We start from the raw sequence: 576,716 nt of genomic DNA, 5'->3' as shown, positions 1-576,716 counted from the left end.
AGTGGGTCTAGGCTAGAACGCCTAGCTATATCAAAGGGGCAAAGTGCAAGTAGGTCAAGACCCCAACAGAGCATAACAGCAATGTAACACCCGTGAGGCATGGGGTGTGGTAGAGGGGTGTTTGGAGCCACACAATTGAGCCATAAGGCCAGAGGTGTCTCATGCAGCACCGTACTGAAGAGAGGCCTGGCAAAGGGCCTACAGATCAGAGAGCTTGAGTAAGGTTCAGTGAACCAGGACTAAGCGTGGGCAGCCTCCTGAGTTATTTTTCCATCACAGACATGGCAGGCGAGATAAGAGGCACTTTTAGGGTGAGCTTGCATGGTCACAGAGCCTCCAGGGGCATCACAGTCATCTCTGGGGATCTCGCACTGTGACAGAAATGACTGCCCTTAAATGGGGCAGGCTGTCCCTGTGACTACAACAGGAAGCAAGTTTTATCCATGCTTAGAATCATGCACCCAGGCTCAGTTGGCAGGAAGAGCAGGAAGGCTCCTGTGTGTTCTCTTCAGGGGAAATACTCTTTCATTTTAACATGCTGCAGTGTTTTAGTTTCTGTCCTCTCTCAGAGGAAGAGGAGCTTGTTCAAATACTTCCACTGTGCTGGAATACTGCAAGCAGACAGGGTGTCATTGCTGGCTGTAGTCAACTGCAAACCCAGCAGCTGTAGGAAAGGGTGTCTGGCTGTCTGATAGAGCCCCATTCATATAAATGCTCTGGCTTGACACTTACATGCATTTTTCTTTCATGTTCTTAAGTTCCGCTTTATCATGTTGGAGTCACCGTTTTTTTCAGCTTGGCAGTACTGATGCATTTTAGATTTTGAGCATGTTACCAAACTTCTTGTTGCACAGGGCACTGAGTGTCTTGGCAGGGATGAGGGTATGTTGTCATGCGTTGGCCAGTTCTTGTCTATGTAGCAGGTTTTCCTGGATTTTACATTTTTCATTTGTGTGATGCTTTGAAGCAAAAGCAACCTGGAGGGGAAAAATATATATCTGATAAGCTATCTCTCTTAACAGCTGGTTGCCAATGTTATTAAGGCAGAAGTAAGTACTTTTAAAGCAGATTTAGTATTTGGATGTGGTGAGAAGCTCAGAATTAATTGCCCCAAACTGCATGGTTGCTGATCTGCATCAGGTCACATTTGCACACATTATTTCCTATCTTGGGGCTGCATCAATTTTCTTTTTGGACTGTGCAAGAAAGTAGAGGCTCTGGGAGCAGAGACTGCTGCTTTCCAGTCAGTTTAACTAAGAAGATATTCAGTGAGGTAGTGGATTTAAACCTTTGCATCTTTCTTGCATTTTTAAGGTAAACAGGCAACCTTATGGTGTGTAGCCAGTTGAGCTTATAGTCTGGCAAGACACAGTGGCTGGTGGCCAATAGCTGATGTATAGCAAGGAGAACATGACATAATGTAGCAAGCAAGGCTACTAGAAGTAAAAATGCAGTGATTAATTTATTGAGTTCCCGTTGTCATTATTTTTGAAGGCTGTTAATTATCATGGGTGAAATTCTGGCTTTACTGAAGTAGAGGGGAATTTGTCATTGTGTTCAGGGGACCAAGCGTTTCACTCAGTAAGAATGAGCTAAAATCTGTAATACTTGTTCAGGTCTTGCTTCCTGCTGGGGGTTTTGTCTAAGCAAACTGTATAAGTGGAATTAATTCCTAATGCTTCAGAGAAGTCTTGCTGAGCTCTCCCAGATGTCCTGGGTGGAGCAGCTGACTCTCTGCACTTTCTATCCTAGAGTTTGGACAACAATAAGTCTGCCCTAGGATAATGCTACTTATCCAAAGTCTGTTCAGTGCTATACAGATCTGATGCTGCAGGCAATATTTAATTAATGATTGTATTGTAGTTCATTAAAAAACACCTTTGCAGTAGATTTCATTATGCTCATTTTCTAGACTAGAAAAACTGAAAAACAAAAAGGATGAGCAACTTGTCCAACACTGAATCAGAAGTAGAGCAGGAAACAAAACCTGGAATCCTCCCTCCTAGACTGCTAACCCCTGCCAGCACATTTTCCCCTTCAGGACTGAACCCCAATCTTTATAAGAAAGGACATATAAAGAGAGAAGGAAGGAGATGGAATCCAAACAGAGAAATGGGAGCTTGCAGGACATCAACAGTGTCAGCAAAGGAAATGTGCACATTTACATTAGGCTGAATTGCAGTGCTTTTATAGCAAGCTCAGCCCAGCCTCAGAACCCAGGCCACCTAGTAATTACTTGGGAGTATGAGGAAATGCCCCCCATGGCCTACTGTGCTATAAATGTCTACATGCTTTTCCTGTGTCTTCCATTGAAGCTTTTAACAGTAGCTGTTGTCAGAAATGCCAGTGTTCCCATCTGCAGTGGCAGTTCCCTAGGGTAGGGTGACCATATTATTTTGGAGGAAATCTGAGATGGGGGAGGGTGGACTACATGCACTCCTTCTCCCCCCCCCACACACCAGCCACCCACGTGCACCCTAAACATCCCCACCCCCACCAGCCACACGGACACTGCAAGGAGAGGTAGGGATCCTGAAGTGCTGTGCAAGCTGTGCCTGCAGGAAAGAGCTGCCAGTGACGCAGGAGCAAGGTGGGTGGGGGCTGAGCCCTAGGGAAGCCCCCAAGGGCAATAGGCTGTGCCTGGAAGAGAGTGTGTGCTGCAGTGATCTGTGGGGACTTCCCCGGTGGTGCTGGGGCAGGGTGTGGGGCACTCAACCCAAGGCAGTTGGCGAGCGGCAGCAGAGCAGGGCTGGGGATAGGTAGTGTGGGTAGCCAGGTGGGAGCTCCAGGGGGATCGAGCTCGGGGTAGCCCTCATGGGGCACAGCTGTCCCAGGCTGTTTGCAGCCCCGCTCACGGGAGCATGTGCCTGCAGCTGCTGCTTTGGGGGGAAGGGGAAGGGGAGCTAGCAACTTCACTTGGATTTGATTGCTGTCAGTGGACCTGCCCAGGACCCAGCCCTAGCGGCCTGTCCTGGCTCTGGGCTATTGCAGAGCTGTGGGATCTTCCCCTGGGAAAGTTGTGCACAGCCCAGGGCCAGCTGGGCCAGGGTTGCCCTGGGACATGCTGCATAGGGACAGCAAGGACTAGCGCCTGTGGGCTTGAGGGCCCTAATTTTGGAGGGCTAGTTTGACAGGGGAAAGATATGCATGGTATGGGAGTAAATATGGTATTTATCAAATGCATAGGGATGCATATGATTTATTCTTTTCAAACAAGACTGTCCTAGTCAAATTTGTGACAATCATTCCAGATATTTTCGGGGTTGGAAAGTCCTATTCCTTATGAGGGCAGGGAAGGCTCTTTGAGTAGATGTGATATCTTTTATTAGACCAACTGAGTAGTTGGAAAAAGATTTCTTGGCAAGCTTTCTAGCGCAGTCACCCCTCTTCAGGCCTGGGGAGTCTCTGCTGTTCTGAGTCTCCAAGAAATGAAAGAAGCTAAAAGTGTGGCAGGATGTCAGTGAAAATGTAACTATGACTGTTTTGGTGTTACCTATCTTTACCCAGGTGACCCAAATTCAGTCACCGTCCATCTATGATATGTAGGGACCATAAATAAAGCCATGGTTAGTGACAATACATGGCTGAGGCTTTTTAGACAGCATAATGGAAGCTGGACAAAGCAGTATGTGAATGGATCTGGAAAAAGCTGAGAACATGTAATCACATCTGTACCCTCATTCCTTGCCAACATTCAAATCTCATGTCAGTGGTCCTAGTATTCTTTTCAGTTTTTTAAAACTCACCTTGGTACACTAACAGAAATGTTTCATGTACAATAAAACAGCGGCTATGTTATGTACTTGATTGATGACTTAGGTTTTAAGTACAGTATAGCATATGAGTGCACATATTTCCACAGTGTATCATCTCAGATATATCAAGAATATGATGTTCCAGCAATGCTTTAGTTACATTCATTCACCTACTGCATTTACTGTCTTCTTTTGCAGTAATTTTCAGACTTATAATCAATGCAGTATATCAGGCTTCCTATAAACCTTGCGAGATCTTTGCATCTGTTTTTCTCTTTGCATCAGCCCTTTATAGACTAACTGTCTCATGGCATTGGGTGAAAGATGTGAGTGATTAACCTTTTCCTTCACCTTAGGACTTTGTGTGAGATTCTATATAATTGTGTGATACATTGTTTATATTTGGCTTCAGTTTTGAGTCATTCCTTCAAGATTTGTAATAGTACATTTGTATTTGGCGTGTAAACAATTAGGTTACTGTTCATTACTGGTTACTGGCCATTAGCCAAAGGTATAGCCATAGTTTCACTATCTGCTTTCGTAACAAGTAAAGCCTATAGGCTTTGTGGTGCTACTTTTGTGATGCTAGAAGCTTTTGTCCCTGGATTGGATGGTTGATGTCTGGCAACAATGTGAGTACCTAAGAATATATGGGTCTTATCTGCTTGCTTCTCCTAAATGGATTTCAGCAATAGTCTTCTTTTATGAATTACTTGGCCATGTTAGGGTTTGATTCATTAGGGAATGTCACATTCATTTAGCCTTAAGGGCAAGAAGAAATTAGTACCTGTTGTATTGATTTTTACCAAAAAACTCCCCAAAAATCCACCTTATGTGGGCATTTGCACAGACGAGGTATAGTATGGATGCAATACTGCTTGCTGGTGTCATTCTGATGTACTTACTTTTAATGGTGTTTATTTCAGGATTAATATTGTATAATCTTGGTTTGACACTTGAGAAAAATATTGATAAGAAATTATTTACTACTAAGAAGCTCACAGTCTTGATGCAGATAGTCTGTTCCTGTAGTTTATAAGATTGCATTATAATTATAGAAGGGGCTTTTGTACTTTCTGCTCGCAAGCTTTGGAAAAACAAATTGGTGTCCATACTACTACTATGCTCTATACTGTTAAAGTGCAGCATGTTATCTTGTTAACAACAATGTGGTAATTGATATTGAGGGCCCTGTTTTGAATTTTTCAATACATGTACCTAACTTTATCTAGCCTATGGATCTTTTCTTTGGCTGACAAATTGTGCACTTCAGTGTTTCCCAACAAGTGTGCCATGGCACAAAATGTGCCGTCAGAAATGAACAGGTGTGCCGCAGAATTTTGCCATGGCAATGAGCTACAATAGGTATGAGGATGGGGAATGCCTTAACAGATGTGTCGCGGGAAATTTTTATTAATGCAAGTGTGCCTTGGGCTGGAAAAGGTTAGGAAACACTGGTGTACTTAATGATGCCCTGTCTTCTACGGTCAGAAATCTGAAGGTGCTGTGATAAGATAATGGTGGGAAGAACTGTATGGTCAAGGAGATTTCCTTTATTTCATAACCAGTTAGAAACTTCTGATCAGGTTATATTTCTGCAATTTATTCCCTGTGCCACCAAGGAAAGTACTCCTGAGCAATGATTGTCCTGTTTCTTGTACTTTATATCCTTTCGCTCTGATAATTTGTTTAAGGATATATTATGTTGTGGGTATTTAAGATATATTTAATGATAACTAGAACTGTTTTGGGGAGTTGGTGAGGAGGGTGAGTAATGATACAAGGAGAATATAACAGGTGAAGTTGCCTGGAAGCGAATCTCTTCCTAAGATCAATATTGAGGCTACTGATAGGAACGTGCCTGATCTTGATTCTTTTAAATCTGTTCCAGTATCCCTGAAGAGATACAGGAAACAATTCAGTAATCTGGGGTCCTATCTTGCAGTCCTTTATAATATGAAACATGGCAGTTGACTTAAACAGAAGACTCAGCTCAGCTCTGCAGGGCCAGTGATTGGGTGCAAGAAGCTGTAGATGACAGGTAGTTGAATAGCTGGTTGAATGGATGATGGGTGACTGTGGCACAAACTCATTTTTAAGTGAATATAGATGCAGGACAGGCATCTCTTTGAAAGTCTTGCAACTTGAAGTCCATTTTATCTTCAAAGTATGATGTGAGCAGAAAGGGGTGAGCTACTTGGCTTTCCTATTCTACCAGCTCAGTTCTTGTTATTGGGCGAGATAATTGTTACCATGCCAAGTTGTCTCTATACCCATTTAGCCTCTGACAGCTCTTCCTCAGCTGCCAGTACCATACTCTTAGTAACAAAAGATATTGCAGATATTGAATAAGTATTAAAAACCAATGTTTATAAGTGCATGCACACTTCACATTAACATCACTTCTTTGTTTTGATTTATTTAGACATAAGTCAGAGGAATAGGTTGTAGATAGACAACCCAAGTAGTAGACAGGTAGATTTTGACTACAATACTTACATCAAATTTTGTACCCTTCACGCAAGAACAGGTCTTTTCTCATCCTGTTTAATTACAGTGTGACAAGAATTCCTGTTGTTACCTAGGGCTGTATCATTCAACAATCAAGGAAGTTATGAAATCATTAGAATGCTAAGCCTGTAGGGTTTCCATTACATTTTAGCAGCTGCTGAAGGTTCATGCCGGCTCAACGTGATATATTCCAAATCAGAGTTTTCTTCTATAAATTTGATTCAGTGATTTGGAGAAGCAGTTTTTGCAGCCAGCTTCTGATGTTGGTAATGGAAAAATGAATGCAGAGTAAATAGAATTTCATAGTGAGAGCTGCTAGAAAAATAATTTTTAATACATTAAGAACAACATATATCAGAAATAGCAGGTTATTTGCAAAATGAAAAAAATGGGTTTTTTGTTCATCTTATTGCTAAAGTGACCTAGGTTATTTCTTCAGACTGCCATGCCCATTGCCATACATGGCTGCCATAGGGCTTGGAGAATGGAAAGAGTGGGTGGATTAGCTGGTTCAGTTCCCTCCAGTGTAGGTATTGTTTGCTAGTGTGCGTTTTCATAGACTTACATGCCAGAAGAACATCATGATGATCTGTTCTGACCACCTAACGAATACAGGCCAAAGAAGTTTACCTGATTTCTGCCTGATGTGTAAAGCTGGTGGGGATATAGATATATAGATATATATATGTTTACAATTTTTTGTTTTAAATTTAAAAAAACAGATGATCAAAATGGGAACTTTTGCAGGTGTGTAACATTTTAATTGGAAGGACTTGTTCAAATTCAAGGTGGCATTTCTTGTCAGCACTGGAGACAGGTTCCTGAATCATAATAGCCAAGAGCTTTGTGGTTAGTGCCCCCACCTGTGATGTGAGCGCCCCATGTTCAAGCCTCTGCGTCACCATTCTTCTACAACCCAGACAAATTACCTATCCATAAGACTGTGGACTATTTGGGGTCCAGTCTCTTCTGTCGGAGCTGTTTCACTTTGTATACAAAGCTGAAAATCAATTGGGCATGGCCCTGAGCCTGGTTCTCCTATATCTAATGTGGATCACTGGGCCGAAGTGCCTGTCTTTTCTTTCTGGTCCTATTTATTTATACAAGGAAGAACAGCTTCAGAGGGAAATATTGATGAGCTTCAAAAGAGCCAGTAGCCCCTTTCAGTTGTGGTTCTCACCTGGAATGTGTTTCACTTTGTATACAAAGCTGAAAATCAATTGGACATGACCCTGGACTCCAAGTGATGGAGAAACTACCAGACAGTTTTCAGTGGTTTTGAGTGGTTTTCAGTGTCCCTACCAATAGGATTTTCATCACTTCTTTGAATGGCTGTTCCACAACCCATGGAATTTCACTGTTGGGGAAATACTTTATTTTTTAAAATTATTATTCAGCCTAAATTCCCTTTTTGAATTTTCTCTTCCTTAGTCACAGTTGTAGCTTTAAAGCTTGGGACAATATCTATCTGTGAATTTGCACCTCTTTCATATGTGCCTAAATTCCAACCTGTGTCTAGGCCGGCAGCAGCCTATGTAATTCATGCCAAATGAGGGAGCTCAAGTAGCCTGCGCTTTCAGGCAGTGCTCAAATTGAATGGTTAAGAGAAAAGCGGCGGCAGCAGACGCAGTCCATTGAGCAGAAGAGTGCTGCTCATGTATTTCCTCCTTTCTTCCAGTCTTGAGTCTGTAACAGTCACTCAGGCCCGGTTATTTATAGGTTTGTTTCCACGTGCAGCCCATCAGAATTACGTAGCTCCCATGATTGAATAGATGTCTTGGGGAGCTGGGCGCAGTGCATTACCGAAGAGGGCGTGCAGTGCGTTCAGCCAAGCTGCTTGACAATGGATTCGGTGTGTAACAAATGAACAGAACCATTTGGCTTGAAACCTGCTTGGCTAGAGAAATGACAGTTAAGCCCTATGATGTGGCAGCACAATCTCCACTACCCATTTCATGGATGAGAAATTTTTAGGTATGTAGAGACAGCGAATGGCATATAATAATATGGTTGGATTTAGGAGAGAGAGAGGAGGGAGAATACTTTTTAATAACCTTGGCTAGTGGTGGGCAGTTACATTTGTGGTTATACAATCTAAGATAACTGCAGTCAGATTTTATCCAGTAACTTTAGGTTGATCTCTGTAGGAGTTGGAAAGGACTACTCAGCCGTGGCACTGCTCAACTGGCTAATAGCAATACGGGGATTGTGGCTTTCCTCTGAAGCCCTTGGCTATTGGTTGTGCCAGCTGCAGCGTACAATGACACTTGACAGACCCAACAGTGTGGTCAGATAAGGCAAATCTTCTGTGCCTGTGAGTGAACTCATTTTGAACTAAATGGGAGACGAGCCGTGCATCACCCACTCTTCCTGGCACGCTACATAGGAAACTGTGCCCCAGCAAAAATACTGAAAGGGCTAACAGCAAAACTCTGTGGAAACATCCTGGTTTAATGTAGCTATGGTAAAACCAAGGTGTGAAATGTCTGGATTGATGTAGAGTTTAGAAAGTGATCCCCATAAGTGACTTCTCACAACCTTTTTGCTTTTTTGGAAAGCAGCTGAGGCTTCTTTTTGGTTTCACGCACTTTTTATTTTTTACTGTCTTCTTATTCTCACTTGCTCTAATGGGTTTAAAAGTGTAATTTGGTGCTTGCAGAAATGACACTTCATGAAGAGTTACTTTAGGTATAGGAATAATAATAGTAATAATACTTTGCTTTAAATAGCACCTTCCATCTGTAGGCTGTAAAATGCCTTAAAGACAATGGAAGTGCTTTGAGAAGTAGGTAACTATTAGTATTTGTACTTCAGAGAGAAATTAAGTAAGGCATATAGCAGTTAAGCAACTTGTGTAAGATCACAAAGAAAACTAGTGACACAGTGAAGAATAAAATGAGGGGCAGTGTGAAGGGAAATTTTTCAGATGAAACTTTTATTCACGCCGCTATACAAATCTTAGCTGATGGAAACATCTCATTGGGAATGCCCCCACGAATTCTGAAAAACAAATATTACTGACATTTTTCTAAATGAAGTTTTCCAATTTAATTTAGGCTTTTTTTTAAAAAAGAAAGCCCCCTAAATATTTCAATGTTCAACTTGCTAAAGAAATCCAGAATACATTTGATTTGATATGAAACCTTTTCTTCTCCTTTTCTTTTTTTTTTTTGGCTACATATCAATACTGCAAGCAAAACAAATAATTGGTGGTTAACAGTTCGACGGAGGAGGCCTTACTCACATCCTTGCTCCAGTTACTAGATCAATGATATCCAGTTGTTTTTAATTTTTTTGTCAATCCCTCTCATGGATCATCTCTTCTGCCAAGTCATCTATAATTCTCTTCTTGGCTCTCAAAAAAATTAAGCTCCATTAGGTTCAACACAGCAGGGATTTTTAATGTCTGAAAATTATTCATGTCTCCCAGCACTCACAATAGTCCTTTTTCTTCTATTTAAATTGTAAAGAAGAAAAAAAATCCCCTTTACCTGCTAATTACTGTGAAGTCTTTTGTATTCAAAAAAGATTTTCAGTTGATCTCTCAGGCCGTGTGTAGATGAAACAAGAGGTGTGTGTGCATGACACTTTAAAGCGGGCTAAATGCTTTTGCACCGCTTTAATGGTGTCGGAGTTTGCACACCTTGGCGGCATATCGCGCAGTAATTCCAGCCGCTGTAGGAAATATGACGGTGTAATGCACCTTAAATGACTTGGGGCACAGCAAACTAAAACTCCTTCGAGGAGTTTTAGTTTGCTGTCCTACCGCCGCCTAGTGAAGCACCGGGCTCCGTGCAGCTCCACAGCTCCGCAGGAAGCCCATGCAGGCAGCCTGGCAGCAGCCTGAGAAGGCAGGCTCCATCCAAGTAAAGCAGCGAGCCTGATCTCCTCCCTCCCCCCACCCTGGTCCCCGGGGCCTGCCTGAGCTGTGCGAGGGCCCAGTGCTTCCCTCCGCGGCTCTCATAACGTACTATTTCGTGACAGGCTGTGGATCAACCTTTAGGATTGAGAAATCTCATTTGAAAAAAAAAATGAAGGAAATAGGTTGTCTTAAGCATCAGAAAAATAGATAATGCCAGTGTACCCCTCAGTTTTCTTGTGCACAGTAGAAAATACCCATCTTTACTTGACTTTGAGCAGCTTACCATCTGAGGGTATCTGTACTTCACTCTGCTGTGACTAAAGTATAGTGTAGACACACCCAAATTCACTTTAAACTAGTGAGCTGAGGTGCCATAGCTGTCTGGAGATGGTAGCACCGAGTGTGGTTCTGACTGCAAAAACATCTCTAGAAACACATTAAATACCACGAGTGTCACTTTGGACTCGGCTCTGTATTGCTGCAGCTAGACTAATACTAGTCCTCAGGCTAACTAGCTCTACCGGCACTACATTACGGTGGCTGCGGCATAGATGTATCCTTAGACATTTTGTTTATCTCCCAGCCGCCGTTATATTCTCTAGTTGAGTGCAGCTGGGTTTGAACTTGATGCCTACACTTATGCCATGCTGAGTTAAGGGAACAGATGCAAATGAATAAATAATAGCTTTCCCAAGTGAGAATGGGATTCTGTATCTTTCAAGGTTTATTCCCCCATCACTGGTTAGCATTATAACACCTTCTCTTAATTAAGAGACTTGTTAATAAAAGGTACTTGCTTTTCTCTTGGGGGAAGAAAGAAAAAAACCCATTACTTCATGCTGCTAGGCCTTTGGAACTCAGGTTTATTTCCTGGTTCTGATTTTATTTTTCTTGACAGTTGTCGACTGGTAAATAAGAGACCATTCTGGAATTTTAAGTGCTCTGTATAGAGAGCTTCTCCAAGCATTTGAATAGTTCTCAAATTTTACACTCTCTCCATGCCACGATGCCTGGAAATCAGTTCTGGGCCGTATAAGCCATCTCTCGAAGTACTGTACTCTATCTCATAATGTATGAACAAAGAAGCACTTTGTGAAATTAAGAGGCTGAAAAGGTGGCATGTGAGGACACTGGGAAGCTGAGAGGGCACTAAGGATTCTGTGGACCGGCAAAGCTGAAGCCTAACACTCCTCTGGCTGTGCGGCCAAGGCAGCTCATGTCTTTCCCGTTCCAGCTGCCGTGAGTCGCACATCGTGATTATATTGCCAGTGACAAGACTTTTTCTAAGCAGCTCTGAGCCACCAGGGTACCAGTGTCACTTTTTTTTCCTTTCCCGTAGTTCTGATCTTTCAGAAACATCTTCAAAGGGAAATTAAATTAGAAGGAGGTCACAGGAATGCCACAGAGGGCTCCATTTGTGAAAGGGAATAAATGCTTGAAAAAGGAGAGGGCTGGGGAATCCATGGCACAGACCAGCTTTCTCTCCCGCAAGGTGAGTTGATGCCCATGCCTATCCACTGTAAAACCCTCATGCCATTCCCAAGGTACTGGCCACAGAAGACTGAAGGAGCTTTCTCTGGATGGGGTAGGAAACAAACAAGGGGAAATCCACACTTGGAAAACAGTATTTTATAAATATATTCTAAAAGCAGGCAGTTTAGGGCAAGGTAGAAAAATACTAATCCTAAGTGCTTTAGAATAAATATTACAGGAAGAATGTATTTCTAATTACCTAGTTAGTACTAGCAGTAGCTTGGACAGAACTGTCCAATAGGGCTGTGCGGAGCTTTGGATGCTGATTCAATTTGGAGGAGATTTGGCCTGATTCGGCAGCCGAATCTCCAAATCCTAATTGAATCAGGAGACCCATTAATCTGTCCGAATTGGATCAGAAGCTTCCAATTTGATATGGAGAGATTCGACGATTCAGCCATAGACACAGCTTTATATGTTCCTTTTTTTTTCTACATACAGGTAGTCAAGGTATGTAGAAAAAACATATAAAGGTGTGTCTACGGCCGAATTACTGATTCTCCAAATCGGAATCAAATCTTCAAATTCAGATTTGGCTGAATTGAATTGGGAGAGTGATCTGAATTGGTGAATCGAATTACTGTCTCCTGAATTGGGCCAAATCCGAATCAAATGCTGCCCGCTTCGCACACCCCTACTGTCTAACTCCTAATTGGCTGTGGGCCACAGAGTCTGCATGCGCTGGGGGACTACAACAGTGTGAGCCACAAGCTGTAGCCTCCCCTCCATGAATATAGTCAGTCCCCCCTCCAAACTGCTGCCCCATATGCGCTGCCGTGCTCCCACCTCAGCTCCGCAGCTGCAGACTCCCTTCCTGCACTCTGCTCCAGGCCTCCCAATGCTGTGGGCTGTGCCCCTCTGCTTCCTGGGATAGAATCAGGAAGAAAAAGTCAGGGAAGAGAGGGGGAGCCTAGAGAATCTGACTGCCGCAACAGCTGGAGTGAAAGGGGGAGTGGTGGACAGGTGGCAGCTCTGGGGACCCCACGTAAGTCCCCATGGGCCACCAGTGGGATAGCCCTGAGTTAAGACATGGTGAATCTTCATTGTATAGAATACTGTTTCTCAGCTGATTAATAGTAATGCCTCTGCCTTTCGAAGAATCTGAAGTAGGTTTGCTATGCTGATCTTTATTGTTTTTCATCCCTTCCTCCCTCTCTCTGAGTGGTGGGCCTGGTACCCAGCTGTCTTCCCCAAAAGCAGCGGTGGGATCTACTTTGAGATGCTGTCTGGGAAGGCACTATACATGTGGACAGTCAAAATGGGTCATGCGTGTGTCCTCACCACCTGCCCTGGTATGAACTGAAGGCAATGCCTGAGACCTGCCAGGTGAAGGTGGAGGAGACTTTTTTTTTCCATGCCTTCCTGCTCCTCCCTGCCCTCAGTGCCCTCTTTGGCACCCTGGACTTAGATTTCTCCAAGATCGTGTACATCTGCTGTATCCCGTACTGAGCAGCTGACAGGGTGTGATCTGTCTGGTCAGTTTTCTGCTGATCCAGGACAAGTTGGAGACTGAAAAGTCACAGAAACCAGCTCTCAGGGGAGCGCTCCAACATCACCTTCCATGTCTTCTGCTTCTTGGTTTGGGCATGTGTCACATTTGAGCTTGGACACTTCACCTTGCAACAAAATATGGACCAGTTTCTGTTGAGTTGGGCCATAAAGGGAGCGTTCTGCAAGATGGAAGATGCACAGCTGATCCTAAATATGTAACCCAGTGAAGGGTACTGCAGAGGAGGGGGATCCGGTCTCTGATGATAGTGCTTTTGTTTCTGACAAGTGTTTCATAGCTGCTTGAAGGGCTATGCTATTTTTTTGCACTTTAACCCTTTGTTTTTAGTATTTTTATAAGAGAGGGTTAAAAAGTCAAATCTCTCTCTCTTCTACCCTCTTCCCTCCCTCCACCCCCCCCCTTTTTATTTTTAATTTTTATCTAATGGCCTCCTTTCTGTGAAAGGTGATTTTGGTAGGTACTCATTTTTTAAAGTTGCCTGTGAAATCATCTTATATCCTCTTAGAGAGGGAAGACAATGCTGTGGAAATGAAAAATGAGTTTGTGTAAAAAGTTATCTTCCCTAGAAGATACTACGGAAATAGTGTTTCACAGCAGGGTTTATTACTTTTTCCCTAAGATATATAGACGTGCGTTATCAGTTTAGTGCAGCTATTGGGCTCATACAGCAATAACATTACTTCCAAAGTTGCAGATAGTATTTAGCAGATCTTCTTAGAAGACAGAGAGTCAGACAACTATAATGCTGTAGCTCAACTTGGAGTTCATATTATTGATGTCTCAAGGCTCCTCAAGAGCTTTTGTGTAATTATCTTACTACCTCCAATTTTCTGTTCACAAAAGTATAACTAATACATGCAATACTTTTCTGTAATCAAATTTTCTCTCCAGTGAAAAACTAAATGATCTGAGTGAAAATGGTAAAGAGAAGAACTAAGAAAGATCTCATCAGGTATTTTAAGTATCTATGCTAGCCATATATTTTGTGGGCACTTGTTTAAGTCAGGCATAGCATTTCTTCAGGTGGAAAGCAGATAATATTTTTCTTCAACGAAGAGCTTTCATGCATTGAAAGATAAGGTTGAACAGTTTCATAGAAAGAACTTGCCTTAAGGAATTACAGGATGTGAAACTTCAGTTTGATCCTGTCCCATCCCATGCCAGGATTACATAAAACGGTGTTGCCCTTTACTCTCAGAATGAGTGTGACAAAGAACCAGCCCCCTGTTTCTTTCCTTGTCCTTGATATTAGCATCTCTTCATTATAGGTAATGAATGTTTCCTTCCTGGTTGTAATCATTTCTGTAACTGAGAGAGAAAGTGTAATCTTCAAAAAGACCAAGAAACCGAAAGAGAGAAGATAATTACAAGAAATATTGCTATCAAGATATATTGAGAGGCATGCAATCTCCCCTTGATGTGCTCAGTATAGGCATAATGGGAGTTAGATACATAAATTCCCACATGTCCAAATAGAGCAAGAATAAAATCTATTGTTGGAAGTATTGAGGGGTATGTGTGGGGGTGGAGGAGATATTAAGTCTTTTCTGCTCCTGTAGTCTCCATGGCCCTGCACTGTTATAAAACTGCCTCTGTTAAAATCCATAAATCCATTCCTTACATTTTGATTTGAATGCAGTGAATCGTAAATGTTGACTTCCAAAAAACATCAGAGGTAAATTGAGCATCTCATTTGTAACTGTGCAGAAGAACACGACTGTTTAAATATGCGAATTGATAAACATGAAAACAATCTTTTTATATATACCTTGAAATTGCTAATCTGCTACTGCTAGGCTGGTGCCTTTGAAAGGTGTAAATGATTAGAGCACTAACGTTTATCTGGATCACCCTATATTTAGCAGCACAAGTCTTGTGGGCATTCAACCACTTGGCTGAGTGCAAACTGTGAATTCATGGAAATATGAGTGTACAGTGCACCAAGCCGGTCAAAATGCAGTTTATCCACTTTCTGACCATAATGTAAATACTCTTCTGCACCAGCTCAAGGAGACTGCTGGAAGGTATTAGTTGTAAAAATAAAATCATTGTCAAACATGCCTTACAGGGCTATGACAAGATCGGTTACTTCTCAGCACTAATAGGAGGTGGGACAGCTATTAGTCCACAAATCTTCAGTGAGACGTGAGATGGCAAATGCTCATTTTAAACCTTGACCTTTTTAGAGCTCATCATTGCTGCAGGGCAGGAGTTACCATTGCCCTCCTGGAGTCTGATCTGTCAGTTATTCCATGCCTGTGAGTCCTGAATTGAGGCGGTGCCTATGACATAACAAAGAAATGTGATGGGTGTCATTAAATGAAACCGTGGCCAAAATTGGTAATGATTATTCTAATGATGGGAAAACTCATAATGGACAGATCAACTTTGTACTCGCTTTGCCTCAGGCTGAATAATGAAATTAGATTGAGGCCAGTCAACTCAAATGGTTAGCACATCCCTTATGGAAAAATCCTATAGAATTTAATAAATGTTCAATGATGGCAAAAGGCTCTCATTGTCTGTGACATTCTGTAGGGCTCCTTAGAATAGTTTCTTTAGATACCTATTGAGTTCTATAGGGCTTTTTCATAAGATGCACAATATTGGTCCAATATTTTTACTGACTAAGCAAAACAACATTCATACTCTTTCTACAAATGTCACTGACTGTCACTATGCTTTGACTTCTGTTGAAATAGCACAGAGTTAATAAAATCATCATGGACAGGACTAACATCTTCAGTTCAGCCTGGGCCGGGAGTAGTTTATAGGTACACTGCCTTGGTAACAAAGCAATACACTACCATTTCCTGAATGTCTCAAGTTGGATGTCCCAAATCCAAAGCATGTCTGAAAATTGGACCAAATGTATACATTTCATATCTCATCAGCCATTCAGTTTCCTTTGTAGTTTTGTCATAAAGATACAAACAGACATATCCATTTTTGCTAATAACTGTTTCATCTTAAATCTTTGCACCTACTGGGAATAAAACTCTGTTTTTGTACAGCTCTGGTTTAACTGGACAAGAAATTGAACTTAGGGAGGTAATTTTTATCCACACACTCCCTTTCCCTGGATTCTTGGTAGAATATTTCACATTAGGAAGCATAGTCTGCAGCCTCTGTTGATTTTTATGAGGTTGTTGCAAGTCTGCATTAAATCCTAGTTATTCAAATTATTGTTGTTATAAACCTATTCCAAAAAATTTGCAGGAAAAAACTTGCATCTCTTAATTAAACTCTTGGCGACAATGGACATATGAAAAGTCCTTTATTAACAAATGTACAATATGATTCATAGATATTAGGGTCGGAAGGGAATTAGCTTCTCTGATAATTCCTAATTTATATTCCAACTTAAATTCTAAGTTTTTTTTTTATTCATTTCTGAAGACTTCACTTGTTTCTGTGTAACCTGGGTGGTACGTGGAGTGTACCCCCTCTCCAACTGAAGGGATGTCAGCGGGTGCGGGAATGCTGCGGGAGCGTGGCAGTTTAGCTGCAGGCCAGCTCACCTCCTTTCCCTACAGAACCAAAGCTGAGACCAGAACACCCAGTAATACTTAACTATTTACAGGTTTAATGCAGCTACCTCCTGTCAGCTCTCCACTAGCCCCATGCGCTACTCTGTGCACAGAAGGGGCTGGGCTCCTACCTTGTGCAAGGTTGGAGACCCATGCTGCTTCGTGCAGCCACCAGGGTCCTGTCTGCTCCCAGGCCCTCCATGCACCGATCTGTGCATCGTCATTTCTGCCTTGTGCAGGGTTGGAGATCCATGCTGCCTTGTGCATCTGCCAGGGTCCCGTCTGCTCTTGGACCCTCCATGCACCAACCCATGCACTGATGCCATGACTCCCTCCACAGCGGTGTCTGGGACGCAGCTGCTTGCTGCTTCCCTGGTTGGCAGAGGTATTTTCTGGGCTCTTCTGAGACAACTGGCCTGCCCCATTGGTCAGCTTAACCAGCCTCTTCTGCAGCCCTCTGCATCATCCCTCACTGAACTTGCCCATGTGCTCCGCCCCAGATTTGAAATGGACCAGTCATAAAGCTTGAGGGGTTAGTTCCCTTTCAGGTCCTCTTTCTCCCCCTGACCCTGGGTCAGGGCGGGGCTGCCTTTTTTCTACCTTCCCATGATTGGTGGTGAAGGGAAAACTGCCTCTACCCATGGGAGCCCAAGCCCTTTGGGATCAAGCTAACAATATGGGCTGCCGGTGAGCCCACCGGGCAGCCTGCAACATCTGAATAGCTCATCTTTGTTTTCTTTCTGTGGAAGAATAACTCGATTCTTTCAAAAAGGAATCCTAAAACCCACTGAGTTTACTAACAACCCTATTTCCAGAGAAGATGTAAAACCACCACTGGTTTCTTCAAGAGATGCAGTGGCTGTCATAGTAAAGCGTGCTAATTGGCATCTTCATGTTGACACTTTGTCAACTCACTATTTCACCAAGGATTCAAAATGAAACGTTAACTTTGCTGTAGCTTCAAGAACATACTTTCTTCTCCAACTAGCAGCCTTTTAGAAAGCTGCATGTGGTCTAAATGTCCAATGCGTTATCAAAATGCTTGGAGGCTAAGCTATATAGAAATTCCCCTGGTATAAAAGGAAAGAAAATGCTTTCTGACTTGTTTATGGAAAAGCAGGCTGGTATGATATATACATCTGAAAAATGACTAGCTTAGATTTCCCACCATTACAACTCTACGTTTCTTGGAAATTTAGTTATAGAGGGAATTGTAAATCTCCTGAGAGTTCCTAGTAGCGGTCCTCATTAATACCAGTTGGAGTGAGGCTTTGTGTGGCACCTGGACACTTGTCTGGTAGGGACAGGGCTGAGGCCACCATGCTGACTTTGTCAGGGCCATGTTACATACGTCGGGCAACAGCACCTTTTGGCCACTATTGAATTAGGCTCTACTAAACAAAGACAATGTAAGGTGGAAGGCCCTTTTGTTTTCCTTGTAAGCATTGCCTGGGGCAATGTAATTGGTTAGAAAAATTGGAAGACTGCTGTTGATTCAACGAATTTCAGAAGTTGTACTTTCATCAGGAGTGTGCTTTGTTTCTTCCCCCAGTACAAGAAATGAGTAATTGTATATGTTTTTATGTGTGCATTTGTATGCATGTGTGCACATGTGACACAGCTTACAGCAGTAATAGGTGGAAGTCTGTTTTAATAGAATCATAGAGAAGTAGGACTGGAAGGGACCTCCAGAGGCCATGTAGTCCAACACCCTGCCTGCAGCAGGATTATCCCTATCCAAACCATCCCATGCAAACCTCTGTCCCCTGCGGGAGGGACTCACCAACCACCACCACTCTTCTCTTCCTTCTTGGTGCAATGGTCCTGGATCCCCTCTCCTTGGGGCCTTGTGCTTCCTGCTGTCTAGGCTGCTGCCTCCTCACTAAAACCTCAAAGGTTAAACCTCAATTTCATTTCTTTGCATTTTATCTGAATACATACCAGTTCCATTTCACAAGCTTACATTGATTACAGTTTTATTGCAGAGGTAGCAGACAGACTAAAGATGCTAACCTTCAGCCAGGCATCTTTGCAGGTCATTTGCTGTACTGAATCTTGAAAAGTAGGGAGAACAAGGTTGGTTTCATGTGTAAATAATGAGAAAAACTAAGACCAGCCTTTTCAGAAAAATTCACCACCTTTGTGTGCCTCAACCTTTGATGCCCTCTTGGAGGTAACACTTTATGTCTGACTTTTAGAGCCAACAGAGGCCTGTAGATCCTGAAGGCACGAAGTGTTGTCTCCAGATGCCCCAATGCCCACTTGGCTGAGTTTTTTGTAGCACAATGGGGAAGTTGAGGAAAAGATAGTAGCTTTATGCTGGTTCAGCAAGGGTTTTCTGTTTATACAGGGAGGCATGGAATAAAATCAGATGTCTATCTATGAAATGCAGTGTAGAGAAGCCAAGACATGCGAGTAAAGATAGTGATAGAAGACCCCCACCAAACAGTGGATGCTCATCCTGTTGTATGTCCTACTTAAAGCATTCAAATACCATGGCAATTGTGGAAGAATCTGGGTAAAAGGGTCTAATTTGTAAAGAACCTTGGCCTTGTTTTGGACTTTTTTGATGAAGTGGTGACTGAAATAGTAAGTGCTTTTGGTCATGATTTTCTCACTGTGGCTGTAAGGAGTGAAAAGGGGGCCACAGGGGTGCCTGCTAGGTTGCGAGCCCTTCTAGGTTGCAAGCCCTTCCAGGGACAGGGCCACAAGGCAGAGGAAGGATGAGGCTGAGAGGGCCAGAGCCTGAGCCTAGAGGGGGCAATGCAGGTGGCAAAGGGCCAATGAGATGCTGAGACTAAAAGGTCAGGCCATGGCCAGTGGGCCTAGGTTACCATCAACAGCCAGAGTAACTTGTAGGCTAAAGCTAAGAAGGCTGAGCCTATACAAGGGAGTAACTGGCAACAGAGTGACAGCTGCGATGCATGGGCATGGCTGTAAGAGAAGGAGGAGGCCATGAATTTAGCTCTTAAGGCAATTTGAGCCAGCGGGGTTGGAAGTCCCAAGGCTAAGAGACTGTGCACCAAAGCAGGAGAGTCAGAATCCAGAATTTAGATGGGCCAAGTTGGGCCCAAGAGAAGGACCGAGCACAGAGAGAAGTACCAAGCACATCTTGGGCTCACTAGCCTCTGAGGGCAGCCTACCCTCGTCACCTTTAACACCAAGGTGTAGCACATGAGGTGGCAGGGTGAGGCTCTGAGAGGCTGCAGTGGGAGCTGGGCAGGATCAAGCCAGCTACTAGGGGCATCATGGTGGCCCTCGAGCACCATCCCATTGCATATGGGAAATGCTTTTCTTGTCATCTCTATTTTGCGATACGACGAGCACAAGTCAGCACTCACGGGATTCTATGGAAAGGCCCCTTATTTTGGTAATAGGTCAGAAATATTTTCCTTGTTAGGAAATACACTGCACTTAGTAAATGGATCAGTTTTCTTCACTTACTGCAATGGTTCACTAACGTTTTTGTATTTGCTAGAGTATTGTGAACCCTATGATTCTGTGTTATGGGCAATATTAAGTAACACTTTATTTCACTATAAGCACCTTGTAACCTCTCCAACAACCTAAGTATTATCATTGAATTGTTCTTTTAAAAAATGTTTCCTTCCTATTCTTTCATTATATATCCTTTCCCCCTACTTCTGCTTTCCATATTTTCTTCTTGCATGCCCTCTTGAAGTGCACTTCATATCCCCAGGATATGTGTTATCCCAGTTTCATTCACTGAAACCAGCAGCTGTATCAGGGGAAAGAGCTTGAAGTCTGGGTGGGAGAACTTCAGTACTTCCTTTTACTTACATATCTTGGCATCCCATTTTTTTTTCCTTTTAACTCCATAGAGGTTATTCAAGTCATACCAAGGATGAATTCGCCTCTTTATGTTTTACTGTCACTGAAAATAATGCAGTCCCCACAGAGCCATCCTCATTCTCTTCTTGTGTCTCTCCTTTTATTTCTCCTCCCATGCTCCCCTCCTCTGCAAATTCTCCTCCCCGTGGTCACTTTTTTTCCCACAGTTTCCAAATTGTTCCATTTATCAATGTCACCTTCTCCTTCTGTTGTAAACTCCTTCAACTTATCTATTGCTTCAGATAAATGGTTCTAATTTAATATTTTAAATGTTCCCTTTGTTTCTGAGGTTCTCCTCAGACATTTTTGTTCATCTCCTTTAGCCCTCTTTATGAATACTAAGATATAAACATTGATTAGGTTGTTTTTTCCTTAAACTTTTCTCTTAAGTAAAAGTTTCTGTGTAGAGCTGTTTTGCATCCTCCTCCACATTTTTGTGTGCTAAATCTCATGTAAGCAGCCATGTTCAAAATAAGGAGAGAGGTTCTGTGAGGACAGGAAAAAGAGTCTTGGAGCAAATTTAAGAAAAATGCACTAAGTAGCAAAATTTGCCATTTTGGTTTATTCAGTGGTAGGAAAAGATTTTAGATTGGGATGAGCTAGGGAAAGAAGGGTTGGGCTATGCTTCCACGCACAGTCTAGATGGTAAACTTTTCCTCTAAAATGAGTATTAGTGAGAAACAGGAAAGCACAAAAGTAAAGGCTCCATGATACACATATCCGCTTTGCAACAGACTGCAGCAACACCTAGAATGGTATCGGTGGAGGGGAACGATTTACAGTAACATGGATACAGGCCACATAAATTAATGGTTTTCTTGGGGTCTGGGAAGAGAAAAAGTGCCAGATTTCAATGAAGATGCACAGATTTGCACCATCCAAGTTTCTGGCCCCAAATCTTCAAAGGAAGATTTTTTTTAAAGAAAAAAGGAAAACGATCCAAAAGCATCTGTGGTCTAACAGACTTGTCCCATTGTGTTTACAACAGACTTGGAAGGGTAAAGTGACACAACTTTGGATGAGTTAAACATCAAAAAAGGAGAGATGTGTATAGTATGTAGTCACTAGCAGCGCTCTACAGTTATGCAAGGTGCTGTTTATATGCTTTAATGTGGCTTTACAAAAAAAATATTACTTCTTTATGAAAAAATCGTGCAAAATGTTGTGGTTTCACTCAAAAATGGTCCACAAGGCTGCCATAATGGATACCACATGAAACCTTAAGATATATAAAGATAAAAAAGCTCGATGGGTAGAGGATGTTAAGCTTTTGTATTGGTTTTGAAGAATAAAATACAGAACTTTTCAGTCCCGTCACACCCATTATACAATGCTTAGGAAAATTCAGTCAAATATTTGGCATTAGGCTGAGAAGAAGCTTTCCAAGCTCTCTCCTGGTACATACTGCCTCCTCCTATGAAGGTGTGTGTACCTCATTCTTTCTTTCTTCCTGTTTTGAAGTCTGTATTTTACAGGCTTTCTTTCAGTCCCTTTCTGATGTATTTGCAATGCAGTCACCACACTCAAATAACATATTTTTTTATGGGACCAGTGGAGGCAAGGAACAAGTTTTGTGAGCTTCAGTGATGTGTTTTCAGAGACAGCTGGATTGTTTCATACGATGGCTATGTAGAGGAGGAAAAATTCTTAACATGCTTTAAAAAAAATATTATCATATGCTTTTGCTTTCTTAATATTTGATCATGTCACTCTCCTATTTGTGTCTCTCCACTGTCCCTACTTGCAGTTGCCCAAGAGCTAAACTTCCCATCGCTTCTCTCAAGGAGCTATATTAATGCCACTCCTCTTGTTGGATCTCCTTTGCCAAGCTTCTCCGTGTGCTTTCAGCCTCCTCCACTGTGTCAAGGTACCCAGCCTTACCGGCTTCTCTGTCACCTTCTTGCACTATCCCCTCTTGGCCTTCTTTCATATGTCCTCACTGAGCACATCCCTAGGGTCCCTATAATGTCTGCATCCAGGTGCGTCTGAAAAACATTAGTCCACTGTGCTGAAGTGAATCAAGTTGATCTGTATATAAGTTCCCTGTTACTCCTTTCTCCCTTGCTTCCTTCTACATGTTTGTTTGTAGAGGATGAATTCAGCAGGCCAGGGGCCATCTCTCTTTCCTACTGGAAATCAGCTGTCACCATCATGAGTACTACCACAAAAGAAACAATAATAATTCTGAATTTAACTACCTTTGCATACATCAGGTTTTTGAGTCACAGCTTGTCATGCAGCAATTCAAATGCTCTTTTCTTCATCTGGAAAGAACAATTAAAGCCACATATAGTTTTCTGTTGAGTGAACAGACTAGGAATTTTGGGGAAGATGTTCAGCTGTCGCACCGGGACGTGAGCTGCCCAGGTCCTGGGATCAAGGTGCCGGCTACAGTCAGGAGGGCCAAGTGGAATCCAGGGACAAGCCGGGAGGTCAGTCTGAGAGCGGGGTCTAGCAGTTGTCCAAGTTGGGATAAGAGAGTGAAGTGCAGGAACAATCCAGGTCAAGAAGCGGGGAGGTCAAGCCAGAGGGCAACGCCGAGGAACAAGTTGGAGGGAACAGCAAAGCAGTCTTGGGTCAGGTTGAGTCTTATTGTCTGAACACTTCCTGTTCCTGTGCAGGGGTTTATATGAGGGGAGGTGGAGGGTCAGTTGACACTCCAGTGACAGGGAGCGGGCAGAGGGCGAGGACCTGCTGGGGCCGTGTTGGCCAGGCTGAGGCCCCAGGTTCGGTCAGGGCTGTGGTCTGACATGGGATGAGATACAGATATATTTAAAATACCACAGTCAGTTACTATGCCATTAAGAAAGACCCTGGAAAATGCCGTGTAGAATGTTATTAACAGCTCACAGGCTATTGCTGGCGAACTAAAACAGCATTGTGCATTTAGCGTTTCAGCTGAACGCTTCCATTTAGTAAGTGACTTTGATGCTGCTTCCTGAGCGGGGAGGAAAAAAAAAAAATCTTTGGAGTGAAATTGTTGGAAATCTGATTTTTTTTTCCCTTTGCCACTGCACAAAGTCATATTTGGATACATTCTTTAATTGCTACATTTCCCTCAAAGGACCCAAAGCGGAATCTTTAATTTACTGCCTTCATAACCATGGACAGTGTGGGGATTTTAGATTTCCACTTTTGTGACTGTGGCTTTATTAAATATGAATGTACTGTTACCACATAAGGGAAAACAACTAAATCAGATGAAAATTGTTGCACTTTACATAATTATGCATTGAGAACAATGATTAATTAATAAAGTCATCTTAGATGCAGGAGATGGAACAGTGGCATCACTTGGAATCTAAAATCTGACTTTCAGTGGAGGACTATATTGCAAGAAAAAGAATAAAAAGTATTGGTAAGTGCTGCCTTAATAAATAAAACCAGTCAATGAAAAGTTCCTCTATTCAGCCAGAAAAAAGAAAACTCTTCTCAACTTAAATGAATCTTATATATAAAAAAAAAATAAATCCAAAGAAATGTCTATCCTGCTTCTTCCCCTCAAAAAACCCAGAACTTTTAAAACTTCAAATTCTGCTGCTTTTGCTGCCTTTTAGTTTAAAAGCAAACTCTGTCACCACTGGATTAAAGGCCAAGTAAGGTTTTTTGCAGCAGTGTTTTTAATGTTCTTGAGAAAAGTGCCTTTGGCCGTTTTGTAATAATAAGGCAGGAAGAATCTACCTAAGGACTGATGAGGAAGACAGGAACATGTCAGAATTTGTGAAATTTAATTTATTGCTTTATATTAAATCTTTGTTACAGGTCAGAGAAGGAGAAAATGGACACTGTTAATCCTTCACTTTAGGCTTCCTTGCTTTACGCTCAGTAATTTTAAAGTTGCTTAGAAGGTTTAGAGTTATGGGCTAAAATTTTGCCCAAAGCCACAACCAAACAACAGAAGATATATCTGAGCTGTGAGGTATCTAAACTGGCAATGAATTCAAGTTCTGCCTAATCTTTTCCTCCTCCTCAACCTTCATCTTGAAAGACCTGCAGAAGGGAGTGGTTAGGGCCATTAAAATATATGCACATGTATGCATGTACCAGTATGTTGGGCCTAAATTTCCCTCTTAGTTGATACAACGTTAGAGACCTACACTTGTTCTACCATTTTGAGGACCCAGAATCTGCTTCTCCAGGTTTTTTGTTTGGTTCTCTTAAGTATTTCTTGTTTCCATTTCTGTTTCAAATGCATTAGGTACTAATGATCTTGGTCTACTATATTCTAGGTCTACTGTCTCTGTGCTGACATCAGCAGTAGTGATGCTACGGCTTGGGGAATAGTGTTTGTTTGCCAGCTGATGCTATATATTCAGGGAGACAGAGGTGCCCAAAATGGTGGCTTTTTTAAAAAATAGCTTGCTAACTGTGGAATATTTTTACATTTTAATTATTATGAATTTGAAGGAATTTCCCACCGTTTCACTAAGCGGAGCGAATTCAGCGCTCTTGAAAATTAAGAGAGTAAAAGCTTCTTTGTCATCCTCATAGGGGAACCATCCACCAAAGAAGAAAAGTCTACTACAACTATCTGCTAATGAAGTTCACAGCTAATAGGCATCACGGCAGGGAGCAAACCAGGAAAGCCAAGGCTGCAGCAGAACTCCAACTAGCTACAAGTATCAAGGACAATAAAACGTCCTTTGCTGGATATGCGGGGAGCCAGAGGAAAAGCAAGGGCAACGCTGGACCCCTGCTGAACCATATGGGACAACTGACAGCCAACGCCCAGGAAAAAGCCAACTTGCTAAATGGGTACTTTGCGTCGGTTTTTCACCAGTCCCTTGGGACGCCCCTGCCCATTATGGGACAGGGAGGCCTGGGTGAGGGAGATCCCTTACCCTCCATCAGTGCTGACCTCGTGAAGGAGCACCGGGAGAGGCTGTGTGGCAGAGCACTGTGGGTGCCTGCCACTTTAAGGGCTGAAGCTAGCAGCCAGTAGGTGCCTGATGAGGGCAGCCATTTTGGATCTAGCACTGCCCATATAAGCAGGGCATTTTGCTGCTGGAGGAGCAGGCAACAGCATCGTGTGGCTGGAGGGCGCTGGTATCATCCTGGAGGTAAGGGAGGAGCTGTAGGGGATGGTCAGGAGGAGGCTCCTGGTCCTGGGCATGACCTAAAACTGCACCCTGCCGGTGCTAAAAAGCACCACAGCTTCTCAGGGTGTAGAACTGACATGGTTTTCTTTCCTGGGAAGAACTGGATTAACTCAGAAGAAAAGAAAAGTCTGCAACTCACAAAAAATAACTAGCCTGGATTCTGGTAAATGTATACCCCAATTAGGACTGGTCAAAAAACAAATAAAAATCGGCCAGGGTTGTTTTGGATACGAACCTGATGTGCAAAGTCCCATTTACCACCTCTGGTGTTCAATGCGGCTTGCTCTGTGGTAGCAAAGCAACCATTTCAAAACTCAGAATAATGAATAAAAGGAACACACCCAGACAGCACATCAAGCCTCCCAAATCTCACCTGTGGTTTTTGGTTGAGGTTCATTTAAATGCAGGAGACCCAGTAGGTCATCGCACAATAATCTAATCAGGATCCATGTAGAAATTCCTTTGACAACATAGAGTGCTGGGTCTTGCATAATAATAAAACTGGCATCACCTGGATAGCTCAGCAGCAAAGCTGCAATGATTTCTGATAGCCAGACAAATAGAGAAAGGTAACTGAAATTCTGTCAATGTAAAGCTGAGCAATGGCTTTTTAATTTCCAGTGAGTTAGACACAATTTTACCACAACTCAATGAGGTCCTTGTTGCGCATGTTTATTCCCAGAAAAAAATATTGTATTTATTATAAGAACCAACGTTTGGACATTAAAGTCGGACAAATCTGAATTAGAAATAGGTTGGGCAGTTTTAACAGTAAGGGTGCAAAACCACTGGAAAAAAACTAGCAAGGGAAATGATGCATTTGTTATTTCTTGATCAAGATGCTATGACTTTCTGGAAGATGCACTTTACTCGGACTCTGTTTTTTGGACTCAGTGCAAGAGTTAATTGGATGTAATTCTATAACCTATCTAACATAGAGGGCCACACTAGCTGAGGGTCCCTTCTGCCTTAAGATTATGTATGAACATATTTAAATATAAAAAATAAAATATATAATATTAGGACTCATATCAATCCCAAATAGATTCTTCCTTGATTTCAGGATAAATTAAATCCATTCCAATCCCCAGGGATAGGATGAAGCAATACAAGACTTTTTATAGATCAAAATTATTTTCTTGAATGACATCTGGAAAAGAATTTTAAGACAGAGGAGACTTGGGAGAATCAGTGTAATGATTCTCATGACTCTATTAAGTAAGCAGGCAGCTACTTTTGATATGAACTCTAGCTTTTCAGTAGCCTTTGAATATGTAATGTGTTATTAAAGTATAAAGTAATAAGATCTTGTACTCATCTGAGAACCTTGACACCAAGCAAAAAACAAATTAATATGAAAATATTAACAAGTTGCTAATAACCTGGTGGATTAGACAATACTCAAATGATCTTCTATTAGTGGTAGCACTTATCACCATGGCATCTGCCTTAAGGCAGGGTTAGACATTAACTCCAGATAGTAAACACTACAGAATGAGAAATAAAATGAACTCAAGTTATATTTCAAGCACGTTTCAGCTATTTTTGCCAAACCTTCCGGGAAAAAAGTGCCTTTGAATTCTTACTGCTTCTTTGCCTTGTGACCTTATTTGGCTATATTCCTTTGATTTTGTTTTCTCTGGATTAAAATTAATATTTCAAACCCTTATGGAGCACAAGATGTTTAGCTGGATATTTAACATTACTCAAACTAGTCCTGACCCTTACGTCTGCTCCAAAGATTCTCATTGATTAATCTGTGAGTGAATGCACTAGTGCATTCAAGACTAGCTTCTGGCCTGTGATGACAAAAAATTACATCTTCTTATACAATAATAGCATCTGACCAGTGCCGGGGAGCGTGTGGTTCTGGGATTTATGCTGGTGAGGAATGCCAGACCACCTGCTGTCTCTGAAGATATGTTCAAGAACAACCAATGAATAATTACTCTCTGTCCTATGGCAGCCAGTTCCTCAGCTAGGGGAGAATACATTTACCTGCTTTATTGCCTCATTTGGTTTTCTTTCCTCTCTATTCTCAGGGATCTGTCATGGTACTAGGTAGGCTGACCATCTCATTGGGATTACAAAAGCTTTCTTCATGCTCACCGAGAGATTCAATTCCAGGCCACTGTCACGGATACAAGACACTGCCAATATTCAATTTTTCTGCTTTAGGAACTAAGTGTTTCCCATTGAGGTTGATGGAAGTTACGTATGTCTTGCTGTGCCTGGGGGAAGGACCTTTTTGGTTACCACCACCTTTTCCAGAGATTCCTCCAAAGCTTAGAGAAGCAAGCGGAAAACCCCCACTGGGCTTTGGGTCAGGTTGTCGGCTGGTAACCTCCAAATTCATAAATGTTTCTTTATTGCTGCAGTTTGCAGACACCCAGGTTTTTCTAGCTCTGAATGCAATTCAGTAATGCTACAGACTGTGTGAGCTGGACTGCGCCTTTTCCACTGGCTGGGGTGGGCTAGCGCTCTGCTATTGTGCTAGAATGTACAGGTCATGTAAAATTTACTTAAAGGAAAGGACTATGTGAACAGTAGTGTGTGAGTGGGGAGCTAATAATGTGGGATGGGAGCCAGAGATCAGGGTAGTTGGTCAGAACCAATCCAGTGCTGAGCGTGGTCCAAGTTGCTGCAAGCTGCCACTCAGGATACAAAGAGAAGTTTGGGCAGCCTGTCGGGGAGGCACTCTGACTCCAGGAGCTGTACACAAAAGTGCCATAGTTAGAGTGCCATTGAACCCAACAGGCATTGGGTGGGGTGGGCTTGGAGTCTGCCTGCACTGGCCCAGGCCAGCAGGCAGGTGTGCTCCAGCAGCCTCCCAGCAGTTTGCTGGACTGCCCCTCTCCCTAGCTCTGCCCCCCTGCCAGCGGGCAGCTGGTAGCCATCTAATGACCCCAGCCCCCTCTCTACAATTTATCACTACAGTCCATCACCAGGTCACCATTCTCCCTCCTCCCCCCTCACCTATTGTCTCTCACCCTCTCTGATGCACTCTCAAGCATTTGTGTTTTCATTGACCTGTATTCTGCATACTGGCTTTTATCCCATCTAGGAGAGCACAATACAACTGTAGACTCTCCCATGCCGGAAGAAGGGTGTTTGTACCCAAAAGCTTGCAAAGAACAATTTTTCCAACTATTTAGCTGGTATAATAAAAGATATCACATTTACCCAAAGAACTTTGTCTGCCTGTGTCCTTAGACCAACACGGCTACAACTAGCATACCCAAAGCAAGTTTTTATGGCTGACTTCAAATTTCTTCTCTCAAGAAGAAGAGAGTTTGCATAGTATCCATGTATTATTTGGGTCCTATTTAAGCGATCCAAAGTGATTCACACGCAGCACATTTCACTGTCAGTATGTGCCTGTTCACTAAAGCTGAAGTTCTTCACAGTGCTATACCATGTCACAAAACCACTGCCCTCTGTTTTTCGTATTTAGAGATAATTTAGTGATTCATTTGGGATAATCTGATTAGTGATTCTGTTTTATTAAACTAAATTGAATAAAAGTTACTTTAGCAAGGAAAAAAACCTGATAGCCACTAGAAAAAAAATGGATAGGCAAAAATATGACCACTTAAAAAAAAAATGACATATGAAAATAGCTGGAGAAATGTTTTTCTACATCCAGGAAATACAAAGTTAGCAGTTAAAAATCTGTCCTTGATCCATTCACTCCATTTTGCCTCTAGGTGTTTTGCTAAATAGAGAAGACCAGCTTGTTTTAGATTGTAAGCTCTTTGAGGCAAAGACTGTCTTTATGTCCTATCTGTTCAGAGTCTAGCACAATGGAGTTCTAAGACTGGGAGGCCTGTAGCGACACAGATATATCAAATTTTGAGAGACTGTTGGAAAATCTTGGCCTGGTTATACAAACTAGGATAATATCGCAGCCTTAATTCTGTGACATCTCTGAGTGGTCAGCAGGGATTGAACTGGGCACCATCAGTGACAAAAGCACAGGCTAGTACTACAAGGGCTATTATAGCAATTTTAGCAGTAGTAGGTTCTTTCTTTGGCATGCACTGGCCAAGCCATTTTGATGCAGTTAATCAGAAAGCTATAGCCTCATCTGGTAGTTGATGGTGGAGTGAGAAGAGAGAGAAAATACTATTCTAATGTTCATTTTTTACATTAAAATTAACAGGGACACTACAAGTGAAAAATGGCAATATTGATGTACTCTAGGGATTAAAGGCTCCTACAGGCCAGCAGCCTCCATGTCAATAGGCTTAAAGGGAAGTAATAAAATTCTTCAAGGCATGAGTGCATGGGCCAGTGTGCCAATGGAGATTCTGGGGTATCTTGCCCTCATTTTTTGCATACGCATGTTCCAAATAAAAAAGTATCACCAATCATTAATGGGGTATTGACACTTACTAGCATCACTCAATCATCCTTATTACTGTAAAAAATTACTGCCTTAATAAAAGTGCAGTCAAGTTTAATTCACAAGTTTATTGTATAGGCCACCACATCATAAAAATCCTTTCAAGTTTGTACTTCACACACATGGTAAAAAGGAGCAAAACAAAAAAAAGATGAAAGTACGAAAACAACCACCTGAACAGTCATTCATTGTCCTGTTTTCTTGAGCCAGTCTATTTCAAAAGAAAATCTTGTTTCAAAAGTCATTTGGTTAAACAGTGGGGTACCCCAGGGCTCAGTCCTCGGGCCAGCACTGTTTAACATCTTCATCAGTGACTTGGACGAGGAGGTGGAAAGCACGCTGTCCAAGTTTGCTGATGACACTAAGATGTGGGACGAGGTGGACACACTTGAAGGGAGAGAGAGGCTGCAACTAGATTTAGACAGACTACAAAAGTGGGCAGATGAGAATAGGATGGGGTTCAAAGTAGACAAATGCAGGGTGCTGCACCTGGGGAGAAGGAATCCACAGCACACATACAGGCTGGGGAGTTCCTCTCTTGAAAGCACAGAGGTGAAAAGGGATCTTGGAGTCATTATTGACTCCAAGATGAACATGAGCTGCCAATGCCAGACCGCAGCCAGCAAGGCCAGCCATACCTTGTCATGCATCCCAAGGTGCATCTCAAGCCGGTCCAGAGAGGTGATACTCCTCCTCTATGCAACCTTGGTCAGGCCGCAGTTGGAGTACTGCATCCAGTACTGGGCACCGCACTTCAAAAGGGATGCGGCTAGGCTGGAGAGGGTTCAGAGGAGGGCCACCCGCTTGGTGAGAGGGCAGCAGGACAGGCCCTATGAGGAGAGACTGAAGGGCCTAAACCTGTTCAGCCTCAGCAAGAGGAGGCTGAGGGGGGATCTGGTGGCTGCCTACAAGCTCATCAGGGGAGATCAACAGCAAATAGGTAGAGCCCTTTTCTCCCCAGCACCACCTGGGGTGATGGGGAACAATGATAATAAGCTGATGGAGAATAGGTTTAGGTTAGAGATCAGAAGACAATATTTTACATTTTGGGTGGCCAAAATCTGGAACCAACTTCCCAGGGAAGTGGTTCTCGTCCCTGCCTTGGGCAAATTCAAGGGGAGGTTGGATGATCACCAGTCTGGGGTCTTGTGAACCCAGCATTCATTCCTGCCTGTGGCAGGGGGTCAGGCTAGATGACCTGTTCAGGTCCCTCCTGACCCTAGCTACTATGAAACTATGAAACCAAATGTCTTGTTTGGATGGAAAAGGAAAGAATGCCAATCACATGTTGGATTTTGGCTAAGCAGTCCTTTTCATTAAGCTTATTTTTTGTGCAACAGTAAACATGGGGAAGCTGCACTGAAGAGAAACAGAAAATAAAAAGTAAATATTTCTTCCTTCCATTTACACATTAGATGCAACCATGGGCAGATCCAGGATTTATTAAAGGAGGTATGTGGCACCCCACCTTTCCAACTATTTGGGGGTGGGGGTAAGATGTAGTTGGGGCTCCCAGGGCACCTGGAGAAACTGGGCAGGTAGGCAGTGGCAAGCAGTGAAAGGAAGAACGTGCATGTCCCCACTGCTGTCTCCTGCTGACCCCAGCTCCCTGCCCAGCTGGGGGTCAGCCAGGAGCAGCAGAGGTAAGGGCAGTGTGTCCACACTACTACTCCCTCCTGGATCCATTCCTGGATGCAATATATGAGCCAGTTCATGAATATCTTATTTTAATCTCAACAAGGTCTGCGAAAATCATTTTCCCATGTTATCCTGCATATTCTTGCAACCCTATGCTTCTTTCTCATGTGTAGAGTCAAGCATCTTGTCTTCTTTTCATCCCCTTCATCTGGGAAGGACCTTGAAAGAACCTTTGAAATGAAAATGCTGTAGATAGCAGCTAGTGCTGCACTGGTTAGAGTAGACTACATTAACCAGCAGAAGATTTAGGAACTTCTGTTACAGGTTTTAGGTCAATTCATTTATAAATTTAGAACACCTTGAAAAAAAATGCCAAGATAAGTTGCATTTTGATTCTTTTAAGCTTGAGTTTATCCCATATTTAATTAGGGACTACAAATTGTAAGTAGGGGAAAGAGAAAGGAAGGGGGAAGGACCACATATTGGGAAGGCAGCATTTGCGAGCTATCTTGGAGTAAATGAGCCTTTTTTTATTGATTTGGATTTAATTATCTGTCCCGCTCCAGGAAGCAAAAATATCTGATTGCAACTGTTCACAAAAGCTAAATTAAAACTCTCTGGGGAAATTCAAGTTGTTTTCCAAAAACTTCCTTTCATAATTCAATGAAGAAACTCTAGGTGAAATTCTAGCGGGTTGAAATTTTTGTCTCCTCTGGTAGGAGTCCCACAGTGTGCCGGTCCTCTTGGCTTGTGAGGAATGTGGCATTATCTTATTTTGAAGCCAACAGTAAGTGAAGCTAGAGGTCCCCTCTGGCCCTTATAAAGTCAGCTATTGAATATGAGAGGTTAAATGGGTGAGTACCTGCAATAATGTGGATCCCTATCAGTTTCCACCCTCTGAATGATGGCAGCAGATGAAGTGAGGGATAAAGCAGGATGGGTTGTGAAAGAGAGAAGACCTACTGTTCCTGGTTTAATATAGCAGCATGTGTGGAAGTCCCCCAGAAAGTTCACACTTTCTTAGAAATGAAGGATTTAATCATCGCAACCTCCTCCTAATATTAAGGTATTTTTTTCAGAGGCTGTTTGGAAGTGTAGCTAAGGTGTCTTCTATCACTTCCCTTGAAGCACTGTTTGGCAGCATTTAAAAATGTTACATAGATCAGTGTGATATCTTACAAGAAGTTGAAGCCCATTCTTGCTGAGACCATAAGCAGTATCAGTCGACTGCAATAAGGAAGAGGCTCTTTGGGGTTCACAGTTAATCTGTATCCAGTTTATCTGTCCCTGTTTTGAGTTCTTAATTAAAACTTACCATAGCAATTAGACGGTGAATAAGTTTTCTAATGATAAGGTATTTGTCATTCTAGGGAGCAGCTCCATACTTTATTTCATAATCTATGTCCTTGTATATTTTCATCTGCTATATGAAAAAGAAAGAATGAAACCTTGTGTTACAAAAAGAATCTTTTGAGACTAGGCTTTCCAAAAGAGGCTAAAAGTATTAGATGCCTAACACAGGTGTGACAGCAAATGGATCTGGTACCTCTGACTTCCTTGCGCATTTTTTACTGTCTCTTTAATATATGAGGGCCATCACACTCTAGAGTTGGCGCTCTAGAGTTGTGTAGTTTGCTCCCCCTGGTGGTACTGGATTTATGAGCCAGACACCTTGTTCTGGGAGGACTTAAAAACCCTCAGGCCTACCATGACCTCTCCATTCGATAACAAGCAAATTGTATTGATACACAGTGATAGCAGATAAAAATAATGCAAGCAATTCTATATCTACCAGTCCCAGCGTTCACAGAGTCAAGGGACGTCTGGCCAATACACGAGCTTAACTCTGAGGTTCTCTCTTGAATGTCAGATGTCAACAGCCTGGAGGTTGGAGGCCAAAGCCCACCCCTCCCCCAGTGGAGTGGTGTGCCCTCTGTCCATGGTGGCCTCGGGTTCCCTTCTTGGGGATCCTTTCCTGCTCTAAAATCCTTCCTTCCTCCTTTCCTGTATTCTTTCTCTCCTCTGATGACTTCATCTTTGGACATTATTGATTGGTCTCTCAGTGGTAGTCATACTGTCCACGTTCTGTCCTGTTAGCATATTTCCTTGTTTCAAGGAAACCCATCACATGCACACATCCTAATTTAGATCTTTCCGGTGTTCTCCTAATTTAATCTGTTCCCCAAAACCAGAAATCCCAAGGGCTTTGCAGCTGGGCACTGTGACCTGATGCCACCTTATCTCATGTTATGGAACACAGTGGTACATGACTTCAATTTCCCAGCCTGTGTGTCTGCTTGCTGCTTGCCTGTATCAGACACAGTGGGCCTTGAGGAAACTTTGTCACAAACAGGTTTTTAGAAATCACTTAACCCTTGCCATTGCCCTAAACCATTCTTCTAATGCATAACTACTTTACCTACAAGCCAGTTCCCAAAAGCAAACCTCTAATTACCATTTTCTATCCATCACCCCTGTATGTAATGGTGGCTGCTTCAGGGGCTGACAGGTAAAAGGAGCTATGTATGCTCCGAGCATGTCTTCAGGATGAGCCACACAGACAAACTGGATGTTCATCTGCCCTGTTTGAGAAGTCCTCTTAGGTGTCGCTGGGGTGTTGGCTTAAGCCCAGGTTCCAGCAGTTCAATAACTGTGAGACACATTAATGATTAGATGCCTTTGCAGATACCAGGTGGCGGTGACATAAGCGCCTAGGAAACTTAGGTGCCTATGGGCTTAAATGGCAGTTGAGTGGCAAATTTGAAAATGTCAGTGATGCTTCAATGGTGGATTTAGGGGGCTAAAGAGGCGTATTAGGATCTGGGCCTTGTATTCTTTTGAAAGGTCCACTCTCCACATTTCACACTCTTTTGCCTGTTCCTGAGATCTAGCAGTCTCTGCTGCTTCTGATATGCTAATTGTTATACAGCTTGCAAAGCAAAATGACTGGACACTGCTGAATAGGAACTAATGAGCTGGGAAGAGATGCACTTATGAAGATGCAGATAGTATGGACAAATGTTGGATGGGTGTGCAACTCTTGCTGAATCAGTCATCATCTTCATGCAATGCAGTGCTGTCTGGGTGACTGAAAAATGATTTGGTTTCGCTAAGACACAAGATAAATAAAAACCACCCAAGAGTTGTCTGAAAATCTGGATGTAAAATAGGAAGATCAAAAGGATTGCAGATTAATCAAACTGTGACTTTTTGCTCCTGCATATTTTTACAGCTGTCACCTATGTGTGTGGAGAGTCTGCCTCAGGCCATTTTTAAGGTAGTATGACCACATTTTATAATGCCTGTCAAAATCAAAAGACACCATCACTCCCCATCTATCTTAAAATATTATTACACCTTCCCTCTCCTGACAGCTTTACTATGATATATGGTTCTGAAAAAGCTTTCCCAAATATTTCCAGCCTAAACTTATATGTTACAGAACACTGAACAATTTGGTTAGCTTTACACGCCTACTTTCCTTCACTCCTATTTTTCCATGCAATCACATTACCTATATTTCCATATCATGTCTCTTGAGGCTGGAAGCTGAAGTGTTAACATACAAATTGACACAAACGAAAAGCAACAATTTGAACACATCCACTTTCTGATGTAGTCCATATTCTAAATAGGTATTTGCCACTTGGGCTCATCTCTAACATAATACCTAGAATACCATTTGCAGCCCATCTGGATCCAAGAGACACTGGAATGCCTAATGAGTCTCAGGAGACAGGTTCAAAATAAGCAAAAGGAAGCAGTTTTTTACATACCGCATAATTTGCTTGTGGCCCTCATTGCCATGGGAGGTTGTAGAGGCAGACAGTACAGCCAGGTTAAAAGAAGGACTAAACAAATTGATAGAAGATAGATCCATTAAACAAAACAGTCAGGGATGTATCCTCTGACATCCCTAAACCAATGATGACTGATGTCAAGGAGGACATGACAAGGGGATGGATTACACTAGGGCTACAAACAGATGTTGCATTAGTCCTGGGGTAAGCCCTTTTATCTCGGGACAAAGTACAATCTTTCAAACATCCATGCCCGTTCTCCCAGAATAAATCCTAAAAAGGTTCCTGGGATTAGAAGTACTAACAGTTTATCCTGAGACATTACAAAGTGCATTTGGACAGTTACCCAAAATTGCTTCATTGAAACAACGGCAGAAAAGTGTCAGTGCATTCAGCCATTCACTAAGCATGAATTGGAAGGGTGGTGTGGGTACAAACCAACCGTAGGATATTTCTAGTCCAGGACAAATGCAGGCACAACTTGCCCAAGGACAAAGGCAACATTTATTCCTAGCCTACATATGCCCTGTACATATACACTCCTTCTAAAGCATCTACCACGTGCCAAGGTTAGAGACAGGATACGAGGTTAGGTAGATCATTGGTTTAATACAGTATGACACTTATGTTATTATGCCCTATTGCCACAAGCTTTCTAGTGCTGTTTGGAGAGCTAGGAGCTTGGATAAGTTCTGCAGTGAACCTCACAACCTTTTTAGTTTCAGCCTTGGCATATGCTTTCCTGTTCTCATTCTCTAATATAGATGCAACTGAATCGCTGCTGTCAAAAAGATGTTTCTGTTTGTTATGATGTGATATAGGACAAGAAAAGTGTAGATTCCATTAGAATTTGTTGTTTAAGTGGTTTTCATTTGATTAAGGATGTAATGGTTTATTTGGCAAATGCAGCATTTTGATTACTTTCCTCCTGGCAATTGCACTCCTGTCTAATTTGCTAGGCTTGTTTTTTTCATAAGAGAATGGAATAAGGCAAAACTGTCTCAGTGCTGAAAGATTGCTCTGCTGACACTACTTCACTTAAATGTGAAGGGAAACAAAGTGTGATAGAAAGGTGATGCACTTTAAAGATGCTGCATTGGCATTGGAAGGAATATATTAGGATTTGTTTTCATCTAGCCTGAATGAGGTTGAAGGCTGGATTCCTGAGAGAAGGTGACAGAGGGAGCTGGGTTTTGTAGTTCCACGGGTCTTGCACGCAAATCAGGACATAGGCCTCATAGGCAAATACAAACTGTGTGTAAGCAAAACTTAGTTAAGCGTAAAGGCTTGCATTCAATTGGGAAGCCACAAACGTTTTGCAGGGTTAGCAGAAGGATGCTAGGGAGTGATATGACCTTACCAAACAGCAAGAAAAGAACTCCATTCTTTGCAGTGCTGGAATTCTACAAAACCACTGCATCTAGTTCTCTGAATGTCAAGGAGAACCATTAACCATTTCCTATACGGTCACTAGAGAGATTAAACCAGAAAAAAGACAGAATTAAGCATCTAGGAAAGAAGGGATGTTCAGTGCTTATCCAGGAGTGATCCTTCCATTTAAGGCACTGGTCTGGGACTAAGGTGATTTGGCACTGTGTTCTTTACTGTGCTGTGGGCTGTCTGCGTAACCTTAGTCAAGTCACTTAAGCTCTACTTGACTAAGGTCTGGAAACTTCTTATAAAGATGTGATAATAGAAAATAGCAGGCTAGAAAAATGGCTTGCCTGTGAGTTGTAGTTTGACTGAATGGGGCACATATTCTTGGTAAAGCATGAAAGAAAAAGAATGAATTATGACCAAGTTTTACATGCAAGTAATTTCTCTGCGAGCAATTACATGGACTTGCAGGAAAGCTCTTTGTAATACGGAGACAATCATACAATGTAGCGTTGCAGTATATGGGACACTTTAATATTTTGCCTTGTGATAGTATTAAATTCTGGCTGATATTTGGTTTCCTAATCATTTACAAAGCTTTGCTCAATTCTTCTGTCAAATAAAATGACGCCCCAGAAAACAATGAAATAATCTCCTAGTTCAGTTAAAAAAAATCCCAGATAGTCAAACATGTAGCCAGCAACTCATCTAACCCCAGTAGGAAAGCAAGCTTGCTTTGGACAAGTTTTTAAATATAGATGCCCATGGTTTTGGTTGTATTTTGAGGCAAAAACCCAGGTTAAGGTGAAATCAATGTTCCTAGGGCACCATTTAAGAATAAAAAGACATGAGTGGGTTTTATATTATTCCCAAACTAAGGGGCTAAGGACATTCAGATTTAAGGTTACATTAAAAGAAATTCCAATATTTGAAGGTGTTGAAATACAGTCAAATGATCTGAACTACTGCAGTGTTGTATCAGTGTTAGCCAGTAATAATACTTTCATGATTAAGGCATGTTGTGTTTGTGACATCAGATTAGATTAAGTTAATGATTAACATGAGACATACAGGGGTTTTTCGCGTGCCCTCCCTTTATTGTCTCCATGAATAGCGCCTAGTTTGGGGAGAATTACAGCTTCCCTGTCGTTACTTTGTCTTATTGTTGAACACCTGTACCCAGAACCTAGGTATGTCCCTAGATAGACTTTTTTTTGGAATTACCTTTGTTTCTTAAAATTATTAAAAAATCCCAGAGGGCCCTAAATGAGGAGATGTGATTATTTTAGCTGATTTGAAGAAACATCCCATCTACTTCAAACCATTTAAAAAATGCACTTTCAAGGAAAGATTAATTGGTAGACTACAACATAAGTCAGCCAAAAGTCATGGAGCAGTTATCGGAGTATATCGGTGTTGTTCATTACCAGAGCAGGACGGAGAGGTACTGGGGAATCTAAACCCTAGTTTGCTCATAATGACCTGTTATTTCAGAGGGCTGCATTACAGAAACCAGCAGTAAGTGACCGTTAGGAAGGTGTGGGTGCTTTTATCCTAATATAGCAATGCTTTAACACAGTGATTCACAACCAGTGTGCCTTGGCACCCAGCGGTGCCTTGAGATCCTTCCAAGGGTGCCCTGGGGCTCTAAGAAATGTTAGCGCTGCTAGATGTGCAAACACAATTCACACGATAAATCCAGAGCTTTCAATAGGAATCCAGAGTGTTACAAACTTTCTGACCTGTTGCTGTCCTTCTGAGCTCTTTGCAACAGGAGATTGCTTTATTATTTTTCTATAGTCAAAAAACAAGTGAAGACTAAGAGCCGTTTTTTCCAAGAGGTACCTTGGATCTATCCAGGGCTGCCTTGAGTCTAAAAAGTGAGGATTGCTGCTTTAATGACTCCCACTATGGCCATGTCTCAGTTCTCTCAGCAGCTTTGTCTTGGTGCAAAGCAGAGCTAAGACACCAGTCCCACAAACATCCTTTGAGGTTATGATGCCCCAGCTGGTGTGCAACCTTCACAGAGCAATGATAATTAGGCTAAACTGCCAGCTGGGGTACATGACTGCTATATACCCTTGCCCCAACACAAACAAATGAATGGTGGCATGCGAATTAACTCGGTGGTGTACAGAGTTATAACAGTTAGTGACAACAGTGAATAATAACTCAGCTTAACTAAAACCAGACCATTTGAAGTACAATGCCTACGCAGTATTCTAATGAATTATATAACTCTGTGGAAAATGGGAAGACTTTGTTATTCAGTTAGTATCATTTGAAACAAGGAAAAGATGACAACAGGCTAATTTTTTAAAAGACTTGCGTTAATTTTAATTCTTAGTGGCTTGTCTTATAAATCATCAGAAACTTCATTCCAGACACGCAAAGTAAGTGGGGTATCACACCTGTGATTGTCATGGCACAAGAAATCCCTGCTTTAAAGGATAAAATAGAGCTATGGGGATTAGGCTGGTGCTGACATAAGGTAGGCAGGCTAGCAGTGCATTTCTGAGGCTTCTGCAAGACAAGTTGCTTCACATTTTGAAGATCAGTCCAGTTTTCCAGCCCCAAATTACTGAGCTGTCTTCTTTTTTTTGCCCCCTTCAACATTTCAGGGCTGTAAAATAAACGTATTTTGTATCATGGCAATTATTGTGAACTAAGCAGCTTCAATTTATAAGGTCCCCTGAGTCCTGTATTCAAACAAGAATGGACAGAAACAGCAGGTGAGTGTTTTCCTAAACTTGGAAATAATTGCTTGTCTTTCTGCGCCTAATTTGTGACAGGGGAATGGTGACTAGATGACAATTAAAATTTTGCCTGGAATGAGAATTTTCAGTGTTTCTCATTTGCATTATTCAACAGAATGAAGAATACTTCCTCTTCCTCTGTCCCCCAAAGCAAAACACAACACAACTGGGTATGGGGAAAGACAGACAGACACCTCCTGGGTAGGTTAGGTGAATGCAAGCCGGTCACACCTGTGTTCAATTTACAGCGTGGTTCACCAGTTGGCACCAAAGCTTATAGTTTAGGTACAGGGTAACCACAGGACTGATCGACTCTCTGATCCACCTTTTGGCCTATGCTCAAAAAGCAGGAGAACTTCCTTAACGGCCGGCCGGCCGGCCAGCATCATCTCCTGCAAAGGTACAAGTAAACACAACCTTGACTTCTATTTGGAAGAGCGTGGAAGATCCACCTTTTTGCCTGAGCTCCACTTCAGGTACATACTAACCTTTGTGCTTATGTCAGTCAGATCTCAGTGGGACTTAACTATTTGTCTGTAGGCAGTCAGAAGCACCCCCAGCAGTATTGCCTGCTCCAGTATTCAAAACTCTTACCTCTGGAAAATCAGAAAAGTGGCCTAAAATATAATGGGATTTTAAAAATAATACATGTTGTTTACTTTTTTTATTTGCTTTTCATCTTGGAGGGTTTGGTTTCATAGGATCCACCTTTTTCCTCCCAGCCACGAGGGAGAAAACTGTAAATTCTTTAAAAATGGTGAAAAGTTTGAGTGCTTGATAACACCTTGAGTGCTAAAATAATACCTCCCCTGTACCCCCCCCGATTATGGCAAGTCTCAACCATTGTTTGATGCAGAGACCTTTATAACATGCTCTGAATATAGCAGCCTGGCTTGAATGAATTGGAAGATTCAGACACTTTAAAAAAAGAGCGATGTTGAGGTGGAAGGCTGCTCCCAACACACTGTTCTTTTCTACTGTCTGCATTATTGTAGGATATATCACTTTTGAAAAACTTCCATTACAGCACATATGTCAGGGGAAAGCCAATAAAGATAAACTAACTTTTTCTTATATTTAACATATAAATTTTTTATTATATAAAAGTACTTAAAGCGTGCTCACTTCATCCTATCTGCAGTGGAAAAAACAGGGGAAAGAAAATCAGTGCATTCTAGGAAGCAGAAAATTTTTTAATTAAAAATGCCAGGCTAATTTGTTTCACACTCTGAGCCACTGATATTTTGCCGTTGGGCTGTTGTGTAGACTTGTCTGCCATTTGTCTGAATATAAATAACTATAATTTTCACGCTTGTCTTTTCCTGCAGTTTGTTAAAATGGTTGGCTATAGCATCAAATTAATTTCATATCTAGCGAGCAGGTTTTAAGACGGAGGCTCTTCAACAGAAATTATTTTATCTTTTATAAAAAACAAACACACAAAATAGCTTTACATAAAGCTCCCATACTCGATAGATGATATTTGATAGGGAGCTCAAAAATACTCTTAAGGAAGATGATTGTTCTCCAGCAGATCCACTTGAAGCAGCATTGTGCTGCTGGGGGAGGCTGAACTGGTACAGGTACAGAAGTTATACTTATTGCACAGTTTTCTTCTTCTCCTGTCTCTACACTACATTTGAACATGTTGTTACAAATGCTTGTGCTCATTTATTTGTTTATTAACCAAGAGTTCTAGTTTTTTGTATGTCTTTTTGTGCTCATTTATTGTACTTTGCAGGATCTTCCATTGTAGGTGTGCCTTCAAGCAGCAGGCACTGCAGCAGGTGTTGCATAGTTTGCGGCTGTGTGCCACAGTCACAAGTGGCTGAAGCCCCACTTCTCTGTTAGTTCCTTGGAATATCCGACTCTGGTATGTAGGTGGTTGAGACATCACCACTTTTGCCATGGTTTGTCAGTCCCTGGTGGTAAGGACTCGGCTGCTGGAATGTGCATTTTTTCCTGTCAGGTATTTTGCTGCGGTAGGCAAGAAGAAAGCTCTCTACAGATGGTCAGGGCCTATAGGCTGATGTAAAAATGGTGGACCCTGCTCTAAGATAACCCTGGATGGATGTAGGATCAGATTTCCACCCTGTAGATTAGAGTGCCGTCACAGATATCTGTACCAGATCCCATCATAACTCATGGCAGGCTGCATCCTACTGATGTCCGGTGGAACACTGCGGCATCCTGCTCAGCTACCACCTCACGGGGTGGCGGTCTAGCCTAGGACAGGGCTTGTGTGGTCTGCCTGAGTGCCAGGCCACCCCCACCCCGGGGCTGTCGCTGACAAGAAGCTCCTGTTTCCAACCGCCCACCCCTTGTACCCCCCGGTCAGCTATGACCCGCTGCCTGGTATGACTGATCAGTGTGCGGATTCCATCTACCCCAGCTGGGCACTTGTAAAGTTTGCAGCTTTTGATTAAGTGCCATGTGGATTGTGGATGCTGCATTCACACAAGGTGCTGTCCAAGATGTTCATTCTGTACAGTGTTCTTTGTGAAGCATCCGTATCCAGATCTCAATCTGCTCAGCTGAGGAGGCTGCAGGGGAGGGCAGCAGGGCAGGGAGCCCGAGTCCACAGCAGGCAGGGTACACCCGCCCCACACACAGATCTGGGATGCATGGGTCCCCCATACCTTCCTAGAGATGCACGCAGCGGCAGGGAACTAGCTGGCCCCCCAAATGAGCCACCTGTGTCCCTGCCATGCACCCTGCTGGGGTCCTGCGGCCATGCATTGCAGCCCTGGGCACCATGCACTGGCTGGGCAGCAGCTCCAGCCTCAGCCCTGCCCTGCCCAACTCCCTCCCTCTCTATGGGGGTCTCAATCCCCCCTCACCCCTCAGACTTACCTGCGGTAGCTGCTCTCCAGTACATGGCACTCCCTGCCTGACCGCCCTCCTCCTGCTCCCCCCAGCCCCTTGCAGGCTGGACCTCGGCCAGCCTGCAGATTGCGCTTCGCAAAACTGCAACATCTGCATGTTTCTCTGTTTAAAATGAGAAATCCGCATCTTTCTCATGTAACAGGGGAAATCTGCATTTTTTTTTTTCCTCCGTTTTCCCATGAGAAATGGAAAACCCAGATCCCTGGTGATGATACTGATATATTGATGCTCCTCGCTCACCTTGTGCCTTTCAGACAATGCCCCCTAACCCCTGAGCCACTAGCTTGCAATGAAGCAGAGGAGCTGGCATCAGTCCCTCCTACTGTTGTAACACAGACTGATAAGCCCCCAACACTGAGTTAGGGTTACCATATGTCTGGGTTTTCCTGGACATGTCCTGCTTTTGGGTCTTCTGATCTCCGTCTAGGTGTTTTTTTTAAATATGAACAAATGTCCGGGATTTTGCTCTGCTCTGCTCTGCTGGTGGGAGCTCGGGGAGGGCAATTAGAGGCAGCAGATGATTTCTAGGCCTGCAAAACTGAGAATAAGCTTTCTCAAAGGATTCCTGCTAACTCCCAGGGAAGAAATATCATGGGAACACTTTGCCTCATGGTATTTGTGATGCTGTGCTTAAAGACTAGGACCTGAGTGCACAGCTGCTTAAAATTGGAAGTGGGGAACGAAAGCTAATCAGGCTTCTGTGGATCTTGGGAAAAGGTTACTATGAGAAGGTGGTGACAACCTCTTGTGGGAATAGGTGCCTTATATCCAAATCGGTATATACATCCCCATTTCTCCTTCCCTTAGAAATTTCTTGAGCACTCAAAATGCTGTTTTGACTTTACCAGTCCTGTATTCTTTGTATATCCAAAGTGGTATAACCTTGTTATTGGGTTAAGTCAACTTTGTGAGAGAACTTGTCATAGGTTTTGTGAGTCACTGACTCAGGGACACACTGATTAGTTAATAAGGTCACTGAAATTGTAAGAAATCTGTTGCAGCAGCTGAAATCAGAGGGTTTTGTACCAGTGGCAACTCTGAGTTGCATCTGCTCTGTGTATTAATATGGTCGGTGAGTAGCTGATTTGTGATAAAATTGGACACAGGTGTAAAGCTATTCATGCATGTAACAAGAAAAGGCTTGTGCCATTGCATCAGGTGCCTGGAGTCTTTCAGTGTAATGGGCCAAACTTGGTGATGTTGAAAAGTGTTATTTTATTTTATTTTTTTTTTTGTAAATCAGTCCCATGGAAGAAAAAGTCTTCAGTGAGGGTCTGTGCTATATTCTCCTTCCTCTGCACTGGGTATCACTAAAAGGCCAGTGCAGTTACATGATAGATTTGCATTTGTCAAAAGTATGGGTGGCAATAGTGGAGCATGGGTTATAGTGCTCTGGGAGCAGTAGCAATCTGATCTTCTAGCCACCCATCTTAAATACAAGCAGAAAATGACACTAGTGTATACAAAAAGTGTGTAAGTGTTGGGGAGCACCTTGGAGAAATACAGCTCCTCCATCTCCCCCAGGCAAAATTATTATTAGCCTGTCAGATGGTACAACTGGCCTGTGAGAGATTTGAAAAGGCAAAAACCAAACCAAAGAAAAAAATAGTAGTATTCATGTTAATACATGAATAATCCCTGAGATGCTGTGTGCAAGACCCTGAGGAGAGAAAGGATTCATCTTATTATCAGCAGAGTAGGTGGGTAGGCTGCTGGCTTTCCACCCTTAGCAGAAGGCAAGGAGGTTTTTTACCCAGCAACCTTGAAGAGGGACACTTTCATAGATAGACCCAGAGTTATGTTTCATGCAGTGCTCTGAGGATGGAGCCACTGAAATCACAGGTGTGCAAGTTAATGAGGTGTTAATTGGCTAGCAGGAGAATATAAACAGGAAGTTCTCCTGTGTATTGCTGAAGTAAGTACCTTTGATAAGCTTTGAAATACAAGCAAGTCTGTTGTTGGGCTAAATGCTGCTTTTAGAAATCCTTAATGCCCTGGACTACATTTGAGAAGCTTGATAAATAAGTGAGTGGTCTCCTCCTTAACCATTATGCTTTGCTAATTAGTCTCTGATTTTAAGGAAATTTGGGATCTGCCTTAACTGACTGAGAACTTGTTTGTGCGTTCTCACAGATGTGTAAATTTAGCTGTCCAGAATTTCTTTAATAGGCAAGAGTGTAGGAAACATGATTACTATTGATGGACAAATCTGCTGTTCTGACAGCTATCCTGTTTATTGTGGCTGGTTCTGTGTTGAAAGCTATAGGCAAAATATTGCTGCCCTGCCTTTCTGTTAGGGTAGTTAACTTCTGACTTGTTTTTATGCCTTTATTGACAGGTTTTCTTTTTGGGATAATACCTTTCTTGCATCCTTTTTTCCTATTCTCCATCCACAAAGGCTCTCGGGAACCTTTGGTCCAACTTCATTGTCCTTTTACTGCATGTACATGCACACGGCTGCTAAGCAGCCTGGAGAGCAGCTCCCTTGGTAAGTGGGGAGGGGGGATTGAGGACCCCATAGGGAGGCAGGGAGTTGGGCAGGACTGGGGCTGCTGTCCAGCTGGATGGTACGTGGGGCTTGGGGTCTGGGGCCACAATACGTGACTGCAGGGCACCAGCAGGGAATGGGATGGGGCTGCTGGCAGCTGGTCCAGGGAGCAGGGGGTGGGGCCAGCTCCCCCCCCACTTTGTACACTCCCAGGGTCCGGGGATCCAGGCCCTGCAGATCTGTGTGTGGGGCGGACATGGGCATGGGCGGTGGGCTTGGGTTCCTGCCCTGCTGCCCTCCCCCAGGGCCTCCACAGCCCAGTGGGTGCGACCTGGCACAGCGGGGCCACGCGGGGATCTTCTTGCCGCCGTGAGCTCCGCACTGCCCTGGTGAAGCGTCCCCTGCATGTGCAGCAGCAGTGAAGGGCACAACCCCGTGCCACCATGCCTGCTGCTGCCAGACATGCAGGGGACACATCACTAGGGCAGCGTGGAGCTCGCAGCGCCAAGGAGATCCCTCTGGCTTCATTGTTCCCTGCAGGGCCAGGTCACACCTGCCAGCCTGGGGGAGGGCAGCACGGTGGGAGCCTGAGCCTGAAGTGGGCAGTTCACTCTATCCCTGCCTGGTGCACAAATTTGGGGGGCGTGGATCGCTCCTGCCCCACACAGGAGTGTGCTCAGTGGCGGGGTGCTGGCTCCTCTTCCTGCTCAAGCCCACAGCAGGTGGAGGTGAGAAGGAGAGGACTGGGCTCCCTTCTGCTGCAGCCTCCACCTCCTGCCAGGGGCAGGGGGCTGTGGACCCAGGACCCTGGCTCCATAGCCCTGGCAGCATGGGGCCTCATCTGGCAGGGCTGTTGCTGGGGGAGTGAGGGGCACTAGCAGGGCCAGGGGGCTATGGGAGGCTGGGGGGAAGTGAGTGGCATCAGTGGGGCTGTGTGGGGGCGGGAGGGGCCTTTCATTTTAATTATGGATTTTGGGGGTTTTATCAAAGAATTTGTGATTGGTGTGTTTTTTGTTTTTTTTTTTTATCAGGGAAAAACAGGATCCCTGATTTACTACCTATCATTAGTGATATTCTCCCTTGTGATGTGTTTTGAAATAGTTTTGGATGAAAAGTACTGTAGAAGAGCACTTGTGCAGTGATGTAGTGCTATATGCATCTCAACACGGGGTAAATCTGGAATACGGGTCAGAAAGAGGATCACCTATCCTATCTGCAAACACTTGGGAGCTCTTGAGGAACGATGCTTTGCAGGTTGTCTTTGGAGTCCACAAACTATGCCACTTGAATTGCCCAGGAACAGTCAAGGTTTGCTGACCCCAGGGGCCAGAGAACCCTGGCAGAGTTTTCAAAGGACTCTGAGGAGAGCAAAGACAAAATTAGGTTCTGGCATGGGTACTGCTGAGGCTGTCTGAACAAGCAAGGTCTACCTAGGTCACCAAAGTGGGGTGGAAGGAAGTTGGGTAAGAGAAATCTGTCCAGAAATGGTTATATTGAAATCCTCTTTCTCTAGAGCTCTCTCCTGCTGCTCTGAGGCAAGGAACCTCAGGTAACTGCATCTAGGTAGGTTTGTAGACTAAAGCAGTTGTTTGCTCAGATGGAGTAGTACACCCCACACTCAGTCTCTGAATGTGAACATTGCAAGCTTCATCCTGAGCCAGGGCACAAAGTCCAGCGCTTTGCAACAACCCCATTTTACAGATGAGGAAACTGAGGCCCAGGGTGTGGAAGGGACTGGCTCACAGCCATCTCGCAGGGTAGTGGCCGTTCCAGTGATTGAACTCAAGTTTTCTGAGTCCTAGCTCTATCCATTAGGCTGTGATGCTTCAACACCACCCCAGTACTCAGACCAGTATGCAGCATTTGTAAATAGATGAGTATCCTCAAAACCCTCAGTGTGTGTTTCACTAGATCTTGGATATTGCTGTTGCTTCACAGCTCTGGCTTGGCCATCCTAAAGTGGGTAGCAGGTATAGCGCAGGCCTGCTCTTTGGGAGCGGTGTGGTGTTGCCTATGTGTAGAGTAGAACTGTCTTCACTCCCAGGGAAGGAGTGGGAGCTCCCTGGGTGACAACATTCATTTCAACAGCATTGGCTAAGTTCCCCGTGGGATCCCAGATGGATTAGTTTTAGGTCCATTTGAGGTTTGGATTGTGATGATAAAACTCAGCTCTCGTAGGCTTATGCAGCACTTCAGGGATATAAAGTGCTATAGATGTGTGCACGCTCTGTGCTCTGAGGCAGCTGCTTTTCAGTGTTCAGCAGTGCATAAACCTACACACTCGGGAGACCTGTGAGTGTGATGTGCTTTAAATGTGGAGTCACTGCTGCAGCCTGAAGAAATAAGGAATAATGAATGGGTGCCTCCAAATTCACCTTGATGGCTGCTGTCAGCACTGCTACTATCCAGCTGTTTGTTCTCCCTGAACTCGGCAAGGCAGGAGCGAAAGCCAAATGAGGTTGGGGGCCGAGCAGGAGACAATGGGTGCTGCTCTTGCTGGTTCCCTTTCCTCCAGTGAAGTGGGATAAAGGGTGTAGCCTAATTTTGACTGTCTGGTTAATTTTTAAATTGTGATCCAATGTCTTGGTCTAGGATCCCAGCATGTTGTAATGACTTGGTGTAAGTATATGGCCAATTTTCTAGGATCAGATGCCTGTCCTGGGGTTCCCTGTCGTTCTGCTTAGCAGAGCTGCTGCTTGACATAAGAATATTTGTTTCTGCTGTTTGTCCATTCCTGTATTCTTCAATCGCACCCAACCAATTAGTTGGATTGCCGTTATCCCTGAACTGCATGGAGCAGGCAGGCAAAATTATTCATTTGTAGCAACCAGATAATTGTTTCCAACGGATTAAATTTGAATAGGTTTTCACTATTTGAAAAATGACCAAAGACATCGGTGTTTACTAAAAAACACTTGCAATTTATCTCTGAAGTAACCATTTGGAGTCTATTATAAATATCTCAACATATAGTAGAATGGATGTTTTGTAGTCCTACTTTCTGTGGCAGAGTATATAAAAATTCATAACCTTTTTGTTCTTATTTAGCTGTAAGTCACATTTTCTCCAAACCTACCAAGATACTGACTGTATCACTTTTTCATTAATACAATGACTTCCTATTATAAATCAGAAGTGTCCTTGGCTCATGCTCTTTTTATTTTCCATCCATCTAAACAACCTGCAGCTATTACTTGATAAGCATCTGAATGTTCTTCTTGTCAAATATGTATTATCACTTTTTTTTTTTTTTGGTTCAACGTAGTGTCTTTCTAGTGCCTTTCACTTTCTGATAGGACCATATAACTTTATAGAATAAAGCTTGGGAAAACCCCCTTAAAACCTCGCTAATTTATTTTCTTAACTGAACAAAAATTAATGTAACACAGAAATATTGTAAATACTGTATAGGATATGCCCCTGTCGGACTGCCATGGGAACAGGGTGATGTAACAGTTGTGAGAAGGTAGTTCATGCACCCCTTTAGTAGTTGACATCCTTACTGGTAGCGTTACAGAATAACCCAAGGATTATACAGGAAGGGATACACTCTCTTGCTATGGTAGAAAGAACAGGACTAAAATCTTGGAAGGTTTCTGTTGACATCAGGTTTTGTAAATGCTTGTTATAAAACGTGAAGTTTGGGTATTATTCAACCTGGCAGTATGCATATAACTTTTCTCCTTCTGCAGCTGTCAAAAGATCCTCTCTATTTATTAGCGCCTACACCATAGCTGTTTCTGCACTTGCAGTAGATTTAAAACATTAAAACATGATCTTTAGAAGTGGCAAGGAATATAACGCTGTGTGTCAGCAACACATCCATCGTTTCAAAACCCTTTTTAAAAGAAGAAGAAAGATGAAATGTTACACTAGTGATATTTGCATGTCTCCTTTTTTTATACTTTGTTTCTATTGTTGTTCAGTGTCTATCCAGAACACAGGCTTTTGTAAGTAAATGTAGGCCTTCCGTACAAACGTTATGCCAGTTGTAAGCACCTCTGGAGAATGGTATCTTGTTGCCATGGGAAATTTTTGGGTTTTCCTTTGTCAAGAATGGCTGGTTGATTTAAAAAAAAAAAAAAAAAAAATGTGAAGGGAGTTGAGGGGAGAGGCACCTAAGTCTCTCAAACAATGTGAATCCTCTTTCCACATCACAAAAAAAAAAAAAAATCACTTAAACTGTAGTGTAGGAATGAAAAGGGGAAATCTTTGTTTAAAACTATATCATGCATCTTATTAAAAGTCTTTTCCTCTGTTGACATAATACCAGGGCACAGAGCTGGGTTTATCTATTTCACTTTGGACTTAAACTCTTTCTCAGAACAGCTCTCTTATGAGTCATTATTTTATTTTTCCAGCTCAAGTTGATCTCCGATTCTCCCTTTCTGCCTTATCCTTCATCCAACTCTCAAAGATTCAGGATAAAAAGGATCACAGAGTTCTTTTTCTTTTCTGCCAGGGATATGTACATTACTAGAGGGCAGTTCCTTCACAGAGAAATGAATTATAAGTAACGTGCTTTTATTTACTTGCCCTGTAGCATAAGGAGTATAGACAAACCAAGCTTTTACTCTTAAAGTTGAACATCTATAGCTCATGAGGACTTAAATTGTTGAGGGCCCTAGCGCACACTGTATTTCTAACACGATTAACGCCACCAGGTGGGCATTCATCTGGGCACGAAGCTGAATGCCTGAAGCAGGCATGAAGATGGGACTCCCAGTTGCATGCCTGCTTTGTAAAAGTCCAGTGCCCTGTGAGCTTGATGTTGGAAAGAGGCTCCCAGATGTTGGGCCAACTGTGCCCTGGCCTGCAGTTGGGAGCCCCAGTTTCGTGCCTGCTTTTTTATGCTCCTGGGTACCCAAGGAAGAAGTACCTGGTGAGAGGGGAGCTCCTGGCTCCCCAGCTGTTGCTTCCATGGGCCTGGTTGTTATAGCTGGGGAGCAGAGAGCTTTTTCTCTGCGTAGCTGGGGTTTGAGGAATATTCCCAGGTCTGGCATGGCAGGCCATGTGATTTGGTAAAATCTCTCAGCCCCCAGTTGTGTGACTGCCTTAATGCCTGCTGGCAGCCTAAGAGCCATTGATGCCCAAAGCCTGTCGAAGTGAATGGAGTCACGGACTTCAGTAAGACCCAAGATTTCTTTCATAAAGGGTGATGCAATGCCACTGAATCCATGTTAATACAGAAGCATCTTTTTCAAGTGCCTTCTTAACATCTACTTGTGTTGATTCTCCTGGGCATGTTCTCATTCCTCTTGTGGGCTCATTTGCCTCTCATTTCATCTCTTGTGGCTGGAGATTGCATTCTTAAACTGATCTCTGCTTAATTGTTATAACACAATTCCTTTCCCAACGGGAGATTGAGGTGCAAATGGAAGAGAGGAACAGATCATGACAGCATCACTTCTTTTTTTTTTTTTTTCCTAAGAATTTCTGTGCAAGAGGTTTTGGAGTCAAGGTCTCAAGGGTGCTTTGTTCATACTTAATCAGACCCGAGTGGTCAGATGTTGGGAAGGGGATAAATGGTCTATGCTGTAGCTTTAGTATAGGTTTGAGTGCCCTTCGGGGGAATCGGTAGTTCTGAAGAAGGAATACTAGAAATATTGGAGAGAAGACTTTATCTAAATGGTATTTTACTATTGTTTTAAAGCCAAAACCCAGGGAGGGGATGAAGTGCAATTCTTAGAGTCCATAGACTTGTATTGAGACAGGCACCTACTTCCAGACTACTTAATACTGCTCTAAGAAACCCTATTTTGTGTGTTTGCAGCTCCTTGTTTGAGAACCTCTCTGCTGTTTTGATTTTGAAGGAACACGATCTGGTGCACATGGTTGGATTGCGTTTACATCAGTAATAATGATCACCCCAATCCCATTAACCTCTTCAAACATCTTTTGTAGGGCGCCTAATGTGGCACGTTTAACTTCCTTGTGTGTAAGACTTGCAATTATTTCTGAATTGTAAAGGCTTGCACGCAGCTCTGCCACCCAAGACACTGCAGCCTGATTCATTTGGAATGCTAGTCACGTGAACCTGATCTGAAGTTGTCTTGTGATTCAATTTTCTGTCTGTGTGTCCTGCTGTGTTTTCTGCTCGCTCCCCCTCTCTCTTGTTGGGCTGCGAGGATGGCATCTAATGCTGCGTTAGTGTGGTTTTTTTATTGAGCATTAGTGGTAACACATTGCTGGGAGAAATGCTTGTATGTTTAAGGACCTGCTTTCTTGAGGCTTCTGGGAGGGGAAAGCACCCTTTGTTCTGAGCCTGCCGGTCTCCCCTACTGGCTGGTGGCTGGGCAAATTCATGATCCCATCTCTTTCCAGCCCTAGTATGGTCAAGTTATGCCTCGGAGAATGTGAGTAATTGCAGTGAGGATACTTTTTGCTACAGTGGGTTTCCTTGAATACCCCATTCAATGACCACTGAAGCTCTTGTCCAGAATACATGTGCTTTGACTGAGTTTCTGGCCCTTTTGGCCCTTAGTTCTCAAGAAAGATTCTAGACGGCCAGCTTGCTGGCAAGATTTGCTCCTGGGAATAGCAAACTTTAAGTGAATATGGCAGAATAGTTGCAGATGGTGACTGTTAATTCTGTGCTGAAAACCTGGCTCTAATCATCCCAGGCTTTCAGCCTGGGGAGGAGAATGTACTTTGTTGCTTGTAGGTTCCATCAAAACACCTCGACTGCTGAAGTCTTGAATTGATACTAATCTTGCTGCAAGCCCAGTTAGCAGGCAGTGGACAGGCTGGATATGTAGGCATAGAACAAACAGTCTGTTGAATCATTTTGAGCAAATGATGATGTGCTCGTGGAACAACTGGAGACAGGAAATAAAGGGCTAAATTCCATCATTACTCTTGGATCTAAGGCAAACCACTTACATCAGTCAACAAAAGCAAAGTGCTTCAAGCTGAGAAACTCACGCATTTCTCTTATGTCCGGTTGAGGATTCTTCTCTCCTTTGAGTGCAAACCCGGCTGTGGTGCTACTTGGGTATTCACATTGTACACTCTCAATTCCTCCTTCTGGTTGTGCAGATTCTAGCGTAGTCTCTTCTGTCTCTAACAAAGGTTGTGCGGTCTTGATGCTGGTTTGGCCTGCTCTTTTTCTTGCTTTGCATGGTATCTTGAGTGTTGAGCGTATGACAATGAAATGTAGACTTCAGCCTTTAGATGCCTGCTCGTAGGGCTGCACTCGCACATTGCAATGTGCCCCAATGCTACCAGAGCTGACGTGTGCAATTTTTCTTTCACGAGCAGTAATTCTTTGAATCAAGTGAGGCTGCATACTTGAGTCTTTGCAGGATGAGAGAGTTGGGTAGCTTCCTTTCATGCTTTCTCCATACAGATATTTAAAGTAGTTTATGAGAGAAGTCTCTTACCTTGCCTATACAAATAGCAAGGTTTCTGCACCATGGTGAAGCTGCTGAGACATAGTAATTTCCACTTGAATGACCATGTCCGTGTTTAACACCCAATTTCTCTTCTGGCTCATGCTCTCCCATATTTTTTAATTATTTTTAGCAAAACAAAATACCACCCCGCACCCCATATTGTTTTAGCTTTCTTTAACAAAAAGCAATGTTTGATGTTTAACAGACAGAAACATGAATAGCTCTGGATGGCTTAACCTTCCCTAGTCTACTTGTCTTCTGTTACCAGGTCAGTAAATCTGGCTTTGTCACAGGCAGTAGAATGGGATTAAGTTCATGCAGTTTGACTTTCAGCCCCAGTGGGAGTTAAGAGGAGTTATAGGTGCCTGGGACCTCTGAAAATCAGGCAGGTGCTGCCTGTTTATATAAATACAATTTGAGAACAATGTGGTGGGTGCTAAGCAGCTCAGTAAAAAGCAAAATGTGATGACAAAAGTATTAACAAAAACCCCAAATCTCTGTTGTTTGGCATATGAGGAACTCCTCAGAAGTGCATCCTTTTCTTTTGTGTAAGGAAGAAACATGTATTAAAAATAGTGGATACTTCACAGCTTGAATACTAAAATGTCAGAGTCTGAGGCTCGTTCTTCTAACCAGAATGGTTGCAGCTCTGCATTAGCGCTTATCCTTTGTAATTAATTATTGTCACAACTGTACTATACACAGACCAGCTCTTTTTTGTGGGAGGTTTTTTACATGTGGGGAAATGAAAGGGAGAATCTGATGGAGAAACAGCCTTTCCTAGTAGGTCTCTCCAGTTACCTATCTGAAATATTATTGCTTTTAAAATTGCTCTGAAACTGGCATGCATGATCACACTTTTTATTTGGCTCCAAGTCTGAGCTTTGAAAGGATAGATTTGGAATATGTGTAACTATTAAGTAGCGGATTCCCTCTCCCCAGTAATCGTGAGTGTTTTATTTCTCTCCCCCTTCCATATAAATATGTTTGAAACTGCTCTGTCCTTTGACTTATTTCTTAAACGACAAGCAGTTTCCTTTTATTGTTGATTTCCATAGCTTCAAAATGATGAGAGAATTCTGACACCAGCTAAAAACTGGTTCTTTCTGTACTAGCGCGTGCCATTTCTTCCCTGATGTTTGCATTTTATCTATGCCCAAAATGTTCTCTTCTGGGCATATCATCTGCCAGAGGGCCTGAAACGATCATTTTGTCATTAGCACATTGTCCTTTTTAAATGGGTCCTTTTGAATCTTTCAGTAATCAGTCAGCCAATTGGAATTTCTTTTCTGATGTCTACCAATGACATGCTGACTTTTGTCAATACAAATGCACAGCTCGTGATGATTATCTCCTATCTCAGTTTAACCTTTCCTCTCTTTTTCTTTTCTTTTCTTTTCTTTTACAGGAAACTGCTTTATAATAATGGCTGCCTCTGCTATTTCTGTTATCTTGAGGGAAAGGGGATCTGGAGCACATAAGGGGGCCATGCTGAAATTTAAGAGAGAAGAGACTGGAAATATTCAGTGGCTTCAACACTGTCGCTGGGGAGTAAAGCATATGTTACACTTCTGATCCTTGCCCCGAGGAGATCTTTCAGTCCAATCCTAGACTAAAATGTGTGCAGGCTGACCTTGGTGTTTATCCAGACTCCCATGACTTTATTGGGATACCGGCTACAAACCTTTTGCTACAGGAGCGAGGCCTTGGCTTCAATGATCTGTGCAGATCCCAGCTGGTATTTCTATGCGGTAGCTAGTTCCCTTTTTATAATGACTACATTTGAATAACAGCCCTTAATGACTGTGATGCAAAACCATTGTTGAGGAAATAGGAATCTCCCACCTTGAAGTTGATGTACTTGTTATATTTAAATCTTGCATCCTGTGCTCAGAAATAGCAATTTAGAAATGACAGTTCAAGCAGAAGGAAATTCAGTAACCAGCACAGTGTTTTCCAGTAATATGGACACTTGGGAGGTCCGGGTTTAAATAGCCTGCCACATCACAGACTTCTTGTTTGATGCTTGGCAACATGTTTCGACCAGACTTCCCAAGGCAGGCAGCAGCACGTTTAGGCGTGCCACGCTGCTCTGCACACGCTCCCTCCCAACTCCTGCAATGATGCAACCAGGCTGCTGGGCTCTGTGGGACAGGGTCCATTAGCCTGCCTGTCTACCCACAGCACAACCATGGCTACACTGCTTCTGCTGTGAGAGTTGCACATGGAAAACCATGTGGTGGGTTCAACTAAACCACTATCCCACACATCAAATCTGCAGTAGCAGAGATGGATTTAGGGCATATCTGTGCTTCAGTGCCATATCTGTAAAATGGTAGTAATTGTGTACCTCATGGCAGCTCTGGAGACATGCTAGACTGCGAGATGCTCGGCTGCATTCAATGGCAGCAGGAGAAGCAGCCATCTTAACGAGATGGCCAGTAGTCCTTATGCGCACGCTCACAGACTTGACTGATGGAGTTTGACTAGTCCTTTAAATTCTTAAAAAATTTAAAGCCCTTTCCTAAACTCTTTCTCTTCCTATTTGTTTCCATTTATTCTGAAGTTTTCCCCTACCACCCACCTTACTGCTTCTGTAAATCTCTGGGGAATGATCTGCCGCATTTCAGTTGTTCTGCACTTTTTCCCTGAGGCTGGCCACTGATGTATTTGCTAGTTGCTGCCACAGACTTTGCAGTACTTAATAACCTTGCTTTTTTTTTCTCCTTTGGGCCATGCTGCATTTCTGACTTTGCAGGTTTATACAATTCACAAGAGTCTGAATTGCAGATTTGTTTTGCTCACTTGTCTTAATTTGGATGGTCAAATTCAATTGTTTTCTCTCCTTCCTTTCCTTGCCCTCCAGCCTATATCCTATGCTGTGCATTATGAACCAAACTCTGTCTCTCTGCCTCACACCCCCCTTTTATTTTCTGCAATGGAGTTGCAAGGTGATACCACAAAATTTGGCTTTCTGTGTGCACTGGGCTACTTCAGCAACCTCAGAAGCTTTATATAGAAGATCTTAATCATTTTTGATGGAAAAGATTAAATCTAGTCATGTGAAGAATGCAACATATAGCCTATTTTTTGTAATTCCTGGTATTGGCTATCATAAATTGAAACTTTAAAAGAACTTATTTTACAGTAGGAACAAATGGATATTTGTATTTCTTATGGAGAGCCAGGTCCTGAAAGAGTAAGTGAGGTGTGCTCTGAACAGGCCTTGCAGCTGAGGTGCCTCAGAGGATATAGCTGGAAGATCACCCAATTATGAACCATGGCTGAATTTAGGTATGAGATGGACATTGAGCTGCTCAAACTGACAACGTGAAGGCACTTCTGGGCATGCCCAGAAGCTGACCTTTAGGGTACTTGACTGGCAAAACTTGGCTTCAGTGGGGTTTTCAGTCTTGCAATTTTGGATTTAGGGCACCTGTATATTCTACCTAACAGTTGGATCCAAAAGGGGTACCTGAGGTGCCACTATGCACAACACCTAACATTAACTGCCTGGCACAAAATTCAAAACCCTGCTCCTTAAATTGTGCATTGGGAGAGCTAGACAAGAGAACTACCAGCATGGTGAGCAACGTACCATTCAGAGGGAATCAATAGAAACCCTGAAGGTAGGAGAATGTCTTCAGCCCTGGAAAAGGGCAGAATGTAAACTGTCTTGCTCAACGCTGCAGGGAGATGGAAAGCCTGCAACACTGTCTTTAAGGTAGGTGTATGTGTCCTTCCTTTTTCAAGGGTGAGCATAGCTCATGTTTTGTCTTAACTTCCCTTTCTACACCCCCAGGCACGAGCTCTTTTGTGCAGAGCAGAACAACTTCAATAGATGAGTCTCCAGTGTCCGAGGGAGCAGTCAGTCCACTAATTTTTGCATAGTCCAGAGGAACCGTGACCCTCTCCTAGGGGGTCCAACATATAAGCTGGTGATGATGTCATTTTTTTCATGGGAATGGCAGAGGTAGGCTTGAAACCCCTCAGGCTTCAAGCATTCGGGTACCTACTGAGTTCAGCTTTGAGGGTGAGGAAGGTTCTTAGCAAGGATTTCCAGCATCACAGTTGGATGTACAGGCTGCAGTTCAAATCGGGTCCTTCTGGCCCTAAATCCTGGTATGGATCTGGGCCTTAAACTACAGCAATGGGTGTCAACACATCACTTTAGGTTAGGTGGAAGAGACTAAGAGGAAGTTTAAAAGTAAAACACTTTCAAAGGGAATTTCTTTTAAAAATATTTTCAATATCACTGCTTGGAGAGCTGTTTAATTTGGTCTGTAACTTTATTTGGGTTAACTCTTCCTAGAAATATAACAACTGTTAAAAATGTGGCGAGGTGTGTATGTTTGGTTCAGACCCATCCTAGGAGTTAGGAAGTAATTGGATTTGTCTAGGCAGTTGTTAATAAAGTGCCCACCTATAAACACCGGGGACCAGTTGTATTTAATTGGGCTACAGCTGGTGCTGCTAGTGTCTCTCTTTCCCTTTGCTGGGCTAGTCTGGAGGAGGCTGAAGCTTGCTAACTGATTAGCTGTCTTGGCTCAGGTTGTGTTCCAGTTAATCATCTTTCATTTCCAGCCATTTCTTTGTGCTGGTAGAACTGTGAAGGAACGGCATAAAATTACGTTTTTGTGTACTGGAGAGAGGAACTGAGGTCTGAGCATCCAACCTGGGTGGTTTTGTCACGTGGCCAAACAGACTGGCCAGTGATAAGGACCTTGAAATCAACTTCCAGTCTAGGAAACCTTTCTCATGACAAGCTGTAAATCTGAAGAGAGATTATGATAGAGTTGCTGATGTGACCTCACTATATCAGCCTGAATGGAACTGCCAAAATATAATTAAAGATGCAGTTTATCTGTCTTCCAGACAGACCCCGGTTGTTCATGTCACTATCTTACGTTCTGCTTTCTCGGTGACAACTGATTTAATACCCCACTTGGGAAAAGCATTCACTTGTTATGTCCATGCTGAATTGGTGTTTGTTAGTGCCAAACTGATGAACAATAAAATGGTACCTGCATGTCATATAGTATTTGGTCAGTGTTCTATACGTTTGTCCCTAAATATTATTGGATGGGCCAGGAAATTGCTATTTATTAGCAAGAGGTGTTAATATAAGCATGTGTGGTATTCTTTTTGTTCAGACCTGTTGTGTTACCACAGCCTGACTAATGTAAGGCAAAAACATTGGTTCAAAGTTTGAGGTGCTTTATAAAGGCTGGATTTTGCTACTATTACTTGAATTGTACATATTTCTACACACTGGATGCATGAGTTTTAGCCAGTTCTGGAGTTATTGGCAGGCTAGACAAATACTTGAGACCAAAATTCAGAGGCAAGCTAAACACAACTGGGGATAGTGTGACACACAACTTCTTTCAGGTCCTTTCTTCGCTCTGGACCCTTACATTTACTTCCTGTACAAAGTTATAAAGTTTTTGCCACCTCTTGATTTGTTCCTTAAATTGTACTGATGGGGTTTGTTGTTAAGGCAATTGGAATACCATATTAAAGACGAAATTAATGAAAATGATTTGGGCAAAGGTGTTCCTTCCTTCTCTGGCAAGTAGTTTTTTAGATAAATTACCCATTTTAATCCTACTCTAAAGGTGTTCCTTTAAGTTGCAGTTCATTATATACTTGGTTGTCATACCAAATGCATGTTTTGCTGCAACTGTTTGGTGGACAGTTAAGATATGATCTGATGTTTGACAGGAGTTGTAACTTTGGCAGATAAATCATTCATATCATAACACGAGGTGGCACCCAGTGCCAGTAAAACCACTTTTGCTGTAGGCTCCACTGGCTGTTTGCACACGCTTTGCCTACTCAGCATGCAAGGAGTGGTTGACAAGGTTTTCTTCATCTTTGATGTAGGCTGAGAAGTGCCAGCCTATGCACTGGTACATTGATCGGCCCTAACCTCGCTGGCTGCTCCTCGCATCCTGTCATGTACTGTTCCCTCCCTATATAACTCCCAGTAAAGATGTCATACTTATTCTCTCTTTTGTTTTTTTACCTTGTCAAAAAATGATGCCTAGTTTTTAATTCAGTACCGCTATGTTCCAATTCTATCCATGTGGATGCCGGAGTTTTAATAAGCCAGTAGGGGGGAGAAGTTCAAGCAGCTTTTTGAACTTGCGTGAGGGTGAAAACTATTTTTGAATGTAATGTAATGAGACAAAAAGTACAAAATGTATAACTGCTTATTTATCAATGCTGACTTGCCCAACAGGATTCCAGAGCTGAGAATCTGTAGGGGAGAAGGTCCCCCCCCTTGGAGAACAATGTTGTCACTGCCTTAGGGCGTCCCCATCTCCAGTACTGTTATGATCGGTGTGCACACAAAGGGAAAGATAGTCTTTGATAGCATCCCCACCTCCCTTGCCACCCAACTTTTGTGTGAAGTCCCTCTCTAGCTGAGCCTGGTATAAAATACAGTTGGCTAATGTTAATATTTGCTATAGCAATGTGTGTAGTTCACCCCAGATATCTGAGTACTACTTGTCTTCTGCTGATGCATAATGACTGAGAACATAGATTGCATAATCCACTTTGTGCCCATAACTCCAATTAGATACAAAAGAAATTTGTATCCCTAAAGCAGTGGTTCTCAGGCTTTTCAGACTCAAAGCACCCCTTGATAGACTTGAGGCACCCTTTGAAAAATGCTAGCTCTTAATGTTCATTTTTTTTTTTTTTACTACACACAAATAATAGAGCAAGTATTCTGTTGCAAAGAACTCAGAAATATTAAAACTCAGGGTTTTTAGCACCTTGGGTCCCTATTTGAAAACTCTGGGTTTATCTTGTGCTAACTTTGTATGATATCCTGTGGCACCCTTGAAAGGCATGGCACCCTGGTTGAGAATTGCTATCCTAAATGCTTAAGATCGCAATTGAAACCAGGTACTGTGGGCAACGAAAAGCCAACCCTCTTAATAAAATAGCTGACCTTCTTCAGAAAGAGCCATAGTAAAAAACCTTGTAACAATGGGCTATAGAAGGTTCTTCCAGTAAATAGACTTTTATTGGCCCTGTCAAGCAATATGATTGATTATAGCATGTATACAGATTATGGCATGCTTTGGACGGGTGTCTATCTGCAGTCTTGTGAAATACCTTAAGGTTTTTTCCCCTTGGAAAGGTACTTGTAACATATTGGGGTCCCAGGGATGGCCGTGGTGCTCCCTGGTGGCTCTGTGACCGTGCCCATGCCCTGCTCTGCCCCTAGGGCACCCCCTCTGTCTCGTCTGCCATGCTTTGATGGTACTTATTAATATGGGGAGGTTGCCCATAGGCCTTTACTAGGCCTCAGCTCCACTGGTCCCAGGCCCCTGGCTGGGCTTCGGCAGCCAACTGTGTCTGGCAGGGCACCCCAAAGCCTTAAGGGGTGATTTTTATATGGCTCCAAATCCTTCCCTTTACCATGCCCCATACCTCAAAGGAGTTACAAGTATGTTGTCCCTCTGTTGGGGCTTCAGCCTCCTCTGCCTTTGCCCCTTTAATTTAGCTAGGCCTTCTAGCCTTGGCTCACTGAATTGGACCTGGCGTAGTGGCACTAGCTTTGTTTGTCCCTTCCAGTCACCAGGCTCCTGGTCCCTCTGTGGCTGCACCTGCCCCCGGCAGGGCTTAAGGCAGTCAAGTGCCTCCTGCACACTAATGAGGCCTCCGTGTCCCCTACAGCCTCATTCCAAGCCACTGGTCAAAACAACAACACGAGCCCCTGGGCTGTAACAAGTGACAACAGAGAAAGCAGTTTTCTGTCCCTTTAAGAAGGCAAATCTTTCTCCCCTTGTGTCAGTGTAGCATGGGCTCCTTGCGAGCTCCCCAAGCCTTGGCATTCCTACAGGCTGCAAGCCTGGTGGCTCTCCTGGACAGGAGCTCCCTCCCCTGTAGCAGCCAGGGAGAGACTCCCCTGCCTGGCCTAGCCTTGAGCTTGTATGCTCCCAGGCCCCTGCCTACATCCCGTCAGATGACTGCCTGGGCTGGCTGCTAATTGCATCATTGGCCCAGTTGCCCTGGCAACTGGCAGCTTGCCCCCTGCCTAGCCTGGCTGGGCTGCTTTTCCTCTTAAAGGAGAAGAGAGCCCCTCAGGCTCCCTGTTACAGTATTGTACTGGTTTTTGAAGCCAGTGTGGTTTGGAAATACAAAGTCATTGTACAGAATGGAAGGAAAAAATAGCCTCAAGAATGAGCATTTAACTTTTTAAGAAAAGTGAAAGTAATACTACTGAGCTGCTGTGTCTGAATCCTTACATGCTTCAGCAATGCAGGGTTTTTATAGGACATCAAGTGGATAAGCATGAAGTTATCGGTACAATTTGGCACATGGTGCTTTTTCATGAAACAAGAGAACAATTACTATTACAAGTGGGCATTTTGTATAAACCATTATTTTCTTGAAGACTCATCACCTATGGAAAAAAATACATGTATGGTTATAAAGTTGTCTGAGAGAGTTCTCCATAGAAGCCCTGATTAGCGGGCTAAAACACTTCTGTAAACTCTATCTGATAAAACCTTACTTCCAAATTCCCTGAAGTCTTTGGGGGGTTTCCATTGACTTCAGTGACCTTTAAATTAATCCACTCTAGTCTGAATTAAATCAATAAAAAAGAAGCCTTGGTTTAAAATGACCAATTCCAATCTTATTCTTTTATTTTACTTAAGCTCTCTTCCTAAAGTGGGGTTGATTCTCATTGGCCAATTAGTCATTAAGATGTATTAATTTGCCTTTACACTAAATTCAGTGCTACTTTCAGTAACCAGGAAGATAGATTGTCCCTCCACCCCCATTTAAATAGTTATATAGCTGAATTCTTAATTTTTCCATTTTATTATGCTGGAAAACAATAAATGATACTAGACTTTTTTTAACTCCATGTTTTCTGTCAAACTGCTTTTGGATGGAAATTGAAATTCAATTAAGAATGCAGAAAAACAGCAGTTTTAAAACTGATTAGTTAAATATGCTGGATATATATAAGAAACTTTCTTTTTGCATATATGACTGATTTATTTTATTATTATTTTTTTTGTGTGTGGATCAAAATATGGAAGTACTATCCAAAGTCTATGAATAAACTAATTGTTGCTGGACATGACTCAGTTTTAGAACTAGCCAATTCTAAATCTGGTTCATTTTTTGGAAAGGGTAAACAAGGTTTCTTGCATTTTCAGCTCCCAGTGGGTTTCTTCCATTTGAACAAACTACTTAGCAAAAGGAATTAAACTGAAGTAAGCAAAAACCTTTTCTACACCTATTGAGGAGGCTATAGCTGTCAGCATTTCTTTCATCACTTCAATAAACAGACTTTGGTTCCAGGTGTTTATGATCAGCACTCAGTCCAGTGGTTTGATGCTTTTTGGGGTTTTTTTAAGCTTTGAATGTTTGCATTTCACTTAAATGAACCTTTAAATAGATGCCTATAATTTTAATCCTTACTAAATCTTTAATTATGATCTACTCTAGTTCAGGCCTTAAAGCAACACATTTGACCTCTGATTTGTCGCCCTCCAGTGGCCAGGAGTATATAAGTAATTCCACTATCTTTGGGGCGTCTGTCCCTTTGTCTTACGTGCTTAAAGATGAGCAACTGCTCAAATGTGTTGTGTTGGGATAGTGATGGTTCCTATGTGAAACCACTTTTCTGGAAGTTGTCTTTAGGACACGTTGCAAGAGCAAAGAGTGTAGCACTACTTTTCTATGCATCCTCGAACTCGTGATGGCTAATTCTCTTGTGGGTCACTTGCAGAAACCTGGGATGAAAGAAACCTGAATAATTACAACTCTTCCCCCCCCCCTTTCTGTGTGTTTTGTAATTAAAACCTGTTGTTGTAACTCTTCTCTTCCTCCTCTTTTATTTCTATTATGGTGAAACTTCTGATGGAAGAAGGTGAAATCAACGGGGAATTTTCTGATTTACTTTTGAGAAGCTGGCAAACTACCTCAAAGGACACTTTCCCCCTCAGAAGGCTAAGGATAGAAGTTAATGCTTAATTCATTCTAACTTGGAGGACAGCCAGCTGAGCAGGGGGGTTCCATCAACATTTGCTATTCACTGTTCTCTAATTCAAGCTTCCCATTCCCTCTTATACCTTTCTTGGTCTCTTTAATGCCCAGTCAGGAAATCCTGAATTTTCTCGGTTTGCAGGTTGTTGTAAGGGAGGCAAATTGAGATTCCTATTCACTTTGGGCAGCTCTGGATTAAGATGCACCTCCATCCATACTTTTTTGTCCGTATGAAGGCAGCTTCACTCTGTCCCTGTCCTCCACTCTGCCCGCACACCTTCTTGGGCTTTAGCGCCAGTTCCTCAATGCCGAGCTACCCACGACAGCAACTTGCATATTCTAAATGTATATTTAGAGAGCCCATGAGCAGTAATGTTAATCTATGAAGATCCATATGAATTATGCACTCTATAATGGCAAGTAGAGAAAAATTGTATGTAAAAAGTAAATACCCATATCAATTGCATTATTCTCAGTAATGTGTCTTTAAGCCAGGTTTCCTTCCTGAAAAAGTCTGCATTGCCAATTATTTCTAGTTGTGCTGAAAACACTAAGTTGAGGCAGACTGTCAACAGTTAGAACATTTCCCATTTGGGCATCTTTCCTTAGCTCTGTCTTTGGATGCAGATACTTTTATGAATAGTTATTCATTCATATGCCGGAGGCCTACTCAATATTCATTTGTACGAACACAACACAATAAGCTAGTCCTTGCCCCAGAAAGCCTCCAGTTTCAATCTGGCGAAAAGCAAGATGTGAACACTGAGAGAACAAGACATCTTAACATAACTTGACAGGTTGGAAAATGACTTCCCGTAGTTTTAAGATGGAGTGCATGGGCTTGGAGGTGGGAGGGGGTTATATTCATTCTTTTGTCTTGTGCAGAATCCACGTTTGATCTTTCATTTGAGTACAGTATCTCCTGGAAGAGAAAGTGTCTCATTAAAACCAAAAATGATATATAGCATCTATTAATCAATGGGATGGAAATGCTTAACACCCTGAACCCAGTGTTTAAATGTGTCTCTTAGGGATCAATATTGTTTCCAAGTAACTAAAGCAAAATCAATACCAGACATAGACTTCATTTTGGTTACAAATCATTAGGTTCCAGTGTTTCTGAACTTTTAGAGTTTTTGTTTGTAGCTAAAATTGCCTTTTAAAGAGTAAACTTTACCCAAACAACCCCTCTAAATTATGCGGTTTAGATAAAGTGTGTGTTTCTCGCAAGGCTTCATTCATTAGAGTTACTCCTGTGGTTCTGCTGTGAAACGCTGCTCTGAATAAGGTGCCTGAAGCTTTCTGCCCCCAGCCTGCTCCTAAGACTATGTAAACACGAGCTCTAGCCCATGTACTTTGCTGGGCTTCTAGGTGAGGAGGGCAAAGGAGCGTAGCAGTAACTTTTCTGCCAGATGAGCACCAGAGGAACAGCTCTTTGTAGAGTGCCACAAGGATGTCCACTGGATGGGTGCTCCATTAGGGCATCCAGCTCTCTGCCTAGCTTATCTGGTGCAGAGAGCAGATGAAATCTGCAGCTGCTCTGTTTTTATTTTTACAGAAGCTAATAAGTATTAGGGAATGTGCACATATTGTTGCAATGGCACTGAAAAGCCATCCTGCCTTCTTCGTGGGATTCGGGGCAGCCATCAGAAGACAGCAAGAAATGCTGTCCTAGGCAGGGGCTTATCAGGAGAACTGAGACTGCCAGTCAAAGTGAGCAGTTACTTGCAGCACCACTGATGATGCCCTTATGCTTCCCATCCCCATGCTAACCTTTACTGTTGTGCAGATTGTCACATGGATAGCTCAGACCCCTCGTGGACCTGATGTTTGTCCCCTGACCTGATGGAGGCACCTCAGTTCCCTGAAGGAGAGGAGGAAAATCGGTGTGAAAGGTAAGGAAGAGACAAGCTGGAAGCAGTGATACGTTTTAATATCTCCTTCTGGCCACCTCTGATATCTCTGAACTGTTCAATTTTCCCTCCCCACTTTGGCTACATGACTATATCAGGGCTGTCTTCTGCGGGCTTGAGTAACACTGTGGGCCAGGGGTCAGGGAAAAGTCTTTGTGCATGTGCGAGTGCATATGAAGTGTGATCAGTGACCTGTATTCAGTCATCCCTCTCTGAAGTTACCTACATTTTGTGTGAATACTCTGGCCGGTGCTAGTGCACTCCTGATATTCTGCAACTTGGAATAGTTATTTCATTCAAAGCTGTTCTTTCTGTTCCAGCTGGTGGTATAAAAACAAAAAAGGACTGCTGGTCCTTGACTTTCACTGCTGTTGCATCTCAAAATATCCCCCACTGTACAAGCAAAGCCCTAGGTGGGTGGATAAGATCCTAAAATGGTAATGCAGAAAGTCAACATGCATTGTGTTATCCTGGAGTCCTGCATTCTTAGAATGTAATACAGAACTCTTCATGGGCTAGATGCATAGCAGCCTGACATGGAAGTAAAAGGGGGAAGGAGTTAAGGATGAGCCATACTTGCTCTTTTACAAATTCAAAAAGGAGAATTTTTCTAGCATAGCTGAAACTATACACACTTGTCTCATGCAGGCCAAGAAGAAAGAAGTAGTGCTTTTGTGGGTCATCTGTGCTATGTTGAAACATCACCCATTCATAGTCCTTTGTTAATTCTTCCACTCAGTCATTGCCCTAGAGTGCTAGCAACCATTCTTTAAAGAATCCCACATCTTGAACATTTGACCTGGATTGCGGATGCACACAAAATAATAGGTCCATTGCAAAACTGTATCATCATTAGCTATGACCTGTATGACATTCTTCCTACTTACTTTTAATAATTGCTCTTGGTTTTTTTTCCCCCATTAGCTGATACACACATAACTAAAGGCACTGCCATTTCATTTTATCCTGGCTAATTTTTCTTAAGTTGCCTTTTTGGTGGGTCACTTATTGTGTTTTGTCCAATTGGCTGTTCCCAAGGTAAAGAAAAACTGAAAATTCTGAAGCCAATATTTTAGGTTTTTTTTTCTTCAAAATTCAGTAGTGTCTGATGCAGACTCATACCATAAGTTGCAGATGAATCCTACAAGCTCTGCTTATAAATTTCTATCAGCTTTACATTTGAGTAGTGCATTGCCCTGGGACTGCAATGGTTTGCTTTGTACTGGGCGCATCGACATGTGCAATTAAGGCACGTGGATAAACTCCGGAGCTCATGAACTGGAGTTTATTGCTCCCGAGCACCACATCTTCACATGTGCTTGGGACTGCAGCATGTTGAGCTGTGTCGGAGTAGCCCAGGGGGTCAGCCTGCCAACCTGGGGTTGCTCCCCGTGGCTCAGAATGCTGTGGATGGGCTAGCTGAAGCACCCTCATGCTCCAGCCAACTGAAACTGTGTCTACACATGTGCTGTTGTGGAATTTTTTTACTTGTACGTACAATGCTCTATCCTGCTGCAGAGTAAATTTAGTGTAGTTTACTCCAGCCTAATAGGGGCACGCCTATAGATGCACAACGTTTAGTGTGCAACTAATTCAACTACTGTGCAGTAAAGTCTTGTTCGGATGTGCCCAGTCTGGATTAGATTTCTTTTAGTAGACCTCTGAGCAATCCAGAAGACCCCACAGCTGTCACCATGCTGATCTGTTAAGTGGGCTGATGTATTACATGTGCAATTAAAATGCTAGAGCAAAGCCAGACGTAGTCCTGTCAAAGTAAAAGGGACTTTCAGCTCTGAATGGAATGGAACTTTGACAAATCTGCTGAAAGTTACGAAGAGGAAGAGAGTCTGCAGGAAGAAAGAGACGAGCCAAATAGGCTGTGATTGGAGCTGAATGAATATAGATATAAAGTATTTGAGGATGTTCTTGCAAATAAAACCTGCTGATTTGATTTGCTGATATCTCATACCATTTTAATCACTTTTTTGTGAACATCTGGTTGAGCTAATTCTTATTCACCAGAACAAAACACAGAAGACAAAAGCTTCATGAGTACTTGCATATATTTCACACCAGAAGTACTCTTCCAGCCCTTCTGAAAAGGTCTTTTTATTTCCTTGGCACAAAAGATCATCAAACAATTATCCACAGCAAGCTTTAAAATCACAACCTGTTTGTAGATAATTCACAAGAGGGGGAAAAAATGAATTCCAGCATTCAAAATGCCACTTATCCAAAGAAGGAATAGAAATAATAACATACAATATAGTGAACTAAGTCATATGAGATAAAAGGGTGAATGCTTCTGGCAACCAATATGTGAAACCAAACTATGGCCTAAGTAAGATGATGATTTTCCATATAACTATTTAACTTAATTATATTTGTAAATGTTGTATAAGAACCTGAGGGAGAGATTCTGAACATAAAAAGAGGTAATATGATCCAATAAGATGTAACAAATTTGACTAAGTAAAACAATGTGTGGAATGTAAGGAAGCAGGACACCAGCTTGTTAAGATTCAGATAATTCTTTGGTCAGCTGTTCCTCCAGATTTTTTTACTTTGTTTCTTTCTTTTTTCACACTCCTCCATTGAAGGGAGTAGAAGTTACCCATGATAGTCTGAAGTTGGGTGGAAAACAGGCCAGGTAGTACCTCATAGACCAAGTTAGTCTACAAGGCGCCACCCTGCCCTGCCTTTGTCCATTAAATAAGTATTGCAGAAAGTCAAGTAACAAGCTGATGCCTTATTCTAATTTAGCATCACAGTCAATGTCAATTTTAGTCACTAATCAACTTTGTCGCCTCCATATAATTTGCTAAGAACTATTTACACTCAAATCCCCTGACATACTAAATTGAATCATTGGCTGCCACTAAATGAAAATAGAGATAACTCTGTTTTTTCTCTCACAAAATAATGAAAGTGCTTTTTCTTTTATGAACCATTGTTCCTCAGATCAAAGGCAGCCTAGGTTTTTTGCAGGCGGCTACTTCTAACTCTTTCAAGTCCTTCTTTTTATCACATTTAATGAGTGAAATGACATAAAGTCATTTCTTTTAATATGAACCAGTTGAGCTGCTACTGGACTAATAGTTAGAAATGACCTAAAGAAGGATCAGCTGGGGGGAAAATATACCTTGTGTGGCTTTTCAATATATGGAGTATACCAGCATTTGGTATATGACTATTTATGAAGCCCCTTTCATGTTCAATGGGTTCTAAAGATTTTGTATGGCATATGGGCCTGGGCAACTGGTGCCTCCTTAGTCAGGTCCTTTCCCCCCCCCCCCCCCCCCCCCCCCAACAAGTCAGTGACTGGCCGCTGGGGGACCCCACCCTCAATCTCACTGATGGGGAGGAGGATCCCCCTGCAGCCAATCTGTGAAGCGGCCGCGGTGCTCCCGGAAGCAGCCGTGGCACTCCCACTCCCTGTCCAGTGCTTGCGGGGGGGTACTGATGCACCCAACTACCCCCGCTGCCCCTCACCTAAGCTGCAAGCACAGCTTGTCAGGGGGTGCGCTGGTGCTCTCAGAGGTTCACATACACCACATATGCGTCGCCACTGCATATGGGTAAGGCAGTGCAAGATTCTCTTGCTTTTCTACCTGAATGGTTGGCAGACACAGCTTGAAGAGGCAAAGTCTGTCACTCAGGCCCCTGAGATGATATTTCCATCAAGCAACAGGTATAATTGCTTGATGAACACTGTTGCAACAAGTGATCTGTTTTATGTTCACAGGGAAAGCTATCCATCAGGAAAAAAGTACCCTTGCTCTGCTAGCACTTCTCAGCAAGGGGAGCTGGAGAGCTGCTTGGTAGGGGCTGTCATCCTCCCCTTGCCTTCAACTATGCTACTAATGAGAAATGAACTCTAAGCTCACCATGAGCTCTCCCTGGGTGAAGGAGCTTGTCCTCTGCCCCTTTTGCAGACTAGGAAAAACCTGTGGGAATGGTGGGGGGGTCGGAGACTCCTATCATGTGCAGGCCAGTCAAGTGAAGCTGCTGAACAGCTCCTGAAAGCTGGTTGGCGGAAGGAGGTGCTCTCATGACATCTTCTGCTGAGGCACCCTGGGGTGCAGAGTTCAGCGTAAGTCAGAGAATCTCCTTGCAGGAAGGGGCTGGGGACAGACTGGAGCATCTGGCCAAACACTGTCACCCTGTAAATAACATGCCACACTTATAAATTAAAATATGACACAAATAAACTGCCAAGATATTATCCATTTAACAAGTAACATCCTTGATGCTGGATCACCATTTTTGTAGCTTGTTATTGGGTGATGCATTGTTTGTGTGGCAGTTTACAATTTATTGCTCCTGATGAAGAATGTTTTCTATTTGAAAGCTTGTCTAATCTTATGCCAATGACATAGTTGGTCCAATAAAAGATATCACCCTAAGAAATCCTTGTCTCTTGCTCCATTAACACATTAATTGCACTTTAAATGTAGCATCTGCTAGGGGCCTTATAGGATCAACATCTTTCATTGCACTAACCATGATGTATCCTCTCTCACTGCTAGCTCCATATCCATTTCAGAATAAGGGTAAAAGTTCTTATCCTCCCTGATTTAGTCCACCCTGAAGTTTTTCCCGCATACCTGTATGAGTTGGCAGTGTCATGTTTTTCCCTGTCTCTCACCCGAGAGCTATATCAGCAAAATCCCTTGGGCATATGCATCATCCAGGCAAAAATCCTTTGTCAAGCAGAAGTTAGGGTAATCTGCACCTTGCAGACTAACCAAAGCAAAGATGTTTAGCATAAGATTTTGTGAACCCAAGCTCCGTTTGTCAGATGCCTTTTTTTGTCAGCATAAGATGTTCCATTTGGGAACAATTTAAGCTCTTCTGGCAAAAAAAGCCTTAACTCTGCTTGGACTTGTTTGTAGCTAGATTGTCTTCAAAGGGTTTGCCAAAGCTATAGCCTTCCCTCCTGCTTCCTACCTAATCTTTGTTCTCTGCAAGCCCAATGACATTTCTTCTGTGAAAAGTCAGAAGTAATTCTGTGCTACAAGGGAAAACTTGCTGGGTGGGTGCTTTGTTGAACTGGGGCTGTTGTCTAGTACCTTGTAGGACTGAGTCCTTAGCTTTCACTGCCCACTCTTCTAATTGAAGCTCTTTTCCTGTGTCTCCATAGGCATGAATTTTTGGCGTCGTAATTCTTGTCTGTCAAACCTCTTTGCTATCTACTAGGGGTGTGCGAAGCAGGCTCTCTTTGATTCGGATTCGGTCTGAATCGGGGACAGTGATTTGATTAGTTGATTCAGCTTGCTGCCACTGATTCAATTCATCTGAATCTGAAGATTTGATACTGATTTGGAGAATCAGTGATTCAGAAATGGCTTTAAAAGTTTTTTCTACATACCTTGAGGTAGCAGTGTGGCTTGTGAACGTTGTGATGCTAGGGCGGATGGAGCATCCCGCAGGAGTCTGAGGGCCTCTTCATGTGCTTGGTGGTGAACCCAGAACTTCTGGTCCTCTTCCAGGTCAGCCAGGGAGCATGTGGGTGGGGGGGGGGCCCTCCCCCTGCCCCCCTGGCTTGGCAATTGGCCACAGGGGGACCCTGGGTACCTCCCCCTGACCCAGGAGGCACCAGTTGCTGAGCCAGGGGAGTGGTGGGGGGGAGGGGCCCAGGGCACTCCTCAGCGGACCTGGAAGTGGACCAGAAGTGCTTCGGGTCTTCTGGGTCTGCTGCTCAGCATGCTGGGGAGCCCCCCCCCCCCCCCGTGCTTTTGTGGGATGCTCCATCCACCCCAGCATTGCGGCATTCATGAGCCATCTGCTACCTAGAGGTATGTAGGAAAAAACATTTAAAGCTGTCTCTATGTATGAATCTCTGAATTGATTTGGAGGGTTCTGATTTGATTCAGAGAGATTAAAGGGTCCTCTGGTTCAATTCAGATTCAGAGATTCAACCACCAAATTGGTCTGAATCTCCGCTGAATCAAATCAAATCGGGGACCAAAGCTTCACACAGCCCTACTATCTACATATTTTCTCACACTTGCTTCCCCCCCCCAGTTCCTGTACTTTTATGCTATACTCTCTTTTTTGCTCCTTTGACCTACCTCAAACTGTGTTTAACAATACCAAGTCTTATAGAATTTTCTCCCTCTTAAAGGCTAGGGACAGACATTCAAAAAGCCTGAGCCTGAATTGATTCAATCTTTGTTAGTTAGTTTGCCTAGGATGAATGGGTTTGTAACCACACAGATATCCCCTCTGGACTGAAAAAATGCTGGCACATGTCTGCAGTGGCTCAGGTTAGAAGCTGAGGGGTGCTAGAGCAGCCCTCACTTCCTTTCCAAAGTCCTGAGCTGAAGGGGGTGTGGCCAGGCCCTGGCAGGATGCTCTGATTGGAGAGGCCCCTCCCCCCTTGATACCAGAGCATTTATCAGCTCTGTTTTCAGCATTTAGTGCCCCATCAGAAAACCAAGCCTCTGTTATTAGTTCAAGCTCTTCTTAAACAACTTGTTCCTAGGAGGGAGGGGAGGGACATTACCAGCTACCTGTTGATTAGCTCTAGAAAGACCTAAGCTGACGTTGTCCTGTCTGCCTTATACAGACACCTCTCAGCATTAGCTAGCATACCACATGCTGGCTATGGCCCATGTTATGGGAGGGAGGGAAGGGGGATCCATGCTTGAGCTGCAAGTGGCTCAGGGGGCAGAGTGGGGAGGGACAGGGGAAGCCAGGCAGACACTGCTGTGCCTGCGAGTCTCTGTTGGAGCTCCAGCAAGGGAGAAGAGGGGAGGGGCCAGCCCAGCTTTCTGGAGCAGAGAGTCCTGCCTGGCCCAGAGAACATGCTGGGATTCTGGAGGAACTTGAATTTAACTTAAGCCAGGAAAGGGGGCTGGGACAGACATTGCATAAACCAGTTTGACCCAAATCAGTTAAACTCGGTTGAATGTAGTATCAGACTTATCTCAGACTGGTTTCAGCCATTTTCAAACTGGTTTATGTGCACTGAATGTCTGTTTTGTTACAAGTTTTTAAACCAGTTTCTGATTGCACAAACTGGTTTATGTGTAATGTCTGTCCCTAGCCAAATGTCTGTCTTGTTTCTTTCAACACCCCCCCCCCCCCCCGGTTTATCGGTAATGTCCTTTTTCTTTCTTTTGCCTCGTTTGTAATGTAAATTGCATGGAACAGTGAGTGCCTTCCTCTGTCTCCTCCAGAATATCAGGAAAAGTTTAAAGCAACATAAGAGTGGGATCATGTCACCCTTGCTCACGGTGCAGGACACGAGATCCATGATACTCCAGGACTTTTGCACGTGCTTCTCTTCATGCACTGAGCATGTTCTCTACTCCATTCTGAGTACAGCTGTGTATGTGAGGATGCCTTTGTAGACCTGGGGTTTGGGTTGTAGCCGTGTTGGTCTAAGGACATAGGCAGACAAGGTTCCTTGGGTGAATTTGATATCTTTTATCTTTGTAGACTTGGGGTTTCATTTGTTTACTTTCCCATTGGGATTGCTACTAATCACCCTTGTGTGTTAATAAAGAAGTTGCAGCAGTCCAATAAAGGGTTTTTGGTGTTATTGTCACAACAAGCAACTACAGTGCGCTTTCAGGAGTTTAACTTTTTTTTTTTTTTTTTTTTAAACAATGCTAACATCTTCTGGGGCCAAGGTTGATATCATCCAGTCGATAACAATTTTTTTTTCTTTTTCTTTTCATTTCATTGTGCAGACTTAGATGTAGCTCATCAGCATGTGCACTCCTCACTGTCTAGAGATTTAGTTTTGACACTTCTTTGTACTTGTAATATTGAACATACATTGTGATTTAGCTTTGTTTAAAGGGCCAGTACAGTACACCTTGAAGTGGAATTCAAGGAATAGGTGACAAGTAGCTGACAATAAATCACTACAGATTTCATATTGCACTTCAAGCAGAAAGAAATTATTCAAAAACATTTATTCATTGTGTTGTCTTTGAGCCAAAAGGTACTTATTAACTAGGACATGCTGCAAGTTAAGAGTTCTTTTTGCTGTCAATAGCTGTCATACAAGATGCATTCATTCTCTTACAGGCAGTTATCCACAGGAATGTTAGGCCTATCACAACTCTACGCTTGCATTATTGTGTGCGAAAATAAGTCGGGGCTCCCCATAAAATAACAAGCATCATATTTAATACTTATCGGTTTCATGACCCGATGATGCAAACGCCAAATTAAAAAGTTTAAGTCGTTTTGCCTGGAATGGAAAGTAAATATCTTGTCAAAGCAGGATTCTGTCTCTCAGAATCGAATAGATGCACATGACAGAGAAAAGTTTTACCTTTTAAACCCTTCCAACATCCAGATCTAATTTACCAAAGCACCCTAGGGCTTGATTCTGGTTTTTATTTCAAAGTGGATTAAGATGAAAGCCTCGTGGAACAAGCTGTATATTATTTTTCCTTAATCATACTTTCCTGATCTGGTGAATTTTAATACTTGCAGCCATTGATCTGTGAGGTTGGAATCTGAAAGTGCCTGTGTGCGTGGTCAAATTTCAGCTGACAGGGTCTTTGCAGCTTTCGTCTGAGTTTACATTCCAGCTTTTCTGAAATCTGATATCAGCTTTGATCAGAATTGGCTGGAAGCAAGTAAGTCAAATGAAAGGTGAAAAAGGGATTAACTTCTTCCCTACTATCTCTTTTCTCTGGATGTTTCTGTATCATTTTAAGATTGGGGATTATTTTACCTTCCCCTGATACCATAGTGAGGGACAGAAAACATGCATATTTCCCTACCCCAATTGACTTTTACTTGCAATGTAGGAAAAGCCAGAGACTTACAAAAAATCAGCAGAATCTTTCCCTTTTCAGACGGTTCCTGCTAAATCAACCGAAACTGGGGATTAACCTATTTTAAAAGCACTTACCAGCAAGATAAAGGGAGGATTTAAGAAGGAAAGATCACCTTGAATCTTACAGGAAACGAGTTAGTGCCTAAAACATACATTTGAAGCAGTGGTAATGGAGCAAGTGAACGGCTGTGTCCTAAGACTGTCTGAAATGGTAGAAAGACAAGAATCTGTAAGCAGAATGTGGGAAGTGGCAGGGTTCCCTAGGGACGGGAAAGGTCCTATTGTTTCCAGCCCCTTTAAAACTTCCACTGGGAAGGACCTGAATAGGAAGTATCTCTCAGATTTCAGCATTTTATATGTTGGGCTGCCAATATCTATGACTAGGAAGAGAGTAAACTTGACTTCCTTTTAACGTTTATTTTATTGCTGCTGGTGTTAGATGGTCAGAGGTCACCTCTTCACTACTGCCTATGGCACTGTAATTGCGCTGCATCTGCTTAAGCAGCAATGCCTAGTAGGGCTGTGCAAAGCTTTGGATGGTGTTTTGATTTGGAGGAGATTTGGCCCAATTTGATGGCCGAATCTCCAAATCCGAATCGAATCAAGCGACCAGTTTAAAGGTCTGAATTGATTCAAAGCTGTCCGAATCACTGGAAAAGATTCAGAGAGCTTTGATTCAGGCAGTCTCCAGTGGCTGCAGCAGTGAGCTGCAGCCAGACTCGGAGCTGGTAAGTACTGGGGGTGGGGGAGGGGACTATGGGGGGGGACCCCTGCTAGCCTGCCCCGTGGCTGCCCCCCATCCCCAGCTCCCAGTGCCTTAAAGAAAAGCCCTGGTGCTCACCAGGTGCTGCTGGGTGTGGGGGGGGGTGATCCCTGCTACCTCCCACTGCCCCACACTGCATGGGGGGCTCTGCCACAACCCCCCCTTGCTCCCCCAGCCCCTCCCATGGGTGCCGTACCCGGGCCAGCTCTGGCTCTTCAAGAAAAAAAAAACCGAGAAAAGCCCCAGGACTCGCCGCTCCTGCAGTGGTCTTGGGGCTTCAGGGGGCTCGTGAAGAGCCCCCCATGTGGCGTGGGGCAGTGGGGGGTAGCGGGGATCGCCCCTCGTCAGCAGGAACAGAGAGTGTGGGACTTTTCTTGGTTTTTCTTTTTTCTTAAAGGGCCGGAGCTGGCCTGGGCGGGGCACCTGTCGGGGGGCTGGGGGAGTGAGGGGAGGGGCTGGGGGCTCATGCAGCGCTCCCCATGCATTGGAGGGCAGCAGGGATCACCCCCTGCCTGGCAGCACCCGGTAACCCGGGGCTTTTTTTTTTCCCCCAAAGAGCCAGGAGCTGGGGTGGGGGGGCAGCCATTGCCGGGCTCTAGGGGGAGGGGCCTGGCTGACTCGGAGATTCGGCAGCAGCCAGATCTCTGAATCGGATTCGGCCAAATCGATTCAGGACAGTGATTCAAATCACTGAATCGAATAGCTGTCTCTCGAATCGGCGAAATCTGAATCCGAAGCGAATACTAGCCGCTTTGCGCAGGCCTAATGTCTAGATTAGGGGTGGGCAAAATGTGACCCACGGGCTGGATTTAGCCTGCCAGGCCATTCTATCCAGCCCACGGGGCCCCTAAAAAATGTAGAAAATGAATATTTATCTGCCCCTGGCTGCCTGTCATGCAGCCCTCAATAGCTTGCCAAAACTCAGTAAGCAGCCCTTCGCCCAAAATAATAATTGCCCATCCCTGGTCTAGATGGTGGTGAGTACAAGCATGATGGCAAGGATCATGTGCCATCATCTCGTGGCGGAGGTCTCCCATGTCATCTTGCTGTTTGAAAGTTGTGTATTCCTGGAGGGAGTTCAGCTGAGATGTCGTGTGGTTGTTGTCCTGCCCTGTTTGCTTGGAGCGGTTCCCTGTGACTCCAGCGTCACACAGCGGGTTTGCCCTCCACGTAACTCAGCAGTTTGGCTCACCACTGCTTCTCCTACCTTCACCTTTTTGTGGCTCTGGTTTTCGGGGTTTTTAACTCCCAGGGAGCCACTCCCTCCCTTGTCTAAACAGTCAAAAGACTCTCAGACTTTGCCCACCCCTGCTTTATACTCTTTCTGCATGTCCTTTCACAGCATTTGGTAAAGTGAACTCTGATTCATGAAAGCTTGCGCTCGCTAATGTATATCTCAGTTAGTCTATAAAGGTGCAAATCTACCTTGCCACTGTAGCATGTGCTTACCTACCTGTTCTAGCCTATTCTAGTTAGCATGGATAGCAAACACTGGGAAACATGGGACTATGGCTTTAGCTTATGTTAGCAACCAGAGCCCATATTCCGGGTTCCCAGAGGGTTTGTACTCTGGTTACTAGCATATGCTAGAGTCTGTGCTAGTTAGATGATGCAGGCATATGCTACGCTTACAGCATTATTTTGCTGTGTAGACATAACCTTTAATGAAATCTGTGGGCCATAATCTTTCCAACCGTGACTTCATTCTCAGTGGGAGAACAGGAGATCCTACTGTGAGCTGAGCTGAGCAATAATATTAATTTAAATTAAAAAAAGTGTGCCTCTAAAATCCCTGTTTTTTAAATAATAATTTGAAGACTACTGTTAGGCTTAGTCAGTCTCAAAGCAATGTTTCTACAGATTGCTTTTCTGATTAGTGTGGAGGGGAGGTAAGGATGGAGACAAATCCTCCACATTCAGGTAGCCTGTTTTCTCTTTTCCTGGTGAAGTGGAGAAGATTGAAGACCAATTTGGCAGGAAGATGTTTTTTCTTGCTAAGAACAGACAAGCAAGAGAAGGGTCTGACTCTCTATCAAGCTATGGCTGCATTTCGAGCACAGCCTTTCAAACTTCAATTTTCTGTGGAATAACTCAGAGGAGACTTGAGATTCTTTGTATCTAGAAGAAATATCCTATTTAGGTGCTGCCTTCCTTCTCTTGAAGATTTAGGGAGGGCTTACTCTGCAGTCATTGCCACAGCCAGCTTTGAACTAAGCCCATCTTTGAAGTAGAGTAAATTAGCCAAGCTCTGAGCTGTTTCTGGTACCCGAACTAGCAAGGTCCATTTACACTTATGCCCTAGTTACGGTACTATTTGTCCTGTAGGCAAGGTCCTTTATTCTGTCCCAGTAAAGCTCTGCCCTCGATGGCGCCTTTCATTCAAGAGTGTCAAAACACGTCCCAAGCACTGCAATGATACAGAACCCCCACGAGGAAGGCAAATGCTTGTGTAGCAAGCAAGGGAAAAGTGACAACTGCTCTGGGCTTTTCTTGAGCTGTTAATGGAAACAAGGGGTAGAACAGAAATGGAGTGTGTGTGTGTGTGTGCATGCGTGTGAACCATTCAATTAATGTAGCTGTGATTTATAATGGTTTTGGTTTTCCATTCTGTATCTTACATCTATTGATTTTTTTTTTTTTTTTTTTTTTTCCCCTCCCCCTTGTAAATATTTGTATTACCATAACTCCTAGAGACACCGATCGAGATCCAGTCCCTCCTGTGTTAGGCAGTGCACAAATGCAAGGTGAAAGGACCTTTTCCAGAGGTTTTCAATTTGAAAAGACAAGGCAGTGGGAGGAGAGAGAGAGGCATAGAAGATTTGCCCAAACTCCCACAGCAGGTCAATGGTAATGGTTGGTACCCTGTTACCTAAATCTGTCCAGCGTCCTTCGCATTAGCTTCACCAGCTATGGCGAAGGCCAACTTTATCTACTATCATTTTGGGTTTCCACTGTATCTTTATTTATTTATTTTTAAATCACTTTCTCTTCTGCCCTCTTCTAAAGCGCTGGGACAGCTGTTCACAGCACTGTACTTTCCCTCTGCTCTCCTCTCTCTCTCATTTCTGTGGGACTGTCTTTCGCCCAGAACATTGAGAAGCTTCCCCAGCTGACAGTTTCTAGACATCTCCGGACTGAATTGTATCACGTCAGCAGCCCCATGCAGCCATGATGATGATCAATGATATAAAAGACAGAGCTATACTTCTTGCCGCAGGAATTTTAACTGTGTCCTTCCAAGAGAGACAACAAGGAAGAAGAATAACAATAGGATGGGGGGGGAAGAAACAAAATCCAGGTTTCCCTCCCCCTGATCCCTGAACACTAAGAAGTGCAGTGGGGATCATTAATGCCAAACTGCCAAGTGTGTGACTGAGGAAAGATTAGAAGTAAAAAGAGGTGTCAAGCGCAGCAGACAGGCTGCTGTGATCATTGATTTGGCCTCTTGCTATGAATGGTGTACAAGCTAAACCCAGAGGATGGTGGATGACAAAAGGATTGATGCGTTTGGTGCTGTCGCTGAATGCTGATTGCCATTGACAAGAAGAAAGATTAATGAGTGGAATACAAGAATGTGTAGGAGGGTGTTTGTTGTTAGAAAAGATTAAGAATTTAAAATTGAATGCGTTGGGTGTGCATATATAAAGGAGAACAGAGACATTTGCAGAAGAGTGTACCGCAAAGGTATTGGTGCAACGGGATCAATTTAAACGTAAAATTAGAGGTGGTGAAAAGGGAGTTTTCCTGAGGTTTAAATCTTTTGGGTCTTCAGTGGTGCAGTACCTGCCAGCTAGAGATCACAGAGCTCTTTACAGACGTTGCTGAAGCCTCATAGCCCCTTGGGAGGAATGTAAAAGGGATATAGGAATCCTTTCACTCTGAAATGCAGCCATGTAGAACAAATACTAATGCAGGATGAAGTGAATTTCTCTCCCTTTTTTTTTTTTAAACTCTAGGCTGGTCTATGGGATCAGAGTTGTTAAGTAGCTCACCAGTTGTTTTGGAGGACCACTGCCATGTTTGACCCTCCCTGCTGTACTTGAACATGACTGTTTAGACACATTTAGCTGCATTCAGTCGTGACCTAAAATGTGATAGTGCTAGAAAATTTTAAAACCAAACAAAGCAATAATTGAAATGGAACAGTTGGACATCCATTTCCCAGCATTAATACTGTCACAAATCAAATACTTTGTGACAAAGGTCTTGTCACTAGTGTTTTTTTTTTTTTTTTTTTTTTTTTACCATGTAGGAAACGCAAATAATTCAATGCGACTATGCAGTAACTTTTACAGGAGGTGTTTTAAAACAGAATAATTAGCTGTGGTTCTGAGCGTTAATGGCATTTAGTTTGTCTACCAGTAAGGGTTCATCTTCAACCACTGACATTAATTATTCTGTTGTGGCTCATTGACTTGCAAAATCATTAAATTATTCCTTTGTTGCAAGATTATAATATGCGAAGAGCGTGTTTGATGGAAACACAGCCCTAGTGATTGTCTTCTTATTTGCTACAAAAGACCATGCCGTATACCAAGATGCTGATTGACTGTAGTGTACATTCAAAAGGAAAAATTTGGAGATCAGGAATTTTTACAAATATTCTCCAAAGCTGGTATTTAGCACATTTTGCTTGGTGTTCATGCTTTCCCTATTTTACTGCAGAAGGCAGAAGTGGGTTTAAAAATTTTTTTTAATTCATAATTTCAAACTTGTAACATGAAAAAGCTGCATTTGCCCTTTCTAGCTGAGGACAGCCTGACCGTAACACGGTTATAGTTTTAAAATAAACTTTCTTTTCTTTTATATTACAACATCCATCTAGTCCATTCGCAGTCACTTCTGGGCACTTGTTAATCTTTAATGCAGTTCTCCTATGAGGTAGAAGAGCACTGTCCTCCTTAAGGGGAACTGAGTAGTGACTTGACCAAGAGTTGTGCAGGAAGTCTGTGGCAGGCTGGAGACTTAAAGTCCTGGGCCAGTGCTTTAATCAGTGGGCAGTTCTTCACTAACTGCACACGATGCAGCAACTGGTATAAGAGATAAACAATACTTGAAGGGCTCATTTTATCTTCAGCACCCTGTGTTCTTATTTAATATCATAAAATTTTGATGCAGAACCACACATGCTTGTTTTGAGCATCTAATTATCAAAGGAGTACGTTCAAGGCAAAGAAATCATCAATCAACAACAAATATGACTGGAGGGGCGGAGGAAGGTTTGAAAGACTAATACATTATATAAGATTGGGCACGTCTACATGTGCCCCTATGGTGCTGTTGTTAAAGGAAGTCCTAAATGATGGCACAGTAACAGCCTGTACTGCACCCTCTGCACAGTGCACAGTCATTTTAGCCACTGCGTCTCCACAGCAATATGCTATACCAAGGGAGTGTGTCACTACGGTGACATAGCTGCAGTGTCACGGTTTTACCCGCTGACGCTACGTCACCATAGTGCCATGTGTAGATGCGTCCATTGAGTCTGAAACGCATGCCTTAACTAGCAAAAAGGAAGGGTGTGGAATGACATGGGTAAATTCCTATTTTAAGGGTATGGGCACCTAGGAGAAAAGAGGAACTATATAGGATGAACCAAGTCCATATAAGAGGCAGTGGATGAAATTAGGAAAGGCGAAACTTCCTGGCAGTGAGACTATGAAAGTCTTCCACTAAAAATAGTGGAAGGAAGGCCCATCTTTTGAGACATACCAATGGAGTGTTGCTAAATGTATTCTTTAAAGAATAATCCTGTATTAACAGAGAGACCTGCTAGGTGAGCTAGTAAGTAAATCTTCATCTCCAGTACTTCCAATCATTTTTTGGCTTTAGGGTTCCTAGAAGAATCTTGCGATGAGATTTGGCATGCATAGGGTGAATGGCCTTGGCTCAGGGATGTCCTGCGCACCAAAATGTGATGAATGGTTTCAAGAGGCAAAGGGGAAAGATTAGAAGAACACCATGCCAGTGGGAAGGAGGGGGCTAGTAGGGGAGTTATAACTTTCTGCAGGAGCATGGGAAGGGTTGGACTTGTCATAGGAATCGAAAATGGGAGCCTTAGTGAAGGAGGGAATGGGGCAGGAAGATAAAGAGGGGAGGGAAGTAACATCTAAAGGTCTCCAGAAGATTGTAAAGTGCATGTAGACTCATAGCCAGGTTAATGCAGGTGCCACCTCTGAGTATAAGCACAGAGAGTGCCTTTTGGAGAGCTTGAGATGGAATGGCCTGGGAGCATGGGAAAATTGGAAAAAGACATTTTTTGCTAAAGAAGCAGTGTGGGTCTAAGAGAAATTACAAGAAACCCAGTGCTGGGCCTCTGCCCACCTTCATATTAAGGGGCTTCACATTTTCTTTCTTCTTTTGTTTCATATCAGAGAGTTATTAAATACATTTATTTTATGGAATGAAAATTTATCTTCAGTTCAATCCTGCAGTGCACACTACAAGGCCCATGGGATTCAACACTTGTTCTACAATCTCAGTCCCATTTTAGGACAGATGGGTCACACTTTTTACCTTGAGTCCATTGAAATCAGTGGAGCTATCTAGGTTTGCAGAAGCTGATAATGTAGCCCTGTGTATTTAAAGCATTTTAAGGAGCTTTAAAACTTTTAGGAAAAAAATATTTAAAGGAGTGCTCTGGAGTTTTAAAACCTTCTGAATACTCTCCTTGTTGCTATAGTGTTTTACAGTGTGTTCTCGTTAGGAAGGTGGTATGTGACTGGCTAGTTTGAGACCTTGGTTCTTCCCAAATTTATACCAGTGTTGTACTGGGACCATTCCAGGGACTTGTCTGAGTGAGATCAGAATGAGGCCTTTAGATTTCATCATTGTTTTTGGGAAATATATAACAGGGCTAATAAATCATGTTCCTAGCTATAAAAAAAAAAAAAAAAAAAAAAAGGCTGTTTGGTTTATAAAATTCCCAGTAATGAAATAATCATAGATCTGTTAGATTGCCTAAGGCTAAAAACATGCTTCTCTCTCTTTTAATCTGGTTTTCTCGTCTGCTTAACCAGGGGGATCAGCACACGGTACTTCACTGCAGAAACTCGACGTAACGTTTCTGTTGACTGGACGGGGTCAGATCAATGGAGGGCAAATTCTTATTAATGAGATTTTCATTCTTTGATGTTTTGAGTCAATATTTACTTGAAATGCATGAAAGGAGTGAGATGTTTGCAATTTTGTTGGCAATTGTTTCTCAAGTGGGCAATTGCAAATATTTTTGTCTGGCGGGTTTTAAATTTGGGTTGCTCAATGTTAATTGCTTTCAAGATACTATGTTTTGGATCTGTGTAATGGTGAAAGCTTTTGTTTCAACATCGTTGTTACTTGTTTACAGGTAAAGTGTCAGATGATTTTGCTGGATAATGTTGTCAGTGCCTGTAATTAAAAGCTTCCCCCTGATTTAGTTCACGGATAGTGATTGAGGAACAGATGAGCCAGCTGTGTGCGTATAAAGCAAACAAAACTTTTATTAAATACGCAGTAATAGGAAATCTGTACAACAGCTATGCCACAGCTATAGATAGCTTGCCACCATCTCATTTCAAGGGCATTGCACTTTACCTTTACTCACTAAACTTTATCTTATAATAAATTAGGATGATTAATCTTTTTTCCTTTGGGAATGTAAAAGAAAGCTTCTATGCTTCTCCCCAACCCCCAACACTTTTTACTGCTACTGTATGCAGAAATTGTGGCCTTCAAATGGTCCTGAGCATCAGAAATTTCTGCAAGGACAAGACTTTATCCAAAGCATTTGGAGGTTTTTTGTTTTGTTTTGTGTTTTTTCTTCAGTTTGTTCTGCCTTCCTTCTCTGGCTTCAGTTTGCAGAGGGAATGGCAGAAAGCAGTTTCATCAGCTCTTGCTGATGGGAACTTTCAAAAGACTGTTAAAATTTTCAAACTTGTATGACTACATGTTGGCTCCTTACTCCCATATTGAGGGCTAAAAATACTTTGGAGGCAATTGCTGCTCTCGGTGAAATAATGAATGAGCTGTGCACCCCTCTTTGTACTACAGAACAGCCCCACTATGTTTCTGTGGATGCCTAGGGAAGACCATTGTCTAAGATAAGCTGTGGCGGGGAGTACTGGGAAGGCAACAAGATAAAATCAGTGGTTCTCCCCAGGCCACACTTAGAGAGCTGTCATGGATGCGCACGTTCCTCTGTTTCAAGATCCTTCAGCTATGGACTCCATCGCTCTCTGTTTTTGTTCCACCCCAACATGTTGCTGTTTTATCGCTGAGGGTGGTTAGACCAAGCTGCCCCACATCTGCTTTTACATAGATCCTTCTTCTCAGTACATATAGCATAATCCAGGCTGGGAGATGCCACACCTGAAGCAGACTGGAGCTGGAGGGACTGTGGTAGAGAGGGAGAAGTACTGCAGAGATTCCTCCAACTTAACTCCTCGTGACTGCAAAATCCTTTGGTGGCCAGAAGGTTTGGCCACTCCAGTTTGTCCAGTGTCTTCTATGACTTCATGATGGAAGTGTCAGGAAAGTCCTTGTTGAATTTGGAATTGGTCATAGATAGGTGACCGACCGGCTTGATTGCTGTAGTGCACATGGTACTAGGATTAAAACCTCCCCTCTGTAAAGTTTGAATGGGGCAGGACAGGGCTACTGAGAACTCCTCATCTGAGTGCATTGCTACCTTCCTGGTGGATGCTGGCTCAAATTCAAGATTGAAGTCTATCCCCTCCCCTCAAGATTTCTTGTGGAACAGGACCAAGGTTCCCGGGAACTGCCTCATGTTGGGGAATGATGACCTCTGATAACAGCTATGTTCCACTAAGGACCACTGGAATGGTTATCTTCCCAGGTGAAATTTGTGTTTAGGGAAAAGGATTTTCTTGGCAGCACCTATGCATTGATTGAACTTCAAGTGATCAGATTGTCCACAAACTTCAGTGTCATCAGGATGAATGTGAAGTCTACTGCTTCAGCCTAAGCTTCCCTTAGTCAGCCCACCAGGGTCATGTATTTTAGTTGTGTACCTATGTTTTGCGTAAAGCAACATAGTTTGTGTCAGTCTGAAGTCAAGTAGAAAGCAGAGTATATTTTCACCTTAGATTAACCAAAGTAGAATCCATCTATATCCATCTATCCATCCTGAGCTTCTGCTATCTTTTTATCTAGGCTGTGTGAAATTTCACCAGGTGTTCTGTTTTGAGCTCGAAACAGTGAAATCGAAATGAAACAAAAGCCTTCAAAACAGCTTTGAAACGAAACAAGGACACTTGAAATGTTTTGAGTTTCAAAGCTGGGCTTACTTGGCTTCAGCACTAGTCCCAGCTGATAGCAGCAGCCTTCTGTCATCCAGCGCAGATCCAGGGGCTGTACCCTCTGGGAGGATTCTGGCACAGCCCCCAGCCCTCCCGGGAGTGTGGACCCCTAGATCTGCGCACCGGATGACACCATGCTGTTGCTGCCAGCTGGGGCCAGCAGCAGCACCAATCTTGCCAGTCCCAGCCAGCGGCAGCAGCCTCCTGTCATCTGGCAGGCAGATTGGGGGCCCGCCTGCACCCCCGGGAGGGTTGTGGGGATTCTGCCAGATTCCTCCCAGGGGTGTGGGCACCTGATCTGCCTGCCGGATGACAGGAGACTAGTTTTGCCACCTGTGGCCACTAATCTTCCCAGTCATCCATCAGGTAGATCAGGGGCCCACATCCCTGGGAGGAGTCTGGTACAGGCCTGCAGCCCTCCCAGGGGTGTGGGCCCCCAGATCTGCCTGCTGGATGACAGGAGGCTGCTGCTGCCAGCAAGTGACAGGAGTTTTGTTTGAGTTGTCAAAACCTTGTGGTGCAGTTTCCCAGAAACCTCTGCACCTATTTCTTGAAACATGGCAGGCTTCATACCCTCAGAAGGGGCTACCATCCCTTCAAGCTTTATCTGACTCAGGGAAGAAATGACAAAGTTTATAGGCAGCTTTGTGCTTCCCAACTACAGCCCATTTTGGCGAAACGTTGAAACAGTGAAACCATTTCGATGAAACAAAATGGAACAGTGCTTATGAAATGAAACTCGAAACAAAACACTGTTCTGTCAAAACGGAAGTCGAAGTGAAATGGTGCTGTTTTGCACAGCCCTAATCTCTCTCTCTCTCTCTCTCTCTCGCTATCGCGCTCTCTCTCTCTCTCTCTCTATCGCTATCTATTAGGGGTGTGCAAAACGGTCTGCATTTGATTTGGATTTGGATTCAACGTGAATCGGAGACAGTGATTCGATTTGTTGATTTGGATCACTGTCCCTGATTCAACTTGGCTGAAGCTGAAGATTTGCTGCTGATTTGGTGAATCAGTGATTCGGCCATAGACACAGCTTTAAATATTTTTTCTACATAGCTTGAGGTACCAGGCGCAGTTCATGAACGCTGTGATGATGGGGTGGATGGAGCATCCCACAGGAGTGTGCCCCCCCGCATGCTTGGCAGTGAACCCAGAAGTGGACCGGAAATACTTCTGGTCCACTTCTGGGTCCGATGGGGATCATGCGGCCCCCCTGCCCCTTCAGCTCAGCAATTGGTCATGGAGGAACCCTGGGTGCCCCCCCAGGCCCAGGAGGCACTAGTTGCTGAGCTGGAGGGGGCGCAGGGTTGGGGGGGGGCCTGCATGCTCCCCGGTGGGCCCAGAAAGGGATCAGAAGTGCTTCTGGTCCACTTCCAGGTCTGCTGAGAGCACTGGGGACCCCCCTGCGCTCCTGTGGGACACTCTGTCTGCCCTACCATTGCAGCATTCACGTGCCACCTGTTGCCTTGAGGTACGTAAAAAAACATTTAAAGCTGTGTCTATGTCTGAATCTCCAAATCTTTCTGAATCTCTCCAAATTGATTCGGAGGGTTCCGATTCGATTCGGAGAGACTAAAGGGTCTCCTGGTTTGATTCAGATTTGGAGATTTGGCCACTGAATTGGGTCAAATCTCCACCGAGTCAAATCAGGGACTGAAGCTTCACACAGCCCTCCTACCTATCCATCTATCAATACATGGATATCTGTATAGATATAGCATAAACCTGTTTCCATCAAAGTTCAGTAGACAAACGTATTATATTCCATGGGGGTTAGATCCGTCTGCAACTGTCATTTGTCTGAGAACCTCGAGGTTTGGTTTATCTGAGTTGCGATTTCTGCTCTTGTTGCCCTTTTAAAAAAAATCATTTTGATCCACTGGTAGCACACATGGTCATTCTTCATTGGTGTGTGGGGTCTTTTTGGGTAAAGAAAGACCACTGGTTTTAATAGCCCGTATTCAATAGTATAGACTCCTAAATAAATGTATTTGGCAAGGGCATGTAGGAGCTTATTTTTTTTGCTTAAAATCCTATTGACTAAGAAGATGAAAAGCCTAGGTTAGGCGCAATACAATTGCTTTCAATTAATTTGACAAGACTATACGGAAGGCCAAGACTTCTGAGGAAAAAACAACATTGAAAGGTTTGGTTAACTGAAGTAATGTGTATGAAAGGTCACCTGCAGATACATGGAAGAAATGTTTCAGATGCTCCCTTGGTGTACAGTCACTGAATTTCCTTGACTTGGGGACCCATTGTGTAAGTGAAAAAAAGTCAGGTTTTGTGAACTGTCTGGCTTGTCTGCTGAACAGGTATTAGTCAGCTTGCTACAGAACTGTGATCAGAAGAGAGCCAAGTAAATTGATGATGAATTACAACTTCTAACCCTGGAATGGAAAAGAAAAGATTAACCCCTCCCTCCTAAAATTGAAGCCATAATGCAATAAAATGCCTCTAATATAGGGTAATCATGTGGGTTTTTTCTGCATACATCATGATTTATGGAGTCTTAAATATATTTCTAGTTCCTGTCCTTTTAATCTTTTTATAGTCTTGGAGAATTGATCAATTGTACTTGGTGCTGTGAATAATTGAATGCAGTAAGTCTTACGTCTGCTCCCAAACAGAAACATGCTCTTTATGGAGTTAGATGAACATATTTATTAAGCTCCGTTTGCTGTTATTTTACTATGCTCTGGGATAAATAAAGGTGTCCATTTTATTTATCAAATAAATGGAATTTACTATTAAATCAAAACTAGAGACGATCAGTTTGAGATCTTGGTGACCAAAATGATAATCTCTGAGAAGGCTACATATTGCTCCACTGGTATCTTTTCAGAAATGTAATGTTGAGCTGCGATTTTTAGTCAATTATCAGCTTCTCTCTACTGTGCTTTGATCATTATAGCAAAGTTTTGTTCTTTTGCTAGTATGCATACAAAAAAGTGTAATGAGATGCCTAAATTGCTGACTGCCTTTTGTGCGCTATTGATTTGAGTCCATTGATGCTGCATTATCCCAGAATAAAATGGCATCAATTTTTTTTTCCCCCTTCCTAAAGCCTGAAGATTTGTGTTCTTTTTTTAATTGTGGAAAGAAGGTCAGCACAGAGTGTACCCTCTGGCTTTTAATCCTAGAAATGTCCTAAATGACTCGAAAACTGCATGTCAGCGAAATGAACTCTTGCTGAAAGCATTGTGTAGGCTTCTCATGTTTTGCGTTTGTGATGACATAAGCTTTGACCTTGGCATGAATCTTTTTGGAGGAATAGTAGCATTTATTCTTTTCAGCCTAAAATGCAGCACTGATGCTGAGATCTATGGACCTGCATTAACAGAAGTTTCTGATCTGCAGTTTGTGGCACTGGCCGAAAGAAGAATTTTTTTAACTGTAAATTTCTTGCTAATTTTTAAATATAACATTTCTGGCTCCATGCTTTCTATAGTCAATTGTATGCACTTATGAAAGTGCCTGCAGAGTTCCTGGCCTGGGTTTCCTATAGTAAATAAATCAGTATTCCCTGTATAAAATGTTTTGGATCTGCAATCTGTTTGGCTGATGGAGATTCCAGCTCATGGCGAGTAGTGCCTCTTCAGTCCCATGTGCAGAGAGGAATTTCTGTGCTCATGTCAAACCCACTTGGAAAGGGATGAGGAATTAGGTTTCTTAGTAATATTATCCTTCCCTACTCCACAGAGGTTCCCTTCTTGGGCTCAGGGCATGCAAAGTTGGATGGAGGGCAGGAGGAGGAAAGACTGGTCCAGGGCAGAAACATGCTAGTAAGGATGACAACCCTTGCCAACACACCACTCCTCAGTAGATTTTGCCACGATCAAACCACAGATCCTGCTTTCAGAAACATCAGTCAAATAATACTGTCCAGAGAGAAGTTGGAAGCCAGTGTAATCCTTCTGCTTGTTGTGATCGAGCTGTCACCAAACATCTATTATGGGCAGGGCAATAAGGGTAATGGTCCTGGAGAAATCAAGGCCATGAAATGGAAGAGCTATAGCTGAGGACTTATGGATTAGAACCACATTTTAAAATGTTTTAAGATTATTCCAGGACATCAAGATAAAAAGAACGGTGTTTAAATGTTGTTGTAAAACTGGGGTGGAACGCGGAGGGAATATATAGATTGCAGACTTTTATTGTCTGTCCGTAGAGCTTACCTTAAGTTATGGAAAACTCTTCCCTCGGGGTTTTGGCTCACATCTCCTTGTTGAAACAGGAGATTCACAAGTAGAAGAATACATGCCCATCTGTTAGGGAGGTGAAAGAGAAGAAATGCATCTGGTCCATTAATTTTTCTTTCGAGTCCTACATATGCTGATGAGTTATACTTGCTGCTTTTCTCCTCAAGCCCAGTGAGGACAGAAAAGTGAGCAGAAACAAACAAAAAAAAATCCATCTAACTTTATTAAAGGATGTTTGGAGCTATGATAATGTCCTTGAATACAGCTGGGGACAAAGCTGTTGGCTTTGCTCTGCAAAGACCCATGCATATGCTTTCTGTATTTTCTAGGGAGGGGTTCCCAAGCATCTGTACCTCTAATTTTGAGATTCAGGGTGAAATGGATTCATGGTTTCAGTGAGGGTCTCGTGTTATAGGGGTTCAGAGTGTTTTGCCAGCTTCATGATCTGGCAGCAGCAATAAGAAATGTGCCTACCATTTGGGGGGATGTCACTAGAAAATGCAGAACAGATATGCTAACAATTGGGAGCACGCAGGCATTCAAGCTCTCCTGAAACATGCAGCCAGGGACAGACATGGGTCAGCAGTGGTTAGGAGTCTACTGATTGTAAAACACAGGACCTAATGCCAGTCCTGGTCCATTGGAAAACCCAGTGAGACTCCTGTAGAAGTTGGGAAGGGAATCCATCCTGCTTCTATCCTGGTGTCAGGAAGGGCAGACCACCTGGGCACTGCGCTACAGAAAATGAGATATACTAGCATTTAGGGCTCCTGCTGAGGGCTTTAGCTAGAGGATTTATATGCTAAATCCTCTTGGAGTTACTGGCCTTGTCATGAACCTGCAACATCTCCACTATTGGCTTAATGGTCAGAACCAAAATTATTATGAGTCACGGTACATCCAGCAAGGGATAGGGACTGCTAATGGTTCCCCAGATTTGCCAATCCTAGTATACAGGCACAGCACACAGTGTGGGGAAAAATAAGTAGAAAATGTAATCGGCTGTCCTCAGACATCTATCACGGCCTTTCTTGCCCCTTCAGTTCCCCATGTTCTCTTCCCTAAAGTAATTTTCTTTTGTCCACGTGCCCCCAGAGCAGAGAAAAATAGATAAAAAATAAAAGAATCAAGTTCCAATTTCTGTTCAAAAGCATCTTGGACAAATTAAGAGTAAAATAATTATCAAGTAAGGGAGATATGTCAATCACCACTTCCTAACATAATGAAATATAAAAATTAAGCATGTGAGAAAAATGGATGTTAAGTTATAATGGTGCTTGGATGTATATATATGGTGACATCCTGTTTACTAGAAAAAATACCAAATTTAGTGGAAAGGCTGTGTTTAGCTGCCAGTGAACATGTCTTAATAGCTGCTAGTCAATGAGAATTAACCTTTTGTTTTGGAAAAATATGGGAAAAAATACAGTTGTGAAGACTGAAATTGATCTAAATCATGTTTTATTGCTGGGTGACTTAAATTGTGATTTAAAATTTGTAATTGTAAATGAATCCACACTGAATTCCCCCTTACTTGCTGCTTCATTCTCTCTCATCAGTTCTCACCAGGGATCCTGGTCTTCCCTGATTAAAAAAAATAATAATGAAAAAAAAAAATATTGCAAATTCTCCAATTTAAAACCCACCCCAAATCGGTGATTTAAAATGAAAGGCCCCTCCCACAGCTTCCTGGCTCTGCTGGTGCCTGTTACTTGCCCCTCGCCTCCCATCCACAGCTTATGCTCTCCCAGCCTTGCTGGTGGGGGCTGCCAGGATATGGGGCCTGGGACCTGTGTCTGCACCCCCCTGTCCCTGGCAAGAGGTGGGGCTGCTGCAATGGAGCTGAGCCTGGCTCCCTGCCTGCTGCAGGCTTGGGTGGGGGTGGGCTTCTCTTCGCTGTGGTGTGCACTTTTGGAGGCCAGGGGACCTGTGCCCCCAACATGTGTGCGTGGGGCGGGGGCTGTGCACTGTCCGCTGTGGGCTCCCTCCCTGCTGCCCTCTGCAGCCCTGTGTGCGCAACCTGGTGCTTCAAAGAACAGCGGAGCCATGCAGGAAGCTGCTTGCCACTGCAAGCTCTGCGCTGCCTGGCGAGGTATCCCCTGGCCACGTGCCTGCAGCAGAGGCACGGGGGTTGCACCCAGGGCACACAAGCAGTGCAGAGCTTGCAGTGGCAGGCAGCTTTCTGCAAGGCTCCGCTGTTCCCTGCAGTGCAGGGTCATACATGCCTGGCTGCTGAGGCCCTGGGGGAGGGTAGCAGGGCGGGGGGGCAGTGCACAGGCCCCACCCTGCACTCCAGATCTGGGGAGCACAGTTCTCCTTGCCCTCCTAGGAGTGTGTGCAGTGGTGGGGAGCCAGCCTCGCCCCCCTCCCCAGACAAGCTGCCTGTGGCCCCATCCCACTCCCCACCAGGGCCCTGTGGCCATGCATTGTGGCCCTGAGCTGCATGCCCCACGCACTGCCCAGCTGGGCAGCATCCCCAGCCCCAGCTCTGCTCAACTTTCCCCTTCCTTCTGGGGGCCTCAATCCCCCAACTTACCTGTAGGAGCTGCTCTCCAGGCTGCTTGGTGCACATGGTGCCCCTACCTGACTGCACTCCTCCTGCTCCCCGCAACCTCCTGCAGGCAGCAACTCTGCCAGCCTGTAGAGGATGCGTCACAAAACTGCAAAATCTACAGGTTCCTCCAGTAAAATGAGCAAGTCATGTTGGCTTCTAGTAAAAGGTAAAATCCATGGTTTACTCCATTTTTTCATGGGAAATGGAAAACCAGTATCCCTGGTTCTCACTGCCTCATTTCTGCACCCCCACCTTATTCCTTCCTGCCATTCTTCTCTGTTGCCTCACGCACAGGTGGGTCTGCTGGTACTAACTGGACTCCTCCTCCCAACCAGAGTTGATGTCTTCCTCCGGCAGGAGCACATCATATCCCACCCAAAGCTCTGCTCCTAATTCCTCTTCAGTAGAGAGAAATCAAGGCGGTGGAGGATGCTCATTGGCTGGCAAGGGATGGTACAAAGGGATTTACAGTTTCCATCCTTCATGTCAGACATCCAGAGGTTCAAGAGAGAGATGTCAAGAAGCTGAGGAACTGGAGACAGAAGCTGAAAGCTGGAGCTTCTGGCCGCAAGCCAGAATTTAGGTAGGCCTGCTTCTTTCCGTGCCTCCTTTCACAGCAGACATTTTGTGACATCTGTGGTCTGGTGCGCTACTGGGGCCAAGCCTCAAAGAGGGAGCATCAGCATCTGAAAAGGGGGGGGCAAAAAGTGGAAAAGCAGTTAGTTTACTGGGGAAATCCTAGTCTCCGTTCACTTTTTTTGGCTGCTGTGATTGTTTCCAAAGGGACCCATAACCCCAGGAGAAGAAACCCTACTGTTCTGTAATGTTGTTGAGGCCTTCAAGGTTGCTTATGCCAGAACAACCGAGAACGGGTCTAGAAAACGAGATATCATACACATTTATTTATAGGATACTTCAAGGCAATTAAATAAACAAATACAACTTCAGAAAGGCATCCAGGCCTCATGCCCTCAGGGCAGCACAGATGTCTCTGAGCCATGTGGAGAACAGTTTGAAACTCCCTGAATGTCCTCTGCCTTTTCCAATGCCAACTTCTTAAAAAGACACATTTCAAGGCGATTAGCAACATTTTGCTAAGCTTTCTGCATTAAGCCAAATGGGTATGTTTTCTGCTGGGGGCAGAATGAAAGACTCATATCATCTTCTCGTCTCTCACCCATGTTCGTGCTCCGGAGGAAATCTTAGGGGGAGTCATTTATCATTATACAGAAACCTGCTATCAAAGATTGCACATCGGAAGGTGTTCCCTCCTTTCGCTTTCTGAGGGTTTCCAAGTCTGGTCCAGCCATTTCAAGGGACTCTTTAGCAGCAGCAGTGGGTTGTCCCACTTTTTGGCTGTTTCTCAGTTACACTGTGACACCTGCTGGGATCACAGCCCTGATCTTATAACCTTCCTGGAACAAGGTATCAAAGTGAAGGCTCTGCAGCCCGTCCCATTCAGGGATCCCTGGACTCTGCGTATCACTCCCTATTTTTCCTCCCACCATCATCCCTCACACTTGATGCCCCTTCTGCCCATAATCAATCCACAGTTTCAGGACCCCTAGGGGTGCTAAAGACTTTGTTGGGGCCCACTGTTTTATACACAAGATTTCCTCTGCTGGGCTTCTCCTCTTCCTGGCTGCTGTTTGCAGCTCACTCCAGCAAGTCAATGTGTTGTAGAGTATTGAGACTTGGCATGTCATACTGGCCTGCTCCATCCCAGCCCTGATTTTAGTCCTTGGCTGGGAAAACTATTAGAAATGTTTCTCACAGTGGTATTGAAACAGAGACTTCTCAGCATCTGGCAGGATCGGACCCTGAGACAAATATGTTGCATGCTATGAGAGAGTCTTTCATTTACTTTCTTGCAGCGATGGTTATGGGTCAGATTGTCCCTGACTATTTTCCTCGCTCACCTGCTGTCTGGAGCTCATTTCCTTATGAAGCACCTGGGGAAGAATTGATTTCTGACAATATTTCACAGTGATGATATTATATGAGACTTTAGAAAAATAGGCAAGAAGGACTTCATAACTGATCAGCTCAGGTATCTGAAGCGCCTCTTGAAAATGTTTTCTCATTTGCACTGTATCACGTTAACTTGCCCTTGCCATCCTTGTTCCCCATACAGACTTCTGAATTTGCTGCTGCTTTCTTTGTCTCCAACACGAGAACACACATTAGCAAGTTCTTCTGTTAAGGTAAGCAATGAAAAACAGGCAACTCCTATTTATTAGGATGGTTTCTTTAACCATGATAAAGCGCTTTTGTATTTATGTTGTGAGTTTACTGATGAAAAATCAACAATGTTTGACATCTTCTCAAGCTTCCTGTTCAGATCTTCATCTGCTGTCAGTTCATGTCCTATTAGAAGAGTTATCATTTTTCCATTTGATTATTTGCTTCACTGAAACATTATGCAAACTTTCAACAGAATTTTTTAATCATCTCTCTGATCCATATTTCAAAACCTAATATTACTTTAGGCAAGCTTTTTTCACCTTAATATAGCATAGCTTTCAGATTCCATCCCCACGCAAAATCCCTTATGTAAAGATATGCATTTCAATGCCTTTTAATCACTGACTTATGGTGTTTTCCCCTACACATTAATTTTGGCTCAAAAACTAATGAACATGTTTGATGTACAGTTTAATAAACCAAAGAAAGAGTGATTGGTCTGGCATGCTGTATTTCCTTTCATTAAATATTACAAAGAGACGCTCTTTTGGTACCATTCCCAGATTCAGCATGAAAATAAACACTAATACCTAATTATTGCCCTACAAACACTTTATTCTGTGTGGCAGTAATTTAAAATTGAATAATATCAACTGTAATTTTTATAGGGTAAAAATAAAATGTTTCACCTTTGCCTATATTTGAAGTGAATTGTCAGCTGAGCGTGACAGAATTGTATGATGTCAATATGTATTCTTGTATTTCCTGGTCTCTCACAGTGAAATTTTACCTTACTTCTGAAAATCTTGTGCACAACTGGCCCTTTTATGCATTTGCTGATCTGGGGCTTGACTTCAAGCATCTATGCAGTCCCATTGATGGGTCTAATCATGTTTAAAGTTAGGTGTAAGCTTAAATACCTTACTCACTTGGGGCCTTTCTACAAGACTAGCAACATGCAGCTCAACAAGATCATGGGGTATTTTGTGGAGTGAGGTGACTTTCACACCTGAGTAATAATGTGTGCAACTTGCCAAACAGATGACACTAGGGCCCTATTTAAATCCACTCTAAAGTTTGGCTCCTAAATACACATTTAGGCTTTATTAATAAAAATGCTTTGGCTTTCAAAGGTATTGAAGTCAATGGCAGCTTCAAGAGTTCAGTACTTCTGAAAATCGTGTCAATTTATTTTTATTAAGAACCTAGCTATATGTTTTGGCCTGCACAAAGAGGAGTTGTAGGTACTCTATCAATATTTTCACAATCATGTTCTTTTGATTTGACAAACTTTCTATAATAACGTTTAAATGAGTTATAACTGGAGCTGGAGTTGGGAATGGGAGGAATGGTTTTTCTATCCTGTAAAAGTTTTGGTGATCTCAAAAATGTTTTTGCCTTTCATTGGGATGAAGCCAAGATTTTGGTGGCGGGAAGAACTACTTGCCTACGAATGGTCCTGTAAATAGCATGTGGATCAGGTGGCTATCATAGAGGACATTCTGGTTTTCTGCTACTCTGTCCTCTATTGATATGAAACCCAATGCCTTTGTCAGGTTTCATATCAACTAGACATAAAGGTGTCTGGTTTCGTATCAATAGAGGACAACCGGACTGTCCTCTGTGATGGCCACCCTAGATGTGGACCAATGACATTAGATCCCTGAGTGAACTCAGGTAGGACTTGAACCCCCCCCCCCCCCATCAAAAGCACCAAGTGTAATGATTCAACTTGCTTTAGAGTTCAGTGCATGTCTATGAACAAACATACATGGAGATCAGTGTGGTCCTGTCATTACCATATACGTAGCACTTGAATCTCAATGCTTTGTACTGCATAAGGTGCTGTGCGTTCTAAGGAACGGACTGATCTGCACATCAAACGTGTATTAAAGAGAGCAAAACAAGCATGGCAAAGAACAACTGAGTTGTCTCACGAGTGGATGATAATGAGTAGGTTTCACATTACGGAGCAGACCAACCTTGATAAAATTGTGAAGACTTCAGCATCCTTTACCATGGATGGTAATTGAAGTTAGGATAAGGGTTCCAGCCCCCTCTCCTCCCCCATCAGCACAGGGGAAAAAAGTCCTCTTCTTAGATTTGTATACAAAACTGGGGGGTGGAGGGTGGTGGTTTGGGAAGGTAGCTGCTGTGGCTCTGACTCTGGCTGTGAGCCCAGGTTGGGGCTAGAGTGAGACCCACAGCTGCCATCTACCCCCTCCTTCACTTGCATTCTGCAGTTTCTGCCCCCCCCACCTCCCTTCCCCTTTCCCTTCCCCTCAGTCACCGACAAGCACAGCTCTGACTTGGGATGGTTTCTCACCTAGGCTCGGAGCACAGGGCAACTCTGTCCCATGCCCAGCCAGTCAGCAACACCATCACTGCTGCATGGCCTGGCAATGGCCACACTTCCACGTGATGTGTTCCAGGGAGAGGTCAGGGTCCAAGCAGTGTCTGACAGTAAAGGGGGTGGGGGGAGAACAGGCAAGACAGGGAGAAGAGGGGGGAAGAGACAGACTGGAAGGAGTGGGGGAAGGGGCAGAAATTGTGGGGAGGTGGGGGCGTGGGGGCTCCGGTGACAGCGGAGCAGGGAGGCAGGGGGAAGGAGTTGGAGGGGGGGGAGAGCAAAGAGCAAGAGGGCTACGTGACCTCCCCAGCCACTTCTTTTCCTCCTGTAGCAGTAGGGGTGGGGGGGACAAATTCAAGACAACCCTCTGATAATTAGATTCTATACCTAGAAAGTTATTTAAAAACATATACATTTTCTACATATAGAATCTAATTATTGGGGGGGGTTGTCTTAAATTCAGGGTCATCTTAGATTTGAGTAAATAGGGTAGTATCATAGATACCCACATACTTTATTGTATGTTTTGGGGGTTTCAGTGGATGATACTAATGCTTTCTTGGTGGCCACTTTTATCTTGTATTGAAGTCTAAAACTGGTCACAGTTTTGTCACTGAAGGAAGTAAGTTCTGGAACTGCTGGACTTCAGCTAGCAATGATCCCAGTCTCTACTGATATTTTCCAAACTAGCCAAGCCAGTATGGCTCTGATAAGAACATTTTTATAAACATTTTATATCAGTGCAAACTGAAAATCCCAAAACATATCTTAAATCTCCCCGCTTCCCTGTGATACAAAATGGTATATCCAGAAATGGGAAGAGGAGCCATCATAAATAACTGTCCCAGGCCCTCAAGATAAGCAGTTTTCAGAGCACTGAGCCTACTGTATCTCAGTGGGTTGCTAGCGTTTCTGTTTTCTTTATGCTGCTGCTGACTGAAACTATTATGCATTTTGATTTAAGAACAGATTATGATGATGTATGCTGTCTTATGCATTTATTTCCTGTCATACACTTTTCCATAAAATACAACAAAAAATATTTAACAAAGTGCAGGGCTTGTTACAAACTTTTTTTTCCTAACTAGTAGAACTTGGATTTCATACAAAACCATCAAATGGCCTTTTTGATGCATATGATTCATAAGCAGGCAGATTTGCTACAACCTTATTAACCTATATGGGAACCAACACCAAGCTATTAAATATACTAACATATATACTACAGAGATCAGTCTGTAAACCAGAGCTGTCTCTCTTTAATATAAGCTGTATAAATCTGACGCTTTGACAACTTGTGCTAAAATACAAAATAGTATCAGAAGAGAAAGAGACATAAAACATACTTAAGTCACTGAAAACATATTTCTGCAGATGACTGCCAGAGCTGAATTAAATTTAGCAAGAAATAAAAAAGGACTATTCTGGCAAATGAACTCATGTAATACATTTAAAAAAAATACACATTTTAAACAGCTTAATTATGTTTTGTATTGAGTCTATATATTTTTTTTCACTCTTAGATATATTGGCTGCAATGCTAATGAATGGAAAGAAGGAAAAGCATAATTTCACCCATCTGAAAGTTAGGAAAAAGAGAGAAGAATATTTTCAGTTAAATTTAGTATAATAGTGATACTTTTAGTTGCTTGGTTTTGAGAACATGTAATTATCGGTAAACGGTTTCCGTGAAAGTGCTGAGTAACCAAGGGCTGTTTATTGCTTTATAAACCCACAAGTAATGGAAATTATTTTTTTTAATAACAAAGAAAAATGACAATGTATAATAAGTTGTACAAAGAAGCAAATCAGTAAAGAGTGTACAGTACTCTTTATAAATGATAGTAATGGCTTTATTCCCAAGAAAATGGCTAGGGCGAAATAGAGGGTAGTAGGGCAGACTGCAATATTTAGTCATAATTTGCCATAAAAACGATTACACTGATTTTATACCTGATCTTTTCTATTTCTCAGTGAGCTTGCAAACTAGTTTCTTTACTATAAGCACAAAGATGAAGTACTAGGTGGGGCTTAGGGCAATAAGATCCAAAAGTACCCCTGGATTTTTTTTTGTGACAATTACTTGATCTTCTACAAGGCCGTAAACTGTAACTTACCTTGTTTGTTACTTATCGCCACACCATGGACAATAGTTCAGACCCTTTTGACCTTTTTTCTTGTTGTGCATTACAAGGCAAGAGAATCGTCTAACATTTATTAGAGGCAAAAAAAGAAAAAGTGCAAAAAACAAACCAGTATTCAACGGTGATCCTAAACTGGCATAATTCAGAATCATTCAATTCACTTGAAATTGAATGACGATGCATTGTGCTAGCGGAGAATTTTGCCCTAAAAATTTCAAACCAAGTGCTGAGCTCCAAGGTGTTAGAGGAAGAAACTTGGTAGTCAGCTAATTTCTTCTCAATTAGGATTTAATCCTAATTGCTAATAATTAGGGAGTATCTTAAAACTAGAGGCACATGGTTCAATATCTCACCCAAAATAATTTTTGTTAGCATTGTTACATTTTTGGGTATTTTCATTGTTAGGGTGTAATGTAAATCCTGCTACACTCTACTTGTGCCCAGTCTTTCCAAACCCTTTCATGGCAGTCTCTTCAATGGCTCTTAATATACTTTTGAGAGAGAGAACATCTCAGAATTGGGAAACAGAAGACCTTTTACAGTGAATCCTCATGTTCCATCCTATGGTCGTGGAAGTGATGAGTACACTGAGGACGTTGCCATGTATTCGGTAGGTATTCGTAGATTCATAGATGTTAGGGTCGGAAGGGACCTCAATAGATCATCGAGTCCGACCCCCTGCATAAGCAGGAAAGAGTGCTGGGTCTAGATGACCCCAGCTAGATGCCTATCTAACCTCCTCTTGAAGACCCCCAGGGTAGGGGAGAGCACCACCTCCCTTGGGAGCCCGTTCCAGACCTTGGCCACTCGAACTGTGAAGAAGTTCTTCCTAATGTCCAGTCTAAATCTGCTCTCTGCTAGCTTGTGGCCATTGTTTCTTGTAACCCCCGGGGGCGCCTTGGTGAATAAATCCTCACCAATTCCCTTCTGTGCCCCCGTGATGAACTTAAAGGCAGCCACAAGGTCGCCTCTCAACCTTCTCTTGCGGAGGCTGAAAAGGTCCAGTTTCTCTAGTCTCTCCTCGTAGGGCTTGGTCTGCAGGCCCTTGACCATACGAGTGGCCCTTCTCTGTACCCTCTCCAGGTTATCCGCATCCTTCTTGGAGTGTGGCGCCCAGAATTGCACGCAGTACTCCAACTGCGGTCTGACCAGCGCCCGATAGAGGGGAAGTATCACCTCCTTGGACCTATTCGTCATGCATCTGCTGATGCACGATAAAGTGCCATTGGCTTTTCTGATGGCTTCGTCACACTGCCGGCTCATGTTCATCTTGGAGTCCACTAGGACTCCAAGATCTCTTTCCACCTCTGTGCCACCCAGCAGGTCATTCCCTAGGCTGTAGGTGTGCTGGACATTTTTCCTCCCTAGGTGCAGCACTTTGCATTTCTCCTTGTTGAACTGCATCCTGTTGTTTTCTGCCCACTTGTCCAACCTATCCAGGTCTGCCTGCAGCTGTTCCCTGCCCTCCGGCGTGTCCACTTCTCCCCATAGCTTTGTGTCATCTGCAAACTTGGACAGAGTACATTTGACTCCCTCGTCCAAGTCGCTGATGAAGACATTAAAGAGTATCGGTCCAAGGACTGAACCCTGCGGGACCCCACTGCCCACGCCCTTCCAGGTCGAGACCGACCCATCTACCACGACCCTTTGGGTGCGACCCTCTAGCCAATTCACCACCCACCGGACTGTGTAGTCATCCACGTCACAGCCTCTTCACTTGTTCACCAGTATGGGGTGGGATACCGTATCGAAGGCCTTCCTGAAGTCTAAGTATACAACATCCACCCCTCCTCCTGTGTCCAAGTGTTTTGTAACCTGGTCATAGAAAGAGACTAGGTTGGTCATGCACGATCTGCCCGCCACAAACCCGTGCTGGTTTCCCCTCAGCATAATTTGCCCTGCCGGGCTCTCACAAATGTGAGCCTTGATAATTTTTTCAAAGACTTTACCAAGGATGGAGGTGAGACTGACTGGCCTATAGTTGCCCGGGTCCTCCTTCCTCCCCTTTTTGAAAATGGGGACCATGTTAGCCCTTTTCCAGTCCTCCGGGACTTGGCCTGTGCCCCTCTGGGGCCTGCAACACTACTGCAGGTGCTTAGCCCATAATAGGATGCCTGGCTGGGAGGTTTGGAGCCAGCTGGAAGAGATGACCAGCCAATGAGTTTGGAGCCACAGAGAGACTTAAGACTTCTAGGAGACAAAGGCTGGGGAAAAGCCTGGACTTAAAATTGCCTCCTCTCCTAATGGCTGCAAAAAGAGAGAGTTCCAGGTGGTTTTGTTGTTCAAGGCAGCTTTACAAAGAAAGAACAGGCTTGAGAAACTGAGGATGGAGGTGATGTGCGTGTTCAAGACAGCAGGGTAAGCAGGGTACTTACAGGTAGGATTGATTATACCTGCTCAGCTGGATGCCCCTGAGAAAAACAACAGCCAAAAAAATCCTGGTAACCTGTTTTTTCCCTTTTACAATTGTATGTAGTTTTAAGGGCCACTGATATTACTTGTATGGACACTTCCTTTCATCTTAAGATGTGTCCGTTCTCTTGCTGTTGCTTCCATTCAGCAATAAGCTTATATGTAGTGCAGTCACCAATAGAAATGACCCTGTGTCACCTCTGTGCACCTTGAGCACTTGAAGACTTCAGGTAAGGGAATGGTGCATCGTATCACTTTTCTCTCTTTTGCTGAACGGCTTTACCGAGTCATCTAGACACAGGTTTTTTCAAAGGTAATTTGATGCCTGACTTCTAGATTCTTGGGCATCTGTATACGTTCAAAATCCAGGCCTTAGCCTCTCTGTAAAAGAGATTCTTCCGCTCTATCTTCCAGGACTTTAGCACTATTTGTATGATTATTTGAGATCCTCTTTGTTCTTGCCATTCCTTTATTTCTATAAGCAACAATTCTCAAAGCAGGTCAGATGTGAAACTGCAGGACATGGCATATGGCATGTAGACTGCAATTCCCGGAGGAATATTTTGCTACCTTTATTAGCTTAATCAGTCTCTCAGCTTCTGCAGAGTCATGCAGGAGGTCGTACAACAGCATCTGGGAATCTGGTTGTTACATCTAGAAAAACAGGAGGCAAAGAACTCTTGGAGATGTTAAACTTATCCTGGAAGTGCCTGAAGCAGCTCACCCTCATACCAGAGCAGAGAATGACACGGTGAAACTAAAATTTCAGCTTCATAACCAGTGGGGGAATGCAGTTTGAAAAGAGTATTACAGACATCTGCATGTATCAGTCCTTGGACTTGTCCTTTACAATCTTTACTTCAATTGCAGGGCACCATTCCTATCTGAAACTGTCTGCACATTTTACACATGCACAGCAGACTTCCACATCCTAGGTTCAGGCACACTACTATTAAGATTAGCAGGGGTGCTTCAGAAGAATCTGGTTAGCTAATAAATATAATGAAGGCAGCCACATATTCCAGGTCTCGGTGTGCATTGGGTCTGATTAGCAGAGGGCTGCTGCAGAAACAGGCAGGAAGGATTAAATGTCACACTCAGATCACTTTCTGGCCCTTCTCTTGGGCCCCAGTTTATTAATTCAAATAAGAAATCTCACAGAGGAGCATAGAAACAAAGCATTTTCCCTGGCTAGCACAGACTGCAGTGGCTCTCCTTTGCTTACTGAGACTAATCCGAGAAGCTAGGACCTTGACCTTGCTTTAACCCAATAAATGATCAGATTATGGAAAATTCCTGACCCCTGTGCAGTTCTAGGACATGACTTTGAAAATATCCCCCCCCCAACCAAACACATACTGCTTTCCAGAAACAAGGTATTCTTTTAGGGTGTGTGATATGCGAGGAACTATGGTATTGCTGGCCCACTGACTATTGGTTCAACTGCAATAGAGTACAAGGTGGAGGGTCTGAATGCCCTGGAAACTAGCTTAGGCTACCAACAAAAGGGATGAACACAAGAAAAATACATTTGACTTATGAAATTGCTTTCCTAATTTAAGGGAAAGCCTCTCCATTGTAATGCCACTGCCTTCAGCAGAGATTTGCCAAGAATTGGGGTGATTTCTAACTTCATATTGTAAGAAATGTAAAGATGTATATTAGATCTGAAATAACTTAATTACTTGGGCTTGCCATGCTAATTAATTACCGCAGGATATTTATGGTCTGCTTAGCAGAAAGAGAACTGCAATTATCTTTACTTTTTCTTTTACATGCAAACTAAGCTGGTGGTTCGGAGACATTTTCTGTTCTTTGCCCTAGCCACGTTTTTCAAGAAATATGTTCTAATGCCACTTTCAATAGAAACCATTCATTTCCAACTTTTTTGGCACGTGGGAAATAATAGTTCATTCGCTGGAAACAAAATTCTGCTCTCACATACAGCAGTGGTGGAAAAGACCTGGGTTCTGGCTTTCTCACTCTACTATTGGCCTTCTTGAACGTGCACCAATATTCTGCTACTGAGTTTGGAAGCCTTTTGGAAATGAAACTTCTACCCTCCTGTCACCATTAAAGTCAATGGAAGCTTTGCCACTGACTTCAACAAGGTCAGGATTTTACCCCATGGTGGTTTAACTCTGGCATAAGTAAGAGAGCTGAATAGTGGGAGTGGCTTTCCGCTTGGAAAATGTTTTATTGGCTTTTATACCTTGAGACATCATGGATCAGGTTTTAAACTGGAGAGTCAAATCTAGCATTTAGGAATGCAAATGGGTATATACACTGCACAGGTACCAATATATAACTTGGGAGTGTGCACATTCTCTCACAGTGGTCAATGTTATTTTTGAAAAAGGCTGTATTAAACCATAGATACCATACCAATGTCACAGTAAGCTGAAATAATTGAAAATAACTGCATTAGGCTGAATTGAGGTCCTCTTCTGCTTGACCCTAGACAAACCCTGAGATATAACATGTTTCCTAGCTCAAAGAGTCAGAGAGAGGTATGCCTGGAAGGGATTTCAAGAGGTCATCTAGTCCAATCCCGTATTTGAGGCAGGATCGTCCCTATCCAAACCATTCTATGCAAATCCATTATCAAACCTCTTGGCAAAACTACAGTCAAATATATAGCCTTGATGTAAAAGCTTAGTATAACACAAAGTGAAAGGAGAGGGAACACAGAGATAATGGTTGAGACACCAATTGCATGCCTATGATAAAAATGTGCAAGATTTGGGAGGTTTTAAATCGGTAAGAACTGTAAATAGAAATGAAAATATACAGTAGTGGTTTTTCACTGGCCTTCCCCCTAGCGTTTCTGTAGGGATGCTGGGAAACCTGTTGGCAAATATCAGTAGGATTTTCAAAGGAAAGCACTATAGATGTAGGCACCCATTTAGATGCCCAGTGAGGGCTTATTCTTAAAAGTAATCGGATTATGAATTGGCCATAGTCAATGCTTTGACCTTTGCTAACAAAGCTCACAATGGTATTCTTCCCCCACCTCCTCCCAGGCTGTCATACATTTCAGCATTCAGTGTCACCAACCTTGATTTTCTTGGGCCAAATGTATTCCAGTTGTCATTGCACTGACTTTAATGAATCAAGCCAGCAATGAATTTGGCCACATGGCCGTTAAGCCCCCTTAACAAATGATCCACATACTAATCTGGTTAGAGGCAACATTTTCCATTTACGTTCACTCATCTTTCCCATAAGTTTCTTTATTTTGATCTGTCTTCCTGGAGCCGATGGAAAAAACAAACATCAACATTGGTCTTTCTGAGAAACAGAAATGATTGCATCAAAGTGTGGTGAGTTATTTTTTAATGTTTATTATTTATATGGATTCACATTGACGAATTTCAATTTACAGCATGAATAGTTCAATTTCCAGGTAGGGTGCAATTCTTGATGCAGTATAATTACATTTAAGAAGTATCACAAAGCTGGTGAAGCATTAGGTTAACAAAACACAACAGCTATTTTGTGAAAACGTTTCAGGTTACGCCCTCCAAAATACAGAGGAGGCATGACTAATTGAGTAACAACTGCACATTGTGTTTAGGTATTTTACCATTGAAAGACATAAATTAACGTTATTTGGGGGCTTGTTCTATTGATCTTTGAAATAGCCAGCTCTAGCAGAACTAAAGCTTTTACAGGAGTTTCTGATTTTCCAGAAATGTATGTTTAACTGCTCCTAAATCAGGATTTCATCTTAATCTCTCCTTCTTTGAGCTATGTTCATTAAATGGAATATTATTCACTCTGGTCTCTGTGCTCAAATCATACATAAATTTATTCAGATGGCAGTACCTTTAAGAGAGAATTCATCTAATACTATTCATTTAATATGAGTAAAAGTCAAAGAAGCCCATTTTCTTCCTTTCTCCCCCCATTTTTCTTCTGCACAAAGTGAATATTTCATGTGGACCAGAGCTGCCTCCTTCCCAACCCCCTCCTTTTTTTTTTTTTTTTTTTTTTATAAACCAATCTTTGCTTTCAGCAAAATGTTGAGATGCTGACTCCTGTTGCCACTGTTAACTGAATTACAGGCTTTTATGAAGTCTTTGTATGGCTTGCTCATGCAAATATCGAATCATGGAAACACCACAGTGAAGAAGAAAAGAATGCTGTGTCATGGCGTGTCTCTTGCACCACGAGACAGCAACGTTAATCTGTTGGCAATAGCTATCCTCTGCACATTTGACCATTTCTTTGGTTAATTGCTGGAATTGTTCAAACAACTGTTGTCTGCATTGTTTACAGATCATTCCCAACAGAAAAAATGTAATCACTAGCCCTAAAACCCTGATTCATCAAGGTACTTAAGTACATGCCTGAACTTAAGCTCTGACTGCACTGGATCTATTCGTATCTATTATGCTGAATCAGGGCCATTATAAGAGACTGACTTGCATAACTCTGAGCAAAAGTAGGGAAGCGCAATCCTCGTCATCTTGTAAAAACTTTCCCCAGTAAATGTAGCTCCTGTTGTTAAGTCCATGATAGTAAAGTTATTGCAATACCTAGCAATTACATTGAAGCCTCTAAAATTGATATTTAGTTTGCAATAGATTGATTCAAAGCTCCCTGTGAGCCTGACAGTCTGTTAATATAGTGTCAATTTTTGTTATATAAAATAGAAAAACTGCTGCACGTGCGAATGCAAGCGGTTGGAAAGTGGGAAGGAAGCTTTTAGGTTCCACGTGCTGCATGTGAGAGTAAATAACAATGGCATTGTGGCACTTTCTTACCTTTCCTGTAGACGCCATTACATTTTTTTTCTATTTAGTATCTGGTGGCTGCCCCAAATGCTGTTGTAATTTCACCATGAAAGGAAAATAATGATGTCTTATTGCCAGGCACCCTTTGTTCTTTTGGTAGGGATTTCACTGGGAAGAAAAAAACCATGGAAACACACAAATAGCAAGCGCAGTATCAAAGAAACTCAGTGGGGGGGACTAGGCAGCAGTGACACAAAGGACAATAGAGACAAGGTCAAAGGATGAGAGGTACTGTAATGGATTTGAACCTGGCTAAGAGATGAGAAGCAGGAATAAAGTGTCCCTTTATTGTAGAAAGGTTATGAGAAGGGTGCTCAGGGTCCTGGACTAGGACTATTGTTGCTTCATATATTAATGGTCTGGAGAAAGGGCTGAGTGGCGAGGCAACAGAATTTACAGAGTCCAAATGCATCATAATGACCACTGCATTGTTCAGAGGTGCATGGGGGGGCAGTGGGGGTGGTAAGTGCTGCCTGCCGAGTGCTGCTGAAGTTGTTCCAATAAACCCTTTGATAAGCAAGTATAAAGAGGGTCAAGACTGTGAGGAGCTCCAAGGGAAACTGTAGCAAACAAGATGATTGTGACCTTTGACAAGGGAGATTTGGGCTCCAGGATATTAATGGTCTCATTTAGAAAGCGGCGGCAGCATCTAGCTCTCCGCTGATTTCCGTTGATGCGTCATGCTTATGAGTATCGGCTCCCCACACATTTCCTTTGACGGGAAGTCCATTAGCACTGATCAGGTAGTTAGGCACATCTGCGTGGTTTTTCCCCCCACTCTTTCATTTTGTGTTGTATTGTTTTGTGGCTTCTTTGTGAGAGTTTTTCTCCCCATCAAAAAAGTAAACATCCTATTGTTTGACCAAGAGCCGTTCACAACTATCTTGATTACAAAGCCGTTGAGGAACCATGTAATCAGCAAAGCATGGAAATAAATTGCTACAGATTTGTCCATTGTGGGTAAGGATACCATGGCAGCATCTAAAATATTATGGGCTAGACTTTTTCAAAGAAGGAAGTCTCTGCATGGTTACAGGTGGACATTTCCTTTGCCCATGGAGAGTTTGACTTCATCTCTTTCCTGTTAGGAAGGAAAGACTTGACTGGGTTAAAGTCCTATTAAATCTCTGCCTTTCAGATGTTTACTTGGGCTGTGTGAAGCTTCAGTCTCTGATTTGATTCAGTGGAGATTTGGCCCAATTCAGTGGCTGAATCTCTGAATCTGAATTGAATCAGAGGACCCTTTAATCTCTCTGAATTGAATCAGAACCCTCTGAGTCAATTCAGAAAGATTTGGCGATTTGGACATAGATACAACTTTAAATGTTTTTTTTCTACATACCTCTAGGTAGCAGGAGGCTCATGAGTGCTGCAATGCCGGGGCACGTGGAATGTCCCGCAGAAGCATGGGGGGCTCCCTAGTGCACTCGGCAGCAGACCCAGAAGTGGAACAGAAGCACTTTCGGTTCAGTTCTGGGTCTGCTGGGGAATGCGAGGGGGGTGGGGGGACATGACTTGTGCCCTTCTAGCTTGGTGACTTGTGCTTCCTGGATCTGGAGGGGCACCCGCGGTCTGACTGCCCCAGCATCACAGTGTTCACAAGCCACGCTGGTACCTCGAAGTATGTAGAGAAAACTTTTTTAAAGCTGTGTCTATGTCCGAATTGCTGATTCTCTGAATCAGCATCGACTCTTCAGATTCAGCCGAATTGAATCGGGGACAGAGATCCGAATCAATGAATTGAATCGCTGTCCCTGATTTGGGCCGAATCTGAATCCAAATCGAGTAGGGCCTGCTTTGTACACCTCTAATGCTTGCCATTGTCATGACTCAAAGGGTATGATTTTGTGTGCGCTTTGGCACTGCAGAATTATTTCCCGCCACATGGAGCTTTCTTTGCACGGTGCAATTCTCAGTTGCATAGAGAAAACCCCGGTGCAAAGGAGTTCCCACCACCCGTATGTAAATTTGTGTCCCACTATTCGCTGTTTCTAAATTATTCCTACGTGGCGGCTAGCGATTGGCTTGCTAGCCGTATAAGAGGCTTGAGCAGTTTCCGCCCAAGTTGGAGGAGGGGAAGGAGGACTTCACATCTCGTGAAGAACTCTAAGCGCGCTGTGGAGCTTAACGAACCCAGCGTGTGCCTTAAGGATACAGGGGCCTGATCAACCTCTAGCCTCTCCCCGTCGCCGCCTGATCCCTCGACGTACCCTTCCCTGCGCGCTTTTGTGGAGAGTCACCTTTCAGACTCTCATCGTGGTATCCAGAGCTCTTCTTGTGTTATTTCGTCCGGTTGATTCGACGGGCTCGCGGTTCTAGAGCTCTCAGCCGGCCTTGGACCAGAGTTCGCGGTTAGAACTCTTGTCTGCTCTTCTTCTTTTCTATCTGTAACTGCAACGCAAGCAAGTTTTCCTGCCTGCACCGCGACCATCTACGGTGTAAGTAAAATAATCTTTAATCAACTGCTACGCGTCCATGCCTAATTCTAGTCCACTGTGCCGAATTCCCCGACCCACGTGCCAGGGCTGCTGGCCACAGCCCGCTGTGCGCCCCCAAAAGGCTCGGACCGCTCCCGGCCCGCACAACCATAATTTGTTTGATGATAATCTGCTGATTAAGAAGATGTCTGTGGTTCTGCTGTAGAGCCACTGAAAGCAGTGCGTCAGGACCTGGACTCATGAGACCTAAACATTTGGTGAACTGTACATTGGTTTTATACACTAACCCGCCATGGGTCACTATTCCTAGAGTGTCTGCATGGTAGGGCTGCCCTTGAAAGTCTGGGCTCCCTAGCAGCGCACCAGGCAAACTGGCAGGGAAGTAAGCAGGTTTCCAGTGAAAACCAGTCTGGGTTCCAATAGAAGTTCATTAAAACCTGGAAGTTTCTGTGAACTGCTGATTTATTTTCAATATATATTTCCTTTCCAACCCCTCCACACATCCCACAGTTTCTCTAATATTTCTAACCATCTCTAGAATTAAACCTCCATTGCACGCTGGCTGTGCATAGCAGTGTAGAGATGATCCTGAATTTAGAAGGGGATCTAAGGAAGCGGCAGAGTTGGTCCCATGGCAAGATCTATTGCAAAAGGATGGAATGGTTGTTCACCTCTGATCTTTTATGCCTTTTGACAGCATGTTATCAATGGTGGGTCAAGAGTGGGGCGGGGAAGGGGTCATTATATTCAGAAGCCTGGAGAGTCAACTAAAGAACAGTAACACATCTGTGACCTGCCTCTTGACATGATAGGCAAAATATTTTTGTGAAATAATGCTTGTGTCTATTAGGCCCCACAGCATATCTGATGTAGTCAATCCACACTTTCATGGCACAGAACTAATATTGCCAGTAGGGAAATCTTGTTTGGGAAAGGGTTTGACAAGGTCGACTTCTACTTGTAAAATTTATCTAACATGCTCTGCATAATCACACTCTCACTTTTGACATCAGACATGTCTCTTTACTTTATCCTTTCTGCTTTCCTTGAATAACCAGAGGTGAATTGTCCAACAAAAGGAACATCCTACTGCAGACTTGATTTTAAAATAACCCCATATTCTGTATGCAGGTGAAGATCTTTAGTATGCACAATAGGTCATGTCCTACAGCTTGGAGTGATATCTCCAGGGCTTAATGACATCCTTCATAAATTATCTCACAGCTTGTGAACTCAAAGTAGACTGTCTTGGCAAAGTGGGGAGTGAAATGTCAAAGGGAAGAGTCCAGTTCAAGGTTGTGCCCTCTCCTCGGAGCAGAACTTGCTGAAGTTGCGTCTCCTGTGATACCTGATATGGCATCAGCAAAGTTCTCTTCAGAGACGCGGGGTCATCTCTTGTGAAGCCACATCAGAAAGGGATGACAATTAATTTTCACCAAACAGAATTTCTGTGTGCTAAATGGAGAGACGGGAGGAATATTTATTGTTATCAACAATTTCAGCAAGGAATTAATTGAAACAGGCAGAAAGTAGGACAGTCATCACTGAATGTTTATTAAATTGTTTGATAAATTCAGACACAAGCAATTTTGTGGGGGAAAGAACATAATGATTAATCCACACAGGTTTAATTGTAAAGAGCATTTGACAAATAGGGAAACTGAGGTGCGTACGTGAAATGCTTTCCATAAGGCTGTAGGCTGAGTTTGTGTAGATTTGAGAAAATAATCAAATCAGGAATCCAAACTTCCTATCGCCAGCTCTATTCAGCAAACAACAGACTCTTCACAATATGGGCTCAACAGTGCCAGGAAAAAGGACATGCATCTGGGATTAGATTGAAGTGATCATGTAGTCATTTCATTTCAGTCCGTAGTCTTATTCTTGTTTATATTAGTTGCATGGTCAGTAGGGCTTATTTTATATTTTCAGGTCTCATTTGAATCTAAACATAATGGCAAAATTAATATATTTTGAAGCAATTTCTGTTCTTGGATGGCATTAAAATAGATGCAACTTTATGACAAAGACTGCAAAGATCACTGAAATTACATCACCAGTAAATTAATTTATGTTTTTGTTGTCTTTTCTAATGATATATCTTCTTAACATTGATGTATTTAGAACGGAGAAGAAATACACAGACTGATAAGTGCAAGGACAAACCTCTTACTCTTATATTCCCCTATAAACATGGAGAAAAGAATTGATTATATTTCACTTGCTGATTGGCAAAAGGTAGATACGCTTGATGCATGTGCAACCATGCCAGACTAGAAACTGATTGTACAATAAAATGAGTTTGTAAAAACCTAGATTTACTAAATGAGACCGAAAAGGTGAAGCTGAAAGCAATCAACGCAATGCATTGACCTTTGTCAAGCTTTTGTAAATATCTATTAAATAACGGAAAGCACGAGGTATCTATTCATGAACAAAAAATATAGAACACAGACAATTTTTTCCCAAGTGTATTAGTGTAATACACAAGCACTTTTAAGAAAATGCCAAAGGCAAGAGTTTTAAATGTTTGGTTATTCCATCGATCACACTTTTTTTTTTTTTTTTTTTTTTTTTTTTTTTTTTTTTTTTTTTTACGTTGTTATTAACTTCTCTGTGTTACCTCATTTTTTATTTGTGCTGCAGTTCTAAATTTCAGTCCTCTGGGCTTGGAGCACCAGCTAGAATGGGGACTTCCAGCATTTGGCGATGCAGAATATTAGGAAGTGGATCCACTTTCTTGACATGAGAATAACAATCTCATCCTCCAGTGCAACTTGCAGAAGCGTGACCTAGGCTGTCAGGGCTCTGCTCTCTCTTATTTAGAACTAACTGAACACATCAATAGGGGAAAAATGAGGAAAGACAAGTTGCTTATTTTACAAGGATGTCCTCTATATATCACACTTGGAAGTCTAGAGCAACTGCACAAAAATAGATGCTTTTTTGTGGTATCCCGTTCTGCTTGCCAAACTTGCTGAGGTCCAACATGGACCGATCTGATGTGCTCGCACAAGGAGATGGAAAGGTAGAGCATGGACAACAAGGGGTGTTACATCCTCACTACTTCTGGGCATGGATAGTAGGGCAAAAGAGCTGCTGAAGCAGTCTGTCCGACATGGCAGAAGAAGTACATCACATCAATTGCTAGAGGGCAGATTGTCAGTCTCAGGGCCTGGACACCCAATGCCTTTACTTCGGTATAAACCCACCTATATACAGACGTGTGTTTTCTGGAAGTGCTCACCCCGCTTCTTTGTTTTTATATAATCACATGCTCGTCAACATGTGACTGTGAGCACCACTGGGAGGCTCTTGTTCAGAGGAATACAACCTCCTCTATGTTTGTGGCATGTGCTGTTCATGGGAAAGGCAGCTATGACCGATCTGAATGCGTCACAAGCAAGCTGCCATTGTCCTAGGTTCACTCTGCACCCCGCCCGTAGCTTCTGAATAGCAGTTGGGAGGTGAATAAATGATGCGTGGCAAACTGCAGGATGTGAGGCTGTGTGTTATCAGCACGGGGTTTTCCTGTCTTATGCTGCCACTGGGGCAGGACAGAGAAAAGGGCAATGATGGGTTTTCTTAAGCAAAAGGGCAGAGAGCCACTGAGATTAGAAAACCTATGGAGGCTTAGCTGAACTGAACCTCCAAGGCTCGGAGGTCTCTCTAGTTGCACAGTGTCAGCATTCATCTGCTCTGGGCAGCTTTGTCTTTCAGCGTATTGGTAAGGCTGATGGTGAGAAACCCACGGGGCACCAAAAGCAACCTTGTGAGCGCCAAGCAGCTGGAAGCATTTCCATCAGCACAGGAGTCCACCCTTCTTAAAAATACTCCTGCATTTAAATCTTGTGCATTGATTTTTTTTTTTTTTTTTTTTTTTTTCCCCTTGTCTGTGGAAACCACACGTCTGTGGTGATGACCACCTTTCCGTCTTCCAACATCAGCTCCTCGCGCAACTCGGACAGAACAGCGCCAGTGTCAACTGTGAGCCGTGCATGTAGCTCTCCAGGCCTCCAGTTCCCCCTGGTAGGAAGCACGACTGGAGTTTTTTAGCCATCTTCATTCTCCTGTTTTCCATATGCTTGGACAGATTGATGGAGGATTGCATCTGCATGATCACCAACCTGTTTTATTTGATCAGCTGTTCCAGTTGGCAGTACCAGGTGCTTTTCCCAGTTTTACTATTTTTTTTTTTTTTTTTTTTTCATTTTAGTCTTGATCTCTGCCCGCAAAACAAACGGTTCTCCTATGGCCTTCTAAATGGTTGCCTTTTTCTTATTACCATATGGTCCATCCCTCAGTGACTCGTATAACTTCCTAATATTGTCTATACAACAAGTTTCTCCGTAGTTTGTTTCCCATTGGCACATAGCTGCTTGCACCATCTGGGGATACTGCTAGAACAAATTCTGACAAGTCAACATGATTTTTGCATTATCTCCTTCCTTCACGCTAATGAGCACCCTTCGTCCACGCATAAACAATCCTTTTGCTCTTACCTTGATGTTAATGTACATCTCTCTCTGCTGTCTCAGGAAAATGGGAATAAAACACAAATGAAAGGCTGTTTTTTTTGTTTTTTTTTTCCTACTCCAGTCAAAATGTTGATCTGGTGTTTCTAGCTTCTGATGCTAGAATATGTGTACTTTTTTATTTTATTGTCTTTACATAAGGAAACTATCACTGACTTTAGTGAAAGTCTTGCCCACTTTAGGGAATGCATGTTGGTGTCTATTTTAAATTTCTAGGAGAGAGAGACAGAGACTGTTTTTGCAGTGTTTGCTTGTCTAATAAAATAGCCTCAGTCTCCATCTTGGGTTCTGATGTGCCACTGCAATAGAAATGATAATAACAGGTTTTAAATTACATCTTTAAAAAAGTTGTCTAATACTAATTTATTTATTTTTTTTTTGCTGAGGTGCATCTTTGACTGACTTGCATGCAAAATAATCTTAAGGAGTACAAGGGATCTTGACCCAACATTTGTGTTTTCTTGTTGATTTTCTAACTAGCATTTGCATTGGATTAGAATAGTAAATGTTGGCTTCCTTGTAGAAACATTTTGCATGTTGTCAATGGCACTTTAAAATGGAGTTGAATATGATTTAGCTGATATTACAGAAAACATTTCCTTTTAAAATACCATGTGAATAGAAACAGCTGTCATATTACACAACCTGAAACAAAAGCTTTGCACAGAAATTTGCTTGGCATGTAATAACCCTCGTATTAGAATATATTATGTTTTAATTTTTCCCTTTGTATATCTCGTGTGCTGGAAATAATATATTTGCATGTGAATACAGCAAGCTGAATTATATCCCTAGGTTCATGTAAAGAAGCTAATTTCTAATAGTATCTGAGGAACTTTTGATATTTATTGTCATCAAAACAAATACCCTAGTACTCCCAAACTGTTTGTCAGCTGAATTTCTAAGATAAACTAAATATTTTATAAGATACAATGAAAGGTAAAAAAAAAACCCAACAAAACTTGCTAATATCTGTCTCAGGAGTAGAAACATGAAGACAATTCTCAGTTTTCTTTGTCTTTTAAGGAGATTTACAACTTAGTGTTTTATTTCCCACTTTAAAAAAAACCCAAAACTTTCTCTGTTTTTAAGATTTATTTCATCCCATTTCTTGCTTCCCCTTCAATGTAATTTTAAACCTGAATATATAACAGAAGCTAGAGTTTTGTTTTAAACATTGTTTTAAGTAGACGATTCTAAGCTCACTAAAATCTGAGCATTTTTTATACACTGGCAAATTTTCTATATAAAAGGTTTTTATATATATATATATATATATATATATATATATATATATATATATATATATATATATATTTTTTTTTTTATAGTACATTTCTGTCCACTATGGTGCTGTAGACCTGTAAAGAGTAGTAAAGATGAGAGCTGGAGTGTGTTGAAATCAGAACAATCCGGATGCCCAGCAAACACTGAGCATTTTATGAAAAGCAGTTTCAACAGAGGGAAGGTAAGAGTGCCTGGGTAAATGCAGAGTTTTCAGATGGCAGGTAACACTGTGGAATGAAAGCATTAGGTTGATGGACAGAAAATATACGTCTCTTTTTTGAGCTGTATTATCTGTTTTCCAAATACTTGAAGCAGTAGACTGACCTTTTCAACTTTTCTGTTGGGTGTTTAGAAAGCAACGACTGTACTTAGTCAAATTGTCACTTTAGATTAATGATTTACAGAAGCAGCATAGAAGTAGAAGCAACGTGCTGGAGTGCTTTCCTGAGGTTAAAAAATAATTTATTTTTTTTTTTAAGTGTCATGGTTATAATGCAGTGGAAGTTTTAAAGCACCTTTCATTTTATACTATAAAGAGCCATCAAGAAATTTAAACTAAGTTAATCATAGTCTCCTGCCACTCTTAGCCAGCAGGTCTCTGCCTGGCTTGTAGGAAGGCTGCTTAACAGCTCTCCTGTTTGCATTAGTTTCCTGCTCTCCTAAAATACCTACTAATGACACACTGTGTGCAATGGCCATCATGCACCATTTGATTTCTTAGGCAGAACTTTTCATTGCATTCAGTGGGGGATTTCTGAATAAGAACTGATGGGAGATATAGTTCAAGGAAAGAGGGTAAAGTACCTCAGACAGCGGAAATTCGTAAGGTTATGTGCATCATCTGTCTCCGGCAATTATAGGGGGAAACAGTTTTCTAAAACAGGTGAATACTGTGGGGACCGAGGGTCAGTCTAAGGCTATGGCCAGTAGCCCAGACCGTCAGGTGGGGTTTTTCCACGACGGAGTAGAGTTAGGCATGGAAGTGTATTGGTTTTATAAAGAAGGCTTTACTTACACTGCTGATGGTCGCAGCACAGGAAGGAAACTTGCTTGAGTTACAGTTGCACACAAACAAACAAGTGAGATCTCTTCTCGCACTGAACCGAAATGAGTCGTCGATGTACGACTCCACGAGCGCTTAACATGGGGGATACGTCAAATTTCCACTCTGACGGGGAGTGGCTAGAAGCTGATCAGGCTTCAGTCCTCCTCCAAGACACACACGGAGTTTGCTAGGCTCCACAGCACGCTTGGAGTTCCCCACGAGATGGTTGTGGAGTCCTCCAATTTGGGTGGAAACCGCTCTAACCTTTTATACGGCCAGCGAGCCAATTGGTAGCTGCCACATAGGAATAATTTAGAACTGACCAATAGTGGGACACAAATTTGCATACGAATGGCAGGAACTCTTTTGCACCGGGGATTTCTCTCTGCAGCTGAGAAATCCACCGTACAAAGAAAGCTCCATGTGGCGGGAAAAATTCCAATGTGCCGAGGCACTAAAAATCATTGGGTTATGACAGATACTTTGCCCTAATGGGCTAAGTCCAGCCAGTCAGAAAGTCTGGGGCTGAATTGATTCAGTCTTTGCAGGTTATTCAAAGCTGCATAGAACCAATGAGCCACGGAATGGCTTTTGATTCTGAAAATGCAGCCACATGCCTGCCGTGCACCAGGCCAGAAGTCGGGGGGCGCTAGAGCACACCTCCCTGCTCAGCTGGAGGAGACAGCTTGGGCCAAGGCTAGCCCACATACCCTGTGAGCTGGGCTTGTGGGAGACTGAGTTGTCTTGAATCTGGAAGGGATCTGGGACAGAATTTCAAAAACTGATTTAACTTAAATCACTTAAGTCTGATACTACATCCATCCAGGTTTATTCTAAACCAATTTTGGCCATTTTTAAAGCAGTTTATATGCACTTAACTTGTGTTACAGATTTGAACTGGTTTCCGATTACTTATACTCGTTTATGTGTTATTTCTGTCCCTAGCCCTCCTGTACTTGAATACTCAAAGTCCCATAAAGCAGCCACTTGTCATTGTATGGATTTATACATCTAATGAGCGATTTGGGAATCCTTTTAAGACTCTCCCAGGGATCCCCACGATTCAATTGCTGCCTCCACAAGACCCTGTGCAGGCTCCTGGTAAAGGGTTTTTGGACAGTGGCTTAACTAGTAGCTGGAGGGCACAACCCCAATCCTGACTGTGTACCTGTGGTTCATTGCCTACCCAGTCTGCTGCTGCTGCTGTTATGACTTTTCTTGTGAAATTATGGCTGTATTATATAAGCCATGGATAACATGGATCACAAAGAAGTGTGGAGAAATCAGTGAAGAGTCCTTTTTTAATAAAGAGAACATTTTTCTTTTGAAGACAAAGTGACATAATTTCCTTTGCCTAAGATCAGGGCATGTTTCCAACACTAGAGTGATACAAGTAATGAAGATTACTTTTTCCTAGGACCTGTTTTCCTAAGTTCTTGTCCTTAACCTCTCCTCGCACCTGGATCAGACTTGAACTGTTCTGTCTGCATCCTGGACACAGATTTTATAGGTCTCTGGCTTTGTGTCTTATTGCTTTAGATAAGCAACTCTTTCACCATGGTATTTTCCTGTATTGTTTTCTTTACTTGATTTTTTTGGACTTTTTTTTAAAGTAGAGATGGAATAGGTAAGGCAGCTTTCCCTTTTTTTCATCATCCAGTCACTTGTGAAAAATGGTTCTCCTGGGGTTTTGTTAGTAGAACTGGACCCTCTGAGAACTTCGTGTAAAGTTGGTTAAAATCTTTTATAATGTTGGTTGCTGTTGGACCACTGGAAATCATCTTTGGCAGATACATTTAAGTGACCTTCCCTATTCAGAATTACTTGATTTTTATCGTGGTGTAAAACTTAGGCCAAACCAGCAAAATATTTAAAAAGAATCTGTTGTCTTGTTTAATTAATAAGCCTATTTTTGTTCTGTTGGGGTAATGGGTACAGGGTAATGCTGATCAACTACTATTTCATTTGAAATAGTACAATTCATGTGTTTCCATTAGGCCTAATGGAATCTAAGGGGAGAGTCTCTTTGTTTCCATCTCTGCACACGGAAAGCAGCTTTACTTCTTGACTTCTGGTTTTTCTAGGTATAACTGAAATCTGAACCTGACCTCTTCATATTCATGCCAAGAAGACAGTATAACCTTTCCCCCAATATCTTATTTTTTACTTGGCCCATTAAGATACAGTATGGTCCTGATTTGTCTCCCACCCTTTGTCATCATTTAAACCTGTGAAAAAGGAATGTAAGATGGGTAATCTTTTGACTTTTGTAGCATTTTATTCATTGTGCTGGTGTCTGAGTTCAGATGGCTCGGGCTAGAGGAGAATTGGTCCGTATGATATAACCTTTCTGTCATTCTATGTGTTGAGGTAGAGAGATCATAGTACATCTGCACTTGATCTCATCTACAAAGAGTATAGACTGTCATTGAGGCCTGAATACTTAATCTGCTTCAGTGTTGTAGGTGCAAGTCTGTGAATATAATTAAATGCAGGCAGGTGCAATTACTTGTACTGGCCTCTTTCAACTATTCAGATGCCTAGTTTACCTGATGTTGCTGTAGGCCTCAATATCCTGGCAGCTCTGTGAATAGCTTTGCTTATGTTAGATAGCTGGCAGTACGGCTATACAGGAAAGTGAAGCGCCTTGCCCAAAAGAGCACAGCCAGCATTAGGTTTTAATCCAGGTTTTCTTCTAATCAGTTCATTACTTAAACTGCTGTACAGCAGAGCAGAAACAACATGCAATATCTATAACCAGGCTTTTGTTGCCTATGTACAATATAAACTCATCAGACTGGCCATTGACATCTTGGATCGGCTGCTGATAATTAAGTTCCAGTAAACAACCCGGCTGAAAAACCAAACAGCATTTGTGAATGGTCCAACATTGTGGTTGGCTCTCACGGGCGATGCATTAACACGTGCTAATTGTCAGTAGACACATCCAAAAGCCCAGGCTTTGGAAATCACTATAGATCTGTTGGCAGCACGCTTCAGTCCTGTCTTTATAAAAGTTTGTTAAGTGGTCAAGAGGAGCTTCATGCTTCAGAAGGTGGCTGTGCAAATTAGTCTCCCAGGATGGGGATAAAATAGATGAATAAGTTGGAAGGTGCTCTGTGAAGCCACGTGGAAATGAGTTAAGACTTTGATTGTTTTTTCACTTGGTCCATTATGCTTTTGTATCATAGGAGGCCAAGATCAGCAGGTGATGTGGTGTAGCATGTGGCTGTAGTAGTTACAATAAGCAATAAAAAGATGAAGCCGTTCCCTCTTCATTTTCTGGTGTCTGATAGTTGAAGTTAAAACATTAGCACAGGAAATAGTTTAATTTTGTTTGCCATAGCAGGAATTGCAGTCGGACCAACTGTGGTGTTCCTGGCAAGTTAGGTGAAAAAGATGATATGGTGGCGACACTTTATTTTGCCATTTTAATGCAGTGTCCCAAAATACTGGATTCCAGTTGAGCGAAGTGTTAAAAATTTGTCTCAAGTCTCTGGTTGTGTACCTCCCTAGAACGTAAGGGGGAAATTACATGTTACACTTAGACCATACTAAGGCAGCTTAAAACGTGAGCATCTGCATGTTAAATCTTGTTAATTCATGCTAAGTGCCTTCTGAGCATTTCATAGTTACATGTCTTGAAGTACAGTTTAACTCTGGGATATGCTATCTACTTCATGTTAAGCTAGCTTCAATCTGCTCCACGGTGATAAAAGGAATAATTTGCAATCCTCCAGCATCCCAGGATACACTGCTTTCAGCTTCCCCCTTCCCCAACTTAAGCAAGGATAGAGCTCAAGGGCCTTTGTACACGTCACAAAACTGGCCTTTAAAGTGGCTTAAATGCCCTTTTTCACCACTTTAATGGCATTGCTGTTTATAAGTTCGGTGACATATTCTGCATTAATGGCGTTGCTGTTTGGACGCTCAGCAGCGCATTCCACTTTAAATGACTTTGGTACGTAGCAAGATAAAACACTTCCGACGTGATGCATGGGTCTCTGGAAGCTGACATGTTTGTGGCTTGGTGGGCCTCACGCAGCTCGGGCCGTGGCACCCAGTGGCAGCTCGTGCAGGCAGGCTGCACTGAAGAATAAAAAACAAAGTGGCGAGCCTGATCTTTTTTTCTCTTTTCTCCCTGGAGCCTGCCTGCCTGCCTGAGCTGTGCAGGGGCCTGGTGCTTCCCTCCGCAACTGTGGCACCCCCGGGACCAGCTGGGCAAGGTGCCAGTGGGCAGGTGCTGCCTGGGGGGGGGCCACACAGCTCAGGGACTGCTTGGCCCGCTGACAGCTTGTCCCCCACCGTCCCCCTGTTGCCAAAGAGGCAGGTAGGGATTGGGCCCCCACCCTTGTGTACATGCCACGCAGGCTTAGCTCGGTTTAATTCTCCCTAAATTGAAGCGATGTTTTTAAAACGCACCGTTTCAATTTAGGAAGAACTAAACCGAATTAAACCCTCGTGGTGTGTACAAACTGCCCAAGTGTCCTGTCATGTTCCTGCTTGCCAGCCCCCTAGGCCAGGTACAGACATTACACTTTTACCAGTATAAGTGATCATAAACTGGTCTATCCCTATAACAGAACAGAAGTTCGACACACACAAATGGGTTAAAAATGACAGAACCCAGTCTAAGATTTAAATGTCCCCTCTTTCCACCTCCCCGCCCCCCATACTAACCAGGGGGGGCAAATGTGTGTTGTGTTCTCTACTGCTCTAAACTATGCTGCTTATAGAAAACCTCATAACTTAGACTGATTCTGCCTTGGGCTTTTTGAATGTCTGTACCTAGCTCTAGTGGCAAGTCAGAGCGGTTTGGGAAGAAATGGAATTAATGCTTAATGTGAGATTGCTCACAGCATGTTCTCACTTTCATACGTCTTAGCATCCCACAGGTTTAGTATGGCCTAAATGTAACATGTGCCTTCACCCTTTGTCTCCATCAGGCATCTACGCTCGTTAGGATTTGGAACGCCCACACGAAAGCACAGAGGTGCAGGATTCAGGCTGAATGCCTCTTGTGACAGTATTTCTGTCGATAAAGAAAGATGGACATTTCTTTGGGATTTTCAGTTTGGGGAAAAATATTGAGATTTGAACTTTTCTGTTTTTCCCCTTTAGTGTGATATAGGAATAGATTTTAATTCTTAAATATTTTATTAGAGCAGGAAAAATAATTTCAACTGAGTTCTAGAAATTCTTAGCAGTCGTGCTGCTGGTTGGTCCCAGTATTCCAGTGTAGTGGGGAAATTATTCTGATACAGCTTTAACAATGCTTGTTGCACTGTTAAAAATGCAGAGAAAGGAGGAGTGTGAAAGGGAGAGGCAAAAGGGGGTGACTGAAGGGACTGAGACTGGTCTGTGTGAGGAATCATTGCCTTTTAAAAATGGGAAGAATAAAAGTGATGTACAAGATAAAATTAGATACGCCTGAAAATTTCCAGTCCAAAAAACTGACAGGCAAATTGGGTTTGTATCAAATTAAATCTTTATCCAGAAGCTGTCTGATTTCCTTTAAAATTTTACATTTTTATCTCTCTTCCCCCCCCCCCCCCCCAGGTTATCAGCTGTTTTTTAGTGGAAACACCAATATTTTCCTCTAACAATTTTGATTTAGATGGAAAATGTTTCATTTTCATCAATTTTCCACAGAAAAGTCCCTGTTTCCTTTTCATGAGCTACCTGGAGAAGGAATTTTTAGAAAGCTGCAGCATCAAACCTGCACTATACCTGCATTGCATAGATGATATTTTCATGATCTGCACTGATCACTTGGACTAACTTATTGGCTTCTACCACAGACTTCCACCAGGTTTAGTAACTCAAACTTTCTCTGGAATATGCCTATATTAACAACAACTTTCTAGACACTACAATTCACATATTCACATTTGGGATGGCACCCTACCATCATTTTATCATGGACAGAAAAATCCATGAACCACCATACTTATATCCAGAAGACCAGCAATCATCCCAAATGCACCATAAGAGCTATTCTCTGTAACCGGCTACAATACAACAAGAACCCCCCTGTGACCACAGATCCCTTGTGGTCTCCTACTATCCCACATTGGAACTGATGAAACAAATCATCAAACAACTATAAGCTATATGCAACAAAGATCAAACCTCAAGGGAAATGTTCCCAGCCCCTCTGCTCCTGGCTTTCAAACAATCCGTAGCCTTGCCCAACTCATCCTCAGAAGCAAACTCCCCACTGCTCAAGAGACATCATATGGGACACAGCTTGTGCCCACCCCGCTTGAACTGCCTCTGCACCTCTGCATGAGGTTACCAACCTCCTCCTGGCTCCAACTGGGGCTCCAGGTGGAGGGCATGGGTGTGTACATGCGGCCTGGAATGGACCTGGATGGGGAGGATGAGGCCATGCCACTGGGTCTTGTGCCAGGTCTCTGGACCCTTGTGTGGCTGTCTCTGTGTTGCTGGTCCTGGGTAGCTCCCAGCAGTGCCCAGCACAAGGGCATAGCATGGGACTGGGAGCTGAGGCTCCGCCCCACAGCACCTGCAGTCGCTGGGCAGGCTGCTGGTGGTGTGCAGCAGGGAGGCTGTGCTGACTCCAATGCACTCGACTGGCTGCAGGTGGCCCTGGGGGCTGGCAGGCCTGAACAGAGGCTGCAGCAAGGTGCAGCATGTGGCAAAAGGCTGCAACCAGCAGCAACAGGCTCAGCAGCACCGTTGGGGTGGTGGTAGGCAGGCACTGCAGGGCTGTGACTTGCCCAGGGGGACACACAGGGCCTGCAATGCCCTCGGGCTGCCTGTGGTGTGTGCCCCAGGGTACAAGATGCAGCCCAGCCCCGGGCCAGGAGAGGTTCCCAGCCAGCAGTCCTGGGGCTGGCTACAGGCCAGCTCCCTAGTGGCAGGACAGACATGGCAGCAAATTTGCTGCTGGGTTGCATGTACACGTGTTACTGTGCAGTTACTAATTGCATTTGCAGGTAGCAAATTTAATCACGATTAGCCATTTTTACTGCACAGTAAGGGTGCGCACATGTAGATGCTTGCGCATACTGCGCCGTAAATTGGGCAACCACACAGTAACTTGTCTTGTGTAGATGCGCCCGCCTAGTAATAATGGGGCATGTGATGCTGGAGCTAGACTGGCATTGGTGAGCTCACATCAAATCAAATCACTCTCATTAAAAAGATGTCCATTTTCATGACTGCACTGCATTGTTTGCCAGCAGCTTGGATTCCAATAAGCCTCAGTCAGAAGCATGTGTCACGCAAGGCAGGATCTCAGTCTACAAATTAAGTGACTCATGGCTTCTTTTTCTCTTTTTTGTCTTTTGTAGTAGAGTCCTTTCACACTCTTTTCCTGTCTCCCAGAAACACTCCTCCCTTCTGCTCACCCCATCCTAAAGACAGTATGGACTTTGTTTTGCTGCTTCTATACATTTCTGTAACTTGTGCTGAGGTTTTTTCTTTATTTTTACGTGTTCCAAGCCCACAACCTTTCCTGCCAGATCGGTCCAGGGCACGTTGTTTGCTGCTGAGTTGTAACAGCATCCTCTCTAAGCACATTTATCACATGCTTGCTGATGGTGCTGTAATTGTAGAAGGACTAGATGCTGCTTTTTGGGCATTGGGTAACTATGAGATTTGAAAATAGTGGACGGATTTAGGGATTACACCAAAGCAACAAAACCCAGAGCATCACAGTGGGCTATTATATCGTTTAAATTTCTCAGAGAAAGTAACAGAACTTAGTAGGAATGTGCTCCATTGCAGGAATCAAGTTCTAGCTGATTGAATGGAAATTGTTTTCTTGTTTGTTCACAAACAGACGCAACAATTAAAATACTGGTAATAGCTTCTGTTCCTGATGTGATTTTCTATAAGGATCCCCAAGTGCTTTGCTAACTATACATCAATCATAAGAATCACTTCATCTACCTTTCAGTCCTGCCACCCCTGAGGCCCGCTGCAGCAATTGTTTAGATTGCAAGATGATGGGAATCTCAGGGACGGTAGGCAAGGGTGTATTTAGAATCTGGCTGGTGCACAGGGGTTGATGATGAAAGGAGTCAGACCCGTTTTTCCTTTCCCTTTCCCTGGTTTAACTGTATTGATTTCAGTGCAATCACTCCTGTGCAAGAGGGAAGGTCAGGCCTACAGGTGCTTATGCAGCCACAAAAGACGGCGCTTACGGTTATATATCTGTTTGACAGCACTGTAAAAAGCAGACCAGCCCCAAACACCATGCTGGGCTACTGACTCAGCCCTGACTTGAGAAAAAGAGTGCTACCTACTGAAAACTTCAAAGTATGACTCTGTTTAGCTAATGAGCTCTCACAAGGTTGTGACCTAGAGTAGAATATCTACAAGACTAGAGTGTAAGAAATTTCATATCTCATTCTGTTACTTTATGTCATTCCTCTGTTGAGACTCAGATGACCAACTTAGTGAGATCTTAGTGCTTGGGAATCCTAAAATGTACTTTGGGAAAATAGGCTGCTAGGCTTTGAGAAAGTTGAATCCTCTGACCAGATTGGTAGTTTGAACTCGCACACAACACCAGGAAGGATTTTCAGAAGTTCTGCACATTGGTCTAATTCTGCTCATCTTGAAGTCAATGAGCACTTCAAAAAGTCCACCTTAAAACTCATTAGTCTACAATCCGTTCTCTTATGCTCCATTATGAAGGTTTCTTCTTCAAATCCAAATTTTTATGCTGTAGATGGGTAACCCCCCTATGTGCAAGTTGAAGAAATCCCTTCACCTCTAAGTAGCATTTTTCACTACCATAAAAATTTGTTAGCTGAACTGCATCCACCAAGATTTAACTTGTAATGAAATTCAGACTTGTTGGTGAGATACAGGAGGAAAGGTTAGTTGAGATGTTTGGTTAATATTACTTCTAAGCAGTCTTTAAAATAATTGGAAGAAGTTCTTTGGTTAATTTTAAAAAATCGGTTTCCTTGACTTTTATAAGTTCTTACTATTTTCTTTTGAAAACATTGGGAATCCCATTAAAAACTCTCTGATGTTAGACTACAAAAACATTATTTAAGCTATCTTATCCTATTGTTATGAACTAAAATGAGTGTCTTTTTACAAAAATATGCCCTATTCATGGATATAAAGATTTCAGAATCAGATACTTTTTTTTAATGAGAAGATATGAACTGAAGACTTGTTTCAGAAGAAATATCTTGCCAGAAAGATTTCTATATGCAGTAGTCAATTTGTGAGATTGTAAGTGTAACTTAGCAGCTATCTCTTTATATGCTTTTGCAATAGCTGGACTAAAATGTGGACCCCTGAGGGCTTGGCTGTGTTTGTAATCTGTGGTCAGAGTTTTCTCTCCCTCTTTGGTTCATCCCAAATCTGACACATCTTTTTTTTGGGCAAGTTAGGCCTGGCTGGTAAAACGATGGAGAATAGGATCTGTTCTCACTTACCTAGCTATAGCTCAGGAATGATTCTCCTGAATTCACTGAAATTACACCCATGCAACTAAAATCCAGCTGGTTCTCACTTTTTTTCTGCTATTTTTCCTGAAGCAGGCCTCTCAGAGAGGAAGCATAGAAGTGTTGTTGCCCACAGTAGACAAATAAGGCCAAACTCAATATGGCCATATGGCCAAATTCAAGTAGAGTGCTGCCAGTTCACACCAGCCCTTTACTTGATGCATCCAAACACCACAGCAGTGACTGTATCATAAATAATGAGGCAAGAAATTGTAGCACAGAATGTGGAAAAAACAAAGATGCCAAGGTTTAGTGTAAAGACTAATGGGCACTGTTCAAGTGGATAGATCAATACACTGTGCCTCCAAAGTTAGTACTGCATCCTCCGTATTGAAGACAGCACAATATTTGGAATCCTTTTCTTCTGTTAAAGATGAACTGAATAATTGAGCATCACAGAAAAGTCAAGAGCATCCTATGATCTATGTTATTTCACATTTTAGTTTTTCTTTCCCTGGCTGCTGCTCATGTTGGTGCTCGTATAGGCAAAAAAAATTGAAATGGAAACTTTAATGTATAAGCTAATAAATAACAGCCACCTTTAGTGCCTCTTTACTGACCTTGGCTGTGATTGTGGAGGAACATTTTCTGGGAGAGTATTTGTGAATGAATTCTGCTCCAATAAGCAGAAAGCGCTAGATGTTACCAAATTCTGGGTACCTATTTGATGAGGAAGGTGCTTCCTGTCTTGAGATTTGGTTGAGAACAACCAAGAAGCTACTTGATTTTTTTTTTCTTTTAAGCAAAGGGACCTTAAAATGGGCTGGCCACAGAACCTGAGATTTTTGCGTCCATGGGGCATGTCCACACATGCAAGCACGTGTGCTTGCAGCAGCTCAAATAGAAGCAGTACAAATTTGAGCCGGGGCTTTTTGCCTCAGCGCACGTGCTCGGACATGCACTTTGTTGTGGAGCAAATTGGGCCACTTGGGGCAAAATAACCCTGCCTGGCTCCTGCTGGATCTGCAGCCAGGGGGAGCTAGAGCCCAGGGCCAGCACCTCTGCTGTCCCCATCAGTACAAAAAGCTGCCCTGGCAAGTAGCTCAGGGCTACTCGCTCTCAGGAGCTTCTGGGGCCCAGCCAATTGGTACCTGGGGACACCACCCCTTGTGCCAGCTGGACTGCTGAAACAGCCCTGAGAGTTCCCTGCCCCCTTTACCTGTTGCAGCAGTCTGGCAGTGGGGGCTGCTGCCTGGCTGTGAGCTGCTGCCACCTGCCAGACCCGGATGGGGCATGTGCCCCTCTGGGCCAGCTGCCAGTGGGCTGTGGCTGCAGAGTCGGCCTTTGTGCAGCACTACTGCCATGTGTGCCCTCTGCCCAGCCATCTGGGCAGCTATCACCCAGAAGATGTTCCGGGTGTGGTGGCCTGCTTTGAACGGTCAAAGCATGTCCTCCTGGCCCCAATTGGCCAGGAGGTCAGCCACAGCTAGCTGAGTCCAAGGTGCAAGCTCTGAGCAGGCAGGGTCCTGCCACTGGCCTCCCTAGCAGGCATTCTGGCATTCCCTATTGGAAAACTGAAAAATCCCTGATAAAGAAGTCCCAAAGTCACTCTGTAAAATACCCCAAAATCCATGTTCCTCCAGAATTAAAACAAAAGACCACTATAAAGAGAGAGAGAGAGTAAGACGGAGAGACAGCGATCGGTTTGTCAATGTTTTATTGATATATCTACAGTGTTAAAGCAATTTGGAAAACTATCAGTGCTGCTATCATAAAACTAAAGTGAACTGTAAATACAAGTTTCATGAATAAATGAACATATATTTTGCTGCCCCTCCACAGGGCACACAGCCCCCCACAGGGGCTACCCCTGCTGCAGGGCTCCCAGGCAGTGGGGGGCAGCAGGGCCTGGGCTGGGGCTGCTGGGGCTGTCACCCTGCCCTGCACTGTGCAGGCAGGACCACAGTGACCCCGAAGGCAGCTAGAACTGCTGGTAAGTGCTGGGGTTCCCCCCACCCAATGTTGGGGTGGGGGGGCAGGGTTCAGAGGGATGGAGACGGGGAAGGGATCCAGGGGGCTGGGGAGCAGGCGGGGCCAATGGGGGTGGGCCCCCCCTCCTCCAGCTCCCCAACCCCTTATTTACAGGCAGTGCAGCCTGGGTTCATCTCCCTGATGATGGCACGCTGCCTGCCCTCAGGCAGTGTGCTTCAGCACCAGGGCAAGGGCTAACCATAGAGATGCTCTGGCAGCCATGGTTGCTTCAGGACTGTGCCCTGCTCTGCTTTTTTTCACTTCTCTTTTTTTTGGATCCCTGGATATCCAGGGGTCTAATTTTGAACATTTTATTGTTCCTGCACGTGCCTCTTGCAGCATCTCAAAGGGGTGTGAGATGCTGCAAGAATCACGTGCGGGCTCGTCTGGACGTGCCCATGAAGTCAAGCTCCATTGCTCAAGGAAATCAAAATGATGAAACTGTAGTTTGCATTGTCACAACCACAGTGCAATAAACATCTGTTTCAAAAAATGTCTGCATCAAAACGTGCATGCAGTAAATTTCACTAAATGCATTGCCAGTTTTAGACTTGCTTCTATATTGATTTGCATTACTTGTACACCTCATAAATCAGCCCTTTTTACCATAAAGATTTCAACCTGGTATTTTGAGTTCAATATTTATATTGATTCCATGCAAATGACAGGTTTACTGTTGTCATTTTGGTTACCTGCATAGCTTCGGAGAGCTTACAGCTTTTCATGCGTACTTTTGTTGGAATGCAATATGTTTTTGCAGCTGTGGCAAATTGCAATTGTGTATTGTATTGATTTTTGGTTAATAAAAACCTTGTTACTACCTTTTCTTATAATAGGTTATGAAGGCCACTGCCAAAATTTTATGATTATGTGCACAAATTTTTTAATGGGTTTCATAATGCGCAGAAAATAGCTTACCATGTTGCAGCAAAAATGTTAAAGATTTGATCGTCACTCTCTTGGGGGAGAAGAATATAGTATTAGAAATGCAAGGTCTTAAATAACCAGGTGCACAAATACCATTAAAGGTACTGTCTCCCTCTGGTAAGCGGTAGAGAAGAGATGCGTATCTCTTTCTATTGAATAAAAAAGGGTGAGTGTTGTTGTATAATGCTTTTACTCTTTTGGCTGGTCCTTTTCTCTGGAACACTGTGTACTGTTGACAGTGCTGCACTGTAAAGATGGACCTTTCTTTATTGAAATAAACTGGAGACTGGAATGATAGAATAGAACTGGACAGATTATATCGCGAACACGGCCCATTTACCTTTGGCTGTAGTGAAATGGAGGTTAAAATCTAAGAGCCAAGGAAATATGGCTCCCACTATGTTGGGAGTAGAAGGGCCTGAGCCTGGGAGTGGAACTTTATTTGCATGTGAATATAATAACACTGTCTACTCGGTGTGTCCAGTGTGTTCCCCTGTGGACCCAGTGTTGGATCCCTTGCCCAAAGACAATGTGTGTGCTTAAATCCCATTGTCCAAGTATAAGTCTCAGCTTTGCAAGGTTTCAGTGGCTTGGGGCTTGTTTGTTAACCCATTTTATCCTATTATCCCTACTGAGAGAGCACCTATGCTTTTTTCTCAGGGTGAGCAGAGCCAGGCTCATAAGATGTGTTCAGGTTCTAGACATATAACTGCCCAGAAGATAGTCCTCCATTGGCAGTCCTTCAGTCTCCTGTTCATGTATTCTGATCCTTCTGCATACTCCCTTCCCCTCCACTTTCTACCCACTGGATGATGATGGCCGCTTGTCTTAATGGACATTTAACACCTCATTTTCCTCATGGAAAATAGGAACCTGTGCTAGCAACCTGCAGTTTGCTGGCTTGGAGAGCATGCTCATGTCTTAGTGTATGTGCAGAGGGAGTATTATAAGAGCCGTGGCAGCAAGGTGGAGAGCGAGGTTTCTAGACTATTAGTGCTCCAAAAATAAAAGTCCTCAATGGCTGAGCAGGCAGATGAAGAAAGAATACATCACAATGGCTGCAAAGGCAGTTGAAGCCTGCGCTGGAGTAGAACCTTCTGGTCATCTGGGTTTTCCTTGTCATCAGGTTAAGGTTTCCTTCCTGCAGAGTATCTGCAGTGGCATGCCCATAGAGTGGTCAGGAACTAGGAGCTATGGAAATCAGCGCTTGGAAGGAATAGGATGGGGAAAGTCAACTCAAGTGCAGTTCTTCTGAGCAAGTGTTCAGATCATGATTTTGTAATTACAAGCTCCTTATTCTGTCAAAGCAACAAATGGCAGACATCATGGATGCACCCTTGCTGAAAACACTGGCCACTGACTGATTATGCCATAGTGCATGCCTGGGATGTCACAACATCCATATCACCAAAGCTATGACCAGTTCAGACAACTGCTGGACAGACGGCCTCTGATACGGTCCATCACGTCCATTTGCATTTTCCCAGAACAAAAGAAGCTATCAAGGAAGAGGTTCAATATTGGGTGTTTGAAAGCCAGAAGGGTTTATTAAAAGATCAAAAAATAAAAAGCAAACTATGCCAATCAATTAAATGCCAATTTGTGATTCCAAAGTAGCAGTCGCAGCATTTTACTTAAATTGATATTTGGCAAAGAAATCAGCCCTTAGCCAAAACTGTTCATCAGATTAATCAGGCACGAAATACCCCATAAAGATTAGCAGTTCTCTCATCCCAGGAGCTTAAAGAAAGAGTACAGCAGGAACTTCAAAAATCTGCAACATATTGGTACATATCCCCCTGTAATAAAGAATGTAGAAAACAGCACATGCAGGTGCAACACATTAAAATCACCATGTGTTGCTGGATTTGAGCGCACAACACATTCTTCATTTTTCCTGCCTCTTTTGACCCTGGGCCTGTAGTGCTGGTGGGGTGCTTTCCAATCGGGTGAGTTGGCAAAGGAGCTTATCCATGTCCAAGGTTGCTCCATCTGAAAATACTTGCCCTTAGCTTCACAGATGTTGTGCAAGGTACAGAAGGCCACAGTCAAATGGACAATGTTTGCTACGTTTCCATCCAAATGATTTTGAAGGCAACATTGTTTTCAGCCTTTCATTTATCCTTCCTTTAATCTGGGCACAAAATCCTCTATTGGAACTGATGTATATGTCAGTAAAAAGACCGAGGGCAGCATAAGGCCACGTAAGTAAATAAAAGTGAACATGCATTTGACTACCTGATGCACCCAGGCACCATAATAATTAACCCAAATAATTAGTGCATCCTGTGAAAGCCACAACTTATCACATGTACTTGTATTGTGTACCACTTAACTGTCTGGTTATGTTCATGAATGTATCCAGATCAGTAGTCCTGACTACTCTGTGAGTAACAAAAAATCATTTTTGTTGCTCGCAGAACCATATTTATTTGTGTTATATATAAATGGAGAATTTATGAGAACCACCTAATTAAATCCAACTGGCAAATACAATTTTATGCAGCTGAGCTAGGCACTAATATTTGGTTATATTTATTTTAACTTCCATTCCTCTATCTTTCCTGAACCTTTTTGAATGATAAATTTGATTGCTTTAATTAGCTATTCAGTGAAGGTAAGGACTGTCTAGGCTCCTACTAACTGTGAAGCTGTGGAGATGCTTTCTTTAATGCCTTTACATTTGGACTGAATGTGATTTATATACACAGAAGGAAAAATGAATGAATTTTTTCACCGGAGAGGAAACGTTCTTTTTTTGTATATCAATAGTAAAAGCCTTTGTTGTGTGTTTTGCAAATGTAACTAATTTCACATACACTTTCATTGATTGGATTTTGCAATTCAAAACATCTTTACTCTTACCCTTGCATGTATTAAAGTGAAACAATTTGCCTGAAATGAGATGCTTCACACTCAATTATATCTAAATTCCTCATGTAAGGCTCTTGATTTCAATCTTCAGTGTTTGAGCGACTATTGAGGATGAAACAATATGTAAAGGGAATGTTGTTATTTTCAATTTGTAGCAATTATGCTGAGAGTGGGCAGATGTGCTTTCTGAACCATGGGTTCCTCTGAATGGAGAAGTTGGAAGACTTGCGGGAAGGTTCGTTGATTTTTATTACAGCTGCCAGAACCATCCTGAATGATGTCAGTGCTGGAAATGTGGTCCCAGCAGCTGCTGCTATCATTCTGAGTCATATCAGTAGTGGAAATATGGTCCTGAAGTGAGCTGCTTTGGAAAACAATGGGCATGTCTACGCATTGCTGTACAGCAACGTTAGTACTGCGCCCTGTGTTTAGTACTTGCTTGGGGGAAGTACTAAAACATGGCACAGGAGCCACTCATGCTGTGGCATATGGGTGGCACGTGGTTAGATTTACCAGCTACATCGCTGTAGCAGTGCCCTATGGGTGGGCAGAGCGCCACTGTGGCGGCAGTGATCATGTGTAGACCCACATGATCACTATGTCGCTGTAGCGCGCCATAGGGCAACACGTAGACGCACCCCGAATAACAAAGTACTGCTCTCTTTTAGGTTCTCTTTCAGAAAGGTTCTTAAACGTGCGTACATCCATCCATATTCAGGAAAACATCCACTTTAAAGCATGTATTAAGCCCCACTTAAACCACACTTCAACAAGGACGTGCAAAACCTTGAGAGTCCAGAGAAGAGCCACCCGTATGATCAGAGACTTGCAAGGCAAGCCATACGAGGAAAGCCTGAGGGACTTGGGTCTCTTCAGCCTAAAAAAGAGATGACTGAAAGGGGACGAAATGGTGGCTTACCGCTACACTAGGGGAGTGCATCAAGGGCTCAGTGAACAACTGTTCACCAGGGCATCCTTGGGGGAAAACCAAGAGTAATGGCCACAAACTCTTGCAAGACCATTTTAGGCTTAACACTAGGAAAATGTTCTTCATGGTTAGGGTGTTTGGACTGGAATAAGCTCCCTCCAGAGGTGGTGCAATCACCTACCCTGGAAATCTTCAAGAGGAGATTGGACGGTCACCTCGCTGGGGTCACCTGACCCCGTTGTCTTTCCTGCCTAGGGCAGGGGGGCTGGACCCGACGATCTTGCGAAGTCCCTTCCATCCCCTTTCAATCTATGAACGATCTGCTCAGGACCACAGACATCTCATCTTATAAATTAAGAGAAACATTTGAAGGAAGAAGCTGCATTAGCCACTGTACACTTCATGAGAGATCCTACATTTTCAAAGCAATACACGGGAGGTCAATTTATAATGTTCTTTGACCTTTTGGAGGGGAAGGGAGAGTAACACAGAGAAATCCCAAAGAAGAGCTTTGAAAACATAGAGAACAGGGATTTATTAGGCGATGAGAATATTTTAGACAAAGTCCTTCTAGTTCTAATGCTGGGTAGATCATAAGAACTGCCGTTGACTGGGTCAGACCCTAAATGTTGCCCAGCATCCTGTGTCTCTCGGAGGCAGAGTGGAGGTTGAAAGGGAGAGTGGACAGGGCATGACCAGGGATTTTTTGCTGCTGTTTCTCTTCCTCTTGTAAGTTTCAGCATTTAGGGTCTCTCTAGGAAGTTATGATTCAAAGATCATTGGACTCTGGAGGAAAAAATATCCAGGTCCAAATTCTGTGTCTCTTGTAATGGGCCAAACCTAGTTAAACATCTGCACAGTTTTGTAGTGGTTCAAATCCTGACCTGATTTACTTGGCGTGTATAGAGTCCATAATTTACATCTGTATCTAATTCTTCACTACTTGGGGCATAATAAAGAAATACTTGAGAAATAATAGAGAGATAATTAATGTGCTTTACTTGATAGTATTCATCCTAATGCAAAATTGTTCTTCAAGTCTGCAATTTGTCCCATTTGGCCAATATATATAAATTACTTAATATAATTTCATGGATTTTATATAGTATGCAGTAAAGTTCAAAGAAACATACTCAAGCTTCTTTAGGGCATAAGTGTCTCTTTTGTTCCTTTGGCTTCTCTGTCATAGTTCCTGGGCCCAAATTCTGTGCCCCTTAACAGAAACAGGGTCCAAGAGACCAGCTGCTGTTAGTTTTCTAGACTCTCTTGTAACAAGTTGGATCGCTTTCTCATAATTCAGACTTACGAGCGTTCATTGTTTCTGTTGGACTCATTGGGGCAGGTGTCGCACATGAACTTGCAAACAGGTTTTCTCTTTACTTCACATGGAGCTACACAGACCTAGAGAGAGAGGAAGAAAAACTCAAGAAGCTTATATTCATTTTCCTGCCTGCCTGAAGTTTCCACACTTCTCTGGGTTTCTGGGGTGTCCAGGATCCCACTCAGCTCTGTGTGGCTTCTCTTCAAAACTGTGAAATATCCACCTATCTCTCGATGCTCCACGTCAGCTTGCTTATGATGTGGCTGCTGAGAGACATCTTTTTTAATAACCTCCCTCTTCTTTGCCAGATGGGCCTCCTACCCCGCTCTCGCAGGTGCTCAGAGACCCTTACCTAGTCCACTAGTTGTTTAGTTACTACCCACCTAGAGTTTAGCTTTTTTTTAGTTGCCACCCACCACCTAGAGTGCAGACTTACCCTGTGGGGCAGCCATTGCTTTGTCCAAGGGTGCTCCCTTAAAATGGACAATCATCTGCCAACCCTTTCTTAGCTCTGTGCTAATTCCTCTGAATTTTAGGCCAAAATGGAGGCAAAAAGGTAGAGGGAACAAAAAGATCAAGAGTCCCTTTGAAATGGAGGCAGCAGTCTGACGCAGACTTATCTTGAAAGTTCTGTATCTCAGGAAGAATTGGATACAGAGATTCCCCAAAGAGTCTGAACGAAGCAACCAATTTTTATTGGTCTTTTGAGTGTTCATTATATGGACAGCTTCCACTGTCTATGAATCATTTAGAGGTTACATTTCTATTTAGAATAAACAGAATATAACGTAAGTTTATTAAATTAAACAGTGTAAATTGCATCGGTAGCTATGTTTTTAGATATAATCCATATCTAGTTCAGTGGCAAGGAAATGAAGTTTCAGAGAAGTAAAGTTCTGCTGATCAGGTAGTACTGAATATAATTAAGCTGCATTCTGCTAAAAGACATTGTCAGCAACATAAAATGCAGGCTAAGGTAAAGTATATGAAAACTGCAATGCATGAACAAATTGAAAACCTTCCAGCTTACCTGCAGCTTGTTTGTTCCCCGGTAATTCTGAAGTTAGATGAGTAAAGAAAGCAGGCTCAGAGAGAAGTATATTATTTCCTGTCCTTTTGGGAAGCTCTGGCTCGTATCTGTTTGTAAAGCTAGTGCTTTTGCTTCACACTGCGTGAAAGGCAATTGTACTATCTAATCCCTGCAAAAAAGCAGAAGGAAGTCATGTTTTAAATTGCATTACAGTAATACTAATGGGGAATTTTCAGTTTCTTTAATCTGTCTCTCTATTCATAGCAAATGAAATGTTGTGAATCTGTGAATCAGTTTTGCTTTATGAATGAGGAGATGACTTGCATACAGTGACTCCCTCCCAAATTTCTGGATTTAAATATTCTTTCTATCAGGGTCAAATTCTGTTTGAAAATGAGGGATGTTTTCTACACTGTAAATTTGACCACTGTTTGTTTTATCTCTGGAAACCCAAGATTTTTTGTAGGTTAGAATTAAGAGTCATTGATTGTACGGTGTGGAAAAAAACATGAAGGCTATTCAAAACCTGTCACTTTGCTTGGCTCTAACTTTCCTGAGATCAAACCTTCCTAGAAGAATATATTAAAACAAAATTCTGGGTTTCCTACTTCTCTATATGTTGCCATATGGGACTTCATTGGGGTTAGGTTGCAGATTCTTCTCATTTATCATTTGAAAGGAATAAGAAAAAAGTAATTTGCTGGTGTGCATGAGTAGTTTTAATTTCACCCAGCCCACCAGAGATGCATATACCCATGAGTTAGATCAGGTGTGTGTGTGTGTGTATATATATATATATATATATATATATATATATATATATATATATATATGTTAGGAGTGTGTGATGCGGGCCCTATTCAATTCGGATTTGGATTCGGCCCGAATCGGGGACAGTGATTGTTGGTTCGGATCACTGTCCCTGATTCGATTCGGTTGAAACCAAATCTGAAGATTCAATGCTGATTTTGAAGAGTCAGATATTCGGACACAGGCACAGCTTTAAATGTTTTTTTTACGTACCTCAAGGCACCAGTGCGGCTTGTGAATGCTGTGATGCTGGGGTGGATGGAGCATCCCACAGGAGTGCGGGGGGTGGGCCTCCACTTGCTTGATGGCGAACCCAAAAGTGGGCTGGAAGTACTTCTGGTCCACTTCTAGGTCTGCCGGGGAGTGCGCTGCCCGCCCCCCCCTCCCCCCGGTGCTCCCCTGGCTCAGAGATTGGCTGCGGTGGGACCCTGGGTGTCCCCCCCTTGATCCAGGAGGCCCAGTCACAGAGTCAGGGCAGGAGGTGGGAGGTCTAGCACGCTCCCTGGTGGATCCGGAAGTGGACTGGAAGTGCTTCTGGTCCGCTTCCTGGTCTAGTGCCGAGCGTGCTGGGGACCCCCCCATGCTTCTGTGGGACACTCCATTCACGCCAGCATCACAGCATTCACAAGCCGCCTGCTACCTAGAGGTATGTAGAAAAAACGTTTAAAGCTGTCTCTATGTCTGAATCTCCAAATCTTTCCGATTCAATTTGGAGAGATAAAAGGGTCCTCTGATTTGATTCAGATTTGGAGATTCAACCACCAAACCAGGCTGAATCTCCGCCAAATCGAATTGGGGACTGAAGCTTTGCACATCATGTATGTGTATGTGTTCTCTACTAGAAGAAAACTATGCTAATGATAGAAACACTTCATTCCTGATTTAAAGGACAAATATATAAACTAATCAAAGGCTGTGGAAAAGGATTTTGTGTTCATGTTGTGAATAGATAAAATAGATGCACTCTGAGAGGGGAAAGACCAATCAGTGTCTCAGTAGCATATTATATTGAGAACGCACAGAGCTGATACTTGTCTTCATCTTCCACAACCCTGAACTATTCTTGAGGCATCCATTGGAGCCAGTCCTTTGAATAGCCTGTCTGAAAGCATCTGGGCTTGAATTCAAATTTCCTGATAGTTACCAGACCTATAAAGTGGGAGCCTTTTGCTTTGGTTTCTCCAAAAGAGCCGAGACACACCTGTATCAGATGAGCCTAAATACTCAAACCACGGCTCACATACAACATGTGTTAATATTCTGCTGTATACACCGGAACTAGAATGTTTCTGTATATTTTCAGAAGTGATTTTTTGAGGTCAGAGATTTGGATCTTGTTACAGAACCTCAAAGTAATATATAAAGAGGTGGTAAGGCAGAGATTTGTTGATCTTTATATCTGTGAGAATTGTTGGTTCAATAAAGGCTGAGATGTATGACAAAAATTCAGGTCTGTCTGAGCCAATTAATGACAAGTAACCAGACCATTAAAAATCTCATTTATGCTGAGCAGTCAAGTGGGTTATGTGAGGACTCTGTATATCACAGTAGACAGACTGCATAGACAGTTAAAGCTCACAGTGGTAAGATAAAAGAAGCAGGAAAAGTAAATGAATTAGTGCTAAAGTTTTAAGGGGAATTGGAAAGGTTTTCAGCACTGTCCAGAGAAACGGAAATACAGAGAGAAAAGGTCATCTGAGCAGGCATACTAATTTCACATTGGATTTGGAATGGTAGACTTTACATTTAAATAGAGTACTGATGTTTTACAAGACAAATATGGTCTGCTGATACCTAGGGGGTAACAGAGACTTTGATAATATAACTACTGGTAAAATGCAGCTAAGAGAATACTTGGAACAAATGAAGGTACACACCTCAACAGGTCTCGACAATGTGCAGCATAATGTGGGATGCTGAGAAATTGCTTAATGAACTTACAGAGCCATGGATAGTTCTCACTGAAAAATGTGAAGAACTGGAGAGGTGTTAAAGACTTGGAGAAAATCAAATATGGTGCCAATCATTAGGAAAAAGGAAGGACTGTAAAGAACATATGATTAGTGTCTGAAAGAGCTGTTTTAGTACCCAGTAAACCTGGGTGCTTATTAATACATTTGTTAGATGGATACAAAAGAGAAAGTACAACACTAGGATAAATATGTAGGCCTTGTTATGGCAAACCACTTTAGTGCCTAATTTTAAGCATGTGATTAAGTTCTATTGAAACCGTCAGGCAGAGGGATTGACTACATGAGCCTGTAGATTGCTTTACACCTCTGACATCTCGATGTGATAATGGCAAAAAGATTCTCCTGGTTTAGAGTTTTATTTTGTGATGTTGGCAGCAGCAATGTTCAGTTTAGGAGGATGGAAGAACTCCTGTTTTGCTAGACATGGTATAATTTCAGTGGAAGGAATATGTCCTGAAATAAAAGCCAGTTTATACAAAGTTATTTTTTTAATCCATACTTTTAAACTGTGGCTTTTATTTCAATTCAAACACTACTGTTTATTAGTGAGACTATAATGTGAAAGAAATAGGAAAATGCCATCTTGCAAAGTGTCATTTTTATCCTGGTAAAATTGTTTCCAATACACACAGATACTATAAAAGCAATATTCAAGAAAACCTTGGCAAATAAAGTACTGAAAATATTTGGTCTGGTTGCAAAGGAAATTGAGCTATTAATCTTTTTTTTGTCTGTCACACTGACAATCAGTCTAGCTTGCACAGTAATAGCCTTAAAGTCAGTTTTCAGCAGTGTATATGTGTGTGTCTGTGGGTGGAAAGAGGTGTGGAAGTGAAAGCCATTAAGAAAGTAGGAGAGAATGGCTAGATATAATTGAACAGGAAGAGTAACAGGAATAATTGAGGTTGTATCCATTGAGTGGCCATGGGATAGGGTTGGGGATTGAGAGTAGGAGTTTATGAAAGTCGTAAGGATAGAATGTTAGTTATTGATTCAGCTCCAAACCTCAAGCTGAACATGCTAAACCAACCGCTAGAGACAAAGGCCCATGAAGAAGCATTTCCTGTAGTGTGCATGGGTGCCTCTGTGCAAGAAGTGACATTTGTAGAATAGCATAGTGATGTTTTTATGGATTTATTAACATTTGAAAAGGTATTTGTACTTGTTCCTAGAATCATAGAGACGTAGGGCTGGAAGGGCCTCCAGAGGTCCAGTTTTGGGCTCCACAATTCAAAAAGGACGTGGAGAAGCTTGAGAGAGTGCAGAGCAGATCCACGTGCATGATCAGAGGTCAGGAAAACAGACCTTATGATGACAGGCTGAGAGCCCTGGGGCTCTTTAGCCTGGAAAAGCGCAGGCTCAGGGGTGATCTGGTGGCCACCTGTAAGTTTATCAGGGGTGCTCACCAGGATCTGGGGGAACGTCTGTTCACCAGAGTGCCTGAAGGGATGACAAGATCGAATGGTCACAAACTCCTCTGTGGCAGTTTCAGGATGGACGTAAGGAAGAACTTTACTGTCTGAGCCCCCAAGATTTGGAATAGACTGCTGCCGGAGGTGGTTCAAGCACCTACCTTGAATGCCTTCAAGAGACATTTGGATGTTTATCTTGCTGGGATCCTGTGACCCCAGCTGACGTCCTGCCCTTGGGCAGGGGGCTGGACTTGATGATCTTCCGAGGCCCCTTCCAGCCCTAATGTCTATGAATCTATGAAAAGTGGCTGCTTGGGTAATAGGGAAGAAGGTGCTTTTCAGCAATGAGGAGGGTGGTGCTTGAGGAAAAGGCACAAGATGGGAAAAACCTTTTGTGGCATTTTTAGAATGATTTTATAAAACAGTGATGTGATGTTATCACTGGCACCCCACATATCCCTTGAACCTTTTTCTAGGTGTGAGGGCTAGAACATCTTGGATAATTGGCAGTGTGGGGTTTTGTTTCTTTATTTCCTGTAGTATCATTGCACTGCCCACATCCATCAGTGAGAGCAGAGGTGTAACTTTGGCAGCCAGGTTACAATGGGGGACGGTGGGGGGGGATTGTGTTTACTACCTTGTGCAGCATATGGTGGTGGCATCATGGACTGCTGCTGCCTTGGCACAAGTTCCCTTCGCATTGGCTGTAATGATTGTATAGGGCTGCAGTCCTGGCCCCCCTCTCAATTGGCACTGGGGGCTGGTGTCCTGGTTGCCCTTCCCTTCCCCCCCCCCCCCCCCCCCCCCCGCCAAGTTATGCTTCTGGGTGAGAGCAAAGCACATTTTCCTTGAGGAAAAACATGTTCTTAATTTCTACCCAGAGCAGTGAGAGATTTGAAATACATCTCTAAAATGTCCTGTTCTTTCCCCACAACTGTTACTTTTGCCAGATTTGCTAGAGGTGAGAATTTTTTCTCATACACTTAAATAGAATGCCTTTTCATAGCTTTCTAAGAGACAACAGCTTCTTTGTAAATAAGGTGCAATACAGGGGCACATATAAATACACACAAGCACAATTACCCGTTATTAGCTGCTTCCAGTTAATGCCATCATGAAGAAAATTTAATGTGGCAAGAAAAATGGTGGCTCCGCCATTCATTGTGGAACTGAAATGCTAAGCATATTTCTTGTTTGGTCATTTCCACTGTAAGGATCAAGGATTCCCATGACAGCATGCTTTTACTTTGGCTGATGCAGTCTCTAACCAGTAAGTACTTTGCAACTTTTCTTAACTATTCCTTTTGCCACTGAGTACAGGGCCCTCCAAAATCCATTCTCCTGGTAAATTCTTGTGCAGTGTAGGAAAAAGGCAATATTGTGATCTATAGCTTGTGTGCCCCCAACTGCTGTGACTCAGTTGATTCCCCTCATTCTTGCCTCCACAGCACAATTCCTAGGGTGTGTGTAGACTAAATGAAATGTCCCATTTACATTGACGCAACTGCATTTGTGTTTGTATGACCTGGGATTTCCCGCTGCTTTAAAGTCCATTTAGCGCCTTAAACTAACACTACTCATAGGTGTTTTAAATTGTGTCGTTTTCCTGTTACGCCGCTCCAACTGTGGATTTTGTTTGTGCAGCTAACTCTTCGAGGGTCTCTTCAGCCCACTTAAGAACAACACACACACATTTCCCGAAAGCTCAGCCAACGTTTATAAAATAACAGGTGGCTCCTTGCTCCTTAGTCATCAACTGTTCTCTTAAGTCTCGTCGTTCTATGGATACCTACCACCCAGTCAGTGCACATTTAGAGTATCTGCCTTATTGTTAAAAACCTCTGCAACATTCTGGTCTTAATTTCTAAAAGAAGCCAACATTGAGTTGATTAAACTAGGTAAATCGGAACCAGAACTGAGCTATATTTTTTTTAAAACAACACATACGGTATTTGCACAGTGCACTTACTGCATGCTCAAAATACAATTGAATTAAGCAGGATAAGATGGAAAGATTGTTTGTACTTTGCAAATGGCAATGAGTCATTGATACACTGAGTATTATGTGCCGTATGTGAAAGCAGTCATTTTGGGCCTCCGTTTTTACATTAATCTGCAGGCAGGCAGCTAAGAGTAGTAGATGAGGAACAACAACAATCATTTTTTTACAAGGAAATTAAACACCAAACTTTCTTGGCTGAGCTTCTCTCCTGTTGGTGAATGTGATTCATGAAGTTTGCTCATGAAGACATTTGCTAACCTTCCTTTTGGATGGGGAGCACTACAGATGCCAGTATGCAGCTTCAGTTCTATGGCCATTCACTGTCCTTATTTCCAATTTCCTTCCATCGAGCTTTTCTCTTCTTTATTAGATTTTGACAAGTTTTATTGCTACAATTGGTCCAGAAAGACTTTTTCTCTATCAATATTCTCTAAAATCCATGCAAGTGTAATTTACAGTTATGCCTTCAAATGGCAAAAGCAAATATGCTAATGAACTTGACATATGGCATCATGTAAGACAAATTCTCACTTCTTTTGCTCTCTGCGTTAGCTGTACTGCTGTGAAAGCCCAAATTGCTCAAATTGTGCATGAATATTTGAGCACAAGTTTTGTCTGTAAATATGTGAGATGTTTATTTGTGTAATTTCAGGAATCGCGTGCACCTATCAATTCTGTATTTAATTTTATGATTAAGAGTATGGCAGAGTAAGCCCAATGTAAACAAGAGGATGCAAAGGAATACTAAATATACAAAATGCAGTAAAATACAGGGTGTCAGTAACTCAAAACTTCTGCCTTACACCCACGGCAAGTTTTAGGATGCATCTTAATGGAACAGTGGATCATAGAAAAGCTGAATGACAACAACCACAATGCTAATGATGGGATGACTATCAGAGCTGTGAAAAACATTGACGTTTCCTTGTGCAGGGACTGGTGCACATATTGTGTTTAGTATTGCTCTGTGTGCATTCCTCCCAATATACCCAAAATCTCAAAGTAAAATTGTCAAAAGAACAGATTTTCCCTCATTTAAAAAAAAAACAACCAAACCCCAGGAACCTACAAAAATCTGGTTTGGGGGCAAAACCAGGAATGAGACTGGTTTGATCAAAAGTTTGGCAACCTCTAGCTATCCCTTTGGACATGGCTTGAACTCTGGGGTTGTGGACACTTGTCTGAAGGCCTGATAGGTTTTATGTTTCTTCAGATTTTATCATGCATATCTTTCTCCAGGTACTTTGCTTGTTTGTCTTGGTCTTTGTCTAATATTCATCACTGTATAACAAGCATATTCTAGGGGTGAGCCAGTAGCTTGTGATCCCATTTAAAAGAAACTTATCCATGTTAGGTGATGGGACTGAGATTGTCCCCATGGTCTTTGCTGGGCATACAGTTGAGTCCAACATCTCTTTTGTTGGTCTTTGTAGGTTGCTAACGTTTGGGCTCAGAGATAGCATCTTCTTAGATGCCTCTCTAGTTTTTATTACATTTTGTGTCCTACTGTAATACAAATAATAAGAGATGGCCAAAGCAATTTACTGTGACGAAGAAAAACCAGATCCAGTCTCCTATTTTCCCTTTATGTTTAAGACCTGTTTCCTTTCCACCATTCTAGGATTTGTGTGACTGAGTAAATACCTGTGTATGATAGCTATTGCGGATCATCTGAGGCCACACAGGCATGGTTGTGGGGACAGAGATAGCAGCTCAGTATGAAAGGCAAAGTTTATGCTGTAATTTGCTATGACGTGTAATGGGCCCAGCCAGCGCTGAGTGCCTAATCTGGATGAGTCCAGGGCAAGGTTTGTTCATGCAATCAAACAAGACTTGTGCCAGGTGTCTGGTTTTGAGTCAGATGATTGAGATTTTTCTAAGCATCAATGTGTCATGCATGTAGCTCAGTAAGATGCACATATTGCATCAGTGACTGTCTGTGCTATATGGAGAAGTTTTGAGAAATGAAGATCTGGTCTTGCAGGTGGAGGGAACTTTGAAAAGCTTCGTAACTTCAGACATAAAAGGATGACACTAATGTGTCCAGAAATCCTTCAGAACAAGCCTGAACTATTTGCTATTCAGCTTTAATTGCAGAGTGGGCTAATTGCCCTACTTTGGTATTTAGCACTATCAATATGCCATCCAATCTGGCTTATTTTTGCCATTGACAGAACTCTTCCAGTCTTTTATTTCAGAAAAAAATCGAAACACCCAGAGACAGCTGCCTTCTAGTGCTGCTGTAATCCTTAACGTTGTTTCAATCATTGATACATTCACCTCTAGTACATTTCCCTTTCAGCCTTTTTTCCCTTTAACATCAAAGGGCACTTGAAAAATTATCTGAAACATGTACAGTGCTGCTTGTAAGCCAGGATTCTTGGCATACGAAATTAATACAAAGTTGTGTTCTTTTACTGATACCAATTCTTTTACTGTGGGTGATCTTCATTAGTGCAGCAAAATGGCTGCTATCCTTCCCATGTCTTGCAAACTTCTTATCTTATAGCCCAATGATCTGATTCCCAACTGTCATTCTTTTTGAAGGTCAGCAAGAAGACAGCTGTACGGCTCTACAGCCCCATTCCTCCTTACATTTCTATAGGTCCAGGCTTTGCTTCTTACCTAACACTTCAAAGCACTTCAAAGACCCGCAAGCCATTACCCTCCTCTTTTCTTAAATCCCTCCTCAATACCTCCTTCTGCTTTGAAGCCTAAAAGACATAGTCAGCTAATGGTAGCTTAGGCAGAGGAGCAGTCAGAGATCACTGACTATTTATTTATTTATGGAGAGCCACACTCTCCGTTCATTCGAAATCGGCACGCTGTGCAGAAAATGAGCATATCCTGTTACCCTCAGCCTCCTTTTCACATTCCCTCTGGTAATTTGTTGAACTCTGTGAGTGAGGGCTGGGCCCGGAGTTGTGCAGTGTGCATGTGGATTTCTGCATCGGCACAATCTACCTGATCACTGCACACGAAGTCCTTGACTATAAGCTGCTCAGGATAGACACTTGCTCTCCTGGGTGTCTATGTATGCATGCTTATGGCTTAACATAATAGAACTTAGCCATCAAGGAACAATGCAGTGCTAGTACTAGGCCAGGTAATTTCATGCTGGGGGGAAAAAGACTACAGATAATCAGACCTGCCATGGGTGAAAAAGTGACATTGGCTGTAATATACTGGGTAGGATATGAACATACAGTAATTTTTCAGGATGATGTCCAAAAATGAAGTGCTTAGAGTGGATGTGGAAAAGAATATATCTTTTACATCTTAGGGTAGTTTATGTAAAGGGCTCCGTTGAAAACAATGAACAGGAAAGCTTAGAAAAAAATCCACCATTGTTACAATCCAATTCTTGCAATGGTGATCACGCTGGGATTAGTGATGTTTTACTATTTCTACAGGACTGCTTGCTGCACTGAGTATAAATACCGTTCAAGTCTTTTAGCAATTAAGCAGGTATGCATCCAAAAGTAATTTCTTATCGTTTTTATTATAACACCTTTCCTGGTGTCTTAAATGATTTTAGTACCTTAAGCATTCTTTTCCAACTTCTTATAATCAATATTGGCTTTGGTATAGTATCAATTTTAGGATTAATTTTTCCTGTGTTGCATTTACATGTAATTTTATTGAATAACTTCTTGCTTTGAGAAATCTACTAATTATTTTGCCCCACAGCAGATAATTTTGCTAACATTTATATTGAAAAATACATAGTATTTACCTTTTTCAATTTTTATTAAGATGGATATTTTTTAGTGTATTAGGAGATCATTACAAATCTCAAAATAGCCTTATGAAACTGTTAATTTTCCTGTCAAGAATAGGCCACAGATGTAGTTGAAAGAGGTATACTAATGGAATGGCACTAATGCAATTTCACAAATAACTTAATGAAGCGTATAAAGCATATTTCCTCCATTAAGTACACATAGCATGGAGTCCCATCTTGCTTACTGGGTGTAAAAATACTTTTAATCAGCTTAAAGATGACGAGACTTTTCAAGGTTATGCAGATTAACTATTAAAAGCCATACAAGGAAAAGGCTTAGTGCAAAGTCCAGAAAGAAAAAGCTAACACTGTTTTTGCGGTTCTGAAACATCAGGTAATATTAGCCTGATGAAACTAGAGGGTCCTCAACACCCAGAGTGATGCAGGACAGCATAACTTGTATATGTGACAATGTCTGGGACTGAGGGGAAAAGAGGCTGCTACACATTATATTTTCAAAAGGTGTCCCTTGGCTGTAATTACATGGATGCTTGCACAATACATTAGAAGCACAAAAGCCTCCATTCTGCAGCCATGTAACTGTTTGCAGGAGCTGTATGCTTGTGAGTAATCCTGTGGGATGAAATACTGTTGGCCAACGAGGTCAAAAAGAGCCTAGAAAGGCTGGCATTTGCCCACGAGTTTCACAGGAATACTGTTGCATAGAAGGAAAGACGCATGCAATTTGTTTGATGGGTCAGGGCCTGTGTGAACAGAATTTACACACACACAGATGTACCCCTTTGCACTTCTTTGATGGAAACCATGCTTCAGGTCGTTCACAAAAGGGAGCAGGGACATCTTCCTGCACCTTGTGAATGCTGGATTTTGCCTCTCTGCACTACTAGGGAAGAACTACTGTGCATTTGTCTCTGCCACTGCTAAAACCTAAGCATTTTAGCAGCGATCTCCAGCGTCATTCAGGCAGGGGCATCCCTGAAAACTACCAAGTTGTAAAAGAGAGGAAAATGGGGTTCCATGAGTCAGAAAGTCCCCATGTGAGCTATGTGAAGGATGCCCTGAATGGCTCATGCTCAAGGTGTGTGGAGGAACAGATATCAAACCCAGCAGCACTTCCTGAGCCACCCAGCGCTGTGCTTTCCTCCACAACCCTGTGGTGAAGCTCTCTGTTCAGTTTTCAAGCTAAGCGGACGTCTTGTTAAAAATCCGTACTTTCAATTGCACGTTATTCAGTCTCTGGAGTTAATCTGGCCAGTTACACTAGTGTCACTGCCACTCATGACAAAAACAGTGTGTACCAATAAGATGTTAACCTGCAAAATTCAAATCGACACAGCTCTATCACCGTGGCATGTTTCTAAAATAGCTTGAAAGACCCTTAATCATTTCTTTCACCACTGCAATGATTTTGCTGACGCAGCACTATCTTCAGGCCAGGTACAGTTTTCCTGGTGATACTTGTTTAATTCTTTACGGGCTTCTGCATCTTTGAAAGGATTATGATGCTGTATATTATAGTAATACATGTAACCCTGTCTGATGAGGACCAGAACAAGGGACTGATTATCTGCCTTGTGCTAAGATGTGGGACACTTAATGTTTTTGTTGGGCCCTAGTTCATCAAAGCATTTAAACACCCTGCCCTATTCTGTGCTTTAAATGCTTAAGTGCTTTATTGAATAGAGCTGGTGTTTAAATTAAATACCAGAGGCCCCAGTCTATTTAGCAAAGCACTTAAGTATGTGCTTTGTTAAATAGTGATGGACTGCTGAACAGGAGGAGGTCTATGGTATTTAATTTGTGCTCAGATATTCTCATTAAAATTTGGAATAATGGATTTTTTTGGTTCATTGGTAGTTCAAAGAGGTTCTAAAAATAATGCCGGGTCCAAAAAATCCCCCAAACAACCAACCAACCCCTCTCCCAAAAAGTTTAAAAAAAATGCCAGGGGTTGAAAAATTGGAAAATAATTTGTTAAGGTTTTGTCAGAAGAAAGCTTTTGATTTTGTTGAAGTGAGGATTTTGCATGGCCCAAATGAGCAATTTTGCTCTGAGCAATTTTAAGTGTTTTCAAATGAAAGAAAATTACAAAATGAAAACTTGCTCAGACAGACAGACTAAACTCTTCCACGTGGAAAATGTTGAAATGGAAGGAACGGATTTTTGTTGGAGTATTTAAAGATCATTTTTAAATAGTTTTTTAAAATGAAAAGAATTGAACAGAAATTCATTAAATATTTTGGTGTTGCCAAATTCACGTATTGCCCTGAAAATGTTTTGGTCAAAAAAATTTCACCCAACTGTGATGAGGCCTCATGAAGCATCTCCCAAATTAGAAAAACGATAGGCTCCATTAGGACCATGATGCTGTCTGGGAGTTTACATATTTATAAGATATTGCCTCCCTTCTGAAACTTGTAGAAGTCATGTTCAAACCTGTATAGTTTTAGAGGAGATTGGTAGTGATCTTTGGCTTAGCCAATATATTTCAGGCTGTAATCCATCTGAACTCGTTGAGTAAAAGAGTTTATCCTGGAGTTTCAGTTCCATTATCAGATACAGCCACTTTTCCTTGTAAGTTGTTCTTGTCAGTTGATCATTTTGAAAAATGACATTTGGGCCTAAATTATATACCTACTAACCCACCCATCCCCGCTAACACCATCCTCCTCACCTTTCCCTCACTCTATCTCCACAAAACACGCTCAATTTGTTCATAAAGTGACGTTCCATTAGGTGAAAAACGGCCGTGTTCATCCATAAATGTGAGAACTAGTAAAAGAGAAGAATTGCGGTGGCTTTTTTCATTAAATGACAATAAACTAGGATGAAAGTTTCACCAATCTTCTTGATTTCTTATGTTACAGTTCCCTTTAGTCAGCCACAGCAACATGACCAGTCTTGACTTTATAGTGTATCATGTTAAAAAGTTTTTACAGCTAGCAAAGGATTTAACTGAAACAAGGTCAAGATCTTGCTATTATTTGTGCATTTAGCTTTTATGTTGCAGAACTATTTGGTATTTCCTGAAAGTCACTAAAAACAATCTTTTAGAGCACATAAGCCTAATAACCACTTCATTGAGAAATGGCAATTATTTGAGAAGTCATTCAATGGTTTGTCTAATGAAACCTCCGAGGGAGTTTAATTTACTGTGCCTGTGTTCATTATTAATTTCTATGCATATGTTCTGTGGGCAGAACGCCCACTAACGACGATGGGAGTGTTCTTTTGAAAGCACTAGAGGGTCAGCTGCTTAATTATTCCCACAATACATCCCCACAATACATCAAGCATGAAGTTTTGTGTATCGGTTTTTCACTGAGGTTCTTAAGTATGGGCCTGATTTCCCTCTGGCCTGCACTGGTATAAATCAGGAGCTAATGCCATTGATTTTAGTGAAGTTACACTTGCATTAAGCCAGTTTAATAGAAGTTCACTTATTCAACTCATTGCAATGAAGCGTAACCATTCCGGACATTCGACTGCAGCCTGAATAGTTTAATTTCTTCCAGTTTCTTTGTATCCGATAACGGAGAGATGCTTATAGAGCCCAAGTCGATCAGAGTCACAGACTAATGCTTTAGGAGGTGAAGAATATGATCTTTTTAAAATAAACGTGTTTGGGGTTTTATTTTTGGTTTGTTTGTCCAAATGGCAAACAAAAGTATATACCCAACAGCCGTCTAGCTGGTTTTAATATCTTTGTTAAACATCAGGGAATGGCATGGAGATCAAGGAACAGCCTCCTCCTGGACCCTGAAGTTTTCTGTGGTTGAACTGGGGTATTTTGATTTCAAACCTTGGGAGCTGACACAGCTTTTAAACCCCCAGGGAGTTTTCTCCCCTGTAGTTTTAAATGTGTATATTTTTTTTAAATGGCTATCTCAAGTTTCAGTGGAGTATTTCTAGACTGTGCCATCCTCTGCTGGGTTTTTGATCAAGAGGAACACCCAGCTTCAGAACTAGCATCTTGCTGCAAACATCTTCTATAGTACAAACCGCAAAATTGCCATAAAAGCCATAGACAGGGCACATGATTTTCACTCTTCCATTATAATGTTTGCCTTTTCACCTCCCTGCTCTTTTTTTTTTTTCTTTCTCAGTGCCTTCTAAGCAGAGGGCAAACTTTGTAAGGTTTGAATGCCTCATGAAAGACTGAAACATTATGAATGCATAAAATTGAACAATATTAATTTACTGCTCAATAAAGATAACTAACATATTTCTTTTTTAAAAAGCTACTTAGTGAGTGTCAATGGCTCTCCCGATGCATGCGTAAACCCTATTCAAAAGGGAATAAAACTAGCTTATTTATGTAAGATATGAATGTTATGGAAGTTGATGGTATATTATCTACCTTACATAAATATGGCTCCATGTGTTTTAAAGACTGAAAATACATTACAATTCATTAAGGCATTCAAGAGTGATATTACTAGTTGCATGCAAATTATAGTGTAGAAATACATAAATAAAATGTGTTCATTATTACCACTAAGTTCACAGAGATAAACAATCTGCCATTGAATTTCACCAACAGTGTCTTTGTATTATTTTTAATAACAGAATGAAATAATAACTGTGCAGTAAAGCAAGGCGGTTTGTATGCATCTGTGGATAAACCTAAATTACCATATTTTTACATTCTATTTTTCTATCCTTTTTCCCCTCCGTATTTCATAGTGAGGTATAATTGATACAATCCCTTGTCTAATAACAGATATCAATCTTCTCTTCTTTTGTATGCTTAAGTAACTGTCTTAAGATGAGAAATAACAACTTTCACAAAATTCCTTGTTGCTTAGGTGAAAGAAAAAGCCCGGTTTCATTTCTGTACATAAACTGTTCTCAATAAATATTACATATTACTTGTGTGGTAAGAGACTTCATCATAAATAATAGCATTTTTTGGTTTGGTGAGGATAATGGGTATTTGCCAAGTAAACATTTATCACAGGTGCGTTCTGACCTCTCTACATCATTAAATATTTGCAGACTTCAACTCTGAGGCTGATATGCTTTTTGGTCAACAAAGCTAATGTACCATGACATTATTATTTTTCTTACAAAAATTATTGTCTCTTGGGTCCCCTCTGCATGTTACATTTATAACATGATTAATGTAATCACTGCATAAATGGCAAGACTGTTACGCATGTATTCAATTTAAGGCATCATAAAATGGGAAAATGGTCATAAAAATATTCAACCTGTAACATATATAGCATCTTAAATTGAACATAGTGCAGGTTGGGGTCAGGGCCAGAAACCATCTGATTGATGGCCCCAGCCCTGGGACCATACAGGAGCCAGTTTGAGATCGGTGCAGTTCTGGGGCCGGAGTTGACAATCAGCTGATTGTTGGTTCCAGCTCTGGACCTGCAGGCACTCAGCTTTCAATTTGCCAGTGCATGGGGAGCCTGGGATTATGATCATATCCCATGGTACCTTTAAATGAATGTGTGCTAGTGGTCTTACACCCCTTCAGAGAGATTTCACTGGTATGAGATAGCACTGGTAGATTTTGTCCAATGCACGTTGGTAACATTTCCGTCCCCAAATCCTTCCGTCTTCTATACTTTTGCAACTTCAGTGAAATTAATATGCTTGCACAGATATACTTGAGGGCAGAATAATGACTAAAGTCACTGGATATTAGACAAGTGCATATGAATACCCTAAGTGTGGTCTCCAATTTGGGGTATATGGTTAAATGCAGTTACCAGCCCAAAGACTTACAGGCAACCCCTGCTTAGTGCTCTTAATTGGTTCCTGAAAAAACGAGTATTTAGCAAAACTGAAAGTATTTGACGACCCAAGATGGTGACCGCAATTGTTTTTAATGACTCAAGATGGTGACCATAAGCATTATAGCAAAACTCGCTGAGTGCTAAGTGAAATTGGGTATCAATTTAAAGTGAGCATTGTAGTGAAAAGGCGCTAAGCAAAACAGCGTTAAGTGGGGGTTGCCTGTAGATATAGATTTTTCCTCTGTTTTCATGTAATTAAATGCCTTCCACTTAATTAGAGATATTCCTTATCTCTAAGGCTTATTCCTTAGAGACGGTTTGGCCTTGAGTGAGATGAGTTAAAGAACTTTCATGCCTGGGCACACCCACGTTCTTGGAAACCCTGTGAAAATAAAATGATATAGATGTCACTCTTTGAATTGTTTGGTGTGTGTTTGCTCTTCAGAACTCTCTCTGGGAGGCTGACTCCTGTTGAATTTTTTGGCAGTGAGAGATGAAAGGAAGGAAATCTTCTCAATAAACAGAAAAGTTTGACTAATGTTCCTACGCAAAGTTAGCAGATGGGCCAAGTTTTATCTCATTAAAGCAAAAAGGAACATTCCAGCTATTTATTACTGTTGTGGTGGTATCTAAAACATGGAGGGGTGGGGGGACGCTTGTCTATTGTCCAAGAAGGCCAGCCTGGGACTTGGGAGACTCGGGAGCAGTTCTCTGCTCTCTTCCTTTGCAACTGTAGGCCCAGCTCTTGAAAAGCATGTAGGTGTGCCTAGTTCTTGCTGAAAATCAGTAGAACTGAGGCACTTAAATACTTTTGGGGAGCTGGGCTTTAGGGTATGGGCTTACAATGAAGTTAGGATACAGTGTCAGCTACTCTATTGTGCATATCGTTGTCCTGCAATAGGTGCAGAGGCCTAGTTTGTCAGGTCCACGTCTGGGACAGCACCAGTTGTCCTTGCCTTGCCATAACCTGCACCTGTAACCATCACCTTACAGACTCCACAGAAAATGCACAAAAATGCTCTCGTCCTCTCTCCACAGAAGACTATAACTATTCCCAAGGACCTTAGAGTCAAAGGACCCTGTTCATTCACACATCTTTTCCAGCAGAGAGATGACTTTCTCTTCTCCCTAGGTTCCTGTTGCAAACACAACAGGAGGTTCTTACTTAATCCCAAGTGAACCACAGCATGTAACCATGTCCACTATTCTGCCTGACCTAGGCAAACAAAGTCTCCCAGTCAGCAGTAACAAACAACCTCTCCTGCACAACATGTACAACCCTAATCGATTTACCATACAGCTCTACCTTACTGCAAGTCTTAGCTAACCCCTCTAGAAAGGGTCACTCTGTACCAACAAATTCCCTGATCAGCCAGATTACTGCCCTTGTGTCCCAGCGGAGTCACCAATTGTTGAGTCTGAAGTTACCACAAAAATTGCTGACACAGCATATGATAGCCCCCTCACGTTAACTTTTGTTTGTCCTTGTAGCTTCTCTTTGTCTCAGTTCCCCCTCTGTAAGATGGACTAAAAGCAGCATTCTACCTTGCAGGAGTGTCGTAAGGATTAAATATTGTGAAGTGTTCAAAGGCTGCTGTGACCAGGGCCACATAACTGTGGGGGAGTCCACCAACTCATTTGGAGGATCCTGGCTCTCCAAGGCCAATTCAGTTTATCTAGTTGATTAACAAGGCTGCCTTCCAAGCTGCAGATGTTACTAACAGTCTTTTGTAGGGGTGCACCAATAGAGATTTTTTTGGCCAATACCGATAGTTGATTATTCACCAGGCATACTGGCTAATACCGATACGATAACTGATTTACAGGAGCCTGCTGGGCAGTGTGGACAGCAGCGCCCTGTAGGTAAGTCTGTGGAGGGGAAGGGGTAGGGGAGAGGGAAGGGGCTTGGTGGGAGCAGATTGAGGCCCCCACAGTGAGGAAAGGCGTGGGGCTGGAGCTGGTGTGGGGGGGCGCTGCCTAACCAGGGTGGTGAATGGGACCTCAAGACCACGGTGCAGAGTGGGATGGAGCCATGGGCAGCTTGTCCAGGGAATCAGTGTCCCTGGCGCTTAATTTCAAGTGGTGGGAGCACTTGAACTAAAGCTTGTCTAGTGAGCTTTAGTTTAAGCTCCGCCACCACCATTTTTAAGTGTAGGATTGCTCTTAGGAGTGAAGGCAAGTTGGGTAAGGGAAGAGGTGGGCTGCCTGCTGCAGGCTCAGTGCTCTCCACTCTGCTGCCTTTGCCCTGGGAGCCACATGCTGGCTGCATCACATCCCCAGCCCATCTGGCGGTGGGAGACGTAACTCACTGCCCTGCCACTGCTGGGTGGGCAGGGAGTGTGCAGCTGGTGCAGGACTTCTGGGGCAAAAGGCATCAGGCAAACAGCCCTGAGCCTGCAGCGGGCAGCCCATCTCCACCCTACGGACAAATCCGGGGGGGCACATGCCTCCCCTGGGGGTGTGCGCAACAGTGGGGAGCCCTCTTCTTCCCCATCCTCCCCCCCTCCACCCTTCTGGACAAGCCACCTGCATCTCTGTCCTGCTTCCTGCCCTGGCCCCAGGATTCCATTCAGTGCCTTGGCTTGGCAGCGTCCCCACCCAGCTCCAGACCCTGCCCCATCCACTGCCCACTCCCACTCTCACTTTGTGGGCCTCAATCTGCCCCCACCATGCCTCTTCTCACCCCCAAGCCCCTTTCCCTCCAAAGACTTACCTGCAGCGCACTGCTTTCCATGCTGCCTGGCTGCGTTCTTGGCCTCATGCATGCTGCAGCTGTGCACATGCATGCAGCACCCCAGGGCCAGAAATCAGATTTATTGGTACATTATCAGCTACATCAGTCAAATACAGCCAATAGCTGAAAATGTTAATTTTCCTTTTATTCAATATGGCTGATCCGATATGGCACTGATATATTGGTGTACCTCTAGTGTTTTGTCTATCCAAAACAGCACATCCTAAACCAGGGACCAGCAATTATTTTGGCTGGAAAGCTGCTTAATGAGTTTTGGTGAGCTGTTGAGGGCCTCAAAGTTAGCCCCACCCCTTGACAGGTGCCCCGCCCTCTGGTCATCATCTTGGGTCTGGACATCCCAGCCCCTAACCCCTGAGCTTTGCCACCAGAAGTCCCTCTCCTCACCCCAGAAGTACTGTTTGGGAAGGGGGTTTGCCATCTTGGAACTGGAAAAAACCCACAAATTATATTACTAAAAATCAAACATCCACAATAGCATATTTTAATTTTATTTAAAAAAAATATATTTTTGTCCTGATTTGTGTCTGTTTGCATTCTGTAAATAGAGGTGATTGCATAATAGGTCAAAATGAAGTCTTACTCTTCTATATTGTCGGGGGGTAAGGGTAGGTGGGTGGACGTGGGGTTTATGGGGGGATGTGGGTGCATGTGTGTGGATGTGGGGTGTGGGGGAGGGTGTGGATGTGGGTGGGTATGAGGGGTTTGTGGGGGGTATTTGTGGGGATGTGTGGGTGAGTATGAGGTTTGGGGTGTGTAGGGGGGAAGGTGGCTGGGGGTATGTGTGGGGGCAGTGAGTGTGGGGTTTGCTTGGGGGGTATGAGTGTGGGTATGTGTGTGTGGTGGGATGTGTGCATGTAGCAGTGAGTGGAGCTCCCTCCAGGGGTGTGCAGGTGTGTATGTGGGGGATGATGTGGGTGGGTGTGGTGTTTGTGGGGTGTGTGATTGTGTGGGGGAGGGTGTGGTTGTGGGGTTTGCGGGGGAAGGTTTGTTGGTTTGGTGGGGTGTACATGGGAGGCCCCTGTGCATGCACCCGCCTGAGCTGGTCAGCACCTGTCCTTGCCCCGCAACAGCCCATATCTTGTGTGTCCTGCACCGCCTCCCCACCACCGCCAGTAGGGCGCAGCTCCAGCCTGCCCCGTGCCTGCTTTGGACTGACCTCAGCAGGAGTGGACCTGCTGGAACCCCTGCTACAGCCTCGACCTGGTGCACTGGACTCACATGCTCATGTTAAACAGTGGCAGCAGCAGCGCCAGCAGGGCAGAAGCTGTTGCTCGGTGTGGAGGAAAAGTGGCCCCTCCCCCTTGCTGCTGCCCAGCACTTCCTGCTACAGCTGCCCAGAGCCTGTGCCTGGGCTGTCTTGTGGCTCCGCTGCTGTCACCACCTCCTCCAGGTTGCCCTGCGGGGCAGTGGTGGCAGCGCAGAGGAGCCGCAGGGCAGCCCCAGTGCAGGCTTGGGGCAGCTGTAGTGGGAAGTGCCGGGCAGTGATAAGGGGGAAGGGCTGCTCTTTCCTTGCACTGAGCAAGTTTCTGCCTGGCCGGCACTGTTGTTGCTGCATGAGCAGGAGAGTCCAGAGGAGGCTCGGGGCGTGCCGGGTTGAGGCTGTGGTGTGGAACCCCACCAGTACTGCAGTACTGGTGCCAGCGGCAGTGGCACATGGAAGGAGCTGTCACCTCCTGGTATGCCTAGAAAGGCAGTCCAGCTGCAGAGCTGCCCCACACCCACTGTGTGCCTAGGGGGCAGCAGGATGTGCCACGGCTGGACAGTGCCTGGACTAGGCAGGACTCGAGCTGGAAAAAATCCCCTGCTGTGGGTGGAAAAAATCCAGCCTGTGGGCCATATTTTGCCCACCCCAGAGTTCCTGAACAAAAGGTTTTAGCTCAAACATGCAGGAACATGAGACTGGACTTGAGGATTTGATTTTAAAATGAGGTCTCCTTGTAGTTTTCCTAACAGAATAGGACATTGACAATTTTGTGCTTTGTAGGAAAGTCCTGGAAGAACTGAATAAGCATGAAAACAATGTTTTTAATAGAAACATTGTAGCATTTCATAGAAATAATTGTAGAATTTGAGGAAGCCTGCTAGGAGCTCCCTTGAGGGGCTTTTTCATCACTTTTAAGGAGAGCGATCATTCTCTCTCAAACTCTGTAAGGCTTCTGAACAATTTCTCCAGAACCCTGAACTCTAGCTCAATTGGTTTCTATAGGCCTTTTTCATATAAGGCAATAGCTAAATAACTTTCATTGTAGTGAATGACTAAAGAAATAGAGAAGAACAGGTTGGAGACTAGAGCAAAAAATATTAGGAAATTCTGATCTGTGCAAAATTTAATATAAGGACTTAAACAATGGACCTAGTTTGTGCAAATGGCTTAGGCCTGGGATCAGCAGTGTTTTGGAGTGGGGGGCCACTCTAATGGATCTTATCTCTAAGCATAGGCCACTTCCAACCCTATCTGAGCCATCATTGCCACTTCCTGTGACAGTGCCAGTGCCCCCTGGCTTTGGTGTGGGTGAATTGCCCCCCTGCAGATCTCCCCCTCTCAGACTCCCCCCCCAACACTGCAGAAGCACCTTGGCTCTGTGGGCCAGATAAAGTGGCTCAGTGGGGAGGATCTGGTGTGTGGGTCCTAGACTGCTGACCCTTGACATAGGCCATGTATTGCTGACCCAAATCAAGCAGACTTAGTGTGGGACATATCAAATTGGAGGGTGGCGCACATAAAACCTATAGCTTCGGTGCTGATTCAGCTCTTATTGAAGTGTAAAGGAGGACTTCTAGGGACTTAACAAGACTATGTATGGATCCCATTCTTTGTGTTTGTAGGGCTTAATCTTGCTGAATACCTTCTGAAATAGCAAGTGCATGTTAGAGTTGCCCTATGTTCCAGGAAACTCATCTCTTTGCATGACTAGGCACTAATTTTACCAACCCTCCTCAAAGATGAAGATAGGTTTAGATTTCTTTTCAAAATGGGCATTGCTCTTTTATTAAGGACGTGCCTTGTGAAGTTGTTGTCATAGCAACGTCAGCCAATGATGACAAATTTGCACTGCTTGCAACGGCTTTTTAAAAAAAACAACAAAAAAACCTACCACAAAACAACACAACTAGCCAAAAAGAAAACAACAAAGGAAGCAGATGGGCAGGAATAATGTTAGTGGACAGTAAATGAAAGAGACTGCACTTTACAGTATTTTTATTCTGTAACTATACATTATCTGTTAGTAAGTGCTGAAAGACATCTGCGAGGAATTCAGATCAGCAGGGACCCGATTTAGAACACACACAAATAACACTTTCGAGAGCCTCACAACCAGTATCACCCCTGACTTATTCCAGCAAGGGGAGCACGCAGGGAATCAGTTTGAGGCCAATAATATAGACAGAACAGACTGAAGATGGACAAAAGGCCAGAGCCAAAATAGGACTGAGTCACCTAAAGTTGGACTTAGGTTGGATCTAGGCACTTAAGTCCAAGCCAGTCATGGGAGAACCCTCCCCATAACTCTGGAGGTGCCCAGACTCCATAAGCACTGCAGTTCTGTGAGCTTAAAGGTCCTTTAGTTCCTCGAAGATCTGTTAAGGGCATGAAGTCCGTTCGCTTTCGCTGTGCTGAGCAATTTGGTTCTAAGATCAGGCTTAAATCCAATAGCATCCAAAAGCTCCTTCTGCGCCTATAGTAGCCTGAGGAGTTCATACCAGTTGGCATTCTTGGAGAATGCCTAGTACAAGCTGACCAGATGACGGTGCCCCAAACGTTATATTATACTGTATTTTTGTGTACATACAACACACACCTCCCCCCCCCCAATTCCATTGCATGATATTAGGGTGCACGTTATAATCACGTTACAATAGTAATAGCAGTTTCTGCCTTTGCAGGTGGAGGAGAATGGAGGCAGGGAGAAGCAAAAGTAAAGCTGGGTATACAGCATGCTAGGCTCCCTAGCTACTGGCTGTGGATACTTTTTCTTCCCCACACCCTCCTCCCCAGCAGAGCCAGTCAAGGAAAGATCTTCCTTTCTTCAGTCTGCCTTTCAAATACAAGGCTTGGGTCTTATTTGGGGGCATGTTATATATGAGAAGATATGTCTTTTGCCTGAGGGCCTAGGGAGAAGGCAAGGGCTCCTGTGTTGTACACTGCATGCAATTTTTGCTTTCTTGCTGGTGACTTGTGGCTTCTGTTGCCTTCTGTAGACAGGGTAAATGAGCTGCAGCTGGTTCACATTAGTAGGCATAGTAGCCAGCTCCTGTATAGCTGGCTCATGTCTCTATCCTAAGCCTGTATTGTAAACACACCAAAAGATAACCTCTCCCTTTTCACTGGCTGCAGAACAGTTGCCAGCAATGGCCTCAGTCTGCCCAGGCTTCCCCTTCCCCTCCCAACCTTTGACTAGTCTAATGAAAGGCTGATCTTGGAGCATCCCTGTAATGGTAGTTTTGAGCAAAGCTGCTCCTTCTCCTGGTCTGTTGTTAAATACAAACTTCTTTAGAGGTGAAAACTGGCCCGCTTATGTCTACTCTTTGCTTCCTTTCTCATTGTACTTAATCCATTACATGAATTTGTTATCTTGTGGTTAGCAACTTTCCTTAATAGCCCCAAGCTGTTACTGTTGCGTTCCCTATTCTGTTCTCCATTTCTCTAGCAAAGCCAATTGCCTCGTGGATTAAAGATAATGCAGTTCAAGCCTTTAATGCATCGGCACTATGATTACACACCGAGTGCTCTGATGTAACAGCTTTAACTTGCTCGACCTCAGAATTGCTTGGGTTGATATTCAATCTGTAATTTCACACCTAATCTTTCAAAACATTCAAAAGGGGGAACCAATTTTGTTCCATTTCAGCAACAAGGGCTGCGTCTTATGTGTAGTCAAGGTCAGACAGAATGGAATGACTGAGCTGAATCTTGGGATTAAATACTCGGGGAAAATTGGACATAATCAATTATAATTAAAAGTTTAGCAATACAATCTTAAAATTACTTAGGAGATAAATGCAAAATCTCATTATTTGTTTATAGACTGTAGTAGGCATGTTTTGTTCTTGCATGCTTATAATTATTCCCGAGTTACAGGGAATAGGTAGCATACTCAGTAGTGAGAAGAAGAAAAGAGTTTACTCCATAAACTGTTGTTAACCTGTGTAATTCAAAGGAGATAATTTATGAAGTAAAAAAAAACAACCCCTGAAACAAAACAGGGAAAATATTTGGATGAGACTTGGATGAGAATTATAGTAAGGATGAAAAATTATAAAGGCTATTCACCATGCATCAGAGCAAAAACTTAATATATTTGGAAGAAACTGAATAGATTAATGGACTGCAAGTCTAAAAGTAATTATTACAATCAGGTAGTCCGACAACATGTATAACACAGATTGTCTATTTTAACCTAATTCCTTCAGTTTGTAGGTGATGTAGTGTGGCATTTGACACAAGGCTTAGATAAACAGCGTGCTTATATTGATATAATTGCTATTTATGCTGGTTTAAACAAGTAGACGCATGATGTGCAGCCATAAACCAGTGGAAATTTGCAGAATTACCCAGCAAAAAATTAGGGGTACAACTACCAAGATTAGTTAGGTACATTGGTATAAGGGTTGTAGGTCTGCAGCTATCCTAATTTGCTACAAGCTATTGGTGATGCTCTTCAATAGTGCTGACTGCAAACAGCCACCCTGGAATAATTGATCTGTTCTGGACAGCATTGTAATTTATACTGGTGTACAAGACTGATGCAGATCGCATTGGTGTTTGTGTCTAGGTCCTTAATGCAGGGACTAGATATTTTTGTGCTTTGGATTGTGATCAAACGGGGAGTGTTTAGCCAGTCTGTGGCTATTAGATCAAATACCCCCACACTAAGAGTTCATTTAGGCTTCTGTTGGGTGATGTGATCAGAGCCTATGTACATGCAACACGTACATGGGCAAGCTTTCGTTGAACTAAGTAGTGTGCCAAAAGCAGTGGAGCTGCATGTCGGTAGCTGCGCTACCTGAGTCCACGACATCACCTTCGCTGCTAACTCGTGTATGCCTACAGGCCAAGCCAAAGCATCCAATAGCAGGATGGGCACACGTCTGAACAATTTCAGTAGTAATCACTGTGCATTAATTTGTTTCACATTTTCCAGAAGTGCTTCAGTGGTTATGTGCAGCACCAGAGTCTTTTATTGCCCACATAATTTAACCCGGGTTTATCTCACGTTTTATCTGTGGGCATTGGTGAAAGTAGAACGTGCTGCTGCGTACCATCCTGAATAATTTTTTTTCAAAAGACAGCAAAGGGATTTGGACTGAGGATGGAAGAACGCTATCAAGGTAAAATCCACATGGCAGGCATGTCTACAGCCTTCTGGGAGAAGGGCCAGGGCTAAGAAAGTGACTGACAGTCAGGAATTTTCTGGGGCAATCCAGTTTTTTAGGCATGTCTCAGAAGAGTCCCTGAGCTCAGATCTTTCTCTTGAATATGGAAAATGGGTCCCACATCAGTTGGCTTCTCCCCCTCGCAAAATTCTTGGGGCATCAGTCAGCATCCTACTCCATGTGCTGCGAGACTGCTCCCTGGCACTACATTAACGGGCTATCCTGATTAGCTCTGCTCTGCGGCACTACCCTAAAGTGGCTACCCCGATTGGCTCTGGAAGTGCTGTGGACTACCTCCTGTAGTTCGTAAAGGTCTGGAAAGAATTTGTAATCCTGAAGCTGTTTGCTTGAATTTCTAAGTATATAAAATTGAACAAGAGAATAACTCCACCAGACCAGAACGTAAAGGAAGCCACTTTCCCTTCTTCCCCCATGCATATGCTTCCCAAACCAGTAAAGTGCCAATTACTGGCAAGCTGAGTAACAATAGCAGTGGCATTGATACTGCCCACATATCCATATACATCAAGTGGCTCCAGGTTGTGCAGAGGTTTCTATTGCTGTACAAGTGCCTCCTGGGTAAAAATAACAACAAACAACCCCCCAATCATACAAATGACTGCACCGTGTGAGTCCATTCACTAAACATGCCAAAAAATAGGAAGGAGCCAGCCACTGAGCTCATTTTCATTGGAACAACAAAGAAAAACACCCCACACTGTGTCATAGATTAAAGTAAATTGTAATAGCAAGGTAAGAATAAAACTGAAGTGTGAATTCAAATGGGGAGCATTAGGAATTGTAATGCTGGCTCTCTCCTTCCCTACCCAACAGAAAATGTAACCCATTAACAGCCTGTTAAATTACTGTCTCTGTATCACAGATCCCGCTGTGATGTCAATAACTGCGTGTTTTGTGCCAGGGGGATGTTAAACTGAGGAAGGGAGTTGGTTTTGTTCCCCATCAATACAAAACTTAAACTGAAAAAAATCAATAATGGCCACATCTCTGTGTATTTACCAAGAAATGGCCTAATTCTGATTTACACTGCTGCCCAATGTAAAGGGGCTTAAGGTGGGTATAAATTGCATTTGTATTGATTTGACAGTTTCTTCAGAGCAGCATAAAGTGGCACTCGCCTTTAAAAACAGTGCACCACATACATGCCGTTGAGATATGTCTGTATATGTGCATGCATATATACAATGTATCTAGTGATCTATGTAAAAATGGTGTATTTTGTGCTGCATTTCATTTTCGTGATTGCCTCTGGGGTTTGCAGCTTTCTCTTAACTAAAGCAACCGGTTAGGAATGTGATGCAGTGTAGGGGAGAGAGACTTAATCTGGGAGGCGGATGAATTTAATTGCCATAAAAATGGTCATGTGTGTATGTCAGCATCCCACTGTTCTCGCCAATCTGTGGCTGACACTTTGGGGTTCGTTTCCCTTCAGTAACAATGAAAGAAGTGTGCCTTAGCACTTAACTCATGCAAAGGAAAGAGTGATATGGTGATAGGTTGTAACAAGCTTAGCCATGAGTAATGAAGGTTTGTGTGTATGCTAGAGTTCTCATCTGTCTTACGGTGTCACTTCAGGAGTAGCAACTTTCACGTCCTTCCAGTGAATGATGTACTTCGGCAAGGCAAGCATGGGAGAGAGGGCAAAGGAGAGAGTGTGAGAGCGGCAGTACTGAAGAATCTCAATACCTTGCAGTTACCGTTTAAGAATTGCTGATAGAAGAATGAAACAACTATCAAGATCAATGTTCTGCCTCCCATGCCACTTTACATATTTCTTATCTTTGGCCGTTAAAAATGCTGTTAGATGAGAAATAGGAACGTATCTCCCTGTCTCTTTTATCTGTATCCCCCAATCATCATACTTCTCATGCTTGTGTTGGGGAGATGGGAACAGGGGGAAGGCAGCGGTGGAAAATTAACTGGCTGGATTGTCTTTGGTCCAGTTGCATCCACTTGCACCAGCTGTGATTTTGGCCCAGTGGCTTCAAAAGCACTTCAAGTGCTGAGTGTTTGTTTGCTGCTTCTGCTGTTCATGGTTTAATAGTATTTACATGATCCTTGCCGGGCTCCGAGTATCACATCTTGCTGAAGTGAATAGTGTGCTGGGGAACAGAGGTCACGTCTTGCTGTTAGGGCTGGTACTTAACCATAGAAACTGGCAATGGAAAAAGGCCTGGTAGGACCTCCTAGTATTAGCGCAGGTGGATTTTTATTCTAGATTGTTCCCCCAACACTGGGTAAGCTGGAGAGCAGTACACAATTTATGTGATGGAGGCCATCCAGCTGAAAAGGTTAGAAATATTGCCGGGTTTTGATTTGTTTATTTAAATGGCATATGATCTGAGGGAAATGATCTAGTATCTTAGCACATCCTTTTGGTTGGATTTTTTTTTCTTGTAATTCCTTTAAAAATGGCATATTTGAATGCATAAAGGGCAAGTATTCAATCACATGGGGGATCCCATAGAGGAAAGAAGGGTTTGTGATATTTCTTATTTGAATGGTCTTTCCTCCCTTAGTATTCTTGAATGCAACTATTAGGGCCAAGTTTTGGTAGCATGTTATGCGTCACGTACAGGGATCCACGTTTTCCGTTTCCCACGGAAAAACGGACACACCTGTGGATGTTACCCTTTACTGGAGGCAAACGCAGATTTCTCAATATAGCGGAGAAACCCGTGGCTTTTGTGATGAGCCTTCTGCAGGCTGGCAGAGTTCCTGCAGGGGCTGGGAGGGAGCGGGAGGAGGGTGGTCAGGCAGGGGCGTTATGTGCATGTATATGCATATGGCCCCAGGCAGCCCGGAGAGCAGTTCCTGCAGGTAAGTTGGGGAGGGGGGGATTGAAGTCCCCATAGAGAGGGAGGGAGGGAGGGGAGTTAGGTGGGGCTGGGGCTTCTGCCCAGCCAGGTGGTGCTTGGGGCCCAGGGCCCCAGTGGGGAGCGGGATGGGGCTGCAGGCGGCTCGTCTGGGGAGCTGGGAGGGCGGCTCCCTGTCACTGTGCACACTCCTGGGGGCAGAGGGGACCTATGCCCCCCCAGATCGGTATGCAGGGCAGGCACAAGCTGCCTGCTGTGGGTTCAGGCTCCACCCTTGCTGTCCTCCCTAGGGTCACTGCAGCCGGCATTGCAGAGAACTGTGGGGCTGCATGGGGATCTCCTTCCTCCTGCGAGCTCCACGCTGCCCTGCTGCGCACAGCAGCAGCACCAGGGGCGGTGGTGCGGGGTTGTGCCCCTTGCTGCTGCACACACAGGGGATGCATTGCAAGGGCAGCATGGAGCTCACAGCAGCAAAGAGATCCCCGCACGGCCCCCCACTGTGAGTAAAAATCAGTAGGTAAAAAACACTGAATCTGTTCGGTTGCATTTTTCATGCGTTAGTACTCTTAATCCCTCTTTATTATTTGCCCTATGCAAAAATCAGAGCCGCGGTTTCAGCATTTAGAGACTGAAAGCCAGAAAATTCTGGGTAAAGGCCAAAGCATTGCCCTTATTTCACCCTTTGTGGCACTGTATCACAATAAATATGTCTGTCTACCAGAGGCTGATTCAAACGCAGTGAGATGGAAAAACATGACCTTCAGAAGAATGGTTTAGCAAGTATATTGTGGAGTATGTTCTATTAGATTCCTTCTAGCATGAAGCCACGCAGTGTATTTGTAAAGAAGTTCCTACTGAAGGAAGGTTGCCACGAACTTATTGTGACCATGCTGGAGCTTGCCCAGGAGTTGCATGCAACAATGCACCAGCCTGATTCCAGCATAGTGACATGAAAACCATTGTGGAGGATCAAAACAGCTCAATGTTCACGGCACAATCCCTGAGTTTGGAGCAGCATCCTATAGCACGCTGTCTTTTACCATGTCATTTTCTAGAAATAAAATGGCAGGTGTAGATGGCCACGTTTTACCCCACAGACAAATTCAGTGATCCATTACTATAATGTTAAGGGCCTGATCCAAAGCCCATACAAGTACGTTTAGACTTGCTGGAATCAGTAGGGTTTAGGCCAGGTCTCTGCTCCTTTATTTGCTTCAAAAGGTAAGGAAATGCCATCCCCAAATATTGGCAGGTTTTCCAACGCCCTTCATCACTTGTTCCATTTGGCTTGCAAGGTTCTGAGCACCTCTCCCCACGGTGCAGAGATGGATGCAGGCAGAACTATGGTGCTCCACTAAAAACAACTCCTACACCAGGAAGATTACTCAGAACTGGATATTGTGCGTCAGACACTTTTTTTTTTTTTTTTATTCATAGTGGTATTGATTGTGATGGTAAAGTTATTTTCAGATACAGAATGCCAAGGCTCTGAAAACTCAGACGAGAAGAGGTTATGTGCAAAGGCCACATGTAAAAGAACCTCATTTAGGAACCAAATTAAATAGCAAGTCAGCATGGGAGGGGGGTGGCTTTTGCAGGGTTTACCTTAAATAATTTGTCTAGCTGCTGAAATCAAATTCATTCACACAATAGGGTGTGATAGCTGCTAGTTCTCTCTGTGGACTCAGTTCTGCAGGCCTGGTGCATCTGAAAATCCCACAAGTTTGGAAATGAACACCAGATTGTGAACATGTCATTCATACAGGTGAAAAATCACTCAGTCCCACAGATTTCAGTGCGACTGCTCATGCATGTAACTTTTCATCAATGTGCCGCAAAGTCATTTGGGGTTTAAGTGAAGTCTATAGTAGCCAAACTGTCAGTAACTCTACTCTCATTAAATTAGCAATGTATTTGAAATGGGTTCAGTCTTCCTGCATATTTGGTTTAAAGGCAGATATAAAGGATACATTCCCTTTTAAAAGTACTGTGATATTCATAAACTCAGATTGTAAGATTTTATGATCATGGATCATCCAGTTTGACCTCATGTATAGTGCAGGCCATAGGACTTCCTTGGATGAATTCCTGTTTGATTTAGCGCATCTTGTAGAAAGAGTAATAGCCTGAAACGCTAGAGTAATAAAATTGTGAGATGCAGAACGCTGTCCTGTTCCTTTAATAAATGATAACCTGTTGGGCAGTCATAGTGGGGTTGAGGCAGCACAAAGAGAGTAATGGGATGCACACTGGACATGATTTTCATTGGTTGCATAAATTTCAAAAGGGGGACTGTTGAAGCGCTCCTATCTTGGTCAGAGGAAGTGAGAAAATGAAATTGCAGCTGGGCAGTGTTTAGTATTGAGGTAGGCTCTGTTGTTGCCCAGGATAAGCAGGATGGGAATGCTATCTCTTCACAACTTATAAAGCATCTATTACTGCACTATATTTCCCAATAAATGCTTCTGTTTTCCAGAGCACTCATGAAAAGCCTGATATTTTCAAGACCTGTTGATGGAAATGGAAAGCATGCAACTTGCCTTTGCATCTTTGCTCATTTGGGTGCATAAGGAGACTCGAAGACTTAGCTTTTGGTTCAAATTATCCCCGCAGTTTTTGAAAGAGACACATGGCTCTTCCCTATTTTGGATTTGTTGGTGACTTCAGGCATGCAGCTGTCCTGCCAATCACATTACTCTGAAGCAAGCTGCCCATTTGAAATGCCGAAATGCAGAATCCAAAAAAGGATTTGCGACTTTGCTCTCTGTCAGGTTCAATTCCATCATACACCCATTAGTCACGCTGCCCTGTAACGGTTCTGACTGACGCTGGCCATGGACATTAGAAATTACTCTTTTTTGGTTCATTATTTCATTAAAAGAGAAATTGACCTTCAGGCAATTTATAGTCTATCGTACAATTTCACAGAGCAATAATTTATTATGAGCCATGCGCTTATTTACTAGCTGACTGAAAAATGAAGATGTATCCATGAAAATAAACATAAAAGTATAAAAACAACGATAATCCTATTTAACCCCTCCGGTGACTTTGAGACTTCTTCACTAACACTTGCAATTAAAATTAGTTAATGCAAAGCAACACAAAGGCTGGTCATGGTGTTGCTTTTGGAATGGAAAATGAACAGAAATAAGCAAAACCAAATAGAGCATAAGTTGACCAACAGCCTTTCCCACTTAAAAGAACATGTACAGTCATATTTAGCATTGTCTATCTGTAGAGTGAATAAGTGTCAGATTTCATCGCAGGGCATTGTGGACATGATTGTGATTTACATTAAGAAAAAGGGTGGCACTTCATTTCACGGGTGAGAAATAATTAATTCTTAACTCCAAGCAGACATGGTAGACTTGTGTGTCATCTTTGCCGTGTTACTTCATCCCTCTGGTCAGTTTTTTTGGCGGCATATTGGGAAAATATGATCCATGTTTGTAATCTCAGATGGTTGTATGAAAAATGGCTTATAAAAGTAAAGTTATCGCATGACCCCCACCCTGAAATTTTTAATGAGGGTAAAATCATACCCCTTTCAGTGTATATCATCATTGGTAATCCCTCTCAGTCAAGGATGATCATCTTCCATGATTGTCCGATCTGTGGGTCCAAAGATGGCTGACAAGGTCAATCTGGGATGGGCAGGTTCTGTTCCCACTTGGGCACGTGTTTCTGGGCACGGTGAGGGGCTCTGGATTCTTGATTCAGTCTGTGACCTGCTGTTTCTGCCACCCCTGCTTTTCTGTTTCCTTTTGTTCTCATGAGGTTTCAAAGTATTGAGATCCTTGCAGAAGATGCTTCCTTTATTTGGGGTCACCTTGAGAGAGAGTTTCTCATCAGTTGATGTTGATCGGTGTATATAGGTAAAGAGACTCTCAACTCTGGCAGTCTGCTTAAGGGCAGTTCAGAATACAAGTCCCTGCACTTTGCTGCGGACGCTACTAAATCGTCCCTTCTCAAGAGGAATTCTCCAAAAGTTGTTTGGGAAGGATGGGGAATACGTACAAATCACATCTCTCTAATCTCTCACCCCCTCCTACCCTTAGACAATTTGCAGGCATGGGAAATACCCTGCCTTCCTTAGAGGGTTATTGCAAATTTCTTCCTCCCTTACTGTGAGACAAGGCTCTATAAAATGTTGATTTGAGGGTGATCAGTGGCAGCAATAGGTATTGGGTACAGAGCTGTGTACAGCTGTCTTTGTCTGTGGCCCTTGCAACCATTTTCTGAAGTTTGGATCCACTTTGGATGCCTTGCACCATCCCCTCTGAAGCTCTTGAACCCAGAAATTGCACATGGGTTTGTTGGAAAGAGGGTTTCCCTCAAGGGGATCTTGAAATATTTCCGGTCCTTGTGGCCAACCTGGTGGGGGTTGAGTCTGGAGTCCCAGAACAAAACCACAGGCCAAACAGTCTTAGGTTTTGCTGTAAACTTGCCATGCAGCTCTTCTACATCTCGAGGGCAGTGGTTTGGATGTGGCCAAGGATGACAGCATAATTGTTGCTGTAAGCTTCCCAGGGCTGCTTCTTCATGTTGTCTTCACCTTAACTGAAAGCAGAATGACTCGAGAGCGTTGGCTGGTAGGCAGGAATCTGTGCCAGTGCACTTCTCTTCCATTTTTGTAAACCTCTCAAGAACAGTGTCAGACTTGCCAGTTTAAATGACTATTTTTTCTCAGGGCACGGCCACCTGTGTGGTGAAACCCGATTTGGTTCTACACTGTTATTTGATGTCAAACAGCAATGGCCATCACTCATTGCTGACCTCCTGCTTTCATTTTCCATTCAGCACTGCTTTTGTTAGCAAGGGATATATGATTTTGCTGGGGCTGAATATATAATCACTCTTGTGTTTGTTTTCACAGGTGTTTCTTTTTACTACAAGCTGTAAGACCAGTGAAAAGAAAGAGAGGGGGAAAAAACCCCCCTTTAGCTGATGACTATTCTTTGGAATATATTTGCAAAATGACTGCAGAGTGTTTATCGTTGCATCCATTTAATAGGTTTTGTTCCGACTTCTTCCTGGCAGTGATGTCTTCCAAAAATGTGTGTTCCTTTCATTTCCAAATTATAGCTTGTAAAAAAACAACAACTTGTACTTGAAAAGATGACTAGTTGTTTCCAGAAGTATCAGTTACTTGTGATTCCACTGATTGAAAAATACTTCTATTGGCATGCAGGTGCCCAGTGTATAATGCCACTGAACCCACTTTGGGTTTTGTCATTGATTGGAGGGCAACTAGCCTCCTCCCCCCCCCCCCCAATTCAGTAAATGTGCTAATAATTAGAAGCATAAACCAATCTCAGAAATGAACGCTATCCAATTTACTTTTTAGAGGCAAGTCTGAACAATAATCCTGTATCTGAATCTCTCAATCCAGATGTACCTCTGAATTTCAAAGCTGAGCTTTCCTGTCTGCTAGCAAAATCAACCCTTTGAGTACAGCCAAATTACAAAATACTCAAAATCTAGATCTAAAGGCCATGGCTTTCTCCTGTTTATGCTTAGTTTACCAGTTCTGGTCTTTTGCGTTAACATCCCAGTTTATTTTCAATTGTTATCAATTTTTCTGTCTAGTGGGAGCTTATTTTTGAATGCCATATAAATGGGACAAAAATAGCCGCTCGGTTTCCTGCCCCAAAAGCCAGAGATTGAGTAGGAATATTAAGTGAACTGGTGTGCCACCTCCAAGGGTCCTCAGGGTTGAGAATTGCTTCCACACTGCTGCCCTTGTCTTCCTCGTCCTGCTGAGAAATTCCAACCTGCTTAACCCCACAGCACTCTCAAACTCAGAAGTCACGTAGACCAAATGCATTAACCATGACATTGAGGGGACCTTGTGTTATGCTCAGTTGTTTTATTTGGAGAGCTGGAATGTCATCTTGTAATTAGGGATGGGTGAACTGCTTCAAATAAAATGCAGTTCACCCATCACCCTGCCAAGCCTTTGGCCTATGGGTATTTTTAGAACTAAACTGAATCACTTTTGTGGGTCTCTTGGCCTGTTTCTACAGGCTTTCTGTTCAGTTTGTCATTTGACAACCACGAGCACTATTCTGAGTAGGGCTGTTTTAATGAGATCTTGATTCCAAATTTGAAAGCTCGGTGGGTTGAAGCTTCTCCTTAAAATGAATCCAAACCAGTTAGAATCTATTTGGAGACTGTTAAGCAGACTCTGTATCTGCTTGTCAGCCACTTCGGGTTGTTGTAAAGTTTGGTTCCAGATGCACATGAATCCCCTTTTGAGTGAGGAGTTTTGCTTCAGCCCCACTGCAGGACAGCCATTCAGATCTGCGTTACTTTTCCACAAACCTGTTTGCTTCTGACATTTGTGTTCTTTCAGCCATCTCTGTGATAAGTGTCTTGAAAGTGAAGAAGGGTAAATATGATTAATTGAAATGTAATGGCTGGCAAGATTTATGCTGGATAGCAAAGGTGCATGCTGTTGCTTATATGAACACACCATATTTCAAGTTTAATTTAATTTTGTTAAACATACTCATTTTCTCTGTCACTAGGCTCTAAGATTTATATAGTGTATTTGATATGCTGCCTAATTATTATTATTATTATTATTTTTATTATTATGGAAATACTTTTGTCTTCCATGATTTTATGTGCCAAATAATATATTCTGCTGCTGGTTGGCTGTGGGCATCTGTGTGGCAGTGACAATAAACAATCGCCCATAAAAAACCCCACAACCAACCAGTTATAATAAATCTGCATGCTTTTGGGTTTGAATCAATGTCAGTGCAGACTGACGAGACACCCCACCAAAGTGTAACAAAAACTAGGTCAGTTATATTTCCCAGTTCTTTTATTTTTTACTAAAGGGGATGTTTCACTTGCAGAGATAAAAGTGTGCCTAACACTGATGTTCTATAGTTGCTGTTCCAGCATTTGTTGCTTTACCTGTAGAAAATCTCTTAAGATCTGTCAAATTTCCAAGTGTGCAGTGCAGGTCAGCATGAGCTATATGGCAATTAGAAACTGGGCTGAGTCTTAGTTGTAGCTGCCTGAAATAGGCTTAGATAAGTTAGATTTGAGATATATGCTGTGTCATTTTCTACCTTTGGGTTTATATAAAATGCATAATATTGTTCTATGATCAATTAATAAGCACATACTTCTGTTGTCGCTTCAAGCAATCGACAAAGCATGGAGGAAAAGAACAGTGATTTTTTTTTTCTTGCTGTTTCTCCCTTTTAGAAACTGTACATTAGAAGTGTCTACCCACCAGTGTACCTAATCTTAACTTGATTATACTGTACTCATCTGCCTTGTATTTGAGCCCAGCGTGTGTTGTGCTTCGTTTCCCATTTCTGAGAATTCATTTTTATAAGCGTTATTCTTATCACTATTACAATAGCAAGATTATTTCAAAGAGACAGATCTTGCATGTGGTTTGTGGTTGTTCTTGGCCCTTGCGGAAGGAAGTGTCCCAGCCACTGAGGTGGTTTTGGCTCTTGTAGCTGATGCTGGACTGCTGCAGTTCTATCATGAAAGACTCATGTAATATTTTTGCCTGCGATACCTGGGGTCGAACCAGTGATTTGGGAAGTCCCCCTTCCAGCTCTGTGTTCTGCTACTGCACTGGGGAGGGAGTGGGGGAGAGTATTCACACAGAGACAAAATAAAGACCTTGGGATACCTCCCAAATTTCTAGTGAACTTTCAAGGTGGTTGATCACACTCTTCCCATGAGAAGACATATGCAAATCCACCAATTTAGGTAACGAGTGTATCTCCCTAAGGGTGAATGCATACTTGTATAGAAGTATGGAAGTATAGAACTAATGCTAATTATCTGAACACTGTACTCACACAAGCTTTGTGCCACTTTCCTTTCATGGGCTTTCTTAGAAACAAGAATTAGCTCTCTGGAATATTGGCAAAAAGTGATTAAAATGGGTTGTAAATGTAGTTTTAAATTAATTTGCGGTCCCTGGTCAAACAAGTGTTTGTACATGCCTTGCAGGGCTGCACATTGTAGCTTCAGAGAACTGTGAAATAGAAGCCAAAAAAGTGCTACTTAAACCCTGATCCTGCAGCCATTATGCATGTGTAATTCTGCTCAAAATGAATTTAGTGGACAGGGTTGACCTTGGATGTTTCATATCTTCTAGTGATTGTGGACGGTGGATTTTTAAAATTATTTTTTCTCAAATACCTTGTAACAGCCAAATCCATGTTGATCAGAATGCTAAAACTTTTGACCTTTTCTTCTATTTTCTCCATTCCTACCAAACTCAAACACAGAGGTCTAAGTTGGCTTTCTTAATCGGACCCACTCATTCCAGAATATCCATATACACTGTGTCTTCTGGCTTTTTCCTTCTCTTCAACATTTACTAATGAAACTCTGTGTATAACACATTCATAATTACAGTAGGTAGAACTGTTCCCTCAAGATGTAGGCTGCCACTTACATGATTCATTGAATTCATTTTCCTCCTCTCTCTTTCAAGACATCTTCCTGTTCTCTCTTTGATGAATTTAGCCCTGAGCCTATTATTTATACAGCGTGCATACTATAGTTGAACTTCTGACACCCCTGGTGTGTCGCCATTGTTGAAATAATGCCTTGCTAATGAAACCAGGTTGCTGTTAAGGTTAAGTGAATCATTTTAGATGTGATGAGACAAAAAGACTGTACTTTAGCATAATGCACAAACCAGAATGGGTCTTCCTGCTCTTTCATTTTACACTGGGAACAAATTCTAGACATTTTAAAATAGAAATTCAGGCAATTTTAATGGAAGCATTTGTGTTGGTATAAACTGCATGTTACATATTTTTGGCTGGATGTTTTATCATATGGTGCAAAGTTCTGACATTTTTGGGGATCTGAATATATTTTGTGTGTATTTATGGATCACTATTTGTTTCCAAGGACCCAGGGTTGTGTTAAGAGAAAGACAAGATCTCTGCCTTGGACAGATACTCTGCAAAGTTTAGATGAGACTGCAGTGAATAAAGTAACAAAAAAGAGGACAGAGCCAGAAGGCTGAAGTACAAGGATCACACCAGCAGCCTCTAATGGTGACTGAGGTTAGGCGCATATTACTTGTTCATTTAGCTGGTCTAAGGTTTGATTGTGTAACGGAAATGCACCGTGATGGGCTGTGCATGTATTTGCCTTTGCAGTCTATACAAAGAAATCCTAGTGTAACGCGTATTAGAAAAAAATTACATTCACACAGAAACTTAGTTGGGCCTTTTTCTGTGTAAAATGGGCCCGCTAAAAATGTCATACATGGAATTACAAGACCACCTTTGATTACATAAGTTAAGTAGAGCAATATTGGCCTCTTGGAAAAATTGCTTGCTCCTTTGTTCTGTTATTTCTAGTTTTTTGTTTCAATTATGGGTGCCTCAGGAAAAGGAAGAAACTTTTCCCACTAATGGAAGCCCCCTGTAGTGGAACACTTGTAGAATTTAAGATTTTTGAAAACTGTTAAAACACCTATATCTTGGCAGGTGGCAAAGCATCCATTTAGTGGGCCTTTTTGCACTTTGCAAGTGCTTGTAAAGAAAACCCCTTGCTTAACTCAATATTCTAGAGCAAACCACATATGAGCTTTTGGCTCTAAGTAAAGGGCCTTTGATCATTCTGCATTGGATTTTGCTACGTTTTCAAGGTCCTTGCTACCCCTGCAGTGCCTGATTCAAAATGAGGGTGCTGCAATGTCTAAATTGGGGGCATTTGAATCCCCAGTTGTTTGTAAGTTCATCGCTCTGGTGACTGGGGATGCCACTCAGAAAAAGAAAGGACAGATTCTGGTCTGTTTAAAAAAATAAGCCCCTAGGGGCTTAAAGGTTGAGAGATGCTTTCTAATGAGACAGCAGGAGTGCACTTTGCTCATAAATCTTTGCTGAGTTGTGGGGAGAGGCCACTGTTTGCTGTCCATATGTTACAGTAGATAACATTTGTCAGTGGTTACCACACGTGGTATCTGAAATACCGCCGCCTTTCCTTGACTTAGCGTGGAGAATCAGTCAGAAAGATCCGCCATCCCCAGAAAAGTTAAAGCTCTTTCTTTCTTTTACTGTTGCTATAAATATTTATAATCAGAAGCATTTATACCATCACAAAGACACCAGCCATTAATATTGAATGCCTCTGACAGATGCAAAAATGAAGATTGGAATCTGAAAGTGCAGATAGTATTGGAAACTTTCTCCTGTACCTTGTTCATTTGTGCTGATATTGATTTTGAGTGCCAAGCATTGTTAACATGAAAAGAAATAAATTGCCGTTAATATTTGTACTATCAAAATGAGTAAGAAGAGGAGAATATATATCGTGTTGATGATTCATAAATGCTCTTGTAAGTAGAAATCATTGATGTCATTGTTCTTGTCTTCATTACAGGGGTATCAGTTTCCTGGGAACTGTTAGCAGTTGTGTCAGTTTAGTAAGAAGTAAAGGGAAAAAGTTGCTTGTGGAATGGTCACTGTTAAAATGTTATCAAGGATCATTAGAAGTAATTAACATTAAAATGGCATGCAGCTATTGCCCGAGTACCAGGAATCCATTACCTGGAATCTCAGGATAACACTGATTGCTATTACCCAGTAAATGTCAAGGACCGTTGGTTATGACTGCTTCCTCATGGACTTTTTTCTGGTTCATGACCCTGCTGGAGGCACAACCAGGCACATCAGACCTAGTCCCTGCTTGCATCAATCCTTCCCATTTTTTTAATGTCATTCTTTTAGTGGCAGTAGGATCAAGCCTGTTGTGCTTGACTGAGCTCCCAGATTTCCCTTCATGAGACCCTCCTTCAAGTTCTAGTATGAGCTGTTCTACTAGTTAGAGCAAGAACCGGAGGCTGAAAGGGACTTCTGCCCAGGGGCAAAGCCTTTTGCTCCCACCCTTACATATGAGCAGATGGAGCAGCCCCTGAAACTGGAAATGGTTGGAGAGAGTACTTCTTGCAACTCCAAGGCCAGGTACAAACATTACACACAAACCAGTATAAGCGATCAGAAACTAGTCTACACACGTAACCAAACAGACGTTCAGTGCACTTAGACTACTTTAAAGATGGCGGATGCTGGTCTAAGATAAACCTGGATTGATGTGGTCTTCGACTTAATCAATTTAGGTTACATCAGTCTATCAAACTTCTATACGAGATCCTCTACCAACTCAAGTTAGGTTGCTGCCTGCTGGCATCCCAGGCTGCTTTGCAGCTTCCGCTAACCTGCCCTCACAGGAAGGGGCACTAGCTACTGGCCTATGCTCAGCTGCTCTGGCTGAGCTCCTAGCCCGTCCTGCTCCCAGGCTCCCATAGAGCTGAGTTGGCTTCCAGGCTCCTGTAGAGCTGAAAGATCTCTACCCAGCACCACCTCCTGCCTGCGGCCAGTTGTGAGCTGCCTCCAGGCAGTGACAGGGTGGGGAAACGGAGGTTTCTGCCCCACGGACCCAGCACCGGCTCTCTCAGACCATAGTCCCTCTACCTAGCCCTGCCTCTGTCCTCCAGCCAGCTGTTAGCCGCAGGCAGGGGTGTGGAGGGAACATCTGTAGCTCAGTGTTTTTCTATCTTGATACAATGCCAAAATATGGAATAGGCTTCCAAGGGAGGTGGGGTTGTCCCCTTCCTTGGAAATATTCAAAAGGAGATTGGACAGACACCTGGCTGGGGTCATTTGACCCCAGCACTCTTTCCTGCCATGGCAGGGGGTTGGACTTGATGATCAAATAGGTTCCTTCTGACCCTACTAACTATGAAACTATGAATGTCCCTAGATGGGGGGGGGGGGGGGGCACTCCACACAAGGGAGGATCAGGGCCTGAGAGCTCTAGCAAAAGTCAGGTAGTGGCACCAGGCACCTGCCAGCCATGTACTATGTAGTAGGGAAAAAGGGTGCTCCACAGAGGAAGGATCGGGCCCCTTGGTGCTCTGGGGAATGACAGGTGGTGGCAGCAGGTGCTTGGCTTGACTGCAGGAATCACGCTGGGTGCCTATTGCTGGTGCTTGCTGTTTACTGGAGGTCCAAGTGGCCTGATCCTTCCTTCTATGGAGTGCCCCTTTCCCATGCATAGCGTGGGGCTGCCGGGTCCCTGCTGCCACCACCTGCCATTAGTTTGAGCTCCTAGGGGCTTGATCCTTCCTTCTGCAGAGCTCCCACCACCCTGCCACTGCTGGCCAGGGCTCTCCTGGAAGCCTAGGTCTGGGTGTAGGGGAGGGTATGTGATGACAGGGGTTGCTGGCATACTTGCCCGTGCCCAGCAACCAATCAGGGGTGGTTTGGCTGCTCAGCATGCTGAGAGGCATGCAGGAGCAGCCCCAACCTGCTGGCCTTGGTCAGAGCAGGCAGCCTGCATACCCCCTCACTAAAGGGAGATGGTTTATTCCGTTTGTTCCCAATATAATCTATGTTGCTTATCAAAACCTGTAATCATATAATCATAGAAAACTAGGGTTGGAAGGGACCTCAGGAGATCATGTAGTCCAACCCCCTTCTTTAAGCAGGACCCCCAACTAGATCATCCCAGCCAAATAAAATCTTAAAAAATTAGTAGATAGGTTAGATCAGTTCTGCCTCAGGCTTTTTGAATATCTATACTTAGCTGGAAATTCCTCCCAAACATGCTGTTCTACTTTTAGTTTCAAGTATTGCTTTCCTGTACCAGGGAAGTGGGGGCAAAAAAGAGAGAAAAAGTAAAAATGGCTCAAAAAACTATGGGGGCTCCATTTTCACTCTCTTAGAGAAAGCCAATTGGATGCCAGATTCAGAGCCTAAAAGGCCCAGGTCTTAAAGGTGCCTAATGCTCATTGACCATGATCTTGACCAAAGTGACTAAGTCAATTTTGAAAAGTGGGATTTAGGCTCCTAAGTCACTTGGGAACTTCTGAAATTGTTAACTTTGTTTGTTACCTGAGAGGCTTGCAGTTTGAGCCTCGATTTTTAAGCTGCTATTCAATCCGTTACAAAGAATAAGCATCATCCATAATGATTAAATCATGAGAGATTTCTGACAGGTCTTATGAACCAACCTTCAAACACTTTTTCATTTTTTCCCCCAATAATACTCTATCCTTCCTTAAAATTGATTTATTTCCCTGCGTTGTCTCAGTTTAAAATCTCAGCTGATTGATTGTCAGATCAAGTCCACACATGATTCAGGCTTTATCACCTGCAGTAGCTGAAGTTGGAAGCCAAATTGCAACCCAGCGTGCTGCAAGTAGGTGCCTTAAAAGATGGTCTCTGAACAGGGGCTACATATAAATCCTGCAATATATTGCATTCATTAGTACCTAGATAAAGGTTATTAGGCAATCAATCAAGGCCATGTCTCATTACCCTTTACTACTTGGGATGTATTCAAGGCTTTCATTAGGGAGTCAAGTTATTTTCTTCACTGCTGCTGAGCAAAGAACTTCTCCAAGTGGATTTTGTCAATGTTGGGGTACTGAAAGATTAAGACCAACCCACGTGAAAAATGCTGATAACTCGGGCAGCTTAAAAATCCTTGCCAAATGGTATACAAGTCAGACTACAGAGGAGGTATCCTTTCCAGAGAGAATAGTTGATGAGTCACTTAATGAGCAAATTATATGAAAGGAGTGGGGAAGAGAATGTGGCATAGAAGATAGAGAAGTAACTGATAGTGAAATTTCTGGCAGCAGAAATAAACCACATTTGGGAGGAACCTAGCATTGTGCTTTACCTTACTGTTAATGATGAACTTGCAAAAATAACAGAGAGATTGCCAAGCGATTTCTGTAGTACACATTCAGATCAGGAGTTAAAGGAAAGGGGTCCAATCTCTGTGCTGTATCCAGACACATCAACATAACATTTGATCCTGGATGTTTATCTAAGTGATCCAGACCTTTCATTTTCCAAGCCTGGGCTGGGCACTTTAAGAAAATTACTTTTCCAAAAAAAGCATTTCAGCACTTTCTCGTTTGTCTTGCCCCCTCCCCGAGATACAGAAAAAAAAAAGAAGAAACATCGTAAGGGTTATAAAAAAAGTTAACTGAACCTTTAAAAATGTTTGAAGGGTCTATCCTATATATGGGAAAAGGATTGAAGGTTTCTAATATTTATCTGACCCATTTCACTCATTGCTACCTTAAACCATTCATGACACCTTTACCCATATTAATTATGAGGATGTAAACCCTGAAGAACTTTTGGCTACACATCATCAAGTGCATCCTCTTTCCCGAAGACTGTGTATGGGGATGACTAATGATCTCTACAGCAGTGTGACATTTGCAGCCTGGAATCGGAGACAGCGAGAGAGAGAGAAATTTGCAAGCTTTAGGCCTCTCTCAAATTTGATGAGTTTTGCCCAAGACGTTGTTAAAACTCAGACTCCACTTTCTTAAGAGCTTGGATTCCCTCCTGATGACTCCAGCTTGTTCTGGATTCCTGTCTCTTCTACTAAATGGTTTTGCAACTTCAGGTCAGGAGCTTCTAATTTCCCATTTTTCCACCGTGTGCTTCTAGTTCAGTTAATAGAACTCTCTTTACTAAACCAGATGATAATTAAGAAAGCCAGAGAAAGTTTCTCAGGAGTATGTCCATACAGTTGTCATTGTCAGTGATTCTCTCCCGGTTGAGGATGATCATCGCTCCCACAGGTCAAGTAAAGGGTTGGAAATGAGTCTGTTGATGGCTAAGGTGGCCAGTCCTAGAGCTGCAGATGCTCTGGCAAACACCACTGGGGGTGGTTAAAGGCAGGGTCAGACCATGGATTTCTCAGTTTTGTTTCCTTTCCTTCCATTTCTGTCATTTTTCTGCCTCTGGGGCCAGAAGGTTTTCCTCAAGGTGAGATGTACCTTTTCTCACAAGGTGTTGCCACGTAGCCCTGTCCTGGGCTAGTTTTTCCCAGTTTGTGGTGTCAATGCCACACTTCTTAATGTTTGCCTTGAGGGTGTCCTTGAAGCAGTTCCTCTGGCTTCTGCATGTCCTTTGTCCTTGGGTGAGTTGGGAAGATAGGAGTTGTTTGTGTAAACGCACATCAGGCACGTGCACACAGTGTGCTGTCCACCGCGGCTAATATTGAACAATCAGTGCTTCCCTACGGGTGGTGTTGGTGTTGGTGAGGACGCTGGCATTTGTGTGATGATCCCCCCAATTTATGCCAAGGATCTTCTGGAGGTAGGGTTGGTGATGGTGTTCCAGGCTTTTCAGGTGGTCCCTGTAGGTCACCTAAGCTTCACAGCCCTATATAGAGAAGAGCTGGGATTACCACAGCATTATATAATAGGCGGTTTGTCCGAGTCCTGATGTTATGATAGTTGAACACAATGATTCGGTCTTCCAAAGACAGAGTCGGCACATCAGATCCTATACTGGATCTCCTCAACAATGTTGGCCTTCTTTGAGATATGGCTGCTGGGGCATGCAAAGTCTTCAACGTTCTCCAGCTCCTATGCCACTGCATTGCAGCTGGAAACAATTCCCCATGTTTGCTTTGCCAGTTTGTAGAGGTGAAAATAGGAGTTTTAATAGGGAAGTCATCAGGAAGATTGTGCATTTGGCCCAGCTTATAAAATATTGTCCTTTTCCCCCCCAAGATGTAGTGAGCAGGAAAGTCTAAGGCACTGTTTACCTATGGTGAACTAACTTGTATAACATGTGGCAGGTCATAATTATTGCTGGGCAAAACTCTACAATGTAGTTCAATAAAGGATTCATTAATGTAGTACTGAGCTACAGAAACAATGCAAAACTCAGTCGAAAATGTCAAGTTTTATCCTTTGGGGTAATCAGGTGTAACCAGTGAGTCTGTGTTTGTTTGCACCTGAAAATCATGAGTTAGCTGACACTCACGCAGAACTGTCCAACTAGTAAGTGGTAGAAAAATTATTTTTAATTTCTGCATGCTTTTATATGAAAGAAGATCCTTAAGTGAGCGTGTGCATGTAATGAAACTCAAGACCAAGTGAAGTTTGAGGGATTTGGGATTTCTTTACAAAAGCTGCTTCTGTTGGTGTTGCTTCAGATGCATGCTAGCGCAGAATCCAGCTTCTTTTCATGACATAAAATATGTCTATAACACAAAGACAGTTCAGAAATTGGGGTGCACTCAGGTTGCTGGTTGGTCAAAAGAACCTACTGAAAACTAGTACAGGCAGTACTTTAAGGATACTCGGGTTCCTTCAAACATCTTGAACAGGAAATGCGTATCAAAATAACTGGAATTGAATATCATGTTTTCTGGCATTTGCTTAGTGATGTATTGCTTACAACTTGAATTTTGATTGTCAGTAAATCTTTAAAAACATTAACATTTACAATTAAGGAGCATTATAATGTCATTTTGGTATATAACATGAATCTAAGGGGCATGCCACGCGTTCAATTTATGAGGCCATAGAAAGCAGCCACAAAGATATTGCATATTTTTGTGGAATATCTTTTTGTGGCTGGTTTGCCATTTTATGGTGCTGTAAATTGTCTGAATGCTGTTACAATTTATGATGTGGTTAGCATGTTTATCATGCCATAAATGTAATGTGCACCAGGGGCCTTCGAAGCTCAAGTGACATCTGTATTTCAGAATGCTAGCGTAATTCACTGCCAAGTCACAATGTATTAGCACATGTTCACTTGCTAGCATGAGTGCTAATAACAAACCAAAATAAGGATGGAAAAACAAAATACTTTGCTCGCAAAGTACAAACCTGTTTTGGTGTTGACTTGTATAAATATTTTCCCAAACACAGGAATCTGCCTCCATATTTCTTTGTTGGCTCAGAATCAGAGTGATCCACCACTGAGAAACATAATAGGAACAACCATGTGCTCATAACTAGAACAAGTTGGTTCAGATTCAGAGTACTGCCCAAGGCTATGTTCCCTCAAGCCAGTGATGGTGTTTTTGTGTAGCCTCCCCCCTGCCTTCGTGGGGGTATGGCCCCATTGATTTGCCAGATCTAATCTGGATCATCTGAAATAAGAAGCAATGAAATGATTCTAGGCTGTGCCGGATGCAAGAGCTTATTTCCTGGAGATACCAGGCTTCTGAGAGCATGTCACTTTTGCCGTGATCCCTGAACTGGCTTTGGGTCAGCTTCCAGGTCAAGGCTCTTCTTGTTTTCAGACACTCATTGGTAAGGCATCCTAATATTTCCTGTGAGCCAGGGTATACCTCCATCCTTCATCCATGACGCGGCCATGCCAGCTGCAGTTCTCTGAGAAAAAATGATGCATATAGAGCCCTGGGTGAACAACTTCTTCTTCTTTTCATGTCCTGAGATTGCTGATGACAGGTATTTAGCAGAATTTGCAGATTCGTTAGAATCTGATGGCCGTGACATGAGCACTCCTGCTATAGCCGTGACGGCAGTTGGAACTGAGTGAGAGAGAGGAAAAGCATTCATATCGAGGAGATTCAGCTGTGAAACAAGCTTCCAAAAAATGTGGATTAATCCAAACCACCCCAGACTGTCCTTAGGAAACACTGCAGAGTCCCCTTTCCTTTTATAAGGCTTCCTTCCCTATCAAGAATGATTAAAAGCATATGCAGGGCGTGATGGGATCTAGCACCTACTGCACAGGATGAATTTCACCCTTCACTGAGCAGTGGCTGGGGCAAGGGCCTTTTGTGGACATAAGTTAACTAAACAAAAAGCCAGGTCACATGTACCTTCATGTAGTATCCTTCAGTGGAAGGATTCTTCAATGCTCCAGATGTTTGTCCTTGTCTGTGGCTGACACAGGGCATGCATGAGGAGCAATGACTGGAGCAGAAAGGTCTAATAGTGGAGTATCGCTCAGGGTTGTATGCACAATGCCTCCCTCCATGTACTGGCCAAAGTATTATGGCTGGTCCACCAGCCTACAGAACCTACTTCATTTTACAGATTTGGGATCAGCAAAACATCACATTCAGCCACTCTCTACTAGGTCACTGCTGCCTTTAGATAGGAATCAGTTCAGGGAACAGACTATTTCTTTCTCTCTGTTTGTAAAGCACTACATACATCCATTGCGCCATACAGTCATAATGCCATTGCTTCCCAAGGGGGAGCTCCAGTACCTTTCCATGGGGCTCTGAGATGCTTCTTTTGATAGCAGATTGGCCCCCACTCCTCAGTACATAGCTGCAGTTCCTGAATAATGGAATGGTCTGAAAGATGATAAAACACATGCACATACGAAGAAAAGGAAAACAGATTAAGTGCTAATCTCTTTTCAACTTTAGATAGTCACCGTCTCAAAAGGCTGTATGCTGCCGTTGCCAATATCCTTATCAGTGCTCTTGATGCTGAAAGCAAGAAAGCCAAGAGCTACTCCTCCAGATATGGCGGTTGTCATATCTTGGGTGATTCATACCTCCCACAAAGTATTTCAAGCGAAGCAAAATCTAGGAACCCATGTGTTACTTATCTGTCAGTATTAAACATCTAAAAGCAAATTCTTTTTTTAATAGCATGTTTTTGCCAGTTGCGTGGAGGTGCCCACCTCGCTCACTTTAGATATAACTTTCTCAATCGGTGGGAACTGCTGGTTACATATTTGCTCAAGCCACATGTGAAGTTCAGTGGTAGGGGTTTGATCCACAGCTGCAGTTCCAGAAAGCACAGCACAGTGTCCAGGGAATGTAAAAATAGGTGTAAGACAAGAACATTAAGCACAGAGAGGCATTTGTTCACCCCCATTTCTTATGGTTATGTGCAAGGGGATATGGGGCATCAGCTGATAATTGAGCTTTACAGTCCTAGAGCATCATCTCATAGTATTGATTGAGGCACCTGCTGCTTTTGCAGGTTAAATTTGGCTTTAGGATCACTTGTGCCCTCCCCAGTGCATAAAGGATTGCGGTCTAAGAATCCATTGTACTTGCTATGACTAGTCAGAGTGGGTGTTGTGCTGCAGTTTTTATTGGGTGCAACACTTTGTTTTTCCAAATGCTGTTCAGCATGTTTTCATGATACTTGTTAGCTGCCCTGGTGCTTGTAGTTAAATGAAGAAGCAGCAGATCAAAATTAAAGAGAACATGGAGCTCAAGACTTGCACAGGCTGGTATGGGGTGGGGGACTGTACAGGCAGCAAGAGAGAACTGTTTTTCCAGGCAGTAAGTGGCTCCTTGTTTTGAGCCTGCAATTTTACCACTGCAAATAATGCAGGTGCAGTGGTTCTTCTTGGGATGTGGGCCTGGTTACATCTATACATTTTGCAGTAAGACATTTAACTGATGTCAGTGATGCTTAGTTACTTGTGCAAAATCACTAGCAGGAGGTGGCAGGCTGGGGTTGAAGCAGACCTTTTTGGAATAGAGGAGAGACGATGCTCTCTTCTATGTCCTTAGGTAGCAATAGATGCTCTTCATCAAAAGTCTCATGTGAACTCTGTGGGGTTTAGGTTCTGGGATTATGAATTTCTTTGTTGTTATCGTTTTATATTAGACCCCCAGCATTTTAACATGGCTTTTCAAGAGTTCATACGTGCACCACATTAGCATTCCTTCCTGTCTATGTGCTGACTACTCTTTCCAGACCTGCTTACCTTAGCTCATTACCTTTTACCACCTCACAACCAAATGGCACATGAGCATAACCTAGATTCTACAGCTTTGTACTTACAGGACTATAATGCACAGTCTCACTTTAAGAAAGCATATAGCTGTTCTTCTGCAGAGCTGCAGTTTTCAGTATCTGTTGTCATAATTCATTTGCATTTCATTTGTGCAGTAATAGCTCTGAAAACCCGTGTCTGTCATTGCAGCAATTTTGGTTGGCATCTGCAAACTTTAGACAAGAGAGGTTTGGTGTATTGCTTCATCAGTTCAAACCAAATAAATTGATGCCAGGCACTTTGACGCTGCAGGAGAAAAGGGTTATAAGCTATAAAAATATATCTTGGTACACCTTTCTCTAGCTCAGTTAAATGTGTTTGTAGGTAGGTATACAAGATAAAATGTTTGCCATTCATAAATGTGAAAATTATTTGAAAGGAGCAGTGTATTGGTAGCAGATTATACTGAGCAATATCACAGGCTAAGTCAGCTACTGCAGACTAAGTTATCAGATGTTTAAAGAGTTGTCTTAGCCTCCTGTCAGTTAATTGATAAATTACAGAGATTCATTTTCATTGCTGAGGCTCTATCAAACCAATAAAATACATCCACAAGGATATCTTTCAGTTGAAAACCTGCTTCCATCTCCAATGCACTGCATCAAATCAGATGTATTTCTGTCTTTGCTTTAGCTAGATCTCTTATAAAAATACTTCCAGAAAAGTGAAATTGCCATCCCTGGAACAAACAAGTCATGTATAAGTGAAAATATACATTGCTTCAGAGCTGTAAAGAGAACTTTACCTTCCATCCTACACCCAGCTGGTTTTCAGACTGACAGGTAATCCTGGTAAATTATATCCTTTTAGCCCTGGACAGTGGATGGTGGACAGGTCTGTTTGCTTATTGATCCACTCAACTGGAAGATGCTTATGGACTTCATAGACTAATCCTTCCTTTCAGACCAATCACAAAGGGTCATGCTCGACACCAGCATCACAGCATCAAGTGCACTTATTAGTGGAATTTCCAAAGACTTTATCCTGTCTTGTACAATGTTCCACAATTATGTTAAACCCATAGAATAGGTGTGCCATGTGATGCCAGCAGTACGCAGGCTGGGCCCCAGCCTCAATAAACAGCCTCACCATCTTGGGTGTTTATATATGTGCTTTGGGAGGTGCAGGGTGGGGGGAGACACTTTAATTAGTGCAGCTCCAGAGCTATGCTAATTAAAAGCACCCAGAGCATCAAGTGTATCAGAGTCTCTACCCTGAAAAATGGTGGCAGGGCGCTCTGAACTAAAGCTCATTGAATTAACTTTAGTTGAAAGCACCTCACTGCCATTTTTCAGCATGGGGACGCGGATACATGTGACGCTGGAGGCTGTGTTAATTTTCATGCTCCAGCAGACTCGATTAATCGGGTTTGCTCTGACACGCTAGAATTACGGTACGTTGGAGCAGGCTCCCTGCACGTGTATAGGAGCCCCTACTGTCTGAATGAGATTACTATCCATGTGAACTGGAGCAGCCTACTTCTAAATCTGGGCCAGCTGAAAATGGGAATGGGTGAAGAAAAATGCCCTGAAAGAATATGCCAGGCCAGAACCACACTAATCAGGGTTGTTTTGTGGTATTTCTGGGCAACTCTTTTCCGGGTCTGGAATGACAAATAACTTCAGAAATACTCTTACCATCAGCTGACTTGGAGGTTGCTATTTTTTTAATGCAATGCAGAGCTGGCCATGGTGATATTAGAGTTTGTCACCTTCCGTTTTGACTAGTGCAACATTTGTATCTGGGGTTGGGCATTCTCAGCTGCCTTCTTGCATGCATTTGGATGTTGTAGTCGTAATGCTTCACAGTAGCTTTTGCACATTGACTGCTCTGAGCAACAAGAAGAAAGGTCTCTTTGTCAGCTCCAAATGAGGTGAGTAGGAGAATGCAGCTTGTTTGCTGTTTGGGATTTTGGTGATAGGAGTGTTAGATACCAGAGTGACTCAGTGTGCAATACCCAGTCACAACACGAGTTTGTGTTTTGAGAAGGGGCCAGGGAGGATTTTTCTGTGTATAGGATTCTCAGTTAAGTCCCATGCCTAGAGACATTAGATTCACACTCTACAAGAAATTTGTCATTCTGTTGACTCATTAAATGAAAAGATTTCACTATGGTTGAAGAGTTTGTAGGACTCCTTTTAATTATTTTTGCAAGCTTCATAAATTAAGCTGTCCAACTGCACTGAAGAATTCTCACTACCACTAATGATTTCCTCTACATTTTGCATGTGAAGGATTGTCTGGAGTTAGTTATTGTTCCAGATATTTCTTCTTAAGAAGGGGTCTGTATCATTTCCTTAGTCTTGGCTTGGGTTTCAGCACCTAGGACAGAAAATATCCCAGGGTTTTTGATGCTAGGTTGGATCCAAAAGTAGAACGGGCCCAATCTGGGGATAAAGTTGGCATCTAAAGATAAGCTATTTTTGCAAAATTTCAGCCCGATTTGATGTTTGGCATAATTATTGTCCATTTTCTGACTCTAAATGCTATACTTCTTTAGGGAGGGTAATAATTCTCTGTCTCATAGACATGTTAGGAATTCTAATGGCTGCAAAGTGCTTTTAGATTTTATGATAGGAAACATTATAGCACTAATTATTATAACCATGCACTCTTATGTTATTTTGCACAGCAGTAATCCAGTTATCTTTGTTACAAGCTTTTGACTGGGAATGGCGAGGCAAATTTAGAAAAATAAGTACAGCCCCACTTTTCTGTCGCTGTCCATTGTAAGCCTCCTGCCATTACAGACTGCACTTGGTGCAGAAGAACACAATATGAGCAAAACTAGGGTGGTTTTTTGGGTTCAGGAACCAGGGCATATCATAAATTTTTCATTGGTGCCTAATTCAAAATACGTAGCAACCCCTAGCTGTACTAGAAAATCTATCTAGGCCATGTGTGTAAGTATACGCCTCTCTGTCTACTTATACGCATGTATATTATAAAATGGTGTGTGTGGGAGAGTCATTTCTTCTCTCATTTTACGAGTCCATATGAAACATTTCAGATCTGACACCTGTCAGGCTTCCCCAAGGTTTTTCCCCTTTTTCTTTGGGTGCTGACGACACATGATTTCTGTTATCAGCTGTTAGTTCTCTCTGCCCACCTCCTCCCTCTCACCTGGCAGCCACATGACCAGGTACAACGCTTCCTGTCCATCATTCCCTTTCTGCCAATGGAACGAGCTGACTCGGCACAGCGGGGTACCGAGGGAGTGGAATATAAGTGGAATGATAGGCTAGTTATCCTTTAACTGCTTTTCACGAAGCTTGGGAAAAAACGGGGAGAGGAAGAAGAGCAGACCTGGGAAAAGGAAAAGTGGGAATTGTGCCTGTAATTACAGGCTAGAGTCCCACAGCCAGAGTTACCGGAGGGATGGACTCATCCTGAGCAGACATAGCCTTCCACTGCACCAGTATGGCATGGCAGAAAAGGAGGTGACACTGTTAACCATGAGATACCCACGTGCATAAAGGCTTCTGAGCAACTACCCCACGGCTGTGGGACTCTTCAGTTGGAGATCTTCCAGAGCAAATTTTGGGAAAAAGATATAGAATCTATTTCTCCAGCAACATTACCAAAACCATGTTTAGAAACTGGCCTCTATGCCCAAATTAACACACACACACACACACACAGATTCAAAGGGCCTTTGGCACAATGCAGATTATTGCTGCTTGCAGATTACCTTCTTTATCGCACACTGTAACTCTTCCCCTTTACTAGTAAAAAGATAAAAAATAAATCTGTCAGACTACAAGATGCTATAATCAATCTAACACTTGCGTGACATATTTACAACTTTATACATGCCATTGTTGATGGATCTGGACAAGCCGCATACTAATTGCTTTTCTCCGGATCGGTGAGGAGGAGAGAAATCATTAAGGGAAAACTCTTTAGCATAATAAAGCATTTATACCTTTCTTTTTCCCCCACTGCTTTACTATATGCATACACAGATAATCATCAGATATTTTTTTCTTAACATAGTTATAATATTGAGTATAACATAATATTGAGATGAAGTAAAAGGGTGAGAAGGAGAGATGGCAGTCTGAGAAGGGCAAGGAATATTGGGATTAAGATACAAAACAGGTTATATTTATTTGGAAGTTCCTCTGTCATCCTGTAGAACTTCTTTAATTTGTTTCTCTCTCTCTCTGTCTCTCTCTAAAATTTCATATTGAATTTAATTAAGCTCACCACAGATTTATGAGATGGACCAATCTGAACTTTTCTTTAGCAAGCTTATCTCTGTCTTGGATGAATTTTCCCAAAAATGCTGTAATTATATGCCTGGATTACTGCTGGCACAGCAGAAAGTTCAGTCATAGAAGGCAAGTGAAGGTAGACAAGGCAAATGTCATAGGCTCAGTGAAATCTGACAGCTCGTATGGCTGGTCAGCCAAACCCGTCTGTGTTAATCACTTGAGAAATCACTGTTGATAATGAGCGCTGCAAAGGCGCATCATCAATGCTTTTAAACCACAATAACTATGTAAGTTGGGCATGGAGCATCCAACAGCTCTACCATATTAAAATGTGACCTCTTTTATTAGGTTCATATAATTATAGCCTAGGAGTACCTAAAATTAATCTAGATTTCTTTCTACATTTTAAAACAATAGGTTCGCTTTCCCTTGAGGGAACTGATAAATATTAGGCCAAAACTTCTGAGGGAGTAAATTGAGTTTCCTTGACTTCAGGAGAGTTTCACCCATATGCAATCGGCAAAACGTTCGATTTGGTAAATTCAACACAGTACAAAGGGGAGTAGGTAGTCCACTGAAGAAAAGATGGACAGTTCTTGACTCCTTTCCATGGACAGCCTTTCAGGTAGGAAGTGCATTAAAGTTAATGAGGTGGCTAATCACTCCTTGCTGTTGATGGATCTGAAATCATTAATTTGTGAAATCTCAGATTATTTCTCTAAATCGAGTGCTAATAGGGGAACTGGGTAAGTCTGTTTCTGTGTCTAACTCAGCTGCCAGGTGAGTTGTCAATTCTGTGAAAAACTGGCAGGCTATTAGTGTACTATGTAGGAACATGCACCAAACCCATTGCTCTCAAATGTACCTATATAACCGAGCAAGCGGGAATCTGATCCAGCTGCACCACCTTCCATAGGAGTGCTCCAACTGGGTTGCAGTGGGTATCACTCTCTCTTGTATGCCTCTCTATTCCTTCATTATGTTGATAGGTGAAATAATTACTGTTTGCCGCTCACAAAGACTAATGTAACACAAAGCTATATATAGCAAGGTATTACTCTTTACCGCTGATGACTTTTGTGGTTATCCCATCTTGCACGGTCAGTTTTTTAATGTAACATTTTGCGTAAGACGCATAAGATGCAACAATATTTAATAAACAACAAAAGGGTGATGGGGGTTGACACTAAGAAATGTAATGACCTGTGGCTAAAGGATGAGGCCCTGGCTCTGATATAGTCCATGGTTAAATTTCCTTTGACTTCAGCAGAGTCCAGGTTTTACTCCTGGTGTCTCATTAGTTAGCTAGAAATATTAGTTTCGTATGTTAGTACCCATATTCCTGCCTAAGAGGAGTGGTTTGACTAGTTACTATGCACACCCTGGCATCAGGTTTTGTCCTTGTTAACTATTCATATTATTGCTGTGTGAAAGTTTCCTGAAAACCAGTGAAATATAGGGCAGATTTACTGAAGTTCAGTAAAATGAAGTTAAAGCGAAGTTGAGATAAGATGACAATTCAACAAAGACTCATCCAAGGTTGATTTCTTTCTTTAGTTGGAAACCACAGGAAATAGGATGGGTTTGATTCCAAGTCAAGTAAATAAGATGCTTTCAGCGAAGGGTCCCCTTGTGCTCTTGCTTTCAGTAAAGCATAGAACTCAAAGCAAAACCAAGGGACTGTGAACTTCTGTAAACTTATACTATATTAAACATTTTTGCATAGAGCTTAGCAAATTACAACCCCAAAGTCTGGCACATCACATATTATTGTATGTACTGTAGCCTCTCTTGTTATTAATTATTCCTCTTAATGTCTTGGTTTTCTTTTTAGCAACAAAAGTGGTGGGTGGATTGGAGGAAAGTTGAAGCACTAGTTCAGAGAGGACATGACTAAGAACGAATATGATAGAAGTATGCACCAATGAATGATGAGTAAATCCGGTATTGTTTTTGCCATTTATTACCATGTTTATAATATAAGAACAAAGGGAAATACACTATTTTTTATTTATGACAAAAAAGTAATAGAGTTCCAAAAAATGGTAAGATAGAAATATGGACATTTAGAATAATCACAAGTACCTTAAATGAGTTGTAAATTCTTTGCGCGAGGAACTGTAATTTTCTGTATATTGTGCAGTGCCTGGGGCAATGGGGCCCATTTGATTGGCCCCTTGGTTTTACAACAATGTAAGTGCTAAAAAATATTAAAATAACATACATCAGATATAAGCCGCCAGGCCAATGCCTGACTGATGGGGCTAGGGTGAAACCACATGTGTAATTTTCTCTGTAATTGCCCATTTTGAAGCATTTCCTGTCAAAGACAACACACCAGACTAGATGGACTTCAGGTCTGATGTAATCTGCCATTTGCTATGTATTGCTGTGCCAATAATGTCTTTCAGTAAAAGAGAAGTGTTTGAGATTCCTTCTGTGCCTGTACATGGGAGAGGACTCTCTAACCTTCATTCAGATTCATTGATTTATAAAACCAAAAGGGGCCAGTGTGATCATTTAGTCCGGCCTCCTGTCTAACACAGACCATAGGACTTCCCTGAATTAATTCATGTTTGAACTAGAGCATATCTTGCAGAAAGATATCCAATTTTCATTTAGGGACTGCAAATAATGGAGAATTTATCATGTCCTTTGATAATTTGCTCCAATGTTTAATAACTTGTACTTTAAAAAAATTGCATCATATTCCAGTACAAACGTGTCTAGTTTTAGCTTCTAGCCTCTGGATCTTGTTCTTTCATCATCTGCTAGACTGAAGAGCAAATTTGAACAAATTTCCCTTTTAGTAAACTTATTTTTAAAACATAATCATCTTATTTACCTTTTGTGTTGCAGTAGATAAATTCCCTCGTGAATGTTTTTAGTCTGAGCTGCAAGAGAGACAGTAAAAAATAAATGACAGAGAGACTGGGAATAGGCTGGTTGCATCACATTCAATGACTCTTTAGAAGCTCATCAGCAATACTGCAGGTGTTGCTTTATAATTTAGGCAAAGCAGCATCCTGGCTTAGTTCAGCTACTTTTATATATTTCCCAGACTTTTGAAAATAAAGGCGCTTTGCCCAGTCTGCATTTTTTTCATTCTATGAGCTTTGCTACTGCTTGGCTTGCTTGAGTGACCTTGCCTTTTACAATATTTATTCACACTAGCAGAATTGAATTGTGAAATACAGATTCATCAAATCTAAAATGCTTTATGGAAGCATTTTGTGTTCAGCAAAACTTTGTTGGATTTTAGGGATGGTTTGAATGGAAACCTGGGGCCCTGGAGAGCTGCTGGGTTTCCATGAGCCTGAGATGGGGCTGGGGGGTAAGGGATAAAGGAAGAGGAATCTTGAGGCTGGAGTAAGGGGAAGAGAGAGCAACTTGCACATGGGACCTGGTCAGTCCTACACGGAGGAATGCACAGTGGAGCTGGAGATCTCACTGGCTTGATTAGCCAGGACTGTGGACTGAAGGACCTGGACTCAGACTTGGAGACAGCTTCAGGCTGCTGTTTGAGCTTTCCAGGGACTAAAGCCTTGTTTGGGGACACCTCCAGAGGTATGGGAGGGAAATTAAGGTGCTGAGTATATGTTACCACTGTGTTGATGTTTCTTTACTTGTTACCTGTTCCCTCCCCTTGGCCTATTGGCTTGTGACCCTATCCCCTATAATTTTCTATATAAAAGTGGGAACTCCCCCTTGTTTCTTGTGCCAGTTTCTGGGGCTGTGGGGTTGGTACAAATTGGTGGCAGTGGTGGGATTCTGCAAGGGAGCAGTGGCAGAATGCCACCTCTGTCTCTCCTTAAAATCTCTTCTGTGACATTTTGGTTAACATGGGCCCTGCAGAGGGCAGATGTCCCATCTCTTTAGGTAACCTGAGTTGGATACATTCTTAAGGGAGGGGGGAAACCTGCTCCCTCTGCCTACATGGCTGGCATCACATACCTGGGTGAGAGACTTATGCTCCCTATTGTTCTAAGCAGTGCCAACCTGACTGGGAGGGAGCTAGAGACCCTGCCAGTCTACCCGGCAACCAGTGCTGCATTTCAAATTGGTTGGCTGGCAGCCAATGAGTGCTGGCCTTCATTGGACCAGGTAAATGAGGTCATACGGTCTATATAAGTTAAGAACTGCCCAGGAGGAGACCAGTAGCCATGATGCAAACTTGGAGAGAGAGGAGCTGGACCATCTGAAACTTGCTCTCGCTCTTGGAACTCATGATCAATGAACTGCCTGTCTCCAGAGGTAATCTCCACCTGCCTCTGGATAATACTCGTGAGTAAGCTACCTGAGATCTAACTAGATATATAGGTTTCAGTAACTCAGATGCGTGATCAAAGGCTACCCAGGCACCCTGTTTGCTTTATGGGATTTGTCTGATATTGCTTTACCCTGTACCCTCTTCCAAACCTACTCCTTGTAACCAATAAAGTTCTCCTTTGGACCTAGCATGGGAGACTTATTGAGAGAGGGGCTAGATTATGCCCCGGGGTCCCCTTGGTTCGGCTGACTAAGGGAGACCACTATTTGTGCTTCAGACTGAGGGAAGCACCCCAAGTTCTTGAAGTGGGTCAAGTACCCTCAAGGGCTGCTAGGCCTGTGTTTCCCAGGCCAGACCCTGGGTGGTGGCGGTGCTACCCCCACGCTAGCTCCAGGAAGGGGGTTGGCCAGATGTGAGGTGCCCCCAGGGAGGCACTCGGAGCCTGGAAGGTGGTAGGGTGCAGTGAGGTGGGTGGCTCAATGCAGGAGCACCCCCTACTGGCTCACCACACGAGCTGTCCTACAAGTGAGGCAAATGGGGATTACAGGCCATAAGGTGCAGGGCAAACTGTTGCAGTGAGTGTATAGATTTTGTTTGTTGTGTGGGCATTTGAATCAGGGAAGATGAGTACCACAGAGGAGGGGGTACCCCCAGTGGGAGGGGAAAATGCAAGGCCTATATTCACTCCAGCACCCTAGAGCAAGGAATAACAAGAATGGGGCAACTGGCAAGAACAATTTGAAATGGCAGCTGAGTTAAATGGGTGCAATGGGGTTGCTAAGCTAAAATTCCTGAGCCTGTTGCTCACAGGGAAGGCCAGGGAAGTCTACCATGGGCTCAGCACTGGAGCCAAACAGGATTACAAGCACATGACGGGGGCCCTCAGGAATGCTTTGGAACCAGATGCAGGTCGTGACTGGGACCATGTGGCTTCCTTTAATTGTGAGAAGACTTCAGTAGAAGTTAGCAAGATTTTGGCATTGCTCTAAGACGATTAGCTGTAAAGGCCTTCCTGTACGTCAGCCCTGAGATACAGGAACTGCTGGCCTGTGACCAGTTTGTCAGCAATGCCTTTAGTGGGGAGAAGCGGGTCCAGCTTTGGTTGGGGAAGCTCCATACCCTAGATGAGGCCATAAAGCTAGCCACTGAGATGGAAGTGGTGACAAAATTGGAGGAGCTAGCTATCCAAGGTGCTGAAGCAAAGGTGCATGTGCATGCCAGGGGAAAGTTGGGAGCACACACCCCAACTCTGGAGTCATCAGTCTTGGAATGACGATGGAGACATTGAGAGGGATCTGAGGTGAACTGGATGAACTCAAGAAGAGTATGGAAACAGTCCCAGAGCAAATGTACAAGGGGAGATGCTGACGGATGTTGGCAGTATAGCAGCTGTGATCGCTTCTGGAGGGATTGCCCAGAGAGAAGAGCAGGGAAACTGGGGTGGGCAGTGGAGAGGGGTCAATCCACTGCTAGCAGAAACAGAAGCTACCAAATGAGGTGGTGATTGCTGATGGCAATTGTGGGGAATATGAAGTAACGTGGCTTGGTTCCAAACTGAAATGAAACACATTTTGAAATACCGATGTTCTTCTGTGTCAGAGTGCCAGGCCTTGGCCAGCTATTTTCCTGTTTGTTGTTTCATTGGTTTTGCCATTGCTATCCTTGCTGCCCAATATGGCATATGATTAAAAACACACTTTAGCAGGTAAATGTTTAGCCAATGCCTCAGATATCGTTACAGCTTTCTGATGTGTATGAGATCAGTTGTGGGCCATATACTGTAGTACCCAAGCAACCACAGTGACTTCACCATGATTGTGTATGTTAAAGTAATCGAGGTCCTATTTTGATCGTGTGAAAGAAAGCACTAGATTTTGTTGATTAGCTTAAGACAGAATATTAAATTCCCTGGGCTTTCCTAGTGAAAAGATATCTGTTGATCGCTCAAATGCTCATGATGTGGGTGTTAAACACAGTGGTGCAACGTCAGATCTGGTATAAGCAAGTGCAACTCTAATGACCTTAGTGGAATATCAGATTGATAGTTCCTTGTTAGAGCTGGAAGAACAGGGATACCTATAGAAAGACACAGTAAATGCTACACTGATGCAACAAAAGTCAGGATTGTGTTCTATGTTAATAGTCTTCCTAGTAATAGGACTGAAATACAGAAAAGTATTTTCTCCTATTCTGTATTCCCTATAACATTACGAGTCAGAATATCAGCAAAGAAGGCAACAATATTGTTAATGAAAGCAGCTGATGTGTGCTTTTAAGAAATATAGTCTCTCTTTTAATGGGGTTAACAGTCTGCCCTGAATCTTGTACAGTATTTTGTCTTCAGTTGAATTGTTTCCTATGACGTGATGAGATTTGACAGAATATTTTTCACTCACATTACTCTGGTCAGGCTTCTGAAAAAAAAAGCCCAAAATTGGCTATTTCTTAAAATGGGTGGACTGAAGAACTGGAAAATAGACCTTTTTGCTGTTTATTTATAGGTAAAAATGAGCATTATCTAACAGCATGTCTCTAGTTATTACAATTGTTAGGTAACTAGGTAGTTTGGATTAAATAGGCTATTTATGAATCTTAATATAGTACCCTGCTGTTTAAATATGCTGTCTGTGAAAACGCTTCTTTTTGGATTTCATTCTGCATTTGTCTGAAATAGCACAAGAGGCAGTCATGCCATCCTGTATTCCACTTGCATGCAATGTGATGCTTGCTAAGAATAAGTGGATATCATATTGTATAAAAGTAGCATAATGGCATGTGACTGTATTTTCAATGAGGGTAGCAGTATGTGACTGCATTTTCAATGAGGCTGCTGCCTCCTTCTTTATTATGCAGTCCTGCTTTTATGAAGTCAAAATGTGCATGACTCATCAGACCCACTCAAATGTTGTCACAGTGTATCTCCACTCCACAAAATAGTATTTAAGACTCCCTAATCATATTACAAACAACTCTTATAATTCTGCATGTTGTTGATTGTGAGCAATAGGCTCCAGGATATATTTTCAAAATATCAGTTATGTAAAAGGACATAGGTATTACTTTGCCAATGAGGTACACAACAGCCCTGACCAGGAGTCTTAGAACATTGCAGATAAATGTACTTATAATGTTATCCGCGTTGTTAAACAAGGCAATTAACATAATCCATTTGACTTTAAATATGTCTCATTATAGACTATTTGATCATTAACCTTGGCAATGTCAATATGGTTTCACTATCATATTCAACTAATTTAGGGTCCCTGATAACATGTTAAAGTGTATTTCGCAAGGATACGTGGATTAATGTATATGTTCTTGTATTCACAAGGAGGATTCAGAGGGAATCTCAAAGAGGCTACCAGAAGAGAGAGAGAGAGAGAGAGAGAGAAGGAGAGGGAGAAGGTGGAAATAAGAGAATGAAACAGGAACAGGAAAACTGGCATGCTGTCATATGCAGACCTCTTATCTCTATATAAGAATATTCACTACAAGGACCAATGAACTCTCATAAGCCACAGATACACATATGGATCTGAAATGGGGGGGAGGGGTTTGAATTCTGGATGGGAGGATTTGGGAGACAGACTGGTGTAGGAAACAGGAATCTGGTGACTCTGTGCCTTTGCTTTCCCGCCCGACACTGCCTATCTCTCCAAGGTAGAACCTGTCTCCTATTCTACAAAACGCTTAGCTCATTGGACTCCCATTCTTGCTGGAGTCCTGTAGATGCTACTGTAATATAACTAATAGATAATTACAAAGATGACTGGTAGGGAAGACAGATATAGAAGTATACCAGTTAGAAGATCGAAGATATATATATGTTATTTGTCTTTTCTCCCGGACCTACTGGAATGCCCCATCTCTTGGAATGATGCACTTTCAGAGTGTTGCATGGTTGGTTCCATATTTTAGACATCTCTAATGGCACTGAGCTGTTCCAAGGTAGGAAAAGTCATTGATTTGGATATAGTCATTTTATTTGGTTGAGACTTCTAACAAATCTTTTAGGTGCCCTGAGTGTCAGGGGTTGAATAAACTCCTCTCTATATTGTAATATGGTAGGCTATGTTCTGGTCTTATTCATGTTGAAGTCAATTGAGTTGTACCCCCCCAAAAAAAGAATGCATAATTTGGTCCGATATCTGTTATAGCCCATCTTGAAATATATATACCTGAGAAGAATTATTTTGCATTGAAGGGTAGAAATTAGTTATGCTCAGAGCCGTCTAAATTATGTCGCTTTCTTTCCTATGGAAAGCCAAGACGTTTTGGTTGGCATGGCATTGTGCATCATATAAAGTAATGTTTTAAAGGTCTTGTAGATGAGTGAGTTCTTGTATGTACAGTTGCTAGGAGAAACGTCTCTTCATACTGCCATGTAATTGCTTACAGTGCTAAGATTGTAGAATAGCATTATATTAGGGGGTGTCTTTCTATGATTCTTCATGATGTGCTTAAATGTTATTATTGTTAAAAAAACTGCCCATTTTCTTATAATACTACACAAAATGAAGACTGAGTTTCCTCCATCTCAGCATCATAAAAAAATACAATCTTTGTAACTATTAACTAGCAACTATCTCTTTGGAATGGTTGAAAAAAGAAATATCTTCATTTAATTATAGTATATAGTTATTAGCTCTAGCTATAAATAGTGGGTTAAAGGTCTCTTTGTAGTAAGCTAAGGAATGGAGGTGAGCCATATATTATTTAACTTCCTTTTAAAAAAGCAATTTTGTGTGAAATTAGTGCTCATGAAAATGAAGGATTAATGGCACTTGTTAGAGCTATGTTGGTTGGCATTTTGCTAATTTTCTGATGCAGCTTTGCCAACTCATCCTGAGCTTGACTTCCAAAATTCTTGTTACTCTACACCTGGACTTTTTCTGAGCAGAAGTTGCTAGTCTTTATAAGGTACCTAATTCTGCACATCCTCAATCATCCAAAGCTCTCCTTGAAGTTAGTGGGAGATTTCTGACTCAGGACTCATAGAAATGGCTTCTATAACTATGCAGTAGTTGATGATGTGAAAAAATATTCACCCTATGCCAAAAATAGTTCCCAAAGCTATTTTGAACTTGGAAATAGGTTCCACATCGATCCTGAAAAGCCAGTGCATTTTCCTACTGGACTATTCAACTTACATTATTCTGCTACACTGTGCCCTGAAACCACCCGGGTGGTTTCAGATGGACAAATCATTCTTCCCTTCCCTTCTTTCTGTACAGTATTGCTGACCTATAATGACTGCAGCCCTGGTTGCATTTTAGTGGACGGTAAGCATTTCCCCAAGGATGCAGCCTGCTTGCTTATTTAGGCTTTATTTGTGAAGAACTGAATTGCTGTTTAAAAGTGTTTGTTTAGATCAAGCCAGTAGCTGATCTAGGTTGGGAGTTGAATGCTAGTAGAAATGGAGATTGGCAGGCAGGCTGGGGCTGTATGACATAGAAGTTAGCTATCGGTCTTCTTCTGCAACCAGCCCAAAGATATTCAAGAATTGCATTAAAAATGTTAGTATCCAGTAGATTAATTAAAACAGTCAGCCATTCTTTTCAAAATTAGACTATTGTATCATCTCCTGAGATGGGATATTATGACAAGCTGCTAGCTATGATATTTCAGTATGATGAATAAACAAGAGATTTCTCCATTCTCAATTACTTTACAAGTCATGTGTTAGGTAAGGCAAAAGGAGAATCTATAAAATTTAATTTTTCAAGAAACTTTAAGGAAAACGAACAACGTGCTGTATAAACCTAATCCTCCAATGCTTTGTGGTATGAATCATCCTTACCCAAAGAAACAGCCTCTTTGATTTCTATGAAATTTTGTGCATGGAAGAATATTCCATCTGAATAAGAGTTGCAAGGTCCAGCTTAGTGCATGCATGTATGCATGTGTGTAAATAAAATAGTGAAACAGTGTTACAAGCTATTAGTATACAGGTAAAGACATTAGTTTTGCAGAGTTTCCTGCTACAGATGATATTATTCTTAGGCATAGCATCTGCCTAGAGAAATTGGCTGACAGCGTCTTGAAAGAGAGAAATTTCAAACAAATAAGGGTCTAATTAAACATTTGTGCTTAAAAACTTAGTCACTGTATTTGACATTCAACATGATCGGTTTAAAAGCTGCATAGTTTTCAATTACTGCAGTTAGGTCTTCAAAAGTTGTTCTATCAGGATTGTTTTTTCTTTCCTTCCCCCTCTCCCCCTCCTTGGAACAAGTTTAAAAATCGTGCAGATTCAGACCTTGGTAAGATAATGAGAGTGAAGGCAATATCATGCCTATTTGAGCCCTGCATTGATCAGGACACAGAGGAGAATGGAAACACAGGGTCAGGGGTGGATTTAAAGGAGGATTTCATGATAGAAGTTATAATTCAGAGAGGCTCCCTAACAGGAGTCTAGGGGATTTTGGAAATGAGAGCTGTTCCTTCAGGTGGGAGCAGCTAGCAAGTTAGAGATAAACTCAAAACCTGCAGAAGCTGATCTGCTGCTCCACAATAAACTTGCGCAGTTCTTCTCATTCATGAGTGCCTGTATTTATTGAACCAGGTGGGCACTAAAAGGGACACAGAGTTATTGACTTTTAATCCTTAAAGAAGGGCAGGAAGGAGGAGGAGGAAGGTAGTCAATCTAGGTACTCTGTGAGTGAAGTGTTGCTTTGCAGTATCATTGCTTTCAACTTGCTAGCCTAACTCAAGTGTACTAACTTGGGTGCACTAGAAGGAGCTGGCAGGTGCAATGAATACAAATTTTTTGTTTTCTCTACCTCCAGGTTAATAAAGTCCACCAGTTATCTACCAGGCCTCAGGTTTCCTGCTGGAAGCTGGCCTCTTTTGAGCCTTGTATTCCCACTTACTACGTTACTTATTCTGGTCCTGTCTCTTTATTAACTTGGCATGGGCCCTCCAGGATGCTGTGAGAAAGGTAAAAAGACTCGTGTATATCTTGATAATCTTGCTGCAGGGAAAATGATCCTTCCTGATCCCCAGAACTGGTGGTAGGTATATTCTGGGGAGGTCTGCACTTTTAAGAGCGAGGCATGAGGCAGCTGCACCAGGTTGTTATGTTACAGTGGCTCCTGTTACATAATCCTAGTCAATCAGACCTTGGCACTGAGTGAAGCTGTCAGCGTCCTTGGATCTGGGTGATTTCTGACCAGGTCTCCAAAATCATAAGGCTACCTTAAAAAGCATTAGATTTAAAAAAGAAAAGAAAAGAAAAAAAAGGGAACTTGTTTTTTTGAGCATCTGGTTTCTGAGTCTGTTTCTCCATAATTGAGAATGGTAGAAACATAAAATGGGGAAATAAAAATGAAAACTGAGAGCTTTCTGCAGTTTCTTGATTTCAGCAGCCTTTAAAAAACCATAAGATATTGCATGTTTCATGATAAAGTCAAGAAAGGAATGACACTGAGGCCTGGAAAAATCTCTGCGACTTCATGTTTCTATGTAAAATTTGGTATACCTACTTATAGATCATATGTACAATGTCCCTTCTTGTTCCTCCTCTTCCTGTTTTCTGCATTCTTCCTTGTGGTGGATGTGAAAAGCCTTATGCTGTAGTGCAAGAAGGACCTGGGGTATGCCTGCATTGGAGATGGCAATGTACAGCAAAGAAACTTGAGTTAGCTTTAAAGCAGCCATCCCAGGTACTGGCTGCAATATGGCAAAGTGGAGTTCAGTGCTAATTTATCGGGCTTCTTGGCAGAGCAAACTAGGCTGCACTGAGCTCTGTGCTGCCATAGCTAGACTGCTGCTGGTACCCACCTTAGTTACTTAAAAGCTAGCTCAGGCATCCATATGTTATGCTAAATCCTGCAGTAGGGTGCATTTGAGGCTTGTGTCTGAGGGCCCTGACACACCCTAACATTAGGTTGCAATGGGCATGTCTACACAAGACATTTACTGCACAGTTGGCTAATTAGCTGTGCAGTAAACAACTTGGGGTCTACATGTACACCCCTTTTAGGCTGGAGTAAACTAATTTACTCTGTAAATACAGTGAATGCAAGTACTATCCTGCTGTGGAGAAAAAAAGTCCACAGCAGTGCTTGTGTGGATAGTACCCTGGCTACATGCTGGCTAGCCCTGCACTGAAGCTCCCTTGTACCCCAGCCAGCTCTGCCACAACACGTTGAGCTGGAGGGAGCAGTCCCAGGCTGGCAGGTTGACCCCTGGGGCCCTCAGCCAGCCAGGCTTGCTCTGCCTGGGCTCCATGTGCTGCGCCTGAAGAAACTGCAGAGCTTATGGCTCCAGAGTTAATTGCTCCTGGGTGCATGTTCAAATAGCATGCCTAGGAGCAATTAACTCTGGAGCTACTAGCTCTGCAATTTCTTCAGGCGCTGTAATTGCACATGTAGATGTGCCCAGTTGCATCATAAATAGTCATCTGGCCACACATTAAAGCCAATTTATGGCACAATAATATAGCACAAGCACCACCAAGATACTCCACATCAAATATTTAACATCGTTGAGGCTCATTTGTGTCATGTGTGTATAATGTCTGGTATGGCAAGGCTGACCCATGACAGATCCCAATGCACAGCTGGGCATAGGGATCCAGCATGGAGCAGCCCCAGGGTCTGGGACACAGCCATCCCCTCCTTGATGAGTGGGGCCTGACAGCCCCATCCAATGCCTGGAGGCAGATGGGGGGAGGGGGTGTGTGAGACTGATATCAAGGAGCGTCTCCCCAATCTTGGGCTCACTGTGCCTTCACCTTTGAAAAAGCAGGTGTGCAGCTGTGGGGTTTTCAAGTTCCTGGGTGCCCATGGAAAGGGGAGCTGGGAGCTTCTTGCTCCCCAGTTGCAAGCTCCACTTATGGTATGCGGCACGAGCTGCTGAGGAATCGGGCTCTGAGCTCTCCAGCTTCCTGTGCCCCACCATTCGGGCCCCCTGGGCACACAAGAAGCTTTCAAGAGCACACCTGCAGGTGGGATGCAGCCGCACTTTTTAAAGCTCCCCAGGTGCTTGGACACAGTGGGGAGAGGCTGCTCAGTCTCTGGCTCCCAGCGCCAAGGGATCTCTAAAGAGCATCCTGAGACAGCCTCCCCATTGGGGACTTTAAACCTCACAACTGGCAGCTCTGGCCAGGCTGCCAGGGCATGGGGGATGAAAGGCTCCTGGTGGGATGTAAAACACTTTGGCTCTCCTCCCTGCCAGAAACTTCTGATCCTCCACACCTGGAAGCCTGGCCAGACCTGTTGGGCACAGGATTTTGACAATCAGCTGGTTGCTGGTCCTGGTCCAGACAGCCCTGTTTTCCAACCAGGACTAGAGCTGTGCAGGCTTGGGCCTATAATCAGCTGATTGTCAGCTCCAGTCCAAGCATCATTAGAGCCAATTCAAGTCCCCAGAGCCAGTTTGAGTCAGCTGATTGATGGACCAGGCTGGACCTGTGAGGACTCCTCTTTCAACTTGCCAAAGCAAGGGGAGCCTGGGGTTATGATCCCGGGCTGCCCCTGCACTACCAAGTAGTAATGGTGCCATTGGTCTTAGATTACTGATCCCAGCAATTGTAGGATCAGGAATCAGATCCCATCATGCCATTAAATGAACACATGCCAGGGTCCTGATTCCAAGGCACCGTTCATGGCTTTTGGCTAAGAGGGCAAGGCATCTCTTTACATGGCCCCCTTCATTTGAAGCAAACCGCAACCCTGTGGCTGTATGAGCAATTTTTAATATTTTGCCTTTTGGTGGATTTATGAACAAGCTGAATCTGAATTTAGTGTCCCTACACAATGCTTTTCAGTGCCATTCCTGTTTCTTCCTCGGGCTTTGCATCAGGGATTACATTCTGCTCAGGAACCTGTTCGCTATGTAAATCTTCAAAACATTTTTGCATATATATATGGTTTGGTGCATGGGGAGGATTTCATTGTGATTTGAATGCAGTGTGGAAGCTCTTTGTTGCACTAACTTCAGGATGCTGGATAAGCTATTTTTTTTAATGAATTAGGCAAGGAAACTCATTATACTACAAAAGTCTTGTAAGGAAATATAGGTTTCTATTTTCAGAGCAGTTTCTGATGGGATTTGCAAGTCATTTGCATAGATGGTATAGCTTTGTCTGTGTTTTGCAAGATAATTTACACAGTTTGAGATGATTTCTACCAGATCTTCTTCAGATTTATCAGACAGCACTTCTAGCTCTAAAATTGTTGTTAGGTAAATTAGATGCTTATCATATTAATTGAAGTGTACTGTACAAGGATAGCGAATCCAGTGTGTAGTAGATCACATGCTTTGGTAATACTGCACCATAAGACACTGTAAGTAGAGTAGTTAAAAGTAAGAATCAAAGGTACTCTATATGGGGTTTTTTTCCCTCTTAATTTTTAATGGAGGCAATAATAGTATTAAGCTTCATGCTGATGCAGTTTAACTTTTAAGTTAGCAAGTTCAAATTTCTTTATTAATTACATAGTTGAATTCCAGGGGCATCTACTTCACTTAAGAGCTGAACATCTAAAAATCTCCTACTGTAGGATTATATCCTCTATCTACAGCCTTCTTTGATATTTTTAGCTTCATAAAACAAAGGCTAGCCAGCTAAATTGACTCTTGTATTCCTTCCCAAAGGAACATGACAAGAAAGAGAACTAGGGCTGTTAGCTTTTAGCCTTTGAAGCCTTCAGTAAAATATTTTGACTCCCTGAGAAAACCGCTACTATCAGTCTGACTAACATGATTCAGAGACGGGGTTAATTATCTAGAGGTGGAATTTAATGTACTAATGTTCTGCATTAGCAGCTGATAGGATTGGTACCTGCAGACTGGGAGTAACTATGGGTAATTTGGAGAGTATAGTATGTCTGGCTTTGTGTTAAGTATTTCTTCTACCTCATCAGTGAGCAAAATGTGTTTAAAAGTGTAACTTAGACAATACAAACAAAAAGCATTTGGTAGAATTTAAAAAGTTTATTACTTTATGTGTATTATACACATAATATCATTGGCTGGGATGATGTAGCTAGGGGCAGTCCTGCTTTGACCAGTGGGTTGGACTGGATGACCTTCGGAGGTCCCTTCCAATCCTCACTTGCTAAGATTGTATGATGTTATACCATGATTAGTTTAGCTTCAAAATCCCAAAGGTCCCACATGTATGCTTTCTTTACTTAACTGAAAACATCCACATAAGGTACAGTTGTAATGGCCTTCTCTTTACATACGTAGCTTTCTTTTTGTAAAATTTTCTAATCCTTGGAGGCTTTGTAAAAAAAGAAAAAAAAAAAAAGTTTTCTTTGTTTTTTGCAGTTATGGTAGACAATATGAGAGCTCAAGGCAGAGGATTATTGCCCTCTGGAAAGATGGTGGATCTTTTGTAGTATTTGCATAAGAGTAAATACCATGCCTTATCAATAGCTCAATTCTAATTTATGCTCAGGACAGTTAGTCAAAGAAACAGAAGTATCTGATTAACTGTAAAACGAGTGTCTGTAAAATACAAAGGTGGATACCTGGCATTATAGATTTCATAGATTTCATAGTTGTTAGGGTCAGAAGGGACCTTAGTAGATCATCAAGTCTGACCCCCTGCCCTTGGGAGGAAAGAGTGCTAGGGTCAGCCAGGTGCTTGTCCAGTCTCCTCTTAAAGACCTCCAAGGCAGGGGAGAGCACCACCTCCCTTGGAAGCCTGTTCCAGATTCTGGTGACCCTTACCGTAAAGAATTGCTTCCTGATGTCTAATCTAAATCTGCTCTTTGTCAGTTTGTGGCCATTGTTTGTATTAACTCCAAGGGGTGCCCTGGTAAACAGAGCATCTCCTATTCCTTGCTTTCCCCCCACAATGAATTTGTAGACAGCCACTAGATCCCCTCTCAGCCTTCTCTTGTGGAGGCTGAGGAGATCCAGGTCCCTCAATCTCTTCTTGTAGGACCTTACCTCCAGGCCCCTAACCATACAAGCAGCCCTCTTCTGGACCCTCTCAAGGTTTTCAACATCCCTCTTGAAGTGCGGTGCCCAAAACTGGATGCAGTACTCCAGCTGCGGCCTCACCAGTGCTGCATAGAGGGGAAGTATCACCTCCCTAGACCTGCTTGCGATGCACTTCTAATACATGATAGAGTGAGGTTAGCTTTACTGATCACTTTGTCACATTGATGACTCATGTTCATCTTGGAGTCTGCTATGACTCTGAGATCCCTTTCTGCTGCTGTGCTGCTTAGGAAGTCGTCTCCCAGTCTGTAAGTGTGTTGGTGGTTCTTTCTCCCTAGGTGCAGCACTTTGGACTTATCTTTGTTAAACTGCATCCTATTCTGGTCTGCCCACTTTTCCAGCCTGTCCAAATCCACCTGAATCCGTTCCCTGCCCACTAGTGTGTTTACTTTGCCCCATAATTTGGTGTCTTCTATGAATTTGGACAGAGTGCTTTGGTGTCTTCTATGAATTTGGACGGAGTGCTCTCCACACCCTCATCCAGGTCACTGATGAAGATATTGAACAACACTGGTCCAAGGACTGAACCTTGGGGACCCCACTGCCCACATCTTTCCAGGCCAATACTGCCCTGTCTATCACCACTCTCTGGGTGCATCCCTTAAGCCAATTCATCACCCACCTGACTGTAATCACCTACGTCACAGCGGCTTAGTTTATTTATGAGATTTGTGTTGATCTGTGTTCAGAAATACAGAAGCAAAAAACTCATTGAAGAGCTTAGCTTTGTCCCTCTTATCTGTCACCAATTGCCCAAGTCTGTCCTGTAGGGGTTCTTTGTTACCATGAGCCTTATTTTGTTCCCTATATACCTGAAGAAGAACTTTTTGTTGTCTTTAATTTTTGTTGCCAGCCTGAGCTCCATTGCTGCTTTGGCCTTTCTAACTGACTCCCTGCAAGTATGAGCCAAGTAGGTATACTCCTCCTTGCTGGCTACTCACTCCTTCTACAGTCTGTATGCCTCTTTTTTACCCTTAGGCTTTCCTGGATTTCCCTGTTCAGCCAAGAGGGTTTCTTGGCCCTTTTGCCCTTTTTATGTGCAATGAGGCTGTCCTCTTCTGTGCCCGAAGGACTGTTCCCTTGAGGAACAACCACCCTTCCTGGACTCCTATCTCACCAATGCTCTCGTCCTTCAGTGCGTCACTAGCTAATCTCCTGAGCTCATTGAAGTTAGCTTTTCTCAAGTCTAGCACTTCTGCCCTACTGGTTATCTTTCCCACCTTTGGCCAGATAGTGAATTCTAACAAATGGTGGTCACTATCCCCTAGGTTGCCCTGTATCTGCAGATCTCCCACCAGGTCATCCCCTGTAGCAAACACCAAGTCCAGTAAGGCATTTCCGCTAGTGGGACCATATACCTCCTGTATTATGTGAAGGCCCTGTATGCAGGTTAAGAACCTACGTGAATGGTCAGATCTAGGTGATTGCTCCTCCCAGCGGATGTCGGGGTAGTTTAGGTCACCCATGACAACTGTGTCCCTTGAGTGTACCGCCTCTGAGAGCTGCCTTGAGAATTCCAGGTCTAGCTCATCCTCCTGGGGTGGTGGTCTGTAGTAGACCCCCACTACCAAGTCCTTTTCCTCCTGACCCCCTAGTAATCTGACCTAAAGTACCTCAATTTGCCCCTCTGCTGATCCCATCTTGATTACGGAGGACATGTATTGTTCCTTAACATAGACAGTAATACTCCCCCACCTCCTTTTTCCCCACTTTGTCATGTCTGTATAGCCTATAGCCCTCAATGCCTACTGCCCAATCGTGAGTAAGGTCCCACCAGGTTTCAGTTAATCCAACCAGGTCAAAGTCTTTGTTTGCAACCAGCAGTGTGAGTTCCTCCTGCTTGTTCCTCATGCTCCTAGTGTTGGTATAGAGACATTTAAAAATTAGACCCCCAATAAATATGGGGTCAGTCAAAATGTGTTCATTTTTAAAAGCATCACTTTTCATGGATCTCAGGACATGCACACAAATGAGTATTGTCATGTGAACCTGGTCTGGCACCAGGAGCTGAGTAAGTATAAAATTTGGGGGAAAGATTTTCCAAGGCATCAGAGGAATTTTGGCACTCAATCCCTATTGGAAATGAGTACGAGTTGGGCACCTAATTTCAGCGTGCACCTTTCTTTTGCTTTAAGAAATCTGATTGTAACTTGTCAGAGGTGCTATTATGGTATTTCATTTCTCAGAGCTAATTTGAGGAGCACATTCTCAATCTCTGTTCTTAGGAATCCAGTAGACTTTCATTTCATGGCATTTGAGCAGACACTGATTCACCAGGAATCAAAAGAAGAAAAATTAGAAAATTCTCAAATACCCTGATCTGCTATTTTCCACAGGTCTCTCAGAACATGTACTGTTGTATTTTTATTGCGGGTGCTCATTTCCATTGCATGGTGTATACCATGGGACTTGAGGCCTGTGACAAATTTACAGGTGTCTGTACTGTTCAACTGGATTTACCTACTGGAATTCTACAGACTCGTTTGTGCGGATCCCTTCTACAGCTGTCCCACTGAACATGCTCGAGAAATAAAATCATTAGAGAATGGGGGAGAATGTTAATTGACTTTCAACATTTCCCACTTTTATCTTTTAAAATGTATTATTCAGATTTCAACTCCAGTGACATATTTTCAGACTTTCAGTCAATATGTGGAAGATTTGCTTTTGCAGTTTTCAGTAACTGCCTGGAACTTGACCTTGAAAAGCACTTTATATATTTTTATGTAAAATTCAAATGATAATTTTGTGTGGCATCAGTTTATGAATGAATAGGTGTATACACATGCATGCATGCACACTTGCTCAAGAAAGAAAAAATGCAACAGAAGTGCGGGTGCAAAGGCTTTCTCAGCCTGAATTTTGGACTTCCAGAGGTAGAAGCAAGTGCTGTACATCCCACTGGGGAGCTAGGAATCTCTCTCGTTCAGTGGCATAAGGCTTCTATCTGTCTCTGATGAGTTAAGAAAGATCAGACCTCGTGCCTGCCAGAGGTGCAGTTGTTACATAACTCTCAAGGAATTGAAGGAGGAATATGCCACAGGGAAAGAAAGAAACATTTTTGTAGGCTCTTTTTTCTTTAAGGAAGTTGCTAGAGAAGTTGTGGCTGAAGCTGAACCTTAATCTCATTTACATTGGCTAGATGTTAACTGTGTATGGGGGAAAGGGAAGACTTTGAACCATGCATATGTGTATATATTACTTCTGCCTCTGACTGTCTAATCACAGAAACATGCTATTGGGCCAGATAAGTCATCCCGTCTGCCCCTGTGTTTTCCTTTTATCATTTTTTACAAGCATTTTACTAGGCAGCTCTATATTTCTTCTCTACTGCCCAGTTGTTCTTACTCTTGGCAAAGGGTTTTCTGATAGCTATCCTTCTTTAGCTTCAGGCGATTCGTGAGGCCATACGTGCAGGTACAGTAGATAAAAAGAAAGATCATCTACTTCTCTGTCTGTGTAAACAATGTGGTAGATTAACAAGCCTGGGTGAAAACATGAGTTGCCAGAAGCAGAAAATAAGCTTCAGGGAATACTTTTGAAGTAAGAAAGAAGTGCGTTTTCCTTTAACAGTGGATATGGTATAGCTGAATACAGTTACTTGGCTTTGGAGAGCTCTCTAGCATGTGCCAATGCATCCATTCTTTCACTACATCATCAGACTAGTGTCAGGTTATGGGTATAATCCACCATTCATAAAGAGATGCATCATGCAGGGGGTGACTTTGTTCTTTGCAGGAAGGCATGACCAGAGCCCAGAGTTTTAACCAGTATTGGAAGGCTGAGAAACGTTCTCCAGGTTTTATTTCACAGAAGTTTTGACTTCTGCTATTTTGTGACAAGTTGCTAAGCAGGTCGCATTTTGCAAATACTGTGAACCCAGTAGAATGGCCCTGCTATACTTGAGAGAATTAACTTCAGAGTTTCTTATCTTCCTAACAGGTTCAGTCTGCAAATATGTTATTTGGTTCATGAAAGTTTACTCTTGCATGGGAATTTTTTGTTTACTACTAAACAGATGAAATAAAACCAAAACCCCCCCCAAAACAACCCCAAACAAATGCCAAAATGATCTCTCTCTCTCTCTCTCTCTATATATATATCTATCTATATATCTATAGATAGATATATATATATAGATATATGATATACTTGCTCTAGAATAGGTGCATCATTTCCCATTCTATGGTTGGTTTTAGTTTACTTATTTTACAATGAATGGCATTTACAAGGGAAAACCCATCCGCTCTGGTAATTATTACACTGGAACTAGAACTAATGTCAATCTCTTCCAAAGTTCTTATAGCTACAAGTGACAGGTGTTGACTTAAAAGTGCCAAATTCAGTGATATCTGTAACTTGCCCGGTGGGCTGAAGAAAGCATGATGTCCTGAATGTAAGTTCACCAGCTGTTCTAAGGACTGCATAACACCTGGATCAGATGAGAACATAATTTCAGAATGGACTCTGCATTTCCTTGCTTTTGGCGCTCATGTCAGATCCTTGATTTTCGTGTCATTGCTATATTAATGTATTGGTTAATCTCCTTCCTCAGCCCAGAGATGTCTGCTTAGCTCCTCTGAATTTAGCAGTATCCTATTCATTTATACTATTGACTCAGAAGTACATCAGTGTTGCAGGGATAAATAAATCGTCCTCTAGTTTTGCTGTCTAGAGGCTTGGTGACTTGCTCGTATCCGTTCTAAGGGGCTGATAGAGCCTGAGTATCAGTAAAGGTTCATTTAAGTTGTTCAAAATCAACCTGAGGGAAACTTCCCAATGTCATATGATGAGTTCTATTAATCAGAAAACTACTTATTGTCTCAGGCTGCTCCTATGTCAGCTAGGAAATCTTGTGTGCTAGTGTATACATTTTCTGCTTCCTAGCACTTCAGCTTAACTCTTTTGCTGAAGCACTGGCCATAATTATATTTTTTCAAGGCATTTTCAGAATATATACATGCAGAGTACAGAGTAAACTGCAGGGCTCTTGTATGTAAATCACTGATAAGTAGATGTTAAGAGTTCCCAGCCAACTTTCAAAGTGAAAAACAAAGTCAAAGGTATTTCAAATACCAGGAATAATTTTTAGACAAAAGCTATTAGACAATACGTCTGCTGGGCTTCTGGATGCGGACTGCCTCATTTTGTTACTGTTATACCTATTCAAATACAGAATTCCAACATAATCTTTACATTTCTCCACGTCAAACACAAAGTATTCTGTTCTGGTCTTCTTTTAAAGATGATTTTTCAGCTTTTGTATTGAGCACTCGATGTCACTTGAACTCTTCAGAGCTCAAGAAATGCAGCATCTCGGTTCTCCAGATCGCTGTCGGGGAAGAAACAGTTGATGATCTCCACTGCTGTCAGGATTGCAGCCTTTGGGTTTACGGAGGATTGGTCCCCAGTTCCTGGTGAAATAGAAATTTGTAGCGTGTATCCAAAATGGCATCAATACTGAATCAGTGGTATCTCTAAGCCTGCTGTTCTTTTTTTTTTTTTTGTAATAAGCTCAGTTTAGGGAAAAATTGTACAAACTGGCTTCTTCCTCAGCTCAATCCCTGTTTGGTCTTTAAGAAAGAGAGCCCCAGTCTACAGCAATTAGCTAACAGAGAAATACAATTTCGAAGACTTGGGAGTTTTTGGAGTTGACCGTTGCTCCCTTCTCAACTCTTCCTTCTGCGCTCAAGGTAGAGCATCTTGGGAATTCAGCAAGATAGCGCCAGTCTCTTCCGCCAGCTCTGCAGAGGGTTTTCTAGGGTGGGCAGTTTAACTCTTTCCTAGCAGGCTCCGTCTTAAACTTGGAAGCTTACAGAACAGATTTTAGAAGTGTTTCCCAAACAACAGGGTGCATGATGACAACAGGGAGAGGAGGCAACAAAAAGACAGTGGGACTTATACCGGGGTGGACACCAATCTCCTTTAACCTCAGCTTGGTGCTAATTGACACCTCAGAGGACTATTCTTTCCATCCAGGAAGAGCACGCACCAACTGCAGATCATTGGTGACGTGTAGGGGGTGCACGTGAGTACACACGCATGCCCTGAAATTGGCCGTGCACCCCCTGGAAGCGCCAGCTGCTTGGCAGTCGGCTGCTGGGGCACCCCCCCCCCCCCCCCCGGGTTGGCAATCAGCCTCTGGGGGAGCACACTCCCGTCGGCGATCTGGTGCCCGCCCAGACTCGGATGCAGATACTTCCTCAGCCTGATGAAGGGTATCTATACCTGAAAGCTTGCAAAGAATTTTTCTAACTATTTGAGTTGGTATAATAAAGATATCAGATTTATCCAAAGAACTTTGTCTACCTCAGAGGAAAACGCTTATTATATTCTGCTTAAAACAAGCACAGATGGAAGGACAAGGGAATGCTCTGCAAGACTTGTCCTTTCCAAGATCCTTATTGTTCTGTCAGATGGCTGTATGCAAGGAACACTGTTTTTCTCTGTAGGTACTTAAATACAAATGGAAAGTATTCACATCTCCTGAGCCTAGAATGCAACTACTCATCTGCTGATACCAATATCAAACTTATGGGTATCATTTGCATCATTGGAGTAGTAAGAAAGATTAATTTGACCCATAATATAATATCTGATGTGAATTGAAGATGGTGGTTTTCACTATTTTTCTTTGGCAACCTTGGAAAATGTTTCAGTCTAAATACTCCAAGCTGCATTTTAATCTCTCTGCAGACTGTAGGCACAGAACTTGCTTGTTTTAGGTTACTTCAGTTTCTGGAACCTGATCAAAACTTTATTGAAAAGAATTCTGTTGTGGTCAAACTTCAAGTCTGCTCCTAACACAGAAAAAGAAAGCTTTGCGCTTGGAAGGTATCTCTTCCACCAGATCTTTAAACTATTTTGCACAAGGAAATTAAATTTTAAAAAATGATCAAAACTGGAATGAATCATCATAATGTGACTCATTTTAGAAGGCTTTTGCTAAGTGATTGTCACGAGTCGCTCATCTGAATCATCTGCACCAATCTTTGTCAGGAAGGTGAAGCTGCTGGCTTTCCCATCACATACTGAATGACATTTAAGTAGTACAATGAGACATTTCTGAAAATAGCTGAAACAGGCTGACCTGTGGTTTTAGTATTTGATGATTAAATTACTGAATTAGTTAACTATTTGACTTGTACATATATTACATCCAAAAAGCTGAATTAAAAGATGCTTAGGGTTCTGATGCCGAGCAGTCAAACATTAGGGAATGCCCAAATCAAGAAGCAATTTTAATGCATAAGCACAAGGAAACCAAGGGTACAATTCACTCTTAATTAAATGATCACAAAGTAATGTTATTTTTTCCCACAGGACCCCTACCTAATACTTTGAATGGATGGATTTTCAATATTGTCTTAGCCTGCACACACTGTGTGGCCCCAGGACACAGCAACCAAACCCTTAAATTAATTTCTTTTTGTTTCCATGTTTGAGGCCCAGATGAAAGGCAGGTGGGTGTCACTTTTCTTAGCCTCATAATGCAGAAGTGATTGAAATGGCCAAATCCTATTTTCAAGGATGATTTAGGCTGTGTCTACACCATACAGGCAATGTGTTCAGCAGTGGTAACCCTCAGGTGTATGTCTCTGTAGGAGCTGCTGCTTACGCTGAGGAGCAGAGTAGCTGCAGGTGGGCTCATTAGCTTGGGAGCTGACTAATTATTAGCAATGTCACTCACTTGTGCTGATTACACTGTCCAAAGCACCTTAGGAAGGTGACTATGCTGCTTTCAGTTTAGAAGGCAGATTTTGGGGAGCAGGGAGGTGTTCGGTGCTGCTGCCAGGCATGGTAAGTTTGCTATGTGGATATAGCCTTATGCGCTTGGGCCTATTTGATGTGCTTTGGGGTCATGGGCTTAGGCTAGGGGCAGGCAAAATACAGCTTGTGTGCCAGATCCAGCCTGCCAAGCACTTTCATCCAACCTGTGGCACCTGCCAACAAATTGTGCCTAGCCCAACCCTTCTGCCCACGAGACTGGGAGTGAGGCACCCACATGTACGCCCCCACCCCAATGTACCCTATCACGCCTCGCTCCCATCCTTGTGGGCCCACATGCAAAGCCCACACCCTACCCCCACAACCCCCCCATATATACATAACCCCCTAACATACCCTATGCCCCCCCACACAGACACACCCCTTCACAACCCCCCTGCACACACCCCATCCTACCATACACAGACCCACACCCCCTGGACACCCCATCATACGCACGCACACACACCATACGCATACACACTACATGCATGCCTGCATGCCACCTCCCCAATATACAAGAGTAAGAATTTATTTTTGACTTATGCAAGTATCTCTATATACACTGCACAAACACGAATCATGACAAAAGTATTTTTTGTAATAAAATTAAAATATGTTACCGTAAGTGTTTGACTTTTATGATTTTTTTTTTGGTTCTAAGATGGCAAACTGCCCCTCCCAAAAGGAGTATTTCCAGGAGGCAAGGGGAGGGACTTCCAATGGCAAAGGTCAAAATTAGGGGTGGGACTTCCAGCCTCAAGATGGTGACCAGGGGGCAGGGCAACTGTCAAGGGATGAGGCTACCTATGCAGCTCTTGACAGTTCACTAAAATGTATTTAGTGGCCTTCTGGCCAAAATAATTGCCTGCCCTGGCTAAGGCCCATCACAAAAAACTATAAGCCTCCCTTAATAAGGGAGGCCACTGAGGACACATCAACTGATTTCTTGGGACAACTGAAAAGAAAACAGGAACAAGAGTGAGACCATAGATTAATAACAAGGGATCCAGAAGGGGAAACCTAACAGAGCATGCTGGCCAGCGCCCACTGCCCCCTGAATGAGTGGAGGAGCCTGTGGACATTGTCCAGTGAAACTACCCGGAGATGTGAGCGGATGAGTGACAGGCTTGTGCATTTGGGAGCATACATCCCATTCGTGGTCAGGTACTCCTTTCAGTGCTAAATGAAGCAATGCTTCACCCTGTAGACTTGTGAGCCAGAGGGCTGCACAGACCTCATTTTATCTTCATCCTTGTAATATTGTGTGTTGTTGTTGAAATCAGCTGGTTGTGTGCCGTGTCTAGTGCTACAGGGGCCCACACCATCTGGAAGCAGCAGTTCTAGGAAAAGTCCTGCTCAGACTCGGTATCTCTGGGCTGGAGCATGCTTAGCGCATATGGAATGACTGGAGAGCTGTGTATCTTTGGAAGATTATAACTGGATTAATTTTTGGGGGGAAGTACAGGTGGACATTAGGCCTATGTGAAGCAGCTAGTATTTGCTTTTGATTTGGATTTGGCCAATTCAGGGGAACAGTGATTCAATTCGATGATTCGAATCAGTGTCCTGATTCGATTTGGACAAATCTGATTTGGAGATTTGGCTGCTGCCGAATCTCTAAATCAACCAGGCCAGGCCCATCCCCTGCCTGCTCTCCCAGCCTGGCAATGGCTGCCCCGCCTGCCCCAGCTCCTGGCACTAAAAAAAAAAGCCCTGACTTACCAGGTGCTGCCAGGAAGGGGGGGGAGGGGTGATCCTCTCTGCCCCATGCTGCATGGGGGGCTCTGCATGAGTCCCCTGATTTTCCCCCCCCCTGCTCCCCAACCCTGCTACGGGTGCCCTGCCTGGGCCAGATCCAGCCCTTTAAAAAAAAAATAAAACAACCAAAAAAACCCCCATACTCACCATTCCTGCTGGTGGGGGGTGATCCCCACTGCCCCTCACCACATGAGAGGCTCTACATGAGCACCTGAGGCCACTGTAGGGGCGGTAAGTACCAGGGCTTTTCTTGGCTTTTTTTTTCTTAAAGGGCCAGAGCTGGCCTGGGCGGAGCACCCATGGGGGAGGGGCTCAGGGAGTGAGGGGGAGGGTTGGGGGGCTCATGCAGAGCCTCCCATGCAGTGTAGGACAGTGGGGGGCAGCGGGGATCGCTCCCACCACCTGGCAGCACCTGGTGAGCACCAGTGCATTTTTTTTTTAAGTGCTGGGACCTTGGGTCGGTGAGAGCAGTCATGGGGGGAGTCAGGGGGGCAGGGGGCCTGGGGGAGTGGTGGGGTCAGGGGGGCTGGAAGAGGTCCCCCCAAGGTCCCCTCCCTCTCCCCTGCCCCTAGTACTTATCAGCTTGGAGCTGGCTGCAGCTCCCTGACGCAGCCACTGGGGACTGCCCGAATCATCAAAGCTTTCCAAATCTTTTCTGAAGATTCAGAGAGCTTTGAATTGATTTGGACCTTTAAACTGGTCCTCTGATTCGATTCAGATTCAGAGATTTGGCCACCAAATCGGGCCAAATCTCCTCCAAATTGAATCACCACCTGAAGCTTCACACAGCCCTAGTGGACATAGGCTCACCTGGGAACTATTGGGGAAGGACAGGGAAAGGAATATCCCTGATGCCAGGTGAGATTCTCTTCCACCAACTGAAACCAAACTTTAAGCCCTTGTTTCCAAGCATGGAGTTATTCAACCTTTTCAGTTCAGTGGTTGTCTCTTAATATACTATATATTAGAATGGAGTTACTCATCTGCTGATACCAGTATCAAACTTCTGGAGATCAAAACTATATATTTTTTCTTTTGTTGCATTGTTGGAGAAGGCTGAAGGTTGAATAATTTTAAATGACACTCCTCCCCCCGACTAATTGTGCCAGAGACAGATACCCAGCATGGGACATTTCAGCCCAAGCCGTTAAAGTTTGGCAAAGTTACAATCACGTGTAGGCTGGCTCTTGTAAAGGAAAATGGCACACACCTTAACTATACATCATGTCATTGGGAAGGCAAATCATGTCATTTGGTGAGCCAAATCATGGAGCAACTGGGTCTCTGACTCTGATTTGGTAGTGGGAAGTACAGCTCCCCTGTCTGTGATAACAAGGGTCTTGTTTTGTGATGGCAAGCTGCCTTTCAAGAAGTGCAAACACCTTTCCAAAAATGTAGCTTTGCCTGTGCATTGTCACCTTGTGCCAATTCATGAAGTAGTCACCAACGCAATTCATGTGATGTCAGTGTTGGGCACAATCCCATTGACTTTTGTTGGTAAGTGATACATTTAGTCCATAGATAAACCTCATTTTGATATTGCTGTTTGTTGCAGGGCACTAAGGTGTGCCTGCTCCTTTACGAGCAGAAGCAGCTTAGCTAGAAAGCCCTGGGAGCTAGGCAGAGCTCCACAGCTGCAGGTAGCCTTGGCAGCAGGCTAATGAGGGAATTAGCTGGCACCTGCACCTGGTTAGTGGCCTGGAAGGAGACAGGGCCCTGGGCACATATAAGCCTCAGGTTTGGGGCTGGTTGGAGCTAGTTCTCTGACTGCAGTAATAGGGACGGAGCTCTTGCAGAAAAGCTACTTGGAGATGCTTGGTTGCCTTCTCTGCTGCTGGTGAGACTGGGCTCTAGGAGCTCCTAAAGTACCTGAGGACAGGAGGCACACATTGCTGAGGGAGAAGCTTGCCTTCGTAAAGGGGAAGAGTGTGACCTCCAGTGTCATTGTTGTGGTTATGTTGTAGTCCAGGGGCTTGTATTTTCATTATTGTTTGGACTGGTGGACCGGGATGAAGCTAATTGGGGAGGAGGAGGCCTCATTGGGGCACACTACCATGTAGAGCCCCAGTGCCAGAGAGGGTGCAGCAGAGACAGGGCTGCCGAGAGCCGAGCACCAGAGAGGGTACAGCTACAGGGGCCAAGGGCCCAGTGACTACAGGAGGCTGAGCTAGACTGAGGCCTCATCAAAAGGAACAATGTTTAAATACCTTCTGCGAGGCACGGGGCATGATAAAGTGAAGGTTTTGCAGCCATGGCTCTAGCCCTTAAGGCTTGGGGTGTCTTGCGAGGCATCTACTTAAAGTGGGACACAGCAAGGGGTCTGAGAGCCTACAGGGTTTAGTGGGAGCCATCAGGACTGTGACTGCCTAACAACTTGAGAGCAGCCTCCCTATCTATTATTTTAACAACAAGACACGGCAGGAAAGATTAGAAGGTGTCCACAGGGCAAAGCTGGCATGGTCACGGAGCCCTAGGGGCGTCATGGCCAGCCCTGGGGACCCCACACCATGACACTTCTGTTTACAGCATCATTTTGCAGAGACCGTCAGATGCTCCTATTTGCATGTGGAGTATCTTCTGAAAATACTCTACTTCATGTTATAAAATGTGCTAGCAGCATTGACATTTCACTATAGGAATGACTTCCCATAATGTGTTGAGGAGAAGTTCTAATATATCCCAGGTTGGCAGCTCTCTTAGCTGGCTGGACCTCTGATGCCTCCATGATATTTCTTGTTCTTGGCAGCAGGTTAGTTTTTGTTCTCTCAGTGACTGTAGTTTGCCCTTTGACTGCTCTGTGCAAACGGACCCTCAGCTCTGAAGCTCATTTCCCTCTTCTTTTCTTTTTATCTTCTCTCTCTCATCACTTTTTGCCTGTACCCCAAGGTCCTTATTACTTCCCTTTTTCTCTGTTTGCCTTCTGTACCTGTGTAAGTCATCGTCTGCTCACTTGTGTAGTTTCCCATCACCACCAGTGCTCAGGAGCATTAACTCCGTTTCAGCTATGCTATTTCTGGACCCTGCCAGCTGCCACGGTCTTGTTTGCATTTCAAACGAACTTTTCAACTCAGTTTCATATTTGGTTTGGAGGCACAGCTGCTCATGAATGTTTTGTAATCACCGTTGTGCAACACACACCTGTACGCAAATGTGCAAAGAAAATGGAATGGAAGGACTATATATTCACGGCTCGTTAGCTATTAAGCAGGTTAGGCAGGAAATGGGGACTCTGTTATCTTCACTTGTGCAGATCTTTATTTTATAAACAATATTTTCTCAAAGGAGTAATAAAGGAGGACAGAAACAGAAGAAGGATTACCAGCTTCTTCTTAGTGTGAACCTTTGCCAATAACAAGTTTATCAGGGCAGTGCATGCGCAGGGTGCTTGGCGTAGAGTTAATTTGTTGCTACTACCAAATTAACTATGCTCTATTTTGTTTTCTTTCCAATTTTACATCCCTGATTACACATTCATAAAACTGTCCTTTCTTCCAAGCATAAATACAACTGCTTTGAAAATATAATTGTGTGTGTTTATCAAGCACCTAATTTGTCTTATTTGCCAGCTACTAATTCCATATGAAATATAAATGAATGGTGGGTCATATATTCCATTTTTTTTTTTAATGCTCAAAAGAAACTTTCAAACCCACAACAATGTATTTAAGTTTCAGTATAAGGCAACTTTACTCTGGATCTATAATGTACACTGAAATTTCCACCAGCTCTAGTCAAAGAAAACAAGTCCTTAGTTCATTAAATGCGTGAGAAAAATTGAGTGATAAGTGTCTACTCAATTTAAGTGAACTGCTTGGTAATCTAGAGAGGTTTCTCTCTCTGGTTTTATACATAATCTCAGTTTATCAATGGTTTTTGGGGATTTTTTTGGAATGTAGCAAAGAAAATTAAGTGAAAAACAAACCAAGAAAGCTCTAGGATCTGGTTTTATCCTTCATATGTCTCATTTTACATCACATCCCTTTTTGAAGAGAGAGATGTAAAAATCTCTCTTGCTTTTGAGCCGAGTTATTGTACCAACTCAATCCATTCAAGGTAATAAAATGAGATATATTTGACTCTGTTAGTTAATTGTTTAGGAAACAATGAGTTTTAATTACTGTGACAACCATAGATCTAGGAATAGAAAGCAGAATTTCTCTTGCATAAATAACTATAGCAGAAATTTTGGTATCGTTCAGCGTTTCAACTTTCACCATTGTTTACATTCTAGGAAACAATATTTATGGAGCATGTTGCATCTTCAAAGCTGTCAGAAAAACATTAGCTAATTAAGATTCATAATATCTTTGTAAGGTAGCTAGGTAAATATTTACTATTTTAGCCACATAGAATTGAGAGAGAGACATGTTAGGCTGAAGCCAGGGTAGATATGCACCTTATAGAGTAACTTATCAGCAGCACTCTCTTGGTGTCGCGGATGATTGTCTTCCATGATTGAGTCCGAAGATGGCTGATAAGGCTTATCTGGGACTGATACGCTCTGTTGCAGCTTGGGCACATGTTTGCTCGTGAGGTGGGTGGCTCTGGGTTCTTGATTTGGTCTGTGACCTGCCGCTCCCGCTATTCTATCTCCTGTTTTGTTGTAAGGTTTCAAAGTACTGAGATCCTTGCAGCAGACTCTTCCTCCATTTGGGGAGGTTCTGGGCAATAGTGTCCCATGAGTTGATATTGATGCTGCAATGTTTCAAGCTGGCCTCAAGGATGTAGCACTTTGTCTGCCCTCCTCTTGAACGTATACCGTGACTGAGCTGGGAGAGTAATAATGCTCCGATTTGGATGATGTGGCCGGCTCGGTGAAATTGATGTGATATGATTATTATCTCGATGCTTGTAATGTTTGCTTGTGAGAGGATGTTAACATTGGTGCATCTGTCTTCCACTAGATTTGAGGGCTCTTCTGCAGGCAGCATTGATGGTACTTCTCTAGCAACTTGAGATGTCTCTTGTATGTTGTCCACAGCTCAGCTCCATACAGTAAGGTGGGGATTATGACTGCTTGATAAACCATGAGCTTGGTTTCAGATCTAGTATCGTGATCCTCGAACACCTGTTTCCTCAGGCATCAAAACCATCTCCTTTCACTTGCTGAAGAGCTGCTCCTAGAATCTCAATGTGGGCGTAGGGCATCAAGAGGCACAACTGACACGATCTTCATGGCTCACCGGCTACAGGAAAAATGTCGAGAACAACATAAACCTCTTTACATTATCTCTACAAAAACGTTCAACTCTGTCAGCCAAGAAGTGCTGTGGAGGATCCTTCTGAAGTACAGATGCACACTGAAATTCATCACTATTCTTTGCCTGCTCCATAATAGCATGCAAGAGGTGGTTCTCAGTAACAGATTTGTCATAGATCCCTTTGAGGTTACGATGGGAGCTAAGCAAGGCTGCATTATCGCTCCAATACTTACCGCAATCCTGCATTCGGCCACCAACTAACTTCTTCCAGCTGGAGTGGAGCTAAACTACCAAACGGATGGTAAACTGTTTAATCTCAGCCAACTCTGAGCCAAAACCAAGATGACCCTGATTTTTAGTCATTGAGCTCCAGTACACTGATTATACTGTAGTGTGTGCTCACTTGGAAGCAGACCTTCAGGCAATCGCCGATATCTTTACCGAGGCACATAAGAAAATGGGACTGGCGCTTAACATTCAGAAGACTAAGGCCCTTCATTGACAAACTGTTACTAGCAGCCCCCAGCTCCAGTAGTTCAGATTCATGTTGACACTCAGATGTGCAAGTGCATAGACTAATTCAATCAGAGATGTACAGCATAAGCTTTCATAAGCAGAGGGCTTACTTCATCAGATGCTATAAAGAGACACTTAAAATTTTACTAGGTGAGATGAAAAGCAAAGCCCTTCTTGCAGATGGATTTGGTGCAGCTTACTCTGCAGGGCACCAGAAGAAAAAGAGGTATTTTCTCTGGACTATATCATATTTCAATGTTAGAGATAGGGAGATGGAGACATAGCAGGACAAAGGCCTTATTTTTCACAATTGTTTGCCTGAAGTTGGTCTTGTCATTTTAGGTAGGTGCCTAAATACCCGGGTTTCACAACTACATCTGCCTTTGTCATGGTGTCCTTTTTAGTTTTGATTAACTTTAGGTGTATGTGTGTGTAAGTGAAAGAGGACTGTTTCTAATAAATGCTGATAGTCTGGTTCACTGCAGACTATATTTTGTAAAGAGTCAAAATGCGTATTAGAAGGATTCAAGGTTTTTCCATACAACTAGTCATGTCCATAGACCGGCAGAACTATCACTGATATTTCCCCATAAGAAAAAATGTTCTATTCTCCCAGTTTCATTTGAAAGCTTGGAGAATTTCAATTCCTTCCCAATGGTCTATCCTAGTGGCCTGTTTATGATTATCTGGCTCCATCTAATATCGGATAATCTTACCATGGAGAAGTGTACTGCCTTGACCACATGGTTATTTAAAAAAAAAATGTTGTTAAATGAATAACGTTTCTTGTTCTTATTCAAATAAGTATGCCCTGAAATGTGGAATTTTGTCAGTTTTGGGTCTCTGTGGCAGTGCACTGTGTGTGCCTGCCACTTGCAACCAGTGGGTTGCGTAGCCCCGGTGTGAGGGGGTGGTAGTGTGAGAGGCCCCAGTGTGAAGGGGGCCAGCGACGAGGAGCCCGGGAGGGGCCGTACATCAAGCCCGGTAGAAGGCCAGCACAACAATAGGCCTCGAGGGGGCAGGGTCCTGCGGTGGTCAGCCCGAAGGGGAGAGTACCCTCGACTGGCCCAAGCTGGGGCCAGGACCAGGATGGTCAAAAGGGCCAGGGGCCCACCGCGAGGGACGCCCAAGAGCCAGGGGCCTGGGGTCCCGACTGGCCTTGAGGTGGGCCAGGGCAAGAGGCCGAAGGTTCCGGGGGAACCACGCCCGAGAGGGGAAGATAGCTTCGGGAAAGGGGATAGTAGGATGGTGAGCCCAGTTAAGAGGATAGCAGTGCGTGGGGCCTAAAAGACCGGAGGCTCGAGAACATGGGGAGCCCCAGTGTGAGGAGGCCAAAGCGAGGGGGTGGCGATGAGGAGGCCCCAGTGAGGGGGCAGTGATGATTTAAGGAGGGGAGGAGTGTGGCAGAGCACAGGGTGTCTCTGCCACTTTAAGGGCCTGGAGCTGGCAGCCTCCAGGTGCCTGATTAGGGCAGCCATTTTGAGGCGTATATAAACAAGGCAGTTTGGCTGCAGGAGGGCAGGCAGTAACATCGCCTGGCCGTAGGGCTGCTGTGAACGACCCAGAGGTAAGGGGGAGATGTAAGGGGTTGGCAGGAGGCTCCTGGTCCTGGGCATGACCTGAAACTGCACCCTGCTGGGAGTGGGTGGTCTGGTGGGGCTCTCAGTGGTGCGGGAGCCCCCAGGAAATGCCAGGCCAGTGAAAGGCGGGTCGGGGCGCCTTAACCCCTAGCTCCCACCACCACTGGGTGGGTTACCCATGTGTTTATTGGAGGGGCCCAGAGGGCCAGTGTTGTGAGGGGCCCAGAGAGGGCGGACCCCGGGACTGAGAGTGATGTGGGCGTGGTGCTGCGGTTGCCCCCGGGAGGACGGGGAGTAGTGGCACGGTGAGGCCCAGTGACAGAGTGAGCGGCTAGAGAGACCCAGCCCGAAGGGGAGAGTACCCTCAACTGGCCCAAGCTGGGGCCAGGACTACGGTAGTCAAAAGGGCCAGGGGCCCACCGCGAGGGACACCCAAGAGCCGGGGGCCTGGGGTCCCGACTGGCCTGGAGGTGGGCCGGGGCAAGTGGCCGAAGGTTCCGGGGGAACCACACCCGAGAGGGGAACATAGCTTCGGGGGGGCTAGGTAGCCTGGATGACGGCGGAGTGGCCGTCTGATAGGAAGGATCAGAGAGGGGTCCTGTTAGTACGATTCTGGGGCCCAGTGTGGGGCTGGTGATTGTAGTAACACCATGATGCCATCTGCGAGGCTTGGGCTGCGGTATTAGGGGAGGTCGGAGCCACAGAGCGCCCCCTGGCATCGGGACATTACAATGGGCAGCCTGCCGCTTAATTGACATCGATATATGAATCAATCATCATCAAAGGCGTGGCGGGCAAGATAAGCAGGCGGTTGCCCAGAGACAGGTGGGCGGGCCACGAAGAGCTCGGCCCTGAGTAGGCCTGCTGTCACAGTGACAGGCGGGTGGGCCACAGAGTTCGGCCCCCGGAGGCCACAGTCTCTCATTAGAATTTTTGTCTTACAACTTCTGCCTTTTCAATAGATTCAAAGCCTATCGAAATGAGTTGAAATAGTACTATTGACTGTAGTGGGATAGCTAACAGTTTATGCACACCACTTTTCTCTCTACATTTTGGGTATTTTTAATTTCTTAGGATGTCATTTGATATTTTAGTACTTTTCCTTTTTTTTTTTTGTTATACTTTTATCTCCCTACAGACTATTATTTCCTTAAAAAAATAAAAATAAAAGCACTAAGTGACTTTTAGGAAGAGACGCTCTTGGGCAGTGGTGAAGTGTAGAAGGTGCACGGGGGTGCACGTGAACCCCCTCAGGGTGCTGGTGCACCCCCTGACAGGCCACGCTCCCTGCTTAGGTGATGGGCAGGTGGGAGTGCTGGTGCCCCCACCCTGTGAGTGCCGGCTGGGGAGTGGGAGCGCCGGATGAAGTGCTGCGACTGCTTCTGGGAGCGCTGTGACCACTTCTTGGTTGGCAAGATTGACCACGGGGGAACACCCCCCCTCCCCCCGTTGCTGACTTTTTTTTTTGGGAGAGCATATGCCCCCCTGACTAAGGTGGCACCAGTTGCCCATGCTCTTGGGTAATTGTTATTTGCTTTGTTGGTATGGATAGAGCAGCAGATATGCTACTAACAGTGAGAAAAAGGGATTCATTTGGAAACAAACCTACTAATATTCAAAACCTGAGGTAACCAAGTATCACAGTAACAAAAATGAGGAAATCAGATGTTTCCATGCATAATGGAGGATCCCATTTCATTAATAAATTACATACCACTACACCAGCTTTTAGCACATTTTGCTTAGAAATGGTATGCAGATTGAAGTGTAATAAGTTTATAAATTAGAATGGGAGAAGCAGAAGGGCTAAGTGTGAGCTTCATCTAAACTTGAAACTTCGGAGCCTATAGACTGGAGCTTGAAGCATTTTTTTGCAGTTAGGTCTTATTAAATCTTTGTGCTACATTAAGCACATGTTTTCCAGCTCCAACTTTCTTAGTTTTTTTTCTTTTTTCTTTTCTCTTCTTTTTTTACCTATTTATTCTGCTTGAGTTAGGGAATTACATTTTCGGTTGCAGTGCTTCTGAAATCCTATGATTTACTGACTTCAGGGGACTCGGTTTGGATTATATGCCAGGATAAACACAGCAGATTTTGACCCGAGTATTCAAAATGTTGGACACTTCTTATTGCTTTACTATTTTCTAATTTGGGAGGAGGAGGAGGATAATTCTAGGCTTGACTGAAGACTCAGTTTATAAGCATCATTTTTTCCTGTGGCGAGAGCAATGTAAGAAGATTGAGGTGGCTGTTGCCAGTTGTAGAAAAAGCCAGTGCTATCATCTTAAATTTCATGAAAATGCAGTAGCCTGCAGAGGGTGCGTAGCTAGGATGTTCCAGTAAACCGTGCTGTTCTCACAGCGGTTCAGCAAACCTCACAGTGACCCCGGGCTCAGAACAGAAGTGTTACTTTTGTTCCTTTTCATTTAACCCCAGCCCCCAAATCTAAAACAACTTCCCCTGTTACTCTTCCATGTGTATAAACCATCAGTTGCTCTTCAAGCCTCAAGAAGATTAGACTACAGGTTTCCCTCGCTTTATGCTGTACATGTGTTCCTGGGAAACGGCACATAACTTGAATTCACATAAAGGGAACCCACTTTACAATGTAACAAATAGGGTACGTTCCAAGACCCTCGACTGTACTGATCCCCAGACCCATTTCTACCACTTTTACAAGACAATTTTGGTACTTGCCAACAGCAGACAGTACACACAACCACAGGGCACTATCATAATGGGGATGGCAGCTATAGAAACCTCACTTGCTGTCTGCAATACATGAGCACAGATCCACACAGGAGACTATATTTTGGAGTGTGTCATTCCTACAATGCATTGCACAAGGCAGCTGACTGCGGGCTTCCACCACACTGATTGCATAAGAGTGAATTTACTTTGCATATAATTAATTTTTGGTATAAAAAGGGTCACTGAATAAGAGCAAATTTGCACATACAGAACCCACATAAAGTGAGGGAAACCTGTATTGTGTGTTACAAAGAGAGGGGAGGCAGAGGGGTCATTGGTATCAAAGGCCCTTTCATACTTGATTAGGTGAGATTTAACAAATGATCCTAGCAGGCAGTTGGGCTGTATGCTACAGAATAGTGGTTTTCAATCTTTTCTCGGCTGTGTACCCCTTTACCTGAAAAATATTGCTGCTTGTACCTCCTACACCTGCTCTGTCAGCACTGGTGCCAATGTGCAGCACCTCACTGTGCATTGATCAATTAGAAACTCTGCTGCCATTATTAAAATGTAGGGATATGTTCCTTGGGGGAGGGAAACAGTATACCCCAGTTTGAGAACCATTGAACCAGGATCATTTTCAGTCTGATGTGGGGAGGAAATTCTTTTCTTACTTCAAACTGATGATCTTTTTAATCCTGAGTATGGGAACAAGACACATCAGATAAGCATCTCAGACAGATTGTCTTCTGAACCATCTGAGAACACTGGTCCAGTGTATCTGGTGCTCTGTCTCCAGCTGTGGCTAGTCTCACATTCCCATGGCAGAAGAGATCACCATGATTATTCAGCCCAAAGGTGGATTAAAGCACAGTTGTAGTGTGACCATTAACAAGGTGTTGCTGCTTGGTCTGACCATAACCTCTCCTTGTTATTTACTACCACATCATTCTTGCTGGCATCTGCAAATTTTATCAGTAAGATTTAAAATCATCAGCCAGATCAGTGATAAAAATATTTCATGGTAATGACCAGGGCAGGGGGGCAGACTCGATCTACTAAGGTTCCTTCAGACCCTAAAAATCTATGAAATCTATGACCAAAAACCAGTCTCCAGGTGACCCTATTAGTAACAGCCCTGGTCTTGAATATCTTCCCATTTTCATTAGCAACAGGATTTTGATATCTGTCAATGAGTTGTTTTTCATTCCTCTGTTGCCTGTCCTGTTAAGTCCATCCAATGCCACTGCTTAAAAATTTAAAATGTCACATGATGCTTAGTCAAATGCTCTGGCAAAGCCAAAGCCTACTCTACCATCGTAGCTATCTTTCAATCAGATCAATGATCTTTTAAAAAAAACAAAAACAAAACTCCAAACCCCAAAAAGGTTAATTTGCTAAGACAGTGCCAGTTGCAGGGCTTTAAGAAAGGTATAATTAACCTGCAATTCTTTGCTGCTACTCAATTAACCGCTCCATTATTTTGCATGGGATTAATGTCAGACTAATTGGTCTCTAGATCCCCATTTTATCTAGTCACTTTTGCCTTTTTTTATATCACTTTATTTTTTTCTTTTCTAAATATTATGAATCCGTTGACAGGCCTTTGGAATTTTCAGAGTTTTCTGAGATTTCTTAAAAATTGACATCGGTTGAGAGGGTTCCTCAGCTCTTAGCTTACTGTAAAATATCTGAGCCTATTGATTTGGCAGTGTTTCATTTTAGCAGCAGCTGCCTCTCATCTTCCTTTGTTCCAGATATTAAATGGGATAAAAGCATCCATCCTTTTGCTTCATTTCAAATATAACAAAAATTTCTAACTTTTCTGCATCGATAGTTATGATTTTGTCGTTACTTTCCAGCACTACAGTAAGACTTGACCAGGGGATTTTTGGTCTTAATATGTTTTTAACATGCCTTCAGATTGTCTTTAACCCTACTGTCCTCCTAGACTTCATTGATTTCTTTAGCTTCCCTGTATATGCAACTTGTTTATATGTATATGCAACTTCCTTTTATTTGGAATGGCTTCTTGCCCAGCACAACTCCTCCCCCACCCCCCTTGTTGGTAGAATGTGGCTTTGGGAGCATCTAGTAAGAGAGTTTGGAAAAATTTCTAGTCTTTGTTAACACACCGCAGTCAGCAACATCAACAATTGCTTTAGGCTTTGGAAAGATGACCCTTTTAAAGTCCCAAATAACACATGTTACTAGTTGGTACTATTCTCTGTTTGCACAAAATGTATATTACTAGGTACCCATGCATTTTTTAAGACACTACCTGACTCTTCAGAATGAGATCCCATTAGTCACTCCATGTAGGGTACATCTGTCTTATGTTAAGAAACTACCATTTTTTATTTTTAAAAACTGTAGGGAAAGTCTTTATCTGCATGAGCTATCCAGCAATGTCTTCCAGGTTGAAACCTCCTATAATTTACACAAGGTTTTATCCTATACAATGTGGATAGATGCTTAAGGGAGAGTTCATCCTGCTTTCTAGTAGGATTTGGTGGTATCTAATGGATACTATTCAGTGCCTGACTTTTCCATCAGCTTTACTCATTAGACCTTTAAGCCCTAAGCATCCAAAGTCCTGTAATTCTAAGTAGGCTCTGACTGTAACTGGTGATGGTGTCTTACTTGTATATTGAAATCCTGCACTTTGTTTCCTGAATCAGGCCTGCAGTGCATATTTTGGCTTGCATAAAAGGATTGTTTAAGCTGGTTTCAATCATGATGAATATGGATTGAAAGTCTTTGGGGGCTTATCTGAGCTCAGAGTTTTCAGCTTCTGCAAAAGGCCACTGGGTTCCCTGATGTGTAATTAACACCTTAAGCAATCCACTGTATTTTACCATACTGTTCGGATGTTGTCAATTATTGCAGGAGAACTGTGGGATCCATCGGCTAAATGAACATGGAACCAATTTTCAGTAGGGGTGCCCCGATAAAGATTTTTTGGGCCAATACTGAAGGCTGATTATTAACCAGCCATAGGTCTCGGGGCGGGGAGGGAAAAGGTATGTGGGGGGGATCAAGGCCTCCACGGTGAGGGAGGGAATGGGGCAGGGGCAGGTGCTGCCCAGCTGTGGGGGAACACAGGACGGAGCTGTGGGCAACTTGTTCAGGGGTCAGGTGGCTCCCACCACTGTGTGCATCTCCAGGGGAGGCATGGGGGGCTTGTGCCACCTGGATTTGTGCGTGGTGTGAGGGCGGGCTGCCTGCTGTGAGTTGGGACCTGCTCTGGCCTATTCCTGGTGGGGGCTGGGCCACGGCTGCGCTCGGGGTGGGGGCAGGGGCAGGGCAGGGTAGGCAGTGGCAGCACTTGGAGGGGGGCTACAGGGTGGGTTACAGCCACCCAAGAATTCACCATAGCCGCTCTGTAGCCCCCACCTCTCAAGTGCCACTGCCACCCACCCTGCCTCTGCCTGCCCTGAGTGCAGCCCTGGCCCAGCTCTTGGCTCCAGCCCACATTAGGCAGCACACCATTGCCCTGCACGCAAATCCGGGGGGCACATTCCCCCCCATGTCTCCATGGGGGTGTGTGCAGCAGCAAGATCTGCCCCTCCCATGCCCTCCTGACAAGCCACCCACAGCTCCACCCCATGCCTCACCCTGCCCCACTCCTTCCTTCACTGTGGGGGCCTCGATCTGCCCTCCCACACCTATTTCCCCATCATACCCTTTCCTCCGCACAGACTTACTGACTGGATGCTACTCTCCAAGCTGCTGGGCTGCATTCCTGGCTGTACGCATGCTGAGGCTGCACACATGCAAGCAGCATTTATTGGTGACGTTATTGGCACATCAATCAAAAAAGGCAATTGCTGATAATGCCAATTTTCCTTTTATCAGTGCTGATACAAAATGGACCAATATATCAGGGCACCTCTACTTTTCAGTTATTGTTAAAAAAAACTCTAATCCTGTGTCCAGTCCTAGGTTAAAAACTAAGGACTGAGTACTAAAACCTATGCTTGTGTACATGTGTAGACTGTTGTAGTCATGTAGAACCACAGTGACTGAAATTTAAGGAGACCAAATGCCATCTACTCTAGGATCAGGACATCAATTTGTCTCCTAAGGGATTTCAATGGACTTTCAATAGGAGCTGAGCTCCTAAATCTCTTAGGTGCCTTTGAAAATCCTAGCCTAAGTCTGTGCAAACATTATGTTACAGATGGAGTATTAGATTGCAAACTGTTTATTTTATCCTTTTATCCTTCTGGAATACTATAGAGACACTTAAAAATTTCATTTTGGACCTGGAGATATTGGGAGCACTTCAACTGTATGTCCCACTTCAAGTATAGGGAATATCTCTGAAGTGTGCAGTATTTCTGTAACTAGAATGAACTTTTTAAGTGTCAAATGTAGCTTTTTTCCTTTCATCTTTAACTATACCTTATTGCCATTTAAACTGAAAAGCTGAGGGGGAGATGGAAATCACTAAAACCATGTGATGGAAGATTGGGTGCAACCTAACTTCAGTTAAGTGGTGCTTCTGTATGCTTAGAACAGCCATTCGGTTTGAACAAGAATTGAGGAGAATCAGAATTCTGTCCGAGTGTCAACAGCTTTTCCATATCCACCATATACCATAACTACATAGAATGGGATGATAGGACATAGGATGATAGTACATAGGCTGGGTTGATAATACGCCCTATATAATAATTGTAAGATCCAAGTTCCGTGTTTTGAATGATTATGTTAACACTTGGTGTTGCAAACTCCCTTATGTTTTGAATGCATAAATTCAAATGCATTTTGCCCATGCTGTACTTTGTTCCTTTTCTCCACACTGAAGTGTGTCTTCAGCTTTGTCTGGTTAAGCAGATGCACAGCTGACACTGTGCCAAACATTTATTATGTACAGAGAAGCTAACTCTCCTGTTGACTGATCTTTTCTGTTCAGAAACATTGACCATACAATTTTAATGTCGGATTGGAGGAATGGAGCCTATTTCATGGATGAAAGGAAAATATAAATCAAGATTTGACAAATCAAATTTGCAACAGGGATGATCAGAAAGGGTGAAAAGAGGCTAAATAAATAAATAAATCTAGAAGTAGGGAGGTAAAGATGCAATGACCAAGCAAGGCAGGGGTTGTCTGATTCCCATCTTGCATCAGGGTGAATCAGGAATAACCCTACTGTAGTTGCTGGCATTTGGAGTGGGATAAAACTGGAAGAAGAAAAGGTAGTGTTGGAATGCTGTTGTCATCGTGATGGTCCGGGAATTATTTGAGGGGCAAAGATTGTTGTGGATGAGATCTTCTATTGGATGAACTGCATCTTTGGGCTAGATTTAGACAAGCTTTTGAAGGTGAAGCAGTCTTCATCAGGTGGGGGGGGGAGGGGTGGAAAGCAGGTACAGCGAAGATTAAAAACGGTGTGGAAGGCTGTGAAATTGCAGAAAACAGAAATTCCCGGGTGTAACAGACAAATAATTAACAGACGAAAAGAGAGCTTGATTACTGGGAGATTAAGACCTTGTGAAAGGGAAGAGGATCATTATCACCTGTAGTGTGAAAAGCATTTTTTTCCAGCTATCTGGGAGATTATAATATGCCATGAAATCGATATCAGTGTTCAGTCCTTGGTTCTTTGCATCCAGCCAGTTTATGAATTTTTGTGCCCCGGCTCACCTTTTGAAGGGGTTTCTCTTTTTGGTTTTTTGTTTTTAATTTTCCTTCAGTACAAGGATAGTGAGGCCAGAAAAGCTGTGGCTGGTCTGTGACAAAATGTGCTCCCACTGGTGTTTGTCTGTTTTTGTCCTTTCATATTTTTTTTCCCCGGAGAGTAAGTCTGTTGCGTCTCGTAGAAAACTTGCTCTTTGAGCGATAAGTTGTTTCAGGCTAGTTTCCCTGAATCCTCTGCATCAACATATGTGCCTTTCCCAAAATGTGATATCTCTGATCCGGTGTACCAAACGGCCCCATATCGACTATGTGGATGAAACGAGACAAAAGCCATGTGCTAGAATTAACTCTCATAGAAGAAATATAAATGATGAGAGAGATCGCCGACAACCATCTTTGCCTCTCAGAGACGAAAGGGGATGTTCAAATCGACCGTTCCTGCTTATTTATCAAGAACATTGTGAGAGCGAGTGCCTCAGGGCACCTCTCTTCTACACGTTTCAGGATTTTCAAAGCCCCAGCAACTTCACTCTCGAAGGGTAGTTTCAGTACAGTGTAGCTTGCCCTATATGCAGCTCCTAAATAAATGAGAATAAGGCCTTTTTTCTGTTTTGATTTTCATCTAGACAATGTTACTGTTGGAAGAATTTATGAGACTTCATTATTGAAATGATTTCTTTTGAACACTATGATCTTTGATGCCCACTGCAATTTCCTGCAGACTCCTCAGACAAGAAAAGCGTGGCATGATTAATGCATCTTTTGCTATTAAGACCTACTCGTAAGCTGCAAACTGTTAAAATCTCAGGGTCATGCCTGCAGTGTTCAAGAAAAAATTCCATCTGATGTCGGCTTTTTTACTTAAAGACTGGATGAATGCAGATTGAGGACATGGCTCTGCTATAGGTAGCATAGGGTTTCTGCCGTAGGTATGAAGGGAAGTGTTAGACTGTAAGCCCCTACTCTTGCAGTGGTTTCTATGATGAATTGTATTCATATGGAAAGCCATTGGAGGGAATACTGGTACTGATACCCCCACAAGGAACTTGCTGTCTGGGTTGTGGCCTACGAGATTTTTTTTGCATTGAAAACATAAAAATCAGTTTTGGTTCCTGTTCTCTTCTCTGCTTTAGCCTAGGAAAGGGCTGAAATGCCCATTTGGGCTAGGGCTTTCTTGTTACCATCTGAAAAAAATGTAATGAAATGTGTGGTGCTTAAAAGGAGGAGCGCTGGAAGCAGCACTTGGGATATTAGCATTCAGCACTACTACTGGTACAGATAAGGAGAAATTGGAAACATACTGGAGGAGGAGTGAAACAGGAGCTCACATTGGAATACTTTGCAAGCCTGTTACCTGCTGTTTGCAAAACCTTTTGTTACTACCCTGTTTCTTATGGAAGATCAAACTTCCTACAATTGCTTGCCCTCCCTATGTGAGCTTTCTTTCCTGAGCCTGACTCTTTCCTAGCATCCTATCTTTTCTTGATAAATTCCTTCCTCCTTCCCATCCAAGACCCGGCATGGTCTTTCCCTCCCCTCCCAGAAATAATTTTGAAATGATTCTCAAGCCTTTGCATGTTATGAATAATCTTCACAGGCAGATGTTTTGTGGGATGCAAACACGTGAAACAAACTGTGAAAATGAATGGAGATTATTATCAATGTCTCCTTGCTGTTACATGTCCCACAAAAACAGGAAATCTTAAAGATTTGTCTCTAAAGACATTGCTGGAATTGATGGATAAACAGCACCAAAGAATTATACGGGCTGGTTTATTAGCAAAGTTTCTTATGATGACAACTATGAATAGGGGTTTATGGAATCATCTCCCAAGGTAAAAAAAAGAAAGCATTGCTGTGGATTAGTATTTATATGATGGTATTACACAGAAGCCCCAAGCACAACCAAAGCCTCATGGCTGTTGACTCAGTACAAACGCACAGGATGAGATTTGGGTCATCTTAACCATTTGCTGCCTGTCACACAGTTGACCATATACGCTTCCCTGGAAATCCTGTCCTTCCAGTGCTTCAATGACTTCTCCCTCTCTCGGTTCTGCTCCAAGCTTTTTAATCACTCCCTCCCTCCAGCTTTCCGTGAGGCTTGTAGTGGACTTGTTTTTGATTCATTTCTCTTCTCCTTTTCCACCTGATCTCCTGAGACCTCCCTGCACTGGGACACCCTTCTATTGCCTTAGGCATGGTGTGGGTAGCTGCCCAAGTAAGTACCTTGAATCCCAGTCAGTTATATCGTGGTGTCATTGCTAGCCAAGTTAGCTAGGCTGTAGCACGTTTAGGGAGGCAGCCGGCTGTAGTGCCTTCTGGCTGCAATGGTAGCCATTTAAGGATCCTAGCAGGACAGTGTGGCAAGGCCAGGAATTGGACTCGATTTTTCAAGCCCCTGTACAACATTTTCCATAAACCTGTAGCCAGTGCGTCTGAAAGCAAACAAGAAGGGGAAAGAGGGGGGAAAAAAAAAAGGAACGAGGAAGACACTGAGCAGGACAGCAGCAAAAGTTATAAATGGAAGATACAAATAACTTTGTCCTCAGCAATGATGATTTTTCAAGAATCTGCCCCTGAGCTGTTTACCCTAAAATCATTATTGGTACCATAAATCTAATACACTATGTGAAAGGCTTAAGTGGACTTGTAGCCAGAATATACCAACCAAAGCTTTTTATTTCCTTGATGATGGCAATGGAATTAAAAACTAGAATGAAAGGATTGATGTATTATTTGATTTACTTCTGGTTAAACAGTGTTTCTGTTTGGTTTTTAACTTGTTTCCCATTGATTTACAATAATACAACTAGCAATACAAATCCTCATCAACTCCCACCGTCTCTCAGAGGGAACAGAACAAAAAGTTCATGGTCACAACAATGCCAGATCCAGCTTCCCTAAAGAAGGGAGCCAATGCCTGGCTTTCTTTTGAGATATTAGGAGCCAAAGGAATTCTATTGGGAGATCAAGAGGAGGGAGGGGGACGGGGAAGGCAGGAGAGAGAGCTTCATCTCTTTCTGTGTGGGCACAACAGGGATGGTCACTTGGTAGGGGTAGTCTCTGCTAGCCTGGAGGACTCCTAGATCTGTAGGTACATGGAAGATGTGTGGAAGGTTTTTTTTGTTTTTTTTTTTTTTATTTTAATCAACATCACCAGAAGCTTGAGAGAGTTTCATGATGAGATTCTATGCTATTGGCTCTTGAGGAGAAAAACAAAACCATCCTTAAAACAAAAACTAGGCTTATTTCTCAAAAAGAGAGCCTCTGGATTCCTGGATAACAGGTGCCCAACCTTTGGGCTTAGGTATCTATTTTTATTCCTTCTTCTTTCCCGCTTTTGTCTGGCTTCAACTAGTTGTCAGAAACTCAGAAGTTAAGTGATGTATTTCTTAAAAGTCTAGGTATAGTCTCTCAAGACAAGCTGCACCTTTTCTAGGTATGGGATCATTGTGGTTTGCAAGAAGCTTGCTCTCCCAATTGCACCAGATACCTCCCTAGCTCTGCCTTTCAGCCTCGTATCTCATTTTAGGTATTATCTGTACTGAACCTCTTGGTTAATATAGAGAAGGATCTGGGAGGAGATGGCATTTTGGCCATGCCACATTGAGGGTCTTTTTCAGTTCAATGTGGAAGGAGTCTAGCTTAGCTGAGAAAACTGTAGGTGGAATTTTTCTCACAAAGAAAGTACAGATGAAAAGTGCATTAGACTTAGAAGGTGGGTGGGGAAAGGTGATGTATCTAAGAAAAGTTTAATAAGAGAACATAAGAGTATTTCAGGGCTTTTTTGGGGGGGATAGAAAGAAAGAAAAAAGCTAAAAACAAATGCCATGGAAACAGGAGAGAAACTGCTATGGAAACAATAAGATAAAGGAAAAGCAAGTCTTTCTCTAGTAATGGCTGCCACAGGACTTCTAGCAGGGAGGAAGATTTGAAATGCACCCTACTTCATTCCTCTACTGCTAAGCAACACCTTCAGGCTCTAACAATGCTGACATTGGGGGACAATGAAGAAATGGGGCGGGAGTGGCACAATTTCTCAGTAAAACAGAGGAGGAGAAGCTACAAAAGGCAACGGATTGGGAAACTACAGGAACTTGTCAGGCCAGACTCTTTCTCTCAGAAACTAGGGGAATTGTGGGTGTTGGGGAGTAGGGCTGTGAGAAGCTTCAGTCCTTGATTTAATTCAGTAGAGATTCGGCCTGATTTGGTGGCCAAATCTCCAAATCCAAATAGGATCAGAGGACCATTTAATCTCTCCAAATCTATTTGAAAAGATTCAGAGATTTGGACATAGAAGCAGCTTTAAATGTTTTCTATGCATCCCTCTAGGTAGCAGGTGGCTCATGAATGCTGTGATGCTGGGGTGCATGGAGTGTCCCACAGGAGTGCAGGGGGCTCCCCAGTGTGCTCGGCAGCAGACCTGGAAGTGGACCAGAAGCACTTCCAGTCCACTTCTGGATCCCCCAGGGAGCACGCAGGGTGCCCCCCGGCTTGGTGACTGGTGCCTCCTGGGTCTGGGGGGGCACCTGGAGCCCGCCTGTGGTTGATGGCTAATCTGGGGAGGTGCAGGGGGGCCCCCAGCGCACTCCCCAGCAGACCCGGATGTGGACTGCCAGTACTTCCAGGTTCGCCACCAAGCACGTGGAGGGCCCCCCCCACACACACTCTTCTGGGATGCTCCATGTATCCCAGCACTGCAGCATTCACGAGCCTTACCTGCTACCTCAAAGTATGTAGAAAAAACATTTAAAGCTGTCTATGTCCGAATCGCTGATTCTCCGAATCAGCATTGAATCTTCAGATTCGGATTCGGTCGAATCAAATCGGGGACAGTGATCCGAATCAACAAATCGAATCACTGTCCCTGATTTGGGCCGAATCCAAATCAAATAGGGCTCGCTTCACACACCCTTATTGGGGAGCTCACTGTGGTTTCCTGGTTCTGCCTGGCTCTCCGAACCTTGGTTCAGATTAGAGCTGCTAACTGAAAATGCAGCTAGAACATGGTATGCGCCAGCTACTCTTGTCTTTGATCTAGGCCTGAAGAATTCTCACTACACGAGTCAGATCACTGTTTACACCCTTTGCATCACGTGGTAGGAAAGCAGTGGAGTGGCTTAGAGAGTAGGGCAGAAATCGTTGGGGTTCCTACTTGCTGTTCTCCAACTGGCATATCTGCTGCTGTTTAAATACTTGTCAGCACGGCGCCTGTTAATGAGCGGATGGAAAAGCTACAGATCTAGTTGTAGGGCTCCTATACACATGCACTGGAAATCCAGCACATCAGCGCAGACTCAATTAGTCTAAGAATGAATACTGTTAATTAAAACAGTCTAAGACTATTTTTAGTTAATTAACAGTATTCATTAGGCTAATCGAGACTCGATTAGTCGAGTCTGCTGGAGCATGGAAATAAATACATTCCAGCAGACTCTGGCATCACTGGCGTCACATGCATTATCATTTGATGAGCTTAAGTTAAAGTGCCCCACCACCATTTTTCAGCGCGGGGGGTGCCGATACATGTGACTCTTGGGTGCTTTTAAAGTGCTCCCTTATTAAAGTGTCCCCTTTCCGCCCCTCCTTCCCCCCCCCCCCCCTTCTCCCGGCACACTGGTGATCTTCAAAAAATGTTTTGTCACCCATCTTGCTGGGGTCATCTGCTCCCAGCAGTTTTTCCTGCCCAAGTGCAGGGGGGCTGTGCCCGATGGTCTGTAAGGTCCCTTTCAGTCCTTAACAACTATGAAACTACCACGTGTAAAAATGCCTATAGCGCTTAAGGTTGGCATTAGACTTGTAGTGTAGATACAGATGGTTGTTAGAGCTTTGGACCCACCAGAGCTGAGTTGTCTCTTGATGCAGCCATCATCTTCCTGTAGAATGAGTTTTCAAAAGACAAAAGCTGGCATAGGTAATCATGGATACTCAGGTGTGAGTAGGGAATGTGTTTGGGATATGTGATCCTTCTTACTAATTTGGACAGAGATTCCCTGGCCCGCCAACCATTAGATATTTGGCAGCCTCTGTAATCAGCTACTGGGCAGGTCCTTGGGGTGGGAACTGGTGATATGGGTATTTGTATTCAATGCAACCAAACATCCCACCTGGTGACAATTCCCCTCAGTTGATCTGAGACCCAAGAATTGTACACGTTCTCTTGCAGGGTGCATGTCGTGGTAATTAAACTGTTCAACTTCCCTAGCAGTTCAGCAAATGACAGCACCTAAGGGGATATAATAATCCAGGAATATAAAAGCAAAATTAGAAAAAAATGATAAACTTGTTGATAGCTTGGACAGATCTTTTCTCCCCCTTCCCACCTGTTCCTGCTCTGGCTTTTATCCTGTTTGGTTATATCAAGCCAAGCCCAAGGAGTTTCTCTGCTGAATGTGCACTATCTAGTTTCAGGGAGTTCTGCTTCTTATGACCATATTCTAGGAGACCTTTTGTGTGCCCAGGAGCTCTAGATCTCTTGTTGTATCTATAGGGGACCTCATTGTTGGAGAACTTATTGATCTTCCAAGGAACCAAAGCCCAGGTTCATATATCTCTGATTTCAAGGGGAGTTAAGTGCTTAAGTACCTTTGGCACTGGACCCACTGGAGCTTCTGTCTGAGCTCAGAGTGTGAGCCACTTTTTCTCTTCTGTAAATTCAAATTGTGTTGCTGACAACTCTCTCTGGCACTTAAGGATTGATTGGTTCCTCTGTGTCTGGCCACCAGCTTGCAAGGTCTTCTGTTGACATTACTAAGGCATTGTGTTTACTGGAAAAATAGATTTGTTTGTTTTCTTATCTGCCTGTAGTAAAAACGCTAGCGAGAAAGATGACCAGTATTCATTTGAATTGACAGGTCCCTTTTAAAAAGGGTAGGCTTCCCTCGTCTTTAACTCAATTGATGTGAATGCTAATTGATGTGAATGCTACGAAGTGCCTTGACTTCTTCACTCAGATTTTATTTTGAACTAGGGATACATGTGCATGTCTGTTGGTGAAGACAAAGCCTGAGGATTAACATAAAGGGGTCTCGTTCTATGCTGGCTTGCTTTTTGCGTACTAACATCTGTGCAAAGAATGTGTACTAACGGGTCACGGTGGTAATGGAGGGGTCTAGATGTGAATGACTCTAGGAGGTTTAAGGCAGTGGAGAACCGCATGCCACAGCTACTCTGAATATGACACTTTTCTGTTTCTTGGCCGTCTACTGAAGATGTTTGGTTTTGTTCCAAATTCTCCTTGAGTTTGAATATATTCTTACCTCCCCCTCTCAAATAGAGCTGCTTTTTCATTAGATGCAGTTGGGGAAATCCAACCCTTCCAGTGGATTTTAATACCAATCAAAGTAGTCAATAAAAGGACGAGCATGTTTCCCCATTATAGTGGTAAATGCTTTGTGAGAGCAAAGCAACTCTATTCAAGCCTTTAACATAAGCCGCTTCTGACAAACTGCCTTTGAAATGCTTTAAAATGCTGGAAAATATAATGAAAGACCTTTGTGCTCTTCTAAGCCACGTGGTTTTTCTATTTAAACATTTCTCTGTTGCCTAAGATTTGGAGGGGGTTTCAAAATCAAACCCCAGTTAATCAGAATTTATTACTCTGTCAGTGAATTTTTGCAAATCAGATACACCATTGGCTTTGAGAAATCAGTGATTCAGAAGTAACATAATTAGAAGAAGCCATAAATTAGAGTATCCCTCTTCATAACTTCCCAGATTTGGAAATGAAAGGCTGCTTCACGCAGCTTGTTAGAACCCTTGTGGGGGACTTTTCTACACACACGATGCACCAGTTCTGTGCTGATCTAGGCTAAATTAACAGTATTCATTCTTAGACTATTTTGCTCATGTCCACTTGAGGCGTTTATGCTAACTTAAGTAAATTGCAGTGGATGTAGATGGTTCTTCTTAACACATCTGTACATACACAGTCCAGGTTTCATAGTCTTCAGTCCTCCACTGAACTCTTTGGATAGCCCCAGCTGTTCAGAGCACAATAATTACTCTTAGCAATATGGTACACTGTAGAAGAGAAGTGGTCCATCAGGATTGCACTGACAGAGAGACTGGCATCCCAGTTTGGCTGAGACATTAGAAAAAAATGATAAACTTGTTGATAGCTTGGACAGATCTTTTTCCCCCCCAACCTGCTGGGACAGTTCTGGATTTTGTAGCTTGGTCCCAGCTGGTTGGTGAGAAGTGCTGGAAGCAGAGGCAGGAAGGCAGGGGTTCAGGATGCATTCTACCGAGGAGCCAGCACGGCATGGTGTGCCACGCAGGCACTTTTGCTGCTGTGCAGGAGCAAGGCAGATGGATTGGAGTGGTGCCCAGCCCATCCCCCACCTTCAGTCGCTGCTCATAAAGAGCTGGTCCTGGCACACACCATGCCAGTCCACCTCCCTGCTGGAGTGCACCCCATGCCCCTGCCCACCTGCCTTGGCCTGCAGCAGTGCCACTGACTTGATGGGGGGTGGGGGGCAGTGTCCTGGATTTCTTTAAAAATAACTTTGTCAGCCTACTTATAGTTAAGAAACCGACTCTGGTTTCACGTGGTCTTGGTTCAATTGCCTGCTTTACCACAGGCTTCTCTATGCAACTTTGAACAGGTAGACTAAACTGTTTTTCATTTCAGATGCTTTCTATGAACAGGGTGCGAGGCAAAAATTCTAGTGGGTGATATATTTCTTCATTGGGCTGATTGCCCGGTTGGAATAGACACACGTAGGTTTTCAGGTGCCTTCCTTCAGGCTCCTATGAACAACATGGTTTGGTATTGTTGAAGTGATTTTGTAATTGTGGTGGTACAGAAAATATGAGAGGGGCAGGAGCTTTTGTGGGTGATTATCTTTTATTGGACCAACTGCATGGTTGGGAGAAAGTTAGATAAGCTTTCGTGTATCACAGTACCCTTCCTTGGAACAAAAATTCTGCTAGACATCCTCTGCTATAAGTCCTGCATGTTGGACACTAGGAACCTTGAACTGAACATAGACCATGACTTCAAGGTCCATTACAATCTATCGGCTACTCACTAATCTCTGCATTTCACAGGTGATAATGACCCTCCTGAATGGTCCTACTCTCCAGTCCTTGGGTTTTACTACACCTGTGTTGTCTGTTGGCTACCTGGTAACTTCTCTTGTATCTGGTTTATATTTTTCATACGGAGTTTTATACAAGCCTTTGTGCCATCTGCTGTCTAGCCCTGCTGTGCCTGCTTCTCTCCCAGACACTCAAGGATGTGTATTGTGATACCTAAAAGCTTGTCTAAATCTGACTATGCAGTTGTCCCAGTAAAAGATTGCCCACAAAAACTCTTACCTCTTTTCCATGAACAATGGAATTATCTAGTGGTGTAACAGCATGCCTCTGACTCTTTGAATGACTACACATTTGAAAATCTGGCCTTTGCAATTCATCTTTTTAATATTTTCACAAATGAGAAAGAGAAGTTGCAATGCCCATTTGTAGTGCTAGGAAATTACTCTGAGATTTATCAAGTTACAGGAATTTGGATGGAGAGAAGCTGTTACTAGTTCCAGTGGCTGAAAATAGAGTTGCTTGAGAATCTTTTATTGGAAAGATTAAAACATTTTTTTTATGGAAAATGCAGTTCTTGCCCGATCAATTTTTCTGGAAGAAAAAGTACCTGCCCCCACCCCCTCCAAAATGCTTTTGGATTTTCCATCAGGGAAATAAAAATGTAATTTTGTGGTGGGCTCGCCACTTTTGCCCAGCAAGCCTGGCTTGGAGAAGGACACTTTGGATTAGTGTAACATTTCTACCAATCAGGTAACTGCTGAGAGGGGCTTGCCATGCCCCTCCTTGGAGGTTGGGGAGGGTGGTGAGGAGCCCCTGGACCTGATTGAAGACTGTGCTTTACAGGTCTGGCAGATTTCAGGGGCGGGGCCTCCAGTGTAGATAAAAGGCCAGCATGCTCGGCATGCTGGGCAGAAGCAGTGAGGGACTCCAGAAGAGTGGAGCCAAGAAAAGCTGGGAGCTCTCCCCCAGCGGGCAGTGGGCCCAAGGCTCCTGAAATCACCACTGCAGGGGCAGCCTTGGGAGCGGTGCATGGGGATGGTGTGGGGAGACCCAGCATTGGGAGCGGTGTGAGATCGCTTGGGCCCAGCACAGCGCACGGTTCGGTACATGGAGCCCAGGCTTTGGGAGCCACAAGTGGTGGCTTAATCCTGCAACCCTGGCAGGGCCAGTGGGCTAAATGGTGCTCAGGGCAGTGCACGGGACAAGGACCTTGGCCAAAGCCAGGGCATGGGGAAATAGTAGTGCTGCAGCGTGAGGCCCAGCACCCAGAAGCCAGCAGTGGTGGTGCAGCAGCTGAGAGCAGCTGAGCCCTAGCGGGCACAGGGTGGGGAGGAGTCCAGTGGCCTGGAGAGGCGCCCCAGCAGAGGAGACCCCATTGAGTTGCACCCTGACCAACGCCACCTGAGGGAGTGTGGGTCATTGGGTCCTTGGGTCCCACAGGGGAAGACGTTTTGGAGTGGGCAAACCCAGAGAAGGGGCTGGGTGAGCAGCCCCCGGCCTAGTCAAGGCCCTAAGGGGAGGGGCCCCTGGTGCTTTCTGGATACCCCCCCCCCAAGGGACCCCATTGGAAGGAGGACTAATTCTTGCCATGGGTCAGAGACTATATTAAGGGATAGATGTTATTAAGATTGTTCATGTTTGCACCTTATATTTTGTAATTGAAATATTGTATTGTGATGTTGTACTGTTGATGCTGATGAAATTGGTTTATTGCAATGGGTAAATAGTGTTATCGTAGGACGGAGTAATTTTTTTAAAAGCACCCTGTTGGTTTCTTGGAATGCTAGGTCCCCTGACTGGGTAGGGGTCCATTAGATGTCTATCTTTCTGCATTAAAGAAAGAGGGAACTGTTCCTCTGTAGGGGTAAAATCACATTTCCACTCTTAGACTTTGACCCTTTAATTCAGTACAGGTTCCTTACTGTGGAGTGGGGAAGCTGCGGGGTTATTGTGGATACATTGTTTTCTCTGGAGGTTGTGGTTGGGAGTGATTTTCCCACAGTGTTATTTAGGGTTTGACCTTGGTTAATATTCACTGTGTAAATATACTTATATAATATTTCGTTTTATGTTTATGTATATTATAGTTCAATAAAGTAAATAGTTAAGAGCATTGGCATGGAGTTGACTCTAAAGAGGAAAGAGGGACCCATGCTCAAATCACTGGTGTCTCTCTCGCAGCGCTGTCACCTGCCTCATCTACCCCTTCCAGTTGAGGATGGGCACACCCTTGGATGTTCCTGGGTGACGATTTATTTTGGGTTGGTTCAACATGAATCGATCAGTGGGTGTATGTTGGGGGGAGGTTAGAATGGTGTACGTGCATTTTCTTAACTTCCTTTTGTGTGGTCAGCTCCAGTGTCTCTTGTAAATTGGGGCAAGGTCTGAGTACAGAGATGGACTTTGCTTTGTGCCCTGAAGAAGCATGAGCTCATGTTGTGTTTTCAGACCACAGTGGAAAGGAAATAAATTTATGGCTCTCCTTTGAATGTTGATGTGGATATAAATATGTAATGGATGCTTCATATGTGAGTGCCACACTTCTCTTTCCGTGGTCAGCAGGAGCAAATACACAGATATGAGCAAGGGCTGGTGACAAAACAAGCTGAATTGCAAAAGAAGAAAGCCAGCACAACCTTTAAGGCAAGGATTTGATGTGTTCTCTGTGACTTTTTTTATCCATAAAACAGTGTTTTAAATAACTGAGTTCAGCAGCTAAGCAAACAGTAGATAATCTCTTTTAAAAAGGACTTTTTATTGGCACATACAATAATCTCTATTTTAAAAGTTTGCTGTTGTCATTCATGATGTTATATTTCCCAAGATACCACCGCATTGTTTCATAGTGGTTTATTAAATCTTTTAATGGCAACCTCAGCAGAAAAAGAGATAAAGTGCACATGAATTGTGACATAGATATACTGTGTATGTGCACATGTAAAACCCATATTTACATAATTGATGTGCTTACATATATTTCAGTGTATAAATCTGTTATTTGTGAATGTATGTGGTAGCTGTGTTGGTCTGAGACAAAAAGAAATGCAAAAATGTAGAACTCTTGGTTCCAAAATTATACCAGCTGAGAATTGGAAAAAGTATCTCTTTCTACAAGGTTTTGGACTCCTGAACCTAATGAAGGGCGCAGGGAAAGTTCAAGATGGTAAAAAGTCCCCATAGGTAGGAAATAAACTATGCAGGAAATAAATTAAGTTTTTATTTCCTACCTACGGGGACTTTTTACCATCTTGAACTTTCCCTGAGCCTGATAAAAGGTGCATGAGTCCAAAAGCGTGCGGGGGGAAAAAAGATGATATTTTTTTTTTTTGCAATTTCTCTGTTGGTCTAATAAAAGGTATCATTTTGGAACTAAGAGTTCTACATTTTTGCATTTCTTATTTGTGAACGTATTTTTTTCAGTGTCCCAGAAGATGTTGGCTTTAAGATGGGCTGCAATGGAAAAGAAAAGCAAGATGAAGGCTAGCACAATGGAGAGCACAGAAGTTCTAGATGAGATTTCAAAATTTGGCTTTATTCCAAACTGAATGATAACCAAAAATACTGAAGTGTTATGTTATGATATTTTACGAAATTCTTTCTCCGCTCACCCCTGCCCAATTCTTTCAAGATAGTCAAAGTGTTCTGTTTTGATTTGTACCTTTTTTGTGTTTTATTATAATAACTATACATATATAAAAAGTTTTTAAAATAAACCATTGGTATGTTTTGTTTCAAAAGTCTTTGTGCTTCTAGCTTTCTTCTGCATCTAAATTCAAACACAGTAGAACTGACTTCACGAAGCATTTTGATTTTTCTGTGGGGGGAAAAACAGCTAACAAAATGTCTTTGGAAACCCCACGAGTCCACGAGTTAAGACAGAGGAAAGAGAGGAATTAAATTGATGTTTCCGTTGTAAACACTATCAGGACATGGGTAAAATCTTTGCAGGCTTTCTTTATAGAGAAACCAAAGGGATACAGGCCAGTGTCTTATTATGCTAGACCTTTCCTGAGAGTTTCTAGTTGGAGTTTTGTCTTCCCTTTTCACTTTGAGTGGCCTTTCTTCAGGTTGTGGGTGCTCAAAGCCAAAGAATAAATATTCTGGAATCCATTTGAGAACAGTCATCCCTGGCAAAGTGCCCAATAAGGTATTAAGTCACTGATTAGAATAGCTGTGCATAGACTAAAGGCCTTACAATTTCATCTCATTCAAGAGGCAATACAATATAGGAAAGATATTTCTAAATATCACCAGATTATAGATTTAATTTTTTTAATAAATAAAGGAAATTACATTGGTTTTACACCTGTCTCTGGTTGAGAACCACTGTTTTACTGTCTTGCAGTTTGTGTATTGACCATTTTGGACAGACTTGATCCTGTACCAACCACCACTGCAACCACGTGGAAGTACCCAGAGCACCTCTGTTTCCAGGATGCGGGTGCAGAAAGCAGGAACATCTGCTCCTGGCCCAGCTACTGCTCAGTCCAGCTCAGGAGGAGCTTCTGGGGCAGATCCATGTGGCCATGGTGGTTGCACCACAAATGCTGCCACACCCTTGAATGGGTCTTTTTGCACCCAGTTCAAACACTGTTGTAAAGTTATTGGCCTCTGTCTCAGGAGGTTTGGTGGAGAAGCAAGTTGGGGATGTGAAAAAACAGTCGCACCCTTGTGTTTGTAGAAGGTTAATGTGGATTAAACATGGCTTGCAGGGAAGAGAGAGGGCCAGGACAGCTGCAGGATGTGGCTGGTCACCACACCTGCTGAGGTTCTTCATCTGCAGAGTGGTTGCGGGCACGTGGCTGTAAGATAAGGCTGTTGCATTCAGAATAACAATGTGTCTGCCTAAAGCAGACTGCTGTGGGGATGTAACACCATCTCCTGCTCTGGGAGATGGCCAGAAGAATCCATAGCTTTGACTTTATTGAGAGTAAGATCAGGCCTATCTTACTTGCAACACCATCTAGGATTTTAGTGATACAACATAGATACCATGACTTAGTCATGAACTTGGGTGCATCCCCAAAGAGGGGTTTAATGAAGTAAAAGATTAACCTTTAGGGGACTTTCTTCATCAGCAGACCTTTGGCTGTTGGAAATACGAGTGGGTAGCACCTCCCCCCCCCCCCTTTTCTCCCGTAAAGGAAGCAGGGGCTAGATTGTGACACATCTTTATGGGGTGCTCCCTGTCCTGTTCCTGGGGACAGCACAGCTATGCTGTGCTCCGACTCAGCCTGAATTGCAAGATGCCAAATTCAATCTTGAAATATTGCAGTTTTAGCAATAGTGGCATCAAGTACCACTATACATCACAGCTATTACTGGGAGCTTGACTACAGCAATTTAGGAATGACAGTAATGTAGATTAAATAGGAGCTCATTTATGAAATTTCATGTAAATACCTTAACAGGAACCAGGCATCCTCAAGGGTTGTGTTTTTGTTTTTTACTTAAAATAAAATCGGTGTGGTTGTTTGTGTTTTGCTAGTTGCTACCACTTTGCTATTAGGCACTAGGACTCGTAGAAGTGGATGTCTCAGGTGATGCTGTGATAATTTGGGCAGGAAGGGGGGAGAGTCAATTTGTAGCAAAACAAAATGGCATATTTGTACTTGGAGTGTGTCTGCTGCTAGTTGTTTACAGACGTCTTCAGGAGCTGCAGCTGCCTTTTGAGTACATTTACTCTGGTATTATGGAGATGGCAAGTTGAGGAATAACTGGCTCGGGTTTAGGTGGGGGCTAGTAGGCTCTGTTCCCAAACATACCGTGTATATCAAGTAGGCCAACAGTTGACATGGTCTTGTCAGGAAGGGGACCTAATTTAGTATTTGTATTATCTGTGCCCCCTGCCGTCATGAACAATGTGGAGAAAGGGTCTGATCCAAATTCCATTAAGATCTATAGCTGTCTTTCCATTGACTTTTTAATAGGCTGTGAACCAGGATCCTGCAGTTGGGCTAATTTGTTACATCCTATTAGGATAGGGAATTCTTAAGTGACTCTTTTTAAGGGCATTTTTTTCCTGATTTAAATATAGCCTAAACTATATTGCCTCCCTCTAAGCTTACAGCACTTATGGAAGTTGGGCAAAGATTTTCCTTGCTAGCAAAGCCTCTGGTGTTTTTTAGCGGTGAAGAGTAAGTTCTAGGCTCTTCGGATGATGAGCTTCCTCCTGCCAATCCCAGTAAACTGATCTTCAGATCTTCTAAAAGTATGTGCAGTGGGACACTGGGTAGCTGGACAGCCCCCACCATGCAGGGGGTGCCTATACATGTGCTGCTTCATGTTCTAGTTAGAACGCATCAAAGTAGACTCGATTAATTGTCTGCTCCATGCTCTTATTAGACACTCCAGCGTGGCCGCCTCATCACATGTATAAGCCCATATGGACTTAAAAATGGCCTCTGGAGTGTTTTATCTAAAACTTGTTGAATGAGGTTTAGATGAAGTGTCCTGCAGCCATTTTTAAACCTGTGCGGGCTTAATACAAGTGATGGTGTGGCGTTTTGATTAGAGCGGCTCTCCGGGAACAGTTTTAATTAAAACGTGCCCCCTCTCCCCACCCTTGAGTACATGTATAAACAGCTTGGGGTGCCATCTTCTTGGGAATCTATGGAGTAGCGGCCCCTTTAAAATTAAACTCAATATTAAGAAGAATAAATAAAAGACCCCATGCAATTATTCTTTTATTTATGATTCATCTTTGAACTTGTGAGAGAGGCAAGTTCAAAGTATATTCATCATTTTGCAAGGCTAACTCACTAATTAAAATACACACAACTCTGCAGAAGACCTGCACATGAATGTAACTACCTCGGTCTGCTCCTTCCTTACCAACCTGAAAGAGAGAGAGATTAAAATGGTTGGAAAGGTTTCCCATTTAAGCAGCTGCTTGGTGCTTTCTCTTTCTTGTCTGGTTATATCTTGTGCTTTCCTTCCCTGAAAAACCTTTCCAATTTCATTGGTGTCATAAGGCTGCTGATGGATATGCAGGTGACTCCTACCCCTTGACTTCTATGTTTGTCTGCTTCTGTCTTGGCTCTCTTCTGCACAGTACCACAGGACACCCTCCCTGGCACAGGATCTGGCTTAGAGACCATTTGGCTGCTGTCACTCTCATAGTCAGGTAATCGTTTCTTTGTCTTAAGTACATGATGCTAAAATGCAGTGGAGCTGCCAGATTTTTCCACCTTACTGCATAATCTGCCTCTGCTCAGTGATTGCAGGAGAAAGGAGCCGGTTGAGCAGGCTCTGACTCAGACGGCCATTTGTTTAACCTGGGAGATTGCAATCCATTTTCATTAAGTTGACTTGTTACTTCATGTGAGTCAGTGCTTTTAACTGGGACTTGAGATTTTTAGCATTCCTAAAAGAGCACAAAACCAGTAAGTAGCCTTCAACATCCCATCTCTACAAACCGAAGTCATTTTGAGATATATCTTTTGTGAAGGATGGAGGATCCACAGTGACTCCATGGACTCCAGTGACTCATTTCAGTGCATCTCCTCCCAGCAACTGCAGGCCCACACAGTGGAAATCTAGGACAGCAGCACAACAGCAAAACCTGCTTGCCATCACACCCCTCATCTCAAATACTAAAGATGCCAGTTCAGATTTGGTGTTACAGCCTCTTTATCCTGCGCTGGTAGAAAATATCAGCTACAAAGGATGATCCTAAAATCAAATTTCAAATTGTGAATACTCAGACTTAAAATTGACTTTGTGATTATCCTCATCAGTATTTTTATGCTCCAATCTTCACGGAAAACAAACACAAAAAGGTTACAAGAATATAGTCTAATCAATACCCAGGCTGTAAATTTGAAGATGTTTAAGGAGTATTTTTTCCCCCCATTTTCTCAGGTCTGCTATGTACACTTAAGTGTCTCATAGAGGAGTAGTGCATTATTTATGACAACAAGCAGGATTATAATCAACATAAAAGCCATAGAACCAATAAGTGCTTCTTTCCAAATGTATGCTGAATACATCCTGAGGCATTAAAGAAGTCAAGTGGATCAAGGAATAGCTCCTACTCCTCAGACATCTGTGTGTTTTTTTTTTTTTTTGTTTTTTTTTAAAGTACAGAGTAATTCTGAATGTCCTCTGGCAATAATGTAGTGCTGTAGATCAAGCAATAACTAGTATGGAGAAGACATCTGCTAATTTTTGTTTTCACTGGGGAGCACGCGGTCTGACGGTAATGTCGCGCTCTCATTTGTAATTACCTGCATTGCTTTTTCAAGTGGGACTGGACAAAGCAATGTGGATAAAACGAAACTCTTTCAAATCTCCACACCCAGCTGGAAAAAAGGACTTGGTTAACTTTGTTTGGAAAAACATTATGAAATGTTTGGTTCAAGGTGGCACTCCCTGGTTGTGGCCCACTTAAGGGCCATATAGCACTGATTCCACTGCTCGGGAGGACCTCCGAGGCTGTGGTCTGGAGAATTGTTTCCACAAGTTTTGGGGCTCTCTCCCAGCCCTTCTTCTGTTGGCTGGTCCCTTTAAAAGGGTTTGCTGTGACCTGTCATGTATTGGCAGGGGGGGAGCCATCTTGAGCAGCCCCTTCTCATGGCATAATAAACCACTCTTGGCTGGAAGGATCTCACTTGGAGAGACTTCTCCCCGAGCTCACCTCCTGCTGATGGCTCGTGCTTTTTGCAACTCATTGTGTGCACCTGTGACCATCCGCGGGTCCTGTGGTGGAAATAGAAGTGGCCTCATAGTGAGGAGAACATGCTGTTCCCAGGTTACTGTTTCCAGTTTCCTTTCCTTGTTCTGCACACAGTAGATAAAAGCATATTGGCCATTATTCCCGGGGAAGTTTGGTTTGTTCTTTGTTTTGTTTTTTTTATTTTGTGATCACTAAACAGGAAAAAACAACAACCCTGTATCTCATTATTTGGCTGCAGCTGCACACAGCCTTTGCCGAGTACAAGGAGCATTTTAAATACTTTGGGAGGAGGAGGAGGAGAGTCAAGGATTGTGCTGTTGGGTAATGGCATTCTCGGTGATTAACAATGTTTGTGAAAGATTTTGGATTTTCATTGGGGAAATGTATGCTAAGTGTAAGCCCGCTTTTAGCTAATATAGATTTATCCACATTGGGATGTGAAATCCTAGTTTCTGCTCCATGCTATTTCTCCTGAATGCCACATGAGGCTTTATTTTTTTCCAGACAACCCAGCTGAAGGGCATAGTTATTTGACAACCCCTTCATCAATGAAAAAGTGGAAATGACTTGAATCTAAAGCTGTGCATAGCACAGGAGTGCTCAAAGGACTCAACTGAGCACTCCAGGAAACAATAGCAAAAGTGCCTTCTGATGTTTGGGGGCTAAATAGGAAATCAGGCTCAATCATTCACACCAGATTTAATGCCCAATCTGTGTACATATGGCTGATTTCCACCCCCCTCCTCCGATAAATACAGTGCAAATATTCTCAATTTTTAGTGAATGTACAAGAAATCCCAGATGAACTAAGTTTGAAACTGTTCATTATTTATATTATGGTAGCACTTAGAAACCTGGATCAGGGCCCAGTTGTGATTGCAAGCGCACAGTGCCAATTCAAGCACAGTTTTGGCATCAAAGGTCGTACAGTCTACACGGGTATTCCTCATCTCTCCTGTTTTCATCATTTATCAGTCTTTCAGTGGTTCTAGAGGGCCCAACCAGACTTTTCTGTTAGGCAGTGTATGACTATATAGTAAGATGTTATCAGTCCTAGAAAGCTTATAGGCTGAGAGCCTGCTTCAGCAAAATGCTTACGTATGTAAGTTGGTAGCCCTCATAGAAGATGGCAAACTACCCATGTGTTTGAAGTTACACATGTCACCACAGTGTGTTAAGACCACATGAAAAGGGCTGGCAAATGCATGAATAGGCAGGATGGGTGAAGTAAAATGAGTGTTTTCTGCATAATCTATGTTTGGGCACATGTTAGATACCATGGACACAATCCGGACTATTGAAATCAGTAGGCGTTTTGCCATTGACTATAATGGAGTCAAGATTATACCCTAACTCCTTCCTCTTCTTTGATATACTGGTAATGTAATGCAGCTGCTCCCAGCCGTTGAACTGGACGCTTGGGGTTCCGAGGGTAAGTCACACTTGGATTTCTCTGGATAGGTATAAGTGTCAGCATCTCATTAGCTGATTTATTAGTTTGCGTTTACTACAAAATGGGAGTGCAGTCTGTTTTGGAGTCCCCCAAGAGAGTCCTTACTCCCCAGTGTCCCCTGAAGCCTGTTCAGGTAAGGCTTCTCAAGTGGGTGGAAGCTCAAACTCCTTCCAACTCGGAGACCTCAACTTTTCAGTCCCCCATCCTAGCTATTTAGGAGGTCTGGGCCCATCCTTATCTGTGCCCATCCTGGGAATCTATTTTCTAGTTCAGCTTCTGAGAGAGGGACTTTACCTCTTGATAGGGAGATGAGTACACACTGAAGTTCTCACCAGCAAAGTAGATGGCTTCACTTCACTAAAGCAATAGCCAAGGCTACCCAGCCAGAGGTTCTCTGCCCCCCTCCAAAGGGTTAAGCAATCCCTGTGTTGCCAGTCCAGCTTGTACAGCCCAAAGTTAGCTCACTTCTTGTCTCTGCAGTCTGCACAAGCTCAAAGCACCCAAAGCTTCTGGGTGGGCCTATCTTCAGACTCTTCAGCTTATAGATTGCCACCCTCTTTTCTTGGCTGCTCTGTCTATTGTCGTGCTCTCTTTCCTGGACGCCTCCTGCATTTCAGCAGTAATCCTGCCTTGAAGTGGGATTCTCTGTTGGATGCATTTTTGTATGGTAGGCTGGTCCACTCTGGCTTTTCCATTTCTTAGGCCTCTTGCAGATGTTTATTTAAATGTGCCATGGGATCTTATCCTTGATCTCAAAAGTGCACCTACTATCATGACACACTTGTATGGGAAGATGCACAATTTTGGGATCGGGGCATCAGATCCCTGTTGTCCTGAACTTGCAAGTGCAGGGGGAGCCTGGGATCATGATACAGCCCAGCAGTGCCAAGTCAAAAGTTGGGACATCACAGGTCTGGGGCTAGGGACAACAATCAGCTGATTGTCAGCCGAGCAGGGACTGCACTTGGGCTTGTTCCAGACCTTGGTGTGGCCCCTTTCCTGAGTCGACAATCAGCTGATCACAGCATACATGTAATGTGTAAAGGGGTCTTAGTTGGAGAAACTAAAGCATGCAACGCTATTACAACCAGAACACATTTAAAGCAGAAATATTGCAATAAAATGCATAGTCTGCCTCACAGTCCTTACATGTACATTATCTTTACAGGTAGTGTGGAAACACCTGTTAACATTTTTACCTAGTCATCAGGGCTGGTGGGAAGAGGGAAACCAATCCCTGTCAACCTGACATACTCTTGAGTAAAAGAAAAATGTCACTGAAAGGCACTGAGTCTGAAAGTCCGCACATCTTTAACATGCAGAAAGGTGCCCCTGCTTTACCAGATATCATGAATACATTCCTTTCTATTTATAAGAGAGGCACATTTATTTATGTAAATTAACAGCACTGGCAATGGATCTGCTACTTTTAATGTTGACGACTCACCTAAGATAAGTCTGATCTAATTTCATTTCCATTAAAATGTAATATTTATGAGTTTTAATAATTTCTTCTCTGCATCTGAGACATGCATTACAGAGGTGTTAGCCAAGGAACTGTGTTAATAAATAGAGGTTTTAATTAAGCCAGATACTGGAAACAGCCCACTAGAAGGGGAAATTTTCCTTGTTTAAGGAAACATTGAGAATAAGTGACAAGAGAAATATTGCATCCCAGGACTTAATTGCTAAGTTGTTTTTGTTGGCAGATTAACTTTGCATTTATAAGAAGGACACAGGTATATTAAGATGATGTGCTCCTATATTTCATTAAAACAAATTAATTGTACTTTCCAGTGAATAAAGGAAATAGAATAATTGAACTGGTACTGTCTGAAAATTAAAGTGGAATAATCGATTTTAATACTTGATTGGATTATACTGTATTTTTACACTTATGAATGTTTCTATTTCCAATGTGTGTGAGACTTAATTTTTTTCTTCCATTCTATTGTGTGTGTCGGGGGGGAGTTTTTCATGTTTATTACTTCCTAGATTTCCATACCAACTTGCTAATTTGAGGGGAAGGTTTTCCCACACGACTCACTGCCAACCCAGGCAACTCCGTGGGATCTGAAAGTCAAGTTGGGATCTCTTTGACTCGTGTACTAATGCTAGCATTGATGGTTCTGCAATCTTAACTCTAGTAGACTACAGAACTGTATGCCTGTTGCTGGCAGGTGAGTCAGAAAAAGAATCCGGACTTCTCTGTTACAGCTCTGGTGACACTAGGTAAAAATGGTAAAAATATATTTTGTTCAGTAATTCAAGTAAGTATCATTCTGAACAAACTTGAAGAAGGAGATGCTGGCTTTACATTCGCATTTCTTATTACAGCTAGGTACTTGGCTTGGAATTGAAGGAGGACTATTCTACATTCAGAGGCATTGTTCACATAGGGTAGGAACCTAGACTCTATATTTGCTGCGTGGGGACAATGGTAAAGAATCCGTTTCTGTTTAGCAGTTGACAAGGAATGTTATTAAGAACAAGGCAAATTGCATCTTCCCTAATGTGTTTCCCTCTGCTTCACATCAAGGACTCTGTCTGCAACCTTCAGGTTTTCTGTGTGGTTTCATGCTTCAGTTTGAAAGACCGTGTATGCACAGTGGATGTAAGTCCTATGGGACAGGGGTTCTCAATCTTTTTTTTCTTCCTGAGGACCCCCCCCCCCCCCCCCCCCCAAGCATGCCATAAAAACTCCACGGCCCACCTGCCAGTGCCCTTCACTTGTGACCTGCAGCCTCCTGGCTATGCTGGTGCCCCTCGCTCCCAACCCACAGTCCCCCAATCCTGCTGATGCCCCTTACTCCTGACCTGCCGCCCCCAGCCCTCAGCCCCTCCACCCCAGTGTGTGGGCAGGGGTGTGCAGGGTTGGGCATCTGCTGCCACCAGGACCCCTGAGCCAGCCACATCCCCAGCAGCACGAGGTATGACAGATTGGGGAGGGGTAGCAAGGGCCAGTGCAGGCTGCCTCCTGTCCCCCCTGCCCCCAACCCAACAGGTGAAGTCTGTTGGGTTGGGGGCTCTAACTCATGGTACTTTATGTAAAGTGCCATGAGTTAGAGCAGGGCCCTGAACATCTGTAGGCACCCATTGACACTCAAATACCTTATTTGCAAGTGGAGCAACTGCATCACCACTAAAATACCTACAATAAATTGGATCTTACAGAAAAGACCCATTGACACTGATGCTGGAGCCAGATCCTGCCCCTCTTGCTCTGCCCTCCTGAGCCAGGTCCTGCCCCCTGAGCCATGGAGGCTGCTCCTGCCCATGCCAGTTTGGCCAGGCTGTGCTCCCATTGTGGGAACACAAATCGGGGGGGGGGGGCCATGTGCTGCCCCGCAACTCGCCCACTTCCTTGTCCCTCAGGCGCGGACCCCCAGTTGAGAACCACTGCTATAGGATATGACTACTTCACGCAAGGCAGTGCCATACTGAGAGATGCTGCAGTTGCTCCTGTACCGCTACCCCCAAACCAGAAGTAGTGTGGCTGCAATACTATGGTGTGACACATGCCAATAAGCTTTGCCCTGGTTGTCTTACCACAAAACAGCAGGGGGATATGTCTGCATAAGGCAGTAACTGTCAGAGGTACTCCAAGGCCTGGGAGTGGGGTGCAGGTGATTAGGGGGGAAACTTTTACCTAATCTCTCTTCATGTGCCAGGAGTAAGTGAGGTACATCTGTCCCCCCCAGCCTGCCCAGTCATCCCACAGCTCATTGCGGTCTTGCTGAAACAGTGAAGGCAGCTACACTGTTATGTTGCTTACACTCTATATAGTGAAGGCAGACAAAGGATGAGATGCAATAACATCCAAAAACACTCAACTAGGTAATGGTAGAGAAGGATACTCCCTAAACCCAAAAGTATGCTCACGCCCTACACCCAAAGTATGCTCATGTGCTACATGGCAGATGCCCAAGATGTCTCTGAACAAGCCCTCTGTGTTTATGGAGTGCTTCATACAGCTCAATATATACCTTGCTTCCCAGCAGGACTGGTTAGCCAGTGCTGTGTTAATGCTGGTCTGCTGTTTGTGGTACCTGAGTTTGCTTTGGGGATCTGCATTGTGCACACTACAGATGATGGCTTGCCCATGTTGAAACATGGGTTTAAAGGCTTCTGGCACTCTTCCCCCAGACTTTTAGTAAAAAGTAGGGGAGGTAAGACCTGGGCCCAAAGGCTCAGCTACCCATTCAGTCATTTTTAACGTGTCCAGATATGAAATGCCTGAAAATGTAACATAAACTAGTCTCTGGTACATCAATGGCCCCCTCTGATAATGCAAGGCTCAGTTCTAGGGTGTAATAATATAACTTCCTTTTGAACACATGCTGTAGGGCTTTATTGTTTCAAACAGCCCATGGGGAATGCTGCATTTTGCAGCAAATACAGTAATTTTAAACTGCTTGTCAGCTCAATGCTGTGAACCTATCTGTAATTCAAAAACACTTAGATGAGGTTTTGACTCTGTCTGTGCTAGTTATCACAGTGCCTAGATACCCAGCTTTGGTCCTAGGACTGATTTCTTTACCGGCAGGAAAGTGACTGCATAAAGAAATTACCCTCACATTAAGAACTGTGCTAATCTAACCTTAGTCAGGCTCTGCTCATAGTCGTCTACACCGATTTGGAGCATGGTTTTCATCTATGCAATCTCTGCCCTCTTTGGCCACTAAAACCATACTAGTCTTCTGTTAACCACTGTATTTGCAAGACTTGTAGCTCTATGATGGGATCCTAGTGAGGACAATCCTAATGCAATGGATACAAACCACTAGGAAGCATTTATCTGCAGACACTTCACCTCTGCATTTTTCATATCGGGTGATATGAATTAACCTGGTGTGATTGTCCGATGCAGCCTTATGGAACAAAACACATAGTCTATCATGTGGATAGATAAACTGGAAAAAGCAGCTGCTTTTAAGCTGGTAAATTAGGAGCAGGGAAAAAGTTTGAAAAGCATTTCTTTATAGATTGAAATTAATTCTTGTAGGTTGTGCTACCTGTGACCTTTAGATATATTCGACAGTAAAATATACCCTGTTCTCATGAAAAGGAAAATACCCCATCACAAAAGAACATCTCCTACATTATTCAAATCTTTGGCACATGTGGGTAAGTCATTTTATTCAGAAAGGTTAGTAAGATTTCAATACAAGGATGCCCTCTGCTTTAATACAATCTCCCTGACCTAAGTTCAAATCCATCACACATTGTAGCAACTGCAAATAATTCCTTTGTAAAGATTGTCAGAAGCGAAATGAGTTAAAGTCAAAACCCCACAGTTCTGCAGAATATATGACTAACATACTTGAAGCCAGTGATTGGCAATTGCCAAACGAAAGTGTCAGTTTTAAATTGTCCTTGGAAGAGTTGTCATCCTCAATCAAAGTTTCAGCTCAATGACAAGGAAATTAGGAAAGTGCCTACAGAGGCCATATATCAGCTTGAAAATGCCCAACAAGAAAGCTGAAAGCTTCTGGATGTAATTTAAGAAATACTAAAAATGTATTTCCTTTTACACTCAAATGTTCCTGACTAATACTCTGGGCTCAGACTTACAAAGTGTCTAAGGCTACAGGTAGGCACAAGGGGTGTGCGAAGCGGGTCCTATTTGATTTGGATTTGTCCTGAATCAGGGACAGCTATTTGATTCGTTTGTTCAGATCGCTGTCCCCGATTTGATTTGACCGAATCTAAATCTGAAGATTCGATGCTGATTTGGAGAACGGTGATTTGGACATAGACACAGCTTTAAAAGTTTTTCTTGAGGTAGCAGGTGCAGCTTGTGAACACTGGGCTGCTGGGGCGCATGGAGCATCCCACAGGAGTGTGGTGGGGGGGCCCTCTGTGCCCGGCGGTGACCCTGGAAGTGGACCAGAAATACTTCTGGCCCACTTCTGGGTCTGCCAAGGAGTGCGCCAGGGGACCCCCCCATGCCTTCCTGGCTTGGCTATCAGCCACAGGGAGACCCCAAGTTCCTCTCCCCACCCCTCCGACCCAGGAGTCACTGAGCCAGGGGTGGTACAGGGGGGGCCCCCTGCATGCTCCCCAGTGAACCCGGAAGTGGACCAGAAGTGCTTCTGGTCCACTTCTGGGTCTGCTGCTGAGCATGCTGGGGAGCCCCCTGCCCTTCTGTGGGACACTCCATTCGCCCCACCATTGCAGCATTCATGAGCTGCTTGGTACCTAGACGTATGTAGAAAAAACATTTAAAGCTGTCTCTGTCTGAATTTCTGAATCTTTCTGAATCTCTCCGAATCGATTCAGAGAGATTAAAGGGTCATCTGATTTGATTTGGATTTGGAGATTTGGCCGCCGAATCTCCACTGAATCTGATTGGGTCCGAAGCTTCTCACAGCCCCAGTAGGCACCTAATGGCACTCTCCAGGGCTCCTAAGCAGGTTGGGCTCTTACACCCTTTGGCAGTCTGAATTTGATGGAAAGTCAAGATCAAGTTATGTGTTACCCTTAGACTATGCTAAGGGCACATAAAACGCGAGTATCTACACATTAAATCTTGTATAAAATGCCCTTGAGCATCTCAAAGTTATGCCACTTCAGGTGAGGGTTAATTCTGGTCTGTGCTACCTATCTCAGATTATAGTAACTTTAGTCTGCTCCAAGGAGATTAAAAGAATAATTTGCAGTTCACCAGTATCCTCGGATGCACTGCTCCTAGCCCCTGTCCCCCCACCCAGAGCAGGGGCAGAGCCTAGGAGTCCTGGTTCATACCACACCCTTGCTTGTCAGCCCTATAGTGGCAAGTTAGAGCTGTGCAGGCAAGAAATGGTATTAACCCATAACATGCAGCTGCTCACAGCACACTAACTTTAAAACAATTTAGACCAGAGATAGGCAATTATTTGGGCTGGAGGGCCACTTAAGGGGTTTTGGTGAGATGTTAGTCGGGGAGTAGTGCTGCTGACCTAGCCCTGCCATGGCAGTGGGTGGGGCAGGGGGGTATTGATGCTGTCCAGCCTTGGCCCATCTGCTTCACTCTGACCACCAGTGGTGCCAGATGGAGTGGGTGGCAGGTGGGCAGGGTCTCCATGGAGACCAGCCAGGACCCCCATGGGCAGTGCACACTTGGCCAGGAGGATGGGATGGGGCCATGGGTGGACAGGGAGAGCCATCCAGGAGAGGGACAGGTGGGGCTGGGGCTGGCTTTGGGGTTGTAGGCTGGTTACAGAGTAGGACCACCAGTTCTGCAGACATGGATGAGCTGTGCCGTGAGCTCTGCTTATCATGGCTCTGCCCTGGGTCCTGCCCCAATGCTGTCACTACTCTGTGATCCTGGCTCTGCTCACCTGTCTCACTCCTGGACGCTGTTCCCCTCCTACCCATAGCCCCATCCCTTCTGCCCAGCTCTGTGCACCCTGCCCGTGGGGGTCCTGGGCCAGTCTCCATGGAGACCCTACCCACCCATTCCATCTGGCATCCCCCGTGGTGGGTGTGGAGTGGATGGGCCAGGGTGCCCAGGCATCAGGGCCAGGTCTGATGGCGGCGTTGACACTGGCAGTGGCAGCTGGAAGGAGCTGCTCCTGCTGGGGCTGCTAAGAAGCTAAGTCTGGCTGCTGCACCATATTGCCTTAGATCTGCTTTGTGCTTGGGGGCAGTGGATCCAGCTGCACACACCACAGTTCAGGCTGCCCCCTGGGCTGGGCAGGGCTGAGGGGACCTGCCGTGGGCCAGAGAGAATTCCTCAGTGGGCTGGATCTAGCCTGTATGCTGTATTTTGCCCACCCATGATTTAGAGCAGGGGTCGTCAACTGGGGGTACATGAGAAGGCCCTAGGGGATATGTGTTGGGGGCGGGGATGGAGCGCTGCCATGCACCATCTCGCGGTTGCGGGTAGGTGCTGCCCGGCCAGCTGGCCGGCCGCGTTGGGCAGGGGAAGTTCGTACACAGTGGCTGTTGCTGCTCCGCATCTGGCTGTGCGCCACCATGCTGCACCCCCTCCTCCCCCTTGCATCCAGCCACCAGTGGCACACTGCTTTGTGTCCAGCCGCCGAGGGTACACTGACCCAAAAAGGTTGAAAACCCCTGATTTAGACCATACTAAATATGTAGAATGCTAAATGTAGCATGTAATTTCACCCTCAATCTGCTTGAGTGCTGCTTAAATCTCACAAGGGTCCTAAATTTTGTTGAAAGGTGATTAATCTGCATGGGTGATTTTGGAAATCGAAGTAGATGCTCACCTGTATCTTTAAGTGTCCAAATATCTTTGAAAATCTGGCCCAAGGACATCTAAGAGAGTGCAGAGAGTATAAATTAACAAAGAACTTGGTTGTGGCCTTTCTGTAATAGTGCTACTGAGAAAATACATTCTGCGTTGTAGAGGAGTTTAGACTTAAATTGGAAGAAAAGTGTTGAAAGTCTTTGCAGTACATTGACTCTTGGTAGGAGTGCCTTGTTAGGTCAAGTAAAGCAGAAGCATTGAAGGAGACATGCTGTGTATTTAGTTTAAGTTTAAACTTTGAGTAGGCATGTGCTGTTTACGGTGCTGCATATTACACGTGCCACACATGGAAGCATTTGCTGCGCTGCTAACTTGCAGCGCAGCAGCGGGTTATTTTTTATTTTTTATTTTTTTGAAACCAGGAGATGCTAGTGTCAAAAAAAAAACTCCCGTGCCAGAAAAAAGTGGGGCAGTATATTTGGTGGCAAAGTGCACCACCCAAAACTGGAGCTTGGCCAGCTGGAGCCATGCATCAGCTGCTGGCCAGGATTTGCACATCTGGATCCCCACTGCGGGAGCCCCAGGGTCCCCCAGGACCTCAGGTGGATGTTGGGGCCAGCCCAGGTGCTGGCCTCAGCCTCCCTGACCCTACCTGGGGCAACTTGCTACATGCCAGAGCGCGTGTGCAGTGGCATTCCCCAGGGACAAGTAACAGCAGCTCAACTATATGCCGCTGCTGTTTGTGCCTGGGGAAATGCACATGTTCACTCATCTAGACTTGCCCTTGTTGTCCTTATGGAGGGCTCAAATAAAGCCTCCATCTCTGGGTCTTTCTGTACTACAAACATTTGCTATGGTTGAATGAGGATGCTACAATTACATTGTTGTAATTTCCCCATGGCAGACTGCTTTCTTTCTAAACTTGGCTCCTCCAAGTTCCTCTGTAGAGACCTGGGTCTTAACACCCTCCAAAGAATCACCTTTGCCTTCTGTTCAGGGCTGAGATAAGAAAACACACCTGGAATTGGCAGGCGTTGGTATCTCAGAGAAGGATTCCAGCACTGGTGAAGAGAACAGATTAGACTCCAAAAGAGCTTCATGAGTACAGAAGTCCTGTGTTTTGATCAGGGTATCTTAACAGTAGCAGCCACTGAGAAGGAGAAAAGGGAAATCTATGCTTAGGGAATATCAAAATGAATTAAATCCACTTTCTGCTTTTACAGTGGTGTCTCAGAAAACCTGGAATAAAGAGATCTTTTCAAATCTCATCTGCTTATGTCAGTCTTGGTAACATATTGGAGCTGCCCTCTCTGAACAGTACATTCTGCTACTTGTGTGAGCTACTGTGCGCCACATCTTTCCAAGTCAAATTTAACTTGACACCATTTTTTGGTGACCATTAAATCAGTTTGTAAGAGAGTGTAGAAGCCTTTGATATTGCAATTGCATTGGCGCAATTACGATCTGTGGTCCCGTGGCCATAGTAAAATAAAAAGGCCTGCATACTTGGCTTTCAAGTGAATCCCTTAGAGGCTCAATCAGCTAGATTTCTGAACCATGTGCTTGGCAGTGAAGCTGATTAAATGTCTGCTACTGTGCAGGCTGCGCAATCTGGGTTCGAATCCTAGGCACAGGGTTGTGTTCTTACACTTGAGGTTATTTCACCAGATGCTGCTGGGAGGGGGCGGCATTCTTTTGTTTTAAGAATAAAGGCTTTGGTAGGGGTTGCTTATTTTATTTAAAAGACCTTCAGAATTGTGAAAAGACCCGTGCAAAAGCAGATCAGCAAGACACACTAATCAAGGGCAGGAGAATAAGAGCTGGGGCAGTTAGTCACCAAAATACTTTTTCCACAGCAGTCATTAAGGCGATGGGTAATAAACTGGCTAAACAGCAGGGAAGTATCAAGGAATTCTGGATAGATCCTGGGAAAAGTGCCAGACTCTGCCAAGCATGAGACCATTAGTCAGCCATGTAAAGTTAAAAAAAACCTTTTTTTTTTTTTTAATCCAGGATCAAAAAAACCCCCATGCCAGAAAACAGTTGGGCAGTATATATACTGCTATTCTGGCTATGCTGATTCTTGTATGCTATTGCACTGGTGTATATATACTGCCCGACTTTTTTCTGGCATGGGTTTTTTTTTTTTTTTTGACACAAGTCTTTTCTTGACTCTAATCAAGTCAAGGAAAGATTAATGAGGAATAGACAAATGTGCCTCAAATACCAGGCTCCCAGGTCCTAGGGAAGTGGTCAGCCAGACCACTGAAAGCAGGTCAGGCACCAGATATGCCTATTAGCCACACCTTTTATCCTTCTCCCCATTTCCATGGAGCTGCATGGGGACACCTTCCCCTCCTCCTCAGTGGGAGAAAGTAAATTACTAGGGGTATGCAAAATGGGCTGTATTTGATTCAAATACGGCTTGAATCGGGGACAATGATTCAATTCGTTGATTTGGATCGCCGTCCCCGATTCAGTTCCACCAAATCTGAATCTGAAGGTTCGATGCTGATTTGGAGAATCAGCAATTCAGACACAGACACATCTTTAAATGTTTTTTCTACATACCTCAAGGTACCAGTCATGGCTCATTGCGATGCTGGGGCGGATGGTGTGTCCCACAGGAGTGCGGGGGTCCCTCCGCGTGCTCTGTGGCAAACCTGGAAGTGGATAGGAAGTACTTCTAGTCCACTTCTGGGTCTGCTGGGGAGGGTTCCCCTCCCCCCCCCCGCACTCCTTTGGTTCGACGATTGGCCACAGGGGGACCCCGGTTGCCCCCCAGACCCAGGAGGTACCAGTCGCCGAGCCGGGGGTGGGGGGCCCAGTGCTCTTCCTGGAAGACCTGGAAGTGGACTGGAAGTGCTTCTTGTCCTCTTCTGGGTCTGCTGCTGAGTGCACTGGGGAGCCCCCCATGCTTCTGTGGGACACTCCATGTGCCCAGCATCGCAGCATTCATGAGCCCCTGCTACCTAGAGGTATGTAGAGAAAACATTTAAAGGTGTGTCTATGTCTGAATCTCCGAATCTTTACGAATCTCTCTGAATCAATTCAGAGGGTTCCAATTCAATTCGGAGAGATTAAAGGGTCCGCTGATTTGATTTGGAGATTTGGCCACTGAATTGGGCTGAATCTCCGCTGAATTGAATCAGGGACTGAAGCTTCGCACAGCCCTATAAATTACCACAGCCCTTTTGGACAGGCAGTTTGCATAGCCCTGGCACCTAGCTTGCCGTATTGGCTGACAGCACCATGCTTTCAGCCACTCCAACTTTTCCACTTCCTCCTGGAACCAACAGCACCTTCTAGGTAATGTAAAGGTGGCCACAAAGATAAGTAAGGAGGCTGTACAGCCCCAGACTAAAGTGTAGCTTCTTGCATATATTCTATATCCTCTTCTGCTGCACTTCATCTGCCTTTGTGTATTTAGAAAATTGTCTAAACAGGGAGTGTTTAGGGACTGTCTCCTCGTGTGTGCACATATGTGTATAAAGTGTGTTGCATAATAGAGGCCCAAACCTGACTAGGGGCCTCTGGATGCTACTATAATTTAAATGGGATGTTGGCTCTATATACTGGGTTTACTATGTACTGGGAAACTCACCTTTAAAGACAGATGCTAACCCTCATCTCCTTCCTTTAGTGTAAGAAATGCAATCAACACCCCTGAACTAATCTTATGAAATTTGACCCAAGTAGCATGTTTCTGCCTTTCTTTCCAGATTGCAGTGTAAGATTGAATGCATAGTGTTTAGGAAAAGAAGTCTAACTTGACATTTAATTTTCAAGCTGAATGACAAAAAAGGCAAGAGAATTTAATCATTCATTCAGCATATGCTTCTGGGAGTATCACAAATCTTTCTGACTTTCTTATAAATGCAGATGTGTCTGGTAGTAAGTTTGCAAGCTCATCAAAAGGATTACTGAAGAATCCCTATTATAGAGGTGTCGGTCCTTGCTTCAAATGGAAGGGGAGTGCCTGCACTAGGAGCTAGAGAGGTTCTCTCTGGCTTGTATCTTTTATGGCATCAGATTCTCTAGAAATGCCCCAGATTCCAGTTATTACTATGAGTTGAATGGCTATGCCAATTCTTGTATGCTATTGCACTGGTAAATATGACAGTAAGTGACTGTCAAAAATAGTTAACAAGGCAACTTTAGAAATGAATGTTGGGGCTTGTTAAATATAACCTGCTTCTCTGGAGTCAGATTTTTTATCTCTAAGACTCCTTGCCAGTTAGAAATGTAAGTAATTCTGGGTTTTGGTTTTTTTTTCCAGAATTAGTATTTTGTTAGTCTGATATTAGTGAATGTAGCAAAACAGTGTAATGGATTTCCAATTCCTCTCTCTATCCATTGTTAGCATGGTGATTTTAATGTTTCTGATAACTTTTGACCAGAATTTGCTCTAGCAAGTTCTCATGGACATTAGATCATAATCTCTTCTTGAGACACTTGCTCAGCTGTGCAGCACTGAGGGTTGTATCCTGCTCTAGTTGCAATCAGCAGTAAAACCTCCTTCTGTCTTCCGCAGCATGAGAAGGGAGGTCGCTATCTATATGTATAGATATAGATATATAGCCATAGCAGATCAGGTTGCAAGATATAACAAGATTGGAGGTTTAAGTAGGGTTTGAACTGGTCAATATCAACAAAGGAAACAGAATGGTAATACTATATATCTATATCTATATTGATATAGATATAGATAGATATAGATATATAGTATTACCATTCTGTTTCCTTTGTTGATATTGACCAGTTCAAACCCTACTTAAACCTCCAATCTTGTTATATCTTGCAACCTGACCTACCATGGCTGCTTATTATATGCCATTGGATCACTTCCAATTCTGTTTTTTCTGATGATTTTCACTGGATTTTCACAGGAAAACTTGCATCATACTCTTAAATGTTAGTATTCATACTCCTAAGGAAGCCTGATTGTATGAGTTCTGTCCACTTAGGGCGACATGTAGACACACCCTATGGTGCAGTAACCACCTGTCCTGTGCTGTGTGCATGGTGCATAGTTACTTTTAGCCGCTACTTCATTGTAATAGCATGCTAAAATGGGAGTGTGCGCCACTACAGCAAAGTAGCTGCTGGTCACGTGTAGACTCATGTGATTGCTACATTCCCATATACATCATATGGTGACACAGAGCATTGCTACAGTGACAGGGTGATGTGTAGATGCATCCTTGGTGAATCGGAACAATACCCTGCTGCCTTTGCAAACAATCAAAAGTAAAACACATTGAGCATGTCTACATGTGCACTTACTATGCAGTAGACTAATTTGCTATGCAATAAAGCATCACTGTATACATGCGTGCTGCAATTTGGGCACAATAGATTAATTTACTCAGACATAGGATAGTCCCATCAGATGCAGGTATTAACAACGGTGGAGTAAATTACTGCAATTAAATGCATGTGTAGACAGTAATGTTGGGATTAGTTTACTTTGATTCAAATTGTGCTGGAGTTTATTCAGTTGCAATAATTTGCACATGGTAGATGAGCCCATTGAGTATCAAATAATCATGATGGATTACTCACAGATAATCTATAGAGTAAGCATTTTTTCTATAATTTCAAATGAATGGAAGAAAATTATTACTTGCTGTAATTATTAGTTGCTGTAATTGTTAGAAATAACAGGGGAAAGAAATCTCAATGTCTTTTTAAAAAATGTATTCATTCTGCATTATTTATTCAGCGTCTGGTGTTCAGAGAGAACCTTTTAAAAGAGGCTTGGGAATGGTGAGGGAAGGGCACATTGCCACTGCAGGTCCAGGCTGAGTTAACTATAGTCAAACCATTACTTTCTACTACAATTGGCATCATGCAGGTAGAAACTTCACTGGCTTTCTTTGAGCTCTGCACTGGTGATGGTTTCCACTTGTATGACTTCTTGTTTGCAGGATTGGATCCCAGCCATCATTCTTAGATACCCAAATTTATCCCTGGGTACTTGAAAACAATCTGTCCTAGAGCTTTGTATGACATAACGCCCACAAGCATCTTCTTTCACCTCAAGCCTACAGATTTTCCATTATTTTAATGCAGTTACTTTTTTCTGGTAGTAAATGTATACACCAGTTTAAGCACTGGTAAGGTATTGGAGGCTTAGGAGTGGGGGTGAGGGGGAAGGTATTGCTATAAACTGTATTGGTCTCCCAGAGGATCTGCATTTCAGAAGCTGTAAGATCTTGGATGGCTGGTGGTGGGACGGACAAGCACTTTACTGAGTTTTTGGCAAGATGTGTGCTGTCATGGGTGGGTGCATCTGAATGCTCTCGAGAGGTGCCCTTGGCATTCCCCATACTACTCTGAGGCACAGTGACAAAATGGAAAAGGTATTCTTCTAGGCACTAAGCAGATGCATGATAGAAATGGTTTCATTACACAGGCAAACAAACTACAGCCGGCAAATCTACAGCATCGCTTCAGGGAAACAAAATGAAAAGGTGGTTTCTTATATCTCTGCATATTTACTTACTAACCAAACTGCATCCTATTCAGGCACAGCCCTCCTCCAGTTCTAAGTTGCTGACTGATGCAGCTTGACCTTTTTGCTCCAAAATTTAAAAAACAAAGTGCATCTCATCACTGTGGACACAGATACAGCCCAGAAGGAATGATAAGGCGCTCTGAAATAACAGCACAGTGTACATGCAATTGTATCTAAGAGCAGGTTGATGCCACATCTTAATTCAATTTTTTGAAGGATAAAAGGCAGAGGTTTTCCATCTGACTTTCAAACACAACACTCCAGGTTGAGTTGCAAATAGTCCCCCTTTTTTTTTTTCAAAAGTGAAATTATTTAAGACAAAGGAGCAGGCAGGAATAAAATGTAAGTGGAGCTTTCTGGCTTTCATAAATAGACCTAGAGAGAGGCCACAGGATGTTGAACAGAGTTTGCTCAGTGACTGTTTACCATGTATATGGTTTGCATGTCTTTATAACCCCACCATATATCATAATTATATTATCTAATCTCTTGTGGTTTAAAGAAACTACTCATCTCTTCAGCCCTGACAGCAGGATATAGCAATGTTATCAGCCTTTAAGTGAGAGAGGGTCTAACTATCCTGCCTTGAGCAAGGGTTTGGACTAGACGATCTCCAGAGAACCCTACTAGCCCTACTCTTCTATGATTTCAATGTCTTCCTGTTCAGAATCCGGCTTACAAACTTATCCGTAAAGCAGCATGCTTACAAAAGTTGCCTTAAGACAGAGAAAAGTTGACAAATCAGGTTGTTTTCAGCATGTTTATAATTTACACCAGTAATTGCTTTAAATTATTTTCTGGCCAACCCTCATTCATGCTGAAGTCACAAAGGCCCTGTTTGGGTTGGATAATAATGCGGACCGTGACTCAGTGCAATTATAGGAACTCATTTCTGAAAGGCAGTAATGCACTTTTTAGGACTGGGAACTCATTTAAAGTCTTGTAGGCAATTTACAGACATCAGTTATGCTCACATGCTGCCCTGGGGGACACGTTTCTCATTCCGCATTATGAAGCAGACTGAAACACGAAGTTACGTGACGTGCCACGGGCCATGCAGCATCTATGTGGCAGAAGGGGGATTAGAGTTCCCATCTCAGTCCCACGCTCAGGCCATTAGACAGCACTGTCTCTCATGAACAAATTTGGGAAATGACTGCAGCCTCCACTCCATCTGTTGTGCAGATTCCTCTGGGTAGAAGTGTAAGCTTTCCATCCCCTTGTATGGTTTAGGCTCTCTGAAAAGTGAATTTAAAAAACCAGAAGAAAACAAGTAGGCTGTAGCAAATTGCGTACAAATTGCTCATTTAATATTCGGGGCTTTGTGATTTGTTGCTTTGGGTGTCAGAACTAATCAGTTATGGAGAAAGCGAAAGCTGCCTCCAAGAGAAGGAGTTTCGGGTTTTCATCAGGTTTCAAGATTTAGGCAAAATGTAGCTTTTGTTTCATAATGAAAACAGAAAACGGCTTAATTATTCCTCCCCTCCAATCACCTCTGTCACACGCCTTTTGATTCAGTGGCTTGCCAGAATTTACCCATTGGCACAACAGTTATTTTTAACCGGGTTGCTAGATTTCGACTAAAACTCACCCGTGCATACAAATTAGTCGTTTAAGCATTGATTTGAAAATAATAACATATAGTGCTCTAGCAGTGTGTCAGAAAAGCATAACACACAGTCATTCTGGAAACTGGAACTGCAAGCAACAGCCAATTGGGAGATTAATTCCATTTTGAATGGCATCAGAAAGCTGCAAGTGAAGGGAAGCAACAGTTGAATTGCTGGTTCCCTCCCCTCATCCCCCATCCTACTGGGGCTTGGGGATTTCCTCAAATTAGTGACTTGCCCACAGATGTGGGAAAGTAGGAGCTACTGTCCTGAGGGCACCCTGCTGGGCTCAAAACACAGGTTGTTGGAACATTGCTTCAAAGCTAGTCAATCTGCAGCGTATTACAGGACACGCCACCTGAGGCAGGGGCTGGGAAGGACTGGCGGTCCAGCTAGCGTGGTGCTTGTGTGTGTTTAGTAGCAAAATACACGTTCTCTCAGGCCCGGCGTTCTTGTTTGAAGCCGAATCCTGCAACTTGCTGAGAACCTAGTGAGAAGTGCTCAGAGCCCTTGATCCATGGCTGGATAGTATAAGTGACATACATTTTCATTTTCCTTCCTCTTCACTTTGATCAGGGCATCCTTCTCTTTTCATCCCTCCACAGGATCACTTTCTTCATTGCATCAAAGCCTGTTTTCAGGCTGGCTGTCAACTCTCACAAGCTCTCTAAGAGGCCAGTGATGCAGGTCTTCATAGCCTTTTTTGCTTTCTCCCTTGCTGTCCCTCACACAGGGAAGGCATCCTGTAAATGGGTGCATCTACATGTGCAATTAATGCGACTGAATACACTGCAGAGCAATTTGCATTACAGTAAACTACTCCCAGGTGCGACATCTACATGTGTGCCTGGAACAGCAGCAGATGGAGCTGGGGAGGAGCAGTTTAGGCCAGGGCTGCTCCTGCCCTGCTTTGCCTCCCTGCAGTAGCCAGGGGAAGCTCCAGCTGCAGCTGCCCAGGTGCCAGCCCCATACTGGCAGGGGACATGGAGATCAGCCCTGGGCTCCAGCTGGCAGTGTGATCTGGGGCCTGGGCAGCCCCAAGATGGCAGGAAGCATATGGGGTCAGGCCTGGACAGCAGGTGGCCGTGTCTGGTGGCAGAGGGGCTGGCTGGGCCATGACACTCCTGCAGCTGCCAAGCCATGTGGTTAGGCAGCAGGCAGGAGTGAGGCCGCCTGCTGGCTGGGCCAACTGGGTGCAATTTATGCCCAAGTCAGTATCTACACATGCATTACTGCACAGTAAAAATAAACTCCACAGAAGAACAGTATTTGCAAGTACTAGCCCGCTGCAGAATTTATTAGTTTCCTGCGGCCTAATAGCCTTGCACATGTAGAAGTGAAATGTTTACTATGGAGCTGATTGGGCAAGTCCGCAGCAAACATCTTGTGTAGATGTGCCCAATATCTATGATGATCTCCTATATAGGCAGCTGGCATGCTGAGACCACTGCCTGTCATGTTCGATGACTATAGCTATGTTACAGCCACAAGAATCAAGTGAAAGATATTTGAACTTATGGGGGATTGGTGCCTCCCGGCTCTGGGGGAGCACCAGCGGCCAATCGCCGACTGGGGGGTGAGGGGCAGGGTCCCCCAGCAGCGGATGGCAGACCCCAGAAGAGCTGCCTGCAAAACCGGAAGTTCTGCAGGCACTTTTTAGGGGGGGGAACCGGTCGGCATGGACCAATTTGGGGGGGGTGGCATGTGCCCCCCATGGCCTCCCTATGCTTTGCCTATGTTTGAACTAGCTTTTAACTAGCCAGCTCTGGTATACCCAATCAATCTAGCTTTGGGTGTGTGGAGCTCAGCATAGAATAATTGACCCTGTGCTGCTCTTTCTGCCTAGATCTACCTCTTGGTTCTCCTGATTTATATTTGTTGAGCTTTTAAGTCCTGGGTCCACCAGTTTGTCATATGTTTTCACAGAGCCTATCGGAGCGGGATCCTGATCTGCGGCTCAATCCTAGACCAGGGCTGGGAGGTGTGTGTGTGTGTGTGTTTGTGTTGGGATGGTGGGGAGTCACAAACTACTAGGTCATATGATCTGTGGGCTGCATACCTCAGAAGTGGCCCTCCTGATGTCTCGTTCCCCCCCAGTACAAGTCACTCTTCCTGCCTTGCCATGGGTCACCCGGATCCACTCCTCCTGGCTGCACGTAGAGCATGGGTAGCACAGATTCCTTCCTGACCCCTCTTCCACCACACCTCCCTACTCCCAGGAGCAGGGCAGAAAACCAGAAGAAAGAAGAGGGGCTTAGAGTCCTCAACTGCCAGAGCAGCAGGAGCAATGTGGGGAGCAATTGCCAGGGAGCCTGTGGGCCACATATTAAGCCTTCATGGGGCTAGACACTGCTGCGATTCTGTTACTAACATGTCTTTGTATATACCTTGCAGAGCGTAGCACCTGTCCCTAAGCTGGTTCCCATATAATTAGACCCCACAATAAAATAAAAGTTTTGAATTTGCCTGATATCTAACAATCATCCAGTCTCTAGGAACTATCAGATGGTGCCCGTCTGCCTATATCTTGCATGTTTCCAAAACTAACAAAACATTAAAATCTATTCTGCAGGACAGATGGTGTTTTAAAGGGTCAGGGCCATGTATGTGTGTGTTTCTGCTACCAGTAACTGGTTTGCTGACTACATTCACTGTTCAGCCTCTCATAAAAAATATAGCTCATCTCATAGATGCATATAGAAGATCAGACAGGATTTAGAAGAAGAAGTGCACATATAGTCACAAATTCACCAGTTGTAATAGGAAAGGCAGCTATATTAGGAGTAAACTTCATTAATATTACTATAATAACTACTATTATTTTTTTTTTTTGAAAAGGCTATCCAAAATTCTTAATACCTATCTTGTTTTCACATCAGTGCTCCATTTCCTATTCAGATTGATGCTTCTAATTAGTATACTGGTGGCAAAATCTCATTCTTTAAGCAATTGCTTGGTGAAACTTTTTTATCATCTCCTTCTCTGATTACTGTTGCTGATAACTTCGGAATATCAGCTCTGTTTAACACGCTGCTTATCTGAGATACAAATAGGATTTATTTTTAGTAACCCTCATTGTGCATGGAGGTGTCGCATTTATAAATTAGTAACACTGGTTATGTCTAAAAAACTGTTACCCTGGTCTGCTGCGCTTGGGGCAGCCTACTTGCAATTTCAGATCCCTGGGGTGCCAATGGCCTTGGTCTTTCTCTCAGTCCACTGAAGAAGTGGTAGCAGCTGAGCAGCAGAGTATCCCGAGTTCCCTTCCTCCAGTGCAAGACACAATACAGACAGATAGATAGTAATAAATGTTGTATCTATCTATCTATCTATCTATCTATCTATCTATCTATCTATCTATCTATCTATCTATCTATCTATCTATCTATCTATCTATCTATCTATCTAGGTAGATAAATTATAGGAACTTGGATTTATAAATGACACAAAAAGAAAAATGCACAACTAAGCTAATACCAGTTAACAATTAACAATAAACAATCCAACATTCACACATTCACTAATTTGACTACAATGTACTATACTTCACATTGGTAACACCGCATTTCAAATACATGGATACTGTGACTTAATAGCACGATGCTCAGGGTGACAATAAAATGCCTTTTGCAGTCTCTGCAGTGGACATCAGTGGGTGCAACTTGGGGTCTGCTGGGCTGAGCACACACAACCCGGTCTTCATCTGGGTTTCCAGGCAGCAGCCAGTATAGGACGCCGTGTCCTCTGGATCATCTGGTGGCTGACTCTGGCTTCTGATACCCTCAGACAGTGCTGTTCCACCCCTGGTACAACCTTAACTCAAAGGCAAACACAAAGCAAAGCAACACAAAGACCACTGCACTTTCCAACCTCTCTTGGTCTTTCTCCTCTCGCCCCTCCTAGCATTTCCCCCATCACACAGCTTCCCCGCGTGATGCTCAGTGCCCTCTTCCCTTCAGGCCATCCTGACCTCTTACAGAAAGCCAAAGACGATCCAGACTAACTCTCTCCAGTCTCGCCTTCCCTCTCACCCCGTACAGGGCTCACAGGTTCCTTGTGGATGGTGTGCCTGCGGGGAAACAGCCTGTCGTATCCTGAAGTCCCAGCTTGGTTTTTCAGGGCCGAGCGCTCCCTGGCCCTCCAGAAGTCCCCTTGTGAGCACTGGCCAGTCCAAGGAGTGGATTTGCCGCTGTATGGCTCCCTTTGCTGTCTTCCACTGCACAAACTTCTCTCTCTGTCTCCCTTCTGGGGTGGAAAAAACCTCCTCCCTTTAAGGAGCCCTCCCAGCCAGTCAGGAGGCTGGGATTTTTTGCAGGCTTGCTGGTGGATCACTTTTGTTTGCAAGCCTCTTACCGGGCCTTTCCTCTTCCAAGATGTCTCTTTTGAAGCAGGTTTTCATGTGCCCTTCACCTGGCATTCTCAGACAAAATTCACTGCTCCCTACGGTGCCTTGGAAGGGAGAAACCTCCGCTGCTGCAAGCCACGCTGCGTCCGGGCATGGAGCACTCTTCTTTGAGATAGGTGCACTTTAATGCTTGTTACAACTGACTGATGGGTGGTCTGCTGTTCGGAAATTGCTGATTTGGGAGAAGGCTTTTGCATGGAGATGCAACCGTGTAGGTGCTGTGAAAGTGTCTGCTTGCCCAAAGTGAGGAATCATTTCATTATAAATTCCCTTGGGGTTAAAGGAAACCAACTAAACAAGAAAGAACAGAAGCAAAGTGGGAGAGCAGAACATGCTCTGCCTTTGGCACGTGCTCTGTCTTTACAAAATGGCAGCTTTTCCTGGATATAGACAGATGCCTTAGAAAAGTGGATGTCTGTATAAAGCAAAAAACGAAAACTATAATTTAAGGGACCATGTATACTGTTGGTTCAGGGCTTCTCCATATCCTTCAAAGCTGGGGCCTTTTTATTTTGTAGTTCCTTTTTTCTCCTGTGAAACTCAAACTGGAAGAGCCTGACTGAGCAAGCTGATACCTGTAGTTTATTGAACTAATGGAGTGACTTAAATCTCTTCCAGTTGATTTATGCTTCTATTTTTAATCTATTAAATCAATTTTGGGTTTAGAATTGCAGTTTGAAAGCAAAGACAATCGTAATATTAGTCTAGGAAATATTTCATCAGAAAGCACGACCAAAAAAAGTATTTTTTTCAACTCATGCTCATTAAAAGATTGTATCTATGAAATAGCTTCAAATAACAGAAATGTCATGTCTTCTTAAGAACTGTGTTCATTGCCTAATTTCAGTGCTGTCAGTAATTCAGACCCAGTTGTATCAAATGAGGTTTACTAGGTTGTGAATAAAATGTTCTTGTTTCTAGACAAATTGGAGATTGGACCAAAAGAAATCTCATGAGGTTTAATGAGGACAAGTACAAAGTCCTGCACTTAGGGGCTAAGTACAGACAGTCCAAAAGGCCAAGGCTGAATCAATTCAGTCTTCACAGGTTAGTCTAAGCTACGTAGATTGAACCAATAAGCAAGTGAACAAACATTCACTTTTGATTTCAGAAATGCAGCCACATGCCTGTGGTGGCCCAGGCCAGAACCTGGGGGGGTGCTAGAGCATGTCTTTTTTGCTCAGCTGGAGTAGACAGCTTGGGCCAAGGCTAACATGCCCACCTTGAGATGGGGGAGGTAGGTCTTCAGGGGAAGTGCAAAGCATCCTGGGATGCTGGGAGACTCAAAGTTAATTTGAATCTGGAGGGGATCTGGAACACAAGGTCAATAAACTGATATGCTCTAAATCAGTTTTATTTTAAACCAGTTTTGGCCATTTTGGAAGCAGCTAATGTGCACTAAACTTGTGTTGTGTTACAGATTTGAACTGGTTTCTGATCACTTATACCTGTTTATGTGTAATTTCTGTCCCTAGCTAGGATGGAATAATGCCATGCCCTTGGACGGGCTGGGGATCAAATGACTAAGCAGCAGCTCTGCAGAAAAGGAGCTGGGGGTTATAGTGGACAGTAAGCTAATATGAGGCAACGTGTGCTCTTGTTGCTAAGAAAGCTAACAGCAAACTGGACTGCATTAGTAGGAGTGTTGCCAGCAGATCAAGAGAAGTAATTATTCTGCACTGGTGAGGCCACATCTGGAGTCCTGTGTCCAGTTTTGCCTCCCCGCTGAGAAAGAATGTAGACAAATTGGAGAGAGTCCAGTGGCGGGCAACAAAAATGGCTAGGGGGCTGGGGAACAGGACTTATGAGAACAGGCTGAGGGAATTGGGCTTATTGGGCATTTATACACATACATTTCTCTGCTCTGACGTGCCAGAGATGTGGCACATCGGAGCAGACTCGATTCATTGAGTCTGCTCCACATGTGAGCTGACGCGCCTGGCGCTGTATCACATGTATTTGTATCAATGGCGAAATACGTGTCAGTGCTGAGAAAACGCTTTTGAACAAAAACACCTTTGATATGTTTTAGTTCAAAAGTGCGCTGTCACTATTTTTTGCCACTTATAGAAATGCATGCGCTGCAGTGCCAGGTGCTTTTAAAGCGCTCAGTGCTGTAGTGCAAGCATGTGTACAGATGCCTGTTTAGTCTGGAGAAGAGAAGACAGAGAGGATTTGATAGCAGCCTTCAACTACCTGAAGGGTGGTTACAAAGAGGATGGGGCTGGACCTTTCGCAGTGATGGCAGATGATAGAACAAGGAGCAATGGGCTCAAGTTGCAGGAAGGGAAGTTTAGGTTGATATTAGGAAAAACTCTCTCACTAGGAGGGTAGTGAAGCACTGGAACAGGTTATCCAGAGATCCTGTGGAATCTATATCCTTGGCGGCTTTAAAGACCTGGCTAGACAAAGCTTTTGCTGGGATGATGTAGTTGGGGCTGGTCCTGCTTTGAGCAGGGGTTGGACTAGATGTGACCTCCTGAGTCTTTTCCAACCTTAATTTCTCTATGATTCTATGCAAATGAGGAAGGTCCCTTTTATTTCCTGAGCTTTCTAACCTAAAATTTAAGCTAAAATATACATATGACAGAGATGCATTATTTCACTTAAATTAAATTTAGGTACATAATCCAGTTATTTTGACCAGTTCATAAGCTGTATTTAAGCAGAAAAAAAACATGTTACATGGACATTGTTAAAAAGTTCTGTTAAATCTGTTATTTGGCAGCAATTATTAGAATGCCAAAAACTTAAGAGAGAACCACATCTGCAAAGTGCACTGGAGTGTTTGACTTTAATGAAGAAAACTGCCTAAGAAGATAGTGCAAAAAAATGTACTGGTGCTTTAACTACATACATTACAGGAACTTCATTAAAGTTGTGAAATGGAGCACTCATGCTAGTTTGCCTGCATATTCTTAATTCAGTCCCCCTGTGCCATATCATTTTTGATACTGTTTTTAATGACATGATCCTATACTACTCCCCCCTGCCCAGAATCCCTGCCTCATTCAGTGACGAGCATGGATAACATTAATTTAATGAACAGTTATTCAGCATTTTTTCTTGTCGGTGTTCAGCATGTGGCCATACTTTATTTACTGCATACCGTTGAAAACCTGCTCTGAAGACAGAATTCTTCAAATCCCCACGGGCTTTTTTCTGTGACACTCTTCAGTATCTTGTCTGAGTGTTTCCCAAATGTTAATGATGACTTTGCCTTTACTATAAGCCTGTGAAGTAACGGATTGTTATCCCCTTTCCCTTAGAGAACCTGAGGTACAAAGAGATTAAGGGATAAAGTTTCCATTCATTTTGGTTGCTCAATTTGGACAGCTAGGATTCAGGTTGGGTTGGAGTATTTAGCTTTATATAGCACTTCATACATTCGGGTACAGATGTTAGTCCTCAGCCCTTCTGCAAATTAGATTGCAGGTGTCATCTACCTTACTCCGGAGGCAATCCTTTCCTTTCTTGCAATCTTGTGCATCATTCACCATGCGCCTTCTGACTTCTGCAGCCAGGTTTGACTTTAGGCTTGGCACATGTTGAAGCAAGTTCTGCTGCTTGGTGGAGATGGGGTGCGTATAGACGAGCCACACAGGTGTGGTGAGAAGTCATGGCATGTGGGGACAGGAGCTTAGGATAGCTGCCAAATACTTGGCTTTACTAAGTAGATGCAAACTTTCTATGTGTCAGGGGTGGTTTTGGTATAACTAACACTAACCTGAAGCAAGGTGATGGATGAACTCTTGAGGTCCCGTCCAGTCCAGTTTTCTGAAGGGTTTTTTTTTTTTGGTTTGGTTTTGTTTTTTACCCCAGTCAGCAACTTGCCTGGATTGGACTGTGACCATTAAGTACATGTTATACATCCCGTTACTTTGGGCTGGTTTTATCAGTAGATATGTGAATTTGGGTCTTCTGATCCAGGTTGCATGTTATCATATGCGCTTGTCTGAATGAGTGAATCATTGATGACAGACCTCTTTAGATATATGGCCATGACCGTTTCAGAAAAACAAGTGAGACTTCTGCCTTGATAGAAAGTAAACCTGTTGGGTGCTTTAGTGGAGTAAGTCTGATTGATTCTCCTTGTGTTAGAAGACCCTTTGCAGGCCAGGGGATAACAGTGCAAGCTGGTTTGACACAAGAGCAGAACAGATCAGGCAGGCGAGGGGCTGCGTAGTCATTTTCTCTGTATTTTCCATTTGCCTGAATGGAGCTTTGCTAGTGAAATGATCCACGTGTCTGACACCAGCAGTTCAGACGTGGTTAACTTTTGAAAATCTGGCCTGAAATATTTGACAGAGAACTCAGGACCTAATGTATCATAGAGGGAAGTGCTAAAAATTCAGCATTTTTTTAAAACCCTAGCCTTGCTTTAGCTAGCTAGGTGGGAGCAGAGCTTTCCTGAGAATCCAGCTGGGTGCATAGCCAGACACAATGCTACAATAAGAGATATTGGTATACACTGATGCTTTTAGATTGCATTTTCAAATAAACACAAGGTGGGAAGTTACCCAAACGACATGTATGGGATTTGGGTGCCTACCATCCCTAGGCAGGTCTTACTACATAATGGCCTGTAGAAGGTGGTGGGGAAGGTGAGGAACCAGGCACCATTAATTGTTCCCCACTTAATTGTCTGCTTACTAAATTAGCTCGATGCACATAATCTTTTTGTGCCAAAGCTATTTTGTCTTTAGATGGGGGTAATATTACTAGCTAAATATATTTTATAACTAAATCCTATTGGACCCTCATAGCAGTCCTCAGTTCATGTGTAAATGATAAAGCTGGACCAAATTGGCATAGGATGTGGGGATTTTTTTTAACACAATTCATGCTGTCATACTTCACAGACACCCTTATTTTTTTTCTCAAAGCCATTTTCCAGGGATATTAAGAGAGAGATTTTTTTTCTCCCTGGCTTTATTAAATTCATGTAAAGGCAGACCTGAGTGTAATCGATGCAATCTATACATGCTGGATTGGCCTTAGCTGGGCTTGGCATGGATACTGAGCCCTGCAGCACTGGGTTCAGGGGCAGTGGCTTAAGACCTCTAGGTTAATCACTAAGGGTCATTTCTCTTCAGACTCGCTAGGCTTTAAAGCACCCTGAGTGGGGCCCTTTCCCATACATAACGTGATCAATTGGGTTTGGTTAATTCACAGCTACAAAGCAGCTATAGCGGGAACTCATAGCAATTTGCATTGCGTATGGCAAAATGCAGGTGCTCCACATACTGGATATTTCCCACAGGACTTGATGGTTTGCATTGTAGGTGGGCATTTTTGCAAGTTAAGAGCCACATCTCAGGCAAACGTCCAGTGTTTTGCTCAAGAGCTACAGGATTTGGCACATATCTGTAACTATTATGCAGGTGTGAACCAGCTTTGAGCACACAGGCAGTAGAGGTGAGGATGAGGCTCCTAGTGAATCTCTGAAGTTAGCAAATGATCTTTTTTGACAATAGGTTTGGTGTTACTAGGAATGTGATCTTTTTTTTTTTTCCCCTTGGCTGCTATTTATAACACTTATATCTTTCTCAAGATTCACTTTGGAGAAAAGAGAAGAAGCCAACTAAGAACTCTCAGTTTTGATTAGTGGAGTAAAGCTCTGGGGTGTCTCTTACCCTTCAGAAAGTGTAATATCCATGCACCTGAAAGCAATGAAGTACAGTTGCTGTATTGCTTGTACAGCCAAGAAATCAGGATGGCCTTTACTGGCTTATTGCTTATGCCTGTTCCCCGGAGGAGCTGCTATTCTATCAAATGGTATCCACAGATTCGAGTCAAGATTGCTGAGACCAGTTGCCTAACTTTAGATTCAAGAGCTAAATAATTGCCCTGATATTAAAGAGCACAGAGTGCCGAGCAACCCAGAGCCCAGTCAGTATGGAAAAGGCCGCAGGAGCACACAGTTTGTGGAGCTGTGGTCTTAGGTTGGATACTCTTCAGGGCAGAAGCTCTCTCTCTCTCTCTCTCTCTCTCTCTCTCTCTCTGACATATAACACTGCTATTTGTGCGTGTCCTACCTGCTGCCTGACTTCAGGCTAACATGGATAACCAGTCCACCCCCTACATAAAGCAGTGTGTGTGGTGTGACCCTATAAAGAGGCTAAGTAAGTCATGGGCATTGCCTGTGCTGGGTAGCTAAGTGCAGTTCTGCAGTATGTTAACAAGTGAAGGGGCAATCTTCAGTCTCGTGCGATAACTAGGCAGATGTTGCACCTGTGAATTAACCAGCTTAGGCAGATATGGATGTAGTTTTTCTTGTCCAGCAATCTCCCTCCACCCCCATCTTCACATAATGCTTAAGTTGTTCGTTAGTCCCATTTATTACGTTTTCTTAAGGCAGAAGCACAGTCCCTTGCAATCCCATCCCAGTGTTGGGATTTTCTCTTCTGTTAAAAGATTTTGGTTTTCTTGTATGGATGAATGAAGGTTTGGGGGAGGTCTTATTTTAAGCACCTCCGATGGGGCTTTTTCCTCTCTTCAAAACTGCATCACACACAAATGAAATTTATTTTTTGTTAAGCTGCAGCACTTGTACAGCCAACGTCTGGGCTAACTTTCTTTGCTTATTTTTGTCAAAAGAAGCAGTTTTTAAACTTTAATACCCAGAATGGAAATAGAGAAACCTCTCTTCTCCTCCCAAACCTCAGACATCCCTCCACCCCTCTCCCCATCCAATGATAAAATAAGAAACCTTTTAAGTGGTGCAATAAAAACCTAACAACAGTGCTGGCAGAATGAATGACTATATGTTTCTAGTGGCTGCAGGGAAGGCTAGTGTACTGTGACTCAGTAAAAATGTTGACTACTGGAATGTAATAGAGATACCCGTCTGCAGACAGCTAAAAAAAAAAATACCCCAGATTTAATTGATAGAGAAAATCAGTCCCCTCCTTCCAGAAGAATTGTAAGCACAGGCCAGAAGAATATTAAACAAGTGACATGGAGAGCTTTATGGTGGGAGCCTAAAAGTCTGGCTTATTAGGCTGCAGCATGCACAGGCAGCAGCAAGGGAGCTCTGTCGGATGATTTGGCTGTCTTCAGAACGAGGCAGAAAAGAGTTCCCGTAAAAGAGGCCATTTTCTATCAAATGTTTATGTCAGTTTTCTAGGAAAGTATATTAAAAGAGCAGACTTATAGCTTCTGTAGGACTCATATCAGGGACAGCTCTTCATGAACCTTTTAAAATAAACTGAGAAACCAATAAAAAGGTTTTCCTGCTGGGGTTGTAATGGGTTAAACATTTCCAAAGCACTTTCTTTTTTTATGAGCCGAAGAAGTTATATAAGAACAGAGGTAAAGAAGTGGCTGCTATAGAGTCCTGCTCGGAGATGTTTTGGGTGTTCAAGAGAAGTGAAATATGGCTCTAGCAATCGTGTTTACGGGAAGGCACTTGGCGTCTGATGCAGCTCCTATTGAAGTTAACGGCATAAATTGCATTGAGAGGTTGTATAGGATCAAGCCTATTGACTTGGGGTGGTATCGAAGCAAGGCAAAGAAGAAATTCATCAGTAGGTTTACAAGCTAAACAGTGGTGTGCGGGGTGGCATTCAGCGGTTGCAAGAAGAGCAATGAGAGGGCTGTATCTGAAGTGAAAGTTGGAGAAGCACCAATGCCAAGCATATGCATAGTGAGCCAGCTGCATTATGGGAAGAGCTGCGCACAGGTCAGGAAGAGTTAGCTTCTCTTAACCTTGTCTTACTGGCAGGGCATATTCTCTTTAAAGGGAACCCCCTTTTTGTGATCATCTCCGGCATCAAGCACATGCCACACATCTTTTCTGGGTATTCTGCTTAGTCACACGGCTTTATTTGTGGGTGGGTTTCCCAGCGAATACGGGAAATTTAATTCTGAGCCTGTTTGAAATTAATCATTAGATTTATTATTTGCCTCTCTCATTCTCCATCTCGCAGATAATTTTATATTGCTTGTTCAGATTACTGAGTGCCACTCCCCTTTCCAAATAGATGGTGGTGCATGCAGCAGCTTTTTTTCTATTTGTGTTGACTGCTGAGATAAATCTGACAAAATGAAGCGACTGGGAAACTGTGGGCCACGTCTCTGTGTTCTGTTCAAGAGCTGTAGATTCAGGCCGAGGGTTTACAATGCATGCCCCTAACCAACGAGGTTGGATCTTGGCATACCATTTTGAATTCAGAGGACGGGATGATTTGGCATTAAGTGGTACTTTTCTGGTGTGTCCATCACATTTTATTTTATTTTTTTTCTTTTAAAGTAAAGTCTCTGATCTTTTTGGGTATGAAGAAAATATAGCAAATGTGACATGATGCAGCTCTCTGTAGGTCAAATCCTATATGTGCAAGAGACTGGGGCATGTCACCCACTGGGTGATTCCCCAAGGCACCATTCCACACTTTCCTCCTCCCTCCTGGCTCCACGGATTATACTGCAGGCTGCTTATTCAGTAAATATCTTGTGCTGATTTTCCTCCATTTTTCTTTGTAACGTATGCTGCCCTTTCAGGGTCCAATCCTGTGAACTGCTGATCGCTTTATTGTTTTGGCTGAGCCTGGAGGAGACTTGGCACCTTGCATCGCTGATCTCTCAGAAAGCAGCAAGACCATCATTTAAAGCAAAGCTTTTGTGTTCACACCCCAGGCAGCACTGACTATATGCTTACTGCAAAGGGTCTGGCTCCAGGTTTAGGCTGGCATCAGACCATTGTTCCGCAGTAAATAATATTTATAACAAAGCGGGGACAATACATAAGCTGCATGTTTACTCAGTATTAAGGTTTCCTTTCCAAATTGCACAGCTCATTGCTGAGTGCTGTTCAGCAATATATCTTTTCAGACCACACTGCCAGCCTTCTCTGGCTCAAACACACTATCATTTTTTTTCTTTCCTCAAGACTCCAGTGAAAGCAATTAGGTACTTTCAGGTGGCAAAGTTACTCAAAGATAATGGTGTCTCAGAAACATGTGGGTAAAGCGGGTTTTCTGTAAATCCTCAGAGGAATGATGATGATGTGGTAACACTCCCTTGGGAAATGCTACTGCTCTTTAAAATATCCTTTTATCTCATCTCCTTTGTATTGCAGCGTTCCACATCCCTTCCTCTTCCACCCCCAAATTGTGGCAATTGAAGAATACCACTCTGCTCGGAGATCCATGTTAGGAAAAACGCATCAATCCAGAAGACTGATATTTTCCCCTATGCTCCCAATAAAAGAGTACTGGCCTAGCTGCACCAGTAAGAGATCCAGTTATCTTCATATTTACCTGTTAAGATGAATTGCTATTTATAAATGGACTCAGGCTTGGGGTATGCCTGAGATTAAGCACTCTAAGGTGGAGGTAGTGAAATCCCATCGTACCTTACTGCCTGCCTCTGAGCTCAGTGCTGAAGCAGGCCAGGGACTCATTTATTTGCTGACATAAACTAGAGAGGGCTCAGGACTGCACAAATTTTAACCAGCAGGTCTTGTTTCTTATGGGCTTTTCTGACAGCCCAGCTTCACCAAAGCATCTTTGAGCTCCTTAGTCTGATCCAAGGAATGATGTGAGCCAAATGTTGCCCTTGGTCGGCGTGCCCCTTTAAAGCAGGCACCCCACTTTAGGTGACTCTGCAGTGGTACAAAGAAGCAATATAGGGCTTAGCACAGGGATGCCACTGAAGATAATGCTTGGTTTTCTTTACCATTGCAACTTTTCTAGTAGCCACATCTGCCTTGGGAAAATGCTCTGCTGTGGTGGCTTGTCCTGAATTATTGACATAGGCAGAAGGCAGGGCCTGGTGGCACCTTAAAAACTAACTGGGTTAGAGAGGCATAAGCTTTTATACATAACAGCCTACTTGCCAGATACTAAGAATATTGATTCAGGATTAGCAGGGTTTTTTTGCAAACTCGAACTTGCCACTGAAAGGATGCTAGTCTGCCTGTGAAAATTTACGGGCTTTATACACAAGCTTGACAATACAGGCTATAAATAAAGGCAAGTGTTTTCTATTGTGTTCTGAATGAGATGTGCTGGAGGTAAGATTTGCACGTGACATTACCTCCATGGTATGGAGGAAAGCCTATTCAAGGTTTTCTCCATAGGAATGAAGAGCAACCTTAATGGATTCACCTGCAGTGGATTAGTTTAGCCTGTCGTAATGGGAGCAGATGCTCTATTCACAATGTGGCTTCAAGCATTTTTGGAGTGCCAAGTCTGAGCTAGCTAATTGCCCCAAATTACCATTTTTGATTTTCCTGGTGCTGAAATAATAAATGCGAAAAAGACAGACACGCTCCAAAAATATAGATCACAGCCTTCAGAGCAGTGACATTTTCAGTTTTCCAAAAAGGCAGAAATCCCTTACAAATTGAGCATCTGGGGACATTGGGGTTTGCAGATTAAACAACACAGCAAGTGTGTAGTCAGGATAGCTGCTCTCCTTAATTAGAGTTGACCTGCTTAGTGCTTTCATGTTAATAAAGTTAGGAGCTTTTTTGTATTCTTCTGTAATCTCACAGAGCATCAATATTTTCTCTGACAAATGGGTCTTGATTACCTGGTGAAGATTGATTAAAGGCCCTCAGCCTGCTGCTATGAGGTTTGTGGTACAGTTTCCCCTTTAATAATCATTCAATTTACTCAAATCTACTCTCATTTTAAACCTAGGATACCTGCGTTTCCATTCCCTGGTGAGAGTTAAATTCTTGGTGGTGTCAGCAGAGCCATTTGGGCAGTGCAGTGCAACAAGCATGATGGATGGCTTTAATTCGATATTCTTAGACTGTCTTTGATGTTGCTCTGGCTCCAGTGAGAACTTGGCATAGAATTAAATTAGCACTGCATCTGCTTTGCGTTTGTACTCCAACAGCCAGAGGGCATATAAACCTGCATTAAAAAAAAAAAAATAGAGGGAACTGAAACTGAAACTTCTCCCTGCCACAACACAGATCTTTAATAGGCATTATACAAGATCTCAACTTGCCTCTAATCTCCATGTCGGTTAGACACGCTATTTTTGCCAGGAGGTAAAATATTACAGGCCCCTCTGCTATCCCTGCTCTCCTGAGAAAATGCAAATCATCTCAGGAAAAAGTTCATTAGCTACAGCAAGGGTCCTAGAATCTAAAATGCATGATTTTATTACAAAGGCAGAATTAAAACAAAGTATAATGTTACTTGTCCGGGCCTTAGTCCTGCTCCATACTTGCAGCCTTCAGTTCAAGACATTTGGCGGAACAATTGTTCTACTTTTTTCTATCATGCAAATAGGAACCCTTTTTTTTTTAAATCTCAGACATTAGATTATACCTTTCAGTAAAGGCTACTTGTGTGAGTCATAGTTGTAGGACTGGGCCTCTATCAGCTTCTGAGGAACTTGAAAGGGCTTGCGACCCAGTGTAGTGTTCTCTACTGTGAGCAGTTCCAGTGGTTATAATACATAGGACTTGGCATGATCAAGCCACTAAATTTTAATTGTACCAAGCTTTGCTGGGGTTTGGTGTTTAGTGATAATGAGGAAGAGGTTTCACAACTGACTGTTTCTTCAGCATTTTGTACAGCAATGCCTTTCAGATTTAAGATCTTGCTTATGCTAGTGGCCACACAGTGCCATTCAGGAATATCCAGCATGAAGGGCAGTGCAGAGCCGTGACCTCCTGCCTCTTTAGAGAAGACTGCTTTTGCTTAGTCATGGTGGGCTACTCTTGCTTACCGAGCTGGTGCTCATGGATGGAGGAAGATCGGAGCTGTGGCCAGCTGCCTTCTTACCATGGGGAGTATGGAGCACTGTCCTTGCATGCAGCCACTCCAAGGACCACACAGCCCTTTTGTGGCTATCACAATGGCACTCCTCTCCTTCCTCCCACCCCCTTGCACCAGGTCAGTGCCCTTGCATAAGGATCCAGTACAGATTTAGGCCTAAAGGTTTTCAGTATTTCATAACCTGTAAGATACTTCCTTGCATCCAACAGTATTTATGGAAGTTCTTTCAAGTGCATTTCTCAGATTGTAAGCCACTTCCCTTGTTAAGAGACCTTATTTTGTTTGTCTCAGCTAGGGTGGCCATCATAGAGGACATTCTGGTTTTCTGCTACTCTGTCCTCTATTGATATGAAGCTGGACATCTTTATGTCCTCTATTTTTCTTGAAGAGAAAAATAGAGGACATAAAGGTGTCCAGCTTCGTATCAATAGAGGACAACCAGACTGTCCTCTATGGTGGTCACCTTAGTCTCAGAGATTTTTAATGGGGGTCTTACTGAGTTTATGTATCTAAACAAGCCTTCTGCTCTTGTTTAAGAACGGTGTCTATCTTTGGATTGACTGTCACAGCTTGGACACAGAGGGGAAAAAACTGTAAACTAGAAAAGAATTACAGCCATTAAGATGAAAGTGGCCAGTTTAGAATCTCATAGTAAGCATTTTCATAGCGAGAATTAAAATTAGACATTACTCAAGTCCAAAGACATGGCAAGAGACATTAGCCAGGAAACTATAGGCCAGTTAGTCTTACCTCAATCCTGGGTAAGCTTTTTGAAAGAATTATCCTGGCGCATGTCCGCGAGGGGCCAGCAGGGGAGGTTAGGCTTAGGGGCAACCAACATGGGTTCATTAGAGGCAGGTCCTGTCAGACCAACCTGGTGTCTTTCTATGACCAGGTCACAAAATCCTTAGACACAGGGGTAGCAGTGGACATAGTCTTTCTGGACTTTAGGAAGGCCTTCGACACTGTCTCTCACCTCATTCTCATTAAAAAAACTTAGGGACTGTGGAGTCAACACCTGCATAGTCAAATGGGTCACTAACTGGCTAGAGGGCCGCACCCAGAGAGTGGTGGTGGATGGGTCATTTTTGACCTGGAGGGATGTGGGCAGTGGGGTCCCCCAGGGCTCGGTCCTCGGGCCTGCACTCTTCAACATCTTCATCAGCGAGTTGGATGAGGGGGTAAAAAGCACCCTGTTCAAATTCACAGACAACACTAAGATGTGGGGGGAAGTGGGCACGCTAGAAGCCCACTTCTAGGCTGCAATCAGACCTAGACAAGTTACAGGGGTGGGTGGATGAGAACAGGATGGGTTTCAACACTGACAAGTGCAAGGTACTGCACCTGGGGAGGAGGAACCAGCAGCATACCTGCAGGCTGGGGAACTCCCTTCTTGCCAGTGTTGAGACAGAAAAGGATCTTGGAATCACTATTGATGCCAAAATGAACATGGGCCGGTAGTGTGGGGATGTGGTCAGGAAGGCCAACCACACCTTGTCATGCATCCACAGATGCATCTTGAGCAGGTCTAAGGTGATCCTCCCCCTCTATGCGGCACTGGTCAGGCCACAGTTGGAGTACTGCGTCCAGTTCTGGGTGCCGCACTTCAGGAGGGATGTGAACAACATGGAGAGGGTCCAGAGGAGGGCCACCCGCATGATCAAGGGGCAGCAGGGTAGGCCCTATGAGGAAAGGCTACGGGACCTGAACCTGTTCAGCCTCCACAAGAGAAGGCTGAGGGGGGATCTAGTGGCCTGTTACAAACTAGTCAGAGGGGACCAGCAGACATTGGGGGAGTCCCTGCTCCCCCAACCACTACCAGGAGTGACTAGAAATAATGGTCACAAGCTGGCAGGGGGTAGATTCAGACTAGACATCAGGAGGCGCTACTTCACTATCAGGGTGCTAGGATCTGGAACCAACTTCCAAGCGAAGTGGTGCTGGCTCCTACCCTGGGGGTCTTTAAGAGGAGGCTAGACGAACACCTTGCTGAGGTCGTTTGACCCCACTACTTTTTCCTGCCATGGCAGCGGGCTGGACTTGATGATCTGCTCAGGTCCCTTCCGACCCGGCCAACTATGAAACTGTAAAAATAAATACAAAAGTCTGTAACCTATTTTTGGACAACCAATAACTGTGAAGATTAAAATATGCTTACCACGTTCACTTATTTTAAGTCTAATACATTTGTATACACAGCCTCTGAAATTTAGAGCAATTCCTTACTGGTTTTTAATAAGGGTTGCAGGTGACTATTTAATACTTTAAGAATTTTTTGTGATGCATGGGAGGGGGAAAAAAAATCATATGAAGCCAATTACGGTCTGATCCAAAGCACACTCAAAGCAATGGGAGCCTACCCATTAACTTGGATGGGCTTTGGCTCGATTGCTTACTGCATGTATTATAAATATTGTAGTGAGGTTGTTAAACTAAGGAACTCGTGACAGTTCAATTTTCCATCGGCATATGCTCTTTTAAGATAGTTCTTCATATATTAACATACTCAATGACCCACATCCAGACATCACCTTGCAAAAGCCATGGCATTTTGTCAGGCTGCTCATTGCTTCCGTTAATTCCGTTTACTTGTTTGCTATGGATGGATTTCAGCCAATCCTGGAGCATCTGTAGAGCCATGTCAGTGGGAAAACAACAAGAAGCTCTATACTGTTAAGCTTACGTAGCATTTACGAGATTTAGTATGATTTTTTCCAAAGCTTAACCTTTTCTTTGAACCCTAAAAAACATTGACTGGAGTTATAACTCTGTCTAGAAAGCGTTTTTTAAAACTGTAGTATCTGTCTGGTATCGTCACTTAATGATTGTATAAGGTAAAGGGCTGGTAGGAGGAGCTGAACATTTCCTCATCTCCCATAAAATGAAAGAGTAGTTTGTTTAATGTGTGAGAGAGGCAAGTTATTGAAATAGTCGCTTGATATTTCAAGTGCATATGGTCTCCTTGACCTTGGCAGAATTACAGGGGTGTTAGACTTCTCTAAGAGGAGTAAAAAGCACAGTGATTTTGCTTCCTATGGTTCCTGAGAGCAGAGATGCCTAGAGCTTAGCTGTTAAATCCCTGTTTTATACATCTAATCAGAAGTGGCTTGATTTTTCAGAGATGCTGAGTCCCCCCAACCTTATGTCAGAGGAAAAAGATCAAAACTTGGGCTGCAATGTAGTATGCTCAGCAAATTAGGTTATGGATTCAAATATGGATTTATATGGCTCTCTCTTGGAATCCATATTTAAACATTTTGATCATTTTCTCCGTAGGTGAAACAAAGCTCTGCCAAAACTACTGAGATTCAAATGCTGCAGTTTTGAATTTTAAACCATGCAAAGGCATTGATTTCATGTGACTATAGCATAATTGATTCCAATTTTTTCTGACAGAGGATCTGATTTGCTCAGTCAGATTCTGGTGCTCAGAATATGGACAAGAACAACATAGACGTTTAAAAGGGGATGAGGACTTACTGCAAGATGGGTGTTCCAAGGTAATTGTTCCTGTGCCTGCTTTTCCCCACGAGTAGGTAGGAGCTAAACCATGGTAACTCAGGTTGGCTTGGAACCTGGCTAAGTTCATTCATGTGAATTTTCTGTGTGTGTCAACAAAATGGTGGGTGATTGGTTTGCATAATTTATTGATAGCTTCGTTTGCCAAAAAAAGCTAGTAAAAAAACAAAGTGGTCATGAATAAGATACTGAAATGGAATAAGATACTGAAAATAAAGATTTAGGAATGCAGGCTAGGGATAGAAGTTACACATAAACTGGTTTAAGTGATCAGAAACTGGTTTAAACATGTAACAGAACAGAAGCTCAGTCCACATAAACCAGTTTCAAAATGGCTGAAACTGGTTTAAGAGAAACCTGGTTGAATGTAGTACAGTATCAGACTTAACTGATTTGGGTCCATCTGGTTTATGAGATTTCTGTCCCAGACCCTGTCCTGGTTCAAGTTAAATCACAGTCCCCCAGCATCCCAGAATGCTTTACAACCCTGGGCTGTGCTGTGCTCTCTGCTCCAGAAAGCAGAGTTTGCTCTGCTCCCAAGCCAGAGCAATGAGGACTGGCTGACAAGGAGGTAGGGGACAACCCTGGCTGGGGATGCAGCCTAGTCTATGGGGGTAGGACTGCTTCCCCTCCCCCCTGCCCAGCAAACCCCAGCTGAGGTCTGGTGCCATGGAGGGGAGTTAAACACCCCTTCCCCTGCTCAAAATTACTGCTGGGTGCAACTTCGGACTACAAATCCCAGAGGCACCTGGAAGTGGGAAGAGGAAGTGATGAGCAACCCTGCAGAGTCCTGCTGCTGTAAATCTGGACTGCAAATCCCAGAGACCTCAGGGGCAGCAGGAAAAGGAAGTGAACGCAGCCAGAGCGCCATGCTCTAGCACCCTCCAGCTTCTGGTATGAGCCACTGCAGGCATGTGGTTGCATTTCCCGAAACAAAGGTAAACGTCTGTTCACTTATGTTTCAATTTAATCTGTGCAGTTAAGACTAACCTGAAAAGACTGAACTGATTCAGCCTCCAGCTTTTTGACTGTTTGTACCTAACTGCAATGTCAACTTTCACTCTTAACAAATATTAGCAATGGAGTGCTCCAAGATTTGTTTTTAGAACTCAGTTTCACAAAGGTGTCTTATGTGCCTAAATTCCTCCAAAATCACTAACTCTCTTGTTGAATCTAGCCCTAGACATTTAGGAGAAATTCACTAGTAAACTGTTCGGTCCATCATTAGCATGTCAAAAATGAACTTCAAAATAAAGAATGTTAAATGACAATAAGTGATTGAATCTTGGTAGCAGAGAGTGATACCATATTCACTCACATTGCTGCATGCATGCTTTCCCCAAAAAATCAGTCCACCAAAATTGGGGTGTATGTCTTAAATAGGGAAGCTGAGTTTTTCTTTGCTAGAATAGAAGTAGCAAGGAATAGAAGCATGGGGAAGCAGTGCTGCAAGATGGCAGCCAGCTTCTCTCTCAAACAGCAAGCAGGAAGGGGCAGCTTCTAGTCTTAAGTCTTTTGCAACCATTCTCAAATTAGCAACAGATCTGGCTGCTTAGCCAAAAAGTGTTGCAAATGTGAGAGCAGCCGTGAAAAGGTTAACACTGGATGTTGACCCTTCTGCTTGCTGCCTGCAAGAGAGGTTGTCAACCACCTTGCACCATGACTTGAGGAAAAATCTTTCCCCCCACTATATTCTGCTTTCCAAAGAAGGTGAATGCCTTATTTGAGGGCGTGTCATATGTGAGAACATATGATATTTTTTCCCTTCTATCTTGCCATGGAAGTTGTTCATTTTCAAATGAATAGATAATATCTAGTTTGTACCTAACATTCTGCAGCTGTTATCACATATAATAATCTATGAAGATGTAGTCATTAACCTAATGAAATCTAGAGCAGTATAAAAAAAGTCCCCTGGATTTTAGTTTTGTTTGAAACCTGGATGTCAGGCCAGGTTATTTAAGTTCTTTTGAAATATTAAAGCTCTTTGAAGAGAGCCTGAGCTAGCTTTGGGTTTTGCATAATAACCTAGCAAAGTTCATGGTCTCCCTTGAACCTGATGTTGACTGAGAAGAACTTGGAGGGTGTGAATCTATCAGCAGAAATAAGGTGGGGGGGAAGGAAATGTGTTGATGTATCCTTCTGTTGAAAAATGGTTACAATTTACAGCTCCAGTTTTTAGGTAAATGATGGACTTGATTGGGCAGTAAATGAGAAATGGCTGTTTCTATTCAAGTAGCAGTCTCATGATGGATTATGAGAACTACTACAGTGCAGTATGTTCCATGTTTGCATTGACTGACCTTACAAAGCAAAGCAAAACTCTGAAACACGTTCCATGGAAAATCAGTGAGCCTAGAAGTCTGTACACAGTTGCCTATTTTCTTTTTTCAAGGATTTCAGAAAGATGATGGTTTCTTTCTTTTCTGTTTCTTTTTTTTAAAACTCTGACTCTGCCCTCGAACATGTATGTCACTTTGTTCCACTCTAACAAAAATGGTAAACTAATCATTCATAAATGTATGTCCATTTGATGAATTTGGGATTTTTTAGTAAATGATTCTCAGGTGATTCAAGTCTCGGGCCTTTTAAAAATATTGATATTAATAAGCTTGTTCATATAAGAAATCCTGAGCTATAGGTATTTTGCTTGCTTTTCATTTTGAATGATTCCAGCATGTTGTGATGAATACTGCTGGAAGCCATGTGCTATTTTTTTGTTTCTTGATTGGATTACTTATGTCACAAACTAACAATGCAAAACCTCTGATTTATTGCAGTGAAAAAACATATAACATTTGCATTTAATGAATATTTCAGCTTTCACTTTTTGTGAATTTTGTACTAGTAAAGGTTAAGCACTCAAATGCCTTAGGAGAGAACATGAAATGGTTACGGATTTGTTCAAATTGAAATGTAGTTTTTAATTGAAATGAATGTTCAGTCATCTTTTCCTTTATTCACTGACCTCTTATTGGGGGCATATTGGGTTACTGTGTGATCTCCTTTCATTTGAGACTATGAATACTTGTTAGAATAGAAACATTCTTGTAACATCCAGGCAAAATAATTTAATATGGGCATTTCTTGTGATCAGGCAAGACCCTAATGTCCCTGTACCTCTGTCCTAGCCAAAAGGTGAATTAATTAAAATGATATTTTTGGGCGCATACTTGTTCCTTTAAATTAAATGATAATCTCTTGAGTGGGTAGGGGATTAAATTTAGAGAGAGCTTTTTTATTTTGGCAGCATTTATCATGTTGCATTCTTTCAGTCAGTGCATACTACTTTTACCAGCCATCTCCTATGCCAATAGACGGTCTGTTAGAACTTGCAAAGTTCTGGGGCCTCTGACAATACTCCAGCAAAGCAACAGTCAATCTCAGCTTCAGTGGTTCAGGTTCAGGGCCTATGCGAGTTGTCCCAGAAAAGGAGCACTGAGGGATTATTGCCAAGTTTCAAGGGTTCCTGTGGGCTATTCATATCCTTTTAGTAAAGCATATGCAGAGGTGCCCCCTTGGTTCGTGCTGGAATATGCTACACCTTTTGTGATGCAGTCTACTGTGAGGATGATGGAAAGAGTCTGAATGCATGCTGTTTCTCTCTTAAATAATGACAATAATTTTGGGTACCAGTAGGATGGGATCACTGCACAGAATTAATATGTGACTTTGTGTTCTTGCTGCAAGTTTTATTAAAAGAATGAAAATGCTTTTTTGTACTTTAAAATAATGTGCTCGCTACTGGAGTGTGATATGACTCACAGTATTTATTGAGTTTTGTTCTAATTTCCTCCTCCTCTTTACTGCTTCCCTTTGTCAGTTTTCATGTTCTATGTTTGTCTAATTATTCGTGAGGGTTTTGAGAAAGGACCATGACATTTGTTTGCAAGATTCTTCTCTTTCAGTTCTGCAGAGCTCCTACATTAGGTAATAGCTTGTTAACAGTCATTTACCGTATTTACCCAAATTCAAAACTACTTTGAATTTAAGATGACCCTGCAATAATTAGATTCTAGACATGGAAAACTGATAAATTTATTATAAATTTCCATGTATAGAATGTAGTTCTTGGAAGGTTGTCTTAAATGTGTCCCCCCACATCGCTGCAAAGGGGAAAGCGTTGGCAGGGGTCCAGGCAGTAGGAGGTTAGGCTGTGGGGGAGTCAGGCAGGTTGACCTCTACCCCTTGCCCCTTACCCCCTACCACCTGTCCCCACCCCTCTCCCTTCACTCAGGGTAAGAGGCAGCAGCGGGAAATGGGGTCAGTGTGAGAACCAGAGCTTCGGCATCTGTCTGCCTCCCCGCTTTACTTCCAATACACAATGAAAGTGTAACAATGGGGGACTTTTTAATCTGCAGACTTAATCCTTACCACAGTACAGCTACCCCAAGCACTGATGAGAAAGAACTGGTCTGACTTTTAGAACTACAGCTTGCACAAAGGCATGCATACTCCTACACGCACACAAGCACATGAGGGGGAGTTAAAACTATTAGCTTGTTTTCCTTTTATTCTGCTGCTGTTGTAAAGAGTGATCGCATTCAATTCTCCTCGGGCAGAACAAGAGAAGAAATAACTTGGGTGTTCTCTCTAGGAAAGAGAATGAAGTAAGTAGAAGTTATATATAAACACACCTAATGCAAACTGTCTGAGAGACAGTTCTGGTTACAGTGAGGGAAATTCATGTGCTCATGACAATAATGGACTGCTCCACAGAATTTGGTCCTTACCCCGCAGTGGGGTTTGGTTAGAACCTGAACAACACTACTGCGATGTGAAGCTGAACAGGTCCTATTTGCATAAATGCTTCATTTTATATTGCTCTATAGCTAGAATGAGGGGAAATAGGAAATAGTAAGTTAATTGGTTATAGCCTAGAGCAGGGGTGGGCAATATACGGCCCATTGGCCAGATCTGGTCTGCCAGGCCACTCGAATCTGGCCTGTGGGGCCCCTAAAAAATTTAGAAAATTAATTCTTATTTTCCCATGGCTGCTTGTCTAAGCTGACAAGGCACCAGCCATGGCAGGACCCAGGAGGAGCTGGCAGCATGACCCAGGGATAGTGCCAGCAAGGTACAACTGGCCCTGCCCTGTCCTCAGCCCCTTCCAACCTCAGCCCACAACTGGAACCCTGGCCTGGTTACCCAGGGGCTATTTCCTGCTTTCCTCCACTTGAGAGTGCAGTCAGATAAGAACAGGGGAAAGGGGAGGCCTGCTGGTGATTGCCCCAGTCCGTAGGGGCTGGGCTGGCTCCTGCTGTGTTCTGTGCTTCTGACCATGCAGGTGGGTAGGCAGGAAGGAGGAGAGAACTGATGGAAAGGTGGGGAAATGGCAGGGGCAGTGGTGGCAGGCGAGGGAGGAGAAGCAGTTAGTGGGTAGGCAGGAATGCAGTGACAGCTGGGCTAGAGCGTGGGGTGGAAGCATGGGGTCCAGGGCAGGGTGGCAGGAGCATGGAGCCTGAGCTGGACCAGCTTCAGCATGGACCCCTCCTTTCTTCCTGCCATTGACCTGGTCATGTGCAGTCCTGGGGTTCGCCAGGGCCATGCACTGCCGGGGGTCTCTGCTTCCTGCGGACCTTGAGTGCCCCGAGGCCTCGCTGCCTGCCGCTGCCACTGGTGGCAGGGGCTGTGCACAATTAGGGAAGGGTGTGTGTGTGTGTGTGTGTGCATGTGTGTGTGTGTTTGGGGAGTGTGTGTAGGGGGATGTCCCACATGCACACCCCCCCATACACATGTACCTGTTGCCTTGAGTGGTCAGGCTGACACTCAGGATCTCAATATTGCGCTGTTAGACAGGAGGGCGGGGTGTACAATTGCACATATGCAAAACACACACAAATCAATTAGGTGCATACACACACACACACTACCAGCTCAGGCACATACACATCCAAACCAACCTAGGCACATACATACTTATCACCAATTCAAGCACATACACTATACACCACAAAAGTTAGACACAGATCACTAATTCTTATATCATGCACACAATGCCATACACACACACACACACACACACACACACACACACACACACACACACACTAGCAACTCAGATACACACATGTTCAAAATAACTAGTGTAGCTTCATGCACACCTATCACCAGTTTAAGCCCATACATGCTACACACACCAAATTTAGACAGAATCAGTTACCACTTACCAACACCTGCACATTCAATACACATATGTGGATTACTAATTCATATACTACTACACACACACACACACACAATGATATCTATATATGTGTATATATATATATGTGCATTCACTAATTTACACACATACCACCCACCTACGCATACACACAAGTGAGTTCCTAAATTGGGTATTGTGATATGTATGTATGTATGTGCTTGGTGTACTTGGGATACCTGGGGAAAGGTTAAGGTAAGAAAGTAGAAGTGTAGGGAGTGAAAGTTGCTGGAAATTAAAGTCACTGGGACCGGGATTAGAACCGGTAGACTAGAGGGGCCTGGACTGAAGAACTGAGGCTTGGGGGTAACTTTAGTTTAATTGATCTTAATTGATTAAAAGACAATGCCCAAAGCCTGAAGAACAGGGAAGCATGCAGGCACAGAGTCTGGGACTGGAGCCAGAGCTACGGGGAAGCTGAAAAGGTAGATGGGGAGAAGGATGGGACTAAGGGAAAGTGTGGGTGTTAAAGAGGGGCTCTGGGTGTGGGGAGCCAGAGGATGGCTCTGGGGCAGCTAGAGAAGGTGCTAGAAGCTGGAGAAAGGCTCCAGCTGCTGGAGAAAACTGCAGGACAGGGGTCCTTGTCCAGTAGGTTTTGTCCAGAGCGGGGTCGCTGGCAGGGTCTCTGGGTGGATACGTGGTGTGGCATGGTGCTGGTCCAGATGGCTAGGGTGTCCCACTGGGTCTGTCTTCATTGCCCCTTTTTATAGGGGCGGACCTTGTGTGACCCTAGTGACAGGAGGCATGCCCAGGCAAGGGTCAGCCCCTGGTGTACTGAGCATGTGTGCTCCATGCAGGGATGTGCAGTTTCGGGTGTCTGTAATGGTGAAAGTTGCTGGTTCTGCAGGGTCTTTTGTCTTTCAAATGCTGGTCTTGTCCTTGTTCCTGGGTGAGGTCCGTGGTTCCTGGTTGAATCAATGTGAGGTGATGACCCAGTCATTACAGGCCATTCAGTAGAGGCCTGCTACCATTGTATTTCAATCATTCCCAATCACACTCATTCATCTGGGAACCAATTTACATGGGAGGGATACGTGACTCATACAGTTGTGACATGGGATGCCCAGGCAGAGGACAGAAGATGGAGGCTTGACATATAAAATGGAAACTCAACATGACTTTGGTTCACTTAGAAACACAGGCCTAAACCATACAATATCCATATGAAACAATTGATAAAAATCAATACGAAAATGATAATAATACAATATACAACAGTAAGAATCAATACAAACCTAATAATAATACAATATAAAACAGTGGGTATCCAAAACCAAAAACTTGCTACCAAAATAAAAATGTTTAAAGCTTATCCTAAGTCTGAGCTCACTTATACTTATCTATAGGGAATAGAGAGGGAGAGAAAAGGTCAGAAATGGTTGGGGAAGGGGAGGGAATGCATTTTAAAATACATACAAAAAAAAAGAAAAATCCAGGGGTTTTGCTACATACCCACACCCTGCTCTCACCACCATACGCATGCCCCTCAGCCCCCCATGCACACCTCACACCCACATGCCTTCACACACCCCAGCCACCCTCCCCCTGATGCACATAACCCCCACAAACCCCATATCCACCCACACCCCACAGATCCACATGCCCCCCCACATCGTCCTCCATGCCACATACAAGCACACACCCACAGGCCCCCCATACTCCCCGCACAATATACAAAAGTAAGACTTCATTTTAAGCTCTTATATAATCACCTCTATGTACACTGTGCAAACACATGTAAATCAGGACAAAAATATTTTTTTAAATCAAATAAATGTATGTTGTAGTAGATGTTTGATTTTTAGAGTATAATTTGGGGGTTTTTTTGGTTCCAAGATCACAACCCCCTTGCTGAGAGAAGTACTTTCGGGACAAGGTCTGCCTACACAGTCAGATGGGTTGGAAATTGGCTGGAGGGCTGCCAGAGAGTGGTGGTGGATGGATCATTTTCAGCCTGGGGGGACGTGGGCAGTGTGGTCCCTCAGGGCTCAGTCCTCGGGCCCGCACTGTTTAACATCTTCATCGGCGACTTGCACGAGGGAGTGAAAAGCACCTTGTTCAAATTTGCGGATGATGCTAAGATGTGGGTGGAAGTGGGCACGCTAGAAGGGAGGGACAGGCTACAACTAGATCTGGACAGGCTACAGGGGTGGGCAGATGAGAATAGGATGGGATTCAATACTGACAAATGCAAGGTACTGCACCTAGGGAGAAAGAACCAGCAGCACACCTTTAGGCTGGGGAATTTCCTTCTCATCAGCACAGAGGCAAAAAAGGATCTTGGAGTCATTATTGATTCCAAGATGAACATGGGCCACCAATGCGAGGACGCGGTCAGTAAGGCTAACCGCACCTTGTCATGCATCCACAGATGCATCATGAGCAGGTCCAAGGAGGTGATCCTCCCCCTCTATTGGTCAGGCTTCAGTTGGAGTACTGCATCCAGTTCTGGGCACCGTACTTCAGGAGGAATGTGGACAGCATCAAGAGAGTTCAGAGGAGGGCCACTTGCATGATCAAGGGGCAGCAGGGCAGGCCCTACAAAGAGAGGCTATGGGACCTGAACCTGTTCAGCCTCCACAAGAGAAGGCTGAGAGGGGATCTGGTGGCCATCTATAAGTTCACCAGGGGAGACCAGTGGGGAACGGGAGAGGCCCTGTTCCCCCGAGCACTACCAGGAGTAACTAGGAATAACGGCCACAAGTTGACTGAGAGTAGGTTCAGGCTAGACATCAGGAGGCACTACTTCACAGTCAGAGTGGCCAGGATCTGGAACCAGCTTCCAAGGGAAGTGGTGCTCGCTCCTACCCTGGGGGGTCTTCAAAAGGAGGCTAGATAATCAGTTAGCCGAGGTCATTTGACCCCAGCATCCTTTCCTGCCCATGGCAGGGGGTCAGACTTGATGATCTGCTAAGGTCCCTCCTGACTCTATCTACTATGAAGGGGAGGGACTTCTGGTGGCAAAGGTCAGGGGTTAGGAAGTGGGACTTCCAGTCCCAGGATGGTGACCAGGGGTTGAGCCACCTGTCAAGGGGCAGGGCTACCCATGAGGCCCTTGACAACTTGTCAAAACTTGTTAAGTGGCCCTTCAGCTGATATAATTGCCTGCCCCTGAGCCTAGAGGCCAAATATTGGAAACCAACCAATGAATTAACATTGAAAAGAGAAAGTCAGGGTTTGTGTGAGGGGTTAAATACCTATGAAGGTAGGTAGCCTTCTATTAGTAAAAAGTGGGGTGATAAAAAGGGCACATTTTTCATGTCTCTGGAACTTTGTAACAAACTTCACTGCTCCTCTAGCCTTGGTGACACAAAATGTAAAGATTTTCTAATCCTCTTATAAAAGTTTATCTGGCAGACAGCATGCTTACTCATGGTGTTGTGAGATAAGTGATATATGGTAGGGAAGTGTACAGGGGGTGCATTTGGAATCTGAACAATGCCGCTGTGATATGAAGCTCAACGGGACCTATTTGCATAAATGCTTCATTTTATGTTGCCCTATAGCGGAAAGGAGGGGAAATGGGAAATAGGGAGCTGATAGGTTACAGCCTAGAGGCCAAATATTGGAAACCAACCAGTGAATTCACACTGGAAGGGGGAAGGCTCTGGTTGGACTACTCAGTACAAAGTGATTTACTGCTCTTATCAGAAAAAAATCTGGTATAATGAATTTGCATTTATTGTCATAATGGGCTTAACAACCTGAGCCCTCTTCTCAATCTTCATTTTAAACAGGTTTATCCTCGAAATTTAAATATGTTTGTACGTAATGTTCTCAGAGGCTTTTTTTCCCCTTGCCTTTGTACTTTGCTGAAACTCGGTAGATACATTAATAGTTGGGGGCTTGCAGGGAGTGAAGTAGGCTACCAGAGTGAGAACATTTAAACTGCAGAAGGCATTGCTTCCCTTAATGTTTAACCCGAACTCACTAGGTTTCTAAAGAGACCTTTGGCCTTTGCATTCCCTCCTGGGATTGCTGTCACCTGCCCTAGGTAAAGCTTCCTTTGCTGGACACTTCCCAGGCTGCTGTCTTTGAACTTGTGTGTTCTTAATTCACTTGATCTTGAGGAGGCTTCTAGTAGCGCTGGCTTCTACTTGGCCTCTCTGGATAATGTTTTGAGCAGATCCTTTCTGTCCATTGCCCCGCCATGGAAATGGAGCCTTGCAGCCCCACTGTTCGGGGCACCTAGGGCTAGCACTGAACTTCTCATGGCTCAAGTGCACCTTCTCCTGAGCTTCAAGCACATGGGTACCCTAACATTACATCATCAGGACCACATGATACTGAAAGCTAACAGGCAAACAGGGTTTCTAAATACAACTCATCTTTAGTTAATGCAAGAGATGAACAGGCCCAAACAATAACAACAAGCCCTATATGCAATTATCTGCCTCTGTTTCCTCCGCACTCTGGAGTCTTCAGATGTTCCAGATCTCCCCTCCTTTGTGTAGCTTATCCTCCGAATAAAGGAGTCTTTCTCTTGCACAGGCAGTTTTCCTTCTTCTGCAGGTGGTCCTGTAATGAAAAAGAACATCAGATCCAGCTACACAACACTTGGGATGTGTATCTTGAAGTCCTTTTCTTCCTGTTCCCTGCCCCATATTTCCATTACTGTGAGTTCCTCTGAGTCCCTAAAGATAGCACTCACGCACAATCACTTTTCCCCTTTTGCGGGATTTTCCATTCTCCAAACTCTAGCCCTGCAAGGCAGCCTGGGCCAGACTAGTTTCCCTAAACTTTACCTTTCTCTAACCCAACATGAACGCATTTGAATGGGAATCACTGAGGTATGACTGCTTTCCATTGTCCATGCTTCAGTGATATAGCCAAGAGGAGATGTTGGGCCTCATACACAGAGGCTAGGGACAGACATTACACATACATGGGTTTAAGTGATTGGAAACTGGTTTAAACCTGTAAAAGAACAGACATTCAGTACACATAAACCCGTTTCAAAATGGCTGAAACCAGTTTGAGATAAACCTGGCTGAATGTAGTATCAGACTTAACCATGGGTGACTGGTGCCACTTTAGTTGGGGCGGGGGGCAATCACACTGACCGGGAAGTGGCTGCGGTGCTCCCCGAAGTGGCTATGATGCTTCATCTGGCACTCCCACCCCCCAGACAGCGCTCGCAGGGGGGGCACTGGCACTCCCACTTGCCCATCGCCTAAGTGGGGAGTGCGGGCTGTCAGGGGGTGCACCAGTGCTCTCCCTACTCATCTCCACCAGACTTAACTGATTTGTCTCAAACCAGTTTATGCAATGTCAGTCCCAGACCACAGTGCTACGTTGTCCAGAATGTATTTGAGGAACCTGTCGGTGTACAACTTACACTCGCAGGAGTGAAGAGAGAGCCATGGGTATTCTACAAAGTGATGTTACTGGCTTCTTTTTTAATTGCTGTCTTGAGAAGAGGTTTAATAAGCCGCAGAGTGGGCATGAGGGACCCAGTCATTTTTGGAGAAAATGAGGATTTATCTTTTTCGGAGGATGCGTGAACTCAACTTTTACTGAAGTAGCCATTCTGTCATTGGCCACCACCTCCTGGAGTGGATTCCTGTATCAGCTCCCTGCTGTCCCCCATGGAAAAGAGTCTGGTGTCTGATCCATCTGTGTATGCTCAGGACCTGGTGGCTGGACTGCCGCTGCTGATGGCAGTAGGGTGAGAAGCTCACACAGTGTGGAAATAGCTCTCTATGTGCTGAAGACCAAATATCCATGTCTCCGTTGAGGTGGAGTGATGGACCATACGTGTTGTCCCTGATGTGTGGCTACTCAGTTGACCAGATTTGTTTACCCTGATCCTTTCCCATCCCCTGGCTTCAGATACTTGTGTTGGTGTCTAGGTAAAGGCTGCTCTATTAAATATCTATGGCCAGATTTGGTGTTCCAGCTGTTCAGTATCACCCGTGTAGGATAAAACCATCAGAGCCTACCAGAGGATCTCTTCCCTGCTAAACTATGCTTTGGGAAACTTGATTGAACACTGTTTGCACAAGGTGCCTCCTTTGCTGTGCTGGAGTATTCTCCTGGAGAACCTTTTGCAAAGTGTTGTCACTTCAGATTTGAAGCCCAACATCTCAGTTTGGCTGCCTTCGACTACTACTGCAGCAATGTGTGCAGAGAACAGCCACAGACTCTCAGTGGAAACCACCAAGCAACAAAGTGGCACTGACTGAGTCCAGCATGACCATTGAAGTTCTCTTCATGTAGATTATTTTTTAGGTTACACTGACAAATTAAATCTATTCCTGGTGGAAAAACTAGCTGATTCCTGTGCTCCTCAGCCTTCCTCTTGTTTATTGATGCCAAATATACAGTCTAGACTTCTGATTTTCTGTCTAGGGCAAGGTGTATGATTTAGAAATGGCATTCGTGTAATTTCTGCCATACCGCTAATGAATGAGAGTTGCTGCGATGCTTTCCCTGCTAGCTCTTCAGTAATCTGGGAATGCTGTGAATAGGCTTTTTTGTCCATGCGTACTGTATGTGCCCTAGCACCGCACACCCACACGATTCTGGTGCCAGAGATTAGAAAAAGAAACACGTTCTTTCAGTTCTGCTGTGTATCATGTACGGAGTAACTTCTCAGTGCCGGGCAAAATAATTTTGGGCATTATGTACTTAGTGTTAAAATATTCTTGTTCCTTTTAATCTTGACTGAAGCTGAGACTCATAAAAGCAGGGCACTAATCTCTGGAGAAAGCGAGGTATGGTATGGGAAGGCGTGGAGGAATCTGTTTTCGCATTTCTATCATTGCATCTTCATTCTGACTAGAAACATCTTTGCTTTTTCAGGCCAGGGTGTCTCCTGATCAGAGACTGCCACACTGCATAGCAATTTTATGATGGGAACAATTGTCCACTAGAGGCTAGAATGAGACCAACAAATTAGTTTTCATGCCTGGAGAAGTAGATTTAAACTCGCTTCTTCAGCGGTGAAAAATGGTGCACCGAACCTCTGTTAGTGATTCCCCTGAGATGGTTTTCCCTTTTTTCTGTTGCCCAAAATGTGGCTCATCTATGTTGTATTCTGCAGCTTTCATAAGCTCTTGTTCTCAGTGGATCCTAAGCAGATGTTTGTTCATTCCTTGCCTGTGCCTGTGTGTTTCTTTGGGTTTGCAGGAGCCGGGATTGTTCAGGAGTACGACAGCGCACAAATGAGAGACCTCTGTGGAATCTGAATAGGCCGTTACATCTGCGAGAGTTTGGGATCTGCTCCATCACAGCAGAAATCAGGCCCGATAAATATATGATAAATATAATGGTAATTGAAATTAACTTTACTACTCAAATGGTAGCACTGACAGGCAGGCTCAGAGTAAAGATTTATTTGTAATGACAGATAGTACTGCAGTAGCACTTGTATATACAGCTTCTCTCTTTTGCACCAATGCAAAGCATGGGGTGAGATCTAGGAGCGAGCAGTGACCAGGCAAAGCAGTCCTCTGGGGTATCTTTCCCTAAGATACTGCTAGGGAACATCAGTCCTTTTGGTCATTAGATCCTTGTCAAAAATCCAAAGCCCTTCCTTTCTGAAAGTGGTTTTAAGAGCACAAAGTACGAGCTGTCATCTGTTTGCAAAGGGTGGCAGATCTAAGCTCTTTACCCAGGGCTCCCTGGGAACAGGGTTGTGCTCGGGGTGTGGACCCTGTGTGCAGGCTCCCCAGGCTCTGCCATCCCGGTCACCCCTTTGTGGCGCTGAACTGTACCAGGCAGCTGCAAGGGAGGTGGCAGGATTGATCCTTGCCTATGTTGCATCTTGGTCACCTGCCAATGGCATGATGAGAGAGGGGGAAATGCATCAAAGCAGAGAGGAGAATTCAAAGCAGAGCTAAACAGCGTTGTCATCCCTGCCCGATTTGAATGTAGCTTTAGGCTATTTGTGTGCCTTTTTTTGTATTTAAGAAAAGCAATATGGACTTTTGCTTTATACATAATGGAAGAGATTCACAAAAAAAGTACGTGGCTTCCATAGTCATCGGGCCAAGATTTGTACCGTTTATGCTTTAGATACACACTAGCAGCATAAAATGTAAAGATCCAATTGAAATGGCAGGCTTTTATAGAGGGAAAGAACAACTTGAGTGATCAGCACTTTTTAATGGCTCCCTTTTCTTAGCATCCATAGAGATTGCCTTTTCAATCAAATATTACCAACAGCAAAAACATTATCTCGCGCACAGACAGATGGCAGGACGATAACTGTTTTAGAGGGACAGATGGCAGTTTCTTGTACCCAGTTTCTACTTTCTGTGTTTTTAAAGCTCAGCAGTTGCAATGTGCAGCATTCAAAGGGCTATAAAATACCAGCCACTTTAAATAACTCTGAACCAGGCTTTCGAGTGATTTGTTTAAAAGGAGCCAGTCCTATTTAAAACATGATCTGCTGAGAACGCCTCGATATTTGACAAAGCAGATTGTAATTTAGAGAAATAGTGGCTGACTTGAAGCAATTGCAGAGCCTTTAGCCTCTTTTTAAGGTTAAAATAACAGGAGATGAAACTGTATATAGGAGAATATTCCTTTTTTTTTTTTTTTTTTAAATAGTCGGACTTGACACTAAGGAGAAGGTGCCATGGGAATAAAAATAATGTATGGATCTGTACGAGTCACAGCAGAAACAGTTTGTACAGACATGACTGGAATTCCAAGTTGGCTTTTCCCAAGGACTACAGAAAATGAGATTAGATCCACGGTGTTATGGATCTTCTTCTACATAAATGGTTTATAACTAGAAAACAAATATTTAGTTGCCTTGTGAATCTGAGGATTACATGACGGAGCTTTCTCTCTTACACCAGGCTTTTGCCAGCAATGTGGTCCCTGCATTGCATGAAGCATACTTCAGGCCCTGCCCCGTGAACTTTGCTCAGGGGGTTCAGCGCTGCAGGATCAAAAGGATGTGGGGGTTCAACACTGTTTTGAAAAGTACAGGAAATGCCTCGGGCTGTATTGACACTTAAAACAATGTTGGCTCTTATAAATAAGATGTTTCTGTTTGCTTCAGCATGGTTCTTGATCCAGTGAACACAGATCTGACTTCAGCGGACTGACTGGCACAAATAAGAACTGCTTGTGTCCATCTGGGTTCTGGTATTTTGTTGTATACAAACAAAAGATCATTGCCCACAGTATTGGGGGTCCTATGGGTACAGACAAGGGTGATAAAGTTTTGTCCAAGATGAAACAGACTTTCTACGAAAACTTAAAAACGTAGACCACCTTCCCAGCAGCACCCTTCTAGCCAGCCTGGATGCTACCAGCTTATATACCAACATCCCACACCAGGATGGCATCCAAGCCTGCCTTATGTATCTACAACAGCAAGATTATAACTCGGAGCACAGACCTAAAGGCATTACTGAACTACTGAACACTTCATCCTCACACACACATTAATTTAAAATAACCAACACTTCCTCCAGATCATGGGCACAGCTATGGGCACCAAAATGGCCCCACCATATGCCAACTTTTTTATGGGTCACCTGGAAGAATAATTCCTCAAGAAGTACACCATCAAACCCATGCTGTACTTAAGATATATAGATGACACGTTTATCATATGGACTGAAAACCTGCCATCTCTGATTGATTTCCATCATAAATTCAATAATCATCACCCCTCCATCAGACTCTCTCTTGAATACTCCAGCATCATTTCCTTTTTAGATACTATGATCACTATCCAGAATGGTAAAATATGAACCATCATAAAGAAGAAACCCATGGACCAACATACATATCTGCACAGAACCAGCAATCTTCCTAAACACACCAAGAAAACTGTAATATGCAGCCAAGCCCTCCGACACCACCGAATTTGCAATGAGGAGAATACCTGCGATTGTCACCTCACAAATCTCAAAAGGGCTTTTACTCAACAAGGACACACTTCCAGACAGATAGTATCTGGGTGTGATCTATGTGAAGAATTAATGTAGTACAAAAAGAAAATCTCCATGAATTGCACACCATTAGCTATGACATACCATCCCTCCCTGGAACCAAGATGGAAAATCCTCAAACAATTGCAACCCAAACTAGAAGAAGACCCAATTCTTAAAGAGATCTTCCCAGAATCACCCATCCTAGCTTTTAAAAAAAGCACCAAACCTCACCAACCTTATCACCAGAGGGAAACTTCCTATGGCCTAAAACACATTGAATGGATCCAGACCATGCCAGGATAAGAACTGTAAAACCTGCCAATGCATGTCCACCACTCCCACAATAACTACACCCTACAACAGAACCATCACCATTCCTGGATCATATACCTGCACTTCCAGAAATGTAATACATCTCATCTAGTGCACCAAATGCCCTGGTGGAAAATATGTAGGAGAAACCAAACAACAACTGAGTACCAGAATGATAGATTTTCAGTGTACATTAAAAGACAAAAATACCCGGTTACCGGTGGGTGCACATTTCTCACAAGATAACCACTCTCTCGCCAATCTCTCAGTCCTGATCCTCAAGAGAATTTACAAAACACCTTTCACAGACGAGCCTACCAACTTCACTTCATCAATATACTGGATACAAAAAAAACATGGATTAAATAGAGACATTGGATTTGTGGCACATTATAACCTGCCTGCCATCTGATTAACCCCAGGCACCTCTCTACAATTTACCAGCTACATTCCACCACCAGGTCACATTCCTCCTTCCCTCTCCACCTGTCATCTCTCACCTATTGTCTCTTACCCCCTCTGATTCCTCACTGCCATCACTGCCATGCATCTGCATTTTCACTGACCTGTATTCTGCATACTGGCTATTATGCCATCCAGGAGAGAACAATACAACTGTAGAGTCTCCCTCTGAAGAAGGGTGTTTGTACCCAAAACCTTGCAAAGAACAATTTTTCCAGCTATTTAGTTGGCCTAATAAAAGATATCACATTTACCCAAAGAACCTAGTCTGCCTATAAAGTGGGTAGAGCATTTACTCAGAGTGTAGGGGAGAACTCTGATTCCACATCTCACAGCTCAGGAGAGCACTCACCACTAGGGTATGGGGCATTTGGAGGTCCTGGCAGAAATATCTCTGTCTTTCCTGTACCTGCTTTGTATAAATAAATATTTGTTGGAGTAAGACCTAAAAAACCAGGGTACTGTTCCCCTGTTGAGACTCTTACCCACAATGATACCCAATATTCTCTTGTAGGTCTTGAATACCTCAGTAGTATATTCAATGAGCCTGAGAGAGGGATGAGAGTGTGTGTGATTTTTCTAACCTGGTGGTTGGGATACTGATGTGAGAGGTGTTTAGTCCTTCCTGCAGTGATTGTATAATTCATGCAAAGTGGAACAGCATCACCAAGACACACTGAGACTCCCCTGTACCCAGAGTAACCTCTAACCTGGTGGTTAAGGCACTTTCCCTGGAGCTGAGAGATGTGGGCTTGTACCGTCTCAGGCAGAAGAGGGAACTGACTGGGTCTCCTGCACCTGAGGTGAGGGCTCTAAGCACTGAACTTTTGGTCACAGGGGGTAATTTCTCTTTCTCCTTCAGCAGTTTTATTAATATAATCTCTCATTTCCTTTACTTTCTCACTAGTGCCCCCAAATGAAACATTTTATTTTTGGATTGAATGGGATGTTTCATATAAAATTAAATGAATTTCTTCATGTTTTCATTTATCAAGAGCAAACACATTCAAAGTCAGTTCAGTCGGAACTATTTTTCTAAAATGTTTCATTTGGTCTCAGCTGCTGAAAGGAATGCCCTATAACTATGCAGTCCAGCACTTTGTAGCCAGCAGGTCAGAGCTCTTTGACTGTCTGCATCCTATATCTTATAGGCTAAGTACAGACAGTTAAAAAGCCCAAGGCTGAATGAATTCAGTCTTTGCAGGTTAGTTTAAGATGCCATAGATTAAACTGAGAAACAACTGGACACACATTTACTTTTGATTCAAGAAATGCAGCCACATGTCTGCAGTGGCTCAGGCCAGAAGCCAAGGGGGTGCTAGGGTCCCACTATCTAGCACTTCTTCTTCCTGCTGCCTCTGAAGTATCTGGGATTTGCACTCCAGCATCACAGCAGCTGGACTCTGCAGGGTTGCTCATCACTTGCCCTTCCTGCTTCTAGGTGCCTCTGGGATTTGTCATCCACAGTCGCAACCAGCAGTAATTTTCAGTAAGTTTAGCAGCAGGGCAGCTCTGTACTCGGGGGTAGAGGGGGATTAACCAGGGGAAGTGGGGTTTATCCCACCTCCCTGGCCTCAGACCCCAACCAGGGTTTGCCTGGGGGAGGGGAGAAGTCCCTTCCTCTATTTCCCCCCTCCCCCAACCCGTCTTTGCTGAAGCAGACAGCACAGCCTAGCCCAGGACTGGAAAGCATGCTGGAAAGCTGGGGGACTGATTTAATGTGAACCAGGAAGGGGTCTGTGGCAGAAATTTCATAAACTGGTTTGACCCAAATCGGTTAAGTCTGATACTACATTCAACCAGGTTTATCTTCAACCAGTTTCTGCCATTTTCAAACTGGCTTATATGCACTGAGCTTCTGTTCTGCTACAGGCTTAAACCACTTTTAGATTACTGAAACTGGCTTACATTATGGCTAGGGACAGAAGTTACATGTATTAGATCTATCTCACTATCTCAAGACTGCACTTTTGACCCCCATCAATGCTTTCCCTACAAGAGAAAATGACATTGAAATGAGATTGACTTTGTCTTTAAGCTTGTATCCTCATGGAGACATTGCCACTGGGACACACTTACCCACTGAAGCCACTAAGGAGCCAAACAGCAGTTGGAGGAGAAAACTTGGCACCTTAAGACTTGTGGAGCCATAGCCGAGGGTCAGGTAGATTGCCACAGTTCTGTCCAGTGCACTGTAACTGGTGTTATTGGATCAAACCTTTTTGAGACTAAAGAGTTACTGCTTTCATTCTCAATCAATTATGTCCTTCCTCTTGTGTAGTGGGCGGACTGACGATGGCTGTCTTTTGTGTTTAAAATACTTCCTATTTATCTACTGCCATTTGTAAAGCTGCACAGAACTGGCCATATAAAAGGGAAGGGCTGCTAGGATTACCAGGGGGACTAAAGAATGGATCTCACCACAGGAAACCAAAAAAGCGTGGCATTTTTTGCCTAGCAAAGCAAAGGCTGAGAGGAGATTTATGTTCAGATATAATTGTCCACTAGAAATATGTTGTTGGGGTAAGCACCAAGGGCAGGAACTATTTAAGCTAAAAGACCATGTTGGTACAGTCTAAATTGGTTCTATATAAATAAAGACTGTAATTTAGAAACAGGTTTCCAACTGTCACAGAAATGTAAGGCCTTGGAGTGGCCTCCCCATGGTAGTAAGGAGGCAAGAAACCTAATGGATGTTAAGATGAAACTTGATTTGCTGTATAAATGAGATTATATGATGTAGCTGCCTGCAAAAGCAGGAGGACTGACTTGATAACACAAGAGGCCCCTTGAAATCTTATGTTCCTAATAACAGCTGCAGGAACAACAGGGAAAAGAAACAACATGAGAACAAGTCAGACCTCAGAAGAAGGGTAGGGCCAACAGCAAGGGCTGCCATTAAAGCCAGTGCCTTTTTGGCAGTTGTCATTCAGCATTAGTAGGTATGTTGCAATATTTCCATACCACTAGATTAGGACGTTATTTGAGTAGCATCTCAAATCCCTCCCCCCCACCGTGTGATTGTTGTTGAACATTCACTTGGCAGTGGTGACCACTGTATGCAGAGCAAAAAGTGAGCCAGTGCCTGGGAAGGTTTTATAATGAGGTTGGGGAGACTGGGGCTATCTGGTTGCAATAACTTTCATCCAAAGGTTGGGTGACTTTATTGGGCCATGTTCCAAGTAATTCTCAGTCATTCTAATGGGCCATATACTACTAGGGTGGGCAAGTTTTCAAGCATTTAGTGCTTCTGGAACTGAAACATCTTGTAGGAAATGCATGTTTGTGGAGGCTGTTTCTAGAAATTATCCAGAATGGATCACTGAAGGCAAACATGAACATCTAAAATGAAAACCCTATCGTATTTGAAGAAGTGTGTGTGCACGTGTGAACATGTGTGCACACACCTCGGTGGTCTCTTTGGTGTGCATGTCTTAGTTTACAATTGAAAGACTTATGTAAAAAGCAAGTTTTCATATGGTGAAAATTCATGGAAGTTGAGTTTTAATGACTGAACACAAGAATTCACATGAGAAACCTGAACTGAAGATGAACACTCATTCATTTAGTGAATAAAAACTAGGCCTGGCAACCCAGGCATCAATTTGGAACTCACATTCTCTGTGTAAGCAATTCATTGTACTTACTCAGTCTGGAGACTGAGAATTGGTTGAGGAAGATATTTTGTAACTATTTTCAAATAAGAAGTAACTTTGTGCAAATTGGCAAGTTCTCTTGGACACTTCACGGACAGGAGGAGGCTAAATTCATTGAATAAATGACTCATTATATATTGTTAGCTCAGCTTCCCTTCCTGGCTTGGTGAGATAAAGCTTCTTGCCTTCTTTTTCCAGCAGAAATCAAGATCTTTCTGCAACAAAAGTTTCTATACTGCAGCCATCTTGATTGATTCTTTAGTGTCAGAGTAAATGTGGAGGGAATAAGAACAATGCTAGAAAGAATGACCAGAAAGCAAATAAATAAATTATGCAGTGAGACCTCCTCATCTGTAGCAATATCCACATGTTGCCCCAAACTGTAAGTCTTAATCCCATTACATTTTCCCTTTTGAATTGTCTTACTGTACTGTGGTGCACACAAAACTTGTCCATTGATGTAATTTGCTGTTTAATAAATAATAGACTTATTGGCTATGCTTCTGGTTTTCTGGAGAAAACTGTTTAATTTTCATTTTTAAATGCAACTAATCCCAATATGGCAGTCTGTGTTTGTTCTGCTAGTCATGAAGCTAGGTGCCTGGGCCTCTGGTTTGGAGTAACCAGCAATGAATGAAGCTCTTTTTTCAATGGTAACCTTGCTTGACTTTAAGCCCAGTTGTATTTCTAGGATGGGAATGCAGCTATGCTGGCTTAATTCTGCTATTATTGAAGTCAGTAGAAAAGACACCCAGGGCGAAGTCCTTGTCCCATTGAAAGTCCTTGCCCTTTGTCTTTTTAGGACCTTTTGAAATGAGTACGATGCAAATGCAGACCTAATGTATGGTGCAGTCTGACTGGTGCGTTCTGTCTGGACACACCTGGATTATCCAGAAGCAGTCATATAGTCACAGCTCCATAGCCTTTATGTCCTTCATTTCAGTTACTCCACTGAATTTACTGCTTTTTTTTATCTAACTGATCCTCCTGAACTCTTTCATAATAGCAGATATACAGTCAGTATCATCTGACATATTTTTAGGCATCCCTGTTGTAAACATGTAAGTATTCATTTAATGCTTGAATTATTTTACCATCCTCTGTGGCTGTATTTCTCATTCCATTTTAAAATGGTCTTTCGTCATCGTTGACTGAGCCCCCATCTATGCTGAGAGAGGAAAAAAAAAAGTCTCTTGGTGTTTAACATCTCCAGTTACACTTTCCCCATATCTATTTCAGATTCTTCCCTGGTTTGTGTTCTCTTTTACCCTTTTCTTACTGCACCCAATGGCCTTTTATTCCTTTTTATATGTCAGGTTATAATTTTTTTTAAGTGTATTTAGTGCTTGTCAAAAATTGAGCAGTCTCCATGTCAGCTTAAAAGAGAAGATTCTGAAAAATTACAGATGATAATCTGTAATGATGTGCCTTGGCCCTTAAAGAGCAGTAGGGTAGACTATTTAAGCTTAAAGGTAGCTCGTTCTACTCTTTTCTTCCAAAAAAAAAAAAAAGCAATTAAAAAAAATAACTGTCGCAATATCCAGTGGGAAATAAGAAATTGGATCTGCTTGGTAGGTAGGCTAGAAGCAGCTGCTGGATTTGACTGGGAAGGGTGCTCGAACTCCAGACAAAGCACTTGTAGATAAGGGGATGTGTCTGTGCTTTGGCTTATTGTTGGTTTTTTTACTTGAGACAGTTTTATAATGACAGAAGCATCACTGAGACGGGGAGACATGCTGACTTGTGCTTAAAGGCCTAATACCTGGGTCCCTGGAAGAGGAGAGACTCTTCTGTTAGCTTGGAGACTCAATGAGTCTCATTGTGACTAGACATCTTGAGGTCTGTTACCCTGCCCCAATTAGTACTTTTTGGGCATGTCTCCACGTTCATTAATGTACCATCGTTTCTGCTCATTAAGTTTAGTACTTGGATAACAAAGTACTAAATCAATGCGCAGTAACTCACGCTGCTGCACAGTAGTGCCGCCTCATGGGTTTTTCGTGATGCTTACTGCACAGTAGCCTAATAACACCGCACAGTCGCTTATTAGCACAGGTTTTGCCCTGCACGCTCCTGCGCAGTAGAATTAGGCTAGAGGTTAACCAAAAATTCCTTAGAGGTTGCCTAAGCTAGTTAGCTGCCTCTCTTTGACCATAAGCACCTGTAGCCGTGCTTTGGGATCTCCCTAGAAGTTTGTGGCTGTGAGCGCCAGCCTCAGCCCCTTTGGGTTGCAGACAGCAAGCAGAGCTTTCTGAAAGATTTCCAGGTGCCTTGTATGTGCAGCTGGGCTCTACCTGTTATTAAAATATACCCCCTATCTCCCCCTCAGCTGGAGATATCAGACAAGCAACCTTATTCAACCTTGTTTAAAGTGTGGAAAAACGTTTAAAATCTTTCAAGCTTCTAAGAAGATTCAGGTTTGGGCTTGGGGAGATCTCATTTTAATGAACAGCTGTTGTTGTTATCTTCTAAATTCATTGTGGTTGGTGGTTCAGCAGGCTGTTATGCCATCCTTTGTTTTGTTAGCCTGATGCAGTAGTGCAGCGGTGTCAGTAGTATATAATTTATGGCAAGTAAGGTGCCTCGAATACTAAAACTCACTCTGGAGGGTAGAATTGGATCATTCCAGTAAATGTTTCCAGTTCTTCCATGAACCAAAATTTCATCGCTGCCAGTTTTTGCTGCACTGCATTAGTCACATATTGCTTGGCACCAAACTATTCATTAAACAGACTATTTTCATCAATTATCTGTCTGTGTTGTTCATATGTGTCATAAACTCAGTGGCTTTTTTGTTGCACACTGAGATGAAACAGGTGGCATTAAGGTAGAACTAAATCATCCCACCTGTGTTGGTGTGTGTCAAGGCATTCATTAATACCTGCAGCCTGCTGGAATGCAAGCATCAGTTGTCAATCCCTTGGCTGCAGTCAGTACAATTTCCCTCTTTCAGATTCAGGCTGTTTCCAAGTAATCTTGTGAAGGTGGACCTGATGAATTAGAAGTGCAGTTTTGCTTTGAGCCATTATTTCTTATTAAAAAAATATCTTTGTGTTCAGCCTTAAGTCTCAAATGTTAAATGAGCCCTGATGTGTGCTATCTATAAGTAGGTAGTTGCAATTTTACATCTTCAGGTTTTACACCTGCATTTACTTACCAAAGCAAATGCATAAAGGCTTTATGAACACTAAGAAGGACATTTCTTCAGTTCTAAGGTCCTGGACATGTGAATTGCAGAAGACTTCCTCAGAGGTGCTGAACCCATTCTCCGAGGAAGGACATCACTCTGTGAATCTTGCAGCATTGGACTTGAAGCCAGAGAAATGCAAATAAAAGGCGCAGAGCCGCAGTTTAGGGAAAGGGGCAAGGAAAGTAAAGGAAAAGTTACAGAGGGAGAAAGAAGGCAGATTGTGCAGGAAACGTGTTCTTGGGAGAGGTGGCTGTGTTTTCTAAGCATAAAGGGACATATTAATAGCCATTAGTTAAATACTCACTGCAAATTCTCTCTTTTCACGTGTATTTTTCAATTGCTTATGCAGCTTGATCCATTTACTCCGAAGCTCAGTGCTTTCTGTTCTTACATATACTGAACAGCGTGTACAGTGTGGTCAGCTGAACTGAATCTGAACAAAGAAATGTTTGACCCATATCAGTGCCCTTGTTTTTGGTCAGGTGTTTCACTGGGCACCCTAGTACTGCTGAATCTTTCTTTTTCTGCTTTTACACTGCTCAGCCCCTCATCCCCAAGAGTGCATTCCTCCTTAAAACAATTGCTCATCCCTTCACATTCCCATTATAAAATTACATTTGACATGTGCCAACCATTCTTGTAGCAGACTTCAAATATTTCTTCCATAAGAGAGAGATTCACACAAAAAGGTAAACTGAGATATGCTGTTCAGATGAACTGAAATGATATGGAGGCTTAAGGACTGACAGCTGCACAGACATCAGCTAGGCAGCTAGTAAACTGGCATAATAGAGCAGGAATGAAATGCCCAACTTTGCCTGGCATGTCTGGATTCTGCCAACATCCCTAAAGGGATTCTTGTAATTGGACCCTGCAAGTAGCTGAAAAAAAAGGCATATCAGAAAGTTGATACTAGAATACATTTTCAGGTAAAGAACTTAATTAAATTGGAGGTGATTTTGGGAGGATGTGTTGGGAACTCACAAGCCTGTTTCCCAAAGAAGGGAAACCCCCCCCCCCAGTAACTAAAAATGCAGAGAATTAAGTGCTATGATTATTTAAAACCATGGAAGTACACAAAAGCATAGAGCAGTACTGGGTATAGAGGAGAGAGACACTGTAGTGATGAGTACAATTGAAATGCAGGTAGTAGGATAATAACTGAAATTCTGGAACAGGACTAGGGCAGATACCTAGAGATGGGGAAGGAGCTGTCAGGATCAATGTTGAGAGACCAGTCAGCAAGGCAGAAGGGCCAGGAGCACACTATGATGTAAGTGTGTGCTCAGGTGTTTTGCTGAAATAAAGTGTTTCTAGAGCTGAAATGAAATGGTGCATGGAGGTGATGCAACCCTGGTTCTAATTAGCTCAGGGATAGTTTGATGCCTTTATATAGTATGTCTACATGGTAGATCTAAGATGTTTGTGTCAAACTATCTGATACAGCTTTAAACTATTTAGTTGGATACCAATAGTAGTTAAATTCAACTATCTCCACAACGCTTCTGTGACTCCAGTGTAATATTTTAACTGTTAATTTACATTCCTTCTGTGCTATAGTGGCATAGCACCAGATTGTAATAGGAATCTCTGCTGGTTTCTTTAGCATTTTAAAAGTTCTCATCTCTTGATCTCTATGTAGAGGATCCTTTAATCCTAAATTAGAATAGTGGAAAAAGAGAAGAAAATGTTTATGTGCTGGAACTGATTAAGAAAACAAATTTGACTGAGCATGTCTTGAACTGTTCCCTTGGAGGCTAAAAAGGACAAGTCTCAGTCGTGTTCAGCAAAGTCTGCTATGGCCTAATAGTCTTTTTTTTGAGTACACTGTAATTAGATTATATTTCTAGTAATCTGTTCAGTGTGATGTCTTCTGCCATAAGGAGTGCACATGGCTTGTTGTAGACAGTGCATTTTATCATATAAGGATTGCATCTTTCAAACACTGCATGGATCTCCTTAGCCTGACAAAGGGTTTTTGAACCCGAAAGCTTGCTTAATAACTATTCTCCAACTATTTGGACTGGTCTAATAAAAGATATCAAATTCACCCAATGAACCTTGTCTGCCTATGTCCTTAGACCAACATGGCTACAACCTACACCTCTGCAGCATGGATCTCCTTGCATTTAAAGTTATTTAACCCAGGTGTTTCTGTTTTCTACACAACAGTTATAATAAGCTGAACAAATCATATGGCTAGAGGGGGAATCCAAATAACTGTATTTGCCACTTACAGTATGCACAGCCTAACACATTGCTTCCTTAACACGGTTCTCATTGCCATTATAGGGTTATGAAACAAAGCCAGTGATAGCTACTAGAGGGTACATGAACTATGTAGATATGCAACCCATTTCTTGTGTGTAAGACCAGACTGTGGAGAAATATATACAGACCTTTAAAGAAAAGAATAACTTATGTGGAATTGGGTAGTTAAGTAAGATAGGTTCAGGTAAAATAGAAATTGACTTACAATTCCTATTGAGACGTGTGGATGGTTTGAAAAATGGTGGTGGTTGCTGTCCTTTTGGGAAGTACTCAAACACCCATAGTGTTTTTTGCAGTGGTATCAAATGTAGTTGAAAATAATGCAAAAATGGGGGAATACTGCTGGGCTTAAGTTGGCACAGTGGGTCTCCAACTTCTTAGATTCAAGGCACCCCTTGACAGACTGAGGCACCCCTCGATAGATTCAGTACACACTTCAGAAAATGCCGTCTCTTAGTTTTCATTCTTTTTTGACTACAGAAATATAATAGAGCAATTCCTCTGTTGCAAAGAACAGAGAAAGACCATAATAGGTCCATAGCTTTTAACACTACAGATTCTTATATGAAATCTGGGTTTATCTTGTGACTCACATTGGCAAACCTAACAGTGATAACTTTGTGTGGCACCCTTGAAAAGATCTCAAGGCATCCTAGAGTGCCACAGCACCCCGATTGAGAATCACTGAGTTAGCATGTGGGATGGTGTTGATGGCAAGCCAAAAGAAGAATCCATGGGGTATATGAATATGCAGAAGCTGTAAGTAGGAATATGCCATGATTCCAATATTCAATCATTTCTGTCTCTGAGATCATACAAGCATTGAATAGGTACAGTATTCCAGCTAATAAACTATGAGCAGTGACCACATAATCTACTGACTGAATTTCACCTTCTACTTCAATTGTGTGAGAGGCCAATTACCTAGTTAAAGATAATTTAGCCTTAAAGGATTTCTGGTCCCCATAGTTACCAAGGTGTTCGGCTCACTTTATAAAATTGGATTTAGTAGCAAACTAGGACAAAATGGCAGTCATACTATGGTCTGCAGAGTTTTTTGTTTCAAAAATGCCTGTTTTATACCATGTGGGTCAGTGTTCAGGCCCAGGTTTCTAAAAACCCAAGTTAGGGGGATGTTTGTATCTTGGGTTTTGGTCCAGCCCATTATGAATAATAAAAGATTAGCAAAATTTAGACTGAGATCTGGGTTTGGACCTCAAATTTGCCTTTCCCCCTATAATGGGATACCGAGACATGACCTCTAAAACATCTATGGTACTGTATGTCAGTTAACAAATATGCTTTGCTTTGCTTTCTGTTCATAGTCTGAAATGTCCAGTTCACTCCTATCAGGCTATCTTTACAATCATGCCTCTTCAGGACTTATGTCATCTGGTCTAAAGCCCCTATTTAGTACTTACCTTTTTCCATGCAACATTTTATGCCCACATATGGCAAGTGAGATGGAATCATTGAATATAACTCAATCTGTGTAATATTTTTTTTCCAACAATTAATGAATTCTGTCTCTCTAAGAGGCTATCCTCCATGGTATGTGAAACTATAGCTTCAAGATAGGCGAGGAAGCAACTTAAAAACAGCAAAACTGTCACATAAACAGTATATGTATTCATGCAAACAAAATTGTAACCATTAAAAGAAATGTGCCTAAGCCCTTGGAGCCTTGGGGCATCAGTAACTTAATCACCATCCCCTCGTGCTTTATGTATATTTTTATTTTCGAATTCATTAAAAAAGGACATTAATACCTTACAGAAGTACCATACCATATGCTGCTTCTGCTGAATGAGAACTAAAGGAAAATGAAGGAAAGTAAAGGAAAATAATTGCATCAATTAAGTGCATGATGAAAGTTGTTTGTTTGTTTTTTGCTGTTAATTTAAGAAATAGCCATTTTAGAACAATTATTAACCAAGGTTTGTAATGGTTTGAAACAGGATAGGTACCTTCCAACATGAATAAATCTGTTTTCAAAAAGGTGAAGAAAGTGCTACGCTATGCTAGCTAACATGAATGTTTGTTGGATTTTGAATTGCTGCTGAAAATGCATGCAAAAATATACCTCATTTGTTTTCCTTTTCCTTCAGAAATTCAAGCCCCACTTTAAGTCCTAACACAAATTGAAGAAGGCAGTCAGCTTCAAAATTGGTAATTCTCTCAGAAACTTTTTTTTTGCCCGCTGGCATTACACAGTGTCGATCTGACATCCAACAATGGCTACTTGGTTTCTGAATACATGACTGTAGTAGGCAGGAAAAATGGTTTGTTAATGTCATATTCTTATGTAAACTACATTTAAATATACTATTTAATAACATATGATGATGGTGATGGTTTACAAATGGGGAAACCGAGGCAAAAAATCTTGTTACAGGATCACAAGAGAGAACTGTAGACTCGCAGAGAAAAGAGGTGGGAAGGGACCTCAGGAAGTCCTCCGGTCCAGCTCCTGGTTAGGCAGTATCTCCTCTGTCCAAATGATCTTACTGTTTGTCTAACCTCTTAAAAACATACAAAGATATAGATTCTACAGTATCTCTAGGTAATCCGTTCCAATGTGTAACCACTTTAATTATGAGAATGTTTTCCCTAATATCTAACCCTAGTTCCCCATGCTGAAATTTAAGACCATTATCTTAAATTCAGACCATCCTTATCTTTTCCTCTGTGGCCATATAGAATAGTTAGTTCTCTATAACCACCCTTCAGATATTTGGAGACTGTTTTCAAGATGAGAAGCAAAATTGGCAGCAAAAATAGGGAAGGAGACAAACAATATAAGGGTAGTGGAAGGACAGATTAGGGATTATGGAAGCCATATACTTTTAATTGGCAGGGTCAGATGGGATACACCTTAAGGTACTGAAAGTATTGACTGAGATAGCTAAAGCCTTGGAAATTATCTTCTTTGAGAACTCATGGAGGTTGGGTGAGGTCCAACCGCCATGAGTGGAAAATGGCAAATATAGCGCCCATCTTTAAGAAAGGAGAAAAGGAAGATGTAGGGAATTGAAGGACACTTAGTTTGATCTTGATACTTGGACAACAAAGTAGGTCCTCAAAGAATTTGTTTTGAAGCACCTAGAGGAGAACGGAGTAATCGGGAATAGCCAACATGGATTCACTAAGAACAAGTTGTCCCGACCAACCTAATTTTCTTCTATGGTAAGGTGAAAGGGTCTGTGGATGTGGGGAGAAGAGTGGATATAATATACCTTGATTTTAACAAGGCCTTTGACATTAGCAAAGTTGGCAGTGTAATGCACCTTAAATGACTTGGGGTACAGCAAACTAAAACTCTCTGAGGAGTTTTAGTTTGCAGCCCTACAGCCATGGAGCGAAGCACCAGGCTCCGTGCAGCTCAGGGCCTCTGCAGGAAGCCCATGCAGGCAGCCTGGTTGCAGCCTGGGAAGGCAGGCTCCATCCAAGAAAAAAAAAAGCGAGACTGATCTCTTTTTTTTTTCTTCCCCCTGGAGCCTGCCTGCCTGAGCTGCGTGGGGGCCTCCACCACTGGAGTGCCCCCTGGGACCGCCTGAGCCAGGTGCCTGTGGGTGGGTGCCACATGGGGGAGGGGGGGTCACCACTGCTGTGGAGGGAGGCATCAGCCCCCCCCCCCTGCAGCCCAGGGACTGCTCTGCCTGCTGGCAGCTTGCCCTCCCCCCCCTGCCACCAGAGAGCCAGGTAAGTTTTTGGGTGTGTGCACAAGATAGGGGTTTAAAGGGCCATAAATTGAAGTGGTGTTTTTAAAAACCCTTCGCTTCAATTTAGGTCCTCTGTTTTGTCAACACATGCCCTTAGGAAACAGATTAGATGAAACTACTATAACGTACTATAATGTATTGGTTCATCATGCTCAACAAGTAATCATCAGTGACTCCATATCTAGTTAGGTGGAGTGTCGCAGGGCACCTTGGTGCTCTGCTCCTGGAGAGGAGAAACTGCCAGGGAGAGAGCCCTGGCAGTGCCTAATGAGCACAGCTGCAAGTTGCCGAGGCAACTAATCAGGAGCAGCTGGCCAGAAGGGGGCAGGGCCTGGCCTTTGTAAAGCCCAGGGCTGAAGCCAGGCTAGCAGTTCTCTGCCAGCAGCCTGGGAGGCAGGAGCTCTGGGAGTGAGGATGTGGAAAGGAGCCTAGCAGCAAGTACCATGATCATATGGAGCAATGTTGTTATGGACATAGGGCTTCGGGTTTGAGTTATAGCCAGACGGCTTGAGCTTACATTTGTGTTACAGCCTAGGGGCTTGTGAGTTTGTTTTACTTTGTTATTACACCCGGAGGCTTGGGTGAGGCTGTAGGGGTTGGAGGAGGCCTCAACTATAGGGACCCCAGAGAGTGTGGGGTGCCCTAGCGCCAAGAGGGCGCATTATCTGCATAGTGCCAGGGAAGGCGCAGCTCGCACGCCAGGGCGTGAGCAGCTGGTGGCGAGGAGCGCGGCCAGTGGGTCGTGGGCGCAACCGGTAGGTTGCAGACGGGGGACGTAGACCCCGGATCGCGTGCGGGGGGACATAGACCCCAGAGCGAGGGGCAATTTAATTGAGCAGCCCAGGGTGGGCACGGCGAGCCTCAAAGAGGGGGCGCGCCACACCGTGTTATTGAGAAGCCCCGTGGGGGCATGGCGAGCCTCAAAGAGGGGGCGCGCCACACCGTGTTATTGAGAAGCCCCGTGGGGGCACAGCGAGCCCCAAAGAGGGGGCACGGCGAGCCCCAAAGAGGGGGGAGTGCCATACTGAGGAGCCCTAGAGAGGGGCTGTTACTGAGGAGCCCTAGAGGGGCCATATTGAGGAGCCCGAGACGGGCATAGCGAGCCTGGCCGCAGGCTAGTGCGGCAACACCCCTCAGACCAAGGCAGGGTGCTGCGGTTGCCCCGAGAAGACAGGGAGTAGCAGCGCGGTGAGCCGGGGTCAGAGAGGGTACCCGTGCGGTTGGCCGGAAGGGCCGGGGCCCACTAGGGAGTCCCTGAGCGGGACCGCACCATCAGGAGAGTCCCAGTGAGAGGCTGGGTGCGAGAGAGAGAGCCCAGAGTGGGCTACACTTTAGAGGAGGCCCGGGAAGCGGGCGTACAGACCTAACAACGTCTATTACATCTGCAAGGCTTGGGGCGTGGTATTAGGGGCTGGTAGGAGCCATGCACAGCCCATAAGGCTGGGGTGCTTGAGTAGTACCCATCGTACGGGGAGACCCACGAGGGGTCCAGGAGCTTATGTGCCTGAGGAAACACAAGGCAGCCTCCCTATTACATTTTCCTTAAGAGCAAAGACGTGGCGGGCGAGAATGGAGGGTGCCCTCGGGCCGAAGTAGCGCGGTGAGAGGGCCTCAAGGAGATCACGGCCCTCCGCGAGGACCCCGCCGTGACGAGGTATCTGGTTGCGCTCCTCCAGGGTCTGTCCCAGGTCTGCAATTGTTTGACATTTTCATTAATTTTTTGGACAAATTGGTGGACTTGTAGACAGGGCAGGATTCAGAATGACCTGAATACAATAGAAAGATAGTCTGCAATCAAACAGATGAAATTCAACAAGGACATGTGCAAAGTCTTGCATTTGGGATGGAATAGTTGCATGTACAAATACAGACTGGGGAGCAATTGCCTGGGCTGCAGTACTGCAGAGAAAGAAGTAGAAGTTACAAACCAAGAAAAGTGATTCTTCTGTTCTATTTAGCACTGGTGAGACCTCACCTGGAGCACTGTGTCCAGTTTGTGGCCCCACACTTCCAGAAAGATGTGGATGGATTGGAAAGAATCCAGTGGAGCACAACAAGAAATATTAGAAGCCTGGGGATCACGACTTACAAGGATAGGCTAAATAACTATTGTTATTAAGTGTGGAGAAGAGAAGGCCAAGGGAGGGATTTTATAACTTGAAATTTCCCTGGAAAATTTCAAAAATAGGTTGGACAGACACTTAGCTGGAATGGATTACTTGGGGATAATCCTGCCTTGAGCAAGGGGCTGGCCTAGATGACCTCAAGACATCCTTCCAGCCCTGGTTTCCTATAATCAAGTTCCCTCTTCAGTCTTCTCTTCTTCAGATTAAATAATTCCAGTTCTTCCAACCTTTTCTCTCAAGTTATGTTTCCTGGCTCTCTAATAATTTTTATGATTTGTCCATGTCCTTCCTGAAGTGTGGCACTTAATACTGGACACAGTACTCCAGGTGAGGGCCTCACCAGTGCTGAATGGAGCAGAAGAACAACTTCTCTTGACCTGTAAGTGAAGTTCCCATTAATACAGTCCAGGATACTATTGCTTAGTTTAGTTTTTGTTTTTTGTTTTTCACAGCAGAAGCAAGCTGTTGCCTCACATTTGGCTTATTGTCCAGTATGACCCTCAGTACTGGTTGGTGGTAGAATTGGGAATGGATACCAGGGCTTCTGGTAACTGGTACACCCCCTGACAACGTTCTCTTCTTAAAGTATCATTAAACATTAAAATAAATGATGGTTGACATAATTTGGTTTGTAGTACCTATCTCTGAAAATGGTGGGAGTATTTCAAGGGGGGAGATTAACTATAAAAAGATGTTTTTCTGCCCCTAGACTCTAGATTGATAGGGACCGATGTATGTACATCAGCAAAGTGTAAGTGGAAAAATATTTAAGTCATTTATAGTTGAAGACTGTAGGTCTTAGTAGCAACCCCTTTTGCATTGGAATTGAGCACTTTAGCAAGAAACCTATGGCCTGAAGTCTCTCTGCACAGAAAAGAAAAGGTCTTTGCTTATGTATCATTTTGAACTCACTTCAGACATTCTAGTGAGTCTATAAATATTATAAACACAGCAAAATCGGGGAACTATTTATGTTCTTGTTGTTTTGAAAGATAGACACATAGCACTACACTACCACCTCACAAAGCATAATATCACTTTATTACAAAGTAAAGGAAAAGATATACTCTCCTTGTCTGATGTTTAAAAGTTCCCATGAGCCCCATAAGGCACCAATAGTTTGAGAAATGCAACATAACTCAACTACTGGAAGATTCTAGCAGATGTCTGAAGTACAGTATGTTTTGGGGTAGCTGCCATTTGTAAACTCAGGGCCAGAATCACAGTGGAGCTGTATTGACTTCTTCTTATAAACACAGGAACATGCCCCCAGGTGTAATACCAGCCCGGTGTTGGGAAACAGCAGGCAGTTCCTCTCCACAAAGCAGGTAGGAGAGCTGTGCACTCCAACCTCAGCCATAAAGACTAAGTACAGCATTAAAAAAGACCAAGGCAGAAGTGCTCTTAGTAGTGTGCTTTACTCAAAAGTCCCCTACATTAGTGCAGGAGCAAACAGAACTGATGTTTGCCCTGGGGGCAGTCCCTATACCTCCCAGGAGGTTGTTGGAGCAGCCTGTCTTCCCTGCTCTGCCCCCTGCCAACTGGCAGCTGGCAGCAGTGACTGGGAGGGAAAGTGGGAGGGGAAAGTGGGGGAATGGAGACCCCCTGCTTCCTGGCCTCCCCACCTTGCTGGCTTTGGTCTTGGAGGTGTAGACCAGGCCAGGCCCACATGGCAGGGGGCTCTGTTCCCTTTGCCACCCCATGCTCCCAGCCTTCTGACAGCTGAAGATTGGAGCCATGCATGTCTTTTCACTGCGCTGGGAACTGGGGGTGGAGGGTTGGAGGAATGGAGCCTACGTGGCAGGGAGGCTCTGTTCCTCCACAACTGCACCAGGCCATACATGGAGGAGATGGAGCCTTTTCTGTGTCCTCTCTGTAACAGCTGGGGGGTGGGGATGGGCCAGGGCTTGCCTGGAGCAGACGAGCCCTGGCTGATTCTAGCACACCATCCTGCAAGCGCCCCTTTGGCTGCAGTCCCCTGGCATCCTAACTTGAGTTGCAATGGGATTTGGTACAGATGTATTATAAAGTGCTCTAAACTAAAGTGCTTTAATCTGATACCACATCCAAAACTGCTGTTGTGGTTTAGCAATAGAAGCCTTGTCTGCCATGTGGGAGACTTGGGTTTGATTTCCAGATGCATGGAACCACATCCATCAAGGCACCAAATGTATGGACTCAAAATGACCTTTGGATACCATCTTAATGGTCTAAAGGGGGGATGGAAGGTCTGGGCAGCCTCCACTCCTCCACACTCCTGTCTAGGTGTATGTGTGGAAGGTCCTGGTGACCTCTCATGCATATACTGTGATCCAAGAAGGATTGACAGTTGTGTACTAGTACAACATTCAACCAGATTTAACTTAGAGTGGGATCCACCATTTTTAGAGTGCTCTACATGCCATGAACTTCTGTTTGGTTATGGCTGTAGAGAGCTCTCTGCATGTAATAAGTATAATGTCTGAACCTAGCCAAAATGTGCTGTGCTGGGTTGGTTCAGTTCTCTTCTTCAGTAGCTAGCCTCTTTTTGCTGAATGATCATAGTGTCCCTTGCAGGTACTAGACTTCCTGTCCCTAGATAGAAAAAATGAGGCAGAACAGAAGAAACACTTTCTCCCTGCCCCCGTATTCTATCCTCTGTCAGGCCACTGGGGCAGGGAGGTTTAAGTTTCACTAAACTTGGCATCAGTTATAGACAGGGCTATAGAAATATATGAATGCCTTTGCTTGGAACAAGTGTGTTTTTTCTTGACCTCAACCTCGCTTACAACTAGTTTTTGCTTCTTAACTTTCCTTTTTCTCTGTGGATCTGTCTTGACAATAGGTTAAGTTGTATAATCCCTTACTGAGTCGGGAAGGCAGTCTTGTGACAGAGATTGCAGAAAAGGCTGAAGTACTCAATGCCTTCTTTGCTTCAGTCTTCCACAAGGTCAGATCCTGGACTAGTGCACCAGCTAGCACAGTTTGGAGAGGAGGTGAGCAGCCCACAATGATGAAAGAACAGGTTAGGGGCTATTTAGAAAAGCTGGACATATACAAGTACTTGAGGCCAGATGGGATGCACCCAAGGGTGCTGAGGAAGTTGGTTGATGAGATTGCAGAGCCACTAGCCATCATCTTTGAAAACTCAGGGTGATCAGGAAAGGTACTGGCTGATTGGAAAGGGGCAAATATAGTGCTTATACTTAAGAAAGGGACAAAGGAGGATCCAGGGAACTACAGACCAGTCAGCTTCACCTCAGTCCTTGGAAAAATCATGGGGAAGATTCTTAAGGAATCCATTTCTAAGCACTTGGAGGAGAAGAAGGTGATTAGGAACAGTCAGCATGGATTTACCAAGGGCAAGTCATGCCTGACCAACCTGATTGCCTTCTATGATGAGGTGACTGGCTCTGTGGATGTGGGATGACCAGGGGATGTGGTATAACTTGATTTTAGCAAGGCTTTTGATATGGCCTCCCACAATATTCTCACATGCAAGCTAAGAAAGTATGGGTTGGATGAATGGATTGTAAGGTGGATAGAAAACTGGCTGAAGCATTAGGCTCAAGACTAGTAATCAATGGCTCAATGTCTAGTTAGTAGCTGGTATCAAGCAGAGTGTCCCAGGGGTCAGTCCTGGGGCTGGTGTTGTTCAATGTCTCCATCAATGACCTGGAAGATGGCATAGAGTGCACCCTCAGCAAGTTTGCAGATGACACCAAGCTGGGGGGAGTAGTGGATACACACTGGAGAATAGGGCTAGGATTCAGAGTGACCTAGACAGATTGGAGAATTGGGCCAAAATAAATCTCATGAAATTCAGCAAGGACAAGTTCAAAGTCCTGCACTTAGGACAGAACAATCCCATGCACCGGTACAGGCTGGGGACTGACTGCCTGGGCAGCAGCTCTGCGGAAAAGGACCTTGGGTTTACAGTGGACGATAAGCTGAACAATGAGCCAGCAGTGTGCCCTTGTTGCAAAGAAGGCTAACAGCATACTGGGCTACATTGGCAGGAGTGTTGCCAGCAGGTCAAGGGAAGTAGTTATTCCCCTGTCTTCAGCACTGGTGAGGCCACATGTGGAGTACTGTGTTCAGTTTTGTGACCCCCCCCCCCCCAACACTGCAGAAAGGATGTAGACAAATTGGAGAGGGTTCAGGAGAGGGTGACAAAAATGGTGAGGGAGCTGGGGGACATGACTTCTGAGGAAAGACTGAGGGAATTGGGCTTATTTAGTCTAGAGAAGAGAAGACCGAGGGGGGATTCAATAGCAGCCTTCAACTACCTGGAGGGAGGTTCGAAAAAGGATTCAGCTAAACTGTTCTCAGTGGTGGCAAGTGACAGAACAAGGAAAGTTGCAGCAAGGGAAGTTTAGGTTAGATATTAGGAAAAAATGTCTCACCAGGAGGGTAGTAAAGCACTGGAACAGGTTACCCAGAGAGGTGGTGGGATCTCCATGCTTGGAAGTTTTTAACATCCAGCTTGACAAAGCTTTGGCTGGGATGATCTAGTTGGGGCTGGTCCTGCTTTGAGCAGGGGGTTGGAGTAGATGACCTCCTGAGGTCCCTTCCAACCCTAACTTTCTATGATTCTAGCAAAACTAATTGTGAACCATGGTGCTATATCATGGGGTAAGAGGCTGAAGGTCAGCCTTCTTTGGACCTTTCTGAAAGAGTTGACTTCTAGGAAACCTGCATTGAAAGAACTCAGGTGCAGGCTGAAATGCCAAAACCATCTGCGGGAGTCCGCTTCTCTGGAGGAAAGCAAGAGAATAAACTGGTAGCATTTTGAACAGGCATTTTTCTCTGGTATAAATGATGATGCAAGGTGCAAGGCAGTAAGCAGTGGGAGTCTGGATTGTGTGAGGGAAAAATCTTGTTGAAAATGGTCAGGTGTCGTCAAACTTAAAGGTCACTTTTGACTAAACAGTTCAATTTTTTTTGGACAGGCATCAAGCTTGTATGACACTCAGCAGGATGGAGGGAAAAAAGGAAAATTAGAATGATTTAAAAAAAATGAATGCTGTAAAAAACAGCTTTGTTTGAGTTCAAACCCTGCAAAAAGGTAGCAATTTCAAAATGCAGACTTTTTGCTTCTGGCTGAAGCATTTCAGTATGCTGGGAAGCCACACAGGGCAAATTTTTCAGGCCTCTTTGAGGAGACTTACAGGTTTAGCTAAAAATTAAATGAGAGATGAGTTGCTAGAACTTCAGCGTATGCCTCCGCTTAACTCTCCACCAAATTATGTCATGAAGCAGAAAATTGGATAATACCTGTTCCTTAAAATATTTTCAGTTCATGTCATTCTTTCTAAGTGCGTGCCTGATGAGAGACTGTTAACATGATAATGGAGACCCTCGCAGGGTGTCATGCTTTTCCTGAATCATGGAGGGGGAGGAAAAAAGCAATGTGCTATTTAGGCCTTACCAGACATTGAAATTCCCATGATGAAATGATCAGAGAAGAAACACTGGCAATTTGCTGTTTTCACAAATCAGTTAACATATACATGAATGCTACGTGGCATATGTGAAGCTGGGAGCTATTCTTTTGGCCCCAGGGAGAGTCAGGCCTAGCAAGTGAGCTCAGTTTAAGCAAACAAGTATTCTCACAGTGAAAAATCATCTGTTCCCTGGATGTCAGAGAGGACATTTTAATTTATTGGTTACTAGGAAATTGGCTGGCCCTAGCTTTGGCACACATTGTTCTCTGCTGCAGTTGCTCACCACACAAAGTATACTCAAATCATCTTCAGTGTGGCTGGTAGCATTTTTAAAGGCAGAAGAATCTGGCTGCTTAGTGTAACCAGTATTGAGTCTCTTACTTTGCTTTTTATGTGATGAAACTGGAAAATTTCCCAGATTATGCATCTGCCTGTCTAATTTATAGTTCTCAAGATGGGCTGACCAAAGAGGCCATTAGAACAACTGTTTAGTTATGGTTGGTGGCAGGTGCTCTTTTTCTTTCTAGTTCTGTAAAATGGTTGAGGGCGATGACCCCACGCAGCTCTGACGGATTGCTGCTTTGAGCTCACGTGCAGACATACCTGCGTGATGACTTCGCGGACCCACCCTGCATGCTCTAGCCACAGAATATGTTGGCTGAGAATGTGCTGAAGAGGGTCGTGCTACTGCTTTCTGAGTCCCCAGAACTGTGAAAAAGACTTTCCCTACTTTGCCTGACTACTCGATATAGTACTCAGACTATGTTAGATATTAAAAGCTGAAACAAATTAATAATGTGTTTTTAAAAAGACAGCACTGGGTGAACCACTGATTGGCACTGTAATTTTCTTTTACAAAGAAGCTCTGGGGAGATAAGATCTGTTCAGCGAGGAGACCATCAGACTGTCACTTTTTTCGCATAATATGCCTTTGTTACAATTAGCACTGGTTGAACTGCTGAAAGGAAACATCATGGTTTCAGGAACTGTCTTTAGACCCACAGCTTTATGAAGGAGAGGCCTCTTCCTTTCACTGGGCGGGGCTATCTGCTACCCCTTTCAGGTCATTGGGTATTTTGGTAGAAAATCTAATGGCCTCCTCCTACCTAGACTTCCTGACATGTTCAGGGAAAAAGTGGCTTGTTCTTTTCTTCCTTTCCCATTTTTGGGGGCAGCTGGTGGCCCTAGTTCCTTAATCCCCTGAGCTTTTGGGCCATGATCAAAAGGTCTATTCCTCCACCTTAAATGCTGGATATTCCTGCAGTGAAGCAGGTCTTTGCCTCAGTAGCACACTCGAAGTAGTTCATGGGGCTCTACTTCTTTTTTCATAATAGTCTTAAATTTCATGTCCTAAACTACATAACAATGTTTAGTCAGTGCTGTTTATCGATTTTGCTATCTAGAAATAAAGGAGTGGGCTAGTGGAAACTGAGAAAGATCTGGAGGACCTTGGAGCAGGATTTAACTACGTTTTAAGAAACCATAGGGATCAATGTTCCATCCACGCTTACAGTTCAACACAGTAACTCTAGGGCTAAGTACAGGCAGTCAAAAAGCCCGAGGCTGAATTGATTCAGTCTTTGCAGGTTAGTCCAAGCTTCAGAGTTTGAACCAATAAGCAAATGAACACACATTCACTTTTGATTCAGGAAATGCAGCCACATGCCTGCAGTGGCTCAAGCCAGAAGCTGGGGGGTGCTTGAGTGTGGTTGCCAGCCAATCCAAGGCTTTTCTCCTGACTGTGCTGGAGCAGAGAGGGCATGGGCAGGCCCCAGCCTTGCTCTTCCTGGTGGGGAGGGGGCAGGAGGAAAGGGAAAGGTAGTAGCATTGAATTCATAACAGCTTGAACAAGAATAGTTCTTTCTCTGAAAAAACTATAAACTGACAATTATACACACAACCTGTCAAGTATGCTTGCTTACTCTTCCTGCTACCCCTGAGGTCTCTGGGATTTGCAGTCCAGCATCAGAGCAGCAGGACTCCACAGGGTTGCTTGCCACCTCTTCTTCCTGCTTTGGGATTTGCAGTCTACAGTCAAAGCCAGCACTAAGTTTTAGCAGGGCAGGGCAGCTCTGCACTCGGGGGAAAGTGAGTTTAACCCCGCAGCCTGGCCCTAGACTTCAGCCAGGGTTTGCCTGGGGGAAGATGGGAAGGGGGGCGGTGGGGGGGCAGTGAGCCGGCCAGTGAGCCAAACCTCACTGCTCCAGCTAGGGAGCAGCAGGGCAGAGCCAGCCAACCCGGCTCTCTGGAGCAGATAGCGCAGCCCAGCCCAGGGCTGAAAAGCACACTGGGATGCTGGGGGACACTGATTTAACTTGAACAAGAAAGCGTCTGGGACAGAAGTTTCATAAACCGGTTTGACCTCAAAAAGTTAAGACATTCAACCAGGTTTATCTTAAACCAGTTTCAGCCATTTTGAAACTGGTTTATGTGCACTGAACTTCTGTTCTGTTACAGGTTTAAACCAAGTTCTGATCACTTAAACTGGTTTATGTGTAACTTCTGTCCTCAGCCTCGTTGTCCGCTACTAAGATGCGTCATCAGCAGTAGTTAATTTTCTTAGGGTAGGCAGGTTATGTAGGTAAGGAGCTGGCTGTTGAGTGAAAGTCACTGATTTTACTGACAGCGACTTCAAGTTTGAGGTGAGAGTACAAAGTTAAAGAAAACTTGGAATGGTACACGCTGCTTCTACTCAGCTCTCATGATACTGGTATTGCTAATATGCTAGGGCATGTTCCTAGACTGCCCAGCTATTATAATACACTCCCCATCTCTGTAAGAGGCCAGGCAGTGAGACCCCTAAGGTCCCTTCCAGCCCTATAATTCTGTATTTCTGCCAGTTCAAATATGTGTAACAAGAAAGAAAAGATGAGCTAAAGAATCGTTTTGGGAAACAGAATGGAAGGTACACAATGCATTCATTTGCAAAGCGCACATGGCAGGTGAATCAAAGAGCAGCTTGTCTGCTCTCCCTGCCTTCCTTCACCACTTTAGAAAAGCACAACACAGCAAAGCTAGTAGTACTCTTTCAGAGAAGTTATTTCCCCAAGCCCACATTTGGTATTGGCACAAAGATCAGCAGTTACCAGAGCTCTGCAGGCATGCTAGCATGAAATCTCATTAGAATAACTCTTCACAACTGTATGATCCTGCCCTGCTTTATGTAAAATCATTATAGCTGACCTCTGCAAACCTTTCTGTTTGCACTGTTGCTAGGACCCTCAGGACACAGGTGTCTCTATCTTTCTTCATTCTCGATTCCATGAATGTAGATGCCTGACATGTTTACTAAAATGAATCTGGGTAAGGCTGCCAAAAAAAAGGCCTTCCTCACAGTGTTGTCTGTGAATGTATGAACTATGTCATCATTGTCCTTGAGGGAGAACATCTGCTGTTGTCCTATCACCAGTTATCTCCTCCTTATAGCTGTGCTTCCCTCTTGGGTATGCTATCATATCAATGCCTCATTTTCTTGTGTTCCATGTGAATACTTCCTTAGGGTTTTGAACAGACCTGTACATTCAACTGTCTGTTTTACATTGCCACATTGTCTTAACTATTAGCCCTCCTTTTTCTTCCACTGTGCTGCAGTTTCCTGTTGCTACTCTTATTTTTTTAACATCTTGCTTTCTCCTGTCTCTGATGCATCACCATCTTACTTCATGCTGCCTCATAGTTCATGTGCTGGAGTTGATGAGCTGTTTGCCACCTCTTCATTCCCCTTTCATTTCCCTCTGCTGACTTCTGCAGTTTCACTTTGTTTAATTGCTTTTGTGTTTGGCAAGGTTTTTTCGGTGCTGCTTTACTTCATCTCCCCATTCTAGCTGTCGTCTCCAGCATTTAACTGATTTGTTGTCTTGTCTTCTGAATGTGCGGGTCCGTGGCATTGAAAATAAAAACGCGTGAGCATGCTGAGCCCTGGTGCATCGTTATGCGGTGTGGATTAGTCTTTTTGACAAGGTTTATTTGGTGGTTAGTAACTAACATCCCTTGACCAGATTCTAATATCTGTTTATTCTGCTAGCTTGCTTAAACTTTTTGTGCCTCAGTATATCTATTTGAATAACTGGTATAACTTTACGTGCTCTTGAAGATGTATCAACAGCAGTTTCATCGAGTGAAAAGCATTATTTTTCTTTAGGCTATATGCTGGAGGTGCAAAGTACTTGGGATCTCTACTGAAGTTGCACTGATGCCAAGTGGTGGTATTTCAGGTGTTACCCACCGCTTAGGTTTGGCTCTTCCATTACTAGACCTACTTGCCACAGACTAACAGTGTTTTCTCTCTGGTTCCTGTAATGATTTAGGCCCCACAGTGAATAACAACAACTATGAATGAGCAAGAGAACAGACCCTTAATGATACTACAGCATGGGGTTTCTCCAGGACAGGCCATGTGGCTGCCTCCATCTCGATTTCCCCTTTCTCCTCAGGGATCATGTTCAGATTCCTCACCTGATAAAACATCCCCTTGCAAGGGACTCTCTCCAAAGCCTAACCTTTATCACTACAGTTCCTACTTCTTTTGTTTTGATATAAATGCAAGATACTCATCACTTATCCAGTGCACTAAATGCTCTGGTGGAAATATGTATGAGAAACCAAACCACAACTGTGTACCAGAATGAAAGCACACCGAAAATTCACCAAAGACAAAAATATCCAAGTCCCTGTGGGTGCCCACTTCTCACATGACAATCACTTTCTCTTTGATCTCTCAGTTCTAATCCTCAAAGGAGACTTACAAAATACCTTTCATCGACGAGCCTCTGAACTTCACTTCATAAATCTACTGGATACAAAAAATCATGGACTTAATATAGACGTTACCTCCTGTCCCGAGCCCATGGACCTCTCGGGGTGTGCTCAGAACCTTGAAGGATTCCATTCTTCTTAAGGAGCTTCTGCTAGGATTGGCACCCGGCGGTCGTCTCCACTTGTAAAGCACCACGGGTTTTCACATATCGTTGAAAAACTTTTTGGGTGGGATTTTCCAGATGTTTGCTATTTTTCTCTAAAGTAAATAGTCTATTTGCACTCCTATTGACATCTGTGGGAGCAGAATTAGGCCAACTCTGTGCTTGTTGAAACCCCTGTTTTAAATTAAATCCTTTCTAGAAAACAACTTGGCTCGCTAGAAATATACATTATAATATAGACAAAAACGTACCCTTCTTTTATACACGTAGTAACTTGCTACAGTCTAATACATGCTACATGTTTGCAGTTGACTTCTGGTATTTTCTAGGAATGCTCAGAATTACTTGTCTATAGTTTTTGGACAAGGCTATAACTTTCACAAATTTCCTTCCGACAGCGGGGAAAGCTCCAAAAATCAACCTCTGTTCTCTCAGGACAGCCAAGAGTAAAATGTTGCGAAACTGGCATCCCATCTGTTACAATTGCATCTCTTCACTTGACACACAGCCATTTGTATACTTTATTTTTCTGTGTTTTGAGGTTTTGAGCTGCCTTTTAATTTTTTCAGTAAGTCCTCCAGTACAGCCAGGGATACCATGAGCCCACAGGCACTAAAATACACCTGCCATCCCTGTTCCATTAGGCATCTTTCTTATTGTCTCTCCAAGGCATGTCTGTACAATGGGTGAAAATCTGCTTCTGCTGAAGAGAGTGAGAGCCTGTCTTTGTTTTAAATGGAAATAGGAAAAAAACCCTTGATATAGCTTGCCTTTCTTTTGAGTCCCCAGCATGTTTTCACTTTCTTAATTCTGTGTGAATATGTCGGCCACGCTCATATCAGGAAAAAGTTCCCCTTAGCAAAAAATATTCAGAAAAGCTTATATCAGTGCACACATTTCATTAAAGTTTTCTGTGGTTCACTGATGGGAGAACTGGATAACTTGCATCTAGTTCAAATTTAGAAAATGGACTATTGGGTAATAAGGAGCCTTTGCTTGGCAAATATCCAAGCCCATCAGCATTTGAATTACTGCACAACCACTTGTAATGTTTAAAAGTTTGACATTTATATGAGGAATGTTTTATAAATGAATCTTTGTCACTCATGTCACTTATTACTGCTATCTTGCTAGACCTTCTTTGCAAACAAGGGGTTTATCTTGGTTATGATAATGTTCTGTAATTGAGTTGATGAGTGTATTAATTAGCATTATAAAACTTTTAATTTTAAATGTAATAATTTAGGAACTCTCAAGGTAGAACTGTAATGGAGTTTGCTGTATTTTTCAAACATCATCCCAAACAGCTTATGGGGAAGCCTTATGGGCCACCAGTGACCAAAAAAACCCCCCAAACAAGCCCTTTTCATTGTATTTTTGTTCTGTTGACTTTAACTGTGCTAAAGGTAAAGGTGACACTGAATGGCAGGTGGGAAGTCTTTGCTATATATATCCTATATATGGCCTATATATATAGCAAAGACTTCCCACCTGCCATTCAGTGTCATCTTTACCTTTAGCACAGTTAAAGTCATATATATATTAAATCTGATTTTAAAAAAATCCAGCAGTGTGTGATTGTATTCATTAAAATGAGCATGCCTCATTGAAAGGGGCAATATGCAAGTATGCTGCCTCCATGGCAGGTCAGAAGATACCATGCCTCAGAAAAGTACAGTGTGTTTTGGGAGCTACCTCTCTTGTTTTGGGATGGGGAGTAATTTACTGGACCCACTAAAATGGTGAAGTAGACTTTCCCCTTCCTTCCTTTCCATATGCAGTTCAACTGACGTGTAGAGAAGGGATTCAGGCCCCGGGCTCTGCCTGCTTGCCCCCCAACCTATCCAGTTGGTTATTCCTACAGGTGGTGTTTGACCCGCAGTTCCTGTGTTCTGTGAAACCCCAGGCTACAGTTATGTGGGATATGCAAGGGTGGGTGGGACATTGTGTCCCGTATGATGGGGTGTATATAAGGACCCTGAGAAGAACCCCATCATAATCTATGTATAATCAGAGCAAGTATAAGAACAAGAACAACAACCACCAGCTGCATGGACTGAACTTCCACAATTTAGCTAGAGTTGAGTGGAGTCGGACCAGCTGACATCTTTCTTGTTTAAAGAACAAAGGACCTAGAATTTATGGGAAGCCTCAAGGGAGCGATTTGAAGTGTTTATGAGATCTTGGTGTAATGTGTCTTGTCTTCACCCTCCCTATTCAGCTCTCACATTTTCTGATTTGATTTGAATTTCATCAACAAGTGTCCTACAGGGACTTTAACCTTCCATGGAAATGGGTGATTTAAAAACAAAAAAATTAAGTAAGAATGAAAGAGATCCCAGATCATCTGCCAATATAATCTAGTCTGTAAAGAGAAAGCCATCATGCCGACTCTTTCTGCTGGATGTGAGGCGGCTAGATTTCTTGATAAGCTGGGAGCTGTTCCTGGAAGTAAGAGTTAAGTGGATACAATAGCTGTGGAAATCAAAAGAAAAGTGCCCACCCTAGTATTTTGTTGATTTCTGGAAATGACAATGCAAGTGGACTGTTCTAGTTTTATAACGATCACTTGATCCTAAGGTACATCTGGTCACACTGTTAGGTGCAATGGAGCACTGTGCAGTGGCAAAGCAAAATAGTTCAGCCTAGTGGATACCTAACATAAATTGCATCTGTGACTTCATGGGCATATGCACAGTGACACCGATGCTAGAGCTCAGGGCTAATATCATGCTGCTATCATGAAAAAGACGTGCATCCATTATCATGGTGGTGCAGAGGTGCTCCTGACTTGAGTTTGATACCTAATTGTATTAGGTGCTTTACAAATGTAGTGCTAGAGAGACAGTCCCCATTTCAAAAGAACTTGCAGCCAAAAGAGGAAAGACTAAAGAAGGGCAGGAGGGAAAGCAGTTGCAAAGAACTAAAGGGGTGGCAACCATGTCATAAAGTATGTCTGGGACAGAGCTGCAAACAGAACTTGGGTCCCCTGACTCCCAGGTCAGGGACCTGTTCATTTGATATGGCTTTGTATTGCACACCATTGACTGACATCCAGCTGGGATTTCTTGATGTGCACTGGTATCGCAAACAAGTTTTAGCTGATGGTGGGAGAGTGTAACAGCAATAGTTTTTTTCTTACTCATTTCAGCAGTTAATATTACTGCAAGCATCTGCCCACTCTTCCTTCTTGCACATTGCCCACACAGGAACAGCTTGCTTCAAGAACAAGGCAGTACAAGAGTTTTCTTTCCTTCGGTGAGACAATGCAACATATTCAAAAGACTTGCTGTGACTTCATTTGGATACAATCTCTTACCTTTGGTGGGCTTTCATCCTGTTACGACTGTGCCCTGCAAAAGTAGTCAATTGCCTGACCCATTGTTGCAGTGATAATAGTCACAGCAATTTAAAGTTCTTTTGTACTGGAAATATACCCCTTCAACATAATGAGTTACAAAAGGAGCCCAAAAATGATCCATAGAAATTGATTGATCAACATTTTAAATGAGCATTACTGACATTTTAAATTGGTGGTTCAGGAATAAAACACACAGTGAACCTGATGGGCTCTGTGTCCGAAGGTGTCTCAATTCTAAACACCCTTGTGAACAGTTCTCTTTTGCAGCTATCTCTATTCAAGTTTTGCATTCCCACAGGGCATGGATCTTTGCAGCGTGCCATAAGAAATAATTTCATGCACCACTGCAGTCTCTTGAAACTAATTTAACATCCTATTTTGTTGCAGCACTTCTTTGTGGTAACAGACACAGTTTACAATCCACCTCACCCAGAGGCAGCCTTCCCTGCTTTTCTCAGAGCTCAGCACTTCAACTATTTATATTAGCAGTGCCACTAATTAATGAGGTCTAGTTTAAATGCATAATGATTCCGTTTTCCCACGTGGTTAGTGGAGCCCCCCGTTAGTATTCACTAAGGACTAGTCAAGAATAAGTGTTTGTTTAAACACATGAAGTCATGCTTTAGGGTAGTCTTAAAAAGATACAAAATGCTGTATTTTGCAGCTGGTTTGTAAAGCTTTTATGAGTGGTACTAACTGGCTTGTCCCTCATATTTGTCATTTAAAATGATGATAACCTTAAATTAATAATTTGGAATATATTTTTGTCTCCGTTTCATGTTACCATATTGTTTGAGCTTACTAAAAACCCAAGCTATGTTAAACATACAGAGGAAAACTGTAAGTATTTTACTATTGCTTAGCAATCGTCCATGTATTCTCTCCCTCCAACTCTCCGTGAAGAGATAACCCTTGAGGTCCCTTCCAAACTTATGATACTAAGTATTTCAGAGACTCCTAGTGGGATACTTGAAAGTGGGACTTGTCCTTGGGGCCAGATCTGACAAAGGACTTGGGTGCCTAAAGTGCCTTATGTAGAATTAAGTCTGAAATTGCGATTCTGAAAACTACCACTTAGCTGTTGCCTAATCCTGGAGGTTCCTAAACTTCATAATCATGTCTTTTTTTTGCTGTAAAATTTCTTAGGGGCCTGGAGTTTTGCTTCTGTATATACTTAGGAGCATCTCAGGTTTGGCAGGCTGAGCAGTTCAGTCCTTCCCTAATGCTTAAAGCTGATCAGCTGCAGAAAGTATGTGTGTCCATCTCCTTCAGTCTCCCGAAGGCCTTGATTGTAGCTTTCCCAGAACGCGCCTAATGTACATGAATGCAATCTGGCTCTTCACAAATCACCTTTTATACAGCAGCTCAGTGCTGTGGCCCTTGAACCCCAAGTGGCTCTTCAGCTTCCCACTTGCAGCTGATTGCAGAATTTGTTTTGATCTGTCTGCTGCCAAGTAGTACGTGTTTGAAGTCAGTGTGTTAGCACTTGGCTGCTTATTTGCAGTTGTTGAAAACAAACAAATACATATATAATATTTGAGAAACACTGGATACTTATCACAGTCCCCATAGAAAGGTACCTATTGTGGGTATAGCTGTTTGGTAACCCTTGTTGCTCGTATGGGTCTGAGGCTCTCAGAACATGAACATCCTTGGCTCAGTGGCTCGAGCACTCATTCAAAAAGTGGGAGATAAGGATTGAAGTCCCTTCTCTGCCTGACGAACTTCAACTCCACTTCCTTGGTGGGCTCCCAGTCGTCAGGTAGTAGGCTGTTTTGAATGGAAGTACTCTACCCCTCTCATTGAAACTGTTTCATTGAGCAGGAAAGAATCCAAGATTAGAGCTAGCACGAGCGAGCATAGTTTTATCCTACCCGTAGGCACCGGGCTTGGCATTCAGGATCCTGTCCCCAATCCAGATGAGTTGCTCTAAATGCATAGCTTGTGAGTTTTGTGGCACTGAAATCCCCTTCTTTATTGAACCCTTAGATGCTTTTGAAAATCCCTTCCCTTAATTACATTTTGTACAGCAGCTTGTAATCCTTGGATAAAAGGTGCTGTGGATATGGTAAGGGCAACTGTTGTTGATATTTTAAAATAGAGGCTTGTCTAACTCTTACTTTTATGCATTAGTTACTTTACGCACACACTTTACACATCCACCTTGACCATGAGGTGAAACACAAGTGTATTTTGTTTTTCAGGGGCTACAATGTCTATCTTACTACAGAAAAATAAGTCAGCTTTATACAGTGGTGTCAGTGGGATGAGGATGTTTCTCTTGAAGTAGTCTGCAGCTTGTGTCAGTCTCTGAAGCTTTGATAGTGGTCTTGGCCTTGAGTCTGTACCAAGGCTGTTGCCGTTCAGAAGAAGCTTTGTTGTCTCAACTAATTGTCTTGTTTCAAAAGTGGCTCTGATTCCTAACCTAATACAAAAGCAGTATAAAAGCCCAGCTCCAGATGGACCTTGTTTTCAGAGGTCTTCTGAAGGCCAGTTCAGTGCCTGGCATGGGAGGTTAATGCTGTCCCAGTTTACAGCCCCCTGCCAGGCCCTGCAGGGGCTGTTATAGCAGCTGAGGATGTCTGTAGTATATAATGATTTGTTTGCCAGATGGGGGTGAGTGGGGAAACGGACAGGAAGATTAGCTAGCGGTATGCTTTTATTTTACATACCCTAAGGGTATTAATTAGGGTTGATCTTGAAGTTGCCTTCCATCAGCCATATGAGTCACCTTCTGTGCATCTATCATAAATTATAGCCCACACCGAAACCATCCATATAGTGCTTTGTCTTTCTTCAGCACGGGACTAGGATGCTAGGTTCCCTTACAGTGTCCTTCAAGGAATCTGTTATACAGGCAGTGGAGAGAGAAAATAGGGGACGACAGGGACAGGGTATTATGAGATTGCTGCTAGTAATCTTCCTAGGCTTGAGACCGACAGCGTGCGGTTAAGTTCCAGGCACCGAGGTTCACATTAGAGATGGTTGGAAGGTATAAACTTAATGGTCAACTTAAGGTTAACTCTAATTAGCAGCTGATGCATGCTGGATATTGGATAATACTGCAGAGTACCAGAATGACAAAAGGCAGTCTTGCTACAGACTTCTAAAACTCAGTTCGTCTGTTTTTGGTTGTTATAGTTCTTAGTACAGCCTGCAGTCAGTTGCTGTAGAACCACAGACCTGGAACCCACTTAATATTGCTCTTTTTACAAAGAGTTACAAGTGCCGTCATGCAGAGAGTGGACTTACGCAGCCAAACAGCATTGCTAGGGTGACAAGCTAAAGCATTTGGGTGGATGGGCGGATGATGTTGACTTTTTTTTAATAGCGATTATTGTACGCATGGCAAGAAAAGCAGAGTAAGTGAAAAAGAATAGCAGAACCCAAGAGACTATGAGGATGTTTCTCTGTTACTGCTCTGCATATGTCTCCAGGCAGACTTTCACCAGGCCGTGTCCACAGGCTCTTTGAATGTGCTCGAGGGGAAGTGGTTTTCTGCTCAGTGTCTCCCTGCCTTTGAACCCTTCTTATTAGTCTGTGACCTTCACTTCCATCCTGATTTTTTTTTTTCATTTGTTGTTCCCCAAAATCAGTTGTTATGGTTTCAACGGCCTCCCTAACAGAGGGAGACTTACAAGTTTTGTAATAATTTTAACTGAATTAACTTTAACTGAAAGTTTTCTTCCTTAAAAAATGGGGCTTTTCATTAGAAAACATCAAGTTCTTTGATGAGAAGTGCTTAGGAATAATTTTGTTAGGATGAAAAAAATACTTAAAAGAATTCTGCCAAATGGAAAATACTGACAAAAACTAAAGCCCGTTTTCCAACCAGGTCTTATTAGTGTCATGGGACTATGATTGCTTGATTTCTAGAAGTCTCACTTGTTTCTCAGTAGCTAGTTACTGATCTAATTTTAGCATCTGTTTTGAGCCCTAAATGTTGGTTGAAAGGTCAGCAATTAGAGCTGGGAAAACAGAAAAAAAGTGTGTTTGTAGCTGTTATGCAATGAGCATGGCATTCACAACCATTTTATTTTCACACAAATGTATGTACAGATGCTTTGCTAGCACAAATGTTCATAAAATAAAAAAAAGCTCATAAACACTCATGTAAATATATATTTATCAGCAGTAGCTCCTCCAAATATTATTTCCTCCTCCATTTTGTAAATTAAGGAGGAGATACAATATTATGGGATTGAAGCAGCTGGTCACTGATCATTCACCATAGAATATAAATAGTTAGCAAGCAACTCATTGGCTGAAGTATGTTGGAATAATGTCTTCTTAACATTTCAACTAAGAAAACAAATATGTGAGATTAAATACAAAACAGGTCAAATTAGGATAAATTATTCACTATTTATAGCTGGCGCAGCTTTTCTGTTAATTTAGGTCAGTTATGGAAAACCTCTTGGGTTTCTCTCAAGATGAGGAGTGAGTGTGCTGTGCTTCCTAAAGCAGTCAGAGGAGACTAAATTGCTATCATTACCTAATCTTCAAGTACTTAAATATAGGGACAGGCATTTTCATGCTCAGATTAGAGAAGGAGAATGGCCAGCAGGTAGCTTACTAATTCTATCCATCGCTGGAGGGACTTCTTTATGAAGGTTTTGCATGAGTGAGAAGGCCTTAATATTTAATAAGGTTCAAAGTGAGTGCATCTACAAGTGCGTCCAACTGCACAGTTGTTACTGCGCACTCACTTAGTACTTGCTTTAGCATTTAGTACTCATTTAGCAAGCACTGCCGTTATTGCGCAGTCCCGGTGGTGCCCAGGTTGTTTCTGACCCTACTGAGCAGTAGCAATAAGTAGATTGTTGCTACTGCACAGTAGCACTGACCTCATGGTTTGCACTTGCTGACGCTATGCTGCCGTAGTGACGAGCTACATTGCTGGAGCTCATCACTACAGCAATGTAGCATCTCATGTAGACGGGCCCAATTTTATGCATAAACTTTATTGCAGGCTTGGCATTTTACACGTAGTTAACATGCCTAAAGGTCACCTAGGTAATGCACACTATTATTTGTTTGAACTGTCTCTTCCTATAGTGTTCGACACAGATATTCATTCAACTACTGGACGCTGTCCAACGGAGAGAAACTTGTGCTCTGTGATGCATCTATTTATATTTTTGGTTCTCATTTAATCAGAGGCAGCAACTCGGATGGGAACAGCAGAGAGCCCCCAGCAAGAGAATTCAGATACAGTCAGGGTTGTGAGGGGTGACCATGAATTTCCTTCCTCCCATTGCTGCATAGACCCATTTCTTCAGGCCAACAGAGAGAGCGCTTGATGCTGCTCAGATTTCTCTCCTACAGGTGACTAAGAAGCAAGTGCATTTGCCGTGTATACTCTAGACAGCCACTTTCTCTTAGCTAGTGGCTGGAATGAAGATAGAATAAAAAATAGTGGATGCTGTGGAGAAATGTCCACGGGTGTAACAGAATCGGAGCTGTGATAGCTCCCAGAGTTTCTCTGTGTATCAGTCGCACAGTCTTCTTTTTGTTCCTCCTTTGATTTTAGATCTCACATTTCTAGACTCTAAAGTAAAATGCATGCCCACAGGAGTTTAAAATATTTTTTCAGCATCTTTAAATAATGAAGCAAAAGAGAAGGATGACAAAACAGTCATTATTATTAATGTTCTTTGTTTCATGTTGTTTGAGCAGTCATTAAATATTTCAAAATGAAAACTGGATATGTTTGATATGTCGCTGAACCACATCAGTGGTCAATTTGCCTGATTCGGGTTTGAAAGTCATGTTCATTCTCATCTGGGTTCTTGCTGAACCCGAGTCCAAGGTAACATGATTTAGCTTTTTACAGCCTTTAAACTGGGAAAAATAGAACATGTTCTGAGTAGCTCCTGATTGAAATAAAATGTAAAATGTGCCATTCATGAGAAAGGTGAGCTTGTTTCCTTTACGTTGCTTGACACATTGGTGAGTTTTAATTGAAAGTCTGGTTCTGCACTGAGTTTCATCCTTTGGGTGTTAATAAATGTAATCAGAGGAGAAATAGGACTCTTGCAGACTAATCTCTGTCCAGGACCAGGCTAAAAAGTCTACTTCTCCACTCCAAGTTGCTGAGCTGAATTTTTTCAAGCCTGTGTCCACCCTCACAGGACAGTTCAATCAACTCTTCCTATTCCTTCCTGAGGAGCCATCTGGCAGAGTGTCTTCTTCTATTGAAAATGGGTCCCTGATCCCAATTCTCATTTGTTAACCTGTCAGAGGAGGAGTTGTTAAACTTGATGACCAAATTCCAGCAATGTTCTTCTGTCAGCCGTGAGGTCAGGATGAAGTTTCAACTCCTGCTAATTTCTTTTCTCCTTTTTTTGTGCTAACAGTTGCAAAGGTTTTTTTGTTGCCTTTGGTTTTTTCAAACACTGTTCTTGTTTTGTCGTAAACATTTAAAGGGATAGTCTATAGTCGTTGTAAACTGACTTCTGGTTCACTGGAAAGCATAAAAAAATTAACAGCTTTGACAGTGTAACTCATTCGCAAAACAATCAATACAGTCAAAACTAAACTCATGATTGAAAACTTGTACCTCAGAACAAAGTTCAAAGATATGGATGCTCCCTTCCCATAAGAGATCCGTTTCACTTCTCTTGTGTGGAGTTTTTTTTGGGTTTTTTTTAATCATTGCGTATTATTGCAGTGCACCAAAACTGAACAGAAGCAGGATTTCAATGCTCTTGTTTTAATAAAATGAACTACCTTTACAGTTTGATGTAGAATGATTGACAAGTATTTTGGGCTACTTATGTCTTGCAATGTGTACTGCCCACGTGCATGCTCTTACCTTGCAGTAAATACCAAGTTCAAGTAAGTGCAGCGAAACAAATTTCTGTTTTTAAACTATGAGCTTTTCCTTTACTTGAGAAGGCCATGACTTCAATTCTTCCTTTGCTGATTCTCTAGTGGCGATGGTTAAAGAAATGATGTCAAGCTGTTTTGTAGTTTTATCCAGGGTAATTGGTGACACAGTGACTTTTGTTTCAGGTAGCATGAGTCTCACTGTTTGTATTAGGCTTCCCAGTCTGAACAATCCTCACTCTTCCCTAGCCTTCCATTAAGGTGACGGAAAGACAAACTTGTGTTTTGGCAATCTTACAACTTGCTCAGCTTTCTCATAAATTGAAAAGTTTTTTGTCTGCAGGCATGGGGATGGGGCTTATTGGAGGTATTATATGCGTTGTTGGGTCCCCCCCTCCCACCTCCCCCGAAGCTATGCTTTGAATTAAGGTGACGTTGAAGTGCAGAAGCTTTCACTGAACAGTTGCTGGTTTGTAGCAAGTGATGCACTGAGACCTTGGCTTGCTTTTTTTTTTTTTATCACCCAAAGTTAAATCCAAATGGCAGGCAACTGGGAATCATGCCTCCTAACAATCTCATACTGCCTCTTATTCATAGCAGGAAGCAATGTCTGAAATCAGTTCTTTTTTTTCACTTAGGTGCTGATTCCCACTACTGCTTGTTTCATTGACAGGTGTTTGTAGTTTTTCTGTTTCCTTCTGCAGCTATTGCTACTAAGAAATTTTTCCAGAGAGAAGGATCATAATTACATGCAGAAACACAAAACTGCCACAACCGCATGCCAACCTAAACAAGTGATGCCAGAGCCATCACGTGAGTGGGGCCAAGGTGGATAAATATTTCTGAATATGCACACACTTTTTATGGAATCAAAGCATGGGCCAGGTCTCTGGTGTAGCAGCTAGTAGTAGTCACTGAGATAAAGTGCTTGACAGCAATCATCTTCATACAGCTGCAGCTGGAGTCTAGACTTTGAATGATGTGACTTGAGCCTCTTAAAAATACAGTTCTCTGTGACAGCCCCCGGGCTATAGCCCTTAGGCATACTACTGCCCTCTGGCAGAGAAGAACTTGGCTTGCTCTCTCAACTGTTTGATAGCTTGTGGTCTTGCCTGCCATGAGTTGTTCTTTCAATGGTTACAGGCCCTTTGAAGACTGTTACCAAATCCCCACTGGCCTTCTCTTCTCCAGACTAAATAACCCTAGCTCTTTCCACCTTTCCTCCTATATCATGCTTCCCAAGCCTATAATCACTTTTGTTTCTCTGCCCGCAGCCTTCTTGAAATGTGGGCCTCAAAACTGGGCACAGTACTTCAAGTGAGGCCACCAGTGCTGGATAGAGTCAAAGAATCACTTCCCTTGATTTACAAGTGACACTCTGGGGCTAGGGACAGACATTACACATAAACCAATTTAAGGGATCAGAAACTGGTTTAAATCTGTGACAGAGCATACGTTCAGTGCACATAAACCATGTTCAAAATAGCTGAACCTATTCAGCCAGGTTAAGAAAAACCTGGCTGGATGTAGTATCAGACTTAACTGATTTGAGTCAAACCATCCCAGACCCCTTCCTGGTTTAAGTTAAACCAGGGTCTGGGCTGGGCTGGGCTGTCTGCTCCAAAGAACAGGCTGGCCCTGCCCCTCTCCTTGCTAGACAGAGCTCTGGGGGAGCCTGCAGGCATAGCAGGGTCTGCCTGGATTCCCCCCTCCCTCCTTCCCATCTCCCACAGCACAGATCCCAGACCCATGGACCCTAGCTGGCACGTGGTATGCTAGCTAATGCTGAGAGGTGTCTGTGTGTCTCCAGTTTCACTGGGACAGGCAAACAGAACAGTGTCTGCTTAGGGCTTTTTGAAGCTAATCAACAGGTCAGCTGGTAACACCCTCTGTTCCTTCCTTGGAAAAAGCTGTTTAAGAAGAGCTTGAACTAATTATAGAGGCTTTTGTTTTCTTGATGGGCTGATAACACAGTGGTTTGCTGATGGGCTGATAAACACTGTGGTTTTATCAGCTCCCTGGCTGGTTTGTAGCCCTGTCAGATTTGCAGACTTGGAGGGAGATTGAAAAGCTCAGGATCATCAACAGATGCATGCACTGCACAACTTCCCCCCCTCCCCCCTCCTTTGCTTCAGAGTGCTAGTCCCAGGCTGGGGTCTGGCAACACTCCTGCCCCTTGAGCAGCTGGAAAAAGCCTGAGACTATAGGCAGGTTGGTGGGTTTACACCATTCCCTAATCAGAGCATCTTGCTGAGGCCTGGCCACGCCCTTTCCCCCCAGCTCAGCACTTTGGCTGGGAGGCAGGGCTGCTCTAGTGTCTCCCGGCTTCTAGCCTGAGCCACTGCAGGCATGCGCCTGCATTTCTGGTATGAAAAGGGAATGTCTATGCATAGCTCCTTCCAAGTAGACATTGAGCCTTCTTTTTTTGGCCTTCACCCAAGGCCAGGGGGATTTTCTTAGAATCATGAGCTGTGATAAGTTTTCAGCTCTGTGCTGCATGTTGTTGACATCTGGAAGACACCCTCAAATACTTTTTCACTTGTCTTCTGCTACTGAAATGAGTACATGCTTTTGAACAGATAAACTGATATCCTTTTGCAGGTACCCTTTCTTTCCCTAGACCTGTTCAAATAGTATCCTTCCCCATTTGGTACTTATCCATACATCATTCTAACCCCGATCCTCCTTTAGCAGGCCTGTATACCATGAGTATTGCTTTTTTACCTTCTGCTCTCTCAGATGCTTCTTTTAGAGGTATTGGCTTTCTACTAGGCTTGGCCTTCAACTTGTGCCAAGCTACATTGTGCAAGCTATGAGCCAGACCTGATAGACTCCTCTTTATAAAAGCCTTACAGTCCAGTCTGCCACCAATCCACACAGTTACAGCCCACAATATTCTGCTAACGGCTGTGGCCAGCAAATGTTAGTTACAATTATGACTGAAAGCAGCCAGGACAATGTAGCTTAGGCATTTTTGGTAGGAACCGGAGACTGCTTTAAAAATTTATAGATTTCTTTTTTTAAAAACTAGGAATCAAAATGGAAGGTGTTACCCAGGTGATGGACCTGGCCAAGAGGCAGAATGGTGATATAGTCCACAATGATCGAGGGAGGAGGAGCTAGGGAGGCTTTGTGGGAAAGAAAGGTTAAGAGCTCTGTCTAGCCACATGGAGCTAAAGCTGATGACTAGATATATACAGAGAGACGAGCCAAAATTTTAGCTTGGCTAGGAGGAGGCAGATTGGAAGCAGTTAGATCTTGGAGTTAGCATAAAGGAAGCAGTTAAATTTGAGTTAATCCAGAGAGCATTGTTGTGGGAGAAGAGAGGAAGAACAAGGGCAGAAGATCCTACGGGAATCTCAGAGAAAGCTAATGATAAGGAAGATCCGCCAAAGGACATGCCGCGTAAACATTTGGATTTTAACAGGGGAGCTAGCAAGGGATGGAGACATGGAAGGGAGGACAGCATTTAAAGAATGTGGTTGACTGTGTTGAGGATGGATGAGTCAAGTAGAAAGAGGCAGAAGTAGTGGTTCTGAAATTTGGCTAAGAAGGGATGAGTGCAATGGACAGAAGACGCTTTGGAAAGGACTTGGGAGGGAATAGAAGCCGGCGATGGAGGAGAGGAATTCTTGACAGTGATCGCAGTGACTTCAAAGATGAAAAGGAGAAGAGGAGTTGAACTTTTCTGACTCTGGTTATTTCTCTAGCCCAGTTGTCAATGCTGTAATTTTTATGAGGCAGGAGGCTACGTTGCATTTGTATTTTCAAAAGAAAGAGTCGGGCAAGAATAAGAGGGTAAGGGGAAGAGTTAGGGAGGGGATGAGAGCGTACATGAGAGGGTCAGGAGATGGGCTGGGTTGAGGTCATGGGGCAAGTAAAGGAGACATAGGAGGAAAGCAGATGAGAATCATTAAAATCCTCTGTATTCAGGAGGGGGAGAGTGTCATATTTTCTTTGGAAAGGAAACAGTAAGGTTCTGTGGAGAGAGTAAAAAAGAGAGAGAAGTGGAGTGATGGGCACTTTGTCTGTGTGCAGCATTGTTGCTCCCTGAACAGGGATAATTGACTTGCTGACATCCCTGCTTCAGCCCTGTTCTTTGTCCTGTACTTCCTGGCTCTATTCTACCACAATACTGGCCTCTCATGCTTCTTGCATCACACTGTATTATTTTTTTCAGGTGGTTTTTACTGATATAACTGGCTGATTCTCCTGTTTCCTTTTCCTGCCCTTGTTTGATACATAAATGAAATTCCAGTGCTGCTGTTATTTGATCAAGAGAAGGAGAAAAATCTTATGCTGGTGACATTTTTGTACGTAGCAGACTTTGTCTTTTATAATGATGCATAGAAGTGTCATGCCCTAGTCTGCATTGATGAGACATGCACAAGTGAGTGCCAGAGACAGGGGCAGGGTGTCAATGAGTGTGATGAGAATTAAAATAATGCAAGATTTTCTTTCTTTTTTCCTGCTGTCATAATCCAGGCAGTGAGACGTTTAAAAAGCAAGTCAGTTTTTGGTGCAATAGCACCACTGGCTCTTTGTTTTTGCCTGGTGCAGATGAGCCATGGGCTGCCTGCTGAGGGCTCTCTTTCCGCTGTCTCTGGGGATCATTCCCATACCATCTATTGGGCCTTGTGACCTTCCCACTTATGGAGCTTTGCACCAGTGCAACTCCAACAAGTTCTTATGAGTTACTCCTGGTGTGCAGAATCAGGCCCACTGTCACTCAGGTCTGCATCCCTACTGTTGGATGGCACGCTGTCCATCATTTCTTAGTCTCCTTTCTCCCCCACTTGGCAGGGGACAACACTAGGGCAGGCTGATAAAGCTTCTATCAAATCTGTTTCTTCCAATGGGAAATTTGGGTTTCTAGTTAAACGCTCACTCTTATGAAAAGTCTGCTCGCCAAAGAAAGGGTTGGATGTTATTTTTATAAAAAATATAACATAGTGCCTGAAAGCAGACATGTTTAGGTTCAGAAATGATGTCGCTGTTCCTCAGGAGACCTGCAGTTTGGAGGTATCATGTTCTCTTTTTATGAGCTGGCCATCCCAGCTGGATTTCATCCCACTCTACAGCAGCCGGAGACTCCCAAGATTCACTGCTTTCACTAATGAAGAGGGGAGACTCCGGTGCATCTCACAGGAGATGTAGTCCTCTCTAAGAGATCTGCTTATAAAGGGAATGGGAGAATGAGACACCCAAACTACAACACCATGAAAAACACAGCATCACTTCTGAACTGTTGAACCGTACATTGCCCAAGATGCTATCCTGGGGGATTTAGTTCAATTTTGACTCTCGAAGAAGCCTTTATATATTGAGCCACACATATCACTTCCTGTAGCTCTTAGATTTTCCAGGTTTGACATTCAAGCATTTGATTCTTTTTAGCCTGTGAGCTCTGAAGCCTGAAGTTGTTTGTGGATGTATTCCAGGAAATGAAATCTATGTGTCTGTGGCAACTGCCGTGTTTTTTAAATGAATGAATGAATATAATGGTGAGAGGACATTATATCTTAACTTTTGGGAAGAGGGAAGTGGACAAGTAGCAAGAAAAGCCAGCTAAGGAGCTCAGTGTGTTAATCCTGACTTTACAATCGTAGTATCCCCGGCTAGTACAGTAACACAACAGGCTTCCAAAGCAAATCCCAGCGCTCTGCTCTTTAGATCTTGAAATGAAAAGCTTTAATTATGAACCCCAAACTGAGCTGCTTACTTAGAGCCGAACTCTGTAAACTTCAATGTGTCCTTTATGTTTGAAAGGGAATGAATTTGCATGGCAAAAAGAGTTTCTGTGTTTTAGTCTAACAAATATCTTGTTTTTCTGAGTTACAGAATCCCCAGATCAAACCTCACTTGATCTCATTTCTGCTCAAATGTGGTATTCAGGTCAAAATGGGCACAGATTTGTTGTGTCGTACTTTAACTAAACTAAATGTACACTTTGATACAGAGGTATGTGTGCTGCTATAATGCGTTGGACTAATTTAATGTCCTGGCCCCTACTGTTTATATTAAAGTATCTGAGATACTTAAATATGACCACTGGCTACTGAGTTTGATTCACTGTACATATGAAAATATGAGTAAAAAAACCCAGTCTGGCATGTAATCACATTATGAATTGATGGTCTGTGTAATTTTAAAAGAGCTCTCATGTGTGGGAAGTCCAATAGAATTAGATATTTTTTTCTTTTAAAACTGTGTAAAACTTTCAAAAGCACCCAGTTCCCATTTTTAAACAGGCTTTAGAAGCCTGATATACTTTTAATGAGAATTAAGCTCCTAAGAGTTGAGGACATGTCTACACGTGCACTTTAATGTGCATTAGCCTGTAGCTAATGTGCATTAAATAGTCGAATGTGCATTTTTCTAGTACCTCATGATAGAGGGCGCCTATATACAAGTGCCGAGGCTGTTCCAGCACTCTGGATTTTTCATTCCCCAGACTCAATTAATCAAATCTTCTGGAGTGGGGCCATTGCCATGCTCCAGCAGCCTCTGGTGTCCTGTGCAGTGTTCCCTCTAAGCTGTGTGGCGTGCGCAGCCATGCAGGTGCGCCTGGCAGTATGGCATGAGCATGCTTGGCAGCGCAGCATGAGCACACCGCACAGCTTAGAGGGAGCGCTGGTCCTGTGTATCAGCATCCCCATGCTTAAAAATGGTGGCAGGGCCCTTGAACTAAAGGTCGTTGACTGAGCTTTAGTTCAAGTACCCTGCTGCCAATTTCCAATTGGAACTTAGGGGCGTGTGTAGACAAAACAGGGGCCCTAAATTGAAGCAGTGGGTTTTCAAAAACACAGCTTCAATTTAGGGCTGATTAAACCCCTGTGTCATGCACATACCCCGCTGACTTACCTGCCTCTCGGGGGGGGGGGGGAGGGGAGGCTGGTGCTTCCCTCCATGGCAGTGGCAGCCCCCTCCAGGTGGCACCTGCCCACAGGTACCTGGCTCAGGTGGTCCTGGGGCGGGGGGGGTGCACTGCAGCTTCAGAGGGAAGCACCGGGCCCCCACGCAGCTTAGGCAGGCAGGCTCTGGGGGGGGAAAGATCAGGCTCGCCGCTTTTCTTGGGCAGAGCTGCCTTCCCGGGCTGCTGCCAGGCTGCCTGCAGGGCTCCCTGCAGAGTCGTGGAGTTGCGCAGAGCCTGGTGCTTCACTCCACAGCTGTAGAGGCAGCAAACTAAAACTCCTTGAAGGAATTTTAGTTTGCTTCGTCCCAAGTCATTTAAGGCGCATTACGCCACCGAATTTCCTACAGCAGCTGAAACTAATGTGCAACACGCCACCGAGGCATGCAAATACTGACACCATTAAAGAGGTACAAAAGCATTTAGCCTACTTCAAAGTGTCATGCACACATGCCTCTCATTTCGTCTACACACGGCCCAGGTTCCTAAGTCACTTAAATGTGTTTTTGAAAATTTTCTCCCTGAAGATTTTAGTATTCTTTGCAGAGGTTTGGCAAACTGTCCTATACAACTGTAGCAGGACTACAGCATGCATTACCTTCTTTAGGGTCCTCATCTAGTTTCTGTTAAAGCCAATGGAAAGACTCACGTTTTCTTCAACGTGAGTTGGATTGGATTTGAATCTTTATTCAGCAAAGCCCTCAATGCTGCAGCATTTTAGTGGAAATGTTCCCAAGTTCAAAAATCTCATATAACAGTTGTTATGATTTTCTTTGCAATGACATTATTAGTTGTATTCTGTGAGGTTTTCCCCAGGGAAGCTACATCCAAGGTACAGACAAGTCTGCAAAGTATCCTCAGAACCCATGTATCATCCTCCTATAAATCTCTCTTCAAAACTTTTTTCTACGAAGCCTACAAAAATCGTGACCAGAAATTGAGCAGCCGTTGTACTATAACCACTGCCTAGCATATTGACCAGTAGCGTTTCTTTGTTTCCCTCTACTTGTCTATCAGTATCCAGCTTGTACTTAGACCAGGACTTTTTGGTGAGATAAATTAACATGCACGTTGCTGCAGTGAGACTGTCTCCCGTATCCACACTAGAGAGTTTAAAGTTAGATTGGGTATCTCTACACTCTGCTGCAATCTGCAGTGCAGGGAAAACCTCCTGTGTGTAGGTTTCCAGGAGACTGTCATCATTACTTGTTAAGGAGCATGTTAAAATGCTTGATGTGAAAATACTGCCCTTTCTATTTTAACTCCTTTTGATCCGAGACAATCAATGCATGAAATTTGGGGGGGATGGGTGGAAGAAGAAACAGCTACAGGGGTATTTACTTGAGTGCCGTATCATCAAATGCTTTACGTTATGGTTCTCTAAGCAGTGCTTCAGGGCTTACATCCACTGTTTAGAAATATCTCCTTTAAATAAACAGATAAGGAGCAGCGCAAACTGTTGTAAGCTCATGCAATATTTATTCATTGCTTCTTTAGTAGTTTTTCTAGTAAATGTTTCTATCTGTAAGCAGTTTTTTGGCAGACTGCAGAGTCATGTCAGTCAATTCCCAATTCCTAATTTTAGGTATTACGGGATTTTTGTTTTTGTTTGAGAAACATCAGGGAACTTTTGTATTTATTATGGAGCTGTGTGTGAACAGTCATTAATTGCCTTAAAAAAATTGCTAATGACAGATACCTTAATAAACAGCCTCTGGGATGTTACAGTTTTATCAGCTAGCAGTAATAAATTAAGTACTGCAATGGTGCTTCTAGTTAGTTTTGTTTAAACCAGCAGGAGCAAGGAAGGAAGTATCAGGATGTGAAATGCATTAAATCATGGCAAGAAAATCCCTTTCATGTCGGGGATGGTTGCTGACTGTCAGTTGCTGAAATTAATGTTAAGAGAAACAAAGCTGGTGTTTTAAGCATAATATTATTAAAAAGGGACCATATCCAATTCATTAAATGAAAGCAGCGTGAACTCTGTGAGGGTGGCAAATAGTGCTTCAGAAGCATTTTAAAGTGATTTGGCAGGGTCTAAATCATTACAGAAACAAATTAAAATATATCCTCTAATAATGTGATCTTGTCTCCCTTACTGGTATCCCCTTGTAAGGGACACAGACAATCCTGATATTTGAAAAGGCTTCAGCTTGTCTTCTTTATGAGCCTCCAAGTGTGCACCACCAAGGACCCACCATTTAAACAGCTGCCTGAATTCTAGGTGCAGAAACGGAGACCACTTTAAAGAAAGAAACAAAAATGTGCCTCTCTCCTAACCGTAAACTTGGAACGGGGACCAAGCTTAACACCTATCTGGTCTGCTTGTGCAGAAGACTCCTCCCTTTCAGCATCTTGGTTAGCAGAGCTACCGTATGTAGATCACAGACTGGGGTCTCAATCCTGCAAGATGCTCCATGACTCAGATGGATCTTGCTCCTAAGTACAGACAATCAAAAAGCCTGAAAGTGAATCGATTCAATCCTGCTTCCGTCAATAAAAACAGAAGGAAAAATAGATCTGACATTAGAAGGCAAGGTTCTTTGGGTAGAAGTGATATCTTTTATTAGACCAACTGAGTACAGTAAAAGTTCTGTTATCTGACATTTTACAAGCTGGCATGCTCCACTAACCGGCATGCGAGCTTGTAAGATAAAGAGAAACCAGAAGTGCCCACCGCAGCACTTCCGATTTCTCTGAGGCTCCCGGGGAATGCCGGATAACAGAGCTTTTACCGTAGTTGGAAAAATGTTCTTTGCAAGCTTTTGGGTGCAATCACCCTTCTTCAGGCACAAGGAGTCTCATAAGGGAGGGGAGGAAGTGGGGGGAAGAAAAGTGTAAAAGGTCAGGTCTGGCAGGTACCTGGTGAATCGGATGTCAGACAGGCTTTTGTTTTCCTAATTTCCACCACACTTTAGCTTCTTTCATTTCTTGGAGATCTCAGAACAGTAGAAACTCCCTATACCTGAAGAAGGGTGACTATACCCATAAGTTTGCAAAGAACATTTTTCCAGCTACTTCTTTGGTCTAGTAAGAGATATCACATTTACCCAAAGAACTTTGCCTTCTAATATCAGATCTATTTTCCTTCTGTTTTTCTTGAAGGTAGCAGTAGCCAAAATGGAGGTTGGCCCTATTTATTCCCACATCAAGCTAAGTACCTATGGTCTATTCATGAACATCTATTACTTTGCATTTGCTTATTAGGCCAAAAGAGACCCTTGTGATCATTCAGTCTGATCTCCTGTACAAACACAGGCCATAGGACTTCCCTGAATTAATTTAATAGTAAGAGGCCTAAATTTCCTTTTAATGCCTATGTAATTGAGTTTAATGAATAGTCTCCCAGTCTATCAATATTTCAAGGGAAAAAACCCATAATTAACCGAGAGTCGTAAACACATTTAGACCCATATACTTGAACTAATAGATTCTAATTGGCTGTTGATGTTGACTGACAGAAACAACTAATTGGGTTTTCATGGTTTCTAAGAAAAAAAGTTGTCTAATCTTGAGCCACAAGTTTTAGACTTCAACTGGCACAAGACTGGCCGTTTGTGCCAGTTGACTGCATGAGCTACTGCATACTGCAGTGGAGTCAATGGAGCTATGAGGAGACGATCCTTAACATGCATGGTATGTCTACAATGCAAAATTCTGGGCAGCCTAGAAATACCTGAGCTAGCTCTGGACAAGCTTGCATACTAGAGGCAATATAACCTCTTTAACATGGTACTCCACCCAGACCAAGACGCCTTGCTTCTCAGAAGGGCTTGTTCCAAGCTACCTTGGGTACCAAGACACCACACTACATTGTGGTGCACAAAAATACATCTTATTACTGCAACACTCTTCATCCTGCTTGGCCAAACCTTTCACCTCTAGCCCTTAGATAGTATCAGCATACTGACTTGACTTGCATCCAAGCAATATAAAATGTGTGCTTGCATAAGAAGAGACTGACTTTGCTGCTACAAGAGGAACAAGCAGCGGGACCTGTTAAAGTGCGTTAGTGTTGTACAAAGGGCTGTAAAATAGGCCAATGGAGCTTGAGCCTCGTGAACATTTTAAATAAAAATAGCAATAATTATTGCTTGATCAGAAGAGCACTTAGGTACCAAGAGCACTTAGCAGTAGCTAAGGGATCTACACAAAAAGGGAAGACGCAGAGTAGACGATGAGCAGAAACTGCATAGTTAAATGGGAGAGTTCAGACTCAGAGCTCCAGGGGCAGCCTATGTGCTGTTTTGCTTGTATAGTGCCTTCTTCAGTGGGGCCATGATCTCTGTTTTGGGTGCAGTTGCAATAGAAATAATAATTAACAATAACAAATACCTGCAGAGAGAATGGGCGGTGATGTAGTGTGAAGTGGGAATAAGATTTACATCTCTATGTTCATGCTAATGTGCTCTGTGTCTAGCAGACTGGGACTAGAGAGTCATGTTGCTGCAGAGCAAGGGGGCCACATTGGCCCTGTATGTGCTCTGGGTTGATGTTACCCTGCTTCTCATTAATTATGAATTTCTAATTACATTTCCTCATGTGGTAATCACCAGGGTTTTGGTGCCTTATGGATGTCTCTGCTTGCAGAACTTCATTTCTGTGTGAATTATATATCATGTGAGGTAGTATGTGCAGGGCTGTGGGCTTTTTGGCTCAAAGCCTAGTCATGTCTGTGCAGGTTCCCACGCAGCATTTCCATTGAGCTTAATGAAGGTATCCTCGGCACCCTTGTGAGTTAATTATGACCAAACAAAAAAAACGAAGGCAGAAAAGGATTATGATGTGCTCGTGCCCATCCCAGCAGATCTCAGGGCTAAAGGTCAGATGTTCTCACTCTCAAGTCCATTCTGCCTCGCGTACCGTCTACCTGTTACTTGAACACTTGTCTCGAATAGTATGTTCATAAATGCATCTTGTATGATTGCCTGGTACCCAAGACTTTGTCATAAATCTTGCAAGATCTCTGAAGGTGTACACCAAAGAACTCTGTTTCTTCCTTCATTTTAAGGAATACAGTTACAAGCCTTGGCTAATAGCACGCAATTTTGATGTTACAAAATTGGCTCCCATTAAGCCTGAGTAATCCACATTTTCCGCAGAAATGGGGGAACTCAGCAGAGAGCAGAAAGAAGAATGGGAGACTCTCTCTTAAGGATGTATAATCTTGACACTGGACAAATTTGTAGCAGTGGAGTCAAACAATATGAATCATTTTTAAAACAATTGGAGAGGAGAAGCTTAGTGTTACAGAGTCTGTGCTAACTTTGAGAAGTTCCTGCAGTATTGCTGCAGCACCTGGCGAATGATGAATGAACTAAAATCCCCTTGCCCAGGGCACAGAGTGAACGTGGACAATGAGGTTCAGTCAAAGTGGTGCGATGCTATTTGTTGTGTGCTATAGACTCTGGTCAGACGCAGTAATGATCTTAAAGTTTGGTTTTCCTAACTTTGACATTTTATGTAGTTTAGATGTGGCCTTATTACTATTGAGAATAAGACTTAGATCCAGGGCTTACAATGTGAATTAAATAGTCATTGGGTACCAGCTTCTACCAAAGCTATATTTTTATATATATTTGGAGGAAACCCACTTTCACGGAGATATGGAGTATCCAATTGTCAGCCCATGTGTGGCACTGTAACTCTGCTGATCTGAAATAATTCCCATGTACAAAAACACCTGGTGCATATGAATGAGAGTTATCAGGCATAAAAAATAGAAATTAGGCAGTTTCATCTGATCAGATGTTTCTACAAGTGAAAAAATAAAAAATAATTTCCTGGTTGACTTGGCCCTTGGTCCCTATACACAACTGACTGAAATAACTGAGGGGCTGAAGCAAATAGATGTAAGTTGCTAGGTTGTATAGCGGAAAGAAACTCTTTCCAGAGTGCTGGTTATTGGTGATATGGATTGGATATTGCTTGTACTGGATGGAAGAAATGGGCAATACTAGCCATAGGAATTTGAATGTTTTTAATTATGAAAATAATTTTTAAATGCAAAGAACATGGGTGCGATTTTTGGCTTGGGCTGCAGAGTGGTGACAGCTTAAATATTGCTCCCTTCAGACTGACGGAGATGCTCCTTCCTAGGTGGAGTTTTGAAGAGGTCACAATGCAAGTATGAGTTGTTGTATAGATACACAAATAATGCAGGACTTGTGTGTATTTATACAGTCATATTTGCATTCTGACCTGGCCACCCCCAACCCCGCTCTGCTCCCTCTCCCTGTCCCATTTCCTGCTAATAACTCGTACATGCAGATGTACACAAGGAGTGAGCATTGGAGTGTAAACCAGCCTGAATATGGGTTCAAATTTACAATAATTTGCCGCCTGTGCTACTGCTCATATGCTTGGTAGCAATTATGATAGTTTCATGCTAGAAGCCCGAATTTGGCCCTATATCTCTTACCGTGACACTGAGTATAGTATTTAGGACTGTTCATGGAGAACTGCATTGGCAGGAAAAGCTATATTGTCTGCTCCTTTACTTAAAAAAAAAATCCTGGATAATATCTCATTTTGCTTTATGTTAGTCACAAAGATTAAGATAGAGAGCATTCCAATAATATTTCACCTGTAAAGGCTCCCCAAAAGAACATTTTCCCAACAATAAATGTGAGAGAGTACAAAATTACTTCTATTTCTGGGTGGAAATGCCACAAGAAAGCTTTTCCTGGCTGTATTTCACCAAGAAGCAAAATGACTGGATCCAGAATAAAGGCTCCCAGTCCTGATTCTAAACTTATTTATTTTTTTTTTCTATTGATTTCACACTTTTTTTTATGAGCGGAGGCAGGACAGATGTGTGTTTCAAACTGGGCTGTATCAGTGTAAAACTATAATGGTGTAGAAAGGAGGCTTCAAGTCTGAGCCCTTATTATGTAAAAAACTGTGTACTGGTTCTTTTGTTCTGGTAGAGGCTTTATTGTGAACTAGTCCAACTGTTATGTTCTCAGTGCATTAAATCTCTTTCATTAAATCTCTTTTTAATAATGCACATTTGTAAGATTAACAGGTGAATACATTATTTTCCAAAATGATAATTAGAGAGAAGAACTTCTTGCAGTAGACTTAACAGTTGCATGGTTTTCTTGTGACTTAAATTCATTCTTTTTTTTTTTTTATCATTACAGATAATCAGTAGAGAATGGCTGAGAACACCATAAGACTAACAGGAATTTTCCCCTATCTATTAAATCTTGCTAACAAGGATTAATGAAGAGGAGATGGGAGTTTTTGTTACAAGAACTGAGTGAGTCTTATGGACTTTATAGCAAACTATTTGTTGATTTAGTAGAAATTGTGTTTCACTAGCAGGGTAATTCATCAGCATCAGGCACTAGTACCACTGTATACAGTAAAATCAATTTTATATGAAACTCAAAACTTACTAGAAATTGTATGCTTGGAATAGCGGTGATTTTCTCTCTTGTTTCTATATATGACATAGAAGATTCAAATAATTATCCTACACCAAAATACGTAAGTAGATTTACTAAGATGCGCTGAACTAAATCAGTCATAGCTATTTAACAAAAATCCCCTTTATTTGGCCATAATTTTTTCCTGTTAAAAATAATAATTTTGTTTTGGAAAATAAATGTATAGTGAGCATTTTATCATGCAGTCAGCTTTCTGCATGCTTGAATGCCTTTATATCATATCTGGGCCATGACAGAACGTACGTACATCTTCTGACAGCAGAGGGAAAATATTTCTTATGAGTTTGTGGGTTCACTGGTGGAAATGGGTGAGTAGAATAACTGGTGTGTTCAGATTCTGGGTTCTCAGACTAACCTGGGTCTGCCTGTGTGTTACTGGGTGTTTGGAGTATATCTTGCAGCTTGCTTCCTTTCTTCTTTGGGAAAGCAAATGTTTGTGTGGCCATACTGACCATGACTTTGGTGTGGCTAAGTTTTGGGTCTCTCTTCATCTAGACAAAATGGTTCTATATTATTATGAATATGAACTAAGACAGAACCAAATCATGGACAGAAGAGACCATCAAGGAATTAAAAAAGCTTGACAGCCTCATAACTTGGGTTGCTTCCAATGCTTGTCACTTCATGTAGAATGCAAGTTCCCTCTGAGTTTGGCAGGACTGTGGATAAGGAAGAGACTTGCTGTGATGATGAAGAACGCTAGCTATCTCTCTCTCACAAATGTTCAGACCACTCAGAGGAAAACTAATTTCTGAAAGCTGTTTTCTTCATCTTAGCTGCATGTGTCTATTTATAGGGAATTTAATTTTTTCTTCTTGGGGAAAAAAATAACTTGGAGTATGTGGGTCAAGCTGTAATTGAAGCCATTTATTTGCAAATAACTGCTCAAAATTGAATGCTTGTGACATAAAACGTCTTCATGCTTGGGACCCAAATAACATCTCGCCTTAGAGACAAAACAGTAGTTTTCTGAAGTAGCCTTGGAGTCTTGCGGGTTTCTCATGATTTAAATGAACTTTTTTTATAATGAAGTTTTGAATGGGTTGCATTTTATAAAGGGGGCAGATAAGGGTATTGGAGTCAACTGGATGTCCATTGATATTGTACTGTTGACTGTCCAAACCTGAAGGATGATTTTATATTGTTGCTGAAAGCTGCAGTATGTTGATTGTGGGAATGTTATTCTGGTGGTTTTGGCTGCATCAGCTGCTGTGTATTGTACACGTGCATTAGTGCTGTCCTTCAATATAGTGAATCCTTGAACATCTGGTTGAGCTTGATGTTGGGTGAATTATTAGTCCAGAAAAAAATCCAAATTCAGCACATAAGAGTAATTTAATTTCCATTAAAAAAGTAGTATCTCCTCTATTTTTCTTGTCAGAGTTTCTACATTGCAGCTTATTATATCGAACTGATTCTTCATGTTTTATCCTCACTTGTTTATACCAGTTTCACTCCTAAAACATGTTCTCCCTAGGTTATTCAGGAGTGCTGTAATAGAGACTAGTGCCTAGCAAGTTCCACTGTTGTCATTAGCTTTTGGCTATGCTGGTGCTGCTCTCTTTGGCCATGTACAGGCATTCGGTTTCTACCAGAAGAATTGCCTCTCGGTAGAAACCACAAGATTTTTCTCACGGAGCAAAAATGGCTGTTCTGGGAGAAAGGTAATCTGACTACAGTGAGGTAGAAATTGCTTCTGGGAGAGTTTCTCCCAGGAGAATGAATGTCTGCACACTTTCTCTTGGCTTAACTCCTCCCAGGAGCAGGAGGAGAGGAACCGTGGGGAAAGGCACTCATGCCTTACAGAGATCAGGGTCATCCCAGTTTGGACAAGGCACAAGGGGCATCTGCTCCCACCCTCTCAGTTTATGGGGGGGTGGGGATGGACGGCAGCCACCGTCTGTTTCCTACCTGTTTCTCATTCCAGAGTTCCCAGTATGAGAAGCAGGCAGGGGGCTTTGCTTTGCTGATCCCTCTGCTGAGCTCCTGGACACCAGAAGCTGAGTGGAGGGAGTGGTGCTGAGAGTACCCTACCTGTTTCTCACACCAGAGTCCCCCGAGTGAGAAAAGGGCAAGGCATTTTGCCCCACTGTTGCAGCCTATCTGGCTGAAGAAGGACTGGAGAAGCTCACATTGTCCACAGGCTGGGATCACCTCTGTCTCAGGAAAGCCTATAGAGCAGGGAACAGCTGCAAGCTGAATGCCTGTACTGCTTTCTCTCTTGGGATAATTTCTAGCGATGGAAGTTTTCTACTGCTAGAATTAAACGTGTGTGTGTTACCTTAGCATGTATGGCCTGAGGCAGCTAAGCACCTGCTTTGTCAGCGGTCAAAACAGTATAGATTAATTTTCACCAGGGGACTAGGGCAGGTTATTTTATAAGATGCCACAATATGATAATCTCATTATCTACACCTGTAAGGACAAAACATATAGAGAAAGGGGAAATAATCCAGCGGCTGCTGAAATCTCTTCCTGGTACGAGTAAGTACCAACATAAAATCACAATCAAAGAACTTCAAAGACTTTCCCAAAGAAGCAAGCATTTTCTTTACTGTATATAAAACTAGAAAATCACCATTATAACCATGCCCTTTTGCCCCAGTGAATAGCTTTTGTATCAAGGACTGAATTGCCTATGTAGCCCTGTGAGAGAAGAGGTGGAGGAAATAGATGTGTGTGTGTTCTTCAGCAATTTCCTGCTGGTTTACATTAATGTGACTTTATTTTTTATGCTTCCTGCTGTTTCTTGTGGCACGAAGAAATAAAGGTAAAAATTGTGCTCGCACTTTGGGCCTAATTGGGAGGCAGTGGCTAAGGTGGGATACATTATAAGTTAGTGAACTTAGCCTCTCAGAGGCTAAATTGGCATTTGGACTGAAAGAGATTGATTCACTACTGGCACACTACAATTATGCCAGTAAAAAGGGATTATTACCTGGTTGTTTGACTGCCGGGTTTCAGGAAATATTTTTGCTCTGGGTTGTAGCTCTAGAGTCTTCGTCTTTGATTCATTTCCAGAGTTTACAGTCTTAGCCTGTGTTCACTACCAAACACGTTATGTTTTCTCCCTGCAGCTGAAATGGGATTTTCTTCTGGGAAGAGCTCCCTTGGGCTTTGATTTTCAGAGGCTTACGGTTTCCTTAATCTAGTGACCATATTTTGTCGTCTTGGCCCTGACAGCCTAATATTCGAAACAGTATTAATTCCAGCCAAGGATAAGAGATGTGCAGGGAGAAAGGAGTGGTATAGCAAAAGGCAGATGAGGGCAGCTGACACTTATATAGTTATATTTTATAAATTGTTCATATTCTGATTATTTGTGTTTCTTTCTTTTTATTCCCCTTGTACATAACTCATTATCTTTGTCTCTAAGCCCTTTGAGTTACTTCACAGATACTACAGGAGTAAAAATAGCAGTAGTATTCCTGGACTATACAGATCTTAACAGTATAGAACAATCTGAATAGCCATCACAGGGAATTCAGTCAGACCCAAATTAAGCTAGCACAGACCAGCTTTTAAAAAACCAACCTCATGCTGCTTCAGGATCTTAAATAATTCTCTCTCAGGCTATGTGTTGCACACAAAAAAAGCTCAGAATCAGATTCTGGTCTCAATTTCACTAGCAGGCAATATCCACTAGTTTTATAAGAAATCGGAAGTCAATGTGAATTCTTTTACATGCTGAATGGTATTTTGTTGGAAGGATATCAAACACTGTCTTTCTGGAATGTGTTTTTATTATATATAAGTGGTAATACCATCCACATGCGAAGGTCTTGGAGATGGAACTATTATTCTGAAATAGTACCAGGAGCCATGATCTAACTGATCTTTTTCTTTTGTGGGGTATCAGATATTCGGGCTGTGCGAAGCTTCGGGTTGTGATTTGATTCGGAGGAGATTCAGCCCGATTTGGTGGCCGAATCTCCAAATCCGTATCGAATTAGGGGACCAATTAAAAGGTCTGAATTGATTCAAAGCTGTCTGAATCTTCAGAAAAGGTGTGGAGAACTTTGATGATTCAGGCAGTCCCCAGTGGCTGCAGCAGGGAGCTGGAGCTGGACTCGGAGCTGGTAAGTACTAGGGGTGGAGGAGGGGGGCCTTGGGGAGGGGGCCACGGGGGGACCCTTCCCAGCCCCACCATGGTTGCTCCCTACCCCAGCTCGGTACTTTAAAAAAAAAGCTTTGGTGCTCACCAGATGCTGCCGGGTGGGCGATCCCCACTGCTCCCCACTGCCCCATACTGTATGGGGGGCTCTGCATGAGCCCTCCGACCCCTCCCCCCCAACTCCAGCCTCCCCACGGGTGCCCCACTTGGGCCAGCTCTGGCCCTTTAAGAACCCCCCCCCCCAAGAAAAGTCCTGGGACTCACCACTCCTGTGGTGGCCTTGAGGCTTGGTGGGGGGCGCTCCTGCAGAGCCCTCCATGCAGTGTGGGGCATTGGGGGGCAGTGGGGGTCACCCCCACTGGCAGAAACAGTGTCTGGGGTTTTTTTCATTTTTTTTTTTCTTAAAGGGTCAGAGTTGGTCTGAGCGGGGCAGCCATGGAGGGGGCTGGGGAGTAGGGAAGGGGTGGTTGGGGGGGCTCATGCAGAGCCCCCTATGCAGCATGGGGCAGTGGGGGGCAGAGCGGGGCAGCGGGGATTGCCCGGCAGCACCCACTGAGTCAGGGCTTTTTTTTAACAAGTGCAGGGAGCTGGGGCGGGCGGGACAGCCATTGCTGAGCTGGGAGGGTGGGCGAGGGATGGGCCTGGCTGATTAGGAGATTTGGCAGCGGTCGAATCTCTGATTCAGAATCACCTGAGTTGAATGGGGACAGAGATTGAAATCACCGAATCAAATCACTGTCCCCCGAATCGGCTGATTCTGAATCTGAAGCGAATACTAGCTGTTTTGCACAGGCCTAATCAGATATCAACTTCCAGATCTGGGAGGTATTATTGCTCAATGTGCAGATTCCACTGACTCCATCTCGGCATTTATAAAGATTACAGCTTTCAATTAAGCGCTGTGCTGTTTGTTGGATACCGCATTCACACGGGGGATGGTCCAAGATGTTCATTCTGTGAAGTTTTGTTTTGAAGCATCCGTATCCAGCTCTCAGTCTGTTCAGCTTGAACCCTTCTTCCCTGTGGAGGTCATGCCCAATGGGGGACTCGTTTGGTGTTGGTGTAAAACCCTGTGGGACTAGGCCTAACCTTTCCCAGCAATCAGCCCACTCTGTTCCTGCCCAGGTTTGGTTTGGCATTCCCAATCTCTTCCAGGAACCTGTGGGCTTTGTGCATGAACAATTTACAACTTTTAACTCTCTTAAACCTCCATCTGTTTGGGTCTTCGGTTAACAGTTAATGGAGCAGATAATTTTCATTGTGCCTTGCCTCTCTTGCTAGTAATGATGTTAGGGCCTGTCTTCTTATATCACTTAGTCTAATGTCCAAGAGTAGTGGAAGTACATCTGTGTGTGTATAAGTTGTGCAGCCTGTTATGAGCCTTAGTGCACTAAGTGTAGTGTCGAGCTTTTCAGTGTGACAACTTCTGGACCACATTGAAACACGATGTTCTGCTGGGGCATATACCATTATAAATGCATTGGTTCTGAGCACTTTAAAGTTGACTAAACATCTAAAGGCAGCTACTCATGCAGAGACTTTACTGTTGACCTTTTGAATGGGCTTGCAGGCTCTGTAGCCAGCAGGATCCATGGCCTTGCTACTTTCATCAGTAACAGCCTGCCATACATTATCAAGGGACATAATGTTTTCCAGAGTGCAATCAAATGGAGCACTGTCCAGGTTAATGACATAATCATTGTCAACATGTATAATCTACCCCCTGCCATGTTGTCAATCACCTCCCTGCCTATTTATGATCAGATAATCTTATATGCAGGTGAATTCAATTGTCAACATCAAGATTGGGGATATTCCAGTAGCAATAGCAACAGAGATGGAGCTTTTGGAAGATGGATTGATAGAAGTACCAAAGTCTGACCAACAGGAGAGCAAACCAATTAAAGGATCCATCAGAAACCAACAATACATTTATAAACTGCCTAATTGAAATAGTTGAACTCCGTGTACCTAGAGGCTATGGAAACCATTATGTGCCATGCTGAAAGGAGTAGTGCAAACAACTCTTTAACATCATCAAACAATGCAATGATGCTTCAGTCATAAAAGAGCTAGCTACCACATTGAACAAGATTAAAAAGGAGAGATGGTTTGCTACCATAGAAGAATTGGATATGATCCGCTCACACAGACAAGCATGGTGCACCATTTACCCAAGCAAGCAACACACAGAAATGATTAGACACCTGACTCATGAACAACTTAAATCACCCTGCACCAACCCTAACTTAATCGCTCTCATCTCTGACCATGAGTTTGAGACAGCTATTAAAGTGGTAAAGACTGGCAAAGCCACGGGACCAGATAAGATATTTCCAGAATGTGTTGCAAGGCTTGGTATCACAAGAAAGAGATGGCTTCATAAATTAATGTATAAATGTCTAGAAAGTAACAGACTTCCAAAGATCTGGAGAAAAGCTGATGTCATTGCTATCCCAAAACCCAAATAAACCACCAGAGGATCCAAAGAGCTACCGACCCATCTCACTACTCTGTTGCATACAAACTCATGGACCACATAATCCTGAACAAAATAGAGAACATCACTGATCCCCAGCTCCCAAAAGAACAAGCTGGCTTACAGAAAAAGTGGTGTACCACTGACCAAGTTACATTACTTACATCTGACATAGAAAATGGATTTGAAATAAGGGAAAAAACATACGGTCTTTATTGACCTTAAAGCTGCCTATGACACTATATGGCACCTAACAAATAAAATCACGTAACAGATTGCTTGACGGATGCCCATGCACAGTCAGACATTCAGTCATCTGCTTACAGAACAAATTATTCATACTATTTTCAGAGTCTAGGATTACTTCCAAAAGAAGTCACCAAAAAACCCTGTCGGTCTTTTGTTGTAGTTAAGTTATATACGTCCTAAACTGCATCTAGCTATAGTGAGAATTAAGAACGCTGCTCTTTTCCCTGAGCATTAAAACCTCAACAAATATTAGAGTGGAATATCGGCACCCAGAGTACAGAGAAACACGCATTATCAGCAGCTGTCATTCTGATCTGACAATACCATATTATATTCTCAATAGATACTTCTGTGAGCAAACAATGAGTGGCATAAATGACTGTGCTGGTCTGACATGGGGAATTTGACTTGTCAGCCACGGAAGAATAATGCAGAAATTTTATACATGGCCAAAATATTTAGCATAAAATCTCACATGTCAAGGAAAAGTTAAACAAGGGCAAAGGAGGGATATATTTAATGCCTGAGAAGCACCCTCTAATTTCACAGCCTCTCTAACTTTTGCTGCCTACTTGTTCTAAAGAGGAAATAAGAATGAGGTGTTAGGACTAGAAGTGACCTCCTGACTCATTAAGTTGGATCTCCTGTTATTATAGTCAACTAGATCTTACCCCTTCTGAAATGCATGCAAGACATGAGGATGCTCATTTTCTTGAGCTATTTATTTTCTGGTTGACTCCAAAGCTTGCAGTGACATAGGTGATGGGTAGGTGCTTTCAGAGTAGATCACCTTATCTCCTGTGTCCTTCATTGGCTCATGGTTTAGACAAATCCTGAAGAAGAATGCTTTGCCTTCAAAAGCTTATCTAACTTTATCTCAATTAAAGAGTTGATCCAGTAAAAGATATCACTCAAAAAAACCCCTTTGCATTTTGTATAATTTCTGGACTATCATAGTAACAATGTCATTCTAACTCAGTTTCTACCAGAAGGATTGCCTCTCTTCCAGAAGAAACCTCTCTCTAACATCCTGACACTAGCAGCTTCAGCTTCATCATGTGTCATAAAACATGCACTCCAAGCACTCAAGGATTTGATGCTATTTTAATATGGTTTTAGCAAAAATTACCAAGAATTAATTTGCAAATGTTCAGTTCTTCTTAAGTGAGTAGCAAGGGCCTTGATTATAAGGCAATTTACTGTCCTTTTATTTAAAAATGAAATAGGATCTTGTAAAATCCACCTTAGGATACTGAAGAAATCTCTCTGCAGCATGCCATGGTTATTTACAGCACAACTATTATCACCATTCAATGGAAAATTTCCCCAGATGCCTTTTGTTGCATTCTACTTGCTACTGACCTTTAAGATGAGGTGTCTCTTCCAAGTTGCTTTAGTTTTACTTGCTATATTAAAATATATTTTCTCAGTATGTTAAGCAGTTAAAGTTGTACACAGATTCTGTAGTACAGTAGTCTGTAAAGTTGATAGCCAAGAAGCATTGGTTTTTCATTTTCCTGAGATGTCAGAACTTGAGTCTACCTTATGGTTTTACATGAAATACAAAGTAGGTTTTTTTGACTGCAGTAGAAACAGTAGTTGATGTTACCAACGCAACTATAATGGGAGCAAATGAAAATGCCTCTCTCTACTTGCAAGGCATTTCTTGCCCTGCAAAAAGAATGATTTCTTGAATTATTTTATTTAGTTCATGGACACCCCAGCTCGGATCAGGACCTGCAAGAAGTATTGCACCTTTATTTAATAACTATTTGAATGGGCAAGACAGCCAAAGAGTGGTAGAAAAGAAGGATTGTCTCCAATGTATGAGGGAGGGGAAATGAGGAAGAGAGGGAGTAAATAACTTGATTAAAGCTTTGGACAAAGCCTGGAACTGAGTCACAATTCAGTGCTTTAACTAGTAACATGCTATTTTCTTTAGGGGACCAAACACTTGCTTTAAAAAGCTTTTATTAAATAAACTCCCTTTTTCAATAAAGGAAGAATTTTAAACTGTCTCTGTATTTGAAGTATGGTAATTAGCCATTTTGGAAGTAAAATACCCCTCTCCCCTGCTTCCCCTTCACGATGGACATGCTTCGGTTCTCACCCTTTCCTAAACTGTATCCTGATAACATTTCAAAGATATCCTAGCATAAAGTTGCATATGAACCATTGACTGTTTGGGGTGCTCTGATCCAAGAGCATTTCCTAGGATTAAACGTGCTTTGGCAAAACTGCTGAAATAGCTATTTAAAAGAAAATCCTCACCCCAGTCCATTTTGCACTTGTGTTGGTAGAATTAGAGTCTCCAGCAGACATAATGTTTTCCACAAGCGAAGAGAAAAATGTAAGATTGTGTCCGCAATGGATGGCTGAAAGGAAGAAAACAGCCCTGAGATAGATCATGTTAAAGGTGATTCATTTTGTAGTTCTGTCTGGGTAGCACATTCAGGTTTTAAGAAACAGCTCTGTACGAACTGGAGTGACATACATGGCATGAATGCATTTGGATGTTTTGCCAACCAGGGATATGGGACTCGATAGGAAAACCAAAGACGTTAGAAGTGGTTTTGTGAGCTACTTGCCCACTGGAATGGGCTCATTGATAGTGGGTATAGCTGCACATGCCTTTGGGGACTTGCATTGGGCATATTTAATAGAGAGAAACTGAAAAAAACCCGATTCTACCTCTAACAATGCCTTTAAATAGCCGGAGAAAAGCCTGATGTATCTTCTCAGCTAATAATAGCCATTACGTCAAAAGACCACTGGGTGACACTATTTCTCAGAAGAAATACCTCTGCAAGCACAATTTTCTTGCTGTAAATTTAGCACCTCTACTTTTTTTTAAAGAGCAGTAGCTGGAGTATTTCCCTCTATCTTGTCCTACCTGCTTTGAATCTAAAAATGCGAGTTTCTACTGTGATTACTTGATAATAAACCCAAGACGCAGCAGACAGCGTTCTGGAAATGATAGGATAATATATGCTGTGAGATGAGGAAGTAATCAGTCTGACAAGGCCAAGAAGGAGTGGTCAGTTAGAAACTGGAATTGAGTAAGGAAAAGGCAAAACTAGGCAAAAGCTTTCCACAATCAAGGAGACTACTGTCGGAGTAAAAGGCTGCCGGTACTCTATCAAACAAAAATGTGCTACAATTAATGAGGCCCTTGAAAGAAAAACCAAAGAGGAAGAGAAGAGCTAAGGAATCAATATAAGTAGCATAGTTAGTCATGGTAAAATAACGTATGGAGAAATTTGAATTTTCTGTTTCATTTCCCCAAAGGTGAAATTTCTCTGTACATTATTTTACCGCGACCAGCTACGCTACTTACATTGATTCCTTAGCTCTGCTCATCCTCTTTGGTTTTTCTTTTGTGCCCCATAATAACACACTGCAAAAAAGAATCTAATCAGTGTGTCTGCAAGCAATGTGCCAGCTAAGATTTACAGAAGGTGTCCTAAAACAATGCGCACAAGCCTGCGGTAATTTTTTTCCTTGGGCCTTTGTGTGACACTCTTCTTCCGTGAGTTCTAATTTCCCGCAGGACTTAGTTCTACGATGAGTTTTGAGTTTGACGCCAACGTCTGAAAGTGAATTTCAGTTGGAAACCTTAAATCGTATCTGATTTCAGATTATTATTATCTATTTTAATGATCTCTTTTCCCTCCCTCACTACTCATTAGCTGGTAATGTACCCTGATCCAACTGGAAGCATTGTATGTATAGTATCAAATGAAAAGAATTATAACCTTTTGGACAATGGGCACTGAGAGGGATACAAGGAACAGTAATAGAAAAGAGAACCGTAAACCTCTAACTTGCTGCTTCAGGTCCAGGCCAGTTTACTACCAACTAGAAATGAGTCTGACCCTCGAAATCTTAAACTGGGGTTCAGTTTGGCCCAGTCTCTAGCAATGAGCCAGTGCTATATCAGTCCCCTGACCCAGAAGGGGAAATGTCCAGGCAACAAGGTGCAACCTTGTACCTAAGATGCTATACCCCTGGATTATGCTGCTGCTGACCGACGGATTGTCTGGATCTTTGACCCAGCTAACCTCTTGACCTTGTATTTCTGCTTGGCCCTCTGGATAGCCAGCCTGGCTCTGGTCAGACCTCCTAGATACGTGATCTGGCTAGCCTCCTGACCTTGCACTCTGACCTTCTGGATCTCCAACTCAGCTCCCCAGGGCTCCCTTTAATTGGAAATGCAACAGCAAGTCACTTCACAACTGCGAATGCCAGCAGCTTAACCATCAGCTGGTTGCTTTTGCTCTGAGATTTCAGGACTCTGAAAGCAATTAGTATGCAACAGTTCAGACATCAGACATGGGTATTCTAATACTGAGTGTAGTGAGATACAGACAGCAGATAGTGTGCATACCCAGCACATTTAGAAAAGAACGTTTTGCACAAGGGGAGCCTTTGCAGCTTAGATCCAAGGCTCGTTCTCATTGTCCTACGTGCTTTGGGTATATTGTTAGCCTCAGTCTGTCATATTTAACATCCTTTATCAAAGAGTAGTTCTGAACTGGTGGGGGAGGAGGGGAACGGGGAGGGGGATGTTACAAACATTTTTATAATGCCCATATGTGGGTCATTCATACCACCACATTACCCTGAAGGCGGCATGCCTTTTGTCTTTGGAATAAGAGTGCTGGCAGTAAGACAATATATTAGGAGCTTAATAATTTGATCAGGAGGACTGTCTGTGGAGTCTTTTTTACAGGTGAACACGCACTACTGTCTGGCAAGAAAGAACTTTTGTTTATTCCTATACACTTGATCTTAGCCAAAAGGTCAAGAAGCAGTGCTAAAGTTAAAATAATACTTTCAATCTATGTTTATACAAAGAGACAGTGAATGGAGAGAGCAGTGTTTCTTCCTGTATAGGCTCCCTCTTATTTTGTTCCCTGAGCCTTTATAGTAAGGCCAAATGTGTTGTTATCTTAACCCTCAAGACCAGATATTCAGCTGACATAAACAACCCCAGCTGTAACACCATTAACTTAGAGCTGTGCTCATATAAATTATTTAAGAATCAACCTCTCCTGGTGCAAACCACCTTTCATTGGTCTAATCTTCTGATGCAGTGAGGAAAATGGACTTCCCAACTGATGATATCAGCAGCTTGATCATCAGCTTGATCAACTTTTGCTCTGAGAATGTGTGTTGGAGGGTTTGGAGGATGATATATAGCATTTACATATGATGCATAGCAAGAACTATAGTCTGAGTCTTGTTAACCAGTAAAGAGCAGCAGCAGAGGCCATAGGATGTTTTCTAGAAATTCCAGCAGAGGAATATACTGAGCATTCATTTATTAAACGGTCAATTGTCTGAAGTTTGTCTGAATGTTTTTTTGAATCATTGCTTGTGGATTAGGTAACCACATGTGCCAATGCAAGTAATAATCATTTCTTTCCAGTTTCCGTGAAGAGGACTGCCTTCACGTAACCCTCCCTAGTAAGGATGCTGTTAAGTCTGTGAACTAACGCTATCCAACTGGTGACTGGATGTTCTTTCTTAATTTCCCAGCTTGAATAGCAACTTTGTGTGAGAACAGGATAAAATTAATTTTGGGGTGGTATAAGTGGCCAAATAGGTCTACTCTCAACTAATAGTTGGCATCCTCCAGAACCTGTCTAGGTGTTACTGAGGGATTCTCTAAGACAGTGACTGTCAATATTTTCAGAGTCGGGGCACCCCTCCACAGCCAGTTGGAAAGTGGCGGCATCCCCAGTTGAGAACCCTTTTGTGCTCAACTTACCTGTTTCTGGGAGAAGGCCGTACCTACATCACAGCACTCCTGAGGAGGTCTTGCAGTGCCCTTGTTGAGAACCACTGCTCTAAGAGCTAGGTTAAAAACTGATCATTCCTACTGATGATCTCGCCAGAATGACTTGGTTGAAACTAGTGGGTCAGTATCTGCAAATAACTTCCAAACCGGCGGTAAGAAGGGGTATGTGGTCTGGCTCTAATTATTCCACTAGTTTTGTGTTGGTTTGTTTGTTTTTGGCGATTGGCATGTGTCATAAGAGTTCCTGCTCACCGCAGAAGATATTCAGCTTGGAATTTAGATAATCCCATCATTCAGAAATACCACCTTTGCTTGCACTCTTGCTTTGTTTCGTGTCCAGATGTCAGTAGGATTACCATACCCAATGCATTGTTTAACCAAAACAGTGTGCCTCAGTGATTCTTGGGCCTTGGAGCTGTCTACTTCCCTTACTTTACAGTAATAAAATTATGCCAGGGAAACTATCCTTAGCTTCAGTTTTTTCCATATGATAATACTGGTGATAAAATACATTAATGAAATCTTAGGTGCTGTAATAGCCAGGTTGAGCTGGGGTGTGGGGAGGAGATCAAGGAGTATTGTGACTGTGACTAAATGATAGTGCCATTTGCTGTCATGCTGCAAAAGTATTTAATGATAAAATCTGTTATTAGCTGTAATATTTCCTTTATAGACTCCTCGTTGCTAAAAACTCCTCCTGTCCTTCAAAGGCTTTTCTGTCATGCAGAGTAAAAGGCTTTCAGTAATAGAGTTTTGTTTCTAAAATAAAACCTCTCCTCGGGCTCCCAAGGGAGGTGGTGCTCTCCCCTACCCTGGGGGTCTTCAAGAGGAAGTTAGATAACCATCTAGCTGGGGTCATCTAGACCCAGCACTCTTTCCTGCCTATGCAGGGGGTCGGACTCGATGATCTATTGAAGTCCCTTCCGACCCTAACATCTATGAATCCTATGAATCTCCCTCCAGGGATTTTAAAAGCCAAGAAATATACTGTTTTCTGGACAGCTGTATTCCTTTCTAACTTGTTGTATGCAACTTAACTTTAAAGGCTTCATATGTGCTGTGCAATAGAACGCTCTTTCCTAAATTTTAAGGCATTTACAGTTCAGTTTTGTTTATGGCTATTGTCTCCAAAGCAAAAGATATACTCTAAAAGTTTGCCAAAATGCAGTCTATTAGAGAAGTCTGGACAGAGCTGAGATTGGGGTCTGTGCTATCCCTAACTTTCTGTGTCCTTACAGTTGAAATATGAATTCAGTCCCTTCTCTGTTTGGGGCTGTACGTGTTTTTGCCATATTTTTTAAAAAGCGCCATTTATAATGTCACCATATGGAATTGAAAATTAAAATTCATTTTGAAGTGGAACAACAAACCAGATCCTTAGCTGGTGTAAATCAGCGCAGGTACATTGGTTTCAAGGAGCTTTTGGGTTTTACATCGGCCAAGGATTTGGATCAATAATACAATATTCAAATGTTGAGTCAAAACTTTGAAGCTGTTGGTTACCTTCTGAATCTGAGGCCTTCGTAAGGATTTGTGTATCTTGGTATATAATAGTAATTCTCTTTCAACTAATACTGGCATTCATTAGCAAACCATATGTACGGTAACAGATGAACTGTATATTTAATGGGACAGTTGCTGCACCAACTATATAGCAATAATGGTGCATAGTAATTTTTTTTACTTTAACAACCATGTCCCTTAATAAAACATTTTGCTGTTTCAGTGCATTCTTGTTATCCCTCAGAAATATTGTCCTAATAATCTCCCACTATTATTTCAGCACACACAATTGTCCAATGACTCTAATTAAGTGTGTGATGGAGACTTCCTGGGGAGTGCTGTCAAAGTATCTTTTAACTGGTTTTAATTTTAACCCAAGTTTTAAAAGTATAGATGTCTTCCTTTTTAAGAAAATATCACTGTAACTTTCTTTTGAATCCTGTCAGATTAATTTTCAGGTGCCTGCTGAAGGACATGAAAGAAATGAAAGAGAAAATATTTCTGCCTCTTCTATCTGAGCATGCAAGGCTTAAAAATATCACCGCATGCCTGTCATTGTTCTGCCATATGCTGGTCAGGGCATAGGTCTTCTTTTTGTTAATCTTTCTTCCCTAAAATCCCTTAGTGCATTAACTATCATGACACACGAACCTGTTGTGGATAGAGTTAGGTAACAAGCTGGTGGTCTTTATATAGTAACACCCTCTGTAGGAGCCCTGGGATAGCTACAGCCATGATTAAAATGGTCAGAAATGTTTAGGGAGCAGAGGGGAAGGCTGTTGTAGATGTAGTTGCATGGCTGTGTGATTGCACTCTATATCACTTGGCATATTCAGGAGATATTTATGAAACAGTTTCATTTAGAGAGTAACGTGCTCATGGCAAACGTCCAGAATTCCTGACACCTGAAGCAGATCAGAAGGAGGAGATAATGATGCACAATTGAGCACCAGCTACTATTAGCCTTTAACTGAGCACATGGCCCTAATTGTTACATGGCCCTGGGATTTCAGAGGACTCTGAATCCTGAAGGAGGAGGGTAAATGAATATAAATCTAGTAAGGGGGATATTCAGGGGATTTTAATTAGATGAGGATTTTCTTTTCTCATTCTTTCACCCAGCCCCCAAATTCTTCACATTGGTCCCATACATTTAGCTTGTAATGGTACAAACACATGTCCCCTCTTCTACCCTCAGATTCTCATAGAGGCCCCATTATCTTAAGATCTGAGCATGTTTCATAGTAGCTAGGGCCAGGAGGGACCTGAACAGGTCATCTAGCCTGACCCCCTGCCACAGGCAGTAATGAATGCTGGGTTTGCAAGACCCCAGACAGGTGATTGTCCAACCTCCTCTTGAATTTGCCCAAGGTAGGGGTGAGGACCACTTCCCTGGGAAGTTGGTTCCAGATTTTGGCCACCCTAACTGTAAAATATTGCCTTCTGATCTCTAACCTAAACCTATTCTCCATCAGCTTATGACCATTGTTTCTCGTCACCCCAGGTGGTGCTGGGGAGAAAAGGGCTCTGCCTATTTGCTGATGATCTCCCCTGATGAGTTTGTAGGCAGTCACCAGGACCCCCTCAGCCTCCTCTTGCCGAGGCTGAACAGGTTCAGGTCCCGTAGCCTCTCATTGTGGGGCCTGTCCTGCTGCCCTCTCACCAAGCGTCTGAGACCATGTCTTGACCATGTTTTAACCTTTCACATGGTACTTCCTTAGGGCAGGAAATTGCTGTGACCTGCACTTTACAGATGGAAAAGCAAAGCACAATGGCTTAGATCCTTAGGCACCTAAGTTCTTTTCACTCTGAATTAGACATCTCAGTGTTTTTAAGGATATGGTCTAGAGAGATGTACTGACTTGTTGGAGGTCACAGAGTCCATTTTGGAGCAAACAATTAGGCCTGAGTCTGCCAACTCCCTGGTGAACTCTCTGATCACAGGACCATCCAATCTTTCTTCAGTCAAGGTCAGTCACCTTTAGGATTGCAAGTGAAGAGCTGGCATATGCAGAAATAGGTGGCTAACTTCAATGGAGCTATGCTAAATTACATCATCTCAGGATCTGACCCACTGTCTAATTACAGGAGAACATTCATGCCTAATTAAGCTGCTTGCTGAGAATAAATGGAAACCTACAGTGTAGCTCATTCCACTTAAAATGTACCACGAGTCCTTGAGATTTGAGCATTTTCAACAGGAAGGCATGACTGGATCTATTTATAATGCTATTTTAATTTATTTTAAAATGCCAACAAAGAACAGTTTTCATACAGGAGAAGTATAAACTCATTTTGTAAAGAGAGACTGCATTTGAAGAGTTTATAGATCACTGTAAATAACAGACTAGTGATCTCAAAATATTTGTTAGGATAAAATGTTATGCTATATTTGACCAGACATTCATCTTTTCTATGTGCTATGGATATGTGTTCTATGTAAATTGCTCACTAGGAAATATATAGTTGGTGTTTAAAATTATGTGACACTTCAGATAGCAATATATTCTCCTTTGAATAATAAAGATGGATGAGTCTGTGAGTCCTGGCCATTATGACTCGTCAGCGCTACCCAAAAAGTACCTTGAGGAGCGAGACGTATTGAACTCTAGAGCTACACTGTTTGCGTTCCCATCAGAGCAACTTCAGTTGAGGGGCACAGATAGTACTTCACTGCTGAACTACTATAGACCTGTTTCTGCTCCTGGTTTTGGGGGAATTTGGCAAGATACCACTGGATTTGGGGTTTGGCACTTGAAAGGCAAGATACCACTGATACAATGGTACAGTGTACCACTGTATCTTGCCTTTCAAGTGCCAAACCCCAAATCCCTCTGAATTTTGAATTCACAACCTATGTGCCCTTTCCCAACTTTTGCTTTTTTAGCATTTCTTCATTATACAGATATGTGTAGTAATCCAGCCCCTTGCATTGCCTGAATAAGCATCAGAGCACTTGGCACATTTTACCAAGGTACACAAAGATGCGCATGATAGAACCGTTCTTAGCCTTAGGAAGATTTTTAAGGCAACATCCAGTGGTGCGCTGTCCTCTCTGGTATTTTTCTGGTTGAAAAATGTCATCGGGGGAGCATCCTGTGTCCTCCATCATCTGCCTTTTTGTAAACCCCAGTCCACTCCACTCCACTAAGACTGGTGCATGCCCTTCTACCCACTCAGCCTGCGACTTCATGATGTTCTCCTTCACCCAAGTCAGTTATATTACAGCATTGTTTTACCTCCCTTCTGAGATCCACTGCTACCCATAGAGACTCACTATCTCTCTTCCCTCTCATCTTGTGATTTCCTTCTGTTCCTTTTTAAATGTGTGTGTCTTTTACAGATCCACATTTATTTGAGAAGCCTTCCTTTCTCCTATTATCTTGGCTTTAGGAGGATCTAGTCCTCTTCTGAATGCAGTGACTTTAAAAGGTCTTTCTTGATGACTTACCCTGGACTTTTCTCCTTGTTTCCTTAGACATGTGACATATATTTACAACACTTCTATGCCAGGATGCTCTCAACACGTACCAGTTCTGCCCTTTTCTTCCTTCCCTGCAATATGGCATTTGGTGAGCTAAGCGCAGCTGTTTTGTGATGAACAAGAAAATGTTGCCAGCAATGACAATGAAAATTGATTTTGGTTCAAAGCATCTGTTTCCCAAATTGGTTCTTACTCATACTTTCTTCTGTTTAATTTTCAGAGGGTGTGTCTACACATGCATTTGCTGCACACTAACTTACTGCGCAGTAAGCAGTTTTTAGGCTGCCATCTACATGTGCAGCCATTAAAGCACAGTAACGCTGTGTATGGACTGACTTGGGACTAAAGGTAGTTCCAAGTCAGTCCTCACACACAGTGTTACTGAGCAGTAAGATGTCTACATGCATGTTACTCTGCAGTAATTAATCAGGCGTAAGTTGAATACCTACATGATGCAGGTATCAAATTTACACCCAAGTCAGTGTAAGTCATCATAGTTACTGCTCGATGTGAGCATACACATGTAGATGTACACCTGCGCGGTGCAGTAGTTCTTGGTTACTGCGCAGTAAATGTGCATGTATTGATGTGCCCAGAGAGCAACTTACCTGGGATTTGACTTAACCAGCAGACCTTAATAACCATAATGTTTTTTCCTGATACTTTCCCAATATGTGGTATTAAGCCAGGCCTTGCCTGTCCTACGAGTCCTCTATTCTGGTGTGATTTCAGCTCTAGTGAGAAGGAACAGCATAGTTTATGGATTGTATGGGAGGAAAGAAAATGTGACATGCAGACATTTGTTATAATCAGAAAGTTTGAGAGGGTTGAACTTGAGGTCTGGCTTCCTTACTGATGCCTTTGGGACTGAAAATGCTGCAAAGTGGCCAGCATAGCTGCGGTTTCAATTCATAGAGGCAGGACATGCATTTAGCCCGTGCTAGAGGTCATATTCTGAGGGGTAAAATGAACTTGCTGGATTATATGCATTATATGCCTCTCTTTTAGGGGTAGAAAAATCTGAAGCTGTTTTCATTCTCTGACCTGAATGCAGAGGGTGTCTGTTCCTAGGAGCTGACATTTCTGTCATTTATACCACACAATACGGAACAAGATTTTCACTTGGCGTAAATTGTGATAAATTCACTGAAATCTATGGAGCCAGGCTGTTGTACCAGCTGATGATCTGGACTGCAATAAGTACCATTCAGCTTTCTGCTGTTACTCATGGTTTGCAGCCCTAGTGTTCCTTTGCTTGCTTCCCTCAGTGTTATTAGCATTTTTTCCTTTTGTTTTTCCTTCCTCCTGTTTCATTTGGCAATATATATAAAAAAAAAAAAAAAAAACAGCGATTACATCGGTCCCCAAGATATAAGTGTATGTTTCTAAGTACTACAGTTCACTGTTTTTCCATAAAGTAGCCACTAGGGCCATTGAGAGATGGTTTGAATAGGTCTGACTAACACACAACCAATTTCAAAAGCTCAGCCTTTAATGAAAAGAATTCCTTACATGATTTTGAAGATGCCAAAGATTTGTAAAATGCCTTCTTGACACAGAGTCGAAGGGCTGAAGAGAGCAGTCTAATCATGAAGCAACCTCTCAACCACCGCCACAGAAAGGAAGTTCAGGCATATTAGGACTTGAGAGCCAACAGGAATAATCATTTCCTTTGTAACCTCTGTACTTCAGGGCTGAAACAAAAATAATATGCTGCGACTCATATTTGAAAAGCATCTCTTAAAAACCAAACAAAACAAACCCAGGGCACCAGAAATACACATTTAAAATTAATCTTTTCATTGGGTTTGATCAATATAGAACGGTTGAGGAAATCCTTCAGAATTCCAGTTCCGAATCGTAGGGGAAAGAAATTCCTCCAAGCAAAATCCATTGATCACAAATACAAAGACATACAATCACTTCATCAGAGCCTAGCTGAACAGAGTTTTATAGTATAGTTTCCTTTTTTGAATGATGCTGCTGTTTCATTGCACACCCAATGCATCATTTTTTGCCTCCATTAATCACTTTGTTTTGGACAAAATAATTTTGAAGAGGCTAGTATATTTAGTTTTTACTTCTTTCCCTTGCCTCTCCAGATACCATGCCCATTTTTCATCATTTTCCTTCCATTGCTACATATATCCCCAAATATCAAAGCATATTTTCTTGCAAATATGATCAAACTATGTATCCCTATGATCTACTGCCCAAATCAGTGCAAAAATGAAATAAAATGAAAGATGCTTCCTTACCTTACCTAGCGAAAGTAGGGATTCTTTATAAGAGAGAATGCATCCTTTGCAAAGGGTGTTACTACAAGGTTGGAAATGAGGGAAGTCAATGAGATACTGGATCAAGTTGGTTTCAGTGACCGGAAATATGCAATAATACTTAGAGAGAAAATAACTAAATAACTACATGGGGGAACAGGCTTGTGAATGGGTCTGAATCTCCTTCCAGCATGGAGCGAGGCTGCGGGAAACCTTGACAGAATGGTAAAAAATGTATAGGGGGTTGAGGAGTGTAGAAAAAGCCTGCAAGTTTCCCTAGGTGAAGTGGGTTTCTCGGTCCACATATAATATGGCAATTACCTGTGCATCCCAATGTGTTGAGCATATTGTCACTGAGGATGCTACATATTTTGTGACCTGGTTGCAGCTACCCAGCACCCCAGCATTCCCTTTCCCACACTAGTGGTACAGTTGTTCACCCACATCGTCCCTAGCAGGTGAACAACCTTAGCAGCGATTGCCTGTTTAACGTATCTTCAGTATGGGAGCTTGCTGCTTGTTTTCTAGGAGCATAGCTGCATCTTAAAACTTGGTAAGTCACATCTACTTTCCTAAATGTGGGATGTTCTCATTTAGCATCTGTTTAGCAAAAAGTATACGTATTATGCCTAGGAATGAATCTGATCATTATAATGGCACTACTCCATTAATCTCAGTAGAGTTATTTGCAATATAAATTAGTATAATGAAGGCATGAATGAAACCCATATGTAGATTTGCTGGTTGGTATTTGGTATGAAACCAAAAAATCTTAGGCTCACAGCCTGCAACACTGCAATGAGTGTGAGCTTTTCCATGTTTTTTTTAATACATGGTTTTCATATGTGGCTCTCATACAAATACATTAATACTGAAGAATATTTTTATTTCTGTTACAATATTTTCATCAAAGGGATTCTTGATATCTCTCATTTTGTAAATTATAGTAGCCTGGCATACTTCTTTGACCTTTTCACTGTTCTGTAATTAGTTTGGCTGCTATTCCATTTCCCCCCTGTTTACAGTCTCACTAGCCTCTGGGAAAGGGACAGCATGCCCAGTTGCTCGAAATATAAAACACTGCAAAGGTCAAAGCAGAATAGCATAAAACTGCATTTCCCTGACTACATTAGGTATTTTTAGCATAGGCTGTGGAAATGTGTAGCATTCTGCTTTATAATTCTGCAGTAGACAAGGTATTGTCATGCAGATTATCTAGATTTTCTTCAAAGCGCATCGCCTTAATGCGGAAAAGTACCCAGCTAAGCCATGACATGACCAGGCATTGCAATGCACACTGCATTGTATGGTTCTCAATTAGAAGAGTCTTCAACAATATTTTACACCCCACATAGCTCCTGACAAATGGGGACCCTCTTGTAATCAGCCCACAGTATTGCCAACTTGGGAGTCTAGGGTGTGCTTCATATAGCATTTCTTTCTTTCAAAGAAGTTTGCTCTTTATACTCTAACTTCCCTGCTTACCTTGGTTGGATATTAATTCGGTGACACTCACAATAGGATCTAACTCGGAACTGTACAGTGGGCTTTTTTCACGCCATGGCAGTGAACTAGTAGCAAGAGGATTCCACTGACAATCACACGTTTATAAGTGAATTGCCCTGAGCTGTCATCTCATTAATTGAAATGGAGATGAGGTCTCGATACCTGTCACAATGCATTTGTTCTGATTGGTTGTGTGCCACCTCACCCTCTTATACTAATGAGTGGTGCTGATATCTTCTAAATCATTTCACTAGGAGCTAGAAAGGCAGATTGCTCTTCATGCCTAATGCCTGTGGTAGTTTTAATTGCAAATGCTTATGTTGCTTATACCCATTATGCTACTTGTATGAATGATTTGTGTGAAGTTTCTTCAAAACACTGCAAATGTTTTGTCATTTCAAAGCATCACCTGGAGTATTGTGTCCAGTTTTGGGCTCCACGCTTCAAGAAGGATTTGTACAGTTTGGAAAGAGTCCAGCACAGGGCAACAAAAATGATTAGAGATCTTGGAGACAAGACTTATGAGAAAAGGCTGAAAGAAGCAGGGTTATTTAGCTTGGAGAAAAGAACACTGAGCGGGATTTGATAAATCTTCAAATACACGAAGGGTGATTTTTGAAGAGGACGGAGATAGACTTTTCTCTGTAGCTGTAGGGGACAGGACTAGGAATAATGGGCTGAAGCTGCACCAGGGTAAATTTAAGATGGAAATTAGGAGGAACTTTCTGTCTATGACAGCAATGAGGCATTTGAACAGCCTATCTAGAGAAGTTGTGGCCTCTCCATGCTTGGAAACGTTCAAGATCGGGTTAGACAGACACTCGCCTGGGATAGTTTAGTCAGGGATGATCCTGCCTTGAGCAGGGGACTGGACTAGGTGACCTTGTGTGTGGTCCTTTCTAGCCCTACATTCCTGTGATCCTATGAAATATTTAAAACAGTGTGTCCAAAATTTCTGTCTGCAAAAATGAAGCTGCTCTAATTTTGGACAAAATTCACCACTTGCAATGTGCTTGCACTAGACCCATGCACTACTTTACTGTATTTTGAGTCATAAGTGGGATTACAGTATAGATGATTCTTGTGCCGTCTCCTCCATATAGATGAACTTTATCTCCTATCCATCTAAAAGGATGATAAAGCCACTGGAAGATGATGTGTGTTACCTTGTGTGAAACTCTCAACACTCAGAAAGGCTTAATGTATTGAAAAAATGGATGGAAATTGCTCAGTTTCAACCTAATGCGTTGAGAAACATCAACGCTGAATTTGAAACTCCCTAAATCAAGCACATCAAATTTGAAACCTGTCAAATTTTGGGAACGGTGAATTCAAGTTGTGTGTCTGATTTCTATTCCTTTTGGATCTGCTTCTGGGATAGAGCCAAGAACAAGGTGGAGCTTTTTTTCTAACATGACTGAATTAGTCTTCCAGTGATGGCTGATCCAGAGAGATTTCTGTGATTTGGGGCAGAAAAATTTCCTTAAGGGGTTTGTTCACTTATTGCTGCTGGACACGCAAATTTGAATACGATCCATACTATATTATTAATCCATGACAGCACTTAACTACAAGGGTTGGGAAACACTACATTTTAATGTAGATTTTTAAATAGTCCATCTCTTCCTAAATAAGTCCATAGAAAGGAAACTGTGTACTCTTTGCCTGGCTGATATTGTGGAAGTTCTATCTTGTAGAAGCATTTTGTCAGAAATTTTATCTTATCAAGCATCTAATTCATTCAACAATTAAAAAAATATTATGATTGCCTTCAGGGCATGGGATGAAGTTGCGATGAGAAACGTTATTAAATTTAAGTGCTGTTTGTTTTTAACAGAGTCTATTCGGCTAACTACCAAAAGAATGAGCCTTTTTTCTTTTCTTTTCTTTTCTTTTCTTTTCTTTTCTTTTCTTTTCTTTTCTTCCTGACAGTATTATTTTTTTATACACAGCACCTGTCCTAAATTGCGTAAGATGACATCCCTATGAAGTGCACAGTAAAATCATAAGCGCTGTTTCATACTATGTCCTGCAAAGCGTTCTAACAGTTTCTGAAAGTCTCTTGCAAAGATCTTTCTGCCACATTGTCCTTGACTCATATATAGGCATCCGAGTTATTATTTGCATCTGCAAGCATCCTCTTTATGTGAGGTCAGTGTGAAATTGCACTTGGGACCTGTAGTACTTAACATGTTCAAATACGTGACCAACTAATCCCACAAAACACAACAGGTACATACATGAACAGCATCACTCCATTTTACAGCTGTAGAAAGAGCAAAGCACACTAGCTCAAGCAGCATACCCAAGGCCACATGCCTAGCCAGTGAGAGCAAAGAAAAGAACTTAAATCTCTTGAATCCTGGTCCTGTATTCTGATTCTGATATTAATACTGTGATCTCAATAACTGCTTTTGTTACCAAATCAATTTTATCCTCCCCCCTTCTTCTCCCCATCCTATAACAGAGTGAAAAAGCCATAGAGATTAGGGAAGTTAGACATATGTGAATATGTTTTGACAGTCAGGTATATTATTTGACGTATTATACCAGAATAAATCTACTGTCTGATATGCTTGCTGCTAATATGCGGGAGTGCAGGCAGCATGAACATCGCCTGATGTCCTGCCTGTACTGGCAGACGGATGAGGCAAAACTACTGGATTAACCAGAGTAGCGACCCGACCCGCATCTGCACCTCCTGTATCCCACCTGAGGGCTCTCTCCACTGGAGTATTGGCTATCTGGATGAGAAAGGTACAGGGTCATCTTTCTCTCTCATTCTAAGGACAAGTTCCATTCCAGAGCACTCATTTTCCTGAGATGATAATGTGAATAGAATTGAGGATGTTTCTATGGAAAAAAAAAATGGTTTCAACGAGTAAGCATTTTTGACCAAAAAAAATAACAAGTAAATCGTTTCCACACAGGTGCATATCCATCCCCTTCTAATGATTGGGTTGTGTAGGGCTATGTTTCTCTGACATCTTTTAATAAAGCCAAATCTTTAAGTTCAGGTTGTAGAGTCCTATGGCTTAAGGTCTAGAAACCAAGGTTAAGTTCTCCTTCCTGATGATCAAGGGTATTGCATTACATAAAGATAGCATCCCAAAAGTCAACTGATGCAAACAATTTTTTTTGGAGAATAATTCTATCCTGTCTCCTGTCCCTGATCCCTGTTTTTCATTGTACAGGAAAATTAATTGAGCCTTCTTTGATTGTACTTCTATCCATACTGTGTTCATTTCCCATGAACACTCAGGTGAGGGGTTTTAGTTGAATAGATTGCTCTCAGAATGAATTTTAGACACCTGGAATTAGTATGGCGTGGTGTATTTTATATGGGATGGGATATGGTATTCTAATTTGATTCTGAGAGTCAATGAAATGTTAAAATATCATGGCTTACTAGCACACTAGTCCTTCTGTCCTAGAACTTTATTTTTTTTAAATCTGTATATGAAATGCAAAATGCTTAAAAGTTAATTGCCAACCTCAGCAAGAAAGCAGATATATAGTCTTTTTTTTTTTTTTGGAGGGGGGGGAGATGTTTTCTTGTCAGAATAAATAAAATGATCTTCTAAAAGCTCTTTGTGAGCGAAAACACAGACTGCTTTCAAGAAAAAAAAACCTGGTTTTCCTTTTGGAGTCTTTACTTTTTCCTTTTGAATTTGTCATGGATGGTCTATGTATTTATTTCTATCTTGATTTATTAAGAAGTCAGCAGAATTTGGGAAAACACATGTCAGAAATTATGAAAGCCATTAAAAGCAAATTATTTGAAGGAAACAATTCACTGGGAATTGTCGTATTCATAAATGAGAATCACTTTTTTAGTTTTGTTGCATCTACTAAGAATTTCTTTGTATCTGCTATGGAAAGTTCCTCAAAGTTTTATTCCCATCTCATTTGACAATAAATCATGCATAAGCACACATCTAAATGCACATTAAATGGATGCACGTTGAATTCAGCGGTCCTTTTATTTTAATCTTTTTCCATTGATACTGCTTTGTTGCTGTAGTTCTGGCAGCTGAATGGTATTTAAAGTCACATGCACTATGCAATATTTGAACTTAAGAAGTTAAATAGACCTTACTGTACCACGTTCTTATTTCTTATCTTTCCAAAACAAAGGCTTGGAGATCCTTCAATTTCTGTATCTTCAGCAAAATATGCCTTCACTAAAAAGCTAGATTGAAGTTTTTGGTGAAAAAGCACTTTGACTGGTAGGAAAATATTTCCGTTTGACGAAAACGACACATGGTGATCTTTGATGTTGGCTATATAAATGCTTTAGAAGTTGTGCTCTTCCAAGGGCACTGGGAAGCAAGAGAAATGTATTGGTTTGCACCTTTCTTGTCTTAATTGCTTTTGATTGTTGACATGGGTCAGGCTCATTTCAGTGGTCTTAAAGGTGAAATGTTCCCTTTTTGTAATATCTTTTATTGGACCAGCTGTATAATTAGGAAAGCTGTTGGCTTCAGGTGCCTTTCCTCATGTCTGATACCCAAAAGCTTATTCGATATGTCTCCCAGCTATATAGTTGGGCCAACGAAAGGTATCAATACAGGTCCTTGCTCCTCGTACATTTCCTGGACCACGATGTCTACAACAACGCTCCAACCTTATTTCTATTGTCATATATTGATTCACTCAGTCTTCTGGTTTAGGTCTACTAATAAAAAAGAACACTTTTCATTCGTAGGCCATTAAACACCCACACGCTGACTCGGTGGTTAACAACCAGAACTGAAATGTAGGCAGTGCAACTGGTGCAGCCATGCAATGTTGCTAGAGGTACGATGAGTGGAGTTAAGTAGTAGGCAGGGCTCTGCTAAAAGGCAGGGCTGTACTGAAATACACTGTGCTTGCTTCTGAGCTTGAAGCAGTGTAGCCAGTTTAGTGTGGTGATACCTGCAGACTAATTAGTGCTGCTTCTCTCAGCATCTCCCTGGAGGGGAACATAGGTAAGAACTCTCTAAAGGAGTAAAAGAGGGGAGAACTACTGGCTGAGATGCCTCCACCAGCTAGTGAGAACATTGGCTTCTATAGAAACTCCTCAGCCAGGTGCTAACTCTATCTTTAGATTCTCCAACCTTGTTATACTCTAAAAATGTAGCAATGTAGACCCTCTGATATCAAGTTGAGAAAATTTTAACTCTGTTCAGCAGAGAACAGATATGTGAGCTGCATTCTTCCAGACTCTGATTTAAGGAAGTCTAGTGTAGTGACATTGTGAGGAGCAGGCCAGGAGTGAAAAAGTTTGTGATGCCTGATCTGTGTCCATCTCATTTTATAAAGAATTCCCATCTGTATTTACTACAACAGAATCCTCCCTTATCTCAACCATATGGGACACTAGGATGTACACATCACCAGAGCAGTTTGTTCCAGTATGTTTAAGGTGCTTAATGCTGAAAAGGAGCCAGAAGAAACAGAATTGAGATAAATGGATGTTCAAACAAGTCAAGATCTGAACTGCAGACTCTAGGCATATGTCTACTAATTATGACAGAGATAGTTGCACAAAATGCTGCCTGACCCCAAGACTCAAGGCAGTAATGTTTTTCTGTTGCACGGCAGCTTTTAGCAAATTTTTCAGATACTTAAGCACCATTCTTTATTCAGTGAGACATATTTATGTTCATATTTAATTCATAACAAAGGACTTCATTATATACTAATTCTGATATGATAGTATATCCATTGCCTTGGTAGGAAATGAGATTTCTGTGCCTTTGATAACAATATTAATCAAAATCCAAGTGGAAAAACTGACCTACATGCTTATGCAGTAACCCCCCTTTTCATGATTTCTTATTAGCTATATTAACAAAAAAATCAAATATTTTTTTTCCCCAGACCATAAAAATTAAGAGACCATGTAGAAAACCTCAGTGAGCAGCAGAAGCATTTAATATATCACTAAATGTACTACATCCAGGTTTGGGCCCCACACTTCAAGAAGCTGTCCAGCAGAGAACAACTGAAATGATGAAAGGCCTGGGAAGCATGATTTATAAGGGAAGGCTGAAATAACTAGGATTATTTAGTCTGGATAATAGTCTGGAGAAGTGAGATGGTATTTGAGAACAGTCTTTAAATACCTGAAGGGTGATTATGAAAAGGATGGAGATAGACATTGTTGCTGTAGGGAGCAGGACTAGAAGCAATGGCCTCAGGCTGCAGTGGGGGAAATTTAGGCTGGAGATTATGAGGACTTTCTGATTATACATGTGGTCAAGCATTGGAACAGGCTACTTCGAGAAGTTGTGGAATCTCCATCCCTGGAAATTTTCAAGTACAGGGTAGACAGACAGTTACCATATTTCATAGTGTATAAGCTGACACGGTGTAAGATGACCCCAAATTTTTAATCAGAAGTTAGGTTTTGCATATATCCAGTGTATAACTCGATCTTTGCTTTGATCTTCATCATGAAAAAAGGGTCAGGCTCTTGTATGCTGGTGGGGTCTGGGGATGTTGGATCAGGCCCCTGGGAGCTCAGATAGTACCTAGCCCACTGGCAGCCGCCCTGGCTGGGCCGGGGGTGTGCTGCCACTGTGGAGGGAGGGCTGCCTGGCCTGCCAGCAGCTTGCCCCTCCCAGCTGCAGGGTGTGGGATGGAGGGGGAAGCTCCACCAAATGTAGGATCAGACCCCTTGCCCTTTCTGCCTTCAGCAGGCTCCTGCAGCCAGCAGGATGCCTGGTGCCACCCAGGAAGGGGCTGCCTTGCCCCATGGGCAGCATGGGGTTTTGCTCAAGGGCAGAGGGAAGGCTGGCCCTGCCCAACACCTGGCCCTGCCTGACACTTCACGCTCCCCATGGTGCAAGGCAGCCCCTTTCCGGGTGGCACCAGGCATCCTGTTGGCCACAGGAGCCTACTGAAGGCAGAAGGGGTGAGGGGTCTGATCCTGCTTTTGGCTGAGCCTGCCCACCCTCTCCCCCGCCAGTGGCTGGGGGATGAGCTGCTGGTGGGTTTGGCAGCCCCTAAGATGTAGGGGAGCCCAGTGCTTTCTTCCACAGTTGTGGCATCCTCTGGGCCCGGACAGGCAGGCTGCTAGCTGGCTGGATGCTGCCTGAGCTCCCAGGGGCCCAATCCAACTTCCCTGGAGCCCAGATATGAGGTATAAGTCAAGGTGAAAATGTAAGGGTAAATTTTTTGATTTCAAACCAAACCTTGTGGTACACAACATGAACTATGGTAGCTATCACAAGTTGGTTTAATCAGGGATGATCCTTCCTTGAGCAAAGCACCAGACTAGATTGTTTCATGAGGTCCTTTCCAACCCTTTTTTCCTATGATCCTATGATAATAATTGGTCTGAGCAAATAATTGGTACCAAGTAATATACTCACTGAATTTAGCCTCATAACAGATTCTTATTAACTTGGTTGCAGCCTTGAAATACAGTGCCCATCCTCTCATACTTCTGGAGAGCAACCAGCAGAATTTAACAGTTTAGCTATCATTCAGATTATTTCTTCTCCCCTAAAGACTTATCAGCACTCCAGGCCTTGGAATTCGTGGCACTTTAGCAAAGGATATCTTTGGATAAATGTCTGGTCAATACAATAGCAGTCCAAATTGAGGTACTTATTAGGAAATCAAAGCAGTCAGTCTGAGTTATGGGACATTGCTATGCTGTTCATAAGCACAACCGTTTACCACTTTAACTAGAAAGGAAATAAAAGCTAGGGATGTGCTGACTGACCAAGATGTGACTTGAATAGTTAGCATATGTGGCAAACTGCAGAAAGAACTGATATATCGGGGCACTCAGTACATTGTTTTCAACAGCATTTCAATTGATCAGTGATCACACCAATGTAATCTGGTTAGAAATGAGCCAAAAACAGTCTTCCCTTCTCAAACCATGGGACATGACATGGTACTCTTGAAGAACCAATAGCTTGTACTCACTTAAGATCACAATTAGATTACATTAGACCTGCATACATTTCTGCTTTAAATAACTAGAGTAAGTAGAGAACAGCCTTGATTTTTGGATGTCCCATATCTCAGGAGAGTTCCTTTAAAAAACACCTATTGGCTATTCTAGAGAGATTTTTTTTGATCTCACAGGGCTCCTATTGATGGAGCTCTGCTCTGATGCATGCTAATTAGCAAGTGTTAGAGCAGACTCAATTAATCTGCTGGAGCCTGCTAATTAGCGCACACCAGCAGCCTCTGCATCATGTGTATTCAGCATCCCTGTGCTTCAAAATGGCGGTAGGGGCGCTTTAACTAAAGATCGTCAAACGAAATTTTTTATCAAAAAAGTTGATCGAAGCTCATCAAACGAGCTTTAGTTAATGCGCCCCCACTGCCATTTTGAAGTGCGGGATGCTGAATACCCGTGACACGGTGGAGTGCTTTAATTAGAGTGACTCTTACAGCCTCTCTAATTAAAGCACACCCCACTCCCTCCCCCCTGGAGCACATGTATAGACACCCACAGGTTTCATTCTGGACTTGACAAACATTTTGCTATGAAAGTTTTGTTGAAACCAGCACAGCCTTACAAAAAAGTCTTAATTCAGAGAAATGGTTTTGCCTAAGAAAACTCTGGCTCTCCACCTAATTAAATTTCAATTGTGGTTATGTTTGAAATCTTTCATCATGTTGGAAAGTGATATAACGTGACACGACATAGCAATCTTCTTTCAAAAGATGTATGTATGTAATGTAAACTGCTAGAAATGTATTTTGGAGAGGGACTGCTTTAACTTTGTGGCAGAAAGTGAAAGGATTGGCAATATCACAGAATTTATCATCATTTATTTTTATTGCTGTGATTCCCAAAAGCTCTACCAGCCTTGGAGGCTTGTAGCAAGCACTTGCACGCGCAGGAAGACACAATATCTACCCCAAAGAACTTTAAATTGAATTTCCAGAATTGAGGGAATGGGCAGATTGTACTGTAGGGTAAAATAGAAAGGCTATTAGCATGCCTCAGTTTTTCTGCAGCATCTGCTCACATGCATCCTCTTAGTCAGCAGTGGATGAAAGCTAAATCTTTCAGTGAGGTCTAAGCTATCACCGCTTAGCTTTCATCTACCATAAGTACAAGCATGCAAACAGTTATGTTGGAGGAGCTGCACCACTATTACTAGCCTGCCACCTTTCATTGCATGGTTAATAGTTTGTCTGCCTAAGCTGTGAGCAAGGAACAATGGGAAGGCGAGAGGAGACTGAACATTGGAAATGGCAGTAAGTTGACTTGACTTACATGGGCCCTCTATCTGCACAAGTTGATTCTAGCCTGTTATTTAAGAACGATTAAGGTACACCAGTGATGGTAGTCAACAGCACATGCCTGCTAGCATCAGACATGACTGCCCTTAATTTCCCAGCTTCAATGACCAGGTGCCAACTTAGAGTTAGATGAAGTTCAGGTGGCCTGTAGCCTATGCCAAGAGGGAGGACTGAACATGTTCATTGAGATGCCTAGAAAAATGCTTTAACTGTTTTCTTGTCAGGACCCTCCAGCCAACATCAATTGGCTTAGTTTTTGTAGTCCTAGTGAATTTGAGTAGGGATTTCACAAGAAATAAATTTAGTAACAAAATCCAGTGAGTTACCAGCTGTTATGCTTAATATTTGCATATGTTTAACTTCTTATATTAATTGTTTTTCCAGGAATAATGTGCAGTCGTTCACTTAAAGTCTGGTACCAGCAATTAATACAGTGCAGTAGGAGAGAGAACACAGAATACAAATAAAGCTCTGGACCTCTGAACATTTATTATGTATATAACTTTTCTCATGTGAACAATCCCACTGAAATCAGTGGGGACTACTCACAAAGATAGAATTGAAAATGTACATGACTGTTTGCAAGGTTAGGGTGTAGGATAGAAAATAAGAACACCAGAATGAATAAGAATTAATTATCTTATTACACCACTTTATTGTATGTATGTATGTATCACAAAGCAGAAAACAGACTTTGGGTGTTCTGTATTTGGGATTTATTTGCTATAATTTTCAAGGGCCGTGTCAGGATTGCAACTATATTTTGCTGAGCCCTGTACATAATTCCTACTCCAAAGGCCTTTAAACATAATGCTAAGGTAAGACATGACAGAGTGACAAGCCATGTGGTAGAAGGGGGACAATGATCAAAGGTAACAGTAGTTGACAGAGACCTAGAAACAGAGTTTCCCAAATGCAAGGTGTATTTGGGTCTGTGATTTAGCTCCTCTGGAGAGAGGATCAAGTACGAAGTTTAACTCCTCTTCTGATTTCTATTAAGAACATAGGAACTGGCAAAATAAATCAGACTTAAAATCTCTACCTTTGAAAATGGCCAGAGGCTTCAGAAGAACCTCATAGCAGCACATGGAGTATAATCTTTCTCTCCCCTTGAGTTTTATGCTTGTTTCTGATAATTAGGGACTGGCTTGAACCCTGATGGGTGGTTCAATATTCCTTTCCTAATGTCGTTTTTTTGGTGTTAATTATTAGAAAGATGTGTTTGGTGTCCATTTAAATATGCTATTTTTTTTGGCATCAATGACTTCCTGCAGCTATGAATTCCCCAGTCTAATCATGTGCTATGTGAAAAAGTATTCGCCCCCCCCCCCCAATTATGAGTTTCCTACCTTTTAATTACATGTCCCCTCGTCCTTGCTTGTTGAGATTCATTTTGACTTCAGAAGTGGGAGATTTGGGTGTGAAAGCCCTTGGGCTGAGGAAGGCTTACAATTCAGGTTTCCCTCTTCTTAAACAAGTGCTGTACATAGGCGCCTAACTTAGGACTGCAAGTAGGCACTTGGTCTGGGGAAGAGGAGGGATTGCAAACACACTTCTCTGCTCAGCCTTTTGTATTGGGCACCCCCCTGCTCGGCGAGGGGCTTGTTGTGAACCTTATTGTCAAGCACATGCCACTGCCAAGGGAACTTGGGCAGCTAATTTTGGGTTGTGGCTTCAGTTTTGGAAGCCAGGAAGCCACAAGTTAGGACGATGATGCTAAGCGTCACCATGCCAAAGCTCCTGTGTAAATCTGGGCAGAAAGGATCATGCACAGTGCTAGCATTATTATAAAGCACAGAGCAAATGTATTTCTGACAAATTTTACTATCATCACCTAACAGGCTGGCAGGGAAATTCATCTTTTTAGAGATCATTGGGAAAACCCTTTAGAGCCATTTTTAAGACGACAGTTCACATAGTCTATTTTGACAATTCTTATAGCTGATTTTTCAGCCACAGCACATCTAAACCCTTAAGCCTAGTTTAGATTATGTGAAGATAATTTGTATTAGAATATTAATACCACATACATAAGGTTGTTGATTTATAGCTTTAGTATTAACTAATTAAATGTGACTCTGGTATCTGAGGAAATAATAAAGAGAAAAGATTTCACTGAAGTGGATCTTCTCAGTTTTACTTTGGGTTTAGTAAGGCACTTTTTAATAGAAAGAGATATATGCCCCAAATGACAGTATATGTTTAATAGCATGAATGAAATAATAGCAACAATAGGAATCCCTGAGGGATCAGGTATAAAATCATGATGCCTGAAGTGGAAAAACAAAAAACATGACAGGCTTTAATGGCTTTAACTGCAAAGTAACAAAAAAAAAAAAAAGAATATTCTCTTAAAGAGAGATGAAATTGTCTGTCTTTTTAAAGGGCACAATTATCCAAGTGACAATGCTGTATGTTGAACAAGGTTTCGTGCTGCATGAAAAAGACCTTCTCTTTCAAAAACTAGTCTCACGATTGTATGATTGGGCTGAACTTGAGAACCCTGCTCTTGTTTTGTTGAAAATCAGCCCATGTGTTTGCCCTACAATAGCCACAGGTGTATATAACCCCCAAAGAACACAGATAATAGGCTCAGATCACCTCTTGCACAGCTCGACACCTGCACACATTGGTCAGTCGTGTATTGCCGCTTTCAGTAAGTCCGGAACAGAAGAAAAGACTTCCCTCTGTCCTCCCCACTTTCCTCTCTCACACCCACTACTTTTCTGCCATTAACTAAAGAAATTGTAGCTGCATATGCAAATACAGCCCACTGACCCAAGCAGTCAGAAAACAGTCATGTTAGAGAGCCCTTCAGGATAAGGGTTGCTACCATCAGTGTTTATTCCCTGGATGTAATCTAGCATGAAAGAATATTTGCATGATCGAATGAACAACGCTCGAAAATGGGGCATAATGATGTCTTTGAACGGACTTGACATCTACTTTTAGCTGTGTGCATATATATATGTGTGTGTTCCTTTGAAATAAATGGGATTTTTCTTGCACATGTATGGAGTACTTGCAGGATCCAGCTGTGAAATCGTAAGGGTGGGTGAGCCTAAAAGTGTCAGCTTTGGAATAATCTTTTAAACTTTTCAAACTCTTCTGTTTAGCTTCTGTTCAGGTCCTCTTCAAAACAATGGAAGCACACTGTCCATGTGTAGTATAATGTACATGGAAAAAACATTTTCCATGGCATCTTCCAAGAACAGAGTAAGATTGAGTAGGAAGAGTTTCAGTAATGGTGCTGAATTGCAATGTTGTTGGAAGTCTAGATGTTCATAAGCATTTCACCCTCCATTATGTCAATGAAATGGGATTTTTAAAATACAACTTCTATTTTTCCATGGAACAAAATGAAAATTACTTAAAATCTCCATATAAGTTTTAAATTGTGCTGTCATCATAGTATAGTTAATTAACTGGCATTTTTTACCAGAAAAACTGCAGTGTACACAAAAGGAACCTTTATTAGCAAATAAATGAGCACCATTATTTTGTTGTTTTTGCCAATCTAGTTATTTTGCCTCATGGCCTATTCAATTTATGGAGGAAGAAATCTTTCCAAAGTTACTCTGACGTATTCAATGCTAGATAAATACCTATATTTAGTGCTGCAGGTGACATTGTCAGGAAGAAAAGAACACTTCTGAAACAGAGACTCGTGAGCACATGGTTTTCTTCACATTGAATACGAATCAGTTCTTATACTCTACTTGACTTCTCTTTTCAAATTGCTTCCTGACAAAGGATAACCATAATGAGGTTCAAAGAACTGAGACTGGTTTTGCAGAAGAAATAGAAATGGAGATCAAAAGTGAGCGTCATGGATGCAAAACTGACCCTGTGGCCAGTTACCTAGGAAAATGAATCTGTTGTTCTCTAGCATCTTGCCAGGTGTCCTCTCTCAATTGCCTTCCTTCACTCAGCACCGTAGCTTAGCCAGAATCCCAAGACATTCAGAAATGCATTTGTAAATAAAATGCTGCAAACTATTTATGAAACTTTTAAGACCAACATTGCACATTCATCTTTCTCCCTTTTTGTCCCCAGATTTTGGCAGACAAATTTATATTTGGTGGTGCTTCGATGTGGGTGGACCAGGCAGCGTACAATGTTCATACTTAATCATTTCTAGATCTGCTAAATTATCAGGAATTCTTTTACAGATACAGTAACTTAAAAAAAAAACAAGGTTAAAAAATACAGAAGTAGAAACAATTAATAGATTCATAGATGTTAGGGTCGGAAGGGACCTCAATAGATCATCTAGTCCGACCCCTTGCATAAGCAGGAAAGAGTGCTGGGTCTAGATGACCCCAGCTAGATACTCGTCTAACCTCCTCTTGAAGACCCCCAGGGTAGGGGAGAGCACCACCTCCCTTGGGAGCCCGTTCCAGACCCTGGCCACTCGAACTGTGAAGAAGTTCTTCCTAATGTCCAATCTAAATCTGCTCTCTGCTAGCTTGTGGCCATTATTTCTTGTAACACCCGGGAGCGCCTTGGTGAATAAATCCTCACCAATTCCCTTCTGTGCCCCCGTGATGAACTTAAAGGCAGCCACAAGGTCGCCTCTCAACCTTCTCTTGCGGAGGCTGAAAAGGTCCAGTTTCTCTAGTCTCTCCTCGTAGGGCTTGGTCTGCAGGCCCTTGACCATACGAGTTGCCCTTCTCTGTACCCACTCCAGGTTATCCGCATCCTTCTTGAAGTGTGGCGCCCAGAATTGCACGCAGTACTCCAACTGCGGTCTGACCAACGCCCAATAGAGGGGAAGTATCACCTCCCTGGACCTATTTGTCATGCATCTGCTGATGCACGATAAAGTGCCATTGGCTTTTTTGATGGCTTCGTCACACTGCCGGCTCATGTTCATCTTGGAGTCCACTAGGACTCCAAGATCCCTTTCCACCTCTGTGCCCCCCAGCAGGTCATTCCCTAGGCTGTAGGTGTGCTGGACATTCTTCCTCCCTAGCTGCAGCACTTTGCATTTCTCCTTGTTGAACTACATCCTGTTGTTTTCTGCCCACTTGTCCAACCTGTCCAGATCTGCTTGCAGCTGTTCCCTGCCCTCCAGCAGGACATTAAAAAAGGCAATGGACATTAAAAAAGGATAAAATCTGAAATACATGGTCCTACCTGTACACACATTCTCCCATTTGGTCTAGTTTTTTACAAGACAGAATGTGGCATATAGGAAGAGCTATGTAAACTGTAAGCTGGATTTTGATAGCTTCCCAGTATAAAAAAAGAGACCAAGTTCCCAGGATCCCATATAATTTAACAGGTCTGCTGTATGGGAAAGGGTATTGGTTAAGGTGACCAGAGGTTTAGATTCATAGATTCATAAATGTTTAGATGGAAGTTCACAGATTCTGTGAAGGTGAATAAGAGTTTCAATATGGCCATAAGATAAAAGTCCTTTTTCAAAAGGGATCCTTAAATCCAACCTGAACAGCATATTAAGCTCAATCTTTTTTATTACTTTTTCCATCAGACAATAGAGGTGTTACATAGGTAACTAGTGTATTGGCTTGCCAGCCTTTGTGTTTGTTGTCTGCTTTTCATTTTTCACTCAAGGCATTTCTTCTTCTTATGTTGACCTATCACATACTAAGAGCAATAAATGGCAAACAGTCAAAGTAAATAATTTGTAAAACTGTTATAATAATTACAGAAAGCAAACACATTGTTAAGCATTAGAATTATTCATGGCTGATTAATAAAATAAAAGACTGAATGCACTGGAGAATCTGCCTTGAATAATTTGACCAGTTCTAGGGAGAGTCTAGGTGAAGAAGAGAAGCAAGATTGAATTTATTCAGGCCATTAGTGTACTGAGGCCACAGCTAGTCTTCATGGTAGAGGAAGGAAGGTTTTCATTCCATGGTCAAAAATAGCTCTGCAAATAAAGGGACAGAACAAAATCACAAATAAAAGAATGGTATGAGATTACTGTACGTCCTCCATGGAGAGCAGGCTAGAAGGAGTCCCTATTCTTTTTTTTTCAGTAATTTCACAGAGTTTGGACAGTGTCAGCAGAGAAACCTTTCAAATGTTACAGCTCTGCTTTATTCAGAAGCGAAGAGGAACATTCAGGGCCAAATATGCTGGCAGGCTGCTGGTGCTTTACATTGCACTGGCAACACAAAGCAGCCGTGATGCCAGCTGTAGGCAGCCAGGGAAGGAGGGCATGCAGCAGTTTTGGGCTTCTGGAGTGAAATCTGCATAAAGTTCATTAAAACATCTCCAGATATGCTGATATACGTGGAGTGCACTGAGTGAAGGGTAAGATATTCATTCAGGTTTTGCATCTTCTCCCATATTTTTACTTGAGGAAGGTGGGCCAAGGGCAACTTCTACATCTTTTTTTCCATTCACCGTGTGATTTTTGACAGCTGAAGTAAACCTGTGTGCTTGAACTCGGTAGGTAACAGCAGCAGGGACTGAACCTGAGGTCTTCTGAGATAAGTGTGGTCTGTCTCTTGGTTGGGAATTATACACTTATTTTCTGTGATTCAAGCCCAGAAAATGATACACGTGCAATACCCTGAACAGTCTGTTACATAGGGGGACCTGGTACCATTAGAAGCGAATGATTCAAAGGTAATTTGACACTCCTACTGCAATACTGTTTTAATGTGGTTGATATTAATTGACAGAAATCCCTTGAAACATTGTCACAATAAATGTCTTCTTCAACTGTGACATCCTCCAGCATATACCAGCTTGTGAAACTCAACCATACAAAACCTTTGGGAACTGCAACAGATGGAGACTGAGTTTTATTGATTGGTACCCATGACAAAATCTGACATTGAGTCAGGCTTTCCTAGTCTGGGCTTCGTTGTAACAATGTACAGAGCTCCAGATTTGATTTATATATGGAGGGCAGTGAAAGGTTATGGGCTTTTGTATTGTTCCAGCTAAGGGCTAAAGCTGGCTGAGCCACTTAATAGCAGAGCTGACAATAAGACCTCCCTAATACATTATGTTTGTAAGGGCTATGTGAGGCTTCGGACTGCGTTTTTCGGATCTGGAGAAGATTCGGATGCTTCGGTTGCTGAAGCAGCATGTCCAGATCAGAGCGCTGGCTTCGTTAGGCTTTCCGAATCGGTTTGGAGCTTCCAAAGGGCTTCGGAGATCTGGCCATAGGGTATAATGGGGAATCAATGAAATATCTATAACTTTGTTGGTTTTTGTCTGATTTGGATGAACCTTGCAGGGATGGTAGCCTCTGCTGAGGGCATGAAGCCTGACAAGTTTCAAGAAGATGGGTGCAAGATAGGTGCAGGGGTTTGGGGGGAACTGCACCCCAAATTCTTGAAAGCAAAACTCAGGTCACGCAGATGTGTTACACCACAGGGGGGTGAAAACTTTGGAGCTGCTTTGGCCGAATCAAAGTGGGAAACCAATCTGGAGCTTTGGATCAGATCGCTGGCATATGAAGTGGCCGGATCCAAAGCCGAATCGAAAGCTGCCTATTCACACAGGCCTAATGTTTATACCATGGCGCAGTTACTTACTCCACCAAAATACACATGTAGATGGTGACAGGGGCTGGCTGGGGCACGAGGGTGCTAAAATGCTGCATGGTTATGTAGTTTAGCAGTCTCATGCCCCAGCCAGCCCCTCTGCTGCCTGGGGTTGACCCCCTTCTGTCCCCTGCCAGCCCAGGGCTGCTGCACCCTGGCTCTAACTGCTGGTGTCCCAGGCACATGTGTGGACTGCATCTGGGAGTAGTTGACTGTTGTGTAAACTGCGTTGGAGTTTATTTCTTTGCATTAATAGCATGTGTGGAATAGTGCTATTAATGACTTTAAATAAACATGGGCCAGGGGCGTGAGATCAATAACTTTGATTTTTGGTCTTTTAGAGGTGTTGTGGTTTATTGCTGGGAATGTTGGAGTGAGGAGTCTAGATCATGTGAATAAGAGGTTTAGGCTTGAAAAGTGATTGATGTTTTCTGTCTAGCAGTTTGGCTTAGTTTACCTCATTTTCTCTACCTGTAAGCCTTGTGATTCTTTGGTACAACGTGCAACAATGTTATAATGAGCAAAGGAGGTGCTTGTACACCAGATGGTGGGGCCATGTACACGTGGCAAAAAGTGATGAGAAATCATCATTTGTCTACCATATACACATGCACAATTTTTTTTGTGTAAAAATGTATTTGAGCGTGGCAACTTAAACCACCTTGGAGACTTTTTAGTTGGGTTGGGGAAAATTGTTCCATTGTGGATAAAAAAAAAAAAAAAAAATCATGCACGTGTACATCTCTGGCAGCCAAAGAAACCACGGGGTGCTGGAAGCCCAGGTGAGTTCATGAAAGCTTGAGCTTGGCGGGCTTCTAGCGCCCTGTCCACCATCCCTGCCACCTTCTCTGGCCATCAGCATACCCAGCCACCTTCCTACCACCTTCCTGCGCTACCCCAGGGGCAGGCCAGCCCATTCCTGGGCAGTTCCAGGTGGTAGGAAGGTGGCTGGGACAGTGCTTGGGGTGTTGGAAGCCCACTAAGCCTGACCTTCCCTGAGCATGCCCAGGCTTTCAGAGCCCCATGTACCATTGGATTGAGCAGGGTGCTGCCTGCGAGTTAGGGCAGCACCTGCCCAGCTAGCACCCTGCCTGGGCAGTCCACTGTGGAGGGAAGCACTGGGCCCCCTCGCAGCCCAGGCAGCATGACCCAGTAGCAGTCTGCGTGGGCAGGGTCCACCAGAAGGCGGAGGAGAAGCAGCAAATATGATTCATTTTTTTTCCCTTCACAGAGCCTGCCTGCCTCTCCTGTGGTCGGGGGCCAGCTGCTTGCTGTGGATGGCTCTGATCCTTCCGTCCTCAGGTGCAGCACCCCCTGGGGCCACCCAGGCAGGGTGCTAGCAGGCAGGTGCTGTCTAGGGGGCATCACTGCTACAAAGTGAAGGTCCAGGGCCCACCATGGCTCAGGGGCCATTGGCAGCTTGCCCCCTGGCCATGGGAGAGGTGGGCAGGCTCTGGGAGGGAGTGGGGGAGGATCAGGCTCATCACTTTTTTTTCTCCTGGCAGAGCCTGCATGTGGCGGAGGGTGGCGGAGGTGAGCTGCTGGCAGGCCGTCCCTGTTCTATCACAGTGGCAGAAGCTCCTAAATTGAAATGTTAGGTCATAATTAAAAACCCATCATTTCAGTTTTGAGGAACTAAACCCCCTGCCATGTGTACAAGCGCGCAGGGAGCATATCGCCATATGCACTAAGAAACGACTTTATGTAGACTTCAGGTTGGAAATAAATCTCACATGTTGATTTGATTTGCCTTTTGTCTCCTAATCATTCCCCTATACACATGGAGCAAGGCTGTTCTGATGTGCTGTAATTACAATGCATGGTAATTACCGCGCTCCAGCAACCTCCAACATCTTGTGTATCAGCATCCCTGCACTGAAAAATGGTAGCAGGGGTGCTTTAACTAAAGCTCATTCAAATAGCAGCTCTTGGAGTCGCTCTAATTAAAGCATCCCACCCACTCCAAGAGCACATCTATAAATGCCCTTATAGACTTAGCAATATTGACCTTTGCATTTATAGATAAGTCTATTTTAAGCTATTCTTTACTCTTGCTGCAGGGCCATTTTTGGCCAACCTCTAGGAGGGCAGGTAAGAGGCATAACTGGCCAGAACCATGCCTGGAGAAGTCCTCCCTTTCCCCTTTGCCTCTAGCTTTGAAGGTGTTGGCAGTGGGAAGCATGCAGTAGGAGCAGCTGATGTTTTCATCTGTTAAGGAACTATGACAATTAATGGGTTTTTTCCCATAGGTAAGCATATCAGGTAGGCAAAAAACCCCTCCCGATTTTGGCAGCAAAGAATCAGGCTGGAATCTCCCCCTATCAGCAGCAAACTCTGCTGCTGCTCTACAGAAGATTTCCCAGAATGCCCTTCACTCACTGACAGGCTCCTGCGCTGTTGCTGCTTCTTGCTGCTGGGCCTGGAGCCCAAGGGCGCATCCAGAAGAGCGGGAATGGGCTTTTGAGGTGCTGCAAAAGGAACACGGTGCACATGAAAAGGTTCTCTGCGCTGCATATTTGCGGTGTGGAACCAAAATGAGATACCGGGAAATCCCGGTATCTAAAAAAAATGCTTATAAAAAAAAGTGGGGTGGCACCCGTGCTTTCAGCGTGCGCTGCCCAGAACTGGAGCCTGGCCAGCCAGAGCCATGCTCCAGTTGCTAGCCAGGTGCCACACACCCAGATCACTATTTCTGCAGCCCTGGGAGGCTCCTGAACTTCAGGGAAGGCTGCTGAGGCCAGCCCAGGTGCTGACACAGCCTCCCTTGCTCCACCCAGGGCAATTTGCTGTGCTCCAGAGCGTGTGTGCAGGGGCGTTCCCTGTGGACAAGTGGCAGTGGCACAACTATGTTCTGCTGCTATTTTTCCCCGGGGAAATGCATGTGCATGCTCATGGGTGTGCGCCCAAAAAGTACAGGAGGAGGCAGAGCAGGGGACAGGAGGGTGAGGTTCCCCCCCTCCCACCCCCCACCCCCCTACTTTAGGCCTGGGAGCTGTGCCCTGCTTGCCCACCCAATCTTGTGCTACTGAGCAGATATATCCAAGTAGCACTCCCTGCTTGGAAAATTCCTTGAATCAACTCTGGTATTCAAATCACTTCCCTGCACACCTCAAAGGAAATAATAGTGTTGCAAATGCATTTAAACAAGCTGGCCAGCCCTTAGATCTTGTTTAAAACTAATGACACTTCATCAGCAGGCAAAAGCAAATTCAGCATTTCTTTCCAAGCACTCTAACCCCTAGCTGCAGTTTCACCTAAAAATTAGTGGGTTTGGGTTAATTTAATCTTGGGATTTTATTGCAGTTCCTCACCAAATTTTGATTTAAGTAGAAACACATGTCTAAATCTTTTCCCAGTTCTTTGTTGTTGTTTTTTCCGACCAGTAAATCCAGCTTAAATATCCATAATAAATCAAGTCCCAAGAGATGTAAGGCACCATCTCCATTGCTAATGGTGTTTGTAGTGGGCATGCTATTTAAAGTGGGTTAGGCTGCTCTTTGTGCAGACTCTTAACAATGAAGGGAGTGCTTAGTAAACATTCAAACTGCTGCAGACTTATGAACTAAGAATTTGAGAACAGGTTATATTGTAGTCCTAAGACGGAGACCTTGCGTACCATTAATGAGCTCTATTATTTATCAAGGCTGTAAATGCCACAACTTAGCTTTATTAAAGTTACCTTGTTTGTTCCCAAAGTTTTAAATATTTTAAACGGTCTTTAAAAATGACTTACTTGTATATAATTCCTAATATACATATATAACTAGCTCTCAGCTTTATAGTATAGCAAGCTTTATAGTATATCTGAGGCAATTTAAGGTTTTGCCAAAAAGAAAATAACAGCTGCTATTTGCCATGATGATAGTGTGTTGTCATTTGAAAACAATTCCACTCATTGGCTTGATGAACTGCTGTGGCCACCGCAAGCAATGAAATGCTCATCTTGTATTTCATCAGTGTGCAGTATTTTGCAATGTGGCATACTGCGGGTGATCGCGGTATTTGAAGTGTAAATTGTAAATGAAGAGTGCTTGAGTTTAGCTGGGATTCCTACTGCTGTTGAAATAAAATATCAGATTTGTGCACCTCTGAGTTAATTTACACAGCTGATGAGTAGAAAATATTGAGAATTTATTTTACCCTACTTCCAATTAACTCAGTGGCAAAACTTTGATCAGCTTCATTTGGAAAAGGGTGGACGACTCATCCATAATTTCTTAGATGTTTACATTAAAAAAAAAAATATTGGTGCCAGAAAATATATATGGGTAGCAGCCTGTTCAAGTTAAATGTTCAGGTTTTGAGATCATTCATGTATGTTATCACTGATGATGGAATAACCCCAACGATAAAGATTTTATGAGCCTCTCCGTTCCAGTTGTACCTTCCAGGTTACCACATTTCACCTGCTGGGAATTCCTGCATTATGTGGGAATCTACAATAGGCACAGGAGCAGTGCAGACATCAGCTTTATCATTAGGTCCTCCTCTTACAGCGGGGGAAAGAAGTCGGTGTGCTACAACGGGCTGTGTTCTAGATATCCTCAACTGGCAGAGCTTTTTGAAAGTAGCAAGGTTAGACTGTTATTGCAGCTGTGATGGTTCAGGAAATATGGGAGAAGCAAGGGGGTTTTAGTGATGCCTTTCATCCAACCAGCTCCATAGAGATGTTACACGTGCTTTCAGGCCAAGCTTGTCTAATGTCTCTTCCAAATATGCAGTTGGTCCAATAAAAGATATCAGCAACCCTCCCCTACCAAACTCTTGCTTCTTATACTTCTGGAAGTCAGAACCAGTTGTCCTTCGGGCTGCTGTAAATTCTGTGGGCTGGTGGAAAACTAGCCAGAGAACCAAGGAAGGTACGATGGCTTCCCTGACACCTCACCATGCTGTCTCCAATGAAACAAAATCTAGACCAAAAGGGAGCTAGTGTCTTCATGTGCTAAACATTTGCAAGATGACATTTTTCTTTTTATGTTTACTTCACCTTTGCTATTATTCGCTGTAGCTTTCAAAAACCCACTGGAGTTCGTGCAGTCACTGATTCCTGGGTAGAATTCCTAGAAGTTTTACAGGCCTTAAAAATTGCTTATGTTTGATGGCCACCTCTATATTGAATGAAGGACAGGGATAGAAAGGTCAAGATGGAAAATGCCATTTCTTACCTTTACTAGGATAGTTGTTGTGCTTCATGGTACCACAGGCTAATTAAACAGAGAGGTGGAATGGTGATAGAACCACAGTATATAAGATGTACTTTTATTATTACTAATTCATTGCAACATTCATAATTCAGAACTTAGTGAGAATTATTCTGCCACCTCTTGCATCATAGAACAGACACAAGAGAGCATGTAGTTAAAGAGAAAAATTAAAAACCTGTTGGTTTCCCTCAGGCATGTTTTATCTTGTTGTTCAGCTCAGTTCATTTCAGTGCTTCATTTTTAATGCTTCATTTACTTGCTCCAATTAAATTTAATGTTAATAAATTACTATCTTTGAAAAAGTTGTGTTTTGTGACTGGTAACTCAACTTAGAGCAAAGGCTTACAGGAAGGTTGGAGACCCATTAGTTTGGTTGAAGTTTTGTGAAATGGATCCAACTATTTTGTTCTCAATTCCTGATTCAAGTTCCTGATTCAACTGATTAACTTTGAGCCCATGAGCTCTTCCACAAAAGCCAACAGGAGTATTTACATCCTGAAATGCTGTGCTGAACTCTGTACCTATTGATGATATATCCATTTTTATTTTGTCTAGTGATTGGATCCCCTCTAAAGGTTCTGAATTTAGGTCCAGTCTAGAGATTTAGATGGACCCTCCTGGGGCGGTTACCCAGTATTTCCTCTTTTCTCTCCTTCCAGTGACTTAATCAAGGAAAAGAAGATAGGATCCCACTTGTTTCTAACTTTAGAAAAGATTTGAGTTGGGTTGGGTTACAGTGAGCCATAGACTTCTTATATTTAGTAAACTCAAGTAGCCATTGTGCGTTTTATCATTGAATCATAGGAAAGTATGGCTGGAATAGCCTTTTGGAGGTCATCTAGTCCAAACTCTTGCTCAAGACAGGGACATCTCTATCCAAATCAACCCATTCAAATCCATGCCTAACCCATTACTAAAACTAGAGAGTCAGCCCCCCCGCACACGTACAAGGCATAACATCCTAACCTGCCACAGGTAAAGCATGGGAACAACAGCTGCTCCAAGTGTTTTAAAACTCACTCAAGAGATCCAAGGAAGAGGGCCTCATCTCCCACTACATGGGAAGGCAAAAACACCGTATTGCATACAACTGACTATGGAGTAAAATTCCTTCTTGACCCTATATGTGGCAATCAATCTGACCCTGAGCGGACCTTTTAGCAAGGAACCTTTGAGTTTTAGTCCCAGCAGGAACATTGGCACAACCCAGTCAAAATCTCTTGTCTTGGCTACAATACAGTAAAAATGTATAGTAACAAGTCTTACCAAATGTTACACTCCATGTAGATAAGACTTAGCTTATATGGAGCAGCTTGTTGACTGCTTATTAAGAATGTGTGTGGACCACAACTTTCAACTATAGAGCTGTTCAGTTTTCGGTCGGCCCATGAAAAAAAATCATGTTCTGTTTTCTGTTCTTGATGACCAACTTTTCTCTTCCATTGCCCCCTACTATAAATTCATTGGCTATCTCAAACTCCACCCCTTATAGCAGCCTCTGAGGGATAATTGAAATACAAACCTTTAGGGACTTGTTCTCCTGAGAAATCTCCATTTGTAAAGAGGCATAAAATTGCTTAAGCACCTTTTTCTTCTAATGTACCATGACTAATGAACTGCAATAGGTTTTCTGTATTGGTGCTATTTTTACCTTTGAAATACAGAAACTTCAATCATCATGATTATAGGCAACAAGACAAGTCTACATTTAAACTGTTAAAATGTGTCCTTTTATTATAATTTCTTTTTGGGTGTATTTAGGAATTGCCATTTCTGTTGTTATGTTTCTTAAAAGACTTTAAAACTCTATTATATAGAAATGAAAACCCCATCCCTGAACTCTGTGTTCAAAGGAGGACCTGGATCAGGACTTCTCATCTCATGTGTCCGCTTATGAGATTACTGAACCTAAAACCCACTGGACCACAGGTATAGATGGCTATACCTTGTACAGGAGGGATCATGTTGCAAGGAAGGGCGGGAATGTAGCTCTCTATGTGAAGTAGCAGTACACTTCCCTACAAGCAGAGATTGGCACCCAAGGAGGGTGACTTGAGACCCTCTGGTTTAGAATATGGGGAGAATGTGGTGAAGGGGATGTAACTGTAGGAGTCTGTTACAGATCTCCTAACCAGGAGGAAGAGATTAGCCACAAATTCTCTAGGGAACTGGCAGAAGCTGCACGCTCTCAGTGCATGGTCATGGGGGACTTCAACCACCCTGACATCTCGTGGGAAGAGCATTCTGCCAAATCTGATAACAAAGCTTCCTCACTTGCACTGATGATCTCTATCTGACTCAAGAAGCCCCAGAGGCTAGCAAGAGGTAAGGTGCTGCTGGATCTCTTTCTGGCCAAAGGGGTTGATCTAGTGAGCAACCTGAGGATCAAAGGGAAGCTTGGTGGCAGTGATCATGAGTTGATCACTTTCTCTATCCATCACAGAACTGGCAAATCAATTAGCAATGCAGAAATCCTCAACTTTAGGAACTTTGACTTTCACAAGCTCAGGAGGTTGGTTGTCAAGGCCCTGAGAGGTTACTATCTGACAGGGAGGGAAGTCCATGATGAATGGTCACTCCTTAAGGGCACAATCCTAAAAGCACAAGGGAAGCCCATTCTGGCCGATAGGAAAGGTAGCAAAAGGGCTGGGAGATACCCTTGGCTCAGTAGGGAACTCATGGACCTCCTGAATCTGAAAAGAGAAGCTCATAAGGGATGGACATCGGGAAATACCACTGAGGAGGATTATGCAGCACTGGCCCACACCTGTAGGGAGTGGACCAGAAAAGCCAAGACTGAAACTGAACTCAAACTGGCTATGGGAATCAAGGACAATAAAAAGTTGTTTTCCAGATGCCTGGGAAGTCTGAAAAAAACAAGGGCTACATTGGACCCTTGCTGAACCAAATGGGGCAGCTGATACCTAGGAAAAAGCTAATCTTCTCAATGGTTACTTTGCGTTGGTTTTCCACTGGACCAAGGGGTTCATCCTGTCTGACAGGATTCAGGATTACCAGGGTAAGGGTGATCATATGCCTACAATTGGCAAAGATCTTGTGAGGGAACACTTTGAGAGGCTGGACATCCACAAGTCAGATGACCTGGATAGAATGCACCCAAGAGTGCTAAAAAAAAGTTTGCTGACATCATAGCATGACCAACGGTGACCAGCTTGCTTTGGGAGACCAGTGTAAGCCATCCACACACAGTGGCCAGCCCAGCACTAAAAGGTGGAGCACATGCAGTTATATTTAATGCTGTTGAGCTAGCATTGCTTGCAGCTGTTTGACATTTGATAATGAGAGGATGATCTCCACAGTCCATGTTGCTAGCTTTGTTGATCAAGGGAGAAAATTAATTTGGTATAAACCACTACCTTCACCTTCTACTACAAGTTAGGTCATATTTTTCTTTATCACTAAAATCTCTAACACATCTATCCCTATGTAAAGAATATAGGTTCAAACTTCCTACACAACGCTACATAGTGTTAGGCAGAAGAGGCTATGATGAAGCTTCTAATCCAATATAAATTAAGTTTAGAGGAAACATTGAATTTTGAAAAAAATGTTTTTTCTCAATGACTAAACAGGATATTGTCTTTAAATTCTAGTTTTCAAGGTCTTCAATCTGCTGAGATGACTATTCTCATTAAAAATGTTCAAACCATTGAACATTACTCTGAATTAGCAAATATAGCATGCATGGATGGTTTCAACTTTATGTACTAAATATATTATTTTTAAAATGCCCTTTGGAAACAAAACAATAATTACGTAACAGTATTTACTTTTTTAGTATTCAAAACACATTTTTTTTCTTCTATTTGGTAAAAACAAAGTAGACTTCTATTTTGGATACTGAGAAAAATAGACTTCTATTTTGGATACTGTTTTAGTTATAAGAGTTTTATTAAAAGTTAATGATTCTTACCCTGGAAAATTATTTTCCAGCTTTTATATTTTGGTGATTAAAAATACCTGACATTTATATCTTGAAGGTCAATCAACAACACCAAGCATGAGGTGTAACAAACTGCCACATATACTAGATCTGGAGACTGTGTGTTAAATATCCTCCGGTGACTTGTAAATTGGGTGATTTACTGCAATCTACAGAAAAGCTTTAAAGCTGATCTGAGAACACAGCCTGAGTTAGTCTAAACAGTGCACGGGATTGTAGAAATCACCGCGGTGAATCAGGTTATCTTTCCTTTCAGAAGAAAACATCAGATGAATCACGGTATAGCTTCAGGTAATTTGTTCTTCGTGACAGCATCAGAATCATGGCTGTCCCCTTGAACTCCTTATGGCTCTCCTCCATAATACCTCAGAAATAAATTAATGGCCTTTAGTTTTGTTTTCTTTGCAGATTAGGTCATGTAAGTATGACTATATAACCTGTATCATACATAAAGTGATATTTAGACATGTACTTAAGTCCTTCCTTCTTGGTTCTCTTTGAGTGGTATAGACTCTTTGGATGTGTTTAAATCCATCTTGTGTGTTAGAGGGGAGGCCCTTAGCGAGCAGAATAGGAAGCTCCTCCTTAGAGGGAAGCAAAATTCCTGCTGTTTACAGGAAGCACACTTCCAATGTGTGCAAGGGGCACTTTGGGAAGCTTGTGCTGAATGAATGGAAAGGCTTTCTTTATGCTGATAACACCCTTAATATATTTGTTTCATACCTACATGAGATAGTTATACTAGCAACTTTGTCAGTGCTTGGATTGGATTTGGGATGGAAACAGCTAGAGCAAGTGGTTCACAGCCTCTTAGGCACTCATGGATTGACTTGAGGCACCCCTTGGAAAATGCCAGCTCTTAGATTTTACTCCTCTTTTGCCTACAGAAAAATAATAGAGCAGTTTTTCTGTTGCAAAGAACTGAGAAAAACCCCAACTATGGATTTCTATTTGAAATCTCTGGGTTTCTTTTATGAATGATGTCTGCATACCTAACAGTGCTAACATTGCATGGCACCCTGTGGCACCCTTAAAAGGAGCTTAAGGCACCCCAGGGTACATGGCACCCTGGTTGAGAATCATGGAGTTAGAGGCTATAGATAAGATTGCATCCATCATACATTACTATCATTTCAAACTTGGGATGATTTAAATAGCAGCAGTGACCACCTCTAGGTATGCCTACACTGCAGCCAAATATTTCACTGCTGCTTGGGTACTGATAACAGCCTGGGTTTTACAGCTTTTTTTAAAGTCCAACTACACTGAAGTCCTTTCCTAAACTGTCTAGATTAAACCTGGCTCTGATGTCAGGTGATGTATCTACACCAGCTGCATACCTTCGACTGTAAGAGACTACACTCTCTCTAGTTAGCAGGCTGTGCCCCTTCTTTTCCAAAGCAAAGCTCCCCAAAGTAATCCATACCTTGGTTGGCTCCAGATCAGATCACTGCTGCCAAGGGGACATTGCTTCAAATCCAACCACACACTGAAGCTAATACAGAACTCTGCAGCATGCTTTCGAGATGGGTGCCTTACCACGAGCATGTGACACCAGGGCACTGAGACCTTATTGACTGCCATTGGGGTTCTGCATGAAGTGTAAGGCAGTGGCTCTAAAGCCTTAAAATACCTAGAAACTTGAATACTAACAGCCTCTTTCCCTGTGTGATTTTGCAATGAGTAGACACACCTAAGCTGAATTTCCCTTGCTTATGAGAAGGGACTGCTATGACGAGAAAGACTCCTTCCTCCCTTGGGCTAGAAAAACTGAAATATTTTGACCTTCTAGGCATGCGATAAGGCCCGTCTTTATCGAAAGACTGATTGGTGAGTGCAGAAGTAGTAGGAACATAAGGTTTGTTCCTGAAATACCAGGGCAGGAGGAATCATTTCTGCTGTATTTTCTCACTAGTTGGTGGTTTATGTTTATTTGGCTGTTCTGCCACTTTTATTGTTATCGATTTTATTTTTAATGTATGTAAGGACAGCTGGAGGGTGATCGATAAATCTTGGATGGTAGATAGATCAAAATAAATTAATAAAAATATGTTGGACTAGATTTTTTTTTTTTTTTTGGAGTATTCAGCAAATTAGTACCAATAGGAAATTATGAGAGCATTTGTGTTTTTGTTATTTACAACTCTTATGATATGTTATTGCTTTTGACAGGGACATGAGCTGTGCATATAACATAAATGTCCTTGGAGGAGTGTAAATTATTAATATTTTTGTGTAATAGCAGCATTTCTCTTTTCTAGTTTGCAGCATGCAGAAACCTCCTACACTTAGCCCACTGTACCGCTTAAATAAATTACAGACTGACTAATATATGTACATCAAACTTTGAAGGAAGACAAAAGAAAATTTGCTAGCAATCTGCTCGACATAATTTATCTGCCAGACAAAAATCCTTTCTATGGTACATCCCACACAAAGACTTACTCTTTTTGCTAGAATTCTGTATCTTTTGCAGGTGGAGTATTCATTAATCCTGTACCAGAATTTCAGCTATGTGTAGGTGTCATATAGGTTTGTCAGGGGTTTTGTTTCTAATCAGAGAGAAAAAATGTACTCCATGGGTTTTACTTCCCAGAAAAGCCCGCTTTCCCTCTCTTAGGCTGACATACTTCCCATGAATTGAACTGTGTTTTACTGAATTGAAATGGTTTTGCCATTTCCCACAAACATTTTTGAGATTTTCAACATTTTTCCCATATCAGGGTGAATCATAAATCATTCTTCAGGAACAGTGAAAAATGGAAAAAAGGACAGTCCACAAGAGCCCAGAATAGGTAATAGCCTGAGGGTAAGGCAGTCATCTAAGATGTGGGAGACCCCATGATCCTAAGTCATCACCACTGAACCACCAGGGTGGAGATGTTTCTTATTTATTTGATCTAGAAAGAGGTACCTGATGTACCTGTTATGAGATTATTAAACCTCAGCTGAAAGGCATAACCTGGAAGATCTGTAGTGTTTCACAGAATACTTTGAAATCTATCACCTCCTCACTCTGATGCTATGGTTTTGGACAAGCACCTAGTTGGGGTCACCTGACCCCAGCGCTCTTTCCTGCCCAGGACCCCCCTGGGCAGACTCGATAATCTGTTGAGGTTCCTTCTGACCCTAGGATCTATGAAAGATCTCACAATAACCCTCTTCCATACTTTTCTTCTATTTGTATTGTGTGGAGACCTTAAAGTAGAGCAGCTGTATGTGTTGTTTGCAGAGTTAAACTAGAGTTGGTCAACCCCACATATTTCTGGTCTGTGAGGAATTCTGACAGTTTTGAATGTTTTTCATTCTGAATTGGGCCGAAAAGTTTTTTTGTTTTTTTGGTTCTTTTTGTAAAATAAAAATAGTCTTGTTTCCAGTGGAAAATTCGTTGAGAGGGACATTATTTTTCAAGCTGTTGTTTGATCACGTTACTATTTTCTGATTGAAAAGTGTTTCAGTGAAAATGTTCTGATTACCCATAATTTAGGTGTAATAAGGCACTTCAGAAAGATACTGATCTTGGACTGAACCCACAGAACCTTCGAAGCTTCCTGAAACCCAGGTCTACTGTGGACTCCACCATTTTATTGTCTTTATAAATATAAATATATCCAGGTTGAGTTGTAAGAACTCTTTACCTCTGTATCCCATAATACATACACCGGGGTGGGCAAAATAGGGCCTGCAGGCCAGATGTGTCTGCCACACACTTTCAGCTGGCCTGCAGGTGCCCATCAATTAATTGCACCCTGCCCAGCCCTTCCACCCACGAGGGTGGGAGTGAGGGGCCCACATACGGATACACACCCCAACATACCCTTTGAGTTTCATTCCCACCCTTGTGGGTAGAAGGGCCTGGCCCAGCCAGCATGCAGCTTTTGTGTGGGGATGGGGCTGCTGCTGCAGCCACCAGGGGACTTGCTTGGCTTCCCTAGTGTCCTGCTTGCTCCAGCAATTATGAGTTATTATGCAATCATCTCTATATACTAAGGGTGCACCCCCCCCACCAAAATGAGTATTTCTGGGAGGTAAGGGGAGGGACTTCTGGTGGGAAAGGCCAGGGGTTAGGGGCAGGACTTCTGGTTCCAAGATGGTGACCAGAGGGTGGGGCAGCTATCAAGGGGCAGGGCTACTGTAACAGGGGACCTGCTCAGGGCTGATCTCACTCTGGCCTGCCCACCTGTTCCTGGGCTAGCTGCCCACGTTCTCACCTGCCATGCCTTGATGTTAATTGATTAATAGATGTAACTAAGCAGGAGGCTGCCCATTTCCTGCCCTGATGCCAGGGGGCAATATCTGCAGCTCCATTCCTCCCCTACACCACAGCCCAAGCCTCGCAGATGGCATCTAGATATTCTCATAAATCACTGGCCCCACACTGGGCCCCAGAATCCTCCTATTGAACCCCACCTGGAATCCCCTTATCAGGCAGTCTCATCTGCAACATATTAGGCATACGTTAGGCAACATAGCTCCCTGAACTGATCCCCCTTCAGGTATAATCCTCCCACCGGGACCTTCAGCTCTCTAGCCCTTGCCTACCTCCAGGCCAGTCAGAACCCCAGGCCCTCAGCTCTTGGGCATTCCTTGTGGTGGGCCCCCCCAGCCCTTCGACCCTTCCAGTCCTGGCCCCAGCATGGGCCAGTCAGGGGAAATTCAGATAGGCATTAAGTCTATGGCCCTTTTCTCTCTCCGAGGGTCCACCCTCTGGGCCCTCCAAACAAAGGGGTAACACACCCAGTTGTGGGGGCTAGGAGTTAAGGCTCCCCAACCCACCTTTCACCAGGGTGGCAACTGGCCTGGCATTTTCTGGGGGCTCCTGCACCACTGAGAGCCCCACCGGGCCACCCACTCCTGGCAGGGTGCAGGTTTAGGTCATGCCCAGGACCAGAAGCCTCCTTACCATCCCCTACAGCTCCTCCCTTACCTCCAGATGATACTAGCAGCCCTCTGGCCATGCAATGTTGTTGCCTAGCCCCCAGCATCAGAACTGCCCTGTTTATATGGGCAGCCCTGGATCTAAAATGGCTGCCTTAATCAGGCACCTGCCAGCTGCTGCCTTCTGGCCCTGAAAGTGGTAGGCACAAACAGTGCCCTGCCACAGCTACCCACGTGGCCCTTGCTAGCTCACCAAAACTCATTAAGCAGCCCTCCAATGAAAATAGTTGCCTGCCCTTGCCGTACACATTTCATATACACCATTAGGGACAGCTAAATGTAATAGTTAGATACACACATCCCTGGAATATGCTAAAACAGCTATTTGCTATAATATTTTTTCAGAAATAATATAGATAGAGAAATAATATAGATATACTTTACTTGATTTTATCAAATCACCATTATAATGACTAAAAGAAAACATCCTGCTTAATGGCCTTCACTAATATTTGTAAGTTCTTAAACTTCAAGGTACCGTGTAGAATTGGCAAACACCTAATAACACTATGCTCACATATGATACTGAACTTTAAAATAGCACGTAATACTATAATGTATGGGAATTCTCACTGCATTGATGTTAAATAATTTAATATCAATATTGCATTGGCTAGTAAATTATTAAATACACATACACATATTTGTATTCCTAGGAATTTCCAAGAGAGATGGAATACTTCTTACTGGAGACCACATCAGAATTTATTTAGATACTTTAGATTACCATCAGAAAGTAATGATGATTAGATGTAGTTCATTTATGAGTTTGAAATGTTGATCACAGGGAAATTCACAAAAGCAAAGATTTTATTTTGTAAGAATATTGACGGTAGCACGTAACATGCTTAATGAACTTCAACAGGCTCTTGAATAACAAAATCTACTCCTTGAAATTCTGTATAAGTTCTGTAACTTGGTGTTACCCCTTCTGTACAGATGTATAAATAATTACATTTACCTTCATACTTGACTCATAACTAGACTTGGTCAGATAACAAAAAGGCACTTCACAAATATTTTTAAAGATATTTTCATCTCTGCTGTTATTCAGTATTTGCAAGCATTTACTTGACTGTGTGTTACTTTTGTAAGCAAGTCTGAGTTTTAAAATTAACACGTATTTTTTCACAAAGCAAATTTTTGGAATTCATTGTTTGCCTGTGTTTTTAAAAAGTTATCCAATCAGGGAGCTGAAGCAACACTGTTTGAATTATCTAGGTACCCCATGCACCATAGATAAACTGAAATGTTCTGAATTCATGAATCAAGGAATTCTTGCAAGTAACACACAAATGAAAGGAAATTGGGATAGGGAATTGAAAAAGGGCCAGTATTTACTTTAGGAATTGTTCATGATAATACCAGCTCTATTTGTAGATTATGAAGTAAAATAATTGTCCGGATTTTGTCACATGTTTCTGTTTTCTAAGTCTAAGGACCTCATGTGCTAGAATAGCTCAGTACAAGAAGACTGAATTATAGGTGCTGCAACAACCTTTTCCCTGCATTTGCTTCCTTTTATGGGTTTGTCAGATTCAATCTTACATCCACATAGCTTTCATACTGAATCTGCTCAGCAACGTGCTTCTCATATACCTCAAAAAAAAAAATGTTCTTGACTACATTCATCTTAGTCAGCACCTGAAAGGAAATTTCCAAAGTGGACTCTGAACTTCATGTGCAAGATCAACTGACAATTTATTTTTATATTTTGTCCCTTCATATAGCTTAATGCTGAATAGGATTTTGAGCGATTTCTGCAGTTCTCTTATCTCATCCTCTAACTTCTTCATGCCCTGGTTTAAGTAAGTAGCTAACAGCTGTAGTTTGCAGGCAAACCATTTCCTCTGTAACTTGCTATTGCATTAGGGAGGATGGTCTTTCAAGCCACTACAAGGGCACGTAGGAGATCTAGGTTCATTTTGGTCTTGCTGTCAAATAGGCTCAGATCAAATATTTTTAAAATTTCTTGCAAATCAGGAGCTCCCAGGACTCTGCAGCTCCCCAAGTCCTTGGCCCCAGGGCAGATCCATTGGGATTCCAGGTTTGGTTTCACTAGAACTCTGTTTAGCATTTGGCTCAAGTTTGTTGAACCCAAGATGTCTCAAACCAGTCATTTTGGTGCCTGTAGACTAATTAATCAAGTCTGCTAGAGCGTGCTAATTAGCATGCTTCAGCAGCCCCAGCATCTAGTGTATTCAGCATCCCCATGCTTCAATATGGCAGCAGGGGCACTTTAACTAAAGCTCATTGAATTAACTTTAGTTAAAGCATCCCCACCATTATTTTGAAATATGGGATGCTGAATACATGAGATGCTGTGGGTACATTAACGCTGCATGTGGACTGACTTGGGGTGCAGGTATCAAATTTATGCTCAAGTTGGCATAAGTCATTATATTTACTGCACAGTACAGGTGTGCACGTGTAGATGTGCGCCCATACTGCACAGTAATTTTGGTTACTGCATGGTAAATGCACACATGTAGATGTGACCAGTGAGCAGCAAACTTTTCTGATTTTTTTCCCCCCTCTATATTCCATGTTTCCTGAAACTAAGGGAATGAATGGTTTGAGTAAACAGAAAAAGACATCCATGAGCAGACTGAGATCTGACTGTTTTCCTTTTGATTTTATCTCCTTTCTTCTTGAAATTACTGAATGGATAGATCATGCCAGTGTAGGGCCCTTCTTCATTACTTGTAGGATCAGAACCAGTAAGGGATGAATGATCACACTAATGGGGTTCTCATTTGAGCTGAAGTGATTGTGAAAGTGATGGCACTTACCGCCTTTTTCAGTGCAGACTTCATACTGCCTGAAATGCATGCGTGCATCATATTTGCAATAGCACTCACAGATTCTTTAATATGTTATCAGTTTCAGTGGGTTTAGCTGTTGTTTTTGTTCATCTTTCCTGGTAGCAACTGAATTTTCTCTCTTTTTCCTTTTCCCTATGTGTCCTTTACAATTTCCCCACACTTTTATGTAGTATAGTATTTAGTGTCCCCTGCTTGCATCAGCCGCTGAGGTTTGGAAGTGAAACCCCAGGTTTCCATCTTCTAAATCCATTTAAGTTCTAAGTTCTTTTCTAGTTGCTCTTAATATTTCCTCTCAGACTTCTCATCTAGTCTAAAATGCAGCTTTATTTTAGCTATGTAATTAGTGATGGTTGAATTCTAACATAATAAAAGCCTTAGTCTGTCTGTCTCTCTGTCTGTAACACTTTATTTGCACTCTGATTGGTTGTCTCGGCAGCCAATCACAATGCTGACTGAAACAGCCAGAGTGCTCCAAGAGCGTTCCAGACAGGAGGTGGCAGCGGTGGTGGCAGCAGCACCGCCATGACAATGGGGATGGAGGGAATGGAGTAGGGGGGCAAGGCCAGTGCTGCTGGCCTTGCCCCCACCCCCCTGGCCCTGGAGGCGGCGGCATGGGGTACTGGCTGAGGGGGACAGAGGGGACAGCAGGGCAAACTTCCCTCCCCCTGCTCCTGGGAGGCAGCGGTGGCATGGGGTGGGGGATGGTGGCGCTCCATCTGTGCCCGCCCCCCCCTCCTTCCCCCCCCATCATTCCTGACAGGCAATTGGCTGGCGGATAAATAAAGACTAACCGAAACTTTCATTTCAAATTCAAGCTCTTTTGCTGGGATTGAAAACAAAAGACTGTCCTTTTTGTTATAGATCTTAAGGATCTATCCATCCTGAATTCACTTTCCAGGTAGAAGGAAAAGGATTGGATTATGTCCTTTTTTCAAGTTGTCTCTATCCCAGTTGCAGTTACAAAGTACTGGATATCATACAAGAAAGCCTTATTTCAAGAGATTTCCTTTTTGAATTCCAAAGCAAACCGTTTCAGATGCATAGGTATGATTCCAGATATTTTGGTGATTGTGAACTGAATTAAATGATAATTTAAGAATTTAATCTCATTGTTCTGGATTTTGAGTCCAGAATGGAAACTCCCAGTGTATGTGTTTGGTTTTTGTCTGAATCCAATTTAGTTCTGGGCATTGTAGCTCCATATCACAACAACAAGCTTCATTTCCTCCACCAAAAATGTCATATTTCCTAAGTCCTGTTTTTTCAGGAATTCCTGTGTACATATGTACAGGCAAAGCACGCACACTCTTTTCATGGGATTGTACATGTAGGTTACAGTAATTGTGTGGATAAGTTTTTGACATGCAGCTTTTTGTACAGACTTCAGAAAATCTGACCTTAAATGTGTATGCCATGGAAATATCTACTATATTTTTAATATTCTTCAACATCATAAACACCAGACAAGAAGAAGGTCATGTGCAAGCTCTGGAACATTGCAGTAATAATTAAAAGTATTCCTGTGATTAGGGAGGTTAGGTCATTTACTGAGAATGTGACCTACTTGAAATAACGATTCCAACTCTGTGGGTTGACAGAAGCAAAATTGGAACAAAAGTAGCATTAATAACAGTCCTGTCTTTCCATCGTTGCATTTGCTAAGGTCTGACTTCTTTGAAAAACAGCCTCTCTCCTTCAAGAAACATACTGTAGCTTGTTGTTTGGGAGTCAGCCATTGCTCCTACAGCCAGGAGAAAATCTGCCACTGATGCACATAAAGATGAATGTATTGAAGCCCACTCCAAGTTACAATTACAGTTCAAAACAGGTGTTTTTTTCTTCAGCAGGCTTGTAGGCAAGCATCAGATCATTTGCTGAAAGCAGATTTTTCACCTGGCTTAAAGGACAGAACTATTTAGATACTTGTATAGCTGTGTGACTCTGGTTATTCTTACTGGTTTAGTTCTGGAGAGGGAATGTCAATGGGAGCTACCTGCATAGTTTAAGGTAGTTGTGCTTCTGTACTTTCCTAGATCAGTCACTGTGGGCTGGGCACCTTGCAGAGTTGAGCCTTACACGAGCTAAGAGTACTTCACCACTTCCATTGTGACACCCCACAGACCCCTTCCTAGATGGATGGTCCAAAGGAAAATCTTACAAGTATCTCCTTTGATTTTAGAGAGTTATTTTCTTGAGTCCAACTCAATCAATTTGGACTGACTTTTGGTGCACATTCTACTTGAGCTCTAGCAGCAGTAAATTTGAAGCTCATTCTCTCCGTTATTCCCAAAATAAATCTATCTTAATGGGATGACAGCAGAGCTCTAGGCCTAGGGACAGACATTCAAAAAGCCTGAGCCTGAATTGATTCAATCTTTGCAGGTTAGTCTAACCTGGCTAGGCTGAACTGGTTTGAAACTGGACAGACATTCTCTCTGGACTGAGGAAATTCAGGCACATGTCTGCAGTGGCTCAGGCTAGAAGCTGGGGGGTGTGGTGTTCTGTTGAGCAGCCCCAGGCTGGCCCCAGGCAAGGGAGGGGTGGGGTGCAATGCATTCATCTGTTGATGATATGGAGTTTTTCAATCTCCCTCCCTGCTTCATCATACTATCTGTAGCAAACTAACAGGAAAGCAAGCCAAATGGAGACTGATAGTGTTAACAGTCTTTATCACCCAATTAGCAAACCAATGGCCTCTCTCCATTACTTCATACTTCTTAAATAGTTTACTGGCTGACCTGTTGATTAGCTCCAAACAGCCCTAAATAGTCACTGTTCTGTCTGCCTGCCCCAGTGAAATTGGAGAGAGACACACAGACAGACACCTCTTAGCATTATTTAACATACCACATGCCTAGGGTCTGTGTGGCTGGGGTCCATGCTGTGGGAGAAGGGAGGGAGGGATGTAGGGGGAGGATTTCCTGCTTGAGCAGTGAGGGTGGAGTAGGGCAGGGGGAAGCCAGGCAGACCCTGCTGTGTCTGCAGTCACTGCTGGAGCCTTACACAGCATTAGCTAGCTAGCTAGCATACCACATGTTGTCTATGGTCCGTGTTGTGGCAGAGAAGAGGAAGGGATCCCTGCTTAAGCAGTGAGTGTTCAGGGGGTGGAAGAAGGGGCATGAGGAAGCAAGCAGACCCTGCTATGCCTGCAAGTCTGCCAGAGCTCTGGCCAGGGAGCGGAGGGGAGTGACCAGCCCAGAGAGCATGCCCCGAGAGCATGCTGGGATGCTGGGGGACTCTGATTTAACTTTCAACCAGCAAGGGGTCTGGGAGATGCGTTGCATAAACTGGTTTGTCCCAAATCAATTACATCTGATACTACATTCAACCAGGTTTATCTCAAACCGGTTTCAGCCATTTTCAAACTGGTTTATGTACACTGAATATCTGCTCTGTTACAGGTTTAAACCAGTTTTTGATCACTTAAATTGGTTTATGTCTAATGTCTGTCCTTAGCCTGGATATTCAGAAAGGTGTGGCAACATGTCATACTTATTGCCTGTGGTGTTCTGTTGGGCTAGGGACAGAAATTACACATAAACAGGTATAAGCGATCAGAAATCTGTAACACAACAGAAGTTCAGTGCACAAAAACCACTTTCAAAATGGCTGAAACCAGTTTAAGATAAACCTGGGTGGATGTAGTATCAGACTTAACTGATTTAGGTTAGATCAGTTTATTGAACTTCTGTCCCAGATCCCTTCCAGATTCAAGTTAACTCACAATCCAACAGTGTCCCAGGATGCTTCGCACCTCCCCCACACCCCTAGCTAGCTTTGGCCCAATCTATCTGCTCCAGCAGAGATGGGTAGTGTACTTTAGCCCCTCCCCCTCCTCCCCCCCAGCTTCTGGCCTGAGCCACCACAGGCATGTGGCTGCATTTCCAGAATCAAAAGTGAATGTCTCTTCACTTGCTTATTGGTTCAGTCTATGCAGCTTAGACTAACCTGCGAAGATTGAACTGATTATCTTCGGGCTTTTTGACTGTCTGTACTTAATTGTGGTGACCAAAGTGCTGGGGCCCAACATGGTAGCAATAATGCAAGTTTATGAGAGGAACATAGATGAGGGTTAAAATAACATGAGATCCCTGCGAAGGGGGTGTGGGTGAGGGAAGTTCACCAAGGGATCTGGAACCACCAGGGTAGTTGTGTTCTCTCTAAAAATTTGAAGGTTGCACACTGGGAGGCGATTGTTAATCATTCAGCCAACTAATTAATATGGGGAAAATGTTATTCTCCTCATTCATACAAGTCATCTCATTGATCTGCAGAGTATGACTCGGTTGATTAATGACTGCTGACTTGAGGCCAAGGTGCTAGTAAGGTTGGTTTATCAATATGCTGTGGTATTGTGACTATAATATTGTTCCTGGTATATTGGCAAAACAGTGAGTCAGGGGCCCTGGCTTTAAAATAGAAGATTCATAAACAACCCACTCTTTCCCAGGTTCATGTTACTTTTAAAAAATTAAAACTGAGATTCTCCAGAAGTAAGGCTCCAGCCACTGGACTCATGTTAAGAAAAAGTCTCTATGGTTGCCATTACACTTTCCAGATACAAACCCAATGCATTTGGTATAGGTTTTAGTTTAATAGTTGAACTCAGTAAAGGGACTTTTATGAGAATCTTCCTTATGAGCTCCCCTATGGGGTGGGAAATTAGGTAGCAGGGGTGCAACCTGCTTCCTCCCCTCACACCAAATCACAAACCCCACACTGCTGGTCTCCCCCCACAAAAGGCCCCTATCCCAGAATAGACCAGAACAAATTGTTTGGGTTCCTCATGAAAATGAATAGCATGCTGAGAAATTCATTACTTAAAATGGTCTACGACACATTATGACCCAACTCCTTAATTTGCCTTATAAAGACCCAAGTTTGTATCCACTTACTTTGGTAGGGAGTTTATCTAAAAAAAATATTTAAATTGCCATTGACAGCTTGGGGCATAACACAGAACAGAGGCCAAACCCTGCCATGTTCAGTCTTTGTGAGTTTTAACAGTGCGGGATTTGACCCCTGTCCTGAACAGTGTTGTTACATCCCTAAGATATCATGTTCTTGGTGTTTACTTGGTCATTTTACTCTCAGGATGAGAGCAGAAAACCTGACTGATTATAAAACATTTTACAGCCCAGCATATGCTGCAATATACTGAAGGCTTAGAAAAGTTATGCTTTGCATCAAGCTGCAAAAAACTTGCCAAAAAGTCATTTGCTTTATGATTGCTCATTAGTATGCCATGCTTATAGGGAAATGCAGCTGTATAGTTTATTAGAGCTTGGCCTCAAAATCTTGCAGTACAGTACTCGCTAACCGGCTTTATTTACGAAAACCACTGTTTCTACCCCAAATCCCTTCAGTATGCTCTCAGACTGTAGCCTTCAGATTTATTGGAAACAGTTTTTACTTCTCATGAAGTACAGAAATACCTATGGAAGATGATGGCTGACACCTACCATTTCTTGGTGAACTTTTCAAAGACTCCCTTGAATTATATTTTATACCATAGAACATAACAGCGGCATAGACATTCAAAAACTAATCAAACAGATCCCCTGAAAACTGCAATCTGGATTTCAGTTTGTGACAGACACAGCAACTGGAATGTCTACGTCTCATGTGTCACTTTTTGCTCTCAAACACACACCTCAAATTAACACAGATGATACACCTGTCTTTCTATTATGTGGCAGAAATTTATTTGCTCCGCTAGACCTAGTGCTAAAGCCATCTGTAAACTTGCCATTGGATTCCATTAGCGACTATAAATCTACTCTGCAACACTCGCTTAAGACTGCTTATCCATTCGACAATGATAATCACAAAACCTAAAAATGATGAGAGCAGGAGAAGGAGAGTTTTATGTATGGAATGATTTTGTACAGCGTTATGCAAAACGATGATGCTTTTTTACTGCCAAATTAGTACCTGCTTGTGCTATAATGTGTTCTGACGTTAACAACCACCATTTTAAACATCAGGATGGTACAGCTGGAATATTTCATAACAATAAATCTATTCAACTGGACTAGTTAAATGAAATAGCTCAGTGATTACATTGTTGAAAACGCAGTTCACAGAATGGGGAGTGATGGAGAGGGCATTCAGACAATGATTTTGTTAGTGCTGTTAATTAAAATGTGATCTCTTTGCCATTGCTGGAGTCTGTTTGTTTTATTACGTTTGTGGGAAGGTTTATCAAAGGCACCCAGAACTGGAGCTGACCAGGCATTTGTTTGTTACAGTTTTATGACAAATGTCACCTGGCGGTGCTGTCATCCATTATCTTACAGGCTTTTCTTTTCCATTTGTGGGGTAAGCAGGCATTTAGGCTTGGAAGAGATGCTGTTTGTTTTTAGTGCTGTTATGGAAGAGGCTGTGTAGAGAAAGCTGTGTGCCTAGCAGGAGACTTTGCCAGCTGCCTTGATCTCTGCTTAGTCCATTCTTGAGGCAGAGATGCTTCCTTAGCACCTCATTTTTGATGCAGGGCAATCTCTTCTTTCAGAAATCTCAGCCTTGCATCTCTGTTCCAGGACTGGTGCATAGGCCTAAATAATGCAGGTTGTATTTAAGGGATACCCAGACTCCAGGTCACTCCTCTCTACACCAGAGGGAAACCAATTGGTGAGGCCTGCTGTCTGGCACATGGGGGACACAGATGTCAGAACAGGGCTCTGATGTTGGAAAAAGGAGCACTTTTCAGCAAAAAATCAAGTGAATGAAGAAAAGTGCAAGTCCTGATATGAAACAAAGGTTAAAATGGATTCATCCACAAAATGTGTACGTATGTACTTGAGAGCAGCTGGTCTTGGACTACAAAACTCTTTTGCAAATGGATAAGAGTGTCTCTGGACTTTTTCTTTGTGACGCCCTGATTTGGCTAAGTGCTATGCACATGCTTAACTTTAAGCAAATAAATAACCTAGTTGAGTTCTCTCGGATTACTTACCTGCATAAAGGTAAGCACATGCATGTGTCTGAGAACATTTGCTCTCCCAGGAGAAATTCTTTTGGCAGTGATTTAACCTGGTTGTTCTGTTCTGGGCTAGAGGTGCTCAACCTCTGGCCCATGGGCCAAATGCAGCTGTGAGCCATTGTATCTGCCCTGTAGTGCTCCCCATGGGGTAAGAAATTTGGTAGCAGAGGAGCAACCTCCTCCCACCAAATTGCAAATCATGCATTGCTGGTCACAACTGGGCCATGCTTCCTCCCCTGCATCTGAACTGGGCCTGAGCCATGCCTCCTTTCCCATCCTGTGGGGCCAGTTTTGGGGCCAAACCATACCCCCTTTTCTTCTGTGGGCCAAGGCATGCCCCTTTTCCCCTGTGGGACCATGCCCCCTTTTCCCCTGCAAAGCCAATTCACATCCCTTTTCTGCCCATAGGTTGGGTTGTGGCTTGGCTGCTCCCCATCCCATTCTGCATGGCTGGATGGTGCCCACCACATCTGCCCAGGCACCAGATTGGGATGACTGGTGGGATCAGGCCTGCAGATGAATGAGACACTGCCCACCTGGCCTGTCAGGGAAAAATGTTGAGCACCACTATTCTAGGCAGTCTCTCTTCAACATGCTTTTTTGTCTGGGTTTTTATGGTTATAGTTCTTACATTTACATTGCACGATTCAAAAGGCCACATGGTAAAGAAGATTGCGTCTTCTACAGTAGAAATGGTATGCTTATTTTGTTCTCGATATCCCATCCCATTGTAATGGGGAAATATATTATTTAAAAAAAAATTATCACATGAGACACAATTTCTAAGTACCCAGCCAGCAAAAATATTTTGCTTTTACAAACACAAAATATATTGCTTGCCTTTTTTACAGTGCCTTACATTCCTTTTTCTTGCCCAGACTGGCTGAATTGTGCTGAAAAGCTGCTCATTTGTGCTGACTTCCATTGCATTTATCAAGGGAAAATAATTAGCTTGCTTCTAAATGTCAAAGTTTTCTTACGCTTTGAGAAATCAGATAACCTACTGACATTACAACCCCGCAAGAGGCTGGTGCCAAAGAGGGGAAGAGCTGGCAAAATAAAGGGTATCAAAAAAGCAAAGTGTGTTTCCTGAAGGAAAAAAATACTTGAAAAAAGGCCAGTGCATAAATTACAGCTGTTTATGGGCAGCTGTAACTTGCACTTTTTCTACTGAGTTTCTTATTTAATTCCTACCAGATTTATTTAACAAGAAATAATTTACCTTAGCAAACCATGCATAACATATGACCTGTTTAAGAAACGCCCACATCTCTCTGCCTTATGAGAATATTTGCAGTCTCTCAGTATCTTCAGGGAAAATGTTTATGCAGAGTGTGAACGGGAAAATAATTTGTGTTTTGTTTAAAAAAGCAACCCCCCGCAAAACAAACAAACCCTAAACCCAAACCAACCCCGCCCCCAGCATTATTATCTTATGCAACACTTGTTTGACTGGGATCATCCCAGAAGTTTACAATTACAGCAAATACCATTTTAATTTTTCTAAAAAAAAGAAACGTAGAACCCAATATCAGAGTCCTTTATGCAGACTAAATGCAAAAGAGTTCACTTGTTAAGTGAATATAGCTCAACTGGAAGGTCATCTTCGTTGCAGTTCATTTTCTCTTTGTGATGTTAGATTTTGGGATGCCCACCCTTGTCTATGAGTAAATGCATTGAAAACTACCACCTTGTTTCAAGCCATTAAAAAGGCTCCAAATGTTCATACACAACTTTGGAATCGGTGACCTTGCGATAAAAGGCTCTGTATTCTTTTCCCAGTGTCCTGATCCACCCAGAATAGTTGGTTAGCATAAAGTATGTGAAATAATTTTGCATTTAAAATGTCAAATGAAAGATATATTGCCTGTATTTCATAAAATGGCCAAATTCTTTTCTAGGGCATGTTAGTGCTTATAGCTGAAGCTTCCAAAAAAAAAAATTAGTCTGCAATATTGTAACAACACATTTATTCCACAGCAGCGGCAGTATCTCAATGGCAGCAGAAATTCTTTAAAAAAACCCAACAGAAACCCCCCCAGCATATGGTCAAAACATGACTGCTTAGGGAGCCAGAGATGCATAAGCTTTCATGAGCAAGAGCTCACCTTTGCATCTTTGATCCAGTTGCCCTATAAGGTGCATCTCTACCCTGCTCCCTGTCTGACTTCAGATTAACAATGCTAACTACCTCTCTTTGCTTATAGAGTCATTCTGTAACTGCTTCATCAGAAATTATTTAAAACTGGAGAGTGTCTAACAGTAAGTTCATTCAAATAACCAGTCTTTGTGTTTCCCAGAGCTGCCCTCAATATAAGGGTAAATAGCAGGTGAGCAGAGAGAGAAGGCAAAGCCGACAACATAGATGGAAGGAAGGAAAACGGACAAGGTCACAAATGCCTCTCCAAGGGACAGTCGCTGCAGCAGGGCAGTTTACTAGCTCTACAGCAAAGCTGCCCTTGTTTGGTAAAACAAGGTTTCCAGTTGCCAGAAATTTCCCTTTATATTCAAGAAAAAGAAATGAAAATGATCCCTGTGGAGCAAACTACAGCCACTGGTCGCATTGTGGGAGATGTTTCCTTTTATTTAGAATAAGGAATATTTTTTTCTAAATATAAATAATGGCAGTAATTTAATTAGCATGCTGTGGCTACTCCTGGTAAATGCTGACCTTTCTGCCTCCAGAATCCTAGTTGGTCTGTAAAACTCGGTGCTAGCTCCCTCCTGTACTTAATTACATTTTCTTTCTCCCTGAAGTTTCTTTCTTTCCCAGAATGAGGGGAAATCGAGTTACAGCAAGCTTATGCAAACCTCTAGTCTAGTGGGTTTGTGTTTTTTCTTTTCTTTATCCTGATCACACTTAATTCCCCTGTGGTATACAAATTTATCCAGAAGTGAGCTAGGTGGGAGGTCTTCTAGCAGCAGTTTTATCATTGCTGAAGTTGAAGGTTAGAAACACCGGGGAATAGCATGTGCCCGTTTTGATATCCTGTAAATGCTACTCTCTGAAGTCCAGCTGCAAGTAATGATTTCCCGTGCTTCTGTTGCATTTTTCTAGGTGATAAGATAAAAGGTTAGCAGCATAGCCTTTCCACATGAGGCTGTGTACATGATTCAGCAGAACAATTAATAGCTGCCAAGCACTTTGGTGAGGTGGTAGTGATACCTGAAGGTATTTCCATTTCCTGAACTTGAGTTTTCTACATGATGGCTCCTAAGGGCTAAACTGTACACCTAATAGTATAATGTGTATATAAATTTAGCTTCTCATACATGCTAAATGCTCCCCCCCCCCAGTTTTCTCCCATCTGTCAATATTAACCAGATATCATGCTGGCTACCCAGATCTGGGCAGGGAAAGGGGGTGGGTACGACCAGTCTGAAGCAACCTGACATTGCTGTAGGTAACTTGACCTTTCCTACCCATCACAAGTAACCTGTGTGATTGAGGGGAAGTGTATCTGTAGTATATTTTTGGATAAATCAGACTGAGTTGTTTGAAGAGCAAATCCTTCATTTGTGTCAAATGTGAAAAGAAGTGGGTGAGTCCGCAGCATTTGCTGCATGGGATGATCTGTTTAAATGACAGCTGTTTATTTGGTTTGAGTGAATGAGTTGAAACACCTACAAGATGGAGCTGGCAGCAGTGGGCTGTTTTGAGAAACGCTTCCTTGAAATAAATTATCCTTTTCTCCAGCTGCAAAGACAGAGGTTTCCATGCCTCCCTTGTTTCACCCCCTCGCCCCACCGCCCAAGTTGTTTAAAAATAGCTTGTAATATAATTATTTGTCGTGTGATGATGTGGTTGATACGGGGACCCATTCTGTATGAACCAGAAATTCTCCAAGCACGACTCTCCCCTGGTTTCCACACCCTGTATTGCAGCTAGTAGAAGCGCGCGTCACATATGGTCCGTGCAGAATTTAGCCTTGTCCTTTCTTTTCTCTTTATCCAGCTCTGAAATAAGAGGGAAAAGCAATGCTGCAGTGCAGGGTTGAATTGTGGTGCAGAGGCCAGAAAAGGGATATAGTAAACCTACAGAATAGGCTGTAGTGCTTCCTAAAAGCAAGGCTTGCCTTTCTATTTGTTGGGTACCGAGGGGCTATCATCAGCACTCGCATCCTTCTGCAGTCCTTCTGCTGCAAGCAGGGCCTGTGTAATTAAACGCTTCTTCCTATCAGCTATGGGTCATGGGGAGGACTGAGCAGCAAGCAGCTTCCATCCCTACTTCGCTGCCCATGGAGGAGATGGGCCATCATGACAGCGTATGAGAGAGCCAGAACATTTTCCTGCATTGTGTATATTAAGCTCTGGCACAGCCCGAAAGAAGCACTTAATTTTCACTTCCCTTATTGACTGCCTTTCCTAGAGCCCATCTTTCTGAGCCTCCCCATAAATTCTTTCTTTCTTGATACAGTATGTCTGCTTGGGGGGAGGGCGGGGAGTCTTTTATTTCGGCAAGGCAGTAAATAAGAAAAGGCAACCGCTGTGGGTCTGTTTTCTAAAGGTGCCATTGCTAAGACGCCGTTAGCCCCTGCTCACTGTGAAGGCTTTTCTTTTTTTTTGGATAATAACCATTGAGCCAGAGTCTCTGAAAAGACTGCAGTAGAAATTTTATTGTCTACTATTAAATGATGTCCTTAGGAGAGACAGAAGTTGAGACCGTATCAGGGAAGTCACGTACTTCAATAGGCATTCTGCAGAGCTGACTCCTCCAACCTGCCATCAGAGCACACAAGCCCAGCCTTAGCTTTGTGTTTGTCAAGGGGCAAGTCTGTTTTATACTGGATGATATTATTTTAAGTCTTGCCTTTCTTTTTCTTACTGTATATTTTTTGCACGCGGTCTCAGCTGGTATGAATATCACCAAAAGGGCAATTATTGTGTCCAAATGAACATAGCTTTCTTATCTATTTTTGGGAATAGGATTTAATAATGTGACAGCATGTATTCAATTATTTAGGTGTAAAGTGCCTAATTATTAATGTTAAGTCTTTAGAAATCTTGATTACAAGAATCAACAATCATTCTGTGTATAGGCATCTCAGCCGTTTAAACCGCTCTCATCTAAGACTACTCTGCATTGTTTTTCTAACTCTTCTACAGTTCAATGAACCCTACAAGCAATATCCCATAGTGCTCTAATTGCGTGGCTTCTGCAGATACCGTATCAGCTGATCAGTGTTAATGCAGCAGAAACCAAGTACCCTTGCCTCTCTACAAAGCCAATTTAAAATAGTTCCAGAATACTTTTTAGAGTTATTTTTCCCCTTCGTGTTATGTTAGATAACATTTTGATTTAAATAAAATTGCCTGAGGGGCCTTATAGTTTGATCTAAAACCACCGTATTGTTCTGTTAGCTTAATTCCTTGGTGTTGCAATATATCATTTTCTGCCTACTTTGTTTGCAGTTTTAAAGATCTTAATTTAGTTTCCGCCACCAGCCTGTCCTAACTGAAGGAGGCTGTGGTATGGAGTGGAGGGGCGGGCGAAGGGACCTTGTGGAGGAGCATTTTTCATTAACAAGGAACATTATATCAGAAAAGCATTTTAGGCGCAACATGGAATGGAGGCTTTCTGAGAAGGAGGCAACACATTTCAATTTTCTTTGAGTCTATAGGAATTGACAAAAATGTAAAATGACAATTTGAGTCTGGGTAGGAAGGAAGATTATAGAAAGTACAGTGTGTTAGGTGCATGTTTATTAGTAAAATAATGACCTGTTATATTTTGATGAAAGCTGCAGCTCCTCTATGCGAGTAACTTCAGATAAATGCTAATCTTTTGCCTGTGCCCTTGAAAGAACTCCCAGTGAAGGTTTTCTTCGGGGCTTCACTGCTCTTCATGTAGTTTTAGCTTTGAAATGGGGCACAAAATTCTTCTATGCTTGTAATTACAGAAAGCAGGCGACTGCTTTTCTTCAGTAAAACATCACATTTGCGGCACAATGATGTTCTTTTAATAGATACATGTACTGAAGAACTTAAAATATGAAGCAGGCTGAAGACACTTTTTTCCCTCCTCACCCCGTTTCTAATAGATATGCGCAGCTTTCCAATCCTGTAATTACGGCTTCTGGTTTTTGGCATACAAAAGGCAAAAATTTGGCAAGCCTTTTTCGGTGTTTTCCTTTGTGCGGTAGCTTTTAATCTAGGGCAGGTTTTTTTGGTTTTTTACATTGCAGACTATTTTGATCTCTGCACCTCTGTGGTTCAGGTTTGGCAATGTGAGGAACTGACAGGCAGCAATGAAAAAAAATTCTCCAGGAGAAAGAGGCAAGGGAAGAAGTCTTCTGGATGCATTGATTTGTTGATTTCTTCAGCGTATATCTGTTTTCAGGAAGGGGAAAAAAAAATCACAAAACGTGTGTTGTTAAAGACGGATGAAGTCAACAAACTGTTTTCTTGATTCAGGTCTTGCTCTTGCAAGCAGTAATGCGTGATTTTTTAACTTTACAAATCTGGGACAGACGTCTGATCAGAATTGAAGATCACTGCCAAAATCTTTCTCCTGAAATAGAAGTGAAAAGCATGAAAACCACACGCTAGAGGAAAAACAGTGAGAATCAAACCTCCTTAACCTTTATTCTTTTTGTTCCTGAGTTCTCCCCAGGTTACCAGTGATACAATATCTGTCATGTACAACATGTGCAATACAGTAGAGCTAGTTGAGAAACTGAGATGAAGATTTCATAGATTTTGTAGACATTAGGGCTGGAAGGGACCTTGGAAGATCATCGAGTCCAGCCCCCTGCCCAAAGGGCAGGAAGTCAGCAAAGGTCATAGGATCCCAGCAAGATATGCATCCAAATGCCTCTTGAAGACATTCAAGGTAGGTGCCTGAACTACCTCCAGCGGCAGTCTATTCCAAACCTTGGGGGCTCAGACAGTAAAGATGTTTATTACTCCCAAACGAGCAACCCTGAACCCTTTTGTTTTGGGGGATCTGGGCAACACACAGAGTTTATTTGGAAAAAAAGATCAGTTGTTGGGGGGGGGGGGGGGCACGTCTAACAGCATCATTTGGCTATTAGTTTATAATACAAAACCTTGGTGTCTACCTGGAATTTTAGACTTAGCTGCTCCACCAAACTTTCTGCCATCCACAGAGAAGTCAGATACTCCTGCTCCAAAAATGCAGGCTGTTAAGAGGAATCCATAGAGTTTAACAGTATAGGGTCTATGACATTCTAGTGATGAGTTCCATTTGGATCCATCAAAAAACAGTCCATTGAGATCATATGGCCTCTGCCTTTGTGCATGAATAAAAGAGAATTGCCAACATGTTTCGGTGGTGTCTGAGAACAGAGGAGAGCTCCCATTTTAATCTGGTATACATGGAAGTACATGCTCATTTCTTCCCCATAGCCATATTTGATTGGGAGGTCACAGTATTTCTAGACTTGCAGACTACAAGTGAAGTTGGAAAAAGCAAGACGGTAGTTTAGAAACCGTTGTGAAATGTTCATTATGCTGGATGTCAGAGGGCAGTTCAGATAGTCGCAGTTCATTTACTTAAGATATATTGATTGTGATGCTTTTCACATTAGTCATAATGTAGAATGTAGGCTATCAAATGTGCATTGGAGCCAAGGTTCATCTATCATAGTCCCAATGATAGCAGAGGCCACACTACCTCTCAGAACTAATGGAAACAAAATATAGTAAAATATATCATTCAAGTATCTGTTTAATTAAAGAGGGCAGTAATTGATTGCATATTCTATAAGCTTCATACTTAATTATTCAAGATGGGCCTCAACCAAACATTTGCATTAGTTCAGATTTATTGGAATTTGTTGGTGTCTGCATTTGTTTGTGCCTGGATTTATTGGAAGTTGTTTGTCATGCGTGGTTTTTTACCCTGCCTGGATATCTGAAAACTTCTTGAGAAGGTTTTTGCATGTGTGAGTTTTGGGGGGATTCGGTCCACATCAGTCACTGAGAGGATTTCAGACAAGATTAGCCTTTGGATTTAGGTATCTTTTTGCTTGACCTGGAAGGGGACGTTCATTATCTGGAATGTCGTTGCATAAAGTGTCTATCAATTTCCATATATGCTTCCTTTGTTGGAAAATGACTCCTTGCATTTATTACCTGGTGTTTAAATATCATTTATGTACAGCCATGCTCACTGTAAGCCAAGCATGTCCCAAGCACTAAAGAATGACCAGCTCATCTCTGAGTTTATAACCTCCACCGTTGTAACTGAGGTAGTCCCTTCATCCTGAGGGCTTTAATTCCTAAGTGCACATTGCTTAGATATTTTTACTAACTCAGCCAAATATTTAGTCCTCTGTCCTGACAGGTCTCATGCATCCAGAACTCAAGGCTTATGGATCAGATTCTTGGATGGGTATTCTCCATCCTCACCTCTTTCTTGCCTATCTAGGAAATGTAGGTTGTCCAATTTGTTTAATTCTCATTAAACAATCATTTATACAAGTCTGCATTTAAAAGTAGTTCTTGAGTTTTCAGCACAGTGTTAATGTTGGCTGCCTTAGAAATCCCTGCCTGTGTTGCAGCATGCCATCTGCCTCTCACTGGGAGGGCCTATAGGAATGAAAATGTTATAAAAATAGCCTGAATAAAAGTAGGATCTAGATTGGCTAAAGTGGTTTCTAATCTTTCCCAATATCTCCTAACAAATACATGCACTGAAACCTACACTCTTCACCAAGCTGTTTCACTGAAAGATTAATATAGTTAAACTAATACATTGTGACTTTCAAAATGAGTATCATTTCAGCTAATGCCTATATAGAAAGAAGGTATCTGAAAAGTCCAAGCATCACGTGATGCTGCCATCTACAGAAACTCCTTTCTAACGGGAAAACAGTGAGCCCATTATGATCACCTGTTGATATATAAGGGATTGAGAACAGGCCCTTAATTCACCAAGGGTGATTAGCTTGCTCCCTTGGAACACAACAAGGCCCCTTTGGCCCCTTTCTATACTGTTTATACCCTTCGTAGCACCTAATCCCTGAAACCATATTGTCATTACTGTAGATAACCTGCAATTCTGACGTGGCCGCAATGAAGCCACATGTGTTGGACCATAGGCGACTGGTAGGGGGTGCATGGGGGTGCACGTGCCCCCTCAATGGCCAACACTGATGCTGTCAGTAGGACTGGTGCCCTCCCTGACAGGGCTGCCACCATCAGCAGCTTCTGTGGGTGCCCCCCCAGATTCAGGAGGCACCAGTCACTCATTTGTTGGAAATAAAACATTATTTTTCTACATTATTTTTCCAAGACAGGAATACATTTCAGAAGAATACCATTTTGGTCATGAACGATTACTTGGTCTATTCCAGATTCGTAGAAGTTGAATTGCCTGTCTGCACTTCCATGCCATGGCCCGAGCTAGCACGGCTAATGTTCTAGTCCGGGCTGGCTGTGCCACAGTGAGTAATTTTAAATGCTCAGTGTCATTGTTGTTGCTCAAAGAGGCAAAACATCTAAGAAATTGTCATCTACATGAAAACTAATGGATGGGTGGAAAGGATGAATTTCCAAAAGAGGCAGAGCTTGAAAAATAAGAGCTATTAATATATACTGTGAGATTAATGTGACAGAACATAAATTTCATGTACCCTAGATTCCTTACCAGTGATCTGCAGGCCAAGAAGTCTTTGCTGCAGTGATTGTCAATGTTTTTACTTCTTTCTGCTGCTTTTGGGAAAAGATATTCACTGAATAGGAATTTTGTTGTGAATTATTCACTTTAGAAAAGAGATTGAGGAACAATTCAGATGTGAAAAGGATCAGCTTAGCTGCAGCAAACTTTCACCTGAAAATCAAATTGAACCAAAGCAAAAATACCTATTTTTAAAATTTCTTCTCACCTTCTTAGCCCTCTGCTCCCCCAATCTCTGGTGCTGTCAGCTGAATGAGGACCGGGGACAGAAGTGATAAAGGACCAAAAAGAAACTCGCTCTTGTAATATTTTCAGCCTAACTGCTGTAATGCATCTCTAAAATTCAGAACATAAAAGACTAGGCCTGGACTATTGCCAGGAGGAGCTGGACCTGATATTTAAATCCCCCAGTAGCTCAGAGTATTTTGACCCAAGAAATTATTGATCAAGCATATAAGAGACAGCATAAACATCACACTGTATTGATGTCCCTAAAACAAGCCATGAACTACACCACTTGTGTTTCAAGGGGAGCTCAGAGTATCTGTAATAAAAATAGTTATTTTCTGAAAATACAGGAAAGTGACTTAAGTATTTGTCAGTGAAATTATCAGCAATTCTGAATATCCATCAGTCTATGTGTAAAATTAAAGAGTGATTTTACATGAAAAGAGTGCCCTGAAAGATCCTGACCAGAAATATTGCCTGGTTTAACAGTAAGAAGCTATTTCTTTCTTGAGAAAACAGGCTCCAATTATAGATTTTATACATGACACACTCAATATGCAGAACTGTGATCAGATCAAATGCCTGTGCACTGTGCACACCACTTCAAAATTACTTTGGAACAACAGTTTGCAATCTTTATGTAAATTAGAATGTCTCTCTATCTCTATCTTTCCCTTCCAGTGTTTGGCGTAGCATGAAAAAATGCATACATCATCTTTTTTGAAGGGAAATAACTGATGCAATTTTAATAAAGGCTACTAACTGAGTGTTGTGAATCGGGTTGTATGAAATGGTAAGGGCTAGATGGTAAACAATTTTATTCTGCAACACTGCAAATTCTTTTTGGTGGTAAAAAAAAAAAAATTAACCGGTGGAATGTGACCTCTGTCAATTGTAATATTTCAGAGGGTATTAAAAAAAATGCTTATGAAACAAAATTTAAAAAAGATGAGGCTATTTTCATTAATTTTCAATAGCAAGTAAAGTAATTTTAAGAATCTTGAGCATGCTTTTTTAGCTCAGGCTTAAAATCTGTAATTTCCTTTTCATATTGTCCTTTTGGCTTGGTCTTTATAGGGCTTCATTGAGCAGCATATCTTTGAGCCAACAGACTTTCCTAGCACCCTTTGCTTTTGTTCTATTGTGTCTGTAATGAACATAATGTACCGTACTTGGACCACATCGGGCAAGAAGCAGACACTAAAAGGCCTCTTGATCATCACATTCCTGACTGCTGATGCAGTCATTTAGGGTGCTTAAAATTGGTGTTTTATTAAAGTCCACCAACTAAATAGCTTTTGACCCTTAAGGCTTAGCAATGACTGGAGAAGGAATGTTAATCTGAATAAAAGGTTAAAGGTTTGTAGAGGTACGGGTGGAAAATGAGAGCGGTATGGGAGCAGTGACCTGGGTAGGGCAAAATAAGAGGAAGGAAGATGACCTGGAAGTCCCTTGAGATGGCTTCAGTGGGAATGGGCAAAGAATGCACTTTGGTGTTTCTAGGAGGGGTTGGGACTAGATACAGAGTTCAGCTGAAGGGAAAGACCTGCAGCCTCTCGGTCTTCCTGTGACTTAGCTTCTCTTGTCCTGCAGTACTTCAGAAAGGAAAGAAAGGAACAGTAGTCAACCTCAACCACATAATGAACCACTCCAGATGTGGCTTGCTAGAAATGGGAGGCTGGTTTGCTCCCTGGTTTATGTGACCAAAACTCCATTGGCATACATAGGTTTGTGTTAGTCTTCCTGGCTGCAAACAGATGTCACCTTTGTGTCGCCATAAAAATATTTGTGGCAGCATGAAGCCCAAGCAACCAGAAGTCTGTGTCCCTCATTGCACCACAGCTACCCAAAACTGTGGCCACAACAGTCAAGGGTTAAAATGTATGTACCTTTTTTGCAGCAGATATCTTTTTGCTTTACAACAGGAGACCATGAGCAGCCTGGAGCTGCCTGCACTCTTCAGCCACCCTGGGCAGGCACTCCCTGACAAGGGGATTCCCAGGGTACCCCGGAGCAGGCATCTGAAATCCCAGAAATGCCTGCTCAGGTAGCCCCTGGTGGCTGGTGTTTCCCTGGGCGCACATATCATGCTGCTGCACCTCAACTAGGGGCACACCTCTGCATATTGGGGAACTCCAGTGTTTTCCCCATTTGCAGCTGTTCTGCAGGATTAAGCCCTGAAGCCTCAGGAGCAGACAGCATCTGACTCTGGGGGAAAATGGGCAACATCTGTCACACAGTGAATCACTTCAGGAGGGATGTGGACAGCATCGAGAGGGTCTAGAGGAGGGCCACTCACATGATTAGGGGGCAGCAGGGCAGGCTGTACGAGGAGAGGCTATGGGACCTGAACCTGTTCAGCCTCCACAAGAGAAGGCTGAGAGGGGATCTGGTGGCCACCTATAAACTGGCCAAGGGAGACCAGCAGGCAATGGGAGAGTCCCTGTTCCCCCGAGCACTACCAGGGGTAACAAGGAACAGTGGCTATAAGTTGACTGAGAGTAGATTCAGGCTAGATACCAGGAGGCACTACTTCACAGTCAGGGTGGCTAGGAGCTGGAACCAACTTCCAAGAGAAGTGGTGCTTGCCCCTACCCTGGGGGTCTTCAAAAGGAGGCTAGACAGCCACCTAGCTGGGGTCATTTGACCCCAGCATCCTTTCCTGCCCATGGCAGGGGGTCAGACTAGATGATCTGCTTAGGTCCCTTCCAACCCTACCAACTATGAAACTATGATCATCTATGCTGGAACACATCCTAGCACAGATGCTCCCACTCCAAGAGCAATGCCTGTTTATAGCCTCTGCCATTACTGGCAATAGCAGAAAACAGGAAGACACGCGCTTCCCCTCTCCCTCACCCTTCCCCAGAAGTAGCCAGGAACAATAGGGGAACAAAGGAGAGAGAGAGAAAAAAACAAACAGGGAATGAACTGGGATAAGGAAAGAAAGCTGATGCGAACTCCAAAAGAAACAGCTAATTTTAAGGTGTTTCTGGACCAGACTGTGTGCAATACTTCCGTCTTAATGACTAGGACTCTCCCAAAGATGCTTATACTTGCATCCTGTACCAGCATTGTGAGATCTTATGATATCATTTCAGCTCACACACATCCCTTCTGTTTGTGCGTCCATATCTGTGCGCAAATATATGCATGCATATGTACGTGTGTACACAAATATTTAGTCGCTTATTTTTTATTGTGGCAAATGCAATATATATGATATATTTACGCATATAACATGTATAATATACTATATGCACGCACACCATATTATACACATAAATGTATATTTGTATCATCTGAAAATGAGAGATTAACCAACCTAATCAAGAAACAGGGATATCTGCCTCTTTTGACATCTGGTACAGTAACAAATTGCCCTGAAATGTCTTTGCATCTCAGAAATTGGTTCTGTCTTCAGGGGAAGAAATATCAGTGAGCATTTTAGGATTTATGAAAATTACTTATGGAAGACATGAATTATGTGGGGACTTGTATTTGTCATGCTTGCATATGACAGAAAGGGAAAACAGTATTCCCTAAATTGTCAGATATCTGATATGGTTGTGGGCTACATAGAATTTACTGTCCAGACACTGCACCAACTAGGCTGTTAAGTATTGCAAATTTCTGGCAACACACTTATACAGATACTGCATTGGAACCACAATGCAGCTATTAGGTCTGTAGCAGATGTGAATGCTGCTACCATTTCATACAAATTGCTCTGCATATCCAGGCTAGCTAGTTTAAAGCTAGCTAGGTTATCTCTGCATACCACATGGCAGTCACTTCTCTGACAGATATATCAAGGTATAGCCTTAGACCTGGTTAAAATACAATGCATAGGTTTTACAGGGCATATCTACACGTGCACTTACTGCACATTAAATTTACTGTACAGCAACTTACTGCGCAGTAAGCAGGTTTACGCCGGTCTCTACAAATGCAGGCATTAAAACGCAGTAATGTTGTGTGTAGACCAACTTGGGACTCAAGTTAGTCCCCAGTCAGTCCACACACACAGTGTTACTATGCAATAAGGCATCTACATGTATGCTACTGCACAGTAACTAATTGGGCATGAATTTGACACCTGCATAATGCAGGTATCAAATTTATGCCCAAGTCAGCGTAAGTCACCGTATATACTGCACAGTACGGGCATGCATGTGTAGACATTGCCCATACTGTTCAGTAATTTTCAGTTACTGCAAAGTAATATTGGTTACTATGCAGTAGATATGCACGTGTAGACGTGCCCACCGAGTGCCAAACAGGGTTGTCTCTAAAGGTGCCTTACCCTTTGTGGATAATGCTGAATTTTGCAGAGAGAAGAAAGCATTGGTTTTCTCTAAAAACTATAGCCTGTGAAGACTTAAATACCTGGGATCCATGGCAAAGACCCTGACTACAGTGGTATCCTGAGAATTCTCATTTATTAGATTCATAATCTTATCCTTTTGGATTTCATTGTTTTGTTTTCAGGAGGCTTATTATTTCTTCTAATTGTAGGTATTTTCTGCAGATCAATTGCAAAGCAATTATTGCTTGAAATGCTCTTCTTTCAGGTGTTGTTTTTGAATCATCATCTCCTGCTTTCATTTTCATCTGATTTTGACCATTCATATATTGCCTTGGGAATTCAGAAATGCAGCTGAGAAAACAACATTAATAACACTTTATATAATGGCTGGGGGATAAAAAATCGTTGTTATTCTGGGGGGTTTTCTAATGCTTGTCTCATCCTGTCTGATGGATGACCCCTTTCCCTTGGGTACATGGGAGGCCACTGAAAATGGACCCTTCGAATAATAAACACCAATGATCTTATTATGCTAGTAATGTACAATTAATTGACTCCACAAGTTAATAATCAAGCACAGACAGATTCCCTTATCTATTACAGACTCATATACTGATTTCTATGTCAAGCAGAGATCTCTAAATATCTAGGATAGGCATTTTGAATGAAGACACACTCACCTGAGGGTAAACTGTTGGGGGCAGTTGGCCACTGGTTCTTCCTGGCCAACTTCGCAGTCCACACTGGCAGCTTGTCCATTCAAAGAAAATCCTTGAAGCCTCAGACATGATGGTACACATGCAGAAGCACCAGAGTAGCTAACAAGCTAAAATATGGCTTCATTTCTTTAGAGAGAAACAAATGACAAACTAATCAACTGGCATTCACAGGGAAGGCTCAGCAAGGTGGCAATCAAATATTCACTGGACCTTGCAGTTGTAATCCCAGCCCAGATGTTAGCCCTCTTGAAGTATACCTTACTTAAGGAGTTTATTATTACAGACACAGACAGAGTCTTTCACACTGGTGAACTCCATCAAAGGCACTCTACTCCTAAAACCTTCTGGTGCGGGAGTTTGAAGCACTTCTGCCTTGACAAACTGCCAGATGTTCACCTGGTCTCTGACCCCTCTTACCAGTGGAGTCTGCTGTTGGGGACCTACCTGATTTGTGCTGTGCTGGAGGAAGAAAGCTGGCTTTTAGATGCCAGTAGTGTTAACCATATTAACAGCATCAACACTGAACCCCACTCTTCGTTCTTAGACAGTTCCACTCAATGCATCAAAATGACCAATCTTTGGATTTAAAACTTCTGTCTACCAAGTCTTTAAATACAGCCTTAGGCAGGGGCTGGTAACCTATAGCCCATGGGCTGGATCTGGCCCCTGATGAGATTAGATCTAGCCTGCAATCTGGTTTGCCTGTTGCTAAAGGTGCACTGATCCTGTTACAGCTTAGCCATTGGATCCATCCTGGATTCGCACTCTGGATTTCATTTGAGGCTGGCTAATCCCCTTTCTGCCAACTCCAATGGGGATCTCTGTAAAATGCATGTGATACCAGCTCTCTGCAGAACTCCCTTTCAACAATGCAGGCTCTGCTCACTTAATCAGCAACTCTAAACTGTCCATCACTCCATCTTTCAGTGGAGGCTGCATCGATGGGGGCAGGGAGAGCTCAGCCCCTCCACACCGAGCAGGAATAATGGGGTACAGTATTCTGCAACACTGCAGATTCTTGTTGGTGCTAAACAGCGGCTCACAGCACTGTCAGGGTTGTAAGGAATGGCCTGTGGTTGGTAAAAAAGTTACCAAACTCTTGCTGTAGTTGCCAAACCAACAAAAGGAGCTGGGAAAATATTACTCTCACTATTTTCTATTTCTTCTATCAGTTCCTTGCCTTATTCTTTGCTCTTCCTCTCAACTGTTTCTCTTCCACTATGTTGATCAGGAGTGAATACTGTATGGTTAGCTCTACAGCGAGGCCTGTGGCTCACAACATGAGACCAAACAGAAACCTTCTTTGCTTTGTAAATAAAGGAAACTTCTGTGCTACTTATGTTACAGAAGCTACGGTGGATTCACCTTTATTTCCAATTTTAGAGCTGCATGATGGTTCTTCATTGTTGCTCTAACACCTACCCCTGTGCTGGAGACAGCTGATCCATAAGAGAGCCCTCTTTAAAAGCCTCAGTGGCAACATGAATTCCCACATAAGTGAAATGCTTGCTTTGTAAACTGCAATCAACTGCAAAATCTTATCTTTAGTAAGATAATAAAAATCAATAATGAGCCAGCTAATGTAGAAAGGACAGAAAGAAGTAGATATTTAAATTGGTTTAAAAGTAATCAGAAAGGGAACAGACAGACTAAATAGCATCTGTAATTAAACAAGCTAAAGACAGCTCTAACTTGAATGTGTGGCCTTTATGGTGTGTGGGAAGTGGGAACAAATAGATATACTAAGCTAAATTTAAAGATTCCCTGGCAGTAACATAGTCATTAGCCAATGAGTTAGTTCTGTTGACATTGATATGAATATTGAAGCAATTTAGAGATGAGACTCTTTCATAGCACAGTGAGTGACCACTGCAAATATTTCAGTATGAGAGCCAGAGAGATTTTTGCATGAGTGATAAACAGAGAGCAAGGAATATGTGAATTCACTCTTTGCCAAGTTTTTCCTCTTTCCCTGCCTGTCAATTACCAGCAAACAGATTCTGACTTTCTCAAATACGATTTTTCTCAAATGTGTTTCTTCTCCCTCACTTCGGACTGGATTCTGAGTAGACTGCAGTGGGCGAGGAAATAACAAACAAGAATCCCACCTGACTTCCCATCTAACGTTATTCAGACCTTGGGTTTGGCTATTCATCTGCTTATGTCTTCCTTGGAAAAAGTGTGTGCAACCTTAGCCTCCCCCGTTGCACTCACCAACTCACTGAGCCTTTATAGAGGCACAAGCTAGCAGAAAACTTTTGTTTCCTAGCAGCCATAAGCATGTAGGAAAGTCTGATGCAAAACTTCACCCCTAAAACCCACTAACTGCCAGAGCTACCCCTATGTTGTAGGTTATGTACCATTGTTTGCTTAGAACGGTGCCTAAGCTTCACCATAAAGGTCATTGTTGTACAAGCAGTATGCAGAGAGCAATTGGATCAGCATCGGCCATTATGGCTCATTAATAATTGGCCATTGGCATTGGCCCAAAAAATCTTTATCAGTGCACCCCTAATAGATTTACAATTTGGAAGCCTACCGGTGCCTTAATCATTAGAAAATACATTTTAAATACCTATATAATTTGACATTTGAGTTTGGTTTTATCATCATGGAAAATCAGAGCTCCCCCTTTTCCCCTTTGCTCACCAGGATGCAGGTCCTGCTGCAGCTGTCCCACCTTGAGCAGCCCTGATATGCCAGTGCCCTCCCCAGCCCTGCCAGAGTGGGCTCCCAGCTGCTAGGGCTGTGGGACCTGGTGGCTGCATGCTGCCCGCTTCCTGCTTCATGGGCACCAGCTGCAGCCAGCCAGCAGTGCCCGAGCTCCAGCTGCTGCAGCCAGAGCAGAGTGCAGAGCTTTGTTTCCCCCACTACCCCCATGGGTGGCATGACCAGAGCAGAGCCAATGGTGTGGGGCAGATGTGGGCTGTCCACTGCAGGCTCAGGGCTCCTTGCCTTGCAGCCCTACCCCTAGGGGCCTCCACAGCCCAGCAGGCGGGACCCAGCACAGGAGGGCAGAGTGGAGCAGTGAGACTCAGTGCTGCCACTGCCACCACAAGAAGCCCCACACCAACCCTGCCATCATGGCAAGGCACTCCCTGCCCACTCAGCAGCAGTGGGGGCATCATGGAGTTGTGCCCCCCACTGCTGCCAGACGGGAGGGGGGCATCTCACCTTGGTGGCATGGAAGGTGTGGGGCTTCTGGGGGAGGGTATCAGTCCTGCCACCCCACTTCGCCCTCCGAAGCCAGGTCCTGCCTGTTGGGCCACAGGGGCCCACAGCGGGGAGGGCAGCCCCAACCCCACAGCAGGCAACCTGCATCCTCCCCCACCCCGCACACAAATCTGTAGGGGCACATGCCCCCTCCATGCCCTCCTCCCTAGGAGTGCTTGCAAAAGTGGGGAGCCAGCTGTCCCACTGCCCTCTGAACAAACCACCCATGGCTCCATCCTGCCCCAGCCCCAGGCACTGGGCACTGCACCAGCCCCATCCTCAGCCGTCAACCCTCCCCTACTCTCTCCCTCACCATGGCCACCTCAGTCTGCACCCCCCACATTGCCTACACTTCCCTCACCTCCCTATACATCACCTATGCCCCCCTCCCCCCATAGACTTACCTGCAGGCAGCTGGGGGAGCTGTTCTCCACTGGTGTCTGGTTGTATTGCTGGCCATGAGCATGTGTGCATGCACATGCATGCATGTCGCACCCCCTGTGTCCTTCTCCCCTTGGTCCCAAGCATCCTGTAAGGGGAAACCCATGGTTTTCTGTGTTTTTCTCCTTTAAAGGAGAAAATCCATGTTTTCCTTGGCAGATGGAAAACCCAGATCCCTGCTGATGAAGAGCAGGAAAAAGTACCCAGGTATTATTTCTCATAAAAAATAAAACTGGTCTTACAGTCCTATAGCAAAATACTCCTTTAGGTTCCAAAATGTATGTGAATATTTTGGTTATATCAACTTTCAGATGAGTACTAAAGTACTTATTTGTAACTGGAGAGCCCTGGGTGATTATATTTGAGAATTCATGGTTCCAGAAGTTTGGGAAAGGGCAAATATAGTGCCTATCCCTAAAAAGGAAAGATGAAGGGAATTACAGGCTCACTTCAATGCTTGGAAGAAAGGTTGAATTAAACAGATTATTTAGTCTGGGAAGGAGAATGCTGAGGGGATAATGGTTTTGGAATTTAAACAGACTATGGCAATCAATTGCTCGCTCTGTCCACAGGGGACAGAACAAGAAATAATGGGCTAAATTGCAACAAGGGAGATTTTTGTCAGATATTAGGAAGTACTTTCTAACTAGGAACATGGCTTAGTACTGGTATAGATTATTTAGAGAGACTGCGAATTGTCTGTCATTGGAGATTAAGTAGAGAATAGATAAATACTTGCCTAGGATGGTTTAGACAAGGATGTTCCTGCCTAGGTGACCCCATAAAATCTCTTCCAGCCCAATTTTTCATGACGCTACATCCTTCATCAGTAGTGTTTTGCTAAAATATAGATCAAATGTTAAATAAGCCAAGAGTAATACAAAGTCTGATCTCCAAGTATTTGGATATATTATGGAACAGAAATACAGTGACCCCATGTCCCAGTTTTTATATCTGGTCTCAATATCAGACATTCTCTGGGACACCTAAAATGCTTTGTCTTTTCAGTTCATCACTCAGATTTTATTCATGTGGGTGTTTTTCCTGCCTCCAATAATTACAAATTGTTTATGACAAATTACTGTACTGACTAAAACTTGCTCCGTGTTTACCAACAACAACAAGTCCAATGAAATGAGTGTTCAGTGTTTGGAATGGAGAGAAAAGTTGAATGAGAGTTGACACTCTCAAAGCTGTTCTTGTACTCAAAGCGAATGCTAATGACACTTGTGTAGCGTTTCTGAGAAATCCTCCGCTGCTCAACATTCACATGCCACTGAGTCACAGGCAGACACCACTAATACCCGCACACCGTTTTTTTGTGAATTGGTACCTTTCTCTCTTCAACGTGGATGTCGTAACACCAAAAACATTTCTCACAAGCATGTCCCGTGAACAAATGGTCACGTTGAATGAAGGCACAGCCTTCCCTTTCAGAAGTCTTTGGGCTACACTCTTGCTGCTTCTCGCATAAGCTGCTAGCTCTGCTTTGGAAGGGATGAAAATGAGATGAAAGCAAACTCATGCTAAGCATATGGTGGTGGGCTAGGAGAGGATTGTGTGGGGAACGCAGGAAGTGAGTCTGCTATTGCTCATTTCCTCCTGCTAAGGCGGAGTTTAGGGCAGCACCAGGGCCACGATGCCTATCAGCCAGTGATCAAGTATGGAAGAGCTGGCGATGAAAGCCTAATCCCTGGGGCAATGGGCTTGTTTTGAGTTAAGAGCTGGATTCACAGCACTCTGGAGACTCCACAAAAGCCTTACAATGCAATATAGTGTTAAGCTTCAGTGCGGCTAACTACTGGATGGACATTGTACATTGCCTGGTCCAGGGCATCTGACAAAAATTGCTTCTAGAAATACCAGTTCACTGCACAGCAGTTTCTCACGTTGTGGATTTGCATCTCACAGTGTCATACCTCCTCTTCCCCCATGTTCACAATGCTGCCCACCTTTGGGATATCTTTGCCAATAATATGATTTTGGTCAGGCCAAGAACCAGTCCAGTAATGAAGAGAGAACCTCTAGTCCTGGCATAGATTTTGGACCTGTCTGGTGGACACCTTGTTCTGGTTGGCTGCTTTCTCCATTTTTCTGATTCCTGGAAATGAGCACCCGAAAAGGATTGTGACAGGAGGCAGGCACAGCTCTGCCTCCTGGGAACCGGAGGACTTTTTTGAGTGGAGTAATTATGTTATTGCTAATTTTACTGCATCACTTTGGTGAAAGCTGTAAATAAAATACTACTGCTGAATGGATCCGAACACCATTGTCCCAAGGAGGGAGAGGGAAAAGAAAGCAGGAGAAGCCCAGTAATTTAGGGCAGCTCTGTTCCCATCTGCCTCCACTCTGTGAAGACTAAGGCAGTCTGCTTTCTGCTCCTACCCATCCCTTCCTGCAGCTCCCAGGACGTTGAAGGCAGATAGGGAGTGAAAAACCCTGGGAACAGCCGGAGAAGCAGAGATGAGACTGGGAAACAGGGGGGAGGCAAAACTGGTTATTTGGCTGAAGAATGAGCAGATGTCAGGTTGGATTGGGGTGGACACAGAATTAATGAATGGGAATTTGGGGAGAAATTTTGGAATTGGGGAATTTTGGGTTGGGGCAGCCAGGGAGAGCTCCTGCTGCAAGTGCCAGACCGTCTCCATTGGTCCATCAATACAGGAGTATTGACAACACAAATGGACACACACATACTGGACCTGGGCAGAGACAGTTGAAAGATCAAAACAGATGGCAATACGTGCAGAGTTTGTAAATAAATAAATAAATAAACCTCATGCATGTTGGTGCGCAGCTCTGGATTATGGGATTTCTGAAAGTTGGCAATGGTTGTTGAGGCTGTTACAGCCTTTCTTTCATGTTTAATTGTTAATGTTGAGTAAAGACCTCTAGTTTCTCTATGTAGCTCATTTGAGTTCAATGACATAGTTGAAAGGCACTGCCTAGGACAGGCATGTTGCACTACGACTTGTTCAGTTTACTCTTTATATATGGGTCTAAGTCATCAGTTTGTGAATGCTTATGCATATAGATACATCACTGAAAACTAGGTTCAGCTGTAGTAGATTGTTTAGACTGATTGGTTTCTGTTTTAAGTATCAGCGATGCCAAAATTTGATTTTATTTTGTGTGTATTTAGGTCTGTTTAAGCTCGTTCTCAGGATTTGCTTTAATGCTATAAAATAGCTATATAAATATTAATACTCTTCTGCTTACTTTTCAATAAGTATTAAAAAAAACTTCTTTTCAGTGGTACATTTTACATTTTGTATTTTTATGATATTATAAATTAAGGTTATATCTAGCTATAAAAATATATATACAGAACCTTGTAGTGGTATCTATTGCCATTTTATATACTGCACTAAGTTGACTACAACACATTTTATAAGAAACAGCTTGGTTAAAAGGTATTTGTAGGTGACAATGGATATTAAAAACCTGGCCATTTCTTTTTTTTAATGGGGTTGGTATGATTTCTGAGGGCTAGATTCTCCTTCCTGCATATTCTCTCTCAATGGTAACTTATTCTGAGAGGAGTCCCAGTATAAATAGAGGAGGCAGAAAAGGACTGCCAGTAAACTAGGCAGAATTTATTTTAAAATGTTTAAAATCTTCTCATTTAAAACAACCATTAAAAAAATGGGGGAAAAAAATTCACATTGTGGGGGTTGCAGCATATTTATAAACATAGCTACTTTTGTTACTAGGGAACCTGTCTGAGTCAGCGAAGCTTAGCATTTCAGCAGCTTGTTCTTTCCTTTTGCTGCTGTTGTTCTCCATCTGATTTGAAGCACCTAATGACCTAACGTACTTTATTGAAACAGGAACAGTTTGTCATGGTTCTCTTCAAGTTTTGATAATTGGAGAAAATATTTCCATCTCGTGTACTTCATACTGTGTTTAATTCTCTACGAAAACAAAAGGAGAAGCTTGTTCAAATGGTCCTTTAATAACCTGGCAAACAGGAGGATTTTTGTGTTAATGAGAATTATCTGGTCAAGTTTCAACAAATTGGGAAGTAAGTCTAGCTTGATGGCAGTCCAGGTTGAGAAAATATAGCCTTTTCAGATCTTTTCACAGTAAATATGGAGCACCTGTAAGTTCAGCTTGTGTCCCCCCCTCCCCATATGCACACACTTCCCTTCATAATCAAGCTGGTTCCCTGAACAAAGCTATAACAATAGGAATTTTTGCCTAGACACATATGGCCTTGCCTACAAGGCAGCAGCTCAGCAGGGATGGAGGTCCTGGTCTTCCCTTGCGAAACAAGGCTCCACCAACTGAACAGAAAGATCATTTCCATTAGCTATAGCAATGTTACAATGTTTATTTTTTACCCATCGAATACCTTCCATAGGATCAGTTTAGATTTGACCATTGCAGGTGCTGTCATTTAGAAAAGACCAATGAATATGGCCTCCAACTACAACAGGCCATGTGTTACCTGGATATCAGGGCAAGCATGGTCTTTGCTGACTATGACAAAAATAGGAAGGATTTTGAATGAGAGGGGCACCCAGAGAAACCAGAACATGGATTTGCTTTCCCAGTGTTAAGACAACAATCCATTAAACTAAATGGGCCAGAATCTTCTTTCAGCATCTTAAATCATGATTAATAAATTTAATTCAGCAAGTGGAGTTTCATTGCTAAAAAGCTGGAGAACGTACAAAAATGAGTCTAGGAGAAACTTCTCAAACCTAGAATTTGATTATGTGCTATTAAAAGACAATGGAACTGTGATTTCTGTGGACACCTTAGGGTAGAGTGGAGGTAAGATTTTATGGTGTCTTCACTGACCAGATCATGGGTATTGATCTGGTTTTAAAACAACACATTACTTTTCTGTAACCCTAATGTTCATAGAATCATAGAAGTCGGGTCGGGAGGGACCTTGTAGATCTTCAAGTCTGACCCCCTGCCTGGGCAGGAGGAAAACTGGGCTCAATTGACCCCAGTCAGGTAGGCATCGAGCAGCTTCTTAAAGACCCCCAGGGTAGGAGCCAGCACCACTTCCCTTGGAAGTCGGTTCCAGATCCTAGCTGCCCTGACTGTGAAGTAGTTCTTACGGATGTCTAATCTAAACCTACTCTCCAACAACTTGTGGCCGTTATTCCTTGTTATCCCGGGGGGCACTAGGGGAAACAAGGTCTTCCCCAAACCCTTCTGGTCCCCCCTAGTGAGTTTATAGACGGTCACTAGGTCCCCCCTCAGCCTTCTCTTGTGAAGTCTGAACAGGTTCAGGTCCCGTAGCCTCTCATTGTAGGGTCTGCCCTGCTGTCCCCGGATCATGCGGGTTGGTGGATGAATTACTGTGGATCATTGGCGACGCATAGGGTGTGCAAATGGGTGCGCCCCCTGTGATTGGCCACTGCTGAAGCTGCTGGTGGCACCTGTGGGCGGTCACCACTCATGCCCCCTGCTCCCACCGCTGACACCGCTGGTGGGGGTTGGGACCTGGCAGGGCAGCAATTGGGTGGCTGGCATGGGGCATGTGGGCCCTGCAGGGGAGTGGTGGACCCTGCAGGGGCCGTTTGGCCCCTGTTGGGGGGGGCTGTTACCCCTAGTGGCGGGGTATAGCTCCTGGTGGGGGGGGGGGGGCCATAGCCCCTGAGGAGGGGCTGTAGCCCCTGTGGGGGGTGGGCAGCAAAATATATATTCATGTATTTATGAATTCATGAAACTTGTATTTAGAGTTCAGTTTATTATGATGATAGAGACACTGGTAGTCTTCCAATTTGCATTAACACTGTAGATATATCAATAAAACATTGCCCAACTGATTGCTGTCTATGTCTCTCTCTCTATATATAGTGGTCTTTTTGTTTTAATTCTGGAGGAACATGGACTTGGGGGTATTTTACAGAGTGACTTTGGGATTTCTTTATCAGGGATTTTTCAGTTTTCCAATAGGGAATGCCAGAATGCCTGCTAGGGAGGCCAGTGGCAGGACCCTGCCTGCTCAGAGCTTGCACCTTGGACTCAGCTACCTGTGGCTGACCTCCTGGCCAATTGGGGCCAGGAGGACATGCTTTGACCGTTCAAAGCAGGCCACCACACCCGGAACATCTTCTGGGTGATAGCTGCCCAGATGGCTGGGCAGAGGGCACATACGGCAGTAGTGCTGCACAAAGGCCGACTCTGCAGCCACAGCCCACTGGCAGCTGGCCCAGAGGGGCACATGCCTCATCCGGGTCTGGCAGGTGGCAGCAGTTCACAGCCAGGCAGCAGCCCCCACTGCCAGACTGCTGCAACAGGTAAAGGGGGCAGGGAACTCTCAGGGCTGTTTCAGCAGTCCAGCTGGCACAAGGGGTGGTGTCCCCAGGTACCAATTGGCTGGGCCCCAGAAGCTCCTGAGAGCGAGTAGCCCTGAGCTACTTGCCAGGGCAGCTTTTTGTACTGATGGGGACAGCACAGGTGCTGGCCCTGGGCTCTAGCTCCCCCTGGCTGCAGATTCGGGAGGAGTCAGGCAGGGTTATTTTGCCCCAAGTGGCCCAATTTGCTCCACAACAAAGTGCATGTCTGAGCACGTGCGCTGAGGCAAAAAGCTCCGGCTCAAATTTGCACCGCTTCTATTTGAGCTGCTGCAAGTGCACGTGCTTGCATGTGTGAACGCACCCCATGCCATCTTCCAGATTGATAATGAATCCATTGAACAAAACTGGCCCCAGGACTGACACCTAGACATTGAGTCACTACCCATTGAGCCTGACAATGCAGCCAGCTTTCTATCCACCTTACAGTCCATCCATCCAACCTGTACTTCCTCAGCTTGCTTGCTTGCTTGCTCTCTAAAAGCTTCCTGGATTGCCTGTGCACTGCTTTATTGCCCTCCCAGCAGATGTCAGGGTGATTTAAATCGTCCATGAGCCTGCCTGCCTGCTGCCTTCCTTGCTTCCTGTGTTTAGTGCAAAAGGATTCCAGATTTAAAAATGTCCTTGTGCATTTTTTCATATTGTGTCTTACAGATATTGTAGTTATTGAAACATTAAAAATAAATATATAGAATTATAAAAATGCAGCATGATGGTTCAGAAATGTAGCATACGGCTGATACTTGCAGAAAATAAGTGGTATGCACTGTCAGTGTGAGTCTGTATAGTGCTGTCAGTCTTACAACAATCCTTTAATTTTGTGGAAAATATTTCAAGTGGTAAACAGTATGACCTAGAGTAATGGCTTTTGTGATTGGGAGATGGTTTTTTCCAGTAACAGTGACTGAAATTGGAGGTTAACCTTCAAAATTACAGCTCAGACAAATGACACGTTTTCTACTGACATGTTTCCTGCATTGGCAGATTATGTCAATCACACCGGGCATTGTCACATTAAGTGGGACACAGTGCACAGGAACTAGAGATGTTAGAAAGGTGATAAGAAATGTAGTCTTTATCAAACTATGATTTTTTTGATACACTTATAACCCATAAATGCCAGAAGGCATTAGCACTTCAGAGACAGCTCCAGACTGCTGGTGCAAAGGATACATATCCAATAATCTGTACTGGCTATCCACACCATGGAAGTTTTCACCTGAACATTTAGGAAATAAATGTTGTTTTGTTTGGGGAATAAGTAGATATTGGGGTCTTGGTGCTCTGTTGTCCTGTACATTAGGATGATCTGTATCTCTAAGGCACAAATGAGCACATAATAGTAGAAACTAAAATTCACTTGTTGTAAAAGCAAAAGGAATGGAAAGTAGCAAGTTATATTAAGAGAGACTGTCCATAAAACCAAATGTGGGTGTTTAGCTACCCTTCCTAGCAGGATTAAAAGAGCCCCTTGTTTACTGTAGTAATTGCCTGCAGTAATTAAAATGAGGAAAGGTCTCGCTATTTCACAGGACTCAACGTTTTAGCTTTCTGTGATACAAACATTTGAATGATATAAAATGTATAAGAACTTCCTTGAAACAGGAAAAGCGAGAATTTTTGTATGCTTCAACAGCTGTGGTGGCCAGAAATAACTAATGATGCCTGTGAAGCAGGGAAGATCAACCAGAGTGGAGTATTGCCTCTCCCCATACCCAAGCCAGCTCATTTAGAAATAGAGATTAGAAAAAAAAAAGTAGATATTGAGAACGGCTGTAATTATATCGAGGTCTGAGGGAGAAAGATAAAGCAACTACATTTTGGTAACTTATGTATAGGCCTACCAATAGATCTTATAGATCCATCCAATAGATACTATAGGTGCAACAGTCTGATTTTTCACTATGGCCTCTCATTAAAATAATTCACTAGAACCACTCTGCTTTTAAGAAAATGGATACTAGCAATCTCAGGTTTTACCATAGAAAAGATCACAATGTTGTTGTTAAAATTCAGAATACCTAAAAAAAGGCTACAGGACAAGGGTTGGCAACATTTTTGGGAAGAGTGTCAAACACCCACAACATTGACTTGTAAGATGTTGGCATGCCAAGGGCAGATGGTAGGGGAACTATGACAGGCCTGATCCTTGTGGCAGTGCAGCTCTGGCCCCTTCCCCTCTGTCCAGAGGTGTGCATGCCAAGCAAAATGCCCTTGCATGCCATGCTCTGGCACCCATGCCAGGAGTTACCTACTCCTGCTATAGGACATAGGCCATGTTTGTTAATTATCAAGGACATAGCTACTTCATCTCTGCCCCCCACACACTAAAAACATTTCAGGTACATACCCACATTCTTTCTTTATGTGCACTCTTTTTTTTCTCTTCCTCTACTTGGCTCTTCTTTCTTTATCCAACTCTTGACTTTGAGGTTAACACTTACGAAAAGAGTTAATGGTGTGGCATAAAATAATCTTGCTTGTTGATTAATGTCTAGTCTCTTGTCAAGAATTCTTTACCGTTCTACTATGTTAAGAATAGGGCATAGGGCACTTTTATTTGTATATTGTAATGTATTGGAACCACACATTTGTTCATTTACTTATTAATTCTTAAAATAAAGCAGGAGGAGAACCCCTTATTAGACAGTGTAGGCATGTAATATTACCACCTCCATTATAGAGACAGGAAACAATGAAAACTCTTATCCACACACCTAAGGTCACAAAAGGAGGAAATATCACAGAGTCTGTATTTGAACCTGGAACGTCCAGGCTCCTATGACACGAGATATAGGGAGGAATTCAAAAGAAAGGCATCCCACGTATTTGACTACTTGGCAGGTCTTATCCTCCTATCTTGCCACCCATTGTGTGGCTGAGGAGGCAGCAGTCAGTTGAGGCTGGGTTTTTTGTCTTTTAATTATCTATAAACCAAGCTTTAACGTGGAAAATTAATTGTTTTTCTCTTTTAACATGCTCTAGTCCAGATGTGGTGTCTTCATTAGACAGATCAGTAAAAAGAATGAACTTTATATATGACATTAATTTCCTCAGAAATTTTCTGACATTGATAGCTAGAATTAAGTGAGATCCAAACACCAGTGTTTAAACCGTGCACTCACTTTTAAACCTTTACGTCTAATTAGCAGTCATTGTAGCATAAGAAACCCTCCAAGCTTACCGTCTGAGTCACAGAGCATGGCCATGGTTGGGAATGCTGAAAATTAAATGTCTCCAATAAACGCTTAATTTAGATTTAGTAATTGATATGGAATGTTTAGAGAGGTTAAAACATAAATTGGAGGAGGAAAAAGCTATTAACTAAACCATGCAGTTGGTTTGGCAGAAATTAAGAACCTGAAAATGTGTCAAATGAAGATTTACGTTCTAAATGTATCCTAAAACAATTAGGTAACTATTTAAAAAGGTTGAAGCCAAATCACTTGTGAAGGGTAGTAAGGTTTTCTTAAGAGTAGGGGGAGATATTAGAATAGAGTAGGGCGTTGCTTTGTTAGCTCGTAACCCAGCAGTGCTTGTAGGTACAAAACTCTGCTTCCATATTCCTGTGGGTATTTTAGCTGGCTTGCCAATTCCAAAGGTGGAGAGAGAATATTGTAGAGTTTGAACCACATCCCCAAACCTGGCAGTTCATCTGTCCAAATTGAAATCTGTGTTTGAATTTTGTAAATTGTTTGAATAGACTAGAACTGAGATCCTGATGTTAGCTAGTCCACATGCTATGCTAAAAAAAGGGTGGGGGGAAGATATGCGAAAAGTCATAACGAGCTTAGAGAGGAAGGAGAGAAGTCCAGTTTCAGATTCCATTTGATGATGTGGACTGGAGAGAGTAGGAAGAGTTTTTCAGATGAGAAGAGGTACTGAGAAGATGGTTCTTGCCTCAGAGGGAAAAGGAAGAGAGAGAACTTTCTACAGGAAGGAGAACAGGGACCAAAAGCTATTGACTTTATTTGGGTGGATTCTGATTTAAATTAGCTTTGGTGAGAGAAATATCTCTCTGTATTTGCCCAGGTTAGCAAGCAGCTATCCACGTAAATAACTTGTACAATTGAACTATTAATGTAAAGTTTGCAGGGTCTGTTCCTTGGTTCCAGGTCAGAGAGACATTAAGTTTAAATTCTTCCTTAAACTATATTTCACTAACGTGTGTGGCATTGGAAAGAATCAGATGCTAACTAGTAACTCTTGTTCCCCACAGTCACTGGTATCTAGGCACTTGGATCTGTAAGGTTTGCTCTTGGGCTGTGTACAATGCAATAAACTGGAAGCTGTTTTAATTTCCAAGGAATAAGAAAAAGAAAACCAGAAGAAAGAGCCTATTTATTTTTATACAATTTAGATTTATAGTCAAGCTGTCAGATAACTGGATGAAATATTTTTAACAGGCCTTGTACCCACTGACAGTGATATTTATTTAAGCAGCAGAGTATTCTCATATGGCCAAGCAAACACTAGACTGAAGAAAATAATAATTTTCTGATTATTGGCATCTTTTGCCCAGGGTCTCTACCCCAGACTCTAGGTACACACCTCACTAGGCCTTCTGATGACTATAACATTTGGAAGTTGTGACCCTGTCCCTTCATTGAGTCACTTATGCAATGCAACCTGCGCTGGTGGGGACTCGGCAGCGTTCTTGACTGGGCTTTTACTATTGCTGGACCGACCACCAGATCCTAAATTATGGCAGACCAGAATGTACTCTGGAGGAAAGATTTGTTCAGCCAACCCGAGGACTCTGTTCATGGGTATTGTGCTCCTTCAGCATTGACGTAGGGACTTGAAGAATGTGATGAAAACAAGGGCCCCTTCCTCCCACCTTTGTGGGGTGCTGAGTATTGGCAGAAGCCCCTCAGCGTGTTCGGTGTGCTGTGAGTTCATAGTTGGATATATCCATGTAAATAAGCCTTTGAAGGTGCTGGTACCAGGTTGGCCTTTAATGAATAATAGGTGGTGCTGTGGGGCTTCTTATCCAGGTGCCGCATGGGCCGCAGTAACACTATAACCCACTAGCCAATGTGTTCCCTATACAGCCTACTTTACAGAGGACACTAATCGGTTATAGCTAAATTGGAAGGCATGCCTCTTCAAACCCAAGTGTAGAGACTCACGCTCTTCTCTTGAGATGTCCCCGGTTAAATCCGATTCTGTCTTCTATCTCTGTCTGTCTCTGGCATCTGTCTCCACATTATTTTTCTACAAAGACAAACTTGCAAGATTTCAAAGGTGCCCAGTTATGCACTGTTTTACTTGAATTTATCTTGACCCAACCCTATAAAAGAAATGAAATAAACAAATCTTTGTCTTAATTGGTTATAAAATATAATTTAACACAGTTCCATAATGGAGTAAGAAGGTCTCATCAAAAAAGAGAGGAGATACTACTTAGCTAATAAGTAGTTCAAGAATACTGGAGGTGGGAGCTTTTTTATTTAATTGCTTATACATTTACAGGGCAGTAACTGCAATAGTGCAATCAATACTTTCTGCAAAGGTAGGTAAAATGCATTGTAGTGTTAATTGATACAGATGGTAAACACTTTGAGAACATGTTAAGTAAAACACGTCTGGGGTGAAATATTCTCCCTTTCCTATTGGTAGAAGTAAGAACCTGTTTCTGAATCTGAATTCTTTGTCTAGCTGAATTAGCAGCTGGGTGAGACAGGCAGAAATGCAGATTCTGCCAATTCTAAGATACCTTCTTACACAAGAGGAGGGCAGATGTTTTCCTAATGATCTGAGTAACTTTGTCCCAACTTGAATCTTTTTAAAGTAGCTATTTTAGGTTTGAATACTGTCAAATAACTTGCCTAAAAAGGCCTAAGTTTTCCCAAAGCACTGAGAAAATATGATGGAATTAAGAATTGAGAAATTACGGTTGCATTGAACAGTTGTAAATACACTGTAACTACTAGGTGCGGTACTTATTGAGTTGCGTAAATGTATACTGCAATTTAAACTTCTTGCAGTTGCACAAAATCAACTTTGCCAAGCTTTTGCTCCAAAAAGAAAACATACTTTTAAGGCATTTTCTATTCATCCACCAATCCTAGGGGTAATCCTAGATGAAAATGGTATCCATCACAAGTGAGAGCTGACATTGGCTTCCTAGTGTGCAGTCTTTTTACCAGAACATCTTGGTGCTGGCCAAGAACACCTGTGTACTGATGGAAGTATCAGCTCTCTGTTCAAGGCAACATAAATCCCCTTCACACCACCCTAGATGTCCAAAGCAGAGTTAACCAGCTTTGAGCATCTGCCTCAATAAAAGCCATACAGTTGCACGTTCCTGCTTCTGTTGACCCTACATTAGTGACTAGAGTGCACTTACCTTGTTTGCTCATATAATCACGTAAGTGTAAGGGGATGTAACTACTCACAATGTTAAATTTGCTCGTGTTGCTTTCCCTCTTAATGATACACCGTGGCTTCTGTACCTGTTTTGTAGGTTAGGAATCTCAGTGTTTTTCCTCTCAGTTGTCTGTGGAAATGCCTGTTCCTCCACTCTGAATACCTCATACATCCAGTGCCAACTTCTGACCTTCTGAAATTTGGCAAGGACTGTTTTTTGAAGTAATAGGCTACTCTCTATATAAGCTTATGCACCAAAGCTAATTTTGCAAGCTGTGTGGGGATGCATGCCACATATTGGGAGGCAGGAATGAACAGTTGTAGACGATGTAGACCTAGAGGGCTATTCTCCTAGAGGGTTTCCTAGAGGGTCTTTTTTCCAAGACAATGTAGACATAGAGGGCTGTTTTCCTAGACGGACTCTTAGAGGGTCTTTTTTCCTAGCCAATGTAGACGTAGAGGGCTATTCTCCTAGAGGGTCTTTTTTCCTAGACAATGTAGATCTAGAAGGCTTTTCTCTTGATGTGTGGGGCAGCAATGGGAATAAATCCCCACTAATCAGAGTTAAGTTTGTACATCTCTGCTATGTTGACAAGAGAATTGATTTGTTAGTTCCTCACTTCTTTTTGGTTGATGAAGACCTCTGGATTGCCTGTAGCTATCTCTTGTTAACTTTTGAACTATCCTTTCTGTAGCAGGGAGCTAAGTGCTCCTGCTATTTTAAGAGAAGGAAGGCTGCAGATGAGACGCAGGTAGCAATGAAAAGAGACATCTGACCAGAATGGGGCCAGGCTTGACGACTATAAGGCCAGGGCCTGAGCTGGGCAGGCAGTCTGACCTGGGAGTCATGGAGAGAGGTGCTTTTTAGCAGAAGGGCTATAGCAAGGCTCCTGACTAATACATGGCCCGTGGTAGGCAAGACTGGTGGTTTAGGGACTGAGACCATAGGGGTGGTGAAGGTCTCAACTAGCCTGGGAGCAGGGCTAGGGGTCAAGGCCAAAGAGCAGGGCCATAGCCACAGGGTGGTGAGAGCAGGCAGGGTCAGGGACCTGCAGCCCGTGAGGGGCAAGAACAAGCAGGTCTGGGGGTCCGTAGCCCGGGGGGGGTGGAGTCATAGGGGGACAGTCCGGCTGTCCTCTGTCCTCTATTGATACGAAACCGGACACCTTGATGTCCTCTGATTTTCTCTTGAACATCATGGCTACCCCTGGGGCTGGACCTGTTACATTTTCCTGTCATCAAATGACTCCTGGGAAATATTCTGACTTTATTGCACAGGCCTTTACATGGGCAAAATCAGAGTCTTTTAACTCCTGATTTCTGCATGCCAGATTTGTTTGCATCTACTGTAGTTAAGCACGACTCTGTGCTCAGCCTGAGGGGAGATAACACTGCTACCCAGAACAGGACTGGAGAGCCGTGCGCCAAACACTTTTTCAGAGGTTTATCCCCACCTCTTCCGTCACATCCCCACCACTCACCTGTTCAAGGTTTCATGGTCTATGACCACAAATTACATTGCTTTGCTAGTCCCTCTCTACTTGGAAATCGATCTCTCTTGTCTGCATTTATTCCAAGTGTTTCTTGCCATTCTTCTCTGTATTGACTTCCCTCCTGAGCTGCGTCTCAGCAGTGTATTTCATTTTCATCAGTTTACCGTTTAATTCTTCCAGATCTGATGTATGAAGCAAACAAAATCTATCCTCTAGCTAATTAGAGTTGTATGAAACTCCCTGTTTTCTTTTCATAGTTTCTAGTGGCAAATGGCTAACCAAAGATCACACACTTTAGCTTCGAGTGAATTCCTCGTTAGCCGTGCTCAGAGAAATAGCTATATTTTTGTATCTTTGTGTCATTCTCACACAGATTTGACACCAGCTGACAGGGATATAGGCCTTATACTTGAAAACTCAACCCCCCACCACAAAAAACCCAAAAGCTTCTTACTCCTTGAACTGTAATTTCAACACCCTTGCCCCTTATTCCCTTTTCTGTAGTCTCCATCTTTCTGCAGAGTTGGTTGAGGGTGTTAAGAGCTGGGCCATATGTTTTAAAAGATGTAGGTCTTTAGCGCCATCCTTTGCCTAGCCCTTTATTGATATTTTAAGTGTTTCTCGACTTTATCCTCCATTAGCATTTCCTCTTGGTGAGCATAGGCATTTTCTGGTCCATTGTGCCCAACTATTTTCTGGTCCACCGTGTCTTAAGGTAATTATTTTAGGTGCCCAGTAAGCCACTACCCTGTGAGATAAGCATTATCTCAGCAACTCTGTAGCTTGAACTGCTTAGGAGGCAGGGCACCATCTTTGTTTGGATGCTTTTGGGGCCCCTAAAGTTCCTGCCATTAGTTTATCTCCGCCAACTGGAGTGCCTTGCTTAGCCTTTCCTCTTCTAGCATGGAGCTGACCAGGTGGGGATGGTGAAGGCACACTGCTCCTTCCTGCAAAGCTTGCTTACTCTGGACACCACAGTATTGTGGAAGTTATTCCAATGGGGAATCCAGAACACCAAAAAACCCATCTTGTACCATTATGGTAGGGGTGGCTGTGACAAATCAGGGACAAATAATTGGAGGCATGACAGATGCTTCCAGGGTACACTGGCACCCATAGAGGGCATGCCCAAGAAGAGTACACTCCATAACGTCACCTCCTCCATGGCTTGGTGCTGTGATGGGGCAGGAGGCTGAAAGATCTGTGCCTTCTGATTCTCACCTCTCCTTCAATTTGCAGAGCCGAAAGAAAATGGATGTAATTTTTTGCAGATGCAAATTGAACCTGTAAAATAAATGAGCCACCTCTGTCAGCATGTCTCCTTTCCATTTAAGCAAGGTACTGAGAAAAGAAGCAACACTGAAGCGCAAAAAAAAAAATAAAAAAATCAATTTCAGCATTCAGTATTGCAAGCTGAGCCCATTGTCATTTAAATGGCCATTGCTGAGCTGATTAAGCTGCTCTGATAATAATGACCCCAAAGCTGAATATTTACAATGGTCTAAAACTATTTGCAGTTTTCCTGGGGCTCCTCTTTTTCCTGGAGGACGAGCAATAAGCCGTCTGCTTTCATTCATGCTGCACTGCAGTCTCATTGTTCAGAAAGTAATGGCATTTGTGACATTGTGCTATGATGATGCAACCTGAAATGGCAGCCTGCAAAACCATCAAAGATGTGTGCAACACCAGCTTCCCTTGCTGGTATAATAACTCCATAAGAAGAGTTTCCAGAAACCTTCAAAGAATCACATTTGCATATTTTTATCCCTTGTATCTGTGTTTCTTGGGCTTATTTACATTTTGTACAATATCCCTTACTTTATTTTCACCTTATCACAGTGTTCCTTAAACACAGTCACTTCATGGTTAGATGAAAGGACTGGAACAAATTTCCCACTGCTGTTCCTTGTCAGTGTTTGTGTTTGTAGTTTGGAGCCCGCGCTACATACCTGCTTCCAGCGGTGTTGACTGACTCAATTTCCAAGCTTCCTTTTTCCCGTCTATGAACCATGGCACCAGAGAGCAGAAGGTCAATGCAGTAAAGCAAAGAGCATTAGTAGTGAGTCACAATACTGCTCGCTGCAGCCAGCCTCTAAATGACAAGAATGCTTTTAATCCATGATTCCACAGCAAAGCAGAAGCTGTGTTTTCTCTAAATTATATCAACCAGAAGACCACTTTATTCTGCAAGCAGGCATTAAATGCTAATCGCAGATGACTCTGGGGGGAAAAAAATGAAGCCAAATTAAAAGTCTTCCAGTGGCTTCTAATTATGAATGAGTAGATCCGTATTTTGGTAGTGGGGGTTGTAAATACTCCTCCCTGATCTATGTTTTTGATATCAAGTTTATGTGAACATAAAAGATGACAAACCCAAATGAAACTTTGCACGCTTCAAAACTGTGCGTCCAGAAGGAAGAAGAGGGAGCGTCTTCTCTGAACTACAGCCATGAATCACTAGAGAAGGTGAAGAAAGAAAGATGCATTGTGTTTAGCATTTCCAATAAAACTAAACACAACCGTCTTGAAAGAATAATTCAAAGCAGTTCCAATTCTGTGCTGGTAGGTTTTCAGAGGCACTACAAAGCTCTTTGTGAACCTTTTTTTTTTTTTTTAAGAAAAAATAGTAGAAAGGGCTCTAATCTATTCTTTCTGAAATACCTTAGTAATTGATTTAAAAAAAAAATACTTTTTAAGGGAACTGAATATAAAAAAAACAACTGAATATGGTGGTAGTTTACTGACAAATACAAGAAGTTGCATACAAGTTTCCTCCAGGGATGTTTCAAAGTATTAATCCTGATATCTAATCCAAGAAACTCTGCTATACAATTTCTGTGTTTTGAAATGTAAATGGATTCAGTGAATTATTTAACTTTACTTTATCTGATGATTAATATTATAATAAGGGATTTAAGAATATTGAGAATTAAATTTCTTCACAGTTCTCTTTCAGAATAGCAATGTGTTCATTTAAAATTCCCTAACTATCAACAGTCATAAATGGACTGTCCCTGTGTATTACAAACTTCTTTAATTTAACTTAATTTGTGGACAGGATTTAGCTTTGCAGGGAAAAACAAGGGTCCTGTTGCACATAATTGATTTAAAGAAAAAAATGCTTCTATTGCTGTCCCACCTGTTGTTTCATCTTGCTTATCTACATAGTTTTTTAATCTTAGCAGACCTATCTATTTACTACTGTAGCAAGAATACATGTCCCAGTAGCTTAGGGTGCATTTCTGTCCTTTTCTCCCTGCCTTGTAGCTTTTGTCCTTTTTACATTTTCCGTCTCTTTTCTTGTATATGGTGTATTATTTGTGTAGTGAAACAGAGCACAGCCTTGTGATGAAAGAGCTCTTCTTTCACTAGGAACTAATACCATCCACGGTTTCTCCAACCTTCACATTTAGAGATAATGAACACTTCACTTTTGTTTATAAATAGAGATGATAAATCTTAATTTTACATTCAGGTCCTTATGTCTGTATCCAGCTTGATTGGGATAGACGTTCCGTTTTTTTTTAACCCAAAATTGTATTTCTCATGATCTGAGACTACCTTACATTTGCATGGACATGTCAAGTGCTATTCTGGAAACTTGTCCTGCTAACTTCTTAGGAATTCCTCAGTCATGATACCATATTGGATCTATGCAGGCTTATATTTTCCTTTTATGCCTAGCCTATTCCGAGTCAATTTCCAAAGATAACATGTAAGTGTTGGACGTGAAATTTTATAATCCTCCTGTATTTCTTTCTTCGTGAATTTGTAGCACGCTCTGAAAAGGTGAGCTAGTTAAAAATGATTTCATATTTTAGTCAGGCTTTTTTTTTCCGTGGATCTCAGTAAGTGTTCAGAAACACGTTCTTAAGCTTGTAGCTGAAAACAATTTATAAAAAGAAAGATAGCAAGATTTTTTGTTTTGTTTTGTTTCTTTTTTATGCCTCCATGGCAACGTTGCTTCCTATGAAAAGGATTCCTTTGAGAGTTGAATTTCTGTAACAAGAACTCCAAGAAAAATGGTATTAAGCCAAAATAAATAAGCCTAATGTTACATTTGAGGGATTAATTAGATTCATACACAGAGGAGGAAGAACTGATGCTGCAGATAAAACTTTTCCACAGCTCCTTTGTGACGGGGGAAGAGGATACCAATGCCTCACAACTCACAAGGAGACCTCCTTGATCCTGTAGTGAGACATAAAGGCAGAAATAGAAGTTGGGACCCTTGAGAATCCAGGTAGGTGTTTGAGGCCAGACTTCACACAGCATTGTATCAAATAGCAACGGCATGACACAAGCAACGGCTGTTGCTGCTCTGAGGAGGTCAGCACTCCACACATGGAGGGAATTCCATCAGGAGCATTGATTGCACTTTAAATTTTGGTTTGGTTTGTGAACTTTGTCAAAGAGTCATGAGCTGACACATAGACCAAGCATAACCTGACCTGGTTAAGTAAGGAAAGAAATCAGCTATTTCCCTCTGTGCAAAGAGATTCTTTTCTTTGCATTTAAAAATAGTCTGTCCAGTTCAGTCAGAAGGGCTTTTTGAGGAAGGCTGTCCCACAGCATCCTATTGTTTCTGTAAGCCCAAGTGACATAGGCTGCGTGGTCCTGAGAACCGAGCGTGTGCATCGCAAAGGGAGTTACCCATGCACATACAGGACTGGCCACAGTGGACTCACTTAAGAAGAGCAGGGCTTTAGAGCGTCATGCTTGTATGGGCTTAAGTACTATTTTAGTGTTACTTTCACAGATTTACTCATACGTTTTCTATTTTTATATTAGCTGTAAATAAGAAATTCTCCCATGGAAGCTCTTGAAAACTGATGCAGTGAATCACATATTCACATACATAGAACCAATAATAAATAATAATGGATGTTGTGATAACCACTGCTGACAAATCATGCAATATACATCAACATTGCTGAAATGGCAAATAATCCTTTCGAAGTGCAGTATTTTTTAGGGCTGCGCAAAGCTTCGGTCCCTGATTCAATTTGGTGGAGATTCGGCCTGATTCAGTGGCCAAATCTCTGAATTGAATCAGGAGACCCTTTAATCTCTCCGAATCGAATTGAATTTGGAGCGGTTCGGTGATTCGACCCTCTGAATTGATTCGGAGAGATTCGGCGATTCGGCTGTAGACACAGCTTTAAATGTTTTTCCTATATACCTCAAGGTACCAGGCAGCTTGTGAATGCTGAGATGGTGGGGCGGATGGAGCCGCCCCTATTTTTAGTAGGATCTCAAAGCCTCTTGCACTGAACAAGTAATGAGACTCACTTGCACAAAGGTCTTACTAAAATATATTTCCTTTCTTATAGTCCCAAATGTTGACAGTCACAAAAAATACCTTCCCCTGCAGTAAAATTTGGAGTGATTTGCAAAATGGTGAAGTGTTAGACTAACTCTATTAGATAAGATTCCCAGTGATTTCAACCAGAGTAAAGTGAATACTGAACGCCTTGGGAATCCTCACCTTCTGGTGTTGACCAGTTTGCTTAATTAACAGGTGTTTGAAAATGATCCATTGCTTTTTTACAGATTTTTTTCCTTTGTAATTATTTGCTAAAATATATTCCATTGCATTCTTTCTACAAGGTAGTTCTTGCTCTCTTTTTTTAAGTAAATTTATGATCAGAGTTTAATTGTGGCTGGCCAGCAACAAATAACTATTCCTGGATAAAGGCCAAAAACCAACTCTGAGCAGCAGGGCTTAACTTCATTCACAGACTTCTCACATCTGGAAGAATGTAATTTGGAGATTGCGACTGACAGTGAAGAAATCTCAAAGAAAAGGTGTCTGAGCCTGCACAGGTGGCCTGACGGTCTAATGAGAAATAACTGATTTTATAGGATGACTTTTGTGGTATCTTAAAACATTTTTAGTATCCTTTCTTCTTGCTTTGATTGTAAAATATTTTACAGAAGAAGCTAAGAAATTATTCTTCCCAGTTTCTAGGAGGGACTGCTAAAACAGAGAGAGGTTACATGGATTGTGCAAAGCATCAGTATGAGTCAGTGCTGGAATAGGGCCAGAACTCAGGAGTTTTGTATCCTAGGGATGGACCATGATACCTTGAAAACCTGCAGAGAGTCTTTCCCATCCATCAGCTCTGATCATTTTTCATTCTTTTCCCTACCTGCCCCTCAGGCCTGTCTCAGTCTTGTCTCTATTTATCCTTCCCCTGCCTTCAGCATTATGGCTTCCCTTATGCGACCTTTCTCTGGGGAGAGTTCCCTGCTGCTACTTACCTCCAGCCTTCATAAAACCTTCTTCCATGATCTATTCCTACATTAGCCTCTTTGCCAATGACTGCTCTACACCCACCTTTACTCTGTTTATATCTTGCTGGCACTAGATAGCATAAGATTTTGGGACAGAAGCCATAATTTATTCTGTGTTTTTGTGAATTTTTAGATACATTTATGGGACTCTGTCAGTCTACTAAAAATCTGATGATGATTAGTATTACTCCTACTCAGACCAGATGAAACAGCAAAAGCAACTTTTTCTGAGGCATTATGGTACTTTTTGCTTTTGGCCCCAAGAGAGGCAATGAGCTCGAAAGGATCAAGGTAATGAAATATGTTTAAATTAAAAATATTTTAGAAAAGTTATTGTTATACATTCATTTACTTCTTGGTTCAATATGTGTTTTAGGCTCAATTTTGATTCTGACTGGACTGGTTCAAATATCTCACTTACGCTTATTATGTTGCAAGATCATTTGGGGCTGTACTTCATTTCAAAGCCAAGGAGAGGGAAGGGAAAAAGTGGAAATAGAAAAGTTACATAATGATGGATAGTAACTTGGGTCTGGGATGTTGCCTTTAGGATTCTTGGGTGGAAATGATTACTGTGTAAGGGCCGGCACAAGTCCTAAGCATTGACTTAATTCCCACTTCCCACAGTCTCAGAAGACTGGAAAAGGGCCAATGTGGTGCCAATCTTTAAGAGGGGGAGGAGGGAGGATCTGGGAAACTATAGGCCTTTGATATTGTCTCCCATGACACTCTTATAAAAAAAAACTGGGGGATTGTGGGCTAGCAGAGTCCATGGTCGGGTGAGTTGGGAACTGGCTAAGGGGGAACCCAGAAAGTGTTAGAGGACAGGTCTCTATAATCTTGGAGAGAGGTGGCTAGTGGTGTTCCTCAGGGTTTGGTTCTTGGCCCCGTGCTGTTCAACATCTTTATCAAAGATTTAGATGAGGATGTGGAAAACCTGCTGGCCAAGTTTGTGGATGATACTAAGTTATGGGGAAAAGCAGTCATGCTAGGGGATAGGATGTGGATCCAAGTGGACCTGGACAGGCTGGAAAGGTGGGTAGAGTGGAACTGCATGTAGTTCAATAAGGATAAATGCAGAGTGCTTCATCTGGGGAGAAATAACTGGTGCCATGAATATAGGGTAGGAGGAGATGTCCTGGCCAGCATAATGACTGAAAGGGACCTCAGGCTTATGGTTGAACATGAGCTGCCAGTGTGACATTGTAGTCTACAGAGCTAATAGCATACTGGGATGCATTAGCTGATACATCACCAGCAGGGCTAAGGAAATGATACTTCCTCTCTAATCGGCCTGGGTGAGACCCCAGCTGGAGTACTGTGTCCAGTTCTGGGTGCCACACTTCAAAAAAGATGTGGAGAATCTTGAAAGGGTCCAGAGAAGGGTCACAAGAACGATTAAGGGCCTAGAGGACAACCCTTATGAGGAAAGGCTAAGAGATCTGGAACTGTTCAGCCTGGGGAACAGAAGATTGAGAGGGTCTTGGTGGCCATCTATAAGCATGTAAGGGGTGAATATTGGGAGCTGGGAGAAAAACTGCTCACTAGGGTGACCCAGGGGAGGACAAGGAGTAATGGCCATAAATTGTTAGAGGACGGTTTCAGGTTCGATGCTAGGAAGAACTTCTTTACGGTAAGGGTGACCAGAATCTGGAATAGATTTGGAGGTGGTGCAGTCTCCAACCTTGGAAATCTTCAAGAGGAGACTGGACAGACCACTTGCTGGGATCATTTGATCTCAGCAGTATTCCTGCCCAGAGCAAGGGGGGTAGGACTTGATGATCTTTCAAGGTCCCTTCCAAACCTTAAGTTCTGTGATTTAGGAACTGGTTTGGTTCATCTCTGCTGGCAGAGCACCTATTTGTTTGGCAACAAAGATGGTTTACCATTTTCACCTGCTTGGCATGTGTATCTCAGCTGAGAGTTGCAGGAGTCCTAGCCCAATCTGTCAGTGCCATTTCAAAAGAAAGATTCTGCAGTGCTGAATAGAGGTTGTGGGCTGCAACAACACGTCCCAAAGAATTGGCCTTCTGTACTGGATTCATTCGCCTGTCTCCTGCATCAAAGCAAGTGCTGCTGAGGCTTCCCATGCAAACATTGCAGAGTGGGAGTTTAACTTGCTGAGCTCAGAATAGCAGCTCAAAATAAAAGACTCAGTCATTGCCAGTCTGATGGAGTTCCACTCCATTTAACAAATCACTAAAGTGCCAGTCGGCAGACATGAGTGTATATTCCTGTTAAGGACAAATGACTTACTCGGGACCACATCATGCCCTTAGGATCCAGGCTTCTCAACACTTATCTCCCTTTTGAACAGGACAGTCTGCTGCCTCTGCAGTACAATTTCCTCTTCCTCAGCAGGTCTGGGGCTCCACTAGTCTGAGGGAGGGCAGCTCAGGGATGTGTTGATATCTAGAAAATAAATGCAGCCTGAGCCTGCACTTAATTCCCTGTAGGAAAATTATAGAGGGTTTCATTGGCTATAGACACCAGCTGGGAGCCAAAGAAGAGCATGAAGGCAGCTAAGGATGTTTGTGAAACAACAGAGCCACGTAGATGACTCTTTTATCCCAAAAATCCTTGGCGACTGTGGTTGAGACCACAGGAGAAGGCTGAGAGTACAATTGGCCTATGAAGTCCCATTTTTGGAAGATTTTAAGACAATATAAATTGGATGTCTGCAGTGAAAGGCAGCTCTACAAGTTTCCTAACTTCTGTGTTGGTATGTCCACGGTGGGGTACGACACAGCCTTTTGTTTTTTACTCGGTGTTTACACAAACTCCTACTGATTGTGAATGAAGGCTGAGTAAGGATCTTCATGTTTGGTTTGGAGATGGTTGGGGACCTAGCCACTCCAGTGTTAGGCATATAACGCATTGAATTAGATTAGTTCATTCCTTGGTATTTCCTACTGTGAGTGTCTCAGATGCGTTTCATTTCATTAGGTGTAGCTGCGGGCAGGCTACGATCCAGCTCTGCTGCTGACTTTATTCCACTACTGCTGAAGGCCAAATAATCATAATCATTTCGAGTTGATAGCACACTATATTTCCTCAGGGAGTGCTATTCAAATTAAATCAGTCATACTAACAATGAGTTTATAATTATACAAAAGGAGCTATCTATTCTGGATATTTAAAAAAAATGTATCCTATCAAATGATTTGGCTAATTCCCTCAGCAATCCCTGACCTCTTCACATTTCTTCGCCACAAATGAAAGCACTTTTTATATGTTCCATTTTTTTTTTTTGGAAAAATTCGTCATTCTGATAATGACCATATTTGATATTAAAATAAAGATTAATATGAATTGCAGAATCTGTTTACAATGTCAGGGGTATGGTCAGCACTTACCCACATTAGATACTATTCTGTTGGCAATGGCAATAGGCCAAAATAAAAGTGCAGCTCCTCAATCTAACTCATGGCACTTCAGAGAAAGTGCCATGAGTTAGACTGATCCTTCTGATCCAACAGACATTAGCTGTTGGGTCAGGGGGGTGCGGGGTGGAGCTCCAATTTGGATCCTGTGTTTCTGCACCCTCTTCCCCTATCTCACCTCTCAGCCCCCCACCTTGGGTGGTGGAGGGAGGCTCCAATCTACCTGCCTCCAGTGCTGGCTGGGCCACCCTCAGAATGAATTCCCTCTCTCCCTTCCCCCACTTCACATACCTGAAAACAGCGCTGGGTGCAGAGCCGGGCTGTGTCAGCCAAGCTCTGCTCCCAGTGTGTGCAGACACAAGTTACTGAAGGCTCTCCACTTTGGAGCACTTTCATCTGAACCCTCATGTAATGAGTTTTCAGATTGTTGCAGGATTGTGCTCTTTTAAAGCCCTCTGCAGCCATGCACTAGTGTTAGGTCATGGCTGTAGACTGCTTTCAGGGGCCAGATTGGGCCAAAATTGTCACTTCTGTCTGTGCCCAATGTGTGTTAGCATACATTTAAATGCATCATGCTTTCCAGAGGGTGTGATTACGTTGAGATCTACCTTGCTGTGCAGAAAGTTCAAGTGGTCGCAGGTACTAAATAGAAAGCAAGATACTGCCGAGTGTAAGCAAGCAAAATTTGCCCCTGTGAAATGGCTAAGAATTATTATTATTGCTCCTCTCAAAACCACAACCCCTGTGTTTCAGCACAGTGCCTAATTTAAGGCCTAGGAGTAACTCCACAGGAATGGTGACATGCTAACGTTAAAAAGGTAAGAACTTAGCTGAACAGAAACCACTTGAATTGGGACATAGCAAGGCCTGTCTTCAGCATAAGCATGGACTGGTATTTTCTGTTTGTGTATGTGAAACACCAGAGAAATGCGACTGGTATTTGTGTAATGTTTATTCCTCAGTAATGGAATTAGTGGCACACAATTATATTTTATCTTCCTTCTCCTGAGTCTTGCAAATTGCTGGACATTTATGATTCTCTCACTGAGGTATACAACTGCTGTCATTAAAGGGCAAAGGATTTCTTTTTAGAATAGGTCCCAGGGATTGCTGGGGGAATTAGTCAGAATTGTTCTGCCATTTTAATAGTGTGATTTATATCTTATTTATGATCAGGAGCTAATGTTCCACTTCTTACATTCTCTGTAGAAATAAAAAGGAACAAAAACTATGCGCTAATGCAGACACCTTTAAAATAAAGTTTGAAGCAGACGCACATTCGTGAGCAAATGAGTTAACGATTGCTGACTTTCTGGCCACATACCAAAATAATACATTTAAAATTTCATTTTTATGTATGTGGTTTTATTCCATTGCTAAGCAGTAATTAAAACCCAATCACAGTGATAGTGTAGCCTTTCACTGGATTAACTCTGAATCACTGGCTCACACACTTTGATGACATGCTGGTGAATGCTGTGGGCACACTTTTCAGTCCCTCTTTTTTCTGTCTTCTGGGCTACTCAAATGCATGATGCAATGATTGATTTCTTTTCAGGTGGTCATAAAAGTTTTCTCAAGGCATAAAATGTATGTGAGAGGACTCTTTGTGGCAGAATGTAAATCTGAATTAAATTTTTCACTGAAATGGGACTTGTGGATATTGTACTTTTGCAGTCAATTTAATCTGCTTATCTCCTTCCTTCCCTTTCTTCCATCATTTCGTCCTCCTGGATATCAGCGGGGAGCAAAAGTGAAGGGATTGAATTTATGTGCTCTCTAGTGGGCAGCAAAATGAGAAGTGAACTTTTTGTTCCAAGTGCCACAGCCTGAGTCTTTTGCCCTATCTTTGGAAGAACCTTGAAATAAAATGTCTCATACTGACACTTCTGTTGTCTGAGAAAAATAACACTGATTTAAACTCTACATGGATCTGTGGGTACTGATATTCTGTTACTAACTTTGCCACTGACCTGAGTTTTTGTTTTAGATGACTTGACCCAAGATCAGCGAGTTCCTCTCCATCATTCATCCCAAGGTTCTTTGCAAACTGAAACCGAGTCAGACCATATCTTCAGCGTTAGTGAATTGGAAATGAGACCACTAGTTCCTAGAAACTAGTTAGCAGAAATGCACAGTTCCCTTTTGTTCTCCATTTCAATCCCTTATTCTCCTCCAGTCCTAAAATCTTGGACTGTAGTAATATGCTGGGATAGTTCTGCAAACTCACCTATAGAGGCGGTTCTACCATGTTGCTATCCAATGCTCTAAAGCTGTGCAATATATCACTGCCTTCCCTGACAGTACATGGAGAGTCATATGATGAAAAAAAGAAAATGGGAAGGGGCCAGATCCTGGCCCCTGCTGTGGCTGCTTTATACGAACTCACTATTGCTCTTCCAACTCTTGACTTTCAAACAACCCCCTGATCTTGCTCAGCTCATCATCAGAAGCAAATTCCCCACTGTTCCACAAACATCAAATGGCCTTGCCGTAGTAACAGATGTCTTACCTGTCAACACATCCACCTCTCCCACAATGAACCCATTAGAATCCATGGATCCTACACATGCCTTTCCCAAAATATGATATATTTGATCCACTGCACCAAATGCCCTCATAGTAACTATGTGGCTGAAACTAAATAGCAGCTATGCACCAGAATGAACTCTCACCATAGAAGTATAAAGGACAGACGCACACATACATCACTAGGAGCACATATTTCACAAAATAACCACTCCCTACTGACATCACTATCCTTGTGCTCAAGGGAAGTCTACCAAACACCTTTAAAAGATGAGTTTGGGAACAAAAATTCATAAGCTGGTTGGACACTAGGAATGAAGGACTGAACAACCAATATTGGTTTTATGGCCCACTATAATCTACCCAATTCCTGAAACTTCCTAGAGATCAGCATATAATAATGGCTCTCCTCCGTTTTGATAGGTCTTGATCTCCCAGTAATAAAGCTTCCTTTCGTCTGCTGATTGTCTACTACTCCCAGAATCCCCCCCTACCCCTGCCCCCCACAGCTCTATTCTCTGTTCTCTGTCAACTGTTGCTGTGCTTGCTTCCCTCCCCAGACCTGGTGAAGAAAGCCTCAGGTTTGAAAGCTTGTCCAGATTTATACATCTAACTTAAATTCATCCTCTGAGTTGGTCCAATAAAAGATATCACCTCAAAAATCCTTGCCTCTCACTTGTTAACTGAATAATTTTTCTAAAGATTCGTCCCTCAATGGCCGGTCTATGCATCCTTTGCTATAACAATATAACATAAAAGTCACCGAGCTTGAATGGGCCATGGTTTGAGACAAATATTGTTTTTCTGTTCTGTGATGTACAGTGCCTACATAGGGCTCCTGACTGTAACAGGGGCTCTTAGATACTTCCAGACTATACATAATATAGTTATTGACTTTTCAAATAAGATCTGAAACATAGGTGTTACTCATCCAAACTTTTTGTGTCAAAGGTTCACTGTATGCCTATCGGACATCAATGCAGCAGTGGCCAATTGGCATGCTCATGTGCGGAGATCTCCTACACCAAGAAAACTGCTTGAAACGTGGCTATTTTTTATTTATCAGTTGGTAATTGCAAACCTGTCTTGTTATCCACCAAATGTGTTAATTAAGCATTCTCTTAATTACAGTGATTACAGTTTACTTGGTTTAGCGACATATTCCTAAGATTCTAACTGACTGTGGAATCAGTTCATTGCTTTCTTTTCACCAAGCAGTCAGAATACTTCTTTCCAAGTTGGGGATTCTCTCTAGATATGTGTTTTTTCCTAAGTCTCTTGAGTGCCTGGGTAAGTTGGTAGCAGCATCGAGTTGAGCAAGTTCAATTTAGTTAACATCTGCAATGTATCATTACTTCAGCGTAGCATCAGGGTAAGGGATAGTTGTTATAGTTCAGAAACATGAGAGAGGCAAAGATTTTTGGTCCAATAAAACCTATCAGCCACAAAAATCTTTGCCTCTCTCATGTTTCTGCACTATAACAACTATCCGTTACCCTGATGCTCTGCTGTGTCTGCTTCTCTCCCAGAAACAGTTGGGAGGGACACAGGCAAGCTTTTGGGTACCACTGTTTCTGGGAGAGAAGCAGACACAGCAGAGCTAAACTTGCAGGTAGAAGAAGGGCTGAAAAATAGTACAGTTGTACCCAAAAGTTTGTCTGTGATCGTCTTGACTATACAATTGGCCCAATAAAAGATCATTAGTCCTATAACCCAAGTAGGTAGCTAAAACTGCAGGGTCTTATGGATTATTCCACAATAGAGGAGAAACTTGTGATGGAGCCAGATGCAGTGCATTTTTATTGGGATCACATTTATTTGATAAGAATGTATAAAGTTTTGTTTCCCAAAACACCAAACCAAACAGACAACTAGAGATGATGTCTTTGCTTACAGTTCAAAGCCTATTTCAGCCAGCACTCAGGTCAAAAAGCTCTTTCTAGGTTTTTGTTTTTCAGAACCATGCTCCCAGTTTTTGTCTTGACTGCATCCATGGTGTTTTTCTATCCCCAAATCTCTCTGTTGTGTTTCTTTCTTTGTCTCTCTCAAGCCCACCTTTACTCAAAACTTACCCCTCCCTGGATGTAGCTGGAATTTCTGAACAGCCTCATATGCGCCAGATACCTGTATTTTTAGCAATGATATGTGCCTGAGGGATTTTTTTATTTGTTTTTATATTTTGTTGTTGCTGTTCACACATTTCCAAAGGGTCTGCTTTGTGAATACTGCTGGGTTCTGCTAGGAAATCTTTTGAAATGATTTGTACATCTTTATAAATATAGGTTGAAAGGCAGTTTCATTATGAATTATCCTTAGTGCCAGAGGACCTCTGATGATGCCAACAAATGAAAACAAATATGAAAAATATTTTCTTCTGCCTCTTGTTCCTTTAGCGTGTGCACACCCAAGCACAAACACAAGGGTACATGACATTTTAAACCCTTCCACCAAGTCAGTGATATTTGTACCATAAAAAAAAATGGCAGCTAGGCCTCTAAGTTGTGTTGCCTAAAATACTTGCTGGAACCTCTACTTGTCCTTTTTTCACATAGTTATTTTTTTAATTATTTGCACTTACTTTGTCTTGATTACCATATTTGAACATGAAGAACTAAAGAAATGAGGCAAGCTCAGCCTCTACCAAATGAAATCACCATACCCATCACTTAGGCAACCTAAACCTATGGATAATGTGAGGAACTGAGTACAGACAGTACCATAAAACCTCATTCTCTGCCTCAATTCTGTTTCCCATCCCCATCAATTGTCTCATTAATATCCTCTTCACTGAAAGCAGTACTTAACGAAAGGCTGAATTAAAGAATGTCTGAGGTGATGGAAGGGGAATCCTAGAGCAAGAAGTTTAGATTGGAGTTTGGCCAGAGCGTCTAATGGCTTTATAGTGGTGGGAGATGCTACCATGGAAGCAGTTCAGGGATGTGATTATGCCACCTCTATTTCTGTCATCACTGCCCCAGCTGCAGGCTTTGCCTCTGGCTGTTTAAAGCTGCTCTTTTGGGTTCCTGGCTCTTTGGAAATGAATACTTCTCACTTTTCAAACGGATCGTTTATTTTATTAAGATGTGCTTATTAGGACTGTGCAAAGCTTAGGTCCCTGATTTGATTCGGCCCGATTCGGTGGCTGAATCTCTGAATCTGAATTGAATCAAGAAACCCTTTAATCTCTCTGAATTGAATTGGAACCCTCTGAATTAATTCAGAAAGATTCAGCAATTCAGACATAGAAACAGCTTTAAATGTTTTTTCTACATACCTCAACGTACCAGGTGACTCGTCAGTGCTGCAGCACTGGGGCAGACAGAACGTCCCACAGGAGCATGGGGGGCTCCCCAGTGTGCTTGGCAATAGACCTGGAAGTGGACCAGAAGCACATCTCACTTACGTATGACAAGTTCATGATTGTGATGAGTCCCATGAAAGACCATTGACAACTCACATGAACAACTGTTTACCAATTATCCTTTTGACTCATATGGTCTTCATCCAGGAAAGTAGTTCTCTTGAAGTCAGTGGCTGGTAGAGGCTAACCACATAAATTAAAATAGATTTAATAGATTTCATAGATTTTAGAGTTGGAAGGGACCTATTAGATCATTGAGTCCAACCCCCTGCCTGGGCAGGAAAGAGTGCTGGGGTTAGATGACCCCAGCCAGGTGTTTGTCCAGTCTTGTCTTAAATACCTCCAAGGAAGGGGGTATCACCACCTCCCTTGGAAGTATATTCCATATTTTGGCCACCTTCAATGTAAAGAATTTTTTTCTGATGTTCAATCTATATTTGCTCTCCTTCAGTTTGTGGCCATTGTTTCTAGTTACCCTGATGGGCTCCCTGGTAAGCATCATATCTCCTATTTCCTGCTGTCCCCCCCGATGAGTTTGTAGAAGGCCACAAGATCACCTCTCAGCCTCCTGTTGCGGAGGCTGAAGAGATTCAGGTCCCTCAATCGGTCCTCATAGGGTTTTTTCTGTAGGCCCTTAACCAGATGGCTGAAGCCTTTCCAGGTTATCTACATCCCTTCTGAAGTGCGGTGCCCAAAACTGGATGTAGTTCTCCAGCTGCAGCCTCACCAGTGCCACATAGAGGGAAAGTATCACCTCTCTAGACCTGTTTGTGATGCACCTACTTATACAAGAAAGAACACGGTTAGCTTTACTTATTACCTCATTACAGTAGAGGCTAAGCACATGAATAGTAGCTTAGATAGTAAAACATTGGACTATGTGGCAATAATTAGTGCTGTGATCCCTATAGACACAATTTTGGTTTTTAGAAAAGCTTAAACTACTTTCTGTTTTTGTGCTAATAAATAATTTGAGACACTGTTGTACAGACACAGTATATCTGAGGCATTGTCAGGAACATATTCTAATTCTATTGTAATCAAAATGGTACAGAATGCTATAACTGCCACCTGCAAAATTACAAGTGCAAAAGAGAAAAACTTTTTTAAAATATGGAATATAGTGTAGATATATTGTAGCTGATTTTTTTTTGTGTCAAGAATTTAGTCAAGATTTACATTTTCAATATAAATGTTAATTTTGATAAAATGTTTATGATTTGCCTTCTGTCAACTAATTGAAAATGAAATATTTTCTTTCATTCTAACACTTTGGAATGTGAGGCTCAGAACATATCAAAATTAAACATTTCCCCTGAAACAGTAGGAATTTTTCACTTTGACTTAATTTTTTTGAACTTTTTGTTTCATAGAAATTTTTGCTATCTTGACTTTTCATCCCTTGTTGAGACTAGAACATATATCAAAATATGAAGATTTCCTGTAGGATGGAAATTCAATTTTCCAGAAATGTCTAGTGGATACTTTGAAAAGAGTTTCACTTCCCTTGGCATTAAAGGTGGTATTGAATCATAAGATTGTATTACAATTGATTATTATTATGGAATTTAGGAATTATGAACATTCAGAATTGCTGAGGTTGCCAGTGGGCTTCTCTGCAGCTGGTCATTTAATGTGGATTAGCCCAATTTAAGCCACATTGGGGTGCATGTTTACATGTGTGCACCCTTAAAGCAGCTTAAAACTGGCAATCATAGGCTATGTGAGCTTAAATTTGATACCTGCCCAAACCAAGCATCAAATTTAAGTGGGATTAGTTAATGTAGATTAAAGCATGTGTAGATGCATTACTCTGCATTAAAGCAGGGAATTTAGTCCTGGGTCTGCCCAGCCACTTAAGGGCCAGCCAGAGCCCAGCCCCAGGGCTCCTGGCTATGTGCCTCTCCTCTCCCAGGGCTGGACTGCTATCTATATAGTTTACCACTTGCAAGTGGGTTTTTTATTGTTGGTGGGTGGGGAGGGTGGTGGAGGGGCACTGTTTGTTGAGTGGGGAGGGACGGGAGAGGGTGTTGCGAGAGTAATAAAGTTTTTTTGTTTTGACCATATGCGTGTCCTGAGAGTGGTGCTGGAGGTAGGTCTGGAATTGAGGGTGTGTGGGCAGCAGGGCAGATGGGATGGAGCAGAGAGTGTAGGAGAAGGGGGTCAGCCAGTGCCTCCTGCAGCCAGTGCCCTTGCCCACACTGGCAGGTGCATGGCTCTTCTGGGCCTGGATGGGGGCAGTGCCTGCTGGGGGCAGTAGGACCAGGCCCATGGCCAGCAGCAGTGTGGGGCACTGGCTGTCACTGGCAGGGGCCAGGCTGGAGCAGCAGGTTACTGGCCATTGCTGGCAGGGGCAGGGGCAGCCCTAGTGCAGGGAGGCAGCATGGGCAAGGAGGGCCACATGGCTCCTGGGCAGGGAAGGGGCTGGCCAGGGATCAGAAGGTGGGGGTGTGTTTCCAAGATGTCTGCCAAATGCTGGCAGCTGGGTCTGGCGTCAGCATGGCTGCCAAGTGGTGCCAGCCCTGTGTCTGGAGGCTGGAGCTCCCCCACCTTAGCCACAGGGGTACATGACAGGGCTAAAGCGACCTGGGACTAAAGTTAGTCCCAAGTTCTATCAAGTGTAGACACCTGCCAAAACCTGCTTAATCAGCATTAGTTTAATGCACATTAAATTTAAGCCCACTTGAATTCATGTGTAGATGCGCCCACTGATTCACAGTTCTTCCTACAATTTTAGGAATAGAATCCAATCCATATGTCATTGCAAGGTAGCTTTTTCTATATTTAAGTCAGCCTTGCAGCTTGAAGATCTGAGAGGAAGAAGAGAAAGAATGAGCTAGAGCTTATTTACATGCTTGTTACCCACTCTCCCAATGTTAAAATTGTGTTTAAAATTCATTTAGGTTTGGGCTTTGTAAGTAACAAAATGTTGTTCTCCTAAATGAAGGACAAAGGGGTCATTGGACTGCACTGAACAAGTCTATTGAGTAGTAACCAGAGCCATAGCCTTGGTTTTGAATGTCGCTGACCAGTGAAGCTTGGACAGCTCTGAAGCGAGGTAGCAAGGGTAGTAAATCTTCATGGAAGCTGCAGAGCTCAGTCACAGAGATATGTGAGAGCTGAAAGCACTATGGATAGGTTCGATATTAAGGCCTTCTGACTGGGCATCATCGCAGTGGGAGATGGCACAGAGGTGACATGGCAAGACAGAGTGCCGAAGTAGGCAGCTGTGAAACTCTGATCAGGACTCTATCACTCTATCCTATCTGGTGCTAACAAATCTAAAATGTAACTGAGCTACATGATGGGACCTCAGGACTGGAACAGACAGCATCGCCCCTAAGGCTGGAGGTAGCCAGGCCCATGTACACACCTGGCCTCTGAGACTGCCCACCACTGACACAAACCATGAACTTGTTCACTGAAGGATAGCGCCCTTAGGCAGAGAACTGACGTGAAGGCCTACTGCAAAACATATTGTGTAGTTGGGTGTGTTTTCCATTACGTGTATACATACACTGCTTTTCCAAATTAGTTCTGTTTCCTTTTCTCTTAACAAAGTTTCTCTTGTTCTATATGTGGACTTAGTGCTTCTGAAAGAAATGCTAGCTGTTAAGGGAGCTCAAGGAAGGTATTTTAGTTGATCTCAGGATTCTGAGTGTGGTTTTTAATTAAGACCCCCCCCTCCCCCCAAATACTTGGACCTACACTCTTCTTAAAGCCAAAAACATCTGGGAGAAGCATTTTGCTTCCAGTAAGGTCTCAGATTTGACCTTCCATTATAATTTTGTGACAACAACATGATCCTTCTAAAGTATGAACAGTTGGCTGCTCTGGATGGGTAATAAAGGTCATTTTGTTTGTCACTGGAAAGATAATTAATTTTTTTCGGAATAAATTACTACAAGGGAACCCATTTACTCCAGCAGTCCTCTGTGCCAGAGGCTAGTTCATTTGTGAAAGCTTTTTCACCTTCAAGGTATCAGGTAAATCTCAGATGGGAAATTACTGTTGGATATACCTGGGTTCTTGTTAGTCATGTCTATGCAGGGAATGCTGAAGACATGATAAAAGGATTTTCTCCCTTACTTCTTTGCTGTGCTGTGGTGGCAGTTGCTATTGTTAGCTGTAAGGATTCGGTCTACAACCTTCCAGGTCTACAAACATTTTCCCCTGGAAACAGGGTCGTTGAATTCAACAGGCTTACTTGTGTGAGTGAAGAAGGAGAGTGTCTTTGCAGGACTGGGACCAGATATAGGAATATGTCCGTATTGATTCCAAGGATGCTGTGTTCAGTTCAGATTCTGCCTCTGCCTTACATGGAAGTCGAGCCATTTTTGGCTCCTACTAAAGTCGGTGGGAGCTATTGTACTGTGGAGGCCATTAAAAGCTTTAAAATGTTGCCATTGCAAATATTAAGATTACACTATCCTTCTAATTCTTACATTAAACAACATTGATTAGTTGCTGCAGCAGCATTTTAAAGGAATTTAATTGCACCTTCTATCTCTGTGTATATTCAGGCCAGAACATAGACCATAGTTCATCAGACCAGTCACGTAATATAAATCAGGAGAATGGGCTTTTTTCATTTTGTTTGCTACCATTTATTTGCAGTACCCACTAAAGGAAAATAAAGCAAACCTTGAATAGTGCTTTGGAGGTTATTTAGCCGAGCAAAACTCGCACAAATTAAAAGGAGATTCTGTCTGAAGATTTTGTATAGCCCCAAGCTGTAGTTAAAAAACAATAAACAAAGAAAAGAAGTTTGAGCGGGATCATTTTTTAAAGAACAACAAATTAAAGTGGTATAGAAACTTTGCAGCAAAGGCATCATGATCATGTTTTACACGTGCACCATGGACAGTTACCATTTAACTGTTACTTTTTCTTCTCGTGTCCTGTCTGAGATGGCTGATCACAAGTATTTAGCAGAATTCTTAGCTTCATTGGAATCTGACAGGGCCATGACATGAGCATTTCTCCTATGGCCATTATGGCAGCTGGAATATGGAATACCATTAAAACAATAATAATATCGGTATAGAGGGATATATGTATACTTATCTACACTGAAAATAAATTCCTTATGTGACAAGCAGAATGCAAATCATTTCAATGCTTGGCAGTGTCTATAGCATAGATTAGGCCTTATGGATCATTTTGGACAATGAAGCATTTTCCTGTTTCCTGCTTGCTAATAATAATGCTGTCCTCTTTATAAGGCCTTCCATTCAAGTACCTCCGTATTCTTGAGGATATGGTGCTGGTTAGTATTGCCTCACAGGATACCTACTGGTGTCTGTAGATAGTATTATTCCCACTCTGCGGATGATAAGCAGAGGTTAAGTCAAACATTTTTTTTAAAAGGGGAAATAATTGTGCTGATTTAATGTAGTTATTTTCCCCGTAGTTGAAGAGCATCTACAACCCCAACTGTTTGTCCTTGTGCATGAAAGGTGAAGATGTTTGCCTCCTCTGAATATGCAGAAACTTATTTACATAGGCATGGATTTAGTAACAGTAGACCTGCAGATTTCAAAGTTTGAATCCAAGCATGTTGATGGTGCTGTACAATCAACAGTCACAATAATCATCCTGTTTAAATGAGTAAAATTACAGCCTTTCCAGGCTGGTATACTGTGTTTCTAGGCTAGATTTTTTTTCATATTATGCTTAGCTTTCTCAGAATCCAAAATCTGGAACCTTTCTCTTTTCCCCATTACTCTTCTCCTGTGGCACCTAATAAGTCTGAAGTCCTTGGCCCCTCTAGACACTCTTCACCAATGCCATTGTACACTTGTTATTTCCACCTCAGATGCTGAGTAAAAGCCTTATTGGAGGAGGGGGGGAGGGTGCTAATGTAAGGAGTAACTATAGACCTTGGGAAGAAAAACAGTCATATGCAAGGAATGGTTTCATGACATGATCATATTTTACCTGTCACTGTTTTGCTGCCATTATCTATGAGTGGAAAGAAAAATAACCTCTGTACAGTTGTGCTCCTCTGTACAGTTGTTTTTCTAGATGTTCAGTACAACATCTTAATGAGATCAGACAAATGCCCTTTCAATGGACTCAACAGCATATATTGCCGATACCACTCAAGAAATTAAACCTAATACATCTCCTTCCTACTAAGTAAAGAAATAATGTTATTAAGATGAAAATATGATAAACTTCCTTTGAGTTCTAGACAAAGTTAGTTTGTCCTTTAGCTGCAAATAAAGATTACAATTAATTTGATTCTTGTTCATTACGATGCTAATACTTCAGGTTGCTTAGAGAAAAGGTGTCATATCCTGGAAGTGCCAAATGTTTTACATTTTGTTAATTAATGAAGCCTCACAACACCTGTTGAGATACCCTCTCCTACATAGTAATGTTCAGATGCTTGCTCAGAATGATATATTGAGCCAGCAGTAGAGGCAGAAATAAAGCCCAAGAGTCTTGATTAACTAGACAACCCTTAAGATAAATGAACCACATAAACTCACTCTTAGTTACCTGTGGTTTGTTTGATTATGCAGCAGTGCTTTTCCAAAGAAAGGGAGACCTCTTCTTTGTTGACCCAAAAAAGTATGGCCTTGAAGGGCTTCAAATCCAGTGCCTGCTAACCACGCAGGATGAATGTAATGGAACACCTTCAATGCCCACCACTTTAAGGGCTGAGAGCAGGCAGCCAGCAGGTGTGGGCCAGCCCTGATGAGGTGGTCATTTTAGATCCAGGCTCTCTGGCCAAGTGCAGCAGTCTGCTGCTAGCACTCAAGAAGGCAACACCCAGCTGAGCTGCTGCTCACAACACTTTGGAGGTAAGGGAGGAACTATGGGAATGGCAGAAGGTTCCTATGGGCCCGGTGGGGTCCCAAGCCCCAGGGAGAAGGCTGAGCCTAGTGAGAACAAGGCCCAGTCTAACAAGGGGGGGGGGGGCTAACAGCTTATAGGCTGACAAAAGGGCTTAGCAAGTCTCTGATTAGGAGCAAGGCTTAGGGCTCAGGTGAGTCTAGTTGAGAGAACAGCTGCTCCATTAAAATCTTCAGGGCTCTAAGCAAGCCCAAGGGGAGATGGATATGTGGTGGGCCCCAGAAGGGGACTCCTGTTGTCCATGGAGGGCAGCTGCTAGACTAACTTTCTGATCCCTTGATTGGTCAATGTAAGGGGGCCAGGGCCAAAAGACTAAAAGCCAATTGTGCCCACCATTAGAGGGGTAGGCCAGGGCTGTGGAGAGTCATCTGACATATGACTGGCCTGGAGATGAGGCCAGGGCCTCAAACAGGCCAAAGGTCCTCTCAAGGGGGAAGATATTACAGCCAAAAGAGGGTAGGGGCTAGTCAGCATGCATGCTTCTATGAAGGTGGCAGCCAGCAGAAGGAGGTTGCCATAGAAGGCCTAGGAGGAAGAGCAGCCCAGGAGCAATACATAGCACAATAGGGACAAGACCAGGGCAGGAAGGCCTGCTTGGTCCTGGGTAAGACTGAAAACTGTACCCTGCCAGGGAAGGGTGGTCTGGTGGGGCTGTCCATGGCGGGACAGTCCCCCAGAAATGCCAGGCCAGTTACATCCCTGGTAAAAGGTGGGTAGGGGTGCCTGATAACCTTGGCCTCCACTACCCAGCTGGGGTTGGGACCAGACACACTTAGGCAGAGGAACCTGAGCCCGTGGAGGTGTAAGACCCTGAGGACACAGTATAGGGGTGGAGTGTGGGCCTCAACAAAGGGGCAGAGCAGTTACCCCAGTGAAGGGGTGGAGTTCACAGGGCTAGAAGCCTAGAGAATGGCAGAGTGCCCACAGGGTGAGTGCGTGGAGCTCCCAGGCATGTGTTAAGGCCCCAGGAAGGGGGCAGATAGGCCAGGTGAGTCTTCAGATGCCTGAGGCTGTAAGTGGGCTCAAGGTTGAGTGGGCAAGTAATTGGCCATAATTAGTCAGTGAGTGAGAGTGATGAGTTACCCAGAGAAGGGCTCATGTCAGAGCTCTGCCCAGGGCAAAGTGAATTGGTTAGCTGCTGTTCAGATGAAGGTCACAAGAGGGACTGAGAGGTTGCCCGCCAGACAGCCAGCGAGTGTGAGTAGGAAAGCCTGATGGCCTATGGGAGCAGCTCAAGGCAGCAGGGCAGGTAGAGTGTGTCCCAGTGTGGGGCAGTGTGTAAGAGGCCCAGTGAGAGTGGGCAGAGTACAAGAGGCCCCAGGAGAGCAGGTGGTGTGTATGGGGCCCGTTGAGGCAGAGAGGAAAGATGAATGTATGAGGCCAACCAAGGGTTGAGTTTGGCCCGAGGGGAGCCCAAGCCGGGGCATAGAGCAACTCAAGGATGCCATCTGTGAGGCATGGGACATGATAAGGGGAGGTCAGAGTTGTGTGTACGCCCCTAGACATCAGGGTCTTAAGTGGGGAGCCTCCCACTTATTGTAACACCATTTTTCATTACATCAAAGGCATGGCAGACGAGATTGGCCAGAATGCCTTAGGCAGGCAAGCAGGCCAGTACTGTGACCAGGCCCCGGGAGTTACCCCCTGTCGCAATGAAAAAGGAAGATGGCCTGAAGTGGAGGAGGGATGGTTTGGAATGGCAAAGTCAGCAGAGCCAGACTGTGGGGAAAACTTGTTGTAAATGTTCACCCTGAGAAAACTGACTTTGAGAATGTGCCTCAATAATTTGTGGCAGTGGGGCCAATGCGTTAATTGTGGATCACACAAAGTTTTTAAAAACTGTTTCAAATGCATTTCCTATTAATTTTCTATGCTTATCCCCTTGTATGCACATTATGAATGCAAGCTAGAAGAGTTGGCTGAAAATGGAAATTTCATTAAAAAAATTAAATTTATATTGGAAAGTAACTGAAGTTTTGGGGGTGGTTTGTGTGATAAATTTCAATACAATATTGTCTGCTGACTCAAACACTGGAGACTTTAGCATAAACCTACTGTTCCTCTACCTTAATCACATCCTGGTTGAGAGAGGAAAGAAGGAAAACAATGCACAGGCTATATACAAGCTTAAATGGTAAAATCTGTAGACATACAATACTAAGTCTGTTTCAACTCATTTTTATGTCCCTACTTCATTTTGTGCTATATATTTTAACAATTAATGTTCTAAGATAGATTCTGTCAAAGCAAATTCATTAATGTGCTCTGCAACCTACCTACTGTTCCAGTATGCCACATTATAGGATGTGGAAGATGTGGAAAAAATTATTCAAAGGAACAAATGTAGCCTGCTGATCTCATCCAATTTGCCACCTAAATGAACTGAACCCAGGTCTTCAGAAGTAAAACAAAAGCTTTGAGAACATCTTACCCACACATCTCATTTGAGTTGATATTTCCTGCTGCACAAGTAATAGTAACACAGATCTAGCTCCCTTCCTCTCAATTCCTAGTTTAACTACTCTTTACCATAAATTACTAAATCCACATCTGTTGAAACTTTCCCAGCTGAAAAAGGAAAATCAATATTCAGCTGACATTCACAACTGGTACCAACACTAGATGGAAATGTAATGATTTTTTTGCTGTTGTCAGCACATCTCTAAAACAGAATTGACAAACAAAAATTCGAGGAACAGCCAAAAAAGCTTGTTTCCATTACTTCTTTGCAATCTGAAGAGAAAGTGGGTGTGTGGGTATTTTCAGAAATAATTGCTGATGGAAGGCATTGGTAGTAAAACTTCTGATGCAAATTGAATTTAACAAATTGGATTTGTAAAGCCAGTGTTTTAATTTAACAAACATAATGAGACATTTCAACATTTGTCTTCTTGGTTGAGGGGAGGAGAGTGCTACAGAAACATGACTTGCCAGGTAAAGACCTAGGTCAGTAGAAATCAGTAGAAACCTGTTTCTTATGGTGACAGCACAGAACTGGGATTCATGATTCATAGATTCATAGATGTTAGGGTCGGAAGGGACCTCAATAGATCATCAAGTCCGACCCCCTGCATAAGCAGGAAAGAGTGCTGGGTCTAGATGACCCCAGCTAGATACTCATCTAACCTCCTCTTGAAGACCCCCAGGGTAGGGGAGAGCACCACCTCCCTTGGGAGCCCGTTCCAGACCTTGGCCACTCGAACTGTGAAGAAGTTCTTCCTAATGTCCAGTCTAAATCTGCTCTCTGCTAGCTTGTGGCCATTGTTTCTTGTAACCCCCGGGGGCACCTTGGTGAATAAATCCTCACCAATTCCCTTCTGTGCCCCCGTGATGAACTTAAAGGCAGCCACAAGGTCGCCTCTCAACCTTCTCTTGCGGAGGCTGAAAAGGTCCAGTTTCTCTAGTCTCTCCTCGTAGGGCTTGGTCTGCAAGCCCTTGACCATACGAGTTGCCCTTCTCTGTACCCTCTCCAGGTTATCTGCATCCTTCTTGAAGTGTGGCGCCCAGAATTGCACGCAGTACTCCAACTGCGGTCTGACCAACGCCCGATAGAGGGGAAGTATCACCTCCCTGGACCTATTTGTCGTGCATCTGCTGATGCACGATAAAGTGCCATTGGCTTTTCTGATGGCTTCGTCACACTGCTGGCTCATGTTCATGTTTACCTAGTGGACTCCAAGATCCCTTTCCACCTCTGTGCCACCCAGCAGGTCATTCCCTAGGCTGTAGGTGTGCTGGACATTTTTCCTCCCTAGGTGCAGCACTTTGCATTTCTCCTTGTTGAACTGCATCCTGTTGTTTTCTGCCCACTTGTGCAACCTATCCAGGTCTGCCTGCAGCTGTTCCCTGCCCTCCGGCGTGTCCACTTCTCCCCATAGCTTTGTGTCGTCTGCAAACTTGGACAGAGTACATTTGACTCCCTCGTCCAAGTCGCTGATGAAGACATTAAAGAGTATCGGTCCAAGGACCGAGCCCTGCGGGACCCCACTGCCCACACCCTTCCAGGTCGAGACCGACCCATCTACCACGACTCTTTGGGTGCGACCCTCTAGCCAATTTGCCACCCACCGGACCGTGCAGTCATCCACATCACAGCCTCTTAACTTGTTCACCAGTATGGGGTGCAGCTTCAATTCCCAGCTTTGGCCAAGACTTTCTGTGGTCCTCAGGATGTACATCAACTCATTATCTATATGTCCTTAGGAAAATTTCTCAAAAGTATGTGTGTGACAATGTCTGGTTTTTAAATGAGTCTAAATCTTGTTTTCCAAAGAACCTACTTAATTTAGGGAATGGGACTTTATTGCCTACATGACTTGAACACTTTTAGCTATGGTCTCAGGCTCCATTTCAGCAGTTTTGAAAATGTTACCTCTCATGTAAAATCAAGGGAATACTTCTCTACCTCACTTTATCATTGTGGAACATAATATCTGACATTTGTGACACATTTTTAAACGCTTGGGGAAAAGGTATTAGAAAACCTTGGTAGAGATAGACTTGAGTTGTAATGTTAGGATGAGCCTGTGAACTTTCTCACAATGAAGTGGTCTTTAGATGTCAGTTCAGCCCATTATGAAGATTAGGGTCAGCTGCAATAAGTTATTTATGTATCTGTAGGGCTGCATTTACAAAGGCATCCTAGAGACAAGTCTTCTATAGTGAAAAAAAGAGATCTTAAAAAAAAAAGCAAACTCCTCCCCAATCAATATTTGTAATACAGCTTCTCAGAGCTTCATCCAGCTGTTTTAAGGTTCCCAGCTGTTCTAATGAAGTTTACATTCAAACCTGTCTGCAATGTTAAGAATATATTTTGAAAAAGGTTCTTGTAGCAAAATTAAAACATGAGGGCTCTTCAAACAAACTTTAGGTGACATTATTAGTGTCCCATGCTACTGGTCTACTTGACAGGTGACTTTCCTTACTGTGAACAGATAGTCAGATATAGGTTCCACTAGTGAGATGATTCACGTCTTGCTCATTTCTCCACTGCTCTCCTCCTACAGAATAAGAGGAGGTACTGTATCTCCTACACAGATCTGTGGCAGTGGCTCTCCTGCACCTTTTTTTGCATATGGTTAGGCAAATAATAAAGATTAGTACAGTTTAAAATATGTTGCAAAGTGAATTGCTACTAAAGTTGATAGCATTTCAGTAAATCTGGTTAATTCTTTTTATTCCGTAAACTCTAAGAACTTTAAGAGTAATCTTCCGATTATTGCAGTCTTATGTTAAAAAATTGGTTGCACTTTGACATGTTTTGAAGATTAATTTGTTTCAGTCTTTTGACAACAAGCTGAGTATATTGTTGAACAGGAAAGGAAGCGTTTTACCAAGCTAAAAGAGCTCTGGATTGATTAAAGCAATGAAGGTTCCTTATGTAACTTTCTTGGCAATGCATTGGTCCAATTTCAATTGTTTAAAATACTGAACATTGTAGTATAATGGCTAGGTGCAGACATTGCACATAAGCCAGTATAAGTGATTGAAATCTGGTCTAAATCTGTCACAGAAGGAAGTTCAGTATGCATAGACCAGCCTCAAATGGCACAACTCCTTCTAAGATAGACTTGAATGGATACAGTATCAGACTTAACTGATTTAAGTTAATGTGGTGAAAAGCCTCGCTGCCCCTGGCTGCAGCCGTCAGGAGGCTGGGCTATGGAGGGAGGGGGGTGGTAACGGAGCCCCCCACCACACAGACCTCCCCTAGCCCACCCTCCAAGACCAGAGCTGGCATAGCTGGGGGGGCATGCAACAGGGGGGCTGTGTACTCCACCCCAGCCATCACTGACAGCTGAGACCTGGCAGGGGGTGTGGATGGGGCTGCATTAGCCGATCAGGGCCAGCCGGCTGCTTGGCTGGGCTCCGAGTTCTCCGACAGCCTGCTGTGAGCACCCCCAGCCAGCTGGCCGCATCCAGCGCAGGCTGCCTCTGTGCCCCCCCTACCCCCAGGATGACTCCGAGCTCTGTTTGCTCCCGAACTGATCTAGGGCCTTTGGAAAAAGCCACGGGAGTTGCTGCAAACCCACCTCAGGCTTTTTGAATCTCTGCATCTAGCCAGTGAACACAAAGGGCCAAATACTGCTTACACTTACACTTCATGCCGTCTCTCTGAAGTGACTAGGATTTCCACGTGGAATGGATAGCAGAATACAATTCACGATGTGAAATATTTCCATATAGTTACTCAAATGTAAATAGATTATAGTCGTCTTCTTGGGGGTAAAAATAGGATCTCGGTACTTGCATTTTCTTTTTATCACAAAAACATATGGTCCGGATGCTTATGTTATTTAACGACATGCCTGTTAATACGTGAACAGTAAGTATTTTGGAAAGCCATCCTCAAACTAATATTTTAATATTTATTAATGGAATACGTTGACACGGGGGTACATTTATCCAGTAAATTGCCCTGTACTGACATCAGGAATCATCTAATATAATGACAAAGAGCTCTTCCAAAGGCTAAAGTGATTCAGCTGACAAACTGGCAATTACTCCCACAGACTCTTCAAGCCTGTCTTTAAATAAAACATTTGTTAAAACATTCTGCTATGTGCCTTGTGTCACCTGCAGCAAGATTAATGCTACATTATATTCCGTCAGTTCCTTTCAATTAAAGATATTTCAAAGCATGTTGATGTAACTGGAATGCACACATTTCAGATTCTGGGACCATGAGATTTCATTTCTGTGGTGGCTAATGAACGTTATCTAAAAAAAAAAAAAATAGGCATGTTATTAAGCAGTGTAATAACTCCAATTTTTTTATTCATTCATAAGACACACAAATTCCATTGGTTATTTCATGATAACCAGAGCTCATTGCTCCTGGTATCATCACAGAATCACATAGAGCCAAACTATGATGCCCTGAATATGGTGGGCCTGACCCGTATTGCCTTGAGCCACATGTAAATATTTATGTACACTTTGATCTGGTTAGCACAGCAAAATGGGTGTACATGATACACACCCTACAGAGCCACTGTGAATCAGGCCTACTGATCAGGAATACTCTTCAAGAATTCGTATTGACTTCAAAGTGATTACTTATGGGTTTAAGGTATGAACGAGGGTATCACAATCTGCCGCTGCCCATACCATATGGGAGGGTAATCCAGCTAGTTGAACATCCTTCACTGGGAAGTTTGCTAGCTATTCCTTTGCTGTAGATACTATGTGTTAGACACCACAGGAATGAGATCACCTGGTTTCAAAGGCTGGTACAACACATGCCTTCAAATTCCATCAGCATGCTCCACCATATGTTCCTTTCAAAGTACTCAGCAGCGTAGATGGGTAAGAAGCCCGGATCCGGGTTTTCTGTTTGCCATGGAAAAAACAAAAAAATGTGAATTTCTTCTTTTACCTGAGAAAAATGTGGATTTCTCATTTTAACAGAGAACTGTGAGGATTTTGCACTTTTGCAAAGAGCTCTCTGTGGGGGGGGAGGAGAGCGGTCAGGCAGGGGTGACATGCTCATGGCCACCAGGCAGCCTGGAGAGCAGCTCCTGCAGGTAAGTCAGAGGAGTGGGGGTTGGGGGAGGATTGAGGCTCCCATAGGGTGGGAGGGAGGGAAGGAGTTGGGCAGGGCTGGGGCTTGGGCCCCAGGGCTGGAGTGCACAGCCACAGGGCCCCAGTGGGGAGTGGGATGGGCCGTGGATGGCTCATTCGTGGAGCGGGGAGGGTGAAGAAGTAGGGCTAGTTCTCCACCAATGTGTGCACTTGTAGAGAGGGCAGGGGGGACTTGTGCCCCCCACATCTGTGTGCGGGGCAGGGGTGGGGGCAAGTGCAAGCTGCCTGCTGCAGGCTCAGGCTCCTCGCCCTGTTGCCCTCCCCCGGGGCCTCTATGGCCCAGCAGGTGGGACTTTGCGCGGCAGGCAGAGCAAGGCTGCGAGGGGAAGCTCCTTGCCACTGCGAGCTCTGCATTTTTTTATTGTGATTGAGGCACTGGTAGGCTTCCAAATTGCTTTAAAATTGTATATATATCAATAAAAGATTGTGTTCAATTGATACCTATATATACATTGTTGTTTCATTTTAATCACGGATTTTGGGGGGGTTTTATCAGAGAATTTGCAATTTATTTATTTATCAGAGAAAACCAGGATCCCTGGTAATAAAGCATTTTAATTATAGTTAATGGAAGATGTGTGGCTACATCTTCTGCACTGGTTTGAAAATCTCAAGCTAAATGCCTTATTCACGTAAGTAGTCCCATTAAAGACAATGGGCCAAATGCATCCCTGACTTTGTAAGCGCTTATGCTGGGAAAGATGTGGCTTAATGGGACAATAAGTGTAATGGATGAAATTCAGCCTGTAATAAAGTCAGTGGTGATTTGCTCATTGATTCAAACTGGAGCCAAGATGCAATCAAAAGTGAGGAAGATGGGGTTTTTGCTAGGCAAAGTGTACCTTGAGGCATGATGACTTGACACCATTTTTTATTTAAAAAAATCACCTTTCTTTAAAAAGTATGTGCAAAACTATTCATATCAGAACAGTGGGTCTGAGTCTCAGCATTTAGCATTTGTATAAAAGTAAGTGAAAACTGTCTGTTTTCTTTACCTGTGCTGACACTAGTGAGGAGGGTTGTGACCAGGAGGGCAAGAATAATGTCAAAAGAGTCTTGAGACTTTCCTTCTCCTTTTTGAATTTCTTCCCTGACAAAAATGTAAGGAAGGGAAAATAAAGGCTGCAATTGTTGCTATGCTACTGCAACTTTTGCATTAAAGATAAATGGCCCAGTTTCTGTGCGGCCCAGCACCTTCCCTTTCCTGGAGAGTTGGTGTATCCAAGAGCTGAGACACAAACAGCAAGTTTGAAATAAAGCAAAACAAAATAAAAACAACCCCAAAACAAACCCCCCAAAGTTGCTGAGATAAGCAGAAGTTAAATAATTCATGGAGGACTGCATTAGAGAAAAGGGAACATCTCGAGTTCAGAAAACAGGTATTTCAATTTAAGAGATACAATATGTGTTTAGAAGAGAGTGCTTTCTGCTGAGTTTCAATAGTTTAGGACAAACATCTTAGTGCCTGATAACGCTCGAACATGACCTGAGTACAGTTAAAGAAAAAAACCTCTCTGAAATGCTTTGAAATCTTTCCGTGCTCCCTAGGAAGTTGCAGGAAGAGATTACAAAGCATCAAATAACTCTACTTTCATATTGATTATCAATCTATAATCCTATCGGTCCCCTACATTTGGCAAACCATGCCCTAGATGTTTTTTTAGGCATCCTCAAAGCTGATTACTTAATGTATTTGTAATTCTGTGCTCAATTATCATGAAGCACTGTGGTGCCAAAGTAATATATTAAACACCCTAATGGTGATCTGAATAATTTATACAGTTGTATCTCTGTGGGAAAAAGAAACTTCAGATGGCCTTGAGATACTGTGAACAGTGGCTCAACAGAAGGGTATTCTGGGTAACAGAATGGCTAAGCCCCCAAGAACTCTACAAGTTATTTATACAAAGTTCATTGTAAATTAAGTAAGTAATTACTTCAGGACAGCAAGACTATTCTTACACTTATCTGAAACAGAAAAAGGTTTGATTCCCAAGGAGGACAAATAGAAACTCATAAGCAAATTTAATTAACATGTGACCTGAGGAGGAAAAGCAAACTCAGTGAGGTCACAGACAGGTCTATCATGGCACATTCAGTTCAGGTTTAGAGTGGCATTCATGTGATTGCTCTTCCTCCCCTTGTACTTGGATTGCGTTTTCCCTGCTATCTTTAATCTCCACATTTACTCTAATCATTTTGGGCTCTGTGTAGGTGACAAATAAAATTAATTCCAGCCAGATTTTCCAGAAATGTCAGCTTCTAAAATACAACTGGGTTGTGTGACATTATAAGTGTTTCTTTTGAGTCTTTCTAAATGCCACCTATCAGCTGCCTTCAGTACTTTTGTCCTTGAGATAAGGTCGCATGTCTCTGACCTCTGGCATGGGCAAGAAGAGTTGTTCTTAAGTGATTCCATTCATTTCTTTCCAATTAATGCCAGAGGAGTACATCATAGGACCCAAACACTCGAAGGCTGAATGTACATGTTATACACAGCCCGTGCTCAATCTGTGCAATGGTAAGCAGTGTGAAAGTGAGAATGTGGTCTGAGTTGCCACACTTTAAGGGTTAATACAAGTCTGACTTGCCTTTAGAGGGCTGACAAGCAGGGGTGTGGGTAAAAGCCAGGATACCTGGATTCTATCCCTACTCTGGGTAGGGGGGGGCTGGGAGCAGTGCATCTTGGGATGCTGGAGGCCTGCAGGTTGCTCATTTTATCTCTGTGAAGCAGACTGAAATTATTTAACACAAGCTGGGTAACATGGGCCAGAGTTAAACCTCACGTGAAATGGCATCACTTTGTGATGCTCAGAGGGCACTTAGCATGAGTTAGAATGCTTCAATGTGCTGACATCAACGTTTTAAATGCACTTAGTTGGTATAAGAGTAACAACTCTTTCCATTGTAACTATCAAATGAGGGATCTGCAATCTGGAACTCATTCTCTCCTCCATGATGCACCAGATCCTAAATGTAGTAACCTTTAGAGCAAACCTCAAGGTCTACTTGTTTTCTAAGACTTTTGCTTTGGCATGGGTAGGAACAACTGATAGTTCACACTGCACTCTTGGCTCTTAATGTGTCACCTGGAACACTACCAGTTACTCAATAGAAAGGGATGGTTACAACATACAAAAATCCAAAATGCAATTTTAAGAATATATCTCCCCCAGTTTTATTTATGTAGGAACTTGCTCTGCAGGATATGTGGAATTATAAGACTGGAAATAACCTGCCTAACTATGAAGCTGTTCAATATTCATGTAAATTCATCGCTCTGATTAAGACAGATTCTGGAGCCCTTGCATGCTGAGGCCGAACTAACATCATTTACTAAGCAATCAACTCTGAAAGTTTGTTAGAACAATTTCTGAGAGAGGGGTACATGGATGTCTTCATCTTTTTCAAGCCAGGCTAGAAATTAGGAAACTTGCACTAGCTGAGGTTCTGGTCTGAAGTCAGTAGTATGTGAAACTCACTGCGGTTTGCTTATTTCGTTTTATTCAGTTTTGTCATCTAGATGAAAGGTATTGATGATCTTTCTGCATTTCCCAGTGGCTGTATATCCTTTGAATATCATTGGGACCCTCTCGTCAGTGAGGACAAGGGTTTGGAAAGTGGACCCTCTCCTGTTCATGTTTAGCCATCATATAGGTCAGGGTTATGGAGATGTTTCTATCTCAGATACCTAAACCTGATTCCTTTCTTACTTTAAAAAAAGAGACTAGCATAATATGCAAACAGTAGCCTTCTGTTGTAGTTGCTTTTGATTAGGTTTTATTGAAGAGAGAATCTCTCATTCTCAATCTCTTATCTAAATGCACCTTTGATTTTTTCCCCCCTCTGAAATGGATAGTAATTTCTAAACGGAAAGCAAATGTTTTCCACCAAAAAGCCGTAGTTCCAGAGAGTGAATAAGAAAGAGAATAATATATGAAGGAATGACAGCAGAAACCACTTGAAGCTTTTGGAACGTTTCCTATGAAGGTGAAACATTCAAAGCCACCAAAGAGCCCAAATATGAAAGAGAGTACTCATGAGAAAAAAGTCTGTCCTGTTCAGTTGCTTTCAATGAATCTTATGATTTTAGGCAGCCAGCATTGCAGCCCCAAAGGGCTATTCTTACTGCAGGACTTTTGGATATGCCATAGCAATGAAAATGTTTGATGAAAAATGCATTTGAACCTGGAAAGAGCAAAAGAACACAAGAAATAAAACAAAGAGATGTGTAACAGTAGTCCTGGAAAAGCACTAATGGCACATGGGGCAGTTTTTCAGGTCGATATAACCCACAAGATGTTTTAAAAGAGATTCAAGGCCACGTACGCTGCACTTCAAGGGGAGGGAACATTCAGGTTGCACATAATGTACTGTGACAATTTGATAGATGGTTTACTCAGATTTGTGTAGGTAGATTTTGTTATGACACAGTGTAGGAAACTGTAGGGTAAGGGTGATAGAGGAATATTCTAAACATTATGAATGCAGGAGAACAGCACTATGCACTGATTGCCACCAATCAGTACATAGGCACCAATTGCTACCAATCTAACGATCGTGAATGGCACACTGCTAAAATATCCTTGTTGCTTGTTTCTGCATGATAACCTCTCCACTCCATTATGCTAGCACCAAAACCTGCCGTTCCATCAGTTCTGTCGAGGCCTTGAAATTTCCAAATGAAGGCACAACAGAGAAATGACTGATCACAATATCAGTTAAAGTTTTAAAATGCTCCTTGTGTTCTGCTGCTCATGAAACAGCCATGCAACTTCCCGCAAAAGCAGAAGGTGTGGAGAGTTTAGGATCTGCTATCAGTGCTGTGTGCACATCTGCACAACAGCGTGCTCTGTTTAATATTGCTTATCATTGATTTTTGCATGATAACTGAAGCGCGAAGAGTATCCAAGGGAAAACCAACTAGATCTATAGCTGCATAATTAAGCCTGTTGAAACATATTGCTGAGGCCCTGGCCGCCAAACAGTTTTACAGACTATCAGGTGAAATAAGAAGTTCCAGCTCACTAGACCTCCATTCACCGTATACTACTGTAACAGTAAATAGCTATGTCTGAGCGTAAAGGTGCATTCAAAACAGGGAGAGGTGTTGTAGTGAACTTATCTTGCACTGGAAATGCACAGTCTTTGTTACCTTCCACATCTTACTCAGCTGTCAGGCAGTGATAATGAAATGAGGCCTGCTGAAATCACTCTCTGCAAGAAAAAAATCATACAGCACTCGTGGAAAAATATCTGCAAAGTCATCCTCATGGAGTACATGGTAAAAAACAGCCTTCAAGTTCTTCTGTCCGCAGAACAAGTGAGAGGGAGAAGGATGACAGTGTTGCATGACCCATTTTGTTTAAATCCCAACACGTTTTGGAAGGTCCCCTCTCCAAATTTCCTCCCACGCTGGCAGAATAGACTGCTCTGTTTTTGAAGTTGGCCCCCAAGATAAATTCTCTTCAGAGGATACAAAATACAGACAGGCTTCATGACTTCATGGGTCCTCCAGGCTTCATCTCAGTCCTATGGTACCAGCCCATTCCCACTGGAGAGAATCGCCTTTGTTGAAAACAGTTCCTATTGTAGATGTAGGATGTGAAAATCAGCCCCAAAAGCTTTGAGTTTAATAAGCAGACAGTTGTCAAAAATAAGCATGTGAAGGGGATAATTCGAAAGACTCATTTTACATTCACAGTGCACAAAACAAAAGCTTTGATGCCGTTGCCTTTGTTGACAGTAAGTTCTATAGGAAGTAATATATAAAGGCAAAATAACGTATTCATTAGAGAAATGAACATTTTACCTATTCGTTTAATAGTGAAAAGTAAATAAGTTGGGCTAAACATCTCATTTTAAACACAAAGTTCAAATGGGCCTAGTTTGTGTTAACCTTTTTCCTGTTTATAATGTAACTGAGATGTACAGAAGGATCTGAGACGGGATTGCTGCTGGTACATAGTCTCTGCACTGCACTTCGTCTCCGACTCAAACTTTTTTTTAAAATATCAAGCAAGGAAGAAAAGTGGCAAAGGGGCATCACTCTAGTTTACTTCACTTTGTTTACTCCTGTAGTCCTGAAAATGAATTTTTAATACGAGTAAACCCACGAACACAACGTAAGTCCTTCGAGGATCATTTTTGTTTCCTAAGACTGAAATTGCACTATTGTTAAATTACTGGAGTGAAAACACTGGAATTACTGTCAGACCCTCACATCTACTGCAGTCAGTGCACTGGCATATCTGAATGTCTTGCTGCAAATTAAACATCATTTTAGTACTGACAGATAATGTCTGCTAAGGATACCTCTCTGTTGTGTGACTGCTTGTGAACCTAACTGTGGAAAGAGAACAGGGTTTCATGAGCTCCCAAGGAAATTTGTTAAATAAATGTGGCTTCACTACAAGTGGATGGTTTTGATCAGGCTTGCATTTTTTCCTCTGTTTATTCTAAAATCGATGTGCCCATGATTAATTCTAGCCTTAATCACATTTTTTTTTCCTTTTTAAATGTGCTCCTCTGATAATGAGGAACAAATGACATGCTGGAGTCAAGTGTAAGTCAAATAATTGGGCAATTGCTAGGGGAAAAATATCAGTAAGTAGTTTGAAATTCTGTGCCATTAGCAGCATTTGGTTTTTGCCTGGACATAAGGGACAATAATTAGTTGTTTATGAACATATCCGGGGACTGAGCAAGGTTTTTGAGACTACAGGATAAGAGATTGCTGACTTCAATCATTCTTCCACCAGATTATCAATGACAGCGATGTGTTTTCAAAATAGAACTTGAAAAATATGTGTGTAATTTCCTGGATAATTATCCACATTGTTACTAAAGATATGGCCTTGATTATCCTTCTATATATGCGTGTGTATATACAGGTGAGATCACACATATATATGAGACTATACATTTATTCATTTAACGTCAGTATAATTTGCAATATTTAGAATATGATGTTTGCGGATGATGTGGTCATCTGCACTGAGAGTCTAGAGCAGTGGCTCCTAACCTCCTTTTGCTGTCACCCTAAATCTGGGTCACGACCCTTGTCACCAACTCACTCATGCCCAGCGGCGCCAGCAGAGCTGGGGCCGGGCCGGGATCATGGCGGGTAGCGGCAGTGAGAGCCACGCAGACCGTGCGCTGGGAGTACCCCGCAGGCGGGAGGGGTGGACCACCTGCAACCTTGATGTGGGTCACAACCCGAAGTTGGGAGCCACTGGTCTAGAGGAAGAGCAGGCTGGGTTGGACCAATGGAAAGAAGTGCTAGAGGGAAAAGGAAAGAAGATTAGTCAATCTAAGATGAAATATATGCACTGTGATTTTTCGTTCTGGTACCTGATGTTGGAAATGTGATAATCAATGAGAAACATGTTTGAAAAGTTGACAAGTTCAAGTATCTGGGGTCAACTGTTCAGTGGAGTGCAGAGTTAGACGAAGAGCTGAATCATCAAATAACAGCAGGTGGATGAACAGAAAATTGGTGACAGGAATAATATTATATGACAGGAGAGTATCAGTGAAGTCTAAGGGGAAGTCTACAAGATGTGTGCATCCAGCACTATTGTATGGAGTGGAGATGTGGCCCCTGAAGACAACTCAAGAAAGGAGACTGAACTTGGCTGAAATGAGAAAGCTCCGATGGATGTGTGGAGTGATGAAGATAAAGTGAGGAATATTTACATCAGAGGATCAGTGAAGGGAGTGGAGGCATCTAAGAAAGTACAAGAGAAAAGACTGGCATGGTGTAGGCATGTTCAAAGGAGTCTGGAAGAATACACAGGAGAAGAAATTACCACAATGGCGCTACCAGAGAGAAGGGGAAGAGGAAGACCGAAGATGAAGTGGGGCAATATAGTGGAGAGGAACATGAGAGAGGAGTTGGAAGAAGAAGAGGTATATGACCAAAGCTGGTGGAGAGCCAGGATCTGCCCACAGTGACCCCGTTTAGATGGGACAAGTGAGGGAAGAAGAAGAAGTCAGTACAATTTGCAACATTAAAAGCACCTGAAGAAATGTTATAACAGACCACTCTAGGTAATGCCTCTGATTGTAAGCTTTATAAAAATCTCATGTTGTTTAAACCTTCTGGATAATTGTAATAAAATAATGCATTTGTTCACATTAATTAAACATATTATTTAAATGGCACATTATGAATGCTCTTATATCTTGACTGCTTGTAATTTCCATACTATAAAAAAGCTGGAAAAATAAGATGTGTTGAGAGGGGAAAGAATTAGAAAATACTTTGAAGGTTTTAAATAAAACATGCCTGTGCATTTATTTTTTTAAATGTATTTATAGTAGGATTACAATGGGCTTAAGAAAAAGGGGAATGTCAGTCAAAAACAACAGACAGTAGTTTCAGTGACCCAGTCAGAACTAACAAATAGGGAGGTTAATCAATTCATTATTTTAATGCCCCCATCTAAATGTCAACACACAGTAATTAATTTCAGATTTTAGTACAGAAACACATCAAATATCATCTTTGGGGTGTTTTTCCTCTTAACATTAATTAGTTCTTTAAAATATGATTTTATTAGAGCGCTGGAGAAAAGTAGAACAAAAGTGACATTTAAAAGGTCTGCCTCTACGTTCTTTGATAATCTAGTGAATTAGGCAACATTTCTTTTCATAATAGCGACATAACGACAGGTTTTTTTCAAAATTCCTTCCCCATATGGAGGTTGAGGACAAACCGTGACAAATTTATGGGCAGATTAAGTTTTTTCCCTCCTGTAAAATCGACGTACAACATTTAGCCTTTTCACCTCACTTTCTCTATAGAGCCTGCAACTGTGCCAAATAGTTCTTTGCCTTCAGTAATGCAAACAAAACAGTACGTGTGCTGAGAACAAGTTCATCTAATGGCTATTCATTGCCCTACTTAAAATGCATTCGTTCTTAGGGGCAGGAATGGACCACAATGTCTTAATTAATTTCCTACCACCATATCCTCACTCCACAGAAGGTAAAGTGGTTTGACATTTTTGGCAAAGGTCGTGTTAAAAAATGTGTGTGGTTGAAAATGTAACAGGAAAGCTGTTTCAGTTGAGGGTTGTAGCTTTAAAAAAAAGTGTAGACATTTTTAAATGTGTTATTTTAAGGTGTGCCATAGTGCCTGCCTTTTCTAATTGGTTTGCTGCATCGCAAAGACAAGTAGGAAGAGATTTTGTTTAAAAAAAGAAACAAGGATATAAAGGATATATCTGACCCAGGCACTCTTTCCTGCCTAGGCAGGAAAGATCTGTTGAGGTCCCTTCTGACCCTAGCATCTATGAATCTGTGATATGGGAAACCATAGTGCCGCCAATATTAAAAATGTTCTCACATTATTGTATTTTTTGTACTTTATGAAAGTAGCATGTCGTGTCTTTATTATTTTCAAAGGAAAAATTAATTGGAAAAGTAGGTTTTCCCCTACATCTTTTCATATTAAAATATCATTATTTCCTGAGGATGAAATTTCGATTTAGGATTTTTTCTTTGGAAATTCCTGTCTTTTGGCTAACTAGTATAGAGAATTGAGGACTACTGGCTATGCATTGTAGGTACAGGCTGTGAGATATGTGTCAAAGTTGTTAGTAGGGTTCAGAAAGGAATCACATTATGTATGATTAATCAAAATTTCATCTACAGAGAGACTTTATAGAAAGTAATTTATAAGAGACTCAATATGGGCACAGAAAGAGAGAAATAGGTGGTCTGTTCTGGTTAAGACTAAGGCATATTGACATGGCATGATTGCTGTCTCTGTTACTATGCTATGAATAATAATGTGCCATTAGTGACACCACTACTAGAATGAGAGAAAAAACGGAAAGAATACTGTATCATAATTAAAACAGTGAAAAAACACTTGAAGTTTAACGGTACAGAAAACTCAAAGATTATTTGGTGTATATGTTAGTATATTGTTAAAGGATATATAATCCATCATATTTAATATGCTAAAATGCATATATTACCATTATACCATAATATTTATTATATATCCCTGTTGAAATACTGGCTTGATCCTGCAGCTTATACTATGTAAGCAGACTATTGCATTGACCTTCATTGTAACCGGTGAGCCTTTGGATGAGAGCAGTAGTTTCACTCCAGACAACAAGTCGTAGGAACGGGGCCCAAATATTTTTAAGTTTTACTTTTACTTGAATTGTAGTACTTGGGGCAAACCTCTCTTGCCGTTATACAGATGTGCAGCCAGAGGGGAATTCTTCCTCTGACCAATGATGGTCAGAGCACCCTCTACAGAGTACATCCCCCCTTAAGAAGTAGGTGTGGGGTCTGGCAGCCTTAACTGGTGGGGTTAGGAGGAAGACTGCAATGTGAGTGGCATATGATAATGCATGTGTGCCAAGAGCTCAGGGCAGCATATGCTGCTCATCCTAAGGCATTCTGCAGAGCAGCCTGAGCCTTCGGCTCTTGTGAGCTAGCCCACCCAACTCAGGCCTGTTCTGGTCTCCTCCACCCCCACCTTAACCCTTGCTGAATTTTGTCATTAATATCCCATTCATTCTTTCACTAAATGCTAATGAAAATACGAGGGGGCGGACCTGTTCTGAATTTTTGCACATGATGCCTGTTGCCAGGAAAAGTACTTAAATAATACAGCATTCAGTAAGAAGCAATTACTGAAAATAAAGTATGTTGACAGATCTCAAAATGAAAATGTTTTAAAAGACTTGCAGGATTCTTGATTACAGATGAACAAAGTGGGTACACCTGCACAAACATGGACCGGCATATTATGCCTTTAGGTCTCCAGGAAGAGCGGGTTGCTGAGATAGGCCTAAAATTTGCTCAAGGGTGGGACCTCCACCTCTTATTTTATGAGTGGCTCCAGACCCAGCCAAACCTAAACCAGCTCAACACTGAAGGAGATCTACCTGGAGGAAACTCGCACTGAATGGTTTCACTGGTCAACCTCCTGGTGAAGAACCACCATGTAGATGTGCTGAAGGGCTAGCAGAGTCCTCTGCCCTCCACCCTTTGTAGGAGCTAACACTTCTCACTGGATGTGGAAAGGAATAGAATAAACACAGCTGATTCAAGGGCAGTGATTCTCACCCAGGGTGCTATGGCACCTTGGGGTGGCTTGAGATCCTTTCAAGGGTGCTGTAGGGTGCCCTAATGTTAGCACTGTTAGGTTTGCAAGCATGGTTCACAAAAATATTTGTTTCTGAAAAAAAATCAGTATTTCTTTTCAATTGAAACTGAAATAAAACTGAGCAGCTATCTGCCCCTGACTTCTAGGAGGCAACCCCTGCTTGCCTGCCCCCCCAGGCTGAGAGCAGTCTGAGTGTAGGAAACCTCATATGCCCACCCTCAGAAGCCCTCGAAACATAAACCCTGGAATCCCTGAGGTTCTTCACTCTGGGACAGCCGACACGATTGCGCTGCCCCAGAGCCATGGACACTGAACGCCCAGGCTTGCCGACAGCCCATGAAGGAAGATGGCAGAAAATCAGGAAGGCAGAAATCTTTGTTCTAGTGAAAGTAAATCAAAACCCAAAATGTTTCCACGGAGCACTGCAGTTTTGGAAGAACTGGCATTTTTCAGATACAAACCCATTTTAGCAGAAAATTCCTAACCGCCTCTGTATCTGCATTTTCTTTTCATTGCCACACCAACGTTTTATGATACAAATTTGTCTACAACACTGAGCTGAACCCAGACATCTGTAGTTGTCTCTTTCTGTGGGAGTTTTATTTGAATTAAGGAGTAAAGGCTATGAGCTTTGGCCTTCAATGCGATTTAGTAAAACAAACATGATTGCTGTATTGGCTTCCCTGTCGCAGAGGTGATTGAGAATGCCCGACTCTCACTGCCTTCCATAATCTGACACCTTCCTCTTTGTCCGTTACTGGAACAAATTGAAAAAAATATCCCTTAAAGATGCCTCTCTGGGAGTCTTCAGGAATAAGACTTCAACAATACTGAGATTTTTGTGACAGCATAATTAGAGCTTCCACCAGATTGTAAAAATTCAATTTGTAGAAAACTGGCTAAACTGATTTAGGGCCAAATCCCAGAGTTCTTATTCATGCCTTACACTGAAATCCCATTGATTTCACTGGCATAGCTCAAGACCTCTCTTTATTACCTGGAAAATATTCCTGTGCTTCTTTACTTACTGTTCCAATGGGCATTTCTTGCTTTTCGCAACCTATGTTTTAAACAGAAGAGATACGTTGAAAAGAAGTTACTGATGCAGTTATCAGAGCAAATAAAATCTACTGTGTCTTGTGATACCGACTTCAACATTCACTTGATGCTACAAAGATACCACGGTTAGCTTTGACCTTGATAATCTCTTGTTATGCAACCAAGTGTCAACAAGACACAGGTGCGATCGTAGGAGATAGGATGACAATTTGGAATCTGTTCCGTGTCCTTTCTTTTTTTTTTTCTCATTCTGATGCATTTAAAAGTTAAAATCTGTTAGTAAATAGAACAGGAAATCTGTCATTTCTTTTCTTCGTGTTTTCCCATCTACAATCTTTTTAAAGTGGTCTGAAAAGGCTCTTTTTAAAACAGCATCCTGGTGTTATCTTTCAGTGAGTTCCAATCAAACTGACTCAATTTACAAGTCCAAAGATTTTTTTCCCCCCTTAACTTGCAATTAGGGATCTGACCCCAGCCTGAGATCTGAAAGTCAAGCTGTTTTCAGTGCGTCGTGGAGAAGTAAGGATTGTGTAATATAGATTAGGACCCGTTGTGAAGTCAGTGCCCTACTCACCCGTGTGAGGACAATTAATGTACACACAAGATGCAGTGGCAGGTCTTTGTTTTTTAGTGGTACAAAAAACAAGGCAAAAGCAAACTCTTGCCCCCTTGTCTGCGTGGTGTCTGAAGTACTCGTAGGAATAAAAGCTGTTCAAATTTATCTTCATTGCCACAGCAATGGGCTATGACTCTGAATTCACATAGGGAGCACAACTAGTGAATAAATAGTTGGCACACTACCAGCCATAACCTCACTTTAGGACAACATTTTGCTCATATGTTTTTCTTTATGGGCCTCAACTGACACCAAGCTTCTGCTTTGCTAGCTGCTGAAAAGCAATTAGCAACAAAGCCACAGGAAAGTTAGCGTGAGCCCGTCTACACATGTATTAATGTGCGGTAATTATGGTGCACTGAGTTTAGTACCTGTAATAACAGGTACTAACAATACATGGTAATGGGCGTTACAGCACAGTAGCATTGGTGCATGTCTTTTAAGTGATGCTACTGGGCAGTAGACTGAGTCTGCTGTGCATTAGCACGACTCTCGCCGTGATGCGCTAACGTGCAGTAGAATTAGTCTACTGCGCTTTTAGCATCTCGTGTAGACGTGCCCTGTGCCAGGCTATGGTACCCACAAGCACCCTGCACGTCTCTGAACGAACTGGCTCCTAAAATGGAAGCAGCATGTGGTGTGATGGGTGGGTTATTTGGCACTGTTCCTCTGTAGCCTTAATTTGCTCACCCAAAACATTACACACACCTGGCCTCTCTGCTCGTAGTTTAGAAGGAAGCCTGTGTGGAGCGGTGCATTGTGCTTAAGGTATATTGTGCTTAATTTGGCTATGCAGACATGCCCAAAGAGATTGTTTCTGCCCCTCCTACAGAGATTATGCTCTTAAGCAAGCAACACAGGCAGTGAAAGGAGGAATCAAGGCCCATGAATATTAGGGGAGTTTCCTGTGGTTACCGGCCAGTAGGAGAATTGGGACCTGAACTGTAGCTGTCTGAGTTTGAGTCCAGTGCTGTAGGCAGAAAAGCACCCTTCTTCTCTGTAGGACTAAGAGAGTTTCATTAATTGCAGTACGGGTAAGCAGGAATGAAGTGGGCTGCTCACAACAGTTTCCCAATCAACAATTCAGGAGGCAAATCCCTGCATCAATATGTCTAACAAGGGCAGCTGCAGTCCAGCTGTCCTATGATACCCCTCTCATATGGCTTAGCATCAGACCAAGGAAACCTTCTTTAGCACAGCCCAGATTGGTCTCCATGCTCACTTCCACATCTTCATTTTGCCTTCTATCTACCCTTCCAGCACAGGTGCTAGTAAGCGCCAGTTAGATGATTTTCTGTGGAATGGGAGAGGGTTTTGCACGGAGCATTGTATTTTCTCCTTCCCTTGTGTAATTTGTGGCTCACAAACATAACTCTGGTCCGGGCCAGCAGCAAATTACCACCCACTAGAGCGAGAGGGGGCACAGGGACAGGATTGTGGCTTGCAGAGCCGTAATTCTTTACCCAGCATGTTCCCGCAGCAGTGCAGCAATGTGCTGCCCCTTGGCCAGGGCTGCATCTCCTGGCACACTTCTGTCCCGGGTGAGTTATTTGTTTACCTAGAAGCTTACAGCTTGCTAGAAACTGTCAGGGTTGGTGACAGAGTGCTAACTAAAGAGACAAATCACTTGCAAGGTTTTTATCAAGGAAGAAGGCATCCTCTCCCTGAACAAACCCATGCAGGCTGTCGAAAACATACCTTTACAGTCAGACACTGGTTTGAATGTATCCTTAATGTCTACTTTAAATAGGAATAACTCAGCAAACTGAGGATCTTAGCCAGGTCACAGGTTAGATCTCCTCACCGTGAACCACAGGCCAGTCCAGACCCCATCTCAACATTTGTAGTTTGGTGATATCATTTGCCAGGAACATAGGGACTTTTAATGCTGCAAGAGGCTCAGCTCCCTCTCATCCCCTGGTGCAGTTGCTGGTAGTGCTCTGTGTTAGGCCTGTGTGAAGCTTTGGTCCCTGATTCGGTTCGGCGGAGATTTGACCTGATTCAGTGGCTGAATCTCTGAGTCCGAATTGAATCAGGAGACCCTTTAATCTCGCCAAATCAAATTGGAACCCTCCAAATCGATTCGACGATTCAGACATAGACACAGCTTTAAATGTTTTTTCTGTATACCTCAAGGTACCAGGTGGCTCATCAACGCTGCGATGCTGGAGCAGATGGAGCGTCCCACAGGAGTGCTGGGGTGGGGGGTGCTCCCCAGCACACTCAACAGCAGACCCAGAAGTGGACCAGAAGCATTTCTGGTCCACTTCCAGGTCTGCCAAGGAGCGTGCTGGGGGGCCCCCTGTGCCCTCCTGGCTCAGTGACTGGTGTCTCCTGGGTCTGGGGGGCACCCAAGTTCCCCCCATGGCTGATTGCTGAGCTGAGGGGGCACAGGGGGGCTCCCCTATGTGCTCCCCAGCGGACCTGTAATTGGCCCGGAAGTATTACCAAGCATGTGGGGGGGTCCTCCACACTCCTGTGGGACACTCCATCCACCCCACCATCACAGCACTCACGAGTCATGCCTGATACCTTGAGATATGTAAAAAAAACCCCAAACATTTAAAGCTGTATCTATGGCTGAATCATTGATTCTCTGAATCAGCATCGAATCTTCAGATTCGGATTCAGCCGAATCGAATTGGGGACAGTGATCTGAACCAACAGATCGAATCACTGTCCCTGATTCAGGCCAAATCCAAATCAAATATGGCCCGCTTTGCACACCCCTACTCCGCATGCCCCAGGGTGGGCCAGTTGGACAGCCCTGGTTTCGGCTACCTTGAAAACACTCTCTATTTGCCACTGCTGTAGCTATCAACTGTTCATTTGAATAGCAAAAGAATAGAGAATGGTTTATTTCCCTCACTTTAATGCATACATGATCAAACTTCTAAGATGCTCAGAGATGTTTTATGTCATCCTATTTTGCCCAGGACTGAACAGCAATAGAAGTATTAATAGAAATCAACTTCTTGTTATGTTTGAAGGAAAAAGTTAAGTCCCAGATCCAGTTCATTGCTTGAAGAGGAAAAGAGGGTCTTGTGATTTAGGCACTGGACTGGGACACAAGAATTTCCTTAGCTTTCTTGTCTTTCCCTATCACTTCCTGGATGTGATTTTTTCCTTTTAAACATTTTAGCTAATTTCACACTTAGCCCGGTCATTGAGCCAATGCTTCATGTCACCGTCTTGATCTCCTGGGCTTGTCTCTGGCTTCAACCACTGAGGTTGAGGCCCACTTGACACAGTCACCAGGGCTACTGCTGTATATCACCTCTGGGGAGCGCCCCAGAAGACAGCCTAACTTTCTGTGGACATTTTATGTTCTAAATTCAGCTAGTTTTTTAAATGGCCAGCTACCTAACTGACACCAGTTCTCCCCAGTTTATCCAGACTTGGGAAAGGTATTTCTGCTACTGATGCTGCCAGAGGGCCTAGGTTGGACTGGGACACAGCTTCATTCCAAGTTCATTCCAGCATTACTTTTCATGTAAATTTGGACAACTCAGTGTACCCTGTGCTTCATTTCCCCCTCTGTAAATTGGGGATAATGATATTTCCTTCCTCTGTTCTTTGACAGTCTTCTCTATTTAAGCTGTAAGGACTTTGGGACAGAGTTTTGTTAGGTTTTGTATAATACCAAACATAACAGTTCGTGATTGTTGCTGGTAAAACTGGAATATAAATGTATCACCCCTGTGTGGAGTAAGTGTGCAAAGTTGTCATTTCCACTCCACACATTTTCCTTGAACATCTAGTGGTAAATTTATGAAAAATTAATCCAAAATATAAAAAGGAATCTGATTTATAAACTTAATCACTGGTGACTCTAAAGAATTGCTTAGACTTGAAATAATGTATGTTGAGTGTGTTAATTTACAAAAGATCGGTTTAGATTTCTGTTTTATATTTATTTTCATGCATTACATTTTATTAACTTGAGATTGTATTTAAACTTGTCATATTAGCTGAGTTGTTGCTTTTCACTTTAAACTGCAATGCGTTTCTCTTTAAGAGAGCACTTTGCATCATATTGTCATGACAACAGAGTATGCTCTTAGGTTGAAATACTGACATTTGCTCCAATTTTATTATTCATAATTCAGTTGCCACTCACTCCTCCCTCACCTCTGTCCATTGTGAGGGTCTCTGCGCTTTAATGTAAATGTACCCTAATGAAAGAAAATGTCTGGATTTTTCCGGCCAGAAAAACTTGATTGCCACTGATTTCCTTTTGTTTATGCCTCTGTGGAAGTGGGTGATCATTTAAAGCTTGGGAATACTGTTGCACCAATGTCTGTGACATAATTCAAGAGCAAAGAAATGCAAGGGCATTTTGTGTCACTAAAGGACATCTAGACAGTCTTTCAACCAAATGTTTCTGCTGGAATTCACCTTTGAGAATCCCAAACGATGCTAAAAGAAGAGATGAAAAACACTTTCTTATGAGCCTGAGCATATATGAGGCCCAGAACATTCTGCAAGAAGAAGTAAAACCTATTTTGCTTTACTTTACTCCTGGTCACGTCTACATGTGCATCAGTGCATCTTTTCTAAGGTGCATTAGATTTTGTACCTCCAGGCACTTTTACATGTGCTCCAGGAGTGGGGGGGGGGAGCAGGAGCGCTTTAAATGGAGCAGCTCTGGGAGCTGCTATAATTAAACCACTAACGCATCTTATGTATCAGTGTCCCCACGCTTAAAAATGTCAGTGGGGGTGCTTGAACTGCAGCTCGTTAGATGTACATTAGTTCAAGCTCCCCTGTCCCCGTTTTTAAGCATGGGGATGCTGATACACGAGACCCAGGAGGCTGCTGGAGAGCGGTAATTGCCACACGCCAGCAGACTCGATTAATTCCAGTGAGTCAGAGCAGCCTCCACACTCATGGTTAGGTGCCCTCCAATGTGAAGTACTAAATTAATGCGCATTAGGCTGTGCTAATGTGCAGGAGCACATTTGCATGCTTTTTTATTGCTGCTTAATGCGCAGTAGACTCTTTTACTGTGCATTCATGTAATATCACAGTTTTTTACATGATGTTTAATGCCCAATAAAATAGTCTACTGCGCATTAAAGTGCATGTGTAAACGTGCCCTCTAGAAATGATTACACCTGAATATAAGGATCTTAGAAATCTGGTACTATTCAGATGCCCTAAGAGTCTGGACTCTACTATGTATACACTGTCTTTCCGGATGATGTTGAGGGCTAATTGTAAATAATTCTACAGAAATTATTCCATGTGGGAGCCTTTCTGGTTATGTAAAGGTTTTTATTCAAACCTCTCTTGGACGTTATTCCTCTATAATATCCTAACAGCAATTTTAGTTTGCTTCCAACCCCCAACATCAAAGAAAGGAACAGTTTTAATTCAGCCAACATCTTATCTGTTGCTAAGGATACAGGAGTAAATCAATGGAATTCTTCAGAACTTATTAAACATTTTTGACACTTAAATGTTCTTTAGAACTTCTGAAGAGATGCTTGTAGGTGCAGGATGGCTCTGGTGTGCTAGCTGTGTGGGGCTGCTTGATGGAGGTGGCAGGGACTAAAAAAAAGTAACAAATGCTAGATGACTAAACACATGCTCTTAGGATGTGGTTTGCTCTGTGCTACATAAATAAATGCCAGTACTGAAATTATGGCTCATTCTTTCAAGCTCCTGTGTCTAGATAATCTCTGTGGGCTGGGTATGGTGGTGCATATAAAACTAAACTGGTTAAAGCACTAAAATATTCTCAGACAAGAAACAAGTCTATTATGGCTGTTAAAGCTGTAAACAAGTGGCTGTAGTTCTTAGGAAAGAGTTTGGAAGGAATATAAAGGGATATCAGCCACACTTGAGGGCTTAAGCCAGACTTACTATTAGAAATCCGGACAAGTCCTTCAGGCTGGAAAATGATCTCACATCTACTAACAGTGGGGTCTCTTTTGCTTTCCTGGGATGAATTTGCCACTCTTGCTCACTGCTCTTGATAACATAATGCTAAACTAGATGGATAGTAGGTCTGATCCAATTTAGCAGCTGGGGTCCTTTATTCCATGTTCCTATGCAGAGCATTGTAGTTGGGAGGAAATACATGTTCCAATGGGAGGAATGAGGCATTTGTCAGAGAAGCATGAGGGAGATGAAGGGATTTACTGGCAGTTGTGGAAGAGAGTAAACTTCTGACTATCTTCCAGATGCTGGAGCCTCTGAGATGGCAAATTTGCATGACTAGCCATTTGTACTGCTTGTCACACTACATGGCCTGCTCTAGAGCAGTGTAGATGATCCATGCAAGAACCCTCCTGCCCCCTGTCATGACTCCAGTCAAACATTAAAGATTAGGAAGGGGCCCATTTTATTCAATGTCTTCATCAACACCCTGGAAGATGGGATGGAGTGCACCCTCAGCAAGTTTGCAGATGACACTAAGCTTGGGGAAGGAGTAGATACACTGGAGGATAAGGCTAGCATTCAGAGTGACTTAGAGAAATTGGAGGATTAGGCCAAAAGAAATCTCATGAGGTTCAACAAGAACAAGTGCAAAGTCTTGCACTTGGGGCAGAACAATCCCATGTACCGGTACAGGCTGGGGCTGACTGGCTGGGCAGCAGCTCTGTGGAAAAGGACCTGGGGGTTACAGTGGACAATAAGCTGAATATGAGCCAACAGTGTGCCCCTGTTGCTGAGGAGGCTAATGACGCACTGGGCTGCATTGATAGGAGTGCTGCCAGTAGGTCCAGGGAAGTGATTATTCCCCTCTCTTCAGCACTGGTGAGGCCGCATCTGGAGTACTGTGTTCAGTTTTGGGGGCCGCACTACAGAAAGGATGTGGACAAATTGGAGTAGGTTCAGCAGAGGGCAACTAAAATGGTGAGGGGCTAGGGCACATGACTTATGAGGAGAGGCTGAGGGAACTGGATTTATTTAGTCTGCAGAAGAGAAGATTGGGGGGGATCTGATGGCACCCTTTAACTTCCTGGAGGGTGGCTCCAATGGGGACAGAGCTGGACTGTTCTCAGTGGCGGCAGATGACAGAACAAGGAGCGATGGGCTCAAGTTGCGGCAAAAGAAGTTTAGGTTAGATATCAGGAAGAATTTTATCACTAGGAGGGTAGTAAAACACTGGGACAGGTTACCCAGAGAGGTGGTGGAAACTCCATCCTTGGAGGTTTTCAAAACCCAGCTAGACAAAGCTTTGGCTGGGATGATCTAGTTGGGGCTGGTCCTGCTCTGAGTAGGAGGTTGGACTAGATGTGACCTCCCGAGGTCCCTTCCAACCCTAACTTTGTATGATTCTATGATAAGGAGCTTGTTTGGGCCGGAGGTGACCTAACCCTAACAAAAAAGCTGAACCAGTCAGTGGAAACAGTGTCTCTATTTCATCTGTCGTCTAGTTTAGCCACTAACACTGTGAGAGGAGGTAAGGAGGATTAAGACTAGCTCTGGCAGATAAGAATTCAGTTTTATGACAAATATCAAGATTTTTGCAATTTTTATGCAGAGGAAAACCAAGATCCTCCTGCAAAAATGGGAGAGATGCACCCCAGAGCAAGCAATGGCTTGGTGGGTAGGGTGCTTGACTGGGATGTTAGTTGAGAGACTTTCCCTGATTCAGGCCGAGCAAGGACTCAAGTGTGGGTCTCTTACAGCCCTTGACCTCTGAGCTGTTTGCATATTCAAGAGGGTGTCTCACTCTCTGGTTTTGACCAAAGAAGCCTTCCTGGTGAAAATGTTATGGAAAAGGAGACATTTCTGTGAAAAGTTTCTGTTACAACCTATTAGCATTTTGAGAAGGAAAACCGTTTCCCAGCCAGCCCCCATTATAAGCCGTTTGCTTCCACAGAAGCGCCGGCAGGGCCTTTGCCTGAAGACTTGTGGGTATACAGAACGAGGGGCTGCCTGTGCCAGCACTGCTTCCGAATTGAAATTACCTGCCTGTTTGTTTGTTTTAAAGTGAAGACAAGTTAGCCTAGCTAATGAGTCTAGGTGAGCTTAATTAAAATCAATAGTGAAGTTAACAGTGAGAAAACAAATTATGGCATCAAGTGAAACAACGACATAAAAATGCAACCATAGACATTTTAAAAACCAAGCCAGGGAAGCCTCCAGAGGACTGTGCGCCAGGCATGCCCGACCTGTGAAGAAAAGGTATTTCAGGGGACCCACCATGCAGCTTCTCACAACAGATGTGCGATGAGTTTGGCCCCTTAACTTTTGATAACATCTGGCAGGACATGAAACTGGGCATGTTATAACATCCCTTGATTTCTTGCTCATCCAGGAGACGAGCAGGACCTGGTCTCTGACTTCAGTGGATGCAGTCCCCTCAAACTTGATTGTCCAGCCTCCCTAATTCCTGCATTAAGGTATAAAGCTGCTGGCCTTCTCTTTGAGACATTTTCAGCCGCAAAACCAGAGAAGCTCTTGGCTAATAAACCCTAAACATTATCCCACTATGCTGTGACGTGATGGAAAGCTTTGAACTGCTCATTTTATCTATGGCCAGATTTCCAGTTAAACCAAGACACCATTCAGACCTCACACGCATTTTCAGTCTTCCACTGATGATATATCAACAATATGTCAATACAGGAGACTTTGCTAAAGCAAGTTTTATCTCCCTTCCTCTCTGATTCTGATCATTAGTCTGCTTACGACAGGTCATTCCCTTTGAAGCATCTCCTGTGACAAGCATTTAGCTATGGTGCTTATGCCAAGATTCAACCTGTTAAAAGTCACTGTCAATCAAGTAAAGGTGAGTCTGCTATTTCTACTTATCTCCCTTTACAATTTATTTCTTCAGGACCATCATTCCATCCCTGGAGTGCGTTCCACTGCTTTTTTCTAAATGGAGGGAGACATATGCATAATACTGTTTGGGGCATCTTAAATTCTTCCATCCATGCATTTCTGAAGGCTGATGAGCCATTTCAGATTCTCTCTGTTAAGGTTATGGTTCAGAGATTCCTTTTGACATCTTTAAAATTAAATCAAAATTCCCCAGAACACCGAGACACAATGGGCCTGGAGAGCAGGGCAGTCGGTAACCCTGGTATGCTACAGCTTGGGACTACAGTGGGATTCTGCAAATTAAGTAGGCACCACTTTTTAATCTCTTTCTCTAAACTCCAAGGAGAAATTTGTCCTATTCACTGAAGCCCTTTAACAACTTGATTGTTGCATTTTCCTGAGAGCCATAAAAAGGGAGGAGGAAAAAAGGCCTTTAGTTTTTAAACACATGCCAAGTGTACTCAGCTGCAGTTGGGCTTATGTGGGCCTTTTCAGTGTCACTCTTCACTTGCAATAGCTGAATTAACCTTAATTATATTTTTTTAGCTCACTCTTTCAGTCTCTCAAGTCATTGCTCAGCTCTTTTGTTTTCATTTTTCTCTCTTAAATAAAAACAAATCTACATGTGGGTTATTCTGCAAATGGCATAATAAAATAGCTTTTAGCACAATGTTGGAGCATACTTTATAATAAGAGCACATCTGTCAGCTGAAGAGGTTCCACGAGAGATACCTTGGCAGCCTACTCGTGTTGAGGTACTGCAGTAAGCTGCTTCATGATCAAGTTGCATAGCTTTCCAGCTGCGTGACCACCGAGGTATTCGTTATGTGTAGGGACCTACCGAAATCAAGGAGGCTTGGCTTTGCACGCTAATTATGGGGCTGGCTGCCATTTTTACAAGCTTATCACAGCAGCCCGCCCCCCACCCCCACCATGCCTCTGACTAAGAGGCCCCAGTCCTACTTTCAGCCAATCAGTAGCAAGGGGGATGGAGGAGAATAGCTTTCATCATGGATGCTCCTCTTCATGCTAGCAGAAACAGGCCCTCCTCCCCCCGACAGGCTGCACAGCTCGGCCACAGTGGCCATGAGCACCATTGGCTTCCACTGGAGAGCCAGCATTTTATTTTTAGTAAGGTTTTTTTTTGTGGGTTTCACAGACAAAGCTCAATTTCATGATTTCTGAAAAACTTCCAGCCGAGTACATTGCTAATGATGAGCACCCATCCCTGATGGGCTAGACATGGATTTGATGGATGACACAAGAATGCACAGCTAGCTCCTCTTTGGTGAAGTGAAAGCTGGTTGCCTAATACAGAATTTTAGGACCATCCTAAAGAAGGAGATGGCTGGGGAAATGGCTCTGTGATTGGACCCAGAGAGTGTTAGTCAAGGGAACTGAGTCAATATGGCTCATGGTGCCTGGTGGCATCCTCCAGGGTTCAGTACTTGGACCAGTACTCTTTAATATATTCATAAACCATCTGGATTCGGGTGTCAGAAGTGGGCTGGCTAAGTTTGCAGACGACACCAAATTATGGGGAAGTGCAGTCACCCTAGAGGATAGGCCGGCAATTCAGGCTGACCTGGACAGGCTTGCAAGGTGTGCGGATCAAAACCTGGTGACATCAAAATGGAGAAATGCAAGGTGTTCCACCTCAGGAGAAAAGCCTACCTCATACTTATAGGCTCAGCGTTGCTATACTCACTAGTACCACAACCGAAAGAGCCTTGTGGGTCATGATTGCCCGTGAGATGAACATGAGCTATCAGTGCAATGCCGCAGCTGGCAAAGCAAATAAAACTCTGGCTTGCATCTACCAGTGCGTCTCAAGCAAGACCCAGGAAGTCATCCTCCCACTTTACTCTGCCTTGGTGAAGCCACAGCTGGAGTACTGCATCCAATTCTGGGCTCCACACTTTAGAAAGGATGTGGAGAAGCTTGAGAGAGTCCAGAGGAGAGCCACACGCATGATTAGAGGTCAAGAGAGCAGGCCTTATGAGGAGAGCCTGAGAGGCATGGGACTCTTCATCCTGGAGAAGTGAAGGCTCAGGGGGGACTTGGTGGCAGCCTATAATTACATAAGGGCTGTGCATCAGGAACTGGGAGAACGTCTGTTCACCAGGGCACCCCAAGGGAAGACAAGGTCTAACGGTGACAAACTGCTGGAAGATCGTTTTAGACTGGACATAAGAAAAATATTCTTTATCATCCGAGTTTCCAGAGTCTGGAATAGACGCCCCCAGAAGTGGTGCAAGCACCTACTCTGGATACCTTTAAAAAACACCTGGATGTTTATCTTGCTGGGGTCATCTGACCCCAGCTGATTTCCTGCCATTTGGGCAGGGGGCTGGACCTGATGATCTCACGAGGTCCCTTCCAGCCCTAAGGTCTATGAAATCTATGGCATGATCAAGTGCAACCCGTTGGTTCACACTTTTAAGCTTATAGCAGTAAGTAGACAGCAATGAAACATGGAGGTGAGGTAAGTGCCATTTTGAATAGTCACAAGAGGCTTTCTGGCAGAAAAAGCGCACAAGATGAAGGACGTGTCAGCAGCAGTGACAACAACAGACCAGCTCACTTATTAAGTGGCACTACAACATTTGGGATGAAAGGTGCTTATCACACACTGTCCTGTACACTGTGTGAACCCACAACAGCTGCCACAGCTGCTCACTCCACAACAGAACTGTCCCCCTCAACAAGGAAGGATTCACAATGTTGATAGGATGTGGCTCAGAAAAACCATTACTTATAAGCAATATAATTCCTCTTGTTAATAATTAGGGTCTCCTTGTCCACTGTATTTTCCTTGCCATCTATGTGGAACCAGCACTAACTTACTCAAGAGAATATCTACAAATATAAGAAGACCATAATACACAATGTCAGGAACCACTTTCCGATTTCACAGGGATTTTACAGAAATGTACATTCGTTGACACCTATAGTTTCTCCTGGGGTCAGTAAAAGATAAATCAGCACCAAAATGCTGATCTACTTGGCTGTCACATAGTTCATCAACTAGCCTTGTAGCTGCATTGTGCATATGTGAAAATAACCTTTTAATTTATGGTTAAAGGTAAAGTGGTTAAAAAATTGCATTTGCCCCATTGCCACCCCTGTCAGGAATCTACATCCAGAATGAATGGTTTAAATGTTTTGAAATGTTCAGGTCATTTATTTTGACTTTTGATTTATGCCACTGCCTAGAGAAACCACCAGGAGCCTGACCCAATGGCCACTGAACTTTAAAAGGCTTTGGATCAGGCCACAAGGGCAGAGACCCTGCAAGCAAACCACGTCTTTCCAACAGCATCAGCGCATGGAAAACTAAAACCTGGCTTCATGAGATGGACAGCTTAGTTTGACAGATGATGTTTAACAGTGTGTGAATAAACATTGAAGCCAAACTCAGGCTCCAAAGCCTTTTGAAGTTTGCCCATCATCAGCTGTAATTGAGTTCACCACTACTTAAAAATAATAGGTAATGCTGTGCTTGACTAAAAGATCATTGTTGAAATTTAAATTGCTTGTTACACCCACATGAATGCAGTGGGTTTGGAATTTGAATGATGCACAAAGAAAAGGAATTCACAGAACTGTTTCATAAATATCATTTTTAATGCTTAAGTTAATGCCTGGTTTGTGATAAGAAATGTATTTTAATATTTTGTGAATCAGAGCATGATAGGAAACTTAACTTTCAAGAGAGTGCCCAAAAAGGGTATAAGGGCCTGGAGAGAAGATAAAAAAAGAACCCTTAGGAAGGAAGCTGGTGTCTGAATCATATCAAGGCTTTAGAGAAAATGATGAACTTGAGTGATCAGAATAAGTTTGTGAAGCCTGCTTTAAGCCTACAGAGAAAATGTAGGCCAGTGTTGCAAGCACAGAAACTGCCACTTTGTTGCTATCCTGGGCCAATCAACAAATTGAAGATGCTGATTTCCTGTTGCTTACTGTTCTCTGCTGATTAATTAATCTTTTGGTTTATTACAAACAACATTTTAAAATGCCCAGATCATTCTACACGTGATTTCAAGATCACTAGCCACATTTTTAGAAGCTGGATCGTTGTTTGGGCTCTCTGTGCATGAATATGTTTGCATGCTCTTAATGCAAGTTATTTAACTAGATATTCAAGCCTTCAGCTGTTTAGCCAGCATGACATGGGGTGCCAACTTCCAAGTGCTCAGAACCACCACACTTGCAATGGTATATGGCTCAGCAGAATATTGTACTCCTGTACGGTCCAGAAATTGCGGCACTAAAAAGCTTGATACTGTACTTAACAATGTGCTGAAGCTCATAACAGGCAGCACAACTTACACGCACACAGATGTACCCCTTGCACTCTCCAGCATTAGACCAAGTGATATAAAAAGACAAGACTCTAACATCATTACTGGCCACTGGCAATGCATAGGGGGTGCATGTGCACCCCCTGAGCATGGTGGTGCACCCCCTACAAAAAGGCACCACCGACAGTGTCGATGGCACCTGCGGGGCAGTCGCCACTTGCCACCCCTCTCCCCCACTGTTGACACCGCCGGCGGCATCTGCGGACAGTCTGCAATCGCCACTGGCCGCTGTCGACGCTGCCAGAGGCATCTGTGGGTGGTCGCTGACCCCTAGTCAGCGCTCGCCACTCCCCCATCACCAACAGCGCTAGGGTCATCTGCGGGAGCTCCCCGCTTACTGCTGCTGCGCCCACCACCGCCATGCCCCCCCAGCCACCAGGGGCACGCGTCTTTCATGTTACTGGCAATAGAGCCAAGAGATGATGAAAATCACCTGCTCCATCAACTGGTAACTGAGGACCTGAATAGATGGAGGTTTAAATACATGAAGCCCACAAGCTCCTGGAAGAGATTGGAGATGTCAAACCAAACCTATGGGCATCAACAGGTGGGCTGACCGATTGGAAAAGTCAGACCTATTCCTACAGCATTTTATACCAACACCAAATGAATCCCCCCACTGGGCACAGCCTTGACACAGAAGCGTGGGTCAAGCTGAACATACTGAGATCTGGATATAAATGCTTCAGAACAATACTTCACACGATGAACATCTTGGACAGCCCCCCTCCCGCGTGAATGTGATATACGACAAAGCACTTCATCGAAAGCTGCAATCGTAACAAACGGCCAGATGGGGCAGATGGGATTTGAACAGTGAGCGATAATACCAGACAGTGGCTCATAGATTTGGAAGTTGATATCTGATGCCATATGAAAGAGCGAGATTTAACTTGAAGGAAATATAATGTTCACTTTCCAAAAAGACAATAGAGACTAGAATATATTTGTCCTACTTCATGCCCTGTTTGTGCGTGAATGTAAATAAGATCTGCTTGGTAATAGCAGATGTCTGAGATGTGAAAAACAAAATAGCAACATAATGAAATTATCATGTAATCAAAGGCTAGGGCTGTGAACCTGCCCTCCCAGACTCGGCAAATATCTCCATGCATCTTGTGAAATCAAGGACTGTTGTTCGAATTGGTAGAGCCTTTATGTACCAAGTCCCACAGTATCATTTAACGAGATGCTAGTTTACACTGCTTCTGCAGCTAGTATTTTGTATTGATATTAAGTATTTATTATCAAAGCTAGGCAAGCATAAAAATTCAATCCACCTCCCAGAGTAGCTAGCTAGCCTTTTATCTAGTTCTCTTGAGAATTGATTCTGCTGAGCTTTATATGTTAATGTTGGATAATCACAGTATCTCAGCCTCTTTTTTTCTGGTTGTCCATGGCACAAACGGCATACGTGCATCAGTTCTGAGTTCACATGCTTGTTATAAATGTCTTGTTTCAGTCCACCAAGCCCTGTTGTTCGTGCCCAGACAAAACCCAGAAGAAATCTAGCAGACAGAACATACCTGAATGCAAGTGTGCATAGAAACATACTCCAAAAGAAGTGGGGAAATTCAAATTGCATGTTGGCCGATTCCTTTTGTACTTTGGGAGTGCAAGAGGGACACCCTTTACTGAAAATCCCAGAAGTCCTCTTCCTCAGACTAAACAAAAGTAAGTTAGTCGAATATCTGTCTCATGTAGGGTGCTTAAGAAATCCTTCCTGGGTCAAGTACAGTAGTTGGCACTTGATTCATAATGCTAACACCAGGTGCTCTTCAGAATACATGTTGAGTCAGATGAATGAAGGTGAACTGTTTAGTTGGTTATTCTTTCTAGTGACACTATTTCATAGCGTACAGTGTGATCTTTGTTGAATTGCAAAACTATGCACAGTCGGAAGCCGGTTATGTTGTCTTTGGTTTTCTCATCTGTGCTTTCTCTGTGTTGGAGAGCAAGCTGCCTGGCTCAACTGTGTCCTTTTTAAAAATATGGCCCACTTATCCCAATTGCAGATCATGGATGGTTTGAACCAACTGACTAGCTGGCAAGGCAGGTTGTTGGTAATGTGTTCCATCTGCTTTATTTTCTGCATGATCCAGTTACAGTCAGTAGTGACGCTACCAAGGCGTTGGTCCAGTTTTGTACTGTGTTTAGTTTCTACAGAAGTACAGAAAAATAACGGAGATAGGCATAGTATACCTTCTCTTGTCCACTCTGCATGGGGACTGTTGGTAATATCTTATTACCATATTTAAGTGGCATTTCACTTCTGTATGACTAAAAACATACCGCACTACCTTCAGTTTTCTAGGAAATCATTCGCTCATCACTTTATTGTGAGCATCTAATGTACAGTACATTTTTTCAAATTATATACAATGTACTTCCCCAGTGCAACTCAGTCAGCAGAAGAATGAATGACTAGGAATATAGATCATTTCTAAGAAAGTGGCCTTGTCTTTTGAAGAGGCATTGGCCAACATAATCCCTGTGACCTACCTTGCACTTCAGCCTTGATTACGCCAGCATTCACTGGTTGAAGCTGTATCTCTACTGTACCAATGTAGAGCTTCCCAAGCTTGGGAAATGTTGGATTTAGTGCCAGATCTGGTGGAGGGTTTATTCTGTTGCATTTCTTTCTTCAGTATTTATGAATTTCACTCTTGATTTTCCCTGGAAGCATCACGTGTGTTTTTTTTTGTCATCTCCTTTAATTCTAAAGAGATTTAGGGATGGTCATGAAATTTGCTCAGTTGCTGGCTCTGGAGATTTCAGTCCGCAGGACAAGTAATATATCCGTAGTAGTGGTTTCCAGTTTGCATTGCACTGGTACAAGTTTCCCCGCAGTCCCCCAACTCCAACCTTGTTCTGGAAGGATTACTCTAAGCACAGACTGGAAAGTCTCTTTGACTGGTCCTGTTGTTGGCCTCCTTACTGAGATTTCCAACCAGCGCGTTAGCATGCTTCTTAGACTTGTGATATTGTTGTATAGACATCTGCCTCCGAGGAAGTGAGCTGAAACTATCAATTCAGTTTCCGGAGGCTACTTGGTAGTAATGACTTTGGATTGCCACTGACCTGGCTGAGATTTGAACTAAGGTCATGCTCTTCATGTGAAAGACTCTACATCATATTGACAGTCCACTCATTTGAAATACTAACAGTTCAAGTGTTTCCATAGTGACTGCTCATATTTAGCGTTTCCTTTCTGCTGTCCTGCCCATTGGTGTTGCTTCTATGGTATCTATCTTTTCCTCCAGGAGTTAGGTTATATGACTGAACTAAACTAGCAGTTGCTAAGCTAGCTAAACTAGTTACAAAAGACCTGTTCTTCCTTCAGGGTATGCACATGACTCTTCTTAATTTTAACAGAAACAGCATTAATGGAGAAGCCTCATCAGGTTTAAATGTACTTCTTTCCACCAGAAATCAAAGATTAGTTTATCAGTCGTGCTAACCGACCTTTTCCCTAATCTTAGCCACACATTGCCCTCCCGCTTTGAATCAACATTCAGCCTTCACTTGTGGTTGGGTTTTGTTAAAAACAAATTGATCTTGCTGAAGACAGTGATGATTTTTTTGATAGGGGAGAAGGAATAAATGAGCCTCAAAACAAATGAAGACAGAAGAAACTTTTAGTATCTGGCATTTTGTAGATTTGCTACTGCATCACTCTTCTGCTGTTGGAAAAGGGTACAACCTGAGTTTAACTTCTATTCTGCAGCACAAACACACTGTTTTTGAATTATGACAAACCTATGGTGGAAGAAAAGATAATATGCTATTCAGTTTAAATACCTGTGAAAAAGATACAAATGATTTTCTAGCAGGTTATCTTCCTCTGCAAAACCCAAGTCAACTCTTGGGTTAAATAGACTGATTATTACAGTACTTTATAGAAAAAGATTATTTCAGAGCTCACTATAAGTCTGACTGGGTGGTTAAAATCAAGCATTTCACTTACAGGTCCTTCAGCTAAATTTAGCCATAGAAAATTAAAGGGAACTTAAGGTTCTCATATCACCAGGTGTATGTCATAGCTGTACTAATATGTGCTTGTCTTTGTAATAATTTATAGGAAATCTTTAGGTCCCTTTGTATGGGTGTTAAGGATAAGAGATTAAGATCCTACTTGCTTGTGAGTGAATTTCCAAGCCCAAATACAACCAGCAAATAATTGGTTTATGCAAATTCTGTTGGTAAGCTCTTCCATCCAGTAGCACCGTGTTATCAGAATCTCTTGCTCTTTACCTATAGCCCTTTATTGACACATGCAGGTGTAGTCCCCTCTACAAATATGCGTGTCTTTTTTCTTTTGTCTGTTCTATCAGTCCTTCCCATCCTGTCTACCTACCTACTTGTATGAGGCATGAATTTGGTATATTTTTAACTTTGTGTCTGTGTGGGTGCATGTGACTGGCAGGCTGCCAATATCTGTTGTTTTTGAATTCTTGTCTTCAATCATCTTGGAAGTAAGACAGCCTTGTAGAGAGATGCTGAGCAGGGATGAAAAAGGATTTCAGCTTCTACACCTGCTATGTGTGGCAGTAACTAATCACATAAAAGGAAAATGTGCAGATAAAGCTCAGTGCAAAATGGAACAGAATAGAACAATTCAATTTGCTTCTTTAAATCTCCGTTGTGAAGCCCTCACTCTGGACAGCCACGTACTTAAAAGCTTCTGATACAGTTTGCAAAGGCAAATGTGTTATTGATGCTTCTCCTTGGAGGTAACAAGGTGGTATCACTTTCATCTGGACTGGCATTACCACGACGGCCAGTTGTATTTGATATCTGGTTCAGATAATATGTTTCGAGGCAATCATAAATAAAGACAGAAGGTGCAAAACCAAACAGCCTCTGAAAACGGCACTGAATAAGGTTAACGTGGGCACTTTATTAATAGATTGCCATATTCAGAGATGGTACTTCACAAACTAATGAAAGACCAGAAGAGCTCATAGTGGGATTCAGACAACTACAGTATATAACAATATGGAATAATATAATGACCATTATAAAACCAATGCTGGAAAAGCTGTGCTAAGTTAAAGGGTTGAAGTAAGTGAAAGCATAATTGGGACTTGAAAATATTACTCAAAATTCTGCCTGGCAAATCTGCTTTCCTGACTGCAACTCTCTTGGTAATGGCTGAAAATGCAGTTTGCAGTAATGTTACTACAGGAGTTGTGATTTCTCATGATAGTATAAGGGTCATTTCTGTGTGTTTGTGTATGTCAATGGCTCCCTCTCAGTCAGGTAAAATTGGCTGCAAAAGGCAGCTGAGAATATTTGCTCTGCCTTGTTCCTGGGCAATCAGTGCAGGCTTGGGAACTGAGCTGAGAACAAGTCCTATTTTAGTCCCTCCTCTAATTGTGGCTTCCACCAGATTCCTTAGCTTCTTTGGGCAGGTCCGGATGAGCATGCACGAGTTTTCCAGGGGACAAATAGCAGCAGCGCATAGTTGTGCCACTGCTACTTGTCCCTGGGGAATGCCCATGCACGCACGCTCTGGCATCCGGCAGGTTACCCTTGGTCTTACCTGGGGCTCTGGTGGCCTCCCAGGAGTCCAGCAGCAGTGATCTGGCAGCAGGGAGCCTGGCCAGCAGCCAGAGCATGGCTCCCTCTGGCCAGGCTCCAGTTTTGGGTGGCTTATGCTGTCACCACGTGCACTGCCCTGCTTTTTTCTAGCTCGGGTTTTTTTGACACTGGGATCTCATGGTGTGAACATCACCCCCGCCCGCTGCAAATTAGCAGTGCAAGGATCACCTGCATGTGCAGTGTGCAGTTTCTGCATTTACCATGCTGCAGATTTGCGACACAGTGGCTTTTTTGACACCAGGAAATCCTGGTATCAAAAAACTCTTAAAAAAGTGGCACGACATGTGTCAGGAGCATGTGCCATCAGACTAGGAGCGTGGCTGGCCAGAGCCATGCTTTGGCTGCCTGCCAGGCTCCCTGCTACTGGATCACCACCACTGCTGCCCCAGGAGGTCCCCAGGATCCTGAGTAATACTGCTGGGACCAGCATTGGTGCTGGCCTGAGCCTCCTCTACCCCACCCAGAGCATTTTTCCCACGCTAACCCCCGTGCAGGGTCATGAGCCGAGGCAAAAAGCAGTAGCACAAGTTTGTGCTACTGCTTTTTTCCCCACAGCAACTGCATGCCCCTGCTTGTGGGGATGTGGCCATTGTCTCCTTTATTTTTTTTATTCTAAACTTTCCCCCAAGGACTACAAACACAATTGGGCCAAGTTTTGCATGACATTTTTTGGGTAGGCAAGTATCATTCTCCACATTTTACAGATGGAACAAATGAGGCACAGGGCATGACATATCACCAAGCTAAAGCAAGCTCACTTCTCCTGACATAGGAGGCTGAGCCTTTGCAACAGAGCAATGGGGATATTTTTTCACTTACATGGGAATAGCAACTTGTAGAGGGGTGTTGACAAGGGTAATGATTTGTGAGTGGTGCTCTGAAGATGATAGTGCTAAGCTAAGCACTTGTACTTGAGGGGTTTTTTTACTGTTTCATCACAAATGTATGATTTTAATGTATTTGTTTCATTTAAGGGCAGCTCAGCCTCTTCTGCTGAATTATTTTGTAGAAAATGAAATCTCTGCAGCTCATCTCTCTCCTTTCTAAATCGTTTCATTCTCTGCTAGCTCTCTTTATCCTTGGGGTATTAGGTATGTTTGTCCATATAACCCAAGGAGGGTCTCATAGAAGAAAAGTTTCTTTGCCTTATAAACCATAAAGAATTGTATTGAATTTAATGTTTGATTTGGGAAATCTCATTTCTCTGCTCTATATCATATTGCGTTCTGTAACCAAGCTTCATATGTATTATGTTACGTTTAAAAGTGAAGTCAGTGTTTCTGCCTCCTTTTAATCTTGGGGTCTTTTTTGTTTGTCTTTTAGTGTAGGGTTTGAGGGGTGTTTTGACTGTCTGCGTTATACCATTTTGTTTCTCTTTCTGAGCTCCAAATGGCTGAACGGTCCCAACCCATTAAGGCTTTGGGGTGCTTCTGAAATACAAATAACAGAAATATTAACATTAGGAAATGTTAAGAAACGAGTTAGGAAAGAGATAAGGATAAGGAAATATTGCCATAGTAGAAGGTCAAGGTAAGGGCCGAATGCTATAACCTTTTTGCGATCTAAGCTTCATTTATCATCTCTCAGCCAGCCCAAGCGGGTCTTCCTAATGACTTTATTAAGCTTTGGATCAGGCCTGATGTGAGGTTTTTTTTTTCTAAACTTCAAGATTTAGTATACCAGTGTTTCTTGTATTGAGGGCTATCTGATTTATATCACTTACCAGCACAAAATCTTGGGGCCTACTCATTTTGTCCAATCATTGCCTCTGATCCTGGGATGCACACTTCTCACTTGAAGCTCGTCCATACCACTTCCAAGTGCTCACTCGGGATAGAAAAGTTGAAGACAGTGAGGTGGGCAAGTGAAAAGAAACGTTTAAGGTAAAAGCGTTTAATAAAAGTAGGTTTAAAAATTATTGCATCTACCTGAATTATTTCAGTTGTTGCATTTAGAAAGAAGTTGCATATAGAAGGATTTCCTGTATTTTTCGCATACGTGGAGAAGCTCATTCTCCCATTCCGATTTACTTGTATTTCAGATATTTGGAAAAACAAAGACCAAAAGTAAAGCGTCTATGGGGAATTGGTGGTGTGTGTCTCCTGGGTAATATTGCATCTGCTTCACAAAATGGCAGATGCTTGTGCAGGAAAGAAACTCCCAGAAACATTGTATGCAATGCACAGAAAATATTATATTAGCCCTGCTACAATTTGGGACACAGTAAATTCATTCCTATTGAGAGCAATTCTTATACAGAGCTGTGCTGCAATAGTTATTGTGTTCTTCTTGTTGCACCGTTGTACGCTTAGTGCAGTCCAAAACCCCTATGTTCTCACGCAAAACGCTGCCTTTAAGGCTGTTGGCCATGCAAACTCCCATGTCGTCCAGCTGACCTTGCAGGAAAGAATTAAAACGATAATGGTTTGAAGCAAGTTCCATTAAATCCACAGACCTTGAAAGACAAATAAAAGTATGATCTAGCTTTAATTCAAAAACAATTTGCCACAGCTTTCATCAGGAGCAACGTTTCAATTCATTTAGACTTTACCCATTACTTGCTGAATTGGTTCCTGGGAAAAACAGAACAGGACAGAAATGTATTTAAAGTGTAAGGCAGAGAGGAGAAGTACTCAACTTTGCCCTTGGTTTATTACAGCTAGTTTAACTACCATCTGTCACTGCTCACTTGGGGAATCCATGCCAGTATGGATAGTGGAGCCAGGTTCTGCCATTTCTGGAGGATCACACCTTGTGCTCAAAACAAAGATGTTAAATGAAAGCTGGAAACAAAGAAATCCTACAACACTTAAGGAATCTTAACAGATTAACCCCTTTGTTGCAAAATCTAGAGTGAGGGAAATATTTAACAGAGATATAGCAGTAAGACTATTAAATAATTCCCAAGATGTGTTTATTTCTATGCATCTTTAGATGCTTAAAAAAGATTGTCTTGAATTTTCTGATATCCTAACACAAAACATTGTGAGCTCTAAAAGAATGTTTTTCTGTAAAGTATTGCAATAATCCATCTGTATTTAACCCAAGAGTTGACTTGGGTTTTGCAGAGGAAGATAACCTGCTAGAAAATCGTTTGTATCTTTTTGGAGATACATTTCAAGAGACTAAGTTAATTAATGGAATTAAATTATATAAATTAATAATTGCATTAAGCATGATTAATAATGGATATAATTACAAATTTCAGAGAGGCTCTGCACCTTAACACAGTGAGTTATTTGGATGATATTAAAGGAAGATCAAATATTTGCTTTCCCAAGCCAATTGCACCTAGGTTGTTTGGGTTTTTTTGATCTACAGTGTTTGATGTGAATCAGTGTGTTGGATTAAGGGCTTCAGGGTTCATTTCTGAAACCTGTAGTAAGAATCATAAATGTATTTTAGACCTGAATGCTGAAACTCTTGATCTGAACATATATAGACATTGGAGAAGTTTAAATTCAGGACAGAATGTTATAGCTGTGGCTTGTCTCTAATTCTGAGTGGGAAAAAAGGAAAATGAAAGGAAGTATACAGCACAAGGAACCGTATGACTCAAACTGGACAAGAGGTAACTTAAATGCATTTGTTAAATACAGATACTGGCATACCAGAGCAGGCAAGTGGCCCTACTAATGCAGTAGCTTGTTTCTGTAAGTGGCCAGCCCTAAGTATCGCGACAGTGGGTACAATATTAATACCCAGTGCTTTTCACCCATTGATCTGGGGCAACACCTGTTTCCCAGAGCGCCCCATGGGATGACAAGGTCAAATGGTCACAAAGTTCTCCAAGACCGTTTCAGGCTGGACATAAGGAAGAACTTCTTTACTGTCCGAGCCCCCAAGGCTTGGAACAGACTGCCGCCGGAGATGGTGCTAGCACCTACTCTGGACTCCTTTAAGAGACATTTGGATGTTTATCTTGCTGGGATCCTTTGATCCCAGCTGACTTCCTGCCCCTGGAGCAGAGGGCTGGACTCGATGCTCTTCTGAGGTCCCTTCCAGCCCTAATGTCTGTGAATCTATGAAATCTCAGAAGGCTTTGCAACAGACTTCAGTATCACAGGCCCCATTTTACAGCTTTGGAAGCTTGCATGCTGGGAGAGAAAGGGGTTTACCAAGCTCAGTGGCAAAGCAGATACAGAATCAGGACTTCTTAGTCCCAGTCCAGTACTCTGCCCTGGCCCCTGCAAGCCTTTGAGGAAACAGTTATTGGGTGACCTGCCAGAAGGGAAGCTCCTCACTAAACTAACACCATTAGCAGCAGCCATTTACACCTCAGTAGCATAAACTAGGATTGCCTAGGTATAGCTGTAACTTCTGGAGCCAGCCAGCTCTGGATCAGGTTTTTGCAAATGCCATCTGTGACTGTCATTCTACATTGAAACCAACTACAGCTCAGACAGAGCAGAAAATCTCAGTCATAATGGGCTAATTCAATGCTGCCCAAATGTTCTCCAGACCCTTGGGCATCTGCGAGGCAGTGGTAGGTGCCACAGCTGGACTGTCAATCATGGTGGGCCCTGGCTTTTCAGTGGCAAGAGGGTTTTTCTTTTTGAGTCACAAACAGGGGCATGTTCTCAGTTCTCAATGTTTTTTTTCCCCCAGTAAAGCAATGAACTAACTGTCCCTTTTGTTTCACTACAGAGATGTTGCAATGGACTTTTGCAAAGCAGCTGAGGGGCAACCAGAGTCTTGCCTTCCTTATCTATAAGCGGATCCTTGCTCTCACTCACACCTCCCTCGTACAAGCCGGTTGCACCAGGGGAGGTGGGTCTAGTAGCAGTGTTTGGTGCTGATGTTCTTGTGGAGGAGGCTAGGAGCAGAGAGCTCCCAGGCCACCCATGCTGCACCTTAGGAAAGATGCTGCTTGTGCTCTGCGTCAAGCTGCTGTCCAGCAAAGGGTAGAGCAATAACCATAGGTGTAACCCAGGTCCTTTCGCTGAGCATTGTTGGCAGTGCTAGTAGCATCGACACCTTGGTGAAGGTGTTGTGTTCTCGCTCCTTTTTCTCAGTGATGGAGGAATGGCCCTGTACCGTCTCTCTCCTAGCTCCCATTGTTCCCATACTGCAGGAGTCCTTATTTGTGCCATTAGAAGTGTTTATATTCTCTTACCTGCATCTCCTCGACTTCCTCACTGCCGCTTTCAACCTCATCCGTACTTTGTGATGCAGATAACCTGATCGCTGCTTTTTGACAAGGGAGTCACTGCTTAATATATACATTTGCCTTTAATGCTTGCAGTTCACGTTTTGAGTTCTGCTGCTTTGCATCATTTTATTTACACATCCAGCAATGAATGCCAGGCTGAGTGGTAGAAGGTGATGCTAAATGTTTCGCGCTGACTACTGTGGCACCAGCAGTATTTGTCAGATCATTCATTCAAGTACCAAACAACTGACTTGGGTTTTGCAGAGAAAGATAACCTGCTTGCAAATCATTTGTAATACTCACAAGTGCAGCAGCTGTAGGCAGGGTATTTTAATCAACCATGTTTTTCTTGACAAAATATGATATTCATCAATAATCATGGTGCTAATGCAGTGCTAAATGGAAGATATTGTATACGTTTTTAACATAGTAACTTTCTAAATAGGCTTCTTCATAGAAACGTTCAAGAGTGTCATACTCAGACTCTTTGTAAAAAGATCTCCTGGATGTCTTTTTTCTAGTAATATTTTTTTTACGTCTTGTGTCATAGCTCAGATCAATATTTTTCAGCAATAGAACTGTCTGAATACTGACAGCTCATTTGAAGTTGTTATCAGGATACCTTTTAATTAAAAATCATATACCAAAAATCTTAGATGGTTACTGCACACAGTAATTACCTGACAGTATAAAGAGATTACTTTTAATTGCAATAAATCAAAATACTGTCATGCGTTGATCATGATACAAATTAAACCAATAGAAGGAGGATGATTCAAAGCCTAATAAGATCCGGACAGTAATTCTGGAGGAAAACTCTGCTTTCTGAACCAGTTTATTTGAGCTCTTTGTATTGTGTCCCACCATTATACATTTATAGTCAACTGATTTGAAAGTTCCGGTGTTTCCTTTCATTTTCAGTATATGCCCATGCCATTTAAGTCTATTTAAACCACTCACTGGTAGTCTATTCCCTAGGTGAGCCTGTTGGCTTCCATCATGACAGCAAGGAGGAATTTTCCCTGGGTGAAGGGGCTTGTTGCAAAACAAGCTCTTAGTGCTGCAAGAGCAACTGTTAAGGTTGAATTAGTAGGTAGCATTCCATTCTGCTGTTACCTCTGGTTGTGTCAGGGATCAGTGAGCTTGGAAATCAAGTTTACAGGTTAAAGATTTGAAATATATGAATTAAGAGCATGATTCAAGGTACTGGCCTTGACCTATAAAGCTCTAAGTGGCCTGGGTCCTGTGTGCTTAAGGAACCACTGCCAGCTCATCCCAATCCTTGAGGTCAGCCAAGAAGAACCTGCCAAAGTACTGTGTGTGCCGTGTTTCATAATCCAGAATATGCGGGAGCTCCTCAGCTCTGGGACTCCCATCCTTGAGACCTGCCAGAACCTGAGTCCGGCCATGTTTTGGAAATGGTATAAGCCTTTTTTTCATTTGGGCAGGTTTTAAAAGGTGGGGTGGAGCTCCCGGTAGTCTTTGGAGAGCCATTTTATTATTGTTTTATTATTTATCTCTCTTTAAGACTGTTTTATAAGATGCCCTGAGCCTTTTTGAGGGATGGCAGCATAGAAATCAAATCAACACATACATACATCCATTTCTGAAAGATAAAAAACACAGTTCAGAAGCTGCATTATGCATTTGTTTTCAGTCCTGGTCCGGTGAGGAGCAGCTCATGATGGATGTTCCTTTTCCATTAGGAAATGCTGTTCCCTTCCATAGAACGAGAGAATCCTGTATGCCCTGTAGATTTACAACTTGTAATGATTCAGCTTGTCATTTCAGACTAAATGTGAGGTCTTATTTAAATGTCTCAGTGATTCAAATCAGGTTCCTGATACAAGTCATTTTAAAATTGGTAATATGCTTCTTAGTCTATCAGCATTGGTAATACGTTTCTCTTCCTACTTGCTGGGAGTCCGTCAGGGACACTGGATTACTCCTGAGAAAATCTTAATTTCAACACCCGCTTCATTTGCTAAATGGCAACATTAAAAAAAAGGAAGACAGAATCAGGCTTCGTTTGGTACGTTTCTCCAACATCACAAACTTAGTCATTCTCTAGTTACCCATAGGAGGAGTTTTGTTTGGTTTGTTTTCAATAAGATAAGGTATATCAAGCCTGTGTTTCTAATTTGAAAGAACAAACTAACAAACAGTGAATAAAATTAGATGACTTTGGGCTCTTTTTATTAAGGTTAAACAAGCAAATATGGGTGCCAAGTATGCGTTTCCCTTTGTAGGTCACCTTTAAAAATTCTAGGTATGCTGAATCACAGCCGTGCCTAACATAAGACTCAGCAGATGTTGAGATTAGCCTGAAGGCTTGGAGGAATTGGCTTAACATATTTGTTTCCCAAAGCTCTAGCTGTACCTATTTCACCCTACTAATAATAATAGATAAAATGCTGAAGGACAGGGCAACATGGGAAAACTAGGTCCTGAATGTTATTGTTTTGAGGGTAAAACTTTGTCTTCCTTTCCCCAAAAAGCCATGTCTATTCAGTAAGTGTTCACTATCTTTTGTGAATGTTAGAACAGTTTCTTATTATGCAAAAATAATCAGACAGAAAGCTGAGTGTGCAAGCATCACCTCTAACTGCATCCACAGCCCTAAGCAGAGAATCACCAGTTTGCTACATTCAGGGCCCAGTCCTGACGCAGCACCACACTATGTCCCAGAAAAGTCAGTGGGACTCCACGAGTATGCCTGCACTTCATCACTTACATTACTGCCTGTTTGATCTGGGGACATCCTCTACCTTCATCCCGCAACCACACCTGAGACTGGAGATCTTGACTGAAGCAGTGGGAGGCACCTCTGGAACAGATCAAGACCTCTTTCTCAGGTTTGGCACAGAAGATTGGGAATGGATGCCAGGGATGCACTCAAGAGCACCAGGAACATGGTGTAACCAATACCCTGCAGGATCTAGGGGTGTACCTCAGTGCTCAAGTGAATGGAAAAAAGTGTGCATTTTGATAAAAGCCACTTGAGACAGAACTGGGAAACAATCCTGGAAGAGTTTATTTCAGGTCAACCAAGTTCACGAAGTTATATGCATGTGTAATATTGTGAATGTTGTGCTCCTTAATTTTTTTTAAAAGGGATATCCTTTTAAAAAAGAATAAGGAGCATAACATTCACAATATTACACACACACGCACGCACGCACACACATGCATGCACACGGCCTCCAAGGGCTACAGAGTTTATTATCCAATTCTGTTTTTGCTTTGTTTGCAAGCAAGCATGTTATCTGGTAGCAGGATTTGTCCATCTGTCTGTATCCCTTTTAAAATGTGTGTATACACACACACACACACACACACACACACACACACACACATACCTTTGCAACTAAACAGCTAAATTAACTTGGTTGACCTGAAATAAACTCTCCCAGGATTTTTTTCTCCAGTTCTGGTTCAAAACAAAGACTTCACTCTTTTCACAGCATTAATCTTAACTTTAAAGTGTTTCTTTTTTAAAAGATCTGTCTCACCAATTAGGCAAAGGCGGACTCCACTGAACAAATTGTGTCTTCCTAAACTAATATTGTCCTCCATTTTGTCCTGTCACATGTTCCTGTTTCTCCTCTGACCTTCTTCTGTCTCTCTTCTGTGCCCCCTTCCCCCCTTTCCCCCTTTTTTTATTTCTGAAGTCCTTTTGGAAGAGGACACCAGTGAGGGCAGAAGCAAAGTAAAGGCACCAGCTTCACTGTTACTCTCTCTCTCTCTCTCACACACACACACACACACACACACACATATATTCAGCTCTTCAACATACTCTAATTAACAAGGGATTAATTACTAGAGGGCTGCAAGTTCTGACACACTACACATGCACATACCCACATAGGCTTGATCTGAATGTGCACGTACAAGAAAAATCTGTTCAACATTCAAATAGAAATCCACACTTGACTTGCAAAAAAGAGTTCTAATCAGAAATCCATCTCCATAGCTCAATTTCGTCTTATCAGGACTAAAAAAAAGCAATTGTATCCCTTTCCAGTGTTTACAACAGCTGCAGAAAGAAGCCAATCCCCCACAATAATGTGAGTGGCAATTAATGAATCAATAATATCTACCTTATTTGTTTTCCTTAGCAATAACAGGCATGCATTTCTACCGAACTGACATTTTGCTGCTTTATTGCAGTCAGCACAATAGATCCTTGTTTGATCACAGAATATATGTATCTAAGCAGAGCATTCAAACAGCAGTAGCAGGTCTGACTCAGACCTAAGAAACCATCAGGGAAAGCTCACACATCCGAGTTCAGAGCGCAGTCCTAGTTATTTACAACGTTCTGCATCTTTCTGCACCAATGTGTAATTAATTGCCACGTTCCACTTCAGTGCTGTATGTATTTTCCCAATGATTTACTGTATGAATAAATAAGGAGAACAAGTCTCCAATGACATAAAATGCAAAATGTATGTTTTAATCGGTACAATATTTAGATATCTTCTTGGAGCATGTTTATGAGCAAGTTATTTATTGCTAGTGACTGAGAGGTGCTCTTGTGGAACTAATTGTGATAAATTATTAGAGCTGAGCAAATAATTTATCTGAGGAATTTGCCTGATTCTTCTTTTTTTGTGAATTGTCCATAAACACTTTGACTTTTCCAAATGTATTTATTATTTGTAATTGTATGTCATATTGTTTTTCCAGTAATTCTTGGTCTGTAGATTATATGCCAGCAGCCTGGTGTTGTAATCAAAAAAAAGAACTCTGTTTCTTTTCAACTGAATATAGGTATCATGGTGTAGTTTATTTCTTCTTAATGTGAATGAGCATAATCCTAACATTATCTTTATGGTTTATATCTTGATGCTGATGAGTTTAAATATTATTTCTTATGAATACTGAACCATTTACAATTTATGTTTTCTTCTGGCTTTTTCGAGTAAACTTATTTGTTAGAGTATTTGTGAGTGAATATGAAGTAGGCTTGAATATACCCAAAGAATATTCTGGGGGTTTTCTTTTTTTTAAATTGAAGCAATATGTTTGGATATTTAAACAGTTGTGGTAACCAGTCCCTTTTAGATACCAAGCATCCTCAACTCCATTTGGAGTAGCAGGGTCTACTCGTCTACTCGTTCATTAATGTGCATTAGGTAATGCATATTAAATCTAGTACCTCCACTGTGAAGGCATTTGTACACATGCTTGTGCAAAGGTGTCTTCGTTCAAAAGTGCACCGAATTGTGCACCAAATTGTGCAAAAGTGCACCACCACCATTTTCTCAGTGCTGATGTGCATTTTGCCATTTATACAAATGCATGCAATGTAGCACTGGGCGTGTTGGCTTGCATGCGAAGCAGACTCAATTCATTGAGCCTGTTCCCATGCCCTGGATTTCTGGTGTGTCCGAGCAGACTAATGTATATATATAATTGCCCTGAGGTACTAGAGCAAAGGTGCATTCACCCATTCTAATGCGCATTAGCTAAAGAGCATGGTTTTTTATGATGCTTTAATGCACATTAAAATAGGCTAATGCACGTTAAAGTACACATGTAGACATGCCCAAAGTGCGCTGCCTTTACATTTAAGATTGTCATTGACTTCAACAGTGTGTAAATGTCCACAGGTTAAGTATGCAGTTAAAAGATCATTAGGAGTCACAAAGCCTGTCATAAATATTGCATTTTTTTGTACATTTAACAACTTTGGATGCATTAAAATAATGAATTCTCCACTATCCCCCTCCTAGTAAACATGTTCTCCTATATAATAAAAGCATCAAGCAATTGTCAAATGTGAGAATAGAACCAAAATAGAGGGAGGGGAGGAGCCAACATCTGGACAATGAAAATGAAGTGCTAATTTTTCCTTCAGGGCAATTAATTCTTGAAACAGCTGAGGTTTAATTGAATGTGGAAGCATCATGAGATAACTTTATTCTTGTCATTGAACATTTTTACGTTTGTAAGAGAGGTGCCATGCTTGATAGAAACCAATTAGAACTGAATTTAATTTTGCAAATTGTTCATTTAATCTTTTTCTCTCATTTATCAAGCTAAAAACTAGGGGAATTTAAATATATACTATACATGAATCAAGTAGAAGAGGCAATATACTTTCAAACTTGCAAGAACATTTGAAAATGGCTTAATTTGACTCACTTACGTTGTCAGGAAAATATCTTCACCGGCATTGATGGACATCACATGGGCTGTATAAATTCAAGAAGCATAGCTGTGCTAGCAGCTCTTAAACAGCAGTCACAGGATCTGGTGCTGAAAACGCACCAGTTCATCCTGAAATCTGCTGGCATAGTAAATGCTTAGGACTGGTATTCAGATTCTGCTCCTGCAGAATACTGTAGCTGTTGCATTTGAATGATAATGGATTGGGACCTTAGAGTATTGTTGGGTCATGTAGACAGTCCTGTAAAAATGTTGAGCATCCTCCATTTTTATTAACATTAATGGGAGCTGAAGGTGAAGAATCAAATCATTCAGAATCTCTTAGGATTAGACCCATGCTCCTGAAAGAGATCTGAAGAATCTGAGAATTGAAGATGTTTGTGCAAAGGAAGATCCTGAGGCTGGTAGAAACAGTCTCTGGAGATGATCTGTGCAAAAGTATCAGCAGTTACAGTTGTCTTGCAGTGCTTGTGAAATGAATGTTTATATTCTCCTGGGGGTTTTCTCTCTCTTTTCAGACTTCTTTTATATTATGTCTTCTGCCAGAGGTCTATGCATGTCACCAGCATCTGGTGGTAACCTTTCAGTACAAACCTTCCTCTGTAGCCATAGAACTACTCAAGGTGCAGAACTGATAGGCTGTATAAATCAGGGCTGGATGAATTTTAGACCCCAGAACTAAAGCAATTCAGGTATTTTGCAGATCTAGCTAGGTCAGAAGCTAACAGTCCCTAGCCCGTCAGCCCCTGTGAACTTTTAAATTTAACAAACCTCAGATTTTCCATCCTTTTCCTTTTCTCAATGTTTCTTTCTTTTAGCTTCAGAGGTTGACAGTATTTATGGACTTTTGGAAAATTTTGCTAGTTAACTTAATAAGTACCTAAGGTTATTCCATCACAGATATATGCATGTACTTGTCAGGTCAGACTGTGCCACAATGAACTGGGAAAAGAAAGAAAATACATTGTCATCAACTTTATCATCAACAATTGAAACCATGGCCCCTTATATTTCTGCACAATAGTTTCAAGCAGCTACAGTAATTATTCAGTAAGGTACATCTCAACTACCATGAAACAAAATTCTTCACCTTATCCAAATATATTTTCTGCCCCGAAATTATAATTAGCATGAGTCTGCAAAATTCTGAGACATCTCGCCTTCTTTCTTGCCTGCATCAATATTGTTGACAATACCTGACAAGTCAGAGGAACAAGAATACAGTCAACAATTCATAATGCTCTGTATAAGATCTAGAGTCCAAGATCCACAACAGAAAGCTACAATAAATATAAAAATATAATATGGACATTTGTAGTCTTACACAGGTCTTCTTAGGCAGTTCTTGACAGTGTCTACTAGACCACATAGGCGTTGCTGAGGAATAAAACTGCAAGGCAAATCTTTTTTTCCTGACAAATCTAGCTATCCTTCACCCAGATAAATGTCCTTTCAGATGGCCAAGTAGAAGATACAAGATAACTCTCAATTCCACATGCTGTGAAATTCCATATACTGTGGCAACGTGAACTCAATGTACCCAGCAAGACTTTTGTATTGATGGTTCATTCTACTGATCATTCACTGTTCATTACAACAAACAGAAATAATGCCATTTTTTTACAATACCACTTATTTATTTTTATGCATGTTTGCGCAAGCACTTTCTGTGTTGTATAAATGTTTATGAAAAGTGAAGGATTCGGTATTTGCAACCATTCGCATTCACATGAATATTCATTATTTAAGAGTTTGTTAGGCCAGCTTAACAGTACTGTAGGTATAGTAATAATTCAATCAGGATTCAAATGTGGCATACCAATCTAAACCTGAATTCTGAAATGAAAAGAATCCATTCCTGGATAATTCAATGGAGGAAAATCTAAAATAATCTAATGAATTGGTTTTTTGTAGTTGGTTTATCAATGTAAAGAAAAAACCACTGTACCTTTGGAAGAACACATTTGAGTTTATTGACTTCTGTGAACCTAGGTTTTGCCCCCTCACCTTCATCAGTTCCCTAGCAGTGCACTCTTGAGGATGTTTCTTGCTGTACTCTTCCCTCTTCCACCCACTTCCACTTCCGATAGATGAGCATAAAAATGTACATGAGTTCAATCCATGGGTTCGAATGATTTGAGAATAAAAAACATGCTGTGGCTGCAGTTGTTGAAGCTGTAATTATGGCTTTCTGCAAATCATCCCAGCCTCTGAAAATGGTATAAGGTACTATCGATATAGCCTGCTGTTGCAAATTAAGTTCTCTGAGCAAAATCCACTAAAGAACTTATGTTCCTAAAATAAGACCTAAGCAAAATTTAGAATAGTAATCTTACAAACCCTAGCTGCGATGCCACTGGACCTTGAAGACCCCTAACTCCACAGATTTCCCAGGCAATGAAAGCTGCTCCTTTAGGCACGCTGAGAACTGCCAGTGTCATGGCAGGGCAGAGAAACCCTATGCCTATGGCATGCCTAAGACTGCTCAGGATCTAGAAGGTCTAAGGTCCTATGGCTAAGTCTCCTGAGAAGCTCAATCAAGAATTCATGGCTAGAATAAGGTTCCTTACAAAATGCAGGTGCTATTTCTAAAAAGCCCCCAAAAACATGACCAGAGGAGGCGGTGGTGGGGCCACACACCTTCTGTGTACCACCTGGTGGGTAGAGCACTTATCTAGAAAACGGGAGCTGTGGGCGCATTTCCCTTCTCCGGCTGAGGAGGGTTATGAGCAGGTTCCTGCAGCTTCAAGTCAGATGCCTCAGCCCAGGTGAAAGGGGATTTAAGATATATTCCTGTCCTCTCTGAGCTCCACAGACTCGATCTAGGTGTGCTTCATTCAAAGTGCCAGCTTTAGGCAGTTCCCTGCTGCCTGGTTTAGCTCCTAATCTAAGGCACCTAAGTCTCTCCAGGCCCAGTATAGGGAATATATGTATCTAAAACAGATCTCTAGATACCAGTTCAGGGTCCCAGAGCTTAAATCATATATTGGACCTACCTCTTGGTCCCTAGGAAAGTTTGCATTTTAGGTTTTTTTCCCTGACAAAAAGGCCAGATCTTGTACCTGATGGTATTCTACATGCCTCAAGTGACTAGTTCACATTGGTTTAAATGGTCCTTCTGCCTGAAGAGAACTGTTGGCTGCTGCCTTCATCTGTCATGGCCATCTGCTCTTCTCTTTTTTCTTCTCAGCATGACAAAAGGAACTTACATACAAAAACAGATTGAGGACATGCATTAACCTCTTTAGAGACCATAAATGGCCCCCAAGGGCTACAGAGTTTGCTGTTCAATTCTATTTTTGCTTTGCTTGCAAGCAAGCATGTTCTCTTGTAGCAGGATTTGTCCATCTGTCTGTCTGTCTCTGGCCTCTCCAAATTTCCTCTTCTAGGCATAGTCTGCATTCAGTCTTATTACCGGCCTTCCACTGATGTCAGTAGAAGCTATATTGTACTCAGTTCAAGTATATATGCCGGAGAGTTCATATGTTCCCTTTTTGCTGTCTTTTCTCCAGTACTGGGGAAAAAATATTTGATGAATGTACAGTAAAAAAAAAAGGTGCATTTGTACTTTTACTTACTCTGCCTATCACAGTCACTGAAGGAACTAAAACTTCCTAATACAAATCCACACAAAACTTAACTTATCATGCACTTAACATATATTCTTCTTTCAAATACAAAGCCAAACACTAATAAGGTAGGCTTTTGTTTGCAGTATTGCTCAGGTCATCTTTTCACTCTGCTACCAAAAAGGTACTTGTATGTTTCCTCTTTCAAATATCATTTTAAAATTATACCTTATCAAATTTGTTTTCAATGTGTCTGAATCGCAAGTTTTTCATACCTATAGGACAGTGCTGCATACTTATCCTTTCTTCTTTTGTGAAGTTGATCATGCTGGAAAATTTATCTTTGATGTAGTAGTTAATAGTTGGCAGCTACAGATTAATTGTTACATCTTTCTGGTCTTCATACTTTATTATATCTTGTATTTTGCATTACATAGAGCAAGATGAAATATGATCCAAATATTCAAATGACTACGCATAAAGAATATATTGGTTCTTCCGTTAATGCAGTGTATTATATTGGTCAGACTTTGGGGAACTTTTGCCCTGTGGGAGTTTACTTGTTTAACCTAACAAGGATGGTGATGGTTGCTATATGTGATGATTCAATGTGGATCGTTCTTTAGGACTTGGATTGACACAATCACCCTATTTGACATAGGACCTAAAGCCTACTAGTTGGATGACCATGTTTTGATCATTTGCAATGTAGGCAGCCTTTGAATCAGTTTCCTAAAAGTTCCTTATTCCAATTTCTTTAGTCTCTCAGCTCATATATGCTCCCTCTGCAAATGATTTCATTAAGGCTTCTGAAAAACTAACACATAGGCCCAAGAGAATTCCTTGTGGCAAATACATCAGTAACTAAAGAACAAACAACCACTTTGCTTAGTCATCAGCTTTAGCCAGCAAAAAATCAGAAGAAAATTCAGTGACAGATCCAAATAACTCCAGAAATCCAGGAGAAGAGTCTTGGGGAGCAGCACATCCACATCTCTGCTAAGTGTTTTCGCTCCTAAAAATTACACAGTATTGATTTAACATGCAAAATAATTAAGGCAGGGGAGTCAGAAATATGATCTGTCAATTAGGGCCATGCAAAGCTTCAGTAGCAGATTCAATTCGGAGGAGATGCGTTCCAATTCAGTGGCCGAACCCCCGAATCTGAATCAAATCAAGAGACACATTAAGAGGTCCAAATCAAATCAGAAGCCTCCAAATCAATTTGGAGAGATTCGGGGCTGATTTGGAGATTTGGCCATAGGCTATTTCCCTTGCATAAAGCAAACCCACTTTATAATGTAACAAATAAGGATAGGTTTTTAAGGTGGTGAGGGAGGGGGAAGGGAGGCTGGGACTAGGGAAGGGGCAGGAGGAGGGGTGCCATTCCCGGGGCTGTACCACGCTCTGCCTGTCCCCTCATGCCTGGGCTCTATGCCCAGCTCCTGTGCTGCCCTGTGCCGTGGTGCAGGCAGCTGGTGTCAGAGCGACCAGTGCCAGCTGTAATGAGAACTGTCAGTGGGTGCAGGGAGGGGGCGGGGCCTGCCTCTTGCTGCTCCGCACCCCCCAGGAGGGCTGCGGGCTGGGGGACTGTGTTGGGCTCTTCCTGGGGAGCACATGCCCCTGGATCTGGATGCAGGATGGTGGCAACATTGGGCTGTTCCTGGTGCTTGGGGTGGGTGCACAAGGGAAGAATCAGCCTTGCGCCGCCACCAGTGGCAGCCTGCAGTGGCAGCCTGCTGCATCCCACATCCAGATGGGGGGGCACGCCCCCTCCAGGAATAGCCCGACACAGCTCCCCAGCTGTGCCTCCTCCCACGCTGCCCGGGGCTCCACTTGCTGCCACTCCCACCAGCCCCTGCTGCAGTGGCCCTGGGAGCAGCTGACATTAGTTGCCTGTACCCTGGCATGGTGCAACCCAGGAGCTGGGGTGAGTGGGGACAGACAGAGCTCAGGCATGGAGGGACAGATGGAGCACAGTGCAGTCCTGAGAACGGCCTCCCTCCCCCTGCCCTTCCCTAGTCCCAGCCTCCCTCCCTCCCTCACCACCTGGAAACATATCCCTATCTGTTAGGGCTGTCCAAAGCTTTGGTAGCCAATTCAGTGGCCAAATCTCTGAATCCAAATCAGCCGAATTGAATCAGGACAGTTGCATTTGACATCCCTGAATTAAATTAGAGCATACGTGGGATAGTCTCAATTCAAGATTGGATTATTTCATGGATGATATGATCTTTCTACCGAAGGACAGTGGGAACATCTCAGCTTTATCGTTATGTAGTATCACAGTAGCCTCAGTCTACAGGCCACCCAAAAGAAGAATCACTCATGTGGTATCTATATCATCTCAGGACCATGTGAAGCAGCCCGTCAATAAAGCACAGCATGCCCACTTTATACGACCTATCCTCTAAAATGGAGCAGGTCTGTAATGGTTTCAAGACTGCCACTGAAACATAAGCACCACTGCTTTGGTCCTGCTTTGCCTTCTGCAGACTCAGCGCAGAGGCACTGGAGGGGATGCCCCCTGCTCCTGCTGTTAAGACCTTTATCTCTTGGATGCTTGATGTGCATTAAGTAATGCACATTAAATCTAGTACCTCCATTGTGTACACATGCTTACGCAAAGGTGTTTTAGTTCAAAAGTGTACCGCCACCATTTTCTCAGTGCTGACGCGCATTTGGCCATTTATACAAATGCGACACCGCACCAGGTGCATCAGCTTGCGTGCGAAGCAGACTCAGTTAATCGAGTCTGCTCCCATGCGTTGTATTTCTGGTGTGTCAGAGCAGACAGATGTATATGTATAAATGCCTTGAGGTACTAGAGAAAAAGTGTATTCTAGTACTTTATCTAGTACTCTAGACAAATCTATATGTATAAATGCCCTGGCAGCCGGGGGGACCCTCAGAGCGTCCACTCTGCCTCAGTTCTGTGCTTAGAGCAGGTGGGGCTTATTTTTCAGCTGCAGTCTCAAGAGCATTGCAGACCCAGTGTAGACTTGTCTGTCGTCACTGTGCTGCAGCACTCTCAGGAGAGCTTTATGGCCCATGCCCAGCACCCCACTAAAGCAATTGTATTACATGCATTGCAGGGAATAATATGCATCGAGGAGGCAGGCTGTGCTTCACTGCTTTGCTCCTCAGCACAGTGCTCGAGCAGCGTAGGCATGCCATCAGAGTCTCACCAGTGAAAAGTGAGTTGTATCTATTTGGTTTGCTAATCAAGCGGATTTATGTCTTACAAGCATCTAAGCTAGTCCGCCATATGTTAGCTGCCGCAAGATGTGCAATTGCAGCCAGGTGTAAACGGCCCAGGATGCCACCGATGACTGACTGACTGAACAAACTTTGGGACATTTGGCAGTGGAGGAGCTGACACATGAGAAATTCCAAGTTGTGTGACTAGTATAAGATATGGATGCCACTTAGAAACAGTACAAAACCAACCAGCATTTTAAGGACGTGGGGATTTGGATCCATTCCATATGCGGAACAATATACAGAGAACAAAGGAAAAAAGGATTTGGTAGTGATTTCTGCTTGGTTGTATGCAAACTGCAAGATAAAGGATACTAAGAGTCAAAGTTAGAGAAAAGCATAGAGACACAAATTAGTGTGGGTCTTATCTCCAAATACCCCTGGAACCGGAAGAGAAAGATTATCAGTGATCCAAACAATATGGCTGGAAGAAACCTGCTAAACATGATTTTTTACCTGAATGAATAAAGGAGAGAATAAAAATGTAGCCAGGTCCGTAAAAAAGAAACAAAAGCCTCATAAATCCTAAAAGCAGATCTGTGTTCGTTCTTCTTTTAAAATAATAAAAATTGAGGGGAAGACAGGGGAGAGAAAAATATTTTCACAACAAATTTTGCATTTCTCATAAAATAACATGGCCCAAGTTTGGCTTTTGTATGCTCCTTTGGGGCTGCTACTGAGATATACCAGGAGTGTATGTTCACAACCCAGGGAAAACTTTGGGCCTATCACAGCTATATGTAGCACTGGCATTCTCCTCTAATTCTGTATAGATTGTGCACATTTCTTGTTAAAGCACAGACATTACAGTAGCAAATGTGTACAGCTAAGTATGATTCAAGTTGTGGTGCTACCAGAATTGCAGGCGAGAAAGAAGAACAAGACTATTCCATTGAAATTTGCCCTATGGTCCCACTCAACTATAAATGCTTCCTTGTCTTTATCTCTTATTTTTCTTTAAAATGACTTTGGTCTATTCTTGCATTTATAGAATGTGACTGGGAGAGAGGTTTTTCTTAACAATATTCCTTGCTAGCCTGATCGTTGACTCTTCTATAATCTAAAAAAACTTCGGTGACAAAATGTCAAGTTCTCCTTTATTGCTTTACGGTCTAATGCTCCACCATTGCGTGCACAGAGAAACACTTACTCAAATGAGTAATCACTCTGAAGTCATGACAAACGTTATGCACGGTGCTACTCAGACTCTGAAAGTTGCAGGATCAGGCCCATAGTTAGGATTTTGCCTCCTTTTTCATGTTGCCTCATAAAATCACACATTTATGTATAGGGGAAGGTGTAATGGTTCTGGGAGCGTGACAAATGTTTTCTGTCAGTTGCTCATAGATTACCGACATCATAGAGTAGCAGCCAAAGCCTAAAGAAAGCCATCGTTGTTTAGCTTATTGGTGATAGGGTAGCTCCCCGATGTAGTGGAGGTTAATGACCCTATTAGCACTTGACAGGTTGTTTCAATTTATATGTATTTTAATTGAGGACTTGCTGTATATATTCTTCAGGTATTGGGCTTTTCAGTCTACAGTCTAGTGCCATTGTCTCTGATAAAACCGTAGCAATATATTGCTTCCCTTTCAAGCAGCCTTGTAGGAAATAAATGAAAACAAAACAAAACAAAGGAAAATACAATGAGCAAGAGAAAAGGATGTTGATGTGAAGACAAAATATTGTCCTGAGTATGGATTTTTTTTCTCGACAAGACCTGCGGGCAGAGTGATTCTGACTGACTCACTTAACCTGCTAGGGCCTCACTTTCCCCATTTATGCAACACAGGGTCCATCTACATGGGCATTAATGCACCTTTTAAAAGCACATTAAGCACCTCTGGGCTCCAAGGGTGGGGTGCTTGCTCGAAGGGTGGCTTTGGGGGATGCTTTAATTAGAATGGCTGCAAGAGCTCATTTGATGAACTTTAGATAAAGCACCCCCGCCGCTGTTTTGAAGCAGGGGGATGCTGATACACGAGATGCAGATGCTGGCTGAAGCACGGTAATTACCATACTCTGTAATTACATGATTAGCACAGGCAGTAATTAATTACAGTGTGTCAGAGCAGCCTCTACTCTCGTGTATAGGCACCATCCAACGTGAGGTAGTACTGCACTAATGTGCACTAGCGCATTTGCATGCTGTTTTAGTGATGCTTGATGTGCAATAGACTGTTTTACTGCACATTAGTGTAATGTCATAGTTTTTTGTGACGCTTTAATACACAGTAAAATAGTCTACTGCACATTAAAGCGCATGTGTAGATGTGCCCACATAGACTAACTTGCACCTTTTAGAAACTGATAACATTAGAAATTCTGTATTTACCATCTACCAGGATTGCAGCAGTGCAGTCTCTTTACTTCCAAGTGCAGTGCAGCAGGGAGCTGGTATGGCGCTTTATGGCACCCATCAGATAGGTGATTTGGGGTTTAATTGTGCAATATTAGCAAAGTTGCTTTGGGATCCTGAGATGACAAAGCTGTGCATTACAACATGCCTCACAGTATGGTGCGAGTCAGAGGCTATATACCTGATCTAGGCAGTATTGATGTCCTCATTTTTGACTTGCTAGGTTCAAAGTTTTGCATTCTCTTTTCATCCTTTCATGTGAGCTTTCCCCAGAGCCTACATGACTTGTGGGTGCTCTTTTTATTATTTTAGTAATGCCTTTAGAGCTTGTTTTTTTTCCCCCTGTTTTAAGTAGTTTAAGTATTAATGCAGAAACAACGGGATCTGTCAGTACAGGTAAGGAAGTGTAGGGGCATAAAAACATAGTCAGCTAGGAGGACCTGACAGCCATTCTCTCTTATTGCTGCAGTGCAAACTGTGGGTGTCTGGCACCTACTCTATAAGGAAAAAAAAAAAAGAGAGATTATCTAGGTCAGTGGTGTAACTGAAGGGGATGTCCAAGTAGCAGCCTGGGATGCCAACTTTGGGGGGAGAGGGCGAGTGAAGCAGGGGATGCAAAAATAGCCATTGCTGTAGTTTGTTGGTTGTACTACTGCATGCGGCCTGGCAGGAGCCAGTGCTGCAGAGCTGCCCCAGGTGTAGAGTTGCACTGTTACACCTCTGACCCAGGTTTGCTGAAGAAGCTAAGCTTTGTTAGCAGTTTGCCATCAACTACAGTGAAGTCAGAGTCCAGCTGGTTGTAGCTATAGCCACGTGGCTAATGCTTTGCTAAATTGTGAATCTTCTCTTAGAGTTCATGATTTAAGGAGCTCTCCGTCCCTCCCATACACTGCAACCTCATTTATCTGAGCTCGGGGTCTTCCCTTGCTGCAGAGCAAGCAGGAGTTACTACCATGACTTGCTAGTGTAGTCTCCCCACCCACTGCAGTACTGGGAATCAGCCCACATCCTCCGAATCCAGCTACCTGTCGCTAAGTGACACCATGCACTTCAATGGAAGGCGAAAGAAATCTCGAGGTAGGGTGATAATTTGAGCCCATGAAGGTCTTGTCCTATTCTGTCCTCATTCAAGATTGGTTTAAACTGTGAAGCTTGTGATTTTATGCCCCTTCCCAAGTTTGCTAGTATTCATTATAGCTCTGGATAGTCTTGCTTCCCATATGCAGGTCCAATCCTTTAAACCTGCTAAATTCAGCTGAAAATACATTTACCTTCCTCCCTATTCTGTCTGCTAGTCACAGCTTTTAATTCAGCAGTGTAGTAATTCCATCTCCTCCACGAAGGCACAGCTGCTCAGGGTTCAAGACCAGGGAGTTTGAGTCCCACCAGGGGGATTCAAAGAAGCTCTTGAAGACAGCAGCATACCAAGCGAGAGGAGCTCTTTTCAGAAATGCCCTGCTTAATGAAATCACGTAGATAAAAAGGGTTTACTTACACTGGGGTTTAGAGGCCTCACTGACACTGCTTTCTGGAAGCCAAAAGGCAGCTCCTAAGCATGTCCATTTTATAATTAATCCCTCTGCTTCAGACATAGCTGCAAGGAGAGGGAGGGAGCTGTCCTATAATACTTAACTACTGGTTGGAGTTCACCATTACCCATTATTAGAGACCCATTTGATTCATGCCTCTCCCCCAATCACCGCTTGATGAGAGCATCTGCAGACCGATGCCATTTCTCTTTACCCCTGCTTGTCTCTGCACTGGGGAGGATCTTTCTTCACGCACTCCTGCACAGCAAATAACCTGAGACATTAGAAATAAGATCAAAGTGCGGCTTTCAAGTCTGAGAATGATGCAGGCTCAGTGTATCCCTCGGCACCCTCACGTGGAGAAGGTTCGTCCTTTAATGTTTAATGTTTCTAAAGCAGCTGGGGGGCAAAGGACCCGCAGACTGCACCAGCAGAGGCTTGTGGGTCACACCAGGGCACGCTACGGGCCTCTCCAGGCTGCACATCAGCACCACACACCATCACCCAGGTTCCCAGTCTCATCTTCTCCTTCCCCAAGCAGGCTCGGCTGCACTTGGGGTGGGGGCAAGCAGCAAAAGCTGAAGGCAGGAGGGAAGACCCAGGAGACTCTGGCTGCTATTGCAGCCTGAGCAATGGAGGGAGTGGAAGCCAGGCATTATGTAGGAGAACTCTGACCAGCCATAGATGAAATGGTGTTTGTTCCTTTGACCAAGGCAATGTGCAAGTTTTATACACTTCCCCCCCCCCTTTTTTTTTCAAATGTCTTGATTGTCTTTTGTTTTATGCATCAGCATTCCTGGCAATGCAAGGTCTGCTTAATGACACTAGCCAGACGTTTAATGATTGGATTGGAAACAGAATGTCCACTTTCATGATAAATACCTAGCAATCCTGTAAGCATGCCACATGGCCATATACTTTTTACTTCTTGGCTATAATTGTACTAACCTGATGACGAGTAAAGCATAAAGCAAGTTTAAAAACCAGGATACATGTGTAGAGGCCCAAGTATTTGAAACTGCTATATACTACAACAGATCACCTTAAGATCATGCTGCGGTAACTACTATCCTCGCTCAATTAACTCCTACCTGCATTACCTACAGATGGAAATGTCAAGAACTGGGGCAGAAACACATTTTCCTGTTTGTTTCTGAAGAGCTTATATCAACACAGTTGAACTCTGTCAAACCATACCATAATGTAGATGCAGACTCAGTGGGTGCATCTACACGAGGTGCTTTGACACCGTAGTGACGAGCTACAGTGATGTAGCATCAGTGGGCAAGAACCGCGATGCTGCTGCTACTGCACGGTAGCTCGTTGCTACTGCACAGTTGGGTTGGAAATAACCTGTGCCGTGCCAGGACTGTGCAGTACCAGCAGTTACTGTGCAGTCATTTAGTATTTGCTAAAGCAAGTATTAAATAACTGCTCAGTAACAACTGTGCAGTCAGGTGTATATGTGGATGCACCCAGTGACTCCAGAGATTTTAGCTCAAGAGGCAGAAGTTTCAGTCTCATGTGGGTTTTATTTTTCAATATGATTTTGCTAAAGAGATGTTGTAGGTTTCCACCATTTAAGATTCAATCTGCCTAAAAAGTGTTCGCCAGATTTTGGTGTTACCAAAACTTTGTGTCCTAGTTTAAATTTAATTCAGATCAATATTGAAATGCTATGTTCTTAGTCCAACTCTGCCTCATATAGGTACGACCTGATTCTGCACATTACACATACAGTCACACATTGTATTTTTACTGTGTTATTAATGCACTGGCTGTTGCTCTGTTTCCTTTCCAGACATCTCATGCTAATATATACTGCCCTGATCACTAATGAATGGAGGGATGACCTACTTTTTTGGAAACGGGTGAAAGGTCTCCCTGAAAGCCAAACTTGGAAAAAATCACATTATATGAATAGCATTAGGGAGGGTACAGCAAAGTTTCTGGAAGCTGGTGCCATGGGCATTGGATAACGTACGCCCTACACAGCTGCATGCACAGACCCGAAACTGTTGTATGTGGTTTTTAAATATTTATTTATCTGTAGCAACTAAATGAACCGTGGAAACAAGTTGAGCAATATAGGAAGATTAAAATCTTAAACCATGCCCCAAGTTGGCAAGGGCAAAATAAAATGAATGGATAGCGAATACTGAATGAAGGAATCATCCTCTTAACTCTGAACTCAAGTCTTGGCCGCAGGATGCCGCTAGCATCATTATATCATTCCTGTCGCTAACACTGTAGTCCATACATCTTTTCTAGGTTGGTGAACTTGCTTATAACTGTGTAACTTTGCTGTCTGCAATAATGGGTACAGGCACAGCATTGATCAAGGAACTTCATGATGAAATTTAAAAAAACCCACACAAATTATCTAAGAGCCACATTATTCTGTCTTATAAATGTAACTCCAGTTAACTTTATCATGAAATGTTATGCGTATCTGTCAGGAAAGAGGTTTGGTCCTAAAGTCACATGCTTGCCTCACAGTTGAAAATCTTCTTGTTGGTATACCGTTCAGTTTTCGTGTGATCATCTCTCTTTACTTGCTTGCAAACAATGAGAAGGATATTGGTAAAACACCAGCCAAGGCTACAGTGTATAAATAATTTGATACCAACCCGACGTATGTTCTTTTCTTTCCATAAAGACTGTAAATAGCCTCATTAATGAAATGGCTTGAATACCTTTAATCTGCCTAAAACTTTACCAGAAGGTGAAGGAGCTGGGATCGCTGCCCCAAACATCTGTAAAAGGCTACCAATAGACTGGTATTTTTAAGAAGCCCTAATTTCAAGAAGATTTTTTTCCAGTGTGCAATAACTAAAATAGTAGCTACTTAGTCTGTAGGCTTAGAGGAAATCCTCACCCTATCCCCTAGGCCATGTACAGACATGAGCCAGGTGCATTTTGTGGTGCCATAAACATGCCCGCTGTGTCTATATGTCTTCACTGCACAGGTGACCTAGGCCCATACCTGGGTTTTAGCCCCAAGCTCCCCTACCATCCACAAGGAAAAGTCTCCATCCTAAGGGTGAAATGGCTTTCCCATCCTGTGGAAAATGTTTTAGTTTTCCTATAGCAAAATTGATGATTTTACAAACTGGCATTTTCTGATCAAAAGCCACTTTACTGAAAGGCCCAACTACCCCTCTAACAATGAGGACACTAACATATGCAGAGAAGAGGAGGCTTTCACTTGTCTAAACAAAGCTGAGTAGTGTGGGCTACCTCTGCACAGCGGGGACCTGTGAATGCTTGCACATACAAATAAACCAATATACATATTTGCTTTGCATGCACAAAGGAGTTTTCACATTGAGATCATATTGCAGTACTTTAAGACAGTGGCAAAAATATAATTGTATTAGATTTCTCCATGGCTCTCAGATCATGTCTGGAGGCTGTTAGCAGCTTGTGTAAGGTAGAGCAGCCTTCAGTTTGCTTTAGCTTACTCTGAGGAGCTAGGCTTGCACCAGGATGGAAGCAAACTGTGAAGCTGGTGTATAGCTATCTTGCCTTGCAGCTTGGATCCAGTGTCATTGAGCCAGTGGACGTGGCTAGTCACACAGGCCTTGTGGACCCATGTGTCTCAATTGAGAAAGTCTTTAAAATGCTCATTCTAATGAGTTTTGATGGCTCCCCTTTTCCTGATCAGGTCTCCTGAATCCTTAGGTCTCAAGGGAGATGCTTTCTGAGTGATCAGACCATAGATGGCTTTAGAGGCACTGGAAAAACTGTACATATTGTGGATGTTAAGAAGTTGTTGAATCTCAGCCTTGTCTTCCCACCATTTCTTCTTTGTATCACGTGTCCTCCTTTGGACTTCCCCAGCTTGCTGGAGATTCAATTTCTTTTGCTTGGAGTTGGTGTTGTTTGCAAGCACAAAAGGCCTTGCACTTGTGATTGATCAACTCTTGAAAATCCTGGTCATTCTCATCAAAGAAGTCTTGATGTTTCCTGGTAGAGAATCCAAGTCTCTTCTCACAGGCACTAGTAACAGTGGCTTGAGGGCACCCCACTCACTGCTGACATTCTCCCATGGTTGTTGATTGGAATTCATCGGTTTTTGATTGAGACAGTAGTGGAAGAGGTCTCATTTACTTGGGTCCTTGAGTCCTCCAACTTTGATCTTCCCTCAGCATTGCTTCTGCTGCAGCCGTTGTTTAAAACCCAGTTTGAGTGGCATAACTGAACAAATGAGTCAATTATCTGTCCAGCAGTCATCAGGTCCTAGCATAATTTGGGTGATTCAGACATCTTTGCAATCCCAGGCATAGATGATGACATAGTCAATCAGGTGCCAATGCTTAGATCATGAGTTTTGCCATGATATCCTGTGCCTGTTTTTTTGGTGGAACAGGGTGTTGGTGATGGTGAGTCCATGTTGCGTGCATTTGTTCAAGAGGAGGATGCCATTGGTGTTGACCTTTTCTGCTCCTTCCCTGCTGATGATTCTGTTCCAGAGGTTAGAGTCCCTTCTGACTCTGGCATTGAAATCACTGAGAAGAATAAACTATAGCTGTGCCAAAGTCTGCATTGCAGGCTTTAGAATTGGTGATTTAGGAGACACCAGAGTCTCCTGAGGGCCATCTGTGATCCTCACTGGTTTAGGCAAATTTTAGGAAAGGATTAAATAATACTCCCATTAAGCCATATGCATATTCATGCAAACTGTTATTTGTACACTCATTTATTTTTTACTGTCATAAGTATTTAAAAAGCAGCACCTTTTGTATGCAAATTTCTGCGTAATGATACTTGCCAGACTTCAAATTAATGAATCATAGGCATAATTTTACTCACAACTTTGAATCTCAAATAAATTGAAACTCAATCACAAAACTGCCATTTAGCTGCAAGTGTTGCAGTACATGGTTCGGACTGCCTGGCATATCGGCATGCAAATGTCCAAGCCACACACTTGTACACTTGTCAGGAGAAAGGTACAACAAATATATTGCATTTTTATCTGTCTTATGTGTAGCTCTGTGTTCTGCCATTTTCAGTATGTATCTGCTTTATTGATGGAACACATCAGTATCATATTCTTATTTATTCTCCTCCTCATCATCAGATAAGCAACAGCTACTCTCTCATAAAGATGTCCATGGCTTAGCTATACCTACTAGTAACAGCTAATAATTGAATCATAAATTTATAACAATTTAATCAGACCTTTTACATTTTCCAAGGCAGCAGTCAAATCTTGGCCCCACAGAAGTCAATGGTAAAACTCACACTGACTTAAATGGGACCAGGATTTTTCTCAAATGTAGTTTTTAGCTATGGTAATCTCCATCATAGTTTGCAGTACAGACCATAGGACTCGGGAGAACATGAGTTTGTCATTGCGTGGAAGCCTGTCAACATGTCAACTCAACTCAACCTGTGGACTTCATTCTATACCAGCTGAATTTAACAAGAGTCTCTACTAGTGCATGCAAGAGACAGTGCTTTCCAAATCACCTGTATGGGTCAGCATTTTGGGTGACCATTATCATGGCAGGCAGAGCTATTCTTAATTGATATAACCACGTGAGCATAAATTGCAGTGCAATATATTAGTTCTAAATGAAATAATGATGTTTCTGAAGTAAAACACTTTCTTCTGGTGGGAAGGGGTGGCAATCTTAGCTCCTTTACAACTAGGCCACTCCTTTAGCTCATGCAATGCACTTTAGTTATAATTTGGCTTGGAAGGTTTGGCACAAAAAAAGAATAAATCAATCTGCACTGCAATTAACATATGATATGCCATGCACAATTATTACTCAGAGGGAGAGCGTTTTACCAGCTCGTATAAAAATAGCATAGGAAAATAGATTTGTCTGGAAATATGTTCTTAAATGAGTTGTTTATATCCATTTATGCCGTATCCCAATAAAGCCACTTCTTGTTAGCATCATGGACCATTAGGCACTTCCTATAAAGCATAAACCATACAGCATCCTGTGCAGCAGGGATTCTCACTATTAATAATCCTCTGTGACATCACGGCATTTTAAAGTACGGTCTTTACTATAAGTTCTCAGCCTGGGCTCCATTGCATCTTCTTGATAATGCAATCTGAAATGCCTGCCCCTTGCATCCTCCTCAAATTTGTTCAAGTTTTATAAGTCATTCTTTTTCCTCAAAGTGATAACTTATTTTTGAACTAAGTTGCATAATTCCGAGTTTGGAACAGCCTGTCCCATGTGAAAGCATTTGGGGAGTCAGCCTTCTCCCTTTCCATTAACATTTGTTTGGACAGTCCTCCACAACCACACCCCTGGAGGAGCAGGAGTTTAAGTGCTTATTGTAAGCTGCTTCTTCTCTCCCCACCCCACAGTTGAATGGAGTCCATACTTCAATTACCGTAACGTTTCCTGCATCAGTGCCCCAATCAGGGTTCCCACCTGTCCCCCCAAAAGTACTAAGAACACTTGTCTTTACTATGTAATGAAAACTGAACTGTCTGTAAAAGAAAAGAAAATCTAAGAAACCATGACTTTAATTGAGGTTCCACTATCAAAATGATGCGTGTGTTAATGGACAGGCAGAGGAGGAGCAGAGCCACCTTGTGTCTGAGCAGGAGCAGAGCTCAGTGCCCTGCAGGGAACCCTTTATCAGGGCTTCATGGCCCGTGAAAGCCTCCCTAGTCCCCAGACGCTGCCCTCAGCCATGTTCTCCCACAGCATGCACCAGCCATTGCCTGCTTGCAATGACCATCAGCTGTGCAGCCACAGGCAGGCCAGGGAGGGGAGCATTGCAGCCAGAACAGAACTGCAGGTCAGCAGTGGGGAAAGGCGGTGAGTGGGGTCCATGCCAGAATGGGGGAAGTGGGGTGGGCAGGGGTAAGGTTGTGGGGTGGGGTGGGGAGAGTGGTCAGGGGTATCAGGGTGTGGGGACCACTGGTGTAGAGGCAGAATGGGAGGGCCTGGGGGGACTGGGCAGGGAGCAGGAGCTCCTGAAAGGAGTGACCTACACAGCCTGCCCAGCCTGGCACCCCACACTGTTGCTAACAGACATGGGGCAAGAGCAACCCTGGAGCCTCCCCTGCCCCTGATTTAACTGGAGACATTGTGGCAGCAAGCAAGACCCTTTACTGCACCTAAGGGCAAACCCTGTTGAAGAGGGTGAAGGGGGAATGCAAAGGGAGGGGAAGTGACTGTCTTGGAGAGGAAAGAGTGGCAAGAGTGGGACGAAGGTTTCAGTGTTTGGTTTCACTTAATGTTTAATAGCAGACACATTTGTTCACATTAGAACACCAGTTGAAATGTGTTTGCCCAGGTTTCTGGGTGGGTAGGCTCAAGCCAGATTTAGGAAGTGTGTGGTAAATTCCTAATTTTGAACCCATCCCTTGTTACTGCTTTCCAGGGCCTGGCAGATGGATTACGTTTACATTCTGTAAAACAGGTCAGTAAAAAAGTTTGGTTGTTAGTAAAAAGTTTCCAGCTTGTCATTAAAAACATTCTTGGGTTGGAAACCCTAGCCCCAACCTGAAAGAAAATAGGCTCACCAGAAGAGAGATCTCTCTATCTTTTCTTACTTTTTCCTACCTTTTGGCAATTCAGATAGCATTAGCAAGAATATTTCACCAGATTTATTCATTCTATCCATGAGAGAGAATGGATCCTTGTGATAGAATTGCTTTTGTGCCAGTTTTGCAAAGCAACTCTGTTGTTATTTACTATTTGGATTACAGTAGGACATCAGAGCACCAATCAAGAAGTAGATTTTGCTAGGCATCTTACAAACACATAACACAGAGGAATTTCCTGATGCTAACAGTTTATATGTCATTGGCTTTGAGTGGGTATCAATAATGGGGATTTGTTTGTTTGTTTTTTTGCTCTAGCATTTGGCTTATAACTTTGTAGGCCATGACCTGGTTGCCAAATGGAATAAACTTTTTTTAGTGTGATCAGCTAAAATGATCTGCTGCCCATGGTGAAGTTTGTAGGGCACAGTAGGGATTTAACAAGATTTTCTCTTTGTTTATTTCTTAGGAACTGAAGGAGGAACTTTGCAGCACTGTGTTTATCGCGGTATAATAAATCAGTACTTGAGGGTCTCACATGCTCACTAGACAGTAATAATAAAAGTACATGGCACTTTTCTCTGTGTGTTTGGTTTTCTTTTTTCTTTTCCTCAGTCTGTTCTCAGGCCCTTAAAAGCCTTACCGTAGCATTAATAGCGTGGGTATTCATACAGAATCAGTAAATGAGGCATGTCTTCCTCTCTGTAAAATATGACATGGGTATAGAATTTCATCCATTTTTGTATTTGACCTTGATAATGGGAACCGGATGGTATACTATAGGTTAATGAGCCAATTATTGTTATACATGACAGCAGTCACAATGACTGTTTTTTTACTTTTTATTATGTACATAAATTGATCCTGGAAATGGCGAAGTATTGTAGTGCCTTCTTCATCCATACGCAAAATGTACTTGCTGGGGATAATTATGGACTCTTGTACAATTCAGGAAAAGAAAGAGCTCGTTCATTAAGTTTGGGGTCCAACACACACTCACTGCATTTTGTGAGTTGTGTTAGCTTTTAATCATGGCACACACAAAAGATTTTTTAAAACATTTAACAACTATTTTTAAATCATTGGGCCAAATATAGAGTAAGTTGCAGCAGATTGTAGATTCCATTAGGTTCCCTAATGCTTATTAACTCAAATTTATTTGAAGAGCATATAGGGAAGGCTGTTGATGCACTGTACATGCTGAGGCACAGAAAGAAATTATATGTTGCAGCTGGAAGTGGGTCTTGTAAATGGCATACAGTTAGTCTTCCACTTTTATTCAACCTTTTCTTGTCTATAACCAACTGATCTGCCATGAGTTCTTTGTTGAGAGCATAGGCAGACAAGGCTCTTTGGGTAAATGTGACATCTTTTATTTGACCAACTAAATAGTTGGGAAAATTGTTCTCTGCAAGCTTTCAGGCACAAATACCCTTCTTCAGATATAGGGAGAGTCTGCTGGTGTGTATGTGCTCTGCGGGGTGGAATATAAGATAATATGCAAAATGCAGGTAAATGCATTACTCCTTTTGGTTTGTACTATACGACAAAAATTGAAATTCCCCATTTCACACCTAATGGGAAAATCTTCTGAGGAGACAGTACTTGCTTGCAAAAGTATTTCCCCTGAATTCCAAGCATTAGACTTCCTTCTTGAAGTGGTGGGCTATTTTGGGCTCATCTTTGAGCAATATTTTGGGTTCATCTTTGAGCAAAATTTTGGGTGCATCCTAAAACTCACCTTGACATGTTTCATTTTACCCACCTCTGCAAATCACCATCTCTGTTCCTTTTGGGAAGGGTAAGAAGGAGCTTTGTCCCTTGAGGTGGGCCATCTGCGGCACCAGCTTTTCATTCCTCAGCTGCGGTATGCATCAGTGCCTGGGCTGGAGCTGGCCCAGAGTCAAAGAAACTGATTGATGATACGTTCTCCCAGCAGGCAGTAACTACTGATACAATTGACCTTAATGGGTGATTGGAGTTTGCGCAAGCTAACTGCATATGCTGCAGACGAGACAGAGACAGTCGATTCTCATGGACAACTAGAAAGAGAAAAGAGGATTAACATCCATGGCGGTTCTGTCAGGTGGAGGACAGAGGCAGAAATCCAGCATTGCTGCTCATGATAACTGTTGCCATTATCTGCCTTCTGTCTTCAGTTCAGCTTAAGGAACCTGTTTAGAGAGAAAGAAGCCTTTTTAGTTCAGAAAGAAGAGCTCATCTTTTCCATTGCCTGTTTTCCTTCAAATACCTTAGCCCAGGGGTTGTCAACCACCCCCAGGGGTACTTGAGAAGGCCCTAGGGTGGGTGGGGATGGGGCACCGCCATGCACCATCCCGTGCTGCCATGCAGGAGCCGCCTGCCTGGCTGGATGCAGGGGAAGCTTGCACATGGCAGCTGCCACTGCTCCGCATTCAGCCACGCGCCGCCCCCTTTCCCCCTGCCGCTGCGTGTCTAGCCACCGGGGGTACACTGATCCAGAAAGTTTGAAAACCCCTATCTTAGCCTTTTTTCACCGGTTTCCTGTTGTCAGAGTAACAATCACAATTCCCTCGATCAAACCTTCTGCCTCCTTGTTTCCTTATAAAAGATAAAACAGGCCAAATTGGTCATACTTTCCAATTAGTAAACAGCAATAATTGAAGAGACCAGGAAAATATTTTCTGGGTGATTGTAGGTAAAAATTATGTATACTGTTGTATTTTATAAGGGTCAACTTTTACTCTCATGGGAACTGTCCTTATTTATATACCCAAAGTCACTACTTACGCATAAATGTTTTTCTGCATGCTTCTCTGAGCTCCTGCACTCAACTCTTCATAGACTTCAGGCTTTTGTTGACCACGTGCTTAAAATTTCACTAGACCAGCTGTGTCCCAGCAAGTTACAACATCCGCTTTGGCCTTCAGAGACCTTCACTGCTGCCCTTAAGAGTGTTTTCATTAAGCATCCAAGCAATGTTTATTTGCAAAAATAGAAATTATTTTAAACAGATGAAAACTAGGAATCTTCACCTATGACTATATTTTCACCACACTGAGAAAGGTGAAGTCTGCCACATTTGAACTGCATGCTTTTTCCCATCAAATCTCTACTTTCTTCAGCCCTAATGCCAATGAGCATAGTAAAATGCTAATGACACATGCGGGGAGTCCACATCCAAGATCTGACAGTCCAAATCAGCAGAGAAGCACAAATAATTTTCAAAAGCAGTAATTTTTTGTAAAGTCAAACTTTTCATCAGTGTCATCTATGAGGAAAAGCAAAGCCGCTCTGCGGAAATGGCTCAACTTTGCAATAGCTGCAGGTGTTGCTTACGATCTAGATCCTGAGAATTTTCTTCCAACCCTGCTAGTACCACAGCCACAAGATTGTTATGAGAATGGATTCATCTATTTTCTGTTCTCTTGTACTCTTTGTAACAATTATGAGTCACCGCAGAATTTTAGTGCTTAGTATATTGCCAGTTTCTTGTTCGTGTCCAAATGCATAACAGGAAGAAAAAATGTGCAAACTGAATCCGTTTTTGTAACAATCTTAGAATAAATCATCTGCTTCTGATAAGTTCTAGTTCTGGGGCTCTTCCTAGATGCCGTATTTCCCAGTCATACCTGCAAAACTTGGAATAAAGACAGATTGCTTAAGAAATAAGGAAGTAGGTAGGAGGCATGTGAGAGTTTGCAGTATGTGTGAGATATGCGTGGACACGCTATAACATTTGGTAAATGTAAGCTTCATGTGGTATACCAAGATGGGATTGACTGTCTTCATCACCGTGACCACTGCAAATCAGGTGCAATTTACTACAATCATGCTACCTCAAATTCAGGGGAGGCAATGCCAAAATAGTGCAGTGTAGAAAATGGCATTCCCTGCTTGTGTGCAGGGCACAAGATGATGTGTCAGATCCAGCTCCATCTTCTTGAGACAGTCAAAGGCACCATTTGGAATGGATTGGCAAAATTTTAAATATAACATGCCAGACTCAGCCTCTATCCTTCATCCCCCGAAGTTAATGTGATTATGCTAGTGGTGAACTCAGCTCCAACTGTATTGTGTCTGCCCGGTGGTATAATCAGAGATTTGGCATGACAAGTGCTCTGTTTTTTCCTTCAAGCGCTCTAATGATTATGTTTAATCTTGCCTAATTTGGTCTCTTCTCAAAGAAATAAAACTCTGGGCGTGTAATTCTGTTTGTCTCCTGGAGGATGGGGCAGCAGGGAAGAGTTGGTACAATAAATATGTTGAACATGATTCTGCATTGCTATATTTTGTGATCCCTGTCAGCTGTGCAGAGAGAGCATATAACACTACCAAATCAGAGCAGTAGCAGTGTAAATTCCTTTTAGACAGGTTCAAATGACAGGCCAGCGTACAAGGTGGAGAAGAATCAAACCCAGTACGTCCACATTATGCTCTATGAGTTTTCATCTTGTGGTTTCCAGAGAATTGAGTATACAGTTCATTTCCAATAAATGATACCACCCCATGGAGAGGTTAAAATGTGGAATCCTCTAAATCCGCATTCTGCTAAATACATGATCAGGCTTTGTTTTTTCAAGGAATGGTTTTGTTCTGTTCTGTTATCAGTTGCCTTTTTAATTTAGCTAAAAAACCAGTGGCTGTGATTTGCCTGCAGAATGCATGGGTGTGCAAACTGATGATTATGAACTCAGCGGCCTCCCTTCCGTATGCACATCTTTACATCTGCGCACGCTCATATCTGAAGATGAATTTTTGCACCCACATTTGAAAATCTTCCTTTTCCAGGAGAACAGTGTTTCTTGGGTTACTGTTGCAGGTCAAAACAGCGATGGTGGAAAGTCTGTTTATCTATAGGTCAGCCTGAGAGGCAAACTCAGAACTAGTACTAAATATTCCCAGACTTTGTGGTTATTGAGGTCTGTGGTACGTCGAAAATTGTAATGGATTCCCTTCTCTTGATTTGCTCTTTGCTATGGACCTAGTCCTGGGAAGGGCTGAGCTGACATCCCTGAGAGATGAAAACACTCAGAGCTCCCACAGATCAGGTCATGAATCCTGGGGATTTTGTATTTGAGGACTGAGTTTTCTCCATTAAGGCCGGGGAAGCTTTCTTTGCTATACTAAATTCCATCAGCAGACTGTATGAATTTCTGTTAAAACTCTGTTTGCTAACTTGAAAATTATATTTGGGTTGGTATACAAACATCCAGAACAGTCTGTGTTGAATTTTATCTCAATGTATGTACTTCTGCCTAGGTCATGATTAAGCTCCCTTTAATATTTACTGCTACTGTGTTGTCATTTCAATTTTTTCTATCCCCTTTACATGGTGTCTGAAATGGATACATATTGGCATTGTTTATTCATGTACTGGGACCTTTCAGAACAGTGGCTGTTTTTCTATAATACTTTATTAAATCTCCCCCTCTCTCATAGATATAGTGTACTGATAGCTAAAAGGTATTGTATCCTCTGCATATTTAGACTGTCAAAAGACTTAATAAGGAATTATAGAAAAGTGGCAATTGCACATTCATAAAGATTTACTTTCAGTAGGAGATTTTCCTGCACATGGTATATCCAGAAGTCACAAAATGAAAATTTTCTGTTTTCTGTATCAGATAAAAGCTGGGTTTTTTTTTTCTTTAATTGCCTAAATAGTTGTTTTTTTCATAATAGCTCTGAAGGGATCCATCATGTAGGCACTCATACTTTCCTGATTTGATACAGTTCAGTTTTTATGAAGATTAAATTAAATGCGAAGAGCTCACATTCCATTGCTGCTAATAAGAATTATTAACATTTCCCTATAATATCCAAAGCCCCCAGTCAAGGCCTGTCGTTCTGTGCAAATATGCAAGAAGACAAATTCCCTCTCCTAGTCTGAAGATCTTACAAGCAAAATATCAGATTCTGCCACCCAACTTTATGTTGAGTAGGATCTTCTTATAATCAGTGGGTTATTCACAGAGTAGGATACTCCTTAGTATGATAAGAGTAGTCCGGGGGCAAAGCAATTACTCTGACCAAGAGAGAAAAGCAGATGGGAGCAAAGAGGAAGGGGAACTGATTGAAGAGGCATGGTGGGCCCCATGGGTGTGTGTGAGGACACAAGTACCAAATTGCAAGGAAGTTCCTTTTGGGACCAACACTCAGATGAAGCATCTGTGTTAACTTGGCAAAAAACATCACCTCTCCTGGAGCCTTGAGCAACCAGATCAAACAAAAAGGATCTCATGTCTTATAGTCACGCTTCAAAAATGCAATAACTTTTCCCATCCTCCATGTACAGTGTCCAGATATTTAATGTGTAATGTTGGATACTCGCCTTATAATTATTTGCTTGGGGTCTGTCAAAAGATTCTAGGATTAGCTGGGGTTGGAAGAACAGTGCTTTCCCACGGTGTGTAGCAGGGACATAAATGACACCTAAATAGCACTGCACAGAAGCAGGCATTTTCTCTCTTGTTCCCATGAACAGTAGCCAGGATTTTTACAGTTAAGGCAGTCATGGCCCTGTTGAAGTCAGTGATCCAACTCATATGGACTTCATTGGGACATGAATCTTGCCCTCAGTCCTTAGCTTGCCTCCTTGGCCAGGGACAGAAGTTGCACATAAACTGAGATAAGTGATCGGAAACCGGTTCAAATCTGTAACACAACAGAAGTTCAGTGTGCATAAACCACTTTCAAAATGGCCAAAACCAATTTAAGATAAACCTGGATGAATGTAATATCAGACTGAACTGATTTATGTTCAATCGGTTTATTGAACTTCTGTCCCAGATCCTCTCTAGATTCAGGTTAATTCACAGTCCTCCAGGATCCCAGGATACTTTGCACTCCCCTGTAAGCCTCCCCTTGCAGGGTGGGTGGGCTAGCTTTGGCCCAAGCTGTCTGCTGCAGGCAATCGGGGCTGTGTGCTCTAGCAGCCCCCGGCTTCTGGTCTGAGTCACTGCAGGCATGTGGCTGCATTTCCAGAATCAAAAGTGAATGTCTGTTCACTTCCTTGTCAGTTCAATCTACCCAGCTTAGACTAACCTGAGAAGATTGAATCAATTCAGCCTCAGGTTTTTTGACTGTCTGTACTTAGCCCTTATGACCAAGTACTGGAAAGAGAGTTAGTTAGCCATGTTAGTCTGAAGTGAGTCAGAAGGCAGAGAGCGCAAGCTTTCATGAATCCAAGATCACTTCTTCGGATCCTATAGTTGATAACTTATGTGCATTACTGTATTTATACTAGTCTATTTCTTGGAAGAGAGAACCCACGTTGCCTGCTACCTCACTCCCTTGTATGCAGTTGGGTATAGAAACTGGAAAGCTTTCACTGAAAGAAAAGGTGGACTTATTTGGCAAGTGTGGACTTTGACTTTCTTGGCTTCTTAGAGGACATGTGTTACTTTTTTCAGCATAACCAGCTGCAGGAAGAGAACTGCATCTCTCATTTGCTTGGTTTAAACTAGGCTCTTAATCTGACATATATGTCTACATCTAAATTTTTTGTGCTAGAAGGAAGCCAAGTCCCATAAAAAGCATAAAGCAAATTTTATTACCATATTAACATGAATTTAAAGACATTTTCCAGTATTACAAACAATTACTATCAAGCATAAAAAAAGAGGAGAGATTTTTATTGAGAGCCAGTGCTGTTTTTCATCAGCAGGTATCTGAGTTAGCAGAGGGAGTTGGCAGCTGCAGCCCATCAGAAGCAGGTTCAATCCATAAAACCTTGCAAGGATGCTAGGAGGAGAAAGAAAAATCAAGGTTTCTTTTCTAGCTAGGAGGGGTGTCTTCTATATTCCACAGCTGCATGCTTACTGTTGTTACCAAGTCTTCTTTTTCTTCAGCAATGCCTTGCAGTCAAGGATGATTGTTTTCCATTACTGTCTTATCCATGGGTCCAAAAATGGCAGACTGTACCGCAACTCAGGTACATGTTTCCATGTGGGGTAGGTGACTCCAGATTCTTGATTTGGGTTGCGACAAGCTGTTTCTGCCGTCCCCACTTTTCCGTCTCCTGTTGTCATTGTAAGGCTTCAAAATACTGAGATCCTTGCAGCAGACTCTTCTTCCATTTGTAGCAGTCCTGTGCAGTAATCTCCCATGAAGTGATGTCATTGTTGCATTTTTTTCAAGTTGCCCTTGAGGATGTCCTTGAAGCATTTTCTCTGCCCTCCTCTTGCATATATGCCTTGACTGAGCTTGGGGATTAAACTTGCCTTGGAAGTCTGGAGTCAGACATCTGTATGATGCAGCTGACCCAGTAAAGTTGATGTTGGATGATTATCACCTTGATGCTTATGGTGTTTGCTTGTGAGAGGACACAAATGTTGGTACATCTATCTTTGTACTGGATTCAAAGGATCTTCCGCAAACAGCATTGGTCATACTTCTCCAACAACTTGAAGTATCTTCTGTACATTGTCTATGTCTCAGCTCCGTACAGTAAGGTGGGGATCACAACTGCCTGATAAACCATGAGCTTGGTTTCAGATCTGATGTTACAATCTGTCAACACCCATTTCCTCAGGCATCCAAAGGCTGGACTTGCACATTTGAGGTGACATTGGATTTCTTTGTTGATGTCAGCCTTCTGCGAGAGATGGCTTCTAAGGTACAGGAAATACTCAATGTTCCCCAGAGTCTCACCATGACTCTGAATTACTGGAGCTGGGTCCTGGTCATTAAAAGCTTGTTGGTGGAGACCTTAGTCTTCTGAATGGTAAGCATCAATACCATTTCCTTGTATGCCTTAGCCTTCTTCTAATGTCTCTACACCATATTTGACCATTTTGTTACTCATGCTTGTGCTTGTTTATTGTACTTTGTAAGATCTTTCGTTATACATGTCCCTTCAAGCAGCTGCATTACAGCAAGTGTTGCGTAGTCTGAGGCTTTATGCTGCAGTCACAGGTGGTTGAACCAATGGTGTAGCTCCACTTCTTCATTAGTTTGTTGGAGCATCCAACTCCAGTACATAGGCGGTTGAGATATTGTCACTTTTGCCATAGTTCATCAGTCCCTGGTTGCAAGGACTTGGCCACTGGAATGTCCATTTTTTCTCTGTCAAGTATTTTCTTCAGCCTCTTGTTCCACATCTGTAGTTGTGTCTCATGGGGTGTGGCATCGAAAGTCTGGGTGCTGGCAAGGAAGCTCCTGCATGACTTTACATGTTTGTGTGCCGTTGGTGTGCTTCAGACATTTGTGTGACATTTGTATGCCTTGATAAAGATGTTGACGATTGCCTGAAGGTCTGCTTCTGAGTGGACAAACACTGCAGCACCATCACTATACTGGAACTCAGTGATTGAGGTTGGGGTGGTCTTGGTTTTGGCTCGGAGTCAGATGAGATTAAACAGCTTGCCATCCATTTGATATTTTAGCTCTGTCACTCACAGGGGTGTGGGCAAACAGCAGAGCAGCCTGAAGCTGTCTGCACTCCTAATCAGGCACAACTATCTGATTGGGAATAGGCTCCAGCTCCTTGTTATAAGAAAAGGGCTCTGAGCAGTGAAGCCAGCAGTCTGCTGCTAGCAGTCAGGAGAAGAACACCACCTGGCTGGAGCTGCTGCTCATGAGATCTTGGAAGTACAGAGCGGGAGCTATGGGAAGGGAAGGTGGAGGCTCCTGGTCCTGAGGCATGACCTAAAACTACACCCTGCTTGGGTAGGATGGTGTGGTGGGGCTGCCTCCTGCAGGACAGCTTCCAGGAAATGCCACACCAGTTGCCTCCCTAGTGAAGGCCAGGTATGGGGTGCCAGAAAACCTCAGCCCCCACTGCCTTGTGGGTTACTACGTGGAGAGGAAATCTAGGGGAGCATACCCGGAGAACAAAGCAGGGGCCCAGGTTACTATGTGGAGTCTGAGGCAGGGTCTGACCAGGTGAAGGGGTCAGAGACAGCCAGGTCCACAGCAAGGCCTGAGGGAAACTAAAGGAGCCAGGTGTGAGGCTCCAAGGAGGTGGGGCCCTAAGCCTACAAGAGAGCTGGGTGCAAAGCTCTTGGTGCAAGGAGGTAAGGGGATTAAGACCTAGTGTTGGGCAGGGGATGGAGGCCCAGTGTCGGGCAGGGGATGAGGCCTCATTGTGGGGGCATGAGGAGACGAAAAGGGTCCCAAGCTGAATTGAAACCCGAGGAAAAGGTGGGGGCTGGGAGCCCCGATTGATTGAGTGAGATCCCAGTGTGAGGGCACAGAAATTGCGAGCTCCAGTGTGAGGGCATAGGAGTGAGAATCCCAATGTGAGGCACTGGAGTGCGGGTCCCAGTGTGAGGGAAAGGGTTTATAGGCCAGGTGTTAGGCCAAACAAGTTATAGGCTGGGTATTAGGCCATGGATGCCATCTGCAAGGCATAGGACATGGTATAGGAGAGGTCGGAGCCGTGGATATAGGCCCTTGGCATCAGGGCCAGTAAATGGGTAGCCTCCTGACTTGTTACCAACTTTCAATTGTGACATCAAAGGTATAGCAGGAGAGGTAGGCAGGCAGTTATCCCAGAGACAATTGGGAAGGCCAACAACTCAACTCGCCTTGGGGTGCCCACTTGTTACAAGCTCCACTCCAACTGGAAGCTTGTTGGTGGTCAGATGTAGCATCACAGTATATCAAAAAGTGTGTTGGAGTGATTACACAGCCTTGCTTAACTTCTGCCCTAACCTCAAAGGGATCTGTGATATATCTGTTACTGAGAAAAACTGCTCACATACCATCATGGAGCAGGCAGAGAATGGTGACAAATTTTGGTGGGCTTCCATTCTCCAGAAAGATCCTCCACTGCGCTTTTCAGTTGACAGAGTTGAAGGCTTTCGTGAGGTCAAAGCAAGCCATGTCAAGAGGCTTATGTTGTTCCCAGAATTTTTCCTGTAGCTGGCTGTTAAGATCAAGTCAGTTGTGACTTTTGATGCCCTAAACCCACACTGAGATTTTAGGAGGAGCTCTTCAGTGGAAGGATACAGTTCAGGATAGTTCGCACAATGATCTTTCCTGTGGTGGACAGCAAGGTGATCCCTCTATAATTCCCACAGTCAGACTTGTCTCCTTTCTTGAAGATTGTCACTATCATTGTGTACCTGAAGTTATCTGTGATTTTCTCATCCTTCCAAATCCTTAAGATGAGGGCATGGAGCTGTGATGTGAGCTCCTCTCCCCCCTGCTTGAAGATTTTGGTGGGGATTCCATCAGCTCCAGGTGCCTTGTCATTCTTTATCTGTTTGATGTCTTTCCTCACCTCATTAAGGGTTGGAGGGATTCCTAGATCATCTCTGACTGGATGTTGCAGGATGGAATCTCATCAGAGATTCTCAATTGAGAAGGTCTTTAAAATGCTCCTTCCAAAGGGTGTTAATTGCTCCCATTTCCATGATCAGGTTTCCTCTATCCTTAAGTCTCAGGGGGGTTGGTCCCTGAGTGCTCAGATCAGCTGGCTTTAGCGGCACTGAAAAAACCACTTATATCATGGATACACACATGATCAGAGGACAAGACAACAAGTCTTATGAAGAAAGGCTGAGAGGCATGGGACTCTTCAGCCTGGAAAATCAAAGGATCAGGGGGGACTTGGTGGTGGCCTATAAGTATATTAGGGGTGTGCACCAGGATCTGGGGGAACACCTGTTCACCAGAGCACCCCAGGTGATGACAAGGTCCAACGGTCACAAACTCCTGAAAGACCGTTTTAGGCTGGACAGAGGGAAATACTTCTTTACCATCCGAGTCTCCAGAGTCTGGAATAGACACCCCCCAGAAGTGGTGGAAGCACCTACTCTGGACACCTTTAAAACACACTTAGATGCTTATTTTGCTGGGATTATTTGACCCCAGCAGAATTCCTGCCCCTGGGGCAGGAGGCTGGACCTAATGATCTTGCAAAGTTCCTTCCAGCTCTAATGTCTATGAAATCTATGAAATATCAGTGGGATGTTGAATCTCTTTTGCCTTGTCTTCCCACCATCTGTTCTTCATATCACAGGTCCTCCTTTGGACACCGCCTTGGCTTGTTGGTGATTCGGTTTCTTTTGTTTGGAGCTGAAGTCATTCTAGCAAGCACAAAAGGCCTTGTACTCATGGTCGATCAACTCCTGGATCTCCCAATCATTGTCATCAAACCAATCTTGATGTTTCCCGCTGTATCTTCGTAGGCTATGATGACTGTGGACTTGAAGACACCCCAAGCACTGCTGACATTCTGCCATTGTTGTTGATTGGAAATCACCAGTTTTTCATTGAGGCAGTGGTAGAAGAGGTCTTGCTTGAGTAGGTCCTTGAGTCTTTCAACTTTGGTCTTCTGTTGACATTGTTCTGCTGCAGCTATTGTTTGGGAGCCAGTTTGAGTGACATAACTGAGTAGATGAGTCAATGATCGGTACAGCAGTCCTCAGCTCCTAGCATAGCTTGGGTGATGTGAACATCTTTCTGATCCCAAGCACAAACCGTGACATAGTCCCTCAGGTGCCAATGCTTAGATCATGGGTGTTGCCGTGATGTCTTGCACCTGTTTTTCAGACGCAATAGGGTGCTAGTAATTGTGAGTCCATTTTCCACACATTTGGTCAAGAGGAGGATGCTGTTGAAATTGACTTTTCCTATTCCTTCCTTGCTGATGGTTCCATTCCAGAGGTTTGAGTCCCTTCTTACTCTGGTGTTGAAATCACCAAGAAGAATAAGTCTGTTTCCCTCCTAAACATCAGAAAGGACTTGGTCAAGTTTGGCATAGAAGTCCTCATTGGTTTCATCGGCAGCATCAAGAATGACATCCTTCTGAGCCAACTGAGTTGAATCAAGCCCACAGTGTAGCAGTTCTTGATGGTAAAACCAAGTCCATGAAGCTGGTGTTCTCCTTCCTCTTTACCCTTCCAGAAGAAGGTATAACCACCTCCATGTTCTTTGAACTGCCCATCTCCTGCTCCCTGGCTCTCACTCTGCGCAGCAGCATTGATTTTCTGTCACCTGAATTCTCAAGCCATGGTTGTGGTGTGGCACTCTGCGTATTCACTATTAGCAAAGTGCGTACACAGGTGGTGGATAAAGAAACAATCTCTAGAGGAAGTTAGCAGTGAAATAAGCAGGGGTAACTCTAACAAATAAAGAATTACGGACCAAGCAGTGACAGCGCCACCAGGATGTGGTGGGGACAGCAGATGACAATGCTTTAACTCCTGAATATCCTTTAACAGTGCCGTGACATGATGAATAGGGGAGCAGGTCAATAGTTAATAGTGGAGCAGGCAGAAGAAGATATTAGAATCTCAATGGCTAAAGCAGATGAAGGCTGTAGCAGAACAAGATCTCCAGTTGTTTTGGCCTCCTTGCCATTGGATTAAGATCCCATTCTGTCAAGAACCGGGTGGAAGCTGATGTGTAACAGCTTCTCCACAATAAAAGAAATCATGCACAGACATCTTCCATGAAAACAGCTTTTCCAGCACATTTTTCAAGGCCTTTGGTGACCAGCTAGTGATGACAGGAGCAGGATTGTGAGGTCTGGATGGTCCAAGTCATGAACAGACATGAAGGCAGAAATTGCAAGAAGGCTGTCTAGCCCTTGGAAGAGGCAGGAATGTGATTTGGCAGCTGTAACTGCCAAAAGTGCTGTTCAGGATCTGCTCTGCTCACCCCACATTGGGAGGGGGCTAGAAAAATTGCCCTAAACATAGCCTACCTTCTCCCTGACTAGATACCTGTGTCCAGTTGGATCACCTTTAATAAAGTCAAAATCAATGAAGACACACAATCAATTTTGGGACCCATAACATAAGGACCTTCGTGGACAATCCGTGAACAAGTAATAATAGTAAGAATGAATTAGGTAAGTGCAACAGGAAGCTGTGGAAAAAGAGAGACTGGAAAACCTGAAGATAGTAAATCACAGATTGTTTAATCTATTTGACATCCTTCTGAGCCAGCTGAGTTGAATCAAGCCCACAGTGTATCAGTTCCTGGAGATTGCCGTGCTTCTGTTGTCATTTTTTAAATTCGCAAAAGGTGGAAGATTGATCACCCTGGGGAAATGAAGCCATATATATACCATATATAAGAGATAACACATGCATAAGAGATATCACGTGCACAGTATGCACACAAGCCTCAAGGGCTGCCAATTGTTGCAAGGTGGACACCTGTTCACTTAAGATCTGGACTGAGGCCACAAGTTCATTTCATATGCGTACTCCAACCAGCAGATGGCAATGACCTTCAGGTATTATCAGTTTGAGTCATCCCTGTAGACTAGAAATGAAAGGGCCCCACATTGCCAGTCCCCTAAGTCATGCAATGGTATAGCATTGTTTTTACTATCTGGATCTGACCCTGGAAATATGCATCAATATTTCTACTAATAACTGGGAAACACTGCTTTAGGAAAACATCCAACTCAGCTCTTTTGAATAAATGTGTATTCAGTAGAGTGTGGCAGGGGATCATTTCATCCAGAAAGCGTCTGCAGCATCTGACCTGCTTTACAGCCTCCACAGGGCCATGCATGGAATGAAACATTAGCCATGGTGAGGAGGAAGGAGGTTGGCCATAGGAAGCACTGATTTAAAAGATCCCACAAGCAGCTCTCACCAGCATGGTCCCCTAACGCCTGAACTTAAAGCTGCCTCAACCAACACAGTGCCCTGAAAGAAGCTGCCTTCTGCTGGAGATAACTCCTGCTGCTATATAGTAAGGAAGTTCCTGTTCCTGAGCTTGTCAGGAGACACCTGGCACCAAGTATAAAGTATTTGCACTGTCTTCCAAAGCTACATATGAAATACCAGAGAGCTTACAACCTGGTGCCATGCTCCCAAAGGATCATAATTCTCGAATGGCAATAGTTGTTCTGTGATCTCTTGTGTTTTGCTAGCTGACAGTTTGGCTCCTTCAGTTGTCTCCTCCTGCCATCCCAGTTCTTTCTCAAGTACCTTCAGATACAGTCACCCAGGTATTACTGTCTTTCAGTATAAGTCTAGTCACATTGCAAAGGCTACTGTGATATGTATGGCTCCCCACTGCACTACAAGAGTTCCTGGCAAATCCTTTACTACTTGAGAAAGCGATGTAATTGCATTATGTCTCTCCCCCCACACTTTCCCAGAGCAGAGTGGGATTTGCAGCAGTACAATAGAGCATAAAGGAATATATCATTTATTTGTCAGTTCGTAGCTAGCAAAGAAAAAGCAACAGCACACCTTATCGATGCAGGTGTTCTTGGCCTTCTATAGCAAAGAGCGGGCTTTAAAAAAATATTCATACAATAGTGCTCAGGATGCATTCTTCTGAAATCACCTGCCTGTGTAGACTCGGCCATTTAAAATTCTGGAAAATTTTAGCCTGACATTTAGAATGGAGTGAAACTGTTTAAACTGCATTGAAGAGCAAGTTTTCCAGAGCTCTCTTTATTTCATCCCTGGAGCCCAAAGCCAATGAGCACCACACTAAGCCCTGTGCAATATGTCTAGCCGAGGAGATGCCAGTCTAAATCAATTATGCGCAGTACGTGACGTGCTATGGTGATTCGACGTTTTGCATTAAGACAGCTGCTAGAAAATTTGCAAGAGGTGTTGTGCTTTAACCATTTTAAAACTATTTTCGGGGAGGGGGGAGGTTTCCACAACACTTTCTTTGCCAGGGGACACAACCTCCAGGACTTGGCTGACCTCTGTGTGAACCTAGTTTAGCCACTGAAAGCAGTGGATGTGTCCTGAAATCAGGAGAGTTATGCTGGCATCGTGTAATGGGGAAGGCAGTGCCAGATTTGAGATATTCAGATTTCCAAATTCACAGTCCTTCAGGGTCATCTCAGTGATTCTGTAGCATTTGTTTTCTGCAAAGCCTGGGTAACATCCTGGCCACTGGACTCATGCTACAGCCAGTCTTATTGATTACGGTGGCACTAGTAACTGCTTGACTAAGGTGAACAAGAACAACGTATTTGCTGAGTTTCACCATTGTGCACGTGGATTCAAACAGCTTGTGCATTTAATGGGCAGCTCACTTTGCCCATTAAAATCATAATAATCATCTTAATAATCATGTTCATTTACCATTTGATACAGGAGGTTTTTATTCATCTAACAAGATTGTTCCTGTGTCATGTTCAGGAATGGCACTTGACTACTGCAGTATTTCTCCTTTTGTGATCTCTGTACACTTACATGAACAATATTGAATTGATTCCATTAAAGGAGAAGAAGGGACATCCTACTTATTAATTGTAATGGCTTTGAATTTCCTTTTAGAAACTTAGAAATCTTAGTGTAGGAGAGTTCTGTTGTTCTAGCAGCTGCGCCTGTACATATGCTCAAATTGCATATTTGATTGGTGATTGTATTCAAATCTCTCCAAGAATCAGTCTTTCACTTCATTTCTGACTGTTGTACTATGCATAAAATGGGACTTTCTTCAGTCAGAAATCCAAATACCTAAATCCTTTCTGCACTTTTCTTTCCTTGGTGGAGGGGGTTTAGTGTGCCTGTAAAGCCTTCGTCATTATATGAGATGTGAGATCACGAAGGGCCTGATTCACCTTCTGCTGAAGATAGTCAAGAGAACGGCGCTGAGTTCAGTGGGAGTCAGATCAAGTGCTAAACGACCCAATCTGTTACATCTCCACTGCCCCACTGCTCAATATTATATTTTCTCTTGTGTTTAATACAATTTACATTCACATATTAACTTTAATGCTCCAAAAGTAAGAGGGTTAAGAAAGAAGACATTGACCAAAAGTAGGGTTCATGAGAGTAATCTGTAGTATTCCAAAAATGATACTTCATTAACACAAAATTTTTTAACCAAACAAGCCCCACATAAATACTTTTCTAAATATGGCAAATGACTCTGCTGTGTTAGCTGTAATATGCTTAATTAGTAGGAGAATCATCCAGCGGTTCAAGCTGGAGATCAGCATCTCGCACTCCTAGGTTCAATTCCTTTCTGCCTCTCTCACAGACTTGTGGCAAATCTTTTAACTTTCTTATGCCTCTACCTCTCCACCTGTAAAACAGCAATACAGTAATTAGAGGGGTTCTTTAAAGGCTTAATTAATATTTGAAAGATGTTCTGAGATCCTCTAATGAAAAGTAAAGCACAGTACAAAGTGTTAGTGTGAAGATATGTTTGGCAAATATTTCACATTGATTGTGGGTTAGTGCTTTCTGTTTAAGAAAAGTTTTCAAGTAGGCGAAAGAAGCCTCTTTCCTGGCAGAACGTGTATATAGGAAATGTGGAGAACATCTAATAGGCAAAATGCTTCAGAAATAGCAATATGAACCTTCCACCCCATTACCTTCATCTGTTTCATTTTATTTTTTGCTAATCATCTGAGCATTTCTGATACAAAAGTCTGTAACACTTCAAACTGGAAAAAAATAATACAGACTTATCAGCCGGTGTAAATTAACTAAGCTTTGCTGAATTCAGTTGAATATCCACTGAGGACCCGCCCATTCATTCTTTAGCTACTAAAAATTATTTTCCTCTTTCCAAATGGAAATATTTGTGGTCTTATCGTTGTTCTCCCCTGCTACCAAACACCTGCTTTCCAAGACTTCCCTTAAGGCAGACTGCTCACATTATCTGCTACTCGCATTTCTCAGATGCCCAGAGATTCTCCACTTAGCGCTCTCATGGTTAACTGTGCCCCCTTTTCACATGTGTCTGTCTGTGGTTTGTCAGTGTTACATTTTCATTAACTTGACATCACCAACATCCTTCATGATAGCCAAGAAACAAACCCTCTGCTGGTGTGAATTGTCAGAGGTCTTTCAAAGGCAGTAGGGCTATGACACTTTACACCTAAGCTAAGGATGTGCCTGAAAACATCTGGCTCTGTCTCAAGTCTGCATGCTGCATGAACTAGGTTTAATGTAGACCCCTACATTTTCAACGGTATTGAGATTTTTGCTGCATATCACTTCAATTCTTACCATAGTATTAGGGTATAAGACTGTTACTGATCAACAATTCCCTGTTTTCCACAGGAATTTGTTGGGGATTGTTTGTTCTTCCAACAGCAACTTCGCTATTTTAAAATGTAATTTTTTTGATGAATAATTTAGTGCTCCTTCTGTTTCTGTTACTGCAGGTATTCATTCCGGTGAAATACCCTTGGAGATTATCACATTGATGTCTTTCTCTGTCTGTTTTCCTTAGTACTACCGCACCTTTCTCCTTGCATGTGTGAACAGAACTATAACATAGCAGCAGAGGGACTCTGTTTTGCAAAGTTAGACAACGCTGAGCTACAGGAAATGTGTTGAAAGCCTTTAACATTAGCCTCTCAACACTGAGTACTCATAAAGATGCTGCGGTCATTTTCACTTAAGTTACACTACCAGATTCTGATTATCAGACACATTTATAATCTCATTATGCAGAAAAAAATTCTCTTTCAATTTGATGAATGTGATGTTGTTTGACCCATGACTAACCAGCCTGCTTGCATATTATAATTAAAAGCCAAGCTTAGAGAGCACCACTGTACTTTATACTAAATATTTAACTGGTGTCCTTGGCCTGGAGACAGAAACCCTAACCATAGAATTAAAAATGGCCTTCAAAATCAGAAACCATTATCTACAAAAAAAGGTTTATTCTCAGTTCAGCCATCTATAATTACCGTACAATATCAAGCGTCTGTCTATCCTATTTATGTTGCCAAGATGAAATTATAACCATAGTTATCTTCTCTTTATTTCTATGCTGAGGACCACCATAATACACGTGCTTTGCAAAAATAATCATCCTCACCCATTTAAAGCTATTAGCTCTTCAGCTTCATCATGGCTTTGATATGTGTGGGTTTCTTTGTTATTTCTCTTTCACGATCAGCACCTCTCAAATAAAAGCTTTTCTGTACACTTTACCTGTAGTTATTCCTTTGTATATAGGACAGGGTTTGGCAGCATTTCCTTGGAGCAAACAAAGGGTCAGTCTGAAAAGAAGATTATAAAGTACCTGAGAGCTGAAGGGACATCATGCACCACAACCAAAGTCATAGGATGGAGGTGAACCACAAATTGGGAAGTTTTCAACATAGACTGCTTTGTACAGCTGTAGCTTTACTCAGGTGCATACTCCTATTCTCAATGAGATTGTTCATGTAAGTAAACTACGCGTTTCAGTGCTTGAAAGATTGCATCCTTATTTTTCTTTCTTATAAGATTTATTCCATAAGAAGACCTTGGTAACTCTAGCTCTGTTCTTTCACTCGTACCTATTTATTTCATACATTTTTGGTGTGGTTCTTGCTTTTCACAAAAGACACTGGTGGGAAGAAACAGCATTTCCCATTTTTAACCAAAAATCAATCAATCGATCAAAGGTATTAAACAAATATATGACATCATCATCTGGCACCCAATTTCAGAAGAGTCTGAGCATCTTCTGGCAGTGTCCACTACATTCACTTGCATGGGACTTCCAAGGGCTTGCGAAAGGAGGCAGTTGTTCTGCTGTTACTGCTGGAAGGAAATCCCTCTGTCAACTCTCTTGTTTCTTCCCTCTCATCTTCCCTGCATTAGCGCATGTAAGCATTAGGATGCACATGCCTTTTGAAAGCTGAAGTATAAAAACTAGCAATAAAAGCCTTTATTTAGCCCTTTACAATGAGCATTTGTTTAGCCCTTTGCAATGAGCTTATTCCTCTTAGGTGGACCATCCATATTATGGAGAACATTATAATCTGTAATATACTTTTTTTTTTTACATTGGATAACAGCATCAGACAAATGAGTGACAGCTGTTTTTTGACAGTTAGTATCAGATTATTTCATATGAAATCAAATCAGTTAGACTCTATTTCCTGACGAATACGAGGAGTATCCATTCATCTTCTGTTTGTACAATTTGCCTTTGTGGCAGGATAGTGTACCATGTAAATGGTACGGTCCACACCTAAGTTGCAGTAAGATGTGTGTGAAGTTTGTTTTAAGGCTGGACCCAAAAGATTTGGCTGTTTCCTTCTCTTCAACCATGAAAAAAATCCACTCTGAGAATCTGTTCAATACTATGCCCTTCTTTTATAACCAATGCATTACAAAAGTACTAATATAACCACAGAGAGAGAGAGAGAGAGTGTGTGTGTGTGTGTGTTCCAAGTTGACAACACCCCTTTAATTAGGTTAGCACAGTGGTTTGAGTTAAGATTTGGTCTGTATTTAAAATACTAATACAAAATTTAGGGGCAACCAGGGATCGTAGGCACAATCCTCTGCTGGGGAATATGGGCTCCGGGGCCATTTTTGTAGACGCTCATTTTCTTTGGTTCATTTTAGGTTTTGGCTTTTTATGAGCATTAGGAGAGACCAGATGGCATTGATATTTTGCCCACTCTTATCTTTGGTAACTCTTCAGTTTGTAATGTTTTTATGTGGCATCATTGTCATGAAAATGCAGACAGGAACTTTTGAATTATTTAATTCAGTAATTTGTGCAATTTTAAAACATTTATTTTCCTGTTTTATTTATAAAATAATAGGCCTGTTCCCCATGAACATACATGCTTTTATATTAAGCAATGAAAATTATGCAGCTTACTCCTCCCCCCCCCCACCCCCAAACAGTAGGATTCAAAACTGAGTTTAGCTGTACATGATCATTGCAGCATCAACCACTGCAACCAGCCACAACAGCAAAATGTAACAGAGGAATCTGGGCAAACTGTTACTTGAGGTGTTTGTAACTATTCATTAAGGTGATAGAATGCTAGTGTATCTCTTTAATAAACTGATCAAAGTAAGTGATTTGAATAATAACCTTTGTTCTGATCCCAAGTACATTCAAGGCTGAAGGGGGTGCCTAGAGATATAAAACTAAGAAATATGGGTGCAATAGGAACTGTAGGCAAGTGAAACAAGGATGTACAATAGGATACTATGCAGACCGTACTACAATATACAAAATATAAGGTAGACACAATACAGCCCTAGAACGTCCCTGAAAGTTTCTCCTCCACATCTACAATTCCCTTCTGCAGGGGGTTTTTTCATTGAATTTCTTTAGCTTACAGATTTAAACTGTGGAAATGGGAAGGACTCACTTGGAAGAATTACCCCAATTGTGCCTGAGTATAAGGCAAGCCGTTTTAATTCTCCATCTATTTTGGTCTGTGATGTCCCTAGCTTTTTTTGTATTATTTCTCTGCCTTTCCTTTCCTCGCTCACGTCCTTGTGATGAGGTCTTGCAGATGTGTTGGACTCTGACATGGCTGCAATGTGAGCTCTTCTACCTTGGCCTCAACCTCAACCTTGGGGCTTTCAGCCACTTGCCCTAGCGTCCACGGCATTGGGGCACGGTATTTCTCTGCCTTAATGATGTTCATAAAACGTCAGCCTGAAAACACGCAGGCCTAGAAATTACCAATAATAATAAATAGATTAGATGGCAGTGCGAAACTGGAAGTGATTCTGTGGGAGACCTGTGGGAGACAACAAGCAGCAAATTAAATTTGGGTTATAATTAATATGGCTGCATGAAAGACAAATGCAATTTGGGATAGAATCTATGAAAGAATCACATGACAAAGCAGATGCACGATCATCACTCTCGGGACGTTGCAACCACTTAGGAGTTTATTCAGATGCAAGATGCCATTTTTTTGGAAATGGTTTTCCGAAGGGGTTCTCATAACCTTAGCGTACTTAAGCCATTTTCTGCTTGTTCAGTCCTCTAGGCAGTCACAGATTATGCTTCATTAGAGTCTTGTTTTAACAGCTGAAACGTCCAGCATCATTTTATCTTTGGCCTCCTTCCTGTGTTTCAATCTCTTCTGGAACATTTCTACTTTATCTTTTCCATTCACTTTAGGAAATTAAAGTCTCTTTTTGTTCTCCAGGGGCTGCGATGTTTATTCCCATGTGGTCTGTGCTTTGTCAGGCTTTTCTCAGAAGTATGTCTAGCAGTGCTTGGATCAGTGATTGAATAATGGCAGCAAGGTGAAAAGAGAATCCCGGAGGGCTAGCAGTGTTGAAATTGTGGCCCAGATTTCCTCTCCTCCACCACACTGCTTTCTGTTCAAAGCTGGGTTTTAGCAGCACGATTTAGCTCTGAACCCAAACCCCAGTATTAAAGGTTATAGCACCTGTGAAAGGCGTCTTATACTAGCTGGGCCACTTTCATCTTTCTATGCCACTTTCTGATTGACACCGTAGAAATAGGCAAGTAGGTGGGTAATTTGATGATGTAGATAGTGATTCATAGTTTTTCCCTTTTGGTTTTAGTGCTATTACAGTCTCACTTGAGACCGTTGCTGTAATCTTGATAAATGTTGCAAAGCTATTTTACAAAGTAGAACAAGAATCTAGTCATGAGATTTTGCCAAAACAGCTTTAAAAAACTGCCTCTTATTTTGATGCAAACTTTGAAAGAACTCTTTGGCTGGGAAATTATGAAATGGTTATTCAGGGCTCATCTTTTATCCAGCTGCATGAGGCAGAGTTGTTCTCTTTCCTATATTATTTATCTCATAATAAATCCTCAGCCTATCTTAATGGAAGTTGAAGTTGCTGTGAGCCTCTGTATACTGTGCATAGATGAAGATTGTGTACACACATGCATATGTGCATGTAAATATATATGTGTGTGTATATGTGTGTATACACACACATATATGACCCTCCCTTATTCTTACTCATATATATCATATAATATATCCCTTATCCTTACTCATATATATATGACCCTCCCTTATTCTTACTTCAGCATTATTGCCAAATACTCTATAGTATCCTAATCTGCTTAGAAGCTAAATAATGACCTTTATTTACCACACCCAATCAGGTTTCCTAATTATACCCTATTGTCTTTAAAAATGTATATTAATTCTAGTATAAAAGCGCGAAGATTGATTTTCATCTGTACTGTGGAATATTGTGTTTGCCTCTTTTCTTTCATCTCTTCTGCGTCCCTAAGTCTAATTTGTGAAATTAAAATGAACGTTTTATATGAAGCATTCTGCTTTTAAACATTTCCTTTGAAAATCTTCCGGCAGGACTTCAATCCAACACAGATACAATCATTTATACATTGGCTTGGTAAAGCAATTGCTCATGAATTATTGCATGCATTGGAAGTTCATTTTTAAGATCCTCCCAAAGCTTCACTGAAGTTTCAGTCATATTACTGGTGTTATAGGCTAAGATAAATTATCTACCCTTTCCAGATATACCCAACTGCCTTTGTATAAGCAGCAGCATTCTAACATTTCATAACCTCTGCACTTTTAACTGGCCTTTCATAAAGGCTGGATATCTGCTGTATACGATCAAGTAGCATCTTCAAATATAAAAAGTATAGTTGAAAAATGATAATATCACCAATACTACTTCTTGGCTCAGTCATAGCTTACTGGATATTTAGTAATCTAACAAGCAGAGAATAAAGAGATCGGACACCTAACCCTAAATCACCTTTATGATAATAGAAAATTTTGTTCTTTTATTCAATTACAAGACAAATTCCCAGTTCTGCTGAGGTCAGCCCTTTCATTATTTACAGTTTAGGTTTGATTTAAGTGCTTTACCTATCCCTAAAGCTATCTTCTTTCTACATAGAGATGTCTTTCATACCAGCTCATCAGAAGATGCATCTATTTCTCTATAATATATCCTCTCATCTTCTCCATTGCCAAATCTAACAATATTCTAAGACACAAATGGAAGACCTGTTCACCTTTCAGTTCCCCTGGAAGAAATTTAGAACTGGAAATAAATCGGTTTAAACTGTTATTGGAAACAGTAATCACTTTGATCTTTTTCATTGTCTTTGCTCAGGAATAAATAAAGGGAAGGTTCCAGAACTGTAGATTTTTGCAATTACAACAATACAATTAATAAAATCTAGACTAAAATGCAGGTGCTCTCTTATACAAATATCCCGTATATAATAAACACAGTAGTACTTGTAGAAATGTATATGCTTTTCACCCACTACAACATGTAAATCTCTTATGAACACCCATGTAGGTGTGATGGGCTAGCTGGCAGTGACTTAGGGCAGGGGTTTTGAAGGGGTGATGATGATTGGAGGACTTGGGATTCCCTTTCCTCACCAATCAGGCCCCAGAGACTCACCCTACATGTCCCCTGATTGGCCCCTTGGGTCACCTGGAGGGGGATAAAGGGGGCAGCACGGCTGACTCAGGAGGGACCACAAGGAAGGACCTTCAAAGAGCTGGCAAGAGCTGGGCCAGCGGGGTGGGAGCAGTTGCCCCAGAAGCACCTGAAGGAGTGGGACCTGCAGGCAGCAGTTGGACCTTCAGCGGCACGGCGTGCGGCCGGCAGGAGCGGCTCCTCACTGGGCTCCAGGATCTCCTACAAGAGGCTGTGGCCAGCAGGAGGGGCTCCCCAGGTCCAGCAAGGATCTGAGCAGTGACCTGAGAGGATCCCAGCTCTGCTTCCAGCTCCTCCAGTAAGAGGCCAGGCAGCTCGATGTAAAGTCAGGGCTCCAGGAAGGTCAAGACCCCTGGCAGCCTGGCACAGCACCAGCACTGGTGACTGTGTAGTAGAGTTTCTGCCTACCATGTGGGAGATCTGATTTCAAGTCCCAGCTGGGGTGACTTGGGGTGAGTGAAGTAACAGGGAGAAATTCTTGTTGCAGTGGAAAAGGGTCATTGTGTTTCCCCCCCTTCAAGTACCCAGGCCCTATATTCCTTGTTATTTGGCATTTTGTATTTTGTGCCTTTTATATTTCACCAACCAGTATTGTTTGTTCTGCTGTTTGTGTTTTATATTTTGTTAACCCTGTCTTTTGTCAACTGGATGAAGATGTCTATGATTGTACGTGTCTCACCTTTGTTGAATCCTGCCCCCTGGGGCATTGTAGTGTCCCCTATACCCCCTGGTTTATACTGGTTATGTTCCCAGTACTGTTCTCTCATTAAAAGGTATATGGTTAAGTCCCCATTGGTGGACTGGCTCTGCTCTATAGGGGAGGAGAGTCCCTACACCTCCCACAGCATTGTGCATCCGCTTTGATCCCTTCAGTTGGAGAGGGGGTACCCCTTGGAGTACCGCCCGGGTTACATATATGTATATGTATACCAAATCTTAGGTTTTCTGGATTGAGGTACCTGTTGTCCAGTTTGTTCTTGTGCCTCATGTATGGTATAGTAACTAGGCTAATGGAGATCTTTGGCGAGTCAGACCACTCTCGCAGTGCTTCACCTTTCAAATTCCATTTTTAGCATTTTACAGAAATGTTAATTTCTAATTATCCTAAGTTCAAGGTGCTGAATAGAGGAAGTACAAACATTATACTGCTAGTGGCACAGTCCTTGGTGCACAGCAGGACATGGGTATTTTGTATTTTGGCCTGAATCTAACGGAGGAGGAAGGTTAATTAGGATTAGTCTTCTGCAGCAGAGTCAGTCTCAAGCCCTTGTGCCTCCACCCTGTTTCAAAACAAAGAGTTAAAGAGGACTGGGGATGTGGGTGGAGAATATATGTACATGCAGAGCCTCTGGCTCAGACCTGATCCTCAGCTTATGAACGTAGCACTCAGCTGCATGCACTTTCTCTAGAGTCACTATCCCTAGGCATTGCAGTGGCAGGCTCATTAATGCAGAACTGGTTCATCTTATGTATAACACTTCCCCTGCAGTCAGCATGGTTGAGCCCACAGGAAAACCCCATGTAGCCAAAGGAGTTTCTCCAGGTTGGAAAGGGTAGTATTTGGTGCTGCATTGTCTTTCTTTTAAAATCACAGTTGCTGTTTGGAGATTTGTTTCTCCAGTCAGTGTTAGCAATCAGTTTACTTTCTCCAGCCCGTGTTGCTAAAAGAGTAAGATTAAGGGCTGATATAAAGCACTGCTCTTTTTAGCCATGTGCTCAACATGTTAACATTGGGTCGTACAATCACACAGTAATCATGGGAATTTTGAGCAGCTCAGAGGAGACTGTCCCATCCCCCCGTCTACTGCAACCCATAACGCCCCCCGCCACTTCCAGTTCCTCTTCCTGTCCCATTAAGGCACTGGTAATTTTCACTGGCATATTAAGCAGTTGGCCAGCGTGTCTCCTGCTGCTGTATATGCATATTGCAAGCCACTTACTACAGGTTGCATACCACTTTGATTTTTTACTGTACAACAAAGCAGACTTTGCAATCTTTTATGATACTGTTCCCAGTTGGGTAACTACTTTGCTTTCGCCATGTCCCTGCCCCACCTGGTTAGCTCTCTGCTCCATGGTGGCCCCAACCACTCTACCTGTGGCCAGTTCCCTTAATACATATTGGTGTAGGACAGTGGTTCTCAACCTTTTTAGACTCAAGGTGCCTCTTAATTGACTCAAGGCATGTCTTGGAAAATGCTCTTTGTTTTCACTCATTTTCTTTCTACAGAAAAAAATAACAGAGCAGTTCTTCTGTTGCAAAGAACTCAGAAAGACCACAGGAAGGCAGACTATTTTTAACATTTTAGATTTTTGTATGAAAGCTCTAGGTTCATCCAGCGAACCATACTTGCACACCTAGCAGTGCTAACATTGTGTGGCACCCACCGGCACCCTTAACAGGATCTCATGGGAACACAGGGTTGAGAATTTCTGGTGCAAGGTGTGCCCTAGTATTATTTTTCAGACTTTGACATTTGTGTCTCTTGTTCCTCATACATGTACAGGGAGTGTATCTCATAGCCCCTTATTCAGGTAACCCCTAATTTGGCTCATTGCTGCCAAATTTCAGGGCAATCTGCCTAAGCATGCAGATTTAAAGGTTTCAAGCTTTAAACAAAGAGGGGTTCTCAGCCTTAGAAAACAGCAGAAGTACAGAGCACCTGGAGGGGGTACACAGCAGCGATACAGAGTACTCATGAAGCAGATACATTATGTCCTGCCAGATAAATAAAAAGGTGTCTTCTTGTGGATCAATAGGATTGTTCAGGGGCTGAAAAAAACCTGAATTTGAATGAAGATTAAACAACATCTACAAAGAGAGGCTGCAAATTTAACTAGACAGGAGCTGAGACAGGTGAAAACCCTTTGGTTGGCTCTGAACACAAAGGTGTCTACCTGTCTGCTGGTAGATTAAATCTGGTTCCACCCAACTGCCTTTTTCAATGTTAATGGAATATAGAGAAGCATCGAATATTGTTTGTTCTTCATTCCCATAAGAACTACACTACAACAGTGGAAGTTTTTGGACAGCTGTTCGTGGGACCCCAGGGTAGGTCAGAAAAGCCTGGAAGACTGTCTATGCAAAAGGGGATAATGCCCAGATGGTGCATCTCTGTACCAAGCCATGCTACTGCAAAGCAAATTGCAAAGGGTTTAACCCATTGCCTACCATGCCCTTTGCAAGTACCTTCAGACCACTAAATTAAGAGCAAATTTACTGTGAAATCACAATAGAGATTGAGGTGGTGAAAACAGATTACTCTGTGATGCTGATGAAAACAGCACGATACATTTCTCTGTTGCAGAATATATCAAACAAGCAGCTTGGGACTTTGCACCGTGTGAAACGCACAGTTCTGTTGATAACATGACTGCGAACTTGTGCACGTCAACCTTTCATTGGTCAGCTGAAATCACCACTACATCGGTTGAGACCCTGCACTAATGCTACATATCATATTCTTTAGTTGCTTGCTAACGAAAATAGCTGTAACCTTTTCTTACTAATTAGCCCTAATGCTAAATGACTCTTGATATGTTGATTTCTTCCATTTTCTGAATTGAAGGAGCTTGCTTTTTGAGACTTACAGGAGCTCCTATTATCCCAATTTACCACATTATCACTGATGCTGTATAATCAGTATGAGTAAGGCTATGCAAAAAAGGAGCTGGGGGGTATGTCTATGTTAAGAAAGAAGCATGTTTTTAGATGTGACAGGTAGGGTTCATCTTGACCAGCTCAACTGATGTAAAACTACAAATTACCCTTTCTACACTAGGATTTCACAACACATTAGAGACCACATATTAACTGTTGCATTGTAAAAACACCTTTTTTTTCCTATTGCAAACAAGGCATTAGAGACAGACATCATTGGCCTATAATACATGGTAATTATCATTCCATTAGTTAGCTCTAAAAACTCCTTAAGAATAACAGTCTTGCTGCAGCACAGAATTATTCTTGATTGCACGTTGCTGGGAGAATTCGGCGTGCTTCCTGTTTTACCATGTTTGCTGCCTTTTACTGAGGTCACGATCCAGGACCACTGAGAGTCTTTCCATGAACATCGATATTCTTTGAAGCAGTCCCTTAGCAATGTTGGAAGAAAAAAAGAAAAATGTCTGTATCAATGACAATATTCTTCCTGTGATTACCATGCACATTTACTAGACTTATGATCTCCTCATTAGCTTAAACAAGCCAATACGGCTTATTTAAAAGAAGCCCAGGGAACTTGGTGCGGTGCTGCTGAATGGGCTGAGCAATAAAGCACACAATGATGTGTGAACAGTCAGGGTGACAAAGTCATCAGATATCTCCTGGTATAAGGGAGAGCTTTTATTTGCAGTTACAAGGAAGAATCCGCCTCCTTGTTTTGTCATAATTTCAAATGCATCTGATCTGTAATGAACCACAGCAAATCATAGCTATGCCAAACAGGCATGGCATCGAACAAAACAAACAGTGGTATATGTGCATTATTACCCTTGTTGTTTTCTTTTGTAGAAATCTAGCTATTAAATGAGTGAGAATTAAAGAATCTAGTACAAAATAGCACAGCTGTTAGATATGGAATAGCAAAATACCATTTTCCTCTTGGCCGCTCCCCTTTAATGCAAATCACCCTCCAAGTAATGCTTGTGCCCAGCAGTCTAATACAGAGGGGTACATTTCCTTCCACTTGTTCTTCCATTGCTTTTCTCTTTAGCCCATCCACATACCTCTAACACAATGCAAACCAAAATGTGGGTCATTAATTAAAGGGGCACATAAATGTCACTTGGGAGATGATGCATTATACTGCACGCCCATCCGGAGGAATCTGTGTGCTTAATAAAATAAACAGAATCGTACTGTAGCAACCCAGTGTGTTAAAAAGGCTTCATACCCAGCCTTGTCTATACCAGCAGTTTGTATTCTTTTCCCTACTAGTAATATGACCCCTGTCTATGACTTCATTTTGTCAGGGCCAGGGCAGGAGGGAGCTTTCATTAACCTTTTTATTTGAAACCATTTGTTTGGATGTAAGAGTCTGCTCCCTTCCAGAAAATTCATAAATATTTAGCCGTGTTCTAGGCCAGGTAGTGAAGTTTAAAAATAAGTCATTTGCAGTACGGAGCAATGTGATTTGGTGCCCTACCTCTGTAGTTTTAAATTAGGCCCAGCAAAATCAATGGGTTATAGAATAATTAATGGTAAAGTATGTGTAGATTACACAAACTGAACCTGGATAATTAATCTGCTCAAGTAAACACTCAGAGGTTCAAGTGGGGACAGGAACAATGTTGCATATCTCACTTTTGCAGAATACAAGGTGAAAAATATTTTCTGCAGAGATTTCAATTGCGTGCATCAGCATGTTCCTAATATTATGCCTGATGGTGGAAGTCCCCTGTATTCACCTTATTGTCCCCTTTTAATGTTTTGTGATTCAGAAGCAATGCAAGGAGGAGGTGGAAAGGAGTATGAGGAGCCTGATTCAGCAGTACTCGCATCTTGGCAGCATTTGAAATTAGAGCAAATCCTGGTGCATAAGGGAGCATGAGAGAGACATTGGTGTCAGAGATGTTGCACAGCAGAAGAGAGATGAGTATTAGTGTACTAGTAAGATCATGGGTTCTTAGATGATGTCCAAAGGGACCTTTGCGCTCATTTAGTATGACTTATTGTATAATATAAGTCATGTAATGTCTATGAATTCTTTCTTGTTTAAACAAAAAATAAACACCCAAACTTGATCAAAAAATTTCCAGTAATGGGCAATCCATGGCAATTCTTGGTAAATTTTTCCAGTGGTTTATTGCCCTCTCCATTAGAAATATGCACCTTACTTCTAAAGTAAATTTGTCTGGCTTAACTTTCATCTACTAGCTCTTATAATGCCCCTGTGTGCTAGACTGAAGAGCCTGGTAACCATATTTCATTTCCTATGCAGGTATTTACAGACTATGACCAAATCTTCCCTTCACTTTCTCTTTGATAAATGAAATAGATTGAGCTTCTGGAATCTCTCACTGACCTTCTCTTTATCATTCTAGTGGCTCTTTCTTGCATTTTCTTCAATTTTAACAACATCCCTCTTGAATTTTAGACACTAGATCTGGACAGCTGACCAGTATCAATTATGCTGTGCATATACATTCAAATTATTTGGGACAATTCTCCCAGGATTGTTCTCCTTGTAGAAAAATTTACCTACCACAACATGTACAGACATTTGTTCTCCCAGGAGAAACTCTCCTGAGAGTAATTTAACCCTGGTTGTTCCCAGGTTCTTTTTCTCCTGGAGTTGCCATTTTTAGTGTAGGAGAAAAAGCCTGAACATCTGTACACTCATGCAACTCTTCCAGGAGAAACTGAATGCCTACATCAATGCCTGGTTTACTGATCACCAGGTTCATAATCACAGATCAGTAAACACTTACATAAATACAAACAGCAAGCCTTAGTCATGGGGCAGTCAGCAATTTCTGCAGATTTCTGCACTCTGTCTCTGAGGGCACGTGCATACTTAAAGCTGTGTTAACTTAGATTGGGTCCTGCTTGCCACACATTTGCTGAACATGTCCCATAAGGACATAGTTCCTGCTTGTATTCATAGCATAGTATATCTAGCACATGTACTATCAGGCAAAAATAGGAAGAAAATGAGAGAGGAGAGAAGGAGAGCCAAACATGTCCGAGGCATGGCAAGATGGAGTGATATGCAGATCAGAGTGGACGTTTTATAGGTTTGTCATGGCTGCAAAAGATGTAAGATCATGATGGACAACCCTCCAAATTGAAGATGTCACTTGAAGGAGAAGAAAAATTCCTTGCATTGGAATATCTATTCCAGTGATTTCTTTTTCATTTCAAGAGAAGGGGTTGGCAACTTCTGACCTCACATAAGCAGGTACAGCTTGTTGGCACATTGTGCAAAAAAACCTGAAGCACAGATCATTTACTTTGTCCTTACTTAGATAGCAGAGTTCAGTACTTTCACTGAAATCCTTACCAACTCTCCTGACACACCAGCTATTCTCCCTTTTGAAGTTCACTTGCTTCCAGCTTAGTCTTTGTGTAGAGGCTGCATGCCTGCAACAGCTTTACCTCAGATTTGTTCGTTTGTGGGTAAAAGTATATTTAGGTGAGTTCGATCCTGAATCCATTAACCCGGTAAATTCCACACTGTTTTTAAATTAGACCTGTTATAAACTACTAATTGATGTCAGGCTCTGCAATTCTAGACAGGGATCCTTGTGCTTGGATATATCAGATTTTGAAAAATAAAACTTTGTTCATACCTGTAATCTTTTAAATGTTGGTTAACCTTAGATGTTTTTGACTGTCGGCATTTTATAGAGGTCAACCCCTGTATAGAAGACAGGTAAAGAAACATGACGAAAAGTGGTAAGCGGAAAAACGTGGAAGACAGAGGTTTCCCAGTGCAACTGGGCCTTCCTACATCAACTTAAAGCTGTTTTGCAACCTGATCAGCTTTACAAGCCTAGCCAGGTGCAAAACCATTAAATTGCCTTAGTATTTTATGGATAATGTATGTGAGCTTTCTTACTAGATGGTTGCAGGTGATTTATAGATTAAGGCAAGAGCAACATGCAGCATCTTAAATCGTAGCAGAGCTTTGTGTTAAATTACATAGTGCTGAAGTATATGCTAGTTGGTAGTATTTCTTAATTGTACTTGTTAAAATGTATTTTAGAGGTATTTGTCAAGCATGGAGATATGGAGGTAAAGATCTATTTCCTGTTCAGGAAAAATAAATATCTCCTCTTTTCTGCAGCTGCTTGATCCACTAAAAATTGATCAAGCTGGAACATCTGAGCTAGTAGTTTACCTGGTCTTCAGAATTAAATTTCTCAGTGTTTTGTCAGTTGTCTGTGTCTGTCTCTTCCTGTCTCTTTTAAGGCAGTGGGTCTCAACTAGGCTTCTGGAAACCCTCTGAGGACTGTCACGGTGGCAGCCAGGTGTGCACTTCTGCAGCATCAGGGCTCCGATCAGCCAGATGTAGGCAGGAGCTGGCTCAGCTGTAGACCTGGCCAGTCCAGCCCCTCCCATGCTCCCAGCAATAGAGGTTTGCAGGGCAATTCTACCTGCATGGGGAGGGCTAAACAGGCTTTATGCTGATCAAAGCCCTAAAGCAGCAGGAGAACATGTAGAGGTCCAGGGCTGGTTGCTCAGTAGGTGTGGGGCAATTTTATATGCAGGCAGCAACACCTGGTGGAGAAGCACTGAGATAAATTTAGGCAGTGCCAACAGTAGTTCTCAACTGAGGTACCACCACATTCAACATGGTGGAGGGGTGCCCTGGCTCTGAAAAGGTTGAGAACCACTGGTTTAAGGTTTTTCTAAGTTGCCTCTCACCCTAATACCTACGTGCTTCTCAGCTAAATTAAATCTGCAACATCTAAGTTGGTCCTAGTGTTCACTTTTACTACTCTGCAGGTCTACACAAGACACTTTACTGTATAGTAGACTAATCTATGTAACCATTCACTATGTAACTACGTTCAGCAGCTATTGTGCAGTAAAATAAGCTACTATGTGGTTTTCTACTGCCTGTAAATACAAGTAGTAGATTTACCATGCAGTACCTATAGCGCAATAGCTCCTGGGCTGGGAGCAGGGGGCAGGAGAACTCCTGGGCAGATGCCTGCTTTCCAGCTGATTGAAGCCGGGGTTGGGACATCGTCCCCTGCCCCAGAAGCAGGCAGCTGCCAGGGCAGGGGAAAACAGCTGAGCTCGCACTCTGAGATCAGAGCAGGGGCCAAACAGTGGCAGCTGCTGGGGCTGGGGACAGTGCCCCAGCCCCATTTCCAAGATCAGAGTGGGAGCCCAACAGCAGACAGCTGCAAGGGCAGGGAACGATGTCCCAGCCTCGGCTCTGATCTTGGAGTGAGGGTTGGGCAGCAGGCAGCTGCCTAGGGCAGGGATGCGGGCTGGGAGGCAGCTGCCCCAGAGATGGGACAGCTCCTCCTGCCCCCCGGAGATCCCAGACCTGACCCCAGTGCAAAGCAGGACAAAAGTAGCTCTGCACTAAACTGCTGCCCTTGGGAACAAATTTGCTTGCAGTGGGCGCATGTGTAGACATGCTTCCAGGAAAAGATTTCTGCACAGTATGTTACTGCACAGTAAGCTGTTAGTGCATTAATAGGAAGTGTAGATGCACCCTGCTTTAGAGAAAACCCCATCATCACCCAGTGGTGACGCGAGACAAGTTTAGACCTTGGCTGCAAAGCTTTTTCAAGTCCATATATTCCTCTTGAGAACTCAGACCTTTCTGGCTGTCTCTGTGATTTGTCAAACCTGTTCAAGATGAGCAAAATTGACAGGGTTCAAGACAATGCCCATCAAGTGACATCACTTCAGCGTACCAAGTTCCATATAACTCACCACCAAGGACTTTGTTCCAGCTCAGCTGCCCAGTGCTAAATGTGGTTTGTGTGCTGTCATATTTAACTCTCGATTATTCAAGGTTGAAGAAAATACTTTGAGAGTCGCATCCGATTCTGCTTAATTCTGGTAAACCTGAAATAATTGATGTCAGAGGAACTACTCCATATGTTTAGCTATGTGACTGAGTTCAAAATATAGTTTCAAGGGATTTGTTTTCTTGAAAAATGGCCTCTTTTTCTTCTTTTCTCGATTAATCTTAATTAAACTATCCAGTAGCTTTCCTGTTTTCTGTTTTGAAGTCCTCTTGCCTGCCAGTGATTTTTCTCAAATAGTCACAACTCCAACTGCAGTTTGAGGGAACTGTTTTCATCGGTTTATATGAACATTTAAAAAATGGGTTTAAATGGTTTGATTTTTTTTAAGGAAAACATCAAGAAGAAAGAATTTAGGTGATCAACATTTACTTTACTAAAAAGGCTTCATTTTGAAAACTGCAAAGAAGAGTTTCAGGTCCAGCTGTCCCCTCCTAAATTTCTATTCTTGGAATAAATTTCATTAGGTGATAAACAAGCTAAAGAAATGAAGCTGCTACATGCTCCTTTTTAAAATCTTTTCTATCTAAAGCCCTGGTTACCATAGTATCTGAGCACAGTCTTTAACATGTTTATCCTCGCAACACCCCTGTCAGGCAAGGAAGTGCTATTATCCTCATTTTACAGTTGGGAGTGTAAGTCACAGCAATAAAAAGCCACTTCCCTGAGGTCATACAGGCAACCAAATCAAAGTTGCCCATGTCCCAAGCTAGTGCTGTAAACATGAAGCCCTCTTTCAGCTTGCATTTAGGACTGTCCTATAATATGTTGCAAGAATGCCCCAAAGAGCAAGGCTGAGATTTTCAAAGTTGCTTCTGAGGGTTATATGCACAATTCCAATTACTTTAGACCAGAACGGGTTGTGCAGAGACAGCTTTATGAATTGCAGCCTACGTAGGGTTGTTAGATAGCAGCAAGACTTTATACGAGTAGGAAGCCTTTCGTTTGACCACCCCAAGAACTCTATTAAGCTAGGGAAAAAACTAAGGCACAGGCAGTGATGCTTTGTTCAAGGCCGTGCAATGAGTCAATGGCAGAATTGGAAAGGGACCCTGATGCCCAGATCTGCTCCCATCGTTTCACCCCACTGCTTCCAAAAATGTGACAAATCTAGTTGTTCATATTTATTAAACTAGTTATTCCTATCAGCAGAGATGAAGCTGCTGATTCTTATATCCAAATATCTCAATCCTTCAACTATAGTAAATGTCTAGGAATATTTCACTTGACTGAAACTTGTGCATAAATATTCAATGATTAGACTGACCAGAATAGATATGCACATTCGTCTTCTGACAGACATTTTAAACAGTCAGGCATAGCTATACTAACTTGGAGCTTGATCCAGAGAATTCTTGTCTCCATGGATGCTCAACTTTTATGCAGCTCTGTAGCCCGATACATAGCTAGTATAATGTCAGCGCAGATAAAAAATTATGCATAGTTCCTTTTCCACCAAATACTATTCTAGGTCACTGGTTTGACTTCCCGTCATGAGATGATCCTTTTGATCCACCTAATGTGCAAATCAGGAGTTTGATTTTGCAGGTTGTCTACCAAAAGAAATTACAGTGAATATAAAGAGGTTATTGTAGTACTGGCCAAGTACTGTAGACAACACCAGCCACTGCCAAGAACTGGGATTTGGGACTCTTATGTTCCAACTCTCCTGTGATTTGACTCACTTATGCTGCTTCTGTAAAATAGACACAGTGGGCACATTTACACGTAAGCTTTACTGTGCATTAGACTAATCTAATGTGCAGTAAAGTGTCATCATCTACACGTGTGCTGCTATTAGTGCACAGATTAATGTAAAGTGCCATTGGGTAGTGTTGGCACTGGATTTATGATCCAGATACCTTGTTTCAGGTGAGCTCAGCTCTTAGACTGACTGTGACTTTTTCATTTGATAATAGGCAAATGTTACTGATACACACTGACAGCAGATAAGAATAATGCAGACAAGGCAAACAAAATATCTATATCTACCACTCCTAGGGCTGTCACAGAGGAAAAGTACATCTGGCCAGTACACGAGCTTCCTCCTGCAGTTCTGTTTTGAATGTCAAATGTCAGCATCCTGGAGGTTGAGGGCCGAGGCCCACCCTCTCCCGGGTGGGTGAGATGGGCTGGTGGTGTGCCCTCTGTTTATGGTGGCTTTGGGTTTCCCCCCTTAGGGAGCCTTTGCTGCTTTGAAATCCCTTCTTTTGTATTTTTAATTCCCTCTGATGACTCTTCATTTCTGGGTACCATTGATTGGTTTTCCTATGATCACCATACTGTTTACTTTCTGTTCTGTAAGGATATTTTTGTTTCCCAAACCCATTATATATTTAGTTTGGTCATTTACTGATGTCTTTATTTGGTTTGTCCACCAACACTGTAAATTCCAAGGGCTCTGCAGCTGGTCACTGTGACCTGGCCACCTCAGCAGAGTCCTTTATCTCTGTTTTGGGGGTTTTAGGGAACACTGTGGTACATATTTTCAGTGTTTTAGCCTCTGTATGCCTGCTTGCCTGTTGGCCTTAGACACAGTGTCTCCTGTTTTCAGATGTGGTGGGCCTTGAAGGAAACTCTGTCTCAAAAAAGCTTTTAGAAACCAATTAATTCTTGCCATTCCCCTGGACCATTGTTCTAATGCATATCTGCCTTACCTACAAGCCAATTTCTAAAAGCAAACCTCTAAATATTATTTTCTAGCCATCAGGTAGTACTGACAGATACAGGTATTACCCAGTGGTGCTTTACATTAATGCACCTAAACACATGTGTAGATACTGACTCGGGAGTAAATTGCTCCTGGTCAGCCCAGGCAGCTGGGGGCCACAACTCCTGCTTGGGTTTGCCCCAAGGTCTAAGGGGCAAGGGGCAGCCTGGCACCAGAGTTGTCCCTGGAGTTGGGGACAGCTTCCCCTGAGCTCCATGATGTGCAGAGCTTCCCCCAGAGCCAGGCTCAGCTCCCTCCACCACCCCCTGGAACTCAGGGCTAAGTCCCATGGCCCCTGCCATCCCAAGGCTGCAACTGGGCAGCTGTGGCTGGAGCCTGGAGCCCCCCCGGCTGCTGCTGCAGGGGAGCAGAGCAAGGTGGGAGCAGCCCTGGATTACACTGCTCCTGTCAGGTATTTTTTGCTCCTGACCTGGGCGCACATGTAGATGCATACATGGGAATAGTTTACTGCGCATGAATTTACTGCACAGTCAATTCATGTGCATTAATTGCACATGTAGGCACGCCCAATAATATTTCCCAGCACCAGCACCAGGAATGATTTGGGCTGCAGCTCTTTGAGTTCCATACATGAAAGTAGAAAACTGTATTGATATAAAAGACATAGCCTCAACACCAAAAAGTGGAAGTTCTGCAAGTACTTTTACATTATTTATGTGGAATAAGACTAGATTGCTGAATCAGAGCTGGGCTGTTCATGGCATGTGCAAAGCCATAATGAAGTTTCTAAGAAAAACACCAAAAGATTAATTGAGTCAATTTGTTGTTGGCCAAACTTGGAACAACTCAAGAAATTCATGGATTTATTTATTATTATTGGACAAAATACAAACTGGAATAAACCTGGTTCCAGGGATTTCAGTCAGTTCCCCTACCAGGGCATTGCTGCAGCCATGGCTTCCCTACAGGTTTTTGCCGGGATAGCTTCATGTGTATAATTTTCCAGACCATGTTGTGCACGGGTACAAATTGTTTTAATCAGGATTAGTTCTCTTGTTAGCACCAAGTCTGCAACACTTCTCACTTCAGGCAGCTCAGGGCTTCTCACTGTGCCAATATTTAGCTTAGCTTAATGTCCAAAACGATGTTTGTAGCCCTCAGAGTTTACCATGTGTAACCCCTGGGTTCAAGCAGAGGAAGGAACCATGGTCACGTATTTTCTGGGTGATTATAAACCAGTGCTTCCCAATCTTTCCCTCAGCATGACCCCATTTATGACTCCATTTCCTCAGCATGGTCCCTCACTCCCAACCCATAGTCCCCCACTCTCCCCAGGTGCCCCTCACTCCCCATCCACATCCCCCTGGCCCTGCCAGTGCCCCTCATTCCTTTCCCACAGCCCCCCAAATCCCCCAGCCCTGCCAGAGGGGGCTCCCAGCCCTCACTTGTGACCTCAAACCCCTGAGGGCCCCTGCCTCCCTCAGCAGCACCCGAGCCCTGGCTGCTACCCACAGGAGGCAAAGCTGTTGTGGCCAGAGCAGAGGGCAAAGCCCAGCTCCCTTGCCAGGCAGGCAGGTTGCATCTCTTCATAGTGGTGCAGCCAGTGTGGGGCTCCCAGCAGCTGCACCGAGCCTCCCTGCTCCGCTCTGCTGGCATAGCAGGCAGCCCACATCCACCCCCACCCATGCACAAATCGGGGGGGCATGTGCCCTCCCATGCCTCCCTCCCCAGGAGTACATGCAGTGTCAGGCAGCCAGTCCCCTCTCTGCCCCCCACTTCCCCAGGTGAGCCACCTGTGGTTCCATTCTGCTTCCCCAGCTGGGCCCCACATTCCCACCCCAGCTCCAGGCTCCATGCATCAGCCCAGCTGGGCAGCATCCTCACTCTCAGCCCTGCTCACTCCTTCCCTCCCTCACCATGGGGGCTTCAATCTGCCCTCCTCCCACAGACTTACCTGGAGGGAGCTGCAGGAGCTGCTCTCCAGGCTGCTTGGCTGCCACGTGTGCATGTGCACATACACATGGCACCCCCTGCCTGATTGCCTTCCTCCTGCTCCCCACAGCAGCCCCAAGCAGCCCCTTATAGGCTGGAACTCTGCCAGCCTGCAAAGGGAACCCACTATTTCCTGCTTTTTTCTCCTTTAAATATGAAAATCTGTGATTGTGTTTGCGACCCCATTTTTTATCATTGCGACCCCAAATGGAGTTGTGACCCCAAGGTTGGGAGCTGCTGCTTTAACCCTTGTGATATTGGATAATAGGCAGCACTGTTATCTGTTCCTCTGTCAGAGGAGGATCTGGCTCCTAGGTTTTTTTAATCCAAAACAACATGGTAAGTTTGAGTCAAATTTGCACATTCCAACCATCTCTAGATGCCAGGTTTTTTGTAGGGAGTAGGAGCAGTTTTCAGTAGCACCTGTTCTGATTTGGTTACTTTACATTATGATTTTTTTCAAATAATCATTTCCCCTCTGAAAAGTGCCGTATAAGTCAATGCAGTAAATACAGTGTTTGGATTTGGGTTGTTCATTAGGAAGTCCATGAGTTTAAAAGGAAGTTGCAGTACCCATGCAGACAGCAAATTAGGATTTTAAACTCCAGCCTTCACATACTGCAGCATGCACTCATAAAATTTGTAGAGGTTATTGGATTTTCCTACTTGTAGGTCCCTTATTTATTGATTTAAAATCTGTTACCCAGAAGGCTTGCTGGCATGAAGCATTTCTTTTACAGGGAAGAAAGCTACTCAAGGCCCTATTTCTTTAGACTTTGGTGATGTGCATAATTTTATGTACAGTCTTTTAATAATACACCAAAAGAATATGCAAATATGTCAATTGCATTTACTGAGTTGAAATCCACTTCAGTAATTTTGAGAGATAAAGAAGAGAAAAGCTGCGTTTACCCATTTGCCTCAAAAGACTATTGACAGCCAGTTTTTAAGAATACCTCTAGTGCCGTCTTTTTCTGTAACCTAAGTATTAATCCTGTCTTTCTAACAAAAAAAGAAGGTGCCAGTGAAAAATGGAGCATTATGTACTGCAGGAGTTCCCAACCTTTTTAGGTTGTGGACCAGCAAACCACAGACTGGAAGCAACTGCAGACCGAAAGTCACCATGGACCAGTCTGTGGACCGGCAAACTAAGGACCAGCAAACTGCAGTCTGGAAGTGACTGGTATACTGTGGAGCAGCAGCCAACTCTTTTTTATACTTGGTATAAAAAAGTGTTGCCTACCGCTCCGCAGTATGCCGGTCGCTTCTGGAGTTTCCATCCGGCAGTCAACCCTCCTGCTGACCAGCAGCCAACCCTTCATGGCCCGGTACCAGGCTGCAGCCTGGGGGTTGGGAACCTCTGATGCACTGGATACCTCCTGTGCCAGGCACCCTGTAATGGAGTCTGGCAAGTCTATCATGCATGTTGTCTAAAAACTGAAAAGATATCAGATTCTTCCCCAATTAGTATCTTCTTCATCCAGTATCTGATATGCATTTTTGGAAGTAACTCTGAATGGCTAAAGTATACTGGGAGTTGCAGCATATTTTTTTTATAGAAGTGGTGTTCTCCACGGCTTGTCTCATGGAGATGATATGGCTCCAAGCCCCTCTGAATTTAGAAAAATTGAGGTTCCCAGGTACACTGAGATGCTCTGTCACAATGTAATGAGGTGGTCCTCCAAAATTTTGTAATTCCATCATAGTCATCGTCTTCAAAATGACTGACTTGCAACAAGACATAGCAAGAAACATATATAAATGCTAAATGATCAATGAAGGCTATTTTGTACACAGTGACACACACAATTCAGTACTTCTCAGTCACTCAGCTGAAGCACTGCTCACTGGTGCAATGGTTCTCTTTATAACAGCAAGGCATTTTGCTATGGGATGAGGTTTCCTCCTGTGCATTTCTGAAGAAAATGGAGGAATCCTGCTGGGCTGGGGATCAGGTAGAGGCTTTGTTTGAAGTGTGAAGGATACTATAAGCTCTCTACTAAATGTGAATAGGTAAATCACTGTGGATACACTCATTGGTCATGACATTGGCCTTATATGCTATGAGAAGGAGAACACCTCCATCATTACACTAGTGTCTGGCACCAGCATTGTGTATTGGTTCAGAGGTGACTCTGAGAGAAGAGGGATATCACCAACATCATTCCTACAGTCCAAGAGTCATGTCTCAGTTGAGGATCAAGGAAGGGAATTGCCAGTGCTTGCTTCATCAATAAGATCTGGCAAGATCACAATGTAAGGAAATATGCCTGCAAGGCGAGAAGGACCATATAAGGCACAAAAGAGCGTTGATTTTGGCAGGCAGGTTCTCATATACCTTTGTTATTAGAAGAAATAGAGCTCCTTGGTTAGGTTTGTACTTTTGTAGAGATCCCAAATACAGGCAGCATGATCCAATTGCCAGAAATCACTTGTATATATTTATGTGGGACAATATAGCAGACGCTAGGATCCCTTCAGTTTATTTTAATTTCTAGAACCACTACAATGGTATCTTGTCTTTAAACAACTTGCTGATGGTGAATTTCCTTGTTGACACCATTTTTTTTTGTCTTTTTTTTTTTGTCAGAGGAACATATTGTAACTTTAGACTGTAGAACATTCAATACTCTCAGCAAAAGACTCTGGTTGAACAGCATGTTGAGAAAAAGATGCCTGAAAATGACATTTGGTGGGTATGATGCTGTTAAACCAAAGAAACCACAAACACAAAATAACTGGCAGTAAATCTAAATGAATCTGCATGAGCCGTCATTTTCACTTCTAGAAGAGCTTGTACCAAGGACAACCGGTATTGGAAAGTTAACGGAAAAGCATAAAGTCAGTTAGATGATTTTACAGATCCTGGCTCTGCTCATAGCTATGCCTGCATAAAATATTCAGAAGTACTGTGAGAGGCCTGGAGTAAAGAATCTATAATGCTGGTGTTTCAATCTGAGCTTGCGGAAATTTGACACTTGGAAGATTTCTAAAGATATTAAACAGAAAGATTAATAGCTTTGTAGAGTGCAAAACATGAAAAACAAAAAGTAACATTTTTTCCCTTGGTCTAGGGATGCCTTGAATCCCTTATTCAAGTAAAACTGTTTGAGGAAGGATTGGGTATAAACTAATCACATAACAGGCAGAGTCTTCAGAGTAGAAATGCAAGAATGAATGCTGCTGTGATTGGTTTGCACTATAGATTGTAAAAATGTTTTAAATCCACCTATACTGTAAGAAGTAATTCATGATCAAGAGTAAGTTAACTACTGAGTGGTCAGTTTGAGACAAATGAGCTGGTCACATTCACATTTTTTAAAGTTTTTTGTGAACTCAGGCCTACCTCCTCAGACTTATTTGGCTGCCTAACTCCTATCAATTCTAGTGACCATTTTAAAGTCTTTGGCTGCTGACAGATGTGAAAAACCAAACACAGTGCTTTGTGGAAAGAGGAAGCGCGTCAGTCTGACCTGGCTCGTCCAACATCTGTACAGATTGTGTGCATCAGCGGTGCTTTTTGGCATTTTATCTAATAGCTGATTGAATCTAATAACTGGTTGAATTAGCTATTAGATAAAAACACCATAAAGCCCCACTGAAGCACATGATCTATACAGACCTTGGGCAAGCTGAGTCAAACTGGTGTGTTGCCTCTTCTGGGCATACGCTGTGCTCAGTGCGTGGGCATGCCGAGATGAAAGTAAAGCACTGTTTTGTTTTGTTTTTTCCCATCTGTAAGTAGCCTTTGAAAGTCAAGGAGATTTGGACTTTTGAGTCATTAGGTGTTTTGTAAAATATTATCCGTCGGCTGGAGTTTCGGGTCCCGTTGAAAAAGCTTTTCATATCCTAATTCCACATCCATGCATACATGGGACGATTGCCTACCCCCAGGCTCTTGCTTATAACCTTAGCACCTAATTCAATAGATTTGATTCCACTGTCAGAAATTAACAGAAGAAAAATGCTCCTAGGGATCACACTTCAGGGCTATTTCTTTTTACCTTCCTACCACTACAGCACACAAGAACTCTTGGGAGCTGGTTTTGCAACTAACTATAGAGAGGGATAATGATTACATTAACAGTTAACAATGTCTGTTATCCCAAACACAAACTTCATTTCTGATGCACATTTGAGGGGGGAAGTATTGCCTGTGGGGTATTATCAATTATCACAAGAATTGAAAATGCTGCAATTTGTCATTAGTTAGGCAATAATGCCTGATGGGAAGGGCATTTCCTGTCAGGTAATGACCAGCTGTGCTAAAACTTAGTCCATCTGGTCAATAAATGCCAGAAAAAGTCCTACCCATCAGTCATTATTGCTTAAATAAGTCTGAAATTGGGACCCAGCTGGCCATTAATTGCTAGGAAATGCCAAACAGGAGCTATTATTGCTATTGTAGATCATAAAAATATACAAGTAGAAAACAGCAATTACCTTTTAAGGCATTATAGTTACATGCAGATCTGCATGGCGTCTTAGGTATGGGTCTTTTTGTACAGCATTAAAAGATCGGCACAATAATCAATAGGAAAACAGGACTATGTGCAGTCTGTAATTTGCAGTAAAATTGCGGTTGCACTTGGTTGCCTTTAATGTGCCTTCATGTGAAGGAACAATAGCATTTGCTGAGGGCAGGCAGAGCATCAGCCTCCGTACACTGGTAAGAGGTAAAGTCTTCAGACCAGAAATCTAGAAATGAATGCCGCTCTGAGCGAACGAGCAGAGTATTTCTTTCGGGGGCAATGATTCAGAGAAATGGAAGCATCTGGTCTCCCTTTGGGCATTTGAAAAATAAGACATGAGAGAATAACCTACAGGAACAATTCTATGTGCTACCCGTGTGCGCACAGGAGACTCTGTTCAGAGTTGTCCTGCAGTCTTTCTGGGTCAGCTATGTAGTCCATGATAGCCAAGGAGCAGCTGCAGCGTCCTTCGGCTTCTGCAGGGAATGTTTTAGAGCTCTGCCATTAATTGCAAACCTGATTTCTCCAGCTCTGGGCAGGCAAAGGAGAATTCAGAGGCAGGGCATTTAACTCTGAACAGAGCTAGAGTTGTCCTGCACTCATCTCTTTATCTCCTGCTGTTGAACATTGGCAGCTGAGCCCAAGTTATGGAGGCTCTAAGGACTCTCAAGACAGGTGTAAAACTAGCCCCTGGATCAAGGAGTCCCCACACCTCACTTCTCCCTTTCTCTGTTTTTGCCTGCCCAGCTCAGAGGTGAATATAGACCAGGTTCCTTCCACAAGATAGCAGGAATAGTACTATGTAAGCTAATGCCCCTCTTGTACGTAGACATCTGATCAGTTTCTCTCAGTTACATAAGAGAAATTTACAAGCAGGTTTCAGTCGCTCAGACTTGGAAACAGCGTCAAGCAAAGGTTGACATTAATGCTCTTTTTTCCATTGCCTTGAAAGTGATACAGCACACATATTTCCCCATCCTAGCTCTGGTAGTCAGCAGCGAGATCTACCAGGACAAAATACCACTGTAGAAACAGGCAAATGGTAGTTTGTCAACAATATTATAAATATTTCTACCTTTGTTTCCTGGCACACATCTAGAGTGAAATCCTATTTTGTCACTGACTTCAGCAAGGCCAGGATGTCACCCAGGATGTCTAAAAATGTGAAGTACTGCTACAACTGGCAGATGCTGAAGTTTTGTCCACCTGCCATACCTCCAGTAAGTATTCACTACAATAATGTCAACATTATTCTTTCCATTAATTATTATGGACAATGTAAATGTGAGACTAGCCCCCCTTTGAAGTATTACCAAATATACCTAGTTTGTTAATTAAAATGCTTCAGAGCACTAGATCTCCTAAGAAGCATAAAACAATCTAAACAGAAGCTAAACAAGAACTCTTTGAACTTCTATGTTACCAACTGGCCCAGTAACCCTCATGTGTACTCTTAGCAGGCTAGCAAACTGCCATGCTTCCAAGGCAACTGGATCTGTGTGCAGTCTATAGTTTCTTGCTCTAGGATGTGGGAGACTGCTGTTC

At 42.8% G+C, this 576,716-nt stretch overlaps 2 long non-coding RNA genes across 4 annotated transcripts; both read left to right on the top strand.

Moving 5' to 3' along the window:
• Positions 1-44,439: 44,439 nt before the first annotated feature.
• On the top strand, positions 44,440-215,931 carry LOC109283237 (uncharacterized). Of its 3 annotated transcripts, none has more exons than XR_009464007.1 (5): positions 44,440-44,539; positions 64,209-64,314; positions 90,251-90,539; positions 92,091-92,160; positions 213,803-215,931. It is a non-coding gene; the product is annotated as an uncharacterized LOC109283237 (long non-coding RNA). The 3 variants fall into 3 exon arrangements; XR_009464006.1 differs by lacking the exon at positions 90,251-90,539 and having other exon boundaries at positions 213,803-213,898; positions 213,979-215,386; XR_009464005.1 differs by lacking the exon at positions 90,251-90,539 and having other exon boundaries at positions 213,803-215,386.
• A 57,568-nt stretch (positions 215,932-273,499) lies between these two features.
• Positions 273,500-533,039, top strand: LOC109283238 (uncharacterized). The gene is made up of 4 exons (XR_009464008.1): positions 273,500-273,673; positions 346,144-346,262; positions 532,311-532,349; positions 532,943-533,039. It is a non-coding gene; the product is annotated as an uncharacterized LOC109283238 (long non-coding RNA).
• The last annotated feature ends 43,677 nt before the right edge of the window (positions 533,040-576,716 follow it).

This window comes from Alligator mississippiensis, chromosome 8 (genome assembly GCF_030867095.1).
Source record: "Alligator mississippiensis isolate rAllMis1 chromosome 8, rAllMis1, whole genome shotgun sequence".
NCBI classification, from domain to species: Eukaryota; Metazoa; Chordata; order Crocodylia; family Alligatoridae; genus Alligator; species Alligator mississippiensis.
The sequence above is the reverse complement of the archived record's forward strand: the minus strand, read 5'-3'. Positions and strand labels throughout refer to the sequence as shown.